Genomic DNA, 550,061 nt, shown 5'->3' on the forward strand with positions numbered 1-550,061 from the left:
CAAAAGAAAGCTAGTAAAAGTGAGGCAGATGAAGCTTAACAAAAAAGTGGGAAAATTGTCAGTACATTGAAAATGAAATGTTAAGTCCAACTATTCGAAATAATACAAACAGGCCAAACTCCCTATTTGAAATATTTAATATAGGATTAAAGAATAACTACACTCTGTTTACAAGAAATACAACCTAGAAACATTGAATGTAAAACTGTGGGTAAAGATATAGTAGGCGAATAATAACCAAAAAAAGTCTGGCTTCATTTTTAAGTATCATACAAAATAAACTTTAAGAGCAAAAGAATTTTTGTGAATGGGGAGATTAAATACAATTCCATACCTGACCCAGAAGTTCCTCATAAAGTTGCTTCAAAATATAGACGGGGAATCTGTTTACAATGTAAATGTTTATCAACTCACCATGATATATACTTTATATATCTATTTTTATGTCAATTATACCTCAACAAAGCTGAAAAAATATAAAAATTCTCTTATCAAAAATATATGTATAATATTAAGAACAGAAATTGGTAAGATTAAGGATCCCCCTCATAAAGGGAAATCCCAGTGTACCTCTCTCAATTATTTACTATAGTAGACAAGGAAACAAAAAGACAATGAAGGTAGATAAGATTGGACTAATAATTTGAAGCCTGACCTAATGGACACAGAGAACCCTGCCCCAGCCATTTGTGATCACAAATTACTCTCAAGTGTGCATGGAATTAAACAAAATGAAAAAAAAAACCTCAATGCATCCTGAACCATAAAGCAAGATTCAACAAATTTCAAATAACTGGTATTGTACAAAGTCCTCTGACCACGGCGCAGTCATATGGTGGCGGAATGACTGCATCAAGGGCCCTGACCTCTCTGGGCTTTGTGCTCATGCCTTTGGGTATCACACCTCACATGACACTGGACTTGGGCTTGTGACCCGAAGCCCGACTGAAGAGAGCAGAAGCCCGAGAAAGTGCTCGCAAATGGCATCGTCCTCTGTTTTGGACCCTGGCCACTGTCCAGCCCGTGTGTGCATACATGATGCTGCCCAGCCAGGACCAGCAAAGGTGCATATGTAACCCACCAAAGGCACAGACAGTGAGGGCGGCTAAGAACAGCTGAGCAACCCAGGCAAGTCATAAGTGCATGAAAAATGGTAAATTGTTATGTAGTTAAGCCATTTGGTGTTGGGGGCCTGTAGTGATTAATATAATATATAGTGTAGGCAGGGAAGGCAGTATAGCACAGAGAAGACAAGTAGTGACTCTACAGCATCTTACTACCCTGATGGACAGTGACTGCAATGGGGTACGTGGTGGGGATTTGATAACTAGTAACCATAATGTTGCTCATGTAATTGTATATTAATGATATCAAAATTTTAAAAAAGTGAAAAAATGTATAGTGTAGGAATATTGTATTCCTAGATGTGGCATATCAGAATAAAAGGATAACTATATTTAAAAATAGGTATTGACAAATCACCCCTCCAATTCCAACAGGTTCTGAGAACCTTTACCTTCCAATTGCAATCTTTTGAATACAGAGAAGTCATGTTATAACTAATGTTGTTAAACTTTGCATGAAAATATACCCATTCGATTGGGTATAGAATATAAGGAGCTAAACAATTAGTAAAGAGTATCATAATTATTATACAAAAACTACTATAATATTTCTATATTTTGTATATTATACAAAATAGAATATTGTGTATAATGATTATGCAAATATAATTAAAATAGAATATTGTGTATAATGATTATGCAAATATAATTATAAAATAATAATTATTATCAATATGTATGCATATCCCCTTCATCAGCTCATAGTTACGGACACCCCCATGCACAGTGTCCCAGGACCATGAGCCCTTTGATTGAGCTCAGGGTTTCCTCACGGATGGTGGAGCTGATGAAAGCAGGCCTCTCTCTGGAGTGGCAGGGAGATTATGCAGCAGCCTTCGTGTAGCTTGAGTAATTTATTTTATAGGTGCACCTGCTCCTGCCAGCTGTGGAACATTTGGTAGGGTGACCTGAGGCTCGTTCCAGCTGCCTGCTGCCACCTGAATGGCACACAGGGAGGAAGCAAGTCAGATGTAGGAGGGGGACATTCTGGCACCTTTGAAGTGGTTGCTATGGAAACCCTTCTGGATGGTGCATTGGAGAAAGTCTGTCTCCTGAGTTCAAAGGACAAGCTTTTGTGACGGTGTCAGTCAGGGGAGGGGCTGGATGCTTCTGATCACCTGTGTAAGAAATCTTAGTAACAAGGAACAGGGGGAGGGTCTGCCATGAATGACACTCTCTCAAGGAAGACAGCTCAACAAGGAGCTCTGCAGAGAACACCGAAGCACACACAGAACATGAATTAAGTTTGTATCTGAGTGATAAAATATAATTCCACTGAATTTAAAGTAACTCGACGAATTTCATGGAATGTTTTCTCTGTGGTAGGTGCTGGACCCAGATGGGGACCCAGCAGTGATTAAGACAGAGCCTCCACCCTCAGACACCTGGGCAAAAGCTCAATGAAAATTAAGAGTCAGAAGCCCTGTGAACTGGGCAGTACAAGGGCTTATGGAAGCACTGGGAAGATAAGAGAAACCTTCCCCAGTGCGTTCCGGGGGAATGGGCGGGGGAGGAAGCGTCTGGCCAAGATGAATTCCTAGATGGAATGTTATAGTCCCAATAACATAACTGGTTTAGGACTGTCAGGGCTTAATCTCATCTATGCAACTTAAAAACTGTGGGGCAAATTATTTGTCAGATAAGGTTGTTGGGAGAATTAAATGAGATATACACTGCCTGGCATATAGTAACTGCCCATGTATGTTAGTTTTTATTACTTTTCTAATCAGAACTAGTATTCACTGAAGATTTATGATTGGTTAGACAATTAGCTAAGTAATGTATTTTTCCACAAAAAATAATTTGATAAATTGTCTCCATAGCAAGTCTATTCTACACACCCTATTAATATCTCCATTTTACAGGGCAGGTGATTGAGACACAGCGAAGCAAGATGAGATGAAGGTCACGCAGGTAATACACAGCAGAGCCTGCGGCGCAGCCCAGGCTGACTGTATGGCTCCGTTCTTGTCGAGTATACTCTACAGCCTTAGCAACAGTCACAGCACGGCAGTAATAATGACCAGCTTGGTAGTGCCTACTGTGTAGTACACAGGGTTCTAACTGCTTAATTTAAGTTCACTTAATCTTCATATAACCCAGTGCAACAGGTGTTATTATCTGCATTTCGCCAAAGCAGAAAAAGAGGCCTCTGAAGGTTATGTAACTCGCCCAAGGTCATGTAGACAATCAGCTGTGGAGCTGAACCTGGACCCAGGCTGGCTGATAGAGGGTCTTCATACTTCACGAGCACACCTCTGGGTTGAATGCTCTGAGGTGGGGATTAATGTGCAGGAGGAAAACCGGGAAGCGTTTCTGGGGTCAGCACCCTTAGAGAATTCAAGAAACAGAGGCAGATGGAAGGCAAGATGAAACTGCAAGCCACTCACCGAAAGATGCCCGCAGATCCCAGGGGAGCTCCAGAGATGGGCTCACCCTTCAAAGCTGTCCCAAACTAAGAAAAGGACAACTTATTCCACTGCACTGATCAGTTATTTGGTGCAAGCTTTCTCAAGGAGGATATAAACTACAGGGGGCAGTGCCCTTCGGCTGAGGCAGTGCCCAGGGAGGAATCAGGGGTGGGCTGGTGGCAGCCGGCACTCCAGCCTCAGGCCCCGCATCACAGCCCGATGGCCCTCCCTGTCCAGACCTGCTCCTCACCCCTTCCTTCTGCGGCACTGCCAACTCTGGCTGAGTGTCTGCTTCCAAAGACCATGACCAGCACTCCTTTGCAAAGGGGATGCCACATGGCCGGTCACTGTCCTCAAGGTAAGGTACCAGGCTTGGGCTTCAGTACTCATGTTTGCTCCGGCAGCTGTGACATCTCATCGGGCTGTCTCCTAGCAGTTGAGGAGGCTCTGTACTATGGAAACCATCCCCATGTCACCAAACTCTCCCTTTCAAGCCTGCTGCTTGTCGCCACCTCAGTCGGTGTCTCAAGGGGCCAGGCTGTCTGTGCTCCGCCAGGGCCTGCCAGGACACACTGGCTCTGTGCGCGGCCCCTCTGGGGTCAGCTTCTCACCCACGGCTGGACTCCACATTTTCCCAGGTGGGTTATGCTGTGACTCAACCTTCTGCTCTGGATTCCAGGAGGGACGGAGTGGAGCTCCATACAGGAAGAGGCCCAGGCCGTCTTCAGGCCTTAGCGTTGGCATTGCCTCCGTGCAAGGAGAAACGAAGAGCTAGGTTTCTGACAGAGAGTGGAGTGCTGTGTCTACAGGAAAGAGTTCACAGAAATCTGTGGAGTCGCTTTTTTTAGTGTATTGATCCAAACACCCCAACTCCAAGTCTTAGAGTCCTTCTCCTTCCCAATTAGGGCTCTGACTTTGACCTAACAGACTCACTGCAATAGAAAATTCGACTGCTTCAGGATAACAGCTACCCTTAAAATAAGCCCCAGACACCTCACCTTTGCTCTGTGGCTTGGCGTACATGACATCTTGGTCTCTGCATCCACAAAGGCCTTCTGGAACTTAGCTTTCAATCAGCGATTACTCATCCTCAGCCGTTCTTGGTCTTCTGCCTTGAGCCACACCACATGTAATTACTCAGTTCTACAATCCCTCCAACCATCACAGCCCCCAAATCTTTCCGAAGCCTGAGATACTACACCTGCATGTTTGCTCCCTCCCCAGCCCGGACACCAGGGGTGGAGGCTGTGATGGCTCTCGGAACCCTGGGCTGTCCACCCGCACCAGGGCCAGCACCGCACTGACAGCCGCAGAGGGGGATTCAACTCCAAAATCCCGTCTGCTTTCTCAGGCCACTCCTGCCACCTCCCTGTGACCGTGTCTGCCTGGGGGAGGCTCATGGTGGAGCACTCCCCGCTCACAGGGGAGGATTGACAGACAGGGAGGGGAGTGGAGGCTGAGCTCTGAGACAACGGCCGCAGGAACACAGTCCATCTGTGGGTGTCCCAGACTGGAACCCCCTCCTGCGTTTCCAGAACTGAGGCATGCAGGGGGGTTTGGACTCCCACAAGGGCCCGTCCCTGGTTTGGGGCTGCCTCTGGAAAGGCACGTGACATTGGGCGAGGCAGCCATTTAGGCAAGAAGGGTCCCCAGGGAAGGACTCAGGGGATCCCCAGGCAGCTGGGGGAATGAGGCCTCCTCCTGAACGGGGTTGGGGTGCGCCACCACATCTTGTCTGTCTTACTGCCTCTAGAGGCTACGGATCCTGGGACAGTCACGGACGCCAGCTGGCTGAGGCTGAGGGCTGAGGCACGTGGAGCCGAGGAGACTGACCATCTCAGGAGGACGGAGGAGGAAGAGGCTGGTCACCTAGTTCACTCGCACCAAGCCTCACTCCGGGGAGCCCTGCCCTGTGCTGGGCCTCCATCACCCTGTCCCCTTGCAACAAAGCATTGTTTCCATCCATGCGGACCTGATGGCCTGGGAGGGATGAGAAGAGAAACCCCAGACAGCCGTGCAGGTGGCAGAGAGGAAGGCTGGAGCCACGCAGGAAAGGAGGGGGGCTCTGGTGTTAGGGGTCCACTCTGCTCCGCGGGCCAAGGCGGAAACAGGGGGCCTGGGATCGTGCACTGGAGGCGTCGCGGGGTCCGCGTCTGTCCACACCACGGCTCCTCTTCCGGGAAGATCCCAGATTGTTATCTGCTCTCTTCCTCCCCCAAATCCCGGGGTCCAAACGTCCCCATCTGTCCTAGCACAGGAGGGGCGGGGCCGCAGCGGAGGACACGTGGCCAGAGCCACAGGCGGGACGGCGCCAGGCCGCTCGCCTCAGCCCGTTCTGCAGGGCAGCCCGGGCCCAGGGCTCCCGGAGCGCCCGCCCGCCCTGCGGGGTCTGCGGAAATGCGGCACTCTCCCTACTTCCCTTGCACCCTCGCCCAGCTGCCCAGGGAGACATACAGTCCAGTATAAATACCTGAGATAATAAGGCTAATGAGCGCCCAGGCCGCCGCCCGCCTGCCCGCCACTGTGTGACCTCTGCACACACACGACCCACGTGACGCCCGGTGCCTGCGCCGAGGGTCCCAGTTTCATAGGTGCAGCAGCCGAGGCTGAGACGCTGATGGGACACGTCCAGGGTCAAACAGCGCTCAGGCGGGAGAGCCTGGACTAAGTTCGCAGAGCTGCGGGGAGGTGCCCAGGTGCACAAACTTTGAGGAACACCAAGAGTGCGATTATCCTGAAAGTCAGGATGTGCGCAGGGCTGGGGGGGCAGGAAGGGATGGTGATGGCGGGGATGGGGTCTGACAGAGCTAAGGATCCTGTTGTGTAACTGGGTGCTGCTTGCATGGCCACTCCTCAGTTTCAGCACTCATGGCCTTCAGGGTTGATAACCTGTCCTGGTGGCCGTCCTGCGCACCAGAGGTGCTGAGCAGCACCCCTGGCCGCCACTCACCAGATGCCAGCAGTGTGCCCTCCACCAGCTGTGATCACGAAAAGTGTCCCCAGACTTTGCCAAATGTGCCCTCGGGTGCAGTGTTTGCACCAGCTGAGAACCACTTGCTCATTATGAAGTTCACCGTATGAGAAGCGGTTAGGCACACATTCATGGCAGCTCCTTTCCGCAGGGCTGCATCTCCCAATAAAATAAGTTCAAACAGAAAAGATCTCTCACAGTGCTTGGGATGAAGCAGATGCTCAAAGTGTGATTTCTTTTCATTTCTCTTCCAGATCCAATGTCCCCTATTTCTGTACAAATCGGGGAGGTCCCAGCCTGATCCCAGCTGCAGAACCCCAAACCCCACTTCAAATGCAGGCTGACAGAGTCACATCTCACCCAGTATACAACATCCTATGCACATTGTTTCGTGAGTTTTTTTAACTTTGAAAAAAGTCAAAGGGTAAAGTCATGATAACATAATAAATATCCATATACCTATCAAGTCAAATTAACAAATGTTAACACTCTCTTTGCTTCAGAGCTTACTGTTAAATATATATTACACATGTATTTTTCTTCATATTCTTCCCACCTCTATTTCCCTTCCTCTGTCCTTAAAGAAAATAGCTATCATGAAGCCACTGTATTTAATTTCTTCTATGATTCTGTACTTTGCCATAAATGTGTGTGTCAACAAATAGTATTAGCATTTATTGTAGCTAGTATCCCTTGAGCACTTCTGTGCCACAGCCAGCCCCACGATTCCTTTGTATTATCTTGTGTAATATAACAGACCTTTGAGAAATCCACTATTGTTTCCCCCCATCTGCAGTTACGTAAACTGAGGCACAAAGATGCTAAATACATTTACCAAGCTTACGTGATTAAATTTAACAGAAATGTTAAATTTGGCAAAATTGCTATCAATTGTGTGTTCACCCAATTGTGTACTCTGGGAGTCTCTGAGCTTCTAAAGACAGAAAACTAGTCCCATTGTGTCAGTGTCCCTGGGGCCTATGACAAATGACACTTAATAAATGAGGACATAGATGAATAAGAAAACAAATGGATCAAGAATCAATAACCCAATGCAACTTCTCCCGTGCAAGTTCCTGTTTCCTGTCCAGGCTGGAGGCTGCCCTCCTCCACTCGTCCCTCATCCAATGGGCTATTTCCTTGTTGCTCCCGCTGAAGTACCCTCCCATCCTGCACAAGACTAACTGTGCTCCTTGTTTCAAATTCTCTTTGTAGTCAGGGTATCAGAGGCTGCTTTGAAGATCAGGTGCAAGCAAGGTGGGAGTGAGCTCAGGGACGTCACCAAAGAGTCTGCAGTGGCACCAAGCAGGCCTGGATATGAGTTAGTAAAAATGTGTCACTGCGATCCAACTGCAGCAGCCCTTAACATAACAATAACACCAAGAATATCAGTCAGGCCACTTGGGCCATTAGCTGGACACTGAGTTGCTTTGGACAGACTAGCAATATACCACAGGACACAAATTCATTTTCTTAGCCAAGCGGCATTGTGTATAGATGCCAACTATTACCTTTAGCGGTTTTTTTGTATAAGCTGAAGTCTAAACCTGCCTGAAAATGAGGATAACATCTTGACCCCTAAAGCCAGGATGAGCCTTCAATGAGTTAAAGTGTGTAAATCACCCCCAAAGAATGCCTGCAGCACTAGCCGCAGGGAGACTGGTTTCCCCAGATTCCCTTGAGCAGCTCCAAATTCTCCTCGTTTGTTCCCAGCCACGGCTCCCAGACCCAGGCCCTCAAGCTTCCCCTGCCAATCCCATCTGCTATTCTTCCGCCGAACCTCCACACCCAAAGCCTCTTCATATCCAGCATTGCTAATTCCTGCTCACTGTTCCAAGACTGAGTTCACATTCTGTCTGTATCACCCACCCTGCGGTACACCGTCGCGATTGGGGAGAATTCCATATTCACTCTGTGACTTTAGGGTTAACGGGGAGTCTGCATCTATGCCATACCCATTCTAGTGACTACAGTTGGCTACGTAGATAACTTTCTAAAGTTATAATTACAGTGATTAACAATAACAGCAATGATTTTCCTCCCCTTCTGCCTGGCTCAGCCTTACTCCCTCCATAGATCATATCACCCTCTGGCAAATTCCATGTTTACTGGTACTTGCTAGTTGTTTCCCTACTGTCTATGACATTATTACCATCAGGGCAGTTCCTCTGTCTGCCTTGGTCACTGCTATGTTACCGGGCACATACTAGGTACTTAATACACGCCTGCTGAGAAAGGCATGCATTGAGCTCCTGCCCTGGGTGCAGGGCTGCAGGGAAATGGCACGGTTAGGCAAGGCTGGCCCCGGTGATCCGGGTCCTCTGCACGTATGCAGCCTTCCCCTGAGTCACTCTGCCTCCTGCACTAGACTGGTGGGGCCTCAATGAAAGGACCCAGTCAAACATGTTTTGGAGAAACATGTCTGGACCCGGTGCCCAGAACTGTACCCAAACATAGAAGGCAAGAGCATGAAGCATGAATGAATGAACAAATGAGGAAGCTTGGATATATCTCTTAGAAAATGGACTAACTAGAGATAGGAACAAGAAAGTCCAGGCTTCCCGTGCTAGTAATTCCTCCAGCTTCACATAAAGAGGGGCTCAGAAAGTGAGGATGGGGAGGGGGGACTCAGGGACCTGGGCGGACAGGCCGCCCTGGCTCAGGAATGCGGCCCTCTGCTGCCCCCTTGTGGCTCAGCCTGCTAGGGAGCGTGCAAACACCATGTGTTCAGTCTCAAGTGCACTCATTTACACTAATCAGGAGCCTTCTGTCACTGCACTGACAGGTTTGGGTAACGCAGTAACTCCAGACATCACCACGGGGAAAGAAGGGGGCATTTGTTCGGGTTGAGGGAGCATCAGGGAGTCCTTTCTACATAGAACTTGATCCAAACAAGCTTAAGCTTTAGCATTTTGAATGTACCGATAAGGGGACCTTTTTCTGAACTTGACCGAGAAAGAACTACAAACTAAAGAGAATCCTATTCTTTGGGCTATTGTTTTTCAGAACTTGAATTTTGCTCTTCTGGTAATTTTATGGCTGGTAAAAGGATTAGGTACTGAGGGCTGTGATCTTGAAAACGCACTGTTGCTATGATGATGAGCAGATGGAACTAGCGCATGGAGACAGAAGTCCCAGTGGAGAGTCCTATTGAATTGTCACACAGAGGTAAGTAGACCTGTGCATTCTATACATAACCCTTCTGATGACAAAAAAATGAAAACGCAATCGAAACTTCCTGATGTATTTCAGGAGACCAGAGGGCTGAAAGTTTCCTTTGTGTTGTACGGTCCACCACTTTTTGCTTCAGTGTGGCTTTGTCCTTGAATGTGACACTTGGCATGTGTGTGACAGTGCCTCTGAGAGCACGCTCTCTGGGAACCTCAGGCAGGAGCCTCTCCTAAGTGACAGGGATCCCGCGGCTGAATCATGCAATCACGCGGCATTACATCTTTAAAAAAAAGTTGGTTTTCCCTCTATTAGTTTTATCTCTAGAATGAGAATTTTCTTCAGTTGACTACTAAGTGCTGAGAGAGAGGTGAGTTATTGCAGGTTTTTCCACTATCCTACTCAGTTTTATTTCAACTTTACCTGAACTGAAACAGGAAGGAGGTCATTTACCAATTGCCTACTTTTGTGTCAAATATTGTGCAAAGCATATTGCATCCATTAGCTCATTAACCCTCACTGTGAGGGGGTCGAGGATGCTGACAGTTATCTATTGCTGTGTGACAAACTACCCCAAAATTTACTGGCTTAAACAACAGTATATTTTTTTCCTTACAATTTCATGAGATGACTGGGCTCAGCTGATTCTTACTTGGACTTTCCCCTGTGGTTACAGTTACATAATAGCTGCAGAAAGAGTTCCCTGAAGGCTTAAACTGGGCCCACATGTAAGGTGGCTCATTCCCAGGGCTGGTGACCCATGCTGGTCATTGCAGAACTCAGATGGGACCACCAGACAGTACCTCCTCTGCTTGGCCTCTCAATGTGCAGGGGCTTCCTACAGTGTTTGGAAAGAACATGTCCCACGAGTGAGCATTCCTTGGGGAAGAAAGTAGGAGCTCCTGGACCAGCTAGGGTCAATGACAAAAACTACAAAATTGTCATTTCCACAGAATTGTATTGGCCAAAGCAGTCATCGGACAGTTCACATTCAGCAGAGTGGGAAAATATACTTCACCTCCTGACAAGGGACTGGCAAGACTATGTAGCAGAGACGTATGTGCAGTAAGAGAGACTGCTGGGGCTATATTTAGGATATATGATCTTCAACAATTCTTATATCTTCAGAAAGCTCGGGTGGCTGGAACATTAGCATGCCCCCCTTCCATGCTGTCATGGCAGCTGATGCTGGATGTTGGCTGACAGCTAGGCAGGGGCTGTGTTTAGACATGCTTGAGTTTTTGCCAACAAGGAGTCTGCATGCTGAGCTGGAACCTCCCAGAGCAAGCATCCTAAGAGGCAGGGCAAGGAGGCTGGCAGCCCAGTCAAGGGCTGTGCGTGCAATCGCACAGTGCCACTCCTGTTGTGCATTGCTGGTCAAAGCAGACACAGAACCCATAGCAATGGGCTTCATCTTGTGCCGGGTTGTTATAAGACTACATTGCAGGAATGTTCGTGGAATGGGAAATATTTTTATGGTCAATTTTGGAAAACTGAATATGCCACCGAAGTGGTAGTCTCAGATTTTATGTGTTAGAAAAAGAAATAGAGAAGTTTTTGCATCCTGTCCCCTACTCAGGACATTGCTTAAGCAATTATCCTCTCTCTCATCCCTATGTTTTACATTTTTAATAAATCATTTCTATCACCTAAAAGTTTATTATAGCCTCCCCTATCTTAATGTAAAAATTCTCAGCTTCTTATCAACCTTCAGCCACTTCCCCATCTCCACCCGTCTTCACATCAAACTGTTTCCATGTCTCCTCTCATTCTCTCTGAAGTCCACTCCGACCAGGCTTCGGCCCCTCTCTTCCAACCTGCTCTTGTAAATATCACCAAAAATATCACTTTGCTAACCCCAGTGGCTGATGGGTCCGTCCTCATGTTACCTGACCTGTCAGCAACAGATTAGTGCTGACTTCTCCTTCTTAAAACACTATATTTAGTTTCCTTCTTACCTTCTACTTTGTTGGCCACCCTTTCTACTTTTACTTTCTTAGCTTTCTCTCATTTAATAATCTTAAAATATTAGAGTGCCACAAGTCTCAGTGTTTGGTCTTGTCCCTTTGCATTTAAAAATTATATTATCACTCCCAATGACATCATCCAATATTATATATTTGAATAAACTCTACATGCTGGTGTCCCCACAGCTATATCTTCAGCTTAGACCTTGACCCAAACTCCAGACTGTACAACCAACTGACTGTTTGCCATCCCAAGAGTGTCTAGCAGGCATTACACCCAAAATCGAATGCCTATATTTATTCCCCAAAGCTGTCTCTTCTTTAGATCCCAATGGAAACCCCATTCTCCTATGATATCAAGCCAAGACAATATCAGATCATCCTGAATTTATCTTACTCTCAAAGACTTAACTTGTCAACACATCTTCTTCACTTTATTCAAAGTACATCTAGAATATGAGCTTTTCCTACTATTTCCACTATTACTATTCTAGTCCTAATCTCTAAATTGTTTCAATAACCTCTTCATTCTTCTCCTGTGTTCAGATTTATTCCCTATAATCTCTATCCAACAAATCAACAAGTTATCCTTGTAAGGATGTCAGATTATTACACTTCTCTGCTCAAACCCTACAGAGGCTCTTTACCCCACTCAATGTAAAATCAAACTCTTCACAACGGTCTATAAGACCAACGGGATCACGCTGCTGTTAAGTGGCTCCCTGGGGCTCTGTAGCGACTGCACCATCTCTTGGGCTCGGCGCTGGTTTCTCATTCTGACAGCTAGATCCCGCAGTAACAGGGGACACTCATGCTGGCGGGTCCATGTGTATCGCTGATTCCTGATACCAAGCTACTCTGTCCACGGCCCCCTACATAAGACCTGGGGTTGCTAAGGCACACGTGGCCAACATCCTGTCCAGTAGGGGTTTTCACACTTGGTCTTTGGTGTGTGCTCCCTGGTGGGCACTGAGGTGAAACACAAACCCTCCCCTGCTCTTTGCCTGTCCCACGTGCCCTCCCACACTCCTCTTCCCCTGATCTCCTAATTTCCTTTTTCTTAGGTGTTGTGTATTTAAAAGAAACCAAACAAACCCTGAAAACTTATGAAGGTCTATCTTTCATAGACTGCAATCACCTTGTTCAATTGTTTAGGAACAAGGATAATAAATATTTATTGACAGAGTGAATCAACGAGCCAGATTCTGTGCTGGACGGACTCATGTATCTTACATAGCCTCTCAACAGCTCTTTGATGTGTGTTTGATACCCTGTTCACTGCAGCTGTGAAAGGGGAAGTAACAGCAAAGCTGTTAACTAGCCCAGCTTGGAGGGTAGCCTAAGTGCATCTGACTCAAGGCCGGCACTGATTGGCCAGCACATGGTGGGCTCTTACTAAATTCACCCCATGTCCTGTTTAAGGGAAAGGATAATGCTCACAAGGGGATAGCGTCTCATAATGAGGTGGATGTAGGAGCAATTTGTAAAATACAGGATGCTATATAAATTACCAGGCACACAGTAAATCACACCGATCCTTCTTCTTGAACGTACTTGCTATTTCTTGACCAAAAAAAAACATAAAAACATAATATTTGATATTCAGATTGAGACCTTGGAGATGATCACATAAAATGCTTTCATTCTGCAGATGAAGGGACTGAAGCGCAGGGAGGTGGAGTGAGTGGCCAAAAGCCAACTCATAAGTTAGTTCCAGAGGCAAAATCAGGACATAGGCTCAGCCTAATGCATCTTCCAATACAATGTGCAACTTCAAATGAAGACTTTTATTTCATCAATTTATTTCATTAAGCTGAGTTCCTTCCCCCAATCTCAGTTAAGCAGAATTAACCAAACTAGTTCAAGACTAACCCAGCTGGTGGAGCACCAACTATAACTAATACTCTTGTATGCTCCACACTGCATGCAGAGCCACTGCGGCCACTGGAATAGTGTAGCGACCACAGCGAGCTCAAGTCCCTTACCTGGACCCCGGGGTGAGATGTGCAGCGTGTTTAGGTGGTCTTTATATCCCCAGCCAGTGCTACAAATCTATGATTCTCCTATTTTGGTATCTTGCAGACACCTCTGCCACCTCCCAGGATATAGGATAACGGAATATATTTTCATATGGCCATAATCAGGTCTCAGCAAGGGATACATTTCTAGACTTCTAGATTCTCATGACAGAGGATACAGTGAAGGAGTCACAATCCCTACAGGTAAATGATGCTTTTCAAATCCCACCACTGGGACATCAGTAAACCTGAGGGAATGTGCAGCAGGTGTGGAAAGCCAGACAACTATAAATCATCACTAAATTTGGCAACAAACAGAGCAGTATTTCTGAATAATTCTTTTATGCCTGTCATAAGAATTTGGCATGCAATTCTATGCTGCAATGCATGTCATAAATACAATAATTTATGGCTTGTTTCTACCCAGTAATGCACAGTGTCGTCCTAAAAGTGGAAACGAACACAATTAGAACTATAATCAGTCGTGACATTTTTTGAGATGTTTCTGTTTAATTATTTTTTTTCCTACAGACTGACACTAATAGCTTCTCTTTCTCTGAGAAGACAAATCATAATAATTACTCTAGAGAAAATGACAAAGATAAGTGACATCTGTGCAAGAAGGCAGAACTGATCCAGAGACTGATTGGTGGTTGGCCATGTGGAAAAGAAGAGAAAAGTTCTGCACCTCTAATTTGGAGCACCTCTGAGCATCATCTACAAGAACAAAGAGGAAGGGATCCCATTTATCTCCATATTCCTCTCCTCGTTGGCAGCCTACATCCCTCAGTGGCAGATTATATACTCCTCTGAAGAACGGAGGAGTATAGGCTTTGGGGTCAGAATATCTGGGGAGGAATCCCTGGACCACCAAGCACTTTCTAACAGGTGACTTGGGGCTGCAGTTTACCACCTGTTCCCTGGGAATAATTGTACCAACTTCTTCAGAGCTGTTCTGAAGATATGTGACAGGGTATACATAAACAGTGAAGAATCGGGATTTTTTTAAATGGGCCCCAGAATCAAACTTCCTAAATTTGAATTGGGTCTCTGCCACTTGCTAGCTGTGTTAACTTGGACTAGTTAAAAATAATAATAACTGAATTTAAAACAAATTACACAGGACCTACTCTGTGCCAGGCACTGTTAATATATATTAGTCAATGACTTATCCTTCCCCATTGGAAAAGCAAACAAAAATACTATTACCCACCTTTTATGTTGTCACTATGTATCGGCAAGAGCTTGTACAGTGTTTGTCATACTATTTGCCTGGTGGGAAGCCAGCATTCGGAAGAGTTAGACATCGTAAGTGCTGTGACTGATCATAGGAGATGAATAATGAATGTCTAGGTTCCCCTGTAACCTAGACAGGCTCTGAGGCTGATCCTGGGAGCAGATATTCCAGGAGTTCTAATTTCTAGGATTCCTGACATCTGATTGCAATATGGAGAATACTGTATTAAGCATTTTTAATAAAGTCAAAAGTTCTTTAGGAGAGCATGGGAGATACATTAGTGAATACCCTTTGGTTGCAGGAAATGGAAACCAATTTGAGTGTCTTTAAAGCACACGTGGAACATTTACTCTTAAGTGTAGTTGGATAACTAAATAATCAGGACTCGTGGTTTCCCTCCTCCAGGAAGGACCAGGGCTGGAGGGGGTCCAGCTGCCCTCTAGGGATTTGAAGGTACAGCTGGAATTCTCTCTCTCTGCTGCCCACCGCCTCTTCCACCCCCCCCTGCTGTTTCTAAGCCCTTCTGTGGTTGGCACAGAGGCCAGGAGAGGGGCTAAAAGGGCAGGATGTTTCCACTTGACTGGCACCGTCACCGCGGCCTGTCACTCCCCGGGACGTCCAGGTGGCCAATGCGGCTTTCTCTCACTGTGCGCACCTGTGGGCACTCTGGGACGTCCCCCATCGCGTGTGCTCCTAGCTCACCACCCCCAACCCCTGGCAATCTTGTGTTCAGACTCCAGCTTCTCCTCAGCTGACCCCTCTTCTCAACTCCAATAAATACCAGTTGTCTATTTTTGCAAGAGTTCTTCTAAAGATTCAACACCATTCACTCAGTCAACATCCCCGAGAACCTACTATGTTCCAGCACCTCGCTGGTGCCGGGGAAACATCAATGAGGACACACCTCTGCCTTACGAAGTGGGAGAGACAAAGGGCACACAAATGCAGTGTTTCCATTAAAGACATGCTCGGTGGCGAGGCGTGGGGAGGAGAGAGCTGCGATTGTTAGAATAGTAAGGAAAGGCTTTCCAGTGTGATAACATTTGAGCAGAAAAGTGAACACAGTGAGAGGAGAGAGAAGAGCAGTCCTGGCAGAGGGGATGGCAAATACAAAGGCCATGAGCTGGGGACAAACTGTGAACACAAGAGTCACTAGCACACAAAGAGGAAATAGCCACGGAGAAGGCAATGCAGGTGCCATTGAAGGAAGGAGAGCATCTGGGGGAAGAAGGACGTCATCATCCGTATCTTACTCAATAACGATAACAGGAAGTCCGCGCACGGACCAGTCCTTTGAAACAGAACGATGTGACCTAAAACCTGAGCATGTGCAGTGTTACTCTGTGCAACTCACACCAAATGCAGAGTGCCAGCTTTCAAATAAGGAAAAGCCTGTTTCTAGTCATTGAATCTCTATTAAAGATGCCGCAAAACCTTTATTGATTTCTCTGTTTAGAGAAATGAGGAAAAAGCATGAACTTAGTGAGGCTCACTTCTCCTAAATGCTGGCTTTTACTTTTCCAGTGCGTGTGTCCTGACTGGAATTGGTGCTCCAGGGTCTGGGAGTGTCTGTGTCTGAAAGGCAAGGCTTTGGGAAATGACTGAAAGTAGAAAAAGAGAAAGCAGAAGAGACCAGATTGATGGAAACTATTGACCCCAGGGCACAGCTGATAAGGCTCACTCCGACTCAAACAGCTGTCTCTGTCTGTCAGTGGTGACGTCCTGCTCAGAGACAAAGGAGAACTGTCAGGTCTGAGATAAATGAGAACTTGACCTGGGAGGTCACTCGGCCAAATGAGCATCCACCTCTGAGAAAGGGGTGCTGGGCTGTGATAAATCTGTAGCCAGTGAGGGACACCCATCCATTCTGTTGGGTTAGAACAATCACAGAAAATAACAGAAAGCCCTCTCCCCCACAGAAAAATGGGGAACAATACTCCCTGAGATAGCATTGAAACCAAAATAAGAAACAAAGATGTAGTTAGTAAGCAGTTAAGTATGACCCCAAACCAAACCACAGAGGCTGTGGCCTTAGACCAGAAGACACCTGTTACCTGGGCAGGGCTGCTCCTCGGCTGATGCATCCTGGGCTGAGACAGGAGGCGAGGCTTAGCGGCCCGGAACAGGGGTCATCTGAGGGTCTGCCGCAGTGATTACTTCCCATGCAACATATAACTATTTCTGTGTTTTATCAACCAGTGATGCACCAGTTAATATTGTCTGGATACCTGCTCTGTATATCGGGCTGAAGTCCAGATATTTATTTCTCAAAAAAAAAAGGGGGGTTCCAAAGTTTCTCTTCCTCCCTGGCTCCAGATAAGTTTTGGCATTTAACACATGGATTCATTATTTTGTGCTCCCATTGTGTGAATGGCAGCTTTCACTGGCATACTTGGGGGCTAGGGGCAGTCACATGGACTTGAACCCAAGAAACCTTGAGTGGTACCTCTTCTTTACTCACCCACGAGGTGAAACACATTGAGACGACAACCCTACCTTCAATGAGCGCGCTGTACCGCACATTAGAGGAGCCACAAATGTCAAAGCGCACAGCGCGGTGTGGTCAGAGCCGAGGAACAGGGAGGCGGGGAGACACCCCACCCTCCTGTGGGAACAGGGTCGGTACAGGAGGAGCAGTCTGAACGTGGTGCTGAGACCAAAACCCAGGTCAGCGATGGACAGGGAGGGAGCAGGGCCTGCCGGGACCGCGGAGAAGGGGCCTGAGCAGGCACCCTGGGGGCTCATCCCGGCTGCGGCGCATGACACACGGGAATGTGGCCAAAATGGCAAGATCTAGTTGTAATAACAACTGCAAGCATGACCTTCCGGATTAGCTTCCTAGGGCTGCCGTGACAGTGTCCCAGACCGGGTGACTCAGAACAAGACATTTATTATTTCACAATTCTGGACTCCAGAAAGCTACAATCAAAGTGCTTGCAGAACCATGCTCCCTGTGAAGGCCCTAGGGAAGGGCCAGGGTCTGTCCCCTCTCCCAGCTTCGAGAGCTTCAGCGCGCCTTGTCTTGTGGGGGCATCACTCCAGTCTGACTCCTTCGTCACCTGGCTGTCTTCTCCCCATGTATCTTCACATCAATTTGCCTCTGTGCATATCTGTCTCTGGGTCCAAACTCTCCCTTTTCTTTTTTATTTATTTTTCTTACAGTATCATATTCAATTTTACAAAGGTTTCACATGAGCAACATTGTGGTTACAATATTCACCCATATTATCAAGCCCCCACCCCACTCCATTGCAGTCACTGTCCATCAGTGTAGTAAAGAGCTACAGAGTCACTATTTGTCTTCTCTGTGCTATACTGCCTTCCCGGTGACCTACCTAAATTGTGTGTGTTAATTATAATGCCCCTTAATCCCCTTCTCCCTCCATCCCCCCCCACCCTCCCCCACCCCTCCCCTTTGGTAACCACTAGTCCCTTCTTGGAGTCTGTGAGTCTGCTGCTGTTTTGTTCCTTCGGTGTTACTTTGTGGTTATACTCCACAAATGAGTGAAATCATTTGGTACTTGCCTTTCTCTGCCTGGCTTATTTCACTGAGCATAATACTCTCTAGCTCCATCCATGTTGTTGCAAATGGTAGGATTTGTTTTCTTCTTATGGCTGAATAATATTCCATTGTGTATATGTGCCACATCTTCTTTATCCATTCATCTACTGATGGACACTTAGGTTGCTTCCATTTCTTGGCCATTGTAAATAGTGCTGCAATAAACATAGGGGTGCATATGTCTTTTTGAATCAGGGATCTTGTTTACTTCCAGTAAGTTCCTAGGAATGGATTTCCTGGGTCAAATGGTATTTGTATTTTTAGTTTTTTGAGGTACCTCCATACTGCTTTCCACAATGGTTGAACTAATTTACATTCCCACCAGCAGTGTAGGAGGGTTCCCCTTTCTCCACAACCTTGCCAACATTTGTTGTTGTTTGTCTTTTGGATGGTAGCCATCCTTACTGGTGAGACATGATATCTCACCAGTAAGATGGTCTTAATAATTAGCAATGTGGAGCATCTTTTCATGTGCCTGTTGACCACCTGAATTTCTTCTTTGGAGAAGTGTCTATTCAGATCCTCCATCCATTTTTTTAATTGGGTTATTTGCTTTTTGGGTGTTGAGGCATGTGAGCTCTTTAAATATTTTGGATGTTAACACCTTATGAGATATGTCACTTATGAATATATTCTTCCATACTGTAGGATGCCTTTTGGTTCTGTTGATGGTGTCCTTTGCTGTACAGAAACTTTTTACTTTGATGTAGTCCCATTTGTTCATTTTTGCTTTTGTTTCCCTTGCCTGAGGAGATGTGTTCAGGAAAAAGATTCTCATGTTTATATTCAAGAGATTTTTGCCTATGTTTTATTCTATGAGTTTTATAGTTTCATGACTTACATTCAGGTCTTTGATCCATTTCAAATTTACTTTTGTGTATGGGGTTAGACAGTGATCCAGTTTCATTCTCCTACATGTAGCTGTCCAGTTTTGCCAGCACCAGTTGTTGAAGAGGCTGTCATTTCCCCATTGTATGTCCATGGCTCCTTTATCATATGTTAATTGGCCATATATGTGTGGGTTTATATTTGGGCTCTTTATTCTGTTCCATTGATCTATGGGTCTGTTCTTGTACCAGGACCAAATTGTTTTGATTACTGTGGCTTTGTAGTAGAGCTTGAAGTTAGGGAGCATAATCCCCCCAGCTTTGTTCTTCCTTCTCAGCATTGCTTTGGCTATTCAGGGTCTTTCGTGGTTCCATGTGAATTTTACAAATATTTATTTTAGTTCATTGAAGAATGCTGTTGGCAGACGACATGATATTGTACATAAAAAACCCTAAGGAATCCACTCCAAAACTACTAGATCTAATATCTGAATTCAACAGTTGCAGTATATAAATTAATATGCAGAAATCTGTTGCATTCTTATACACTAACAATGAACTAGCAGAAAGAGAAATCAGGAAAACAATTCCATTCACAATTGCATGAAAAAGAATAAAATACTTAGGAATAAACCTAACCAAGGAAGTGAAAGACCTATGCCCTGAAAACTATAAGACACTCTTAAGAGAAATTAAAGAGGACACTAATAAATGGAAATTCATCCCATACTCTTGGCTAGGAAGTATTAATATTGTCAAAATGGCCATCCTGCCTAAAGTAATGTACATATTCAATGCAATTCCTATCAAAATACCTACAGCATTCTTCAATGAACTAGAGCAAATAGTTCTAAAATTCTTATGGAATGACAAAAGACTCCAAATAGCTAAAGCAATCCTGAGAAGGAAGAATAAAGCAAGTGGAATTACACTCCCTGACTTCAAGCTCTACTACAAAGCCACAGTAATCAAGACAATTTGATTCTGGCATAAGAACAGACCCTTACACCAGGGGAACAGAAAAGAGAGTCCAGATACAAACTCAAGCATATGTGATCAATTAATATACGATAAAGGAGCCATGGATATATAATGCGGAAATGACAGCCTCTTTAACAGCTGGTGTTGGCAAAACTGGACAGCTACATGTAAGAGAATGAAACCGGATTATTGTCTAACCCCATACATAAAAGTAAACTCAAAATGGATCAAAACCTGAATGTAAGTCATGAACCCATAAAACTCTTGGAAAAAAATATAGGTAAAAATCTCTCAGACATAAACATGAGCAAATTCTTCATGAACGTATCTCCTTAGGCAAGGGAAATAAAAGCAAAAATGAACAAGTGGGACTATATCAAACTAAAAAGCTTCTGTACATCAAAGGATACCATCAGCATAGCAAAAAGACATCCTACAGTATGGGAGAATATATTCCTAAATGACATATCTGATAATGGGTTGACATATAAATATATAAAGAGCTCATGCACCTCAACAAACAAAAAGCAAATAAGCCAATTAAAAATGGGCAGAGGAGCTGAACAGACACTTCTCCAAAGAAGAAATTCAGATGGCCAACAGACACATGAAAAGATGCTCCACATTGCTAATCATCAGAGAAATGCAAATTAAAACCACAATGAGAACCAGTTAGGATGGCAAACATCCAAAAGACAAACAACAACAAATGTTGGTGAGGATGTGGAGAAAGGGGAACCCTCCTACACTGCTGGTGGGAATGTAAACTAGTTCAACCATTGTGGAAAGCAGTATGGAGGTACCTCAAAAAACTAAAAATACAAATACCATTTGACCCAGGAATTCCACTCCTAGGAATTTACCGGAAGAAAACAAGACCCCTGATTCAAAAAGACATATGCACCCCTATGTTTATTGCAGCACTATTTACAATAGCCAAGAAATGGAAGCAACCTAAGTGTCCATCAGTAGATGAATGGATAAAGAAGATGTGGCACATATACACGATGGAATATTATTCAGCCATAAGAAGAAAACAAATCCTACCATTTGCAACAACATGGATGGAGCTAGAGAGTATTATGCTCAGTGAAATAAGCCAGGCAGAGAAAAATGAGTACTAAATGATTTCATTCATCTGTGGAGTATAAGAACAAAGCAAAAAACTGAAGGAGCAAAACAGCAGCAGACTCACAGAACCCAAGAAGGGACTAACAGTTACCAAAGGGAAAGGGACTGGGGAGGGTGGGTGCGAAGGGAGGGATAAGGGGGAAAATGCAGGATTGCTTTTAGCAGACATAATGTAGTGGGGGTGGTTGGGTACAGGGAGGGCTGTACAACACAGAGAAGACAAGTTGTGCTACGCTGATGAACAGTGACCATAATGGGGTATGTGGGGGTGATTTGGTGATGGGGGGAGTCTAGTAAGCATAATGTTCCTCAATGTAATTGTAGATTAATGATACCAAAAGGAAAAAAAGAACTCAAAATAAAAATACCATTTGACCCAGGAATTCCACTCCTAGGAATTTACCCTAGGATGGACTAACAGTTACCAAGGGGAAAGGGACTGGGGAGGGTGGGTAGAAGGGAGGTATAAGGGGGAAAATGGGGCATTACGATGAGCACACATAATGTAGGGGGGTGGGTCACGGGGAAGGCAGTATAGCACAGAGAAGACAAGTAGTGATTCTATAGCATCTTACTATGCTGAAGAATAGTAATGGAAAGAATAGTAATAGGGTATGTGGTGGGGACTTGATAATGGGGGGAGTCTAGTAACCATAATGTTGTTCAAGTAATTGCACATTAATGATATCAACATTTTTTAAAAAAGAATGTTGTTGGTATTTTGATAGGAATTGCATTGAATCTGTAGATTGCTTTAGGCAGGATGGTTGTTTTGACAATATTAATTCTTCCTATCCATAAGCATTGGATGTGTTTCCATTTATTGGTTTCTTCTTTAATTTCTCTTAAGAGTGTCGTAGTTTTCAGGGTATAGGTCTTTCACTTCCTTGGTTAGGTTTATCCCTAGACATTTTATTCTTTTTGATGCAATTGTGAATGGAATTGTTTTCCTGATTTTTCTTTCTGCTGGTTCATCATTAGAATATAGGAATGCAACAGATTTCTGTGTGTTAATTTTGTATCCTGCAACTTTGCTGAATTCAGTTATTAGTTATAGTAGTTTTTCAAACTCACCCTTTTCTTAATGACATCAGTCATATTGGGGCAGGGTCCACCCTCATGACCTCATGTCAACTTGATTATCTCTGTAAAGACCACATTCCCAAATAAGGTCACAATCTGAGGTCCTGAGAGTTAGGACTTTAACATATCTTCCTGGGAGACACAACTCAACCCATAAAAGCTTCCCAGGCATAGAAATTGGATTTTCCAGTTTACAAAGCTATTCTGTATCTTCTAGAATTACATATTATAAAATTATAGAATATCAATAGCCATGAAAAATGGCTCTCACTTAACTCTTTTACGCACAGTAAACATTCACGTTATGATTGTAAAGAGGATCTATTCACTTAACATAAATCAGCACTTTGTATACTTTTTTCCCAAATCCTGGTAATAATGCAGAATAGTATTAGTCCCTGGTTTCCAAAAGTGTAAACACAGATGCTGAGAGATGTAACTTGCACATTGTCACAAAGCTGGGGAATAGGAAAGTTGCTGCGTTTAACCTTGAAACCCAGAGGGGAGGCCAAGTTGGAAAGACCTGGTGAAGCTAAGCAACCTCAATGCGAGACCATAAAAATGGAATGAAGATTCTAGTCAAGAAAATAGAATTCATCATCCTCTTCCTGTGTTTCAATGCAAAATCATGTCATTTTTTTTCTCTCCAACTAATTAGATGTCTGGCACTACTCAAAAACAAGAAGAAAATCTGTGTTGGTTAACAGGCAGGAAGAATCTCTAGAAATGAGTGGAGGAAGACAGTGAAACCCTACAGCCCTCAGAATGAGATAATGGACACAAAGTGTAGGATCACCCGTAAGAACCTGTGAAGGAAAAGAAGCCAAATATGACCCAAAGGGAAGAAATGTGCCTGGACTGAGGATCTCAGACTGTGCTCACATTAGTCTACTGGACCTGAAATAGTTTTACCCAAGAGCTTGAATGCCACAGTTTTGGGACTTAGGAAGTAAAGAGAAGCAAACCTATAAACAAGAACTTTATTTGGATTGTACTTGAACAGAATAACAATCCCAAAGGCACACCAAAGATATGGACCTTCTAATGTAAAATGTAGGACTAAGTAACACAGCAAGGCAAGCTCTGCAATCGCAAAACCACTATAGAAGGAGAGCAATCCTGGTGGAGAAAATGAACTCCCATTTGGGCTGCCAAAAAAAACAGTTCATCTGGGAGTTCATATAAAACACGTGTGGAAATAGCTCCCACATTGCAATAGAACTTGTGAGGCAAATCTAAAAGATCTTCAAATAAATACGCATAGAATTCTGAAAGAGATAGGAGAAAAGGGCTATTTTAAAAAAAAGTTAAGTAAAAGAGAAAAAACATGGCAGATAAATAAGAACAAAATGAAAAACTCATAATTATAAAGTAAAGCCACTGAAATCAGTATAATATCCACACTAGGCATAAACAGCATTATGAGATGTCATTCAAAACAGAATTAGTGAATTGGAATTTAAAATTGGAGAAATCCCCAAAATCACATATAATTAAAATAGTATACATAGTATTATATACATAGCATTATACTGTGTATGTATATATAGTATATATATAGTATAAGCATGTTTTTAGTATATTATTATAGCACTAATATGTATAGTTTTATATACATATATATGAGAAAGATCTATATAGATCTACAAATTTATTATAGACTATATGGAGCCAAATTTACATTCATAATGGAATACATAGAGATACAGAGATAGACATGATAGAAAATATGAAAGAGAAATAAAAGCATAGGTGAGCAGAGTGGCTTTAACATATGTCTACTCATGACATGACCCAGGCAGAGAATAATGAACAAGTGGGAAAATACTATTCAAAGAGACAGTGGCTAGAAAACGTTTAGAGCTCAAGAATCCATGGTGGCCAGTGCCCATGAAATACAGGCTGAACCCACCTCATACATGCCTCACCTTTCACCTTTCCTCCAGCACTGATTCTGGCTTGTAGATGCCATTCGTTCTCATTACCCACCCACCTTAGCTTCATCCTCCGTCACCTCACACTCTGCCTCCCACCTGGAGTGGGGCAGATGCAGCTGGAGCTTCTCCAACCTCTGAGTGTGTCTAGACAGGGTGTCCAGGTCACATGTCCAGGTGGCAAGCTGGACAGAGCTTTATTTTCTGGACTTTTGCTAGCTCCAAAGCTTGAGGCCTCACTGGTAACACCCCCTGTCTGCTGGTTTGATACGTGATGCACTGACTTAATAGAAGCTGCTCCTTTCCTCCTCTTCCCTGTGTCCCTCGTTTGCCAGGGACAATTGTCACTTCATAACTTTCTTCCTGGAAGGAGAAATTTGTATAACATCTGCGGTTTGTCCAAAACAGTTGTTCTGACATGGGTCACCCTTAAGCAATGCCAACTTTTAGCACTATTTGGTTTGGAACTTCCTCAAATTCTTTACAAACTCATCTTTGAATTTGCAGCCATGAGTTAGGGAAATAGATAGAAATGGAAGCAGGGCGTCCGTATCTTGGACATTCCAAAAAGGGAGCATTCTAACTCAGACTACTGCCCAAAAAAGCATGATTGCAAATGTATTCACAGTTACATCAGCATTCAGTATTTTCAGACCAGGCAGCCCTGCGCTAACAAATACTTCGTGGATAGTTTTACCCTTGTATGTTTTTTCTCTCCCTGGGAATTGGGCACTTTTGCTTAAGGAGGCTCTTCTTCTACTGACAGTCAAATGCTTAAAACAGGTCACAGCCCGGCTGAGCCCCTGCCAACTTAGACTCATCACCAGGTTTTGGTTTGTTGTTTGACTTCTTTTTTCGCTTGAGAATGGAATGTGTTCAGATGCCTAATGGGTGTTTCAATACTATTTCTAACTCATGACCTATGACATTTTTCTAAATGTTGAATTTCCGATTCGAAAATTCTACTCAAAGGAAAGCTATTTGTGAAGGAGATAAAGCAAGCGAGGCATGAGCCTTTCAATAAGACCTTTATTGCCACAAAAAAGTGACCTTAGGTAATCTTACTGAGGTAAGACTAGTGTAGACTACAATGAGAATGTGAAAGGGTGCCCAGAGTGACCACGGATCGCAGCATGCCTGGTCCAGTCAGCCTCTCATTCAAGAGTTGCTGTAACTACAATGTCTACACTGTGAGACCGAGTGGCCAACACCCAGACACTGAAAATCGCCACCATGGCTAAGCATGAGCCCTTCTCCTTTCTCTGCCTTTGTTTCTTGTTTTTTTTTTTGATAGCAGATGCATAAAACCAAATTCCTCCATCTATGGTCCTTTCTGTTTGAACACGGATCTTATTTCCATCCTTCTCCATCCATTTCCTCTGATCTCCATCTCCTCTCCATGCTTTACTCTCAACACCGGACAGTTTGCACAGGCTGTTCCCACTTATGGGAACATGTGACCTTTTGCTGCCTCCCCAGCTGTCTCCTGAATTCTTATGATCCTTATAAAATGATTAAGAAATGACTCCAAAGTGACACTACTTGGCATCAAACCTTAGCTTTTTCATTTATGGGATGTGGGACTTCATTTCTTTGTGCCTCAGTTTCTTCATCTGTTAAATTAAACTAAATTATAGTACCTACTTCTTATGGTTACTCTGAGACTTAACTGAAACAATGCATGAATCTTAGAATTGAGTCTGACATATAGAAAGTGTCCCCTGCATGTTAACCATTCTTAATTTCTTCCTCAGCTATGCAGGTCAGTTCCAGTGTCACCTCCTGGGGAAGCTTCCATGGGCTCCTCCAGACCAAATCACAGTCTGTTGGCCCAAGTGCGAGCAGTGACCTGGTGGGATTCCTGAAGCCTAGGCTTCAATAGACCTTTCAGATTCCACTCACACATTCTTGCCTACTTAATTCGAAAATTTAGCTTGGCTGGTCAACTTAATGATGAGAGAAAGGTCAGTTAACACCCAGCACTGAATGCCAGAGGAATGAATGTGGCCATCTTACACCATCTAGTGGACCCACCAGGGAAGGGACTTCCAAGGACTAACTTGAAGATAATGAGCAGAAGAATCAGTCACCCAAAAGATTCCAGCCCCAAATGCTGACCCACACAGTCATGTGCAAGAAGAATTGTTGTTTAAAGCTACTAACTTTTGGAGTGGTCTGTTATTCAGGAATAGGTGACTCATAGATTGTGCACCCACACTATGGCAAAGATGGCATGTCCTGGATTGAGCCCTTTGTACACATTATGACATGTATTAACTTAAAAAAATCCTACAATAAAAGTACTGGTCATGCCCCATGCAATAGATAAAGTAACTCAATCCCCAAAAAGTTGTATTAACAGGTGCTAAAGTCAGAGCAGAAATAAAACACCGACCCTATTCTAAAGGGATTCAGGAAAACTATATAAAGGCCACTATGTACTCCTGTGGCCCTCACTCGCCTTTGTTTTTTGAACAAATCAGATTCGGTACATGTAAATGGTGTGTGTGGAGAGCCCAGACTTCGTGGGGTCCCAGGACCAGGGCCAGCTCTTCTGCACATGGCCCACGGAAGGGCCCTGCAAGCTCAAATGAATGTTTTCTGAAGCCAAAATGTTTAAAACCAAAAATGTTTTATAGAAAAAAAATCTCAAAGTGTCTGGCTTCCAGTGAAAACATTGCATAAAATCTGGGAATACTGAACCAACATTCCTGTTTAAAAATAATTGGAAGTCGTTCATCAGCTGCCTCCTTAGGGTGGGTTAGGCATCCCCTCGCTCACCAAGGTACAGCTGCCCGCTGTTGTCTCTACCACCGGCAGTGGACATCAGGTGCACTAATCATACAGTTATTTGATACCGAAGAAATACATCCATTTCACTTCATTCACATACACGACCCACCAGGCCCCTACAGGACACACACTGGAGATCTCTGAGGTATGCAACAGATAAATGATCACTTTCCATGTCATGGGTGTTAATTCCTCCCTAAAAATTGGTGAATACGAAAATTACAGTCTCGGCTTGTTTTTTCCCTTAAAATAACTTACCAGTTTTAACAAAAACAGATCTATGTCAGGAACAATCTTCATAACAGTTTCTCAAAGTTAAGAAATTACAGACCCTTGTAGAGGGAAATAGGACATGGTCACCTACATCGACAGTTTTTAAATGTTAGGTATTTTCAAACAAAATTTGTAAGTGTATGATTTATGTACTTCTAGCTATTTCACAGCCTTATGGTCAAAGCAGACTTATTAATTAAATATAAACAAAAGCATAAACTAGTACAACTCCAAGAAATAACACAATAGCAATGGGTCAGATGATGTTTTGTTGAAGCAAAACAATTCTTTTCTCTCTGACTATAACCTTGGTGTTTGGAGCCAAAACCCTTTTGAGTTTGTCCTGCCTATTCATAGGATGAATGAGTTTCCTACCACTTTCAAAACCTATATTCATGCTTTGCATGAAGATCTCATTAAGCCTGTGTCTTCAATCTCATTACTCAGTGGCAATGAAGAGAATTCTCACTGGCCACATGATTCTCATAAACACAGTAGATTCTGAAATCCCAAGCCAGTCTTAGATCAAAAATGATTACTCTGACAGTTCAGGCCTTTATGTGAAGATTATAAATTAGAATAGAACATTTAAAATATAAAATTCTCATATGAGCCAGAAATTCCACTTCCGGCTATATACCCAAGATAATTTTAAACATACATCCACACACAACTTATACGTGAATGTTCACAGTAGCATTATTCACAAGAGGCGAAACAACCCAAAACATCCATCAATTAATAAAAACAAATAGCAAAAGATGGTATAGCCATATAATGGAATATTGTTTAGCCATAAATATGAATGAAGTACTGAGATGTGCTGCAGCAAAATGAACCTTGCAAACAGTTTTCTAAGTGAAAGAAGTCACACGCAAGAGTGTTTATGTGATTCCATTGCTATGAAATGTATAGAATGCAAAGATCTGTAGAGAAAGAAAAGAGATCAGTCATTGCAAAAGGTTGGGAAAGGTGAAAATGGGGAGTGACTGCCAATAAACAAGGGGTTTATTTTGGGGGTAAAAAAATGTCCTGAAGTTAGATACAGGTGATGGCTTGCACAACTCTGAAACTATAGTAAAAACCACTGAATTGTACAATCTAAGGTGGTGAATTTTATAGTGTGTGATTTATATCCTAATAAACAAAGTATATTTTTAAATGGCCTGTAATGGGGCTTTTCATTCACATTCCAAAAAATGAGCAGAAATTTCCCAGGAGAAGTATTGATGGGCCATCCAGACATAGTGCAGAAGAATCAGCACATCCAGGCGGCAGATCCTGTGCTGGGAAGAGCTGCACATAAAGCAGAGAGCAAAGCCAGCTACTAGCCGGTTACAAAGCTCCTTTTGTGCCGCATGACGGATTTGGGTCCAGTGGTCTAAAACTCCAGGTGGAGGAAATGCATTCAAGACCATCATAATGACGCTTCCAAGGGCAAGGGCAAGCTGCGTGCTTACTGAGAACTTTCCCTGCGGCTTATCGAGCACATCACGAGCATCTCCTTTTTCTCATACACCAAAATGAGGAAGCAAGCAAGGGACACACATGAGGACACAGGGTGGGGAAGAGACCCGGAAGCCCAGGGAAGTCGCACTGAGGAGGGGAATCGTGCCACCAAACAAGGCAAAGAAAAATACTTCCAAAAACATAGCCGATGAAGCATTTGCGGTTCTACTTAACATTTACCCAAGGAGGGCGTTTCACCCTGTCTTGCCTGCGTGTTTCAGATTGCTTCAACAGATGGACTGTTTTGCTGGGAAATTCAATCACCTAAGTGATTCACTGTTGTTTTAAAAAAGTCCCGATCGGCCCTGCTACTTGACTATGGAACCAAAACTGGTGGACTAGCTGGCAGCTGCGTGGGCTCAGGACTGTCTGATGCCCTTGCAGACACATCTCTGAATCTTCATTTCCACTTGGATGGAGCTGAGAGGCACATGTCATTGTCCCGTGCAGACCAGAAATGGTGTGTGACTTGCCTGAGACAGTCTTTCTCGATCTAATCAGGGGAACAGAAACAAGATCAGTTGTCCTTTTCTTTTCCTAGCTCTATGTCCTGTTTCTACCATCAAGTAACCTGTTAGATAGAGAAGAATTTTTTCAGCATAAACTGAGGCCAGTCAGTGAATCTGTCCTGATGTTGACTGCGGGCTTCCTCCGTTTATGACTAGAAACTTCAGTAAACCACTGGGATGGGAAGGAGAATGTCCCCGAGGCCATCGGGTGCAGGTCTATTTCCTCTCAGCTTCTTCAGAAAACCACATTGTGGATTAATTGCTGAAGAAATGTTTGATGCTACAGATTCATTGAGAGAAGTCAGCACTGAAATAAGAATAGAACACTATGACCACGTCACCTTCCTCACTGAGAGGGGTCACCGCCCTCCCGTGTCGGCAGCACTGTTCGCTGACATAAGAGAAATGCATGAAGGACACTGCTTATTCACGCTATGGCCCAGCGCTGAGCACAGTACCTGCACAGTGTAGATACTCAGTAACCGTGTGTTGCTGAGTAAGTGTTCATGCTGTAAACACTTAGCGACTAAGTCTGGGAGATAAATAATATGTATGGTCATATCTAAGGGAAAGGTACCAAAGATAATCTGGGAAAGTGACAAAATTGTAACCTGAGTCCTGCAGGAGGGTCCATTTCTCACTGGGGCCAAGAAATGCCAACTATCTCTATTCTGCAGGTTACCTAGAACAGCAATGACAAACCTCACACATTTTGAATAAAGCCTTTGTGTTGAAAATTTAGGAGGTGTGGGGGAAGACTGGAGCTGCTAACTACTGCAGTCTGGCTGGTGCCATCTGTTACAGTTTTGCACAGAAACAGACTTAAGATGGATGTTTGTCACTGGCTGTTGGGGACAGCTGATATATGACAGTGAAGCTCAGGTGGTGAGGCCCTGACCTCCTCTCCAACCGGTTCCTCTCCTGTGGCTGTGGCGCCACCCTGACGGGATGGGTTCGCTTGAGAAGAGGACTCATTTCAGCCTCTCCTGCCTGCGTCAGACCATGCTATTCTCCGTATCAGTGTGACTTCCACCTCTGTGGTTTGGCAGTCCATGTGGTTTCTGACCCATCTTATTTGTGTCCATCTCAAAGGACTTTGTTTAGATTGTTCACATCATAGCCAGCAGCCAGTGGCCCAGCAACCCCAGCATCCCACAGATCAGCCCAGGGCTACACGGTGCTGCCCAGAGGTCTTAAGCTTCTCCCATGTTTTCTGGGAAGGGTTTACTCCCTAATCCCCTGCACACACACACACACACACACTCCCTAATCCCCTGCACACACACACACACACACACACACACACACGCACAAAACCAGAGCCCATTTACTCAAGAAAAATGATCTTCCCTAGGACTCTCAAGTGCCCGAAAGGCCCTCAGGCTCTAGAAACACCATTTGATTCTGGCCTCTGATCCTTGGCCCTACTTGCCTCTCCACAGAAGCAGATATCTGCACGCTCTCTATTAAGGGCTTGTTTGTCAGTCCTGGCAGAAACCTGGCAGTCTCTGAGGTTGCTCACAGCTATTGTTTGATTTGTTTTCCTTTCTTCTCAAAAGCACATACTTGAAACAACAAGACACACCAGCATTAGCTGGGTGCTTTACAGTTTACTGTCTGTGAAAATCAGTGTTTCTCCTGACAGTGTTACGCTTTTCTCAAAATAATTCCATTTTGCAATTGGGAAATCATAAATGCACAAGGCAATTTATATAATATCATATGGCCAGTAAGTAACAAAACTTGCACTCAGAGAAAAATCACCTGCCTCACAAACTACCCTATTTTTCTTATCCCACAGCATCCTATCTGCTGGCAACAGCCTGAGAAGAAATCAAGTGATCAAGCTTCAAAATACGTAGAATAGAGTTTGAGCATTTCGTGTCTGCATTTAGGAATAAAGAGGTGTGATGCAAGAGTGAGTATCTCTGTGAAGACCATGTGGGGAAAAAACAAGCTCAGGCAGGAACCCAGCCCAGCCCAGCAGGACTGCCTTGAACACTCTTTAATGGCTACCTCACTTTCTTCCTCAGGTGGGATGTTCAATTGGGAACCAAATGCAAGTATATCCTTGGAAATGATACCAGAGAAGTTTGTGGAATAAACACTATATAGACTTTGACATTCTTTCCCTTTATTGCTGGTTGACAAACTCATACATTTCCACTAAGATGAAGTACCCATTTCTGTCTGATCCCTTCTCTGCCTCCCACCAACCCTTCCACCTGAAGGCCTGGTTGAGCAGGGCGTGGGGGAGACCCCTGTCCGTCACACAGATCTTGTATTAGCACTTGCCATGTGACTCTGAAGGTATTCACTTCATCTCTAACTTCACCATTCTGACGTGACTTTGTATTTCTTGGCGCATATTATCAATGGCTTTGCAGGTGTCTGCTACTGATGACCGGGAGGATGACTCAGACAAGGAAAACTGTAGAACCTGCTCCTGCTCCAGGATCCCAGCGGAAGCCCCCACGGCAGAGGAGTCAGGGGTGGCCCGGCATCTGCCTAATTGTCTTCCCTTTCCTTCCACTCGTTCTCAGCCAACTGTTTGAGATCAACACAGGTACCTCAGCATCTAAAATCCCTCCCACTGATGAATACAACTTAAATGGCTCCCCGTGGTAGGCTGAGTAAAGGCACCCAATCACGTGCCTGTCCCAACTCTGGAAACGGCCAGTGTGCTAGTGCATATGGTAAAAGAGACTTTGTGAATGTGACTCAGCCAAGGGTCTGGAGATCTGAGACTCCCTGGGTTGTCCCGGGGACCATGAGGTGGCCAGGAGGGTCCTTCCAAGAGAGAAGCGGGAGGGTGGGAGGCGGAGCAGGCGTGATTATCCGTAGGGGCCACAGAGCCGAGAGCCTCAGTGGAACCAGCCCTGCCTTGGACACCTTGACTTTAAGACTGATGATAATTTGGGGCTGATTACCTCCAGAATTTTAGGATGATTCCTTCATGTTGTTTTCAGCCCTAAGGCTGTAGTAATGTGTTACAGCAGCAATCAGAAACGATACACTGCCTTCTCAAAGCGAACTTCTGTCCCTGATGATAGGGCTATAAATTCCAGGACTGCACAGCAAAGGCATCTCCCTGTGTGACCCAGCCCCCCTGACCCCCCTCCCGGGGATGGCCTTGTGGCATGCAGGAGTGACCAGGAGGCAGATGCTATGACACCTCAGCTTCTCACTCTTGTGAACACCTTTCTCTCTAACTCAAGTCTGGACAAAGACACTGTCTGTTCTCCCTGATGAAGGGAACACACGGGCCAGTAACATTTCCAGGGTGCTTCTGGCTACTGCTCTCTGTGCCATTTTAAATTATTTTAGTTCCTCCAAAGGACAGATATAAATGGGGACACCATGTCCTATTGGCCTTAACGGTATCCTTACCGGCTCTTGCAGCACCATCCTCTGATTTTAATTTTCCTTGAATTCTGTCTCCAGGAGGGGAAGTTGGCAGGGCTCTGTCCACACACCCTGCTTCTTCCAGAGCAGAGAACAAAGGAAATGGGCAGATCCCACGGGCCCTGGGGAAGCCTTCCCACCTTCACACCCACCCCTGTGCCCTGGCGGAATGAGCTGCTCCCTGCCAAGCAATTAACATTTCAGACTCATTTCCTTAACTTCATAAAGCCTTTCATTTTTTATCTCTTATTTGGGCCATGTTTTACTTTTCATAATACATTTTTCATAATTTATCATTCACTTACATTTCAATTAAGGACACTGGCTGTTTGTAAAAGCTACCCTGATGGCGAGTGTGAAATGAATTATTGAAGTTGCTATAATCTGCACTTCCATTACCACCTCATTTACCCTAATGACACTAAAAAGATTGTCACCCTCAATGTAGTTCATCCCAGTAATAGAAATTCCCTTTGGGGTCCAACACACCATGGCTATAGATATTTGCATGTGGAGCTGGCTTTGTTAATGAGGCAGTCGCTGGCTGGACGTCCCCCTAGGCATCTCATCTAGAACAGTCTCAAACAGAAATTAAACTGCATCCACAGCCTCCCACGAAGATACCCACAGGCTTAAATAATGAACATTTAACAAGAAAGCCGTTTGATTACCATCACACAGTCTTCATTCCCTGGTTTTCTTTGGCACCCATTTTGCACACACGTGATTTTGCTTTAAGCAGGGCGGTGGGGGGGGGCGGTGTGTGTGCAGGGAACACACTAAGTTTGCTGGCCTCTCCTCTGTCATGGACACATTCTGTGGGCTTCTGCACATCATCCCCTAAGAATTCCTTGGGAATAAGCCCCTGGGAAAAACTGTCATGCATGCAATGCTTACAATGTGAAGTATAAAGGGGGACAATAGAAGGACAGAAACATATATTGAGCCCCTAAATTTAATGCAATATGCAAATGCATTTTCTTCCCATATTTTTTGTTATCCCTGCACTTCATTAACAACAAATAATAATTAATCATCATTGCAAATGTGTCATGGGTCAGTATAGCAGCTCCTATTGGTGGCCTGCTCATACCCTCTCCCCATTCCCACCGCAGCACCCAGTGAGCCAACTTCCAGCTGACTGACAGCATCTGCCTTGCTTGGCGTAAGGGATTTCCTGGTTGTGAGAGCAGAGCGGACCTTGCCTACCTGAGTGACAAGCCTGTAGTGCCCCAGAATTAATGCACTGCCTTCTCAGCCAATGGCTCTCAGCCAAGGACTGATGGGTGATTCTGTAGAAATGCCCCCTCTCTCTCACCTCCCATCAGGACTAACCCTGAGGTACATACTGTGCACTGGATCCCAGATTCCCCAACTTGAGTTAATCTCAAGTTCTCCACCATGTCAGCAGTCTAACAACTCACCATGCAGTGACTTCCTCTCTGCCTTACTTCCCACCCACCTGTAGGAATTTTGTGCTGTCACATGTCCAACAAACGATTTGCACTTGAATCCTAGTTCCTAGCCTGGCTATGGTTCAGATACGTTCTTCTGAAACCCTTCATAAAGAATTCAGTCTTTCCATAAACATGAGTGACCTCTTCTTGAACATATCTCCCCAGGCAAGGGAAACAAATGCAAAAATGAACAAATGGGACTATATCAAGCTGAAAATCTTCTGTACAGCAAAGGACACCATCAACAGAACAAAAAGATATCCACAGTATGGGAGAATATATTCGAAAATGACAGATCCGATAAAGGGTTGAACATCCAAAATATATAAAGAGCTCACACACCTCAACAAACAAAAAGCAAATAATCCAATTAAAAAATAGGCAGAGGAGCTGAATAGACAGTTCTCTAAAGAAGAAATTCAGATGGCCAACAGGCCCATGAAAAGATGCTCCACATCACTTGTCATCAGAGAAATGCAAATTAAAACCACAATGAGATATCATCTCACACCAGTAAGGATGGCCACCATCCAAAAGACAAACAACAACAAATGCTGGTGAGGTTGTGGAGAAAGGGGAACCCTCCTACACTGCTGGTGGGAATGTAAATTAGTTTAACCATTGTGGAAAGCAGTATGGAGGTTCCTCAAAATGCTCAAAATAGAAATACCATTTGACCCAGGAATTCCACTTCTAGGAATTTACCCTAAGAATGCAGCACTCCAGTTTGAAAAAGACAGATGCACCCCTATGTTTATTGCTGCACTATTTACAATAGCCAAGAAATGGAAGCAACCTAAGTGTCCATCAGTAGATGGACTAGATGTCCATCATCTACTGGATAAAGAAGATGTGCTACATATACACAATGGAATATTACTCAGCCATAAGAAAAAAACAAATCCTACCATTCGCAACAACATGGATGGAGCTAGAGGGTATTATGCTCAGTGAAATAAGCCAGGCGGAGAAAGACAAGTACCAAATGATTTCACTCATCTGAGGAGTATAAGAACAAAGGAAAACTGAAGGAACAAAACAGCAGCAGAAGCACAGAACCCAAGAACAGACTAATAGTTACCAAAGGGAAAGGGACTGGGGAGGCCGGGTGGGAAGGGAGGGACAAGGGCAGGAAGAAAAGAAAGGGGGCATTACAATTAGCATGTATAGTCTTGGGGGGCACGGGGAGGGCTGTGCAACACAGAGAAGACAAGTACTGATTTTACAGCATCTTACTATGTTGATGGACAGTGACTGTGAAGGGTGATGTGGGGGGGACTTGGTGAAGGGGGGACCCTAGTAAACATAATGTCCTTCATGTAATTGTAGATTAATGATACCAAAATAAAAGTAATTTAAAAAAAAAAGAATTCAGTCTTTCCCCTGAACCCCAGCTGGGCCCCTGGGATTATAGTTACTGGATATGTTCACATGAATTATTTAGGAGCTGCCTGCTTGGATTCCTGGCCACTTTTGCTTTCAAATTTTGGTTTATTCCTTATACTTTTGAAATGTGATGGAGACTTGAATTGTGGTTCTCAAAGATATATCCACTTAGAACCTCAAAATATGACCTTCTTTGGAATAAAGGTCTTTGATGATGTCATGAAGGTAAAGATCTTGAGATGGGATTATTGTGTATCAGGGTAAGATCTAAATCCAATGATGAGTATCCTTATAGTAAAAAGGAGAAGACACAGACACTGAGTGTAGGGCCGTGCGGAGACAGAGGCAAAGATCAGAGTCGAGCTTCCAAGTCACGTGGGATGACTAGGACCCCTAATCCCAGTATGATAAGAACATATTTCAGATAAAATAACATATGCTCTATATTTGTTAGAACATTTTGTAGTTATATATTTAACAAAAACATATATAGAGCCAACTAGGAGCTAGCCACTGTTCTAAGCATTATATAAAGATTACCTTATTAGTTTCCATAACAAATATATTATATAGGGACTGTTATCTTCATAATTTTGCAGATGAGCAAAGAGAGGCCAAAATCATTGCTTTCCCAGAGTCACTCGGCTCTGTCTGGCAGAGTTCAGACCTCAGCCCAACCTCAAACCTCGGTGGGCCAGAGTCCAGACGTGTATGTGCCAGACCAGCAGTGCTCAAGGGATGGCTCCAAGACCACTGCACCTGGGTCACCTGAGAAGTTGTTACAAAAGCAGTTCTGAGATCGACCTCCGACTTACCAAATCAGAAGCACTGCAGGCGAGAACCAGACACCTGAGCGGTGGACAAATTTTCCAGGTGATTCTGACATATACTTGAGGTTGCAGGTGAGGACCGCTGGGCTACACAGTTGTCTTTCCACATAGAAATAGCTTTCCGGAAGCCTGTTTGAGGCCTGTACAAGCCCCCAACTAATGCTGTGACCTCAACTGCCTGCTCGGGAAATGGATTTAATGAACTCTTTCCCACTTCACTTGAACTGAGTGTGGAGGGATTAACAGAAAGAGGGCCCTTCTAAAAACACAAAGAACTGTAACAATGAAATAAGTCAATAGGGTATTCTATTTTCAAGGAATTCTATTTTCGAGGTTTTGTCAAATACAACATGACCTGCACTATAATCAGACGCCTAACCTTCCATCAAGAAAGATACTATTTAAGTTTAATCCCTAAAATCAGGTAGCAGAGATTCAGCAGGACAAATTGTGGGAAGGGCTTGGCCGGTGCTGGCATGTGGACAAAGTCTGGTGACGAGGTCAGAGACATGAACAGGGCCAGTGTGCCACACAGAGGCCTCAATCTAACTGCATTTTTTCTAGTAATATCCAATAGTTGCCTTAAAAATCAAATCTTCCCTGCCCACCCGTGCATGTGTTTACATGCCATTATTAAAATCACATGAAGTTGAGAAGCCTCTTAGGTATCTAAGTGGCATTTTTTTATCCCCCCCAAAGGCAAAAACTATATATGTGAAAAAACTAACTTACTATGTGTTCTCATTGCCTTTGTCAAGGAACTAAAGCATCCTCAAAATAGTTCAATGGCAAAGACTGCCACCTGTTTGGCTCATTAGAGCTCTTTGAAACTACTGTTCAGCGATTCCCCCCAGACCCCTGCCGCCGTCTTCAGAGCTAGTACTCAAACTGGCCCCACAGAGAGCACGTACCGCTCATGGTCCTTGCTTCCTCACACCCTTTCTATTCTATGTCCTTTATATTTACTACACAAAACTCTTCTAAGTAGCCCATGACCCTCTGCGTATCTCTCCTCCTTCCTCACCAAACCCCAGGATTCCCCCACACAATTCTGAAGTGACTCTTCATTCTATTTCCTGCTCTGAGTATGACATAAGGAGTGTACTTCCCTCCTGCATTCACGCATTGTTTCCCCAAACCTTCTACCACATGCCCATCCACCCATCCATCCAAACATCCATTCATTCATCAGCAAATAATCTGGATCATATTTACAGGTGCTTCTATATCTCAAATAATTGTTAAAGACCATTCCATCTCTAATGCTCTGTACTTAAATGAATCTGGTAGACACAACTGCTATTTTATTCCTGACTGACAATTATTAGTTGTAGAACTGACTGCAAAAGTTCCATTCCATGAATGCTATGCATGCAGGAAGAATTGCTTCTGAGACCAAGAATCCCACCTCTACACTTCAGAGCCACAGGCTGATAAGCTATCTACAATTCCCACTAGAGAAGAACATTCCACACTTTGCCTGTGATGTGTACATCTGACATTTCCAGCGGTGTTCCCTCACCCTCCATCCAAATGGCAGTATTGCTGCTTTCGCATTAAATAAATCAGAGGTAAAAGAAGAAAACAAGGGAATTTTTCGGCAGATGGCTCAGCTTCCTCAGCTATATCATTGCTGATCTAGGAGACTAACATTTTTGCACCACAAGATAAGTATCAAATTATATGCAAATGGGACTTCAGAGTACATAAGCCACAGTAGATTCTCAGACATAAAGTGAACTGTTTCCTTTTGTTGTTGTTCTTTGCGATGTATGGCATTGGCAGTAAACATTTTACATGTTTTACAAATAAGAATCTGTTTAATCAGTGCAGCCACCAAGAACAGATAGCTCATTCAGATCTAACTCCGGAATCAAAAGTCAAGGGTTATTGCCTAAAGGTGTCAGACTGGAGGAAAACAATACCAAATTAGGGGAGCTAAAAATTGAGTTCTAGTCCACAATGTAATTATTAATTTGTTCAAGAAGTTTCAATAAATACCATGGCATCTCTCTCACAGTTGACACATCTAAGGAATGGAGCTGGCGAGCTTTTCCTATATGAAATAGGCCAGTGAGGATAAAATGAATTGATGAATGGGATATGCAAAAGCTCTTTTTTTTTATTACAGCATCAAAATGAATTTAGAGAAAATGGCCCAGTGTGGCTCATATTAAGACACAAAGATGGCATTGCTCTAGCTCAGAATTTCTCCAAATATGCACGACTGCCATTTTGGACTCGATAGTTCTTCGTTGGGGATGAGAGATGCCGCTGTGCATCACAGGATGTTTGACATCATCCCTCTATCCACCGGATGCCAGGAGCACCTTCCCAGTGGTGACAACCCAACATGTGCACAGACATTGCCAGATATCCCCTGGGAAGCCTCTTTTCAAAACCACTTCAGCTAAATCCTACTGATTCTGTGTTTTTTCCCTTGGCTCTCTGGGTACTGAATATCAATTTTAAGAAACATGCAAAGGTGATCAGTCTCAAGAGGACTGACTCACAGTGATCAGACTCACATGCAGCAGATGGAGAAATCAGATGTTAATTTAATGACTAAATTGAAAAATGAAGATGGAAGCAGGCGGTGCTTGGGCACACTGATCAGTGCATCCTCCCCTGTCGAGTGAATAATCTACACATGAAACTACATTTTTATCATATACTTGCCTGGTAGGTGCCTGGATTCAGAGCAAAGGGATGGGTGCAACCATCCCAGGATCTTCAAAGAGCCAGAAGACCACTAGGGTTACTTGGTTCGAGAGGCAAGCCCCCTGTATGGTGCTGGAGCCACAGTAGCAAGTCTGTTCCTTTGGCCTTTCCCCATTTTTCATGAGTCTGTGAGCTCCCTGCTCCTCTTTTTATATATATACACGTGTACTTTATTTTGGTAAAAAACCACTGATTAAGCATCTAACTAACGTCTTGATTACAAGTACCATCATGGTGTGGCTTCTCTGAAGTTTATTTATCCAAATTTTGAAAGACAATCTTTGATGTGAGGGTTTTTGCTCTTCCGGAAGCTCAACAATAAGCATTATAAGGTACCTGTCCCAGTAATCTCACATTTTTATTTCTGAAGAAGGAACTCGGAGATGAGGGGTGACGGGGTCAAGTGCAGTGTGCATGTTTAATGAATGGTGCTAATGACAATGCTGTTGGTGATGCCCATATGATGATGATAAATTTTAAACACACACTACCATTGTTTCCAATGAGTTCAGGGAACACCTGGGCTCACTGTGCTGAATTAACACAGCCTCTACCTTACCCGGGCAGGGGTCAGGGTGGTTGCATGTGCTCCATGTCACCAGTAAGACTCCCATTCTCCCCCGCCACCCAGCATCCAGAATCTCACCGCCACTGCCTGCCATGAGACCAGCAAGGTCAAACTCAAGTGCCCTTTTCAATGTACCTGGTCGCCACAGCAATCGTGGGACTCCTGGCTCATCCATGAGGCAGCACCACCCTGGTCCCTGCATTCCCTCTCCCCCCCTTGTCTTGCTTTATTGTTCTCCTTAGCAACTCTTAATACCTACACACTATACCTTGTGCTTATGCACTTGATTACCCCCCATTTCTGTTTTGTTCACTGCTGCTTTTCCATCACCTAGCAGTGCCTAGTGCACAAGGGATGTTCGATAAGTAGAGAAGAATCAGTGAATGAGTGAGTGAGGGGATGGATGGAGATGGGTAAGGCAGACCACGACTGCCTGGCAAATGTGGGAAAAGGAGAGGCAGCAGAAATGTGCAGCGGAGAGTATCAGAGGGGCGACATGAGAACAGCGGGAAGGGGCCAGGGCGACGCCTGTTCCCCCTGAACATTTAAACACCACTGACCTCTTCACCCAGCAGCCTCCTCTCCTCCCCTCCAGAAACTTCCTCTCAGCCTGTTTATTAACCACCACCACCCTGCGACCTACCTGCTTTCTCCCATCCACCAGGCTTCCTGCTCAGCAACCAAAATATTGATCAAGGTCTGGTGATGGCACTGGATGGTTTCTATGGCTCACAGATCTTGTTGACCCTGCAGTTCATGTGGCTCTGGGTTACAGTGTCACCCCGACCCCACAGAAAAGACCCCCACCAACCTGGCTCTGTAAATACGAAGTTTGTCCCAGCTCTGTTCCACCACAGCCTTCTTGCTGGGAGAGAGTTCATACAGATAGCCCCACCATTCACCATTCAGCTCGCTCTCCCAAAGCTGGAAGTCGGGGAGCCGGGCTGGGAGTCAGCTCCTCCACGCAGTCAGATCACACCTCGCCCCTCCTACTTCATCGCTCTGGAACTATCTGCTCCCCTCCCATCCCCTTCCTCCACCTGAATCATCTAAACAGTGTTCTCCCGGATATCCATCACTGCCTCGTCACACTGATCCAGGTTCCTCTCTGACCAATATTCTATCAAATAAAGAAAAGCAAACAAAAATGGATGCACCACTCCATGCTTCAAGTCTGCCAACTATTCTCAAGCTCCTTCTCAAACATGCTCCCCGCCTCAGCCCCCAAGGTCTAGTAGCTCAGTGCAAGGACTCCCCAGGTCTGCCTGCAGGTCTAGCATTGAATTGGAACTAGTTTCTCTGCCTTGAGGTTGACTTCCTGATCCAATTGAGACAAATCAAAGCCAATCTTCTTTCTTTCTTTAAGTTCTTTCCATGACTGCCTTAATGTTTTCCTCAGGAAAAGTCCCAAGTCCTTAGCATGCCATTCAAACCTGACACGCTCACTGGGCCCACCTCCTACCACATCCCATTCCTAGAGCTCTCTACGTAATTGCAGTCACATAGGCACGTCTCCTGGATGAGTCACATCCTAGGTTCCCCACTACCTGCAATGCCCCTCCTAGTATTTGTCTTGATGATTTATATTCCTTTTTCAGGACTTAGGTATTTCCTCACACCAAGACACCCAGTTTTCCTAAGTCCTCAACCCTGCATTATGTGTAGGGTTTTCATAGCATTCTGAGAGGCACCCTAAGGTAGGGCAGATGCACAGACACCTGCGTGTGATCGCCAGCTCTGTCCCTCCTGCTGTGTGACTCAGGGCAAGTCATTACTTCTCTGCCTCAAATTTCCCACCTGCACAATGGGAGTAATAACAGCACCTACTTCATAGGGTAATTGTAAGACCATTAGTTCGGATGTGTCCAGTGCACACGGGAAGTGCTAAGTGCTGACACTACAATTGTCTGCAGCAGAACAACAGCATACGTGTTCCTGGGGACTTGTGCACGCACACCTAACATCTGGTAGGTATGCCGTGAATGTGTTTTAAAGGTAGGTCTGAACTTGAATAGTGAGACGGCACCCAGTAAAAAATCAAGCTTCAGAGATAACAATCAGCATGAGCCAGTGGAGACAATGAAGAATAGTTCCAAATTCCTAATCTTGAAGATTAATCCTCATAATTCCCCTCAAGAATTAAACATTCTACCTGATGGTCACTTAGTAAAGAAAACCTAAATGTTAAAAAACAAACTTTAAAATTAGCAAACAAAATTATGAGTTGGCTAATTCAATTATTTCTCATTAATTATACTCTAATGACTCAAATATATAAAGGTTTTGTTAGTTGTACATTTCAAAAGGTCATGTGGTGTGGGGAGAAGGGGCAGAGGGGAGGGTTTGGGCAAAACGAGGATCCCTGTCCCGACGACAGTCTCTGCAATGAGCCCACGGCCAGGCCCTGGACATGCACTCAGCCTCGGTTTCCTCCTGTGTTAAGTTTAGAAATAGTGTTTATTCTACAAATCCCACCGGGTTTTCTAAAAAATAAGGAGATCATTGGTGCAGCACCAATGTGCAAAATGAAAAGGCTCGTGCGCTTGTGAGGGGTCCCGTCAGAGAAAGGCTGCGTGCGGCCACGGGAATCCTGCTCAGCTGTGCATGTCTCGGGCCGAGAAAGTCTATGTTGGGGTTTTGCATTGATGGTGAATTGATCCATGGACATAAACCTTTCCCATTCCTGACACTTTCTCTCCTTTTCTTTCTTTCTCCTACTGAATCTAAATAAGACAGTGTTCTGCTGACAGGAGAAGAAATGCTGAGCCTCTCCATTCCTCTGATCCACAGATGGACAGTTAGAACCTGAGAGGGACTTCAGCCCTTGGCAAGATCATTTCATACTGTTCAGAATCTACTCTAGCGCCCTGCAGGACAGAGGGAAAAAAACAGCTTTTTCTGTTTTTTCCTCAAGGTATGAAATCATAAAGGGGAGATAGAGACTGAAACACAACTGGAAAAATGCAGCCAAGAACCCAGAGATTCTCAGGCTGTCCGTTTGTCTCCAGAGAAGTGGGAAAAGGATGCTGGTCATCTGGACCATCTCGAGAAGCTGGGGAAGGAGGAAGAGAAGACGAATGGGGGGCTTTTAAACCAGAGTTGGGTGGGAGAGAAGCCGAGAGCTGTAAAATGCCCTTTCCTCTGATTCGCCAAATGTGCGTCGCCCTGCCCACACCTCTGTGACTGTTTTTGACTTTGGAGTTAATCACAGTGGACAAGCTGGCAGAAAGTAGGGGCACATTTATAGATGGTGGTGCAATTAAAAGTGCAATGGCCTTGAAGACATAGCAATGGATTCATTACTTATTTCATACATTCAACAAACTCTTACTGTGACAGGTGCCGAGGACGAATAAATTAGCATGACTACTAGGTCCATGATATGAAAAAAGAAATCAGGTCTCTTGGGAAAGGAATTCTAAAAGAGACTGCTGGAGGAGATCATGGGAGGTGTAAGAGTTTAGGTGGGTCAGGATGACACAGAAAGGGGGGGAGAGGGGTGCGTAATGTGGTCTGAGGGCTGGAGGGCGTGTAGGGTGCACAGGAGCCTTCCCGAGAGCTGAGTCTTGAAGAGTCAGCCCTGTTCAGCAAGAGCAGACGCGCCATCAGCCCCTAAAACTTTTTACCCAAGTACCAGCCTCGTCTGTGCTCCCCACTCAGAGTATCACACCATCATCCACTCAGCAGCCCAAGATGAGTCAGGAAGCTGAGGGTCAACCTGGGTGTCTTGCTTCCCTCCTTCAGCTCACACGGGGCACCACTCAGCGGGTGGAGGCAGCATAACGGGAACGTGCATGTCAGACAGACTCCTGTCGCCAACCTGCTGCAAAACCTGTGTCCAAGCGTCACACCTATTTGACCCCCAGTCTCTTTATCTGGTAATAGGAGATGTGTGAGCAATTCACAGAGCAGTTGTGAAGACCCGAGACTCTGTAGGTGAACATCTTAGCACCGTGCCTGGAAATGGTGAGTGCTCCAAAGTAACGGTGGTTTTCATAATTAATTCCGAAGGACTTTATACGCTGACCAGATCCCCACAAACATTAGCCCTCGTTACTGTCACTACCAAAGCACAAATAACTTATATCTTAGAAGCATCATTCTATTGGAAAATTGGACATTAAGTTTCCAACTCATAAATCAGAAAATATTGGGAGCATCAACTAGTGTCTCAGCTTCCCTGGCCCAGTATTTAAGATGACTGAAAGAAAGGACGTTGGACCAACCTAGAATGGCACTTCATCCTGCCTGACTCCTGGGAACAAAACTGTACCGTGACCATTACAGTTAATAGCTGTGAAACAGCACTACAGCTAAGGGAGCTCTTTCAAATCTGCCTTCCTACTTGACCCTCCCGAGAACCCTGCAAAGCGGTGACCTGGCTTTATCTACCACCACGTGACTACAGCTCGGGCATGTGCAGGCCCGAAGAACTATGTTGAAGGTCCACGGGATTGGGCCTGAGAGTTTCCGATTTGAAGTCACGTGCCTGCCTCGTGAGCTCGCCCCGCCTAGCCCCACCTTCCAAGGCCTGCCGGCCGCAAGGGAAGAAAGTCAGCCCTGGCAAAGAGGCGGTAGGGGGCTGCCTCGGCGGGTGGCCAGTCTCCTTCACTGCGAGGTGCCCATCGAGGCTGGAGAGCCGCTGGCAAGGGTATCATTAAAGGAATCAAAGCATCCAGTTCTGAAGCAGAAAAGGTCCTTCAGCACTCATTCATTCAGGACAACTCGGTGGAGTGTGCTCCATACGCCAGATGCTGTCGAGAGAGAGACATGGATAAGGCAAATCCCTGCCTGCATGGAGTCCGGGCCTAGCAGGGGGGACGGAGGCAGCAGCGGACGATTATAAGGCAAGGTGAAACCCCAACGGCTCAGGTCTGAGAGCGACACCCAACCCTGTCTGAGTCTGAAAGGGTGATCAGGCTTTGATCAGAAGAACGTGGTCCACGAGATGTACCAGGAGGAGAGCCCAGCACGTGCGAAGCGCTGCGGCAGGAAGAAACGGCAGGCTCGTGACTCAGAGAACCGCAGAAGTTCCGTGCCCAGAAGCAATGTGCACGGCGGACAGAATCAGCAAGGAGGCTGAGCACCTGCTCAGGTGCCTTGATACTGTATTAAATTTCAGACTTCCGCTTGATGTTCCCCTTAACTTCTTGGAGCCTGTGCTCTCAAGGAGCTCATGGGTTTGATGGAGAAATGAGGAGGGAGAGGGAAGGACATCGATTTTTCCTTCCAGTCTATTACAGTAAGCCAACAGTGCGGCACACAAAATGTACAGTTACAGGAATTAGACAGGCATTTATTCCAGCTGTTATCACACTCCCACCCCACGACCTCCATGAGCCCACCCCCATGGATGGGGAAAAGTAGAAACTGTAAACAGTTCTTAATTCCTCTCTAAAGATGGCTCAGGTTTATCATACACACTTGGTTCTTAGGCATCTCTTCTATGTCTTACTCTAATCAGCCCAGAAATTATAAGATGTGCTAAATTTAGGAAAGGCAATTGCTCTCCATTTTTAGTCTCTGAGCTTCAGTTTCCTTATTTTAACTGATTATTATTAAACAAGGAAGAATGCCTAGAAATAACAGACATGTATATATGGACATATGTAGAGTAAGCACTCAAAATAGTGGCAATTATTATAAAGTTGATCATCTAAAAAAGTGAGCAAAATTCCCTTCTATTAATTTGTGGATTGCACAATGAAAATCTGAGAAAGAAATGACCCTCTTTTCCTCATTACTGGCAGCTTTTTGCTACAAAACTCAGCTGCAGTTTCTTTTATCTCGGGAAAAAGGTGTTTTGGTTTGACTCCTCATTTGAGCCTCATTTCTCAGGATCAGCCCGGCACTGTAAGCACCATCTTCACTTCTCACCTCGACATTTGAAAAATGCCAGGGAATATCCACTCCTTGCTTCACATGTGAAGCTGTTTATGGCAACCAGCCCTGCTGTTTCTTGGAACCTGGTTATGATTCACTCTTTGGAAACTTAACCAGAAGTTCTGGAAATACAAAAAAGTTATGGCTCAGGGTCTTGTCAAAACGTAAGCTCATTGTGACACCGTTTTGTTTTCTCATGATGTCAGTGGTCACCAGATTCTGAGCCCCTTAGGGTGGAGATCCTGGGTCTTACCCAGCCCTCTATTTCCTGTGTCCAGCCCGTGTTTTGACTGTTCTACACATGACAAATAACTCTCAAGTCCAATACTGACATATTATTCACCAGATATTCAGAGCAATCCAGCTGATAGATGAGAAACCTGCGTATCAAAGAGGTTACATGATTATCTAAGCGGTAGAAATTCCATGATCATCTAAGCATTAGAGCTGGGAATTAGTGAGAGAAGCCGAGCCTGGATAAGTTAGACTGGGCTTGGCAGCACGAGGGAGCCTACCTAGAGTGTCAGGAGTCAGGAAGAGCCAGAGGTGGAGGCCAAAGCTGGGCAGTAAAGGGAATGGAACAGGGAATAGTGTAGAAGAGTGGGAAGCAAATACATCATTTATAACAATTCCAGTCACCACACGCAAGAACTGAACACCTGCCATGTGCCAGGCAGTATGCTAAGTATGCTAGGCCCTGGGCATTCAGTGTTGAACGAACAGAGAAGGCCTCTGCCTTCAGCAAGCTACACCCTCTCTGTTTTTACGGGAATAATTTTGAAAGGAGAAAAGAAAAATCTTATTTGTCTAATGAAGATGCACTATTTGTCTTCATCTGCAGAACCCTGAACAGATGCAGGGAATAGGCCGGAGCGCCCGCACGGTACTACTCAGGGTGGGTTTGACTGATTTGTCTCAATTGGATCAGGAAGTCAACCTCAACACAGAGAAACTAGTTCCAATTCAATGCTAGACCTGCAGGCAGACCTGGGGAGTCCTTGCACTGAGCTACTAGACCTTGGGGGCTGAGGTGGGGAGCATGTTTGAGAAGGAGCTTGAGAATAGTTGGCAGAGAATAGTGCATCCATTTTTGTTTGCTTTTCTTTATTTGATAAGTAGCCGTGGCATAGAGAAGAACTTGAGTCTATCCTTTGGGTTGAATTTCTTTCTTTTCTCAAAAAAAGAGGCCAAAGTATTTAAAGATAAGACAGCTGGTTGAGCTAAAGAAAGGAAAATGTGATTATAAATGTGACTTTTCATTCACTATGAATTGAAATCACCACGAACATCTCTAAAGCTGCCTCAATTCTCCAGCCAGCAGAGGCTTTAAGAAAAGCCCAAGAACCGTGACTTTTAGTGCTGACTGTGTGTCACAGGCCTGAGCACAGGTGCAGCACTCGCTCTGGCCTCTTCACGAGCCCGACTTTCGTCCTGCCGCTAGTGTGTCACTAGTGTCTGGTGGTGCCGAGTCAGCCCGCAGCCTCCTTCGTGCAAGACAGCGAGGAGACAGGGTGCCTCACGCAGAACCCAAGGAATATTGAATGAAAGAATGAGTAATGGAGGAAGTAAAGTAACAGACAGAGGGTCTCGAAAATATTAGCAACCAACAGAGACTTTTTTTTTCCCATAAAGAATCTAAAAAATTGAGCATGTGAAGAAAGGACAGGAGCTGTCAAAAACATTTCATGTCAAAAGAGAATTAGTCAAAATGATACCGATTTATCGGGATCCCCCACCATCTAATGTGGCTATGGCTGGTGTGAAGGGGGATGGATCCCATAAAGGTAATACCAGATATTTTGAATCATAAACAAGCTCTGAATTCTCCAAGAGTCATGCAAATGACTTCCAAAGTCATTAAATTTGGTGGTCGCTGCTTAGCCCATTCTCAGGCCGGAGATAGCGCGCTCCTGAGGCAGAAACCAGGCCGGACTTACGATCTGAAAAACAGAGGCCGTGCCTGACCACAAGGAGCAGGACTGCCCTCCCCTCACCTATTCTCACACCCTTTTTGCTTTAATAGGTCCGTGCTGAAAGCGCTTGAGAGCGATTTCTAAAGAGGAAGGAGGATGCTCACTGCTGAATGAAGATGCATTCTAGAGTGAAGCCAGGGCGCCTGGAAGCCCTGAAAGTGCAGAGAAGGCATGAGTAGAAGCATCGGTTCCCAGGAGGTGGCCGGTCGGCCTGCTCCCATCACATCAATTTGCAAACAACTATTTCCCTGTGGAACGGACAAGCATTTGCGGTATTTGCCATTTTGGATCACAGATTCCTTTAAAAATGTGACAGAAAGTAAGGATCCTTTCACTCTCGAGGAAACGCACACACATCCAATTAAAAAGAAAAACAGCTTTATTGAGGTTGATAAAGTTAACTTATGTATCAGGACCCACAAACTGAGGTGGCCTCGGTGGCCTGGCCCACGTCACAAATCCAAACCGAAGTCATCCTGCACTTAGGGACACACCAGTGCAGGAGAATTAACACACACCAGGCACGGTCCTTCAACTCGCCTCAGCCAGCTCACCTTTCCCTAGAAAACAGGACCTGTGAGCCACACGAGGGAATCGCTGACCCAGCCAGTCGTGCCGTTTCCACATTGCCACTTCTGATGCTCTACTAACCTCACCAAAATCCCTTGTGAAGTCCTGCGCTCCCCTGACCCATGGACTGTTGTCCCATGGATAAAGGACATCCAATATATTACTAAATTGTTTTAGTTTTGTCACTTGACAAGGTCTAGCTTAAATGCAAAACCCGCACATATTTAATGTATATAGATTGATGAATGTGGACACATGCACACACCCATGGAACCACCACCACAACCACGGTAACAGACACGCCCATCACCTCCAAAAATTTCTTTGTGTCCCTTTGTTTTGTGTTTTTGTGGTCAGGTGATGCAAGATACTGATATACCCGCCTGGAGGCAGGAGCTGCTGTCTCAGCCCCCATCTTAACCCTCTACTCAAAGACAACAGTTAATGAGCAGTGAATGGGACCACCGGGAGGAGTCCGGAGCCATCCACCATGGGACCCAGATGCTGGATTGTGCGCAGTTTTTTTCAGAAAACATCATTGTGTAACTTTTGCAACCTTTCAAGAATGTATCCATCAGCATTGGTTAAATAGAGGTTGACAGTTCTTTCACCTACTCCCAGGGCCGTGCTGAGGAGTGAATGAGACTCCCAGGTGAAGTATGCTTCATACAGTGACTGGCATGTAATGGGGACTGTAACTGCAGGAGGGTTGGGGACAGTCCTGGCGCAAAATGCCTTTGAAACCGAAATCAGTCAAAGGGAGAAATAAAGGGGAGAAACCCGTTTATTTCCTATAAACAGTCGTCCATGTCTGCTCTCCCACGTCTCTCACGACCCGGCTGCAGAAGAAGAGACCCCACCCAGCTTCTCCTGTCCCGATATGCCCTTGCTCACCCTTGTAATGACCTACTGATATGGAGATGGACCACTTCTCTCCACCCTTTGGAAACACCTATTGATACGGAGTTGCACTCAGGCCAGGCGAGAGATGGTGGAAATGTTGCAATTTTACCCACAGGGACTCAATATGTGTTAATGTCATCCCTCTCCCAGCACCCCCAGCCTTCCCCCGTTCAGGGCAGTGGCCTCTGAGTCAACGCTCAGAATGGAACACAGCCTCGATGCACTCAGTGCCCGCAGTACCGCAGAAATGGAACAAGAACCATAATCCATCCAGCATGTTCTCCCCTGCATTACAGGAAACTTCACCCGCACAGAGTCTCACCATCTCCAGAAACACCGCAGCGGTAATGAATTGCTGCCAAGCATCACAGCCGGTTACCTGACAACACTGGGTGTGAGCGCAGGACAGAGAGTTTATGGGGAGGAAGCAGATGTTAAAGCAGAGAGACTTCACTTCCTCAGAAATTCGAGGCATAAAAGTGTTCTTGTGTACTCTAAAGAAATGAATGGGGTTCAGCAGGCTACGAACAGAAGATACTGCCTCTTGTGTGAATGAACCTGGAACTGGACTGTGATGTCTACAGTTTGAGGCTCACAGACAACGAAATCACTAGGAATTACGTATAACAAACTTCAGGTCATTGACATCCTTTAGTTATACTAATTTTCATTCTGCTGCAAGTCTCAGTTCTAAATGATATGTGTTTGTCTTTTTTTAAAAGTTTCCCAAACGTAGAGTAACTTTAATTAATGAGATACAATTCTGTGCAGTTCTGAAAACTTTTTTTAAATGTTTATTTATTGTTTATACTTTTAAGATTATTTTCATTGACTTCCTGAGCAGTTTATCCAACCTGCAAGTCATAAGCAATGTTTGTAAGATCATGGCAGTAAGACAGAAAGAACACCCCAATTTCTAGCCCCAAATTCTAATTCTTTCTCCAATTCTACATCATGCTGGAGGTAGGAAATGAGGTGGGGATAAATGTCTAAATGCTCACTGAACAGACATTTATTGCACATCTATTATAAAAAAGCAGTATGCCCAGCTCTGAGGATAGGGAAGTGAACTGAAGAGACACCAACCTTACCTTCAAGGAGATGGAAGTTCTCTGTCAATGAGTGTGACCGAACGGTAACTGCATCAGTGACCACTGATTGTTTAGAACAGAACCATATGGAGGCCAGCACTGTCCACACTGCAACCTCACACCTGCCTGCCAGTCCTTAATCACGTGCTGAGTGAATTGTATCCATGAAGATTCTTGAGCTCAAGGAAAGAGCATCTTTAAATTTCTGATAAAAGAGTTTCTGCACATAAAACTTTGGGACTTCTAAAGGATAACAGGATTACCCGTTTAAATTATTAGAAAATAGCAGATCCAAGATTTGAACTCAGGAAATCTTTCCTCAAGTCCATGTTCAGCTGAGATGCAGCTTCACTTGAACCCTTCCCACTGTCATTTGAACCCACTCCTGCCAGGAATTTTTGGAGAATTTATGTCCTCCCTGCATAGATGTCTGGGGTGTCTGGATACTAAGGGAAGGTTACCTGGCTGTTGAGGTCATATGTTCATTTGCACTGCGGTTCTCCCAGCACCGCTAACCCCAAGCCCACCAGAGGTCTGTTTGAAATATCTGTACCAAGATGCCCATCGACTACAAAGCCTCCCATTGTCTCACAGCTCTGGTAAATAACTGTTACACAGTCCCTAGTTGCTTCTATGTGAGTGAGAAGGCAGCATTAAGGTGCAGAAAGAAAAACGAGAATATTTTAGGAGATGTGGAAACTCACCCAGTTCTACCATTAATCATACATCAGACCCGTCCTTTCATACCAGTGGGCTCGAGTGTTAGAAAAAGAGGCACCATCATTACTTCATTCATTCAATCAGTCATTCAATGAGTACACACCTACTGTGTGCCACGTGGTGTCCTGCCACGGTGCTCACTTATCTTTTCAGCTCCCTAGAGCCCGGGACATAAAAGGTATACAACAAATGTTTGCTCATTAAGTGGATAGATGCACTAAGATAGAAAATCTCAAAAAAGTTAAAGAACTTGCACAAGCAAGGTATTTTGTGAATTTTAAATTACTTTATATTATAAAAAGTAATTATAGTATCAAGAAGTCAAAAATTAAAGTCACTATTCCATGATCATAACAGAACCACAATTATTCAAAATGCAGACTATTTAGTTTATCTTTCTCATTCGTATATAAGCAACACAGCATCTGTTTTTTATCAGTCAAATCAAATCAAAGGGAAGGGATGTGGTGGGTTTGTACTTTATGTTGGATACAATGTAAACAGCTGGAGATAGAGAAATAAAGAAGTCTCTGATAACAATGACTGAAATTACAATGCTAGGCGAAGGCCAAAGGTACAACTCAAAGTGATGAGCATCATAATGGAAGCATATAATTTTTAAACTTACTGCATAATTTTCCTTTGGCTTCTAGAAACATAATCTTTGAGCCAGCTATGCAGACTGATTTGCAACGAATCAGGGGAAGATGCACAGACCACAGGCACAGTAGCATGAGAAGGGCATGGAGATGTGACATGCATGGTACTTTCACAGACAGTGCAGAGCCCAGACCCGGAGTCGCGATCAGGAGATGACCCGGCTGGGGGTAATGCTGACAGCTGAGACACAGTGTGCCAGCCACCACTCCGCATGCTAGGCAGGACTGACAGGCTCATTCCACCACCATTACCCCCATACTTTGTGCACGAATAAACTGGGGACCAGAGCACTCAGGACCTTGATGAAGGTGCAAAGGCAGGGGGTGGTGGAGTCAGGATCCGGGGTGACTGTGTCTGAGAAACGCCACTTACCTCCCATCAGAACGTGTCTGGAGTGAAAGAATTCACCACCTGGAAAGGTCTACCCTCTACCTATCATTTTCCTGTAGGTTGTACAGGATCCAAGTGAGTGTTCATGAGTAGAAAAAACTTTGCACAGCTCCTGGAAATGGCAGTTCTATGGGAATGAATCTTAACAATGGGAATGAGTCTTACCAATTACAAGAATGAGTCCTACAAAAATGCCTATCCCAATGGCCTCCTGGCAAATGTCTTCTCTTTCAGATGGACTTCACCCAAAATTCCACAAGAAGCCCATGAAGCAGTCCACAGGTATGTTTCTGCAGTACTAACACTTCACTAGCAGGACCCACATTTTCTCTTGGTACCCCTGTCCTTTCTCCACCCCACTCACCTTGGTGGCATGCCCTAGCTACAATGAGCCACCTCCCTCTGAAGGGTAGGGCACCTTTGCACATCCGCCCTGAGTGGGATGGGGAGGGAAGGGTGCTCAATGCCAGCACGTCACTGCCTAACACCCTAGTTTGAAATGAACACAAACACCCATGGCACAAAAATGTGGCTGACATCATATCACCTTCTCCCCCATCCAGTGATCTTACATCTGTTTCCCTGGAAACGGAATACTTTTTGCAAATGCTAGATAACAATGCATCATTCCAGAGCATTTCACGGTGTATATATATAATCATCTCATTTATCATCATTATCTTCCTCAGACCACTTCTCTCCCCTTGTATCCTTACTATCTTGCTTAATTTGGTGTGTGGCACTAAAGCCATCTGAGGGGAAACTTAATAGGAGAAATGGCCAGTTCTACCATGACATGGGAGGTGTAGGATGAAAATGTGACCAGGCAGTCAAGAAAAAGTTGTATCTTGAATAGTAAGTTTGGCCATCTTATTCTCTGCCCGTCCACCCTGTGTGGGTGGCCCCTGCTCTACAACACCCAGCATCTTGAGCTTGTTTGCAGCCACTTTGCAGAAAGTCTCTTCACTTACCTTCTTCTCTACAAGCCTATGACAGCTTGACCTTTAAAAAGCAGTTCTTGTTTGCCTAAATAAGCCCCACATCCCACAGAGGAAGGCCCATAGGAAAAATAATGGCTACGTGAGTCCAGGCCAGTGTGCCAGGAATTGTTCCAAGAGCTTTAAGTAGGTTGTTTAATTTATCCCCCACATCTCCCTTCAAAGTAGGTGCTGTTACTATCATCACTTTACAGAAGGGGACAGGTGGCCCTTGGAAGGTCAAAGCCATGGTTGGAGAGGAGGCGGTCTGGCTGCAGGGTCCACTCTCTTAACCACGAATTTCTACTGAGCTCAAGGAAAATTTACTCAGTGAATAAAACCAGAGGCATAATTTCAGCCTACAGGAACTATTTCCCTGGTGGAGGTGTGGTTAGAGGGAGTTGCATTTGAAGGGTGATTTTTTTAGAGAAGGGATGTCTTGTTCTGAATAAAACAGAGCCAGCGAGTTCTTGGGATGCAGCTTTTGGCTCTAAATAAGGAAAACCTTCTGAAAGTCAGAACTGTCTGTCAAAACAAGGAAGCAGCTGAAGAGTGTCGGGTTCCATGCTACTGGGGGTAGCACCCCATCCTGCAGGAGAGCTTGGCCAGCGGTCCTGCAGAAGGCATCGTGCACTGGGCAGAGGTCAAAGGTCAAAGAGAGGAGCTCTGAGGCCTCATGCAACTCACTCCAACTTTCATGGGCCCTGCAGTCCCCTGATATGACTGCACAGGCTCCCCTGGGTTAGCCTCCCCCATTCTACAGGCAGAATGCATCTCCCCTTCACCAGGCTGCTAGAGAATTTGCATGAATTTCCTTGGTCCCCAAATTGTGAGTTTACTCTGAGGGGTTTGTCTCCAGGAAAGCTGTAAGCTCCTCGGGAGCAGGGAGCACACCCCGAGGACACCTAGCACTGTGCCAAACAGTAATGAGTAGGTTTGCAGTAAATGCTTGCTGAATGAATATTGCTGATGAGTGGAGGAGGCTGACAAGATGCGTGAACACAGAGTGCACCCCATGGAATTATAAATTCTCCTGAAGCCTGTCCATATTAGAGGTCCAAGACTTTCCTGACTCTGCTGCCTTCTAGCTCCCTTAAAACTACTTACCAATGTATTTGTCAAGACGCAGAGAAGAGAAACTTGGGATGATCATAGCCACAGCTGACTGCATAAGCACGCACTAGCGGCAGGTTCTGGTGTTTAATGTATCATCTCAGTTTATCCTTGGATAACTAAATGCAGTAGATATCATTTAGTATCCCCATTATACACACAAAGAAACTGAGGATAGGTGGCTGACCAAGGTCACAGAGCTAGTTAATGGAGAAGCCAGGAACTGAATGGGCACTGAGGCCCCGGAGTCGGCCCACCTACCCATCGTGCTATGCGCATAGCTGTTAGGATTCAGCGGCCAGCTGCTCGGGGCAGGAGCCATGGGAGGCACCTATATACACTGACATCTAATCACCACATCAAACCTATGAGATAAGTACCACATGTCCAGTTTTAAAGGCTAGAGGGTTTAACAACTTGCCCAAGTGACACAGCAATTAAAGGCCACAGCCAGGACTCCAACTTACATGTGCCTGATTCCCAAGCCATCCTCCTAGGGCGGTTGCACAGTCTAGAATGTGGTATTGAAAACCAGGCACACGAGTCCCTTGAGCTCGGCCAGTACTGCACTGCAGCTCATTTGTCCCTGCGCGCTCGTCGAAACCCACGTGAAACACCGCCGCCATTTAGTTCCTTCCCCTGCCTCCTTCTTTCTGTCCTAAATAACATTTTGATATGTTTGCTTCTAGAAGATATAAATACATACATCTCTGCCGCATTGGCATCACGTTCTTCTTACTGCTTCATAATATTTCCCTTATCACTTGGCAACATAAAATTAAATTTTTCTGACAGCATCATTTATCCCATTGCATTATTTTAATTGCCACATAGTAGATCATCTTAATCTGTACTATAATTCAGTAGCAAATACCTATTGGTGGTATTATAAACAATCACTGGGATAAAGTTCTTTGTAGACAAATAGCTGGGCATATCTCTGTACCTGTGTGTGTGTGTGTGTGTATAGATGATTAGAAGAACGCTAGGGTCAAATTGCACATCCATTTGAATCTCATGATCCATGTCACCAAATTGCTCTGGCCCATCCATTTACAGTCCCACCAGCAGAATGTGAGACTAACCACAGCCCAGCCCCTCAGCAACTGAGCTGTGAAACCCGTAAGCCCCTTTCGTCAAGCTGACAGCAGCCTCCTTCCTTTCTTCAGCTCTAACACATATTTATGCTTCTTTAAGGCCTTTCTCCTGATGCATTACAGCTACTGGGATTTATGTTCACCTCCACCATGAGCTTATAAGATTCCTAAAGGGCAGAAATCATGTAACTCATTTATTTTTCAATCCTAACACCTAGGCTCACTACAAAGGAGATGCTCAGAAACGTTGGCAGAATAAAACCACATGTTGCTGGTAGTGAAAAGGAGTCAGCAGGAAACATTCCCAGGAGAATTCAGCCCCTCTTGCTGTGGTGGGACACGTGTGTGGGCAATGACATAATGCTGGGGTCACCCTAGTTCTCCCTAGCCAAACTCTTCCTGGGCAACAGTACTCCTTATGCCACCTAGCTCTCGGCTCACTGGACACCTGCAGGCTGCTCCCTCACATCATACAAATCTCCTCCCTTTCTGAGGGAATGAGCCAGAAATCGGCAAAATGTTCAGACAAGTTACCTGCAGTGTCTCAGCTTCAAAACCCAGTGGTTTGTGCCTCCCACTGGGAGTGGAGCTGCCCTGCAGGCACAGGTGTGTTCATGCTCACCTCCGACATCACTGGGATCCCGCCAGTCACCACTGCTGGGACACTAGGCATCACTCTGGGCAACTCACCCGGAGGGGCATATGGCCCTACTTCATTCCACTCACCTCAGCTCTTCAGATTTGTCTCAAAATACTCTACAGCATGAACACTTTGCTACCTGTTCCCAGCCCTTGCCAGAATTATTAATTCATCAATTCATCCATTTATTATAAAAATAGCTAACGTTTATGGAATACTTACCATCTGCCAGGCATTGTATTAAATGCCTTACATATGGTAAATTATTTAATCCTCATAAGAGTGCTGTAAGGTAGACACTATTATTATCTTCACTCCATGGCAGCAAAACTGTCACAGAAGTTCAGTATCTTTCCTGAGGCTGCAGTGTCAGGAGACAGATGCATGATGGCTGGGGGATTCCAGAGCCCACACTCTTCAGCACTGTGCTAGCCAACAAAAACTCGCTGGAACCTACGATGTGCAGCCCCCTGGCTAGACGACATCGTCACCACTGGCCTTCTTACCTGACTGTCTTGCCTGAGATCTTATAGATCAGTGACCTTATAGGAGGACCATCGTTGGGCCACAATAGCAATACTCAGATGAAGTTTATTTCAGAATAGAATGTGCTATGTATTTGCTAAAAAAATAAGAAAAATTTTTAATTCTTCGTATATCAGATATTGGTGTCATTCACCCCAACACACTGCCAGGCCCTCACAATTCCTTATCTGATCATCTGGGGCCTTTTAATTAGTCTCCAGTTTCTACCCTCTTGATTCTATCCCTCAAATGTCATCTCAGAGGTTTTTCTAAAACTTAAGCCCAACACTACCTTCCTTCTAAAACCTTCCCATGGGTCCTCAAATCTCCCAGCGCCTCCTCCCCCTCAGGCCACAACTTTCTCAGAAGGAAAGGTTGGGCCTGGCTACCATCAACCTTCAACCACACAGACTTCCTTTCCCGTCAGAAGTCACTTCCCCTTGTCCGCTCTGCCCTCTGTTACACTCTGTTCTTGAATTCATTAAATCCTCCTCATCCTTTAAGGCTTAGCAGGTTGGTTACCTTAACCTCAAGGCACCTCCTACTGCTTTGGGTGAAGCGAACACCCCTCTGTGCTTCCTCCCCCACACCCTGAAATGCTGGTGATTCCCATATAGCTTCATCATACGACATGAAATGCACTATCAAAGCTGCCACAGACCAAATGCACATCACCCCCAAATTCATATGTTGAAACCTCCCCCTACAGTGTGATGGTGTTAGGAGGTGGAGCCTTTAGGACACGATTCAGTCACGAGGGTGGAACCCTCAGGAATGGGGTGGGTGCCTTTATAGAAGAGGCCCCAGAAGGCTGCCTCGCCCCTTCCACCACATAGAAACACAGCAAGACAAATGGCCAGACAGAAAAAAGGCCCTCCAGACACTGACCCTTGGGCTTCTGAGCCTCTGGAGCTGTGAGGAAAAAGAATTCTGTTGTTTATAGGTCACCTAGTCTACAATATTCTGTTACACATCCCGATCTGAATAAAACACATTGCATGGCTCTCTTACTTGCTCCTCACAGTCTGGGCTTTTGGGGACAGGGGAGAAAATATCCCATCTCCATAACCCCCATATCCACAAAGCCTCGCATCCTGGAGGCACGCAGTGAACAGTCCCTCGTTTCTCTTTATCATGTAACGACTCTGACAATGACATTCGAGCACTGAGCGATTGTGTCCCACTGTGTCACACAGTTCGGTGTCCAGAGATGTTTTCCCTTCCCTGTTTTCTCATCTCTTTACTTTTAACTTTGTTTTGTTATTTTTTCTGTCCACTTTGTCTCTCTTATGCAATTTTCTCTTATTCTTACTATTCTTCTGTCTTTCCCTCTTTTTTCTCAGCCTTCCTGAACACATTCCTGAATAGCTTAACGTTACTTTAATACCTGCAATGTGCCAAATGCTGGCGATAGGACGGTGCACAAAGAGTTCTCTATCCCCTAAGATGCCCTTGTGCTATAAAGGGAGAAAAGACAGGAGGCATTTGTAATGCAGTGTCATAAACTGATAACAAAAGAAGACTGCCCTGGAGTGTGGAGGCTGACTCCAAACACAGCCCGGAGAGCAGGAATTAGTGAAGCCTCCCCTGAGGGGGATATACTTTGTTGCACCATCCACAAGGGGCAGCGTTTAGCAAAGCAAATATAAGAAGGGGCATTCCCAGCAGAGCGGAGAGCAGTAACATTGGCAGGGAGGGGAGTAACAGCAATACTGGGTGCACACATTGCGAACAGGTGGACTTGGAAAGGGGTCAGTCATACCACGAAGGATTTGACTTGCAGGTATAGAGACAGTTAAAAAGTTTCTATGCAATCATTAGTACTAATTAACCGTTACTCACACTAATATTCACAAAATAGTTAAAGAGTACCAGATACTCTTTCAAGTGATTTTTGTGATTTATCTCACCGAATCCTGTTGATACACTTTGAGATAAGAACTAGTATTATCTTTAGTTGAAGAACAGGGGGACTGTTAAAACAACAAGATACCACTACACTCCTATTAGAATGGCCAAAATTCAAAACAGACAACACCAAATGCTGGTGAGGATGTGGAACAACAGGGACTGCCGTTCATTGTTGGTGGGAGTGCAGAATGGCACAGACACCTTTGAAAGGTAGCGTGGCAATTTCTTACAAAACTAAACAAACTCCTTCTATAGGATCCATGTTAGAAATGGCATAAAACTAAATGTGATTCATTCCCAGAGGAATTAATGTTTAAACAAAAGGGTGTTGACAAGCACACATGTCAGAACATGCACCAGGGAGTCACTCTGGCTGGGAGGGGAGGGAGACTGAGAAAGAGCAGGCTGTGTGTCACTGCAGAAAAATGCAGAGTTTTGAACCAGCAAATAGAATTAAGATGAATGTAAAGAAAGCCTAATATGGATATAACTTGTTTAGGGGATGTCCGGGAAAGAATGTGAACCCTGTAGCACTCAGCCAACAAAGAACCAAGGGAGGGACTCATGTGCTAAGGAATAAATTGCTTGTTGTACGGGCCCTGAGTGAGCCTGCTTACCAGACACCCGATCTCACAAGACCGCCATTAAAGCCTTGCTCCGTTATTCTCTTTGACTCGGTGCCCACTTATGACCAGTGAGTACGTTTCTCCCAATCCAACAATTGAGTTCTTTGGTATATACCCAAATGAACTGAAAAATTATATTCAACAAAAACCTAGGATTGCAAAACCTTATAAGCAACCAAGATGTCCTTAAGCAAGTGAGTAGATAAACTGTGGCATATCCAGACAATGGAATGTTGTTAATTGCTGGAAGAAAAATGAGCTAACAAACCATTAAAAGACATGGAGGAATCTCAAATGCATATTATGAAGTGAAAGAAGCCAATATGGAAAAGCTACACATTGTATGATTCCAACTATAGGGCATTCTGGAAAAGGCAAAACTGTGAAGTGGATCAGCTGTTGCTGTGGGTCAGGGTAAGAAAAGATGAGTAGGTGGAGCACAGGATTTTTAGGGCAGTGGAACTACTTTGTGTGACACTACAGTGGTGGGTACACGTCATTACACAATGACACAAACTTACTGAATGTGAACACCAAAAGTGAACCCTATGCAAACTATGCACTTTGGGTAATAAAGTGTCAGTGTAGGTTCATTGATTGTAACAAATGTACCACTTTTGTAGGATTTTGATAGTGGGCAAGGCTGTGCATATTTGGGGTCAGGGTATATATGGGAAATAGATATACCTTTTACTCAATTTTGCTGTGCATCTAAAAATTGCCTTAAAAAATTAATCTATTAAAAAAAGGAGTGGAGGGGAGGGATGCTGAGGCCCTGAAAGGATGAGAATTTGTCCAAGTCACGTGCTCTTGATCACACTCCAGGGTGTTATATGTAGCCAACTCCGATATGGGCAGGGATTAGCTGTGGGAATCATTAATGGGAACACTATGATAAGTGCTTTGCTAGAGGTAGGTCCAGCAAGTTACTCTAAAAAACAGAATCAGGTGCCTATTTCAGCCTGGGGTGAATGCTGGGAGCAGCGGTGAGCAGGCGGGTGGAAGCCACCCTTCCCAGCTAAGACCAAGTGAGGCTAGAGACTGGTTAGACAAATGGCAAAGCAATGTCATTGTAACTGTGTGATAATTAGAGCCAGGCTGGCAGGTACCTCCATACTAGTCTCCTAGAGCCACTGTAACAAATCACCATAAACTTGGTGGCTTAAAAAACAACAGAAATCTATACTCTCACAGATCTGGACACCCAAAATCTAAAAAGAAGTTTCAGCAGGGCCTCACTCCCTCTAAAGGTTTTTGGAAGAGAATCCTTCCATGCCTCTTCCTGGCTTCTGGTGGCTTCTAGCAGTCCTTGGTGTTCCTTGGCATATATGTGCACCACTCCAGCTTCTGACTCCACCTTCCAATGGGCTTCATCCCCGTGTGTGTATCTGTATGTGTCCTTCCTCTTCTCATAAGAACAACAGTCACTGGATCTGGACACACCTAATCCAGTGTGAATTCTTACCTAATCCCATCTGCAAAGACCCTATTTCCAAACAAGGTCATGTCTGTGGTTCTGGTAGAACATAAATTTTTCAAGGACACTAGTCAACCTACTACCTTTCACCATCTGGCCCCCTAAAATTCATGTGCATCCTACATGCTAGATACCTTCACCTCTTCCTAACAACAAAAGTTTAACACATTCCAGTATTAATGCTAAACCCAAAATCTCATCTAAGTATCATCAACTGTAAAGGTTCCAAGTCTGATCACCTAAACAAGATATAATGAGACTCTGACACCCTAACTTACTCTAGCAAGCCATGAATCATTGCTTTCCATTAATGACTGCCTCAAGTTAATCCCTGTCCACAGCAGAGTTGGGTAGACCTAACGTCCTGCAGGGCAAGCCATCCATGGCAAAATTCCTCTCCATCTGTGGATCTGTGAAAAATTAGAAAACAAGTTGTCTGTTTCCCAAATACAATGGTGAAATCAGCACAGGATGGAATTCCAATTCCAAAAGGGAGAAAATGGAAGGAATAAAACAGCCATTGATCCAAAACAAATTAAAAAAACCCAGCAGGACAAGTACAATTTGATATGATCCATAGGAAATCTACAATATTTTTAAAGAGAGCTTAATAGGCAAAAATACTGGCAACTTGTATTAGAGGGACTGATACAATTCAAAATGAAGAGGCTTCTGGGTCACCAGCTGTCTATGGGCAGGAAGCGGGTTGGGGACTCTTCTGAGCTGCAAAATAAGACATTTCTTACAGCAAAGAAGAGAGATATCAGAAGGCAGAGCTCAAAGCCCAGAGAGCAGAGCCAAAAGCCAAGAATCACAACGGACTAGAGACACTCCCCAACTCCACGGGAACAGAACTGGCCCTAATCAGGATTATTCCCCTGGCCTCAGAGTATGAAGCTGTGGCAACACGGGCCCATCTGGACGTCCGAACTGCTGTGGATGGATGCTATGTGACCTCCTGTTCCTCCCTGTTTTAATAGGGACATTCATTTGTTTATCCCTTCTCATTATTATCTTCTGGGGGTGGACGGATAACTTTTATTTCACTTACCAGGTCTCTGGATCACAAGAAGACTTGCCAGAGGATGGCTCTGTTGGAGAAGGTGAGGGGAACATGCTCCGTTTTGGGAGGAAGGTGGTATTCAACCCCACTCCAAATATGACATGCCTCTTCCTCATCCAGACCTGGTGCACATCGTGAGATATGGAATTCAAAGTCATCTAATGTAACTGGGATGAGGATTTTGAGGGTTCTGAGATTGAGATAAGTTTAAACTGAGTATGTGAAAATGTGAATATTTTATAACGGGGGGGCAGACCAGTAGACTGCAGAAAATTTACAACAGATTCCTCTCAGTTCAATCTTCATATCAGATCTGCACTGTTGTTAATTAACAATGTTTAATGATTTATATTAGTTAATCCTTTCTTCAATGCTGAAATATAGGTGCCTTATCCCCACTTTAAATTTGAAAAATCAAAGCTCATAGAAATGAAAAACTAACTTATGGTTCTACTACTAGTCATTGGCACTTGGATTTGAACCAGGTCTGTGTACACCACATACCACGTGTCTGGAGAAAGGAGATAGTGTAATAAAAACAATACCAGGTTCAAGGCCATACACATACTCAGAATACAATCCCATCTGCCCAACAGTCATTTGAGCAAGTCACGGTGAGCTTTCAGAGTTATGTCTCAATAAGGAGAAGATGCTCTATTTTATTTCTTATGGAAGAGAAAAAGACTTACTTAAGGAAGAATTTAGTTTTCCCGCTTTGGAATCCATTTCAAAATTCAATTTAATCCTTCTATTCAAAATTCAGATGGGCAGCCATATGCGCCACCTTTTGATTACCATAAAAGAAAAGCTCAGGTTGATATCAAAAACTTGGCAATAATTCTCAATAACTGAGCTTTTGCTTTGCTTATCAGCAGTTGCGTACCATCCCGCCCCCTACCCCCAACTATTAGCTTAAGACAGCAATAAACCGTCACTCTTTCTAGTCTACAAGTAGACTGACCCCGTTTGGTGGTTTTCTGCTGGTCTAGCTTGAGATCTTTCACGCAGCTGTAGAGATCCTTCACTTCATTCTCCCAACCCATGTGTCAAAAACCACCCTTGGAACTGAGCAGCATCATTTCCTTCATATTCTACTGGCCAGAGCAGTTAAAGAGGGACCTGCCTAGATCCAAACTGATAGATACAGAGACCCCACTTTCGGAGGAGATAAGAAGGCCACAGTGCCGAAGAACAGGCAAATGGGAAGATACTGAAGTGAGTTTTTAAAAAAATAAAATCTGTTACAGTCCTCCAAATTAGGTGTTTTTGTTTGTTTGCTTGTGTTATTTTGTTTTTAGGAAAAACTAGAACCTAATAATTGCCCTTGTAGCAAGGGTAGGGGCCCTTTGACCCTAGATCCCACCCTTCCTTTGAAGTGCTAAAGTAGATGAACACCACCATCAGTGAATGTTAGTTCCCAAAGAATAAAGGCATCTAATTAACTTTGTCATTAATGCCTCGCACAATCCTGGCATGCGGTAGGTGCACAAAAAAGTATTTGTTGTGATTTACTGGGAAAATGTTAAACTATACATGAACTGGCTATTTGAGCAGAGGTAAGTCCCTGAACTTCCTTGGGATTCTATTTAGGAACCGAAAAGATGAAAAACTCCAACTGAATCACATTAATATTAATAATACTGGTAACAGCAAAAATAAAACTAGTAATAGACAATATATTGCCACTATTTAAAGATTACAAAGAACAGTCATATTTGAGTGGGTATGAATCGGTTATCTCTTCAGAATGAATTCTGACTTCCTCGGTTCCCAAAAGCCAGATTTCCCTTTGGGGGTCAGTGTGATTCAGGAAGATTGACCACCTCTGGCTCTAGGCAGGACAGTGGCACAGGCTCGCCAGCCAGCGTGCTCATCCATCTCGCACACAGGGATGGACTTAGGGTGACCAAACTGATCTAAGACTTGACCTCGGGGTTTTTGCTGGAAAGGTGGGCTTTTCAGCAGCTCTCTGGGGCCACGAAGGAAGTCACTAGCTCTCCGGGCCATGTGGCGACTTACTCTTTTCCAACAGGATGTAAAAAACAGTCCATACAAAGAACACATGTACATCTCATGTTTCACTTCAGTTGTCTCAGCTTATTGTCATGACTGGTTCAACCTTACACTGATTTCCTGGTCTGCCTTAAGCCACTCCGGTGTTATTTGAAATCCGTGCTCACCATGCTGCCCACTAATACTTCTGCCATCACAGCTTCCTTATCGAGTGGTTTGGTGATTCTCTAGAAGACCTCTAAGAAATTATGAAGTGAGCTTCCTCAAACTGCAGGTGAATTAAAGGGCTGGAACAAACAAGACCACAAGGTCCTTTTCCAGGTCACAAGTCCTGGGTGGCAGAGTCTAGAAACTCCAGTTTTCCAATTTCCAGGAGAAAGACTTTGTTGGCTGAATGCAAATTAGGCAAAGTCCAGGTTTTACCACTGACAGGTCATGCTGTTTCTCTAGAGCAACGAAGCAGGAACTGTCTCAGGTTTCATGTCTGTAATATATTAGATTGCAGGACTTCAGTAAGCAAGAAAGTGCTATTAAATGAATAAGTTACTTTAGGCACATTACTTTTTCCCTCCCCACTTGAGTCTCCTCATCTTTAAAGTAAAGGTAACTTAACTCACATATATATACTAATGTGGTGGAAGTACATCACATAGAGTATACACAGTGACTAAAAAACTGGTTGTATGGTACATGTGAGTTCACTGCCCACACGTCCATGGTGATTCCACGCCATCCTATCTCTCTGCATTTTCCATCTACATAGAATTTTCACTTAGAATTTCTGGTTTGACTTTGAAATGGGGCCATTTGGATTTTCTGTACTGATTTTTCTACCTTGGTCTGATTCATTAGTGTGAATAGCAGTGACCCCTGGCATGTCAAAGAGTGAACATTAATGACATTGGGTTTTAATTATAGAAGCCAAAGTTACAGTTGTTACTTCTGTGGGTAATTTCTATTCCTAAGTTCATTAAACTCTTAGAAGTGGAAAGGTCAATAGTGATTTATTCCAGTGACAGCAAACTCAATAGCAATCCTGTACAAACAATCCTTCCGTCTTGACATACGGCGAGACTAATAACTAATGAAGCCAACTTCATCAGGCAGTGAGCTGCCTACTCAGATTCATCTTCAAAAGCCCAGTGTGATACAAGAAGAGGACATTCCCAAGTCCCTCCAGCTGGGCTAAGAAGACAGAAAGAGGGAGTATCAGGAGACTAGAGAACCTGCTGCCTCGACCACCCCACGCCCCAGCACGTAGGACACATTGTGCGCCAAACGCATGGACGAGGGCAACTCGGCTTTCCTCATGGTGTCGTCTCATGTTGGCAAAAAATGGAACAACAGAAACATTGGCACTTAGATCATTCATGTGAGGAAAGGTGATGGCAGAACAGAAACAAGATATTTCTACAGTCTTAGGAAAGCCGGGGTTATGAGACAAAGCGTATCCACCCGTGTGGGGGCAAAAGGGATGCTAGGAGAAAACTCCGGTTGCAGAGCCAGGCTTGACTTCTGCCACCTTGTATGTTATGGCCTGCAGTGATCATGGGCAAGGGGAGGGGTCTGTGAAAATTAACCCTGCTTCAAGCAGAGGTGCTCCCATCCTCCTATGAGCTGAATAGGCAAATATGTTATCTGAAGATTTCCCGTCTCAAACATCCAGGTCACTGTATCGGAAACACCACCAAGACCACAGTTCCAAGACTGTTATCTGTCCTGGAAATAAGTAATCTGCTATCGGCCCTACTATCTTCCCAAGCATCTTCATCTGTAAGACACAGGCTTCCTTCCTCCCTTCCCCCCTCCAGCTTCCCCTCCTCATTCTTATTCTTGTTCTTCTCTCTTTCCCTCTCCCTCCCCCAACCCCTGCTTACTTTTAATTCACTCAGTGGCTGTACATCAAAATTCTACTATGTTCCAGGCATTGTCCTGTACAAATGGAATATAATGGTTAATAGGAAACACCTTTTTCCTATTATTTGAGAAGCTTACATTCTGCTAGGTTAGGAAATCAAACCCAGGTAAAGAGATAAATAGTATAGAATGAGTATAAGAAGAAAACACAATGGAGATTCAGTTAGAGGCATCAGAGTGGGAGGCACTCGAAATAGGATAGTTTGGGAAAGCTCTCTGCGCGCACCATGTGAGCTGAGACTTGAAATACAGGAAAGAGCAGGCAACCTAAAGAGGAGGGAAATGAGATTCATAGACAGAAGGATGGCAATGAAAATCTCCCTAGAATGAGAAAGATAATAATACTGAATTAAAGTTAATAAACAGTTTGAAGCAAAATAAGCAAACAAGATAATGGAGCAAATGTTGTTTGAAGAATCGATTAAGGAGCCAATCACGTAGAAATGTACAGTTTTGTGGGCCAGAGAAAAAGCACCTTAAAATAGGAAAACACTGGAGTGTGGAGGAAGCAGTGGCCAAACATGCCTTGCATTTTAGAGTCCCTCTTACAGCTTTTGGGTGTGATGGATCCTGTGTAGGATCACGAAGACAGGGAGGGCAGTTTGGGGATGTGGTGGCTGAGGAAAGGTGGCACTGTTAGAGAAGGAAGCACGGAAGGACTCGAGGGTTAGCTGACAGATGGGACGAGAAGGCAAGAGAAAACGGGGAACCAAGATTGACTCGCTGTAATCACTGTGACCAAATAATCTCTGTTCCTCTCCGGAGCTGTGCACCAAAGCCTTGTTAAGAACCCTTATGGAAAACAGGAGCCTTCACACGTGTATCATTGAGGACACAGCCAAGATTTATGGAATGTGTGTGACTGGCATCAATAACCAGAATTTCATCATTTTCTCTGGCAGCCAGTGAAGGGCAAACACACACACAGAGAAAGGTGTTCTGTTACATTGATCTGTGTTTGGAATTTTTCTGGGCAGCTAAGATAGAAGAGATTGGAGTTGGATACTTGTTCATGATATGAAGAAGGGAAACATCCTAAGAGATGAATTTTAGTGTATTTACTTTGTATGTGAAGAAAATGAACCTCAGAAAAGTGAGAAATAGGTGTTGTACACCCTAAACACATGGGTGATACTCCTAATTTTACTATTTCACTAATTGTGCATTTTACTGGCTTTTACTATTAACTGCCTTAATCAGTAAAATTTTATTATTTTACTGTTTACCTTAAATTTTAAATGTTTCCTATTTTACTGATTAAGAATAATATTATATTTATTCTTGCTGTTAATAGGGGCTCAAAATAATAATTATTAAAGTTTCTTTAGGCCTCTCAAAGATGCATATATTTGTTTTTCTCTGAGTACTTTTCCCTGTTTCTAATAGGCTATTACAGAACATTTTGAGGGCATTTGAAAAGATTTTGAAAACACCACATAGAGTCTAATGGAACACAAATATTATTGTCCATTGCTTACCAACCAAAGCTGCACTAATAAGTTCAAGTACTATTTTCTCACCTCATTACCACTTAATTGAATTAAAGCTAAATTTGTATTTATGCTGTATAATTAGGAATTACAGGTAAGGGACAGGAGCATTCTCATTATTGGCCATCTGTTTATGAAGAAGTGGCAGTAGGAAGATTCCTGGGAATGCTCGTGGTAAATGTACACAGGCACAGTATCAGTGCTGAAAGGACAGCTCCTCCTTCCTGGGATGCAGACATGGCCGCTCAGAGATGAAGACGTTACAGAGCTATTTATGGGTAGACCTGAGCTAGAGCCCTGTTTTATCAGCCACCTTACTTGACATTTTTATCTTCCTCTCTTGAATCATTCTTTTCAGTGTCCAAACCGATCTCCGTCCATTGGGCACATTCAGTAAATGACTGATAGGTGAGCAAGCAGGCAGCTTCATGAGCAAGCCAACCAAGAACCAAAGAGATTAAGTCGACTCATCCCCGAGTCTTCCCAGAGGGCAGCGCCATCATCACTGATAGTGCCTCCATTCTGCTCTGAGAAGAAACAGTATGTCTGCCAGTGAACATCAAGAACATTTTTGTCTCTCTTTTATTTTCCTCTCGGCATTTTTTCTAGCATGTTTTACATCACTGGCATGACATTACCATTGACATCAGTGTGCAATGATCATCAGATAACATATTGGGGAAGCTACTGTTTTACTGATTGGCAAAATGGGGACCCAAAGGAGTCGAGTGACTTCCCCAAGGTAATAACAGAGCCAGAACCCAACCAAGGGCCCCTCACCTGTCAATAACACAAGGAGTCTAGGCAGTGATACAAACACTGAATGGCAGAATAACTGATGGGCACTGGACCACCCAGAGGTGAGTAAATAGTTTTCACATGTGTATTCATTCATGCCTACATTGTACTCTCACTCGTTTGCATAACTGTGTTTTATCACCCACCACGTACAAGGCACTGTAATAGGGCCAGGAGGTCCTATAGAGCCGTGTGTATGGAGCCATGCTTTGGCCTCTTGTCCCTAGCTGTGTGACCTTAGGCAAAACATTTACTACGCACAAGACCAGCCTCCTTAACTGGAAAGTGAAACCAATAGCGCTTCTTAGAATCATAGCAATGATTACAGTATCATATATGATCTGTAGAGTCATTGATGTGGCAAATATCTGAATGGACTCCAAGGCAGTCATTGCATGAGGAAAACATATAAAGGATGGCTGTTATCATTATGAGAGCTACACAAAATAAAGCCAAGCTTCTTGTTCTCAAAGATGTAATGTTACAGAGCAGGTGAATAGAGCTACCCACACATACAAGAATAGCATGAAAAGTGCCTCACAGGTGACTCAGACTAAATAATATGAGAACATGGAGAGGTCTATTTTGGTTGGAATGATTCCAGAAGGCTCAGGAAGGGAAGTCTCAAGTAAGACCCTGAAGGGCAAGTAGCATGTGAACTGGCAGATGGACCGAGGGCAGGTACACAGGCAACAGGAATGAACTAAACCAAGGCACAGGAATAGAAAAGGTAGCTGGTAAGGGATGGACAAACTGATAAGGATTTGAACAGAATATGCAACTACTAAGGCTGATGTGAAGTCTGGAGAGGAAGGTCACAGACAGAACAGAGATTCTCACAGGGCGATGGAGGGAAAAGGCGACCAGCAGGCCTTCTGGTAGGAGACAAGCACCGTTCGCATTCTTCATTACCACCCCCATGGCTCCCTCCCGGTGATGGCAGCTAGAGGTAAATTGTGTTCGGGGCCCTGTGTCTCGTTTTTATGATTTACAAGCTCAGCCTTTCAGCAGGGTGAGAATACAGAGTGTGGTAGATGGCACATACTCGGGGAATTTATGTTGCATAGCTAAACATCATGTCTGTCTATCTCTTCCCAGTAATCTCTGATAATACCCAAATGGGCTTTTAATTTTAAACATCTGGACAGCCTTATGGTGGTTGAGAATTAAGGTGGTAAGTGAAGAAAACAGCAGTCATAAAGTCTGTGGGATAAACAAAGCTTTCTTTGGAACATTAACTCCTTTACTGAGAAATCTTCTCTGTTCCTCAAAATGCACTTAGTAACTTTACATCTTCATCTCCAGGTACCACTTTTCTCTTGCAAATACTCTCATGGCATTTAATGGGGCCATTAAGGTAGGAAACTGTGAGATATTAGCATAAAAAGAACATTGCAAGAAAAGAGATGCAAAAGGCTTTCTCTCCCAGCCCTTTGGCGTTTGCTTTTGTTTTATAACAGCAGAAATTCCCATTGTGGGTGGTGGTAATTTTAGCTAGATAATAACTCTGTCGACACTGTCATAAATTGGCAAAAGGTGTGTGACTCAGAGAGGGGAGGGACTGGAACAGAGAATAATCAAGTAGTTCTATTTGTTTTTAATATACACAGCCATTCAATAAATAGAGGCCGTGTGTTTTCTCTTCCTTCTCAGAGATTTCCAGGGCTTTTTCATGCCCTAAAATGGTAGAGAAGTTCTGATGGCATGTGTAATCTTTGACAACACTGAGTCTTTTCAAATGCTGCTCCATTTATTGGAAGCCTTCCCTGTCCTGGACTTTCTGGCCAACATCTTCTCAATCTCTGAGACTCAGCTCACAAGTTTTCTATAGCATGGGCCTGCCTGAACCCCATAAAGCAGAGTTGAGAGCTCCCTGCTCCAAGCTACCGTAAAGCACGGACACATTTCCCATGGTTTTGTCATTGCACTTGTAAGTGTAGGGCCACTACTGGGCTGTAAGTAGCAGGCAGGGCTGGATAGGGTGAATGGGGATTCCTGAACTTTTACTGCTGGTTTCTGGTCCCTAGAATAGAGCCTAGCACAGCATTAGACATTCAACATGTTGTTGTGTATTTGCTTTCTGTTGCTGCATAACAGGTTACTACAAACTTTGCACCTTAGACTAGCACACATCATCTCATAGTTTCTGGGGTCAGGGTCCAGGTAGGACTAGTTGGGTCCTCTGCTTTGGGTCCCCCAAGGTATCATACAGTGTTGAGTAGGGGCTCCCAAGGTATCCTGTGGTGCTGAGTTCTCATCAGAGCCTCATCTGGGGAAGGGCCTGCCTCTAAGCACCCCCAGGTTGTAGGTAGAATTCATTTCCTTGTAGCTGTGGGACTCATGAGAGCATTCTTCATCCACGCTGGCTTGGAGAACAGGACTCCAGAGAGAGTCTGCTAACAAGTCTTCCATAACATAATGTCTTCTGGTGAGTGGTGTCCCACCATCTTTGCACCTTCTATTGGTTAGAAGCATCTCACAAGGCTCACTTCTTGGGAGGAGATAATATAAAGGTGCAAATATATAATATAAAGTAGAACCATGGGGCCCCTTTAATATCTGTCCATCACATAATTTGCCTAATAAATCTCTAACCCAGACACAGTGCCTTGTTTCCCCAATCACAGCGTTATTAAACCTGGTGCTGCCACACGCCATGTCCTTTAGGTATTTGAGGTCCTTTGCTCAGTACCCACCTGTAATCCACACAGGTCCTTACAGGGCAGAGTTCATGTCTGTTCTGTCTAGAGGTATATCCACAGTACCTAACAGGGGCTTAACATAGGTATTCACTACCATGTCTGACATGAATGAATTATTGAGTATGTGAGTGTGCTCAAACCTAGGTATGAGCCATAGACCATGGGGTTTCCCCTTATTTATGAGATATTTTCCATCCATGTTCCGTAAGTGTTGGCTTGGGAATGAATAAAACACCATCAGTTTTGTCATAATAGTAACTAATTTCTTTATTTCTTTAAAGCACCCCTGCATGGACAAGTCCCCAAACAGAGGATTTTGCCTCTGGCCAGGAATCCTGGAGTTATTCACATGTGAAACAGGCAGAAATAATGTGTAGTTGAAGGAGTACTCAACTTCCCTTCAGATTTTCTTGTGGGTCCTGCTGCTGCACACCCTCAGGCTTCTGTCCCCCACCCTCCCTTGGGTCCATTCTCCGTAGCTAGTACACATTTCTGGACTTTCCCTGAGCCCTGATTTATTCTTGCCTGATGCCTGTTCACTACCTGCCCTCTTACCCTGTACAGCCCTGAGACCCTGTGTCTCTCATCTCAGTCAAAGTGCACTTCATTTTCACTGCAGGAAATGCCTGTACGTGGGTCTGACTGTGTCAACTTCACTGGTATCCCCTGAGCAATGCCTGTTTCAGCTCATGCAGGCCTAGTGGCTCCAAATTCGGAGGCTCCTCTAGAACACTGTCACCATCTCCAAAGAGTCTTCAAAGACACAGACAGAGGAGTACGTGGGGGAAAATATAAGCTGTGCACAGAGGAGGTATAAGGGCTAAGCAGCACATTGACATCTGATAAACTATGCTTTAAAATCAAGAGTATTAAGAGATTACGTGAGAGATGAGAACACTGAGACTCACAAAGGTGAATCTTGGTTAAAAGTGTTGGGCTTAGAACCGTCTCCCCACCAAATTACAAGCCTCCTGAGGGCGAAGCTTCAGCCTTACCAGTCTTCATATCATCTACTGTCCGCAGTGCTCAGCACACAGAGTCATTCCACAATTGATCACTGAATGAAGTATCAACAGCCAGTTGTCAGGGCATGATGACCCACCGACACATCTCCAAGTTGCCATTCACAGCATAATATGCTGAAGAGTTCTTACACGTCACTTCAGTGGGCAGCTAATGGTTTATCTTCCCAGGACCTTCCCTGGAACAGGCCCCACGGCCCAGGCACGTGGTTATTGTGCAAACTGCTATTAGGTTAGTGGGACCCAATCCTGGCCACTCTTGATTCACCCAGGGATGTGTACGTGATAGTGAGGTACTCTATTTTTCTCTTCTCTATATTATTGAAACTAAAACAGAATTCATTAATTGGGTGTCTGGAGATGTAATGTGTAAAACTCAGGTACAGTTTACAGCCACGATTATTCAAAATTGATCTGAAACTCGGAGGAAGCTGTTCAGGAGAGACAACGAGTAGACAGAGTGGGAACCAAAGAGGGCAAGAGATGAAGCCCCTGGGCAGGTCCAAGTCCCCGACCCCAGCTGCCTCCGGAGTCCCTGCTCACTCCCCCCCTTCCTGGGTCCTGTGTGCAAACCCCGAATACTTTTCAAATGATTCTCTTGCTGCCTTAAATTGATCCATGTTGTATTCTAAGGTAAAAAAGAAAGGTCTTAACAAAAATACTCCTTTACCCCTTAGAGTTAATTTCAAAGCAAGAACACCTTTCCTGTCTATAAAAATCGTTAATGCAAAATAGAAATACGATGAGAAAATCATTTCAAGCAACAGCAGTAAAATGATACCAGATATACTCTGGGGAAGGGAAGGGTCTGCCAGTATCCCTGACGTCTCCCCACGTTGCCAGTTCCTGTTCTCCCTACACAACAGGCAGGTCAGCTGGCTGCACCACTGCGCCTGTAGCACAATCTGGGCAGCCAGCAGAGCGCCGCCGATCACACAGCCTGTTGTCACTATTCACCCTCGGCTGCCGCACCACCTCCAGCCCTGCTGCCTCCATCTTCATCTGCAAGCTTGCCCCCCGCCCCTGCTCACTCTGCAGCCATACCCCAGTCCAAGGCACCCAGGGTCCCACCAGTCTTTGTAGATGACATGCTTCACCTCAACTATGCATTTAGAAACAGCATTCTCAATTCCCACCACCTATTTTGGCCAATATTTTACCATGAACCTGGAGCAGTGAGAGCCAACTGTGGAAGCAGACATTTCAGGGCAACAAATTAAAGTGGCTCCCATCCTCTGCCCATTGAGACATACCTCAGGGCAGGTATACTCACATACACCACACACAACTACACATCACATACACACACACACCACACACAATGCATACGTGTGCCACACACACATCACATACACACGTAACACATATCATACACACATCACCTGCACATGCACAGATCACAGACATACCACACACACACACACACCTGCTTGTACACCGGAAGAAACCAGCACTTGGTCAGAATAATTAATGCAATAAATACATTTCTTTGAGCCATATCACTTCCTCTTTTTATTGAATCAATCAAGTAATAACTGAGCTTTGCTATGAGACATGGAAGAGAAATGCAAATTCTGTGTCCGTCTTCAGGGAAACTGCACCGTTGCAGGTGAAGAAAATATGCACAGGAAGAATATGTCCACAGAATTAGCAAGAAGGCACAGAAGTGAGATTCAGGAGGCCCGAGACCACAGCCAGGAAACAGGCTGAGTCATCAGGGACCCGGCACAAAAACAGACGTCACACTAGCAGTGTTAACAGAAATAATTTTCTATCAGGAATGTGTTCAGTAAGTGCTAAAAGACTGGAGAAGCCATGGGAAATGCTGAGGTAGCCACTGTACTAACTATAAACATGAGCTCTCCTACCTAGCACTGTGGAAAAAAATGGAAACCACTCAGGTTCTACCATGAGCCTTTGAAACCCTGCAGGGCCCATCTGAGACTCTGGCTCACGGTAGGTGATCTCCCCGGCCTCTGCCTCCACATTGCTGACTGCTGCAGAAAGAGGCACAGAATGAAGAAGGCAAAGTAAAGAACGATACCGAGTCATGTGACCCTCACAGAAAGTCCTCCCAGGATGGACACCCCCCCCACCTGGTGGGTCTCACCTCACTAGGTCATCAAAAGGAGAACATAGTAGCCATTTACTGACACGAGGATCCAGGGTGGGTAGGTTGGGAGACAGTCTCAGAGTAGTTGAACATGCGAAGTTTGATATTTCTATTAAATATCTACATGCCTAAGTAGACAGCTGGATATGCGAGTCTGGAATTCAGGGGTGAGGCCCTTCCTGAGATGGTCACTCTGGAATTATCAGTCTCTATTTTGTATATAAAGCCATGATATCAGATGCAGTCACCAACAGAGCGAATACAGATGGAAAAGAGAAATAAATTGAGATGTGAGTTTTAAGAACACATAGAGGCTTAGCGGCCAAGGAGTTTTCAGCAAAAAAGACAAAAGATGCCGTGGATCCTGGGACAGACCCCTGGTGCCCTGGACACCACACTGACAGACTTGCAGGTAGGAGGGCTGATTGTATTGTCCAGGGCTTGTATCATTCAGGATCCAGTGAAGAGACAGAAAGCCCAGCAAACACTTAAACAGAGAACATTTAACATTAAGAATAATTTCAGAACTGAGAAGGGTAAGGGCAAAACACTAAAACATGGAGGTCAGAACTTCAGACGCTGCTACCCGCAGGGCCGGGGAACCGAAGAGATTGCAGGTTGGAGACTCAGGCAGCTGAAACTCCGGCGCTCCAGGAGGGGGTGCTGCTGAGCTGATGCTGGTGTCTGAACTCGGGAGGGGGCCCTGCGGAGCCAGGCCCCAGATTCCCAAAGATGTGACAGTGGCCAACTGGTGACACTGTCTCTGAGGAGACATGGCCAAGCTGGCAGCTGGGTCCATACATGCAATACGGAATCGCATGCTGCCCTGGGGAGAAGCTGCCTCGGCCTGGATGAGCAAGCACTGCCGGGCTGTGTGGCTGGGAATGGGTGCGCGGAACAGACGCAAGCAGGAAAGACAGGGCCTGTTGCCTGTGGATAGTTTTCCCTCCAGTCTCCAGGAAGCTGACGGGAGTGGGTGGCTGGGCTAAGGACGAGGGCCAGGAACAGACAAGTACCGGTGACCAGGGACCGAGGGGCACCTACATGGATACAAAATCTACTGAGAACTGGACATAATGTGCCAGGAGCTGTTCTGTAAGGAGTAAGGGAGCGTCCTGGTGGGGGTGGGCATGGAGAAGGACCCTCTGTTTTCAGCAAAGCAATGCTCAACAAAACTGCACAGGGTGGAACTCCCTTTGTGTGCACTGTAGCCCTGGGGACCTTGAAAGGCCACACAGTGCTTTGGTTCAGAGGAGGGCCTGGTTTTTTTTCTTGTAAAGCATCAGATAGGAAATAGTTTAGGCACTGATTGCTACGTGGTCTCTGTCACCACCACTCAGCTGCACCACTGCAGCAGGAGCTACGTGGTCTCTGTCACCACCACTCAGCTGCACCACTGCAGCAGGAAAGAACCACAGACAATATATAGGTGAAAGTATGTGGCCCGTGTTCCAATAAAACTTTATTGACCCTGAAATTTGAATTTTACATAATCTTCACATGTCATAAAATAGCATGCTCTTTTGATTTTTTTCTCAATCATTAAAAAAAAAGTGAACACCATTCTTACTCACGTGCAGTCCACACGCAGCCCGCAGGGCTTCCCTGCAGGGTTGCGGCCTGACAGTTCTGGGTCCCACCCCAGCCTCTGCTTCCCAAAGCGTGAAATCCTGCCGAGAAGAGGACGTGGGCACGGCAATGTCTAGTTAGAGGTAGAAAATACGAAAAGGACTTGGGGAAGATATGCAAAAAGCTCTATGCAAGTTCTAGAACCTAAGAAAGCTGTGGAAAAAGGAAAAAGAAACTGTAAGGCCCTAGAAGCTGCTGACCCGGACACGGGAGGGTACAGGAAGATCAGCAGCAGCTCTCAGCCTCGGAGGAGCAGCGATCGGCAGAGCCGGCGTTCCGTTTGGGGCTCCCCACCGTCCCCCCCAGAGCCTCCCTGTCTGGCTACTTCCCATAAATTGACCAAAACAGCAGGTTGGAAATGATCATTTTTCCTAACGTTAACATTTTCACTTCTGATCTCTCTTTATGGATCAAGGCGACACGGGGCACAACCAAAATCTGAGGTGACAGAGAGGAGATATCCAAACCCTCATAGACAAAATGCTGTTTACCCCTGCATGAACGATTTCCAAGGAACACCAAGACTTAGAGGAAAGATGAGCAAGGACAGGAACTATCTGAAAGCAATGAGCTTTTGGCCCATTGCTGCCCCGCTGGGCTGCCTGGCTGATGTGCTTGGAACCCATGGTCAAAGGCCGCCTTCTCTATACGGCCTCCCTACATCACAGATCAGCAAAGACCCACTGGGGCGGCTGCAGGCTGCCCTTCATCTCCCCCACCCACTGTTCCCCAAATCAGGTAAAGCAAGGGGGACACTGACACCAGCAAGAAAGAAGACACAGCCTTTCAGGGCATGTGGCTCTGGAGCCAGAGGATCCAAATCCTGGTCCTGGCCCTTAACCCACTGAATGTTTGGATAAGATGCGTTAATTACCTTATTTCTGTGCATTAGTTTCTTCAACTATAAAGACAAACAGCATCTATCCCATAGGGTTGTCATAAAGATTAAATGGGTTCATTTATGTGAGTTGCTTAAAATCGTGCCTGGTACAAAGTGAACATTTAATAAATGTGATTGACTCTAAAGCCTGATTTAAAAAGTCATTGTTAGTTTCCTGCAACTTAGAGCATAAATGCCAGGCCCCTTGGTTTGAGAGACCTCATGTGTCCTGGTGTGTCCCCATGTGACCACACTGGATTTCTTAAGAGTCTGTAAGCACTCCACACCCATCCCCCTGTTACACTTCTGTACTCGCTTTTTCCTCTATCTCAAAAATCTTCCCCATTCCTGTGTTAAAATCCCTGATTCTTTAAGAGCTGGCATGCACATTGCTTGCTTTTGTACACCTTCTTGGCCTCAAAACACATTTAGTTCCCTCCACCGCAAGCTTTTCTCAGCACAACTTTTCTTAACTTGCATAGTATCTGAGAGTTAAAATGGGTCTTCAGAAACTCCAGCTCTCTGGAAGTTCTTTTGTAAAAGAGATGACGGTCTGTTCCTCTCTCTCTGGCAGAGGGCAGAATCTCCTACACATACTCCATAATATTAGTTAGCCTTTGCTTCGTACCCAAAACAGCATCACAGGGGTTCTCTATTTGTAAGAGAACACCCTCGGTGTTTTAGCTGAACAGAAATGTCCTTCCTTTGCTACCCCTGAGAGGGACTGGAAACTTTTTTCAAAGTGACAAACATCACATAAAACCCGAAAGGGAAGTAGGCAAAGGGACTCCTGCAGGAATCACAGAAAGCCCAGTTCTGGTCGTGGAGTAGACGTCCCAGATCCCAGCAGCTCAGATGCGGGAGAGGGTAGCAGTAAAGTTGTGCTTTGAACTCAGAAATGCCTGGGTTCAAATTCTGGCCCCAGGACCTGACAGTATTAGAACTTGGGCAAGTCTATTCATAGGTGGGAATCCTGAGTCATAAATTGGGGGAATATGCTAATATGAGGAATATTTAATAACTAGACATTACTGGCAACATTTGGCACTGGACCTGTCTCAGTACAGGTGTCCATTTACCAAAATAGCTGGCTTGGCTACCTCGGTGGGAGGGGGCATTTGAGTGTTTCGTGCTTTAAGAAAACTTCCCAATTCCAAAGGCACAGGAAAATGTCCCAGAAACTTTCCTTTGAACCATTGTCAGCTCCTCTGCCACTTCCTATCATCTATAACGGAAGCAATCAATAATTCTGATGAAAGACTTGGAAGATCCGAAAGCCTTGATAGATTTAAAGCACAGACCCTGGAAGGTGGGGGGTGGGGGATTGGAATCGTTAGCAGACATGTACCATCTATCAAAAGTTTCAGATCTACTCTATGACCGGCCAGAATCACCTATATTTGTTAACAGTGTTTGAGAATACTTGATAGCTTTTCATTTTGACCAAATTGTTGTCTTAAACCATCTCCTTCTGACCCATTCACATTCAACCATCTGAGTTTATCAGATCACCTACAGTTATCATATTTGTTTGATTTTAAAACTTGACATTTAGGCTTGAGCTTTGAGCTTAGATGTTACCTTATCGGAGAGGTCCAAGTCTTCACCTGTTTTAATTTACTAATTCATTTCCCCCTTTCCCCAATGCTGGGAAAGACCTACTTTAATTATATTATTTTTATAGATGAGGGAAACCGAGGCACAGGGAAGTTAAAGCAATTTACCAAAGTCACACAGTAATAAGTAGAAGATCTGAGATTCAAAAGAAGGAGGGAATTCTGGGTGAGTCCACATCCATCTTTAAGCCCTTGAAACGTTGAGATATTCTGCCTTGATTGTAAGATCGCTATGCTTACCAAGGGAAAGAACACACATGTGATCTAGTGATAGGTGTTTAAAGCTTACTAATTGTAGCCAGATTGGACGTCTTAAAGAAGTGCAATTTATAAACAGTAAACTGTGGAGGTTTTCCCAGGAAATGAAGTAAAATAAGGCCATTTCTGGTGAGGGCTGAGATCTTTGGAAAATGAAGTTGTAATGGAGAATGTTATCCCTTGAAAGTAAGAGAGAGAATCATAAAATGAAATAGCTAATGACTATGCCATAGAAAAGAACTTAACATGACAAAGCAAAAGACCAATGATTCTAAGGAAAGTATTGGAAAAAATAATTAGTGATTTAGAAGAAATATTACTCTGGGTCCTTACATCCCCACATGCATCAAAATAAATCCCTCAACAACCAGAGATAAAATTTTAAATAGCACTCATAGAAGAACAAAATAAAATGAAATTTTACTAAATCTCTGGGGAAAGTGTTGGCTTTTTAAATTCCAGAAGAGGGAAAAACCACAGAGGAAAAATGGCCAGATTTGAACACATAAAAGTTCAAATGCTTTCTACATAAAAAGCAACCTAAATTAAAGAGGCTAAATGTTCTTGTATTCTCAGTAAATAATTTCCCAAGGGTTATGAGCTTTATTATACAAAAAGCTCAAGCACTAATACACAAAATAATACCAAGTCTCTGTGGACAAATGGACAAAAACATGAATAGTTTACAAAAGTGGAATAATGTGTATTTTCAAGTATTTCGAAATACTCAGCATTAAGAATAGCACAAATCAATATATTTAATATAATGAGAACTGGTTTACATGTCTTAAAATTAGAAATCTTAAAAATACATTTAGAGGTATATCTACTTTATCAATAAAGACATCATCAAATACCCCATTTTGCTTACCCGCAAATGGAGAAAGAGGATTTTTTCTCTCTGCCAGGGATTGCTATAGCAATATAAGCTGGCCAAAGCCATGTAGAAAGTAATTGGGATAGACACATCAATGGCCACAGAGCAATAAAATATGAAGTTAACACTCAGAACATGTATTTATCCATGGAAAATTTTAAACCACCCCCCCTTATATAACTTCAACTGAAGACAAAATCCAAACAAATCATAAACCATTAGACATGAATGACCAATGACCGCTGTATATATCAGAACCTGAGAGATGTAATCAAGGCTATGTTAGACATAAAGTCATCTTTAGACATATTCCTAAGAAAAAAAGAAAAGGAAAATAAGAGGAAAGCTTAAGGTATGATCCATGATTGTTTAACTTTTTATAAAGCTAAAAAAAGGAAGGTTTTTTCCATTTCTTCAAGTGAGATATGAAAGGCATGTACAAGTCAGCTAAGTAGAAAGAAGAAGAAAATATTCTAAGCCAAGGATCTGAGGGGATAATGGAGAATCAGAGCAGGTCCTGGCCGTATCGTCTCTGTGGCCTGACAGCATTTCTTTCTTGCAACCTAAGACCCCCGAGAAACCAGAGGACGTCCTTTGAAGGAGAAGGCATGACATAATCTCATCAAAGATTTTTAATTCACTACTTTTGCATGTCCACCCCCACCGCTCACTGCAAAGGGGAAGGCAGCAAGAAAGTACACAGGAGCCTGTTCCAGCCCCCCAGGAAGAAGGGAAGGTGGTGATTCAAATTGGGGTGTTGGTGGAGTAGAAGAGCACGAATCGCTGAGACTGTTGTGAAGGTAAAGCACGTTGAATCACAGGCAGGGGGACAGGAAAATGACTCGCCCATCAGGACTTCAGGGTGTTGTCATTGACTGAAATGAGAAATACTAGAAGAGGAAAATAGCTTGATTGGCCTAATTTACTCATTTTCCAAACACTTGCCATTTCTAGCAATCACTTCTAAATTCTATAGAATGTTTTTAATGGATTATATTCACATCTTTTGAAATAATGTCTGCAAATATTTTGCTGATTGGTTCTCATTATGTCTTCATGGTGCTTCTGGGAACATTCTCTTTGCTAAAACCTGAGAGTGATGGGTGGCTTAGTGCTTTTATAAATATATTATTCAAAAACTTATACCTTATCAGTAATCAATATGTCTCAACACAACAACACTTACAGTAATTATAAGTAATCCTATGTTATATTACTTTCAGCTATTTATCAGCAGTTTACATTTAGGATTACTTGATTTCTCAAAGGAATCCTATCAACATTAAATTGTTTCTGGCAGTTTGCAGTCCAATTTTAATATACAATATGGCTTCTGTGCTGTCTTACTGTTCATATTAAATTGTCCCATGTTTTGGCATGTTTATAAATTTTATCTAAATTTATTTTTAAATTATTGTAAATTCTTATTGTATAATGCATGTATTTAAAATTCAATATACTAAATACATGGACCATTATAGTAACCCTTTCCAAGTCTGCTCACTGCCTTTCTACCCCTTAGAACAGTTTTCCCCTATGTGCATAATTTATTCTTTAACCAGCAGCCAGATTGATTTGTCCCAATGTCCTTGTTAGAACCAGATTAAAGTATTTTATCCATCACTGCATTACCTAAATATTGCTGATTTCTTGGGATGCTACTTTCTTTTTTTTTTTTTCCACATTTAATACTTTTAGTCCTTGACACCTTGATTTTGGTCCAGGAAAACTGATTTCAGTCTTCCAGCCTCTAAACTGGGAGGTAATACATTTCTGTTGTTTCGTGCCATCTAAGTTTGTGGTGATTTGTTACATCAGCCACAGGGGACAATAGACAGTGAATGTGTATCAGATTTGGGTTTTCTCATGACTGCTCATCATATGTGTTTAATCGCTATAAATTCTAATGCTTTCGAACTTCAATATAAGTGCAACATGAAAATATCAGCTCAAAATCTTCATGGACCCTTCAGGATTTTTGAAAGCGAAATCAGACTTCAGAGTGCTAAAACACGCGGTGAAAGCCGGAGTTGCCCTAAATCCTCAGGAACACCAATGTAATTGGAGTCTTGCTTTAAATCCACTCAATGCATCTATTACCTCTTCTGCACAGTGCCATTGTTAGGAAAAGAAATGCAGATAATTAAAAAGCCAGCTTTTGTCCAGGACCCGCACAGATGGAGTTACGGATAACAGCCTTTTGTATGTAGAAGAAAGAAAGGGTCCTCCAACTAGAAGAGCCAAAATAAACCTCACATTTCTTTTAGTTGCCTAGTTAAATTTTACCCATTTCCGAACTATTCTATCAAACTTCTGATTTCTGTATTTACCATAAAAAGCTCTTTGTCCTTTTCTATTTTTAAAATACTGCTAAGCAGAAAAAATAAAAGATGTCAAATTAAAATCTGCAGAAGTCTTAAAATTCTACAACCAGCCCATCCAATAGGAGTTGTTGTAAATTCTACAGAGATAAATGAAACATTCATTGGCACAATTGGCACACTTGGTAAACATGTCTTGGTGACCACACGCAAAGCCCTGAGAGCAGACCAGGTGGGCACAGGGGAGCCGGGCGTAATCCCCGCGCCACGGGGTGAACTGAAGGTGTCTGAGAAACATCTAAGTGGAGATGTAGGAAGGCAGTTGAATGTGAGGTTCTGGAATGAGAATAGAGAGAAATTAATGAGTCATCTGCACAGGCCCTGGTGGGGCGATGAGCGGCAATAGGGCCCCTTAGGAGGAGTTAAGGACAAAGGGATGGCCCGGGTCGGACTTGGAAGAGAAGAAATGATTCACTCCAGGAAACAGATATCAAAGTGCTTCATGTGCACAGGAAGATAGGGATATCATGTCTTCTCACACAGCATGTGAGTATTTTGCTGTATTGTGAAATATTCTTTTAATTCGGTGAAGGATTTGTGAAAGACTATCACTCAAAACCCACATACGGGCAGTGGAGCTCATCAGGACAAGAGGAACGAGTTTCCTCCGTGCTCGGGGTCCTTTCATGAGTCAAAGGGGTGTTCTTGGGGAGCCCAGAGCGCCTGTCCATTCGCGGCCGGACAGAGTTCCACCCCAGGAGCAGAGGTCGAGCTGCCCTGGCTTCATCGGGACGCCCCCCATCGGTTGCTCCCAGCATTGTCACGCCGCCCCGGCCTGTCCTCAGCACCGCTCTGTGCAGGGCGTCCCGTCCTACGGCCAGAGCCACCCGGGGTCCCGAAAGGCAGATGGCTTTGGAGAGGGACCTGGAAGTAAAATTTCCAGGTTCCCGAATCACTCACATGAAACACCGCACAGGGCCTCAGAAATAAGAAATCCTATTCTCCGTGTTGGAAGGGCCTGTCCCAACCCTATACTCACTCCTGACTTAATTCTAAACAACCCAAAAAGTGCTGATCCAAAACGGACTGAAATCTTTTCAAGTGTTTAGGAGACGATGGCGACAGTCCCACTAAGGGAACTCACACGGTGTCAGCCTCTGTTCTGAGGACTGTGCCTTCCCGCAGGGCCACACTCTGCGGGGACTGTCCGACCCCCTGCCAGTGTCCCCGGCTCTGGGGTGCCCCCTCCCTGCCCCAGGCCTTGGGTGCGTTCAGTCTGCTCCACGTTCCCATCACAGCACTGTATCTTCCTCCCTCCCCCTTACACCACCTGCAGTTTTTGAAATGCTGTCTAGTATGGGGGAAACAGCAGGGATGCTTTTAGGTACTAAAGAGAAACTGTCCCCTGTGCTTGAAAGCTCCCGCTAATCTGCTTTAACTACTGCGTCACTCTCAACTCCTAAACACAGCACTAAAGTCTTTCACAGACTGACGTCAACCAACCTCATCACCTGCTTTCCCAACAGTCCACTCAGAAACCACTGGCCCTGTCCCAGAAGCCACCTGCAGAGTTGCACCCAAAAAATTAAGGACTGTGCTTCCTGTATGTGAATGGTTTATAACCTCACACCTAATTTTAGTGAGTTATCCAGTGTTAATGAGGTTTCCTTTATACTGGGTCTGGTTTATTTTGTAGAAGTAACTTGGAGCCCCAGGGCTCTGTAGTCTAATACCAGGTAGGGAAAATCTTTCTTTTTGTTTTCAATGAGATTTTTTACTTCTTCCCACTTAATTTTAATCACATAACCTCTTTTAAGGATAACAATAATAAACATCCCCTAGAATCAAAGTAGTTTATATTTGGCATATGTTGTATTATTTCAATTTCTTCAAAACTTTTCAACTCTCACCATTCCCATTTTGCAGATTAAAAATTGAGTTCCAAACAGACATTAATTGTAAACCACATGTGAGGAATTACATTAGACACAGGGATATAAAAATGAATCAATAAATTTATGCACATACAGTTATTTAGTGACAGAGGTCTAAACCCTGAACATCCTGACTATAATTATTTTTTAACATGCCTCATACCAGTAACCTAGGTATATATACACCAATTCATTTATTAATAACCAAGCATCATAGATCATCATGCAAGGTTTGATCCATTTGCTGTCTTTTTGTTTTTCTTATTCTAGAATGGGGTGGAGTTATCCTTAATAAGGCTATATCTATGCATTATTAAATTTACAATGAGGAGTTCTTTTTAAATGTTTCAGAAGTTCAGTGTTACTAATTCAGTGTTTCCTGAAAATTTTCCATGAGCAGAGCATTAATTTTAGGAGAAGAAAAGCAGGGAAGGGAGTGGTAGAAATAAAGGATAGTAGTGCCACCATCGAAGACTCACAGCTGAGCAATAGATTTCAGAGTTGATATAGCAGGAAGTCATCCAGTCATTAAGGAAATTGATGGCCCTTTACTCATCCTCATGATGGGCCCCAAAGAGAAATGCTGAGTGTGATCCCAGCTCCCTAGAGAAGATGTGTGCCGGAAGCTGTGGCGTGGAACGGTGTCTGGACTTAGAGTCAAGAACTGTGGAGCAAGTGCCTAATTCCTCCAAACCTCAGCTATCAAACTTGCAAAATGGAGACATATATACATATATATTTGGAGAAATATATATAAATATGGAGATATATATTTAATTTAATATATAAATTTAATATATAATTTAATATATAATTTAATTTAATATATAAATATATATATGTAATAAAGAAATTCACATGACATAAAATGAACCATTTTAAGGTGTAAAATTCAATGACATTTAATAAATTCATAATAATGTGCATTTACCATCTCTGTCAAGTTCTAAAACATTTATTTCAAAAGAAAACCATTACCTCCTTAAGCAGTTACTCCCCAATCTCCCATCTCACACCCTTGGCATCTCTTCTTGGGTTGATTTCTATGTATCTTATAATTCCTGCTCTCTCATGAGTAGAGGCTTTTCTTTTTATTTCCATTTCTTTGCATTTTTAATTACCTTTATTTAGTCTGTTGGAATTTGGCATGTAAATTATGTACTCAGAAATCTTACTAAATTACGTTATAAATTTGAATTGTTGGATCAAAGACCTGAATGTAAGTCATGAAACCTAAAACTCTTAGAAGAAAACATAGGCAAAACTCTCTTGAATATAAACATGAGCAACTTTTTCATGAACATATCTCCCTGGGCAAGGGAAACAAAAGCAAAAATGAACAAGTGGGACTACATCCAACTAAAAAGCTTCTATACAGCAAAGGACACCATCAGTAGAACAAAAAGGCATCCTACAGTATAGGAGAATATATTCATAAATGACATACCCAATGATGGGTTGACATCCAAAATATATAAAGAGCTCATGGGCCTCAACAACCAAAAAGCAAATAACCCGATTAAAAAATGGGCAGAGGAGCTGAACAGACAGTTCTCCAAAGAAGAAATCAGATGACCAACAGGCACATGAAAAGATGCTCCACATCGCTAGTCATCAGGGAAATGCAAATTAAAACCACAATGAGATATCACCTCACACCAGTAAGGATGGCCAACATCCAAAAGACAAACTACAAATGCTGGCAAGGATGCGAAGAAAGGGGAGCCCTCCTACACTGCTGGTGGGAATGTAAATTAGTTTAACCATTGTGGAAAGCAGTATGGAGGTTCCTCAAAAAAATAAAAATAGAAATACCATTTGACCCAGGAATTCCACTCCTAGGAATTTACCCTAAGAATGCAAGAGTCCAATTTCAAAAATACAGATGCACCCCTATATTTATCGCAGCACTATTTACAATACAATAGCCAAGAAATGGAAGCAACCTAAGTGTCCATCAGTAGATGAATGGATAAAGAAGGTGTGGTACATATACACAATGGGATATTATTCAGCCATAAGAAGAAAACAAATCCTACCATTTGCAACAACATGGATGGAGCTAGAGGGTATTACGCTCAGTGAAATAAGCCAGGCGGAGAAAGACGAGTACCAAATGATTTCACTCATCTGTGGAGTATAACAACAAAGCAAAAACTGACGGATCAAAACAGCAGCAGACTCACAGAACCCAAGAATGGACTACCAGTTACCAAAGGGAAAGGGATTGGGGAGGGTGGGTGGGACAGGAGGAATAAGGGAATTAAGGGGCATTATGATTAGCACACATAACATAGAGGGGGCACAGGGAAGGCAGTACAGCTCAGAGAAGACAAGCAGTGACTCTATAGCATCTTACCATGCTGATGGACAGTGACTGTAATGGGGTACGTGGTGGGGACTTGATAATGGGGGGAATGTTGTAACCACAATGTTGCTCATGTGATTGTATATCAATTATACCTTAATAAAAAAAATTTTTGAATTGTTTCTAAACTATTTTTATTTTCATTAGAAACAATTGTTCATTATGTAAAATAATTTTTAATCTCTTTCAACTTCTTTCTAAAAATTACTTATTTTTCTTATATCATTGACCTCTCAACAGCGTTGAATAAAAACAGTGAGCATGCTCATGGTTGTTTCTGACTACAAATAAAATTGTTTTAGACTCAACATTTATTATTTAAGTCATGGGTGGGAATTTAGTTTTCTCGAATTATTCCTCTATGTCTGTTGAGATGAACATATAATTTTAAATTTGATTTTGTGAATTATATCAATGCCTTTTTACAGTGTTAAACTATTCTTGCATTGCTAGGATGCAACCTACTTGGTCATGATGTGTATGTTTGTATGTGTCTGCGACTTAACTGCATTACTGAATTTGTTTTCCGGATCATTATCAAATTCTGTGGGTACCACTTCTCATGTTCAACAACCTCTCTGCTGTGTGAGATTTGGGGAATGTTCCAGCCATTACCTCTTCAACCGTTGCCTTTCTACCATTCTCTTGTGAAACTATTTGATGCCTCTTTCAGCCTCTGAAACTATCCATTCATTTAGCTGGTATTTTAAATTTCTGTCTTACTGGCTGTCTGCTGAGCTCTGAATGGCTTTATCAGCACTACCAATTCACTACTTTTCGAGTTTGTCTTGGATGTCTACATTTTATCTGCTTACAGCGTATTTTATTCCAATTTTTAGTCTAGAATTATGTGTTTTTATATCTTTGCTCTCATGTTTGATTTTGCCTGATTTTGCGTCTTTTCTTTTTCTTATTGGAAGTTAGTACTTACACCTGAACATCTTAAACACACACATTGTCAGTCTAGAAATAGAATACATTTCTATTTCTGATTGCTGATGACTTCAGCCTGATTCAACATTGGATTTTCTATGTTTTGGAATCTTGTTTTGAAAATTTGTTTTGAATGGAAGATTTTGCTTTTCTGTTGTTGTTTTTTTCTCCCTCTCTCCCTCCATCCCACTATGTTCTTCCTCCCCTGTAATTTGGTTTTGCAATTATCTCTGTTAACTGCTTAAGACAGCCAGCCCAGTATGAGGCTGTGTGGGGGTGGTATGGAGTGGCTTTCCAGAAATGATGCTCAGAATATCTTAGCTCTGGTCCCAGAACCTGCTGGCTGTCTGGCTCAGGGATTGGCCCCTATCATTTTCCTCATCCCTCCCTCAGTAAATGATTCCTAGGAGCTATGACTTAGGTAAGCTTTGAATAAAAATATTGCCAGCTGTTTTGAATGAGTAGTTATTCTTGATCAGCTCTAGTTAAATAAATAAAGTAAGCAAGATTACCTTTACAATCATTGCTACGATTATCTATCAAAAAGAGAAGGAACAGAGAGGAACCCAAAGCAACTTGGGTTGCCAATTGCTCAGATAGATTGATTAGTGTATAGATTATGATATCTCTGAAGTTAGGCATTATTCCCATCTCCTAAATGGGTTCCCTGAGGACCAAATGGTTAAGGTTCTTTTATAGGTTCATGGCTGACAAGGGGGAAAGGTTTTGTGACAGGTCCTTCTGATTCTCCAGAGGGACCTGAGATGTGTTTGTCGTTTCCAGGTTTTTGTTCTCACTATTGTCCCTGTGGGCCAGCTGTCATTGTCAGCTACAGCTATTGGAGGTCTGGGCAATGCAAGTCAATTGGGCCATAATTAATTTGCATATGGAAACTTCTTAAACACTGATGTTTCTATATCATTTGCATAGAATGGGCCCAGCCTCAGCACATATATTTGGAATTTTTTACCTTCCTCTGCCCGCAGCAAGTCTACCACTGCTTAGATATATATGCTGTCAAGTCTGAACCAAGCTCAAACATAGCCTTCTTGCTGCCCAGGAAGAATGAAGGGCACACACCTAAGACTGAGGCCAGTGGAAACAGGCCACTGGTCACGGATAGGGGGCAGGGACCCTTCACCCCTCTCTTCTTCCCTTCACATTCTGGATGGAGACTGCTGTTCCTGAGGGCATGTTTTGTGGCTCTTTTTGGTAGGTCACATTACTGTTGATAAATACATATGCAGAAAAGCAGATGAAGCCCTGGATAACTAAGGGGCAGGGGCAGTGGACAGACACTGGCAGGTGTCCCCCAGGGTCAGCCTGCCCTGTGCAGTGTTACTGGACAGGCTCCCAGGCTCTCAGAGTATCTCCAGTGCTGCCCTGCGTGGCAGTGTTCCTGGTGACCTTCTCAACATGGTCTGGCTGGGGTGGCGGGGGGCAGGGGGCGGGGTGAGCCTCCTTCACTCCCAGGCAACCAGCACATTCAAGGAGAGAAGGCAGCCCCCTGTCCCCAGACACCTGCCCTTTCCTCCCCTCTCTCCATTCTGTTAGAAAGCCTTTGCTTGGCCCGGCTGCCTTTGTCTCGTGTGGGCAGGTAAGCCGACATCCTGTCCCTGAGCTGCCCTGGGATGCTCTTTGGACCCTGCTCCTCCCAGCCTGCTCGTGTCCCTCACTTTCCAACCGACCTCCCCCCTGCATCTTCTAGTCTGACCTACCACCTCCCTGAAGAGCTCCAGAATCCACCGTGGCATAGTAAATCAGAAAGGAAGAGGTTTTTTCCTCTCCTACAATCCAATGCCAGGATTTACAGACTACCAGACACCCACCTCATCAGCCCTGGAGGCAGGAACCTCACCTAACAGCCCTTCTGTCAAGCCGCTGTGTCTGCCCAACACCCAGATCAGCCCTGGGAAGGGGACTGTGTCTGCCATCTCTGCTTCCTTTACAACCTCATCTCCAAAACTGAACGGCAGGCTGACTCAATATGCTCCCAACTACAGGATATTGGCATTTAAGAGGGACCCTTGCAAACCTGAGAATCTGTCCCTCCTGGTGGAATTTCAACCATTTGTGTAGGGAGTTGGTGGAACTATTTGGGGATAGAGGGAAAATGGAGCTTTCTGGTACCCTAGGAACTTAAAGCTTGTTAATAACCCCCTTCTCTGTGCATGTGTGGCTGGGCCATGCATAAATAAACACTCACGTAAAGAAATGTTCATACTGCTGCTTAACCCATCACCTATTGTCATAAGCAGCACATGGGAAGGCAGTTGAAACTGATCCAGAACTTTCTGTGAATCTCAAAGTCACTTGATCTCCCTATTTTCACTCAACTGTCAAAATAACTATGAGATACATATTACCTCCATTTTACAGATGGGGAGATACCTGTAGAGATGTGCTCAGGAACTTACTGAAAATCTCAACATTATTAATGGTGGTGATGAAATAAAGTCGTATCTGTGAACTCAGTTGTTAAAATTGATGGTCTTTCACTATAGCACATGCCTCAAAAGGCGGGACTTTAGAGCCCAAGGGATCCTAGAAGCAACGTGTCTTCCTGGGGGGACAGTGAAATTCAAAGCCATGGCACTGTTTTGCTGTCACCCCAAGGTCACAGCAGAAAGCAGCAAAGCCAGGCTGGATTCCCCAGTCGCCTTCGCCTTGGCAGCCTCCTCGGGCAGCTGCTGGCCCTGCTCTTGCCGCCCCCCCGCCCAGTGCGCCATGGCTCTGCCCTTCCCTGCCGGCCCACTCCTCTGGGCTCCCACTCCCTCTCTGATCTCCAAAGGGACGGCTCTCAAGCCCTATCCCCACCTGCTTTTGAAGACGTAGATTTAAGCGGAGTGACGTGAATCAAGGAGAACAGGAGAAAAACTGCAAGGACTTCCTTTACTGACACTGCAAACGGGACAGCAAGCAGGGGAAGCCAGGTGACTCTGCAGTGGCAGCAGGGAGTGCCCCTTTGGGGAGCAGGGGGGTGCGGGGGGCAGCTGATCTAGCCAGTGCCCCCAAAAAGCCTGCCGCTTTGCAAATTGTGGTGTGAGCTCTAATGGAGGACAGGGCAGCAGTGCGGCCCCTGCGCCCCTGGAGGTGCCACGCAGGTGTGGGGCCCAGGTCAGACTCGCTGGCCCTGACTTTCATCTCAGGCCGTTTCTGTGTCCAGGGGGGCCCTGCAGTCTTAGGTATTGGTCTCCAGTGACCACCCCTCTTTAGTTAAGCAGGCTCCATGATCACACCCTAAACTTGCCTCCAAGTTCACTTATTAGAATAAACATTTTCTAATTTCAAACCTTCCATCACCTCTCTTGGCCCCCCACCCACTGTAAGCACACTCGCTGACCTTTCTCTTTAGAAGGTAACAGAGGCCTCACGTAGATATGGCATTAAATTCTTGATGTGAACCCACAAACCAACTTGAATCTGATGTGTTTCCTTCTACCTTGGTGAGGAGAGCCCCCTGCCCCCTAGGTCACCATGGGCGTCCCCCCACATCCTGGGCCCAGCTCTGCCCCCTGAATCTACTCCTGTGCAGCTTCCATCCTGCTAAACAGATTCTCCCAGATACCCAAGTAGCTCAGTCCAGAATCTTACAGATCCTTCCTGAACCCACCCTCCCTCCACACTGCCAAATCCGATCCATCACCAAATCCAGTAAAGCACTTCTGGGCTTCCCTTCTCAGACCTAGATCTCTGGGGCTCTGTACATCTGGAATGGATGCGGTCCTGCGAGTGGGACACACAAATGGTGCCACGAGGGAATGAGCGCTGTGAGGGGCCTGGCTTCCCAAAGCCCAGACAGGCAACTTGATCACAGACCGAATTACCTTCAATAGGCTGCATTTTCTAGGTTCTGGAAGCATTCTTCATTCCTTCTTTAGTTAAATCCCTGAGCCATCCCTTTAAGTATTGCTTAAATGTTAGTTGCCACCTGATCTCCAGTCAATTCTGAGGAGTAAATGCACGAGGCCTCAGGACTGTGCTTACCAGGAATGGAAGCAAACACCAGCAGAACATTTACGTTCCAGTGCAGAATGCTAAGCGCCTCCCATGTGTCAAGGCATTTAATGCAATGGGCACAGTCACTATCTTCAGCATCCCTATTTTACATATGAAAAACTGAGTCACAGAAGTTAAATAATTTGCTCAAGTTCAGAGAGTTGGTCAGTGCAATTTTTCAAACAAGGAAACTGAGCTCAGTGGGGTTAAGTGACTTGTCCCCATGCAAATGGCCCACACCATATGTGTTTGAATTGCATGCCCATTCTTTTTGGGAGATTAACCAACAATTCAGCATCCTCTGGGTTCACCTTGACCTATGTGTGTTCATCTGAGTTGGGTCTACTTATTTACCCGGTCCCTCAAAGAGGACCCCAGTGTTCAAGCAGGGAAGAGGTAATGCATAGGAAAAATCAGGCTTAAAGCAGGAGCAGGGTCCTAACTGCGACACACAGTCAGAAGTCAGGAACCAAAGAGGCTTAGATGAGAAGTAGGAATAAGGACCTCTGGGACAATTTTCAAGAGCATCATCGGGGTGCTGACCGCTTTACTGGAAAAAAGACCAAGAGCGACACTGGGCTGGTTGAAAGTCAGAATATCAGGGTCCAAATTGCTACCAAGGATGATTTAGAAATTATAAGGCAAATAAAACCAGAAGCTCTTTCCTCAGACATTATAGCACAAAAGCCACTTTATACGCAATTCATTTCCCGAACCTTACAGCTAAGTTTGCCAGCCACCTAACTGAAAACAGGCACTGTCTTACAGGTCATGACAAAGAACGACAGAGACCCTTTGTGCCTTAACTAGACAACAAAGCTTTTGTTCTAGTTCTGTGGACTGTTGCAGGCCGCCAAGGATGGAACGCACTGTGTGTCGGTGTGTGGGATGAACAAAGGCAAACGGAGTGGTTTTAGTAAGATGTGAAAGTGGCAGGAGAGACGCATGGCCGGTACAATGGGCATCACATTGGGCTGGTAGTCATAACCAATGCAGAACTCACACTGTGATGTGAGAAAGGCATTTTTTTTTCCTTACAAATCAGATACAAAGTGAAAACAAACCACATTTTTTCTCCTTAGAGATAGACAAGGGGAGAACTTCAGGGGTAAATTTGTGCAAAAATAAGAGAGATTCTAATGCCTGAGTGAAAAAAAGTAAATAAACCTATTGTTTGAACCCTTTAATGTTATAAATGACTTTTCCAAGGCCTCTCAGGACAGCTTGCAGCATCTGAGAAAAGGGGGAAAAGGCATGTGCCTTGATTACAACCTAAAGAAAACTGCCTGGAACGGACTTCCAGACACCCTGCCCTCCTCAGCGATGCTCTGCCGCCCAGTCTTCTAAACTACAGGCCCCATCAGCTTCTCCTAATCTGAGATGCAAGGATCCCTCAGGAGTCTGTGCACTGGCATCGAGACATCAGGAAGTTTAAAAATTGTATTTGAGATTGTATTTGTGCAAATACATACATTTTTACGGGGGAAAGAAGCTCAAAGCTCTCATGAATGTCTTAAAGAAGCCTGTGCTCCCAAATAGTGAAGGAACACTGTCATCTTCACAGTGACCAGGCACTGCCGATGTTGATGATTTTCTCCCAGGCCCTGCTTTGAGTTCTCATGTGCCTCAGGCACCTTTGGAGCTGAACACGCCTATTCCAGTGGCCCGTCCATGAGCATGCAGCTCACAGGTCCTTGTACCCCTGGAGTCCCACCCCAGGCCCCCATGCTGCGCAGGGGATGACGGAGTCTGATTCTCTGCCTCTCTGCATTCTCTTTCCCTCGCTGCATCAGACCCTTTGCCTTTAACTGAAAGCCTCGTGTGAGTGTGCTCTGTGGAATCTGTGAATCCTTTCGAATATCTGACAGGGGCAAATCTTTGTAGAGTCTAATTCCTGGCCCCTGGTTTTGACCACGTGATTAGCTTTGGCCGAACGGACTTTAGTAGATGCGATACAAGCAGAACCATGAAAGCTACTTGAACAACTGATGGGCTTAGCCATTTCGTGGTCACTGCCATTGCCATGAGGACATGCTAGGAATAACCTGATGGCGGATGAGTGGAAAGAGGAGCAAACTAAGCCAAGGACAGGAAGCCCAGGGGAGAGCCAGGCAGCCCCGCACATGTGAGAAAGCCCAGCCAAAGTCAACAGCGCCGCCTTGCCAGACCCAGACACCACAAACACATGCCCACTGCCCTAGGCCCTGGGGCCCTACGGCAACAGTGACATCCACAGAGGAGGGCTGCGCCAGCCACCAAGAGTGCAGGGGCGCATCACAGTGTCACTGCCAAAGAAAAACACCCCGTGACCAGAGGGCTCCGGAGAATGTCACAGTAACAGAAACCCGGCTCCTGGACTAAGTCTAGACCTTGAATGTGGGAAATCCACAGGCCACCTTGGAGAAAGGATACCAACATATTTCAAGCAATTCCTGAGTGACAAGCACTTTAGGTACCACTTTCATGAACATTTGCCAATATTTCTCAATACAACTTGTATGATTTTAGTATTTGTATATGTCACTCATTTATAATAACATTACACAAGGAAACTGAATTCAATTGTGAAAAAAGGATACAGTGAAAAGCGTATTTCTCTCCCACATAGTATGGGAGTTTCTTTCTTTTGAGATGGTCAGTGTCACCAGCTTCTTACGCATCATTCCAGAGAGAGGCTAGCAAAGAGGTTGGTTTCTACTCTAAAAATATCTGCAAACACAACTGTAATTATATAAAATTATAAAAATCAGCCTGCGATGTTAGTCGCTGCTGGTAGTGTTTCCATCTTTACAGATCCAACCCCAGGCAAGGGTGGTTAAGTGACTTTTGCAAAAGTCACCCAACATGTGTGTCTCTGAGCTCCCTGCTCATGAAACCCCTGGCTGAAACACAGCCTCTGCAGAGGGAGGCCCTGTGTGCCCACTATGTAACTCCAAAAGAATCTCTGTCGGAGCAAACGTGTCCTTGCACTTAGCAGGGCAATACCCAGATGTCCACCCCGCTGACAGTCTTCTTTCCCATGTGTGTATATACGCATATGATCATGAGCATTATCAGGGGCAGAATGGTGTGAGGTGGGATAAAAATCACCAGCATTGTACTCAGGCATCAAAAGTTCCTGTCCCATCTCTCTCCATTCCCCGCCGCAGGATTGCGACCAAAATGCTTCACCTGTCTGGGCCTCAGTTTCTTCAGCAATGCAATGGAAAGCACCGTGTCCACTTAACAAATTGTATCAAACACTTACTAGAGGTCAGGCCTGGTGCCCATCACTGAGGATACAAAGGCTGTAATACAGACAAGCCCTTTCCTGCCAGAATTACTGACCAGCAAGGAAGACCGACTTCCTTCAAATAAGCTGCCACACTGAAGCCAAGCGGTGTGCTGCAGGGAAGGGCATGGTGCTATCAAAGCAGTACAGCTCCCAAACTCAGGCCTGGGAGGCTCAGCATCCCGCAAACAGTCAGTGATTCGACAGCAAAGCAAGGTGCAAACTTTCTGGATGGCTCCTGGACAGGGTAACATTTCCGTAGAGAGCCAGCGGCTTCTGCAGCCCCGTCCTTTACCATCTAGAATATAGATTGCAAGGTCAGTCTGTCTCTGCAATTGAGACTCTGTGGGGAGTAAATCTCTCAAGAAACCAGTAGTTCCCCCCTGGGGTTCCTGGCCTTTACTGGCCAAAGCCTGTGCCTGGGTCAGGGACCTCGTACTCACCTAGCTCTTCTCTTCCCAGCTACCCTCAAGAGCCCACCAAATCGCAAAGCTTAATATTCTGCACTGGAAAACCAAGAACCTACTGCTCCAACTGACGAGCTGCATTTGGCAGACTATTTCACGCCCCACAACAGTACGCTGGCCCTTTCTGCTCCCTGTGACCACCACCCCCCGTTCTGTCTTCTGACCCCGTCTACCTCCTGGCTGTACAGATCAATCCCAGTTTTGTGCTTAAAATGGGAATAAGAACTAAGGACTTTTAAAAGGAACAGCGTTTTAATACACAGGTATCCTCAGAGATTCCTGAACACATTTCATAATGGAAACTGGTCAATGCTGATGACACCAAGCAGACTCTTTGCCTTCAGTGGAGTAATTGAATCCCCATGGATCTTGCACCAGCTCCCAGCCAAGTATGGACTAGATGAGGGAGATCACTGTCCTAGAAGCAGGAATCTACTGGAATGTGTAGATAATCCATCCATGTCTCAGAAAAGCAGCAAACAATTTAAGTTCTTACATGACAACATTCACTTTATGAACACTCTTGGAAAATCCACCCCCCCCACACACCCAAATTGAACCTCATATAGCCACATAATGACATTTTCCTTTATTTGTAAAAATAGCTGGGACTGTGGGCTTCAGTTAGGTGGGCACAGCCTGTGTCTCTCATGCAAAGATACAGTGCACATCATCTCGACATGCTCTGCTAAAGCTATTGTCTCCACCCCACAACAACCATGCTCTGTTTTCTTTTAAATAACGAAGTCCTACCTGTTCACATTTTTGGAGCTGTGTGTCCCGTGGGTATTGCAGAAACAGATCATAAACATGACACAGGAGAGCTCCAGGGGAGACCAGCACAGGCCCTGAGTCCTGTCCCACAAGAGGGTTGAAAGGAGCAGAGACCCCCTCTGCTTGCTGAAAAGCACCCCTGCTGGGAGCTGGGGAAGCCCCCCACATTTAGCTTGGGACCCCTCTCTTTCACATGCCCACCGTCTCTCAGGAAGCATTCTCTCCAGATCTTGCACTGTTTGTGTGACCAGAGTCTGAGTTTGGGCAGACAGTTGTCAGCCAGGGTGGGTGTTGGCGAGCTGCAATAGGGAAGGAGACCATTTCCTGATGAACATTATATTTTCCAGAGAATGAAACACTTAGACCAGTTTCTACGCCTGGAAGTCCTGACAATCCCACCTCATCCTAATCAAAAGAATCAGAGCATGATTTACCCTCCGGAAGAGGTGACATTCTTAATTTGGGGAGAGCTTAAGACAACTGCCTTGCCTTTTTACTGGGGGATGGGTGGAGGGGTATCAATTTGTCTTTTCCTTGGGGAAAGTCCAGATGTAGAAAGCTACTTCACAACTCCAGCCCTTTTTCTTTTCCCCTCTGTTCTCTGGTCTGAAAGGGAAAATTCATTTGTCAGGTTTCTTCCTTGGCAGAGCCATGCGGTCTGTTAGTGTGGGCATAATGCAGCTTTCAACAATGAAAAGAATTGTGAGTTCCAAACAGGAAAAAATGTAAGCAGCTAAAAAGGCAGAATGGAAAGTTTCTGCTCTTGAGAGAACTTGGGAACCTGCTCATCATCTCTAGAGCAGGCTGTATTTTAATGTCTCATTTTGAAGCTGATGTCTGTCATTTCTGTTAAAATGCAAAAGGGGAGGGGGTGGAAGGAGCTCCGAATATGTCGTTGTCAGAAAAACCCCCTTGCTTGTTCATTTCCCTGCCATTTGGGAAAGCTATTAGAGGCTCTTCGGTGAGACATTTAAAACCCCTTCAATAATCTTTCTGAAATTCCTAAAATTTGCCCCAATTAAATTGTCGGGGGGGGTGACAGATATGACAAATATCTTCAAGCGGATGATCCTGTGACAACCCAGCATTTGGCATTTCCACATGCTCGTGGCCTTGGGAAGCAGAAGTAAGGGGAGGTGGGGGAAGCCCCTCCACCTGGTGTCACAGAAGCATTATGTGTGAAATGCAGCAGCCTGCACTTCATCTCAGATGATGCCCAGCGGACATCTATTTATTCTCAGCAGGCTCCTTTTTAAAGGTGTTACAGCCAAGCAAGGACTCTGATCCTCCCTTCGTTTGGCCACCAAATTTATGTGTGACATAAACTGAAGATCAGAACAGCCAGTCCCTGCTAGGGCCGTGGTGAGGGTTTAGTAAGGTCATTTGTGCCAGGCACTTGGAGCGGCCTCTTCTCCACGATTCCCTGCGCTGGGAAGACCGTGCAGCCCTGGATTTGGTTCGGTTGCTCTCTGTTCTCCTGGTGGCCGGAGCAGGTAGCAGCCTGCCCTGCAGTGGCCGAGTAGCTGCCCATGGACCTGAGTCTCTCCCCAGGTGTGTCCCAGAGTGTAGACTCCCTGAAGGTCACAGGAGGTGTCTCAAACTCCAATTCAGTCTTATCCTATATAAATGTAACTCTCTATCTTGATCAGACTCCTTGAGTCAGTCCCTAACTGGTTAAAATGCATGGGATGGAGGGAGACTGAATCACCGATCACCCCCAAACCTCCAACTGACAGATGAAGTTCGAGACAAGTAAGGCATCTAACCGGCCAGCAGGGATCTGCTCAGATCCCCAGAGTTCCCTCAGCATCACCATCCCATAACTCAGAAAGCCACTTTTTCTTCCTTAAAAAGCAACCCTTTCCAGTCTTCCTACAGCAAAATATAGTATCTCTTCATTGGACATTTATTTTGCCCCAATCATAAAACTACCGCAATAAAGACAAAGAGGAACACAGTATGGTCCCTGTCACCAGGAAACATGCTCGTAACAGTGAACAGTCAATAAACCTCTATCGGCAATTAGGCGTGTAACGTGAGGTGCCCTGGACCCGCCGTTACCAGCATGAACAAGTGAGCTACTTCGGGGTTCCATTTCCACTTCATCACCTGATAAATTGATAGAATATTCCCCTTTCATAATAGGGTTAGAGACAACAGACGTTGTTAATGACCTTGAGAGCAGTGCCATTGTCTAGGGGGATCTGAGAGCTTTCTAAAGGAAGTAGATGGGTGGTCAGGCCGCACGCAGTTTAACCAGCATGTACTTACTGAGAACCAGACAGGAGGCCCTGGGTCTAGGCTTGCTGAGTTTTAAGAGATAAGGTGACTGTTTCTTAAAAATATTTAATGAAAGCTACTAATGTGTGTTGGGGGGGGAGGGTCCTAAAAAAAATTATATGGGGGTCAGGAATAGGCACAAAGAAACAGCCTTGGAATGTATGGAAAAGTTGCTGCCACTTGGAGAAAAGTGAGCCTGGAGGCAGAGCCTGGAGCAGAGGTGGAGCCTGGGGCAGAGGCGGAGCCTGGAGCGGAGGCGGAGCCTGGAGCACAGCTCCAACCCTGTCACTGTCGGCTGCCCCCTTGATGACGGAGAGCCCCTGGGGTTACCTGCAGCCATCACATCATGCTGACCAAGGCAGAGCTACATCTTCATTTTATTCTCAGACTCCAAATGCTACACCTTTAACTGGGTCAGAATCAAGCAAAATTGTAAGTCTGGTTACCTTCACTAGCTTCTGTGCAGTTACCATAAAGCCATGTTTCCTTTCATTCTTATTTTTAAAAAAGATCCGAGTCTCAGTCCTACCGAGAGGTGGAAGGCACGTGTTCTCCGCTGGTCTCTTCCTCAGGCCCAAGGCAGTGGGCGTTTTCTCAACTCAGAAAAGTCACCTCCATTCACAGCTGGCTCTCAGAAAACAAAACAAACAAATGAAAACCAGTCATCCTGGTGCATCTATGGAATTAGCCCGCCGATGGCCTCTGTCCATCACAACTGTCAGAAACATGTGGTTCGGACACCTGATGGGGAGGCATCTTCCCTCTGTGGTAAAGCCGGGCCTCCGACCATTGTCCTTGCTTTCTCCGGATGTGGGTGGAGGGACGGCCTTCCCCTCCCCACTGCACTCCGTGGGGGAATACCTGCCGCAGAATAGATAGAATTGCCCCACGCTCCACCTGCTATGGGAGATGGCCTTCATCAGTAGAAGGGAGGGCTTTTTCTGACTGTCTGACCTTTCAGGACATTGATGTCCCTGGATTGTCAGCCTGTCCTGACTCTGGTAACCCCCAATCCAGGGTCTACCTGCGCCACTCGGCATTCACACACCGATATTTGGTGTTCTAGATGAGAACGCACATCCTTCAGAAGGAACTGTCTGAGCACCTTCGATCCACAGGGCAAACATACACAAAGAGGTCATCTTAGGACCTTTGGCATGGAGATGAATTGGTTTTGACCTGAAAACTCTGCTGTCTGAAACCAGGGATACTTCGTTTGGCGTCATGTCCATGAGAAAACATTCATTCTTCAGAGCTCTGCTCAAGCCCCACAACTCCCAGGGACCACATCTCAGGCTTCCGAAGCCCACAAGGAGCGTGGCCACGGTGGCCCACCAGAGTCCCAGGGCGTCCCTGCAGGAAGCGGGGCATGAGCTCCTGGCGAAGGCAGCCATCCCTGAGGGACAATGCAAGCAGCGACCTCTCGACTACCATCCCCCTGAAGGCTTACAGCTCAGTCCAGCCAGAGTCTCTCCCCAAATGACACGTCCATTGCTCTATAACAGCAACCACAGGGCAACATGACCCACCTTAAAGAAATCTCCTAGGACCTTTTAATTATAAAATATAACACAGTGCTCACTTAAATATGTTTCATAGACAGTCAACGCATTTTGCTAAAAGACAGGTTCTCTGCATTGTCTCTATTTTCTGACTCCAATTAGATTATGAACTATTGAAAGTCAGAAATCTCAACTTTTCATTTTCAGAATTCGTCTTTGTAGAACCTACTCTATTAGCGGCATTAACCAGGCTGACCTTTGGTAAACACTGATTGAATCAAATGAAATTGAAGGGCAGCCTCTCTCTGAGTATGATTTCAGAATTGAAAACAGTGTGCATGTGGTAACCTTGGGGGCACATTTCCAGGGACTTGAGGGTGCTCTGAGAATGGAATTGTATCCCTGGTGAGTTCAGCAACTGAATGCTTTTACTCACCCAGTGCAAGTGTGGGGATGTGAAACTGGAGGGTTGTGGTCCAAACCCTGGGCTCTGGAATGGTCAGTTTCTGAGTTACTGTCATCGTTAACTTTATACCGTGGAAGCTTGCATACAGTTGAGGTCTGGACAGCTCCTCATGGATGTACTCTGTCCGTGTCTTTGTCAGGATGTTCAAGGTTTAACCGACATCTGTCCCCTCAAATCCACACTCCTTGTCCTGTACTCTCCATTGGTTCACTCTCAGCTGATACGCACCAAACTCCTGCAGTTCCCCACCCTTTCTACACCCTCACTCCATACTCAAATCCCAATGCTTACAACCAGATCAGTGGCTTGCCATTGTCAGCAAGAAGGTCAGTATCATGACTTACAGGTCCCTCTAACCAGGAGTCAGCCCACCTTCTCGGCCCCACCTCCATCCTCGGCTTACACACGAGTCACCCACAGCTACAGGACATCTCTGCAATGCAGTAGGTCCCTTGCGCTGCTCTGCGCATGTCTATGTTGATTTCTTGGATGAGATACCTGCAGGGTGATTATCCATCGGCTAAACCTCTGCTCATCTTCACAACAGCAGGATTACCTTGGGGAAGGCGCCTGTCTTACACGCCCCAGGCAAGGAAGGCACTCTGCTCACAGAGCCCCATCTAGACGCCCCTGTTTATGGCACTGCCGTACGCTCCCACTGGACATGGCTGTACTGTTTTTCCTTCCACCTCCAATGTGCTGCAAGCATTCTGAGGGCATTCAGCTCCCCCTTGTACATTCTGTCTTTAGCTTCATTGTATCAGTGTGTGTAGCATTGACTGGATCACATAGGCCTCACTTCCCAGCCAGTGTTCTCCTAATCCTGATATCTGTCATCTATTGATAGAATTGAGCAAATCATTGGACCTCTTTGATTCCCAGTTTCCTTATCTCTGAAATAAACTTACCAATACTACTCAAACTATTATAGTGAAAATAGAAAACAAATAACTTTAATAAAGTATCTACCATAGTGTCTTGTGATTATAAAGGAAGAATATTTCATTTAATTATTTAACAAATAGTGATTGAGTATATATTCTGAACCAAGTAATGTAAGATATTACAGAAAATCAGACCAAGGCCATGACCTTCCTGGGCTTACAGTTTACTGGAAGAGATAGACAACAATTAAATCATTATAGTATATATACACATGCACACACACAACTGTAAAAGAGATATTATCTTTTATATAAAGGAATATAATGTATCTTTTATATAAAGGAATTATAATAAAAGTGTCCACCTAGAATGGTTACGATCAGAGGCTTCCCTTTGGAAGCTGACAGCTGAAGAATAAATAAAAATTCACTGAGCACAGTTGGAAGGAATGAGAGGTCTCCTTTTCTCTCGCCTGTTCTGGTTCCTACTCCTTTGGAAGCCACAGCAGCAAGCAAGCAAGCCCCAAGTGCCCCCTCAGGCCCCATCCTCTAGCCCAGCTCTGTCCGAGAGAAGTCAGTGATGATGGAAATGTCCCATCCGCACAGCCCAGTTCAGAAACCACTAGCTGTTCTGGCTATGGAGGCCTTGAAACGTGGCTGGTGAGACTGAGAAACAAATCTGTATTTTAATTAATTGGAATTGAAGCTTATACAGCCACATACAGCTTGTGGCTATCATCTTGGACAGTGCATCTCTGGGCCATATTTCCATATTTAATCTCTGAGTCAGCCTGACATATGATGGCTAGTAACACACATTAGGTTGGGTGTGTTTTTGGGAAACAGCACATCAGAAAAGGATCTTGATGCCTTTTATTCAGAGTGACAGTGACATACACGGACTCAAATCAACCCTAAGTGAGCCCTCTGTCTGAAACAAGTCGCCATGCCCGAGCATGGGTTCCCCTCAAGACACGTCATAAGAATATCACATATATTATCAGGCTTTCCATTAAATAAGCACTTAAAGGAACTACTTCTTCCCTTTTCCTCCTAGGTCACTATTCACAGAAACTCAGTTAATAGTTAATGAATTTTTTTTGTTCAGAGTCCCAGGATAAACATTGAGGATGAAAAACAGGCAATGTCTCTGCCCTCAAAGGACTCCAACATGATTAGGGGCACAAAGATGAGCATTAAATCAGGCTGCAGGGGCTCCCTGGGGTGACCACACAGAGTGAGTTATATTGGAGTTGGGATATAAATGCATCTTTTCTTGCCACTCAGGTGGATAACCCTACAGCACATGCCCTACGCTGCTTCTGAGGGTCCCCCGTGACACTAGGCCCTATTTCCCAGAACGGTGACTTGTCCCCTTACACGCCCTTTACTGACTGCCTTTACTTCCCCTGCCTGGAACATTCCCCCACTCAGACAAAAACGCTTCCTGGAGCACCTTCCAAAAATCCACACACACTCAAACGCTGTTCTCAGAGTCTGTTTCAGAGGGAACCCTCCTCAAACTAGAATAACAGCTAAAGGTGCACTTTCATGAGCCAGTACGTTTTCAACAACATATGACTGTTCTTATATGATTCTTATTATTCTTTAATTTATCATGCTAGGGTATTCAAAGAACCAGAAAATATCATCAATAAATGAAATTATTTCTTAGAAGAAAAAATGTTCTCACCGTCCTGATGCAGAAGAAGGAGGAGGGAACCTCAGGACAGGAAGCCATGCTTTTCAAAAGGACAGTCACCTCTACTTGCTCGTGTCTTTCCCATTTCACAATGAGAATCCTACCCCAGAAAGATTAGCCCATGGAACTGTGCTAGGAGCTCCTGAAATAGTAAAAGAAAGGGAGAATGCAGCACGCTCAGGGAGACCAGGGCACTGCAGCAGACGGAGGCCTTCGGTTCGTAAGGACTGAGGTGTCTGCGGGGGCCCCCAGGATGCCCGATGACTTTCAAATAAGGAGGGGTGAGTGTGTACTGGGCCTGCTCTCTCTTTGCCCCAACACACCCCCTTTCTGGCCTTCTCCACCCTGCCCTGCTCCCTAGGAAGCTGGTGTAGGGAGAATGGGAATTTTATGACCAGGATTCTCTCCTGATCTTAATGTTTCCCATTGTATACAGGTGATGAGGTAATACTTGCTGAGGTAATGCTTAGCTTGCTGGCACCCCCCTTGGCAGCAAACTGTTATGACTGATACTGCTTTAAGAAGAGAAGCCTTGGAGCCCTGTGCTAGGAAGAAAGAAGGGAGCCTAGAGAAGAGGGAGGCAGGAGAGAGGGGAGAGCACAGCCTGTGCTGGGGAGCAGAAAGGAGCCCAGCAGGAACAGAGCCACCGGTGGAGGCAGCGCCAGGGGAGCAGAGACTGAGACGGGCAGATGGGAGTCCAGCGCTCGACCTACTGCCAGGAGAATAACCCTCGCTATGAGCCCCTTTATACCCACAACATTCCATTGTCGTCATTTGGTCTCATCAAATTTGTAGTGAATTTGCCCAGAGTGGGGAACCCCCTCCTCCTGCAGCAACAGCTGGTCTTTGCCGAGAGCCCTGAAGGACAACTTGCCCTCTGCTCTCTGGTCGGTTGAGGGAAATGGGGGGACACAGGCAGGGGTCAGAGGGTGGAGGGAGTACGTCTCCCCTGCTGCCCCCAGCAGGCTGCAGGGTGGCGGAGGCTGCATCCCCCTAACGAGGCTGCAGCTCCTCACTATGATCCTGTTCCCAGTTCTCTCCGGACTCCACGCTGCTCGTTGCCTGGGCTTCTTCAGGCTGACAGTAGTAAAACCTTCCTGTATGCGTTTATCCCAAGTTGCTTCACCATCCCTTGTGCGTTGTCCCATCCCCACCCCCACTTTGCAAATAATCTCCAATTGCCCCTGAGAAGACCTGACAAAGACGGATGAGACTGATGTTGGGGTGGAAGAAACAAGGGTTATAGGACAACACCGTGTGCACCTGTGCCGGCAGCAGCCTCCGATGGGGAAGGTAGAGGCAGATACGGTGTGACCGGGAGAGAACTTTATATTGTATCTGAATAAAAGAAACCTGTAGTTCATTAAAGACACACACACACACACACACACACACACACACACAGCACTGATCCCAGACCTCCAACCACTCCTCGAGTTCAGGAAGGGATATTACTTATAAAAGAGGATGATATGTAGAGACTAGCAATTATTGATTATTATCATGTATAGGACATTTTTGTAGATAGACATATAGCTCAATGGAAGGGTAGATGGATGAGTAGATAGCAGCAGATGAAAATATTTCATATAGATAGATTTATCATAGATGGGTAGGTAGGTATGTAGATATAGATTCATGTGTATATATACATACATATGTGTACACACATATATGTGGGTGTATATATACACACTCTGATTTGACATTTTTACGTGGTGTTATATGTCCCAGTTTGCATATTAGAGATGAAGTGACTTGCCCAAGGCCACATAACCACCGAGTGTCGGAGTAAAACCCAAATCTGTTTGATGCTGGGAACCATGATCTTATCATGGATTCACACTGCACAAAAATATCACCATTAACACTGGTCTCCTTTAGCAGTTCCTATGTTTGCTTTATCAATTAAACCTTACATCATACATCAGTTTTATTTTACCCCATGAATGCCACATTTAAGCAATTTAGGCTATGTCTATGAGGTATGCCATTTAAATCATGATCACGAAACTCTTCAACTCAATTGAATATTTATTGAGTTATGTTATAAATATATATATATTTTTTATATATAACTATGTAACTATAACCATACCTATAATCCTAAACAGATGTCCAAATGAAATGGGAACAGACTTCTTCAGGGAAGTAGAAGATACGAATAAGATCTTGACACAATTCTCAAAGGAAACATATAATTTAAGCTGGACCTTGAACACTTAGAACTCTGACATTCTGAGCTGAGACAAAATGGTAAAAGCAGAAGAATCATTCCAAATACGATTCTCACATCCTGAAAAGGCACTTGACAAGGGAACGGGCAGCATGGAGGTCCAGGCGTGGAAAGCGTAGGTGTGGGGCTGAAAACACAGCCAGGGGCTGCGGGGAGGGGCTGCAGAGCCTCTGCTCTGCTGCAAGGTTTGCTTACAAGGACAGGTTCCTGCAGTTGTGTTTGCAGTTGAGAAAGTTTCACATGGTGGCACTTGGAGGATGGACAGAAGGGGAAAGAGAATAGCAGGGAGACCTCATGCAACTGACCCACTGCGGGGTGCAGGGGGGTGTGGAAGCCCTGGTGGCGACAGGGCCCCAGACATGAGGACCACCTAGAGGTACTTCTGGAGCAGAAGACTGATCCACTCTGGAGAGAAAAAGAGGCATGGAGGATGGCTCCTAAGTTTCTGTCTTGGGTGATGGGTGGATAATAAGGTTGTAAAAAAAATCTAGTCTACACAAGGAGAGGATTCAGAGGGAAGATGGTGAGTGCCTCTTGGCTATCTGATGGAAGGGTTTGTTCTGCAGGGAGGTGTGTGTGTGTGTGTGTGTGTGAGCACATGCAGAAAGAGAGAGGGAGAGACCGAAGCCCCCTCTAGAACAGTGTTCTCAGCTTTCAAAGAGGGCATTGCCCCTCCGGGGACATTTGGTCATGTCTGCAGACGTTTTGTTCGGAGGGAATGCCACTGGCATCTAGAAGGCGGAGTCCAGGGAGCTGCAGAACATCCTTCACTGCCCAACAGAGAATCCCCCAGCCCCAGATGTCCTTAGTGCCGAGGCTGAATGACAGCGCTCAACGCCAGCGATGAGACAGCAGAAGGAAGTCCCCCTGCGGTACTGCACACCTGAATCAGAGCTCTGACCTACCGCGCCCTTGCTGTGTGACCTTGCGGACATTGTTTCACTTCCAGAGGGCTGGTCTCTCAAGTCCCACCTCCCATTAGATTTCACGCACTGGGACTGGGACGATGCTTCATGCTTACGTGCACCCCGAGTGCACCGCACAGTCTGGAAACCCCAGCGACCCTGCAGTCCGGCCACGGGACCACGCCCCGCCCAGCACAAACACGCCCAGCCTCCTCGTCCTTCTCGGATCCCAGTGCTCTGCGCCCAGTGCCTGGACTGCCCTCCTCGTCCTGCCCCGCACGAGGCTCTCCTGCTTCTCCGTCCACACTCCTGACAGCAGCGAGCCTCCCCTCCCGCTGAAGCAAGACAATCGCGGACTCCGTTGACTCAGAAGGGGCCCCTCGTATTCCCTGTCGCTGTGCCCTGGGTAGTTGTGCTCTGGCCTGTCTCACGTGCGTCTCCACTTCCCTAGCCAAAAGGACAGCGACCACCCCCGGGTGCTGTGACCCGAACTTCTGCAACAGTTCCTGTCAGGTGGTCTCAGTGCACCCTGTGGAGTGTTGGCAGATGCTGAGGTGTGTTCTATGGAAACAGTCATCATTTTTTTCTAGACTAACTGTATCATCCATGATTCTGTTAAGAGCACCTTATTTAACCACAGCTATTTTTTCTGGGATATCCATTTGCCCAGTAATTTATTTTTGGCCCACTGCCTGAGAGGCTCCATCTCCGAATTAAGGACGGTGAGTGCAGGGGGGGAGCACAGTTGCTCGCTCTTTCTTTTTTTTTCCTTTAGCCATAAAACTCAGAATGAATTACGGTGTGTGAGGTACAGAGAGAAAATAAATCACATATGTTTCCCAGGAACTGACTCGATCACTTCCATCCGATAGACACTGAGGCAGAACTTGTCCATCACTGGCTGAAGGGACGCCTGCCCCACCGCAGGGCCTTCTCTCTCCCACGTGAGAACCCACACTCCCACGCTTAGGAAGAGGCTCAAAGTCGCATCGTCTAACCCCCCATGAACAGAAGGGGTGCGCCAGGAGGGAGAGAGGACCATTCAAAGTCAGTTCAAACTATGCTGATCGAATATATTAATTAGCTCAGCACATTAACGGCTGGTGCCGACCCAGCTCTCAGCCCACTGTGGGGCCGGGAGCCCTTCCTGCTGCTCCGCGCTCCTTACTCAGGCCTCTCAGAGCCGTGGCTGTCCACAGCTTCCTGCGTGCTCCCGACGGAACCTCCCTGGGAGTGGACGACGACTGCAACTGTCCTTGTTTGTGCTAGACTGTGAGCTCTGGAAGAACAGCAAGTGCGTCTCTACATCCTTCGCTCCTAACACATCATCCATCTCATGAAGACACCCACTGAGTATTTGTTGAATGAATGCAGGAAATGATAAGCAAGGTTTTTGTTCTCACTCTTTCTTTTTTGAATAAAGGACTCAAATTTCCTGTCCAAATCCCCACGTAGACATCGCTTGGCATCCCAGGGACTGTCCAGATAGCTCCAGTTAAAACCTTATATTCAACCAGGACCTTTACTATCATGACCTATTCCCAGTTTGCCTGAGGCCCTAGGAGCACAGAGACACTGCTTAGAAATTAGTGGCTCCCTAAGAAAGTATCTAAATACCTAGTATCAAAATACCATTTGATAAGGTTTCTTCAGATGAACTCAAAGCCTTGTTATGATTTCTTTTCCTTTCCCTCCATCTCTACTGCCTAGTTTAATGCCAACAGGCCTAGAGAAATGTTCTTCAGTGAGTGAAACAATTTAGACACTACAGCTGACCTGTAATAAGGGGAACATAAAACTCTGATACTAAACTTTGTCATATGATGTCCTCAAATTTTGGTCCATTTTGATTTTAAGAAAAATCAAAATGGTCACAGTCAGAAAAAGACTTTGTCACTCTCTGCTGCGATAAGCCTAACTCATTTCAGAAGTTAATAAATTGAAATTCTGAAAAGGTACATGGTTTGCCTGGGGTCATTTAATAAATTACGGAGAAAAAGAGACCAGGGACACTGTCCCCTGACCCTCTACTAGCTGCATTGTATAGCCTACAGTAAACACCAGAAAATCCATTAAAGAGGAAGAAGGCAGACCCACTTCCACACACAGCCAGAGGAGGTTATTTAGAGCACAAACCAGTAATTTCAACACAGCAAACTATATAATAAAAGTTGTATGTGATGACAGTTTATTGAAGCTTAAGACAAATTCATGGATGGCACCTCTCCCATAGGAACAGGGCCCCTCTTTGTGGAAAAGGACAGTTGGTACCCATCCAGCATCCAACTTCAAAACATCATTTTCTAAAAAGGTAGGGCACTGGAATTTTAAAAAACACAGGCTTCAAATGTGAAAGGAACAGAATTTGGATCTTGGCTTGGCTGCACATGAGCGTTGCAGGCAAGCCTTGGCCAGGAACTCGACCTCTGGAATTCTGCCAGCTCATTTTAAGATGGGGGTAATAGCGCGTGCTTTGCAAAGTGATTGCAAGGATTTATTCATTCAGTAAAACCAATGATATGAAATTACCCAAATGCACAGAATGTCATATAGCCGGTATTCAATAAAAAGTTTCTCACTCGGCCCTTTATGAATTTTCTCCTAACATCTGAAAACAAAGCTTGATAAAACACATGTGGAATGAAAAATGTCTTGTATATATGCTGTGTGAATTCCCACGATCAGGTGTCCCCAGCCCTCAAAGACAAGGGCCGGGTGCCGGATTGCATGAGGTCTTTGCCTGCCACCTTCCCCTGCCGGAAGCCCTGCTCACTGTGACTATATACTCACAGCGCCATCTCGTGGGCATCTGTGGACTTCCCTTTCCTTTTTCCAGACTAGAAAATCCCACACCCATCTCTGCTGGAAAAAGGACCCAAGGACCTCAAACGTCCTCTCTGGCTTTGAGGAAAATGCCTTTTTGGAAGGATGTATTTGCCCACGACCACCTGAAAGGGAAGAAGCCCATTTAGCCTGTCAGGTGAGCCTCCAGGAAAGTGTTTCCAGAAGCCCAGGGAGCAGGTGCTTAGGAGAAGGTTGAAAGAAGGCTTCCTGGAGGAGGTGGCAGATCACAATAATAAAGGGCAATATTCCTTGAGCACTGCTCAGGCCTGGCATTCTTCTAGATGCTTTGTGTATGTAAACACATTACATCTTCACAGAAACACTGAGCATACAGGGAGAGCTGGTCTGCAGATTCAGGAGGTCTGGATCCCATATACAAGTTCTTAGCCGCTCAGCAAAAACTAACTGCATCTTACCAACTGCACTGTGGTTCACACTTCAAATCAAAGATAGAAAGTGGCTGAGATGGGCTAAACGTCAAAGTCCCCGATTCCGTGTCAAGACAACTACCTGCACTCAACTGAGCTATGGCCAATGGACAGGATTTTACAAACCAGATGTAACAGGTACGTGAGGAGGTGGTGGGGCTGAGACCACGGTGAGAGAACATCCTGGGGGCGGGGGGAGGGGGAAGAAAGTAGTATGAGCATGAGCGAAGGGTGGCTGTGGAAGTCAAGGGCGATTGAGAGGCAGGGTGGTGGTGCCTGTAACCACAGTGTCTCTGACACCAGTGCCCCGGTGGGAGCTCCAGGGGGAAGGTGGGAGGTGTGGTCTGCAGAGGGTGAAACATCGGCCACGCAGGGCAGAGAAGGGCCCTGCACACTGGGGTGGGGTCAACACTGCATCGAGGCTGCTCCTTTACTGAGTTCTGTGACCTGAGATAAGTCATGCTTATCAACTGGGCATCACAATGCCAACCTCAGACAATGGCCTTCTGAGATGGGGAACAGCTTGGGGAGTTCCAGGAACAGCAGCAAGAGGGAGAATATAGTGGAAGGAGCTGGGAAAGGCAGAGTGGAATGGGGACCAGAGCACGCAGGTCCTTGCATGCTGAAGTGAGGGCTTTATTCTGAATGTGGTAGGAAAGCACAAGAGGTTTCGGGGCACGGGAGTGACGTGGCGTGCGTTGCATTAATACAAAGGGGAAACTGGCCAGAACTCTTTTGTGCTTGGAAGTCAGAATGGCGGTTGATGCCGAGAGCAGAGGTGACCAGCAGGGAGCAGGGGGCAGCCTGAGGATGGCCGGGCCAATCTGATTCTTCATCTATTTGCTGGTTACAAAGAGTGTTCAACTGGTAAAAATGCACCAAGCTGTGTGCTTTTCTGTATGTTTGTTGTATGCCAGTGAAAAGTTTAAAAGGAATTATTCCTGTGGGTCCCACATGGGTAGGGATGGCAGAGAAATGCAACAGGGGACCAGTTAAACTGCTAGGACTGGGCCAAGCATCTGACAGCGGTGGGCAGTCACCTAATTCACTCCTTCTCTCTCCACCCTCACCTTCCTCCAGGCCTCTGTCATCTCTCTCCTCGTGTCCTTCAACCTTCCTGCCTCGCCATCTGTACCCTGTTCTCCTTCAGCGGCCACAGAGGACCTGTGAGTACAGGTCAGCCTCCCCATCGAGTCCCTGCAGCCCTGCCCAGCCCCTCACTCCTCAGCAGCTGTGGGCTGGCGGCGGCCCCTCTGCCACGCTCCCCGCTCCTTGGCCTGGCCCTCCCCGTTCCCTCTCTGCTGAATGCTCTCCCCACGGACTGGACCTTCATCTTAGCTTTGGGCTTAGTATTCAGGTTTTAGTCCTGGAGGGCTGCTCTGCACCGGTGAATCTAAAGCAGCCACTCCTCTCCCGTCGCTCCACCACCTTGCCCGGTTTTGCCTGCTTTAGAGCACCATCATTTCTGAAAGCACTTTTGTGTTGTTTATTGTAATTACTTCTCTTACCAACAAGAACATAAGCTCACAGCAGGGACGTTACTCCCCCAGCCCCGTCCACAGAGCCTGGAGTGGTGTGTAGCCCACGTGAACTGCCTGAGAAGTATTTGTCACACACTGGGCCATGGGCCACAGGAAGAGACGGTCTGCATGGTCTGGCTTCTGCCAAATCCTCTGCCTTCATTTATCACCTGTCTTGCCGCTCTGGTCCACAGGCTGGCTTCTTGACACACTAGCCTTTTCTCCTGTAGTGCCTTGGCCTTCATTAGTAACCAGCATGTTTCAGCCATGACTGCATATCAAGGGGACCCCAGGAATGCTCCAAAGAGGAGCCACTGCCTCCGTCCATAGCACCAGCACCACAGGGGTGCAGAGCTCTGTCACTGCCCCACATACTGGGCCACAACGAGCGACTCTGTGCGTGTCACCATGGGCCAGGTTGTGGTGGCCTCTCAGGACAGGAGGAGAGAAGATGTGCTCATAGAAAAGCAGATCACAACATGGACAGAAAGTGATGCAGGCACAAACCAAGCCCATAGCTGTGCTCCGGGGGGGAAGGAGGAAGGGAGGCCCACCATCTGAGGGATGTGGGTGCTTTAGAGAAGAGAGTCCCAGGCAAGGTATAGAACCACGGCCAGGACTGGAGAAGTTGTAAGTAGGGCGCCCACACAGCGTGGACGAGAGCAGGGGTGGCCCACGCATTGAAAGAGGTGAGCAAGTCCTCGGACGTGGCCCTTCCAGGCAAGCCCGGCCCATTCCCTGCTGGCGCAGTCCACCAAGGGCTGCTTGGGACAGTGGCCGGCTCCAAGGCGCACGCCGGTGTCACCACCAGTAACAATATGAAGAATCTTTGACTCGGCCACATATCCTACACATGGCCCTTTTGACAGGAAATTGAAGACATTCTTAAAAACCACTTCTCCACCCTTTATATATCATGTCCAAGTATTTTAAAGTGAGAAACTGAGGTCACTAGAAATGAGTCATTTTTTTTAAATGAGCAGGAACGTGAAGAAATGCTCATCTTTCCATAGATTAGTGTCCTTAGTGACCCCATCAGTGACGCACATCAGTGACGCACAGCCGCAAACAATGGCATTCATTTCAATGAAGGCGTCACACTTTTGTAAATGTGAAAGCTCCTAATTAGTTTCTGGAACCCAGCCAACAAAAGCTCTGGTTCCGAGGCTGAAAACAAGGCCAGTCGGGCTGTAATTACCTTACTATCCATGTGTTTATTGTTCTCTTTTTTTAGGAGACAGCTCTGCACATAGTAGGTGCACAGAGTAGATTCTCATTGGTCAAAACAAAATGAAGAGAGTTTTCATAAAGAGCTCAGGAGCCCCTAATCAATGTAATCTACTGCACATACCAGGGCCTCTGCCCCTGTTGAGTGAATAAGGCAAAAATAAAATATCCTTCCAGCAATGGATCCCTTTATGTCTACCTTCACAGAATATTACAGTGTGGTCCGTTCGAGAAGTTATAGATCTAGGCCACTGCATTCACATGGAGAAATACAATCCACGTCTTTCCAAAGTAGATGGTATGTTGTAAAAACAGACTTCAGTTTGGAAAATGTTGGATTAGTAGAAATTAAAGTGGCTTAGATTTCCAGGATGCTGTGAGTTAAGGCACATTTTGCATCTCCAGAGGGGGATGAAGGGTGCTGCCTTCCCAACCACACTGACTGCACCACTCGGATCTTACATACATCTTTTTGGGTTAATGTTTCTGGGAACCCCCTGGTGAACTCAGACCCGAACTAAGGTAAAGGACTGGAGTGTGTCAGTGACACAAATGTCTCTGTCCAATACTAAAGCCAATGTAGTCATGACCAGATGCACTCGCCAAGATCTAGTTCACAGGGACTACGCTGAAAAGTATGTTAGAGATTGTTGAATATAAACATTTGCTTTTGCTGATAAAGAATGAGCTCCAAGTTGGTTCAAGGACTATTTGTGGCAGTCAAGCTGGATCCCAAGTCTCTGGCCTCCTGGCCCAGTAGCATTTCCTCTTCACCCAACTTTCCAGTTTTGGAGGCATCCTTGAATAGTTTCATATTGAAAGGCACAATAGTACAGAATTAAGATTCAATACTTTAAACCCACATAGAAGCTGAATGACATCGTGACTCAGCAACTTAACACTATAACTTCAGATTAAACATCTAATGTCACTAAATCTGAGTTTCCGCATCTATAAAAATGGTGAAAATAGTATTAATAATCAGGTATATAAATAGCACAACATTATTTATAAGTATTTCATGGAGTGGATATTAGAATATTTGGGTAAAACATTGAGTTTTAGCTGACACACAATATTACTTAGATGAACTAAACCTAACAAGCATTTCTTAAATGTAATAGAGATAATATTTAAGATCACTATAGCAAACACTGTGGAGACAGGTCAGAAGCATAACGAGGGACCCAGCTGAGGAATCTGTGAGCCTGACAGTCCCCTCATTCCCTATGAGCCATATTAGATGGTGAATAAAAGACACAAATAGTGGTAAGGTCTCTCTACCCCATTTAAGTAATAAAACATTGATACTAATAGACTGTGATAAGATTGGTATGTGCACTGTAATCCCTAGAGCAACAACTGATAGATGATAGATACAAATATAGTCAAAATCATTTTAGATAAAACAAACAGAATATTAAAAAAATGCAGAAGTACCCCAGAGAACATCAGCAAAGAGGAAGCAGAGATAACATAAAACAAGAAATAAACAGGAAATACTAAAATGGCAAATTTAAATCCTAACATATCCACTTTTACATTAAATATAAATGGCTAAACAAACCAGTTGAAGGTAAAGATTGGTAGTGTGAATAATAAAAAGGGTATGACTCATCTATATGATGTCAAGAAATTCACTGTTACATACTAGGCTAAAATTTAAAATATGGAAAAAGATATGCTCTGTAAACACTAATGAACAGAAATCTGGAATAAAGAAATCTGGAGTGCTTACATTAATTTTAGATAAAGCTGACTTTGAAGCCAACAAGATTATTAAAGAAAATTAGGAACATTATAGAAAGATTAAATGGTCAAGACACAATGAGGACATCCTTAATGGGTATACACCTAAAGGCAGAGCTTCAAACACATGAAACAAAAACAGACAAAACTAAAAAGAGAAACAGAAAAATGTAAAATTATAGATGGAGATTTAAATCCTCTTATTTAGGCAATCAAAAATTCAGCAGACAAAAAAAAAAACAGCAATGATAAGGCAAGACTAAACAAAACCAGCAACCAGCTGGATCTAACTAAAATGTATGAGATGTTCCACCCAAGACCAGTGGAACACCTGTTACTTTTTAACGATGTTACTAAGTGTAATTAACAAGCCATACTGTTCACCAACTTAAAGTGCATAAACCAAGTATTTTAGTATATTCACAGTACTCTATCAGCCTCTTCTAATTTCATAACATTTTTGTCAATCCAAAAACTAAACACAATGCTGAGCCAATGAGTCACTCCCATTTCCTCTGACACCAACCCAACCTTAGGCAGCTGCAGCTTGCCAACTCTGAACCTTTCATGTAAATGGAATAAAACAATATGGAATCTTTTGTTACAGGATTCTTTCAGTTAGGGTAGTGTTTCCAAGTTACTCCATGTTGTAGCATACACTTGAACTTTATTCCTTTTTATTGCTAAAGAATATTAAGTGGATATAGCACACATTTTGTTTATCTGATCATCAAAGGACATCTGACTTGTTCCCAGTTTCTGCCTATTGTAAATAGTGATGCTATAAACATGTATGTACAAGTTTTTGTGTGGACACATATTACCATTTCCATGGAGCATATACCTAGTAGAACTCATACGTCATAACAGTAATTCTGTTTTTTAAACTTTTAGAAATTCCCAACATGTTTTACACTAAGTGACTACACCATTTTCCATTGACACCAGAAATTAGAAGATTCTAATTTCTCAATATCTTGTCAAAACTTGTTTTTTATTATAGTCATGCAATTGAGAACAAAGTGGTACCCCCTTCCCCAGCGGCCTGAGAATCATCCTCTCCCTCACTGACAGATGATGGGACAGGAGAACAGGACCCAGAGACCGTGAGCAGCCTGGACAAGGAAGCCTCTTTCCCCAGAAGGCCTGAGGCCACCTCCCCTGCAGTTAGCAGGCAGCCTGGGCACACAGAGGGGGCCAAACAGAACGGCCCTGCGCTCAATCACCTGGCCCCAGAGCCCTCTGCATCCTTACAAACAGGTGAATCCCACCTCAACAAGTGCTCGGCCTGGAAACCTCAGCGTTCCTGACGTGCCACCCCTTCTGCTCCCCCGACCGAATGAGCAGACACTGTGGAGACAGGTCAGAAGCATCATGAGGGACCCAGCCGAGGAATCTGTGAGCCTGACAGTCCCCTCATTCCCTATGAGCCATCGGCCCCCTGACCTGAAGACAGACCTCACCTCCCCAGTCCTCAGGCAATGCCAGAAAGGACATGGGAGACCCAGCAGCACCAGATGGACCAAGGCCAAAATAATACCGTTCAAGCCTCTGAAAATCAAACGATTATTGGAGCCACAGATCACCAAACTCGCCAGGCCCTGCTTGTGAAGTCCAAACATGATCACTGCCACCAATGAATATTTATGTATGATAAATGGTTAAGTATTCAAAAGTCAACCAAAATTCCAGTTTAGGGTGATATGAAATAGACTTCCTTATCCTAGATCTTCCCTCTTACAATGGCTCCGGACATGTCGCAGCAAACACAGGTCCACTGAAAAGCAGGAAGAAGGCAGACGGCCTCCGGACCTGGGGACTTCCGCGAGGACGTGGTGGTGAGTCCCCGGGAAACCTGTTTGGTGTCACCCTCGTCTCTCTGTAGACGCCCTCCACGTGCCTCCACGCCCAGACACACAGTGGGTCAGCAGGTCCAAGCAGGGGTGGAAGCAGGTAGTGCTCCCGTTCCTCCGTTGGGATAGTGTCCACAGTGCTGCTGAGACTGGGCATCTTCTGACCCTGCCCAGCAGAAGCAGGAAGTGGCCTCATTCCCCGCTGGGGCAGTACCGGTGAGGGCAGTGGCGGCTGATTCCCAGTTCCCAGCCCAGGAGGCTGAGCTCCGAGTGCCTAGCCAGGGTAGTCCTGTGGTCCAGCAGCGAGCTCCGCCTTGATCCCCACTCGGCAGCAGCAAGACAGTGGTGATGAGGCAGGGCCAGTCACCAATCCGCCTTACCCCCCACACAAGCCTCAGGGGGCTTCGGTGGGGAGCTGAGCCCCCAGCCCACCCCTCACCAGCAAGGCCGACTGACACGGGAGGGGAGGCAGGTACACTACCCCCACCCCCTTCCCTGGTCTCATCGGGGCACAACAGGAGCCAGACCCCTCCCCAGCTCTGCAGCAATAAAGCCATATGAGACTGTCCATGATAGAGTGGAGACGTTGCTTAGGTACTCAGAGATTTCAAGTTAGACATCGAATCAGTAATTTAAGGAAAAGATCATACATGGAAGTTTATGATCTGCAGTAAAACAACCTGCCTCATCATTATCTAGCCACGTGTTCCTCAAAGCAATGTGACTGAGAAACCTTTTTTTATATGACATGTACATACGGACTGGGGAACTAGCATCCCGTAGGACACATTTTGAGATATGCTGGCAGATAAAGCACAGAATGGAGACCCAGTAATTATACATCTTGGAAATCCACTGCTGAAGTTGTTTAAGCTGCCCTTGTCCAAGCCCAGAGCTGGCTCAGTAGAGTTGCTGCCTACGCACTGTGTCCCTCACTGTGTTCATCACAGTAGAATTAGTGAAAAATCGTTGTTGGAGAAAAAATAGGCTTAAATCCAATGGACACCAGATAAAAGGCTTTCTACTGCCATCTTGTAAATATATCAAAGCTCTCCAGGGTGAAGCTGCTCATTCTGAAGTGGGAGTGGCACGGCAGGAGGACCCTTGGCAGGTTGTTTCCAATCCCTCACGCTGCTGCCAGTTCATAAAACATGCGAGCATTGCATTCACCAGGATTTTTCAAACCATGAGTAAAAAGTCATTAGTGTTTATTTTAGCACATAGTGAAATGTACTTAGGTTTAAGACATTGTTTTTAATTCAACATCTAGAATGCTATGACATAGAAAAGAATGGGATGACTTGAAATAGAATAAACAATATCAGAGCACATCCCAGTTAGGAAGGTAAATGCTTCCTTTATCTTTGTTTCTAATCTGTGTGTACGTGGGGGGGACAGGGGGGTTGCGCCCATGTGCACACATGTGTATAAACTCACCTATTTTGGACCAGATTGTTCTGATGTACAGTGTATTCTTACAGAAGGCCATGGTCAATAAATTTGAAAAGTAGGAAGTCTCCATCCATGATAAAAAAGATTGACTAGAAAAGAAGATTAAAGAAATTGAATTCAAGAGGCTGTCAGCGTTTGCCTCTGGAGCTCACATTCGATTACGTCTCAATGTTGCCCGTTCTCCATTGTGAAGTTTTCTGAATGACGTCCCCTTGTGGATAACCCTACTGCTTTCCCCTCATCCTAGCAGCCCCTATTCTCAGCCTCACACTTGTTTCAAACAATCAAGAGAGCTCCCTAATTCACCTTCTTCCATCCTTGTTTCCTCCAAATAATTTTGTGATTAGCTTGAAAAATATGAATGTGACAAAGTCTCTCTAACACCTTGACTAGCCTCCCATTATCTTTAGAATAAAGTTCAAACCATATAACCAGATGTAACAACCCCTGCTTCTGCCCTCTCTTTGGGCTCATTTAACTTTATCTTTTCATTATCTAGCCACGTGTTTCCCAAAGCAATTTGATTGAGAAATCTTTTTTTTTTTAAAGGGTCTCCTGCTCTTTCCACTTCATCTACCCAGCACATTGCCCCACTCACCCCGGGTTCTGTGACTCCCCTGCCTCTAAGCTCTTTTCTTTCTTTTAACTCTGTCCATCTCTATCTTTTCATTTGTGTACTTAGTCTTTTAATGTTAAGGTAATTATTGATTGGTAGTTTTCCTGTCTTGCCTTTTCTGTGAGTTACTCGGATTTTCAGCATTACATCTTGACTAACTTTTAGTATTTTCAAGATGTATCACTTGGTACAGTTTTCTTAGTGGATTTTCTAGTTATTATAGAATACATGCTTATCACAGTCTGCTGATATGTTGAGGTTTGGCCACTCTGAGTGTAGAAAACCTACTTTTTAGATTTAGGACCTTTTACCCTCCCAACTTTCAAAATACAATCATGTTATGCTCATAAGTTTGACACTTAGAAGAAATGGAACAACTCTTCAGAAACCACAACTGAAATACTACCAAAATAAAACATATAATCTTAATAATCCCATAACCAGTAAATAAACTGAATTTTAATTAATCTAACTAGGTATAAAAAGAATTGCAGAGTATCATTGACTGGGATGTATTCTAGATATACAAGGATGGTCTCACATTCAAAAATCAATGTAATCCACCCTATCAACAAGTTAAAGAAAAAAAGCCTTATGATGATTTAAATTTACACAAAAACACACTTGACAAAATCCAACATCCATTCATGATAAAAACTATCAGCAAGTTAGGAATAGAGATGGATCACTTCAACTTAATAAAGACATTATACAAAACCCTACATTTAGTGTACTACTTAATACTGTAAGACCGAATCCTTTCCCGTAATATTGGGACGAAACTAAGAATATCCACTTTCACAACTTTTATTCAACATATTACTAGAAATTCTAGCCACTGAAATAAATAAAAAGAAGAAAAAAATGCAGATTAGAAAGGAAGAAATAATCATCCTTATTTACAGATGAGTTCAACAAGGTCACAGGATATAAGACCAAAGCACAGAAATCAACTTAATTTCTATTTACTAGCAACACAAATGCAGAAAGTGAAAATTTATAATTTTTCTGAAGAAAATGATATATTTAGTATGCACTTAACAAAATGTACAGTATCTATAAGGCAAAAATGATGAAATGTTGAAAGAAATAAAAACACCTAAGTAAATAGATATACTGTTATTCACGGATTGGAAGCATTGTGAGCAAAGTTGATCTGTAAACTGATTTGTAAGTTCAAGGCAATTCCTATCAAAATCCCAGCCAGTTTTGTTGTAGATCTAAAAAGCTTATTCTAAAATTTAGATGTGACTTCCAGTTGCCAGTCCCACATGTCAGGAGCCTGAAAGCCACTCCATCCTGAAAACAGTGGAAAGCTCAACAGACTGAAAAACCAACTCTTCTTGGGTGCCTGAGAGAGGGGAATATGCAGAACAAACCGGGGACAGAGGCAGATACGGGGTGGCATGGCTTTCCAGACCAGAGACTCCGAAGTAGAAACCACAGTGCAAACAGGGAACCAGCACTGGGGCTGGGAGCCCTGAGCTCTGACCGACAGACTGCTGAGGCTCCATGGGGACGACTCTGAGAGCCACACACTCCAGGGGGATCCAGCCACTGGGGGCAAGGGGCGGGGGGACACAATATTCACCTGCAGAAGTTCAAGGAGGTTTCCCCCAGCACACCTCCGAGAGAAACACCCCAGTGCTTCTGGAGGGGTGGCAGGGGGGTGGGGGGAGAACCACCTTGAAATATGCCAGAGCGCTCTGTTCTTAACAAGCTCCAGCCTCAGGACAAACTAGTCAAACAGCCTAACTAGCTGGGGTGTTATGGGAGCTTAACTGGCCTGGGGGAAGGGAGATGTCCAACTCCTGTCTGTTCTAGGCTACCAAGGGAAAAGAGAAATACTCAGCTCTAATTCACTCTAGACCGCCTGTCCCACCTAAAGAGGGAGAAAAAAATAACAGAAGCATTGGTGAAGTTCACAGGCCAGAGGCATATAAGCTCACTAAGAGACTGGGCACTACAGGACCCTAACCCCACACTGCACCACAGGACTGAAGGCCTATTTACAGCTGCTTATTTTTACCCACTACCTCATGTGCCACTATCAGGAAAAATTACAAGGCATACTGCAAGGTACAGTAGGAGACCTACGGTCACTTCGTCCTCAGCAGCAGCCGGAACCGCTGCTCCGGTCTCAGTTGCCACAGCTCCAGTCCAGTTTCTTTCTGTCTGCTCCTTCCTGTTCAAACCAACCCACACCTGGGTCCTCGTGGTCCTCACGGGGCCTTTGAAGTTCTTCCTTCGAGAAGCAGACCGCATTTCCTTTTGTGCTTGAGCTTGAGGACAGAAGCAGAGCCTGGAGCGCCCCACAGCCTGAGGAGGGGGCTGCACCTCTCCTGGAGGAACCCACAGTTACCGAGTCCTTCTGGCTTCCCACCAGCTTCCAACCAGGTGGGGTCTCCACCAAGGAGGGGCTGATGCCTCTGGCACTGGCAGGGCCTCCACCTGCACCTGTTCGTCAGACCTCCGCTCCTCCATTTCTGGGGCTGACGGCTCCATTACATCCTTCACCTGCCCCACGGCACCTGGCAGCCTGCGTGCTGCTGCTTCTCGGGCCGCTCCTTCTCGGGCCTCTGCCCTCACCTGCCCCAGGGCACCTGGCAGCCTGCACGCCCACACTGCTTCCTCTCGGGCCACAGCAGTTCCTAGTGACGCCATCTCAGTCAGCTTTCTCTCGGGGTGGACCCCAGCCCTCCACCCCTTCACAGTACCACATGTCCACAGGGACACTCGAATGTCTCCCATCCACAGGTGCAGCTGCTGAAACACTCCTTCCATGAGGGCTGCCTATTCTTTTTCCTTGGTCACCAATGAACCCTGCCGACTGCCACCTATTGTCTTGCCAATGGGTTTCAACCACGCTCAGGTTCACTGTGGATTCAGTGTGACCAAAGAAATGCCAGTACAACATTCTTGGGGTGAAAGGGTTATACACAATTTTATTTCCATGGTGGCAGGTCAATCACTAGAATCCTGTCCACTCAGAGCAAGTCTGCGTGCAGCAAGCCATCTCTGCCTCTGGGCCTCTCGCCCCTGCAGCCATCTCAGTCTCTGTCCTCCATGCTTCTACCACTCCAGTCTCTGCTCTCCTGCAGCCATGCAGCCGTGCCACCATGTCACCCAGAGCACTGGGCAGAACTCTTTATATACAGTCAATTGCAATGTATTACCCACACACGTGTAATGAGCTAGCCAACCAGGGCCAGGTGAGGCCCCTGGCTTCACTTTATCCCACAGCAATAGAAACTTCAAATCTGAAGTAAAGAGAACAATGACTGAAAATGATAGATCAGAGTATCCAGGGACAGTAGGACAATTCAATTCAAGATGCATAACCTATGGGTAAAAGAAAGAAGGGAACAGAATAAATATTTGAGAAAGTAATGAGAATTTGCCCCAAATGAATTTCAGACACAAAACCACAAACTCAGAAAGCTCTGAGAACACTAAGAAATATAAATGCAAAAAAAACAACACGTGTATCATTTTCAAACTACAGAAAATCAAAGACAAAGAAAACATCCTAAAAGAAACCAGGAGGTTGGGGGATAATTCAAAATCTTCTCAGAAACCATGCAAACAGTAAGAGAGTGAAGTGGAATGTTTAAAGTATTGAGAGAAAAAACAAACTTAGAGCTCTGCACCCTGCAAAATCATCCTTCAATAGTGAAGGAGAAATAAAGATTTTCTCAAAGAAAAATTGATGTAATCTGTTTCCAGTAGACATGTTCCACAAGAAATATTTAAAGAAGTTCTTTGCAGAGAAGAAAATAATATAGATGAGACACTCAGAGCTACATAAATGAAGAACATCAAAAAAGGAAGAGTGAAAGTAAAAAAAAATTTTCTCCTTCTTAATTGCTCTAACAGGCAAAAGTTTGTTCAAAATTATGACAGCAACAATGAAGTTGATTATTTATGTGTGCACACATTCACTCTTACACACACACACACACACACGCTTATGTATACTTATATGTAAGTGAAATTACTGACAACAATGATACCCAGGAATGAGAAGGAGGAATTAGGATATTTTCTTTTTATGAGAGTCTCCCACTACTTGTGAAGTGGTGAGGTGTTATTTGAAAATGGACTTGGATTAGTTGTGAATCTATATTGCAAAATCTAGAGCAACAATTATAAAAAGTAAAGAAGAAAAAGTATAAGTGATGTGCTAAGGAAAAAGAGAAAGTGGAATCATCTAAAACGCTCAGTTAAAACCAGAAAAGGAAGAAAAAGAGTGGAAGAAAAAAAACAGACAAGAGCTATATGTAGGAAACAGTAAATAAACATGGTAGATATTAATCCAATTATATCAATAATTAGTTTGAACATCAATGGGCTAAATACATCAATTAAAAGGCAAAGATTGTCAGAGTGGATCAAAAAAGGACACCCAACTGTATGTTGTCTACAAGAACCCCATTTCAAAGGTAAAGAGATACAGATTAAAAGTCAATGGGGAAAAACATACCATGCTAACACTAATTTTTAAAAAGGTAGGAGTACCTGTATTAATTGCAGACAGAGCGGACTTCAAAGCAAGGGCAGTTATCAGGGTCACTGAAGGGCATTATAGAGAAATAAAGGGTCAGTTCCCTAAGAAGAGTTAACAATCCTCAGCAGCCTGCACCTAACAACCAATCATCAAACTACAAAAGGCAACAACTAACAGAACTGCAGGGAAAAATAGATAACTCCACTATCAAAGCTGGAGACATCAACAGCCCTTTCTCAGAAACGGACAGATTCAGCAGGCAGAAAATCAGTAAGGGCATGGTTGAACTCAACATAGCACCGGTCAATTGGATATGATGGACACCTATAGACCACTTAATTTAACAGCAGCAGAATACACATTCTTCTTAAACTCCCATGGAACAATTGCCAAGACAGATAATAATCTGTGTCATAATAACACATCAACAAATTTAAAGGAATAGAAACCATACAATGTCTCTTTCCGACCACATGGAATTAAACTATAAATTAATAACAGAAAGGTAACTGAGAAACCCCAAAATGCCTGGAGATTAAATATCACACTTATAAATAACACATGGGTTGAAGAAGAAATCTAAAGAAAAACTTTAAGACATTTTAAGCTAAATGAACATGAAAATACAACTTAGCAAAATTTGTTAGATGCAGTGAAAGCAGTGCCTGGAGGGAAAATCATAGCATAGAGAAGATGAAATATCTAAGATGAATTATCTAAGTTTCTACCTTAGAAAACTAGAAAAATAAAAGCAAATTAAATCCAAAGGAAGCAGAAGAAAATAATCAATATTAGAGCAGAAATCAATGAAGTAAAACACATAAAATCAATAGAGAAAGTTAATGAAGCCAAAAAAAGTTTCTTTAAAAATATCAATAAAATTGATCAGTCTTTAGCCAAGCTAATTAAGAAAGAGAAATTATGATGTCAGAAATGAGAGGGGATATCATTAAATATCCCCTGGACATTAAAGAACAATAAAGAAATACTATGAACAACTGTATGCCTAAGAATTTGATAACCTAGAAGAAACGGCCTAATTCCTTCAAACAACAAAAGCTGCTAAAACTCACACAAGAAGAGGTGAACAAGCTGAATAAGCCAATATTAAAGAAAACTAATCAGTAATTAATAACTTCCCCAAACAAGAAGCACCAGGGCTGATTCGCTCACTGTTGAATTCCACCAAACGTTTAAGGAAGAAATTGTACCAAATCTCACCTTAACCAGTTTTTAATACTGTTTTGTCTAGAGTTTTAAATTCTCTTTGCTGTGGTTACTTTGATAATAAAACAAGTGGAATAATACCTCAACCCAGGAAGCCAGACTGAGGTAAAGCGTGCGAGGCACTTAGCAAAGTAGCTCATGGAAAGCAATCAAAATTATCAGCCATATGTGCTATTTCTACTTTCAGGAATGAGTCCTGGAGTGTCCAGAAAATCATAATGAGTAATAAATGCCAATCAAATTTGAGTGCATAAATGAAGAACCTTAAGTCAGAAGAACTGAGCTCCTCTCAGTGGTTTACCAAGTACTGATGCTGAACATACCTAAGCATCAGGGACATGCAGGTCAAACCAAATCACCTCACACCTGTCAGGATGGCTAGTAACAAAAATAACTCACAAGTATTGGTGAGGATGTAAAGAAAAGGGAACTCTTGTGCATTGTGGTGGGGATGCAACCACTGTGGAAAATGGTATGGAGGTTCCGCAAAAAATTAAAAATAGAACTACCATATGATCAAACTATCCCAGAAGACACTAATTCAGAAAGATCTGTGCACTTCTTTGTTTAAATAACATTATTTAAATAGCCAAGATGATGGAAGTAACTCATGTCTATTCACAGATGAATTGATAAAGAAGATGTGGGGTACATGCAATGGAATATTACTCAACCATAAAAAAGAATGAAATCTTGCCACTCCAGATAATGTGGTTGTATCTAGAGGGTGTTATGATAAGTGAAGTGAGTCAAAGAGAAAGACAAATAGCATAAGATTTCACTTTCAGCTTCTACCTTGTAAAAAGCATCTTCTCCCCCAGACCCCCACCCCTCATCCCCTCCCCACCCTCCCGCCCCTTTCTCCTTCAGTCTGCAGTCTCCCGGCAGAGTTTTAGAGATCTCCTGGGGTCCTTGGAGTCTTTACGCTTCAAACACGTGATTTATATCTTCAAGTAACAGGAAAAAGACTCAGGTTTTTTCCTAGGAATTTTGGGGTATATTTCACTTTTTCAGAAGCCTAAGGTAATTATGATTTAAACTTTTCCATCGACCGAGGGGCCAGAAGGCGAATCTCTGCCATTCCCACAGCAGCCTCCCCTGCACCCCCCACCTGCCCAGGATGCCTCCTCCAGCGTCCCCCTCAGGCTCTGTCCCGGGCTGGGACCCTGGGCCTCACCTGCGCGCCCCCGCCCACCTGCTCCGCGGGGAACAGGGCCACGCCTCCTCCCCTTTGGCCATCTCCGTCCCCGCTGGCCTGGGGGCCTCGGGGTCCACGTGCCTTGGGAGGCCGCACCTGCCACCCCTCGGCCACCCGCCCGTGTAGCCCGCGTCCCCGCAGGCACCAGCTGCCCCTTGGCGCAGAGCCCAGCAGCGCAGCCCCCCGTCCCCAAGCCACCTCTCCGCCCTCAAGGCTGTGACCTTGAAATGGGCTCCCCCGTGGGCCCCGCGCCCAACGCTCATGCCCCAGTCATGGGCAGGGCAGGGGCCCATTGCCCACCAGCTCTCAGGTCAGCGGTGGTGCTGGCCTCTCGGTGACCCCCCAGCAGTGGAGGTGGGGGTGGCTGGGGTGGCAGAGGGTGTTAGTGAGCCCTGGGGTCACCCGTACTGAGCCCTGTTGCCCAACTGGCCTACCCCCTGGGTAGGCCAAGTTTACCCCTGTGTCTATCTGCTGTGCTTGCATCTCTCTCTAAATCAGTTCTGTACTTGGAAGGCGGAGAAGCGGGCCTCACATCACCCCTCAAGCTGGGCCAGAACGCTGCTGGGGTGGTTCCCTGAGAGCTTCCCTTTCCCTCTGACACAGGCAGGGAGGCGATGAGCTGGGCACCAGGGGGTGACGGCTGGGGATGGGGCACAGAAGCCGGTGCGAGAGGGGGCTGGGGGAGTGGGAGAACCTGCCCACTCCGCTGGACAGGGAGGCTGTCTGTCTGTAGTGACAACCGGAAACCTGTCCTTACAATGGTTACCTGTCAATAGCTCACACGCATTTACAGGATTTATTTGCACTGATCAAATAAAGAATCTCAGCCATTCTTTTAAACTCTGTTTCACCTAGGAAATATTGTTCTCAATTCCTGTGCGCCTTCTCTCTCTCTCTGAAAAAGAATAAGGAGGGTTGCAGAAATGTCAAAAGGGTCCCCAGGCTGACAACTGAGTCATGGAGCCCCACCTTCTTGCGGTAGGAGCCTGCCACCACCCCTTACCGCAGAGCCCCGGTCCGCACATGCGCCATTCTCACCACTGAGTTAGAAGGCACGCACCAGACCTCCAGTCACGCATACAACCCTGAAGCACCCACCCCTTCCTCTTTTCCATGATTGTTCCTTAGATCCTTGAAGATAGAAACTGTTTCCTTTTTCAGGGGTTGGTTTGGATTAGCAAGCTTATTCTTTAGACTTAACCATACACATACACACGTGTACACATGTAAATACCTTATACACACATGCATGAATACTTTGTATATACACATGTGAATAATTTATACATACATGTAACTTACATACACACGGAATACCTTATACACGTGCACATACATGAAAGCTCTCGGGTGGTTAGGAGGAGACTGTGCAGACCATGTGGCTTTTTGTTTCCTGAGCAGAGAGCTCAGTTTTGATAGAGAAGCACTTTGGGGAAAAGGAAATGTGTTCTGTCCTATCTGCCAGGGAGCAGACTGTCTTTCTAGGTGCTGGGGCATAGGGGAAAGGGTTTGCTGGGTGGGGAAAACAGACAGACTGGTGTCATGGAAGCTCACAGGCGATGATGTTCAGCAGACCTCCAGTCCAAGCTGAGCTTTTCCATCAGTGAGCTGACCAGGCCAGGCCAAGTCACCGAGTCCCACGTATTCTCATCTTTCTGATATGACAATACCTGTCTCTGGGAGGGGAAGATGGGATAGCAGGTCATAACAATTAAATTTAAAGAGTGTGCCATACATCATACTCTTTCTAAGTTGATAGCTGTCTGTCCGGTAGATTCCAAATATAAATTCTGCTACTTTTTAAATTTTGCTCAAGCTGAATGAGCAAACACAGAAGATGTGTAAGAACTGCCTTCTCCTTTTTCAAATGGACCTTTGGACTCAGATCATAGCTTACAATTGAGCACAGTTCAGCTGTCATGAATTACATGGTACATTTTATCACATATTTGGAGTCTTTGTGTTTTGTGAAAAAGCAGCTGGGGACTGGTTGGAAGCTGGCCCACTTTTGCTACATTATTTCTGTTGGAACACCTGCTGGGAATTTCCAATAAAAAAAGCCTTGCTCTGAGGCAGGTCAGTTTTACAGTGAGCACTGGGCATCCCTGGGGCAACCGAGTCCTAAACGGGGGCCAGCATGGCTCTGACTTGAGGAATGAGGGTGTCCCACCTCTGTGTGGAGGACGCCCCGTCCGCCAGCCCCTGAGCACCAATAGTAGGAAGGACCATCCTGGGGGGGGCAGTGCAGGGATTCCGGCAGGTGCTCTGTCTGGGGTGGGAGGCTGTCATGCAGGCTGGCCTCCCGCCCCAGCTAGGCCACCACGCGCAGGCGCATGTCAGTCTTTCATGGAAGCGTCTCCTTCTGTTTCCCATTTGCATTGAAAATGCTCTGAGAAGCCCGAGCAGATGTGCGGTCCTTTGAGGGCCAGCAAATGAGACTGTTGACAGGGACAGGGGGTAATCCTTAACTGACAATTACAGCATCCACTTGCCTAGATTTACAAAGATCTCTGTACCACAAACTCACACTTCCTGTCATAGGGGCTCCTAAGAAACTGTCATTTTGTCTTCACAAACAAAGGCTCTGTGGTACACTGACATAATTTTGTCCAAGGCCATTTAACTGGTACTTGGTAAACCCCTGAACTGAACTCAGTTCTTCTGACTCAAGTTTGCTTTATTCACATACCCAAATTTGATTAGGATTTATTATGCACTATGATTTGCTGGACACTCTGGGACTCAGCCCTGAAAGTAAAAATAGCACATATTGACTGATAGTTTTCCCTGCTTTTCATGAACCAGACCCCCCACTAAGCCCCTTGTACACTTTATCTCAGGCTGGCTTCCTGGGTGATGAGGCATTATTGTGCCCATTTTAATGCAGCAGCCACAGCAAGGAGAATTTGAAACTCTTGAATAAAGTAGCATTACCAATTAGTTAAGACAAGATTAAATCTGTTTTGGTGCGATTTACCACCCATGCTGTGGCCACCACGGCCCGTATAGCCCCCCCACCCCCCGCCTGGAGAAAGCCGGCCAGTGGCAGGGACAGCTCATGAGAGCACAGCTGTACAACAGTGTGTTATATGCTAACGGGGTGACATGCAGTGTACCTTGGAGAAGCTCCCTCATCTTTCTGGGATGTTGCCAGGACATCTGGGTATATATTAAATGTGAAAACAACAAAACAACAAAGAACCAGAACTTAAATCCAAACTTTTTGCCTCAGAAGCTCACGAGTAACGAAAGAAATGAATCAAATGTTCTCTGTACTGTGCTTTCCTTCCACAGATGACCCACGGGATTCTCAACAAGGCATCTGTTATGAAAAGCTGTTTTCTTTCTAAGCAACTGGGCACAGGGGATTGCTTGTAAGAAAGGCTGGTTGACAGGGTGTCCCTGGAGTGGGTTTCACATAGAAGTCGGGAGCTGGGCGGTTAACTCGCCATCAGGAGCTCCTCACACGGGGAGGCTCCCTCTTCACAGTGTGCGTCCTGCCCTGTCTCCTCTCTTCTAAAAACATCCGGTGTCTCTTTGATTTGTTAAGTAATCCAGGAAGCCTTTTTCTGCTGTCTGCCTGGCTCACCTTAAAGCAATCCTCGGGATTTGTTTCTAGGGATCAGCAGCACCCAGGAACCTCTGAGGAGGAGGGCGGTGGGGATGGAGCAGCACTTTAAAAAGTTTTAAGGGCCTGGTTCACACTCATTTCAGTATTTTATGGCTGCATACGTACGCCAAACGTGGGCTGCATTTATAAGGATACAATGCTGATCATGGCAACCTTCCCCTACGTGGACCACCGTGTCCTGTTCTGAACCCAATTTTACTATTTTTAATCACATATAATGAATGATGTATTACTCAGGGTTCATTGGCAAAAAATGCAATACCCTCTAGCTAGTGTAAAGGGATTTACTACAGAGTAATAAGCAGCAAATAGAATCGATGGGAGAGCTAAAGAGTCTACTAGACTGAGCTTCTAGGATGCTCTGTAGCCTTCATGGCAGGACTAGTGCATCTGGAGCTGCTGTGCCCCGCAGGACGGAATGCTTTGGCGTCAGAACACTGGGGAAGCTGCTTACAACGAAGGGGTGCACAACCAGGCCGTGATCGGCATCAGCTAAGCAGATGCCTTCCCCTTAGCTCTGTTGTGAATTCAAGTGAATAAATTAAATTGGAATGCTCTAAATCACATCTGGACCTCTAGCAGTAAGCAGCACGGGGAAGACTGGCAAATGCTTGTGTTTCGGACCCCAGTAGGACAGGCTTGCACACAGGGAGGTGGCCGGAGTACCAAGGCCCCATCCACAGTGCTCACTACAAGCAGCTTTTGCTTTTTCCTCAAATAGCTCTCAAGTTAAAAAAAAAAAAAGAGAGAGAGAGAGAGAGAGAGAGTTGAGAATCAATGATTTATGTTGCGCTCTTCTTTTAAATTGTATTATTCCACATTTAAAACATGTAATAATGTATAAATAATAAATAAATAAATAAACTCTTTTCTATCAAGGGACTTATCTATGCTAACTCAGAAAACAACTGCACATGGACACACCCAGCGAGGGAAAGTGAAGCCACAGGGAGATACAGCAGAGCCTGCCCACGGCTCCACTCCTCCCACATTAGCTGGAGTTGACCACATTGCAGTCTCTTCCAGACACCTGCTGAGAGGAGATGCTGCGGCTTTGAAGCAGGTGTTCCCAGCCTTCAGAGCTCCCACGGCACGTTCATGGGCTCCAGGATGGCCGTTATGCATAACTTTTCATTACAGGTTGGAAAGTGCAAACTCTTAGACTTCTCCTGTATCTCATATAGTTACCAGTTTTTGAGAAATGCACCAGCAGTCATTAGGTTCTCCTCTCCTGTGTGACAAGACAGTGACCTTCTCACTAATGCCATCGCAGTCTCACGTCTGAAGTGCCAAGCGGGCACCCACAAAAGCCGCATTTGGGCTTCTCTGGGCCTCTCAAATGTATCCTCATTCAGAAGACTGAGAAAATTCAGGGGTACAGAAGAACAGAAGAGAAAGCAACAACTACATCTTTCTAGGGAATGATTTAGAAAAGGCCACCACCGTTCAAGGAAAGAATTGGGACCTTGGTGTTGAAACTAACTACCAGCTACGCTAGTAGATGTGACATCTATCAGTTTATCACAGTGCGTAACTCATCTGGGCACCAGAAGAAAACCTGCTCCTGAACAGCACGGTTATGTCTTCTTCTGGGACCCTGTCGGTGGGGAAAATTTACTCCCCCTCCTGATTCCATGTCCCTGTCCTTATCCCCTACTCACCTCCCCTAGAATCACTATGAAATTGACAATTTAGGCACCAATTGCAGGTGATGCCAACAGTCAGCGTGAAGAAAAATGCAACCCATAGTCCACAATTTAAGTTTTAAGAGAAGGCTGTGCATGGTACTGAAACAGTGTCCAGGGCTCATTCAACATACAACTAGTTTTATGTTTAGGGCAAAAGAACTCTTTCAAGACAGTCCGGGTGGTGGTCTGAAAGGTGCTAAAGCATTCTGAGCCCTCAGCAGGATTGGCTCAGGACTAGTTGTAATTGAGCCCTACACGGTGTCAGGCTGGGGAGGACAGGAGGGACAGAAGGACTGAGACAAACCAACATGCTGTTTTATGTCACATTTTACCCTCACTGTAACACAGGTATGGCAGTGGGCCTTGTGTGACCCTGGGAGGCAGGATACTGGTGTGCTAGCTCAGAACCTCACTGTGGTCGTGAGCAAGTCACCGAGTGTCCCTGGGGTTCACTAGCCCCCGCCGGAGTGATCAGAGCAGGCGGTGTGCATGTAGACAGCCCTATATGGCCAAGAAGCCCTTGGGAAGAGTTGGGATTCTTTATGTTGGAAGTGAAAAACAAATTAATGTTTTAAACAAGATATTTTGGCTCCTGGAATTAGAAAGCCTACAGGGTAGATGTGGCCACAGAAATGATCTAATCTGAGCATTGGCCTGGATGGAGCTCCCGGCTCTGCATCCTCTGACTGGTGTCCTCAGGCTCAGACATGGTCACGGAAGCACGTACGGAATAGACTGCTTTGCTGCTGTCACTGTGCCCTACCCGATGGATTAGATCAAGGCTTACTCCGGAATCAATCACTGGAATAATCAAATATTCCACCACTAGGACTGGGGTCCACTGGGAGACTCCCAGGAGAATGGCCGTTCAGAGCAGCCCTGGCCAAGGGGAACGTAACGTGAGTCAAGTACATAATTTTAAGTGTTGTTTTAGCCACATTACAAAAGTAAAAAGAAACAAGAAAGGTTAATTTTGGTAATATATATGATTTAACTCAACTTGTTCCGAACATTATCTTATCCAACTTGTAGTCAAATAAAAACTACGAGTGAATTAGTCTACCTACTTTTTTTTTGTACCATGTCTTTGAAATCCATGTACAGAGCACCTCAGTTGGAACAGCCGTGTTTTGAGGGCCTGATAGTCACACGTGGCTGCCCTGTTGGACGTGCAGGTTTAGAGCGACGGAGTAACGCCTGCCCGGCCTTTCCGTACCTGCTGTCCATTGATTGCCCCAACCTGGTAGTTAGAATCGGCAAGGATGCTTGTTACACTTGGAATGACTTGCTTACAAATGGAAGGATCAGGAATGGAAACCAGGCATTTTTAAACCCAATTATAATTATAAATCCATTGAGAAACAGTTATAAAAACAGGGCAGAGTGGACCACTCAGCCAGGTCTTTTTTATTTTTAATACCCAGCTCAGGGCCCCACCCTACTCGGACCCACCCAACTTGTTGGGGAAGCTGTCGTTGCTGTGTCCAGGACTCAGGCTCCTGTTCTGTCGGACGCTCACCCAGTCTGTGCTCCAGTTTTAAGTGGAGTCCTCATCTTGAATTCCCCTGCCCCAACCCCACATCCAATCTTTAATATTTTTTTCTCTTGTTTCTTGAGCAAGAGCATCCATCTGGGTGGTGTGTCTAATAAGCATCTCTCTCCAGACCTCACTCATTTCTTCTCTTGCTTAGTCCCTGGAATCGTGCCCCTGAGTTACAGCTTATGCACTGGGCACACCACCTGCCAGGAGATGCCCTGGTTCTTACTGTCTTACGGGAACAGTCTCACCCTCTGAGTATTTCCCATGAAAACATTCCCTATGCTCTCGCTCAGTAGGGAACAGGTGCATGTGCAGGGCTTCTTGCTCCTTTCTCTGGATGGCATCTGATCTCTTCACATCTGGGGACTGGTCATGGCCAGGCGCCCACCCTAGCTTTTCCCTCCACTCGCCCTGGCTCTGAAAGCCGGTAATCTTGGTGCCACCCATCCCAAACCTACAGCACCCTGTGTCACTACCAGCCACACTTTCAGAAATGGTATTCTGCCTTGCAGAGGACTGCCCTGCAGGGAAAGGGGCGAGTGTGGCAGACCGGCCATTGATGGACACTCACTGTGTCAAGCATTTTGCTGAACCCTCCCTCCTTCATGATTTCAGTCAATGTTCACAAAACCCAGGAAAGTGGAATTACAATCCATGTTTTAAAGATAAGGCAACTGGGGCTCCAAAAGTCTAATAAAATTTCTAAAAGCCACAAACTAAGAAATGATGGGTGGTGAATCAAAACCTAGATCAGTATATAGACAGCTACTTGCCACAGTCCTCAAAACAGCCAATTAAATAAAGAAAGAAAAAAAAACCTGAGGTAGCCGAGGCAGTTTGTGCTGGAACAAATCCATCTCTCAGTATTCTTTTTTTACATTTTGGTAGGAAGAAGGAATAGCTCCAGATAAAGAATTACGTTCCTTTTAAAAAATCTAGTTGGCAAACTTTGAGTGTCCTCTAACCAATTCATGTGTGTGTTTATATTGAGAGTTATGCTTTCCCTGTTTAATCATTCATTACCACAATGCTACAACACTTGATGGCCCCAAGCAGTTTCTCTTCTTGGTCTCCATATTTCACACAAAATTGGGCTGCTTTTGTGTATCAAAACAGAAGAGAGCAAGTGAACAAAGTCTTTTGGGAACCAAGAACCAGATTTGTCTTTTTGCCTTTTGAAATCCATTGTTAGGTCTTTTTTCCACCCACACAATAGAATCCCAAGTACTTTTAATTCATAGAATATCCAGTTCTTTTGAAGAGAAGTGATGCCTGCCTTATGGCCACCCCGTCCTGAGACAGCATTCAAGAAAGCCAAATAATCTTGGTAAGAAAAGTGCTTGCTTCTAATTTCCAGCATCATTATGATTTGTCACTCTAAGAGACACACTGACGTCATCTGTGAACATTCCCGGCACAGAGCAGGTAATCGAGGAATGCTACGCTGCTTCCTTCCTGTTAACACTTACAAGGCAGCATACAAGTTTCTGTTTGGGTGGAAAGCAACCTCTGACTTTTGGTCACAGAGTCTCAAATGTGTATATCGCAGTATTTGTTGTCTTTTCCCAAGTGCATTAGTATTCAGCATCTCATTCCGATCCCACAGCCTTGAGACACAGGTAGTACTGGATTCAGATCTCATTTTGGACAAAAAGACAAAGGTTTAGGGGGAAAAGGGTACATCATGATTAGCACAGAATGTAGCGGGGCAGGGACACAGGAAAGGCAGTATGTACAGAGAAGACAAGTAGTGATTCTGTAGCATCTTACTACACTGATGGACAGTGACTGTAATGGGGTTTGTGGGGGGGGGACTTGATAATAGGGGGAGTCTAGTAACCATAATGTTGTTCAATGAATTGTACAGTAATGATATCAACATTTTTTTTAAAAAGACAAAGGTTGAGAGGAACCAAGAGATTGGCCAGAGCAAATCTGTTCATCACTGTAGGAAGGGGCAGTGAGTTTGCTCACTTAGTACTCACTGCAGTGCTCACCTCAAGGGCAAAGAGAGGGAGGCTAAATACTGCATTTCACAGACTTCCTTGCATTTGATGCTCATGGGTTTTAGGATCCACAAATTAGAGACAATAACACCGGTATGAGGATTGACCTGGAGTTGCCTTCTGCAGAGAGAGAGAGAGGGTATCAAGGCACCCATTTTGCTTGTAAGGATTGCGACCAAGACAGTATAATCCTAGATTATGAAGTTGAAGTGGGGCTTCTTCATTCACCAGCATTCTGACCGTCTAGAGGCAGCAGCTCCCTGGGGAGTCCATTTCTGCGGTGGGACTTCGAAAGTCATTCCAGAAAGCCCAGACCGAAACCTGCTTCTCCAGCCTCTAATGATTCAGAGGTTCCCTTGCATTTATAAAAAATTGCTTCTGATTATCACTGAGGGGGCATTCTGTTATATGCACCTAAGAACCAGAGTTGGTGCTTATGGTAAGCTAATAATCAAACTCAGGTTTTGTTGACCCCCAGGGGAAAGAAATACAGAATATGCCAATAGTGAAAGTAAAATAAAATCACAAATATATCTAATTAATCCAAAAACAGGTAAAAAAATGACCAAGAAAAGAACAAAGATGAAGCAAATGGAAAATAATTAACAAGATGATATATTTCAACCCCAAAATACAAATAATTACACTAAATATAAATAACCCAAACACAATAGTTAAAAGGCAGATTGTCAGTTTGGACAGCAGAAAGAAAGGCCAAGCTGTGTACTGTTTACAAAACAAATGAACACAGCAACACACATTAAATGTAAATTTGCACATAGGTTACCCATAGAGCCTGCAAGAAGATATACATTGTAGACATTCATTAAAAGCAAGCTGGTACAAGAGCCTTAGTGTTATTCATGTGACACTGAGAGCAAGGGATGTTGAGGATGATAAAGAGGGGCACTACAAAATCTCCAAGGGTTTTTCTTCCCCCAAAGACGGGGCACACCTAACTTTGTATCTATCTACCAACACAGCTTCAAAATATGTGAAGCAAAACCCAAAGCTCTAAGACTTAAAAAAAGATTGACGAATCCACAGTTATCATTAAAGATTTAAATACTCCTTTCTCACTAAGCAGGAGAACAAAACAGAGAAATTCACTAAGAATGTGAAAGAACTTAACACGTGCCGACCAACTTGACCTAGTTGAGATGCATAGGCCATCCAGCAATAACAGGTTGTTTTTCCTAGTCCCTGGGAACCATTCACCAAGACAGATTATATTCTGGGTGGACTGAGAGGGCAGGGAGGGAAAATCTGTATATTCCTTGGTTACATGGATTTAAACAAGGAACTAACAGAAGGGTATCTAGGAGAAAAACCCTCAGTTATTTGGGAATTGAAAAACACTCATCAATAATGCAAGGATCAAATACAGGGTGAAAAGGAAAGTTGGAAAAAATTTTAAACTGAGTGGAAATGAAAATATAACATAGGAAATATATAGATTGAGTTATAGCACTTCTTAAAGAGACATTTGCAGCATTAAATATTCATATTAGAAAGGAAGAAAGTTCTATCAGTGATCAAAGCTTCCACCTTAAGAAACTAGAAAAATAGCAAATGAAACCAAATCTAGCAAACGATAGGAAAGAGGAAAAATCAATGAAATTGCAAAGAAACAAATAGAAAAAAAATCAATGGAAAAAAATGGTTCTTTGAAAAGATCAATAAAAATGGTAAACCACCAGACAGGCTGAATTAGGATAAAGGAGAGAAGAAACAAATTGCCAATATCAGGAATGAAAGAGGAGACATTTCCATAGATCATTAAGACACTGACAGAATAATAAGAAATATTATGAACAAAGTTATACCATACATTCAATAATCTAGGTAAAATAGACAAATTCTTTAAAAGACATAAACTATGAAAGCTCAAAAATAGATTACTGAATTGCCCTTCATCTATTAAAATAATTGAATTCATTATTGTGTCTGTTTATACAAAATGTAAGAACCATTAAAAATCAATAAATCTATTTGTTTGCAGAGTTTAGAATAAGAACAGCATATTAAACCCCCAAAAATGGGCAAAAGGAAATGATCAATATAACATGTTTAACAGAAATCAAACTTGCCATAAATTAAAAATTAACAATGTACACAGTTGTTTCTTTGAAAAGAACAAAAGAATTACAAGCCCCCTTGTAAGAATGGTGTGAGAAACAGAAAACATAAGGAAATATTAAGACTGATAAACAGGGATAGAATTCTAAATTCTATAAACATCAAAAATATATAATAAATGTGTTATTAACATCTGCATTTGAAAATGCAGATGGATAAAATGGGTCAATTCCTATAAAAACACATCTCTTAAAAAACCAAAACAAAGTGAAATTGAATCTGACTCATCATATATATTAAGTACTTCAAATATGTACAGGAAAATAAGCTGAGGATATTTTCTAGACCAATAAACTTCCAAACATTTGAAAGAAGAAATACTAATGTCATGCTTCTATTTTCCCTCTCAGAAAGTCAGAAAACAGAAAATTCTCTAATTTTGGGCAAGTCACTTAATGTCTCCAAACCTGTATCTCATCTGCACATAGTGTTTGACAGTAATATTTGTATCATAGAATCATATAAGGATAAAATTGAGTTATATGAAGGGACATATTAATAAGGGACATAGCATTTAACACAATGCCTGACACCCAGTATATCCCCAAGATGTTAAATATAATTGTCATTGCATATTAAATAATTATGACAATATCTGGCATACAGTAACCAATCAATGTTTAACAGCCATCATTATATAAATATTAACAAAACTAACACTGACATTTTAGCCCAGTGCGTAGCACATATTCTTCACTCTGTACAAACGTTTTGTGCATGAATATTCAAAAGTGGCACTAAAATGCTGAAGACAAGCAGGCTTATCCCTGGCCTTGCACTAGGTGATAGCTCCAGAATTCCTGGTTTTCTAAGAGACCTGGAGCATGTAGAGAGAAAGGGCAAACAGCTTTTTGGCAGTTATTCCTGAGGCATGGGGAGCATGTTGACAATAACTAAAAGTTGCAATTACAGGAATTTACCCCCAGCGCCTCTGGGCACTATCACGGCAGTTTCACTGCAAGAGTCCTCAGCCATTCCCAATCTGTGCCTCATTAGGTAGTTAGCAGCATGTACTTACTGTGGAGACGTCTGGAAACAGGCTTTGTGAAAAGGGGCCTTCTTCCCCCTCCTGACCTCTTCCACTCTGTGGGGTGGTTCTGCGGATGCTAGGGATGCCTAGAGTGCTTTGGGACCGAGATGTCCCACCGAATTCCCTTCCCTCAATTCAGGTGTGAGCAAAATCACAGGGGGCGTTTGCCATTTCATCACATCGTACATACTTAGCTTGCAAGGAAGTTGACCTCGCTTTCATGCAGCCTGACCAGATGCCCAGGTGATAACCTCACGTGCCCAGCCAACTGCATCCACTTTCCTCCCTGACAGGAGACACATAAGGAAATCCCACTACTGCCACGTTGCCCAGGGGCAGCCACTTGACCTCTGCATACCTCAGTTTACTTGTCCAGAAAGTGGGAAAATAAAAAGTTATCTGGCCAGTTTGAGGCCTGAAAGAAACCTAAGTCATTCTCTACTTAGCATTTCTACTTCTTCGTGTTTGGACCCAAGGAATTTCCTCAAGAAAAGCCTCACCCCATCCAGCCACACCAGCCTCCTGGATGCTTCTCAGTATGAATCCTCTAGTCCCCAGATCTTTGATCAACAGATGACCCTCCTAGATGGGCTCTTCCCTTCCAGATATATCCATGGGAATAAAATAGCTTTCTAGGTCACGTCTATCTTTTTATCCCAGTTAGAATCAACCTGATCTGAGTCCAGTGGTTCTCAACCCAATAGATTTCCTCCCCTTCCCCCGGCTCCAGCGGACACTAAGCAATATCTGGAGACATTTTTGATTGTCATAAACGGGGCATATTATCTTGTGGTAAAGGCCAGTGCTTCTGCTGAACATTCTATAATATAGACATTCTATAATGTGTAGCCAGTCCCCCACAGCAGAGAAAAACCCAGCCCAAAATGTCAACAGTGCTGAGGCTGGGAAGGCCCACCTGCATGTCCGAGACGTCACCGGAGTGGCTTCCCTATGCATCCTGCCCAGCCGCGAGCAAAGCATCCCAGAAGAGCAGACGACTTCTAAGCTGGTGGAATTAAAGTTTCAGGGGTAATGGCAGGCATGGGTGAGCTGGAGTGGCCAATTTTCCAACTGAACTTATCTGCCCAGTTGATTAAGGAGATGAACCGTAGGTAGGGAACCAGAAGAAAGTTATGGGATGTTAAGGGGAACAATTAAGCTGATTGGCATTTGCTGATAACAGAGAGGGGAAAAAAGGCCCCTAGCAAAGACCTGTCAATCACGAATCAGATCATTAAAACCTGAAAGCCATGGGTAATTCTGCACCATTTTAAGCATCCACCCTTTAGCCTTTCAGGCTGATGTTAGTTTGCTCCTTTGTGAAGAGAAAGCCCTAGTGATGAGAAATCGTGGTAGCTTTTATAGACCTTTGAAAGCATCATGATGGAAATAGGACGTTTAAAGTCCCATGAAAGAGTCTGCAAAGCATTTGTTTTTTCATTTTTCTCTTTTTCTGCTTCACGTGTAAAATGCCATCCAAAAGGCAGTGAGGGATGGTGCTGTCTGACATGAGGCCCAGAACCTGCATCTTTCACCCTTACTTCAAGCAGAGGTGGGTTGTGGTTGAGGCTCCCACATCCTCTGGTCCAGACCATCTGGTATCTCAACAAATGGTGTTATTTTCAAAGGAAAAGCAAACAGTGAGCTGAAGACAGTTGCCTATGAGAGGCTGGTGTTTTTACCATGACCAATGTGGAAATGATAGCATGAATGTCAGCCTGCCTCAAAGGTGGACCTGGGAGGCTTGGAGTTACCCGTATCCTTCATGCATTTGCATAAATAAATGCATTAGTGTCTGCACAGTGTGTGGCATAAGCCCGGGTGCATAAGCATGTATTTGTTCCTTTATTAACCCCCCTCACTGATTTACTACACGTTAGTTCTCAATTATAGGCAAATTTGTCCCCCAGATGGCAGTTAGCAATGTCTGGAGATGATTTTGGTTGTCATAAGCAAGGGAGAGGCTGTTACAGGCACCTCGTGGTGGAGGCCAGAGATGCCGCCAAACATCCTGCCACCCACCGTCTCACCTGTGGGGGACGGCCCCCCCGGGCAAGTTCACTTTGAATTCAGGGAGACCGAATAACCAGCACAGAACGTTGAGCGTTAAAGGGTTTATACCAAGCTTTAGTCTTACCGAGGCAGGTCAGGTGCCCGCAATCATCTCCATCTCTGCCTCCAAGCTGAGCGTTTAAAGGAGCTCTTTATATAGTAACACCGACAATAATGGCTCATTGCCTGCGGGTGTGGAAGCAGTAGCCTAGCAGCAGGCCAGTTACAGCATCAAGTGGTTCAGGGTCAGGGGGAGCTCCTTGCCAGAGAAACTCCCATTTTCCCTAAACACATGCACGGGCCAGCTCCTAGCGGAGGACTCATCCTGCCAAACAGGTCAACAATGCTGCGACAGAGAAGCCATATCGTACAAACGGCACCCAAACTCCCTGGCTTGTCATTCAGAACGTAACATATGTTACATGGGCTCCGCCTCCAGAAATTCTGATTGAACTGGACTGAGGCAAAAGCGTTCAGAATTCTTAAAAGCTCGCAGATGATTTGAATGTACCCTGTTTTGAGAACCACTTTGGTAAGGAAAGGACATTTTTTCATTGGGCCTAATGGCTTGATGAAGGAGACAGGGCTTGCGTAGTTACGGAGGCTACTATGCATGTGTATTTAATTTTAATGATCACATAGTATGATTCTTATCTCCCGTCAAGTTCAGGGCTCACTGCAGTAAAGGTGAGGCAGCAGGTTAACCAGCCCCCGCCTAGGGTTAGGTCAGAAGGGCAATAGGCCTGACCGTGCAGGGGGCTCAGCGGAGAGAAGAGCATTAGGGCCCCGCCTAGCAACAGACGGAAGCGTGAGCAACGAGAGGCCCCAGAGAGGCGGGCAACGCGGGGCTCTTCAAACTGACAGCCTTTAATGCGTGCTTAACATTTACTTACTAGGGTTTGGAGTGATGATTGGCTCTTACTGCACAATGTGGACACAACGATGTGTTTATTTGATTTGAACATTTTATTGCTGTGACAGTGTTTTGTGAGAAGGAAAATCATTGAATAGAGAATGAGTTTTTGTTTTGATTTTTGTTTTGAACTGTTTTAATTTCCAACTTTGGCGGCATGACACCAAATTCTATTAAACAATTTATTCTGTGGATATTGAGAGTCCCTTTTGTATCATTTCGCAGAGACCTAAAAGCTGCCCTTGCACTGTCAGGGGCATTATGAGAGGCCGTTGGAAGCACAAATATAAAGAAAGCAGTGGGCTTTGCCCTCTGGTGGACCAAAGTCCAGTTGCAGAGACTCGCCTACAGGGCACTGATGTCAGATACTAGCCTGCTCGGGGCCCCCGCGTCCCGGGAGAAAATGAGATTGGGCTTAGCCGCACCTCAGGGCTTCTTAGAGGCCTCACTGCTGGCTTGCTCTACACTGTGTCCTGTCCTGAACGCCTTGATTAAAGACGAGCAAAACAGACAACACCCTCGCTTTCATGAAATGTATATTCTAGTTAAAGGAGACAGTGAACAAATTGTTTTCTAAATCTGTATTTAAAAAATGGGCAAAGGATCTGAATAGACATTTTTTCCAAAGCAGATATACAAATGGCCACCTGGTACCTGAAAAGGTGCCTGACATCACTGGTCATCAGGGAAATGCCAATTAAAACCACAATGAGATTATCACCTGACGCCAGTTAGAATGGCTGTCATCGGAAAGGCAAGAGAGAGCCAGGGTGGGCGAGGATGCGGGGCAAAGGGAGCCCTCTGCTGGTGGGGGTGTAAATCGGTGCAGCCACTGTGGAAACAGTGTCGAGGGTCCTCAATAAACTAAAAATAGAAATACCATACCACCCAGCAATTCTGCTTCTGGGAATTTATCCAAAGGAAAGATTATCATAAAAAGATACATGTACCCCCATGTTTCTGCAGCATTATTCACAATAGCCAAGACATGGAAACACCCTAAGTATCCCTCAGTGGACGAGTGGATAAAGAAACTGTGGTGTATATACATACCATAAATGTTATTCAGCCCTAAAACAAGAAGGAAATTCTGTCATTTGCAACAACATGGAGGAACCTAGAGGGCTTTATGCTAATGAAGTAAGTCAGACAGGAAGACTAATACCTCAAGGTATCACTTATACAGGGGGAAAATAACACCAGGCACAGAAACAGAGAGTAGAACATGGTTCGCCAGAGGCTAGGGGCTGGGGAAATAGGAAGAGGTTGGTAAAAGGGTACCAAAGTTTAAGAAGGGTCAGCTCTGAGGATCTAGTGTATATAGCATGGTGACTACAGTCGATGACACCCTATTGGATAACTGAAATCCGCTGGAAGAGTAGAACTTGAATGTTATCACCCCCGCCAAACATAAGTATGTAAGCTGACAGATGTGATAATTCCTTAGATGGCAGAATCCTTTCACAATGTGTCCTGATGTCAGATCACCAGGTTGCACTCCTTACACTTTAAATATCTTACAGTTTCATTTGTCAGTTATCCCTCAATAAAGCAGAAAAAAATCAATATGATTATTAGTGCTGGCAGGGAACGGTCAAGGGGAGACAGAGAATGACTTTGGGGTGGGTGGTCGAGGAGTCTTCTGTGAGGTCAAGGGAGCTGGTTGCTGCCCAGGATGGAGGAGCCTGCCCTGCAAAGGCACCTGCAGGCAAGGCGGGAGGGGGATGGTTTGGGCGTGAGCTCTGTGTGCTGGGCGTGAGGAGAGGGGTCAGAGGGTCGGGGCCCTGGACAAGGACCCCGCAGTGCCAGGGAGAGGCTTTTTCCAGCTGAAATGTAAAGTCATCTGAGGGTCTTACAGAGGGCTGCGTGTTGAGCGGTGGTCTCAGCCTCCGGGTGACCACTGTTACAACCAGCCCAGCCCTTGGGTTTCTTAATATGATCACAAAACATTCTCAGCAATAACCATGAGGACATTTTGGGAAAAGAAGGTTTTTTTACTCCCAGGTGCTCAGGAGTACATGGCCCACGGTGGCCACACAGGTCTGAAGAAGGGAGAGACAGCTACCCATCCGGCTGCCACTGGGTGGGGTGTGGGGACCTAGAGTTTCCCAGGCTCACTCTTTTTTGGTAAATTTAAAACATAAGAGCTGGGATCCAAAGGAAGCAGCCCAGACGGTTAGTTATGGAAGCCACCCAGATCTCTAAACGAAGGCTGTCCTCTGCTGGAGGTCGTTGGAACGAGCCAAGCCGAGCCCTCCTGGAAGGAGGGGCCTCTTCGAAGTGGAAGCTTCCCATTCAAAGCTTAAGTCAGGCGTTTGAATTACGAAAAAGAGAACACCCTGTTGCCAGAGCTCACACTACAGGTGACTGTAAGGGGACTGGCCTTTGCTTTGAGAGAGCTGGTCATGGGGGCCCCTCCGAGGAAGGGGGAGAATGGGGATTTGCAAGGATCCCAGCCAGCGATGACGATCGTGTGAACAAGAGGGGAGCCATGAACACAGCAAGAAGTGGCCACGTCACAGTGGACGTGTGAACGGGACTTAGGAAAGCGTAACTATACGGTAGAGTGAGGATAGAGAGGTGGGGGGGTGATACCCAACTGGGGGGCTTGAGCATCTCCATCCGCAGTGGTTCCATCTGCTGCAATGGTGAGCGCTTGGCAAGGGGGAACTCTGAGCAAGGGAAACCCCAGATTTCAGGTTTGATAGCCAGAAGTGGGTGTTCTGGGCAGGAGAATGTACAGAAGCAAAATCAGCAGTGACAAGGGTGTCATTCTACTAAACACTGTGGTAGATGAATAAATATTTACAGTTCAGCCAAACAAATATATATTGAGTAGCATCTCATGTGAGCTCCCCAGCTCTCTGCATAAGTCAAGACGGCTCTCACTTCCTAACCAAAGCCACCGCCCTCAGCCATCCCGGCCAGAGTTTGTGTTCTCGCCAGGGTCCGTCTCCTCACAGAGCTGGACCTCTTCCGTTTACTGGGTGGGGGTCAGAGAGGCGGCCCACAGAGCTCGCATGTGTGTCCTCCCACCCTGTGTCCTTGGGACCCAGAGCTTCTGATCATTTTCTCAGCTCAGTCTCTGCAAATGCATTCATCCAATTTGGTGCTGGACGTCCTAGGCCTTTGTAAATTCATTTTAACAGATGCCCCGGCAGGGACAGAAGGACATTTCGTAGTTTCTCTGACAATAAGCAGGGCACTTCAGCAGCTCATAAAATCTACGTTAAGTGCCTCTACTGTGGTGAATTTCTGTTTTTCTTGTTCATGTTCTTTTGTAAAGGCAACGGAGAAGGCAACACTGGAATTTGTACAAGAGACTGAGGAGGAGATTTTTGTTTTTTTTTTAATGTTCCAGATATAGAAATTTATTATCTTCCTATCCAAAACTGGATTGAGCCATTATCATCCACCATGACCACTGCTTCAAGAAAGTCAAATTTTATCGATTTCTAAGACTGCTTTTTCACTGCCCAACCAATCCCCGCCTCTCTCATCCCACCAAAAAGAAATGCGTGTGTTAAGCAGGGTGGGGAAGCCGTGTGTGATGGCATCGAATCGAGCTACATCGCCTCGGATGAGTCTCCAAGCCTCTCGGAGTCTTATTTCCTCCCACAGTGAAATGGGAGTAGCCAGGACTACTCTGCCACAACATGACGTTTCTACAGGTATCAGATGAGTAAACCCAGCTGTTAGCCTGGTAAATCCGGAAACGCCAGCCCTGGAGGAAAAAGAGCAGCCAGCCTCCCTGGTTGGCAGCTCTCCTTGCAAGCTGTGTGACTTTTGGCAAGATCCCTCTCTGGGTTGCAGATTCTTGATTAATAAATGGGCATGAAAGAGAAGGTGGTGCAGCATGTGGTGGAGCTTTCTAAGTGTTAGATGTGTGTGTGTTCGTTTTCTATGCTGCAAAGCAAGTTGCCACAAATGCAGGGACTTCACACACATTTATTATTTCGCGGTTTTCATGGATCAGACGTTGGGCATGGCCTCACAAGCTGCTCCGTCCCCTAGGCTGCAGTCATGGTGTTGGGCCGGGGGGGCGGAGGTGTATGTTCCCCTCTGGAGCTCATAACCTTGTTCCAGGTTCACGTGTTATTGGCAGAATTCAGCTCCTTATGGTTGTTGGACTGAACTCTCTGTTTTCTTGAAGGTCATCCAGCGGAAGCCACTCTCAGCTCCCACAGAGATGCCCAAGATCTCCACTATTCTCAACAGTGTCCTTGGATGAGGAGATCCCCACTCTCTGTCCCAAATAAACTCAGTCCCACCAGCAGAACTGCAGATCTCTTCTTCCTTAAGACCTGCTTCCCTCCAGGGAAGACCCCTGCATCAGAGCCCTAGAGGTGGACACAAGGACACACATATTTCCTGGAGCAACAGCCTGCTGTATGAGAGAGTGGGCAGTGTGGGGGTAACAGGGGCAGCCCCCAGGCTTCCTGGCTTGTCCTTTCTAGTGAGAAGCCTTCACTCTATAGCTGAGCTGGGATGGGGGAAAATTGGCCTCAGGGTTCTTGGGCATCTAGGTCTGGAGTGGACATTCCACGCAAGTCTCAGGAGAAAGACCGAGTCCTCTCAGCTGGGCCTGCCTAGGATCGTCTCTGCAACAGCTGGCTGAGCAGAGGGAGATAAACAGCACCAGCAGCCTAGGGTGGAGCCAGATTGGGAGCTGCAGCCCTTTGGCCCTGCTGCACATGACCGGGCTTCGGTGACATGGAGCTTTGTTCTAGAGCATGTATTCACGTCCCTAAGGAGTCAGGCTGTGTCCCAAAAGCTACTTACATCCCCCAATCTTACTGAGAGCTAATAAAGTTTATGATGGAGGGCTTCTCCATTTCTGTATGCCCTTAGGACAATTTCCAGAGACCTGACCAGGAAGTGCTTAGCATTCCCACAGCCCAACTGAACTTGAGGCAGAGTTCTTTCTGACCTCCCCTTTCTTAGAGCATTTACTTCGGAAATTTTACACTCATACATTCTTTCTCTGCCCCTTTGAGACATAAATCTTGAAAGCTTTTTGCCAGTTTCACAACCTAGGAATGTCTTTCTAAAGGACCTGGGGAATTTCACTTTGAAATGTAATCATCTGGGAAGACGGTGCCTTGCCTCCCGGGCTCCACAGGAGTTTCGGAGCCTGACTTTATGGGTCCCTTGCTCCAAGTTGTGCCACCGCCTCCGGTTACTTTTCCTTTGGATAAAAGCAGTCAGTGAACACGGGTGCCCATGGCCTCCCTCGTCCCCCGCGTCAGCTCACACTGAGTTCTTGTTTCTCATCCCCGGTGCAGGAGCCTTCAATAGGCTCTGCCTGTTTGCCTCGGTCCAGTTTAGTTTTTGCTTTCACACTTTGGCCAGTTAGGTTGTTGTGCTGGGGAAAGGGTCCGTGGGCTCCTTACCCCACTGTCCTGGAAGCCTTAACCGCTTATGCAGGGCCTTACACTAGACTAAGCAAATTCCCAGCTTGGCTGTTCTCCTCTGCATCCCTGTCACAAACAGGTTCACAGCAAACAGGGCTGACTGGGTAACAGCTGCGAAGCTCCAGGACGCAGGCACTGTCCTGGGGCAGAGCTCAGAGCAGCCTGGAGCAGGTCAGGCCTTGTAAGAAATTTAGCTGTTACCTTAAGAGTCATGGCGAACCACTGAAAGGTTTGAAACAGGAAATGATATATCACATTTGTATTTTTAAAAGATAAATCTATAAAATGAGCTTTTCACAAATGCAAGGGCCGACTTTTTTCTCCTATGGCTATCTGAGTCCAATACCCATTTTCAATTACTCTGACTCATTTCTCATTATCGACCTTCACACAAGAGGAAAGACAACCACCGTGTTGGCCGAGGTGACCAGGGAAAGGGGGGAGCAGGAGAACATGGTCAAAAGCCACTGCCATTTAATTTATTGGAAAATTCCAACTAATATATTTGAAAATATATTATTGGAAGGATTTACGATGCTATGAAACCAAAAAGCAAATATTGATGCTCAACCTACAAGCCCAGGACTTAATGAGAACTCGACCAACAACTGGTCTCACATTAAAAGGGCTTAGAGGACCCTAGTGATTAAAATATAGATAAATGCCACCCTCTGTTTTTTAGCCACACATACATTTCTTTAAAGGGGCAGGATGGAGGAATGGAAATTCGATAGAAAAACTTTACAAAAGCAGCCCCCAGACTTAGCCATGGACAGCCCACCAATGGAGAAGCAGGCTTGGAGGGGTCAGTGAGCACCCCACACGTACAGAGGCACTCAGGGAGCAGAGGGGCCAGTGCGGGCTGGGCACAGGTCTCCGGGCCACCTACAAGCCACACCAAGAGGACCAACTCTGTCCTGGAGCAACTGAGGTGTCCTTTCTGACTCTCAGTTTTCTGGACTATAAATTAAGGTGATTAAATGGATGCTTTCAAGGGGAACTGTCAGTTCTCAAAATGCCAATGCCTTCGTATTACCAGGAACGAAGGAACTGGATTCGGCGTGGCAAGAGCACCAGGTCCTGCGAGAACCTTAGCCAGTTCTTTTCACGTTTGGAAACGCTGGCCAGGGGGCATTTCAGTCTGCGGCCACACCATGTCCCCACTTACAGATTATCTGACAGATGCCAGAGCCTTCGTAAACTCTCTGGAATCACTACTATGTTTGACATAAAAGTAAATAAAGAGGGATGAGAAAGAGGGAAAAGGGGATGCTGCCAGGGGTGTGGAATCATGTTGTAAGTTTTAAGAGCACAGCCACTGGAGACAGACTCCCTAAGGGGGGTCCTGGTCTCCCCACTCCCCCTGGACTAGCGATGCAGTGCTGGGAAGTCACACTCTTAGGTTTCAGTTTTCTTGTCAATAAAATGGGAATAATATTCATATGTATTTTATGGGGTTTTGAGGGTTAAATGGCATAATGCCTGTGTTCAGTTAATAAAAAAAGACTGCTAGAGCAACAAGGGAGCGTCAATAGAGGGTTGTGCTGTCCACAGGGGGCCCACCTCGTGCAGAAGCAAAGCTCTCGGGGATGAGGGTCAGTGGGGGGGAACCGTGTACCTACTTCTATTTCTGCCACTAATTTTGTCCCACTTTAGGGAAGCAAAATCTCTTTGCACTGCTGGTACATGAGTCTCTGCCCTTAACAGTATCTGGGCTGATTGGCTGGTGGGCACTGGGCCAGGATTGTGGGACTGTCTTTGCCTAGGGAGAGATGGGCTTATACAGTGCACATGCACCTGTCACCATTACCAGCAGGCCAGCTGTCCAGTGAAACATGCAAAGTGTTTGGTAGAATTCCTAGCACATAAGGATGTCAGTTTGTATCATTAATATCACTTAAAAATATGCATAAAAGAAAAACATTAGAAACTGAATTTTAGTTGTTCTTAAAGTTATGCCAAGTCTCCTGGTGGTCCACCTGCCCCAGGGGCCATCAGCATCGACCCAGCAGCAACTGTTAGCCTGGTGGACGTGCTCTCCTGGTGAGCACCTGTCTATCTGACATGGCTGGTCTTAAACTTTCCGCTTCTCCGTGCTGTGCTGTTGAGAGTCTCATTGCATCTTAAGCATTTTTGTAGCATAAGCTCTGTTCTTTATTGAGAACATATAATGTTCCAGGCTCTGAGTTAAACACTTCAGGTAAACATTTGCCAAACCCAGCAAGATCCTCACCCGATGGAGCTTACTTCCCAGTGAGGGGGCTGTACCAGGGCAACAGACATGATAAATGAGGTGCTTTGTCAGCAGGATCCTGCGCTGGCACCTTGGGGGCAACAACACCAGGCAGCCTTCCTCCTTTTCTGGCATCTCATGGGGACAGATCAGCAGGGGCCCAGAGGGAAAACTGAACGACAAGGAGGGCCAAGGTCATAGGGTTGAGGAGTGGTGACGGGGTTTTCCTGCAACCTTGAGGAATACACAGCGTATATGGGGTAATCGCTGCTGTGCTACAGATGAGGACCTAGGAACCTGGTGGGGGGGTCAAGCCTTGTTCCACTTCTTATTAAATATCCAGCGATCATTCCTTCAAGAAGATTCTAGTCCTTCTGGGAGAAGTTCAAACTCTCAGTAATATCAACAGGCATCAATATTATTAGTAATTATTAGCAATAACAATTATAAATCATAGATAATAATAGTATTATATAACATGATATGGACTCAGAGAGAGACAGAAATAGCCTAAGGAAAAGGGAGGAAAAAATAATGCCAACTCTGGGTGGCAGCAAAACTATCTGCAGAAGGTGGTGACGTAAAAATACCATCTTTCCTCATTTATTGTATCTATTGTGGTTATACTGGTACCTCACCGGGACGCAGGCTCCATCCAGGCTAGGATCTTGCCATATTTAGCAAATGATCATCTCAAGTGCTTGACCCAGAGCCTGGAACATAATAGGTTCTCAGTGAGTATCTGTGGAATGGAAGCATGAATAGTTCCTACCCACTTCCTAAGGATGCCCCGTGCCCTACAGGAGCAAGGAAGTTCCTTTGAAAGGAGACTAACCAATACTGTATATGGAGCAGGGAGGGTCTGGGCATCCCTTCCTGAGAAGGCGACTTGGAGGCGCATGACTGCATAGTCAGTGGGACTCAGTTCAGGGGAGCAGCCCATCCTTCCATGGGCTCCTTTCCCACTGCCACCCCCAGCACAGTGCACTTCACCCAGGGCTTGTGGACTGAACTGGAAGAAATCCACTCGTTGTATTAATCCCAGCTAAAAATCCTAAAAATCACACTGCCCTTCCCTAATTCTCACTTCTTGATTTCACACTCCTTTCTTTTTTCCAAAAACAAATTCAGTCTTTCCTTTTTCTTACTCAGATTCTAAGCAAGCTTTGGAAGCAGGAGCTGAACCTGCATGGTTCAGTGGGTGGTCAGCTATTTGCCAGGCATTGGGCACCCTCTGCAGGCCATGTGAATCTATGTCTGTGCCATGCTCTGCCCCAGGTGTGCAACCTGGGAGAGATCTCCGCACAGCTGGCTCCCCAGGGCTACTACCCTCTCCACCCCCAGAGAGGACACCCAGGGACTGGGACAGAGCTAGTTAAAGACACCCCAGGCAGCTTGCTTGCATCAGAAAGGGCTCAAGCTGAGCAATCTGTCAGCCAATATTCATTTAGCACCTACTGTGAGCCAAATACCCATTCATTCAATCATTCACTCATCAGTATTTTTTAAAGGTCTTCTAAGTGCCAGGGCACTGGAATTCAGAAGTGGTAAGCATGGCTAAAAACAAAAACAATTCCTGCCTCTGTGAAGCTCACATTAGTGAGGAAAGACAGTCTATGATAAAGAAGGAAAATGGGTGGTGAGTTAGATCATGGGAAGTGCTGAGGAGAAACTGAAGCAGGAAGAGGGGTTAGACAGGGGAGCAGGGAGGCTTTAGATAGGGAAAAACCTTGCTGAGAAGACAATTTTGCAGGAAATACCAGAAGGAGGGAAAGGAACAAACTTTGAAGCTGCTGGAGGAAGGGCACTGGGAAGAGGGAACAGCCAATGTGAAGGCCTCAGAGCAGTAATGTGCTGTGTTGAAGGAACGTAGAGCAGCCTGTGTGTCTAGGAAGGAGAGAACAGGGAGGGACGGAGGTGGTGCAGGGGAGGAAGCAGGTTAGTTGGTCAGGGTGGTGATAAGAGGCCAGATGCCACAAGGTCTTGTAGGTTATTCAAAGGAGGCGATGGAGGGCCTCAGAGACCAGTCCAAGGTCCAAAGTGAACTCAGAGCATTGCTCAGTCACAGTCTCCTCAGCCACAAGACGTGGCTGTAACATGGGCGTGGAGGGTCACTGCTCCCCCACTGACGCTGAGGAAGGTGCCAAGAGGCCTGCAAGGGAGACTGGGAGGGGCTGTTTCTCATTTATTAGCAACGTGATCTGGTCAAACCCTTAAACTCTCTGCACCTTAAGGTTCCACGCCCGTCCGACAGTCTTATTTACAGAATTTGGTAAGTGTCCAGTAGGATAATAGCCCAATGGGGTCTTTGTATGATCTGCGATAGCAGCAAGGTGCCCTCACCTGGCAGGTTCCAGACTCTTAATACGTTCCCATAAAATTACAGCTGGATTTAAGTCTTGACTTTGTCACCAAGTATCTTGGAAACAGGTGGTAAATTTCGTAAGCGTCACAGAGTCTCTGTTTCTTTCCATCTAAATTATGGGAAATAATGTCTTTGCCAATTGCGGAGACTCATCTGGAATGATGAACATAACGGCCTTCAAAACAACAGGATATAAAATGGGGAAGACTGTGCCTCGGCTGATGGTTTCAACCAACACTTTTTATTCTAAGTCATGTACCTCTGAACTCCCGTTGTTCAGGGACCTTGGACCTCATTCAGATGCAGTATCAGCGTGGGAGACCAGGACTGGTTCCCAGTGATCCCACGGAGCCTGGCATGGGGCCTCCAAGGCAGCCCAGTCGCCTGTTGTCCCTGTGCCACCAGAGCCCGCTCACTTGTGCCCCTTTTGCAGTGACTTGGCCCCTTGTTCTGGCTCAGTCTCTTCCCAAAGGCCTGACACTCACTACATTCTCCAGTTTAGATTCCAGACATGCTGATTGTTTCTCCATTCCCGCTCTTCTGTCACAGGTCACTGGCCAGTCTACAGAAGCTCTGCCCTTGGCTCAGCTGTCCACCCAGTCCTCTGAGCTGCGGCCAGTGGGAGAGGATTCAGTGGTGTGGACCCAATGCCACACCAGCTTCAGGAATGCGCGTGGGCTCCTTTTCCAGAGGGCAGCGTGGTGTGAGGTGGGCAAAGGGAGTGGCAGTCATCACGGACCTTTTAGAACAGCAGAAGCAAAGCACACTCGTGCCCACCATGGATCTTCTAGACAAACTCAGCCCTGCTGCCGCACAGGAACACATCCCACCAGAGGTGTTTGGGATGAGCAGCTCTGATTGTTAGTAAGTCTGAGTAACTGGGGTGCAATGAACAGAGAAATGAAGACCCAGGTCTCCTGGGCACTCGAGGGCACATCCGTTCCCCGCCCTGATCCTCTCAGACCCGCTTTGGAGCTCCCCCACGGCTCGGTTCAGCCGCCCCAGGACACCCCGGGCCCTTCCCATAGTGTGCATCCCAGAATAACCCCAAACTCCAGATGTCCTCTGGCCCAGTGTAGAAATGATTCCTTCATTCCTAAAGAGTGGCTACTGTACATTCTAAAACACAAAGTCTTGGCAAAAGAAAGTCAAAGGATTTTATTATTATCATTTGTCTTTTACACACATTACAAGCCACACAAATGCCAACTAGAGAGCAAATATAGAAAAATAGGACGATTATATTGGCGCTAGTGATTTTGTTATCATTTTGTTTTACAGATGATTTGCAAGGGTGTGTGGGAGGCTGTAATTATTGTATATAGTTATGGTCGCCAGAATAAACAAGCATTAGGAATTCACAGTGGCATCAAGCTATGCATTCAAGGTCTTTTTCAGAGGAAGGAACCATAACCAATGACCCTGCCTCTCACATGTGACAACTAAGCTAGAATAAAATAAAATAGATTCCAGAGCCTTCCACTGTATGATCAATAAACATAAGCAAGCCACAGACTAGTTCTCTTGGTCAAATCTGAGTGTGGTAATTATTATGGACACTACAGGGTGCCTTCATTTGTTTCATAATCTATTTTTTATCTATTAGTTTAGAAAGAAGTAGAAATATTAGTCACGGAGATCCACTGACTTTCTACTACAGACAGGTTATATGTCACTCAGAAGGTGGTGTTTCTTGATGGGTTGGCCTGTAATCTGCACCATTCAGCTTCTCCTTTTGTGAATTTCATAACCTGACACTGATCGGGAGGTGGTAGCCCCAATGAAGCTTTGAAGACCTACCTGAGTGGTCTGGCTGAGATCACAGTGGCATCTCATCTGGACTATTTTTCTGCTCCTAGACCCTAAAGGGACATCAAAACCCCAATACCCAGAGTGTTATTTGTTTTAAGGAGTGCTGAGATAATGATATTCTCAATGTTTCCCACCTGTTCTCTCGATTGGTTATTCTATGTGAACATTCTTCTATTTATGTGGGTGTCTGCTGCGCCCACTAGATGATACGCTTTTGAATGGCAGGGTCCCATCTGATTAATTTCTGTAGCCACCAGTGCTTAGCACAGAACCAGGCAGAGACAAAAAATCAGTTTAAAAGGAAATACACTCAAGTGTAAATTATGGGAAAATTATACTGAAGTGAAAAATCACTTTGATATTCAGTTACATGCAGAGAAGACAATTTGTGGGACAAAGTGAGGTGCTCTCTTTAAAGGAAAATGTTAAAAAAGGAAACAAGCAAAGTATATGCATAGGTTGTCAGACATACCTGTATTATTTTTAAACTTCCTCACAGCCAGAAGGATGAAGCTGGGTATTTTACCATATGCAGTAAGTTTAACCTTGGATTAGCTGAAGAGCATTTCAAGATGTTTTTTCAGTTTGATGCAATTGAGAGATTCTGAGTGACGTTTACAGACTTCAAACTTCCAGTCACCTTAAATCAGATGTAGTGTTGTTCTCAGCTGTATGTCAAGTTTCCACCTTCTTTCAACTCAGCTTAACAACTGTACCCTGAGCAGCAAAATCATTTTACTACTTAGACCATCCAGTCATGCACTGAACTGAGCTGGAAAACTCCAGCTTCAAGAGTCCTGAAATCATAGCAGAATGTTCTGAATGCTGGAAACCAAGGCTTAAAGTTTCAAACAAGAGGACCTTCTTTAAGCCACCATGCATGAATCACTTAGAAGCCATGTATAAAATTACTTAATTTATTACAAAGAAAATGCCCTACAGCCAAACCTTTCTATAAAATATTCCTAAGCTATGCCCCCAAATTTTAAAATGCCTACCCTACATAGGCCCTGTTCCAGACAGTCTACTACTTTTCCTTTCTTATCCACACCCTCACAACTGCCTTTCAAAATAGATTATTTTCAAATCTACTTGACAGATGAAGAAATTTGACTCTTGGTCCACTGGCTTGAAAGCGTGGCCTTGAGATGTAGTGACATTTCATTACACTTTACAGAAAACTACCACCATGGTGTCCAAGCTCACGAAACGACTTTCCTCTTTGCAAATTCAGAAGCCTAGTCAGAAACATGAACCAACGTCAAACCCTTTCTGCATTAGAATCAGCTGCTAGAGATGGGCTGAGAAACCAAAGAAAACACAAGCTTTCAAAGAACTGGCCTGCTGGCAAATACTTACTGAACCCCAAAATTTGTGCCAAGCAATTGGGGGGTAGCAGGGACACACTGATACATTAGACATGGTTCCTGTTCTCAAGGAATACATGTTCACAGGCGGGAGGCCTACAAGGACAGACAAAAACATCTCTGATGGCAAGTCATGGAGCTGACTCATCCTGAAGCAGGAATCTATGATCCACGGACCACTTTGTGCGGTTTCAAAAACTATAGTACAGGGAATTGCCTTCTGGATGAATATTCCGATCTTCACGGCAGCAAGGGAATAGCAGAAAGAGATGGTAGATGGAGGAGCATGGTCTAGGGCAGCTATGGAAAGAAAGGGGAAAGAGGCTTTGGGCTTGTAGAAGAAATCCTGAGACACAGTGATTGAGATGCACAGAGGATCAGCTGAGAGCAGAACAAGAGAGCCGGTTACCCAGTTCTAAGTACTGGCCACGCTTTATAAACCACCTCTGTGGTCCTTTCCCATCTGAGTTATTGGTAACATAGGTGTCTCACAGGAATACGTTATAATAGAAAGCTTATAAGGTTATGGCTTAGGAGATGAAGACTTGAACCCTGGCATTGATTTTAACAAGATGTGTGACTGTTGCAATTTATTAACTTGTCTGGGCTGGAGAAATCACAGCGTAACAGATAAAATAGAGGCTCCGGGCTCAAATCTTGACTCCACTGTTGCTAAGCTGTATGGACTCAGTCAGTTACTGACTCCTCCCAGCACCATTTAGGTACTGTGTGGGTTTTAAAGATTAAATGAAATAATATATGCAAAATCATATCAACAAAAGCTGAGCATTGTATGTTACTTCCAGTCCGTTAGTCCTTCAGTCTATTAAAAATGAGACACAGTCCAGGTCTGCTCCACCTCTGAAAGTCTCTGCATCTATGTAGAGTCATAACATGATGGGTTTGGAGGACTGTTTTAAAGCCACATTATCATAAGCACATCTGTGAGATGAAGACACACATTCTCTACTTTGTAATTTGGCTGTGAAAAGATCAAGGATAGGAAACAATCTGATTTAGAGATTAACAAAGCATGTGACTGAGCAACATCCATGCGTTGGCATTTGGTCTTGAACTCCAGTTCCATGTCATTAGACATCCCTCTGTGTGACCGAAGGCCCTGAGACCCTGGGCCCTAAAATAAAAATTGGCTTGCAGAGCTCAGCGCACTGAAAAGTAAAGTGCATTATTACCATTCAACATGAAATGACATGGGAAGAGTTCGGGATTTTTTTCCTCAATTTTCAGTGGTGCTTTCTGCTGAGATCTCTCTAGCATTAGGTGTCACTGCTATGGTACCACAGAAAATAAAGCCAAAATAAAGAAAAAGTACCACACACACACATCACACACACAAAGGAAGAAAGGACGGGATACAGAAAGACTTGGGAAGGCACATTAAAGGTTCTGAAAAATCTTCATGGGGGCAGCTCTTTACCTTCACGGGAAAAGCATGCATGTATGGCCGTCTACAATGTCAGCACCCTGCACTCTTGCTGGTCACGTGTAGATGGAGACCCATGTGGTCAAGAGGAGGTTGGCGAAACGTAGCTCAGGACGCTAACATCAATAGACTCTGGATTAAATATCCATTGTTCCTCTTCCAATTCTGAGATGCCGTGACTTTAATTTAAAAACTAACAGTTAAAAATAAAACACTAAGTATTATTAGTGTTTAGATCATTTTGGTATGTAGGAGTATATAATTTATGTTAATATTCCCATAGTCTAGTACAGTACCCAGCACAGAACAGATACTCGATAAAACAGGGTAAGAGTAAGTGAATGAAACAATAGGAAAGAAACCAAACCAACCCAGATGTTAGCATATGGAGCTTTGCCTCCATCCATCAAACAACAGCAGACACCCTTCCTAAGGGGATCGGATGGAGACCTTGCGAGGAAGCACAACCCTTCTATGTGTTTGTCGCTACACCGGTTACACAACCTGGGCAACTGTCTGTGGCAGCCTTGGTCAGGGCTCACGCTCAGAAGCAGACTCTGCGACGGCAAAGCAGAGCTCTGCAAAAGAAAAGCGGCAGGTGTCTGGGGGGCTTGCAACTACCTAAGGGCAGCCTTTCAATTCGATAGCCAGGTCTTGGGAGACCTGTCAGCGTCTTACAGCTGAGTGCTCTGGTGGGTCCTGGCACTGTTCAGTGTGTTTATCCTTCACAGAAAAGCCTGAGTCGCACGCTGCCATTCCCGATCTGCTCTCTCCCACGTCGGGGAGGGGCCGCTCACGGCTCTTTCTGAACCTGGCCTTTCCCACACTCACCATCCCCGTGGCTGTCTGATCGCCTCACTCCCCTCCCATTTCACTCCATCAGGACAGGCTGCTTTGTGTGTGTGTGTTTGCTCGAGGACCAGTACCGGGCTCAAGACAGCCCATCAGCACGTATCTGTACTCAGTGAAGGCCTGTAGTTTGGAGCAAGTCAGCTCAACCTCATGAGGCTGTAAACTGAGGATTAAATAAATTCCTTTCCTGTGTGAAAGTGACATTGATCCAAGAGGAGTTAGTGTGTTGACCCCAAATACTAACACAGAAATCGCACTTGATCGCTTCCGTGCAGAAAAAATAAAAAGAAATAGTTAACAATAATAACAATTCTAACTGAACCTCTGTCCCCTCTGCTTGGCCATTGATGTGACGCTCTGGCTTTCACCATGGAAAGCCTCAAAGCCACGCCCACCCTGCTCCCCAGAAGGACATTTCAGGAGTGGGTGGTGGTGACGCTCTATGGCCCTGGGCTTCTTACAGACAGGAGGGCCAGACCTGCCCCACGCACCAATCCTGGAGGCCCTGTGAGTGGAAATGTTCCCACTGGTGTTAACGGTGGAGATTTCCTTCTGAAATGAAGAGGAAACCCAACCTGTTGGCTGGCCTCTCACCCCTCCTGTTTTTCTCTCTTGCCCCCAACTGTGGTCTTTGTCTGCCCCCCAGTGCACTAGAGGACCCTGGCCCCCCACCCAGCCAGCCTCACTCAGCCTTTGCATCGGGCTTAGACACCATCTTCCACAAGGCCTTTTCTGACTGCCCTGACCACGTGCTGCCCCACACGTCCAGTGCAGGCCACCTGTCCCTCCTCTGAGCACCCACAAGATCCCACCACTGCCACGGTACCTACGTGACCTTCCCACTTACTGGCTATCTTCCTTGCTGGGCTGTGAGCGACTGAACCTGGCACACACGAGGCTCTCCACACTTACTTGTTGAATGAATGAATGAACGAACTGATGAACAAACACACTGGGTGGTGGCAGGCTGTGCAAAGCTAACACTCCCTCCTCAGCCTTGAGGCAATGAAGGCTGGACCCCTAGGGTGGCCCTGCACCTGCCCCTGGCTCATCAAAGCCCTCTTTACATCACATCGTAACAGCACCCCTGGATCGTCCTTGTGTTCTTTGAGGGCAGGGACTGTGCGTTTTAACTCTGTGCTCCTACCTGGCACAGGGGGATGTTGGCCAGTAAATATGCGTGGATTCTAGAAACTAATAGGAGACTGCTCTCTCCCCATCTTCACAGCACTCCAGCTGCTTCCGACCCACCACTGAGGTGTTTATTTGGCCCCACAGCGCCTTTAGATTCATATCTGCTTCTCCAGATATATTTGGCCTATCAACAACAATTGTCAACTAATCTCAATATTGGTAATTTTTATTTCTGACTAGTTCTGAGAAACTTAACAAATCATAAAAAAAAGAATTATGCTGAGAATGAAGACATACTAGACCATTATCTTGGCAGGCGTGTTATTTATAATTTGTATACTCAATAATAGAATGTCCCTATTTTACATTATATATATATTTATGTGTATATATATATATATATTAGATATCTGTACTTAAATAGAAAGAGACATAAAAAAGCCTTTTCAAATGAGGCATGACATATAACACCTGACACTCTTATTTACAATAGAGATGTACCTTCTACACAATTGTAATAGATGCTCAGAGGCCAGAGAGGGTTTACAAAGACAGCAGAGCACCCCTGTAAAAAAGGGGTGCACCATGCAGCTGGACGTTTATTGCCATTAGTTCTCACTATGTCCAGACAGCATATTGAAGTTAAAAATGGCATCTGGGTATTGGAAAAGACAAAGATCATCAGATTCACCCTGGTTCCATAACCGCTGGCTGCACGGTCTTTCGAGTGACCAGGAAAGGACATACTTTGCTGATGGGAACTGGAAACACACAATGAACTACTCTCATCAGAGGGGCAGGGCTCCCCACTGGGCCAAAAAGCAGCAGCATTACAAACGTGTGATCCTGCACTGAGCACGGGCCCTGGTCCAGCAGGAGCCATCCCAGGCCGCATCCCAGGAATGAGACTCCCCCTGGATTACACAGCCATCTGCCCAGTTCACCAATAACCAGAGTCTATGCCCATCAGGAACTCGGAAACATACCCAGGGGAAAGCAACCAGAGGACTTAATGCTCCTGGACAGGTTAAAACTAGGATACAATGAAAGTTCAAAGAAGACCTGCTGATAAACCCTTCAAGTTGTGTGCTGAAGGCTGGCTGCCTTTGCACACACTCCACCCACTTCTATCTTAAGAAATCCACGAGTCTCTGTGCTGCAAAGCTGCCTACCAGGACTTATTTCTCATGGTCCGCATTTGCTTTGCAGTCATGCTGCTAATATGTGAGAAACTAAAATTGTCAGCTAAGCTATTTATTTGTGGGTTTTTGTTGGTTTGTTTTGACCATGAGATTGGTGACCTAAGGTCTCGGTCCAGGTGCTGGGCCCAGGAATCTGGTCCCAGGTGAATCTTCACACTTTGGAAGGGAATTTTGCAGAAGAAGGAGCTTTTGCCTCCAGAAGAAGCGTATCCCACATGCATTCCTTCAGTAAATCAGGATTTAAACCATTCTCTGGGCTTCCTGGAGCCCACATAGTGTTCTCAAACTTTGGGACCATATTAAGCATCCTGGTGGTTTTCAAAACTCCCCTTATGTCAATTACCCATAACAGTTTAAGTTGGGTCCTCCACCCGAATACTGTTTTCCTCTGATCTCACTGCTGACCCTGTTATCTCCTGTTTTTATCAACAGTGACCTTTCCTAGCCCTTTGTTTTCCTAAGGCAAGAAGACATTTCTATTGAAAAATAACCAGCACCCTTCTTAGAGCTCCCCTGAGGTTTGTAATCCAGCACCCCTCCATTTAGATGTCTTTCTCCTTTCTTGGAGAGGAGAAGCAGCTGGCCATGTTAATAGTTTTGGTTTTTTGCAGTTGCATGTAGAAGACATGCTACCACAGCATGTCTTTGCAAGTCCGTCAGCAGGAGCGTCATACGTGTGTGCGTTAATCTCAGTGCCCCCTTCCACTAGGCTGAGTCTAAACCAGTCTTCCCCATTAAAGACAGAGATTTAAGCAATCACAAAAATAATGTGTGGAGACAATATCTGAAGAAGTAGGTGGTCAACTGCTCCCTCTAGTTACTTCAGGTGGCAAGGAACATGCCTTTTTGCCAACAGCATCACCTTTATCCCTCCATACCTTAAACCACCCGACTCACGGCTGCTAGGAAATACAAGTGGGCTTCATCAAGCTTCCTTTGCCCCTTGTTGAGAAAACATGAGGGAGGATGAGAGCGTGGGCATCACACTGTCTCGACCAAGTGGCACATTTTAACCTGTTAAGGTTAGATTTACACAAATATGTTCCGCTTCTGCACAGAGGTTAACCTGAGTTCTGAAATGCTTGTGTGCACTTAAGTTAATCAAAAATGATAAAGCTATGAGCTAGTAACATACTGGACAAATCTAGTAAACTTGGAGCCTTCTGTCTGTGAGCCAGTGGTGGTTAAAAAGGTGGGCTCACCAACGCCAAGCATTCTGTTTCTTTTTCTCATGTGTTGTTCCCAGCAAGCATCTTGAATGAGACTCCAGTAGCTAGGCAGGTTTAGGCAGTCTGTTGTTTTCTACACCGTTAGTTGAGCTTCTCCAAATCTCTGACATGAAAGCACCTTGGATGTCTCGTCCCCCCGCTCCAGCCCTCAGCGCCTTCCTCTCTGAGCCCCACCCGGAATGGCAGAGGTCTACACAAGGATGTCTCAGCTAAAGTCTCATCGGTCTTAAACCTTTCCGTGAGCTCCCTCAAAGCCACTACTTGAAGTAGTTGAGTCCTGCCACCAAGAAGAACTTCTCCAGGAAGAGCTCTGAGTCCAGCACAGCGATGTGAGCCGCTCGGCCAATCAGGGTGTTGGCAGTGTTGGGCAAGGCGTGGAACACGTTGTGTCGGATTAAAGTGCAGTCCTTGGCTTCCACCAGAGGGCGGAGAAGGTTGTTGATCATTTCTGCGTAAACGGGCCCTGCAAAGACACGAGGTCCACGGAGAAGTTAGCAGAGGAGACCAGAACAAACAAACAAAGAACACTGGGTGTGTGCTGGGTTCCCATTCCTGGGCAGAACATCTCAGGGATCCTTATAGTCCATCTCATAAATTTACTTCTGCTTTTTAAATCAGAAATTTGCTTAAAAAATTAAATGCAGCTTACCTGTGTGTCTGTCTTTGAGGGCAGTTTTACACATTTCGATCCTGGCTGAATGAAATGGCACATAGCGGTCTTGGGGAGAAGCGACCAGCACGACGTTTTTAAAATACTGCAGACCTGCAACAAGGCAGCGGGAGGGGCAGGCCTTGTACCCAGGTAGTTTCAACCTGCATCCTCTGGTTTGCACACAGTTTATACACTTGTCCCAGAGAGACGGAAAGAGAGAAGGTTCTGGACACCCTGCTTGTGTCATTACGTAAGGACCCTGTGGTCTGAGAGGCTGAGAAGAGAGTTTTCTACTCTTTTGAAGCTTTTGTATCTTGGAGGGAAGGTAAAGACTGTGTTCTCTGCTCTGTCAACATAAAGGGAAGGTATATCTGTTCTTTCTCTGGGCAGATCAGCATCTGGGTAAAACAGCTGTGAGCTGGCAGACAGGCCCATGTGATTAGGACGTGAGGGTTGGTGGAAAGTAGACGCTACGGCCTCTGTGCATCTAGATGACCTCGTACCCACCTTGGCTCCATGAGAGACACCTTTCTCAGGATCAGCTGAGCTCGTGGGGGGCTGCTGGCCCCCTACTGAGGTTAAGAGGCCGTGCATGCTGCCCCTCCTGACTACACATTCTACAGGGAATCGACGTCGCTGTGAAGCTATCTGGGCCTAGGGACAGGATCTCCAGCTGGCTCTGGGGACCCGGATTTGGTGCTGCAGGAAGCCACTCACCTGTTTTTTGGCTTAGTTGGTAGAGGAAACATTTGCGCAAATCAGCATTGTCCCTGAAGGTCAGCTGCAAAAGGGACCCCGATTTCTTTAATTTCTGCATAAGCCACAAGCCTAGAAAGACAAAAACAAAACAAAACCCTAAAATGTAAAATAATGCAAATCAGCACTGGGGTGAGGTTAACATTAAACTGTGATTTTTAGTTACTTTAGAAATGAGAGGGTAGCAGGCATTTTAGCAAATACTTGAAAAGTTAAAGGGAAATTTTTCTTATGTGCTGGCAGTAGGGATATAAAATCCTCCTGCAAAATGACATGGCAACAGGCCTCAGGAGTCATGAAACTAGCCAGACCATTTCAGCCACCCACTTGCCTCTATAAATCTAGCCTAAGGAAACAATCCTAAATATAAAAATATATATGTGCGTGCTACTTACAGATCCATTTAGGATTCAGAAAAACCTTTCATTTCAGAGTCCATCCACTGATTTATGGCCATGCTGACACTAACACTGATGAGCAAGAGTTTTATGTCACAGAAACAATAAAAATATGAATATGACAAAAATACCAGGAAATACATAAGATACAGTATGTATATGTATATTGATTACTGCTGTGTAAATGTGTATGCATGCAAATGAACTATACAGATTTACTGTAGATATGCTAGATTGGAAGACAGTGGTAATGTCTCTTTAACCTTCTGTAATGTCTCAAGATTAATTTATAATTATGGGAAAAATTAAATGGGGTTCAAATTATTTGTTTCTGTTCTAGCCTTTCTTGGTTTGTGAGGAAGGTTCATAGAGTGGCAGACGAAAAGACTTCCATTTGTTATATATCAATGTGTCAAGTAACTCACATTCACAAATAGGACCCTTTAAATAACATAAAAACAAACAAATCCAAGCCACTTCATGTAAGGAAATCAAGCAGCCTAGTCTTCCCCGAGCCTAGGGCAGGTTCAGGAGACAGGGCAGAGGGCTGGAAGATGGGCAGAGAGAGGGGAGCTGATTAGAGTGACCCTAGATGCCATGTAATGGACAGGGGCAATCGGGGATTACTGAAGTCTTCGTTAGAACACAACTGAATAAACCACTTACTATTATACAAGAGCCAATGACCTCCTTGGGCTGCCATCCTCCCAGTGACACCACTTCTACAGTAACCACCCTACCTCTAGTAGCCATATGGTCCGCGGGGCTGGTCTAATCCTGCAAGCCCTCCCAGGCCCTCCACCATCAGGCTCTTGCCCATAGCCCCTCTGCCCCCCCCGTGCCTCCAGATCATCCTATATTCCTGCCTTGAAGAACCACTTGCAGTTTGCTGATGTCACCCTGCTCTATGCTATTTCATAGACTATGTCTTCTGTACAGAAATCTTGTCCTACCGTCATTCACTGTTTTGGAAATTCTGCTCATCTTCCAGGAGTCACTGCACCTTGCTGCCCTACCCGCTGTGATGGATAGTTCCTCCCCTACAAAGCTGATGAAACTGTGAGGCCTCAAAGCTGGGGGCTGTGTTCTTACATTCCAGCGAGAACTAGAGAATTTGTCTGCAGTGGCCCTGCAGAACATGGTGGTCAGCTTCAATTTTCCCTTCTCCTGTTTAATGTCCAATGATTCTGATACACACACACACATACACACCCACATATCACATACATACACACATATATACAAAATGTACGTTTACACACGTACATATATTACAGACATGCATACACATAGATATCATAAACAATCCATACAGACACACACCATCATGCCTTAGCTCCATTTTAAAAATAAGGTAACTAAGTAGCACAGAGGTAGGGTGTCTTGGCCAGACTCTTCCCTAGAACTTAACCACAGGTTTCTTGGAACTGACGTGGGTCAAAGCCCACTGCCGTAGACTGAATGTTTCTGTCCTCCCAGAATTCGTATGTTGAAGTGAGTATGTTGAAAACTAAGCCCCAGGGTGACGGTATTTGGAGTTGGGGTCTTTGGAGATAATTAGGTCAGGAGGGCAGAGCCTCCACATGTGGGATTAGCGCCCTTACAACTGAGGCTCCAAAAAGCAACCTTGTCCCTTCCACCCCGCGAGGACTCAGCATGAAGACGGCCCTCTCTGGATCGGAAGTGGGGGTTCACAGACACCCAGTCTGCCGGCGCCTTGATCATGGCACAGATCATTGTAAATACATTGAGGCTGAGTCTTGGCACGTTCAGCCTCCAGAACCGTGAGAAAGAGACAGCTGCTGCTTACAAGCCCCCCGCTATGTGGTGACTCATCACAGCAGCCCGAACGGCCTGAGACCCCCGTGCTCTCTGCGCCACCCTGCGGGCCTCCTCCGCGTTTCCCAGCGCCCCAGGGCATCACCTCCAGCTCGCAGACCGGGGTCACTCAGCTCGCAGCGGAGGGGCCCCGTCCTCGCTAAGCCTGTCTCCTTCCACCCCCCGGTGCTTGAGGAGGCTCCAAAGTCACAAGTCACGAGAGTCCACGGAGAGCGTCGGCGTCCGCCTTTGCCCGCTCCGCCCCGGGTGGCCGGGAGGGGTGCCGGGCTCGAGGGCCTCACCTGTACTGACCAGGGCACTGTTGTTGTACAGGGTCCCGAGGTGAGGCCCGGACAGAGACAGGAACGTGTGCAGCTTGCTGAGGTAATACCGGAAGCGGGGCCGCGTCAGGACCGAGCGGATGATAATGTTGCCCAGAGAATGGCCAATGAAGCTGGTTGGAGACAGAAACAGTGCGGGTGGGCGTGGCAGCGGGAGGCCGCCCGGGGCAGCTGCACGGGGCCCTGGGGTGGGCCGCCCTCCACCTCCCACTGGCTCCAGGGGCCTGGCCAGCAGAACGGAGGCTCTGGCCCTTCCTCAGCAGGGTTCCCAGCTCCAGCCATGCCAAGCCTGCCACGGGATCTTCGCGAATGGAAGCCTCCGTGCCCAGTGCGGTCGGAGGAGAAGCTGGGCTTCTTGCTAGTTTTGCATTATTAGAGCAGCTTCCACCGCCCCCCGTCTCCTCTCCGGTTACCTGGGGTTCCCTTCTGAAATATGCATGTGGTCACTGAACCTTCCTGGACATTCACAGGATAAAATCACAGCTCCTCAGCCTTCTTCTGAGGCCATTCGTGCCCTGCCTTCTCACTGCCTGTCCGCTTTCATTCGTCGCTCAGCACCTCATGAACATATGGAGTCCCCTGCTCCAGCCCCGACTGTCTGAGCCCCACCTGCTCTGTTCCAGGTGGACTGCCACTCCCAGGTCTTTGGATGCAGTGCAGCCTTATTTTCAAAGAGTCATGTACCAAAACCCTATTAAGTGAGAAGTCTGCCCCTCCACTTCTTCTAATGGTCAGCACACAGCAAAGAAAGGAACTGAGTATGTGTGTACAGAGTGGCTTGGCCCTTCCATTCGTACCTAATCTCTATAGGCCTCAGAATCCTCTTCTGTGAAATAAAGAAGTGGTATTTTATCTCAAAGGCCCACATGCAGTCATGTGTGTTGAGGGGTCACCACTACATCCACATGCTGCAAGTGTACAAAAAGTGCAAGCTATTTACTATCACCTCAATCATTTAATCATTTAAACCAAATCATCCATTATGGTGGAAGGACAAAATTTGCACCACCACATGACCTCAATGTAGTCCCACGGGACGGACAGGGGAAGGGGCTCAGAGAATTAGGAAGCTTGCACAAGGGGGTGTGGTAAAGCTCGGCTTCAAATTTGTGAGTTAGAAGGAAGAGAATTCAAACCTAGGAACTTTGGAGTGAGTCCAGTTCTCTCTGCTGAGCTACAGAATGTCTATTCTCCTCCCCCACGGACTATACCCAATAGGGGTGTGTGGGCAGCTGCAGCACACGCTTCTGTTCTGAAAGTGACCTACTCCAAGGGGAGTCCCAAGCTAGCCCATCCGAGTGGTTTACAGAAGGCAGCATGCTCAACTGGCATACAGGAAACATTCAGAGAGTTGCCCGTCGCCCAGCGCTGACTACCTGTGGTTGCCTTTTACCTGATTCGGGAGACAGAGAGGCTATAGAGCTGAATGTGCTGGATGATTTCGTCCAAGAGCCGGTCAGTCATGGTATCGAAATCTGCAAACGTGTCCATCTGCAGACAAGAGAGGAGAAGGGTGTTGGCTCTTCTTCCATTACCCATCATGGCACGTCCTGGCAGGGGGCCTATGGCTGATGTCGGGGGTATGGATAGGGACTCGGCCTCCAGGAAAGGGGCCCATGGATTGGGGCTCTGATGGAGAAAGTCAAGGACACGGAAGAATCCTCGGTTAGGAGGGCGACTGAATGGTAAAGGGAGAAATGGAAAGATGGAAGGAGGTAGTGTACCCACAGAGCCTACTGCCCCGTCGTGTGCCACGTATTCACACACACCCGCTGGCCCTGCTGGCCCCACTTCACAGAAGAGGGAACAGGTCAGAGGTGAGGCTGTGCATGAGCCAGAACTCATACCCAAGCCCCCTGACTCCAAAGGCCTGCCTTTTCCCAGCACAGCCTTCCGACTGCCCTTCCAGGCCCTGTCCAGAGAGGGGTCCCAAGGCCATCTGTGCATTAGTAAGGATGGTCATAGAAGGAAGAGGAGAATGTTACATGTGCCTTTGAATATCTGAGAGGCCAGATGTGGGGGAGACAAACTAAACTGGTTTATATGTATAACTTTGGGAACCATAGATGGGAGCCACAGGATGGAGATTTGGGGCCAGCATAAAGAAGAGAGCTTCCCCTAAGTGGACTTGCCCTGCAACGTCTTCGGCTTTGTGTAAGACGCATGTGTGGGGGCCAGCTCTCCGGCTCACAGGGGCTAGTCCTCCCCAGTCTGACCCTAAGTGTCCTCCTAATTCTTGAAGGGTGACAATGTTGCTGATTCCTTAGTGTCAGTTTAAAGATCAGGTGAACTATTAGCCAACCACCTAAGACAGGTGACTCTGTGGTCATCACCCTCTAGCCTTTCAGACCCCATTTCTTCACCTGTGTAGTATTCATTCAATGTGAGTTGTTAAATAAATGGCAGTAATCCTGAGTCAGCCAGGATGAGAAAGACTCTAGAAGTCACAGCAGGTTTAACAAGTGATATCAGGAACTCCCCCAGCGGGGTGCTTTTCAAGGATATCCTGCAAAATCCATGTGTCTATGAGATTCACAGTTTCAGGAAGCAGTGAAATCATGTTGTGGAAAATAATCATTTCTGAGTGACCCCCACCCACATTCGGCTACTTTGTATAGACCCAGCTCCTCAGTCACTGTGGGATCTGCGGGGCTGCATCAAGAGTGGCTGGACACTCGTCCCCAAAAGGCTGGCCTCCTGAGCAGATTTCCCCAACACCCACATTCCCTGCAAAGGAACCCTCACTGGTGCAGATGACAGACACGAGGTCAGAAAGCGCCAGCCATGTACTTTGGGCTCTCTCCTCCGCGTGTCCCGGCATCCTGATGCTCCCCCACTCAGGACAGGGGCCGTGGCAGGCCCACCCCACTGCTGGGTGCACCTGCGTACCATCTTCCTCTCCAGGTCAGACTGACTATGGAGCCTGGGTAAGCCTCAGAGCCTCCGCTCTCTAGCCTCCAGGGAGACAACGGCATCAATTTAACAGAACAGGTGTGAAGACGAAATGAGGAGACAGGTACAGAGTGCCGAGCAGTAGATGCTCAGCATGATGCTCTGTCCTCTTTCTCTCGCGTACACCTCTTCACACCGCACAGCCCAGGGCTTTCTATGCAGCAGATGCCAAAGGAAAGTCAACAGCACCAAGCGCTAACAGCCAAGGAGCAGGCCTGCTCCTCCTGGGTTGCCTGTTGGTCCCTCTCTGCACGGCACCCTTTCCCAATGGCCACGGGGCCCCTAAGTCATAAACAGTTCCGTGTCTCCCAGGAAAACTCAGCACTCACCCATCAAGTCTCATGGGGTGGAACATAACAAACTCCACTTGCCTCGTGGCCATGGATCTCTTAAGTTCTCACCCACTTTGACACCTCATTCAGGCTCCAGACTCCACCTACTTGGGATGGCAAAGCCCCGCGGTTGGCCTGGAACTCTAAAGGGCTCATACTCCACTGGTCACACAGATGCCAGCGACACTTCCCTACCCCGTACAGACCCACAGATACCCAGATGATGTGTGCTCCAAGCTGCCCCCACCACCCCGGCGCCCTGTGGGTCAACCCGAGTCCCCTGGCACCCAGGATCCCACTGCTCACTCGCCCCTCTGCCCTCCCAAGGAAGCCGAGCCCTTCCTCCCCGACTGCCTCAGGGCCTGGCCAGTGTCCTTGGCATGGCCCTGATCTGTGTGTGTCCTCACTCTATCACAGGGACTCTAGGGGGCTCGTGTAAGACGTGCCCCAGGGATTCCTTGCCCTCCGGTGTCCCGCCGGCAAACCTGATTCTTCTCGGACATGAGGAAGTCCAGCTTTCCTCCTGGGAGGCCCAGCTCGATGAAAGTCTTCACCAGCCGGAGGTCTGCGCTGTTCCCTGGAAACGGAGACGCGGGGTCAATCCTGTGAAGCTGGCGCGTGACGGAGTTACTGCCCCCGCTTCTCCCAGCCCTCATTTCCCACATTTCCCATTTCTTTCGTTCAGCAGATAATAAAAACAGCTAAAACAAGTCCAGCTCACCGGTCCTGGGAGGCCCTTCCTGCACACACAAGGTCATGGCTTTTCTAGGTCCCTTCCTCCGTGGAATGAGTCCTTGATCTGTGCGCACGTGGCTTGTGAGCATTCCAGACATAGGAACAGTCGGGGCACCCTGCCTCCCCGACGCCATGGCCAGGGCCTTCTGCCAGCAGCGGCCCTGAATGGCTCGCGGGGCACAGTGCGGCATGAACACAAAGATTGTCTTAATACAAAGACTTCCAGGTGGTCCCCCACAGGCCAGCCGGGGCGCAGTTATCTACAGTAGACTAAGCGTCACCCTAGGGAATGGCGTCATGCGCGTGCAAGCTCCGCGGATGCCATCTGCTCCAGAGTGACAGCAGGAGCAAAGTAACAAGAGCTGAATGGTCAGGGGCTGCTGCTGAGCGCAGGGGCCCAGGGAACACGGGGAACGAATTTCTGAAGCAAAACCATGTGGGAGAAAGGATCTGATACACAGAAGGAAATTCATATTCAAGTATTTTTAAGCGTACATTTCACGAAGGCCATGGGATCGTACTGTGTCTTAAGAACCTTAGCTGACCTAGTCCTCACACGGGTCGGGAGAGCTGGAAGTTAGAAGCTGCTTGTTTGAATGGATAGGAGACCTACTTTACCACGTAACCAGAGTTTCAACGTAGTTTCTGAACTATAAGTGATATAGTTTTATATCGTTCTTTGTGAAACTGTCAAGCGATTCAAAGAGCGGCCAAAGCACCCCACGCAATCTGGGAGAGCTGCAGGGGTGTTTGAGAGTGTCCCTAATCTTGAAGGATGAGCTGATAACCCCAACCACCACCCCTGATGGTGGTCTGACAGGGCACGTCCCGTACATGCAGGGCCACAGTCATAAAATGCTCACAGTCTCTTGGGAAATGTTTCTCTTTTGTGTTAAATTTAATTCGTTCCTTTCATTTATGACAATAAAATTAAGCCCTTTGGTCCGGTTGCTTCTTTATATTTAAAGCCACATAATGACATTCCAGGACCTGGCCTTAAAAAAAAAAAAAAAAAAGTAGCACGTGTTTATAGTTAACATGAGGACTTTAAATAAGGGACGACCATGGCCCCTTCTCCATCAGCTAATGAATGAAAGAGGACTAAAACTTTCTCAGAAAATATGATTTGAAAAGGTACTGAGGACATTTACAAGAATATAAAACGTGGGCCTTTTAAACAGCATGAAGAGTTGTGTAACTATTCACAACTGTTATAAATTTCTTCAGTTCCTTGTTAAATATAAATCGTACCTGGTAAGTGGAATATGAAAAAATGGATCCTGGAAAACTGTAGAGTGTAGACACATGTCCCTGGAACTAGAGAAGTGACATTCACAGGAAACCTATGCTCGCTCTCAGCCGCCTTCGGATGACGTTATGCCCAGGTGACAATGCTGTGACTGACAGCTCTGTGCTCTGACACGGGACTGGTGAAGCTGCTCTGTCTTTATGACAATCCTCTTCTCCCACATGCATGATGGAAAAAAATTGAAGTCTGTGGCCAGACCAGATTTAGTTTAATAAAGAGGCTGAGAGTCTTGTCTCATTTAATGTGGTATCAGGTTAGTAAGAGGTGCATAGTGGCCATACATGGCATGATGCTAAGTTGTCCACAGATGCTGTGTTAAAAATACATTGTGCTGATGAGACCATTATTTTTCATCTTTCTTTCAGTCCTTCTGATTGGTAGTTCCAGTGAGAAACAATTCTGTCTTCAATAGCTTATTACTTTTAAGAGAGAAAGTGAGTCTCAAGCCCAGAGTCTTCCGACAAAGGGACTAGACAAGCTTCAGTAAAAGTTTCCTTTGCTGTCGTCATTTTTTAGCATTACTCTTCATGTGTAGCAAGTGATTCTGGTATTTCATTTGTGGTGTGTGATGTGAGGTTTCCTTTTTTTAAATAAATGTATTTCAGAAGAATGCCAATTTCAATAGAAGTTTTGAAATTACAGTACAAGGTGCATGGACAGAGTAAAAGTAGGGAAGAGAATGTGCAAACAGCTGAAATTTGGGCAACACTGAAGTCAACGCAGAGAGAGGAAAATGCACCAGAAAGCAAGCCTAGTGTGAGCCAAGGCACAGTGGAGTGACATGGCCCGTGTCCCTGGAAATGGTGTGGACGGATGCAGCTGGAAGCGGGAGAGCAGGAGATGATAAAGGGAGGCTGAGAACAGAAAGGGCTTTCCATGCTGGGAAGCTTCCAGGCTTTCTAAGATAGGTGTTCATTTTCTGAGAGCTGTCAGGAAAGGTTTTCAGTCATAGCGTGGCATGGCCAGATCTGGTAAGATTTCAAGACGATGACTCAGTGATGTGGGTGAAGGTTTGGATGGGGAAGAGGTGAGCTTGGTGGTATAATGCAAAATGGAACCATGGGCTCTGGAGCCTGACAGCTGGGCTTCCAGCCTGGCCCAGTCCCATTAGCTTTGGGACGTCATACAAGGTAATTAGGGGCCCTCCGGCTCAGTTTGCACATTTGTAAATGGGGAGAACAGCACCTACTCTGCAGCGCTGTGTGAGAATGAGCATTACTGTATGTTGAGCACCTAGAGGGGTGCCTGGTCCCTGGCGATCTTCAATGCTGGGCTTCCTCCCTCACCCCTCCCTGTCATCACCAGCATCCAGAATCTATCACCTACCACTGCATTGTCTGACGTTTCACCTAATAGGCCTGTCCACTGAGTGTCCTGTGTCCAATGCCTACAGCCAGAAGTTGATGTTGGTCCTGGAGTGAGAAGAATCCAGGCAACACAGTGTGCCATGGAAGCACAGACCATTCCCCGTTTAACCCTTGGAAGAAGGATGTGGCCACTGCCTGCTCCTCACCACCTGTGGAGCCCTGAAGTCCTCTCACTTTTCTGTCCTTGGTTAGGCATTAGAGTCCATATAAAGTAGGTGGTGGCATTCTCCCAGCAAGCATACTCTATATTCCGATTTTCCAATCGGAAATATGACTTACACCTGAGTTTGAGGGGCAGAACTCAAGAGCTTTACCTCCAGTTTACCTGGTCACTTTCTTCAGCCAGGTAGGTAGAGGGGACATTCCTAGGGGAGCCAGGACCAACCACACGCCTTCTGGTTCAGGGCCCCCTGATCTTCAGGCAGAGCCGGTGAGCTCCCTACACTTGTGGAGCCTTTGTGCCAACCTGAGAAATCCTAGAGGACCCTGGTCAAGGTGACTGGGTCACTTGGCGGGGGTCAGGGTGGGGGAGACCCTTTCCTCTTCCCCTCTCTCCCCTGAACCTCTACAGTTCTTGGTTCTGTGTTTGCTGTTCTCACTAAATTAAGAACATTTTACAAATCAAGGACCAAGTTAGAATTCTGTCATCTCAGAACTCGGTACAGAATCTGGGCTACAAAAGGTGACCCATTAAGTGACAGGTGAACAAAAACTGTTGCCACTGACTTGAGATCCTCAACATGAACTGTGTACCCCTCCCACTCCACTTCTCCCCTTCTTCTATTGATCCGTGCATTCCATCCATTCATGTGCTCTAATTATGCACGATTCCGTTAATATTTTCATTCTAGTAATTCATTCATCCCATCCATTCATTCATCCATTCCTTCTTTAAGTTCTGTTCATTAGTTCCATTAATGATTCCTTCCTTCCTTCCTTCATTTATTCCATTCATTCCCTCATTCATTCATTCATTCATGTGTTCATTCATTCATTTATGTATCTCATCTACTCAGTGGATTTTTGTGCCAGAGCAATGTCTTCCTTAGAGCAAGGCCACACCATTTCCCTAGACCCAGAATACTTACTGTCATTCCACAGTAGCTAACTGAACATTTGTTGAACAAGTATACCTGATCTAAATTAATTCATAAATACTGTAAGTTGTTTGTAGCACAGAACTTTGATGAAGAGACCTTTTTAGAACTCACCGTCCAGGCCATGGACACAGACTACCAGGTGAATCCCATCTTCCAAATTTTCTTCCTCTTCCTCTGGTGGAAAATACGGTATATCAGAAGCTAGTACAGATAAGTCACTGTACAGAAATCCATCAATCTTCAGCTCTTTTTTAAAGTTTTCTTTGGCCTGATAGAAACTGGAGAATACACTAGTTAATCACAAGCCAAGCTGTGTATTGCATGCTGAACAGGAGATGAGTTAAGCTGGGATGTGGGAGTGATGAGCATCTGGAGGAAGGACCCTGCCGAACAGCAGAGGCTAAATAGGTCCTCACGGAAATGTCAGGAAGGGAAGCTTTGTTCTGAATTAGCAGTAGGAAAGCCCCCTGGGAAAACCAGAGGCTATACCGGTTTGGGTTCTGAAGATTTCTGTGTGGTTCCTATATTGAAGAGGGCTGCTAAATTCTAGCCAGTGCAAAGGATCCACGTGATCTTTAAAATGATCTTCCCAGAATGCATGCTTCTTATCCTTGCCTACAAGGCCTCTGAGGCTTGGCCTCTACCTACTTCTCCAGCATCATCTCCCAGTCTTGAGAAAACACATTTCTCATGATGCCCTGCATGAATTATGTCCCATGGCTTTACTTCTGTGCCTTTGTGCATTCCAGTCTACCTGTCAGAAATGCCTTTCCCACCTGGCTGTCACATTCTTTGCCTGATTATCTGACAAGGTAGTGGTTGAGAGCATGTATTTGGAAGTCAGAATGCCAAGCTCAAAACCTCAGCCTTGACACTTAATAAATGTGAGCCAACCACTTAACTTCTCTGCGTTGAGCTTCCTCATTAGTAAAAGGGGAATAATACCATTATTTAAGTCATAAAGTTTTTTGTGTATTAAGTGATAAGATACAGTGCTTGAAACAGATTAAGTAGTAACAAAAAAGTGTTACCTATTACCAGCCATCATCACCATTATCAAGTCTCATATCTTCCCCTCAGCCCAGATGTCATCTCTAAAAAGTCTCTGCAGGCCACCACCCCTCTTCGCGCTCACTGCCCCAGCTCGATTAGGTCTTTTCCCTTCTGGCTCAGCAGAGCTCACATGAACCATCCCGTTACCCAGTGGCCGCATTTACTTCCCTCATCTCTCGTCTTCTTGTTAGGCTGTGAGAACAGAAATAGCCAGGACAACACTGGCTAGGCATGGGGCAGTGCCTGCTATGGATTTGTTACACAGATGACATGGGCACAGAATAGGTGTTTAATATTCTTAAAACAAGAGACCCAAAGTTTTCCTGCCTGTGCAGTGACCTTTGGGGATACCATTAATGTGTAATTCTTTAGCATTCTGCAAAAGGGTAAAGAGGATGGAATGTTCTGATAAAATGATTCTCTAATACACTTAATCAAATATATAGTTTATAGGTGAGGGAGTGATACGAACACAAATCCAACACAAGGATGGAGGGATGTCCTCTGGCATCGCAAAGGAATGATAAAGGACGGCACAAAGGGGCTTGAGAGGCAAATCTGATGAAGGAGCCCTATTCCTCAAAGCCTCTTAAACAGTGTCCCTCTCAATAAAACAAAGCAAAACAAAACTTCCCTTTCAAAATGTGCAATGATAGAGGTACAATGACACTCATAATAGAGTGGCTTATCATAATAAAAACTGAGAAGTACTTAAATGTCCATTTCTAAAGGATATGTTAATAAATCATGGTGCATCTATATAATGGAGGACAGTTGAAACATTAAGATGATAAGGTAAGAATAGATTTATGAACATAGAAAGATGTTGCCAATATATTAAGTTGAAAAAAACTTAGTTTGTATGGAATGACCCTGTTTTTACATAAAAAGAACATTCAGATATAGATACACATAGAAAAAAGTGTGGAAGAACATATTCAGTGGCTACAGTTGAGAGATGGGCACATTGATAATATTTACTTCCTTATATTATTCTCCATTTCTGACCTGCATGTGTTGAATATGTTATTTTTTAATCAGAAAACTACCGGTAACTCAATTTTGAAACAGTATGCATGACACTGAGAAACATGCGAACAAGTGTGAAAGACTGTGGTGCCGGGGTAGCTCAGCCATGAGCAGGCTCACCTGTACATCTGCTCACTGACTTCTTCCTCCAATGAGCTGGAATGGGTAGAAACAACTCCAAAGGAACCCAAAGGTTGATGAGTGATGGGAAATGGGGTCTGTCTGGAAGAGAACCCAGCCCTGGCAGGGGTCTCCTTGGGCACAGACGAGAAGGGGAGACATGTGGCGGTACAAGACACAGATAAGTTGACGACCTCCACGGTTTTCAGGCTGTCAAGAGGGAAGGTCTCTGCCGGGCTCGGGTGGGACGCCAGGATGGAAGGACCTGCCCTCGGCTCTTGGTTTCCCAAAGCCCGGGAGGGAGCAGAGTGGGTCACAATGGAGCACACAGTGTCTGCTGTACGTCCATCCTCCAGGAAGGTGCTGGGTCCCCCACCAAACGCTGCTCCGTCAAGGAGGTAAGGTGAGCCGCTGCGCTCGTCTGCGGGATCCCGGGCGATGGCTGCAGCAGCTGAGGCGCAGCCCTGCTCAGGCACCTGATGATGGGGGACGGCCCTCTCAGCATCCGAGGTGCTGCTGTTGGGAAGAGCCCCTTTCCCCTCATTCAAGTCTTTGGGCATGTCCTCTGGCGCCCCCATTCGTGTGCTAGAGAGAAATTCATTCCCAGGGGTTTCAAGGGCTATGGTACATGGTATTTTTAAATGAAGACCTTTGGTTTCAACACCCGGAAGGGTCTCAGTCCTTCCATCGAGACAACAGGGTCCCTGAGAGTCAAACTGATCCCCTTTCCCTTTGGGGATGTCTATGTACCCAGGGCCCTGCTGGCTGTCAGCATCCGAAACCGCCTCCTCGAGGGAGTGGCCTGCCCTGGCGTCCTGGATTCTGGAGCCACCACCAAGCTGAATGCAGTGTCCCGGGGGGGTGCTGCCCTTGCTCTGTACAGCAGAAGCTTCAGCAAGAGCCCCTCCTTGCCGCAGGGTGCCTGTGTCTTCAGCAGACTCCTCCGGGCTACTGATTTGAGGTGCAGATACAGACTTGGTCAGTTTGGTGAGAGCCAATTCTCGCTCCTCCTCCTCAAAAGGCAAAGAGCTAATGGAGGTGAGAGACGCCTGGATCCCACTTGGCAAACTCGTGTTGCTCTCCGTGCGTCCACCCTCTAGGGAGTTCCTGTGTAAGGCATGTCTTCGGACCAGCTGGTGCAAGACGTCCCTGTCACTCGGTAACTCCAGGGCCCTGCTCCGGGCCTCAGACCAGGCGACGGAGCTTGGCTCGCTCTCAATGCCTGAATCGGAGATGATGGAGGAAGATCTCTTAATGACCCCACACAGCACTGAAGCTTCCTCCTGCCCCTCTGTGCAAGGGTCTTTTGGGGAAACCCTAATGTCCCAGGGGTCTCTCAAAGTAGAGTTCAGGGGCTCACAGGGTTCAGAGGGGATGAGCTTCAGACTTAGCAGCACCATCTTACCCTCTCGATCCACTCCTTTCCCTAGAGTACTCAATGCATGGAGTGCTGTTTTCTCTGAAGAGATGACACTTTGATGACTCCTGCCTGCTACCCCTTTGCTTATTAGCGCAGTTCTGTCTAACTCATAGTTATCTTGAGAGCGTCCACTCTTATTCTGAGCACTCACGACCACTGTGTGTTCACCTCTACAGGGGTTCTTATTGCTAGATTTCACGTCAATATAGGTCAGTGCTGGCGCCTGGCCATCCTCTGGGCCTGGACTCCTTCTCATCAAGTCCTCCTCAGCCAGAGGATGCCTTCCAACATCAGATTTGGGGCCGGTCCAACATTCTCCTCCAGGCAAACCTGCTTTGCTCTGGAATTCACCAATTGTCAGATACACCTGAGATTCAGAGCACACATCCACATGATTTGGTGTGGTTACATTCTCATCTGGCTCTGGACACCTAGTAACTTCTTCACCAGAGCCCACTTGGGATGGTTCCATGGTGGGCAAGACCAGGTCTTCCCTAAAGGTTGATTTTCTATTTACGATATGGTTCTCTTCCTTGTCTTTTAGATTCATTATTGCAGAACTTGTGGCTGGAACATCAAAATTAGGGTAGATGCTCAAATTATGCCCTACAAGAAAAAAGAAAGAAAAATGTATTATAGCTTAAGAATGTATGCTCACAAATTATACAAATATCTGATTGTATAATACAGAACTTGGTTGGACTTTGTTCATGATTCCTGGGAGGTAGCCTCAAAATTCTTGGAATTCAAGCGACAGCAATGTTTTTGTCATTCACGGTGGGCACGGTGGGACCCGCTGATGGGTCCTTGGATAGCTTATCGTAAGGAGGTGACTCAGGATGGGAGCTGGTCGTGGCAGAAAGACCAACCATGTGATGAGCTGGCTGTGGCTTTGAGCCAGTTCCTACTAGCAGATCCTCTGGGGAGGGGAGGTGGGCTGAGGATTGAGTTCACTTACATGGCCTAGGATTCAATCAGTCAGGACTACGTAACAAAACCCCAGTAAACACTCTGGACACGGAGGCTTGAGCAGGCGTCCCTGTTGGGTAGTACATGTTGATCTGCCCAGATGACCAGTCCTGGGGCCCAGGAGCTTCGTGTTTTGGATCCTTGCAGACCTTGCCCTGTGGGTCTCTCTTTGGCTGGTCTTTATTTGTATCCTTTATATAAAACTGCAATTATAGGTATAGCACTTCCCTGAGTTCCGTGAATTATTCTCGTATATCATCAAACCTGAGATCATTGTGGGAATCCCTGAACTGGTAACCGGTTGGTCAGAAGAGCAGGTGGCCTGGAAACCCTTGTGGCTGCTGTCTGAAGTGAGGGCTGTCTTATCAGAGACCCTGCCCTTAACCTGCAAAGTTCGCCCCAACACCAGGTCATTAGAACCAGAATTGCACCGCATTAATGCAAAGCTGTCAATTATTGTAAGTATTGATTTGCCATTTGTTTCTCAAACAATTTTAATAATTACCACTTAGAAATGTTAAAACATGCCTCTATCTTACGTTCAGTATTCAGAGCAGAGAAAGAGAGCTTTGAAGCCAGGAAGGCCTGGCTTCCAGTCCTGACACTGACACTCGCCAGCTGTGAGACCTAGGATAATTACAGAACTTCAGGGAGCTTTTCTTCCTGTTTGAGTTCATCATCCTCAACTCTGGCATGGGCCGTTCAAGGGAACCAGCAGGCCTCCCAGCTGAACTCACAGCAGAGTCACTGTTCGAGACGTTCCGCCCAGAGAAGACAGGTTTCTGCTTCTGCAGAGAATCACCGCCAAGTCTGGGCTCGGTCCCCAGGGCGATCACCCTGCGCGGCAGGGCCCGAGGCTCCCAGATCCCTCGGATCCTTGCAGCTGCTGGCAGCGAGCCAAAGTGCGGTCTTCGCTTCCTTATGTTTCTTTAGGGTGAACTGTTCTCTCGCTCATTCTCTCTTGGTCTCATCTCCCTTTTTCCCTTTTCCCTCCTCCCCCTCACTCCCTCCATCTCTCCATCTCTCTATCTCTGTCTCTATCCTCTGTCTCTCTATCTATCTTTATCTCCCTTCTAATTAGAGTAAGTGCCTCCCATGTCTGTCTGTACTGCAGCCCTCTTGAAAAAAACCATCTGATACATTATTCAATTTCCTTATGTAACAAACAAAAAAAAGGGTTAGGCTTTTGCACTCTTCAAAAAGTTCGAATTCCCCATATGGTTTTAATAGAAGTTAAATGAATACACAGTTGACTCTTGAACAACTAGGGGGGTTAGGGGCACTGCCCCACTGCCCAGTAGGAAATCCACATATAACTTTAGACTCCCCAAAAAGTCAACTGCCAATAGCCTCCTGCTGACAGGAAACTTCACTGCTAACATAAACAGTCAATTAACACATATTTTATATGTTATATGTATTATATACTGTATTCTTACAATAAGCTAGAGAAAAGAGAATATCTTTTTAAAATTATTACACATCTTCAATAAGTTTTCCAATATATTTATTGAAAAACATCTACATATAAGTGAGCCCATACAGTTCTGACCTATCTTGTTCAAGAGTCAACTGTAATCACAATTGAACATTTTCATGAAGTACATCATTATGACACTTAAAAATTGTATGGGACTTTGAGACACCATCAGATCATACCTTTGAGTGAAATTTATGTTGGGGTCAAGGCTTAGAACAAAGAATATGGAAGAAGAGATCTCTTCCTCACATGGACACATTCTTTGCTTCTTGAGAGACTGAGCAAATTTCCCTTCCTCTGAGGGAATGTTCCCACACCCTGTAGCCAGGCCTCTGAGAGCAACTGCCTTGGGGTTCTTCTGGAAGATGTGCTCATGAGTGCTTGGGTCCCAGACTCCGCTGGGTCCCATGTCCCAAACACACTACAGAAGCCACAAAGAGATGCTGGCCCTAAAATACTACATAGATATGGATAAGGCATGGCTTAGAAGATCCTGCATGGACAGACGGCCCTAGAAAGAACCCCCAACCACATCTTACTGTTGCTTAAGACTTTAGAGCACTGCCACAGCAGGTGGTGAAGAGTCGGCAGGAAGTCCCAGAAAGATTGAGGCCAGCTTTCCAGCTAATGATACAGGATGGATGGCGCTCAGAGGACGTGAACTTGATTTATAAAAAATAAAGACATGCAATAAAATTGCATACACAAGTTGAGGGACTGAGCTTGATATGCACCAGGGTGTCTATTAATATGCAAAGGAGAAAGATTAGAAGGCACTCTGCACAAAGCCTAATAATAATCACATTAGAGGGTTTGGTAGTATGGTTCTTATTCTGCATTTCTCCTCCAACTCTTCAAATTTTCTGTAGTGAGACTATATACCTATAATGAAGATGAACATATATGCATATGCACAGACACACATGTACACAGGCACACAGTTTCAACGCAAAGTTTTAAGCTTGTTTTGACCAGAGAGTTGGCAGCCATCTAGAGCTACAGCACATTTTCACGTCATACACAGTGTTGACACTAGGTGTCAGAGTACAACTGGAAACTAATATGATCATTTGTTTGCAAAGTGGCACTGTCTTGGAAGTCACCTATACTTTTAAAACATCCTGCAAGTCTCAGTTTGCATGAACTCTGACGTTTAAACCGGCCCATCCGTTAAATGATAGGCACCCACATATCTGCACTGACAAGGCAGCCTTAGCATGAGCTTTGGGTTGGAATGAACTGCTTTCAGTATTGCCTTTTTTTAAAAAATCTATTTATATTTATTTTATTGTAATAACCTAGTTTGACTTTTCTCTATGATCTTATTTGAATTTCCTATTTATCATACTTTTACTTTGCTTCGTTTCTTTCTTGCCTGCTACTCCAGTAACTACATTTTCTCTAAGTCATTTTTTTTTTCTAGGTTCAGAAGTTACATTTTGTTTATTTTGGTAAATATCTTTCAATGTTTAATACGTCTATCAATAGCAGACTCTGTCATTTTTCAAGGCTGCTGGAATCTTTTAAATAGCCTTCCCATATTTGGTATAATTCCCTGGGCATAGATCCCACCTCCCCAGTATAAAATACAGAATTCAAATTTCCTGCTTCCCTTGCAGCTAGAATGCAGGCCAAAGACATAGACTGTCAACCAGAAGCACCTGTGGAAACTAACGACTGTAAGGATATAAGCTCTGCAAACAGCTTCCACCTTCCTGGTGCAAAGAAACAGATGGATCCAGTTTGCAGAGGTGGCGGCAGTTGTAAGTCAAGTTTCTAACACAGAATTGGCACTGATGCTGACAGTAGGAGTGGATGGAGAAAAGTTCAGCTCCTGACATTTGGTGCTTGGATGGTAGTAGTAGCAGTTTCTTTTTCATGCCAGTTCTGTTGCGTGGTTTAGGGTGCTTTTTCTCGAAGCTTAGCCCACACTTGTTGTTTTTTTAGCTCTTCCAGTGATGCTAAGAACCGCTGAACATCAACTTAAGAAATTCCTGCTGGAGCTGGAATTCCATGTGGGTGGGGCTGTGGCCACCACCCCAGGCCACGGCAATGAGACTGAATGCTGCCCTCCTCCAGGGGAAGCTGCAGCAGAACCTGTGGCAGAGCACACAGAGAACAGGACACAGCTCTCAAAGATGTTCCTGTAGCTTCCAGGTCTGAGGAGCTGCTGACTCAAGAGACACTGACTAGTGAATACATGCCTAGAAGTCCAAGCCTTTGAGCAGAAAACATTGACATGAGTAGTGCACCTGTGAGTGGCAGAAATAAGGACAAGGACCTAGATGCCCATTAAATTATGAATCACAGCCAAAAAAAAAATTCTTGCTCGAGTCTGTTGTCTTCATAAGGAACCTTAACCAATACAGGAATTTATTAACTTCTAAAGTTAAGGAATAAAAGGAGTCTAGTCCTGAATTCAGAATTTCCTTCTGCCATTACCTACCATACTCTTGAGAGGTGGTATATTAATTTTACCTGTTTTTCAAATTCCAAAATACTGGCACTTAAAAAAAAATACTGATTTAGATTAGCTAAAGTACTTGCTAATTTATTTGTTTACCTTTTGTTCTTCAATCTCAGTAATTCCTTTTGGGCTCAGCCTTTTTCTTCTTGGAGTATATTCTTTTGTATTTCTTTCAACAAGCATCTGTGAATACTAAATTTTGAAAATGTGTTTATTTTGTTCTTCCTCTTGAAAGATGGTTTAGCTAGGTATAAAATTCTAGTTTCTCAGTTATGGGTTTTCAATACTTTGAAGATATTTTCCATTGTCTTCTGTCACTTAATATTGTTTATAAATCTAACAGTATGACTGCCTTTACTTTTAGGATAATTTGACTTTTCTCAGTGGTAACTTTAACATTTTCCTATTGCTTTGGTACTCTGTAATTTCACTACTATCTATGTACAGGTCTCAATTTTTAAAAATTATTCTGTTTGAGCCTTAGCACCTTCCTTTGACCTGATAACTCATAGTTTTCTTCAAGTCTGAAAGACTCTCATTATCCCATGGATATTGCCTCTCTTTCAAACTCTATTTTCTCTCCTTCAGAAATTCTTTCAGATGTATCCTGGGTCTTCTAATTCTATCCTCTAGGCCTCTTAAGTTATCTTTGCTGCTTTGGCAATTTATTATAAACATTTTCCATGTATTTCAGGCTCTTCATAAACATCAGTTTTATAATACAGAGATCATCTGGCTCAAAAGTCATCAATAAGTGTCTGTTTCTTACCACATAAGTCACTTTTCTGGTTTTTAAGGCCCTCATACATCCAGGCATTGCCACTGAGCATAACTTATGGGTCCCATCTGCCCAACACCAAGAGATTACTGAGCTCACTGAAAAATTTAAATGAGGTAAAGCACATAAGGTACTGACATGTGTCCAACACATAGCAGCACACTAAATAAAATCTGGTGTGGTTGCCAGCTCGGGGCAGTTTCCCTGGTGGTTGCATCTGGATGACATCCTTCCTCCTATCATTTTAGATGTGAATTCTGAATGGAAGCGGTTATCAATTCTAAGACCTGGCTTCCTTGGTTGTTGTGATTGGCTGAGGCATGGTCACATGCATCTAGCCCACCTGATTAGCCATTCCTTGAGACTTAAAAATTGAGATTTTGTCTATAACTTCAGGGTCCTCAAAATGTGAGTAGAGTTGCCGGCTTTTATTAACCAGGGGCTGGAGCTGCCGGGCCGGACAGACACAGGCACACAACAGTCTTCTCCCACACAAGCCTGGAATGGTAACAGTGTGCAGCTGCCCCGGTCCGCCACCCTCCCCCGGCTTTGGGGAGTGCTTACGCTCGCGCCTCCACGTGCGAGCCCGGGGCCGTTAGCCTGTGCTCCCGACACCCCCACCTTCAGCCCCAGGCGCGCGCTGTGAACACCTGGCCACCCCTCCCCCGGCTCCACGCGCTCACGCCGGCCCCTCAGTGTTGCCTTTTATGAGCTGCATGGTCTCTAATACGTAATTACACTCCTTGCGCTTCAGTTCCTCTCTGTGAAATAGGCTCGTGAGTTTTTTTTAATACGATTAAAAGGACGAAACTCATTAAACCTCCAGCATAGGGCCTGGCACTGTCTGACCCTCTAAGGGTTCGTGGATCCATTTCAGCTCTGTCACCTGTAATGGCTTTTTGGCTTCCCACGAGCAGGGCTGTGGGAGGTGCCAGACAGCCAACCTGAACTTCATGCCTCTCCGCTGACCTGGCAGCTCATTAACAAACTGCAACACCAGCAAAACTGACTGTGGTCTGGGTGCACAGAGACAAACCTGCTGTCTTTTCTCTCTGAGATGAGCTCTGCATCCACTCACCCACATACCCACGCAGTCCATTTTCTCAAGTACCTTTGCTGGCTTAGGGCATAAAGCAAGAACTCCATGGGAATCTGAACTGAATGCTATTAAAGTGCAACTAGAAATGATTTTCTATTTGAATTGCACATTTGAGGTAAGAAAGGATCTCCATCCAACACTCACTGAACTCTAGTGAGGGGGAAAATTTGGTTACCATTTTGCAGGTAAAAACACAGACGCACTTGGTACAACTCCACCCCAGAGGGAATGGGGAAGGGGGTCTGTACTGTAATGGCCCCTTTGCTACATTAATTTATCAATTTCACTGACCCAAGGTATTCCAAATAACCAGCTTAACCTCAGTTTTTGCTCTTCCTCTATGAACTAACCGATTACGTCATTGATTTGGTCCTACTGCTGCTGTGACCTAAACGGGCCCCTGCCTGGGACCCACCGGTAAGCCTTATTCTCGAGTCTTTCCAAAAAAGAGACGACAAACCTGTCACAGGGCAGTCCACATATCTGTCCTCAAAGATAACAGGCAGGGTGTTCCAGTCGCCGTCGATGTCCAGGCATTCTGCCGGCAGCGGGGGCATAGTGGTGAGATACTCCGAGTTCCGCACATCCAGAGACAGCTGGCTGTGCATCTGTATCCTGGGAAACACACAGACTGCACACTGAGGTCCAAGGAAGTCTGAAACATTTTACAACTGTTGCCCATCCCCTTATCACAAGGAAACATTCAGAAAACATTCAGTAGATGCTGACCACAGAACACCTACCTGCCCGGCTGTCACCTTTCTTTCTTGCCATCCACCAACTTCCAAGCCATAGTGTGCTTTGAATTAGAACTAGCCTGGGTACTGAGGTTAGAGGTCATGGACTGTATGACTGGTATCATTTATCACATACAACTTTAGTGGAAAAACTTTGAAGGAAAAACATAAATCTACATATCCTTTACTCTTGCTTCTCTAACTTCCTACAGTGCTTGGGTCTGAATCATATTTTGTAGCATTTTAATTAAAAACCAACTAAAACTGATTTTTTATTGCTTACTATGTGAGCACTGCGTCCTTAAGTTCCCCTGATTCAAGAACCATGGTTTTTGGTTCCTCCATGTGGTTTTATAAAATGCCCCGTATTCTGCTTCCATGACCCCAACATCCTTCCACTACTAAGAATTGATTCCAGAGTTCAAAATAATAAGTATTCCTAATTCAAAGCCTAGGATGGAAGAAAATGTTTATTTCCTTCTCCTCAAGTCCCTGCAAAATGGAGGGAGTTTATTTTCTTGATAGAGGAAAAATAGTAACATTCTCTCATTTTTCTTCATGCCAACTTAATCACTCTTACACGAAGGGAGAAGAGAGCCTTACCTAGGCCAGTGAGTTTGGGAGGAGAATTTAGCATGCAGAGCTAATTTCTGTCTGACTGTTACTCTTTTTTGGAGCATCCTGAACTCAGGAAGCCCCCATCTCTCTCCCCAGCCATGAAGGTCATCTGCCTTCTGGAAGCGCTTCATAGCGGTGGAACTCTGCACAGGTCCACAGGACTTCTGTGACTCAGCATTCTCAGTAACAAACACAATGAAAATGAACACATGTGTATACACGATACTTTACATATGTATGTGGAATATATATATTTCATTTCCTTATTTGTCAATTGGGTTTTAACCTATGAAAGAAAAAGATAAGCAATTTATTCTCTTCCTCAAAGCCCTGAAGGCTTTTGCAACTTCATAACGTTTTGAACCTTTCTCTGAATATTTAAATAGAAGTCTGTTGCAATCAGTTCATTTATTAGCCATCATCTGAACCTGAAACATTTTAGCTTATTAAAAAAACATATTATTGGAATGCCAATGTACATAGAATGGTGTAGAAGGTCTAGGGTGTTCACCAAGAGGGCTGAAATTTGATTCTGTACCTAAAGAGGTTACAGAGTCATGAATAAATCAGGTGACAATAAAGTCATTATAATACATCAGGATAGGTCCTGGTGGGTCAGGTGTATGTCATTTTCTGCAGGGAGTTATCCCCCACTGGAATGTAGTTTCTGGAGCATCAGGATTCTGTAAATTTGACCAAGTACCTAAAACAGTGCTTGGCATGTGTTAAAACAAATGACTAACCTTTTAGGGTACATGCATGATGAGGTATCACCTCTCACCTTAGGGTGGCTACTTTAAAACATACACACACATGTTGGCAAGGATGTGGAGAAGTTGGAACCCTTGTACACTGTTGGAAGGAATGGAAAATGGTGTAGCTACGGTGGAAAGAGAGTAGGGAAGTTTCTCAGGAAGTTAAAAATAGAAAAGCCTATAATCCTGCTTCTGGGTATTTATCCAAAGGAGATGAAATCAGAATCTTTAACATATATCAGCATTCCATGTGCACAGCAACACTATTCACAAGGACACGGAAACAAGCTAAATGCCCACAGACAAGGAAAAGAAAGTGTGGCGCGGTGGGTTATTATTCAGCCTTGAAAAAGGAGGGAACTGCACTATGCAACACTGTGGGCGGACCTTGGGAGTGTTTGCAAAATGAAATAAGCCAGCTACGAAGGGATAGATACTGCATAATTCCACTTACATGAGTTATCTAAAGGAGTTATCTGAATTCATAGGGGCAAAGAATGGAGTGGTGATTACTGGGGGCTTGGGGAGGGGGAAGCAGGGAGTGCTCGGCGATGGGCATCAAGTTTCAATGAAGTAAGCTGAGAAAGTTCTAGAGATGTGCTGTGTGGAGCGAGCAGGACCTGGTCCAGTACCTGTTTATTTCAATGTCAGTCTAGTCTGGAGTACAGTCCAACAGCATATGGCTTCTTCTACAACAGATCCTGAGAAATCCACACTTTACTTTTCTCTGGGGTACCCTTTAGGGTAACGGCCCAACATTATATAGCAGAGCCACAGCAAGGAAGCTAGAAGTGTGGGGTCTCAACTCCAACAGCCCTGTTTGTGTCACTTGCTCACCGTGTGTCTATGATAAGTGACTTCATTTCTCTGAGCCCAGGTTTCCCCAGTTTCTCCCTCTGTAAAGTGGGGATAATGACAGTCCCCAGCTCACAGGGCTAATGTAAACATTAAAGAAGCCAATGCGTGCAAAGCATGTAGTCCAGCATCTCCCCAGTGACATCTCAATAGACTAAGCACCAAGGGGCAGGTAAAACACCTCCTGTGTTCAATGCTACATACACAGCATCTTGTAGGATGAATAGTTTTTGGAAATAATCAGCGTTATGATTATTACCAGAGAAAACATAAAAGACAGAGTAATAGCCCAATTGTCATTGCTGTGGACATGAAATCATCCATATAGGTCTTCATATTCATCAACATTTCCACATTCATTCAGCAAACTTCCATCAAACACCTCCTTACTGTGTGAAAAACACTGGCTAGAGGCTGATAAAACAGAAAAGAGGGAAATAAACACACTCTTGCCAAGTCATTTTTAAACACTTAAAACACTGCAACCCACGGCAAGAAGGCAAGTGGTAGTCTTCATTTCACATGGCAATCCAGTGTAATCACACACTCCCAGAAACACACACCGAAATAAAAGTGTCAGAAACACTTTCTACTACCCATTGGATCTTGTCCTGTCCTACCTAGCCTGGTCTATTTCATTTAAAGAGTGCTGTTCCCAACCCACTAGGTTGATTTTTCAGTCCACACCATGATTGTGACCTACTGTTGGAGAAACACAGTCTAGTGTGAGCTTGAACAAGATAGGTCTTGACAGATGAGTTCCCCCAGGGCCACGTCATCTTAGCAGTTGTCCATCCTGATTTTGGAAGATGCTTCTGTCCCGTATGTCATGGAAGTGCATGGCCTCTCTGTGGCAGTGACTCAGTCTCTCCAGCCCTGCTCCCAGATGAGCAACACCTGCTCACTATCTCAATCCAAGGTTTGATAAACACTTGTGTGACCCCGCCGTCAGCACCTAACCTTTTCTGAGCAAAGTCCATGGCTTGCACCGTGTGTTCCATGTGTACAGATGTCTGATTTGGTCCTTGCAACTACTATGTGCCCATTTTAAAGAAATCAAGACTAGGTGAGGTTAAGAACAAAACAACAGCAACAGAAAATAACTTTGTCAAGGACCCACTGCCAGTAAATGGAAGGAGATGAACTGAACACAGGCAGGCCGAATGCTACACAGCATGTGTACTTTGTGCAAATGGTTGGCATTTCAATGAAACTCTTCCAGGAGAGTAGCTGCCTGTGCATCTGTCACCTCCCTGTGTGCTTACGCTTCTGGGAACACAACTGCGCCTGGCGATCTGAGGCTCACCTGTGTGGTACCTCTGTAGGCAGCAGCCCTGATGTGCAGTATTTTGCTCAGTGGCCCTCAAAGTCATGTTTATATTTGTCATATGAATTCTTGCGATTTTAGCTTCAGACAACAGGGTCCACCAGCTCTAGCCAGTCTGACTGAATGAACACACGAGTAGGTGAAAGACTCCAGCTATTTCTAGACGGGGTACTTTAACATGTAGATGTATGTCCCTTGGCTGCCCCTGCCACTTGCAGATCAATGAGGCACACTGTGAATGCTGTGCATTCTGAAGAGAACGCAGTGTGGGGAGAAGACAGGGATACAAAGCAGAGGGCAAACAGGTCTTCCGGTCTGCCTTGAGGGACGGGTGCATCTCAAGTGTTTCTCCTGCTGGGTTTACTGTGCCATCTGTCATTACTGCCTCTACATTTATTTTCTGAGTAGAACATATCATTCAGAAACAAAAAGAAACCCTTGGATTGGTGTAGCAAAGGCCAACACATTTCGGAGGAAACGCTGTTCTTACTCACCAGGGAAATCAGGGGGGAAGGATGACCTCGTCTTTTGTCAGTCCTCTGACTTTTCAGAGTGTGTTTGAATTTTTAAAAATTTTTTCATTCATTTTGGAGGAAGGCAAAGCTGACATTCACCAGTCCTCCTAAGTAGGAAGTTCAGTCTTAATTCTTACGCTAAAGGCCATTCCTAGTGGCTGCAAAGCCTCAGGCAGATTCTGCGTTTTTTCTGATGCAGTTTGTGGCCAGACCACCTGCCTCTGATTCATTTTGCCAAGAGGACCCAGCGCAGATGTCTTCAGGGACCTCGGACACCTTGATTCTGACTATGGAGCCAGAAGGCCACTCGAGAAAGGAATAGTCTGGCTGCTGACCTTCTCTGCCACCCACCAGCTCCCGCCTCTGCAATTTGTGTGACTCTTTTGGCCTGCAGAGAAAATGCAGCCTGACTGTGCAGGAGTAGCCGATGTCTCTCCCTCCCAGCAGGAGATGAAGGGAAAAAAAATAACTTTGAACGAGAATGTTGTCCTGGGTGGCTGCTTTTAGGGTGTGCTGTGAGCATGCAAATGGCTACTTACAGATTTTCCTGAAAGGTCAACACTGCGAGTTTTTGGTGCTCCATGTAAAAGAAGGCCTCTGAAAACCTTCGGACCTGAGGAATAAAATGATGTCAACAATTTAACTCACGGGAAGGGCACTACTCTGCCTTTTAAAGGGAATCTGAGGCCCACAGAGGTAACTGACATGTGCCAACAGGAGGGGAGCTGAGGTTCTGAAACAGCAGTCTTGCTACCCTGCCCACAGCTGCCCTCTCTCATTTATGGCTCTTTGCCCAAACCTGGTCTCTGGACACAGTTTAAGGTGTGTTTATGAATCTGTTCTTGAATTGCTTTCTATTATTTTGTATTTAGGTCTCATTTCTTCTACTATAGAATGGAAAACACTGAAAACAGGAACCAGAAATAAATGCAGGTGGAAAAGAATGTGCAAAGGCTGTCATGTAAGTGTGCCCCCTAAGCACGTGGGGGACTCAGCTCTGTGGTCCTCTGGCGGTATGTGAGAACTGCAGCATCTTCTTTAAGCCTTACTACCTACTCACTGAACCCAAGCTGATGGCAAGGATGCCAGGAACAATCTGAAAACACTTTAAAGGCGCTGGTAATATCCCTAGGGAGAGGCCCTGCTATCATCTGGTCACCAGTGGAGATGTTTAATGACTGGTACAGCAGGGACTGGAGAAGCTAAATAAAGTTCGTTAGGTCTCACTGCAAGTCCACCGTAGAGCCATGATGAGCTCAGGTCTGCAGAAGCCAATCCCAATCTCATTCTGCCCAGTGAGGCCACTATCGTAAAGCTTCCTGGAGAGATCGCTGGCGTGTGATTAGGGAACTCGGGCCCTCGGACACCTTACCCTCAAGGTGTGATGCTCCCGAGTGAGATGCATGGTCACTTGCGAGTGCAGAGTCACTGCATCTAGGAACTGGGTCCACAGGGCCATCAGGTGGGAGGCGAGCCAGGCGAGATCCTTACTTATCTGCTCAGCTATCTTCTCTGGGTTGTTCAGCATCTGGAAAGGCAGAAAGGTGGTTGTAAAGGTCCCCTACTTCTCGGAGTGACTCAGTCCTGAAGTCTTACCGATCTCCCTGCCTCTAATGAGGGCCTCTCCTTCCTCTGGACTCGTCTGTATTCCATTCCATTCTGACCTCAGGGCTCAGCAATCACTATACTTCCACTTATTATTATCTACCATTCAGCAGGTAGAAGACCAGGCATTTTTATATGTACTCCCCATTTAACCCCTACAATTACCCTTTGGTAGTTATTGTAACCATCATTTTTCAGGAAAAGTAAAATGAGGGTCAGAGGGATTAAATAGCGAGCCCAAGGTCACAGAGCTGGGACTCTGCTGCAGGGCTGTCTGACCACAAAGCCATTTCACCAAGCTGTCCTCACACAGCAGGTGACGTAAAGCACCTCCTGAGAAACGATGGTCCTTATAACCACCGAGCACATGGCTAGTGAGGTGGTTTCCACGTGGTGCCCTGCCGCCATCCTGCCCTCATCACTCCAAATTCCTTGAGGAGGACTCCAGGTTGCCTCACCTGAAACTTGAAGAAGCCAGCCTAGACGGGGCCTGGAGCCTTTGGGGGACCAGTTTAGAACTAGGAGATCATCTGCTTGGGAACACTTTAACTCTGGGGGTGGGAAGAGAGGTCTCTGCCGAGAAGCAGGGAGCCAGTTGTCAGGGAACCAGCTTCACCAAGTGCTTCACGTGCATCTTGCCCGCCCCGGGCGCGCATTTAGAATAAATGGGGACACAAAGGCAAGCACAAAGGCTCTCTCCTGTGGGGAGCCTCACTCAGAGGAGGACATAGGAAGGGGGCTGAACTATTAAGAGTGGTGGGAATCTCTCTGTCATGGAAGCTGCAGCAGGGACTCAAAACCAGAGCCATTTCATACCCGTCTCTATCCTCCTTTGCCCTGTGCCTCAGTGTCTACATCTGCAAAGTGGGTATGCGAAGCAAATAAACAGTCACTGGATGTGACAATGCAGGGAGACTAAGTGCAAAGCCTAGCTTGAAACGCCGGATGTCCCTTTTGCTATTCTTGTACTATAGGCTGGTGCTAGACGAAGGCATGTTGGGTGGAGTGTGGCATCTGAGAGTAAAAAGGGGGGGAGGGAGGACTTTGGCACCCAGTAAGGGCTTTTCATACTTGGGTAAATTGCTTTATAATTAATGACTAGCTTTCAGATACAGGGCATCATTCAACTGTAGCCTCTCTGAGCTCCTTCTTCCAAGAGGAAAGGTCAGTCTTTGATGACAACACAAACTATAAAAGTCCAAAATGAGAGAATGGCTCTTACTTTCTTCTGATGGAGGCATTATTTCCAGCACGAGCTCCACTGGGAGGCAGGGGTCAAACAGGGAATGTCTACTCTTGGTTTAGTCCCATCCATGACCAAGGGTTTTAGGAGGCAGAAAAGTGAAGATTGGGTGGGGTGAGTGCGGGACAAGGTCAGCCACTGGAAGGCGTCCAGGCTGGGCGTCAAGGCTCCTGGGTGAACCACAGTGGCTTGTCATCAGAGTCTCCAGCCAGTCACTCTCGCTAGCAGCGCCACATGCCGGCATAGCACACAGCGCCCTTTTGTCCCTGAGGACCTTGCCTTCCCTCCCTTCTGGCCCAGCGCACGCCCACTGCCTGGCCACACTCACCTGCCCCCAGTGATCAGATCACACACAGCTATTACCAAGTGCAGGCCCTTGGCCGGGCTGTACGTTCTCCCTGGAATGCCTTCCCCTTGCTCCTTCCAATGGCCCTTCTCCCTCCCTTCGGCACTTCAGACTTATCTGTTATCCACCCAGCTGGTTGTGTAAGCAGTCACTGCAGTCCCCTTTGTGTCTGGTGATTCTTTAGGAACGTCTATGCTCCAAGGGTAAGCCTAGCTCCCCTCCCTTGATGTCTACTTGACCTTGCATAGACACTCTGACCATGTGTTGCTTGTTTTACTTCCTGTATCACCCTCTGTGGCCTGCATTTTGAGCTTTAGACCTCTCAGTATTCCTAGTAACTACACACAGTGGCTGATGGATAGTGGGGATTTAGTGAGTCTTTATGGAATATACTGGTGACTTTGCATCAATGCCTCGGTGATTGGACTCCCCTTCCTGGGCTTCTTACTCGGCCACCCACAGCTCACCCCTCCACTACAGTGGCAACAGGAAGCATGGCACTACTTCCGAGCTCAGCCACTAGAGTGCAAATGAGAAAAAGGAAAGCCACCGTTTAAATGTGTCTTTGGGAAAATTAATTTTTCCCCCAGTTGATTACAGAAATGGCTCCAGATAAGGTTAAGGAAGCTTCTAATAAAGCCACAAGAGGACTTCCCCGTCTCAGAGATGCCTGGGTCTGGGCAGTCACTGGTAACGTGCAGGGAGGGGCTTCTCAGGCAAGACCAAGGAGAGGCCCTCCACGCCGACGAGGCGATCCGGTGAAGCTGCTTGAAGACGCACAGCTGCTCACACTTGCTGCCCCCATGATCTTCATCCAGGCCCTGACTACGCTCTCTTGCTCACCCCCACCCCCCACCCCCATGCTCTGATCATGGAGTGTCTGTTACGTGCTGGGGTGTGTTGCACCAAAGATAAATACATCAGGTCCTGGTAGATGCAAGTGGCTCAGTTATGGGTATTTATTGAGCCTACAAAGTTCTGTGAAAGAGATGTACTCTGGGTGCATAGAAGGGTCTCAGAAGCCTTCCTGGGGATTATGCCTACATCCTCAGGATACAGAAAAGCCTCCCTACATTCCCTGGACTAGCCAGGTTCCCTGCCATCACGGGCCTCATGGTTACAGAATTGGGCCCTGGCATCAGATAATCCTGTTTAATGGGTCCAAGTCCCCCCAGGCCCTCGTGCCTCTACATTCAAGGCCAGGGCACCTTGAAGACAAGTCAGGCCCTGCTGCCAAAGCCTGGGTCCTCAGAAGGGGTGCTCTGGAACACAGCCGGGCCCTGAAGCATGGGAGGGTTGCAACGGGGGAGGGAAGCCCAGGCTGAGGAGTCAGACTCTGCGCCCAGCATGGTAGTGGGGGGCAAGGAGGCAGCTACATGCCACCTGGATGTGAATGAGAAGGGCACCTCTAGTGGAGTTTCCGCACTTAGACACTCAGGTCTGGAATACCCGGCTGCACTGTCACCTTCCGGGAAGATGTCAGAAATGCAGACTCTCCTGCCCCGCCCCAGATCCAATCAGAATCTACATTTTAACAAATTCCCAGATAATTTATATGTACATGAAAGTCAGAAATTCTACAATGAAACAGAGAAATGGACATTACTCAAAGGAGTTGCCTCCGGCTGAGCTCTCTCACTCCCTGGCTACGTTGGAACACTCTAAATAATCAAAGCTGTGCGGTGCCCTCCCGCTGAAAAATAATAGTACTGGGGACTGTGGCTGGCCAGGAAGAAAGAGGTCACAGTGATCCCAGGGGACAGTCATTTTCTAAAGCTTTAGTTTCTTCTGCTAAGAAACAAGGCTAATAAAACCTACATCCCAAGACCAAAATAAGGATTCAATGAGAAAGCACGTAATATCTTTATCAACAGGATCATTGTCTTGAAACACCTCACAAATATGTTTTTAAGCTTAAGTCAAATAATTAAAAACCCTCTGGCAAGGCAATTGGAAAAAAAAGAAAGTAAACAAAACAAGCAAAAACCAGGCTGCCCATTGGTAGCTGTACATTTAAGCCTGATAACTTGTTTTTAGTGTTTCCTGCTAGGAACATGCAGCTCAAGGAAGGGCCGTCTGACAATATGGGATCCCCCAGAAGTTCATGGGGCGATCAGGAAGGAATCTTTTGTAGGACAGGAAACCCTTGCTTGCTGAATTTTTAAAGAAGATTGGTGATTGCTTTCTGGTCCTCAGCATGTGTTCAACCTGTTGGTTATCCAAAGCACATGGTGGAATCTCATTAGAACCTTTCCATCAGCTGTTCCGTTCCTAATCAGGCTTCATAGCAGGATCCTTACCCTCTGATCCAACTCTCCCACAACCAGCTTCATTATATTCCATGCTACACCCATCACGGGGACCCCAAGCACCCCCAGTACTTCTGGCCAGTGGGTTCTTACCCTGGGTTGTGAGGACATTCCCTCCCTGCCGCCTGGCACACTCTGGCTCCTTCACCGCTAACCTCACAAAGAGCCAGGCGTGTTCCCTTAGTCGCACACCCAGCCCTGCTGCTGCCTGTATGTGAGCAAGTCCTGTCACATGAAGCTGTTAGTCCTGGAAAGGTCTATCTTTGTATTCTTAACACATTAGCAAAGTGGCTGGCACTTAGTAAGCGCTTCATAAATGTTCATGAGATTCGCATGGAGCAAACTTACATAGGAACTGCACCTTTACTGTAGAGGTCCATGTTTCCAAACTGTCTTAACCCCGAAACTGTTTCCATGCCCATCCCATCCCACCACGCCGTCCAGCGCACAGACGCAAGCATTCGCGACCTTGAGTGGTTGGCCACTAGGTGGTGCTGTTCTTCCTCGGACGGCTCTGGGGCTGAGGCGTGAGGGTGGTGGGGCGGGGATTGTTTCTCCCACTCCCAGCAACTGGCCAGCCTTTAAAAACCCCGGAGTAAACCGATGCCACCCGGCTCTCCCTACTCCCCCCGGCGGCAGCAGCTAATCTGGCTGCTTTGTACAAAACGAGCCCGCAGCAAAGCAGTCACTCAAAACCAACGCCCTGCAGCTTGGGGCCTGGCGCTCCGCTGGCTCTTGAGACTCTGAGCTGATAAGACTTTTCCGCAGCCCGTTCTCACCTGAACCACTGCAGGGACCAGATGCGTCAGTAATGCAGCGGCTGGCAGGCCGCCCTGGGCTTGGCCCGGGCCCACCCGCAGGGGTTCAGGCACTTGAAGGAAGCCACGCTCCCATGTCCACTTATGGGAAAATGAATGGGATACCCGAGGCCCCCCCAGCCCTGGCAGGGCCGCTGTAGGGCAGGGCGCGCGCACCGCGGTGGGGAGCCAGCATCCGGTACGCGGCGGTTGGCATTGGCATTGTTTTTGCTGAAAAAATGCGACTAACAGCCCTCGCCGGCCGGCCGAGATGTTCCCTCTCTCGCGCCTTTTCCGCACAGCCCCCAAGGAGCTTCCACGACCTGCGGGGTTAGTCTCAGCCCCGCGTGCAGGTCTCTTGGTTGGCCCCGGCTCCCCCGAGGAACTCCGCCGCCCGCTGCTGCGTCCTCTCGGAGCCCCGCTCCCCGGTCCGCGAGCACAGCTTTCCGCAGCGCCCGCGCCTCCGACGCTAGGCCTGCCCTTGTGCAGAAGGCCGGGCTCCGCCACCCACCCTCCCCGTCCCCAGGGGCTTGGCTCCAGCGCAGCCTCCAGACCCTCAGCGACACGTCCTCCTGGGCTCCAGCCACGCACGGATCCGTGTCCACATCTGCAGTGCCCGCGCCCCTGTCCGCGAGGCCCGTCAGGACAGGGGGCCCAGTGGCGTTGGGGCAGTGTGCACGCGTGCGCGCATTTCGTCCCGGGAAACCACTGCGAGGGGGCGAGTCTGCGCCCTGGCCATCTCCAACCGCCGCTCTCCGCTTGATCCGCGGCAGCGCGGCGCACCCACAGGGTGCTGAAGGAGTGAAGGCGCACGCTGAGCCCACCTCCTTTGCGATGTGCGGCATTAACTGCTCCAGCGTCACTCAATTCCTCACCTTTAGTAGCATGTGGCATTGCCATTCACTGCTGCACCCATGCATTCCAGCATTACCAGGAACCCTTCTGGACCCCTCGGCTCAAGAGTGAACAAGTCACCTCGCCAGACTGTGCCCCCAAGGGAGGGGGTTCGCCACTGAGTCCCTAGGACCTAATGCAGGGCCTGGGAGTAGTGGGGACACACATAATGTTCCTGAAATGAATCACAACTCTCCTGCACCAATAGACCAAAAATGCAGTCCCAGGAGAACACTGATCCTTTGTGGCCACAAAGACAAAAGGAACTTGGCCTTTTCACCATTGTCCCTGCCTGGTCCTGGGCAGCACCAGAACCCACTTCACCACGAGGGAAGCGACAAGCCGGAGCCCAAGGGTGACTGCACCGGACAGGGAGGTTATTAGCATGTTCTGTGTCCACGGCACAGACCTCACTTCTGTTCTCTGCCCGAATCTGCTCCCTGGGGCAGCATCTTGGTGGGGAAGGAGGGCCGGGGCTGCCAGGACCAGCTTCTGCCCCTGTTCTGCCAGTACTGGGACTCCGGGCCAAAGACTCAACCTTCGTGAGCAGAGAGCCCTGAATCTTGGTTACCCAAGCATGGAACGATTACTTACCCTGTACAACTGCTCTACCGATTAAATGAGAAAATGCACACAATGCATATAAAACAGCAGCAGGCAGGTAGCCAGCATGCATGCTTATGGGCTGAGAGAAAAAGAGGTTGATAAAAACCAAGTGGCTTTATCCCCATTTTAGATAGGAAAAGAGAAATCCATAAAGATTAAGCAACATGCCTGAAGCCATGCATTTAGCAGGTCCCCCTGGCTCTGATGGGACTACTTCCACAGTGTGCCATGATTGCCCACCACTAGCACAGCCCCCGTCCACCCCCATCAGTGATAAGGAGAAGATGGGCAACAGCCTCTGCCATGCGCGGTGCTGTGGGCACAGAGGCAGTGGACTTGGTGCTGTGTGGCACAGGGGTGCACCCCCTTCCCCTCCACCACACACTGGGTACCCCTGACCAAGTGCTTTGGTAAAGCCCGTGGTCACAGGGAGGTCAGAGGGGACTCGTGGCAAGCACTAGCTGCGTGCCTGCCTGAGAGCCCCTGCCGGCTCCCATGCCCTTGCTGGCGGTGCAGCCACGAGCCGGCTCCCGGAGGGAAGCTTCCGGACAGGCAGGGCAGCCACAGGGAGCCCACAGGAGGCCCCATCTCTGATGCCCCACCTTGTCTCCCTGCTGGTCCCGGCAGGAACGATTGGGACGGGGGTGACATGCAGCTGCAAATCTGCTCCTCAGGCCAACCTCGTGAATTGTGAATTTGAAAGCTAACCATGTGCATTTTTAAAAATTCCTAAATCTAAATTTTCAACGGTTTACCATGGTTTCTTCTTGGCAGGCTGAGCTGTGCCTCCTTCTGCCCATTCCTCTAGCCAGGCTTGGGGGAGTGGGGACAGAGCCTAAGGCAGGCCCAGAAGGAGAGGCCAGCCCTACAGAGCAGACCCAGTGAGCTGGGCACTTGCCAGGTCCTCTCGGGAGCTCTCTGTGGTGCCTTCACAACAACCATAGCACATGGAGAAACAACACAAGGCCCTAACGCCCATCCGGGATCATGCAGCTGCCAGGCAGAAGGTCTGGAGCCTGGGTGCGCACACGGGCCATGTGGCTGTGGAGCCTGGGGGCCCTTTCCAAGGCAGCAGAGCCTTAGAGAGTACAAGCTCTCACCTGGAAATCCTGTCCTCTGCCAGCCTCATCGCCCCCCACCATGCACTCTACAAATGGACTTCGTGTAACTCATGTAGCCCGTTGTCCCCCCTCTTTACGATGAGCAGTGCCTGCAATGTGACTCCCAATTATCCCTACAGGTAGGTCCCTTCCTATAGGCTCATGTCAAGTTGCACTTCCTCCTCAGACTGGTCCCTAACGTCACCCACCCCCTACCCAACCCCCATGTCTGCATTCTGCCTTCTCACAGGAGCCTGCTGGCCATTGACAGTGACATTTCACTCTGCTGACTTTATGACATGATCTAAAGCAGGGCTTCTCATCCCTGGCTGCACATTATACCCACTGGGGGAGCTTTTTATTTCTAATGTTTTTCTTGCAGTTTTATTGAGATATAATTGACATATAACATTGGCAACATACTGATTTGGTATATGTATATATTGCAAAATGATTTCTATAAGAAGATTCATTAACACATCCATCATCTCAACAGTAATAATTTTTTTTCCTGTGATGAGAACTTTTAAGATTTTACTCTTGGTAACTTTCAAGTACAGTACTACAGTCACCATGCTGTACTTTACATCCCATGACTTACTTGTTTTATAACTGGAAGTCTGTACCTTTTGACCCTCTTCATCCATCTCTCCTACCCCCGACCCCTGCCTCTGGTGACCACCAATCTGTTCTGTTTCTACAAATATATCCCACATATAAGTGAGATCATACAGCATTTGTCTTTCTCTGACTTATTTCACTTAGCACGATACCCTAAGATTCAACCCTATTGTTACAGATTGGCAGGATTTCCTTCCTCTTTATGGCTGAATAATATTCCAGTGTATATACCACATTTTCCTTACGCATTCATCCACCAGTGGACACTCAAGTGGTTTCCATCTCTTGGCTATTGTAAATAATGCTGCAGTGAACATGGGGGTATAGTTATCTCCTCAAAATCCGGTTGCACATCCTTTGGGTTCATATCCAGAAGTGACATTGCTGATCATCTGATAGTTCTAGGTTTAACTTTTTGAGGACCGTCCATACTGCTTCCCACAGTGGCGGCACCGGTTCACACTCCCACCAGCAGTGCACAGGGGCTCCCTTTCTCTGCCTCCTCTCCGGCACTTGTTATCTCTTGTGGGTTTTTTTTACAGCCATTCTAACAGGTGTGAAATGATATCTCGGTGTGGTTTTGATTGAGCTGAGGCTGTTTTAATAAAAATACAAATACCTAAGCTCCATGCCCAGGGATTCTGTTTCCACCAGTTTGGATGGATCCTAGGCACAGGTACATCTTTACAATTCTAAATGTGTTTCTACTGTGCAGTGAGGGTTGAGAAACACTGATTTAAAAGACAGAGATGTCAATCTGCAGTGAGTCCAGCTTCTGACACTGATGAGCTGTGTCACCAACCTGGGCTACCACACTTTCTTCCATCTTAATTGGCCTCTTGTCATATAAGAACGACAATACCCACCCAGGCCATCCAACACAATGTGACGTAAATAACAATAACATGCGCTTGCCAGGTATTCATTGAGCACATATTCTTAATACATGCTTGACGCATTTTGGCAAATGCACACACCGGATTCATCGTCATCACCATCATTGATGCTGGCTTTCTGCCGTATCTGAGGCTGTGTGACCACAGCTGCTAGGTCTCTACCACCCTCTGTGAGCAGCACATGGTCACAGTCAATAGATGTTTGTTAAATGTATGGGTACTGGACAAATAAATAAATTCAGTGTGAGTTCCAGGGACAGAGACCTGTAACCTGTTGTTTTTTTTTTCCAAAATATCTCACACAGAGCTAAGCACACGACAGGCATCTAGTGGACACTTAGTGATTCAGGTAATGGGACGGAAGAGTATTTCTTCAGTTTAAGATCTAGAATAAGGCCCCAAGTCCTGTCCTTCCTTCTCTGATTTCTACGCCAAGCACACAGCTATGTTCGCCCTGCAGAACTGCTGACAGTCAGGCCCAAGGAGTCAGTGCTCTAATTACCTGTAGCTCTGAGCACAGCTGGGAGAGTGTTTCTTCAACAGCAAGGGACTCTAGGAAGAAAAGAGAAAAAAACACACACAATTAGATGGACACACACGGAAATGCAGCCGTTGCTAACTGTGTGAACGAAACATAGTTTTCAAATTGACATAATGTGACAGAAGGAAACACAGCGCCCGAGAACCCTCCTTCTCTCCATTCCACGGCCTAAAGAGGTCATGTTTATAAAGAGGACAAAGCCGATTTGGAGCCAGGTGACGTCACACTAGGCAGAGGTCAACATCGTCTCATGGATGCTTTTCTGAGAAACAGATGCCCCCTGTCCCCGTTCAAAGAGAACCTAGTACAGGTCAGTGATCCCACATTTTGCAGGTGCACACATCACACGTGGGTGTGGCACACGTGGGGCGTGGATTTGTATCCCCGTCGCACAGGTGAATGTGAGGAAGTCTGCAGGAGTGGAGCGGCAGGGCAGAGCCTGCAGAGGCCGATACTGATGTTCACCATTGTCCAGGCCCCCAGCAGGGGAGCCTGTGATCTCGCCATCTGGGATCAGCCTCTGGCCATCAGCGGTTTGAAGCCCACAGTGCCTGTGCTGGAACTCTCCCCTGGCTCTGCGATCCGGTCAGTGGTGTGCACTTGGCCACAGTGTGGCTCTACTCAAAGCTTTGTTACCCCTGGTGAGTGGATGCAATCAATCCCTCAGTGCGTTGCAAGGAGACAACTTATCCACCCGGCAGCTGTGAACCCCAGCAGGCCTAGTGGCTTTCGTCGTGTTGATCTTGGCTGTGCCCCTGGTGTCTGGAATGTAGCAGGTTCTCAATGAAAATATGACAGTGAATGAATAAAGACAAATTCAATTCCTTTGGGTAAGAAAAAGTTAAAGCAAGAAGTCAACCACTCTTGCACAATTGCCATTGCCTCTGAGCTATGAGACTGGCTCTGATTCTATACGTGTCTTTACTGCATGCAGAACATTCGAGTGTGAAAAAAAAATCAGCTTCACTCGTGGGCGATTCAGAGTAGTGTCTGACTTGCCCAGGGTGTTGGAGCCGACAGAGCGAGAGGGTAAGATGTCCCCACAGCCCAAGCCGTCACCAGTGAGGCCGCATCTGCTCCTTCGCACCACGTGCCAGGCACCACACGCCAGGGCCCTGAGGGACACCTGCTCTCAGAGACCCCAGGTCTACTGGGGAATAAACCCTTGTTACAAGGTGTGTTCAGTGCAATAATGGACAAAGTACAAGGCCAGAAATACTGCCCAAGACACAATTAATTCAGGCAAGGTCTAGAGGGACAGGTAGGGAAGTGGAAGTACCCAGCAGGAATCTTATTAACCTGGAAAACCAGGCTGAAGACCTGGCCTCAGTTTTAGCAAAGGGGCCTCATTGGAGAAAGCTGAGCAGAATCACAACATGGCCCATTTAAATGGGTGTGACATGATATAAAGGACCCGGCCTCGGAGTCACTGCAGGATCTCTGCACCATGCATTGCTGTGTGGCCCTAAGTAGTCATTTCACCTCTCTGAGCTTCTTTCTGGTTCTATCATCTGTCAATCAAAAGGGATTCAGGCACAATGGTCTCCATGATGCCTGATGATATATGTGCAAGAAGCAATTCATCCCCAGAAAATCATTATGATGGCTACTGAGAGAGTTCCGCCAAGCCATCCAGATTAAAAAGTACACATGTAGTTCTTTCTTAGGATTGCTTTACACTCCTTTAAGTTGCCATCCTGTCACTACTGCCTAATTATGAAAAGGCAATTTCTCTTAGCCACTTGGCACAATGTACAACCAATGCCAGGAGGGTAGTAGGTGTCCCACAAAGGCCTGGGTGAAGGAAGGAGGAAGAGTGCCTCAAGGTGTCCTCCTTTTCTTCCCACATCCGCACACCCAGGGTTCTGTCCTGCTGCAAGGACAGGGAGAGCAGAAAACCCTACCTGACCAGTGCGCACTGCCGTGGGGGTTACAGAAGCTCGCCGCCTGTGCCCAGGCCCCAGCCCAAAGGGGAGGGTGGCTGCCGGGGTTAGCGTGTCTCTGCACCCGGCCTTACCCAGCTCCACGCGCGGCACGTCAGGGATGTCCATCATGATGCTCAGGAAATGGGCGCGGAGCCCGCGGTGGGCGCGCAGGAGCAGGGCACACAGCTCCCGGTGCCACTTGTAGGCCCGCTGCATGCAGTTCTCCGAGGGCACGTAGAAGCTCCCCTGTGGGGGAAGCAGAACAGCAGCTGAGGGCTGCGTGCTGGTCCTGGGGAAAACTGGGCGGTGGTTCAAGAGGCCAGGAAAAGAGAGTGCTTGAGTCTCCTCCTGTCTCTCTGCGGGGAAAACACAGAATCCACCAAGCCTCTAGCCTATCATGCTGTTCAGATTAAAACAGAAACATCAGCAGTGATAGTGGTACTAATAAAAGATGATGATGATGACAGGGACAACAGGCAGGCCACACGGGTCTGTGAAAACGGGACCTGCTCCCACGCCACCCCCTCATGGGGGCAGGGTGCACTACAGAAGACATGGACACAGGTGGGCTCCTGTGCACGGGGAGATGAGGAATTTAGAATGACCCACCCTCGCAGTAGGTGAGTCAGGAGCACACAGGCCTGAAAAGGAGAAGAATGCATCTCTGTAAAACAAGAAGTGAGGGTAAATCATCAGTGTGGAAATAAGAGGCTCTGAGCAGGCGGTGTCAGAATGCCCTGTACGTTGTGTTTTGTTTGTGGATCTAGGACACATTAAACTGGAAGAATTACACAAATGTGGTCCATCTGATGAGGAAATGATGGTGAAGTCCGAAATTTACTTGAGCCCAAGGCATGTTGAAAAAGAAGAAACAGGACAGTTGTGACTTCCTGCAAACTCAAGAGACAAGGACATCTTGGGGCACACATCTGGGGGGATGCAGAGGTAGGCATCCTGGAGGGGGGCTTGGCCACAGAAAGGGAGGCAGAGGAGTTGCAGGGACATAAGAGTGGCCTTTCCATCCACAGCTCACGTGGACGTGAACCGAGGGAGCAAAGGGCTCTTCCTGAGCCTGCACTGCCTTACCCATCCTTCTGGAAGACAGTCCAGGAGGGAGGTGGTGGAATTCCACCCTCTTGGCTTTTGTGAGTTGGCTGGTATGTGGGAGCTGGGGCAGCCTCCTCATTTGGCCCCCTTTTTCCTTGATGCCACCTAAGAGGATTGAGTGGGTCCAGTGTGGGCAGGACAGGTCTGATGGGGGTCAGCAGCCACCTGCACTTCAACCGCACTCCCCATGCCGCCACGGTGGCAGGCGGTGACAGTGGCTGTACTCACTCTGATGTCTGCGTCATGATGGGCTTGCGTGTGAGGCAAGCTGCTACAAATCAAGGAACCTGCGTGGAAGCGTCATGTCTGCTGTACCCAGCTCTGAGATGGTGCCAGGTTAGTTCCCAGGAAAAAGTCTCTGAGACAGAACTATGCCGACCAGAAGGTCAAGTGGTGCACTCTCAGGAGAGCAGGATGGGGCAGGGGGAGGAGCTGCACTGTCCCCTCATGGAGGGACAACAGAAGCCTCAGTGTGCCCCACTGGGAGCTCCGGACCTGCAGAGTTGTCTGGCCTTGGGTTTTTGTGCCCATGCATTGCCCATTACCAGGTGTGGGTTACCCCTGGGGAGGAGGTGTGACCTTGGTCATCAACCCTATCAGACAGGGCAATCTCCAGAAAGCGGCTTGGTCAGTTGCCTTTGGCCACCAACATCCCCAGCAGTGTGAGGAAGGAGTGACTCAGGGCTGGCGTGGGCATGTGGACAGGGCGCCATAAAATGTACGGAAGGAACCCTCCCCAGAGCTCCCTCTATACCCCAGGGCCTCGGAGGAAGCCTGGCTTTGCATTATGAGGTCACCAGATCCCTTCTGATTTGAACTTACAAGAGACATTCAACAAGGTTTGGAACCAAAAGACATTTCCATTTCATAAGAAGAAAATTCAGCCAGCTAGAACACCTGTGCTTATGTGCACCAGGCACACAGGTCACCCCTGCACTTCCAAGTCTCATCTCTCCTACTGTGTTAAAATCAGAAGTCCATATAGCTGTGGAAAGACTAGCAGAGCTTGTGCATGGCCCAGAGTGTACACTGGACTCCCCGGGTCTATGAAACAAGAGGAACCCACTGTTTACGAAGCATCTGGATACTCCTTTATACTTTATCTCATCTGATCCTTAACAATACCATACAAGGCAGATCATCTAATTTTGATTTTCAAAATTAGAATATAGATATGGTAAAAAATATCAATATTACCAAAGGAAACACAGTATAAAGTGCCTCATTCTCCAGAGCCCAAAAATTTCTTGCGGATATTTCTAGAATACTTCCATGTGAATATGTGCATATGTGTATTATGTACATTTAATATATGTACATGTATCCTGAAAACATACACAGACGTATCCACGGGTTGGCGAATGCTCTGCACATTTCTCTGCTCCTTGCTTACACCATTTGTCCCCCCACAGTTCTGATAAGACCGAACAATCAGTGATAGGATCTCCAATTCCTATTTCAGATATGAAAGATGGTGGCTCAAAGAATCAAATGACTTGTGCAAGGTCACTGTTTTACTTGCAGAAGAAACGATTCTCAAGCTCAGGTGCTAAGTGGAGGCCATCCTAAGCCACGTGTGCCCCTGGCATTCATGCTTGGCAGAGGGTAGATGCCAGCAAGGGTGGACTGCTTTGACTGAGGCATCAAGTCAGGTCCTGCAGCACCTCTGTTGGCCATGATTCAGCAGAAATGGAAGCATCTGGGAATCAGCAAGGGCATCAGATTCAGCGGCTGAGTCCCCAGTCTGTGCCTCAAGCCCCCAATGCCCCTTTTTCTCCCCTTGCTACCTGCTCACAACGGCATTTTCTTACCACCAATGCCTCCTTCAGAAAATGCTTCAGAACCCATTTCAGAGAGCAAGGGATCTATGAAAACTGTTAGTAAGTTCGACTTTTAAAATTAGATAGCAATATCATACAGATGTTTTTCAAGAGAGACGCAAGGAAAACTGGGGAATCTTCTTAGGGCTGATTCAATATGATCACTGAGACAATATGAAGTCAAAATGTTAATATAAAGAGAAATTGTGAAAATACAATATGGCTTAAGATTATCAAAAACAGAACAAAACGAAACAAACTCTGTTCTCCATAAATTACTCAATAGCACAAGTTTTTGAAAGTGAATGATATGCTGTAGAAAATCCCATTAGCTGGCCCTCCAGGCCTACTAATAAGAGCCAGTGTGGAAGAGCAAAACACCTTCATCAGGTCTGGACAAAGTGGGGACAAAGTGGATTGAAAAGGCTTGCACAACCTCCCCACCCCAGAGAAAGTACATTTTAGCATAACCCCCTCCCAACCGTCTGCAATGGGAACCCTAAATAATACACAAGAATCATTGTGGGGCAAACAGAATATGAGGCTTTGTGTGAACTCCCAGTGGGAGGCTCTGGTCCAGGGCCCACTTCACAACAGGCACATCAGGTGTAACGAGGACATAGCTATGACGTGGCCCTTTAGGGTTGCTGATAAGGATTAAACACGGCTATCAGGTAAAATTTGGATTTAGGCAATGTCTCAGGGTAATGTTGGGGTGCATGGAAAGGGACTGTGTTTATGTAGGTCGCACTCGTTGACAACCTCCAGGAACATATCTATGGATGATGCAGCTCAAACATTGACAGTGACGAATCTGGAAACCTAAAACTGGATTTTACCTGAGTTGAAATCCTTTGGGGGCCCTGCTGGGTTTGATTAAAACATCTAGAGTCAAACAGGCCTGCACCTGTTCATGAGGGGCCCCTCGCTGATGGTGTGACTGAGCTGGCCCCTAACAGCTGAAGTGTCAGTTCCCTAATGTGGGAAGGGGGATGATGGCATCAAAGTGCTTAGCAGAGTGCCTGGATTGTATCAAGGCCTTACTAGCGATAGTTAGGAAGTTTTGCTTTTCACTTCATGTGTTCCCTAACAGAGACAGCTAAGCTTGCTATCAACTCAGACCTTCCTATAAACACCTCTTGAATCTCCATCTCTGCATCTAATTCCTGCCCTGGGCTCTTGATCCATTCCAAACTGCTTGGATGGCTTGCCTATTGTTGCAAAAGCATTTAAAAAGGAGCTTATGACTGTCCTACTTACAGGATCCTTCTCTCCCCCTGGTCTTTGTTAATGGACCCCCTCTGCCCAACACTGAAGAAAGCCAGGGAGATCTAGACTTCAGATTTCTGTCTCACCTAGAATCTGTTAGGAAATCTTGAAAATTCTACTCTTCAAACGCTGTTGTCTCCGCCCCAGTTTGAGCCATCTGCATCACTCCTTTTAATTATTAAAACAGCCTGCTCATGGGCCTCACTGCTCGGTTCTTACCTTCCATCTGCAGCACTAGAGTGTGCAAATTGTTTTACAGCGTTGCCCACTGTCTAAAGATGAAGATCACATTCCTTAGCGTGGCGTTCAAGGCCATAAGCCCTGACCACAGTCCCAGGCCCATCTGCCACCTCTCGTTTCACTCCAGAGCTCTGCTTGCCTTCTTCTTTTAACGGCCTGTCACCCTGCTGCCCAGAACTCACCACCGATACTCAGGTGGAATGTCATGACCCCTGTGGAACTTCTCAACCACTCTCTCCTCTCAGGTCCCCTGCACATACCTCATTAGACCAAAGTGAGTTCTCGATGTCTCTCTCCAACCCTCCCTGAACACCACGGGGGTAGAAACCACGAGTTACTTGTCTTTTAGCCTGCAACACCTGGCACATGGAAATTCAATGATTCCATAAACAATGGAATGAATGAATGAATGAATGAACGGATGGATAGATAGATAGATGGATTGCAGCATCCTCTAGAGGTCTCCACAGACAACAGAGACCTGATTAACACAGCCTTGGACTGAAGGTCCAAACCACCCTTAGCCCCCACTTTAGAACTGGGGCTCTCACACAGTTTGGGCATTTAGGTGTGGATTTGCTACACTGCCACAGTAATCATGCCATAGATGTTTATGCCCTATATCAATATACTTATTTATACTCTATATGAAATATGTACAAAATCTGATTTTACCTGGCATGTGGTGAACATGGATAACTTTTCGTTTAACTCAAACATACCCATAAGATAAGATGTCTTTCTGGATAGACACATCAGTACACCTTTTGTGTTACAATTGTGGGAGAGCGCATACATGGAACTGCTTTTTATTATTCTGGATGTTTACCTGAAAAAGGAATGCAAGCTGAATCGGATCTCAAAATCTAGAGTTCTTTTAACAGCAGCTACTGTTCATTTTATACCTGCTGTGTTTGGTACTATTTTTTGGTCCCTGCATTCCTTTTTTTGGTGATTTAGTCAGTTTTTCATTATTATCTCATGTTTAACCAATAAGAAAATAATAACTATAGCAGCCTTAATAAATTGCCAGCATTTATTACTTGACTCCATTAAATGTCAGGCATTATTTAAGTGCTTTATGTGTATTAATCATTTAATGCGTATGCCAACCCCATGAAATAAGTACAATTACCCATTCCCTGTTTTACAGACTGGGAAGCTGAACCCAGAGTGGGAAATAATGTTTGCAAGCCACACGGCAAACAAGTGGTGGGTCAACAATTCAGGCTTGGTCGGGTGCCGGGAGTCGCTCACTCTGAGCCTCGATGCTCAGCTTCCTCTTTGAATTGACCTTCAGAAGCTTTAATATCCTGTGTTCATACACCCAGGAAGCCAAAAAGTTCAGTTCCTAACCCACATTGGGGCCCAACGTTAAAAAGGAAACCAGCTACATAAATTACAAAGGAAATCAAAACCCCCTTGTGCCTAGCCACAGCTTTGCAACTAACTAGATGCAATCCAGAAAAAGTTTTAAGTTTTTGATCATTTATCTTGGTTAGCAATAAATTGCTGTTATCTTAGTCAGCAGTTCCTGAATTTTGTCCCTTAACACAGGGTCGTGGTGACTAGCTGTGAGTTAAACTACTACTATTTCTTACCAAAAATAGTTAAAATACAGAAATCACAATGTGATTTCATATTACTATGACTTAATATGACAAAGTCACCCCCATCATCCTCTTACCAACATCCCAGAGAGCTTCCCTGAGCGGCTGAAAGAGGGGGTGAGAGCTGTCAGGCTTGAAGCAATGGATGGGTGTGGGGTGGGGAGGTGCTCACCCAGGCATCTGCCCCATCCTCCACGCATGTGCTTGCGGCCCCTGGCCTGCACACGGCTCCCGCGCTAGACAGAGCCAACAGGAGACAGTGCAGCCATCACGGAGGTCTACACAGCTCTGGCCATGGAGGAAGAACCCTTGGTCTTGCGCTCCTCTCCCTCTGTACGTTTGTTACACCCCCACCTCACCTCCTGGAAGTCAGAAACCAAATGTTATTCATCTTCTACACCCGGCTACTGTCACATGGAGGGCAATGCATCCATGTGGTTGGCTGAAGCGACAGAACAGGAAGAGGCGAGTGAAGCTGGAAAGATGCCCTCAGCTCTCCAGAGGGCCGTCTGGGGGCATACTGCACGAGGTCCACTGAGTGGGGCCAGAGCCTACGGATGGGGGGCCGGGGAAGGCACGCGCTGCGGATGAGGACACTAGCTGCCCACTGTTGATCGTCTTCATCATGGAGGGATATCCATGACCATAATATTCCCGGCTCTGCCCATTATTAGGCAAATGGTGAGTCTGGGCTTAGAAACCAGGCTCTTCCCTGTCTTCCTTTGTTAGTAGCAGGTTGTCCTCAGCCCTGGGGAGGCCTGGGAGAGGAGATGCACTGCGAGGGGCCTGCACCCACCTAGCACTGCTGTGCCTGACCAGGTAAGTGGTTAATTCTAGAGTTAATTCGGATCAAGGGTGTGCCCTTGATCCGAAGATGTAAACCAAATGACCTCATATCTTGGTTTGCTATCCAATTTCTATTATTATGTTGCCTAATTCTCCCATGGGCTCAGCACCCAGTGTGGGAGAAGGTGCTGTGTATCAGTCCCCCTTCATGCCCACCTGCAGATTTGATCTCCTTTGACGACGAGGCCACTGGCATAATGCCACCTTCGTAAGGCAGACTGCCCCGGAAGTGCCGTAGGACCTGGGTGCCAGGGCCACAGGGAGTGGACAGGGAGAGCTGGTCAGGGTTGGGTAGAGAATCACGATAGACCCGTGGATTCCTGTCACTACTTTGGGGTGCCAACAGCAGCAAGCGAAGGCAGGGTGCGCGAGGGTCCCACCTCCTCGGAGCTTCGCTGCTCACGGCAGCTATATGACGGGTTCTGGAGGAACTCATCTGAAAAGGAATTCCTTAGTTAAAACAATGAAGTTTGAAAATCACTGAACGAAGCCCCTCGAGTCGTCAACTGTTCTACATGGTCCAGAAGACAAGGACAAATTGTGTGGCTGAAAGTTTTCATTCCTGATTCCTAAATATTGTTTTCTTTCCTCACTGTTCGTAAGCCTGTTATAAACAATGATTTTTACAAAGGTAACTTTTTTAGTTCAGCTTGCGCCCAAATCACTGGAAGGTAACTTTTTTTAAAATTTCCATATTGTGGGGCAAAACAACAGAGTTCCTTAAAAATTCAGTGGACTTGAAGTTACAGGAATAACCTGGGGTCAAGAGGTGAAGTCCAGACCTTGCTACTCACTGGCTCTAATACCTCAGACAGGCACTTAACTGCCCTCCTTGGGTGAGTAAGGATAAAGGAGATAGTTCTTTGCTTTTCATAATGCACACCAAACATGCAGCACACTAGTCTTACGATAATTGTTGGTGAGAATTCCATATGAATCCGTCTACTTATGCACTTAAGGGCTGCAGTTTTCTTTAGTAAATTGGTTAGTTCCCATGTCACCAAGAGATTTTGACCTATTTAGAATTTTAAAAAGGAGTAACTTGTTAGAATTAGATAAATTGATACATTGACTCAATAATCATAACCATCTTGTAGTTTCCTGAATACCCGTGTTGTATATTTGGGGTGAATGCATATATTGTTGCAACTGCTCTATTCGAATTAGAGAACTATATTTTCATATTAGAAGAATTATGATCAAGAGTCCCACTGGGTTTTTTGTATTCTTCAGCAGGTCAGTGGGGTCAGTCCCGTTCTGTTTACCATCGCAATCCTAATTTCTCTATATTTGGTGCTTCCTGTGTGCTCATCACTGTGCTAAGAACACTGGAGCTCCAGAGATTAATAGGCACTGCCCATGCCTGGAAGGAAATATTCGCAAGTTTGAGGCACCAGGGACACAAATGCTTAACTGCAGTGTACTATGATAAGTCATACCAGAAGACACCTTAGGATGTCATAAGTGTAAGGGTGTGGGTAAGGAGGGCTTCCTGTAAGTGGTGACACTGCAATTAAATCTTGAAGCGTTAGGCAAATGAAGAAGGGATGAGGGGGTATGTGCCAAGCACAGAAATCATCATAAACAAAGACACAGAGTGAACAAATAAGTAAAGTTTGGGGACATACAATCAAGGGTAGACTGCTAAGGTAAATGGGTCCAGGAGAGAAAGTAGGAGATAATGCCAGACAAAAATTGGAGTGTGTTGATGGAGTGTTGAGTGGTCATGAACAAAAATCAATTCTCAGGCCCTCAAAGACACATGAGAAAGGTACAAAATGTGTGCCAGTGTGCCTGTCAAGGGGTGGTGGGGAGGCACGTGGGAAGGCTCTCCTCCATGAGTCTGGCCTCTAACTCCTCATCACATCTGGTCCAGACGCAGCCATCTGAATAGTTGAAATCATGATGTAAATTTGGGGTGGTGCGGAGGCACGTGGGAAGGCTCTCCTCCATGAGTCTGGCCTCTAACTCCTCATCACATCTGGTCCAGACGCAGCCATCTGAATAGTTGAAATCATGATGTAAATTTACAAAAGTGTAATGGCCCAGAAAGGTTACGGGAATGGCCCTTGGTTCCATAATTACTAAGAGACAAGTCCATGATTCCGGAACAGCACAGACTTGCTCTGTCATTCCACTGGGCACTATGTTGAATTCATCAGAATCAAAGCCTTCTCAACTGAGGGGAAGACAGTGAGAAGGACGATAATGAAACCAACAGAAGGAAGGTGCAAAAGCCATCAAATACACTGGATTAATTGCGCAGTGTGTGGAGGGTCAAGCCATTATCACTCCCATCCCAAGTGGCCAGTCCAAGATCATAAACTCAGGCATATCTGCAGAATAAGTGAGCTGTCAATCTTCGTCCCTTGGGACATGGTGACCATTCTACTTTGGAAGCTAGAGAGATTCACTATTGTCTCTTAAAGATGTAAAATTCTATGTTTTTGTGATTTTAAATACAAACACTATTAAAACCTTCAACTGACCCTGGGGCAGACATAGAGTCAGCATCTATAATTACTCTCCTATTTTGAGTTCTGAGACCTCTCCTGTGAATTTGGTCCTTGTCTCTCTTTTGCTGGGCTTTTTACTCAGCTTGTTCTGTAGGGAACCTGCAAAGTAGAGCAGAGCAGACCAGCACTGAAAAGAGATTCTATGTTCTCATCACAAACACACCGATACTCATGTGGCTCCTTGTAAACCACCTTATCTGAAACCCACAGTGAACCTGCAATCATATCTCAGAGCAAGATGAGGGAACAGAGTTCACCAGCTATCCCAAAGTCAGACAGCTGGGATGGACGTGGTTATGACCTGAACAAGGTGTGCCGGATCCCAGAGCCCACATGCCTCGCTGCTACCCAGTCTTTCCTCCCCAGGAAGAGAGAAGCTCACTGAACGTGAGCCCTTTCTTGGCCCCGAAGAAAACATATCAGGCTCATCTGAGAGATTATTAAAGAAAATGGGAGCTCACTGTATCAATATTGCCATGTTAGAATGTTTAGTTCTAGAGGAAACCAGCTCAAAGCATGTCTGGCTTTGATTGCCAATGATCATAGCAATGGTTGAAACAAAAATAAGAGCATTTGCCTAACAGATAAAAGTTTATCTAGAGCTTTTACATCAACCCTGTAAGGCACGTGTTATTATCATCAGCCTCATTTTATGGATGAAGAGACAGGGTGGCAGATCTCTCAAAGTGTCAGGAATTCAGTTTCCCACACACGAAAAAAAAATCGAATTTAGTCAACCAAAGATAATGTGAACACATTCTAAATAAAATTTGGATCATGTCTATGGCCATGTTGTAATCAAATATTGCTGTGCGTTTTTAGTAGCTGCACTTGCCTGAGGGGTCAAAATGAGGTTGTTAAACTCATGGTCACCAAAACAATAGCATTGAGATTGCACTGCAACACTTTGTGATTGGGGCCAGGGCATTTGCCTTATTTGTGGTGCTGATCTGTGTTTACTGACTGCAATACTGCAAATGATTTGGCAATACTCTGTTGAACACAGTGAGCACCTGTCACCTGGCATGCAGCCTGCCATGTATCTGCAGTCATGTATTGCTCACCTCTCACAACAGCAGCGACCTCCAAGCAACAGGGTGAGGCAACCAAGATAGGTAAGGGAGGCAGGTGCTGCGAAGAGCATTTGGCAAAGAATAACCACCGGGCAAGATTCAGTAATTGGAACACAGAAAAGGGCATGCAAGCCAGGAGACAGAGCAGAGTTCCAAAGTGCAAAAATAGCATAAATTTGGGGACCAACAGGCACAGTGACAGTACTGGCCACCACACTGGACAAACACTGCCTCCCTTTCCTCTGAGCAGAGGAGATCTGGGCATAAAAAGAGGAAATAAGAGGGAAGCAGAACACCACTTCCATGCAGTCTTCTACACACAGGTGACCTCTTGCTTTTCAGGGTTGTAGACAGAGCCTTCAAGTGACACGAATGGGCCATTTCACAAATGCGTCTATTAGCAAGGACTCTGCAAACAGTAGATTCTCTAATTAAGGTGACTCGAGTCAGTGCATCATTCCAGTGTAGAAAACACTTAACACGCCACATTTGAAGATGCTGAATCTATTAAAACATTTTAGCTTTGGCACTCTCATTTCCTAGTATTTTACCTCCATTTGTTCTTCATTAAAAGCAATTCCCCAAACTGTGTGCAATGTTCAGCGATTTTGTTAGCAGTTGGCAAATTGGATTCTTAATATTTAATCTAATTGAGAACAACATTACACAACTCAAACCGAACAAGCAATTTAGTTGTCAGATCATCATAAAACCCCAAACACCTTCCTGATGTATGTCTTTATTTTTACAGTCTAGCTTGAAGGAAGGCTCTTATTTAAAGAAAAAAATTGCTATCTTTCCATTCAATCAGATTATATATATATATATATATATATCTTAAAATTTACCAGTCACTCTGATATTGTAAAAACCTGAGTGATCATGTGTTGAGTGAAATGAGCATGTCCTCCCCTGCCAGGGTCAACCTGAGCTCAAACACTGGCTTTGCAAATTTTAACTCCCTCAGGACTCCACTCCACATGTGTAAATACGGAATCCATTAAAGATAATTTTATTTTAGCATGAGATATCATCCATAATATAAAATTGTTGACAGGATTAGTTATATGATAAATCAGATGCCGGGCAGATATTAAGTGTACTATAGAGTCGACTCCAAAAATAATAGGACATGAATAAGCAAATAATAATTATCATTACCATTATTATAGTTAATTCTATTATTTGTATTAATGCCATTATAGTATTAATAGAATGTCATCTGATAATCAGATCTCACTCATGAGTTATAGGGAGCAGGCGGACAGAGCCATGGGGGAGGTTGGTTATGTTTTGCGTATTAGCTTCAATTTGATGCAGTTCCTCTGGGTTCTATTTTGATGCCTTTGACTCTTTGGGACTTGGCTGCCTAATCTGGCAGAAACTATCACGTGGAGATCGAACTTCAGCTCGTTGAGGATCGAATACTGAGAGAGCTTTTCTCCCTTGCAAATTGTTGCTTGTGGATTTAAGCAAGAGAGTCATAGATGCAAGAGGCGGAAGAGATGGGAGCAGACTGGGGGGCTGCACAAAGGAAGGAGGTCTGCTGGACTTGCCCCACGGGCCGGAACCCGCGTGAGGTCACCAACAGGGAGGCAGCACCAAGAACAGGAAGGGCGAACAGGAGCCCCTCACAGCCCGGGGACTTGGGGCTAGCAGGCTGCTCTCAGCCTCACGCAGGACCCTCACAGGTGGGCCTCTGCCTCCTCACACAGCCTCTCTACTCCGGAGCCCAAGGCCCGGCCGCTCCCCCTGCGGTCTCTCCTTGCTCCCATACCAGCCTGCTCTGTCCCCGAAGCCAGCCTCCCAGCCCCTCCGGCCCGCACTGTCCTCTCTGCCTTCGCTTTACCAAACCCACGTCACAGACATCCTACGAAGAGAGAATTTTCCTCTCCTTGGGAACTAGTCTGTCTTTTCTTCTACTCAAATGTTACTTTCAGTGATCCCTCCACACCGAGGCAAGAGAAACATCTTTCAAGAAGAGTTGTGGAAGTTTCTGACCCTGATTATGGTGAATATTATTACAAACAGCCATATTTTAGAATTCAGTAGAATACACACAAAAAAAATTGCTTAGCATGATGCCCACGTCACTCATGGATATACATGTATTCCCAAATCATTTATTGGGTGTTGTTTCTGGGCTAAGCTCTGAAGCAAGCAGAGTGCTGTTAGAAAATAAAATCACTGGTACCTAATTTCTGGATTCAAGACCCTGTAGTCGAGTGTGTGGTAGCACACAAATGAATGGTTTGGGTACAGCTTGCTCAGTGTTATGATACATTTATACACAGATGCCACTGTAGCACAAAGACAGGCTTCTGTGTCATTCTCGGGCCAGCCAGGAAAATCCCATGTAAATGACCCTACTATTTAAAAGAAATAGGCAGATAGAAAATAGGAGGATACATATCCCAATTCCATAAAATTGCTATGACTTTAACATAGCATACATGCAGGAATAAATGAGAAGCTGAATTTAGATTTAGAGGCATAAGGCAGTATGTTTGTTTGCCATAATGGTAATTTTAAGGTTCATCACCTCAAAGTAGCCTAGGTCAGAGAGAGTAGAGGGAAGACGGTCAGAGGAAAGAGTTGAGTTTAGAAGCTGGGCGCCATCCAGGTAAGAAGCAATTAGAGCATCTGCTAGCAAGGAGGCAAGCAGATAACGCGGGCAGAGGCGTGAGCAGGGGCTGGAAGAGGGTAAGGCGTCAGTAGAGCTTAGCTAATGTTACTCTGTGAATTGGAAGTATGGAGTCTGAGCGTTAACCATGGAACCACATCCCTTTTGTCTCTAGGAACTCACTGCCATGATCACTGGGGACAACTTGTCTGTAGCAAACTGAGCATTGAACTTGGAGTCTTAAATCAGCATCTAAAAATTACCATAATGACAATCCTTTTTTCCTTACATTTTTTTTTAAATTTTGGTATCATTAATATACAATTACATGAGCAACACTATGGTTACTCGACTCCCCCCATTATCAAGTCCCCACCACGTACCCCATTACAGTCACTGCAAAATGACAATTCTTGCAAGTCACTTCCCTTGTCAAGTTCACCTTCTGTGAGAGGGGTTATCAAATCACAGGGGAGCCATCAGTAGTAAATGAAACAACCCAGGGAGGGCTTGGGACAATGAGCGGGCTGTGGCTGCCAGCACCACCTTGCCAGCACTTGATGCATTCATGCTGATTCTCCCAGAGGCAATTAAGGCTCCTGGGCAAGTGTGCAGGGGCCCGCCTCGCCCCAGCCCCGCCCAGGAGAGGCTCAGACCCTACAGACAAGGCTGGGCAAAGGTCAGAGTGCTCCCTGAAGCTGCCAGCAGACATCCTGGCAGCCATGAGCAAGAGTCAGCTTTGCTGGAAGTCCTCTTGGGAAAGAGAATGAGATGGATACAGAACAGGATTCTCTGTGGACCCCAGAGAGAGCAGCCAATGAGGCAGAGGGGATCCCAATGGCCAGTGAGGACGGAGGCTCGTCTCTAGTGCTAAGCACTGGCACAGCCTAGGCTAAAGAAAAAGGTGGTCAGCACAGTGCGGGGTCTGCACACAGGGAGCCTGGCTGCAGCTGGAACAGCCTAAGACAGGATTCCAGAAGGGCCTCCTTATCATGTCTACTTCAGGAGCAGGGGCGCAGGGGGGCAAGCTGGCAGGGAGTGGCTTGTTGCCAATAAAAATATAAGTGACAAGGACGCAGTCGTCTGTGAAGATACTACCAATATGATTTACTACTGCTGATGGGGGGAGTGGGTGTTCAATAAAAAAGGACGTTACCTAATCCACCCAGGGACAGGATTTTTCATAACTTTTACTAACTTTCATACATACATTTCTTGAGTGTCAGATGCTCACACAGATGCTGAGGGTTACAGAACAGAAACATGGTCTTCCTCCGTGGCCCCTCCGTCTAGCAGGGAAAACCGAGCACCACTGCCAGTGGGATGAGTATTGTACAAAGGGGGAAGTGAGGGCAGTGAGGCCTGTAACCTGCCCACGTTGTCAGGCAAAGCCTCTTTGGGCAATTCACATTCATTTTGGATCCTGAAAGATGGACCAGGGGAGGATGGAAAAAAGAAATCTGTGATGTTCACTCATTTGATAAACACATACTCAGTCCTGTTATGTTTCTCAACAAGATACACTCGAAAAACACAGCAGTTTCTATAGTGACTGAACAGCTAGTGATGGAGAGATGTCAGAGAGTGAGAATCAGCTGCCTAAGTTCTGATTTATTCATGGGAAATACTGACCCGGATGACATGACAATAAACATGTTCACACAATATAAACCATGTCTTTGGTAGAGAGCCACAGTACTCACCATTTTATAAAGGGGGAAACTGAGTCATGAGACCACTAGTAAGTCGCAGAGCCTACTCAGGTCCTCAGCTACCGAGTCTACCAACTTCTCCCCTTCCCAGCTGTGCAAATTTGGGCAAATACCACCACCTGTCAGCGCCTCAGCTCTGTGATGCACATCTGGGTTATAACAATGGCCACCTCGCCCTTGCGACAGTGTCCCCTGCCATCTCTCTTCATCAAAAGCATCACATCCATATGGCACTTAACCAACATGCTCACTTAGGTCTAGGTCTGGAAAATATTTCCACAATCTATAGTTACATAAATGGCACCTAAATGGACAAGGGTGTTTTATGGCTAAAAAACCTATGTAGGTCCAGATGCTCATATCCAAACAACCAAATGCTCTCATTGAAAGAGCTCTAAGCTGAGAGCAGGAAAAACTGATTTGGGGGTTCCAATATCCTGCTCTACATAACGGGGGAAACAAGCCTTGCTCTGGCCTGCCTTACAAGGCTGCTCCTTGGCTCCCCCATCATCCTTTATACAAGTGTCCCCCCGTCCCCGGACTGGATCCAGCCATGTCAAGGAAGACTCAGCCCTTTCCTCGGGGCTTTTGTAGCGATGGAGATAGACTGAGGAAAAGAAGCCAAACGTCGCTGTGAGAGAGCCATGGGAGGACCCAGGAAACCTGAGGGCGTCTTCTGGGTAGGCTCCTAAGTTCAGGGAATTCTTGTTTCTATAACAAAAAAATATTCTACCTTATAAACAACAGCAAGATGATTCATGGAAGGAATCTTTAGTCTTCACCTCTTCTTACTGGGTGTAATTCATAGACTCTAATGGGTGCAAATTTAGTGTCTATGGGAACATGGTAACTCTGATTACTTCCATGTATGACAGCTACAGAGTCTACACTCTAGAGACCCTGTTCAGTGACCTGTGTCCCCTGAACACACATATGCACACACACACGCCACGTGTGAACAGAATGGCTCTCCATCAGACTAAGTAGCACAGCCAAGAAACTGCTTACCTGATACCAACAATATGCCCTTCCAGAAAATAAAATTGAATCAAACTAGAAAATAGAACCATTTCTAAAATCCCAACAATAAACATAAGTTGAAGTGAGTTGAACACATTGCAGTAATCACAAATATCATGTGCTTATTTCCCAGGAAAACCCAACATGCATTATATGGGCAAATGCCATTAATAATCACACAGCTGAACACCAGCAATTTGGTCTCCACGGCAACAGAAGGTAATATTATGTCACTGTTCTTTGATGGGTTTTTTATTATTTCAATATTTGAAAAGTTATTTTTCAAGATGATAGAAAGTATCAAATGTATTCTATGATGCGTAACATTGGTGATAGAAAATGTGGGGTTTGGAATATTCCTTTGGTCCTGCTCATTTTTCAGGGAGAAAAGAGGAAGACGCTGGTGGGGAGACAGACTGATATTTTGGGGAATGATCATAATATCCAACTCTCCTGTAATTTCTAGAATTGCTAAGCCTGGAACCTGCCCCCAGCAGCTTTCACCCCAGAGGACTGATCCCTGCTTTCAGACATTTTACAAAGCCCAGCAGGGACCAATCAATACCCGGAGCTCTAGTAAACACATGTGCTGGAGATAAGCAGTTAACAGAAACTATTGCGTGTATAACAGCTTATGGAAGGCTGACCTTGTGCCTTGCACTCTCTCATATATGTTAATATATTAATTCACTGACTTCTCATCTCAAACTCATGGATTTCCCCTATTAATGTTACCTCTGTTTTACAGATGAGTTTAACTCGGGTATAGAGGAGAGAAGTTACTTGCCTAAAATCACAGACACACATACTCACGCATGCTCATGTGCATAAAGTAGCAGAGTGGAGAATATAACATAAGCAATCTGGAGCCAAGTCCACGGTGGCTGCCGCAGGCGCTCAAGCAGGTATATGATTTGGAATGCTTGGGCTGCCCAAACATGACAGTTACAACAGGGACCTTCTGGCTTATGGCTGGGCCATCATTATAGCTTGGGATCTGGAAAAGACCTCCTGTTTCTTTTAGACTTGTATTCTTTCAAACACAGTTCAAATGTCACTCCCATCAGCAGCAAGTGCCTCACTTGCCTCTGGAAAAGCCCTGCTGTGTCCAGCTGCTAGTGAGAGCCCACAGCCTCCTCACTGAGCCTGTGGACTCGGGAGCCACACTGCCCGGGCTGGCATTCCAGGCTGCTGCTCACCAGCTGGCTCCCTGGTTTTCTGTGCATTGGTTTGCTCATCTTAAAAATGACACTAATAACAACCTAGTTCATATGGTATCATTATAATTAAATGAGAAATAAATGAAAAGAACTTACAAGTGCATTTGGCCCATCAGGGATGACAAGGTGGTAGTGATGAGGATGAAAATAAGCTATGTGGGTTCACCTCTACCCCACACGACTTCCAGAAAATGAATTCCCAAGCCCTCCATTCAAATAGGTAGTGTGGGTTTCAGCTCATAGTTTACAAGAAATGAGGAAATAGAACAATAGCAATAGCAATAAGGACCAGCATATATACAGATGTTTAAAGGTTCCACTAAAAAGCGGGGAGAGGAGGGGAGGGGCAACTGCTTCAGCCAACAGTGAGAAACAGAGACGTTTACATCCCCATTTGAAATAGCTAAACATAAACTTGGTCTCTGTTTCTCACTGCTGGCTGTGTAAGGGGAAGATAAGGAGAGAGATGCCTGGTGCATATGGCTAACCTTTGAATAATTCAGGGGTTAGACCCCCCTAAGGTGCAGTCTAAAATCCACTTATAACTTGACTCCCCAAAACTTAACTATTAATAACCTACTGTTGACTGGAAGCCTTACTGAAGTCACAAACAGTAGGTTGACATATATTCTGTATATATGTATTGTATACTGTATTCTTACAATAAAGTAAGCTAGAGAAAAGGAAAATTTTTTTCAAATTGTCACAAATCTCCACTTTTCCAATAGATTTATTTTTTTTAAATCCAGGTATAAGTGGACCGGCAGTTCAAACCTGTGTGGTTCATGGGTCAACTGTAAATACGACGGCAAAACAAGGGTGAAACAGCAAATCACCTGCCCTACTTCTTTAAACTCATCACAATTTTAACTTATGACCTATGGACATAAGTATTCATTTAATATATATAAACCTCCAACCATCCCCCCACTCCAGCATCCTCCTTGTCCAGGACGGTAGGACATGTATCTTAAGTGCTGCAATTTCACCAACTATGAACACAGTCCAGAAATACAGCAAGGTGACCGAGTCGCTGATGACGCTACAGAAGAAAGGGAAGTGTTACTGTTACTTCACTAACCAGGGGGGCCTGAGCCTCAGAAGTGTCACCGACTTACTGCTCAAGGACAAAAGCTAGTGAGTGGCACAGTCCAACTTAAACAAGGAGTTCTTTACTCCAGGTCCAGCGCATTCCTAAGAGCCAGAAAATAAAATGATTTTTTTTCAGTGATATATATATTAACCTAGCACTGAAAATGTAATACAGCCAAATCTGTAACTTCTCAATGAACAGTTATACCCAGATTCTAGTTTATATTTTCTCAGATGGAGCAATTGTGAAAGCAGACAGGCTCGTGGGGCATTTCTGCTGTATTTAGGAGAAAGAAACACTATACAAGCCGCAGGTGGGGGCCAAGCAAAGGGCTGGGCGGGGTGCAGCAGTGTGGGAGGCTGCTCTCAAGGACTCGAGGCTCTGCACACTGTGGACTCGCTCCTTCCACAGGCAGGTTCCCAGGTTAGGCACGGGGGTGTCAGACAGAGTCTGCCGCACTGGGTCTCCTCTGCAGTTTCCTACGTGGTGACTCAAGTCAAGTCCATTCACCTCTCTGAGCTTCCGTTTCCTTGTGTCCAAAATACAGATGATGACATTTAGCTCAGAGGGTTGTCATGAACATGAAATGGGAGAAAGTACAGAGAGACCGGGAGCCATGGGACAAGAGCTATTCACCTCTGGTCCACTGCTGGGGCATCTGTTGTCTGGAGTTGTGCAGTGAAGAACAGTGACTGAGCCCCGCCCGTGCAGCCCAGGAGCTTTGAGTCTGGTGAGAGCCAGCCTAGAGAACAAGCTGTGACAATGAAATACAAAGGTTGCCATGATAAGTGTGAGCAAGAGGATATTTGGGGCCCTGAGAAGAGATTCTCACCCCAGCTTGTGGTCAGAAGAGAGAGTGGGAACTGGTGGAACTGGTAGACTTTTGGAGGTAAGAAAGCTGCAATCAACAAAGCCTCACAGAACAGACAGAGGCACAGAGGTCTGAGCTTGTGCTGCCTTCTTCACAGACACGGAACAGCCGCTGGTTGAGCCAGGGATGCGACCGAGCTCTAGCTGTAGTAGAGCCCTTTCTGTGTGCATCGTCTCCAGCTCAAAGAGGTGACGAGCCCAAGGACTAGAGTGACAAATTCTTGGTTTGAACATAAGTGTGTCCAGGTCCCAAGTCTGTACCTTGTGGTGCATTCCAGGAGACCTCTACTGGAGGGTACATCACAGTCTCCTGGGGAGATATTTAAACTACCGCTGTCTAAACTTTATTCTAGCCGGGCTGAACTGAAATCTCTGGGAGTAAGGTTCACATATGCATAATAAAAAAAAAAGGCTCCCCAGGAGATTCTGATGTGTCCTTCTGGTTAATAACTCTGCAGGGGGAGCCCCAGGAAAGGCTCTCTGCTTGTGGCCCAGTACCACGTTCAAGGCTGTTTACACCAATGAGCTACTAAGAAGTGCGCATCTGATGGACTTGTGCCGTCTATACCACAGCTGAGAAGCTGTGACGCTTGACAGGCATATGATGGGGTGGGTAATAACCTGAGGTTGACCTGGTGGTTTGACAGGCCGAGCTGAACAACTGACTCCCTGAGCCAGCTTCCTGGGGGTGTATGGCATACAGGGCAGTCTTTACGTTGCTTAGCTGAATTTCTCATTCTTCCTCTTAACTGCAAGTACACTTCAGTGAAAAAGAAGGAAGGAGGGGAGAGGGAAGCTGGGCTTGCAAGAGCTGCCTGCATTGCAGCAAGAGGCCCTCGTGGACCTCCTGGCTCCCAGGATTCTCCCCAGCCGCCTGCCTGCAGCGTGCGCTCTTCCTGGGCCAGCAAACATCTTAGACCGAGGAGAGAAGCAGGGGCCTTAGGGAACTCGGTGGGCACTGTCCTGCTAGTTTGCTAATTGGGTTCAAAACAGAACGTAGCTACATGTGTGGGGACTGCTTCATCTCTCCTGAAAATAAAACCAAAAGTGCCTACATAAGCACTCACAGGTCTGTGCATGTGCACACTCACACAGACATCAACAACACTGTCACCAAAAAGCCACCCGTCAGCTGCTGGGTGTTTTCATTATTGGGAGAAGTCACTTAAAGCAGGGTCACTGGGTTCAGATCCTATGTGTTTTCTCCCTTGATTACACCTGCTGTATCTTGGTCTTTGGCACAGACCTTCTTTCCTCCGCATGGAACCTGCTAGAAACTGAGCCTAAACGAACCACCACCAAGGACATCTGGGCCTGACATTGGAGACCTTCCATGTTGTGGCCCATCTTCCACTGAACCCCACCACACATCCTAGATCTCAAGACCACACCACAGTCCCTAAACAGGTTTTACACATCAGACTTCTAGTCTTTGATAAATACGAGTGTTTTTCTCCATCGACCCCTAGTTATAGTCAGGATAGGTTAGACAGTGCTGTAGTAACAACTAACCCTGAAGTCTCAGTGCATAACACTATGGAAGCTCAGTTATCACTTATGCAAAGGCCACTGTGGGTGATCAGTTTCTGTGGGCCGTTTTCCTCAAAGCAGGGACTCAGGGGCCCAGGACCCATCCATCTGGTGACGCTCCCACCTTTAACATGTGCTCTTCAAAGGCACCACAGAATGAATGGAAAGCCTGGAGTGTCATGCAAAATATTTTTAAGGATCAAGCCTTATGTATTCCACTGATCGGAACCCAGGCACATGGCCCCAGACTAACTGCGAGGGAGACCTGGAAACACATCTTCAAATGTGCACATTAGGAGGAAACGGGATTGGTGAGCATACCACCATCTCTGCCACCACTGTCACTCTGACCACCAACTGTCCCACTCTTCTTTCCACATGCGGAACACCTTCAGGCAAGGGGAACAACTGTACTCTCAGATCCTCATGGCTTCATATGCCAAGTGTAGAATTCGTGAGTGATGGGAGGTGGTACTGACATTAGGTCTGGGTGTGGCTCTTCTTAGTCCCACAAACAAAGACCTAAAATATACATTAACTGCCCTTCACAATGTACATGGTAAAAATGGGGGGGGGGGGCCACTGACATGGACACGCCTATTAGCAATGAAGCAGAGTGGGGGACACACAGCAGACAAAGGCTTTTAGCGATCCTGAAACCCTGCTAGGCAATGTGAAGACCCTCTGGCTGGGTGGGATAAAGGTTTCCTGATGGGAAACAAATTCTTCTACGGGCTGGAACTCCTCGGGCCATTCCCCTGGATCTTGGTGACCCATGGCTCTTCTGGGAGGCTGAGGCGGCAATCGGGAACACAGTCCCTTCAGACACAGAACAGCCAAAGCCTGTCTCTTGCTCTACAGGGCTGGAGGCCCACGGTTCGGATCAGCGTGCACAGCCAGTCTTGTAGTCCAAGCTTGTAGCTTCTTCAACAGTAAGAACTTCTTAAAAATTTAGAAGCTGTCAATCTATTTGTTTCTAGGCTCTTCTAGGTGCTCTGAGATCTGCACATTTCTTTGCTTTTCTGCCTCCAGGTCTCTCTATAGAAACAAAAGGGAGGCTGACTTGCAACTTTCTGGGTCAGTATGTAGACGAGTTAGGGCATTCGTGACTTTTGTCCTGAGTTACCATCACTTTATTCAACTGAGAACTTTTCCTGGGCTCTGTCAAAGTTTTTTGTTGTTTGCTTGCTTGCTTTCATTGTTGTTTTTTAAATAGTAGCCTTAATGTTTGTGCTCAGAAACAGGCTTTTCCAACTTTGCCAGTCCCCAGATTTTTGCACAGACTTTCCTGTCTGTTTGAAAGACAGCTAATGCTCCCCAGAGCTCACTTGTTTCTTCGCAAACGTTACCAAACACAGCCCCAAGGGCCGTGGACACACTCCTGGTTTCCATCCTCTTCCCCCAGCCTAGTGGTTTTCAAGCAGGGTGACTTTGCCTCCCAGGGAACATCCATCAATGTCTAGAGATATCTTCGGTTGTCACAACCGAGATGGAGATACTATTGGCATCTTACGGGTAGAGCACAGAGATGCTGCTAAGCTCCCCGTAATGTGCAGGACAGCCCCCATAGCGAAGCATTGTTTCCAAATGTCCCCAAATATTCCAAAATGTCAACAGTGCTGAGGCTGAGAACCCTGCCCTGGGGACACAGGTTGCAGGCCTGTTGACTGTCTTCCAAGTTCCCAGAGGTGACAATTCACCAAATGGCCTGCTACTGTGCAACACAGATCCTCATACACCCATCTTCTGATTACAAATTCCCCATTTCTAGATTCCTGATTCTAAGGTCAATGCCGTTCCTTTCAGTTTTCTGTTATGGCTGTCCCACACAAACACAGTTTTCTTAATTAATACTAACTGCTGCAACAACCCCAAAATCTGTTTCTTAAGATTATTTTTTTCCTGTTTTCCCAAAGTCTGATACAGGTCAGTGGATCCCCTGGGGGCCCTCCTGCAGGTCCAGGTTCCCCTGTTTGTGCCACTGTCATCTTAAACATGTGACTTCTGGGGCCACCCCTGCAGGGACAGAAAGCGCTGAGGACCAAGCAGGGTGCTGGCGAGGAAGGCGAGGAGGAAGCACATTCACTTCTGTTCCCGCTGTGCTGGCCGGGACCTGGTCTCAGGGCCAAGCGTGACCGCAAGCGTGGCTGGGAAATGTATCCTCGGGTGTGCCTGAGCTGAACCGATGGAACTGGGGAGCATCTCCTGGTCTCTTCCACACCCACCCCACCCAGACTCCAAGGTCTCACTCCTGACGTAGCCCATCTGCATGGGGTGGCCTCTGCGGGGGTCATATAGTGGACACTGGGGGAAACCCGTTCTAGAATCCTGAAATCCTGGCTCCCACATCCGAGACCTTCCACTCAGACTCCCTTTCTGACATCAAGTCACCCACCGGGGAACACTTGCCCAGCTACATAGAAAGGCAGAACCCAGTGAATTACCAGTATTTTGGACAAAGTTAGCTGCAGGCCCATGGCACTCAGCAAGAACCACCTCAGAGGGTTTGTCCCCCACAAGTCCACGAAGGGGAAAACACTTTGTGTTCAGAGCTTGTTTTCAAAGCACACAACCCTGACCACATGTGACAGTTGTTGGCTCGACCACCGCAGCCAGTGCCCCATGGGTGGGGCTGTCCTCCCAGGCGCTTGTCACTGGTATCACACTAGTCAAGGCATCCTGAAACCTCCTCCCAGAGGCCCTCCTCTCTCCTCACATATGCCTGGAACGCATGGCGGACCATCCGTATTACAGACCAAGGCCACAATTAACCCAGCATGCCAGGCTTAAATCACCCAAACACCTCTGCTCCGGTGAAGGGCCACTGCATTCTTAGGCCACCTGCTGCCCCTGCTTTCAGTCACTCAGTTGACTTTCCTTATGAGGCCATTTCTCAAAAGTGACAAATCCTCTTGCTGGAGTAACTGCATGTGGGACAGTGCCTGAGACCAGTGAGGCTGGGCCAGGATGCGGCTGCTGGAAGACCGGCTGCCAGGCTGCTGTGAGGACAGCAGCACCAGCTAGGGTTTACGGGGCCCAAACTCCCTGCCAGGAACCATGTGGGCGCTCCACACCCGTGCCGCTCTTGCTCACCAGTCACCCGAGAGGGCGGCCCTGCTGCCCTTCACACACAGTGTGCAGGATCCTGCAGGCCACGGCCCCACCCCGCCGCAGCCTCACGCAGCCGCCTCCTGTCTCGGTCTCCAGGTCCCAGCCCCACAGCGCCCTTCGCCACACCACTTCCCACACCTCGGCACCTTTGCCTCAGCAATCCCTGAGCTCAAATAGTCTCCTCCTCTAGGGCTACTGTTAGCCCATAGAGTGCCTTTGTGCTAACCAGAAAGAGACTTCCTCCTAGGAGGATGAATTGGGGATACAGAAGGCCCTTTGTCTGTGTGGACACAACCTTACTGATTCACAGTTTGGAAGTGGAGAGTGGGCAGGACTTCAGCCCTCCCTCACTTGCTCCACCAGGAACCTTTGTGTAGTGAACAACTTACACAACTGTACGAGGCAGCCCTGCTTGCACCCTCACTACTCTTGGCTATGTCTCGTCCCTCGCATCCTGGCCTAAATCCCCCTTGCTCGGGGAAACTCCTAGGTACTTCAGACCCAGCTAGGTGTCTTGTAACAGCAGACTTCTTGCTTTCATGACAGTATTATTGAGAAAGCATTTGTGTGTTTTCTCTCTCCTTTCCTCCCTGACAACAGGAAACTTGTACGTCTTGCTCCCGGGTAAACTCCCAGAGTCCAGTCTGCAGTGCAGGTTAGGTACGCAATGAATGTTTGTGAAATGAAGGATCAAATCCAGACAAAGAATGCCCATCCAGCCTCAGTGCAGGTGCCTGGCTCTAAGGCTTGTGTTTTCTCCCAAGACACGCTCCTTCCCTGGGCAATATTACCCCATTGCTGTTCTTGAGTGACAGAGGTGATTCTCCTAAGAGGCACCCTGGCAGGCTGGTGGCATGTCAGACAACGTGTAACAGTGGCAGGCTCTGCCCAAGGGGCTAGTTCTGTGTTCCCTGCCCAGGGAGCTAAGAAGATTTCCCCTTCGGTCCCCTCATTCTCCTGATTTAGCTTCCTCATGACCTGTCCTGACACCCATAAACGGGACAAAGGCGGGAAAATGGAAAAGAGCTCCAGAGAGTCCAGCTCACTGCAAAGGCCCCTCGTCCCTTCTTTGGTTTAAACTCTGGCTGTTGACCAAGTCTGTCATCTGTCGGCTTCCTCAGGCGACAACCCGGGCTCACCAAGGAAAAGTTAGTAAAACACGCTGGAGTGATTTAACCCAGAGTTGTGGCATGAACGTCTGCGCCCTCCTAGAACGCTTTCAAGTAGAGCAGAAAGACTCATTAGACAAGTACTCGGACATAACGGAGGCACAGCCGGAGCACACATGTAGGACAGACAACACAGTGACTCGGGGGACTTGGGTGGTCAAAGAAGTGATGACTCAGTTGGCTTTTGAAGGATAAACAGGAGTTCTTTGAATGGAAAGAATGATGGAGGAAGGTCAGAGAAGGATGTTCTGGGCAGAGAGAATAGCACATTCTGCCTTCTTTGAGTTAAATGTTCATTGAAAAAATGTAAATGCCTAATTAGGGTCACCAAAATGGATGGTTTTAGACATTCACACTTCAATGTGCATCAGGCTTGCCGATTCTCTTCACCGGGAGGCTAGCTTAGGGCCAAGCCCTGTGACTGTAGCTGACAGCTACCACGTGCAGGTACTCTCCACACCCTCCCCATCCTCCTTCAGCTCCTGCTCTGATGCCCAGTCATCCCGCTACTCTGCTCAGCTCGCCTCTCCTTTGCCCGGGCCACTGTGCCACTCACAGTGGACGATAGCAGCAGCCTCCAACTTTGCCTCCCTGCCGCAGCCCTCCTTTCCTTCAGTCAGTGCCCTGCGCGGCAGGATTGACAGCACACGCTCTCCTGCCAGTCCTCTGCCTGCAGTACTTCTGTGGCTGACCTGCTTACAGGGTCCCTAATGACCAGACCACTGTGGTCTTCCCAGCCTCCTGAGGGGCCACACCGAGTGCCCAGCGGGGCCTGCCCCTTCCCTCTGCCCTTCATGCTGCAGTTACTCTTCCTCACCCCTCCCCTCCCCTCTACAATGGACAATTCATTCCTTTTGATTCAGATTAAAGATCCTTTCCTCTGAGGAGTGTTTCTGGACTGTGTCCAAGTCCGGGTGCCAGCAGACCACTGCCGAGTGACCGGCCCTCCAGCGTTAGTTCCTGTCTTGGGTCCATGCTCCCAGTCTAGGCCATGCTTGTCCACCTCATCATGAGGGTGATCAAATAGGGTGCTCTATAAAAATGCATTACAAAAAGTAATAGATAAAAGCTTCAAGCAAAGGGCACTGTGTCTGAAAGACAGGGTGCCAGATATCGGTGAAGGCCCCTACTAATGTCCAGCTATGGAAGACATAGCCTTGGAAGCCACTAATCCATGGGAAGAGACGGTTCTAAACCTCTGCTCTCTGTCCCCCCCAGCTGAAAGATCTGCCTAGAGTCTGTCCAGCCGAGAAGCCTCCCATCAATCGCCCCAATGTGGCCAAGCCCCTCTTAGATGCCCCAGTGGAGAAGAGCTCCAGCAATTAATTCTCTATGTTCACCTCACATGAAATTACTTTTCAATCTCTCTCTTTTTTCCTGGCTAATCTACAAACTGCACAAGGAAAGGGATGGGCTGAGTCGTTCACCATCACTGCATCGTCCTCACAGCCGAGTGTTACCACACCCACTGTGTAAATGAGCGCTCAGGGAAGGCTTGGACTCAGCCCCTCAACTGTAAAGAGGCACAAACAGCCATGTAGGTGGTGATTAAAGAGACACCCATTGTTGACTCCTCCGTGCTAGGTGCCGAATAAGACTGGCACGCCCCTCACACTTAACGGAGGGATTATGGAGTGGGTGAAGCATGATTACAGGTGGACACAAGGCCAGTGTGGGATGCAGTCCGACCTGGGCTCGTATCCTGGCCCTGGCAGGGACCAGCTGCCTGATGCTGACAATTTGGTGAAGTTATTGGAGCTTTTTGTTTCCTCAACGATTTAATATGCATCTATTCCCGGAGCTGTGAGGAAGCATATTAAAAATAGCCAGCATGGAGCCCAACACGAAATAAGCACTCAGTGCACTGAGCTGATCTAATCACGTTAGAAGGCAAATGTGATCTGTGATGTCCTCATCACACCATCCCGGAGGTGGAGGTCAGGAGGGGAGAGGAGAGGACGGGGAGAAGGGGGCACTCCAAGTGGGAAACAGCTTCCCCATCGTGAGCACTGGGAAACCTCAGAGGGTGAGCAGGTTCCATCCTTCCCATTAAGAAAAGAAGAAGAAACAGAGGCTCAGAGTGGCTAGATGGGTTGCCAAGCTCTCACAGTCTGCCTGCGGTAGAGCCTGACTTTAGTCCTGCTATGTCTCCATACTCAAATCTGGGGCCCTTGCCTGCATGCCCTGCCGCTCCCTCACCTTGGTTCGCTCAGCATTCGCTTACTGGCGTCTGTGCGCTGGAGACTTCGGAGGCCAAGGGGCACCCAGAGCAGCCTTGGAAGAGATGTGTCTCCCTCATCTCGGCCACCTGGCGTATCCCACCACGCCTAGAAATGCTCGAGAGGAGCAAGGCCTCCAGAGGCCAGCGATGTGGAATAAGGGCGACTTTCATGAAGGAAAAGGTGATGCATAAATAGGCACTATGGTAGACTTTAGAAAGGCCCATTTCAGTGTTTTATACCTTTCTGCAGAAATGACCTGCGGAATTGCACTGGATTCATGTGCAGATTGATGTACTGCACCAGTAGCTCAAAGCATCAGAGCCCCTGCAGCGTACAGCGACTTGCTATTGATTTTTCAAGATGCTAGCTAATTAGATAATCATTTAAATGAGAACGTTTAAAACTTTAATTTTAATGGAAAGAGAAATACGAAGGTGCTTGATGTCTTCATTCTTGAAATAGTAGAAGTCATATATACAATTTTTTAAACTAAAAAACATGTTTTTCTTTAAATAACTACTGTGTTTCCCTGGTAACTTCCAGTTCTTCCCCAGGTAGTTGACCTTAGAGCATGTTACTCACAAATTTCAAACCGTTGCTCCCCCCACACTCTGCTGTTTCATCCAGGTACAAATGTTTGTGTAGCACACTCCGTGTGCATGCACTGCTAATGAAATGGGCCCCAACACAGAGCTGAGGTCTAGGTTCACACCTGCCTGCCTTGGGAAAGGTATGTGGGTTCCCTGGGCTCTGCTTTTGTATGTCTATAACCAGGAAGCAAAAATAAGAGGTAAGAAATAGTACTTGTCCCTACAGCTGAATTATGTCCTTTGTGGCACCCAGGCACTTTTTATCCATTAAAAAAATGTTTAAAACTCTATTTTTATGAGTTAATTGATATAAAAAAGAATATAATCCAGGTTGGATAATCTAAATTTTTTTGTTGTGATTTTAAAAGAAATTAGAACATTCCATTGGCCCCTAAACATACTGTGGTCGCTGGGCACAGGACCTACTCTGTCCAATGACTCCATCAGCTGTGGTCACCCCTCATATAGAATCAAGAACCTGATGCTACACCAGCTCACTCACTTGTACCTCCAACGTCAACTGAGCACCCCCAAAGCATCAGCAACTTGAAAGTGGACCAGAGGATATAGACGTAAAGATGCCCCAGCAGGCAGGGGCTGAGGCTGCCATTTCCTGCGCTGTATCACTAACTCCTAGCACAGTTCCTGAGAGATAGCAGGTGCTTGATAAATAAATGTTATTCATTAGTGAATAAGCCAATGGCAGTGTCTCCACTTATGGAGACGGCAGAATCCAGAGATGATACAGTTATGTGTTAACAGTAATGATGGGCGTATGTCTTACCTATGTGACTAGGGATACTCGGGAGAAGGATATGAGGATGTTTACAGTAGCAAGTGAGGTTATATTTAAAGAAAGGGAAAAGTACAAAGATCCCAGTAAACATGTAGGCAAAAAGGGCAAAAAGAAAAACATGCCTAGGAGATGGGAGATGTCTGCCCAGATGTCAGCTCTGCCCTCCAGTTTCTCCCTCCCAGCCGCCCTGCCAGGCACTCGGCTGCTGCCAGGGAGCGAGGCCTGGCACATGCAAGGCTCAGCATGGAAGGCGTGTCCCGCTAAGCCCTCCATAGCCGCCTGAGCATTTTTCCCTTCAAGGAAAACGCTATGCCGGGTCCCTCTGCAATCCTGCTGGAAGGGGAGGTGACTCCAGAGCGGCCGCCTGGAATGTCCTCTCAATGGCACAGCTTTCTCTGTCTAGACACCATCTTCTAAGTCAGCAGAGGATGGAGGAATTTCACTCTGGTGGCCAACCTGTGCATCTCAGTCCTGTCCATCTGCGCCGGCAGAGCATTCTCCCCACGGCATGGCTTCTGTGACCTCCCCGGGTGAATAAAGGACAAGGGAGGCTCAAAGCGCTGGCTGGAAACAGATCTGTCGCAGAGTTAAATGCCTCACAGTCTACTAGCAAGGGCTTTTGTTCTCTCGCATTCAGAGAGCCTCAGATTCCATGGTTTCTGACACATTCATTCAGCAAAGACTTCCTGAGCACGCACACTGCATCAGGCACACACGGGCGGGTCCATCGGAAACGCGTCCCACCGTGGCAGCGCAGGGACCTTTGGCCCTTCTGTGGTTCACCATTAACCTAGTGGACGGTGATGCGGGTGGGGGCTGGACAGAATCCCGCTGACCAGCTGAAACCTCTAGCTTGGCCCCCTGCCCAGCTCTGTGAGCGCAGAGGCAGAACTCAACCTCTCTATCAGCTTCCTCATCGGTAAAAGGAGATGCAAAACAGTCATGCTGGAAGCAACGAAGTCCGTGTGCCTCAACAGCCTCACAGAGTCGGAGCCCAGAAATGAGACTTGAAATGATCGGCACCATGGTTTTCCTGCTACTGTGGGATTTTAAGTTTTAATTACTGCTTTGCCTGACAAGCTACATCCCACAACCCACTGGGGTTAGAGACTAGAGTTTAGTCATTTTGGTCCCTGCAGCACCCAGATGCCAGCACAGCAGGGGCTAAACAAGAGGCTGATGGATAAATAACGGATGGACACACTGACATTCCTGCCCTGGAGGGCAGAGCTCTGAAGATGAGGAGAGCTCTTAAGTCTGAATCTCCCCACACCCCCATTTCCTCCCCCTTCAGAGGAGGAATAGCCCCTTATTTCCATAAGAAGGAAGGGGGGTACACAGCGTCTCCCCAGGGGGAAACGGGTTATCTTTACTCTGAGTACCTAGATTCTTGATCTTCAGTGAGAGTCTATCAGACCGTGAGAATTATTAAGTGTGATGATGAATTTCATGTGTCAGTGCAGCCAGGCCACAGTACCAAGCTATTTGGTCAAACATTATCGTAGATGTTCCTGCAAAGGTATGTTTTTGAGGTGACTAGCATTTACATCACTAGACTCTGAGTAACGCAGATTACCTTCTGTACTATGGGTGGGCCTCACCCAAGACGTTGAAGACCTCAAGAGAAAGCCTGGTCACACCACCTATCAAGAAGAAGGAATTTGATCATGGGTCCCTTTGGACTCAAACTGAAACTCTTCCTTGGGTCTCCAGCCAGCTGGCTTGAACTAGAGATTTTGAACTTGCCAGGCTCCACAGTCACACAAACCAATCCCTGAAAACCTGTGTGTGTGTGTGTGTGTGACAAATCAAACATATGTCAAGTGTCCGTAGTTGCACCAGCCGTGTCAAGGATGTTACAGAAAAAGCAGCAGAGCAGGACTGAGGGACGCCTCAGGGTGATCTCCCCCAGCTCCTTTCTATACACTGGGAAACTGCGACCAGGGAGCACAAGTGTCTGGCGCAACGTCACACAGCACGTCGGTGCTGAAGCCAAGAACAGAACCCCATCTAAGATTCTCCATCCGATGCCCTACCAACAAGGCCACACTGGGGCCCTTGAGTAACATTCTATTTAATTATGTGAATGAACTAAAATAAAAATAAAACCAGCCAAGAATTTTATTTAGCACTTTTGTGCCAAGCTCTATGCTCAAGGCTCTTATATGCTTATTTCACTCAATCCTCTTAGCAACCCGGTGAGGCAGGCACTAGTATCCCCTTTGGCAGGGAAGCAGTGAGTCAGAGAGGGTAAATAATTCCCCCAGGCAAAGCTGCTGGTTTGCAATGGGGACGGGATGCAAGCCCTCACGCCAACTCTAAACCCCAAGCTTTGGGCGCAGGCCATGCAGCGGGAAAGAGCGGGGCTCCCTTCTGGGGAAGAGGGAGGCCTGGCGGGCAGGAAAGGGGGCTGGCACGTTGCGTCAGTCTTTATCTCCCATGATTTCTCATGCCAGTCAGCTCCTTTTGCTATGAAACTCTTGTTTCTGCAAATGTCTTGTGTAGAACCGCTTGTTTTGAAGGGAACACCTGCTCTCTAACCCTTCCTGCTGACGCTGAAATCTGGGTGGATTCTGGTATTATTTGCTAATGCGCTGGGTTTCTGGAGTATTTGATGCACGGCTCCCAGGGGAGATGGAGGGAGTGGATTTTATTCTCTGCTTGGCAGCCCTTGCCTGGTGGGAAGGCATAGGGTGGGCGCACGGCACTGAGCCCACATAATTGGATGGGACCCAAATGGAAATTACACAGGGAAAGAAGCAGGTCCTGAAAATAACCCATTGAGCTAAGCTCCGTGAGCAAGTACACCGCTGAGCACCCACCCATAAGCTATTCTATCTGACTCCTGGAAAAGACAGGGATGTCTTCTTTGACACACATCCCCAAAAATAGCCAGGAAAAGAAATGAAGAAAAAAAAAACACCTTTATTGTATCATGTGCCTGTTATGAGTCTATTTTTGTACTGTTTTTACACATATTAACTCCTGAAATTCTCTCTTAAAGGATAGGTATCATCCCATTTTAGAGTTGAAGAACCTGAGTTTCCACAGTGGGGTGGGAGGGATGAATCTCCCAGACACATGGCTTTGAGCATAGTATGCATTTAACACCAGAATCTTCTCTTTCGCATACACAACAGCTGCAGGAGTAGAGGTGTGGCCTGGCCATGCTCAGCCCCCTCAGATGTAACCGCACCGGATGGGACCTACCATGCCCCTACCCACCCCAACCCAGGTGGAGGGCTTCTGTGCAGTCTCCAGGGGCAGCCCCATGCAGCCCTCGTGTGTCAGTAGAGACGCCCTTCACCCCCCGGCCCCCCACACCTGTGTCTCCAGCTTGCAGATGGCCCATCTTGGGACTACTCAGTTTTCATAAGCATATGAGCCAATTCCTCAAAATAAATCTCTTTATATGCATAGACATAAAGGATTTAGACAGAAATATATCCTGTATCTATATTTATATGTGTCTGTATAGACACAGGATGTAGATAAGCAGATATATCCTATACCATGCATTTGGCTCTTAACTGCTTCTGTTTCTCGGGGAACCCAGACTGGTGCAGGCTGGTTATTTCTGAGGGGAGCAGGCCCCCTAAGAACAATAGTCCTGCATTGGCTCAGGAGAAATAAGGTATGTGGTCAAAAAGTCCTGCACATCAGAGAAGAGTAAGGATAGGTGTTCACTGGGAAAAAAGAACAAGTTGAGGATGGGATCTGCACATTCGTTGAGCGCCACTGAGTACCAGGTACTGGCTAGAAGTTCAACTTCACATTTATTATGGCACTGGATACACATGACACCCCAGACGATGATTCAGTATCAGTGACGCCACCCTACAGGCAGGAAAACCGAGGCTCCGAAAAAGTGAGCAAATGAGAGGTGGAGCCGGGCTTTGAAACCAGCTTAGCACCAAAGGGCTTTGAGGTTACCCTGTGGTCCAAGGGGAGCCCCTCACAACACACCCCATGGCCTCCAGAGAACCAAAGTCTTCAAGGACCCCCTAGAAAAGGCGCCGTCTGAAGACCCCACTCCCAGGATCTACCCCAGGGCCCACAATTGGGAGCATGTTTGATAAAGGCAGCCGTGATTAAAGAAGCAATGGCAGGATAGATGGTAGGGGGCCACGCAAAGTGTCCCTAAGCGGGCCAGGAGCAGGCACCTCAGGGGCCACATGCCCTGCACAGCAAAGCTGGGTCTCGGGGCTGCCGCCCCTGTGCAGACATTACCTCTGAGGAGGTCGGCTTGCAGTATCCCGCTCCAAACACCAGGTTTTCCAGAGAAAGGCTAGACTGCTCAGGTCCTGCATCTGGGCCGCCCTTCCCAAGCCAGGAGCCTCTTCCTGGGCGAGTAAAACTGAAATGAAGTAAAGAGGGAGAGAAGGGCATAAGGAAAGTGAGGGTGCTATTAAACTGTCCCCTGGCAACGTAGTGGGGAGCCATAGGTAAGTCATCTGGAAGTTCACCCCCAGCGCTGTCTGGGCCAGACAGTTTGGGATGCCGCTGTGGCAAAGGGGAGCAACTGGCAAGTGAGCGTGACACCCCCCTACTACGTGTATGTGAGATGCCACCTGGGAGGCCAGCATTGTGCCCGAGGCAGAGAAACAAGGTTGCACAGTGGAGGGGCAGGGGGGCCGGGGTCCCAGCCAAAGGACAAGGGGAGGCTCCATCTGAGCGGGCTCAGCTCTGCTTCTGCTCCTCCAGGTGGCACACCTGGCGTGACCTTCAACCCCCATCTTCTTCTGAGTCTCCGTTTGTTCTGGGAAAAACATAAAGACCTACCTCCTTGACCCCCACACAAGTCTAAAAGGGTCATGGACATTAAGGCTGCCATGATCTATGAAAGGCTCACTGGTCAGCACTGGCTGGAACACTGTGATCTGCCCCACAGACAAATACGCAGCACTGCCCGGCTCTGCAAGTCACCGCAAGATCGGCCGATGTGCTGCGGTGGGGCCATTAGCTTTAGGATCAGAGGGGATTAGGAAAGCCGGTGTGATTCCACGAATCTGTCTTATTTCGACTGCTGAACCTCTCCCTCTCCCTTTACCTTGTCAATTTTTATCAACTGATACATCATAAAGTCTGCTTAAACTCATTTCCCCTTTTTTCAGATCTCTTCTATGAAATATCCTAGTGGCTAATTGTCTTGTCGTACTGCGAATGCTGTTTTATAGGCATGTCTTATTCTCCCAACGAGGTTCAAAGTCTCCGATGGCAAAGAGGATCTTGACAATAAATAGCCTCAGGTGGCATCATGTCCTGAGGTGCTCAAGAAATATCTGTGGAATGATTTAATCCTAGACCCACATTCCTGCTTAATGTATTGACAGGCACTCAAAGCTAATATTATATTTCTGTTTAATTCATGTCTTCACATATGTAGTAGGCTCATGCCTACTAAGATGCTTCAGGCATGGCCCTCACTATGAAGTACTGTGGTGTCTGCTGAGGCAGATGCAAGGCAACAGAGGTGAACTCAGGCAGTGAGCACAGGAGAGCAGTTTATAAAGCAAACTGTGTGCAAGAGATCAATAGTTAGAGATGATACTCAAGGAGAGGCAACCACCGAGGCTGGCCTGCCAACACCTACGAGCTCTGCGACATGGGGAAAGATTTTTACTGTCCCGGGGCCTGTGTTCTCCCAAGTCAGCAGGGTTGATACCAGCACTTTCTCCGTGGCGTCTGAGGATTCCATGAGATCAGCTAAATACAGCTTTAGGTACAGGGTCTCACAAAAAGTAATGATTCCATAAGTGTTGCAATATTGTCCATATTCCTACCAATCTAAGAAAATCTAATATAATCATTGTACTAATATAGCTATGCATGATAATACCACAAATAGAATCAAGTATAATAGAATCACTACTCTGATTTGCTTGGAACTGAGATCTGAAGCAAGTCTGCAGTTTAGCTAGAAGGTGGATAAAAACAACACTCAGAAGAAAACGTAGAATATGTACATGACACCGAGGCTCACGGCACATTTGGGGGATAGGCTGCAAATTAATAACTCATTAGTGAATCCCCCAAGTGAAATCTACTTGTATCTGTTTGAGGACTAAAAATTGTTTTCTCTGCTTCGGCCTGTTTCAGGGAAGGTTGAAGGGACTTTGGAGCTTGAATTTTAATTTCACCCCTGCTTTCTCCTGATTGGATTGAACTGATGCTGGGAAAATTGCTTTCCTGGAAAAACTAGAACTTTCTCCATTTGACAGGCATTTCCCATAAGTTTATAGCATTCCTTGTTCCCAGCCGCCATGAGCTAACAGAAATCTTCCCTGGGAAATTCAGAGAACAGAAGACAGTTCTATTTTTACCCCATTCCCCAGAGAAGCTAAGCTCTGAGGGTGAATTTCTATCTGGGCTCCTCGGGCAAGGTTGCTGTAGACAAACTTACTAAGGACTGTTTTTGTCAAAGGTTAAACTGTCTCCTAAGAATTTCTAGATCCCCAGTCTTCAGGCTTCCCGCAACAAAAGGAGAGAGATCAGCTCCTCACAGCCATCTCAGTGACGACATCTCCCCGTCTCTGGGATGGACCATCACCATCTCCTCCTAACTGGCCCGCCTGCCTGCACCCTGATACAACTTCCAGCCCAACACCCGCACAGCCGCTGCAGGGAACTGGGTAAAACAGAGGTCTGATCAGGTGATTCTCCTGTTCGAGGCCTTCAATGCATTCTTCTCATATAATAAGTGGATTCTCAATACTTAGTGTGTCATTAATTACACTGTGCAGTATGACTCTAATTTACCCTCCCGAGTTTATTTTTCACCATCACAATCTCTTATTCCCTGGGTCTGGCTCAAAGGCCACTTCTTCCTAAAGCCTTCCCCGATTTCCATTCAAGCAGAATGGCTTCTTCCCCATGCTTAGCCCTAGATCAGGGCCTGGAACATGGTAGGTGCCAAGTAAATATTAATCGACTGAATGCATGGCCAAGGGTTCTGCATGTACTGTTTCATTTAATTCTTCTAAGAACCTTCTGGAATGTAGTGAAATGAAAGCTCAGAGAGCTTACGTCACATGTTTGAACCAATAGGCTCAATAAGAAAGGGGCTCAGAACAGTGACCCGGGTCCCCCTGATCCCAAAGCCCACACTTAACCCCATCCCTCCATCATGTTCCCTGGATACTCTGCACACCCAATTGTGTGTATTTCTGCCTTGCCAAGCTCCAAGCCTTTTATGGTCCCAGATCTGACCTGTTCATCTCAGGGCTTCCTGCTCGGCCCTTCTAGGAGGGGCAGCTGATGTCTAGTGATGCCCACTGCTACCCCAGCCCCTGCTCACAAAGCATCACATACACTCTGCCCTTCATCTCATTGCAGCCCCTTTCATCTCCACTGGGTTAGTATCACTGCCCATTTAAAAGTTCCTTTCTACCTTCTTGCCTTCATTTATTTATTTATTATTTTGACATTGAGATGTCATTTGTTATTTTGATGTTTAGAGAAGTTAGGTGACCCAAACAAGGATCCCCAGAAATCATGTGGTGGGGCTAGACAGTCAGGTAGTCCTAACTCCAGCTGATGCCAAACAAGTCAGTCTCAGGGCCCCAGAGCCACGTGCAGGAAGCTCTGTTGTCCTGACCCAGGCTGTACCCCCTCAGCAGCTGAGAGCCAGCTAATCCTAGGACACAACCTCCGGCCATCAATCACCCCTACCTCACTGGCAAGAGAAAGACCATGTCCTGAACTCTGCATTGAGGCCACTTTTTGCCTAGCCTCCGAATGAGCTCACATCTGGAGCTCCCCTTTACGGGGCCATCATGCTCTCTGGTGCTTTCTGGATTCTATCTCTCCTGCACCTTCCCAAGGGCAGGCCTGCTTCGCTTTGAGTTTGCATCTATGATTCTTGTAACAGTTCCTATGAAAGGCCACAGCAGCACTGGACATGGCCATATTATAATTCCACATCTGTGGCTCGGCCCACCCAGCCACCCTGCACTCCTGGAGGGAGAAGTCTATCTCTTTCGTTGTCACAGGAGGACGTGCTGAGCAGATCCACACCGTTCCTGGGGTGCGGCCGGCCCTCCATAAATACCCGCTGGATCAAGACTCCCAAGCGGTTCCATGGCCTCCCTCATACAGGCAGCTCCCTTATCTTCAGGGCCCAGTTTCCATCAGGTTTAGGGCAGGAAAATGTCCAAACCTCTCAGCGGAGCCCCAGAGGCCAGGGGCCTCTTTTCACAGCCAGGGCACCCAGCCAGGTGGTGCCCCTCCCCGGCTCTCTCCACCCTTGGCTCCCAGGTCTCCCGGCCCCCACCCTGCACACTGAGTTAACACCCCCGCAGGGCCTCCCTACCCCTATGTGGTGTCCTTTTTCCTCTCAGAAATCACCTCACCACACCCTGTGGTCGCACCTTGTCTTTACCTCTGGGTGACACCTCCCAGTTTGGGGATTATGGTTATTCTGACACAAGTCCATTACTGCTACCATTCGAGGTCAGTACCTGAAGGGGCTCCTGGGTGAGCAGAGCCTGCGATGGAGCTCAGCAGACTGCCTGGTGACACGGGCAGGGCCGCTGAGACAGCACGTGGCCAAGAGCAGCTGCATTTCTCACTCGCTGACCCCCTCAAGGAGCCAGCGCATCAAACTGCCCCACAGTTAGGGGGGATTGGAGGCTCCCTCACAGGCATTTCAACTCCCAGCACTGAAAAGCTGACCTGAAAAGGGACACTGGGAAAACTTCCCCCAAAAAAGCCCACCATTCAAGATTCTATCCCTAAACATCCTTTGGCACAGGGTTTTGAAATGATTTGATGAATGTGTCTGACATGCCAGGTGTATGTGAAGACGGCTGGGTGCAATACACCCATCAACTGTTGTCAGCTCTGCCCCTCCTCTTACGGAATTCATGAAACCTCAGGGCCACACAGGGACTCGGAGGTGCCCTGGGAGATTCACTGAGGGGGAGAACACAGAGAACACAGGGCCACACAGGTGTTCAAGCACTTGAACAAACAGCAACTCAGGGAAGGGGCCGAAAACAGAGCCCCTACCACGTGCCTGGCCACTGTCCTCACTTGAGAGTCACTGAAAGCTTGTGTGGATGGGGCACATTCGTGTTCCTGTTTTACACAGGAAAACTGTGTGTCTCAGGGACCCTGGATGACTTCTCAATTAAGGCACACTTAGAAAAAAGCAAAACTAGGTGTAGAACCCAGGTCTTCAGGTCAAACCTGAAATTGGCATGGTTTCAGCCCCTCGGCTCACTGCCTGTGTCCCCTCGCCTCCTGCTGCCTGTTGCCCATGCCACCTGCCTCTCCCCGGCCCCTCAGGGAGGCCCAGAGCCCAACCCTGCAGCTCAGGAGACATGCTCCTGGTTTGTGTCCATCAGTCTGATGAAACCAGCTGCACCGGCCACAGAAGTGTAACCAGAAAGCCAAGCGGCCCCAGCGCCTCAGGGCTCCCGTCGTACCTGATCAGGGGCTGCTGCAGAGCCACCAGGGCGGCGTGGATGGTCACTGAGATCACCGACAGGTGGAAGTAGTCAAACATGACGGGGACCTGGTGGTGCAGACCTCTCCGGGGGTGGAAGTGCAGGCCGAGCATGCGGCTGCTGATCACGGGAGCCCCCGCCACGTCTCTCAGCCTGGAAGGCAAGCAGTGAGCTCACGTGAGTAACCGGGGGGCTGTTCCTGCTGCCCTCCAGGCAGGTCCGGATTACAGCCGTGCGCAGGGCCAGTCACCATGCATGCATCGTCTATCAATCCCTGCAAACGCTGCATCTGGCAGAAATCATTTCCGCCGTGACTGACAAGTGAAGAGTGAGGCTCAGAGAGGGAAAGAACTCACAAGCCATCCCACAGCTGCCTCTCGGCAGAGCGAGGGCTCATGCTCTGCTGTCACCAACACCAAGCCCACCTGTCAGAGATGGAAGGTCACCCAGACTCTTCAAGGCTCATCTCCACACTAAAGCCTCCTGGCTTCCCTTCCATTTGCTTTCTTGCTTCCCTGCAGGCGTCCAGCATTGCACTTCCTTCGTAGGTTGTGTTTTCTCCTAGATCACACCTCGTAAGGCGATGCCAGACAATGTGACTAATGCATATTCAGACCCAGAAGACCCAGCAGAGTATCTGGCATACAGAAGTTGGTCCAATGTTTGCTTATTCAGAGGAATAAGAGACCAAAGGAATGAATGACGCTCAAAGCAGAGTGGTTGAATAGCCTGAGCAGTTGCATCAGGGCCCCTCCACCTTCGCTCTAGCATTTCATAATCAGTATGCTCCTGATTCCTAGGGAATAAACCAACTGGAAGGTAAGGCTCAGCAGAGTCTTTGCTTATAAAAATGGCATTAATTTTTCTCTAAATAAATCCATCAGGTTCGGGAAATGAATCACTCAGGCGTTCCAAGTTCCGTGAACCAGAGCACTTGGGAAACGCAGCCGGAGCACCTTCCCTGAGCAGGACAGACAGCTCAGCGCACAAGCGTCTTCCTCCCCCTCTGCAGACAGGGACATGAGACACACGGAGGGGACGTGAGGGGAGCGATCCCAGGGCCAGCCCGACGGGCTCTGCTTCCTGGAAAGCCTTGCTGCTAAAGCCTGTGTGCAGATGAATGCCACAGAAAGGAGACGGCTGAATCACTGTCGCCCGGTGTGGCTTTATAAAAAGACCACAAATAATGGCCTCCCTTTTACTGGAAGAAATCTGACGGGGAGAAGGCGAACAGTATAGACCCTGAGCCTCAGAAGTCGTGAACGTTTAGATTCATTTTAATTCTGACAACAGTTTATCAAGGCTTTACTGCAAACCAAACACGGAGCTTTGCCCCTCATCTTTACAACAGTCCTATGAGGTCTTTACTGATGGGGAAAAATTTACAAGGACAGCAATTTACGAGGACAGCAGTCCAGCCCGGGTGGCCCCCTCTGTACCCCCCTCGTCAACACAAACAACAAGAACACTCCCTTGGTTTCCCGCTCTGCCCAGCACCCGCTCCCTAGGCTCAGCCCCTGCACTCCCTCCCCCTTGCCTGCCCACTGGCTGTGCACATAAGCATGTTACAGATACGGAAGCAGAAAGATATATGTTGCTCCCTTCGCCTTGGTTTGGGGCTCAGACTTGTGGGAGATGACTCCCCTCTGAGCCCGCCGGGGTGAAGTAAAGCCTGAATATAGTGCTTTGCCCCTCATCTTTCCAACAGTCCTATGAGGTACTTACTAGTATCATCCCATTTATAGATGGGGAATTGAAGCCACCATGAGTTAACTGACTTGTTCAAAGTCACAAGGCAACACTGAAATGCTAGACCCACGACTATCAGACTCCGCAGTCTGTTCTGCGTTACTGAACATTATCCCTTTGAATACATTCAGACACAGGCTCGTAAAAATCACAGAAGTAGCCTTAGGGCTTGAACAACAGGAGGTGAAATACTTGTCAGGGTAGCAAAGGTATCAAAAATAGTAACAAGAATTTAAACCACATTAATAGGAGCAAAGAATTGGGAATGAGGGAGGTGATGTTCTTTCGTGCTCTGAAATGGATAGAGCCCATTAACAGAGATAAAACAGTTCTTGGGCCAGTTTCATTTAAGACAAGATGGAGATAAACAAGAAGAACTGAGAGGAGGATGCCTGGGTTCTTATAAAGGAACTAAAAAAAAAATTCAAGCAAAAGCACAAAACACAGAAAAGAACCCTGATGCTTAATTGAAGATGAAGAGACAACTTAAGGAGTCTTGTTTTTCTGAACAGCCTTCCACACTTAGAATTTTTCTGAGTGGTTTCAAGGTCGAAAATGGAGGGTAATTGAGGAAAGGTACACAACAACGCCTTGATGTCCTGATAGGCAGGAACAGAGGGGGTGGGGTGTGATGGAGGGGTGAGCCCCCCGTCCCTGGGCAGCCACGTGCTCGTGGGTCTGTGCCAAGCAGAGCAAGGGGCCTGCCTCTCAGCAACCTGACCTCGGGGACTGAACAAAGGTTTGTGGGCAGCTTCTGTCGTGCGCATGTGGAATGTGGACAGCATCCCTGGACTTGACCCATGAGACGCCAGTAGCACCCAGCCCCAGTGTGACAGTCCAGTGTGTCTCCAGACATGGCCAAATGTCCCCAAGGGATGAGCCATCCCACCACAGCGAGAACCACCGTCCCAGGTCCCTGGTATTGGATTCGTGCTTCTCTGCTGGGCTCCGCTCAAGCCTGCATGATTCTGATCTGCCCGGGGCCAGTTTCAAAACCTAATGTCTACCTGTGGGATGTGCTACAGACACTTTAAGATCCTTAAACTCAATTTATGAAAATGAAAAAGCACGGCATTTCTAATTGTTCCCCAGCCTCTGACTTCCTGTTTCTCTTAGCTGATCTCATAGCCAATGAAAACTCCCTCCTTGATTGTTATGAAGTGCTTTGTGTCACAGACAGGAAGTGGCACATGGAAGCCACAGAGGGAAAGGAGACAGTGACTCAGCCAGCCATGCAACTGGCCATTAATAGTCCTTCCTATTAATCTTCATAACAGGCCTGTGAGAATAGATTCTGTAATGATGCCCATTTTGTAAATGAAGCTACAGAGATTTAGAAAAGTGCAGGGACCTGCCCAGGGTCTCACAGCTGGTGGCACACAGCCTAGCCTGCTGGGTTTCATCCTCTCCTGGGTCCCGTCTCTGGTACACAAGCTCTGCACTACCTACTGCTTTGATGGCAAGAAGGTCTCGTTTCCTGTGTCCCCCGTGACGTATCAGTAAGGCTGCCTGGAGCACTGGGTGGAGAATGGCTTCTAGGCTGAGTGTGGAATCAAGGGCAGGGTCTGTGATCAGTTGGAAGTCTCCCCTGGCACTATGGACTCACGTCCCTAAGGGAAGTAGGCAGAGGAAAATAGGGCAGGGGTGGTTGAGGAGTGGATGACAGGATTCCTAGATGGCAGAGGGGGACGTGGGTGCAGCAGAGGCAGCGGCTTCACTTCCGGGTTTATAGGTTAGAAGGAAGGCTGCGCTCTGGCATGGCCTCTGAGTTCAAAACGGTGCTAGAACAAGTCCTAGGGATGGTGTGAGGAAGGTATGATTTCCCAGCACCACCATTCCACCAAGGCGAGCAGACATGGTGAGGGAAGCAGGGGGCCAGAGAAGAATGAGGAATCTGTGGTGTTGAACCTGGACACAGTGGCAGAACCACGGACAGATCCCCTGACAGCCCAGACTGGACGTGACCATCTTACACATCAGCAGACGTCTGCTTTCAATGTGCAGACACGATCGGGTCTCCAGCATCTCAAGAGCGTCCAACTGTGGTTCAGACAGCCTCCAATTCAACTCCCCATGTTATGGAAACTCCCGGGGAGGGCGTTCTAACAGGGAGCCTCACCTTCGGAGGGGTTGGGGGATCGTTCTGCCAGCACTGGCCATCTGACTCCCTGTTCTGCACAGGAGAGTGTGGAGCATTTGCTGAAGAGCTTGTGGAGACCAGAGTGAGCCATGGTTTGCAGAGGGTGGCCAGGGCCCTGCAATTCCCCTACCAGAGCCCAGGGAAAAAGAGTGCCCCGTGCAATAGCCTCAGTCTGATGAGAGGGATGTTCAAGTGGGCTCGCCCTGTGTCCCCTAGAACTGGGCCAACACAGGTCCTGGTGCCTGAGGCTGAGGGTGGCTGGAGTGAGCAGCATTGAGCGGGGAGGGGTCCCACTAGTGTGGGATGAAGGTTAAAGTGTCTATTTCCTAAGGGCCAGATGTGGGCTCCTTGGAGAAGAGACTCCCCAAAGAGCTTCCTGTGAGGACTGAATGACCCACCACAGGAGGCGTCCCTACGTCAAAGAACTGCAAGGGTGTGGGAGGGAGGGGCGGCCCAATGGTGTTTCTCCTGGAGTGCATGAAGTGCCCCCAGAGCAATGGGGCACCTGCCGTAGGAAGAGGCGCTGCCTGCAACAGACAGCATCATAGGGCTCCTGGCCCTGGGCAGCCACTCCACCCTCATGGAGCCCGAGCTGGCAGGGACGGATGGAGCTGTCCACCACACCCCGCTACTGCACCGTGAGTGTCCTGCTCTGACAAAGCCTGGAGCAGAGTTGGGGGGCCGCGGGGGGCGTCCACGAAAAGGGAAAGAAGTCATAAACTGGATGGGAGTTTAGAGTTTTGGAAATACCTTGACTGGGCTTCCTAACACCTGAAAAAGGGACCATTTACTTGTGACATGGTAGAAGCTGGAGAGGCTCTGTGACATGGTAGTTCACCCCACGTGGGAGGAGAGGCCACGGAGCAACTTAAAGGAAGAGGATAGGAGAGAGAAGTGTTGCGCCTGCATCTTTAATTGGCAGATTACACATAAATGGATTTTCAATTTTCAGAGAGTTGAAATACAATAGCAGATATTTAGTACAATGGTGCAGCATCCTGGCAAATCTCCTTTGATTCAGAAGGGGCCTTGAGGTTTGCCGCCTTTTAGGGCCATTGATCTAAAGACCTAGTTAATACCACACTGGAAAGGCACGGAGGTATCAGATATAAGAACGTGCCCGTTAGCAAAGCCTCAGGAAATCAGGAGGTTTCTGGGCATGCAGCATTTGAGCTACCTGCCTAAAATGCATGCGGTTCAACACGACCACACAGGCAGTCTTAGCCTGCATTCCCGTAGCCTGTGGCGGAGCAGAGGTTACTGCTGCTCAGGAACCAGATCTGTGAGGGATTTCAGAGGCCCGCGGCCATGAGGACGCCCCGGGTCCGAGGGAGGAAACCACACGGCCGCGCTCGGGGATGCCAAGGACACTCACTGCTGCTCACTGTCCGTGAAGTGCAGGTCCACCTTGAGCTGAAAATCGACTTCACTCAGGGCCTCTTCCACCTGCAAGGGAAACAAAGTTCGAGGGATTTCAGGGGTCAAGTCTGGCCCAAAAGAAAAATGTAGCTGGTCTAGTTCCCGAAGTTTAGAAAAAGAATCTCACCCCACGGTTAATGTCATTTATGTGTAAAGCAGAATTCCCACGCATGTTCCATGGAATTCTGACTGAATGGGATATCAGTGAGCATTCCAAGAATAAGAGAGGGACAGGACTGAAATAGTCAAATCTGGGAAAAAGCCAGTTCGCAAAAAGGGTTAAACAAGTTTTCCGTATTGTAGGGAATCCTGAGCACCTGATTGGCCAAACGGACTTGACCTGGAATCCGTTTAGGCAGGAGTGGAGTGTTCCTTGGCCCCGGCTTTGGGAAGGGTGTGGCAGTGACCTTGCCTAGAGGAAACCCCACTTAGCTATGACGGGGATGGTGGAATGACACTGCCTGGGCCCTCAGCCACCCTGGCCTGGCAGGAACTATTGTCCCACTGGACAGAGAGAAGCTGATGCTCAGGAAAGGGAAGTCACTTCCCAAGGTGGCTTGGCTTCCTAAGAAAGCAGGCCCTTCATTCTTTTCTTGAGGTCCATCAAGGCACTTGCATTTCATGTCCTATCCATGGCTGCTTCCATTCCTAACTTTCAAAACACACCCTCTCTTCACTGAGCATTTGATCTCATAGTACAGGGTTCTAGGTATCCTACCTGCCAGCTTCACATTTACACCTAAAAGATGGTACCCCTGTTCTTCTTTTCTCACACTGAACACCACCAGGGGAGCTGCCTCCAAACATCAGATCTCACTGCCCGCCCTACCCCACGGGGACATGCAGGTAAGGGCAGCACACCTGGGTGAGGACTTGGTCTCCTCCCTCAAGCAGGCTGGATGGAGCCCTTCTTCCTTGTCACCCACAAAATGCTGTTTTGGTTTGTTTCTTCTATCTTAGTGTTCAATGTTTCCTATTAAAATTGTTGCACGTTTATAACCTGGAAGCCCATGAACCAAATTTTATCTGTACACACATTTTGTTTAGTCTACATAAAGCTGCCAACATTTAAAAACCAGGCAACATTTCTATTGCAGGTTTCCAGGTTCTGGGGGAAAAAAACAACCACCTGGATCTGGCAATGCCAGGCTGGCATTTGGAAGCTCCATTTGGATCAGGCTTCTGGCAACACCGACAATACCCATCCGGCCTGTGGCAACCGCTGGGGGCCAGTTTCTTGCCTCAGATCCCTAAGATCCCGGGGCCCTTAGGGGAGAGACTAGTCTTAGTTCATCTGGATCCCCAGCTCCCAAAGTAGAGCCTGCTACATAGAAAGTAGTAAATTTCTTGAGAGACAAATACAGCTCTTCTCCATCTCCACCCTTTTTGATATTTGTTTCTTTGCAAGACTGTCCTCCTCCTGCAGGATGGGAATCTGGTACCCAAAGGCCTCTTTGGAAACATGTCCCTCGGGAAGCATAACTCAGCCAGAGACATATGGATAGGATTTATCTTTAGGTCCCCAGGGTTTTGAAATTTGTTATTTAAAAAAAGCATTGAGAAGTTAACATTTTGCTGGATCCAAGCACTATGAATAACTTCCCCTTGAGCCTTGTTTTGCATAATCATGTACCTTGCTTCATACACACAACCCAAGCAACGGAGCTCCTTGCCGCCAGTTCCTGGGAAGTGAGATTAGCAAAGGAGCCTCTAACCACCTTGTGAGCACGCACTTGCCTGGTTTACAAGAATTCACAGCAAGCTCCGATTTTATACTTGCTGCACTTCCTCTGGAACTCAGAGGGAAATCCTTTGCCAGGATGAGCTGTGGCTGCATTGAGCCTGGCTGAGACCTTACTGATGTCTCAATAAGTCTTTATAGCAGGAGGCTGCAGAATGAAGTCACGGGCCTCTCCAACCATTCATTTCATCGTTGGCCAATTGCTACCTGCCCCTCCTTCTATACACACACTCACACATGCACAGATGTACACACACACATGTACATGTGCCCTTCTGTTGATCTGCCTTATCTTGGCTAAAGGCATCACCACCCTTCAAGGACATTATTGGCACCAAGAAGCAGTTTTGTTTAGCAGTGGGAAGAGTAACAGCAGCTAGTATTTACAGATGAGTTATTATGCAGCAGGCACTGAGCTACCAGTGCCCATATGCTATCTCACTTAATGTGGATAAAACTATGAATTAAGAAATATTGGTCCCATTTACAAATGAGGAAACTGAGCCTCAGTAGGTGAAATCACCCAGCTCAGTGGGTCAGTGAGTCCCACAGCACAGATTTGCTCAAGGGCTCCTCTGCTCCCACAGCCTGGCTGCAGGGTCTGACCTTCCCTGCAGGTTGCACATTCTGTAGCTGGCTGGTTCCAGACTCTACTCATAATGGTGATTCTCATCTCTTTTCCTCTATTCTTAGTTCCTCTCCTGAGATGCACCACAGTGGGGTGGGAAAGGAGGCAGCTTCAGAAGTCAAGCTACTGGGTGCAAATCTTGGCTCTGTGTGACCTTGGGCCAAACATCTGTGTTTTCTCATCTGTAAAATGAGAGTAAAATCATCACTGCTATTCCCTAGAGGGCACTGCTACTGTGTGCCAAGCTAAGAAAATGCACAGAAAGGGCTTGGCATAGTGCAAGAACAAAGACCATTCTCAGTGAATGCTAGTTATTACTGTTATCTGCAATTTACCATGGGCTTTCCACCCACAAGACTCCCTCCTTTACCCACTCCAGCGGCAGCCCTGTGCCCTGGTCACAAACATAGGCTCTGTGGCCAAACTGCCTGGGTTCACATCTCAGCTCTATCCCTTCCTAGTGGTGGGACTTTGGACAAATTACTTAATTTCCCTACATCTCTGTATTTTCATCTGTAAAACAGGAGTAATAAAACACATCACAATACTGTTGTGATGATTCAGGGAGATCTTCAAAGCAAAGCATTCAGTACAATGCCTGCCACACAACACACACCTAATAAATACAAGATGCTACTACTACTGTCTTATATGATCATGCAACTGCTATTTATGACCGGCCCCGAGTTTCTATCCCTCCCCAATAGAGACATTTCTTCTCCCAGCTAACCTGACCTTCAATGGCATCCCCAAGCCCATTCATAGCCAAACGTCAGAGTCAACTCCCATTTAACATTCTTGACCACAGGATATGTTCCCTCCATCTCCTGTAGGTAACCTGAACCCAGCTCTCTGGGCCACCCTGGGCTGGGAGGCAGTGCGCCCTCTCCAACCTCCCCCACTGGGGCCGTGGCACTGCCAGCATTCACATGGACTGCAGCAACTGCCTGCATGTCCTCAGTCTCTGGCCCCCCCACCCCCATTTTCCATATTTCTGCCAGACTGAACTTTCTGAATCCCAGCTCTCCTCCTCCCAACTCCTGAAGGAGCCTCCTGCCTTCAGAACCAGGTAAACGGACAGTGTAGAGCAGGAGCTCTGGGGCCCTCCGCATTGTGTCCTCAGTCTCCTCTCTAACCTTGCATCTGTGCCCCCTCCTACCAGAGTGGCAACTGCTTTCTTCCCCAAACCTGCCTTCTACTTTACTGCTTTTCACTGTTCTGCCACCTCCTGTTAGTATCTGGTTTACACACTTCGGTGCTCCTATGTTGGGTACATAGATGGTTACAACTGTTATATACCCTCATTGGACTCACCCCTTTATCATTATGTAATGTCCTTCTTTGTCTCCTGTTACTTTGTCATAAAGTCCGTTTTGTCTGATACAAGTAAAAGTATTGCAACTCCAGCTATTATTGTCCCTATTTGCATGGTATTATCTTTTCGTATCCCTTCAGTTTCAGTCTGTGTGTGTCTTTAGGTCTGGAGTGAATCTCTTGTAGGCAGCAAATAGCTGGTCTTGTGTTTCTTATCCATTCAGTCACCTACGTCTTTTGATTGGAGCATTTAGGCCACTTACGTTTAAAGTAATTATCAATATGTATGTATGCATAGCCATTTTGTTAAGTGTTTCCTGGTTGTCTTTGCTGTTCTCTGACCTTTCCTCCTCCCTTGCTCTCTTCTCTGTGTTCTATGACTTTCTTCAGTGTTATGTTTGGGGTAGTTTGTCTTCCTTCTTTGTTTTTGGTTTGTGGTCACTATAGGGTTCTTAAATGACATCCTATGAATATGACAATGTGTAATATGCTGACTGTCAGTTAAGGTCAGATGTATTCTAATGGCTCTACATTCTTACTCCCCCTCCTCACCTTTTATATGTATAATAACTTCTTTTATACCATTTTGTTAAGTGATCCCCTTAACTAATATTTAGATGCAAATTGCTTTTGCTATTTCTCTCTTTTTGACCTTCATACTAGCTTTTAAGTAATTTATCTACTACCTCTACTATATGTTTTCTTTACTACTGGAAATTTTTCCTTCTTAAATATCTTGCTTCTAGCTAGGATCTTTTCTTTTACTCTTAAAGAAGTCGCTTTAACCTTTCTTGTAAGGCTAGTTTAGTAGCTCTGAACTCTTTTAACAGGTTTATCTGTGAAGAGCTTTATCTCTACTTCGATTCTGAATGGTAACCTTGCTGGGTAGGATATTCTCGGTTGGAAGCCTTTTCCATTCAGCACTGTTAATGTGCCATGCCATTCCCCTCTGGACCGAAGAGTTTCTGTGGAAAAACCAGCTGATGATCTTACGGGGTTTCCCTTATACATAGCTTGCTGCTTTTCTCTTGCTGCTTTTAAGATCCTCTCTTTATCTTTGATCTTTGTCATTTTGATTACAATGTGTCTTAGTGTGGACCTCGTTGGGCCCATCTTGTTTGGAGTTCTCTATGCTTTCTGGACCTTGTAGACTGTTTTCTTCCCCAGATTAGGGAAGTTTTCAGCTATTATCTCTTCAACTAAATTTTCTAATCCTTCCTCTCTCTCTTTTCCTTCTGGGACTCCTATAATGCAGATGTTAGGATGTTTCACGTTGTCCTGGGGCTCTTACCCTGTCCTCATCTCCCAAGTCACTGATCTATTCTTCTGCATCCTCTAGCCTGCTGTTCATTGCCTCCAGTATATTTTGTATTTCATTTATTGAATTCTTTATCTCTGATTGGTTCTTTTTCAGACTTTCTATCTCTTTGTTGAGGTCCACCTTGAGTTCTACTATAGATTTCTCACATCCAATGAGTAGCTTTATAATCACTGCTTTAAGCTCTGTCAGGTAGACTGGTTAATTCTCTTTCATTTAGTGTTTTTTTTTCTAGGCTCTTTTCTCTTCTGTCATTTGGAACATATTCCTCTGTCTTCTCATTTTGCGTGACTTCCTGTGCTTGGTTCTTTGGAATAGTTGAAAGGACCCATTCTCCCAGTCTTGCCTTGTGTGGAGGGCTCCTTGTGCAGACGGCGTGTTCCTCAATGTTTGGGCTGGAGGCCGAGCAAGTGTGAGGTGGGCTTTTCCTCGTGCTGGGGCTCCCAGAGTGTGATCCTGGGGTGCAGCCTTGGGGGCCCATTGGAGGGGCTCCTGGAAGGACACCTATGAGTTCTGCACTGGTTGGGGGAAGGTGGTGGGTCAGTGGTAAGTCAGGAGCACCCTCTAGGTAACTCTTGGATTTTGGTGCCAGCTGAGTCCCCTGAGCCTCTTCGGCCATATGCCCATGTGTCCTCTGGGCCACTTAGGACTGCTCTGGGGAGTTCCCGAGTAGGGTGCCCACCAGGTCCTGCTGGTGGTGTAGCATCAGGCTCCATGCACGTTCCCCATGGCCCCTGTGTGCTCTGAGCTACTTCGGGGATTTCTCCGATTAGTGCCGCCACGTCCCACTCATGACCAGGAGTCAGGCCCAGCACAGGCGTTCCCCCACGGTGCTCTGGGGAGTTGCCTGGGTGGCACCCACTGGCAGACTCATGCACCCTCCCAGCAAGCAGGGGAACTTTGCCGTCCTGCTGATGGGGGCTGGGCCAGTAGATAACAGCAAGCAACAAGGCGGGGCTGCTGGGTGGCACCCAGATCCTGCTCCTGGGTGCAGAAGGCTGTGCGAAAGAAGCACAAACAATGTCACTGGCTGGCTCCTCAGATCCTGGATTGCCTCCAATGCTTTCCATTGCTGTTTAGCTCTGAAACGTGGGTCTTTTCACTTATGGTCTAGTTGTACTTTAATCCACCAGGCATTTTCCGTGGGCCTCAGGGCAGGGAGTCTGTGCCTGACTCTCTCAGCAATATCCCCCCTCAGCCCTCTGAGGGTCACTGTGCTGCGGATGGGAACCCTGTGGTTACCCGGTCTCTGTCTCTCCTGTCGTTTTTTAGTTTGATCTTCCTGTGCTTTGCTGTAGGAAACACTGGTCTCCATTCTTCTTCAGGGTGAAATGTTCTGTGTGTGGGTGTAGATTCATCGTGTAGGTTGGAGAAGGTGGATCGGGGCTCTCTCTACTCCGTACCATTTCCCCAGAATCCGAGTCCTGCTGTCTTCTGTCTGGAAAGCTCTTCAATGCCCCGTGCAGAAATTCCACCCATCCTGGCTGTCAAGACTCTGACTCCACTCGCCCCTCCTCCCCAAAGGAAAAGTCTCTGCCTGATGGACTAGTTCTGGGATGGGATCAAGAATCTGCATTTTGAATAAGTACTGCCAGGGGGCTGTGCCAGGGGCACATCAAGGATTCACACTACCAAAACGCTTTTCCTTTAAAAGCCTATAAAACTGCAATCTTGTCCTTAAAGACATTTTCCTTCAATTTGCTCCTAATCTTCCTCTGGGCACTAAGCATTTTATTGTTAGAAACTGAATCGTCTTAGACTTGGCTGCTGGGAAGCTTACTGCTGAGTGTGTGGGCCACCCCCAGTGACATGGTCTGTTACGTTTATCCTAGGCCTTTTCTCCTTTTTGTGTTTTTCCTCTATTCTGGCTTTTTCTATTGCTTCTCCCCACCCCACCCCCCATTTACTATTTATGAATTTTGTCAGCCTTCCCAGTTCTTCTGGGGGATTGCAGGGTGTCATAAATAAAATGCCCACTCGACTTCCACACTTGCTTATTCTTTGTGACCGTCATCACAACATACCGTCTTAGGCTTTAGACTGTGATTAGTCCCATCCATGGCCACCTCTTGCACGTGTGCTCTCCCTGCATGGACTGAATCTTCTTCGTGTCTGCATTTCCCATAGTATGTGGAATGGCGTGATTGCTATATGTATGCATGAACATGAATTCTGGCCATCTGGCTGTAAAAGGTGTTTCTGTTGTCATAATCAGACCAGTTCAGTGGGAAAGAGCCAATGTATCCATCTCAGACACACAGTTTTATGGACATAGGTGATTAACTTTAACTGTCACTGGTGTGGACTTAGAGATGAACTGTAACATTGTCCTCTGCCGTATGGATTGCCCCTACACAGTAATAAATGATGACCCTGTAGCGGTAAGTGATTTGGGATGCAGAAGAAGGGAGTATATGCTGTCAAACAGACTTTATGTTCAACTTCAGAACTAAGGCCTATTATCCCCTCAAATGAGCTAAACCTGGGTGTTGGAAAAGGTGGTCTGGTGTCTTCTCCTAAACCAGGTCCAGGAAGGAAGCAGCTGGTATACTCAAAATGAGGATTCCAAGTGCAGTACTTTCAAGGGCTGATCTACAAAGATGTGGAAAGCCACGAATGATGGCTCAGGACCTCACAGTTAGTAAGTGCAAAACTTCCCTACCCGCTGAGATGGGAAGAGTCGGGGGTGGGGGCAGTGATTACAGACTAGAGAGAGAGGGCTACATGCAGTGAGCTCCCTGACTGAAGTGAGGCCTTTGGTAGAAGGACACAGCCAGGGGGTTGCTGTTAAGTGTTTAACAACTGGCTCTCTGAAGGAAAATTAAAAGAAACAAAACAGATTTGCTGCATTCCCAATTTCTGTGGTGTCCATATTTCTATCACAATTGATACAAGGACCCATATAATATCAGTAAATGTGGAGTTGGGAAACCTAAGTACCTTTGGCCCTCGACAGTAGCACAGGCAGGCTCCAGCCCACCACAGGACGCCGCGGCCCCCACGCCCAGAGCGGCAGGAGCCCGGGGATGGACGCTCAGGCCCCGCTGCCCCCTGACCACTGGCAGGGTCTCTCAGAGGCTGAATGCAGATGGAAACAGGAGGGAAGGATCTAGGGAGCAGATCTCCAGGGGGCAAAGCGGGTGCGGAGGGCAGAGATGGGAGACAGAAGGGCAGTGAACAGGGACCAGGGTACCTGCAGGCTGGCAGCGCACAAGGGGATACTTATTTCTCTGTGCCAGTCACCTCAGCCTCTCTACTTTCCCTGGAACACACCCACCCATTCCCCCTCAGGGGCCTCGTCCCGCTGTGCCTCCTCCAGGCACACTGTCCCCTTGAGCTCTTGACATACCTGCCCCTCCTTAGCACATGGGGGCTCAGCAAAGTGTTGGCGTCTTGGCAAGGCCACTCGCATCGATCACTTGATCTCCAGGGAATAATCTCCATCGTGTGTGAAGGCTGTGTTTTAGCCGAGCTCCTGGCGGTCATGAAGCAACACCGAGTCTTGCAGAGTAGGCCTGCCGTGGGCTCTCTGCCCCTTGGGTCCAGTTACAGCTTCACAGGACCCTCCCATGGGCACCTGACATCTACTCTCACCACCCTGTGTGTGTATCTCACAGACGAGTGAGTGAGCATGTAGCTGTGGGAGACTCAGCCCAACAATGTCCATGATTTATTTGATTACATTGTGGATGCTGATCTAATAGTAAAATATAAGCCCCAAGACACCAGGGATATTTTCTTGTTCACTGTTTTATCTCTAGCCCAGTGTAGGTGATTAGCTGGTTCTCAGTAAATCTTTGATGGGCAGATGGATTGATGAATGAGGAATTAGTGACAGTTTTCACCACTAGCTGCACAGGGGAAGCTGGTCACTACCCAGACCATAAAAGCCGTGGGCAGAACGCCACAGGGCATGAGAGAAGGGAGACATTACGTGGCCAGTAGGCTCTGTTATGCGTGCCCCTTGGGGAATGTGAATAGAGGACATGCCTCTAATTAGGCTCTCCTAAAATAGGAATATATGTCCACATCTTCAAAGATATTCTAGCAGGAAATAATCAGCTGGAATGTGGTAACAGGAATTTGAGGTGGGACTACAGGAGTGGAGATGTTTCTTTGAAATGTGTTAATCTGATGAATAGAGAAATTTTAATCATGTTTCTAGCAAATGGGAGAGCTCCCCAAGGCCTCTGGGCTTTTGCTTGTGCTGTTCTTCCTGCGTGGGACGCCCTTCCTATTTCTCTTAGTCTGATGGACTCTCAGGTCACTGCATCGCAAAGCCAGTTCCTTGGTGAGACCACTGACGTCCCCCACAGAGCGCACCATCCACCCGTGGTGCTCCAGAGTTCATTTGCACCGAAGCTAGGACAGTGCATATTGCCTATGAGGATGGTGCTTATACATCTGTTTTCCCACAAACTGTCAGTCCCTTAAGGGAAGAGTTCCTAATGCCTTCTTCAGCACTGTCCCTCATCCAAGGGCCCAGGACAGAGCCCTGCACAAAGCAGATGCTCAACAGACTGGGTGCCTGCACCAACGAGCAAATGGGCAAATGAAGAGCAAGCAGGCATCAGTTAGTTAACAGAAACTGCTTGGAAACTGGGATGAGCAAGGACATGAATGAAAGAATGAGCACAGAAGTGCATGCACAAGTGCACACGTGCACGAGTGCTCTGACAGCACAAGTCCCTACCTGCCAGGTTTCCAGGCAAATCTGTACCTTCTCCTTCATTTACCATTTACCTAGCAATGGGTGCAAAAGGCAAGTGGTGGACACGGCAACTTGTGCTGGTGTAGATTCCATGACTTACCCTTTCACCATCTAAGAGCAAATGAGCTCGGAGGATCATGGCATCATTTATGGGCACCTCTTCATTCCTGTACAGGATTTGAAAGACCCGGCTGTGCACGGTGTTCTCGTGGACGCAGGCTGAATGCAGGCTGCTGCTGTCTGCAAAACAAGAACCAGTAGGAGCCTGTGAGCTCCAGCATCGTCCTGCACCCGCAGCTCCTCGGGTGGTGGCCCAAGTCAAGGAAAGTAAGGGCCCCTGACTGCATTCCAATATCCAAAGATGAAAATCACAGGCAAATGAGGTCCCATTACGTAAAGCCTGCTGTTCGGCAAGTTGGGCTGGCATCTCCGAAGAACCGTGCTCCATCCTTACAAACCTGGAGTCTTATCTAAACCCCTGTCATGCAGTGAGTGGGGCTCCTTGGCTGGAAATCAGTGCCTGCTAAATTCTTCACCTGCTCACATGGTTCCTCCTCTATGAAGCCCTGCACAATCCTCCTCTCCAGGGAACATGAGGAAAGGCACAGAGACATGGAGACAAGAACTGCCCCCTCCGAGGACTTCCTAGTGCCCACGGAATTCTCTCTTTACAGAATCACTTTCTCTGGAAGTGTGGTTTGTGTGTCACATACGATACGAACACTGTCTTGAGTTTTAGGCAAATGTGCTCATTGTAATTGCATTAGATAATCAAGTTTCTTAAGGAACTTGTTCAACTCCATGTCCACCAATGGATTCTTCATGTACCCTAATCCCTAACCATTCCTCAAAGTCAAACTGAACTTCAGAAAGACAAATCTATCTGATACAGTCAAAGAGGCCCTACTGCATCCACTGGCCAGGGTTATCACAGAGAGCAAGTGGGTGAATTCCTCAGAATCATGTAACATGTAAACTGCTCATTTGGAAAAATATAAAAATATTTTTAAATAAATAATGCTTATTTTGATAGGCTATAAGGCACTGATTACCTTATTTTTAATAATGTGGTACTTTACAGTTTCCAAAGTGCTTTTCAAAGGTGCTACTTTGCTCAGTCCTCACAGAAAATTGCTAGGGTGCATCTTACTGCAGATGGAAAGACCACACTCAAAGAAGAAGAGGGGAGCGTCTTGGTATTTGCTGTGTGGTGAGGTATTGTGTGGATCCAGCCTCACATCAAACAACTGAGAAGAGAAGTCTCAGGTGAAGAAATAAAATGCACCCATTTCCTAGCAAAAGGTAGGTCTCCTCTATGAAGCACTACGGAGAGAATGAAATAGGATGCTTGCAGAGGCAGGCAAGAAAATAAACAAAACAAGAAAAATCCATTCAACTAGCAAAGAAAATCTTCTCAGTGCCTTGTGCCTTGTCCCAAGATGGTTTAGAGTCCCCTGGAAACAGGGACAAAGGGTCACTGCCATCTCCCAATGCCCAGTAGCACCGTAACCAACACGGGCCATGTAGCTTCAGAGTATGGAACACATAAAACCCCAGGTTGTTTCCAAGCTGCTCACGTATTTCTGCTCTAATTTGCACTTTGCCATAAAGAACATAAAATGACTGACCGACACAGCCCTGCTTAGACCTGTTGGATTCAAACTGATGTGACTCTTCAGCAGAACTGACCCCTGTGTGCAAATGCCTTTGTGTTGTCATCTGCTCTGTCAGCCCTCTCGCTGTCACGTTACGGCCTGGTCGGTCTATCGGCCAGACTGACACCACGGCAGAGGAGGGGTGGGGTGACCACTCTGAAGGTCAGAGCCGCCCAGGGCCAGGAGGGACAGCCAACAGAAGAGCTCTATCACTTGCCTTCTGGGGCAGGTGACATCACCCCTGGTACATCAGCTCTCCTGGTGACAAATGGACGCAGCTACACTGACCTCCGGGGCCAGGGCAGTCACAGAGAGGACAAAATGACTCAAGATCCTAAGACCAGGCACATACTGGGCAGGCAATGTGCAGTAGGGTGGCCTTGCCATTGTGCCTGGAGAAAGGTTTGAGCACTTTCTGGGAAATAATTTCCACTGGCCAAGCTTCTGTGGGAGATTAAACTCTGATTTTGAGCAGTTTGGCAAATGAGACCCCAGGACTCCGTGGTATTCACGGAAGATCACCAAATCCCAGCTGGCCCCGTTAAGTCCAAGAAGAGGCGTTTCTTCTACCGTAGGGGATTTCCTGTGTCATTTTCCTACTCCCATGCAGTAGAGCACGACGCAGGTGTCTTCTCACAAGGGGAGGCTCACTGACCCCGAGACACCCTCTGGGACTGTGGGCACTGCTGTTCCGCTCCTGCCGGGACCCTTCCTTTGGGAGCGATGACCCACACACAGACCCCCAGCCCGTTCTCCTGACTCCCTCTCTCTGACTGTATAAAGGAAACGCTGCTCTCTGCTCCTCAGAAGGCCTCCTCCCGGCCCCGCCGGTGCTGCTGCCCGGCTCATTTTGCGGAGCCCTCCCGGTTCACATCACGTACACCTCACCCTCTGTCTCTGCACCGGGCATGGGGCACCAGAGGTGAGGGGTGTACACGCCCTCTCCCCTTCAAGGAGCATAGTCTTACTTTGGGGTACCACCCTTTCCCAGCTGTGGGGTGATGGGCCGCTTTTCTCTTTGGGATGCTTTTACTTATTGCTTGGTGACCAGATTTCCGGGCAAGTGGTCCGGGGAGAGGGTGTAGCAGAGAGTCTTTCCAAATATCACCTTTTTTTCTTTTGTGTGTCTGGGTTGGTAACACACATAAGGATCTGAAAGGAGAGCTGGAACTTTAAGTTGGAAACAAGATGGAAAGAAGGACGGAGAAGGGAGAAAGGGAATGGAAAGGAAAGGAGCAGAGCAGAGAGAAGGCAGGAGAGGAAGAGGGGGTCCTCAGTGGCTCCCACTGTCCACGGAGTACAGTTCAAAGATCACAATCTGGAATTTTAGGCCAGAAGGCAGAGTAAAAATGACTGCTATGTTCTGCTATTTTGTTTCCCAAGGAGTGAGTGACATCGACACTTTGCATATCTACGTACCTCTAAATGTTTACACCTCAAATGATGACGTTCCCTCTGCTGAGAGCCCCCGCTGGCCCCAGGGCTCAGTGGGCAGGGATTACAAAGGGCAGGTGCTGCGCTTCTGACCTGGGACCTCTGCCCGGAGTGCAAGCCTGCAGCACATGGATGTTCACTTGTGGACCGAACACCATTCATGCTCTGAGAACAAGCCTGCGCTCTGGGGCTCCCCAGAGAATCAGGTCTGGGCCAAGTAGTCAAAACTCCAGGAGAGCCCCGCCCCCATCCAGGTGTGAAGCCAGCCAGATGAGGTCTGGGCTGCTTGAAGAGAAGACGCTGAGAAGCTGTCACCAAATGTGTTCAAGCCCAGGCCATGTGCATACAGAGAACCCTCCGACACGCCAGAGCTCGCAGGGGCAGGAGGGCCCAGTCAGGGATGAGCAGCTGGAGGTCAGGACCTCGGCGTTCTCAGCGTCTGTGACAGGGCCTCCTTCAGCAAGGCAAACGCACAGTCGACACTTGCCCCACCACCTTCTCTCTGTGGCTGAGGGCTGGCCATTGAATCTGAGCTTCAGTAAGTCAGGAATCATGTCCTGCCTGGCTCCGTAATGAATATGAGGCTCAGATGAGAGGAGAGTAGAGAAGTATGTGTTCAGCCAGAAAATTCTCAAAACCAAGCAGATTTCCCGGTAAAATGAAAATGACAGTGATGATTCTTTACGCCAGGTAATTTTCTGGCTGTTTCCAGGAACAGGAGGGACAGAAAGCCACCCTGAAGCCAAGCATTATTATTGCTTCTAAGCATTTCAGAGAATAGACAGAGAGGAAACCGCCTTGAAGCAGACGTTCGCTGTTCTCCCAGTGAATAACCAGAATGATTTCCTGTCATACAAGCGTTTCCTGGCTGGCGGGGCCAGTGGGCATCGGTGCCCGGGCAGAGGGTATGACGGGTCCCTCTGTGACTCCAGCAGAGCTGCTTCTTTCCCTGGATACCCTGAAACCGAAGTACAAGGAAAACAATCCGCACAGGGAAAACAGGGTCCCCAGGCGCGAAGGGCTCAAGGTGTTGGTGGCTTTTCCTGGAGTTTGGGAGCTGGGGAGGCCTGCGGGGCTGCGGCAGACCTTTCCCAACCAAGACGGTGCCGAACACCATGTGGACCAAGGAAGGACTACTGTTTCCTATAAATAAAGTGGCTGGAGGAAAGCGGGAGCCCAGGGTGATGACTCTGGGTGCTCACAACGGCCCCAGGGTTCACGAGCAGAAGGCCAGCTTTGCACCGTCAGCTGGAAAGCTCTGTGGGTCCATCTAACCTGGCACAAAGGAAAGGCTGTGCTTTGAAGAGCAACGGCTGAATGTGTGAAGGTCACCTAAAAAGCAATGACCTAGGGTTCTGAGGTGTGGGCTCTCAAGGTCTGCAGATGCCTGACCAGCGAGGAGCTCACCACTGAGGTTACAAGCTTCTTGGAACTGTAGAAAAGCATCTTCAACACAGCACCTGTGGAGCCATGAGAAGCCCCAGCAGCGAGGGACCCATCAGACCCAGTCCGACCTGGCATTCTCTCCTCACCTGGCATTCCAAAACAGGACCCCGACTCACCGCATGAGCCCAGGGCTTCTTGGACGATGGGACATGGGGCACGTGGGTTGGCATATCTGCTAGCAGGCACTCTCATGGACTATCTCAAGAGATAGGAATGTACTCGCACCTTCAACTTTTGAAGCGCATCAAATTGGCAACACATTAATCAAGGGCTGTATTTTAGGTGTCATTTTTATTGTCATTTTAAAGAATATCAGATGTTTTTCTCGCTTTCTACTTAGAGTACCTGCTATACTAATGTAAGAGACAGTACATACTTTGTTTTGATGCACATGCATATGAGTTCATGCCTTACGCATGATCCCAGATGAATATGACTTTGTGGGTTTTGCTATAAAACATATTCACCCATTCCTTTAGTTCTTATTCCTCACCTGCATCAGGTCCTGGACAAAACACACTGGGATCCAGCAATGAACTGTCATAGGTCTCCTCGTGGGGTATACCTGCCTCACATCTGTCCATGGAGTAGTAAATGGGTGGCCCCTTTGCTGCCTATGCCCTCAGACAGCTCCTTGTCTGGATGAATTCCTCATCTCTCCAGATACATTGCATTATTTGCAACCTCGTACATGGCCTATTTAACCATTGTAATTGAGGCCACAAATCATGTACAACACCCGGGGTTTGAGTGTAGATGTTGTTATTGATTAACTGTGTGATTGGGACGTCACTTCTCTGTAAGATACAGTAAATACAAAGTGGTTTGCTCATTGCAAATTGTGCTACAGAAGCTAGCCTGGGATTGGTTGGTCTGAGTTCCGGCTACTTTATACCCCTGATCTCACTTGGCTCTGGGTATTAGAGTCACTTTACTCAAGAGGAAACTGAGGATGATGGTGCTTACATCACTTCCTCAGCATCAAATATAGTAGATGGTAGAACAGCGATGCGCTCTTTAATCCCTTGGTTTGTTTACTTGCTCATTTACAATTAAACTAAACAACCATACAGACGATATGCCAGGCGCTGGCGATGCCACAACAGTGACAAGGAGGAGTCTTCAGTACTTAGTCCCATGTTTCCCAGCTTTGCTCTCTCCTCGTCGCACCACCTTCGCTTCTGCTTTATACCGTAAGTGAAGTCCTCCAGCGACGGGAGGGTAGCCTTTGCCTATTACAGTTCCTCAAACACGCACTGATCCACCCAGCAGTTACCTGCAAACGAGAGCAGGCGGGGAGGGGTGGCCTGTGGAAGGTTCTCAGTGCTGGTGGTTGCAGGACCCAGAGGTCGGACCCCTAGCCTCTTCCACAAGAACACTCAGGTTACAAAGCGGACACCCTGGCCTGATGGGAAGTCTTGTCTACAGAAACCAAACCTAAGAACTCAGTAAAACACACCAGCTGACCTACTGGTAATGAACAAGGGCTGCTGCAGCAATTTAGCAGTAAGCATCCTTCCATAAGCCTGAGTGGGTTCAATTACTTAATTATAAGCCGCTGTGACCTACCTATTAGAGTGAGCCCAGCAAGGCCAGCACTTGATGGCACTTTATTAGCCAATAATGTTGCTATACAATCTCAAAATGCAAAGGCCAGCGTGTGGCCTCTAACACATTCCAGGGCCACAGCAGTTCACCTGCGGGGCCTCCTTCAGATTGTACCCACCCCTGGGAGTCTCAGGGGTGTCAATTTGCATTTCAGTTGCAGGGCCCGGGACTTCGCCCTGTACCCTATGCTTTTGTCAGGACAGGAAATGGATTTGAGTTAAAGGACATGGTTTGCTCAGGGCTCTGCCATCCGTGTGCCTGTGAACAAGGAACACACTCGGTCTGAGCCTCATTTTCCTCAGCTGTGGACACCTCCCCAAGGGCGAGGAGGGTTGAACGAGATGACGTCTGAGAGTCCCTGGTACAGGGTCTAACAGTTAACAGGAGCTCAGAAAAACAGCCGCTGGTAGAACTCCCGGGCAGTGGGCATTGCTGGGAAGGGGGCACAAGAAGACTCTCCCAACTCAGAGAGGTGGGTGAGATTTTAATTCTCCCAGCCTTTAGTAAAAAGAAACTAACACTATGCCTCCACGGGGTAGCAAGATGACTCCAACCCCCCACCTTCCTCCCCGCCCTGACCCCTCAGGGGGCTCCTCCAGCCTCCCGCCTCTCGGAGATGCAGGTCTCCCCCAGGTGCTGCTCGCAGGCCTTTCTCCTTTACAAGCTCCCTCTCCCGCGGGGGCTTAGCCATCTCCAGAGCTTCACAGCCACCTGCAGGCTGAGGACTCTCAAATGTGTGCCTTTGGCCTCCTCTCTCCTGAATGGGCGTGATTCCCACCCACACCTTGGATGTCAAACACACCATGAGCTGACATTTCCAAACGAGAACCTTTGGTGACACTTCCCGAAAGTGTCCCTCCCGCATCCCTTACCCGTAATAGTACAATACTTCCTGATCGCCTTTGATTCCTCTTTCCCCTGTGCCCCTTTATCCGATCTAGAAGTCCTGTGGGTTCACATTCACAGTGTGGTTCTGATGAATCCTTTCTATGTCATTTTGTGATATTCTCTTTATTTTCTGCTTCTACTATTACCTCTCCTGCATCTATTAATATAAATGATAAACCAGAAACCATCATCCCCCATGGCACGAGAATAAAATCTAAATTCTTTACGATGTTGTCACTGGCCCTCAGTGATCCGTGTAGATGCTGCAGTCGAGGTGAGGGCTTACTGCAGAACTGGGGCTCTGAGAGGCGTCTGTGCTGGGCAAATATTTATAGACTGTATGGCCGATCAAAGCTCCATGTGACCTGATGGTGAGCACCTGGCAGCGGTGTTTGATAAACATTTGTGGACGTGAACTGGATCTCAGCTCAAGCTGCTAGCTCCCCGAGGCTGGCTCCACTTCCTGCCATGTCCTCGCGATGACCTGGCATCCATGGCGGTCCTGGTTCCCTTGCAAATAGCCGGCACTAAGCATGCCTCATATGTGCAACATGGGGTTTTCTGAAAGGGTATAAGCAAGGCTCCACTTCTAATCCTGAAACCCCTTCTGTTAGTAAGTCATTAGGAGACGCAGCAAATGGGAGGCAAAGAGCCCTGTTTATGTGATTCCGACTTTCCTGAGCCATCTGCTCCAGCCATATGCTTTGCAGGGAGGACTAAGTATAGCCAGGACTGCAGCTCATCAAGGATTTGTAAGAGCCGCAGTGACCCCGCCCAGTCATGGTCCCCGGATGTTCCAAGGAGCACAGAACCATTCTCCACCCCACAGTGACACTTGTCCTTAATAGGCGCATTCACAGGATGTAGGGGGCAGCAGTGACTTGCTACAAAGATGGCAGGGAGCCCCCAGAAACACTGCTAAGCAGGTGAGATCAGGCCGTCACTCTGCCTTGCCTTCCAGAGATGGAAGGTCCCTCTGGAGGGCCCGCCCCACTGCCTGGGCTGAGCCAGGGCTGCAGTCCAGAGAGGGGTCCACATCCGCAGCCCCCAGCCACCTCCAAGGGAGCACTGCCCCTGACAGCTCCCCCACCAGGCCTGAGCAGAGCTCCTTCCATTCTCCCCCTGAGCCTCCTTCTAGGCCTCACCCTTCCTCTCACGGACTTCCACCCTGCCCTATACAGTACAGGGCGTATACCACCGGGGCCATACCTGTAGTTGGGAGAGGGGGCAGGATACTCAAGTTGGTTGGCCACAGATGTCAACCAATCAGAATGCCTGCCAGGCCACCTGCTGTGCTAGGTGTGCGACCTGGGGGCAGGGACAGGCTAAGTGTCCCTGGGGGGAATAACTGCCCCCTCCTCTGTTCTTAGAGCAGTTTTCCCCAGCCTGCTAAGAACACCTGTTACCCAGAGTTACAGGTCTGTGTGTCTTTCTGTAACGAGATGAAGGCTCCTCTAAATTTGCAGAATGCATCCCTCACCACTGTGTTGTCAGCTTCTAGCAAGGCACCTGGCATAAAAGACACACAGTATCTTCAGTGAATCGATGGGCCTCGGCCAGATCTCAAACTCCCGCCTCCAGAGTTCAGACTCTCCATCACTGGTAAGTTACTTACCCTTTCTGAGCCTAATGCTCCTCATATGTAAACTAGCCATAAGAACCTCTTCTTCTAAAGGGCCACTGTGAAAGATAAGACACTGACTGGTGTCAGTATCGTTACTAAAAGTGCACATCTATTCCCACTCCAGCCCTCTATCCTCACACCTTTGTTGTGCCTTATTGTCCACCTTGTACTTTATTCATCTGGGAATCGCCTGATCTGCACCCATGTATACCCCCTTCATCCTTCTACAAGCTATATGAGGGCACAGAAAACAGGGCAGTCATTTGGGTCTCTTCCGTGTGACCTAGGTGAGTACTTTGGGTGAACTAGATGGATGAACTAGAATAAGGGACTGAGAAAATAAGAGGTGGAGAGTCAGCCTGGGGACCGTGATTGTCCCCAAAGAAGGCTAATCCTCACTAGGGAAGGCAAATTTTGTTTTCATCTCCAAACCACTATCCTAAGTCTGAGAATCCACACACCCAATGTGAGGGCTCAACAATAAGAGAAAATCACATAATTCTAGGCCCATTTCACACATGGGAACTGGGAGCCTCAGGCAGACAGAGAAGTCAGCCCAAAGGCAGGTCCAGAATCCAACCTCACATCTAGGGTCTCAAGTCCAAGGCCTTTCTTCCTGACCCCCTCCAACCTCTCCTGATGCTCACTGGTACATGAGGGACTATTTTCAAGGATTTCTCAATGCTTTTGTGTCTGAGAAAATTCTACAGCCACCATCTGGAAGTTACGGTGGCACCTGCCTGGGTGTCAGCCAGTGCTTAGCCCGTTGCTTCCAAAATCAATGCATGCCAGGCCCACACCCTCGGAATCAGTCACTGCCGCTTCAGATCCATCTACCAGATGATGGCCTGTTCACTCAGGTCGTCTGTCTTCACATCTCCACCTCGGCATAGAGGTGATCGTGCAAGCCTGCTGCTTCTGCACCATCAGCATTACCAGCCAGTCAGTGTGAGCTGCTGTGGTCTGAGGTGGAGGGCATCTCACCTCCTGGGCATCCAGGGCAGAGCCAGCCCCACCCAGTGCTGAACGACCACAACACACTGCTGGACATCCCTCAAGGTCACCTACCATCTGCAGTTACTTATTTACATGAGTTCCTTGGGTTTCAGCAACGCCGTGATTCATCACAGCAGCCACAGGCCGTGCACTGCCTCTGAGATGAAGTGCATGACTGGAAGGTTTCAATTGTTTCCCCTTCTTTATTTAACATATTCAACTTCTAAAGTAGCTCCTCCCCAATGGCTTATAAATACAGTCCACTTCTCTTGTTAGAAATAAAACACATACAGGAGCCAAAACTCACCACCCTTGTGGCTGCCACTCTACGTCCCTCTTTGCCTTGACAACGGAACTCACCCAAAGCAATGCTCCTACTGGCACTGACATTTCTTCATTGTTTCACTCATTGCTCAAACCCCTCCAAATCTGGTTGCTGGCTCCCTATCTCCCCCGGAAGAGCCCCTACCAAGGCGATTACTGCCCTACATGTTGCTAAGATTTCAAGTCAAGTTTTGGTTCACAGCAGGCTCGGACTCTCAGCAACATTCTTCAGTGTTGGTCAGCCCGTCTTCTTGATGTGTCCTCTTCCCTTGGCGTCTGTGAAATAAAGCTCCACTAAGGTTTACTCCTGACTCTGGTAGCTTTCCTCTCTCCTTATCAGAGTCACTCCTCTGAAAGTCAGCCTACCTGCACATTCCAGTGTCACTTCCTGAGCTGTTTTTTTGTTTGTTTGTATCCTAGCATATGTTACACTGGAGGCATACCAACTGCCTTCTCTTCCAACCAGCACATAAGCCCTAGGAGAGCAATCAATTTGCCTGCTTCGTGCATTCTCCAAGTTCTGTGTGTGAAATGGAATGCAGCATACAGCCAATGCAATGTGATGCGTGTCTGCAGCAAAGACTTTCCCTGTAAGTTCAAGCCATGTGCATTCAGTTAACTACTTTGAAATCTTCTTGGATTTTCAGAGGCACTATGCATTTAATAAACTTAAAAGTAAATTCTCCATACCACCATTAGGAAAGAGAAACAATAAAAATCTGGCTTTTCTTCCAACATTCCTTATTTCAGTGAGTGGTTCTGTGATCAGCCTCCACCTAAGCCAGAAATCAGAGTGTCAGCCTCGATATAATCTCCGCCACCTTCCAAGTATAATCTCTCCACCTCAGGCACCAGGGAGCTTGCCCACCGTCTCCTTGTCGCTCACTTGATGACACGCTGGACTTCCTTCTGTTCAGACTGTCTCTCCACAGCATTTCTAGAGAAGAATGTTTCCACGATGCAAATAGGACTAGGCTGTTGCCCTGATCAAACACCTTTGGTATCTGCCATTTGTCTTAAGGTAAAAGAAAAAAAATAAAAGGTTTCCTGATCCTGCCCTCAAAGCCCATTTGCCTTCCCCACCCTTCTCTCTGTCTTGCTCCACACCCTCTGCTCACTGTTCTCCAGCCGCACTGGCCTGCCAGTCCCTCCTTGTCACCATGTCACCTTGGACAGGCTGTTCCCTCTGCCTGAAGCAGCACTTCCCTTCCCTGAGAAATGCGCTGCCCCTGCTCCCTCTTCAGCTCCCAGTCCCGGCAACTCTTTCCCCAGAAAATATTTTCTCATCGCCCTAACATGGGCAAATCCATGATTACAGGATTCAATAATCTCCCCTTCTTTATTTAACATATTCAACTTCTCCTAAACTAGCTCCTTCCCAGAGGCTTGTAAATATAGTCCACTTCTCTCCTTAGAATTAAAAAACACACAGAACCCAAAACTTGCAGCCCCTCTGGCTACCACTCTACGTCCCTTAGCAAGGAAACACATCCAAGGAATGTCCCGGGGACATTCACGACACAATGAATTTCTCCGAACGTCATGATATTAGTTGGTATAAAAATGATTTTGTGGGCCTATCTGAATAACAATCGCCTTCTACCTTAGAGTAAGCCCCCTCTGAAAGCTACATTCTTTTGTCTCAAACAGACCTAATACACTGCACAGCATGTACCTACTTGACAGATACATACCAAATGTGGAATTAAAAAATATACATTAGTTTGGGAAAAATAAAAGTACAGAGCCACTAACTCATTGCCCTTTTTCATTTTTTAAAAAAGAATTTCCTTCCCACTTGATCATTACAAAAAAGGTCATAAAAAATATAGCAAACAAAATTAACAACCAAACCGCCACAATGATTCAGAAACACCCAACTCCAGAGCTTATAAACTCCCAGATGGTTTCCTCCTTTGAAAATAGCAACAGAGATACTTTTCTCCAGAGACTGCTATGAGGATTTGTAAAATAATATTTATAAAATGCCTAGTACAGGGCCTGGGACATTCAGCTGCACAATGAATAGAAATTTATTAGTGTCACTGCTACCAATCCATGAAAATATGGGTCACCCACTGGCACCTATTTCAGAAACAGAGACAAAGTACATTTACTTCAAGGAAGATAAACAAGAACATTCATTTCCAGGACTCATGACTTTTATTGCACTTTAAACTTGAACAATATCGACCTGACCTGCTCTAAACCAAAGCGATCAATACTGGGGAGGGTGTGCTCGGGTGACGCTATCAAACAGGACTTAAGGGGAGGGGAAAAGGTTTTTTCAATGAGGTCTGGAAGTGATATGAAACTCCTGTACTCATCTGCCCGTCCTTCCGACCACCCAAAATCCCCTGACTCAGCACGCGGTTCCCGAGTGACAAAGAACCCAGGCCCTTGAGCTACGGCGGTGCACAGGGCAAGGGTTTCTGTCCTCAAAGGACTTAACGCTACAGTAAAGGGGAGAAAAACAGACTCAAGTAGTCACTGAGTTATAATGCATAAATACTACAAAAATTAAAATTAAAAAAGGATGGCACACTTAATCTGGCATGGGGGGACCTTATAGTCTAATATGAAAACCATCATTTTTATGCGTTACTAAAATTGAAGTTTGACAAAGGCTACAAGAGACTCGCAATCAAAGGCCAAACTCACAAGCAGAGCTCGCAAAGGGAATGGTTGAAAACCACGACTCTCGACCCCTCAGTTAGGTTAGGGGAGTAACATGGCATCAGGTGGAGAGGCAACGAAGGATCCTGAAGAAACCATGTATGAGATGCTTGGATACAGCTGTGGTTATGAAGTGAGTCTATTTCCAACACCACCTCCAAAGGAGGAGAGAAAAGAGGTGTCACCTCCTTCATCCGACATGGTGGTAACTCACAGTTTGAATAGTCTGGGGATCAGAGGAACAGTGCATGCCTCATGCCTCAGGAAGCTAAGGCCGCCGATAAAGCAAATGCATTGGGAAAAGCTTAGGCTTTTGGAATTTGTTGAAGCAAAGGAAACATGATTTGTGGAGAGAGATGACCTGGTGCTGTTTTAAGGCCTGCCCAAGGGGCAACCTGGTAGGACAGAAAGACCCAGCAGGGCAAGACTATGTGGACGAAACCTGTCCAGTTACCAGATGGAGGGAGGTGCAGGGCAGGCTGAGTCAGCGGGGAGGTGCTGGGGAGCTGCTCACACAGGGCCCCTGAGGCCGCATCTCTGGGGCAGCACGGGGCCATGGCCGCAATGCAGAAGGATAACGGAGCCAAACAGACCCAGGGACAAATCCTGACCTCACTGTTTACCTCCCTAAGCCTGTTTCCTGCTATAAATGAGAACATTAGCCACATTGTTGAAAAAAATGAATCCTATTTGCATGATAGGAAAGCCCATGTTGAATAAGCTCATAGGCAAAAGCTTTGAGGCATCAGACTTCAAAAGCTAACATTCCTTTGTGACCAAAGTTACCTAGAAAAAAATTAAGAGGACAAACATTATCATATTTTTTACATGATATATCAAAGAATCGCTCTTGCAGATATGTTTGGTGGGAGTTAGGAAACACATTCCAATCACTAAGGGGCAAATTTTCCAAAGAAAAAGAAGCAGAAGCTGTAAATGGGAAATTCATAAAAGGGGAAATTAAAATATCTAATAAACACATGAAAAGATGGTGAACCTCAGGAAAATGCAAATAGACAGACACTAGATTTTACCTTGTAGATTTGTGTGGGCAAACAGTCTCACAAGCTGCTGGGGGAAGTTTAAATCAGCACTTGGAAGTGTATTTTGGCAGTCAGTTTTTAAAAATTTAATTCTGCACAACCTACGACTAATTGAGCAATGGGGCTGCCTGCTTGCTCCTCTAGGGAAGCTCCTCACAGACTCGCACAAGGAGGCAGGCGCACAAATGTTCACAGAGCCATCATCACTTACAAAAGCCCCCAAACATGCTGGCATGTGTCTATCAACTGGCTTTCCAACCCACAAACCTTTGGTTGGTAGATTTTGTGGACTTCCTGGTGCAACCAGGCTCACCCATGGTCGGTTTTCAGCTACCAGTGCAAAGTCACTGACCCTGGGAAGTGCCCATGAGCGGACACAAGCCAAGTACCACCCACCACTGTCCCCAGAGTATATATGAACGTATTTTATAAAAGTAAGAAAAACCATTTTTTTAAATGCAGAATATATACACCAACCAGCAAGCAATAGTTTCTTCAGAGAACGGTGGGGTCTTGCATTTGGATAGTAGTCAAGAGATGTCCTCAGCCTTACTGGCAATATGCCCGAGGGGAATTTAGGCACATCACTTTTGTCATAAATTTAAGAAAATAAGGAAAACGTCAAAATAACGTAGTTGTGTTACTTATGCAACGAATTAATGGAATAGCCAATCAACGCTGATTCCTCTATTAATCTGTCCTAGCATTAGTCCTCAGACACTCTCAGGGAAACTCATCAAGCTTGTTCATTCATTCATTTAATAAATTGCTACTGAGTGCCTACGTTGTGCCAAGTGCTACAGTAAAATATGGTGATGACCACGACATATACCAACTTCCCCTTCCTGGGGTGCTTACAATCTGTCCTGGAGAAACAGACAGTAATGAGCAATTTCCACTATAAGGGTGCAAACCTCCCAGAGAAACAAGGAGGCATGTATCGGGTGTGGTGCTGGAGACATCTGCAGGGCAGGATTCCAGGAACAGAGAAGCCCTCCGAGCTAACACACACCCCAAGGATCTGGAGGAGAGGAAGGTGGGAAGGCAGTGGGAAGGATGGAGGGGGCGAAGCCATGTGACCAAGGGGAACAATCGTGCCAAAGAGCTCAGGTGAGAGAGAGAGCAGGGTTCCGAGGGAGTGGAAGGAGCCCCGGGGCAGGAGAGGGGGCTTGGCAGGCAGATGGGTTGTGGCGAGACCCAATGCCCGAGAAGCGGGCAGGGCGGGTGGTGGGGTGACCTCGCTGGCAGTTCCATGCTGATTAACATTTTTTGTGACAGAAGCAAACAAAATGATAAACTTACTCAACAGTCAGCCACCAGTTGCCAAAATCTCCTGAAAATCTTTTCTACAACATGCATGTGTCTAAGATGATGCACCTGGAGCTTGGGGACATGCTGTCACGCAGTAGGTCTGCAGCAGACACGGGCTTCTTGCTTCTCCAGGCAGACGTGCCCCTAAAGCAGAGGTCCCGATGCACTGATTCCTTCTGAAGCACAGCCATCTATGTGTCTGCCTGCCATCTCCCCGCCTTCCCGCCACGCCTCTCATCACCCCCTGCCAGCCTGGTGTTCCTCTGGTTGCTGAATCCTTTTCTCCTTGGTCACACGTCCAGATGTTTGTGGATGAAAACCTCTTTCTTTCCTTTTCTTGTTTTTAATACACTATCAGCTTAGCCAACAGCATTAGAGCTTTTTCAACGGTCACTCAAACCTCAGAGCATCACTTCTCCAAGGAGGTAGATTCTGACAGACTGTTTTCCAAGCCTCCACAATCAGAAGATATGAGTTTATGGTCACTACAAAACCCCAGGCACCGGGAACCACGGGCCCTGAATAATGGAGGGTCTTCCTCTCATGTTCTACCCTGCACTTGCCCCCCAGATCTGCTGAAGGGCAGCTGCACTGTTCCAGTGATGAATAAATCAACCATTCACTCCTTCAGTACATCGTCACTAAGCACTGCTCAGGTTTGCACTCTTGGCCCTGGACCTCCCCAGCCTTGGCCTCACCTCTGTCAGGCCTTCCCAGGAGACCTTTCAGGGCCGGGTCTGAGAAACCTCCCTTCTCCAGAGTCATCCTGAGGGCACTACACCTACCATGCCTACACCTACTGCTGGCACCTGTGATCCTGTTCACTCACCAACCACCGGTTCATCTCAGCCATCCCGGGGCCTTCTCTAAGGGCCAGCCAAAGTTACTTCTATTCATCTCCCTTAGTAGGGAACATCCAATAACTCAAGTGGCAAGACACCACTAACCCTGGTGGTAAAACATTTTAAAAATAAGATTCAGGTGAGGAAATAGTGTCATTTATTGTGGAAGGGGGTTTTCTTAGGACATGAGCCATTCTTTAGGATAACTGTCTCCCCATCTCAGTGTTCCATTACCCACTTAATACTTTCAGCCACACCGTGAGCACTGGTAGTTAGCTTTCCTATTTTACAGATGAGAAAACTGAGGCTGAGTGAGGGAAAGTGACTTGTCAAAGACCCTCCTAGCCTTTGTTCATATGGAACCCCAAGTCAAGGCCGGAGGGAAATGTGCACAATCCCTGGGGTTGAGCCAAGATTTGCTGCCTCCAATCCCATTTCCCATTATTTATTGCTGCCTGAGAGAAGTGGCAGGTGACCCAGGAGCTTTAGAGACCTGCCAGCTGGACTGTCTGTACCTCCAAACACTTCTATATGCTCTGCAAAATCTATCAAATAAATGCTGTTTGCTGTTTGGAACCTCTCATAAAATGCCATATGCAGAGGCAGCCAATATTAGCCTGAATCTGAACAAACAGGTTGGCTGAAAAGTGGCTGGATCCCGGTAGCTATATTTAGACTCAGAGAACAGCAAGTCTCAGTGAAAGTCTGGGACCTGGAAAGGTCATCTATATGCATACTCACTAACTAGGCATTTGCCTATTGTAAGACATTTCTAAGGCAACAAAGAAACCTACGGAAGTTATGCAGAAAAGGTTCCTCAGATCATCACGTACAAAAAAATGATACTGAAATCAAATTATTCGATGCAATAAAAATGGCTAAGTAAATCACACTATGTCCATTAAATGGGATATTAATGAAGGAATTAAAAGGGTTTAGCTCCTAGCATAATTAATGAAATGTCAACATATTTACAATCAACAAAAACAAAACATATAAGCTGCTGAATTATTTCAGTTCTGTTTACATATAGACAGAGAGATGGGAAAGATGTGCTTACAAAGAAAAACAGAAGGAGAGGAGAGAGAAGGTGTGAAAAAGACAGGAAAATAGAAAACAATTTGGCAAGAGTGGATGACACCAGATTTGGTAAGGGCGTGTGATGCCTAGACGGTGGCATCGTGGGATTTTTATTCCTGCACTTTTGGTTTCAAATAGATTCTCAAGGAACATGCTTGCAGTTTGCAATCAGAAGAGGCCCACCCGAAGAATCTCCCTGCCTAGTGAGAGAAACAGGAGCCGAGGCAGAAAGCCTGGTGTCCTTCCTACCCAAGCTCAGCTACCCAGATCATTAGGAAATGATCTCAGTGATTACCTGTGGACCAAGGACCTGAGAAGCCCCTTTACCTGGCCTCTGGGGAGGTAGAAGAGGCTGGCTAGATAAAACTTTTAAGGGGACACAGGCAACTTAACAATCTTCCTAAACAAACTTGCTTGAGAGACGTCTGGAAGATCCTTATGAAACTTGAATCAGTGATTCTTAAAGAAAGGTAGACCCTGAAACATCGTACAGTCTATTCTTCAGTCTTCAAAGATGATGACTTTAAAATTAAGGGGAAGTTAAGGTAATTATTATTATTAAACATCTCTATTCATGAGAAAGCTGTTTCAAAGGCTCGCAAGTTCAACTCAAACTGACTTCAATGAGAGAGAATACTTTGTAACCCAACTGCAGTTCTAGCTTAGGGGATGGCTTAAAGCACTGGCTACGGGAGGAACCCCAAACCCTGATGCCTCGTCTGCCTTCTCTTTGTCTGGCTCCCCCTGATTGTTCTGTGCACAGCCCAAGGCTCTTTGTGCGATTAGAATAATGGATGCAAGCAGAATCAGAACCCACATCCTAGCACCCTGATATCCAGGAGAAGAGAGAGAGGAGACAGGAACCTCCCGAGGAGTCCTTGTCCAGGACCAAGGGACATGCTGATTGACTGAAGATCATCAGAGCCAGGCTTGCAGCTGGGATGAGTGGCATCAACAAGCCACACGGCCAAGACCATGGAAGAGGTGCACTGCCCGAGGAAAAGCAGGGCACCGCTAGGAGTCAGCTGTCACGGGCGGGCCACCCACTGGGCTGCTGCTTCATGCCGCTTGGTCCGTTCAGTTGAATGACAAAATGAGGCTTCTTCTTCTCCAGGGGAAATTACAGGTCAGAAATCCTAAATAAACTCCTCACTATTCAAATTGCAAAGAGAGGGCCTTTCCTATAATGGAACAAACATTTTGCTAATGGTGAAAATGTCCATTAGGTCTCAAATTCCTGAATTTAAAATTTTCCATTGACTAAAGACCTTGGTTAATTCATGTAATGACTCTGAGTCTGCAAGGTTTCCACTTAATCTTTAACGTCCATTTTGGCCCTAAAACTGTGCTTTATTTCCTATTTATGTCTATTTCCTGTGGTTCCTATTTCAAAGGCTTCAAGGCCTTTTCAGAGTTTTTCCTCAATTAAAGTAAATTGACCATAAAAGAGAGTAAGATCAGAAATTAAAGATGGTGGTGTGGGAGGTGAGACAGAGAACTCCTCCCAAAACCACAAATAATACAAAAATATAGTTAATACAACTATCCTAAAAGAGCAACAGGAAAGAAGGCTGTGCCAGACTGCACACACCTGGAGAACAGAGCAGACCTCAGGAAACAGGGTAACACACCAAAGCCTTGATCTGGCCATACCAAAGTCCTTCCCCTACCACAGCTCACCGGCAGGAGGAAGAGAAATGGAGTGGGGAGGGGGTGGAAGCCTAGGACTACTGAACACCCAGCCCTGGAGATATGCTTTGGGAGCACAAATCCACCTTACATGATGCTCTAGCGATTAGTGGAGTTGGAAAGCTAAGACAGGTGGACCACTTGGAGAGAATGAGATTCCAGCCATTTGCGGAGGACAGGGATCCACATCTGGCCTCTCTGTGACAAAGGAAAGGCAGGTGGTCTGAGAGGCTTCCTAGCAGTGAGAGGGCTGCTAAAGGGGTGGGGATTGCACGGAGCTTGCTGCTCAGGAGAAGGGAGAGATGGACAAGGTTGGGCGTGCTCTGCCCAGCAGGCTGGCAACTTTGAGGAGCTTCGGGTGCTCCATCCCCCTGGCTAGCTACTCAGCTCTAAGGCCCCCCACTGTAATGCACAGCTGGCTGTGCCTTCCTCCTGGCCTGGCAGAACCAGCTCACCAAACCGGCAGTCCCTGTCCTGGTGTCAGGCCAAAGGGAGACCCCACCTACGGCAGCTACACACACAAAGCACAGAGGCTCACACCTGTGTGCTCCAGCAGCTGGTTCTGACAGCGGAGACAGGCACTGCAGCTGGGAAGCAGGAAACAGCCCTCTCCTCACCCCAGGCACCAGCGCTGCTCCCCTGCCACCCCTGACATTGCTCTAGGGGCTGAGCAGCTCCACAGAGGAGACCTTCTGGGCACTAGAGAGTGACACAAACAAATATGAAAAGTCAGAGGAACCTGGTTCAAACCAAAATCTTACAAACACCAGAAAAAGGCCCAAGTGAAACTGAACTCACCAATCTTCCTGAAAGAGAGTTCAAAATAAAAAACATAAACATGTTTATGGAGGTACAGAAAAATACTCAAGAACTCAATGATGAATTTAGGATGGAGATTCAATCATTCAGAAATTCCACATCTGAAGAAGAAGAGAGAGAAAAAGGGATAGAAAGTGTCTTTGAGGAGGTAATTGCCGAAAACTTCCCCAGTCTGGGGAAGGAGATAGTCTCTCAGGCCATGGAGGTGCCCAGATCTCCCAATACAAAGGACCCAAGGAAGACAACATCAAGACATACAGTAATTAAAATGGCAAAGATCAAGGATAAAGACAGACTTTTAAAAGCAGCCAGAGAGAGAAAAAAGATCACATACAAAGGAAAACCCATCAGGCGATCATCAGACTTCTCAACAGAAACCTCACAGGCCAGAAAGGAGTGGCATGATATATTTAATGCAATGAAACAGAAGGGCCTTGAACCAAGAATACTCGACCTGGCAAGATTCTCATTTAAATTTGAAGGAGGGATTAAACAATTTTCAGATAAGCAAAAGTTGAGAGAATTTACCTCCCACAAACCACCTCTACAGTGTATGCTGCAGGGACTGCCATAGATGGAAGTATTCCTAAGGCTAAATAGCTGTCACCAGGGGAAATATCACCACAGTAAAGAAAGCAAAACAATTAATTACTAAACAGATGCAAAATCAAATCAACTACCCCCAAAGTCAATCAAGGGATAGACAAAGAGTATAGAATATGATACCTAACATATAAAGAATGGAGGAAAGTAAAAGGAGGGGGGAAGAAAAGAACCTTAGGTTGAGTTTGTAATAGCATACTAAGTGAGTTAAATTAGACTGTTAGACAGTAAGGGAATTACTCTTGAACCTTTGATAACCATGAATCTAAGCCTGCAATGGCAATATATACATATCTATCGATAATCACCCTAAATGTAAATGGTTTGAATGTACCAATCAAAAGACATAGAGTTACTGAATGGATAAAAAATACAAGGCCCAACTATATACAAGACACTCACTTCAAACTCAAAGACATACACAGACTGAAAGTAAAGGGATGGAAAAAGATATTTCATGCAACTAATAGGGAGAAAAAAGCAGGAGTTGCAGTATTTGTATCAGACAAAATAGACTTCAAAACAAAGAAAGTCACAAGAGACAAAGAAGGACATTACATAATGATAAAGGGGTCAATCCAACAAGAGGATATAACCATTATAAATATCTATGCACCCAACACAGGATCACCTACATATGTGAAACAAGTACACAATTAATGGGGGAAATAGAATGCAATGCATTCATTTTAGGAGACTTCAAAACACCACTCACTCCAAAGGACAGATCAACCAGACAGAAAATAAGAGACAGAGGCACTGAACAACACACTAGAACAGATGGACCTAACGGACATCTACAGAACACTCCATCCAAAAGCAACAGGATACACATTCTTCTCAAGAGCACATGGAACATTTTCAAGAATAGATCATATACTAGGCCACAAAAAGAACCTCAGTAAATTCAAAAAGATTGAAATTGTACCAACCAGCTTCTCAGACCACACAGGTATGAAACCAGAAATAAATTACACAAAGAAAACAAAAATGCCCAAAAACACATGGAGGCTTAATAACATGCTCCTAAATAACCAAGGGATCAATGACCAAATAAAAACAGAGAACAAGCAATATATGGAGACAAATGACAACAGCAATTCAACACTGCAAAATCTCTGGGATGCAGCAAAACCCATGCTAAGAGGGAAGTATATTGCAATGCAGGCCTACCTCAGGAAAGAAGAACAATCCCATACGAACAGTCTAAACTAACAAATAACGAAACTAGAAAAAGAAGAACAAATGAGGCCCAAAGTCAGTAGAAGGAGGGACATAATAAAGATTAGAGCAGAAATATATAAAATCGAGAAAAATAAAACAATAGAAAGAATCAATGAAAGCAGGAGCTGGTTCTTCGAGAAGATAAACAAAATAGATAAACTCCTAGCCAGACTTATCAAGAAAAAAGGAGAGTCTACACACATAAACAGAATCAGAAATGAGAAAGGACAAATCACTATGGACACCATAGATATACAAAGAATTATGAGAGAATACTATGAAAAATTACATGCCAACAAACTGGATAACCTAGATGAAATGGACAACTTTCTAGAAAAATACAACCTTCCAAGGCTGACCCAAGAAGAAACAGAAAATCCGAATAGACCAATTACCAGCAATGAAATTTAATTGGTAATCAAAAAACTACCTAAGAACAAAAGCCCTGGACCAGAAGGTTTCACTGCTGAATTTTATCAAACATTTAGTGAAGACTTAATACCCATCCTCCTTAAAGTTTTCCAAAAAGTAGAAGAAGAGGAAATACTCCCAAACTTATTCTATGAGGCCAGCATCACTCTAATACCAAAACCAGGCAAAGACACCACAAAAAAAGAAAATTACAGACCAATATCCCTGATGAACATAGATGCAAAAATACTCAACAAAATATTAGCAAACCGAATTTAAAAATATATCAAAAAGATTATCCATCATGATCAAGAAAGATTCATTCCAGGGATACAAGGATGGTACATTCAAAAATCCATCAACATCATTCACCACATCAACAAAAAAACCACATGATGATTTCCATAGATGCTGAAAGCATTTGACAAAATCCAACATCCATTCATGCTAAAAACTCTCAACAAAATGGGTATAGAGGGCAAGTACAAGGACTTCAACAAAATAAAGGCCATATATGACAAACACAGAGCCAACATCATACTCAACAGTGAGAAGCTGAAAGCTTTTCCTTTAAGATCGGGAACAAGACAAAGATACCCACTCTCCCCACTGTTATTCAATATTGTTCTGGAGGTCCTGGCCACGGCAATCAGACAACACGAAGGAATAAAAGGCATCCGATTGACAAGGAAGAAGTTAAACTGTCCCTGTTTGCAGATGACATGATATTATACATAGAAAACCCTAAAGAATCCACTCCAAAACTACTAGATCTAATATCTGAATTCAGCAAAGGTGCAGGATACAAAATTAATACACAGAAATCTGTGGCATTCCTATACACTAACAATGAATTAACAGAAAGAGAAATCAGGAAAACAATTCCATTCACAATTGCATCAAAAAGAATAAATACCTAGGAATAAATCTAACCAAGGAAGTGAAAGACCTATACTCTGAAAACTATAAGATACTCATGAGAGAAATTAAAGAAGATACCAATAAATGGAAGCATATCCCATGCTCATGGATAGGAAGAATTAATATTGTCAAAATGGTCATCCTGCCTAAAGCAATCTACAGATTCAGTGCAATCCCTGTCAAAATACCAATAGCATTCTTCAATGAACTAGAGAAAATAGTTCTAAAATTCATATGGATCTACAAAAGACCCCAAATAGCCAAAGCAATCCTGAGAAGGAAGAATAAAGCAGGGGGGATTACACTCCCTGACTTCAAGCTCTACTATAAAGCCACAGTAATCAAGACAATTTGGTACTGGCACAGGAACAGACCCATAGACCAGAACAGAATAAAGAGCCCACATATAAACCCAAGCATATATGGTCAATTAATATATGATAAAGGAGCCATGGATATACAATGCGGAAATGACAGCCTCTTCACAACAACTGGTGTTGGCAAAACTGGACAGCTACATGCAAGGGAATGAAACTGGATTATTATCGAACTCCATATACAAAAGTAAACTCAAAATGGATCAAAGACCTGAATTTAAGTCATGAAACCATAAAACTCTTAGAAGAAAACATAGGCAAAAATATCTTGAATATAAACACGAGCAACTTTTTCCTGAATGCATCTACTTGGGCAAGGGAAACAAAATCAAAAATGGACAAATGGGACTACATCATGCTAAAAAGCTTCTGTATAAAAACAAAAAGGCATCCTACAGTATGGAAGAATATATTTGTAAATGACATACCCAGCAAGGTGTTAACATCCAAAATATATAAAGAAGTCACATGCCTCAACACCCAAAAAGCAAATAACCTGATTAAAAAATGGGCAGAGGATCTGAACTGACACTTGTCTGAAGAAGAAATTCAGATGACCAACAGGCACATGAAAAGATGTTCCACATCGCTAATTATCAGGGAAATACAAATTAAAACCACAGCAAGATATCACCTCACACCATTTAGGATGGCCAACATAGGAAGGACTAGGAACAACAAATGCTGGTGAGGATGTGGAGAAAGGGGAACCCTCCTGTGCTGCTGGTGGGAATGTAAACTAGTTCAACCATTGTGGAAAGCAACATGGAGGTTCCTCAAAAAATTAAAAATAGATATACCATTTGACCCAGGATTCCACTTCTACAAATTTTCCCAAAACAACTTCTCATATTCAAAAGACATATGCTCCCCTATGTTTATAGCAGCACTATTTATAATAGCCAAGATATGGAAGCAACCTAAGTGTCCATCAGTAGATGAATGGACAAAGAAGATGTGGTACATATACACAGTGGAATACTATTCAGCCATATGAAGGAAACAAATCCTACCATTTGCAACATGGATGGAGCTAGAGGGTATTATGCTCAGTGAAATAAGCCAGGCAGAGAAAGACAAGTACCAAATGATTTCCCTCATTTATGGAATATAACAACAAAGCAAAACTGAAAGAACAAAATTGTAGCAGGCTCACAGAGTCCAAGAAGGGACTAGTGGTTACCAAAGGGGAGGGATAAGGGAAGGTGGGTGGGGAGGGAGGGAGAAGGGGATTGTGGGGTATCATGATTGGTGCACATGGTGTGTGGGGGGCCATGGGGAAGACAGTGTAGCTCAGAGATGACAAATAGGGACTCTGTGGCATCTTACTACACTGATGGACAGTGACTGCAATGGGGTATGGGGGGGTACTCGATAATGAGGGTGAATGTAATAACCACATTGTTTTTCATGTGAAACCTTCATAAGAGTGTACATCAGTGATGCCTTAATGAAAAAAAAAGAGAGAGTTAGAGCATGATAGCTCCTCCTACACCACCTCTCAGCTCTGAAACTCCACCATTGCTGGTTTACTCCTTTGGCTAGTAATCCCTTTGCCCAGGATCCTCAAATGCACAAGCCCCAGGAAGGCTGATGGCCAATGCAGTGAAGGCTCCCAGGGGATAGATTTCCCAGACAGTGCTCCTAGGTCAGAGCAGCAGTCTAGCCTGTTAGAAAGGGCCCTGGTCTGAGAACGCAGTACACAGGGCCCCAGGGGAGCTTTGACATGGACTGTTTTGGGTACAACTTTGCAGAGAAAGTCTTCTTATCAAAGAGCATGGTTGCCGGCCCTGATGGATGCCAGGCATTGGACTCTGGATCATGCGCTGATCACAGGAATGAGTCAGAATAAGATGGGTCCTGCCCTCACTGAGCTTGAGGCTTCAGGGAGCAAGGAAACAGCCAGGTGTTTTTCACACAGATACATGCACAGGGCGAGACTGCCACAAAGTGCAGGCAGCTGGCCTTGAGTCAGGCGGGGAAGACTTCCTGGGGGAAGCGGCCTGTGGGCATAGCAGAGGCAGAGAGGAGGGAAGACGGAGGGAGACCTGTACAGACGGCCCGTCTCCCAGGAGCCAGCTCCTTGGTGGGAATGCTAATCCGCGGGCTACGCTAATAGGGTGATTAACAGTATGAATCATGAGGGATGTTCAGATCAAATATCACAGCAAGATTACCGGAAGGAAGGTTATTCCCTCGCAGAGGACAAAGGGCTCTGTGGGGACGGAAAAGGAGTTTGGATGGGGACCCCGATGGCCTGTAAGACACAGCAGGGAACACCGGGGGGTGAGCACAGCTGGGGGTGTCGCACTGCAGCAGAGGCAGCACCTCCCCAGGGAACCTGGAAGTGGTCCGGCTGAGCCAGGGAGTGTGTCAGGGGACAGCTTCAAGTTGTATTTCAAAGACATGAAGACAAAGCTGGGAAACACGCTGCTAATGGATGCCCTCGCCTTCACACCAGAAACCTCTCTAACTTTTGCGTCTTTGAAAGCCAATCCCATCCTTGTCCTTTTCTCTTAGTTTTCTGAGTGTTTCTCCTCAGCATCTCCATGAGCTTTCAATGTGGCCATCACTAGACGAGCACCAACCCCCGCAGTCCTTGGCTGCCTTCCCTTCAAAACCCACTAAATCTCCGTGTGTAAACATGTCCTCACTGCTGGCTTTACCCGTGGGCGTTTGCTGGTGAGCCTGCGTGAACGGACCTCAGCCCGACCTTCCTCAGAGCCAGAGCCGAGCTCCCCGCGCTGGGCCAGCTATGCATTTCATCACACCAAATTATTTTGAGGCAATGGGACCCCTTCTCCTTCCTTCCAACTTAGCCTTATTTATATGGAAGACAAACCTGTGAAATATGGATGCATGATTTTATTCATGCCACTTAGCTTATATATCTCAAAATGCATAACATTTGCTAAAGAAAGTTGTCAATGAAACCACGAGGCTATTCTGATTAATATATGTAAGATTGAAGTCAGTAGCTATGAAGGCTTTGGTAAGCTTTGTATTTTTTTCTGATTGTGTAAGATCCAGCATGTTTAACATTTACAGTAATTATTGTTTATAAGTGTTTGTACGACAAACACTTGATTGCTCCTATCCCTGAACAGTGCCCTCTCCCACCCAGAACTGTTTTTGGTTCTATTTTTCATTTTAAATCCCAAGATCACTATTTGCCTTGATGTTATTCAAGAGCTCTGAAACTGATTGAAAATGAAAAGTATGGGATGGATTTTTGTTTCAAAGGTCTCTCTTTAGTTTTATCTAACCAATGCTCACACTCTTCCTCAAAAATATTAAAGTAAAATAGGAAACATGGGGAGCTCATGGTAAACAGGGTAAGTGCTGACATCCACGGAACACATTATCATGAGCTGGACACATCTGTTCTCATGTCATTGCACGACTCTGTGCTGGACACAGGTGACAGCCAGGCCTGGCATCCGAGCCCCCAGGTGTGGGTGCTCCCAAGGGGTGTGCCTGCTTGCAAAGTGTCGTGTGACCAGACTCGCGTCGCAGTCAGGATCGGGGCATCTGCTGCCCCCCTCTCGCAGTGACACGTTGCCGAAACACGGGCAGAGCGAACAGGACCAAGTCCAGCCCAAGCCGAAGATAGTGAGGAGCGGGCAGAGAGCGGCCGGCACAGGAACGCCCCTACCGCCTCGCTCACAGGCCTCCCCCGCCTGGGTCTCCTACGTGACCCTGTCAGAGAGGCTCTGCCCATGCTGTCATTTTTACATTAGAAACCGAGGCACCAGGCACTTGTCCCACTGTGTCAAAGAGGCAGGGTGGGGAGGTGACCCACGGTAGACTGTAGGAGTTGTGTTCTTAAACAGAACCTCAATCTGTAAGCATTCATTAAGATAATAGCATTTCAATGATTGCATCTTTAAAATACATTTAAAGTACTTAAACAGTAAAATCTGAATGATGTGTGTGCAGTACCCTCAAAGCATGTTCGTGGAGCACGGGCCGGGCCGCCCTGGGGCCTGCTTGTGGCTACGCTGTCAGTGTTGGGGGGAAGCCTGAAGATCACTGGGGGTGTACCGGGAGAAACATGGGCAAGGTGGCTGAGCCCAGGAGAAATGTAGGCCCGAATCTGAGCAACGTCAGTGGGTGCACAGGGGACCCGAGACCTGAGGGGGAGCAAGTCCCAGCTGGCAGGACTTGGAATCTGATTCGATGTGGGGGTGAGGGTGGGGAGGGGGTCCCGGGGAAGCTCTGGGCCATCGGCTGGGGCAGTTGGGGTGGCAGGGCCATTTACCAACAGATTCCTTCTTTCGACTGATGCTCGCCACCTGCCCTGTTCCCGCACTGCGGGTGGAGTAGGGGACACATGGGACCTGCGCAGCCTCTGGGGCCAGATGCCCATGGCTTATGACCTGGGGGAACGCGAGCAAGTCAGGAGCTTCTCTGTATCTAAGTTCCCTCCTCTACAAAAAGGGACATATTCATGTCCCCTATCACCTAGGGAAGGTGAGATGATTTAAATACATTCACACCTATCAAATCTTTAAAACATCTTATTTCCTGGCCCAGAGAAAGCACTAAGGAATGACTTACAGAAAGTAGCATTATTATTAAATTTTAGAGGAGACACAGACAATAAATACATACATAATAGAATTAGTTGGAGGAGTCTGAAGAGAAATAAAGTGGCATAAGGAATTGAGAGACAACAGGAAATCTATTAAACAAACAAACCAGGTAAGAGACCGCTCCAAATAGCTGACATGTGTGAATAGAGGCCCGAATTCATTGAGGGAGCAAGTGAGGTGAAGATTGGGAGACAAACCCCCAGGTCCCAAGCAGATGTACCCCCAATTTCAGCAGCTCCAACTTGGGAATGCGCTTGGTGCATTCCAGGACAGTAAGAGCGATGGGGAGGATGGTAGCAGGTGAGCCTGGGGGGAAGTCAGCGATCGGAGCAGGCAGGCCAGCCTACAGTGTGCATTCTGTTCCGAGGCATACCAGCAGCAATGTAATGGAGCAGCTAAGAGCTAGACTGCCAGGGTTGGGATACTGACCCCACCTCTTCCCAGGTGTGTGTATCAGTATCTTCACCTGCAAAATGGGGGTACCCGCCCTATAGAGTTGTGAGGCAGAAGTTAATATATGAAAGAACTCAAAACAGTGCCTGGTGCATACTGAGCGTCGTGTAAGTGTTGGCTACTCTTGTCATTGTTATCACTAGTGGATTTTGAGTCAGGGCCAACATAATCTGAATTCTCTGTAAAAAATATTACTCTGGCTTCTGTGTGAAGGTGATGAAGCTTGGCCTTTGGCAGTGGTGAACTGAAATGAGCTGACTTCTGACAGTGTTGCAGAGAGATCACTGTACGGAGCACAGACGGAAGACCATCAGGCTGGGTGTTCAGGACATCTCGTCTCCAAGTTCCCTAAGAATTACGTGTGCTGGGTCGAGCAAGACCAAGTCTTTACAACATGAGTGCCTACCTAAAATAGATGCACTGCTACAAAAGTCAATAAATAACAGCACCACACACACATACATAAAATAAAGGGAAAAGCAAGAACAAGCCCCTTGTGCCCTTCCTCCAAGAGCATTCACACTCTTCTGAGACAGGGGGTTCGTCGGAGCCCCTCCTTGAGATAGCCCCAATTCACTGACAAGCCGAAATCATTCTCTCAAATATAAATTAACCCAGTATTACTTTCCATGCAAGGAAAATACCGATGAAAACAAATCAACTTTACGAAAGCCTAGCCAGACGCTCCTGACAGCTAACAGAGTTGATCCTGAGCTAAGGGAGGTTAGCAAAGGTTAATGATAAAGATTTATTAGCCTTAAGCACAGTTTTATTTTTGAATTAAACAGACATCTTAAAAGGACATTGAAAATGGGAATTAATGTTTAGTAGCATAATCACACATGAACCCCAAATTCCTCTGGATTATTCCCAGCAGCACAAGGCAAAGGCTGGTGGGGTGGGAAGGGGGAGAGGCAAGGGGTGGGAGGGGAGTTAGCAGAAGGCTCCTCTTTGCTAGAGATAAACCTAAAAGTGTGTCCAGTTCAAAGGCTGCTTTTCTCAGCATCCCTTTTCCCAGGTGTGGCCATATAAATATATCTTAGCAAATGAATGGTAGGACCAGCTGTGTGGGACCCCCCAGGAAGACCTTCAAAAGCAAGGGGCCACATGCCCTCTCACTCTGCTTTCCCTGCCTCCAGCCTGTGGCTCCACACCTCAGCCAAAAGCTCCAGAAGTCTGGACCCCAAGGTTACCTTGAAAGTGGAAGCTGCAAATCGGGGTGAAAGAGCAGAAAGACAGCTAGACCTTGGATCCCCGATGGCCGCATGAGGATGCCATGCCATGTGGTCAGCTCGCCTTTGGAATTTAATGTAAGTGAGCAATCACCTTTTACCTGGTTTAAGTCCCTATATGTCAGGTCTGTTACTCACAATCCCATACAAGTATTAACCAATATTGGCGCTCACACTGCAGAGTGGGAAATGCCAATTTAAGTCTTTAAACATGCTGTGAGATAGGAATGATGGTCCTTATCCTATGGATAAAAGACCTGAAATTCAGAGAGATCACGTGACTTGCCCAAAGACACAAAACCCATAAGAGACTACGCCAAGATGTGAACCATGAGCCAGGCTTCCTCTGCGTTCCCTGTCCCCGCTCCCTGGATGATCCTGTCTCTGGCAGAAGGCCCAATATATCCAATTATCATGATCAAACTTGGCTCTTAAAAGAAATGGGGAAATTTAAAACTTCACTTTTTAATTATTCAATGAACCACTAAGCAACTAGTCCAGTAATCCTGGAGTCCAGTCCAAGCATAGGATGCCTGCTCATCAGCAGCAACTGTTTTACGTCTTGGTCGCCAATGACAGGATGCCTGGAGTCTACAAGCTGCCAAGGACCTGGAAATGGTTGAAATTAAACAAAAAATGGAATCCAAAATATGAAATAATACTGCAACGTCAAAATTAATAAATGCTTAACTGAATATCCTCAATATTTATATTGGTCACATTTAGCCTTCATAAAAATTTCATTTTATTTGCAAAGATCTTATAGGTAGATTTTCTTATTTTGCATTATTTCCTATTCATGTAGCAAAATCATGACTGTTCATGAATAAAGGGTTATTTGGAGCTAATTAACTTCAAACAAATTTTACAGGAAAAAGTGTGTATTTACGGTTGGAAATTGTTACATTTTAATACATTTCCTATAAAGTTGGGTGGGGTCACCAGGAAGTGTGCTTGGGACTTGATGGAGCTTTTGAGATGGCTCTGGGGACATGTTATGTGGTGGGGGGAAGGGGGTCCCCTCCATCAGCAGGAATCTTGCCCTTGAGAATGTACCCCTTGCCTCTAGTCCAGAGGTTCCTACATATCCATTCCTCTCCCCATGAGCATGTAATGGTACTCCCACATGTAATGGGGGTACAGACACCCTCATTTTACATGGGAGAATATTGGACAAGATGGACTTTATCATTTTTCATGGCTAAAAGGAAGCCCATGGCCCACCTCAGCACACATCCAGAAGAGGATGGACCACACAGACAGGCCCCACCTGCCTGACAACCATGGCTAACTCAGAAAACGATATTTGTTTTATTTTTATGATTATACTGTATTCCATCAGAACCAAATGAAAATGCATCTGTAAGAAGATCAAGAATAAAGACCTTCTGCCACACAAATCCATCCTCAGGGAAACTGTCTTTTATGTGAGGGCATCAAGACTTCAGAATTTCTTCCTGTAACTGTAAGTCACCACATGGAGGAGACTAAATCCTCCAATTATCTGTCACTAGTATCGACATATTAGCTACAGATACAGAACTTCAAGGTTCTCAGGGCGCAGGTTTATCTTGCATATCCCTCTGTGAATTTCTTCTTCAGTGTTTTCTCCACAATCACCTCATTTCACTTTTAGAGTCTGGGTCAGGAGGCGTGGGAGCAGAGATCAAGAACCTGGCTCTTCGAGAGCTGCTAGAGGGTCTGTGAGGGGAGGTCTTGGGCCACACTGGAGAAACAATGATTTGAAAGGGTCCAGAGCACCTGCCATCCCAGACATCTTCCCTACCAATACCCCGAACTCCATGCACCCTGATTCATTCTCAGACTCTCAGAGACCATTTGGGATCTTCCCCCTTTGGGATACTTGGCTCCTTTTCTAAACGTTTTTTTAAAACAACAATAAAATGACTTTTGAGAAATCAAAACAGCATGCTTTCCTCCTTTGAGATGCCTTCTCCCAAAACAAGCTGTTTTGCTGAGCCGCCAAGGGTTCACTGTTTTCTTAGCTGCGTGGAATTCAGTCCTGCCTGTTCCTTTCATTCTCTGGTCCAAGCTCTGTCCCCTGGTCTTTCACTCACTAATTCGGTAAATGTACATGGACCACTGACTCTGCCCCAGGTGCCCCAATGGGCATCGGGGAGCCAGGACGGGATAAAGCAACGTGGAGCAAGGGCCGCAGATGCAAATTCAAGCATCCTCCACACAGAGCCTTAATTTATACTCCTAGGTATCAAAATAAAACCTACTTATAAAAACTTTTTTCATTTTAAAAAGACCAGAATGACTCTGAACAATTGTACCCTGTCTTATGCTGTTTCACTGGCTAAAAACTCCTGCCTCCAGCAATGGATGGAAGTTCACTACAGGAGACAGTATCTGTGGCTGGACACCAGAGGTTCAGAAGCTCCAGAAACAGTGCCCGATAAACACAGGGGGTATGTAAGAAGCATTTACTGGAGAAGCAAACCCCACCAGGGCTAACATTTCAATCTGTGTAAATTTCAGGCATGTGTGCTGATTCTGGCTTCTGTAATAAAACTAAGAGTAGCCAGCATTTGTTGAGGTCTTACGATGTCAGGCTCCCTTCTAAATGCCTTCTATGGATTAACATTTTTAATTCTTATAACAATCCTATGAAGAGGGTGTTTTATTATTATTGTTGTTATTCATTATGATTATTATTCCCATTTTACAGAGGCGGGATATGAGGCCCAGGGAATTGGTAACAAGTCTGAGGTCTCACGGGAAGAGGAGGACCCCACTGAATGGCTCGAGAGTCTGGAACGTAGTGCTCCGGAGGCGGGGGACAGGAATGGGTGGGGGAACAGGCATGGGCACATCTCAACAAACCACCCCAAGAGGGGAACCGGCCTGACTCTGCAGGAGGACTGGGGGGAGAGTGACATCACAGCCTGTCCCATCCTGAGGCGAGCAGCTGGACTCCCGTGTCCTGTACTAACAATCGTCGGTTCAAGGCTGGGGTGGGGTGTGGGGATGGGGCACAGTGGGATTCAAAGGCCTGGGCAAGTCCAAATCTTGGACAAAGTGCTTGCAGGAGCCTGGGGGCCGTTCTCCAAAGTGAAGCCCCAGGTGCTGGCGACCGAAACGGAACAGGAGTGCAGTGTGGCGTGGGTATGTGCTGTGTGCCTACAGGTGGCCAGAACGGTGCTCAGAGAGGGAATCAGTCAATGTGACAGGGGCAGGGGATTGCCTTAGACAGCATGCTAGTCATTGTGATAGGGAGAGGGGATCGCCTTAGAGAGCCTGTGTGCGTTCTTTGTGCCAGTGGACTAGAGGCATGAAAAAGAAAGAAGAAAGGGGTCGGCCTTCAGAGAGGAAGGAACAGCAAAGCAAAGGCAAAGGGCCATGAATGACGGTACAGGAGACTGAAGAAACCTTCCTGGAGGAGGGCCTTGGAGGTCAAGCAGGTGTAGAGATGCGATCTCAAGGACCGAGGCTGAGCGGCAGCTCCGGCCCCAGAGGGAGCTAGTCACTGAATCGGCTGGGAGAGCAAGTCCCTGGCCTGTGCAGGGAGTCAAAGGTGGGGGACCCAGGCGCCATTGTTTCCGAGTCGAGTGGAGGCGGAGCGGGTGGGAGAGCTTCCTTCAGGTCTGAACCTACTCAGCCCCGTCCATCCAGACAGCACTGAGCGGTGCTCTTCTGGAGAAGCTCTTCTGTGGGTGCTCAGGGCCTGGGAGCAGGGCATTGTACCTGCTTAATATTCTCCATGAAAACAGGCATATCTGATATTTAGGTGTACTTTAATGGACACTGAAAAGAAATTAGGTTGATTCATTTGAAGAGTGAATGTCTCTCCCCACCCCTTACACGGTGAAATTCTTAAATGCTCTCACTTAATGGAAATGAAAATTACCTCTCAAAACATTACCAAAAGTAATCATAGCAATTTTCATGCATTTTCACAATTTACTGAGCTGCCTTTTCTCTTGCTTTGATGAGCAATGACTAGCAAATGCCTGCTTGTGCCTAATCACTTGATGCAGACTCAATAAGCCTGACCTTCCTCCCTCCTCCGAGTCCGACTTCAGCGCTCACACACCTAAGTGGGGAGATGAAACCTCCAGCAGGAGGAGATGCAAGAGCCAGTAAGTAGCACCGTTTTGGTGGAAGGAAATCACCAAGGCTAAGTACAGCTGACAGGTATTCACGGACACGAACATGGCAATTGTCCAGAACTCAGAAGAAAAGAGAAAACAAATCTGTGAAGCCACAGAATGTGAGAAGCCTTTGGACCAAACAGAATCACATTTTTCATTTCTTACTTCTGGGTTTTTCCCCCTGGAATATCTTAACCCTCACATTTTAATTGGCCATCTTCACCTCTCCATCCCTCAGGTCTAGTACTTTGGCTTGTGGGGGGCATCTGGAATGTTCTGGAAGAGGGAAAGGATGCCCTGGCCTCAGTGAATCATGAGAGGACCACTCTAATGTATACTTATTAGATACAGGCACCAGGCACCATTCTAATGATTTCCTTGCATAATTCATTTGATCCTTAACACACAGACTGAAACGCACCCCCGTGTAAGGTGGCTACCAGAGGACAGACGTATTTAAAAAGAAAACACAAATGTACGACTCTGCCCCCTAACTTATGAGACGACGTGCTGTGTTTGAACAGCGCTGGGTGTAGGTCCCCCACACGCTCTCGTTGCAGTGGGCTGGGCCTGTGAAGCAAGATCAGTGTGCTGAGCACGGTCCAGCACAGCCCCCAAGCCCGGCCCGCAGCTGCCTCCCATCTCCTCTCGGCCCTGTTCTCATCACCCGCCCCACCAGACCTGTGCCCTGACTCTCTCTTCAGGACCAGGGGACGTCCATCATTTGCCACCTCGGCCCAATCACCCTCCACTACCTGGGTCTGCTTACCCGGCCAGGGCTCATTTGAGAGCCAGTCTCAATCTCCACCTCGTACTTGTGTGACACCTCTCTGCTCCTCAGAGACCTCTGAGCTCCTCCAGGGCAGGAAGGCAGCCTCTGGTCCCCAGGGATGTGTGCCCCAGGACCAGCATGTGGCAGAATGCCACCTGTGCTTAGTGGCAACACTTATTCCAGCTAAAGGTTACTGTGAGCTCACTATGCACCAGGTACCATTCTAATGATTTCCTTGCATAATTCATTTGATCCTTAACACACACTGACAAGTGGGTGCCTCCTACCACCCCTTTTCATAGGTGGGGAACCCAAAAAACAAAGTGGTGCAGTGACTTTCTAAATCCACACAGCTGAGAAATGTCAGAAGTAGGGTTTGAACCGGGAAAGCACAGAGCCTGTGGGCCTTGCCACTGCTTGATTCTATCTCTCTAGACACAGAAAGCTTTTTCCATTTCTGTTTTAGAGATAAATGGAACAAAAAAGCCAAATTAAATATTTTGTCCCAAGAGGCCCACTCCACTAATGAGTGTCAAAAACACCATTAGATCCCAAGGGTTTTGACCTTCTGATTCTTTTTCAATCTATCATACTTCATTGTCTCAATACATATTTTTTCTTTTTTTTTTTAACTCAGAAATACATACAGGTAATGGAAAACATGCCTGGACGGTTGTATGCAAATGTGACTACTGAAAAGTCCTCCCATAGCTGTGCACAGAGGGCACCCCAGGAAGCGCTGGGGGATATTTTCCTGTGCTTGAAGGTGAGCTAGCCTCAGAGCTGCTCTGGACCATTCCCAGCTCCCGCCTCGCCCACCCCACCCCCCAGGAGAGCTGGACTCTACCACTTTCTCTCGGTGAGCTAAGCCACCGTATTAGAGGTTGGACCCCCCCGACTGGAGGCGGAGCTCAGCCGTTCCCTTAGGGGGCCCAGCAGCCCAGCTGAGGGATCAGACATGTGAGTGAGGCATGTCTGACATCATGATCTTAGATAATCCATCCTCTGCTGAGATCTCAGCTGAAAGCAGAGCATGAATGACCCCAGCTGTGCCCAGCCAACTCAAAGCAGCAAGAAGAAATCGTTTTAAACCACAGTTTCAGAGGGCTTTATAAGGCAGCAGGATCTAACTGAAGATAATATAATTGGAAAATTCACCTTGAGGAAGGAATCACCAATACCATCTATTCCTCACCCGTGGAGCAATCCCTCTTGTAATTATCACCGGCCTCCGTGTTAGCAATCTTCTCTAAATACTATGCTTGTGCAAAACTCAAGGGCACAACAATTATCACTGTGCCAAAGTAGACCAAAGAGGAAAATAGCCTTTTCCCCTAAATTGCATTCCATTTTTCTTCTTGTGTCTCTGCGCTGCACCACCACAAGCCTGCCTGTACCCAGCCACTTGCCAGGCTCTGCCAGATGCTGGATGCCCAGCAGTCCCCTGGCCCTCGCTGCAGAGCCTGCCAGCCTCACGAGAAGGCTCAGGCCACTAGGGGAACTCTGCAGAGTCACAGGGAAGAGGGGAGCCCTTGTCACAACCTGGGGGGTTCTTGAGGCCAGCTGGGGCGCTAGGTCCATCTGACTCCCAGGCCCCACCTTGCCCCTGAGAACAGGAGCTGGCCTCACACATGGCCACTCACAGATCAGACTGGACACTTACTTTGTGCCAGTTCCTGTCCTAGCACACCGACATTTATAATCTCTGTAAAATGTAAAACATCCTTTTCATTTACAATCTCTAAGAAAAAATGCAGCAGAAGGGAGATCGCAACCCTCATTTTCCAGGTGAGGAGATGAAGCTCACGTTGTCCACGCCTGGGGTCACACAGATAGTTCATGCAGTGTCAGGGTCCAAATCCCCCACACTTGCGGCCAACTCCATGAACCTTCTTCTGGCAGAAACCAGGCCGGGGAGGAGTTGAGACACAAATGGCAGTGCAGGTGGGGACTGCAGGCTTCCTGAGGCACACAGGGCTTGGCAAAGTGGCGGCCACCAGGCCTGGATGCCTGATGTTGTCCCCAGAGAAGGAGGTGGAAGAGAAAGACACTGTGGAGATGTGATGACCTAACTACCACTTAACGCTCCCCCCTGTCCAGAGTCCTACCAAGGGCAGAGAGTCTCCAGTATCTTTCCAGATCACCTGTTCCCAGTCTCCAGTCAACCTGTTGCCCATAATCACTGGCCTCACTTGTCACCCTCTGAGTGGTCTAAGCGACCTGCTCTGCCCCACACCTCCCACCTCCTCTGCGGCGGAGCTCAGCGGCCCCCTGCATCTACACCCCCAGCTGTGGTTATTCAGTCGCATGCAATCTTACTCACCAGTCATCATCAACAACAAAGGGGTCTACCTGCCAGGACAATTCCAAAAGCACTTTATGAAGCACACTTATGACCTGAACTCTTGACTCTCCTGGATTTGATTTCTGTAACATTCTTGGCTACCTCTACTTGTATAAAGTTAAGAAGACTTTCCATAGTTACATCTTTTTATCTCCTTACTTTCTGTCCTTCATCCTGAAGTTTTTTCTTCTTCTTCTCAAGGTCTGGCCGATCGACACATTCTCCCCAATTTATTAATGTAAATATCCTACTAAAATATAATCTTGATGCCTACTCTTATTTCTTATGTCATCTTAGTGTCTAGCCTTATTTTTTTATGTAATACATTCTGTATTTTTGCCTCAACACTTAATTACACCGAACTCATGCTGGGAGCTCTGGACACCCACAGCACCCCGGCCTTCTCTGCCCAGAGCCTGGGGGGCCCTTGGCAGCCCTTCTCCCTGGCCCAGGGGCCCTCGTTCTGCAAAGGAAGAGCGCCCACAGCTGCCCGCACACTCAGTCCTTTCCGACTGGTCGGTCATTGAATCTGACAACTGGTTTCTTCTCCCCTACCTGCTGGGTGCCACTCCCCATGCTCTTCCTCCCTAACTCGACTTCAGCCAACCTGGTTTATCCCTGGGAGGGTGCGTTTCCTTCAGCCGGATTCCCCTCACAACAAGGCAAACACACGGCCACTCCAACGATGGTTCTCCATTTCCAAAACTCACTCGTCCAACTTTCAACATGATGCACAGAGTGCCTCTCTGCACCAGGCACGCACTTCCCCCTGGCATACATTAAAAGACGCAGGTTTACCAGCCGGGAACAAACTGCCACCTGCTGCTCACCTGTATGCCCAACAATGGAGGCGCTCAGTCTGTGGGGGATTCTTGAGGACACCTTCAAGGTCACTCGGATCTGGTAATACCTAAGAAAAGAGCAGAGGACAGGCTGGTGAAGATCAGACTTCTTATTGTTGGCTTCTAAAAATACCTAGACTTACTCCTAAAGGCCATAGGGATCCATGGAAGTTTCTAGGTAGCATGCATGCTCATCTGACACCAGAGAGATCCGTTCTGTCAGTACAGTGGGAGAGGGATGTGATGGTCCCAGCTGGAGACAGAATGTTGAGTTCACCAGAGATCGTACGAGACAAAAACAACCAAGAGACATACACAGTGTTGGCGGTGATGGGAATAGGGCACAGAAACAGATAGGTCATAGGGTACAGGTACATTAAGGGGCGGGACTTTTCCTTAATCAGAAAAGTTCATTTTATAGGAAAATAGGAGCTTTAATGCATGTGAAAAACTCATACATAAATTGAGTCACTATCATGTTGCACCCTCCTTTAGAAACCCAGTAGCTGAGCTGCTAATCCTAACTGAATTTGAAGTTTGCTAAACACCATTTTTCCCAGTGTATTTCGGTGCCCTTATATTTAATATTTCATTCCCATTTCCAAAGTCCATCATTTCAGGACACCGTGCAGGTGGCCATACTGTCAGTAACCTTGCCAACCTGTCCTCTTTTGCCACAAGTGCAGAAGCATTTTTTGAAGTTCTGTGCCTTGCTACCAATAGCCCTTCTGCCTGCAAGCACTTGGGGACATTGCTGGCAGCATCACTGTTCTCCCCCTCCACTGATTTCAAACCCATTGTGAAATGGAATGTGAATAAAACAAAGTAAAAGAGCAGCAAAATGGACCATGAGCATATCGGCGCCCCACAGCTCATTGAGCTCATGGCGGGGATCCGCTGCCCTGTGAACATGCTCATAGATGTTTCCGTGGACAGTCTCGTGTTTGCTTTATGCACATGTGATGAACAGTGGAGACGGAGAGCTAAGACTGGACTCACAGCTATCACTTGGGTGACACCATTTGTGAGCTGTGCGATTCTGAGTACATCACACAAATTCTCTGAACTTGTCTCTGTATCTGCAAAGTGGGGATTTAAAAAATGCACCTGTCATAACTTCTGCTTCCAGGAAAGCTGGACAAGACATACCTCCCTATCCTCTCCACTACACACAACTGAAAACTCTAGACAGTATATAAAAAGTAAACAAAACAATGTCTAAAAGGGCGGAGAAGAAAGCAAAAAAGAGACCTCAAGGCTCAAGGAAAGGCCTGTGGTGAGTTCCCTGCGTTTTCCTTTTGTCTCATAAATCCCAGAGAAGCCAACCACCCAGACATGCGAATGGCTACAGACAACAAAAGTCCCAACAAAAATTCCCGGTTTCCCTAAGGGGCAGCCTAGCGGAACAGAAAGCTTAGGCAATAGTCATCTTACTCTGTTCTATGCCTCATCTGCACCCACACCAGCCAAACTCAAGGGGAAAACTCGACGTCCACCACAGTCAAGCTATAACAAGGCACCTTCCCCACTCGGGAAGAGAAGGGCTTGGGCAGGGAGCCAGATTTTCCCTACTAACGGATGGTGAAAAGAAGCTCACCTACTGTGGTTTAAGTGGAAACCACGTGAGGAGCCTGGATCTCTATCCCCATCCGGTAGGAAGAAGGGCACAAACATGCCTGTGATGTTTGACAGATTCAAAAGCAACTCAATGGAAGTGAGACAGCAATGGAAGTTGAGATGCCTCAACAAATGGTCCCGAAGCAACTAGACATCCATAGGCAAAAATAAGCCAAAACCAAAGACAAATCAAAACAAAATCTCAACTTAAATCTCACGCCTTCTCAAAAAAAACTAACTCAAAATGTGTTATTGACACTAATGAAAAATGTAAGACTATAAAAACTTTAGGAAATAAAATAGAAGAACTCTAGAGCTAAGCAAAGCATTCATAAACTTGACACCAAAAGCAAAGCCCATAAAAAAAATGATAAATTGCACTTCATTAAAATTAAAGACTTTTGTTCTATAAAACATGCTATTAAGAGGATTAAAAGACAAGCTACAGGGTGAGAGAAAATACTTGCAAATCCCATGCAGATGATCCTCATTCCTTACAGATTCCGTGTCTGTGAATTTCCCTACTTGTTAGAGTTTATTTGCAACCTCCCATACAATACTCAGAGCCCACCGGGTCGTTCCCAGGCAGCCTTACAGGGGCAAGACGTGTGAGTCACTGCACAGCATTTCCACCCAAGCTCTAACAAAGCAACACTCTACTGTCTTTTTCAGCTCTCACACTGAGAACAAGTGTCTTTGCAGTCTGTTTAGTGCCATTTTCTGCATTTTGTGTTTTTGGGAGGATGAGGCTCTGTAAAACGGCTCCCATGTACAGCTCAAGTGTGTGTGGTACTCCAAAACGCAGGAAGGCTGGGTATGCCTCACAGAGAAAAAACTGTGTGTTACCTGAGTTTCACTGAGATATGAGTGGCGGTGCCATGAGTTCAATGTTAATGAGTTTTAAATATTTATATAATACAGTTCCTTTAAGCAGAAACACACCTAAAGCAAAGTTATGTATTGATCAGTGATGAAAATGTAACGAGAGGCTTCGAGGAACTCGCTGTGTATTTCCCCGAGGAGAAACGGCTCATTATGCAGAGATGGTTGATGACCATCATAAAACCCACAGGAAAACCACAGCAACAAATAACCATGGGCACCTTCACCTGGAGACGGAGACTGGGGCAGAGTGGAAGGTGCCTGCCCTATCCATAGGTGACCCTCTACTTAGCGGTAGCTAATTACCACTGTGCAGAAATGTTGGTTGTGTATTTCTAGATCTTTCAGTGTTTCAGGGGAAGACAGAAATTTGGATTTTTAATAAAACATCTTTAAACTGTTAAATGTCGGTTCATAAATCAAGGACAATGACAACAGCAAAAAAAATAATAATAATTAGCAGCAACCACAGCCATGACATTAACAAGCATGGTGCTGACAAGATGAAATGCATTTGCAGGTGAAATCCCCACGGGCCAATAATTGGCAAACTGATTTATGCAAACACAAGATGTTGCTTTTAGTGTTTCTTTAATAAAATACGCATTTCAATAATTTCATCCTCAAAGGGAGAGGTACAAATCCCACCACCACCACCACCATTCAGTTGTAATATTCTAATGGATTCTTCTCTTAACAGAAAACGAGGCAATCATTGCCAGAGGCTATGCCTAACCTTCCTATCAGACTGTGCTTGGAGCAGTTATGGTTATGCTCATGGTTTATTAAGCACCGCTGTGCCAGAACCTGTATCGGGGCCTTCAAGTTGTGCAATTTTGTTCAATTCTCCATAAATTCTCTATGAAAGAAAGTGCCATTTCAGGTGTTAGCCAAAGAACATATTGGGGTACTGGAGACATCTAACTACTTATCCAAAGCAGTTAGGCTGGCAAATGGTAACCAGGATTCTAACTTCAGAGATGAATGTACTTTTTTTTTTTTTGCTTGCTATATACCTCAGAGGAGTCACATTTGCTGCATGAATTAAAGCCCTTTTATAACCAACTGCAAAGCAGTGCCTCAATTCTTGTTACTTAAAAAGCATTTGGTGGTACTAAATCTTACTTCAAGGAATCTTCGTCCTTTTGAACTTCAGATGCTTTATAGGCATATGCTGAAGAAAGAAGTTCCAATTAGTCAGACCCATTTGGGCTCTGTCCTGATTAAACAGCATGCTTGTACCCCTTTAGTAATTCTCTTTTGTCTGACATAAAGTTCCTGCCAGGTCATAAATCCATAAACCGTATTACATACATGATACTGTCTGATCCCTTCAGAAAATCTCTGATGCACTTACCATAATTTCCATTTTAAAGATAAGGAAATTAACCTCTAGGAATGAAGGGATTGGTCCGATTTCACATATTCAGTGAGTAATGTCAGTAAATCTCCAAGAATGACATGATCTCCCATCTGGATAGCCTTTAACCATCTTAGAGCCGCTTTCTTCCAGCTCAAGTCATTCAAGGAAGACACAGTGAGGGAGGGAGCATTTAGCCCACGGCTTTGGAGGGTGAGCCAGTGGTGGGAGAAAGTGTGGGGCTGAGTTCCAGTAGGAAGGAAGGGAGAGACTAAGACAGGAGGTGGAGAGCTGAGAGCGCGTGTGGGCATGTTACAGGAGTCTAGACTCCTTCTGCAAAATAATAATATAAATAGGCAGCCTTTATTGGCTCACAGCTGTGAGTGGCACTGAACAATGCCTTTTACATAATGTGGTAAGCAGAAAAACACCTTTTCCAAAGACATTTACATTGTAATGTTCAGAACCTATGGAAGAAAACTAAGGTTGTGGGTGGAATTAAGGTTGCTAATCATCTGGCCCTGAAATCAGATTATCCTAGGTTGCCTAGGTGCACTCAGTATAATCACAAGGGTCTTCCTAAGGGAAAGAAGGAAGCAGAAGAGAGCGACAGGGTCATGCAATGGGAGAAAGATTCCACCAGCCATTGCTGGCTTTGAAGATGGAAGGGGCCACCCGCCTCGGAATGTGGGCAGCCTGTAGGAGCCGGAAAGGGCAAGGAAATGGATTCTCGCCCAGAGCCTCCTCAAGGGAATACAGTCCTACCAACATCTTGATTTTAGCCTAGGGAGACCCATTTCAGATTTCTGAGCTCCAGGATTATTACATAATAAACTTATGTTGTTTTAAACCACTAAGTTTTTTGCATTTTTTACAGTAGTAATAGTAAATTAATGCATATAGGTATTCAGATTTCTTCCTCATGACCAAACTAACAGACAGGAATGATTATCCCCATGTTAACAATATACAAACCTTGACTCAGAGAGGTTAGGTACTTTTCCCATAGTCACACAGGTAGGTAATAGAAGGCTTAGGGATTAAAATGTAGGGACATGAGACTAAAGCCAAGCTCTTACACCTGGGGAGGCAAAGGCAGGTGCTTTAAACTGCACAGGCGCACCTCAGTTTCCCCGTTGCCCTTAACCACCAGGAGCCTGACTGCATCCTCCTTTCCATCGCTAGTTAGGAATGCTACCTTTCACTTCTTTTGTACCCCTTAGAGCTCTTACCACCATATTAAGGAGAGAAAAGCATCTAATAAACATTTGTTCTCAATTGAGTATAACAGTATCCATTACCGCCAGCTGCCGAAGGACACAAACCATGTCCTAGCCACCTCTGTAATTCCAGCAGCTTACACGGTGCTGGCACGTAGTCAGCACCCAGTGAGAGCCAGAGGAATGAGTGAAAGGAGGCAGGCAGGCAGGGAGGAGGGAGGAAGGGGATTCCAGGACCAGGGGGAGTCCCTCAGTGACCGCGGCTTGTACAGCAAATCCCAACACATCCACTCTGTGAACGACTCAGAACCACAGGCAATGTCTATAAAACTAATAAAACTAGAAATACTACTCTAAAACTTGAATACATAAATCTATGACATTTCATAATAGAAACTTTCATAGCAGGCATATCATGAAGCAAAGCTCTGACCCTGGGACAGGACCACAAATACAAACCGTGTTCGTGAAAAGGTCAGAACTGAGGCTCTGGAGTCAGAACACCTGGTTCCTAAGCTAAGAAGGCAAATTGAACATGAGGACTTTCTCTGAGTTTCTCTGCTTCCTCGTCGGTGACAATACCCGTCAGGCCTCGCAGACCTGTCATTAGGTGTGAACGGGACCCGTAGCTCTTGGGGCGATGCTCAGCCCCCACATTTCATTAAAGATAAAATACCACTGTGACTATTACCTAAGACATGAGTGAAAGAGACACCATTGCCCCGACCACAATCTCCACCTGCCCTCCATGCTCACACCCGGGGTGAAGCCGGGGGAGGAGACAGTCTGTGCTGGACGAGGTTCAGGGATGCCGGGGCACAGAGCACGTGATGACACAAGATGGCAGGTGCAAGCTGTGACGTTCTGCTGTGACACGGCTGTGCCCGTATGCAGGGAGATTCCCTTTGAGTCTCCGGAGGCAAAGCGGCACAATGGTTAGGAGTAAGCCCTGAAACTCTGTCCATTCCCGGCCGTGTGAGCCAGCCTGACCACGGAACAGATCCCAGTGTGGGATTCCCTGGCGTAACATGGGGGCCGGGGGGTGTCCTACTAGTAAGAGACCTCACTGTTCCAAAAATTAATTAACAACAACAACAAAAAAAAGACTCAGAAATGGCCAATTATTCTTACTGGACACTCACAGGCTGATTCATGTGTCTGACAGTACCCACCCACCGGGCCAGACTACAGACCATTCTGTTGGATCTTATTGTCCTCAATAGCAAATGATAAGGTACTTTTTCAAGAAAAGGTCATTTTAATATTTCAGCAAAACTTGTCTGAAGACTTCAATATGGTCAACACACAGTGATTTCGTCCTTTAGTCAGATACCCCCGATGTTTCCTGTGCTGACACCCCTCCTTCCTGTGTGCCCACCCCATGCTGACAGAAGGGTGTGTGTGGCACTCACACTGTGAACTGGCTGCTCAGAATCCTAATCCCCTCCCGCCTTCCAAAGAAAGACCAGATTTTGGCAGGAACAGCCATATGCCAGCATAAAATTACTCCCCTGACTCCCTCACAGTAGGAGAGAGCTCAGGACGCTCTCCTGGCCAGAGAAAAGCATGCACTGCCCAAAGGGCAAAGAGGGAAGCTCGTGAAGGGGAAGCCTGGGTTTCGTGACCCTGGGCTGTTGGTCTCTTGTCTGACTCTCTCTTCTGACTTGATACAGACAGGAAATGGTTGCGGGCATGAAAGCAGCTATCTTTCAGCCACGGGAAAAGCAGGGTAGAGCAGAAAGAAGTCTGAGTCCTTGGTTTCACTGGTGACATGGTGATGCTGTCTACTTCTAGATTTCTTGTGACACTTGGTATATTTAAGCCAGAGTTAGTCATATGTCTGATCATTTGAAGCCAAACACAATCCTTTCTGATGGAATGTGATTCCAGACTCTCCTGGGGCCATATTTTCCCGAAGGAGAAACTCAGATGAAGCCAGACAGGTGATCTGATTTCTCCTAATGTGTCTCCTTTTGGCAGTGGTAGGCTTAGCTTTTCCTTGCATTGCAGCCATTAAAATCTGAGTCCAGATTGGACTTTTGGGTGGAAACAAGACGGCTATTCTTTGTCCACTAGAAAACAAAGCTACTTAGTGGAGGAAAACTGTTCTCTTTAGGTAGCTAAACCTAACTCCTTGCCATTATCCAACAGGGATTCAGAAAAAGCCCCGGGTGAGAGTAGAGAGCTCTTAGCTTAACTCTCTGTGTATATAGTTGCTCCTGAAAACTTCCAGAAAGTAAGCGGTCAAAGGCAGAAATTGCAAATCCCTGTGTGCCCTCCAGCTGTGAACTAGTCGCGCCCTCTGCCATTATTTCTACCGTTCATGTCTGACACTATGTGGCATTTAGACCAACAGAATTCACAATTTCCATGAAAATTCCATGAATCCTCTATTATCATTCCCACATACAAGTACAGGAATTAAGAGTTTTCAGAATCCCCTCAGTCTTCAGTAGTTTCCTCACATATATATACAGATCAGTACTTGGCCAGAGACCCCAAGGTATCTTTCTGCACATACCTGCGGTGCGCTCACTCGCTCTCATAATGGCAGGACTGAGTTGCAGGCATGGAAGTATTTGTTTAGTCAAACTGCTTTTAAATCTCTACAGAAACCATGCACAGACTTAGGGCATTTTTAACGGTGCATCCCTCCCATACAGTGGTGTGTCAACAGTGTACACCTTCATGTTCTTTGAGTTCAAGTTGGTAGCTTGAAATTGACCATGGTGGGAGTATTTACACCATGGAAATAGGCAACTGTTACAACCTCTTTTTTTAGAGCCAGTTTCTGGACAATTATCAACGCCTCCTTCCTCTCACTACTAACACCACATTCCTTTAACCAAAAGAAACAGGAAATAAAAACAGAACAAACAAGTGGGCAGTTTGGGATGACTCTAAGATAAGGTCACTGTTGGGTGGGATTCAAAGAATTGAGCCTTCAGGAAAAATTGGTTTCATTGCCCACAGACACCACATTGAATAAATCTATACTGATGAGGCTCCTGGGACAATTCTCTCATAGGCTTGAGGGAAGAATGACCTTTACAAAAGGGTGCCCTTTGGCTACAGACTTGGGAGTCTGAACAAAGCATCTTTGCCTCTTCCCCCTGTGGCTCTCTTCTCATTCGCATTAAAAACCAAACCAAAATATCACAGCAGCAATGACAACAGTGATGCTTTCCGTGCAGCTCACGACAATCTAAATGCTCAGAACTTCAGTTTTCCCATTTGCAAAGGGGGTATCGGTTACCTTCATGAGTTGGTACACACACAACACTGGGCTTCATTCCATGAGGGGTGTTATTCTTGCTACTGTTACTTGTATATATCATCTCTGATTTGTTCATAAACAAACATCCTTACTCATAAAAGCAGGCTGCTTAAGGAACTCAAATAAGCAATACAAGTAGCCTAGCTAGAGATGCTACATGTAAGAAATGAGGTTGCCAAGCTTCTGCAACACTGAAAAGTGCCTCCCCATCCATGCCTCTCCCGCGACTGCTTTCGTTCACGCTGGCTGGTGGACCTGTTGTTCCTATCTAATGAGTCAAACCAGATGGGGTTTCTAATCTGCACGACTGGCCATGTGTCAATGTTGCTCTCAGAAAAGTTTCTGGTGCCAGGCTCTGTCACCCAGAAAAGCACCTTTTGCAGGTAAAGTAGAGCCTCCGTCACTAGAGCCAGCATGGAATGGGCTTTTGTCACAAGATGCTTGGCACACAGCGCATGCTCAACTGGTGTCCACTCACTTCCCTTTGGATTTGAGGTAGCATTGGATTTTCTTTGCATCTGTGTTGCTTGATTAAATGAACTTGGGTGGAAGCAGGCTTTCAAGCTTGTCACACAGCTTGAAATGACATGGGTAATTCAAAACCTCAGGCCAGAAAATCTGCTGTGCAGTATCACACTGTGACAGGGGTCTCTGCAGAGAGAAGTCTTCTAATTGGCAAGACCTGATCCAGCAACCAGTTCCCAGCAGTCAGAGGCTGGGGTGGGGTGGGAGGCACACACACCTCACAGGTCTTTCATGCAGAAGGATCAAAAGGCAGAGTATGAAAACATGCGGCAGAACCCAAGAGTTCTGCCTCACTTCACACAGACCGGGTGTTAAATACTGGAATTGCCACTTAGTAATGCTGTGTGACCTTGAGCAATTCCTTTGACCTCTCTGAGCATTGGTTTTCTCATCTTAAAAATCAATTGTAGGGACTCTCTCGTCCCCTCCTGGCCTGAACCAGGAGCTCTGTCCTCCCGCTTTCTCTCTAAATAAAAGCCTCTGCCTTGCTCTCCTAGCTTGAGTGTTTGCAAAGTTAATTCTTCAGCTCGGTGAACAAGAACTCTGGCATTATTTTCGGGGGCTCGTCCGGGATAACTTCAGAGGTGAGTATCGGCATCCGAGCCCGCCTTTTCTTTCACTGTCCTTATAGAAGGAAGCCGTCTGTGGCACACAACATGGGGCGCTTGTCAGCCAGTTAAATGGGACTAGCCCGGCTGCCGATCTCAAAGTCTCCAGCGCCAGGTTCCCCTGCGTCTCCCTCAGTGGATCCCCCGTCTCCCTTGGGAGCCGGGAAAGTCCCCTGAGTGGAGGCCAGGATTCCCCTTCAGAGGCGTCTCCTTGGATGCGAGGGACCGAGGAAGGTCGTGGACACCTGAGAGAGTCTAGGCTGAGGCTGCACTTCAGCGGCTCCTCAAAGGCCTGCGCGTCTGGAACCAGACCCCGACAGCCCGGCTGGGGATCCGTGAGGAGGGACCCTCTCTCTGTCTCTGACTCCCAGCCTGCTGCTTCAGGCCGCCCTGGCCTCTGGGTGAGGCAGGGCTGCTCCTGACTCCTTTACACGCTCTCTGGGTGCCTCTAGCTCCATCAGTTTCACAGAGCCCGACGCTCACCACTGCAAGGTACCTGCGCTCCTTATTCCTGACTAAATGCTGTACTTTTTATCTCATAAAAATGTCTGGGTGCCCATTAACTACTTAAAGGCCGATTAGCGTTGGCTACCACTCTTAAGTCTCGGGTGTCTGCTCCTCCTTGATCCCCCGCCTCCGGACGGGAATGTCGGGGAGTGGCTAAGCCGTTTTCCTACTTGACTATCCTAATCTGCGGACTCCGAGGGCGGACCGGACTAGTGGACAGTGGTCCTTGGATCTCGGCTCCAGCCAATTGATCCATGGCGCTGAGTGAACCTCCCGCTAGGCTGCTGCCTATGTGAGAGTCGCAGATGACCCCTGACCTCTTGTCTCACAGATGAGATTTCTTACAGTGGGTGACTGGCAGGCTGATTCCCAAGCAGTGGCAGGAACCGGTGTTTAAAGAATATAGACACCCCCCTCCGTAACTGCCCATAGCAGCGTCTGTCTAAATTCTATCGCTGGCCTTAGAAAAAGTTCCCCTGCTCCTCATTCAAAGACGGCCCCTTAGGCTGCGCCACTTTCTCCTGTGTAATGTAAATGAAGTCTGTGAAGTAATCAAGCTGAAACCTGAGACCAGTGAGTCAATGGCTCTCTGCTACTGACCTCCCTTCCTTAGAGGCAGTCGTCCTGGGGCTAGGAGGCATTTACTTTTCTGCCGCCCCAGGGAAGTAAAACGGGCTTGTGACTCCAATCAAGGCTCTGGCAGTGAGAGCTCACACAGTCCCTGCACCAGACAGGCTGGGCTCTCAAGGAATGACTAAAGTTCATGCAGAGAAAACCAGGAAAACTCCCAAAAGTCGTAAAGTAGGAACACACTGGTAAGGTCCCACTAAATCCAGAGTTCTTAGGCGACTCTTGCTGAGGGGGAAGGCAAGAGGGGAAACAAGGCAAGGTGCAGGCCACGCCGGTAAGGTGTGGGTAGGTCCAGCAGGCCCTGCAGAGGAGGTGACTGACCACCATCACCCAGGCTCCAAGGCGAGGGGACGCCCGCACAGAAAAGGCCAACCAGGGGTCGCACACCTGTTTTTCTCTCTTCCAGGTGGGGACATTCTCTTCAAGTTTAAAGCCAGACATGCCTCTGGCATGCACTCTGAAGAGTTGGGAGCAATTTGATCCCCAAACCCTAAAAAAAGTGCCCTATCTTCTGCACACAAGCCTGGCCTCAATGCAAAGTCCCTGATGGAGATGCTTGGCCCCTGAGAAAAGTATACAAAATGATATGGTTATGCAGCTAAATTTTGCCACAAGGAAGGAAACTGGTCAAAAGTCCCATGAACTACTACCAATATAAAACTGGTTTTCTAAATCCTTTTATTGGAAATCTATTCTACTTATTGGGTTCATCATTATCCTCAAAAATTGGGAGGTTTTTAAACTAGACTCCCTGAGACAGAAATTATTCTTCTGCAATACAGCCTGTCCTAAATCTTTCAAAAGAGAAGAATGCTTAAAGAGAGGCTTGACTTGGTCATGTCTAGTGAAGGTTCTGAAGAAACCTAGCATGGTTGTTAAGAATGAGGGAACTAAAGCATAGTAACTGAACTTCTTGGTTGCAAGGATGTTGGGTTAAGAACATCCCACACTCTGCAAACTTTCCAAGCCTCCAATGTCAATGGACTAGGAGTGTTTTTCATTGGTATGATCACTAGCCTCCATTTTTATACCATCTCTTGGTTTAGAAGATGTAATTTGGCATATCAAATCCTTAACCAATTTTACTCAAAAGGTCTTAATACTAAGGTGCCAAGCAGTTACACAAAATAGAATGGCCCTAGACATCTTAACAGCAGCACAGGTGGGACCAGTGCTATAACTGAAAGTTGTGTTTTGTGTGTACATTCTGAATTATTTACAAAATGTCTGTGATTCACTCCAGGACCTCCAAAGGCAAGTCCGAGCTACGCCAGGCCCAGACGTCCCATCGACTACTACAACATGGAGCTGGGTCTCTAAATCCTTTTGAAGCCATGAACCCAAATAGTGATGAAAATGGAACCCCAGATAAAAGTGCCCATCTTCTGAGGCCCTCTCAACTGACCAGTGATGAAGACCTAGCTGCACCCTTTACTGTGCCCCCTCTCAGCATGAAGCAGCCAGAGCGGTCATCGCCCCCTTTCCCTAGCAGCAGCTAGGATCTCCATCTGTAGAGGGGGGAATGAGACAGGAACCTGGGCTTAGACAGAGTAGGGTGAGGGCCTCCAGAAAAAACAAAGCAAGATAATCCATTGTGGGATTTGCTCTGGCTGCTGGGGGGCCAAGCTTGTTTTTCTGACTTTACCCAGGTGCTGCTTTTCTTCCTCCAGCACTAAACAGATTTGTTGCAACTTGGGCAATGTAACACGCAATTCCAAAACAACTTGGTAAAAACAGGAAGGATTCCATCTTAAAACCCAATTAGTTAAGAAGTAAGTTTCTTAACAGACAATAACTCAGCTGCCTTGGGAGCAAAGCAGGCAGTCTTGAGTGATATGCTCCCAGACTAGGAAGCTGCTACCCTGGCTGGAAATCAGAGCAGTAAAATTCTTATAAATAACCAGGAAGACTAATAAGAAACTTAGTGTTTCTTCAAGACAAACATTTTGGGACCACTTAGCAGGTATGCATCCCTAACCCTTTGTCTCTCAACTGCCTCTAAAACCCCTAGACAAGGCACCACGCCTGGACACTCTTATCCCCTCCTGGCCTGAGCCAGGAGCTCTCTCCTCTCACTTTCTCTCTAAATAAAAGCCTCTGACCTGGTCTCCTAAAAAAAAAAAAAATCAATTGTGAAGAACATTGTAGCACCAAGTCCTTCTAAAACTATCACTCACATGATAATTGTGACTTATCCAGATCTGCTAATGGGAAGTAGACTCAGGAAGGGGGAAGAAGGTCCTCCTGTCTACCCAGCTGGTTTGCAGAGATTGCTGATTTTTGGCTCAATGTCTAGTCCATTGCACCAATATATTTGGACATAACTTAATACTAGGATATTTATTGATATTAAGTGATATGAAAAGATCTCCTACAAGTAGGTAGTAAAAATTATCTTATTTTTTCTTTCAGATACTGCGTGAATATTAACAATAGCAACAATAATGTCATGGTAAGAATTAAGGAAGCCACCTGTTCTTGGAAGCCAACCTTCAGTCAGGCACCATACCAGGTGTTTTACATGCAATATCACCTACTGCCTGGACAATATTCATACAAGATGGTCATTATCTCCTCCACTATTCCTATCAGGAAACTGAAGTTAAAAAAAAAAAAAAGACATATCTTGCTCACAGACTGATATAAGAAGTGGGATGCAAGCCCATGGCTATGAAACACCAAAGTTACAAAAATATTCTTCAAACTGGGGTCAACTCATTTGTACTGGCTTCCAGCAACTGTAACTGGGGTACAGTGATGACTCACGATACTATGAAGAGCCCAAACACGACAAAGTCATGCCAGCTACAGCACTGGAAGAAGGCATTACAAGCTTTCTGTGCGCTTCATCCACATTCTTGCAATTGGCATGGCCGACTGTAAATGTGATGGGGGCCAAAGACACAGAGAAGAATGACAGAGCAGCCCCTGTCCTCGAGGAGCTTACGCTCTGGCACAGAAAAAAGCTAATTCCACAAACAATAATTTTGATCATAGGGAGGATCTCAGAGTTTCCAAGAGGATAAGATAAAGAGCAAGGTCAGATCAAAGTGGGAAGAGGTTGCCTCCATGGGAGACAGGGGGCTGCCCGAGGCAGAAGTGGGCTTGGCGGGTCCCCAAAGGATAGTGAGGCATTCAGGAGAGATCTCGCACGTCAAGAAACAGGAGTGTGAGCCTAGAGTTCAAGGCCCATGGAAACAGCAGAGTGGCGGGAACAGAAAGCAGTCCCTTCAACGGCGCCCAGTTTCAGCACAGCCTCATTCAACACTGGTCTCAGGGGGGCAAGGTTGGCAGTGTGCTCCATAGAGCCATAGTCCCTAGAATCACAGTGTGCCTTGCCACCGTGAGAGCACAGGCTTGCCCCAGGGCATGACGGACATCCTGGGGAACAGAGATGCTCTATAATGGAATTCATATTGCTACACATGAGTTCACCTAATTCAGGGGTTGACCCATGTTACAAATATAAGTTAGTACCAATGAAGCTCACATGCCATCTCGGCTCCCCCTTGAAGAATGGGTAGTTCTTGTCATGCTGGGGAAGAAGGGAAGGATATGCAGTGAAAGAACAGTTTGAGGAGTGGAGGGGGGTGGCTCCTGGAGTGTGGGGTACAGTGGGCAGTGGGGAGCTGAGTTCGGCTGAAGTATGGAATAGGGAATGAGGAGCTACAAATAGATATTTCTTTCCTAAGTATTTACTCTAGAACTCTGTCATTATGTGAAAGTAGTGCCGCTACACTACATGGATGGCCAAGCTACCTTCCACGGGAGGATCAAAGGGTAGTGGTTAAAGGCACTGACTGTGACATGGAAGAAAGCTTGACTTTGGTCTCAGATTCACCACCTCCTGCTGTGTGACCTCAAGAAAGTGACTTAATATCTCTGAACTACCCTTTCCAGCTTTGCAACATGCAGGTACATAAATTAGATCTAACTCACAGGAATTAGTGAGGGTGAAATACAAAAAGGTCAGTATGGCAGAGAGTAAGATTTCGAAAATCATTAGCTGGATTAACATAATTGTTACCATTGTCATTTTAATATAGAAAGTCTTCATGGAAGGTATTGTGCTATGCTGGCAAGGTATGGTCTTTGGAGTCAAACCTGGGTTTGAACCCTGGCTCAGCCACTTTCTGGGTGTGGGATACTAAGAATATCATGTCCCCTCTCTGAGCCTCAGTTTCTTCATTTTTCAGAGAGGGATAAAAATGCCCATCTGGTAGGTCTGTTGTAAGGAATACATGAGATAATATAGGAAAGGTGTCTGCACACTGTGTGTACTCAGAAAACAGAAGATGCTTCAAGCATCATTTTGGATGATGTCAGCTTCTACCCTGCCTCCTTTCTAAAAAAATCACAAGTGATCTAGTGTGAGTCATATTTCACACATGGGCTGTGCTGACAAATAGAGTAGCCACTAGCCCCTGCATAAAGAAACAGCTAGATGGAGGATCAACAGAGAGACGGACAGATAGAAGATGACAGATGATGATGGCAGAGGTAAGTCAGAAAAATAGGTAGATGATAGATAACTACGCACGCTTGCCAACAGCCCTCTCAGGGGAAGCGTGCCCGGCTCATGCCAAGCCACCTTCAGAATCTGTCCCTGAGAAGACACTGTCATCATCCAGGCTAATTTTCCTCCCGCAGCCCCTCAAGTTTCTTAATTGCCTTTTGATATGAAAACTACCAGGAGTTAGAAGCCATTCCGAAGATTTTAAAGGATTTTCCTTGTCTGTGTAAAAATTTCCATTTCCTCATCAATCAAATCTTTATTTCTGCAACACTGTTCAGACAGAACCACAACAGAAAAGGGTCCCTCAGCTCCATTTGACTGGGATGTGCTCTGTAATTACAATGGGAAGTTCTAAACCAAAAAGATCATCATATGAGGTAAACTGTCTTTCCAGAACTCCTCGCTGGGAGGAGGAGCAGGGCAGAGAGCAAGGGTCCCAGGGTCAGACAGACAGAGGGAAGCAGCGGGCTCACCCCACAGGTGAGCCGTGGGGCTCCGAGGAGGCAGCAGATGGGACGATCTCAGCGCCACGCCCAGCACAGCTGCTGAGCTCCGATCTCCGAGTCAATATTAATACAAACATCATCATCGTGCCTGAAAGAGCCCTGGGCTCAGTGTAAGAAAACCTAGGTCAGGAAGTTGAAGAGAAAATGACACAATTAAATGTTAAGTGAACTAAGCAGGAGGAAGAAAGGGAAAAAAATATTTGCAAATGTTTAAGGGAAGAATTCAAAGATTGCCTAATAAGCTATGCTGAGCTGAACCCAGGAATGGTGGATTGAATCTGAGCGTGGCCATCTCCCAGGTGGGTAGGCAGCTCAGCTTTGATGGGCTTGTTTTTGCTCAATCTCTCCTGATCAGCCCATCTCCCCAAGTTCTTTCTGACTTTCTGTCCTTCTGGTTTATGAGGCCAGGGCAGTGTCAGTCTCGGGTGGATAACAACCTACCAATTCCCCGCATTGTCCGTGTCTTTGAGGACTGGGCAGAGCAAACACCCCAGCAAGGCTTGCAAGGGCAGAACCCCAGGAGCTCCAGGCCCCTCTGAATCCGCAGGCCCATGGCAGGTGCACAGAAAACACTCAGCCAGAGAGCAATCTCCGCAGCATTTCCCTGCTCAAAGGCACAGCAAATACACTGGGGCAATACTAGCTACCACGCACTGAAGCCTGCCATGCACCCCTGCTCAGTCCAGGAGGACACCTCATCTCTAGGCTTCAGCGAACCACCCAAGTATGGTCCCCTTCATTTTCTTAATGAAGGAAACAGGTTCACAGAGGGTGAGTGGCTTTCCCAAGGCTCCACTGCTAATAATTAGCAGAGCAGGCATTCAGAGCAGCTCGGTCCATCGCAAACCCGTGTCCTCTCATTACCTCCCCCACCCCCCACATGGTGACTTAGTGGGATTTATATTTCAGACGCCCCAAGTTTCAGGCCATCAATCATCTCCAGGGTGAGCTGTCAGCCTCTCTCAATAAATCTGTCATTCTTATTCCTGTGTCCTTAGGATGCTACTAGGAAAAGTTTTCTGCCTTAGCAGAGAGTCCTCAGAACATAAAGTCATAAACTAAGTAATGAAAGACTTCAATCATAAATGCATCATTTGACAGAGTTAACTTACTTTGCCTCCTTTGGTGTGCATTTTATCTTCAGACTCAGGCATACAAGCTACTAATTGAGGGTCTTTGGGGGCATTTTAATCAATAATGTACAAACCACAAGTCGTTTATGTTTTTCTTTTAAAGAAATTAAATGGCTCTACTGTCATTGGGATGACAGAAAGCAGTTTCATTTCTTTTTCAAAGAAGATCTGAAAGTAGGCCTTATTCCAGATGACCAATGGGAAAAGAGGTTCAGAGAGGCCAACTGACCTCCCCAACATCACACAGCAAAGATGCAGTGAAGCTGGGATTTAAACCCAGGTTGTCAGACTCTTCGGACCATGTAACCCTACATCCCATAAAGCTCTTCCAGCAATAGCAGAACACAGTCAGTCCTTACCCACAAACTGGTGGCAAGTTAGTAGAGACTTGATAAAAAAGTCTTGTTCTTGTGTGACCTGTCATTTTCCCAAAGCCCTGGTTCTGTTTAGTTGGTCAGTTTGCTTCCCACTTCCTCCATGGCGGGCTGAGCTGCAGGGGGAGTGAAGGGAATCTAACAGAATTTGGGCAGATCCCCAGGAGAGTTCTGAGATGGTTTCCAGCAGGGAGGGACTCCTGGATATGTTGCAATGCTCCTCAGGGGGAGGAAGGCCTCTCCACGACGTGATCCAAAGGTCCCAGAACCACCACTGCCACGAACTCAAACGTGACCTCAGGCAAGTCACCTGTCTCCAGCCTTTCTGTCTAGATGTTCAAAATGAGGAGGCTGAGCTGTGGAAGTTCTGAAACCCAGAACTTAGCTCCTGTTCTGAGCTGACCAAGGATTCTTCTGCAGTGGTCTGAGCAAGTCTCCAATTTCCATGGGAGGCCGTGAGCCCTGTGCCCACGCCTATTTGCAAGAAAATGAAAAGGACAGGTGCAAATGAGACTGTCAACCGGTCTTCTCATTAATGAAACTCTCTGTGCAGAGGGATCAAAGTTTGCATTCGCACTTGGAATGCCTGGCTGATCCAAGGCTTGGGACACCCCAACTGCTGGAGCTCAGAGGACCCCCCACTTCAGTCCAAGAGTGACCCCTTTGGTCTTCAAGGCAAGGGCACATTTGTGACCAAGTTTCCATGACCCACAATTCTTTCTGCTTCTAGCTTTCAAATGGTGCTCCCACTCTAAGAGCTCATGTGGGCCTTTCTCTTTGGCGAGGAAAAAAAATGTGTTTGCCTTGGTTACAACCCATTCCTATGACCTGCCTCTCAAGAAACCAGGAATATCTGAACCAAGTTTTTAAAGGGAAGTAGTAGTCAGGAAGAAACCCACATGTGACTAAAACAGAGTGACTTCGGCCTTGTCCCAGTCAAGGAGGTCAGTGGAGGTGTGAGAAGAGCAGAGCCCAGCCAACTCAGTTACTGTGCTCCCAGCTCTGAGCCACCGCCATCCTGAACGGCACGGAGCAGCGGGTGTGTGTTGGGGGCAGCACGGTGCCCGCTCCTCCAAGCTGCCTTGCCACTCCCGTTCCTTGGGATGCCAGCCTCAACCATCCCTGGGATTGCCCTCATTTGTCAGGGAGGGACTCAGGAAGTTTCCTTCCCTGATAGCTGCAGGGGAGGGCACCATCCCCCGCCCACCCTCTGCCGCCTGAGTGCCCAGGGCTCCCCACTATTTCCCCTGGTGACGTTGCATTGCTATCACCTGTTTTCCAGACAGCCTCGCTCCATTGATCTTTCGGGCAAGAGCCATGTTTAAACCTAGCAGCCATGTGCCTTCCTAGGTTTAAAGCATGATTAGAGAAGGTGACATGGACAAAAATGTAATGGAGGTGGGAAGTTGTGCTGTGCACACGTCCCGGGAAGGATGTTCCAGATAGAGGTAGAGTCCCACAGGCCCCGGAACACGGCGCTGGAGCGACAAGGGGTCCAGGGCGTCTGGACTGTCAGGAGCACTCTCACAGGCCATCGCCAGGGCTTGTGCTTTTGTCCTGAAGGAAATGGGGAGTCAGTTCATTGGGAAGTTCTTGCAGAGAACTGGCCTCGCTGGCTTCGGTTTTGAAAGGACCCTTCAGCTGCTGCGTGGACAGTAGAGGGAAGGGTGCAAACAGAAGCGGTGCAGAGGCTAGGCAGAGGCGGTGACAGGCTGAGAGGTGACGGCGCCTCGGCTTGGGATGGCGGCAGCCAAGACGGGGCGAAGAGCGGCTGGGTCTGGGTCCTGTGGACATGCCAGGGGCATCGCTGAGGGATAAGACTGGGCACAGAGGGGCTAAGGTGACTCTGCGGTTCCCTCCTGTGTGCCCGCCTGTCATTCTAAAGGCAGGACGCCCCATGGGACACAACAGAAGTCCCTCGACTGAGCATCTGGCCAGGTGTGCGCAGCCCCGGCTCACCTTCCCAGCAGCCACAGTGGCCTTCCTGCACTTTCCAAACCAAGCTGCTCTGAGGGCCGCGTCCTGCTGGCCTGCTCTTCCTTGGGTAGCTTCCCTCCCACATGGACTTAGCTGTCTTGTAATTAACCTTCCCATCTCCTCTTGAATGTTACTTTCTCCAAGAGTCCTCTCCTGAGCCCTTGATCTAATTGAGGTGCCTCCTGTCACACCTCCCACAGCCACCTGCACTTTCCTCCACAGCGCGTGTTCCAGCCAGAATCATCCCCTTAGGAAATGGTGCTCAGGCTGACTGCCTGTCTCTCCCAGCAGACCAGAGCTCCGTGAGAGCAGGGACTGTCCCTCGTGGCCCAGCTGTGAGCGTGGAATCCCGAACTGGCTCGGCTGCACCGTGGACACTGTAAGTACTGGATAATCATCCAATACACAGGTGAAAAGGGCCACAGTATTTCACCCCCAGTCATTCATTTATCAGCAGGCTTTCACCAAGCGCCACTCTGTGCCAGCCCTGAGTGGCACACCTGGGAAACCAGAATCGTTGGGACCTGGATGCCAAGGCCTTGCAGTTGACTGGGGAAGAGGCCAGCAGAGGTGGTAGAACAAAGAAAAGCGGCATCTGAGAAGAGGCGAAACCTGAGTGCTGGGCCGGAGTTAGCAGGGAGAACAGTGCAGACGGAAAGGATGCTTCTAGCAGGAGCAGCGGCAGGGGCCGTTTGGAGGCCACAGAATGTCCCAACTCCTGGCTAGTTCCTAACGGGCAGGGTTAGTAGGAGGCTGCCAGCAAGTTAGCTGCCAGAATCATGAGAGAATCGCTGGCTGAATGACGCAGCAGTCCCTAGTTCGTTCACCCAAACCCCGCTGAGGACTTGGTGGTACTGACCCAGCCCCCTGTCCAGCTCTGTCTGGAGCCATTCCACCCCAAGGACCTGATCTTCAAGCTAAACCATCTGACACCTTAACACTGAGGGAAATGCCAATCTCTGACTCTCAATCTTTCCTAGATTTTTCAAGAGCAAACTAGACTCTGCCTCAGAGGAGCTCCATATCCTCTATGGCCTCAGTTACCCTATTTCAGGAGGTGGCTATGAATAGGACTTGTCTCCATTTCTGGGAAGATTAAGTGAGAACATGTGAAGTGCTGAGCAGAGGGTCTGACACGTAGTAGGTATCACAAATACTCCTCACAATCCCACTGCACGGTGACGTGTCTCTGCTCTACCACGGGGTGGTAGCAGCTCACAGGAAAGGTCTTGTGTTCATCACTTGGGGTCCCTGGTATGTGGCACCCTGACACAGAGGTACCAACTGTAGTTTGGTAAGCAAAAACATAAATGAGCAAAAGAAAGAGGAAATGGAGTGGGTGTAGGCAGGTCTGCGGCAGGAAGGCATTTTCTCCAAGATGAGCTGGCTGCTCACTCGGGAGATGGCATTTTCAGAACAGGGTGCCACCAACACTGCATCCTGACCTACCAAGATCAAGGGCCCACACGCTCTCTAGACTGAAGAGTAGATGTGGAACGCAACATTTCAGGTCACAAACCACCACTTCCCGTGGCATCCACATTCCCTAAGGCCACGGCTGGCTTAGACTCAAAGTGAGGGAATGAGGGTTGGCAGTGCTCACAGGGAGTCTGGGATCCTTTGCCGACATCACAAGCCAGCACACTGAGACGTCAAAGCCCTCAAGGTCATCTCTGCAGGAGCATAGTGCACGGAGACCCAGGCTTCAGAGGCATCACGAGAAAGAGTGCCCAGAACAGTGGGCGCAGCCAGGACTGTGCCCGCAGAGACAGCCTGCCACCTCCACTGTGGACAGCTCTCGCTCAGTCTCCTGAAATTTTTACATTTCTTTTTTGGATCATTCAAATAGCTACCCTCAGTCACCCACCCTCTGCTCTGCCTCTGCAGGGCCGGCTCAGCATACTGGCCCTGGGAAAGCAGGACGCATAAAGACTGGCCCAACCTTCAAGGCCTCTAATCTGACCCGGCAGCAGTCAGCCCAGCCAGTCTCGGACCAGCACCGTTGCTTCTGATGTGTCACTTCACCTCTGCAGCCTCCAGTTCCTTTATCCACACAATAGTGGCAGAATGATAGTCCTGACTGCATGGGACTCTTTGAAGAATTAAGACGGTCTCACTTATTTTTAATCAATTCTAGTAACATTCCCATGAAATTAAGGAATTGTTTTACAGTCTTCTGGCCCCAATAGTTCATGATGAAAAGTTGGAGGCCTTTGCCATTGATATTTCCTACAGAAAAGTTATTCGTGGCACTTACTTGACATGGCAAGAAAGACTATTCAAGAAGGGACTCCCGCAAGGGGGGTTTGCAGGAGGGAGAGAAATCAGGTTCATGTTAAATGAAAGTGGCCTAAACTCTCCATTCAAAATTCAGAGCTTTGGCAGGTGTCTAAAGGGACTCAAATATATAAATACAAATAAAAAGACATAACTCAGTCAAAAGTAGAAGAATAAAAAAAGAAATGCCAAGTCCAAAGGAAAGCTGGTGTTACCGGAACTGTTCCAGACCCAAGCTTGGCTGCTCATTGCTCAAAAGGTCAAAACTTGAGAGGTAAGTGCTGGCGAAAAAGGCTGTTTCCTTCGGACAGCCAGCAACCCAGGAAGACGGTGGGCTCCAGTCCGGGGACCGTCTCCAAAGTGCCTTTCAGGGTGAGTGTGTTTTCAAGGGGAACTTCATAGAGATGGGAGGGGGCCGGCGGCTCATCAGTGGCTCGTGGGCAGACTTGCTGGTGTCAAGGAAGCTGTGTGTGCTTCCAGCTCGGAAAAGAATGCTTTTACCCGTAGTTTCCAGGGGGCTCCAGGCAAAAACCCTGAAACTCAGAAGCATCTGTCTAGAGGGCAGCATGGAAGGAACTTCAGTTTGTTTCAGCACGGAGTAAGACAGGCTGTGAGTTAGGTCTTGTTAGAGCCTCTGACACAGGTACACCGATATTACTACAAAGTGAACTTTAGAACAAAGAATATGCCCAGAGGAAAATTGGGACATTTCCTAATAATAAAGGTGTTAATTCATTAAAAAGACAAAACAATCTTAAAAGTATACACCTAATGACACAGCTAAAAATACATGAAGCAGAAAATAATAAAAGGAGCTAGAATTGTTAGATATTTCAACACCTTTCTCAGTATTAGAACATGTAGACCAAAAAAAAAAAAAACATTAAGGATATAGTACAAATGTCAGAAATTTGAAGAATTGAAATCATACACGTACATTCTCTGAACACAAAGGAATTAAATTAGAAATCGGTTAAGAGGAGGACCCCCAAGTATATGCAAATTAAACAAAACACCCTAAAAAGCTTAGGGGACGAGAGAGAGATCACTTGGAAAATTAGAAAATAGTTTGAATGCAGAGAAATCAAAATTTGGAGAACGCAACAAAAGTGGTGCTTAGGGGGAACCTTATAACATTAGATGCTTACGTGAGAAGACAGCCCCAAATCAGTTATCTAAACAGAGCAGACCAAACAAAAACTGAGGGGAGAAAGAAAATAATAAAGATAAGAACAGAGATCAAATAGAACTTGAACTAGTAAAACTTAGCATGGTATTCATTTCACAATATGTGTAAGTCAAATCATTATGCTGTACACCTTGAATTCATATATAATTCATACATCAATTACATATCAATAAATCTTGGAAAAAATAGAGAATATCAATGAAAATAAAAACCTGTTTCTTTGAAAAACAAGTAAAACTCCTCTGGGCCCTCAGACAGACTGCTCCTGGGGATACGGAAACAACCACCTCTGTTTTCACCACCCTTCCAGGGCTAAGAGATGGAGGGAAACAAGCCTGACTGGTGCTGGGCGGGGGGCACACCCGAAGGCTCAGGGCACAATGCAGCCTTTGCTACCCGGCTGCAGCAGGAGGCCCAGGGAGGGTGGGAGGGGCCGCCTGGCCCTCAGGACCACAGTCCTCCACTGTCAGGCCGCTGACTGGGAGCGGTGCTCTCCCTGCCTCTCTGAAGGCTGCTGCATGCCTCTCAGGCTGTGGCACATTCCTTGAATTCTAGGTAGAGATGCACAGTTTGGTTCTTGTGGGGGCGGCCCGGGTGGGGGAGGAGGGCACAGAGCATCAGGCCACTGTTCTTGCTCCCTCTGACTGCTGTGGCCCACACCCCCTGGCCCGCCCCTGGAAAAGTGCTCCGCCCAGCCTCTCTCTGCAAACACCTCCCTTGGCTATTCGGGTGCAGCTGGAGCTGTGGGCATGGCATTGCACCTCAGCCTCAGACGCCTCCGTGAGCTGACTCCTCGCTGGTGATGTGTGCGCAAACCCCCAGGTCTGGCTCCAGAGTCTTGCTGGGAAGGAATCTGGGCAGTTGCCCGATGGAGCCCCACATCTCACAGGCGAGACGATGGGGGCCAAATATGGTAAGGCTGCAAGTATGCACAAAATCTAGTTGCACAAAACAGACCTCATCTGCCTTTTGAATAGTCAGCAGAGCAGGGGAACACAAGCTGAACTTGAGATCTCCCAAAGCCTCCTGTGAGATCTCGCAAATGAGATGGAAAAATCATGGGCTGAATCCAAATAAGGTTAGACTGATTAAAGACCACTAATAAATTACCCAATGTTTCCTTGGATGCTGTTTTCCAAGCAGGTTCTTAGTCACAGTTCTCATTCTGTTCCAGGCCAAAATTCAATAAAGTCTTGGATGAAGGTACAGAATCACTCCTGTAACTAACATTGATTGAGCATCTACTCTGTCCTGGGCACTAGTGGTACCACTGAGTGAAAACAGCCCCTGTCCTCACAGAACCGATTATCCATTGTGGACTCAGAAGTCAATCAAAGTGTCCCACAACCAATCGTGCAGTAAGGGCTATGACAAGGAGGAAGATATGTAGTAGCAGAAGATCGTATAAAAGGGGGGTTTCATCAGGGGGGGAAGTTAAGACCTCCCAACAGAGGTGACTCTAAAGGTAATATCTGAAAGATAAGTAAGAGTTATATAGACAGGAGGGAAAAAATTTCAGAGAGAAGCACAGCCCCTCAGAGACCCTGTGCCAGAAAGAACAGGAATTTCAAATGAAAGGCCAGTGAGCAGAGGGCGCAGGGAGCTCTGAGGAGCTGCACTCATCTGCTAAAATGCAAACACCACGAGGGCAGAAAATTTTTATTATCTTGCTCACAACTGTATCCCCACTGCCTAGAAAGGTGCCTACCACAAGTAGATACTGAGCATACTGAATGAATGAATGCCAATGTATGAAGCCAGTGGACTATACAAACCATATGAACAACAGAAATTGCATAGGGCTTTAGGCAGTAGGATGTTGTGAGCAGATTTCTCTATTTTTCAGTATCTAGTTTCTTGAGAGATTTTATTATGATACATACTGAATTTTGTTAAAATTTTTTTTCTGTATCTTTTGAGATAATCATTTTTCCTTTCTCATCTGTGGATATGGCAAATTACATTGATTTTCAGATGTTGAATGCATTCCCCACTTGTTCATTCAGTGTTATCTTTTTTATATATTACTGGATTTGGTTTGCTAATATTTTGCCAAGGACTTTTGCATCCATGTCCATGAGATACATTTGGGCTGTAGGTCTTTCCTTCATGTAATGTCTTTGTCTGGTTTTAGTATCAGGTTAATATGGGCCTCATAACATGAATTGGAAAATATTCCAGCCCCTCCCATTTTTTTGAAAAAAATTTCTTTAAAATTGCATTAATTCCTCCTTAAGTGTTTGGTAAAATTCACCACCAAACTCAAATGGGCTAAGTGTTTTCTTTGTTGGAAGTTTTTAGCTACAAACTTAATTTTTTCAATAGTTACAGCATTCTTAGGCTGTATTTCTTCTTAAGTGCACTTGGGGAGTTCCGATCTCTCCGGAATTTTTCCATTTCATTGAAGTTCTCCATTTTACGGTAAAAAGTCGTTCATAATATTCCCTTATTAACCTTTTCATTTTTGTAGGATCTGTAGGAAAGTCTTCTATTTCATTTTTGATACTGGCAATTGTTATCTTTGCTCTCTTTTTTATTTTTCTTGATCAGACTAGCTAAAAATTTGTAAATGACATTTTAATTGATTTGTCTCTATTGTTTCTCTGTTTTCTGTTTCATTGATTTTTGCTCATATCTTTATTTCTTTGCTTCTGCTTCCATTGTGTTTAACTTGCTTCCCTTTTCATAATTTCTTAAGTTGGTAATTAAGATCATTGTTGTGAGACTTCTATTTATTCTCTGTAAAGAGGTATTTATATGTACTTATATACACATTTCTTTAGCTGTAGCACACATATTTTTATATGCTGTGTTCTTATTCATTTAAGTCGGAATACTTTAGAACTTCCTTTATGGTTCCTTCTTTGATCCATAGGTTATTTACAAGTGTAACTTTTTTATTTTTATTTATTTACAGTTTTAATATTATTTAGCATATATTCTAATTATTTAGAGTCTTTCTCTTATTAATTTCTAGTTCAATGCTATTACATTCAGCAAACATGCTTTGTATTATTTCAGCCCTTACAAATTTGTGAAGATTAGTTTTGTGGCCCAGAATATGAATTATTTTGATGAAGTTTCCATGTATACCTGAAGAGAATGTTTAGTTTGCTATTATGAAGGAAAGTGTTCTATACATGTTAAGTCAACTTGGAATTATCTTGGTGAATGTTTCATGATCAAACCCTGAAAAGAATGTGCATTTTAGTGTCATTAAGTAAAGTGTTCTACACATGTTGACTAAGTCAAGTTGGTAGCGTTCTCAGTGTCCTTCCAGTCTTCTTAAGGAGTCATATGGTCATACCTATATATGCACCTAATAATAGAATTTGAGAATACATAAAGCAAACATATGTAACTGAAAAAAGAAAAAGGCAAATCCACAATTATATTTGGAGACACTGACTCTAATTGATAGGACAAGTACATGAAGAGAAGTTGCAAGAGAAAACAGTTTAAGTAGAGATCTCACAATTTAGTTGGAGTAATGAGATACACACGTGGGTTATATATCTTAAGGGAAAACATGGTGGGATTCATTGAGAGGTAAGAACAAAGTAGGATGTATTCAAACATTTAGTCATTCAACAAACATGCATTTATCACCTGCCATATGCCAGGTAGTATTCTAGGTAGTGGAGATCCATCAATGAAAAAAACAGGTGAAATGCTTGCCCGAGGGAGCTTATAGTCTAGTGAGAAGATAAAAGATAGTGAAAATCACAAATAAGTAATACAGTAAGTTTTAAAATGATAAATACTATTTTTTAAAAAAAGATGTAAAGTGCCAGCATAGATGGGCTGAAATTTTTATTAAGAAGAGAGAGGAATGGTCACTGAGAAGGTGACAACTGCGTAAAGATTCAAGGACGTGGGGAGAGATTGCAGACACCCGGAAGAGCATGCCAGGAAAAGGGAAGCGCCACCATCACAAACACCCTGAGGGGTGTGCCGAGCATGCCAGAGAAAGGTTGGGGTGGAATGTCAGATTGGTTGTACTGTCAGTTCCAACATGTGTGTGTATGTGTGTCTGTGTGTGTGGTGGACAGGTAGGAAAGGGGCTATTTCCCACACCACCAACAAGCAATTCAGACACTAGCTACCCAGAGATGGCATCAGATTCTGTAGGTTAAGGGAATGCTACGAGACTGCTGCCCCTCCCCCCACACTTCAGATGCCAGTCAGCAGCCCAGGTTTCTGATCTCCAGCTCCTTCCCGATGCCCTGCCCTGCAGGCATACAGTGTAACGGGCTTGGCTTCTATTCTTGGAAATGTATTCGGTTGTATATACCAACCACATGTTGCTTATCCATTCTTCTTGAGTTAGAAACTAAAATGCCACCTTCCCTGCTAGTATAAATAATGCTACAAATATCACCCTGGTAAAGATCCCATTAGGGAATGAGACTATACACTCATAGGTTATATCCTTATTTAATTCATAAAATGTTGGCTAATTGTACCCCAACATAACTACATAGGTCAATACTTCATTTTATATCATGAAGGTTCTTTTCTTTTACCCATATCCTTACAATCATTTGTATAGGTCGATCTAATTTTTACCAACTTGGTATGTGTAAAATAGTATCTAATTTTTGGTTTGGGTTTCTCCAATAGCTGACAAGGCCGAGAATATCTTGGGAAATGTGCCTACTGTTTAGTGGCCGCAAGAGTCTGAGCCCGTGTGGGGGGAACATGGCGAGGGAGGACCTGCCGGAGGTAAAGAAGGCTGAAGCTGGCTGCATCACGGCCTGGCTCTAGAGCGACTGCTCAGTTTGAAGGAAATACATACTGTCCTCCTCAGGGAGGAGCCAGTCAGTGGGAGGTTGGGAGCAGAATGGAGCTAACTAGAGTTCAAACCCTGTGCAGAGCCCATTGGTTTCCAGGAGACGGGGGCCTACAACAGAAGCCGGGGAATGAAGCCTTCATGCTTGACAAGCACAGGATTCACAATGAGGGCCCTGGATGTAAAGCCAGGGGCTTCCTCTTTCCCTGAAGGCTTTGGGGCAGCAACAGGAAAGAGAGTTTCAAAAGACACAATGTGTGGTTAAAACACGAGCCTGTTCCTATAGCGGGGAAAAGTCAATAAATGTAGGAGCTGTATAGAATCACAAGGTGTTCGCAAACCCACTGTACACATGCACCCCCCATATAACTTACATGTGTGCATAAGTTATATGGTACTGCTAAGATATGACAGTTACCATGTTCTATGGGGCAGGCGTGGGTCTAGATCTGGTTCTCTCAGGTGGTGCCTTACCCGTACCCTTGGGGAGACATAGTAATGTGGTTCCCCTAGATACATACAGTAATTGTCTTTTCTTTAATCCATATCATTGGTTCTCAAGTTTTCATATGAAGGGCAAAATAAAAATTCAAGTTGATGGTAGAGTTTATTGGGTAAAAGGCCCCCCCCCATCAGTGGTCTGCTCTGATGCCCGTGTCAGAATGCTACAGAACCCTGTCTCACTTACATCATAATGGCCCTACTGGTGTACTTAGGCACCGGCCAGGCCAGTGAGTGAGTGAGTGAGTGAGTGAGTGAGGAGAGACCCTCTCCAGTCACTTAATGTTCTTGATATACTGACTTGATTCTTGGCTGTCATCACTTGAACCTGTGGCAGCAGAGTTCCAGGGAGGAAGGCACCTGATTTCGGTCACTCTCTGAGGTGCTGAGCCATGAAGCGCAAACAAAAAAGGAAACACCTTGAAACCACACGTGCCCCCAAAGCGGCCAGGCTGTCAGGAGGTTTGTGTCAGTGATATTCTCTGAGCACTGGGGAGCTAGAAACCGTCTTCTAAAGAAAAAAGGAGCGGATTCCTACTTACGGGAGGGAAAGGGCAGGAAGGTGGGAGGGAGGAGGAGGTGTGGGTGCACCGCTCGTTCTCAGGGACCAGATCACCCGAGGGCCAAGAGGAGGCTCCCGAGACCAGGTCCTTGTCTCTGTGGCTCAGGACCTGTGACCCCACATCATGCCGCTCTGGGTTCCTGCACCACAGATGGAGTGACTGATTAGTATAATATTTCCTATAGAATGTATTTCCCTTTATTTCCTTTTTTACAATGTTACAAATTTTCCAATAACACTTTTTCCAGTTAATGAAGAAAGTGTGGCTCAAAGAGGTAAATGAAAAATTAGGAAAAAAGTTTAACTACCTAAAATTGGAGGTGCAGAGATGAGAGTGTAAAGTCATACAGAAAATGAATTGATTTCTTAGACTGTCTCAGACATTGAGACCTTTCTTTCATTGTCTCAGAGTATAGACATGTAAATGTGAGCCGCCTCTATGAAATAAAAACACCAGCATGATACATACACACACACACACAAATGCCATGTAAGCATGATAGCTGAATTGAGAAAGTTTGGCTCTTTCTGGAAAAATGGGAAACTGAAATAGCTGTGGTGACTGTGAGGTGACTGTGTCTTCCCCTGGCTTATACAGCATACATAAGCCCAGGGAAGACAGTAGTTTCTAATATAATGGCTTGCTTAATATATACCAGGTCCAATTATTTGTTTCTCAAAACTCATTATATCACTAATGGAGTAGATTCATTAGTTGGAGTAGATTAGGCCTTAGTAACTAATACACGAAGGAATGTATCTCTTTCTTATGTAACAATTAGTGTATGTGAAGGAATAGGGCAAGTCTCCCTGCTGATAGAAACTTTTTATCACTAATACTCAGCTTTCAAATAGACCCCAGGTTATCAACATCCCAGTTAGCTAGAAAAGGGAAGAACACGGTGGGGCACAGAGGAGGACTTCATGCCTAACCCTGGTTGGGGCACGTGTCCTCGCCACTCATTTCCCGCTGCAGAAAACTTAGTCACATGGTCAGAACTACTGTAGCTCCGGAGGAAGGGCGTTCCAGGCCCTGGGCCAAGTCCCCCTCTGGAACTGGTGAAACAAAGATAAGTCCAGGAAAAGGGCAGGTTGGAAGAAAGCCTTTTCTTCCTTACAGTCACTAGCGGCTCATACATGCGCCCAGGGTGTCTGTTTCCAGTCCATGGGCAGAAATTGTATCATGTGGGTGTGTCTGCCTCCTATCAAAGAGGTTTTTAAAAGATCTGAATAGGGAGGTTAAGAGTCTTGAAGAAATACAGAAATATATTCCCAGGAGTCTGGGGCAAGTCTGTAAAGTCTTCCTTTGAACATCTCCAGCACCATGGCTACTGCCCAGGAATTCCCTGTGAAAATGCTGTATCTCTACACCTCTTTATATTTATAGTGACATCCCTATCTTTCTATATATCAATATAGATACCATCTAGAGAGATAGGCAGGCAGACAGACATGCAGAGTTCTTTTAAACCTTGTGTCCCATGTCCTCTAATTATATAAGTTCTCATGAGGAAAAAGGAGCTAATATCTCATTTTAGTCACTAGTTTTGATATTCTGTATACATCTTTAGAAATATCACATACAAGATACCCAATATCACTGACATCTATTACACACCATTTTCATAATTGTTGTTTCCTTATATTTTGGAGCAAGTGAAGTTTCAAATGCTTAATTTCATGGGGGGGTTTCAATGCCTAACATGATTGTCCACTCAACATGTCTTTTTTGAATGGATACAGATCCCAGAAAATGCCACATCTGTTTTTTTGTATTCATTCCTCAGAATTCGAGAAGACTCCAGGGGACTCTCCTGAGCCCGAGGCACGTGTGGTGGTCGGAGACGGCGATCAGACACCAGGAGAAGCGCCACCGGCCTCTGAGTGTTTCTCCCGTGCGTCCGCCCCAGGACAGCTTCAAGCTGCCGATGAGGACGGTAAGGGAGGTCAGATCACAGAGGCTGGGCAGGATGAACAGCGGAGCTGCTCGGCCCAATCCCTGCTTATCTCACTTTCCCTTCAAAAACAGGAAAGGGCTTCAGGGCAGAGGAACTAAGACTGAAGCCTCTGCCGAGGGACAAACTGGGGGTGTGCTTTCAAGGATAGGACAGTTCCCCATGTGAACACACGGACAGCTGTGAGATAGTGGGCTGGTAACAGTGTGGGAACTCAAGTACAACCTCTTCCCTCAGATCAGCACAAACTCACTCACACACACCCTATATTCCTTCATACCAGGTACAGCCCCATTATTCCTTCCTTTCACTTTTTCTCTCATATACACATGCCTTGATTCCAGATGCGTCCTTCCCATTCTCTACGAGCGTCACACGGATACACACTTCCCCCTTCCCTCCTCACACAATCACTCTCAGACTCTGCTGTCTACAGGCTAACCCATAAATAATGTACACCCTCTCACACAGGCAGCTTGTTTTACCTCCCTCATTGGAGCCAGCCTAAGCGCTCAAAAACGCATGTGCCCTGAAATGAATGCACTTTCATGTACAGTCTTTCTATTCCACATTCCACTTCACCCACAAAACCTTCAGCGGAAAGCCTTCAGCCCTTCATTGAGCTGTGCTTCTGGGAAGCTCAAGCACACTTTCTCCAACACGCTTCATCTTTAACTGTTTCACAGTAAGAACACGTACCACCCCATTCATGTGTATTGTCGCACCACACACACGTTCACCATCATTCACCACCCCCTTACCAATGTCAGAAACTCTCACCGACTATGTCCCAGAACGTACACAGACCTCCACAGCCTCAATCCCACATAATCACAATCAGATAAAATGTACATCTTGCGGCATTCTGTGATTTCACATATGTATGTACTTCCAGGCCATGTGCCCACATAGGAGTAGTCAAATGACCATCTCAACTCCCACAGACCTCACACACTTATTCTAGTTTTCTCATGTCTGAAATTTCCATTCCCAGGAATCCCTCAGTTGCCTCCAGATACTGTTAGTAGTGGGCCTTGTGAGATGACTCCACCCCAGGTCTTGGGGGAATGGGAAGCTTCCTCCCTCTCTGCCCAAGACTCCTTTCCACCACACCTGGGAACGGCAGGCGTCGGCCAGCATGTCCAGGTGAAAAGAGGTGTGGCTGTCTCATGGGATGGGGCTGAAGTCTTGGAGCCCGCCTCAAAGAAGGCCAGAGTACAAGAATTTGCTTTGCCTGAAGGGGCCCCAAGAACATCCAGCCCCTGTGCGCACAGGAACACCTGCCTGACAGCGAGTCCAGCCTGGAGAGCAAAGCCCCACAGGGGAGGGGGCAGGCAGGCAGTGCGGGGGAGCCCCCCGCCCAGGAGGAGGACTCCAGGGCCGAGATGCCTGAGGGGCTGGTGGGCCTGAGGGGACAGCGGCTTCAGCTCCCAGGTTTTCCATCATGTCTTTTCTTGTCCAAAGAGGAAGAATGAGGAAGAAGAGGACAAGGCGGAGGAGGAGGTGGATGTGGAGGTGGAGGCGGATATGGGGGAGGAGGCGGATGTGGGGGAGGAGGCGGATGTGGAGGAGGAGGCGATGTGGAGCTGGAGCTGGAGCTGGAGGTGGATCAAGAAGAGACTATTTAGACGCTAGGCCAAAAAACACTGTGGGAGGAAGACATCCTCCTGCGAGTGCGCAGACTTTTTCAGGCCCTAGAAAAGTGGGAGTGGAGGAGATGAAAGATGGCGGCATGAGAGATGAGGCAGAGGCTTCCTCCTAAAACCACATATAATATGAAAATATAATTAATACAACTAACCCTGAGAGAGCAACAGGAAAGAGGACGGCGCCAGACTGCACACACCTGGAGAAAAGAGCAGACCTCATGGAACAGGGTAACATACCAGAGCTGTGGCCCAGCGGGACCCAAGCCCTCCCCCACCCCAGCTCACCAGCAGGAGGAAGAGAAACGGAGCAGGGAGGGAGTGGAGGCCTGGGCCTGCTGAATACCTAGCTCCGGAGACCTGCTCTGGGAGCACAAACCTACACTGCATGGTGCTTTCATGATACTCTTGTGATTAGGGGGTTGGAAAGCTAAGGCAGGCAGAATTCCTGGAGAGACTGAGATTCCAGCCGCTTGTGGAAAGCAGGGATCCATACCCGGCTGCTCTGGGACAAAAGAAAGGCAGGCAGGCTGAGAGACATCCTAACAGCAAGAGGGCTGCTAAAGGGGCAAGGATTGCACAGAGCTTACTGCTCAGGAGAAAGGACAGGTAGACAAAATGTCTGAGTGCACTCTGCCCAGCAGGTTGGGAGCTTTCACGATCTTCAGGCACCCCAGCTCCCTGGCTGGCTACACAGCTCCAGGGACCCCCTCCATGATACGCAGCTGACTGCGCCTTTCTCCCGGCCAGACCCACCTGGCTCACAAACCAGCAAACCCTACCCTGGAGATAGGCCAGCCAGAGGGAAACTTGTCTACAGCAACCATAACGCAAGGCATAGAGGCTTATACCTGTGTGCTCGGCCCACTGGCTCAGGCAGTGGAGACAGGCATAGTGGCCGGGAAGCAGGAAACACCTCTTTCCTTCCCCAGGCACCAATACCACTCCCCTGCAAACCCCGACATTGCTTCCGGACTGAGCATCTCCAGAGAGTAGACCTTCTGGACACTAGAGGGCATCATATACAAATGTGAAACACCAAAGGAACCTGGTTCAGAGTAAAATTATGAATACAACTCCTGAGAAAGACTTAAAGGACATTGACGTTATGAATCTTCCTGAAAGGGAGTTCAAAATAAAAATCATTAACATGCTCATGGAGGTACTGAAAGATAATCAAGAACTCAGGAATGAATTCTGGTCAGAGATCCAATTGTTGAAGAGCACAATGGAGGGTATTAAAAGCAGATTAGATACTGCTGAGGAGACGATAAATGGAATAGAAATTAGAGAAGAGGAATACAAAGAAGCTGACACACAGAGAGAAAAAAGGATCTCTAAGAATGATAGAATATTGAGAGAACTGTATGACCAATCCAAATGGAACAATATTCGCATTGTAGGGGTACCAGAAGAAAAAAAGAGAAAGAAAGGGAGAGAAAGAGGCCATGGAGGTGCACAGACATCCCAACACAAGGGACCCAAGGAAGACAATGCCAAGCCATATAGTAATTAAATGGCAAAGATCAAGGATAAGGACAGACTATTAAAAGCAGCCAGAGAGAGAAATAAGATCACATACAAAGGAAAGCCCATCAGGCTAACATCAGACTTCTCAGCAGAAGCCTTACAGGCCAGAAGGGGTGGCATGATCTATTTAATGCAATGAAGCAGAAGGGCCTTGAACCAAGATTACTTTATCTGGCAAGATTATCATTTAAAGTTGAAGGTGGGATTAAACAATTTCCAGATACACAAAAGCTGGGAGAATTTACACCCCACAAACCACATCTACAGTGTATTTTGGAGGGACTGCTATAGATAGAAGTGTTCCTAAGGCTAAATAGCTGTCACCAGGGAAAATAAAACCACAATAAAGAAAGCAGAACAATTAATTACTAAACAGATGCAAAATCCAATCAACTACCCCCAAAATCAATCAAGGAATAGACAAAGAGTACAGAATATGATACCTAATATATAAAGAATGGAGGAGGAAGAAAAAGGAGGGGGAAAAAAAGAACCTTAGGTTGTGTTTGTAACAGCACACTAAGTGAGTTAAATTAGACTGTTAGAGAGTAAGGGAATTACCCTTGAACCTTTGGTAACCACGAATCTAAAGCCTACAAAGGCAATAAGTACATACCTATTGATAATCACCCTAAATGTAAATGGTCTGAATGCACCAATCAAAAGACACACAGTTGGCCCCGGAAGATGACTGGTTAGCCAGAGACGGGTAAGATTCCTCAAGGGAGGAACAACCTAAGACAGTCAAGGTCGCAGGGGGGCCATCAGGTGAGAAATTGGGGATCAACAGTGGTGAGGCTTAGAACCTCACCCCCCTGTTTTGAGAGAAATCTTCTGCATCCATGGATGTTTTAAGGCCCTTGTCTAGCCTGGATTAACACATAGTCTACAGACACACACCTGATCATCTACTATTGCTCTCTTACGACACTAAACTATGTTTTCTACCTTTATCTTGCATCTACCTACCACTTCAGCATTTTATTAAAAATAATAATAATAATAATAATAAAGGGAGAAATGTGGGATCCACATATAAATCAAGTATAAAAATCAAACGAATATTCATATTTGACCTGATTGTTTATAGTTCATAATGCGTGATCAAAACCGAAAGTTTCTGTGATGAATGCCCTTGTACTGTTCACCATGTAAGAACTTATTCACTATGTAAGAATTTGTTCACCATGTAAGAACTTGTTCGTTATGCTTCAGAAGATTGGAGACTGACGAGAATTAGGCTGGGGGTGGATTAATGATTGTGCATTGAGCATTGACTCCCCTATACAGAATTTTATTGTTGTTAACAACCATTTGATCAATAAATATGAGAGATGCCCTCTCAAAAAAAAAAAAAAAGACATACAGTCATTGAATGGATAAAAAACAAGACCCATCTATATACAAGAGACTCACTTCAAACCCAAAGGCATACACAGACTGAAAGTAAAAGGATGGAAAAAGATATTTCACGCAACTCATAGGGAGAAAAAGCAGGAGTTGCAGTACTTGTATCAGACAAAATAGACTTCAAAACAAAGAAAGTCACAAGTGACAAAGAAGGACATCACATAATGATAAAGGGGTCAGTCCAACAAGGGGATAAACTATTATAAATATCTATGCACCCACCACAGGATCACCTACATATGTGAAACAAATACTAACAGAATTAAAGAGGGAAATAGAATGCAATGCATTCATTCTAGGAGACTTCAACACTCCACTCACTCCAAAGGACAGATCAACCAGAAAGAAAATCAGTAAAGAGACAGAGGCACTGAACAATGTATTAGAACAGATGGACCAAACGGACGTCTACAGAACACTCCATCCAAAAGCAACAGGATACACATTCTTCTCAAGCGCACATGGAACATTTTCAAGAATAGATCATACACGAAGCCACAAAAAGAGCCTCAGTAAATTCAAAAGGATTGAAATTGTACCAACCAGCTTCTCAGATCACAAAGGTATGAAACTAGAAATAAATTACACAAAGAAAAGGAAAAAGCCCACAAACACAAACTGGGGAGCCAATGGCACACGGATGGCATTTAAACCCTTGGGACTCAGTGACCCAGGAAGCCAGTGTAGACGGAGAGGCACTGCTGATTTTGGGATTGCATTTTAATAAAAGGCAGAGGTACTTTGTCCTAAATATCAGGAAGCATGTACAGTATTCTGTCCACAGCTTATTCCTTGTATTCAGTAACTACAGCTCAGCCGCTGGGCCCTGGACTCCTCCTGGGACCCAAATACCCATTCATCTTCTCTCCTTCCACCTCCCTCCCCTGTGTCTCTAAACGGCATGAGTCTAAAGATGTATCTCAGTTGGGGTAGGGAGAGACAGGAAGAAATCCCATTTTGGCATCTATGCTTATACCTAATCCTTACTGATTGATTGTTTTCTCAGTACCCTGCATAGGAGAGTCAGGAACTTCCCCAGCTATAGATCAAGGACGGCAGCTCCATTTCATTTCTGTTTCTTATGGTTCTGCAGCTCACTAAGTCATGGAAGAGAGCAATCAGTGGTGGGATTTCAGTCTCCTATAAACCTCAGAAACTACTAATCGATAGGATTTGGAGTCACACTGCGCAGTAAATGCCTTCTTGAACATCACTACGCAGTTCATATAAGTGACCCTACCTGATAAGCATGAACTCAAATATGTGGGTGCCAAGTATCTTCCAGGCCGGGACCTCTTCTCTCTGCTACAACCCCTTCTCTACACTTCAGCCCAGTGATGTTCTAACCCAAATCTGACCACTTCCCTATTTAAAACATTCCATCCTCCCCTCTCCTGCCCATCCCTACAAGAAAAAGGCCTAGTCATTAGTGTCCTTGCCCACTTCCCCCAGGAACCTACCCTTGTACCTTCCCTCATGCCAGCATCAGCTCCGAGAAGGCACCCAAGGGTGAACGACTATGCCCACTGGCTCTGCTTTCGCAAACGCAGTCTACAAGCCAGCTCTCCCAGCACATGCTGAGGTTTTCCTCTCAGGAGCAGTTCACACTCACATGTGCAGGCCGGGCTCTCAGCCTCCCTGTGCCCACACACAAACTGTCCTGACAACGCCAGCTGGGACCGACCCGAGGCCCAATTCCAGACACTCTGGGGTCCTCCTACATTCTGATCCCTCTGCAACACCTGGCTGGGCTGCCCCCTCCTCCGGGCTCCCTCTCTCTCCTGATGCTCTTGGCCCCTCCCAGCAGCCTTAGCTCAGATGCTGGCGGATCTTTCTCCACCTTCAAACGTACTTAAATTGTGGTTTTTCTCTTGGATCTGGTCTCGTCAACAGAAAAAGAAACAGTGCTGATACTACTGGCTTTGATGACAAACAGCCATGAATTCAAACACTGACTATCCTGGGATAACCCAGTGCCTTTGGGCCTCAAGTTGCCTATTTTAAATGAAAATACGAATACCTAGCTCGTGCAGCTGTCAACAGCCTCGGGAGAAGTGGTCTAGTGCAGATTTTGGCACACAGTCTGAGGTGATACAGTGTCACAAGTCACTGAAGGATTCGAGCTAGGTCCAATTACACCCACGTCTTGACAGATCCCAGCACCCATTCCTGCACTGCTTCCAGACCTCTGGGCTCACAGTACCTGCCCCACTGCATGGTCCTCCTCCCCTCAGCTATTTGCTAACTTTCCCAAGGGCACAGCTTGCACCCCTGGAGCATCTCTTCCCATTTCCATCCCAGAAAAGCACCAGGTTTTCCAATACCATTGCCTCAACGTTTCTCAGCCGTTCTCCCACTGATCTATTCTCATGCTTTCTATCATTTCCCCGCCCCACTTGTCATCCTCTTTGCTCCCAAAGTGTCACTTCTACAACACATATAATCAGGGACTGCTGCACAGCCCTCCTTTTTGCACAGGGGGCAAGCCCAGCCCCAGCACGCAGCACATCCACACATCCCCCCTTCCTCATCAATCTCCCTGCAGCAGGGCCAGGCTTCCCTCCCACTCCATCCAAAAGACCACCTTGATGCAGCACTCCGGAGCACCTGGTGTCCCCAGGAGCTGCCACACTCCTTTTCCTTTCCAGGCTTTTGCACATGTTGTCTCCAAAGCTGGAGATTCCCTCCCAGCCTTGATGGGACAAGGGAACCCCCTCTTCCCAGTCACCTGTCCTGATGCCTCCCAGGCGAGGGGAGGGCAGCCCATCCCCCCTGAGCACCTTGTCCGTGCTTTGGCTTTCCCACTTCTGACACCACCTTCTGGCTTACAACTCTGTCTCCCACAGTACATGTTAACTACTTGAGCTCATGGCTGTCTTTGTCTTTGTTCTGCCCAGAATTCCTAAAACAAAGCCGACAAGAACAGCAGCTCAATGTCCCCCAAATGGGCAAATTAGTGACAGTTTATGAACACATAAAGAACAGGAGATGCTCCTGATCTGTTTAGAAGGGGTGCTGTGTCTGGTGGTCTCATGGGAGGGACACTGTACATTCTCTCTTGAGAGGATGACATTAGAGATAGCTTCAGTGGGTTAGGAAACGGGTCAGACAATGGTTTGTCTCTGAGGGTCCTATTTAGGGAAATAACTTTTGTCCAGGAGGCATGAATATTTTTGGTTAAGAAAGTACCTCTTGGGTCTTCCAGCCATTGGCTGGAAGGATTCAACTCCCAGTACATCACCCTCTCATTATTCAAGGAGGAGGTCCAACTGGTGCCAGGCAGCCAGGAAAGGAAGCCTTGAATATGAGCTCCCCCTGAAAGCAGGGCTTGTAGCTTTGCTGTTTGCACAAGTATGCAGTGTTGAAGGAATGGGGGGGGAGAAGACATCACATTTGAATGCTCTAGCCTAAGGGAAACAAGCATGCCTGGTGGGATAGAGAGGGAATTTCTGGATCTGGGGCCCAGCACCCCCAAAAGAAGCCCCCCACCTGGTCAGCTGCACAATGTGCAAACCCAAGCCCTATGCTGAACCCACATCGGCCCCTGATTCCTCTGCAGTTTATGGATAATGCTGTGTTCCTAGTCAAAGTATGGGAACAAGAGGTCTTTCGTAATAACCCAAAATTTAAAATTTAACGTTTCACTTCTTCAGTAAAATTCTGGTTGACTCTAGTGGGTTGAGACATAGAATTTAGCAGGTGGTTTCATCAAATGAAACTAAAGAAATTTTTTCAAAGACACATAGAATTTCACCCTTTGGGGGAACACAAAGCATGCCGGCGAAAGCAAAGACCTGCCTACTTTTAGGAAGAGTGGGAGAGAGGCAGCCTCCCAGTGGTGTCTTCCCGTCCCCCTAAAGGTCCCAAACAGTAACTTCAACCACTTGGATGTCAATGTCTGGGTTCTGTAAAGCCAAGGAGGTCCCAGATCAGCCAGATGGGAGGTTTTCAGATTTCTGCTCTTCATAAAAGCTCCTCTAACTCAAAAAGTGGAGATCTCCTTCCTGATGCCATGAGGTTTTTAAGTCAGAAGTTTTTACTTCCTCTGAGCTTTGCAGAATGTTAAATGCCTCGTGTAGGGGTTTAGATGGTGCAACAGTGATTTGAGAAAAAGGGAAAGCTGTTCGGCTGAAGTCCTCCCTCCCTTGTCGCATGATGAAAGTATTTGATCAAACAGAGTATTAATCTTTATCAACGCTAACAGGGACTTAGAAGTAAGATAAGCAATGAAATTTATTCATTTTTAGGGCATTTCATTTATATTATCAAGACTGAAACATTTCCTGATTAAGAAAAAAATGTCATGAATACTTCTAAATAATGGAATGTGTTTAATATTTTTTAAAAAATAAATAAGTAAAATGTCCAAAAGTATGGCACTGGTTAAATAAATTCTGCTCTTCATAAAGATGATGGAATTCTCTGCAGTCATTAAACATGTAAAGAAAGGACCATGTAGGGTCATGGAAAATGGTCACAACATGGAAAGAGGAAAAAAATAGAGAACAAACAAGTATGTTTCATTTTTGTAAAGGAAAACACAGGTGCATATAAAACAGTGTTTGCTTAGTGAAAGGAGAGAGAGGTTGAGTTCTGATTAAATCATTGATATGCGTACTGTGGAAAATAAGGGAAATACAAAGACGAAACTGTCACTGTCAGTCTCTCACGCAGCAAACACTATTGTTTTATGTACGTGTGGGCAATTGAAAGTTTAAAAAGAGGAAGTGTGGTGGAATACATTTAAAATAGTTTCTGAGCAATATTTGTCAACCTATGAAAATTAAACAAGAGGACTTAAGGACCTCACTTGTTCATACCTTCTACTCTGACCCACGATCCAGTTAAAGAACCTTCTAGAAAAGAAATATCTCTATTGTCTATATTTCACAACTGCCCCTAAAGCCATTATTTCTTTAGAAATGTGTTCTCATCACATACACACACACACACACACACACACACACACACACACACACACACGCACATACATTGGGCACTATGTGGGGAAATGGATGAGTTGACTAACTATTGTAATCCTCTCATGGCATATACGGAATCATCACATTGTACGCCTTAAACTCACACAATGTTATATATCAATTATATCTCAATAAGTCTAGGGAAGAAAAGAAACATGTCATCTTCTCATTGCAGCTGCCAGCTATGAGGCACAAAACAGAAAGTAGGATTCCCCCCACTGAGGCCAATGCAAATCAGTATGGAGTCGATTAGGTCATCCACTGGCAACTTTTTAAAGAAGTTTTTCAAACCAGGAAGGTTTTGACCCCTTCCTGGGGGATTAGCAGTGATGAGGCTAAAGCATGTGCTTGAAACAGAAGGCGCACCTAATTCAGACCCAACCAGATCAGCGGTCTGTTCCAGCCCCGGCACTAACAGCTGCAGATATTCGGTCCAGAGTTTTAGCTGTAATCAATGGGCCAGACAGGCTTTGAGAGGAGTCAGCCAACCAGGCCAGCACGGCAAGGCCTGCCCCTCTATTTAAGTAGGTGCTTTACAAATATTGCCCCACTGACTCCTAATAAGGATCCTGCAGAACGAGGGGGAAACCGGGATCATAGGAGAGTAACTTGCCCTTGGCCACCTGGCTAACGGCAGAAGAGAGGGAAGGAGCACCCAGATGTGTGTCTCTTAGATCAGAGGTCTGTCTACACTCCTCCCACTGAACCACTTCATGACCACATGCCCCTTAGCTCTCCTCGAGAGGCCTGAGTGGGCACCACTCCGAGTAGCTACTAGAGGACCACACGGCCCCGTGGCTCCACTCTGCCCTGGATTCCACAGGAGGTAATTAGGCCCTGTAGGTAGTTCTAAGCTCACCAGAGGCATTTTAATCTCCACAGGGCAACATTCAGCCCCCTGGCAGGGTCTGTTCTTTACAGACTTGCTGAACGTGTCCTCAGCCAGGGGTTAGGAGGATAAAAGGCTTAAAGCAGCAGGCTCATGATGTCACAGATGCAAAGGATAAAGAAGGAAAAATGGGACAAGGCAACTGTTAATGGGACTGTGAGTTTGCTAGGAAAATAATGCAGAATGCCCATCTACAGAAGCAATTAGGTGCTGAGGTCTGTTCACACTCCATGCGAATAACGATCAACACGCCTTTTTATGGAGAGGGGGAGACCCAATTTTTACTGAAATAAAAATTAGGGAATTTTAGAGACAGATTCTCAGAGATCATCTCACAGCCCATCTACACTCCTCATGCTGGATGGAGCCCTTGACTGCCAGGGATAAAAATCCTAAATCAAACTGACAAACCGGAGCAAGGCAATCTGTCCATTTGCACAAGAAGAAAGTCGTGGGACTGAAGTGGCACATTAGACTCCTTGGCCTCCATGGTGTGAAAATCGTAGCCGCTGACCACTCATGAGGTGGACACTGTCTTGGCAAATGCATTCCCATCAAAGCCTTGGGGATGCTGACCTCACAGGTGCCCCTCGGCCCTGAGCTCCCAGCTGCCCGGCGGTCTCTCCTTCAACCCTGCAAAGCTGAACATTCAATGGGGCTCTCAACCATTGACAGTCTCCACTCCCTTTCTAAAGTGTGGGAATGAATGAAAAGGATCTCAACATATTTTAGTAAGAGAAGTACAGAAAAAGGACTGCTTCCCACAGAACCAGACAAATCAATTAATTGATCTCTGGCAAGCAAAGATAATTGTATTTCTGAGTCTATTAAGGCACATCAGGGCTGGTTAGCTAATTTCACAGGGAACTGCCTGTCACTGGGCATTAGGCTGTGATAGGAAATGTCTGGGCATAAACACAAAATGACATTTTCTTCAGGAATCACTTAACTTATGACTCAACCACTTTCACTCTGGTAGAGGAAAGGCAGGGAAATTCGTTCAAAGGGGATTCCTACCCTAACACTCCTATGATCTTTTACACTGGATCTGATAATTCTGACTGTGGGTCCTCACCGTGCGATTATTCTGTGGGCAGGGCAGAATTTATCCATAAAATCATCTAAAACCTCTGGGCAGAAACTCTTCTAAGTGATATTGTAGAGAAGGCAAGGGGGAAAGAAAGGAGATAAATCTGAACATCAAAGAATGAAAAACTTCACTCAGAAAGAATATCAGTTTGATTCAGAGCCTTGTCTGAAATTAAGGTTTAAAATGAAATTTGAATCCATTTTCATGGAGAAGTATAAGGTCCCTTTTAGTGAACAGTATCAGAAATAAAGTTTCACACCCTCATAAATAGGTATAAATGAATCATTGATATATGGATGACTTGCAAATATCCATGTAACATGTTTCGTAATTAATTGTTCAGTTAATCATTTTCTTATTTAAAAAATCATCACAAATGAAATAGCTCTTCCCTTCTGCTTTCTGACTCCCAGAACCCATGCCAGAAAGCCACACAGAATCGCTCCACCTTCCTGAGCGAAAAGCATGTGCAAACGCAGTTCAGACCCAATCTCCTTTGGGGGAAGGGGAGGGGTCACCACCTTGGAGAAGAAGTTCTCTGGCTCTCGCTTTCTTTAGAGAAAGGGGTGTTGAAGAGCGGCTCCGGCTAGCTGGCATGGGCGACATTCACTTGGTCTTAGTCCACCCATTCTCAACCTTGGAGTCACACGGGGAACTTTAGAAGGTACAGATGCCGGGGCCCACCCTAGAAATTTTTTATGTACTTAGTCTGGGTGGTGGGCCCCCTGGTACTCCAGATGCCCCTAGCACATGGCCTCGGTTGGTACTGCCACAGAAACTCCTGGTAGGGTTTCCTGGGCTTTCCAACTATAATCACCTAGAAAACTTGTTTAAAAATGGTTTCCTGAGGCTTACAACCAGAGATGCTGACTCAGTGGGTCTGAGATAGGGCCTGAGAATTTGCATTTCTAACAAACACCCAGGTAATGGCAGTACTGCCTTGGGTCACATTTTGAGTGGCACTGACTGCGTACATTAGGAATTAGGAACTGCATTCTCTTCATTATCATTTAATAAAGATCCATGTGGCCTCATATGTGTTTGCAGTTTGAAGTTCTGAAAGACGGAATACCACTGAAGCCATCAAACATTAGCTACTGTGGATCTCCCAGGCTCCTCCAGGCTCCGTGCTGGACACGGGCTGTAAAAAATCCCCTAAGATCAGCTCCTCACCCTTGAGAGGCTTCAATCTACTTGAAAAGAACAAGCTGCACGCAACATCGGCCCCCGGCCCTCAGCAACCCCCTCCACCACTGCTATCGGGAAAAGTGCATGAGGGCTTGATATTAACAGCCCTATAATCAATAATGTAATGAAAAGTAGGCTGGGATAAATTCTGTAATCCTCTTACCCCATCCACTGCCCCATTCTCGCCCCTCACTTCGCTTCGGTCTCTGGGGTGGGCTGGGCCTCTCAACACCACTGAGCCAAAGTCTTCCTGCCCCTTCCCAGCTCCCCTGCGTGGCTGACTCCCACCCATCTTTCAGGGAACAGCGCTGCTGCTGTCTCCTCCTGGCACACCTCTTCTGACCGCCCACAGACTGCCCGCCTCCTCGCTGGGTCCCTTCACGGTACCCCAAACCTCCACAGACTGCCCCCACCACCACCTCCCGCTGTGTCCCTTCACGGTTCCCCAAGCCTCTGTCTCTGTTACAGAATGTATTGCACATTAGTCATTTTCTTTGCTTGTATCTGTCTTTCTCATAAGCTCACAAACACTTTGAGGGCTGGGTCCCTATCCTCCACCCATGTTTCCAGAGCCTAATGCTCACTACCGTCTACTAGATATCAGGCACCATGCTGAGCACTGTGCATAAATTAATTAACTCAATTAATGCCATAACCCTTCAGATTACTCCGTGAGATAGACGGTATCATCACCATTTTACAGGTGATGAGATGGTGGCTGAGTGTCTTACAGGGCCAGGCTCACGTTCTCAGAGCTTACAAATGGCAGAATCTGACTTCAAACTCGGGTCTGACGCCAAGGCAGCTCCCAGGCCTCCCTGCCCGCCTTTCTGACAGGATGAGGCCTGCTGCCAACCTCAAGGGCAACAATTCGCGCGCTCCCTGGCTGTTTCAGGAGATGCCTTTCCTCTGGGAACTCGCCTAGGCCAATATCGACTTTGGGTTAATGTAAGTAGACTGTTTGCTCAAAGCAAACATCACCAAAATGCAATATGCATTTTGGGACTAGAAAAACCATCCACAAATATAAATGGCTCTGGGCAAATTCTCATGCAATAATCTGAGATCTGTATCCATGTGGTTCCAAAATAGCATCATACAACACCTCAGAAAAAGTGTCTATCTGGCCAAACCGGGTAGCAAAGAGCTGGGGCATCTGGGTGGAGGCTCAAGGGGCATTTCTCATCAGCTGGAGAAGCCAGGTGGCACCTGGCTAGCCTGAGTCCCAGTCAGTCTGAGGAAGGGTGCGTTCCTTCTTATGCAGCTCCCAACGCTGATTCCTACCTCCCAAGGACTGGGGGGCACCTCATTCATCATGAGTCCCAAAACAGGCCAGCTTCTCCAGCTCCCACCTTCCTTTCCTTTCATGACATCAGGAGATGCTCCACCTCCTTTCTCCCAGGACCCCACCTTGCCCACTAGGTTTGCATCACAGCTACCACTTCCCCACGGAGTGCCTGCCCAGGTAAAGTAATTAATTTCACTCTAAGCATGGCTCCTGTGGGATTCAGAGCGGAAAAGTCCTTGGCACTTGAGCATCGTGGACTGTGTCAGAAGCTCCTCTGGCAGAAGCAGAATCCTGGCCGGCATCGTGCCCAGCCTGCCCGCAGTACTCTGCAGCGGGATCCAGGGGGTTGGGGCTGTTAACTTCAAGATCTTATTGCTGAAAGGGCCTAGACAGCCAGAGCTTACTGCACGCCCCTGGGGGGTATGACAGCCTTCACCCAAGCAATGTGGCAGCCTGTTCATGGACGTGCTGTGGCAAAGCCACCTTCAAGCATGTTTAGTCACGAGATTGTGCTCTTATCCACATCCAAGTACATGCTGAACACACACCCCTTGACACCATGAAATGCTAGCATGAGAAACTAGAAGAAATTTATGGCAGTCCTCCTTATTCTACTGGCCCGCTGATCACCGACTCTTTATGACTGGCATCGTTACAGTGAAAACACTTTTGAGCATGCAACCCTGACACATATTTGTAAATCACACACATGTGCAATTCTATTAATATTCAATATGCCTTAAGGTACATGAAAAGGTCTTCTAAAAGATGAGATAAGGAATCCAATAATGCATGCTTCAAAAATTATTTTTGTGTATTCATGGAACATACAATCTTTTTGTTCTTACTAAAGATATACATTTACCAGCGATTCAATGTTCTGTTTTAACATAGCTTAATTCAGTATTAGTCTTCAGCAGTGAGTGTGGCTGAACAAGATTCTTCCTAAAAACACAGAGATCTAGAAAGAAGAGAAGGTATAATAGGCTGGCTGAATAAGTCACAATTTCCATACTCATCTCTAAACTTCATTTACTAACTGCACAGGGGTCTCTTGGGGTTCAGATGTGTCATTTTGAAATGTCTTGCTAATGGTGATTATCTCATACAAGGTTTAGTCGGTACATGAAGGTCCAACACGCAGTTAGGATGAGGTGTATTATGAGTCATTGCGATTGCAAATTCATATGTTAAACAGTTTTTTTAAGTAAGTTCAAATTCCTCAGCCTAGTGCTGGATCTGATTACCTTGTCATTCCATTTCAGTGTGTGTATCAACAGGTTTATGCAAGGAGCTTGTAAGGGGGGTTATGCCATTTCCTGGTGTTGGCTCTACTTTCATTATCAATATTACCTTCAATTCATGATGCCCTTAAAATATGTGCTTTTAAGCCACTCTCTATTTTATGAGGGTTAGTTTAAAATTAGAAAAGAATTTATAGATGTGCATAACTGGCCAGTCACAAATGCTGTGTTTTGCTGTGGGAGGGTGGTTGTCGCCAGCTGTGCTGTGGGACTCTGCCTTTGATGGGAGCCTGAGCTCCTGAGGGCGGTGCGTGATTGTATGCCGATGACACAGCCTGATCAAGTTGGGATGGGTGGGCCACTGGCGCTGAGGCTTCTAGAGGAGGCACAGAGCTTCGCTGCATCAAAATCCAGATCCAGAACCCTGAGCACACCGTTCCTGCACCCCTTTTTTCCCTGGAACACAGAGTGGTCCCGGCCTCATTTCCTATTCCCTCACTGTCTCTTTTAGGGCACATGCCAAAGTGACTCAGCCCCACTGAACTGCCCCTTATGAAAAAGAGGCTATTATATACAAGAGGCACTTGCAGCCTTAATTTCCAAGCTGTCCTTTGAAACTAGAGACTAACCTTGGGTGGCGACAGTAAAATCATGCACAGACCCTTCCTCTTCCTTCAAGAGACTGCATCGACTTCTCTACGCTCTAGACTGTCCTTGTACTCCTTTGGCCGTCAGAAGGCAGTGAAAACAACCCCATGCAGTTCTGAGGCTAGCCAGCCAGAGTTCTGCATGTTTCCACGCTTGCTCGTGGGACCTAGCGATGACGTACACGAGCTCAGGCTGCCCTGCTGGAGGAGTAGAGATCACAGAGGAGAAGCGTGGCCTCCCTGCTGAGGGCCCCGGACCTGGAGTGAACCCAGGTGAGGTCAGCCGAGCCTGGGCCAGCTCAGGGCACCCACCCGACGGAGCCCAGCTCAAACTGGTGAGGTTTAAAGTAGTTTGTTGAGCAGCAAAAACAAAACAACATATACCTACTGTTCTGCTCTACGGACTTGAGCACATCACAAATGCAGTTTAAAGTGCATCGAAAAGGTTTCCTTTCCTTAGCATGGGGAAAGCAGCGGGGCCACTGTGAGCACACAGTTCTGGTCTGCGTGCAGATGCTTATGCAACTGTGTCACACTGTTTTTGCAGTGACCCTTAAGAGGTAAGTCTATCATGAGGACTTAGCAAGGTCATGAATATAAAATGCCAAATCCATGTAGGTCCTCAAAAATCATAAGCAATTAGATTTTAATTACGTATTTAAAGGGGATGTTGTGAATTCTCAGGTTTTGAGTGATCCAGCATGGATTTTATGGTACATGGTTTTGGGGAGATGGCCCCTACATATATTGATCACATAGACACCTGTTTATCAGACCTACACAGGCAAGCTTCATTTCCAATAAACTCACTTTCCTTTAAAACTGACTGACATTATTTATGGAAAGAGCTACTAAGAAGAGAGAAGGCAGAAGGAAGTGCAAGAAGGAAATTAGCATTTTCTTGTCTCTGTCAACATAGGGTTTATTTGCAAATGCACAAACGGTTTGGATTTTCCACTTGCCAGGAAAAACAGCAAAATCCTTCCCTCATAATCTGAAATGCTCTATAACCGTTCTCACCAGCTCCACTCCCTGCCAAGAATTAATCAATCAGTAAATTAATTTTTAAAATATGCAAATACAAATCGTGAAGCATACTTACCCTCTCTGAAAGAGATCCACATTATAAAATTTATGCAGCTCTACAGAAAACTCAACCGTTCCTTGTACTTCAGACATGATCTTTTTGGTTCATTACCTGAAAAACAAGAGAAATAAAGAGTGTGAGATCATACCAGACAATCACACAGAGCCTGGGCTTCTGCAGTGGGAATCCAGACAAGTGCTAACATAGACGGACAGGGGAATTCCCAATGGACCCCAATGTGTCCACTAGATGTCATCACTCAGCAGTGCCTTTTACAGGAAAAGGCACAGAGAGAGGAAGTGACTTGCTTTATGTCACACAGCTCACGTCCAGAAGGACTGGGACTCAGACCCCTCCTAATTCTAAAGCTCGGCTAGTCTTCTGCCCTCGTTCATCTGTCAGTACCATGCAGGCAAGCATCTCAGCTATGAGCACATGCTTCATGGCCAACAGAGCAAGAATCTCTGCTCTTTTACTTGCTACCTGTGTGACCCTGAGCAAGTCACTTATCCTCTCCCAACCCTAGTTCCTCATCTGTAGCAGGAAGATTGATAATAGCATGTAACCCTGATAGAGCACAGGAATATGAATGAACCAACAGCATAGAACACTGTGTACATTACTTGACATGCAGATTATTGAGTAATAAGATTAATAATTATTATTAATCATCACCATTAATGATTAATAATAATAATTGAAAACCATTTTGTTATCCTGAGAACAAACGCAGTCTCTGAAGAGCTAAGACGCCTGGAGTGATGAGGACGAAGGTGTTTTCTCCCAAGCTCAGCAAGCAGGGGAGCGCCTGCCGTTGTCAGGCAGATGCTGAACCTGACTCGACGGGGTGCTGATTTTCCAAACCCCCACCCTAGGACCAATCACAAGAGGGCTGGATGGGGAAGAAGGGAGCAAACAAAAATAAAACAGTCCAAATCTAGGATGAGAAACAAGCCAAGAGGAGACTCAGGCGATCACGTAGACCCCAGGGATTTGAAGGAGGCCAAGAAGCTGACCTTACCGGAGCGCCCTGCTATTTTATCAGTGCTGCATAAAGTGTTCTGTGAAAGTTGCTTGACGTTGGCCGAGAAGAATTTTGTGATAAAGGTTCTGGCCCCATAACGCAGGTAAGGAAAAGGATCACAGAGACCTGAACCAGAGCCACTTTCCTGAACTAGAATGTTCTGGTGGTACGTACTTTGGAAGAAGATCTCCAATAAGGAGATCTCTGAGCCTCAGTCTACCACCATGTGCAATGGGGGTGATACAAGCTATGTAGGATTCCCCATAGGATAGGGGGTAATGACTTGTCATTGAGCAGGTTCTTGGGAAACCAGCAGGTTTTCAATAGGTGGTAGCTGATGTGATCTTGGGGAGGGGGGCAGAATGAGAAAGGGGAGGAAAGTATGGGGAGATTCAGTCTCTCCTGGCTGGAAAATGGGGATTGGGCCCTAGGTCTCCTTTCAAAGCCTCTCTTCCCTCTGTCCCCAAGACACCTCAGGGACCAGAGCACGGACCTCATTTCAGTGAATGGGGTCACACTAGGCCAGCTCCCAAGACTAAGAGCACAAGGGATTAACCACGCCTTCCCTCGCCTCAGCTCTGCCAGGGAGCCATCTAGGGAGACATTTTGGGGGGCGCAAAGTTCTGCATGCCAGACTAAAATGCAGCAGATCCTAGGACCTAACCTCTAAAAATTCTGCAAGGAGTTTCAAGCTGGTAAGCCTGGAAGGCTTGACTCACAAAGTGCAGTCTTTCCCTGATGGAAGAGCCAACAAGGCACGCCCTGGCCTTGCCGCTCACAGGCAGAACTACCCCTCGCCTTCAGTTTCAAGGCATTTCCAGTAAAAGCCGGATGAAGGGGCCAGCAAGGAAAGCCGCTCTGCGCTTCATTCTGTTACCGCATTAACCAGCAGTGGTATCGTCCCCACTTCCTCACCCCCACCCTCAGTCTCAGTCCTCCAAACGCTGCCATGCCAGCAAAGCCATCTGACCACTGGCAGGTAGTTACCAGCTTTAGCAGTCCCTGTACCATCTCCGTCTCTGATCCTGGTGGGAGGCTATGGAAGGAGGACCCAAGGGAAAGCAGGGATAGCACACCCTCACAGTCGGGCTGACTTCACGCCAAGCCCCGCTCAGGATCGCATCGTGGTTGCACGCACTCCCCGGAGCTCTCGGAGGCAGGTGCGGCGGCCCCGCTTCACACGGGAGGCGTCCATGCCCTCGGGACTTAGCGCTGACCCAGGAGCCCAGCGACTTGGGTTTTCCAGCTCCGGCTCTTGTTGCAGAATGAATGGGACAGTGTTTTCCTGGGAATTTAATATTTAGAAGAAAAACTACTTAATGTATGGAGAATACCACACAGAATATTGCTTTCTCCTAGGAAGACGCACCCTACTATCCTATCGTTCAGGACTAACAGGACAGAATCCTGGAAACAGAAGGTCTAAGTACACCTTCTTGTGAAGGAAGCTACCTTTTTGTTTAAGATCATGTGATTCATTATAACAAACACCAATTTAGTCAATGAGGAAGATGAAGTCACATTCAAAATACTAGGTTTCAAACTCCACACTTGAGTTTGATGGTGACCATACCTGATCCAATCTGCAGTAACTGCGGGAATCCGCAGGAACTGGTCCCAACCCTCTCCCTGCTCTTCCTACCTGAGGATTAGGGGCAGTGTATTTAGAGCAGGGGTTCACAAGTGTGGTCCCCAGACCAGCAGCAGCCGCACGACTTTGTTAGGAAAGCCGATGCTTGGGTCCTACCCCAGACCTACTAAACTGGAAACCGCAGCAGTGAGGCTCAGGAATCTGTTCTCACAGCTTCTCCAGGGCCTCTGACGCAGACACATTTTTGAAAACCACTGGGGTAGCACTAGGGTTTTGGAGTTAGCCGGGCCTGAGCTCACCCGGTGTGTGAGCTGCATGGCCTCAGGCCCACTGCCTCCCTGAACCTCTCCTCCTCCCGTCCTCATGGTTGAGCTGGGGGTACCAAGAGCACCTGTCCCACGGGGTGCTCCTCATGATGAGTAGAGATGGAGTGCATGAAGTGCTCAGTATAATGATAGAGCATGCACACACCATAAAGCATTTCTTTGTAGGTCAGATTTTATTTTTTAAATTTCATATTGGGCAAGAAAATGCCGGTTCTGTGCAGGAATGGGCCACACTAGAAAAAGTGTTCTTAAATATACAAATTTCTCCAAAGAGTGGTAATTACAGTGTCCCCATTGCCCACACAGTTTGTCTATCTTTGATTGACAAGAAAGGAATTAGGAGGCTCAGAGCGCAGAAGAGAACCGGTTTTGTGATGTCGCAGAACTTCCAGTTCAGAGCGATCCCCACCACCTAGTCATTTGCCTAATAAATTACTCCACCTCTCTGAGCCCAGATTTCTACATCTGCACTTGGAGGGAAAACCTACCCAAAAGAATAATGTGCAATGGTAACTAATGAAAGAGATTTTTGTACAGTATTAAAATGGTTTTATTGTCAATAGGGTCTTATTAAATTATTAAAGAAAAATTACTGTGGAAAGATAAGCATGCTATTTATTCTTCCTTGAGGGAGGAGATGACCAGGAGATGTTTAAGGCCCTTGACAACAGGGGTGGCATCTGTGTTTGGGTTTCTAAGTACCCCTGAGCTAACACAGGGGCTGGTACACAGCAGAGGCTCACAGATACATGTGGAATGAGTGAATGAAAGACAGTATCAGGAAATGGAGCTGGAGCCAGAGTGTGAATGAGGAAAGGAAAAACCAAGAAACATAAAACACAACCTGAAGATTAAGGAGACTGGACAATGGCATGGATTATGGGGGAAAGAAGCATGTTGTTTGGTATGAGCGATATTCACAGAGAGGTAACCCTTTCGGGATTCGTCCAGCACTGAGGCTTGGCCCAGGTTCTGAGGAGGAGTCATGACAAGCATGCAGGGAGGCGTCAAGGAGGACCACGCTCAGGATGAGGGCAGGCCAGTACGATAACCTCTCCACATCACATGGCAGGGACCACCCCATGGGCAGTTCAGCATTCAACATCTGGCACAAGGATCTCCCTGACAGAACCACCCGGGAAACACATAAAACACAGATCTGTTGGGTCCTATACCAAGACCTCCGATTCAAACTCTAGGAATGGGCTCCAGGAATACTCATGCCAAAGGGAGAACACCTTGATGCAACTGTTTCCGAAGCCAACCTCGATGGGAAAACTATCCATGTAGCTAATACCTGACCAGAGATTAGAGAAACATAGCTGTTGCCCATTTGTGTACCCCAAGGAGGGGAAGAAAGCACCTTTGGGAAGAAATATTGGATGCTTCTCTTTTAGGAGTCAAATTCCTTTTCTTATAGAGCTATAGAAAGTGGGGACACAGTGGGGATCTGAAACCTGGAAGAGGGCCCCGTGGCCATGCTGGCCCCCTGACCTGGGACTTTTCACCACCTGAACTGCAAGAAACAAATTTCTGTGATCTCTAAGTCCCCCAGTCTGGGGCATCATGTTCTGGGTGCTGGAGCAGACTAAGCAGGACACCCCAGGGACAATTAGTTGTTGATTCTTGCCATCTTTGGCTCCTCAAATTCAACCCCTCTCTCCAGCTCCAAAGCCACCAGCCTAATTGTGCTGGTCACCATCCTCTAGCCTGGACTGTTCCCACCTCCAGGCACAATTCTTTATCCCCCTCCATGTCATAGCTGAGCCTGAATCCACTTTCCCTAGTTCTTAGAACAGGCGACCTTTTGAGGGTCCCTACAGGCCTGGGGGAGAACGTCAGTGCATCAGGATGGTGCTGAGGATTGAAGACAGTCACATATATAAAGACCATCAGTCAGTTCCTGGCAAACTGGCAATCACTCATCAGTGCCAGAAGTATTTTTATTTCTACCTTCAACATTACTGGCAGAAATTCAAAAGGCCCCTCATGGAATTCAGACCCAGAGCGTTAGGCCTCCCTCCTTGATTTTAGAGACTCTAGGGTTCTCGGAGGCTGGACCTCCATGTCAATTAACATTGACTAATTGTTTGTACTTCTCACTGCAATATTTCTAAAATATTTAATTACTTATCTGAATTTTCTAAAATGTTTTAGACCATTGCCTCTAAGGAAACACATTGAAAATGGTACTACGTTGGAGAAATACCATGATCCCAATACTTCCTTAGATACTGTTGGCAGAAAATTCTTTTACAAACAGGATTTCTTTTAAGCGTAATTTTTCTTTTAAAACATCAATCTTCAAAGTGTGGCCTTTAAAAGATTAAATGAAAAAAAAAAAAAACCTGGTTGCTCTTAATACACAGCAGCACTTACTTTATGAAAAGGGCATGCAAAGTCAATGTGCTCCGAAGATTACACATCAAAGAATTACAACATGGTTACGTGGGGAAGGTTCAGGAAAGCACCCTCCCCTGCTACAGAGCAGCACACAAGACAGAGTAGAGGTGCAGGAGCATCACCCAGAAAGTTCCCGGGAAGCACACTTTGAACCCGGAACACCCTATGAAAGTGTGTTGTCTTCCCTGGGGTCGAAGAGAAGCCACAGAATCTTTACCCAGCCACCTAAAGCTTCATTCAGCACATGCCCATCCCCCAGGTGTTTCACTCCAAGAGCCATTCCAATGGGGTAAATAACTCGTTTTCTGCTTGGTGTGATCATTGAGGGAGAAATCTGCTGTGTGTCCAAGGAAAATGATTTCATTAGGGATGAAAATCAGCCTTTTTTCAGGGAACAGGGAGGTTCACTTAGGAGGCCAGCTTCTGCCATGATTTGAGAGTAGATTAGATCCCGACCCTGGGCTTCGCCTCTGTATGAGACCTCGGGCAAGTCAGTTAACATCCCTGAGCCTCAGTATTTACATCTAGAATATGGGCCTTTCAGGACAGCTGTTCAAGAACAAAGGTGGAGTGTTCCCTGTTCATTCTTTCAACAACTGGGATCACGTGCACAGAAATGTCAGGGCACTAGGGGTACAGAGACGACTGAGCCATGGCCATTGGGCCATCAGTGGACGCAGATCAGAAAGGAGAGAGCCAGGTGGCAGGCACTGCCCGTGGGGAGGAAGCCCAGGCTATAAGCACGCAGAGAGAAGGCCGTGACGCACACAGCAGGCTGCCTGAGCCTGGCCGCCCAGGGCACCCAGAACTCAGTCTGCTGCAGCTGTATGACCTCAGGCAAGACCTTAAGCTCACTGTGCCTCGGTTTCACCAACTGGAAATTGCTTTGGATCCTGACATATGATAAATGTTTAGTAATTGCAAGCCATGAGGATAAAGGAGAAAACCTAAAAAAAAAAAATTGTGGACATGGCAGGAGAGAAATGATGACCCTCCTCCACTGCTAACTAACCAACACCCTGGCAGGCTGGGCGCTTCCCCGGGGTCTCCCAGCTGGTAGGGGCAGAGGGAAGGCCAGAGTTCACATCTCCGGCTCTCACTTATCACAGCAAATGCAACCCCAGTGCTTGACCCCTGATGTTTAAAAGCATTTCTCTCCTTAAGTGTAGAAATCAAAGTGGGTTGCTTAGGTTCATTTTTTTACCTCCATTTCTGAAGACAACGCAGGTGGAAGCGTCCCACCCGACGCTAAGTTCCTGGTTTCCTCAGGGCTCTGTGCCCCTCTTAAGCAACACCCTAACATGCAAGCATGAAGACTCATCAAAGACTCAGAGGCTGGTAGACTCAGGCAGAGGCTAGCAGCACCGAGGACAAGGGAGCACCTTCACCCACTGCCCTTCGTGGCTCTCAGCACAGAGCTGTCTCCTTCCCACCAGTCCGACACCCCCATGGAGCTCGCCCACAAGTCAAGCATGTGGCCATAATGGGTCTCAGTTCACCCCCCCTCCACCTACTGAGATGCATGCACACAAACAGAAACCTGAGTGTGTGTGTATGACACACACACATGAAATGCATGTTGTCAGTTCGCCGTGTGGTAAGCCTATCATAGGAGCATCTACCTGCAGTATTTTTTTTTTTTTGCCGATTGACACTAGTGTATAGATTTTTTTCAACATCATGGGTGCTCAATATATAGTGCTAATATTGGAATAACTGGTAACAATAAATTATATAAGAGAAGAGATTACACACAGTAAAAAAGAGCTTAAATACCCAAAGAAGTCCACCCTGGTGGATGGGGTGACCAGCAGAACCTGGGCTGAGTGGCCAGGACAAGGCCAGGGCCAGGCATCAGGACCAAGGCCTGGGAGGCACCCTGGGGCTTCGGGCCACCGCCCAGGGGCTGGGTCTGTCAGGGTCCCGACTCCCTGGGTCCTGGGGGAGAAGCCAAGCATAGGGAGGTGATGACAGCACCTCCCGCCCACGGAGCTGGGTGGGGAGGCTTTGAGGCAGTGAACAACTCCAGCTGGAGATAACGGACAGTCCCACCTTGAAAGGTTCCCCCACACCGGGAGGAGCCCCCCAGAAGCTGAAGGGGTATGAGAGCCTCAGGAGCCCGCCTCCAGCAGACATCCTCTAGGTTCCTGGCAGCCCCACATCTATGGATCACAGCACTTCATTTTAACACTCTGCACTCATGGATGGCTGTGCCATGTGGTCCTGGCAGAGTGGCAGAGTCCCATTCAAGCCCAGTCACAGGAGGGCACCAGGGGGTTCTCACTATCAGCATCTGGTCTACACTACTGGACCTTCGGCATTATGCACCATGCACACCTCCCATTTCGAGGTGCAATGACCCAGAGGCCCTCCAGTCCCCTCACCCACCCCTCATCACACAGAGAGGGACATGGGGCCCAGAGAGAGAAGGAGCCTGCCCGCCATAAGAGCCAGCGTCCCGTAAGTCCCGTCTCCCAGCCTCTGCCCAGTGACAGTCACATGCCTGGTGGTCAGTTTTCACATTTACATCTCCTCTGAGCACCTAAGGCGCCCTAAGACCTCACAGGAAACAGCTCTGCCCCTCATACTCAGGCAGAGGAAACAGTGCCTGGTGGCTCTGGGGCTGTCTCAGGGTCCCAGAGCCGTCTGTGTGGCTCTGGGCCTTGGGTACCGGGGTCCTTGGGGTGTGATGCTCTGTGACTGCACAGCTGGCACCCCTCTGCAGCAGGGCGGCTGGCACCAGGGCGCACTTACCGTTCACAGCCCAGACTCTCAGCGTGAGAGCAGGCACACCCACCAGCCGGCCTCCTTGCACTGTCACCTGCCCCTCCTGAAACCTCCCCACTTGGCCACATCAAAGTGCTCACCTCCTCTGACCTCTGACCATACCTGCCTCTGAGCAAGCGAGGGTCTCCACCAGGACGGCTGACCTTTCACCTCCCTCCCTGATGAGCCACCATGCTCGATGCCCAGTGAGACCGCTCCAGGGAGTCCCTCCTGAACAGCCGGGCCACCAGCCTCCCCACACAAGCCACCACCTCGCGGGAGTCTGCCTAAACGCCCCTGACCACCTTATGCTCCAAAAATGTATCTTTCAGATTAGTCTAGGAGCTCCTTAAAGGAAGGGACAGCCACCAAGTTTAGCAAAAACATGGTAAAGAAGAGTTTGCTGTAACATCTGTGGGATGGCCGAGATGGCAGGAAGAATTAACAAATGCCAGAGACATGCATGTGTGAACGAATGCACGCGGACGTCACTTCTTTCCAGTCAAATAGAAAGTTCCCCTGAGTGCTGGGAACCAGCCCCTGCATAGATCTGTGAGGCTAAAATAAGTACACCCTCATACTTTCATCGCAGGCCTGAGCTCCTGGTGTCCTCTGTGTGTGTCCACTGAGGGGACAAGGTGTCCACCCATCATGCCTGATGGACCCCTTGGAGGAGCCAGCTCGGGGGGGACTGGCAACGGAGCTCTCCACGCGGGGGCGCACTCTGTTTATCCTCCCTGAGGCCTTGGCGTAAACAGGGAGGAGGTGAGAGCAAGTCGCAAGGCCCCCACGGAATGAGTCACGGCTGGCATTTCAGAGGTACTGTTCATGTCCTGGCCACAGTGCTTTGGGATCCAGTTTTGTCAGCATCTGTCATTAGCTTCCCAAGTGTGGCAGTGACTCAACCTGTGTCTGGGTTCCCACACTGACCACCCACAAGCTCTGCAAGTCCCCCCTCAACCTTCTCCCACCACCTTCCTGCCACCCCTCTCCCAGCCAAAAGAGAAAGCCAAGTAGGAACAAGTTAAGCCTAAAAGCAAGTTTTCAGGAGCCTCCCGGGAGCCCGGAGGAGCTGATGCGCAGTCAGCCCCGTGCCCTGCGTTCCACAAGGCAGATGCTACGGTGCTGCCTTCTCCTCTGGAGCAACCGGCGCCTCCCGCGGCACAGACCCCCCAGGTAAGGCCTCTCTTGAGGCTTCAGTCTTGAGCCCGCAGACTCACCAGGCAGGAGGCAGTGAGCAAGCCCGACTCCCCCTTGGCGCGGAAGAGAACATGAGACGGCGCAGGACGCACAGACGCAGCTCCGTGCAGGGACGCAGCAAGTCGACGCCCGGCTATCACAGCCCCAGAGCCTGTCCTCCATCTCTTCCTAATTTCATGCTAGTGGTTCTGTTTCTCTCATCCTCAATTTTCTCATCTATGAATAGGGGCTAAGAATACCCTCCTAGCAGGCTCAGTGGGAGAAACTGAAGGATTCATAAACTACACAGGACAGTATCTGACACACAGAAAACTTCCAATAGCTGCTACTATTATTAATCCCACTTTTGGTGACAAGCACCTGATGGACAGTAATTTATGGAAGCAATAACCCCTTCACTCAAGGTTAGAAACAGTCTCCCTTAAAATGAATAGAGGGTTTTCATTTCATATTTAACATTTCCCTGAAAACCTGTCCTGCAGAAATGATCTAGCAAGTTACCCCAGGATGATGGCAAGGAACCCAGAGGCGCTAGGGGTGGGGAGGGTGGGAACAGGGGTGGGTGTAGGCCCTGGTCTGACCTGGGCTTGTCCACAGTCACAGGGGCCAGACGGCATCACGGGACTGGTGAAGTTCATTAACTTCAGGGACCCGTTCCTCCCAACCACAGTGCCATCCATCCATCCAGGTCCAATGGGCTGAGGACCTCCTTCAGCGCCAGAGGTAACAGTCCTGGGCGCAGACCCGGAGGGCCCGGGGGCCATCCTGCTACTTGGACTTCCCACTCGAGGCCTTGGAAGCCAGACATGCTTTGGTTCAAACCCCAACTTCAACGTGCATTTCTCTGCGAACTCAAGGCCAATGGCTTAATACCGCTGGGTCTCAGTGTTGCTCATGTCATGAGCGCGCAGGTCTCCTAGAGGAAAAGTGGGCTTGAGACGTAGGCGCTGTTGTGCACACGGGAAGCATCCGTGTTGCCCCTGGAGAGGTGGTGAATCCTGGGCGCTCTGGGTTTCCGTTCCCCCAATCACTCACATTATTTCTTATAAAAATATGAGAGTGGGTGTATTAGAGCAAAGGAAGAAAGAAGGCGCGAAGGTGAGCCTTTTGGGGCACGGTGATACTGGGCACTCTGGCATCCATCTCCAGAAGCCCTGCCACTCTGACCCCCACATATTCCATACAGAGGTGGGCTGCTGGCGCCTCCTCCACCCCGCCGTCCTGGTCTCTCCCACGAATAATCCTCTTCCCTCAAGAGGCCCCACACACGGGGTCCTCACTGCCCCTCATGCCGCCGGCCGGGCTCTGCATGAGGCTTCCGGCCCTGGTCTTCCACTTGCCTCAAGCCCTCTGAGGACTGCCCCGGGGCTGGCCCCGCTCGTCCTCCTGGTCTCGGCTCAAGAGTCATTGCCACAAGGAGCCTGTCACGCCTCTTAGGTCCTTGCTGGCATATCAAGCACCCTATGGGCTCATCACTTGCTTAATTTCTATCTCCGCCCTCAGAATACTGCCCCCCAGGAAGGCAGGCTCTCATCCTGGCCTGCCACGTCCCCAGGGCAGCGAAGGGCCTGACAGCTCCATGCACAGCTGTCCAATGAACTGAAGGGAAGAACTGAGCTGAGTCCTAAGAAAGGGCAGGATCAGGAGCTGAGGGCTGAGAAAGGCCCTATTCAAAGCCAAGGGGACAGGGGAGGCATGGGGGGAAGGGGGCAAAACCTTGGGAACCCTCACACTGGACACCTCATCGTTCTAGTGCATTTAATCTTCAAAACCCAACCGAACAGACCCTTATAAACATGCCCATGATTCTGTGGGAGGACGCTGACCCTAAGGGAGGCAGCCGCAACAATCTGAGGCCGTGAAGGTGACAAAGGGCATGACGGCTGCACAAGAGCAGGGACTGCACGGTGGGTCCTCAGCCAGTGGGAGTGGGACGGCGAGCATCCTGGGAAACAGGAGCCACGATCATGGGGGGTGCTCGAGGCCGGGTGCAGGGCTGGGAGGGAAGGCCCCAAAGGGAGAGGACAGAGAGGGCCTGGGGGTGTTAAGGGTCCTGGCAGGCGCCTTCGAGTGTGATGCAGCATGACCTCGAAGGAGGAACCTTCATACTGGCTTGGATATTAATCTTCATAAAGTGACAAAACCTATTTTGGGGGCATGAATGAATCATGAACCTCTGCTTTTTAATTTTTAAAAACAACCTTCCCTTTATAAAAGTGGCAGCAAAGGCCGCCCAGGCGAGCTCCCTGGCCATGATGAGATCACTGGGTCATCCAACCATTCAGAGAATATTCATATTAACTCCAGGCCAAGTGTGTGTCGGCCACTGCACGGGGTTTCAGGGAGATGTGAATGAATGAGACAGGAGTTCAAAAAAGGAGAGGGAGACGACAGGTGAGCATTACACGCTGCAGTAAGGGCCCCAGGGGGCTCTGCAGGAGCCTGTCACAGGACGGCGCAGCTCAGCAGCTTCTCCTGGGTCGGAGGAGGAAGGACACAGAGCCGGCCCTACAGGCCCCACAACCTATAAAGGCTAAGCAGGTGTGAGATACAATCACTAAGTTACACTTAACTGCCACTCAGCCTAACATATTCAACCATATACAAAGTGTTACTTAACATCAGGAACTAAGGACAAATGTAAGCAGTTCACATAAACATCAGTGACACAGGCAGCCGAGCACCCTGAGCCCGCTGGGTGGGGAGGGGGAGAGGCGGCAGGGCCTGGCTTCCGAGGTCTGCCCCTGATGGGCACGCATGGGCTGGGGCCCAGGCCTCGCAGGACCCGGGTCTCTCTCTCCCCTGCCCACCCTGCCAGCCTCTGTGGGTCAGGGACAGGGGGTCCGTCCAGGAGGAGAGCTTTGCAGGAAGAGAGAGGAGGACATGCACTCTGAGACTGTCTACCTCTCTGCCCAACCCCCTCTCCCCTCCCCTTTTATTTGCTCTGCCCCCACCCCCACCCGGCAGCAGGAGGGCAGAGAGGAAATGCCAGAAGTCGCCAAGAGACTGGTCTCCCGCTGGACTTCAGCCTGGGCACCCCCTCACGCTGCTGCTCCTCGGGGCTCCTGTTCCACACCAACCCCAGGTGGGCTCTCTGAAACCATGACCCCACTTAATCCTAAACAAGCTCCTGTGAGGACGGCGCTGCTATCACCCCCTTGCCCAGAGTGGGTGACTGAGGCTCAGGGTGGCATGACTCCCCAGTGTCCGAGAGTAAGTGACCAGCAAAGCACCACTGTCACGCAAGCCCCCATCCTTTCCCTGGACTCCTAAAATACCACCCAGGGGGTCTGCTTCTTCCGTTCTCCACCCAGAAACCAGAGCATCTGTTAGGGAAATGACTCCTATAATTCTCTTGCTATAAACCCCCATTGGCTTCCCTGCACCCTTGAAATAAAATCAAGTCCCTCCAAAGATGTACAAATGGCCAAAAGGCACATGAAAAGAGGTTCAAACTCCTTAGTCACTGGGGAAACGCACAAGATCGCAACGAGCCACCATCCACAATGAGATCACATCTACTGGGATGGCTATAATAAACAAATACATAAATAAGTAAACAACTCAAAATAAGCCCTGGCAATAATTTGGGAAATTGGAGTCCATGTCCATTGCTGGTGGGAATAGAAAATGATCAGTAACTGGGGAAAATCTGACATCACTCAAAATTACCATGTGACCCAGCAATTCCGCTTCTGGCTATGTACCCCCAAAACTGAAACAGGTGTTCAAACAAAAATGTATACACAAATGTTCATAGCAGAATCATTCATAATAATCAAAAGGTGGAAACTACTAGACTTCCATCAGCTGATGAATGGATAAATATGTGGCGCATCCATGCAATGGGACAGTATTCAGCGATAAAAAGGAATAAACTCTGACATATGCTGCACCGTGGACAGACCTTAAAATATTACGCTAAGTGAAAGATAACAGACATGAAGGGCCCCAGATTATATAACTCCATGTATAATAACCATAATAGGCAAATCCATAGAGACAGACAGCAGATTAGTGGTTTCGAAGGGCTGGTGGCTGCCAACGGATGTGGGATCTCCTGTTGAGGGGCTGAAACGCTTCTGCGAGCAGGCAGAGGTGGTCATTGCACAGTATTGTGGATGCACTGAATGCCACTGAATTCTACACTTTAAAATGGATAGAACAGTGAATTTTCTGTCATGTATTTTACCATATAAACCAAAAGGAAAAAAAACACATCCTTTTCCTACATCCTCTTCTGAAACTTCCCTTCCTGAACAACTCAGCCCTAAAGTCATTAGGAGACCCCAGAAAGTCACCACCTAGGACAAGGGGGCACTACTGCAACAATTCACTTGGTACTTACACTACATTTATTTATAGTTCCTTGTTTATTCATCTCTTTAATGCATGAATATGCCCAGGAATGACCCTTGTTTACCTTGTTCTCCATTTAGCATGGTCAGACTTGGCAAATAAAAAATCAGCAAAGAATTGGAGACATACCTGTGTTAAAAAAATAAATATTTATTTGTTTATATGAAATTCAAATTTAACCGGGCTCCCTGTATTTTATCTGGCACACCCATCTCACCAGTATATCCTAAGAGTAAAGTAGGTGCAGAGTTAATAATATAAAGAATTCAATGAAGGCATAATTCCTGGTCCGATACCCCCATGCTCACTGATGAGGAATTCAGTCCTGTGTGTGTGCACGCATGTGTGCGTGAGTGTGTGTGCTGAGCTCTGTAACAGCCTAGTGTGCAGAGAGGGCAGGAGGAGGAGAGGAAGGCGGAGAGGCCCCCTCTCTGCATCTGCTCTGGCCTGGGTCTCCCCTGCAGCTCTCCGGAGTGATGCAGAAGCACAGCGGAGCACTGGAGCTGTCAAATGAGCAGCGTGGGGCCTCTGCCCTTCGGCCGTGTGCCATTTGAGGGGGAAGAAAGGAAGCAACTGTGCAGAACATGACACCTGGGGAAGAAGAGGTTTCTGGACACACACAGGAAGGATCAGCCCCAGGGCGACTTCCCAGGGATCTGGCTCTCTCTGGGGGGTTTGGAGGCTGGAGGCTGAGATGAGCAGTGCTGGGGGCAGCAGATGGCTCCAACACCAGAGAGCCACCAGCTCCCCAACTGCAGGGTCATCCCTTCCTCCCACCCAGCAACCTGCAGGCGCCCAGCCCCACCCCTCCCAGCCACCGCCCTTCCTGCTCTTGGATCCACAGGGATTGGGGAGATGCCACCTGACCAGGTCTCTTCCAGTGAATGTCTCACTGCCTGTGGGTGTCATGCCCATTTTACAGATGACAACCTAGAGCTCCAACTCCCCCAAAGCTGGCCTCCTCCTCCGTCCACCACTAACACCAGCATCATTCCCTGACCATCAACCACAGAGATCCCACTGGCTTCTAGAATGTTCAGGATATCTAATCCGCCCTTCCCCATCCTTGCACACTATTCCTCTGCCTTAACCTACCTCTCTAACCCCACAACCTCCCGCTTTTCCCTCAGGATGAACTCACATGCCAACTGCCCTTTAAAACCAAGCAGACCAGCTGGCATGTCCTCAGTCCCTGTCCCCATTGGTCAGACCTCCATTTAGTCATTTCTGTTGTAGAGTAACAATCACATTAGCTAATATTGCTAAATGCTCGCATGTGCCAGGTCCCATTCTATAATTTTATATCATTAACTGAATCCTCCCAACAGCCTCATGCACTAACTGTGACTAGTACATCCCCATTTTACAGGTAAGGCACAGAGAGGCCAAGCAACTTGCCTGAGGGTCACACAGCTGAATGAGCAACAAAACTTGGGGTAGAACCTGAACAGGTGTGGCTATGGTTCCAGCTGCTCACCGCTAGGCTGCAGCGCCCCTGTGTCAGTAGGCATCACACAGGGATGGTGGAGGCTCACAGCTCAAGGCCACCACCCAGCACCAGGTGGTGAATAGGGCTGGGTATTAGTTCCCTAACTGAATGGAACTGATAGCGTATGGAAAACACCTTGCATATTAAATGTCACGCATTCAAATAAGGTTTGGAATTTAACCATCTAATTTGAATAAATGTTTGCCTTTCTGACTTTGCAACTGTCTTTGCAAACTGCTCTCTTATCATCTGGCCTCTGGCCCAGGTGCCCCTCCCACCCAAATCTAGCTTCTGCTCCCAAGTGTGTTTACCTGCAGGCCTGCCTCAGGGAACTCTGGAGACCAGAAAACTAAGTAGCACTTTGCTATGTGTGAAAACATTTAGCTAATTAGAGTAATTCACACTAAAGTGTAAATGGAGCCAACATTGGAAGGGGACAGGGAGGAGAACACGTTTCAAAGAAGCTGAAAAAATGCTGTATTTGTTGCACACGTTTAATCTTTCTAGGACTCAGGGGTCACCGTGAACACTGACATTCAGACTGTCCACCTCTCTCACCTTGTCCTTGAAGTCACAGAGCCAAGCCACTCCACCGAACACTGACATGGGACTTTTGAGCCAAAATAGGAAAGGAACAGTACTTCAGAATTAGACCTGAGTTTGAATCCCTCCACTTCCCAGCTTTGTGACCTTGGGCATGTAATTTGACATCTTCCCAGCTTCTAGGTTCTCATCCATACGAGGGCTCTGGGGGGACTAGATAAATCCAACAAAGTCCTGGCACGAGCCAGGGGCAGTTTGCTGGGCACTGGTTTCTCTTCCCTGTGCCAACCTCTCCACCCCTCTTCCCCCAACCCGAACGTCTTGGAAGGAATTAGAACCACCTCCCAGACTATGTTCTGAACATATTTTTTAATTGGTATGTTTCCCTAAAAGAATCTCTTGGCCAAATAAATTTGGGAATCACCAGATTAAACAAGGTTAACAATCCTTGAACCTGCAGGATTTCTGAGAGACTTTAACATACCAGTATTTGGAGTAAATCTCCAAGGTAGGAGTACTTTGATACTGATTTAGTCCAAAAACCCACACACATTTAAGAGCGCGCCATGTGCCCTGCACAGTGTTCTCTGTGAGCAATGACCTTACTGAAACTGAGCTGGGGAGGAGGGGCAGGTGCACGAGGAGGAAACGCACTATTGCTTGAAAGGATTGTTGGGGTGGGCGGATGTCAGGGTGGGAACCTCAGTGTGGAGGTAGAACCTCGGTGCGTAGCCCCAGGCTGGAATCTTCGGGCAGTTTACTTTCCAGCCCCCACTGTGCCCAGGCGCAGCTCCTCCCACTTCCCCCCTCACCCTTTGTTCCTTTGCATTTTCTCTCTGTGTGTTTCTTGGAGACTCTGACCTCTGGGTAACAGGGCAGTGTGTGCCCCAAAATAGCCATCCACATAATACTGCTGAATGGATGAATGGAGTGCACAATGAGTGGATGACAGACAGATGGAATGATAAGACAGCCGAAGTTCTGATCAAGAATTTACACGCCCATGCATGGAACCCAGATCTTCAGCGTGCATGATGCCATATGCCCATGACTCAGCCTTGTACCCTCTGGGCCTCGCTCAGTCTTTTCATTTACGAAATGGGGAGCTGGGCTAGATGGGGGCCAGGCAGGTGACACACATGGACAATGGAGACTGTGGGTCATGTGATGGGCCAGAGAGCGGTGCCCCTGACCCCAGTGATGGTCACCCTCTCAAACAGCAGACCCGCTGTTGCTCCGTCTATTCCCCAATGGAACACAGACATCTTATTTACTATGTGAGATCTCCTGATACGGTTGCCAGAGATGAATTTAGTAATTTTCAAAAGTGTCTGCAATTCAAAGGAAACCCATCTGTGGAGTGTGTTTGTTCCAGGGGCCACCAGCTCATGAGCTATGGACCAGTAACGAGCCGGCTGCCGCGTGCCAGGAACCAGGCTCTGTGCTCTGCCACACCATCTCATGCAACCTCCTGGAGATCTGAGAGTAGTTAATATTATTATCCCCATTTTACAGATTTTACAGAGGCTCAGCGAGGCTAAGTAATGGTCAGGGGCCACAGCTGGAGCCAGGTGCCCTTGGGGACCCTCGTCTGTGAATGATGCCCCCTCACAGAGCACCTCCCGCCCCCGTCCCTTGTCCCTGGCACAGGTTCTCACTCGGCCCCACGGCAGCCCTGTGCAGGCCAGTGTCCCTGAGGCTCAGACTGGCCACGATGCCCAGGCATGCGCGCTGGCAGATCCAGACTGCAGCGGAGTGCAGGAGCTGAGCTGCCAGCGGTGTCCACAGAGAAGCAGGGGCTTCCACCGGGGAGGGGCATACATGCCATTTAAGGCAAATCATTTAATGGTTCTGAGCACGACTGGGTCACTGTGTCCCTTCTCGTGACCTTCATTTCCTCTATGTCTCTGCCCTTCTCCACCCCCCCTTTTGAAGCCACCCCCTTCTGCCCCAGCAGGGTGCACCTGATATACTGAGTCAATGCCTTTCCCGTGCTGCCCGCACCTGGGAGGGAGACATGCCCTGAATCCCAAGTGCTACTCATCTAATAAGACTGTACTTACATTAATTATATTTAAATGTCTCCACTTGTATAACAAATTTGCCTGCACAGCGCTGCCATCGTCACTGTTCCCTGACCCCTCATGGTCTCCACGTCCTCTGGATCTCTGGTCCCCACAGGATGGCCAGGCACAAAACAGAAGGGGCCCAGCACAGTGTGGCACCCCGGCTCGCTGGCAGGATGGTCTCCAGGTCTGCGCTGCCAACATGCTCGGCTCGGGGCCAGGCAGAGAGCCAGGGAACCAAAGGGGCTCCAGGGGAGGGGGAAGCTGACGGGCAGGCACATCGAGTTTGCACCCAGGTTGGGCTATTCACCACCTGGTGGCCTTGGTGCTGTCACCTAACCTCCGGGATTTGGCCTTACCAGATTGCAGGTCTGGATCTGGGCAGGAAGAAGGAAGAAGCTTATCTCTCTGGGTCTCAGTGGGCAGAGGGCTGGTTTGTGCAGCAGACACATTATACGCCCAATGACATGCCCGGCACTGGGCATTTGAACATGAAAGAGAATGCTGATCTCTGTGCTTTGCAGGAGGCAGAAAGCAGAAAAACTCTGGACTCATACAGACCTTGATTTTAACCACTTTGTGGCTTAAAGAAGATAGGACTTTAGGCAGATTATTTAACTTTGTGGTACCTTGTTTTCATTATCTGCCTAATGAGAAGAATAGTTACCTTTTTCATACATCAGTGATGATTAAGATAATATATGCAAAATCCTTGCCACAGTCTTTGGGTCACAGCCTATGCTCACCAAACAGATGCGGTAATTCTGCTGACATCTACAAACACGCCTCAGGAAATCAGGATTACAAGCAGCAGCTTCCCTGGGGTAAAGTCATGTCATTTCTTTTTCTGTCTGTTCATGAACCTCAGTTTACTCATCTGTGCAATAAGAAGGCAGCTCCGCTTCCTGAGAAGAGCATAGGCTTTGGGGTCAGACTGGCACCCAAGATGAGCTCTGGCCTTACAAGGCCTCGGCCTTGGGCTGTGGGACCCTGGGGGCTCCCCTCACTGCTGCCTCACCTCTGCGTGCCCTTGACTGTGCGTCTGTAAGAGAAGCCCAGTGGCCAGCACGCAGCAAGCTCCATTATCGCTTGGAGTGAGGAAGGAAAGGGACGGAGTAGAAGGCTGACAGCCCTCCACAGCTCCACGGTACAGACCCTGTGAGGCAGCGTTAAACCCATTCTCCTGTATGTACATGTCAGGCTCCCCCCGGTCTGCGGAGTTCCCAGGACACAGGGATGGGGCTGGGGGATGAAGAGAGGCCAGAGCATGAGCAGGTTCACCACGTCCTTTCCCCCAGTGTCCAGCACAAGCCCTTACATGTTAGTGGGGGCTCAGTAAATAGTGGCCTAGGGGTGCACTCACCTATTTACTTCAACCTCACAGCAACTTTGTGCATAACAATTGTCTTTGGTGGGGAAAATGGGGTGCACAGCAGGGGTGCAGACTGGAACACACATCTTCCCCCACAAGCTTCCACTCTGTCCACATGCAGAGAACTCTCCTCCAGGGCTGCAGGGCTGGCTCAGCCTGTCTCCCACTCAGGGAGCCGCTGGAGCTGGACAGAACAGGAGCCCGCCTGGCAGCCCTCTCCCTGGACCTGGCCCCCAGGCAGTACCTGCTTCTGCTCCAAAGGATACATGTGCCCCTGGCATTTGTCCAGAGGCAGATGTGGCCCATTCGTTCCCATAACTAGAGAACCCAAGGAAACAAACTACAGGTGTGTGACAAGAGGGTTCCTCAGTGAACTGGTCCCAGGTCCCAGCTAACTTGTGCCCGAGCTGGGCTGTACTATTCTCCAAGTTGGTTAACCCCTAATCAGGCAGCCAGCCCGATCCTGAGCTGCCAACAATCAATGGACCGCTTCAGTAGATGCAGATCCCACAAGCATTTGTGATCCTACTCAGGGCCCGACTCTGACACATGAAATGCTTCCAAGAACTCAGGACCCAGCATGCAAAAGCCAGCCCCACAACATGGATGGATCTCAAAGACCTGCTACCCGAAAGAAGCCAGACACACAAGGTCATGTATCACATGAAGCCCTTCCTAGGAAACGTCCAGAACAGGTGAATCCACAGGCGCAGACTTTGTGGTTTCCAGGGACTGTGGAGAGAAGTAACAGTGAGCGCCTCCTAAATGAGGATGGGCTCTCCTTTGGGGGATGAAAATGCTTTGAAACTAGATAAAGGCGAAGGTTGCACAACATTGTGTATGTGTTAAATGTCACTGAATTTTATAATTCAGCACACTTCAAATTATAAATTTTATGTTCTGTAAATTTCACCTCAATTTAAAAAGTAACAATCTTCAGTATCATACCTGCTTATATTGTGCTGCTCACATATCCAATAGGTCAGTAAAGACTAATTTCATTCTGAAAAAAAAAATTAACTATTAAGCTTTTATTATGTTGTATCTCTGACTTCAAGTCTGCCTGCACCCCCCTTGGGTTCCACTTCTTGGTTTAGATTCCACAGATTAAGTCTGTCTCCCACAAGACAGAGCTGCAGGAGTTTGACGTCAGAGCTCACGTTCCCAGAGCACTGTCCTCCGAGAACTGTACATGCTCGGCTCCTTCAGCCTCAGAGAGGAAAGAGGCCCTACCACCCTGGCCCATCACAGCCCTGGCATGCCTGGAAGAAAGACTTCTGTCCCTCTGGGAGCAGCCTGGCCAGCCAGGGGGATGCCTCCCACCCTGCCGTGGACACCAGCCCTGGTGCCTTTTCGCATCCTTGGCCTGGTGGGGGGTCTCTCCTGGACTTGAACCTCCTGGCCAGGGGACCAGCACACTTCCAACCTTAGCTCCCAGACAGCACAACTCAGAAGGAGAGCATGGGGCTGCGCCCAGCAACTCCAGGATCGTGACGCTGGCTGAGCTGTTTCTCATCTTCTGTAAAATGCACACAGGGCCACCACCCAGCACCCACTGGGGCCAAGAGCAGCCCTGGCCTAGACACTCCCCAGTGGGGGCTCCTTGGGTCTGCACAGGCAAAGGGGCCCAGGGAAGAGAGGAGGCACTGATTGGATTCCAGGGTGTAGGTGCATCTGTAGCCAAAAGGATGCTGCTGAAAATAGCAGCCCTTCTATGAATGATTTCATATTAAATCTGTTCAGTTTCCATGTCAAAACCTCACCACCCTCCTTCTCCATCCCTGTAGGCCTCAGGTAACCAGGAACAGACGCTCACAGTGCACGGAAGAGTGAGCCATGGGTTTTAATAGAAATCCGCCAAGTTCAGAGACACCAGAGGAACCGAGCTGGCTCATCAATCTGCAGACCCAGTCCCAGAGCACAGAGAGGCACTTGGCTTGAGGACAATGCAGCCATTCGAAGCTCCTGCAGGCGGGGTTGGGGAGGAAGCAGAGAATGGGTGGAGGCCACTTCCCCAAAATGGGCATCTTTCATTAATTTTAAAGCAGCATGTTGACATAATGGTTTCAAGTCTATGGTGAAAAGTTGTTTGAAGCAGATGTGGGAAATGTGCCATTGAGATGTTAGGGGTCAAACCCCAAGAGGAAGTAGTAAAATACCTTGTCTTTCATACGTGCTCAGTCACCATCCCTACCTGGCCAAGCCTCCAGCCTCTATTTTCCCTAGGACAGAATCTGCTATATTCGCTGATAGACTCTTGATCAAATATTGACGAGGAGAATAGTATACGCCTGTTCTCAGGACTTGCGCCCAGACATCCAAGCTGGACCAGAGCTCATTCTACCGTAACACCTAGTCTTAGTCTCCTTGTCAATAAAAGAATAATGGGAGTGATAATAATATATTTTTTAAACACCAATTGAGGCCTCTTCTTGTATAGCATCATCTTAATTAACCCGTGTGTCCTTATTTCCAGGGACTGTCTGAGTTAACATCTAGTGTCCCCGCGGAATTACTAATAGTGTCTCCGTTCATGCTCAGAGGTGGCCTGGTGTGAACAAGACCTCATGTGATCGTCCTACCCATGGCAACGCTCTAAGATATGCCTTAGGACGGCTGCCCTTTTAGAAATGAAGCAGTCGAGGCTCAGGCAGATGAATTATTTCAGCTAAGTGGCAGAGCAGGACTCAAAGCTAGTCCACCTAAAAGAGAGGCTGGTCTCTAATCACCATCCAACCCCATCCTCTGAAAAGTAAGTGGTTTTCAGATGGTGACGCCTAAGCCCCAGGGCAGGGGAGAGGTACTGCTTAGGATCCACCAAGGGGGAGAACTAAGAGGGTGGGCTCGGGTCCCCCACCAGCTGCAGATCAAGCACCTCCTATCTGTTTTATAGAGGAGGAAGGAGGGTCTCTGCTAGAGTTCTTTGGGGAAAAAAAAGAAAGCCTAATATTTTATAAAACTTGAACAAAATGATTCTATTTATTTCTGCATCACCAGTACCTAGAACACTGATTGGCCACACCGGGTCCCAGGAGATGCTTATCGGCAGCGGGTGAATGAACTGCGGTCATTACCTAGTAACTCCCCAGGCTGAGAGCTCCTTTGAACATGACTGACAGGCCAATCATACCCCAGCAAGGTCTTCTACCAAAATACTCCCGTCAGAACCATACAACCCCAACTTCAGAGGGCCTGATGTGGAAACACAACAAAGTCCTAATTACAAAAGGAATTCTTGAGCTCACCTGGCCGTAGGGTATAAGTGTGCCCCTGGTGAGGTTATAAGAAAAAGCAACACTGTGGATCATCATCCAGTGAAATTACCTAGCAAACCACATCCTGTTTCCTCCTTCCGGCTGGCATCTCGTTAACATGCACCCTCTCTGACCTCCCGACGCCTGGACGTGCACCCATTATGCTCACCATGCACAGAAAATCTTTCATTCACTTATTTGCCCTCCCTTCATGCCAGAGGCTGCAGGAACAAGGTTTTATTGATATCCATGCCCCACAGGCCTACAGCATCCTTGGCACTGCAGGAAGATTCAGTAAATATCAGATGAGTGAATGCATGCTGGGTAAAGGGCCCCCTGGCTGGATCTCCCTGGGACCTGGGCTGTGGGTGTTCTGGAAGCATGGCACACTGATCGGCTGGGATCCTGCCCGACGTGCAAAGGAAGCCTGGCTGATGCTGGAGCCAGAGCCACTGCCAGATACTCCAGCTCAGGAGGAATGGGACAGTGTGAATGTCCCAGACCAGGAGACACAGGCACATCACCCTTACCCAGGGCCCTGTCTTGAATGGCATGCTGCCTCGTATCAGCTCTGGAATGGCTACGTGTAGGATGCAGGGCCAGGGGACCAGAGCCTGGATGGTAGGCGAGAAGCTTGGTCATTCCCGTAGGGCTGATGTCCCAGAGTCCCCCAGTTTATTCCAGCCCCAGCCTCCACCCCCCACCTTTGACTGGAAGTGGGAGGAAGGGAGGATGAGAGGAGGTGCACCGGGGAACAGCAGGTCAGACGCCCGCTCCCCAGCAGGGCCCGTGTGGAAGGGGCTGCCTGGCGCAGCCTGGGGAACCCCCTCTCGGCCCTCAGCACACTGGGGCTCAGCCCTTGTCTCAGCCCATCCAGGATAAGACGCCTACCACCTCCCACGGCGGCCAAGACCTCTCTCCCTGGGCTTTCCACGGCTTCACTCCACCCTCGCAGGGACCCCTGCCCCTAATATTAGACAACTCCGAATCCCAGACTCTGGCAGGCCCTGGACACGGGGCTGTGTCCAAGAAACTGAAAAATATGAGCGGTACCGTCTAAGGTGAGCTGGACACTGGGAGACTGTTTGCAGTTTATTGTCTAAAGTTCGGTGACTTTGCAGAAACAAAACCATCAATCATTTCAATACCTCTGACAGGATTTCACAGAGCAGTATGCTTAATGGAAAGCCTCGAAATTCAGGAAACTTAACAAAATGTTTAAGGTCCAAAGGGAGAGTCCTTAGGGATCATCTAATTGAGCATTTATTGACAAAATGATGAACTTGTACACTCTTTTATATGAAACTCTAGTTGGTGTTATAACAAAAGAGGTTTCCAAGCTCAACAGAACTTAAGAGAAACTGTGTTAAGCAGATGTCACCACTGCAGGACTTCTCAGAGCCTTTGATACAGCCACTCCCTCTAAGACACTCCAAGCCAATCTAGTACAGAATATCTACCTTCCCTGATTACAGGGTTCATATTTTGTGGGTTATCACCTGGACTGATAGGAAAGCTTATCAAATCAAACACCTTCCTCTTAAAAGATAAGGAAACACATTTACCAGCTCTTCTACCTGGAGCAATTAAGGAAACTTCCTGAATCTTGGATGCCTCCTTTGCAGCCCCCGCCCTGCAGCTGGAGACAGACATGCTGTAACTGCAGCTCAAGAACAAGCACCCAGGAGACACGAGGCATTCGTGCTGCCTGCCTCCCCTGAGTGGCAGCCACAGGCTTGAAAGGAACCCATCTGTCTGCCAGCCCAGGCTCTGAGCCAAATGTTGGCCCAGAGACTCTTTCATATCTGTTTCCCAACCTTCAACAAAAAGAAAAAAAAATCACTCTTCCGCCCAGGCTGACAAAGCAATGGGAACTGGGGAGGCGAAGGACGAGGGTCTTCCTACCTGATGCAACATTTTCCTATAGAGATAATGACCGACTGCATTTCCTTTCTCACGAGCAGGGTGACGAATGTGACTGGTGGGCAACATACACCACCCTGGGTGTCACATTCGAGGAGAAAAGCTCTGAGAGTGAACTCCCATGGCCATCCCCGAGCCCTGTCTGGCGTCAGTGGGTCATCATGGGTAGTGTCAGCATGCGGGGCCACGGGCGTGGTCTACCTGGGCCAGCTCTGATCTCCACAGACAGTTACACTGCTCGTATGCCAGCCTCGTGGCTTTCCCACAGCTACTGATTGCCCAGTGTGTGTCTGTCCCTCGTGTGTGTGTCTGTGTGTGTGAGAGAGAGAGAGAGAGAGAATTGGTGCACATGTTCTCCAAGCAATAGGGTTTCTGCACAGAGCAACAAGAAGGAACAGCTAACGGTAAACTCCTCATCAAATCACGGATCCAATAACATAGAGCTCTGTGTACGAAAAGGAGTCCGCTGCTATGGTAAACAGTGTCCTCTATCACCACCCAGAGATTATCTGACTTAACCCTCCTAACAACCAATACATAGAAATTCTTATCTCAGTTCTATGCATGAGAAAACTGGCTGCCAGGTGGTTGAAGTAGCTCCCCAGGGCACATGGAGAGAGGATGGACTTTGACCTTGTGCTCAAAGACCGTGACCTTGCAGGCGTGGCTCTTCAGCACAGTCTACGCAGCCCTCTGGGTCCCTACCCATCCCTCTCCCCCAAAGCACACACTCCTCAGCAACCATCGTCAGGCATTCAGAGTCGTTTTCTCCAGCTTTCAGTTGGTAGAGTGCAGAGATTCTCATCTGGGGGCAATTCTGCCAGCAATATCTTGAGACATTTTTGCTTTTCACAACCAGAGAGGGTCACTGGCATTTAGTGGGTGGAGACCAGAGATGTGGCCAAACACCCTACCATGTGCAAGGCAATCGCTCCCACGACAGTGTGGAGGCTGAGAAATCCCGGGTACAGGGTATACAGAGAAAATTACTGAGAAAATTTCTTGTGCTGTTTTGAGTGCTTTTCTTGTTTTAAATAAATGAATCTTCAAAATAGCACTATGAAACTGGTAATATTACTGGTCCATTTCAGAGGAGGAAAGGGAGGTCTGAGAGGTTACTTCAGTTGCTCAGGGTTATAGAACTTGGATTTGGACCCAAAGTCCAGCTTCAGGACCCACACTCTACACTGCCATACGGGACTGACCTTCCCAGTTGAGAAAGAAACCTTTGGTATTTCATCCCGGCAGTGGGGGTGAGACGTGCCTGCGGCACAGCCAGGAGAGCCAAGGCTGGGTATGCTGGAACGCCACAGGTGCCACCACGGGCTGCAAAGCCACAGGTGCCACCATGGGCTGCAAAGCAGGGCTGGGGAAAGCACACAGCAGTGGGGCTGCTACTGTCCGAGGGGCTCCAGGGAAGGAAGGGGATGAAATGTCTTCCAGCTGATTCCCCTGGTGGCTTGCGAGGCTCATGTGCCTGGGACTTCTGAAAATATTCAATGCCATCAAGTGCGTGGCAGGTAACTTCTAAGATGTCCCCAGTGACCCCACCTCCTGGGACCCACCCTTCATGTAATCCTCCCAAGACTACCAAGATTCTGGCGTCTGCTTGCCCTGTCTTGCTCTCTCTGATAAAAGCCAGCTGCCCTTTTGCGAGCTGCCACATGGAAAGGGCCACATGCAAGGGACTGGGGACCAAGGGACACCCCCAGCCAACAGCCTGTGGAAACCAGACCCTGCGGATTACCATCTAAGCCAACTTGGAGGGGGCCTGTGCTCAGAGGACTGGGCCCCGGGCCACGCCTCCACTGAACGGTGGTGAGAGACTGGGCCGGTCACCCAGCTGGGCCGCACCCAGGCTCCTGAGGCTCAGGCTCCATGAGCTCATACATGCGTGCAGTTTTAAGCTGCTGGCCTTTAAAGCAACCTGCCACCAGCATGGGTAGGTAACACAGGACAAAGATCAGAGGCTTCCCACGCACTGCTGCAGACCCTCTTGGCCACACCCAGCTTGAATCCAAGTCCAGTCGGCTTGGGCTCTGATCACCTTCAAGTACGTGGGCTCTGACCCCACCTTGTGGGAGTCTCGCCCTGCACCCTCCCTGCCCCCTGCCTGGCACCTACACACACCTGGTTTGAAAGTGCGCAGGGATTCACTGCACACACCTGATCAGGACTTGCACGGGGACTCACTCTCTGTGGAAACCTCTCACCCAGGGCAGACAGGAACAGCAGGTGCACAGTTTCCCCTTTCCCACCACCCAGAATGGCCATCGAGGTGCATTTTACGCTGCCCCTCGGGCAGGGCTCTCTGGCACCTGTGGGTGTATGCAAGCAGACCTGGAGAGATCCTGGGGAGGACCTGCACTGGCTCATCTCCTCTCAGGCTTTGCTCCCAGATCCTCTCCTGCAAGCTAGGGTCACACTCGCTTTTGTGCACACAGCCTTTGTCTCAAGCTGCTTTCCGGGCAAGCCAGGCTGGGATGGGCAGTGCCAGACACAGCAAGTTGCCTCATCCATGGGAACTATCAAGCCTTCCCTAGCTGTGGGCTTCCAAACTTCCAAACTGTGTCCCTTTTAGTTTGGAAGTTTTACAATTCCAAATCTGTTTTGTTCTCACAGCCCCTCAGCTTTGCCAGGGCACATGGCAAAATGGGAGGCACGAGGCACTTGGCAACGAGCAGATTTTGAATCACACGGATGAAGAGCTTCCTTCTTAACTCTCCCTCTGCTGTATCTAACACCCCACCACCTCCCTTGTCCTCTGTGCCCTGCTGATACCTTCCAGCTTGGGTCTCCTCCGTCTCACATTCTGCAGCGTCCTCCCAAGCCGTCACTCAGCTCTCCTGCGCCTTGAATAACCTCCCTCCCACCTTCCGGTTAATTCTCAAGTACCCTGAACCACCCTTTCAGGGCCATCCTACCTAGCAATCCAGGTTACCATCCCCAAAACCTCTGTTTGGTATACACCAGCCTTCTCTAATATATAGGAAGCACTTCAAGGATATGTCTGCCTAAATTATTAATTTTTCTCAAAAAGTACTGTAAATGCAACTGGGACAGCAAGAAAGCTTCCTTGTCTAGCACTCTGAGTGCTTCATTACTTTTTATTGAATGAATGGCTGCATTGATGGGGAAAGAAGAATGGCAAAAATTAATTTTCTCATGGACATAGCGCTGGCATTTTCCACGTGAATCTGAGCGCTGCTCACTCCTGTGCTGGAAGAGAGAAAATAAAAACACATGTTCTTTCAACCTGCTCTGTATTCAGGCTACAGTTGGATGAAGCCACCGGTTCAGCAAGGCCAGGGACCCGGCCATCCTCCCGGGCATCTGAGAGCCCATGAGGTGGAAGGTAAACACGCAGAGCAAACCTGGGGGAAGGTGGCGACACTTCTTTACCTCCCTCTTGTCCTTGGCTAGGCCGCCTCTCTCCCCTCCTGACACCCCACATCTGACACTGGCTTTATTTTCAAGAACAAGAACACAGCACATCCAAAGTTCTGTAACCTGAGACACGTGTCTGTAGATCCTGGACTTCAAAACACAGAGGAAGCGCTGTGATGACTTAAACATTCAGTGGGCTTGAAATAACCTTACACACACATGTGAGCACACACACACACACATGCTGTGAAGGTGGGACCATCCCTACCACCCGGGCCAGCTCGTTTAGTTCCCAGCTGGCTAGCGCGCAGGGAGGGCGTTTTACCTGCTCTCGCCTGGGGTAAGGGACCTGTGACAAGCCCCCGCCCCGCTAAGCCTCAGTGTCCTCACCTATAAAATCGAAACCACGGTGGGCCTGATGGCCTCACACAATGGGCGGCGGTGGTGACCGCAGGAAACAACATGAGTGGAGAAAACTTTTGAAAATAAACAGTGTGGTTTTTAATTCCAGAAAGACCGTCGCCCCTGCGCTCCCTCCCATTCAGGGTGACTGGCCGTCCTGCACCCCCAACCTCCAGAAAGACGGCACACTGGAATTACAAGTGTGCAAAAAGAAAAATCATTCCTTGGTTTTAAGTTTCAGAACAGATTTTTTAATTTAATGGGAAGGATTATAATTTGATAGCAAGGACTTTGAAGTTTCCAAAGTCTAGGAATTTGGGCATGAATAATGGCTTTAGAAGTTATGATGTAATAAACCCTTTACCCTCTGCAACCTGGAAACTGGACGAAGTTTGACTGGGCAGAGTATTCTGAAAGAGGGTTGAAGGGCAGGCAGAGACGGCTGCAGTACTGGCGCAGCCCCTGCCAAGAGGCCCCATGCTTTCCCCTTCCTCAAACCTGGCTGAGCAACTTCCGCTGACAACTTGGAGGAATCTCTGTGCTTAGGTCAAGCTTGGGGACACAGCAGGTCCACAGATTTCCCCAGGCACTGATCGGTGCCCTACCAGAAGGACTTAAAGGCTTCAGGAAGCCATAAGTGGAAGCCCTGGACAAAGAGGTGAGAGCGTAGGACTGAGCATCCTACAGAAGATACAGACCTCTGAGGCTGCCAGTGAGGGCAGATAATAACCAAGGGCCAAACACCCCATCTCCCATCCTCAATCCCCATCTCCAATACTGGGCTTTCTGCAAGCTCAAGAACTTGGCTTCAACCTACAGGAGAGTGAGGAGAGATTCTGGATATTGTCATTACTATCTATGGCCTCGAGGTTAGAATAGAAATGAGGTTCAACTACAGAAAAGCAGCTACCTTCCTTAGAAACTGAATGGGAGCTATGTCACCATGAGCATAGGACCTGGCCCAGAGCAGGTGTCCGGTAAATAGCAGTTCCTTTTCCATGATTCTGAACCAACCCTGCAACCCCAAACCTTCCCGCAATGTTCCATGGCTCCCAGTTTAGCTATCTGTGGTGACAATGACAAATGATTTAATCACAGAATCTTTGCCTGGTGGGGAACTTGCCATGCCAGCTCTCTCAAGATAGTACTTGGGGTGAAGAGACATCCAGGACATGGGGGGGTAGCAGCATACAGGACACTCTAGAATTCTCTAGAATTCATGAGAGAGCTCCCTCCATTCCCATAAAGCTTCCCAAGTCAGAGCTAAAGATAACTTTGCAGGAGATCATCAATGATTTAAGTGGCTGAAGACAGGAACAAAAGGCAGTTCATTAGTGCAAAGGCCTAATAAAGAGGATGTGTCCCCAAGACGAATCCTATTGCTTTCCAGAGGCCAAGAATGAATGACACTAATGTAGCAATTTACTCTAATGCCTGCGCTCCCATAGGCCTGTCTCCGGAACAATGGCTTCTTCTACCTACTGCTTTATCAGGTATCTCCATTGGCTTCCCAATGTCTGGAAACTAAAGTCCACCTCTTTGGCACAGCCTTTAAAGTCCTATCTGATTTGGCTTCATTGTACTTTACTACCCCATCTCTCACTCTAGCCTTCCAGGCAACCTCTTCTTCTTTCCCTTGGCCATGACAGATTCTGGGCTATACACAGCACTGCATTTTTTTGTTTGTTTGGTCTGTGCTATTTTTTTTTATTAAGGTATGATCGATATACACTCTTATGAAGGTTTCACATGAAAAACAATGTGGTTACTACATTTACCCATATTAATCAAGTCCCCACTCCTACCCCAATGCAGTCACTGTCCATCAGTGCAGCAAGATGCCATAGATCCACTATTGGCCTTCTCTGTGCTACACTGTTCTCCGCGACAGCACTGCGTTTTATGACTGTTATTTCTCAGGTGGCTTTTCAGTAATACTTATTAAGCATTGCTACCACATAACCCTTGCAATGTTCAATTAGCCATAGTATGCTCCACTGATGTGTCTCTTACTTCAAAATGTACCCATCGCAAATGTATCCAAGAGCCATGTTAGGCCAACCACATGGTCATCATTCTTTTTTAGTGAACCTCAAAATCACACACTCCAAGTACTGCCACTAATAATAAGATCTAGCATTGGGTGAGTGATCGCTAGTTGCCAGGAACTTTCTGGAGAATTTTACACTTGTGGACAATTTGATCCTTACAATGTCTTTTGAGGTGAGATTACTTTGATATTAGGTTTGGAAAAGACTCAGAGAAGACAAGTAATTTAACCAAAGCTCAAATAGAGTCAATAAGAAGCACTACTGGATCCCAAAGTATATATACGTTTTTAGCCAGTAGATTTTAGCCAGAAGCACTTACTTGGAAACATCAAGTATAGTCAGACAGAAGACCGATAGCACTCTGAGCAAGGCTCCTCATCAGTCAGATGTAGTTGTGAAGGGAATTGGTACACAGCCTACCCTTGTATTCATGAACTGTGCAGAGAGAATGCAGCTCTGTCCCTTGCAAGCGTATGTGCTCCCTACAGTGGCCATATTAGAATTTCCATTGTTCAAAGGGACTCCACTTACTGGCTTTATTGACATTTTATTTGGACTATCTCTGGGCAGTGGACAAGGGAAGGTGAAGTAAGCCTATTCACAAACTTTAGAGTGGTCAGAACACAGGATTAGCATCTGCCAGGCTTGGCTTTCCTTCCTGGCTAACCTCTTACTCAGTGGCGGAGCTTTCACCTGAGCTTCCGCCAAGTTGGTTGCAGGCACTGTCCAAGGTGCTGAATCCACAAAGGCATGAGGCTCCATCTATGCCATGTAAGAGGTCACAGGAGCGGGAGAATTTTTGTACAACATGGTAAGAAGATCAAGAAAGGAACCTAGAGCTGTACATAAGGCTGTCTCTTGGTGTAACACAATTGGACTTTGTCATTTACAGTCAGGAAAATGGAGACAGACATCTCTGTTTCAGTGCCTAGGCCACTGTATCATATTTTCTGCAGCAGAGAAATCATAAAAGTGGAGTCATATGTATGCAGAATGTCATTTGAAGCAACCAAAGAATCCACTTGTGTTACTTCATCTAATCCTAAAGGACAGAATATTCTCAATCTGAATATTCATAAACTGGAGCTCAGAGAGGCTAAGTAGTGGTGGGACCTGGGCTTAGAACCATCAACCTTAATAATTCTGTTCCAGGTCCTTTTCACCGGAAACCCACTGCCTAGATTCAGATGTCAGTGAATGGCATTTGTAGCTAATTCCATGACAAAAGGTTAATGAGTTCACACTTTGCTTTTAAATTGTCAGTATTTTTAGATTTACTTTTGTTCCTGCTGTTCTGGATGCAGGCTTCTATTCATCCTTCAAGACCTAATTCAACTATCGCATTCTCTGTATTTCACTCCCTTATCTCATTCAGCCCGCAAGGGCTTGCCAGGTAGGCAGCAGTGGCCAAGTACTGAGAACCCAATGAAGAATAAAAAAAGAAGATACTCTCTGTTCTTCCAGCACTTACATTTACGGGTGGTGGGGGACTCACATACATTGCTCTCACATGCCATTTCCAACTGCCATAAATTCTACGAATGTAAAGTTCAGGGAGCTTTGAAGCAGGAGAGGAGGCACTGGATCTAGTCCTGGAGGTCAGACCTCCTCAGGCCGAGTTAATTAACCTGGTACCATTTATATCTTCTGCATTTGCACTCACTTCACTGCACTGTAATTTATTTTCTTATATTTCACTACCATCTGTGAGTGACACAAGGACAGGATTGTGTCTTATTCATGCCTTGATCCAGTGTCCTAGAAAACTCGGGTGGCCTATTATTGGTGGCCAAATGATCTGTGACTTATTTCTCATCGCCGCTAGTCCTGCTATCCTTGTGGCTGCCACCATTATTGGAGAACAACGTGGGAGGTGTCAGAGTGAGCACAACCCCTGTGTGCTGAACTCTATTTAAATAGCCCCTTCTTGGCCTCTAAAGGAAGAAAACAGCAATTTGTTGATGACGAATGAATGAGAAAGCTGACTAACTCCACCGCTTCTCTGAAATACTCATTTGCTCTCAGCACCTCCTCCCCTGCATCTGTACGGCACGTCCACCCGCTTGCAGCAGAGACCGCTTCCTGTTAATGACTATTTGTAAATCCCCAACCAGGCTTGTGTTTTGCTTTAAGCCTGGTTAAAAAATGCCAGCTTACAAGGAGGACAATAGACCCAGGGATTTCATCCAGCCCAGAGCAGAGATCAAAGAAGCCATATAGGCAGAAGGAAAAAATTGCTTCCAGGTACTTAAAACATTAGAGATGGGTTGTTGTTTTTTACACCTGCAAGGCCCCTTTCCAAAGTCCTCTCCAACCACCATAATGGACAAAGAAACTGACCGAGATCCGAGAAGGTAAATTCGAGGACATACAGCAAGTGAGGGACACTGGTTCTGGGGCTGCTTTGTAGGTTTTATAGGCAAGAGGCCTCCCATTCTGCCCAGTTCTTTTCTTCTCTTTTTTCTAGTACTCTACGGACTTAACTCAGTGCATGCTTTTAACTGTGGTAAGAACACTGAACATGAGATCTGCCTTCCTAACTTAGTAAGTACACAATATAGTACTGTGGACTTCGGCTGCCCTGCTGTACAGCAGAGCTCTGGCATGCATTCATCCTGTAGAACTGAGACATTATACCCATTGCACAAAAAGTATGAAACTCCAGCTCAGGTAGCTGTGTGGAGAGAAAGGTTTACACAGATTGCTCAGCGAGTGCAAATTTTCCTCTATTGCATCCAGCCCTTCAGGACGTTTGTGGCCCCGCCCGACTCCTGCTGTTAATTCCTGGACACCTTACTTGGCTCCTGGGGTTTCTCCTGCGCAGACAAAAGCAGCCACTACTCACAAATCAACTATGAGCTACACCCAGACACTACTCCAGTGCTCAGAAAAACACTGCAAGGACATTTAGTATGTGTTCTGGATATCTAGTGACGCATAACAAAATCCCCCTGAAACTCACTGACAGAAAACGATGATACCGTGCACTCCCACCTCTAGGGATCAGAAGTTGAGGGGAACTCAGCCCTCAGACTCCACATCCAGCCTGGGAGCTCTCAGCTGTGGCTGGAAGTGCAAAATAGTGCCTGGCCTCTTCCTCTTGATGGGCAGTCAAAGTCCTAGTTGGTGCTGGTCCCCAAAAGGGAACATTCCAGAAGGTGAGGGTGGAAGCTGCAGATACCGTAAGGCCCAGGCTTGGAAGGTAAACAGCAGCATTTCAGATACATCTTATTTGTTAAGCCAGGTTGAGAGGGCCGGCCCAGGTGCGAAGGGAAGAGGGAGAGATTCTGTCTCTTCATGGGGAACAGTAACGTCGCCCCGCAAAGGGCAGGCAGGATGGGACAGGCAATCATACGGGCATCTGTGGAAATAAAATCTACCAGACCGTCATGTCTAGGACCACGTTCTTTAGAGTCACACACCAGCTTTGCCATCAGCTGTGTGTCCACCGACAAATTATTCCACATCTCTGAGCCTCACCTCTAAAATGGGGATCATAACAACTCTCTCACAAGATCTCTTAGGGGAGTAAACAAAATAATGAATAAAATGAGCTTAACACCATGGCCCAATCAGATTGATGCTCCATAAACAGTTGCCCTTATTAGAGTGACCATACAATGTTATCAAATCCAGGATGCTTCTGAGAGTAGAGGGGGAGGGGCCGCCAGGTCTGATCACGGAGACACAGCAGCCGTATGCCAGGGTCGATATTCACCTCCAGCCAATACTGTCGTTAACCTTTGGAAATGGGGAACATCAAACTCAAACTGAAATTCAGAGACTAATAACCTTGCCCACATTCATTCACACATTCACATTCCCCTCACCCACTCAGGGCGCTCCCCTCTTGTGCCAGGCATTAAACAAGAAAAAAACATGTCCCTGCCATTTTAGAACTTGTATTTTACAGATGAAGACTAAATTACTAAATAAGTAATTGGCTTCCTGTAATATGGCTTTTAAGGAATAAATCAAGGCAAAGCAGAGAAAATGCATCCGTGAACATGGCTTTACCTGAAAGAAACAGGTAATCCTGATTCGGAAGCTTAAACCAGAGCACACAGGACTGGCCGGCGGCCTAGCACCTGACTCCGGATGGAAGCCGTGCTGGGCGCACCCACACCTGCAGGCTCTCTCATTCCTCATGGCTGCTCGCAGGCCGGGCTGCAGCATGGAGCCTGGCCACAGGTCAGCTGGCCTGCAGGCCATGGACACTTCTGATCTAGCCCTTTACAGATAAAGCTGTCCCAGGTCTGTCTTAAACGAGATGGAAATGTGAGAAATATACTACCTCCCCCCACGAGAGCTGAAGATTCAAGGGGAGATGACATCATGCTCTGGGCTGCTGCTGTCAGGCCCTCGGCCTCCTCCCATCTTTCATTCTGTGGCTTTCGGGTTACAATTTCACCTAATTTATCTAATTTTAGGCATGCAAAGTGTCTGCAGATATTCCAGCCTCGCAGTGACACACACCTGAAGGAGAAGAGGGCGGCCCCACGAGCACCTCTCTTGAAAGGGAAAGGCCGACCCTTCCAGAGGCGCCCGCACTGCCCACCGTCCAGAACTGAGTGGCATGTCCGCTCTCCCAGCCACTGGGACAGGAAGGGGCCCACCTAAGGGACTAACACCGATCAGAACAATCCTCGGAGCAGAGGGCAGGATCCCTCCCCCGCCAAGTCCTATCTTGAAGGGGTCTGATAAATGCGGGCAAGTGGAGAAGGGAGAACAGACACCAACAACAGCTGATGTGAAAAATGATGGTGGTCGGCAGATGGGTCAAAGGTTCCTTCAGAAAGTGTTCCAAAAAGGACACACAGGACGTGAGCACAGCTCTGAGTGACAGGGAGGAGTGGGACTTAAAAAGACGGTGTGGAAGAACTTTCCAGGCACAGGGAGCCACTGGGCAGGAGCAGGGCCGGGAGGCCAGGTCCCTCTCTGGGCCCAGAGCCTGTGAGCGTCTACTCCTCCAAGCTGTCTGCTGGGTTGCTCCTGTTCTTCAGTAGCAGGCTTGCATATCAAGCTATTTTATATACATTCAATCCTCATAAAAGATCCTGTGAAATAGATGCAATCTCTATGTCACAGATGATGAAATTCATGCCTAACAAGGTCAGATGGCTGAGGGTCACATCTGGGAAGGCGGCAAATACCCAAGTCACTGAGCTTCCTTCTCGGCCACACACTTGACCAATGTAAGAAGAGGGGTTCGCTGGAGCAGGGAGATGCCCCCGCTGGGACACCCACTCGGAGCTGCTGCAGTAATCCTTAGCAGAAAAGAGGAAGCCTGGCTCCAGGCGCCGTCACCAGAAATCCATCACACTTGGGAACTAAGTGGGTGGAGGCAGGGGAAGAGCTGAGGAGGACACAAAGGCAGCCACCCAGGGGGCCGGGCTAAGGGGACGCCAGCCTTCTCCGCTCGCGCTCCCATTACCAAAAGCTGCAGCCCCAGCTGCCCTTGAGATTCTCCTCGAACTCTGGGTGCACATTCTAAGCTTAGACAAGCTTTAGTCACAGGGACAAAATATTAGTTTAGCTGTGTTCTAGCTCCTGCTTTCTCTATGAATCATGTGTGCATGAATCATAATCACCACTCTTCATATTTTAGAAGCGAATGTACAATTTTTCTTACTCAAAGAAAAAAATCAATTGCTGTCTAAATAAAAATCTAATGTTTTTTTCTGAAGCCTTTGGGTTTACTCAGTTGTGACCCTTCATTTTCTTTGGGAGTGAGAATCATCAGGGAAACACACCAACAACAAAAAAGGTGACATATATTGAGTGTCTGCCCTGTCCATGACCTTGCTCTATGCTTTTCAAAGTCAAGGTAGATGCAAGTGTTCCCATTTTATAGATGAGGATCCTGAAGCTTGCATAAGCAATTTGTTGGCCCAGGATCACATGGCTAGTAAGCAGCAGAAGCTCAGGATTCCAGTCAAGGTGCGTCAGGCCCCAAACCCCATGCTGCTGCTGACCCTGCCCCATCTCACCTGGTTACAGCGTAAGAAAGGGCATCAGAGCGACCCCACATTATGGTTCCTTTTGTAGATGACACTCAAAGTTCTCCCCAACACAGCTACGATGTTTGACGTGTGACGTCATCTCAGGACACTGCATCAGCAGTCGGGAAGCTAGTTATCTCTGACCCCGTTGGCTGTAATGCACCAAACAGACCTAGTTCTTGCAGTCAATATGAAATGCACAGTTCAAGTATGGGGGTTCTGAGTCGGTACTGCACAACTACTAAATAGCAGCACCCATCTTCCTGGAGACCCCTCAGCTCCAGGCTCTGCCCTGGGCAGCCTCCCACGTGCCGCTGACCCACGGCTCCTCCAGCACAATCCTGCTGTTCCTGTTGGAGCTTCCGCTCCTCCAAGGCGCCCATGCCCCAGGCTCCATGCCCGGTGGCCCGCAGACGCCCCCTCACCGCATAGGAAACTCAGAGGGTGAGCCTCACTTTCTGGGCGCTCCTTTGCTATGTGCTGTCACTGTGTCTTGAAATACAAGACTAATGCTATTTCCTTACTTATTAAAATACAGTAACCACATTATTATATTAAATGTTAATTATCAAATGCACTAACAATATCTATAAGCAGGTTGGGAAGTTTTCATGTATTTTCAACTACATTATCTCACTGGGTCTTCATTTTCTCTGATAATTAAGCCCACACGAATGAATCAAAACACCTATTTGAAGGTCACAAACTGACCTCTGGTCTGCATACAAAACATTCTTTCTAAGCCACCGTTTTGATCACATCACCCCTTTGTTTAAAAATGGTAGGGGAACTCCTGATCTGATTCCTCAGTGGGACGGCAGTGGGCTGCTCCGGGCCTCCTGGCGAAGGCTGGGGCTCTGGGTCAGCAGGTGATTTCAAGACCACCTTGTCAGTGTCGCCATGCTGACCAGGCCTGTTTCTGCTTCCTAATATCCTGAGTGTCCTGGCCTTCAGGCCCCCACCTGAGACAGCCTGTGCACCCCACTGCACTGGGAGGTGGGTGCAGCCCCACTTTGCAAAAGCAGCACCATTCAGGGGCAGAGCGGGGCTCCTTCACCATTCTGTGAAGCGACATGCCGGGAGCACGGAAGTCACCCTTGTCTCAAATGTGACAAGTGGGCATTGGAGGGGGCAAACATGGAACAAAGCGGTGTCCTTGGTGATAAGGTGGCAAGAGGACCAGGATTCACAGGGAGATAAGCCGGTTGGGCACAACGCAGCAAGGCCATGTGTCTGAACTGGCGAGAAGACTGCACTGATAGGGTCCCACCTCCGTTTCTCTGGGAAACACCCTGAACTATCTTTCACATGACATGTGAGGCTGTGATAGGAGGGGAGCGACGGCAATGCCTTGTGGAAGAGTGGCTGACGCCACAGAAATTGTCATCAGCATGTCTTCATTGACTGGAGAGCAGGGACCAAAGAGCCTGCAGGCTTTGCAGGGAACACTGTGCCCTGGGTATGGCCCTCTGTGAATGCGCGTGGCAGTCTGGTTTGCATCCCCCTCCCATCAGCCTGCTCCTCGTGGAATCAAGGACTGGGATGCAGGCGGGAATCAAGGCTGCATAAACAATTCCTTGAGTAGAACGGAAGTGAGGACAGCGAGGACTGGGCTTATCTCTGGGCAAGGCTGCCTGGAAACACGAGCACATGGAGGCTAGTGTGGGTCTGATGGAAAGGGCGCTCTTGTACTTTGCTGGAAGGAGCTGAAAATCACCATTGTCTCCAAATGCAAACTTGACAACCATGTGTCCACCTTGAACAGCAAATCCTTACACAGCACTTCGTCATAGGTGAGCGTGTTCCACTCAGACTGATTCGGCCATCAGATCTGATTAGAATGTGACTTTTCTAAACAGTATGAGAATGGCAGGAATCTGCCTTGGAACCACAAAAGCTGGTGACATTTTTAAAGGGCTATGCAACTGGGGAAAACCTTTACTCTTTCTAAGTCTTAGTTTCCTGTGCTGTAAAACAGAGACGGGAGGCTACCTTGTAGGGTTTTTGGGAGAATACAGTTGGCAATGAGTTTACTACAGTGTCTGCCCATAGTATCTGCTGGAGAGAATGGAAGTCCCCTTCCCTTTGCCTCCTGGACCGCTGAGCACTGAAGCTAAATATGGGCAGAAGAGATGAGGCAGAATAAGTCCATATGCGTTGGCTTTATCTTGCAAGACCCCATGGTCTGACCTCCATCACAGCCTACCTCCATCCTGTCATTCTCAACTTCCATTCCAAACAAGCAAATCTGGGATGAGCTTTTATTATGACGAGAACATGTTAATAATAGGGGAGGAAAGTAATATTTGGTAATGATACTGGTAGAGAAGAATATAGGAATCTCCATAGGACTACAGAAAATACAAGGAGAAGAATCTAAGAATCAGACAAATGAGTTAAAACCCCAGCCCTGCCACCTCCTGGCTGGAGGACCCACAGCAAGTCGCTGAACTGCTTTAAACCTCAGTTTCCTGGGCTGTAAAGTCCCACCTTTCAGTAAGTGTAAAGTCGAAGTTAAGACCCACCCTACAGAGGCATTGGGAGGAAAGAATGCACTTCTTCAAACCAAGGGCCAGGCATAAAGCCTGACTTAGTGCAGCCATTCAATAAATGGTAGTACAAATACTCCTACATGAACCCCAGTATTTACGAATCACTGACATTATCACCATTAGTATTCTGAAGAGCAATGCGATTTGGCAGTATGGTTGGTGTGCTCATTCCGGATTCACTGGTCTCAGAACATCATAGTTTAACTAAAGAACTTATTTGTGCCTCAACTCACTCACCTGTAAAAAACACCCAAAAGTGCAAAAACAGTCACTTTCTTTGCCTGGGAAATCTGCTCATTTTAATTAGCCTAAAAGGTTTCTAGCAATTTGTGTTTGTAAAGCACTTTGACATCCTAAGAATAGGAGACGATTTAAATGCAAAGTTTTATTATAACATCTTTTTATGATTGTTACTCAAGGGGCTCTCAAGTAAGAAGAAGCTCCTAGAATTCCACAGCTCTCGTCTAGGAGTTGGCACTGCATCATCTAGCTGAGGGCCAGGATCCCGCAGAGAGTACTGGGAACTCCACTTCCTTAGCAAACATGTGGAGTAGAGTTGGGAAATACAGGAAAAGATAGTGGAAGGCAGGAGAACTTGCATGCCTTCAAATACCAGCTAAATTCTGATTACCTCTAAATCTATAAATCAAGTTCAAATTGCATTCCTATTAATGCACCCCAGTTTCCTGTTTATATGACTTTTAGCATGAAGAAAGGGCACCATTCCTCTAAAACACTATAGTCTTGTTGGCCCAAAACATCAAAGGACAGAATTCAGAGCAGTTTCAACCTCTTTGAAGTGAGGCAGAAACCTAGAAAGGAAAGAAGCAGAGAGCCACACATCCTGTCCAAGTCTCTGGCTGACCCCCAAACCACGCACGTGCAGAGCAGACTCTGAGAAGATAGACCAGGAATAAAGTAAATGAAGTGAGATTTGAACTGCTGCTCAAAAGGCAGAGGTTCGTATCTGACATCAACCAAGTTAAATGCCCACTACAACCAGCCAACCAACAAAAAAACCACTCGTTTGAAGAATATTGTAGAATCTAGAGTCACCACAAGGCAACATTCACAATAGGCAGGATACAGCTCAAAACTATCCAATATGAAATATGAAAATGGGATCCATTGTTAAAGGAAAAGACAGTCAATGGAGACTGACCCCAAGATGATCCAGATGTTGGAATTTGCAAATATTAGAACTATGCTCAATGACACAATGGAAAATATGCTCATAATCAATGAAAATAAGTTATAAAGCTTCATGCTGTTAGACTTCAAATGAAAAATAAGTGAAGAATCCTATAAGGTTGGAAAGTTTGTACCTCACAAAATATTAGTTTTAGGAAAGTTCACATTTTTCAGAAGACAATGTATTTGGATACACCAGCTATAGGAGACTAGGAACTCAGTATAATCATTGGTTAATTAGTTAATTAATAAGTTACTTAAGTCAACAGACAATTATGGTACACATACTAGTTTCCAGGCATAGTTTTAGAATTGACCTAAACAAGTTATCAACTTTCTCAAACTTTTCTGTTCTATATCCACCACAGACTATCATCATTGCTTTATATGAGATGATCAGTTCATATCATACAGTTGACAACTGGAACTATTTCATCCGGGTCTTTTTAAACCTTATTTCATGCAGCCTGTCTTTTATCTTCTCCCCAAAGCCATCATTTGTTGACCTAGGAACAAGAGGCTGTCTGTCCATGTGATTGTGTGTGTGCATGTGTGTGTGTGTGTGTATACAGGAAGACAGAAAGAGAGAATGTAAGTTTGAATCCTGATGAATGTTATGAGGACAATAAATCAAGTAGAAGAAAGCATGCCTGGGGTAAGGGGTGGGTGATTTTGTTGTCTCCCTCTGTGATTCTACAATATGGGGTTTATACTTTATCTCAGGCAGTTAGGAATCATTAACGACACTGAAGTAACATTAACTGCCCTAAATGACGGCCCATCCTCACCTCATGCACACTTGATATAGAACTGTGGCTGTATTTATAATATACACTGAAATTTTGGTTTCAACTCTTCTTCCCACCTCCCAATAAAAGGGCAACAGAGGCCATGACTTCTCTTCCTTGAGCCTGTGCCTAGCCTGGTGCCTGGCACAGAGTCGCCCTGAGCAAACACTGGGCTAGATGCTTAAAGAAATGTAGCAATGACCTCCACCAAGCTTCTGGGGCTCCACATGACTCCTTAGCATTTCGAGTCTTTCAGTGGGATCCTCGTCTTCCCCTATGGCCGTGGAGACTTGTGAGTGGGACAGGACAGGTCACTGTGCAAACAGGTGAACAGTGACAGATGTGACTTGTGTCCAGTAATTGGTACCTGAAAAAACAAGTGGGTCATCACATTAACTCGACTCAGGATATCCCTCACCGGGCCATTAGCCTTTAGAAAACACAGATCTCAATTAACTTTCAAGGAAATTAGATCATTTCCTGCCCATTTGAAGGTCCTCATTTATCCACAGGGAGCTTTACTAGGCAGCTCCCAGGACGTGTATCCATGGAAATGGTGTTTATGGCCAGCACCACCACGGTATTCTTCCGGGTTACAAGCCACCTTCGCATGAATCATCATCATCTGTCATTTCATAATGGCCCTGTGTGTTAGGATAAGGGAAATCTACAGAAAATAGAACATTAAATGAGGTTTGAGGGTGAGTTACTTATCATGTAGGATGCCATAGGGGGGCAGGGGGCGTCCAGGCCTGCCTGGTCCCAAATCCCATACTCATTCTACTATACTGTGTGACCCCGTCTTCAGTCCTGAAAGAAATGTTTCCACAGCCATGTGACATTAGAAGAGGACATAATCTTGGGAGGGAGCACACAGGGCTTCCCTTTAACTGTCGGTGGTCAGGAGGCCTCCAGCGTCTGTGAACGGGGTGCTGCGTATTAACTAGTTTTTGTTCAAGCTCTCTATGTACCAGAGACTCCCCGGTGCTCCACGGCTCCCCTCTCATTCTGTCCTGACATCTCTGCTAGGCCTGCATTGTTGTAACCCACCTCTACTGCCTCCCAGGGAATGGCATGGACCACAAAGCACGTCAGTGACGGCGAAGGCAGGACCACTCCTAAAACTATGTATGCATTTATTATCTGCTATGTGCCAGACACTGTTCTAGGATCTGTGGAAAGGTAATGATGAGTATGAACTTTCTCCTGATTTCAAGAAGCTTATTAGAGTCTAATGGGGTTAACAGGCTGTTCTCAAGTCAAAAAAAAAGAACCGACAATTGTTAAAAAAAAGTCCACTATGTGCTAGGCATTGTGGTAGGAAATTAATTATGTAATTTCATTAATTTATCTAACAGCTCTATGAAATGGGCAGTAGAACACCACTTTTCAGATGTGATAGCTAAGAGTCAAAGAAGTTAAGTCACTTGGTCAAATCCACCAAACATCTAAGTGTCAGACCTTCAATTCAATATCAAGACTGTCTAGCCCCAAAGTCTATGTTCTTGCCCGTCTACCAGCCCTAAAATGTAATGATAATAAAATAAGTGCAATGGAGGTACAAGTAGCTTTCTTATAAAACACACACATACACACATTGACTTGAAAACTAACACTCAAGTAAGAAAGAGCTTCAGAGAAGAGGTGACAGGTGAAGGAAGGCTTGATTGATGTGCGCAGAGATTATGTACAGATGCACAAGGCACAGGAGATAGTTGCAGGCAGAGGTGACAACCTGAATAGCAGCAAGGGGGCAGGAAAGGGTGTGACATGTAAGAGTGACCTTAGCATGGTCAGCACTGGCCCTGAGCCAGCGTGAGGATATGACGGCAGCTGGATTGACTCCGTGTGCCAAGGGGAGCTGCTGAGGTGGTTTAGCTGGAGGAGTGACCCTCTTTATTTTTTAAAGAAGAAAGATTATCTGCTAGCGAAATAAAGGAACGATTTAGGGAAAGCACCGGGAAGGAAGGATATCAGCTAGGTCCTTCAGTAAGGGAAGTAAAAATGGTACAAACCTGAAATTACGTTGTACGTGAAGGAACAGAAGAAAAATGGATTGTCCAAACAGGACAAAAAAAACCAGCAAGACTTGATAAGATTGACTGAAAGTGGAGAATAAAGGAGATGAAATCACAAGAGCAATGCCATATGAATGTGATTGGGTCGGTAAGTACATGTACATAAGAACCTGCGAAAGACAGAAATTGTCACTTTTAAGCCCCATCGGGATTATGATCACCATGGAGTGGATCTGTGTAGCTCCCAGGACTCGGCAGAGACTGGGATGGCAGGTCTGGTTGGTGCCTGTCCACAGCTCTAGTTGGGTTATTTATCTGTTCTCCCACAGCTACAGGCCCACCTCTTTTTAGTTTTTTTTTTAATTTTTTATTAAGGTATGATTGATATACACTCTTATGAAGGTTTCACATGAAAAAACAATGTGGTTACTACATTTACCCATATTATCAAGTCCCCACCCAGACCCCAATGCAGTCACTGCCCATCAGTGTAGTAAGATGCCACAGATTCACTATGAGCCTTCTCTGTGCTACACTGTTCTCCCCGTGACCCCCCACACCATGTGTACTAAGCATAACACCCCTCAGTCCCCTTCTCCCTCCCTCCCCACCCGCCCTCCCACACCCCTCCCCTTTGGTGACCACTGGTTCCTTCTTGGAGTCTCTGAGTCTGCTGCCATTTGCTCCTTCAGTTTTGTACAAGCCCACCTCTTTATGCTTTGTGATTCTGGTGTTGCAAAGGACATTACTCAGCTCATTAGTAGGCTCACTTCCTGTTAGACGCTGCTGGAAGATACCAGAAGGAGGATGGGAAACAACAATGGGGGGAAGTGGACTGCTTTCATCTTTTCCAGCTTGTCTATGCAGGCCTAGAACAGAGCACAGTTCCACTTTGGATATCCGTTTCCCTCCACGTGCCCAGCCTCTTCCCTGCAAAGCTGCCACCAACAAAATGGACTGCATTTCCCAGGGGACTGAGTATGGCTTTGCAGCAAGCCCCTCGGAGAGGTCTGAGCACCTCCCCTAGAGGTCTCAGCTCTTAAATTCTAGGGACTCCAATCCCTCCTTTTAGTTCCCCAGCCCTAGCAATTATTGCCTTTTTGCAATATTATTAATCAGTTACTAATAATCATTATAATCATAGTTATTAAGTGTTGAGTCTTGTAAACGTCTCCTCATTCTGTCAACCTTCCAACTCTTATACAATCAATTTCCTATATTAAATAACCTCCATTTGAAATATCTACTGACGATTCTATTTTTCTGACCAAGCCTTAAGGACACCTTGCTGGTCCTAAGGATTACCAGTAGTTCAAGGAAACACACCCTCACAGAAAGATTCCAAGGCTGGTTTGCTTATGTCTTTGGATCTGAATGCAGCACTGAGCTCCTTGTCAATGAAAAATGGAATACTAACAGTCATGCAAGAAGAGGTATGACAATTCATTCATTGCCTGTGCATTCTCGGGAGGTAGTGCCTATTCCAGCAAGTGCCTTGAGGACCATGTGGCTGCAGAACTTGGTTACAATGTTAACAATTGCAAGGACACTGGGCAGGGTGGGTATGTCTCATTACACTGGAGAGACATCAAGGAGAAAAGTAGCAAGGTCTGGACTTCCTACTGTCGTATCAATTCAGCTCAGATCAGAGAACAAGACTGTTTCTGTGGTAGCTTTAAAAGAAGCCCTTAATTCTGGTAGTCACAGGGCATATAAGGCTAAAAATCAGAACCAAATTCTATTTATGCAGGTTGCAGACTTAGAGGAAAGATGAAGTCATGCGCTCATCAAGTCTCTCATGTGAACCTTAGGCCATTAACTGGGAAGAAGTGGGACACTGACAGTTGGATGGGGTCCTTGGATGGAATCAGACCACACCGGGAACCTTCAGCTCTTTTCCATCATCATGATTTTTATGTAAAGGCTTCAACACATTGCATTTAACACAGCCTGACGCACTGTTTGCTTATTGTTTGTGGGTTTTTTCTTAATTCTTTGCCCCCACTAGCAAATATTTTCCACGAGAACAAGGGTTTATTATTTGTTACTTTATCTACTACCTAGAACATTGCCTTCACGTAGTAGATACTGAATAAATGATTAATGAGTAAGGAGAGAGACAGAAGTAGTTTTGGAGAAAGAAGGGAGTAAGTGGGAAAAAGGAGAGTGGTGGGAATTATATATATTTATAGAGAGATGTCGGCTGGAGTCAGTTCGTTGAAGATTTTAGATACCAGGTCGGATAAATAAGTCTTTCTGTAGTAGGCTCAAGATATAAAAGAGTATTGCTATCCCTCCTTCCCATTTTACAGATGAGAACGTAAAGTTCTCAAAATATTACATGACTTGTCCAAAGGGTGCAAATACAAACAACAGACTCCAGCTTTTCTTAGTCTGAGTAGAGCTTTCAATTTAAAAATAATCAGGTTTAATGTGAAGAAAAAGATGGAAACTATGATAATTATGGACAGCTGAACATTTCTTTCTAGGTCACAGTGTGTCATTTCTGTATTTACTATTTCATTTCCTTAACACATCTTTACTGAATGCCTATTCTGTGCCAGGAATGCACAATATCCCTCATGCAGATGCCATTTATCATCTCCTTTCAACAGGTTTTAAAATCCCAAATAATTGTATGTTTCTGGGACTTAGCTTCTACCTTTCAGACCAAAAATTTATATATTTTTCCAGTACATTATCTCAACCTTACCTCCACCACCAAACACAAAGCAAAATAAAACAGAGCTAAAGAGAGAGCGCGGTCGAGAGGGCTGACAAAAACAACCAAAGCGGTTCTGGAGGCTGGCCAGAATATTATGCCAGGCGCTCCACAGAAAACCGAGTGTGAGAACTAAGAGCTCTTCAATCACCAAGGCCCCTGAGTCATGAATTCCAAGCATACCATATGGTGCCAAAGAGCCTTGCCGCAGGGGGTTCCCGCTCCCACTCCCTGGGGAAATGGGGGGGGGGCGCGCTGCAGCTGGGTCTGTAATTCAATAAGAAAAGAAGAGCAATGGAGCTTTGGAAACGGACCGATGTTAGTGCAATGCCACCAACACATTTCAGAGAGGACTGGACCACGGTTCTTGGGAGAACACACCTGTGTCACCACATGGTCACCTGGAGGATGGTTTGCCTCTAATTAAGTCAGTGGGTTGCACCCTGACAGTGGGTCAGGGCTCTTCCTAAGGGCGGCGTGACCTAGAATACAGTGACCATGCTAGGTCCTATCTCCGGACAGAAGTGTGAATTTCTGGAGCTGTGTGAGGCAGGGGAAATAGAGACCGTGACCTGCCATAATGCCAGGCAGTAAAAGCCTCATGTCCCCTGGCATCTGGGTGAAACAGATCTTGTCAACCCCAAATAACAGAGCAGGACACTAATGTTCCAGAACTCATAAGTGACTGAGACAGAATTTGAAATCTCGTCTATTGGACTCAAACATCCTTTCTATTTTTTCAGTAGGTCATACTGTTTGACAGAAGTTCTCCAAAAAGGAGCCAGAAAACACAGACTCAATTCATTAAGTCAGCACTACATGGGGTGCATGTGAGTGTCTGGGCCTTTAGCTACAAGAAACAAAAACAGGAAATAAAAAGCCAAAAGAAGGCTGTGCCCTCTTCTCAAATCTCACACCAAACCGGAAAGGCAGAACTCACACGAAGAAAGCTGTCTATGAGTCAGTCGGAGACATCTCTACCTTCAAGCCTGTTCACTCAGTCAGTTTATTCCCCAAGTATTTACCACACACTGTGGGACAAGCCCTGCCCCAGGCCCTGAGGACAGCGCAGCAGACACAGCGGGCACACGGGGCGGGTCCCTCTTGCAGGGGAGAGAGACAGCACCAAACCAGCACCAACCCCGTGTGCTGGGTGGCAGGCTCCATCCCGTACAGGAGGATGGGTGCTGCGGAGCTGGGGGAGCTGATTTGGATGCCTCAACCCAGACAGCCTTCCTGCTGGAAGGGGCCGCGGAAGGAGACTCCTTCCCACCCTCTGACGCCCGCTGAGGGTGCCGGCGCCCTTCCAGGGAAGAGCTTTCCCAAGCTCTGATTTATGGAGCTGCATCAGGGTCCCCAGCTAGAGAGGCTACGTAACAAAGGGCAGCCACTGGGGGTGCGGTCAGAGGACAGAAGTACTTGGGGTGGTGTCCAGATGGTTTGGGGAGGGAGCCAGGAATCTGACAGTTCTTGGGAGGCAGCTGTTCACGTGGAGATAAGTGACAGGAGCACAGAGAGGAAGCCAGGATTTTAAGGTGATTTCCTACACTTCCGGCAAGAACCCCTTCCCACTCAGCCCCCTGGTTTGGGTGGTTTCTGTACCGCAGACCTTTCCATTTGTTGTTGATATTGTCCCATCGTATTCCTCCAACAGTAACAGGACACACTTCCTGCAAATAAACTGAGGCCACCTGATGTCCTGGTTTATTCACAGGACAAAACTATTACCTGAGTATCTGCTATGCGCCAAGCACGTGGGCTATATGACGGGCAAGAACTTACGGTCTAATGGGTGAGAAGGGCCTTCAACAGTTCTTCCCAAAAATGATGACTTCACTCAATAATATCAGTGGAGTAAAAGACAAGCGCAGGTCACCAAGAGAGTCTGTGCTGGGGACACTGACCTGATCTGAAGGACCACAGAGGGACCCCAGCTGACCTGGATTAAGGCTGGGGTACAAACTGCATTTAAATAGGGGGGAAAAATGTGTTATTTTTATATAAAAGGAATCATCACTCTGTAGGCATAAAAATCACAAAAATATTACTATGCTGATGGATAGTGACTGTAATGGGGTATGTGGGGGGGACTTGGTGATGGGGGGAATCTAGTAAACATAATGTTCCTCATGTAATGGTAGATTAATGATACAAAAAAATGAGTTCTATCAGAATACAAACCACAATTTCTTATTTTATCCATGCAAACTACCTTTTAAAGTAGAGGCGACCACAGTCTATAGACTGGAGGGGGACATGAGCAGCCCAAGGAGGCCGCCTGAGGCCACCCAGGAGACACGGCGGGGACACCCGCCCGCACCTCCCAGCAGAAGCCCTTTGGTCCCCGCCCCACAACCACGCCGTGAAGAGGACGGCCTTGTTATTTACATGCTGTTGCGACTTGCCTCAAAGTTGAGCATCTTAAAAACATTTGCTGCCTCCCAGTTTCTGTGACCTGGACTTCAGGGGCAGCCGGGCTGCATTGTTCTGGCCTTTGTCAAGATGTCAGCTGGGGCTCCTGGCATCTCACAGCGCACCTGGGGCTGGAGGACCCGCTTCCGAGAGGGTTCATGCACACGGCTGAGAGTCCGTGCTGCTTACTGGTCTCATTACCGCCGGGCCTGAGCTTCCCCAGGTGCCCCCCCACGTGCCCTCATGACGCGGCAGGAGGCTTGTCCCAGAGCAGATGATCAAGAGAGCACGGAGGAAACCACAGTATCTTCTTATGACCCACGCTTAGAAGCTAAGCCCTGTCATTTCCACCTTATCCTACTGGCCCCACGGGTCATTGTGGGAGAACCATCATCACATGGCACATGACTGGAGTACCAGGAGGGGGTGCCCTGGGCAGCTGCTACCATGAGGACTCTCTCTGTTTGGTACTTACAAATGAGACAAAGGGAAGACATGAATCTACAAGACAGCGAGCCAAGGAACTCCCAGGCCCGATTTCATCATTCCCATGATACCCGCACCCGTCACGGCCCCCACGCAGGCATGGCCTTCCTTCACCCACACTTGGAATCCTGCAGGCGTCAAGTCCATCACAGAGGCAGGTACTTCGTCTGGGATAGTGCTGAGTGGTTATCAACAAATATCCCTCCAACAAAAGACCTGACACCCACATAAAAATATTTATTGTAAGTACACTAATTAATTCTTACCCTCTATCCACCCCCTTCTCCTACTTGGGCCAGTGGAATAATTAAAATTAAAATTAATAAGATAAAATGATGTTCTTCATCTGTCCTCAGGCTCCTTTGTCCCCAAATCCTGTTGGCTCCACACACTAAAGGAGCTTCCCTGCCATTTGGGATTCACTCAGTTAGCAGAGTGCAAAGATCAGTTCCAGAAATGAGCAGAGCCAGGGGACCGCCTGAAGCTAGAGGGCGGGGCCCACGGACAAGGTACCCCCGTGGCACCAGCAGAGCCCGTGTGCGGCTCCGAGCTCCTCTCTGAGAAGCAGAAGCATGCTGTGGTTCAGACCGCAGCCCTGCAGCCAGGCCGCCTGGGTCCAGCAGCCAGCACTCAGCTCACGTATTAGCTTTGTGATGTTGGCCAAGTGACTTAAACTCCACAGGCCACGGTCTGATGTCCACAACGGAGACACCAATAGCCTGACTCCATCAGGTGAGGTACAAACTATGTTGACGGATCTCCATAAAGCTTGAGGGACTTCACAGCACACTTAACACCCACCTTACATGCTCCTCGGTTCACTAGAGAATCTGATTACCAGGGATGGTCAGAGCTTCTTTCCAAGGTATTGCAGACAGCAGAACTACACCTGCGACTCCACGGCATGTGTCCTAACTCTAAGGCCAGGGGTGGCTGCTGAGCCTGTCCACATGGGCAGCAGAAGAGAATAGCTCCACTCAGGCAGGAGAAAAGGAAGGCAACTGCGGGAGAGCTGCACTTAAGTCCACTGCTTTTAAAATGGGAAATAATAATTATTTAGAATCCATTTGTGATTAGCGGCCTATGTGTTCAAGCCACTGAGTGGGCCAAGGTTCCTCTTCGAAAGCCAATTCTCCTGGCTGAGAAATGGGCTGAGCTGAAGGCACAGAGGATTCCCGGGACACAGCCATGTTTTACTGTCCCATTTTCTCCTTCATCCATCCATTAACTGGAAAATAACTGTGCTCAAAGCTTCCCATAAATGATGGCTTTTGAGGGATTTATAGTTTAGTGACCCTGAGAGGGTTCCCAAATGACTGTCAGATTCCAGCATCTTCTCTTGGAAGGGACTAGGGAGTTCACCCATGTGACCCACCTCATTAAACACAGGGAGAAACTGAGGTCAAACAGGGTCTTGATATCACCAAGCAAACGGTGCAGAACTGGGTCAAGTCTTAGGGTCGACTCTGCGTGCTTTCCACCTCTATCATTCAGCACTTGATGATGTAAACCTTGGAGCCATGGTTTTAGTGTAAGTTCACTGCAGGCATCTCACTCCAACGCTGCTGGGCCTCCCCAGACAGGGAGCACCACTGAGTGTGGGGGCAGTATGGGAGTGACTCCTTCCTGAGGACCTACTGTGTGCTGGGCGCTCTGCTACACATCCCGTATCTATCCTGTATGCCCCACAAGGCCGTAATCCACTGTTTCTATCTTTGTGCTAGGCCTTAGCCTGCGGCTGGGTGTGTAGTAGGCATTCAACAGCATGGTGAGTAAATGAACGATCTTACTTCACCCAGAAGACACCAGGTGAGTACTGAGTTATAAAGAGAACTGAGGCTCGGCTTCTTTGAATGATTTGCCTGATCCATTCAGGGTGCAAATGTGGGACTAGGACTAACTGTGTGACCTTCAGAAAAAGCAAGTCCTAGGGGCTGTGTTTTAATGTAGATGTAAGATTGCTTTGAGTCCAACAAATAGAGTGTAGTAGGTACATGGGTTCTTTTGAAGTGCTTGGAGGTTAAATATGTCCCCAAGCAGTTATGTTGATTCTGTCTGTTTGCTCAGCAAATTCTCTGACTGTGGATAAGAGAAACATAAATGGCAGCGAGGCCTTGGTCTGGCACAACTATCTCAGATTTCAGAATCATTCAAGTCCAAAGTAACCAGGGTCTCCTAGCCTCTAAATTCCAAGTAGTTGGTCTGACAGCACCTCTTAAAGTTTTAGCCAACTATGTGAAATTAAGCATAATATACTTGTAATAATAACATTAAATACTTGTAATAACAACATTAAATGATAATGATATAATAAAAATTACAAAGTGCCTTAGCTTCCCATGTTCTAAGAACTTTAAATATACCACCTTCTTTAATTCTCACAACAAACCTTAAGAGATAGGCTGTTGTTATTGCTCTAACAATCCCCATTTTACAGATGAGGGAACTGAGGAAGAGAGAAATACTTAAGTCCAACAGACCAACTACTTTTACGTTCTGACTCTGCTGCTCCTTGTCTCGCATTATTCCCCTTGGAAATGGATAGGCAGGTGGGTGGACGGATGAATGAAAGAAATGCAAAGATACAGGAAGCCGCGGAGGGAGTGTCGCGCGGCAGCCAGGAGAGCTGATCTCCAAGTATCCTACCCACCCTCCAGCTGCAGGGCAGCTGAGTCGTGCTGGGATTGTTGGGGAAGCCAAGAAGCGTGTTATGTGTATGCATACGCCCATCCGTCCACAGATACGCCCATACCAGCTCCACAAAGTACAAGCTGTTTGCTCTTGTGCGTGACTTTCCTGAGCCTCTGTATCTCTATAAAATGGGGAAATACATTATCCACTCAGAAGAGTTTATGAGGATCAAATATCACGCTGGCCCATGTTAGGTGGTCTGGAAAGGTATGTTGAAGGAATGAGTAACTGAGTCAACAAAGTAACGGCATCCTGCACATGGAAGGATCTCGGTTAATGCCGGGATCCACAGGGTCTCTCGTTATAGTTTGAGCTACAAAATCCGCCAAATGTTACAAAACCATGAAAATCTCTAGATTGACATTGCAAACCCTCATGTGTATCCCTGGATATGTAGTCAGAATGCTTTGGCTTCACTTACATTGGAGTCATCAAAATGAACTAACTGCTAATTGTGAGCCACAAAGCCAGGTAATCATCTTAATCCTTTATGTCTTTGAACTACAGATTTGCACCTTGCCAAAAACAAGTGCATTTCTAAAAAGGGTGAAGGGAGTTGGGAGAAAACACTGACACTGAGACAACACAAGGTCAGGACAAAGTGCTAGCGTCTTTGTGTGTGCTCGTTTTACTTAACCCTTGCAACCTGCCTAGGGAGGCGGCATGATACGGTGTCCAAATGGGAAGCCCTGCCCTCAAGGTCACAGGGCTTGTGAGTGGTGGGTTTATCTAGGTCTCTTAGGGACAGCTGCACCAACTCCTTGCTAAGAATTATGTGCTAAGTCAGAAAAAGCAGATCACTTTAAAGTCCTCACAGCCTTTATCTTCACTAGACTAAACACCAAAAAGCAGTTTCCCCAGTTCCCTTGAAGCTCTTCAGATGCCCCTTTTTCCCCATCAAAGAGAATATGAAGACGATGTTCATGTTGTAAGAGGACTCAACGTTATGCTCCACTTAGATCAGTACTGAGCAAGATGAAGGGGAGGCGGGACGGTGTAGACGTGAGCCGCACTCCCTTCCTGGATCTTCCTGAGTATCTTTCATCCCTGACATGGAAAGATGAAACAAATGAAGGGCCAGGAAAGTCATTCTGGGAAGCTGTGGGGAGAATAAAACTGGGACACAAAGATGTAAAAAGAAAAATAAAAGGAGCACAAAGAAAACTTTAATGTAGAATTTAAAATACAGAGTAGTAAAAGAACAGCCCATAGTCTCTGGAAAGGGCAGGTGATTGCAATTGAGTGTCCATGTGAGGCCCTGGCAGATGACTGGAGCCAGATAAAAGGGAAAAGGACACAGGACGTATGTGCAAACAGGAGGAAGGCAGGGGCTCGGAGACGGGAGAAGCGTGAGCAGTTCAGTGCAGCCATCACTGCATGTGTGAGAGCCGCGGATGCAGGAGAATCTGTGCAGCCCATGGAAAGCGCTGTGCACCCTGCTAAGGTCTTACCATACTGTCCAGGCCAGAATTTCTCAAAATGTGATACTCAGACCAACTGCCTCAACATCTGCCATAGATGGGCACTGACATAGATCCCAAGCCCTTTCTGAGGTGTAGGAGCTGAATTGTGTCCCCTTCTAAGGACTGATGATGTCCCCAAAGTGTACAGGCTGAAACTGAATCTTCAGTGTGATGGTATCTATCGCTGGGGCCTTTGGGAGGTGATTCGGTTTGGATGACGTCCTGGGGTAAAGCCCCTCTGATGGGATTAGTGGCCTTATAAGGTGATGAAGAACTCTGTCTTTCCACCAGGTGAGGGCGCAGTGAGAAGTCAGCTGTCCATAACTTGGGGGAGGACTCTCCCCAGGACCTAACCGTGCTGGCGCCGTGATCCAGTCCCAGCGGTCTCCATGATCTGGAGTTCCAGTCTCCAGAACTGTGAGAAATAAGTTTCTGTTGTTGATGAACCCCCGGGTTGATATTTTGGGACAGCAGCCTAAGCTGACTTAGACCCCCAAAATTTATGTTATAGCCTTACCTCCAGTACTTCAGAATGTGACTGGATTTGGAGATAGGGCCTTTGAGGAGGTGAGTAAGTAAAACTGAGGCCACTAGGATGGGCCCCAATCCAATCTGATTGGTGTCCTTATAAAAAGAAATGTGGACATGTCAAGAGATACCAGGGATGAGTGTGCAAGGAGGAAGGCCGTCTGCAAGGCCAGGAAAGAGCCCGGAGGCCAGCAACCCCACTGACACTGCGACCATGGACTTGGGCTTCTGCCTTGTACCTTCCAGCACCGTGAGAAAATCAGTGACTGCTGTTTAAGCCATCCAGTCGGTGGTGTTTTATTGCAGAGCTCGAGCTGCCTCATACATGAGGCTTGACAAGTCAGCACGGCACAGCACAGATGAGCAGCTCTAGTGCCCCCACCAAGTCGACAACCCTCCACCAGGCACTGGGAACCATTGCGGGGTTTTAGGCAGAGATCTGACATTCATTTGTCTTTTTATAAGACCTTCAATTTTCATTATGCTTTATAATATTTACAACAACTATCGATTTTATATATAAACTATACATTCTTATGAGCATATCATGGCTCACTTATTAAATGTTTCCTCACTAAACTGTAAGCTCTGTGATGGTGGAGACCATGCCTTTTCCTATTCTCTGCTGAAACCTTAGGAGTTAGCACAATAGCAGCTTGTCACAGGGTACTAACTCAGTATTTATTGAATGAATAAATGAAGACGCACACAAATGATGCATTCTGACAGGAGTCTGAACTGGAGATCAGAAGATGGATGAAGATCTGAAGCAAGATAGGAGAATCTCATATAATCCAGAAAAGAGGGTTACACTCGTAATGGTCGAGGTCACTATGGAGAATGTAATGGTCAAGGTCACTATGGAGAAGAGAGAATCTGGAAAAGATTCTCTGGATACAGGAGGGAGAAGACAGGCCCAGAGAATTCTATGCTTCCTTCCTGGCACCAAACCTAGTACAGATCTGGCCCACCCCTGTCCGTGTAAATAAAGATTTATTGGGACAAAAGCAGAGCCATTCATTTATATATTGTCTGTGGCCGCTTCCTCACTGCAAGAGTAGAGCCCATATGGCCTGAGGAACTTAAAAGATTTGCTGTTTAGTCACATACAGAAAATGTTTGCTGACCCCTGATTTAGGAGCTCATTTAATTCTCTGCTGTTTTAGGAGTTACACTGAGTTCAGAGTGAGCAGCAAATGATCATTTTCTCCTGCCAGCACATGGCTAATTTAAGCAGAGGGAACGTGAAATGTGGGATTTCTGACTTGTAAAATTGTCAGCACGTGCTGGTGGCCATCCAGCTCGTGAGTGTGGGAATCCCTGACACAGAGAAGCCCGGGCAAGTACAACAGTCTTGGCTTCTGAACCCGCACAGCACCCCCAAAGTCTGCCAAGAGCAAAGGAACTGGGGGAAGTCACGAGCACAGTGGCTCTGAAATCCCGTGAGGAAGAACAACAGTGACTCAGCAGAAATGGCTGCTGATGGAAAAAATCAAATGAAGAAAGACATGCAGGACTCATGCTTTTTGCCTTTAACAGCAACAGGCTCCGAAGTCACCAGCAGGGGGCGGGGGGGCACTGAGGGCATCTGTTGATACTGTTCCAGAGCCACTTCTCATGGTTACCAAAATGCTCTAAGGGGAATCAGCCAGAAAACACAGCAGAAACAGCAGTGGGGAGCTGGCAGGACGGCAGGCACAAGGCTGGAGTACCAAGGACAGCTGTCAGCTTCCAGGACGCTGGACTGTGAAATCAGAAAGTGGAAAACCCACTTCGGAAAATCCTCCAATTTCTTGGCCAGCATGGAGTCAGAGAAGGCTGCCCTTAGATCAACAACAACCAGCAAGATCTTCAGTGTCTTACCAACAATCTCTTTAAGGACCAGGGAGATCATGACAGACACAGATATGTTGACATAGTTCTCAAATCTGGGAGCCAATGTGAGTGATGACGGTCAGTCTCTCCCATCCCATCCTCTTCAAAGATAACTCCATCTTGAACTGCAGCCCTGCACAGACTCAGATCCCAGTCCTGACGGGTAGGGCTCAGACCCCCGCACAGGGGTTCCCAGCATCCTAGAGCCATAGCTCTTACATTCAGAAGGCTCAGGTTTTCCTGTCTTCTCTTCCAACCCAGCGCAAAGGGAGTTGGAGGAATAATAATCGGGTCCCCTTTGAAAATCCATGAGAGCCACATTCACATCATGACTGGACATGGCATGGGTTCAGACTGCCTCGGTCTAAATCCCAGGCGGCCTGAAAAGCCGCTCAAGCTCAGTTCCTTCAGCTTAAAATGAGTAGAATAATAGCATCTTCCTCCTGAGTTTGTTATGAGGATTAACTGACTTAATAGCTGCATAAACATTTTGAATGGAGCTGGGCTCCTAGGAAGCATCCTCTGAGGAGGTATCAAGTGCACTTTCTTGTTTTACCTGCTGGCAAAGCGCTCCCCGGGAGTGAGCACTGCAGGGCCACCCGCTTTCCGTTCTCGCATTTATTCCCGTGAGATAGAGGCACCGCCTGAATTTCACAGATGAAGGCCTGAGGCACCGATAAGGGGCATAATTCATACAGAGGCACACAGCTAGCAAGCAGTGGAGGAGGAGTGGAAGACTCCACGGACTGCCTGGCTGTGAAGCCCATGAGTTTGACAACCCAGTGCCATTTGTATCCCAAGACACCCACAGTCCCAGGAGCTGAAGCCTTCTTTCCAGGTCCAAAATACACATCTAGAGGGTGAAACACATCCACCCTAGAAGTGAAGAGGAGCAAAGGACAGAGAGCAAAAGGCTGGAGCAAGTTCACAGCAACAGGATAATAGCCCAAACATGGCAGGTGCTCCTGGCTAAGAGCTGTTCGCTGCCATCTCCTCTCAGGCCTGCCTCTATCTACAAAGACTAGGGGAAAAGACAGAGATTCCACCTCCCCAGCATTCCCTCTAATTAAAATAGCCATACATGCCTGCTTTGGCTATGAAATAAAAGTAGAAATATTCTGGGAGACTTCTAGAAAGATTTCTGTGGCTGTTAAAAAGGGACAGACAAGGGAGGAGAATGTTGGGGCTGCACTCCCCTTTCTTTCTTCCTTGAACACAGATGTGACATTTGGAGCTGTGGTCATTGTATTTTGACCAGGAGGCAATAAGCCAATAGCTGAGGATGGCAAAGAAGAACTTCATTTGAAAAATAGACAGCGATCCCTTTTCATAATTAAAAATATATATATCAGGAACTGATCACCTCCAGCCTTGACAAGTAGACAACTGAAGCCACTGTTAGTTAAGTCTGCTGTTCCTTAGAGCTGACAGCAATCCTGGGTGACACTCGAAGGCACCTCAGGTCTGCAGGGGTATTAAGTACTTGTCATGAACCAGGAAGTGGGCCAGGGAATGGGTCCTGTTCCCCAAAGAAATGCTCCCCTCTAGGATATCAATTCTCATTTGTAAAAGAGTCAGTGAAACTAGATGTCAAAAAGGTCCATTTCAGTTTGGAAGTTTTATACCTTTTTGCAGTAAGGAACTACTGAAAAGGATTTGAGCAGCAGTGTGACATGCTAAAGGTAGAGTGTACATACAAGAAATTACCCGAAAAATCAACTGAAGATGATTTAGGATTCACATATGGCTTGCTCTAGGGTTATGAATTCATGTTAAGGTGTACAAATGAAATGTTAACAGATACCCCAGTTCTACAGGGCCACACATTCAAGACCCTTACAAGGTTCCTAACATTGTAGAGTTCAGAAGAACCCTGTGAAATGAGTAAGACCACTCCACTGACAGAAGATACAGCCCAGGTCTCAAAGTCTAAGTCCCTCCAAAACCTCAGGGCAAATTGTGAGTGTTGAGACCTAAATCCAGCCCTGACTCCCTGTGTAGGCCATGATCCCAGTAACCCTGTCCCGATTCTTCTGAAAAACAACACATACTCAAAAGTAATGACCTTCCCTCCATTGCACACAGCCCACCAGGGTAGGAAAGAGTTGCTGATAACTACCCACCCAGGCAGCATGAGTCACGGAGCTGTTATCCTGCTTAAGTGACAGAGATGAGTATCGTCAAGCTGCTGGTCCCCTCTCGGAAGCCTGAGTCAGCTTCATGGCCAGCAGAGCCAATTATCTGAGGCTGGCTTGATAGGTACAAATAATAATAATAAATCCATCCAATGCAAACACTTCCAGAAACAAAGATGTGCAGATATACATATAGATAGATATAGATACAGGAATAGGTATAGCTATAGGTATAGATACATATTATATATGTAGCACTTCAATTTTTTTCCTTTCCACTGATTTCTATGTTATCGTATACCCAGTGTCATTTAGGGACAACACATTTTGTTCTATTGTTCTTTGTATTTACTTTTTTTTTTGTAGCTGTGCAGAATGCTTTCCTATTTGGTAGAGCAAGTCACATCCAAGTTCTTTCAAGGATGCAAAACGATGGGGCTTAAGGCCCCAGTGTCATCTCCACGGGAGACAGTTTCACTGCTGAGCACATATTTGCCATGAGAGTCAAGAGAAAACGATAGGGCTGTGGTTCCCTAACCCTCCTCCTGAGAGCCCATAGAGGAGAGAATGCTGGCCCGAGGCCCAGGGGAGAGGTGGGCGGTGCGGAAGCCAGTGCGGCTGAGTGAGGTCTGTACCCCCATCCATGATTCAACCCAAGTATTCTGCTCTCTGTCCATTTCCTCTATAGGAATTTCTGTTGTTCGTTTGAAAAACGTTGTTGGGGTTCTTTTCATAAGTATGAGAAAGCAAGCTCTGAGGAGTTATCCAGTTAGCGAGGACCAGCAGCAGGAGACAAAGCAGCAGGCGGGGCCGAGGTGCAGAAACCCGAGGCGGAAGATCGTGGGCACCTCTGGTCGCGGCCCTCAAGGAGGGCAGACGCACTACCCGCACAGCTGGCTATGAGTTTTACCCCCGGCCTTCCCAATGGTTCCAGGTGATTGGAATCTACAGCTTGATTGGTATACTTACCCAAAAATTAACCACTGATTGATAATTTACATTGAGCTTTAAAAATGAATGAAAGAGTAAAAAAAACCAATTATGTGCGAGAGAAAATAACTCAGGTTTCCAGTAAACCCAGCCCACAAATACCTATACCTACCTCTGTGTTTAAAAAAAAAAAAAAAAATTGAAGATTTTTTTCACAGAAAACAAAGATCAAAGCCCTATGTGGAAGCCTCTGTTCCAGAGTTTTTGGCCAAAAAGCACATATTTGGTATGTGCTTCAGTAGAATCTGTTACTAAGCAGGTTGTTGGAAAAGAGAGAGAGAAAACAGAGATGGTCACTACCTTCAAATTCCTTAAAATCTAATGGGTCTGAAAAGTCCAACTATCAAATAATCACAGTTAGAGACAGAAGACACACGGTAATGGTGATGAGGAGAGGGAGACAGGCCCGGCCAGGCGTCAGGAAAGGGAGAGACGAACTGGGGGATTCCAGGAGGCTGAACGGGGGTTACAACAGGGGAGCCGGGTGGTGTGCCTCTCAGACGAAGGGGCCGTCAGGAGTCAGGAAGCCGCAGTGAAGTGGAAAAAGCCTGGGGTCCCGGCCCCGCCACCTCCCAGTCTGCGCCTGGTCTGCACAGGCACGGCCTGCACCCCAGCACCTCATAACCCTCGCCTCAACCCCAGAGGATGCAGCAGGTGTGGGCGCCACTGTCCAGGAGGGCTCAGGAAGAGGAGGGGAGGTAAGAGGGCGACCCACGATGCAGCAGGCAGAGGGGAATTTCAGGGGCAGACACTGGGGCAGGACTCCTGCACACACCTGAGGAGGGTCTGATAGAAAGAGACTTAGAGATGCAAGGAGAGGTTGGTGAGAAACTCCTTGAGGGGCGATAATAATAGCAATAATGTTAGTTATAACAACAAGAACCGACATTATTGGGAACTCGAAAACAGCAAGCTTTGCACTACACCCTTAAGTTGTCTGACCTCATTTAATCGGAGTTATCATGAGCTGAGGGACGCACTTGCCACGGATTCCTACAGAGCAGGAGACAGGCTCAGAGAGCTCGTCAGCGCGTTCACACGTCCCTCACCAGACAGTGTGCGACTCAGAACCATGGGGCAGGCACACCAGATGATACACATGGGGAGGAAGCACGGTGGACGCCGTCCTTGACTTCAAGAGGGCCGGCCTGGGGGACAGTCCCGTGCCTAAGAGGCCAGTCAGCAGGGCAGATATGGGTGCAGAGGTAATCCCTCCTGAAATGGCAACGGCTTCTCCTGGTCCTCCACATTCAGTGGCCAGGGTGGGGCTGCGGGACGGCCCCCGTCTCAGATCCAGGCCTCCCAGAAGGACGTCTCAGGAGCCGCCCCTACAGGGCCCATGATGCCAAGAGAGGGACGGTGTGTACCTCCCCGCCGCGGGGAGCAGAGCCCCCCCTGCACGCTGAGCCCTCGGCCTCCGGGGTGGCCACAGGCAGGGCCCCTCTCCGTGTCTGCCCGGCACACGCAGACTCAGCCTAAGGCTCAGGATGAGCCACTGCTCAAAACAAGGAGGGAACGAGACAGGAGGTTTGCCGATGCTCCAGTGTGATTCTGAGATGGAAAAAAACAGAATGGAATGATTTCAAGATATTCTGCCATCATCCCAACTGAGATCCTCGGGCTGGATGGCAGCGAGCCCGTGGCCCAGAACGCCAGAGAAACGAGTCGGAGCCTGTTCTCCCCGATTATGCATGCCCGCGCTGGTAACTAACGCTGTGTTCGGTCCTGAGCACCTCGCACCCCATTCCAGGCCCTGGAATGCGGCAGTCCGAGGGACATCAACCGTCCCTTTTTCTCTGTCATGGCTCTTAGAACTCGCCTGCCCGTACCCTATACCCTAAGGCTTTGGCAAGTACAGCGAAGTGCGTCCGGAAGCTGGGGCAAACTCGGGGCTGTACTCGTTGTTTAAAGACCAATTAATGAGGAAACAGCAACAAGCTGGAATCATAGGCTTGAGGGCAATTTTGCAATTAAGAAAATTAGAGGCTGCAGTTGCAGGAGACAAACTGTCAAGTCGAAAGTGGGAAGAGAAAAGGATACACCAGCGGAGCCAGGCTCTCACGGCACCCAAGTAAATACTGGGACCCAACTGGGGCCGCCATGTGGGGGACAGGGAGGGAGCAGCAGCTACTGCAGTCATGGGTACCAGATGGCGTCACCCCGAAGGCCCCCTGTCCATCACCCTTCGTGACCCTTTCCCAGGGGCTGTGTGTGACCCTCCACAGGCTTTTTCAGACACATTCCCCATGACATCTTCACCTTCCTGGGAGGGGTCAACTGTCCCCAGTTCACAGATGACGGGGCCGCACAAGGTCAATGACTTTGTCTTTGGGCCACGAGGTGGGTAAGGGGCAGGATTTCAGGAGGCACACAGGGTGGTCCAGTTCCAGACACCTCGTCCTTTTCCCTCTGAGACCTCATGTTTTCACTCCGGGGAGCTCCTCTCTGAGGGCCTCTTTCATGCTTGCAGGTCCATTCTTAGGCTTATCGTGGCGTCCCTGCAGCCCTGTGCCTCCGGCCCACCCACTCCTGGCTTCACAAAGCCACATGCAGGCCACGGAAGCTCCCAGAGCCCAGCTCTGCCATTAGCCAAAGCCTGTCTCCCGTCACCTGAGTCTGGCCTTGCACCTGGCCTCCTCCTCAGCCCTTCTGTGCACCAGGCTGGGGAAAACTCACTGGGCCCTGCCCCTGACACTCCCCTTCCAGAACTGAAGCTAAGCCAGGCCAAGCAAGCAAGACAGCCGCGGTGTGACCCAGTTAGAGAGGGGGCAGAATCTCGGTCAGGAGTGAGAACCAGGCCAGCGTTAGGCAAAGTGCAGTAAGCCTGAACGTGGGATTGCAAAGGGCTGAGAACAGGGGGTCGGAACTAATACATAAGGAAGAGCACAGAGACCAGGTGGTGGGGGTCTCTGGGGTTTGCGTGAAGGCCCCAGAGTGGGGGATGCACCAGACCTCAGTGAATAATGCTGACAGGGAAGAGCTGGTGTCCAGCACTAGAAGCTGTTTACTACGGTTTTGCTCAAGGAATTAATAACTGATCAACTGAATTGAAATTAAGAGAAATGAAATCGTGTCTTACAGGATGCGAGGTAATGGCAATCAACGTATCTACGCCAATGCCACTATGGTGGGTTATGAGAAGCCCTTCTGTTTTTACGGCACCTGGTGAACTATATATGTAGGGCCGAGACGTTCTATTTAATTAATTGACTTTATGTGTAGTTCAGGAGATGAGAAAACGTCCCTTTTGCATCAATCTGTATTGCTAATTTTCTTTCCTTAATAAGTGTGGTGTTTTTTATAAGCCTTGCTTTGATGATTCAGGATCAGGCAGTTGTGTCACTGGTGAAACGCTATTATCACATGGAAATGTGTATTAAGGACAAGCAGAAGCAGATCCCAGAACTAAAGATGGTCAAAAAGTAGGCTCCCTGCTTGTTTTCCAAAAATTCTTCTCACTCAAAAGGTACACTTTAAATAAGTTCCATGGTCACTGAACTTCTATGTGATCCTTGCCTTCCCAAATGGTGACCAGAAGACTCCACCTGACCTATCTATAAACCTGCAGAAGGAACTGAAAAACATAATCTGTGATTCACTGCATGCCACCTTATACTAGAGGCTGATCAATTTTACCCTAGTGCTACCTAAGGGTGCACAGAACTAAAACTTTAAAAATGCAAAACAAATTAAAAACATCCTTGAGGCATTATTACTGAAATACTGAACCTGAATTTACTCCAGTCCCTGGATCTGTGCTACCCAATATTGTACCCACTGGACACATGTGATTACTTAAATTTAAATTAATTAAATAAAATTAAGAACCCATTTCCTGGGCTGTACCAGCCACACCTGAAGTGCTCGATACCCACATGTGCTCATGGTTACCATACTGGATAATATACATAGAATATTCTCACTGTCACAGGAAGTTCTATTGAATGGTATTGCCCTAGACCTAACTTTTAGTGTTTTTTTTAAAACACATGGGACAGAGAACTAAGGTAAATGACACTATGGGAAAACAATCTGAGAATTCCAGCCTGTGGGAATATTTATAACAAAACTGGCCTATACTCTCATCAGTGTTATGAGTGGAGTGCTGGGCAGAGAACCTGGAGGTACTGTGCTGGCTCATGTCACGTAGCTGTGCAAAGTTCAGAATCAAACTACGTGGTAGAGCTTGCTACTAGCCATTAACACACATCACTGTCTCTGAGTTAAGGCTAGATTATTTTGCTAACTGGTGTGTGTGTGTGTGATTTTTCTTTTTTCAACAGCCAGGCTACTGAAGACTTTATTCTTTAACCAAAATAGCCACGCAGGCTATTTCTAGCTAGCGTGTATCTATCTGTTGTCTCATGGGAACTGAACTTCTACTCTGCCGCCCTTAAACCACTTCTTCTGTTTCAGATTTAGACTTCTCTGCAGCAACTGACCGGCAAGCTTGGTAACTCATCTCTGACCACCGCTCAGTCTGCTCACGTTTCATAAAACAACCACCTTTGTATGATAGTGCCATTTGTTTGTAGACATCATTGAGGGCTTTATTATGTTTTTCTACATTGTTTAAAATAAATAAAGGGAAAATGGATAAAATAAATATGCTATTATAATGCAATTAAGATAAAGATGAAGAAAGCGTGAAGTAGACCAAACCTCTTCAGTCTGGTTTGGCTGCATCTGGAAAATACGCTGGGTGATTATATGCTTAATTCTGAAGGAAAAGAAAATAATTTAAAAATCTGTGAAATATTGGTAAGGTTTTATTGAAGATTATATATCCAACAGGTGAAGTATTATAATAGAGGATTTAAATGGATAAACTTTTAAAAGTTATAGATTCAAAGTTTCTATCAATAAAATATTCCATTGACCCACTCTCCCCCAGAGAGTTTTGGAAGTTTATGAATCATCTCACAGAGCTACAGCTTTTTCCAGACTCTTAATCAAAAGGATTGAAAGACCAGACTGGCCTTCCTCCAATCAACTTAAAAAAATAATTCAAACAGAGCCAATCAGTAAAACCGAGAACAGGAAGTCAAGAGCAAAAAATCAATAAAATCAAAAGCTGGTTCTTTGAAAAGATCAGTAAAATCAGTAAGTCTCTAGCCAGGCTAACTAAGGGAAAAATAAGGACATAAATTACGAATGTGAGAAATGAAATAGGGACATCACTAAAAATCCATGGACATTAAAATAATAATAAAGGAAAGCTAGGAACAGCTCCATGCCCACAAACTTGACAACCTAGATGAGATGCACCAATTTCTTGAAAGATACCATCTACCAAAACTTACCCAAGATGAAATAAACAATCTGAAAAGGCCTATATCTGTTTTAAAAAATTGAATCATTGAATAACAACAACCCTCCAAAACAGACAGCACCAGGTCCATACGGATTCAGTGGTATAGTCTAACAAACATTTAAGGAAGAAATCATAACAAATAAAATTGGCACAATATCTTTCATTAGGTAGAAATGGAGGGAATACTTTCTGATTCAGTCTATGATGCCAGTATTACCCTAAAACCAAAGCCAGATAAAGATATTACAGAGAAACTACAAAGCAATCTTTCATGAATACAGATGCAAAAATCTTCAGCAAAATATTAGCAAGTTGAGTACAACAATGTATAAAATGAATTTTATATGACAACCACCTAGGATATGTCCCAGGTATGCAAGGCTGGCTCAAGAGTCAACAATCCATGGATACAGTCCATCCTATCACCAGGCTACAGAAGAAAAATCACATGAATTTATCTGTAGATGCAGAAAAAGCATTTGACATAATCCAATACCCACTCATGACAAATATACAGTAAAATAAGAACAGAGGGATACTATTCATCCAGAAGAAAGAAAATAATCCTACTATTTGCAACAACATGGATGGAGCTGGAGGGTATTATGCTCAGTGAAATAAGCCAGGCAGAGAAAGACAAGTACCAAATGATTTCACTCATCTGTGGAGTATAACAATGAAGCAAAACTGAAGGAACAAACAGCAGCAGACTCACAGACTCCAGGAAGCAACTAGTGGTTACCAAAGGGGAGGGGTGGGGAAGGGCAGGTGGGGAGGGAGGGAGAAGGGGACTGAGGGGTATTATGATTAGTACACATGGTGTGGGGAGGGACCATGGGGAAGACAGTGTAGCTCAGAGAAGACACATAGTGACTCTGTGGCACCTTACTACACTGATGGACAGCAACTGCAGTTGGGGGGGGGGGACTCAATAATATGGGTGAATGTAGTAACCACATTGTTTTTGACGTGAAACTTTCATAAGAGTGTATATCAATAATACCTTAATAAAAAAGTTGTAATGAAAAAAAAGAACAGAGGGGAATTCTCTCAACTTGATAAAGATTATCTACCATAAATGCAATAGCTAACATCATACTTTACAGTGAGAAACTCAAAGCTTTCCCACTAAGACTGAGACCAAGGCAAGGATGACCCTTCTTACCACTGCTTTTCAACATCTTACCAGAAGTCCTACTAATACAAAACAATAAGAAAAGGAAATAAAAAGTAAATAGATTTGGAAAAAAGAAATAAAACTGTCTTTGTTTGCAAATGACATTATCATCTATGTAGAAAATGTTAAAGAATGGACAAAAAGAAAAAAAACCCTAGAACTAATAAGTTATTAAAGCAAAACTACAGAATATGAGGTTAATAGCAAACGTCCATTGTTTTCTTATATACCAGCAATGAGCAAGGAGAATTTGAAATTAAAAACACAATGTGATTTATGTCAGCACTCTGAAGAATGAAATTCTTAGGTACAAATCTAACCAATAAACAAGATCTATATGAGGAAAACTAAAAAATTCTGAGGAAAGAAATTAAAGAACTGAATAAATGGAGAGCTAGTCTGTTTACAGACAAGAAGTCTCAATGTTGTCACAGTGTCAGTTCTTCTAACTTGATCTATAGATTTCAGTGAAATCTCAATGAAATTCCCAGTCAGTTATTTTGTGAATATTGACAAGTTAAACCTAAAGTTTATATGGAGAGCAAAACATTCAGAATAGCCCACACAATATTATAGACAAACAAATGAGAACTGACACTACTGACTTCCAGGCTTTATAAAGCTACAGTAACCAAGACAGTGTGGTACCAGGGAAAGTACAGACAAGTGGATATAAGGAACAGAATAGAGATTCCAGAAATAGATTCACATAAAGAGACTCAACTTATTTTTGACAAAGGAGCAGAGGCGATATAATGGAGAAAAGTTAATCTTTCTAACAAATGGTGCTAGAACAACTGGGCATCCACATGCAAAGAAAAAAAAATGAAAAACCCTAGACACAGAGTTGGGGAAGAGGTGGAAAAGAGGGGATGTAGGTTAAAGAGTACAAGCTTTCAATTACACAAAAAGAGTAAGTGCTAAGGATCTGTGAACACCATGGTGACTACAGTTAATATTATCGTATTATATACCTGAAAGTTGCTGAGAATATATCTTAAGCTGTCTCACCATACACAAAAAAAATTGAGTTAACTATGTGAGGCAATGCGTGAGTTATCTTGATCTTACTAACCATTCCACAATACGTATATATATCAAATTTTCATGCTGTACACTTTAAATATGCACAATTATATTTGTCAATTGTTCCTCAACAAAGTGGGGGGAAAAAAGAAAAATAGACTACAGACCTAAATGTAAAACACAAAAGTATAACATAGGAGAAAATTAGATAACCTTGGGTTTGGTGATGACAAAGAAAACTGATAAGCTAGACTTCATTAAAATTAAATATTTCTGCTGTGCAAAAGTCACTGGTAAGGAAAAGAAAAAGATAAGCCATAGATTAGATTGGGAGAAAATATTTACAAAAGACATATCTGATGAAGGATTGGTATCCAAAATATACAAAGAGCTCTTAACACTCAACAATAAAAATACAAAAAACCCAATTGAAAAATGGGCCAAAGACTTTAACAGATACCTCACCAAAGAAAATAAATAGATGGAAAATAAACATACGAAACCACATCACATGACATCAGGAAAATATAATTTAAAACAATGGTGAGACACCACTATACACACCAGGATACTGACAACACCAAGTGCTAGTAAGGACACAAAACATCAGGATGTCTCATTCATTGCTGGTGGGAACGCAGAATAGTACAGTCACTTCGGAAGACAGTTTGGTAATTTCTTACAAAACTAAACAGGCTATTATCCTGTGATCCAGCAATCACACTCTTTGGTATTCAATCAAAGGAGTTGAAAACTTATGGTCACACAAAACCTGCAGCACAAAGATGTTCAAAGAAGCTTTATGTTCAATATGTTGAGTAGGTGAATGAACAACTAAAATGTGGTAGAGCCAATGGAATATTAGTCAATGCTAAAAAGAAATGAGCTATCAAGACATGAAATGACACAGAAGAACCGTAAATGCATATCACTAAGTGAAATAAGTCGATCATAAAAGGCCACATGTGGTATGATTTGTACTATATGACATTCTAGAAAAGGCGAAACTACGACGACAGTGAAAACATCAGTGGTTATTGGTGAAAGGAAGGGATGAACAGGCAGAGAGCAGAGGATTTTTAGGACAGTGAAAATATTCCGTATGAAACTACAATCCTGGGTACACGGCACTATAAATTCGTCCAAACCCATAGTATATAAAACACCAAGAGTGAACCTTAATGTGAACTGTGGACTCCAGGTGATAATGATGCATCAATGTAGCTTCACCCATTGTAACAAATGTACCATTCTGGGGGGGCATGAGATGATAGGGGAGGCTAAGCACGGCCAGGGCGGGGGAAGCAGGAGGTATACGGGAAGTCTGTGCATCTTAATTTTGCGGCAGACCTAAAAACTGCTCTAAAGAATGAAGTCTATTAATTTTTTGTAAAAGAAATGCATAGACTTATTGGATTCTGTTTTAGGAAACTGCTATAAGGAACTGTCTTGAAAAGTTAGGGAAATAACAAATGTAGAGGACACATTGGGCGGTACAATGGAGTCATTCATTTGTTTCAGTGTGACGGCACCACTGGAGTCACACTGAAGAATACCTTGTCCTAGGTGATGCACGCTGAAGTATTTGGGTTGTATTGTCTTGGAATCTGCAAGTTATTGTCAAATACTCTAGAAAAATGTACATATACTCATATGCAGGTAAAGCAAATACTCCAAAATGTTAACAGTTATTAAATCTAGGTGTGGGCAATGTGGGTATTCACCATGCCTTCCCTCAACTTTTATGGATGACTGAAAATTTTCATAATAAAATTTTTTGAAACAACATCCCTATGGAATTTACAGAACCTGACATGTGTCAAAACTCTAAGGCAGCTTATATTTAAAAGTCCTTTATGCTTTTCTTACCTGGTAATGGAAGATTTCCATCCTTCTAACTGGTGTTTACATGTGTCAAGGAGATCAAAGGAGAGGAATAACTTTTCTGTGCCTCCTGATTCATCAGCTTTCAGCTTTTCATGACTCATTGTTCATGGACAGAAGAAAGCCTGCACATATTACCTAAACGGAATTTTCAACACAGTTCTCCCAATCCCGAAGGAATAAATCTCATTATGATCCCACTTCAATTACTTTCTTTATCTCCTCCTTCTGGTCTTCCTTTGTCCTTCTGAATAGGGTTTTGGAATAGGCACGCAATATTTAGGTGTGCCCATCAAGAACCAGGCATTTCGTGCCCCCTGCATCTATCACGACCCTTTTGATTCAGCCTGCTCTAACAAGGAAGCTTCCTCTTAAACTCCAAAACTTAAAATATAGATAGATAGATAGATAGATAGATAGATAGATAGATAGATAGATAGATAGATAGATAGATAGATAGATAGATAGATAGATAGATAGATGATAGATAGATGATAGATAGATAGATAGATAGATAGATAGATAGATAGATAGATAAGATAGATAGATAAGATAAGAAAATGTTTTAATTGAAAATTGGACTGGTTTCCCCATGTCTGAAAACAAAAATTAACCGAGATCCTGAAATTAAGGAACTCCGTTAAAGGGTGAAAGGGGAGCCAGCATAATTAGGCCTAAAGGGGAGGCAAGGACTTCTCACAGAGCGGCCAGTGCCGAGGCACTTCTCTAAACAGGCCCAAGCAGCTCAGCTGGCAGCTAACTGAACACCACACCTGGGTGCCGACTGGGGACTCTGAGAAGGGAACGTGCATGTGTACAGCACACAAGCCCCTGTGCATCCTAGGGACAAGGGAAGGCTAGTACAAAGACAGGGTCAGGGGAACAAGAACACTTTAAACCTTGGCAACTGGGCAACAGACTTTCTTGATACCAAGAGATGAATACAAAGCCCTCTGCCTTAGAGTGTCAAGCATCAGAGACGCCTCGATTTACCACGTGACCTCATGTGTCTTGAGCAAGGTGGCAAGCAGGACAAACCCGGGACTAGAATGAGCAGATGTCATCCCTCTGAATCTTCCTGCTAAGCCTACTTAATATCATGGAGGGGGAAAAGGTGGCAAGTGAACCCAGTGGCTTTTTAACAAGCTTGAGTAACAGTCTAATATATTCTGCAAGTGGCAGCATTGACTGGGAAAATATAGTAAGAGCAGCCATGCAGCTGGCCCACCACCTGATATCTACCTGTTGATCCGTTCACTAGTTACCATTCAGCACCTACGATACAGCAGCCAGCACGTAAGGGGCTGTAGCTCCAGAGGTTACCAAAAGCAGGTATGTTCTCCTCCACATGGAGCCTGAGCTAATGAAGGAGGTAATAAAATAACCACAGATACAAACGTAAAATTTAAGATAAGGATAATGGCCATGAACAATGTAATACTTGAGCTGAAATCTGAGAGGCATAAATGGGAAGAAGCCAGTTGTCTCTAAAGCAAAGGCCCTAAGACAGGAGAAAACATACAGCTTTAATAGTGTTTTCTACATGTCCTGGAATACACATCACAAGCAGGTAACAAAAACCATACACACACACAGACACACATAGATGTCATATTCTATATACATCCTGTATTACATATTAAGTAATATCTCAAGTCTCAGCATATATTTAGAGGCCAGAATTCACTGCAGATGTGGGTAAGTATAAATCTCTGCTTCAAATGGTCTTCCTGACAACATTTTTTAAAAATTTTTATATCACTTAATTAGATCAACTTTGTTTTTTGACTTGTAATGTGGCTGGAAAAAGCTTTTATTTGATTTCATTCATACTTAATTATCAACATTGTCTTCAGTCTGTGGTTTCCTTGCAGGAATGTTAAAGTCACTTGTTCATTTTATAAGGGCTGTTTAATTAAAACTAAATCCAGTAACTCACAAAGGCACATACTGGGCCCTATGACACATTACCACAATAAACCTAATTTGAAAAGACAAGTAAAGACACCACGCCAGCCTGCCCTGGCAGGAGCAGCCCCTCCCTCAGGACCCCGCCATGCTGTATGTGACCACCTGACAGGTAGACAGTTGAGGGCACCAATATTAGGCAGAATATGAAATGTTAAAAGGCCCAATTTCTTCCTCACTTTATAATTATAAAACCAATATAAATAAAACTTTCAGTATTTTCTGTTTGGGCTGCAATGAATTCTCTTAAGCAATCCCTGGAATGTGTGCCTCTCGCTCCAGAAACCACTGCTTTGGGAAAATAAAGAATAGAAAGCAGGAGAGGATGCAGGTCTGAGGGATGGAAAGACTCCATAGACACAACATTGGAGCAACTGCTCTTCATCTAATGGCACCCGGAAGCCTTTGAGGATTCCTGGCGAAAGGTGTGGTCCTGAATGCAGGGTCACATCTGCATTCTGAGGACATCAGAAATGGACCACAGATTGGAGGCAAGATGCAGCTGGCGTATGTGGGGAAACCAGGTAGGAGGCCCTCACAGCAACTGAGCCGAGACGATGTGGCCTCCCCAGGGTCATGATGGGTAAGAGAAAGCTGGAGGAAGATAAGGGTAGAGATGAACCATGGACGGGACAGTGAGAAAGGCTTACAGAGGAAGGGAGACTTCTGCTCTGCCCGAGGGAGACGGACAGAGCAAGGTGCCATCGTTCCCTGAAGGAGAAGGCATGGAGGGTGAAAATCAAGAGTAAATCAGGGAATCATTAAGTAGAGGGTGTTTTGGGATGTGCTACTGGAGAAGGCTGGCAGGATACACACGTTTGCAGAAAGCGATCCCCCAAGATTTAAGTCAGAAACCTATGGAAAGTGATTGGAGCTGGCGGGAGAGATGAGAACTCCTAAGATCAGGGCTCACCATGGGAGCATCATGGGACCAGCACGCGGGCCATGCCTATCATGGCATCTGGGCAGTAAGCAAAGAGGCAGAGGTAAGATATACCACGAGGAAAAGAGAAGTGTTGTGGAACAGTATGAAGAAATTGAGGAAAGAATGAAAGAGGAACAAAGGGTGAAGAGAAGGGGCCCCCAGGAGGAGAGAGTCGAGGTGGCCACTCCAAGGAGCGCCCCTCCAGACCCCTACAGAGTGAAGCACCTCCGCTAGCGGACTGCTCGGCAGAACATGTCCCGCCGGTGTATTCGATCCTCATCCACAGCTCCTGGAAATGAGTCAGAGTCATACGGTGAAGGGTGCCTTATGTCAGTGAGACTCTAGGACCCCCCCAGGGGCAGGGGCTGGAGGTCGGATCAGCCAATGGCCGATGCTTTAGTCGATCACGACTATGCACGGAAGCCTCACAAAAACCCATGGGAAGAGAACTGTGCTGCCTTTTGTGCATCCTGCTTTTCTGTCAGAGACCTTCCACGCCTGGGGAACCAGAATGCTTCCACGAGCCACCCAGCCAGGCCCCCAGCAACTCAAGGACAGAAGCTCCTTGATTCGGGGCCCTGCCCTGTGTCTCTCTTCATCTGCTTGTTTGCTTGTGTCCTTTTTGGCATCTGTTATTACACTGGTAAACTTAAGGGTGTTCCTGAGTTCTCTGAGCCCCTCTAGCAAATAAATGGAACCTAAGAGGGAAGTTGTGGGAACCTCCAAACTGTACCCAGTCGGTCAGAAACACAGGCAACAGCCTGGGGCTTGAGACTGGTGTCTGGAGTGGGGGCGGGAGGGCACTGGCACACGATGGAGTCCTTAACGTGGGGGATCTGGTGCTGTCTCCCAGCAGATAGTGTTAAAAGCGAGTTGAATTCTCAGACATGTGCTGATGTTCAAGAATTGCTTGGGTAGTGGGAAAACCACCTCCTCCCAACACATGCCCACTGGACTCAGGTCCAGGAACCCTAGAGAAGGTCACAGCATGTGCCTGCATGTGTGTGGTTTCCTCAGAAGCCCACAGTGCAGCCAGAGTTGTGTGCCCGGGTGCTGCTCTGGGATGTGGGTGCTATGGCTTGTCTCTGCTGATTACATTAACTCATGCCACCTGGTATCTTCCCTGAAGACGAAGTGATGGGCACACTTTGTCTGGAGGTCATCACTCCTGTGAGTCCACGCTGGAGTAGGTGGATAACAGGAAGTTGAGTCAGAAGCATAGCTGTCAATACAAATTATTACATTTTTAAAAATTAAGAATGAATTGCAATAAATTAAACTCCTCTCAGCTCAAAATGTTTTCCCCTTTCGTTCCAGAAAAGATTGTGGTCATGTGATCAGTTTCCTCATTGGATTGGATTGATGGTGAGAGAGAGTATGGTCCAGTGGGAGAATCTGAAACCCAATGTTAAGAATAAAAAATACTGACCTTAAGTCCAGCCTGACCTGACCTACAGCCACACCCTCACTGCCACAGAACAATACATTAAAAAAATCCAATATATCTTTATGTCATTCCCTTGCATAAAAATATTTTTAAGCTTCCATGGTGCCTGCAGATGAAGCATAGCATCCTGGGTACACCTTACACGACCCTCAAGGACGAAGGCTCTGCTGCTTCTCAGCCAGTGTCCTGCTCCTTCATGCCACAGATCCCATATTCCACGTGGAAACCCAGACCTCGGAGAGTTCCAGACTCTTAGAACCATTACTCTCTGACTGCTAAGAGATGGCCATTTGTGAAATGGGCACAACACTCTTAAGGAGCAAAGCCATTTCTCCAAGCATATTCAGCCTGATGTCTTTTGAAGCAATTTCCTAAAGACCGGCTTCTGAAGGCAGCTATTTGCTGCCTGTGAGAATAATGCACTGGTAATTCACTAGCACACACTCAGGAGATCAGCCGTAGCCAGAGCCAGTAAGAAACAACAGTGAAAACATGCAGGAACAGAACTGCTCGCAGCCAATTGATAGTTATTTTGGGATTATTCTTTTCTTACCTACCAATATTGGAAAGGGACACACACACACACACACACACACACACACACACACACACACAAACATGGGTTGGGTTGAGGGGCAGGGCACGACTTTTCTATTCCATTGTAATTTTATTGTTTTAATTCAGTCCAAGCATTGTGTAAATGTGCATAAAACCAGAAACAATAAGCTCCCACAAACACAAATCATCCCTGGGGATCACAACACAAAGAGTGCCTTGGGATGGATTTGTTATGCATGTTACATAAAAATCAGTATTTCGTGTTTTATTTGGCTTCATCTACTTGTCTTGGGCAAAACTTTAAATAGACTCTGCAGTTGTGTCTGAGAGCTGTACAACCACTGTGCAGAGCCAGCGGTCAACAGAAAGCACGGCCCTGGCTCCTTCTTTCCAGTGTAGAGAGTTGGAATACACCTGCAGCGCCCACGGCAGGCAGAGCCACCCTGGCCATCCGTGGAGGATGGTGCGGTTGGCCGAACAACACGCGAGGGCTCTGAAGCCAGCCAGAGTCCAAATAAGATCCCAGTGGCGTCATGCCGTAACTGCGTGACCTTGGGAGATTATTCATTCTCTGAGCCTCGCTTTGTCTCCTGAAGAATGAGAGTAGTGACACTACTGGTCTGGCATGGCTACAGGCGCAGAGGGGCAAAGGCCAAGTGGGGAGAACAGAGGCCAGCACACACTGGGGACTCAGTCACAGCCGCCCCTTCCTGTGTGAGCTTTGAGATTTCGTCTGTCATCCCAGCTCTAACGATGCAAGCTGAGGGCCTGTGGGACACCGGCAGTGTCACCTCGCACAGCCCTGGCCTCCATGCCTTCCGTCAGAGTGTCCTTCCCACGGAGTCAGCTTGCCTCCTCACTTCGTCCAAGCCTCTGTTCGGACGTCCTCATACTGGACAGAATGCCCTGACCATGCTGCCTGAGAGAGCCCTTCTCTGCCTCCCCTTACCATGATTCATTTGGCTGCCTTACTTCCTATTACACTGATGTGTTTATTTTTTAATTCATTTATTGTTTGACTCTCTGAACTGGCTCTGAGGATCTGTGAGAGTAAGGATTTGGCCTGATTTGCTTGTTCTTTTTTCCCAACATATTGAGTAGTAGCCACCCGTTGTAAGTGCTCAAAAATATCTATGAACAATAAATGAATAAAATAATGCACATATTCACTTCGGGACAAGACCTGGTGCCATCCTGTGTTGTTACAAAACTGTGTTAAATTTGCTCTTTCCACTTCCAGATTAGCAAAACACATACCTTTTGAAAGCCATAATTCCTGTTTGCTAAAGAAAACAGGCAGCCAGAAACAACTGTGTAATTGAGTTCAGCACCTGCTCTTGCAGGTACCAGACCTCATGTACGACAATACGCAGCTTCTCGAAGGCACTCCTTTCCCTCCAGACCCCTGTAAAGTTGGTTCCCACACCATCCACAGCTCTTTCTTTTGCCCTCCTCTTTGATCTTTCTGTAGGAGAGAATCCAAACGCTCTGACAGGGGAGTCACATCAAATCTCATGAATGCAACTACAGCCTTCATGCCCACAACACCTATATTTATGTCCTCAACCAAGACCTCCCCCACCGTGCATAGATTCTGTGAATAACTCAAAAGGAGACACTTTCCTGCAGCTCCATCCATCCTGTCACCCAAACCAGAATCCCAGAGTCACCCACGCAAGATTCAGCATGCTCCCTTAGCACCCAAAGCCTTGGTGACGAATCTGTGCTAAATCTACAATGGTTCCACGTTTACTCCCTCCACCTCCACTGACCCAGCCTTAGTTCAGCGTCCCCCATTTCTTACCTGGCAAACAAAATGCTGGTGAGGATGTGGAGCAACAGGAACTCTCTTTCACTGATAATAAGAATGCAAAAGGTGGTGCAGCCTCTTTGGAAGACAGTTTGGTGGTACCTTACAAACCTAAACATACTTCTACCATACGGTCCAGCAATCGTGTTCTTGGTATCTACCCAGTGAGCTAAAAATTTATGTCCACACAAAAACCTGCACACAGATGTTTATAGCCACTTTACTCATAGCCGCCAAAACTTGGAATCAACCAAGATGTCCCTCAGCAGGTGAATGGATTCATAAATTGGTACATACAGACCATGGAATGTTATTCAGTGCTAAAAAGGAATGAGCTATCAAGCCACATAAAGACATGGAGGAAATTTAAGTACTGTGACTAAGTAAAAGAAGCCAACCTAAAAAGTCTGCACGCTGTATGATTCCAGCTATATGACATTCTAGAAAAGGCAAAACTATAGAAACAGAAAAAGGATCAGTAGTTGCCAGGGCTTATGGGGAGGGATGAATGAAAAGGCACAGCATGGAATATTTTTAGGGCAGTGAAACTATTCTGCATACTAAAATGGTAGATATATGTTGTCATAAATTTGTCCAAACCGTAGAATATACAACACCAAGAGGGAACCTGATGTGGCCATGGACTTCATGGCGATGTATCCACGTCAGTTCATCATTTGTAGTAGATACACCACTGTGGCACAGGATGTTCATAACGGGATGTTGGGCATGTGAGGGGCCATCCCATCTGGTTATGGGGAACCTCATGACCCCACCTAATCAACCCACCAGAGAGCCTAGGAACAATTCCTAAGTAGAAAGTCTGATCAAGTTTCCCCACCACCAAAACACTCCTCTATGCTTTTCAACCGCCCACAAATTAAAGGGCTCTGGGCAAAGGGTCATCAAATGCCTTTCCCCTTCTGCATTAAGAATCTGACCACTGGATAAATTTTCTAGGCCTGTTTCCCTGGGAATAGATCTGATGGTATGTGTCAACAGTACCACTAAACGACACTGCTTATTGTAAGATGGCCCCCGTGGAGCAGACCGCATTGGACTTGGCAACTAAGGGTATTTGGTAAGGCACCTGACTTTGGACTTGAGTGTGGAGACCAGTGTGCAGAGCATGCGCCCTCAGCGATGCTCAAACATATGCCTATGGAGTTTTTGTAAGAGACAAACGGCTCCTGCAAGGTACGAGGCTCTCAAGCTGGTGGGGGGGACCTGTACCACCCAAAGGGGAGACGATCCTCTTTGCACCTGAGCTGTCTGCTGTGAGGCTGAAGCAAAGACTCCTGCTGAAGACGAACACCTGTGGTTCCTGCATTAGCAGGTGCCGAGCATGCACTGTGTCTGTCCTGTGAGTCTGAATGTCTAGCTGACACTAAGAAGAGCCCCTGACTGTAATGCGGTATATGGGGGGGACTTGATAGTAGGGGGAGTCTAGTAACCATAATATTGCTCATGTAATTGTACATTGATAATAGAAAATTAATTAATTGATTGATTGATTAATTAAAAAAAGAGGAGCCCCTGGCTGGTCCTTGCCTCTCTTTCAAGCCTCACACCCTACCACCTCTCTCCCCTACTTCAGTAGAATGAATTCTTTCCCTTTGCCAGCAAGTATCACGTGATCTCTTTGCTCCAATACTTCTTCCGTGTTCTTCTCCGTCACTTACACATACTCTTCCTTCAGCTCAGCCCCACAGTCGCTGCCTCTGGGAATTCCTGCCAAGACAGTGCCCAGCAGTGGGTGGGGCGCTTTCATTTAGTTTCCACAGCACCACTAATCTTCCTTACTCTATATTATCACCTTCTGTCTATTTACCTGTTTTTGAACTATATGCTCCCCCCCCCACCGATGGCCATGGCTGTAAGATCTGCCCCTGATAGTTGCTGAAGCTGTTTTTATAAACATAAGCTGACTGTGTCACTCACAATGGCCGTGCTGCGAGTTTCTTATACAATATCCATTCTCATTAAAGGGAATCTTACTGTTTTCCTGGCACAGCCATATGCCCAGATAGGCACCTCTTCAGATGTCCTTTTGGTCAGTAGTAGCCATGAGACCTAGTTCAGACCAAGGAGATGTTAGTGAAAGTCTACTGGATGGGATGATGAAAAAGCATTTATTTTTTCTATCCAAAGGGAGAATTGGCTGATGCACGCCTTTCCCTCTTCACCCTTCCAGCCTCCTATACTCGGGAGTGTGGACGCCGTGCCTGAGGGTAGAGAGGAGACCTCACAACCATGAAATGTAGAAAGGAAGCCACGTGCTGAAGGTGGCAGGGCAGGAGCCTGCAAAGCCTGGGTTCTCGGTGGCTCCACAAGCAACTGTACAAGCCAGACCTGTTGTTACATGAGAAAAATAAAGCTCTAGTTGGGCAAGCTCCTGTCACTAGATTTCTGTTCCTACAGGTGAACCCAGTTCTGACACACAACTATACATGACTTCTCCAAAAAGATAAAATCTCTACCCATTCTCATGACACCTTTTTCATCCCAGGGCCTGAAAACCTTACTGCTCCCACTCCTGTGTCTCCTCACCACCACATGCTCTCTGAGCTCTAATCATTCCAACTGGCCTATTAACAAATCCCCTGAAAACCCCATCTTTCTGCAGGTCCCTGTCTGCACAGGGTCTTCAGGCCTTAGAATGGCTTTTCCCCACCAGTTTCACTTGGAGACACAGGTGCAGGCCAGGACTGAGGAATGTGTCACCTCCTCCATAAAGCCTTCCTTGATTCCATAGTTCCTACCTCCCTGAACTTTCAGAGATCACCCCATGGCTGCTTTTCCTACAGCAATTAATGAATTGCTTTCAAATTATTTATTTCATCACTGGCCTCCTCCTCCCTAACTTGAAACCTAGAGAGGAGGGATGTTGACTTATCGAGTATTCAAAATATTTTAAGGGATCACCTCTAATTTACTAAAGCTGTCATCTTTATCTTCTCTAAATTATTAATCTGTAAAATAGAGAGAGCCCTAGAGCCACCACGTAACACAACTCCAAGGGATACTACACTGTAGGTGGCAAAGGCCCCACACTGGGGCAGGTGCAGAGTACAGTGTGCATAGCATCCCTGGAGTTGAGCCCTTCCTGATTACAAACTTAGATGTACGCAGAGTGTTTAACATCATGCCTGCTACAGCGAGCTGGACAGCCATGAGCTAGAGGGATGGATAAGGAGGATGATGATGATGAAGAAGAATCTCTGTATCCTCAGCACTAGACTTGGCCCAAGGCACATGCTCAGTAAGAAATTCCAGGTGTATAAATGGAAGGAAATCCAGGTCCTGGTTCCAAATTACACAGCATTCTGAAGTCCCAACTCAAAATGACACACAATCAAATAGCACAAATTCCCGTGTACCTAATTTTCTCATGAAAATAACTCCTGATCTTGAGCCCCCAGAGCCCATCCCATTAGGCAGTCTCAGGGTCTGCTCGAGACAGTCCGTTTCTGAGCCCAGGGAGACCCCAGGCAGCAACCTCCTGGGCAGGTTCTCAGTAGGCCAGTTGGGCTGGGATGGCAATAAACAAGGCTAAGCAAATACAGCTGTTAGCTGGACCTGGGTACCCAAGGGCCTCTGGGAGCTCAGCTCTGGACCTACCATTCTTGAAATGCTCACTTCACTTGCAGCTTCCACGGGGCCTCTCTGGGACAAGCAAGGGCTGGAGAGAAGCAAACACTTAGCACCAGCATCCATCCAGGGGAGCCGCGTTCAGTGAGCAGCTCTTGGTCGGTGCTGGTGGCTTAGAGGGAGGGACTCTCGAGCCTCAGTAACTTGGATCCACTGGTTCCAAAACATCTCCACTTTGCCATAACGAGGTTGCCCCATTTCTGCAGGCCAGGTCACCCAGGGTGTCTGATAAAATCCTAGTCAGACAATTAAATGATACAAACATTTAGTGCATGCCTGCAGCATGAAAGCAGCGTGGAGAAAGCTGGACCGTGGAACAGGTCCAGTCCTCAAATGCCCCACGGTGTGGCAGGAAAGAAAAAATATGCACGCAGATGCCCCTACTAATAGAGAGAAGTAAATAAGGTGTATATGAGAGGAATAAGGTGAAGAATGCAAGAGGGTCAGAGAAGAAACAAATTCAAAGGGGAGAGAAATCCTTTCTCAATGAAATCCCAGCAGAAAGAATACTGGGAGTTATCTCTTCAACCCTTCTCATTTTAAAAATGGGGAAACTGCGCCTGAGAAGCAAGCCAGCTTGTCCAAGAGCACATTGCTCTGTGCACCCTGAGCGCGTCTCTGCTTCCTGACTGAGCCTCAGGAAAGGGCAGCTCTGCAAGCACAATGGGAGGAGCCAGGCCCGGTTACAAGGCGAGCAGGGCACGTCCCCGCCCTGGAGGAGCTCACACTGTGGAGGAGGATGTGGAATCCATCAGTTCGGTGATGGGCACATGACACACGGTTGGCACAAGGGACTGAGCGGCCCATTCCCCATCCGAGGGGATGCTCCAGCTGCAAAGGCAGGTGTCCAGGCTAAAGAGGAGAGACCGGGAAGAGGCGATAGGATGTCAACAGAGGGGCCATGGACACAGGCTGTGGAGGTTGAGACCTACCAACGATGTGGCGCAGTGACACGGTGCTCAGGATGTCTGTATGTGGGGGGAGCAGGGGAGGGTTGAGAGACACAGGGTAGGGGTGTGTTGAAGTGCATGGCCAGAAATGTCCTCAGGAGACTGCTCAAGAAATGCCTTGAACCCCTGACAGCCTCTGGAATCCAGGGCAGCAAGGGCTCTACCAGGACTGGCTGTATATGTACAAGGCCTTATACAGTCACACAGGGCCCAACACCATGTGTAGAAGAATCCTACATTTGATTAAAGGCTCTGCTGGTCACCATCTTGATGTTAATAGTAATTTTTAACAACAGGCCCCATATTTTCATTTTACACTGGGCCCTGCATGTTACGTAGCTGGTCCTGGTCCTACTTAATAATAGTAGCTTACATTTCATGGTGCTTAAGCACAGTCACTGTGGACACACTTTTCATGTATTGGCTTATTCAATCCTCAAAACATTGCAAAAGGTGGGCATAATATTATTACCATCTTTGGATGAGAGAACTTATGCTTGGTCAGGTTAAGGAACTTGATCTACCCATCTACCCACTCACCCACTTATCCATCCATCCATTCGTCCGTCCGTCCATCCATCCATCTATCCATCCATCCATCCATCCATCCATCCATCCATCCATCCATCCAATGACTCAATAAATTGCATTTTCCTGCAGTTCGCAGTGTCCTGCCAAACCATGCCAAGGGAGTGCTTGCAGTTAGGAGCTACAGTGAATTCTGATCCAATTAACAAATGAGGCTGTTTCAAGCACCATGAGTAGAATGCTGAAAAGTACCTTACTGTCCCAAGAAAGAGACAGAAGGACTTAAATCAATGCTTCAAGTATAGAAGGTAATGTTTATTGAGTCTTGCTATGCGCCAGATACCATTCTAAACACTTTACTTATATCTGTTTCTTAATCCTCACAAAAACCTGAAGGAGGTACTGTTTTTTAAATGCCAACTTCGTAAGTGAAGAAACTGAAATGCAGAGAGGTTGAGTCATCTGCCCACGGACACACAGCTAACCAGTAGCAGAGCGAAGCTTTGAGCAAAGTGTAACCTTCACACTCGAGAACCTCTCACAGTTTGATGCTGTGGTCAAACTAAGCCCAGCTGCTGTGGAAGACCAGAGGGAGATGACAGATTCAACCATCAGAGGCGTGGGAAAGGCTTTTCAAAAGAGAAAACAACTGAGGTGAATTTGAATCAATGAAGAGGTTGCCCACATGAAGGTGCAGCGTGGTGCTGTGTGTGTGTGTGTGTGTGTACACGCATGCACACACATGTGCAAGGGGCAATAACACATTGTGCTAAGATTATAAATGGACTGACCAGTGCCCTCTTTGGGGACACCTCACTCCCCATTTCCTTGGCAGCCATAATCAGGATCGCAAGGTTACCTGCAAAGGAAACTTCAAGCCTGATGCACACTTCATTCCTGCCATGACTTAGACAAGCCTCCGGCTGCGTGCATGCCAACCCAGCCTCAGTCATAACTAAAAATGAGATAATGTCTTAAAGTAACAGGTTGATTTTGAGTTTGGATATAAACAATGTATTACATTCAAATCCCAGAAGTTTTGACACATACATTAAACCCTGAATTTTTAATGAACATATCCAGGAGACATAATTAAATCACATAAACAAAGAACAGATCTGCAATTTCAGGAAATGCATTTTCTTTCATTTTGGTTTGAGATGTCAATATAATATAAAGTGGAAAGGTAAACATCTAAAATTTGACTACTTATTTATACATCTAGGGAGGGCATACATTGCCCTGAATTTTTCTTTCTTTTTTAACCTAGCCAGGCTCCTAATGCTATAAAGTGTCTTTCCAAGGAAATATGCTTATTAGTGGTCTTCCATCCATATTCCAGAATCAAAAGATCTTGGAGGCAGACCTGACATGGCGGATCATCAAATCAATCCCCTCCTCATCCCCATCATCCTGTAAGTCAAACAGAAGCTCAATCATTTTCCCAAAACCACAAAGCCAAGAGGCTAAAAGCTTAATACTTTGACTGTATAGAGTTTTTGAGTTCTGTTTTTGTTTTTTGTTTTGTTTTGTTTTGCTTTTATGATCCATAGTTGAATTGTGAATGCCTTTCACAAGGGACATGTACAGGGTGACAGAGAAGAAATAAGCTAAGGGATCAGACCACCTGGGGATCAGATTCAGGCTTTGTCTCTTGCTGGCTTTGGGACTGTGAACAGATTATCTTCCCTCTCTGTGCCTGGGTCTTCTCAGCCTTCAGGAGGGTTAGTGACAGCTCCTGCGTGGAGATCGCCTAAAAGTGCCACCAGGGCAAGTACTTGCCACAGCCACCAGCATGTAGTAAGTGCTTAGGAAGAGCCTCCTTTTCCCTCTCATCTGCATTGCTGCACAGTTCAGTTCTAGCCTGTCACTTAACGATGATTTATGATCATGTCTCCAGGATCCACATGCTCTTAGAAAGCAGGGGAAAAAAGAAAACCAAGGAAATCTCATTCTGTTATTCAGGGGCAATTATATTAATATTCATTTTATTCTCCCCTAAGGCCAACATAAGTCAGCATGTTAAAATACCGAGCTTGATGAATTCCACCTTGGTCACCAGATTCCAAGGATAATCTTATCTCTAAACATTTTCTTTAAACAAACTAAAAAAAGGCAATGTATTCTTCAGGGCCTTTTATATTCTGATTTAAAGTCAACAGTGTTTCACAAAAACTACAGTTCAGTCATCCGCTCTTTCCCTGCAGTAACATGCCAGCTATGAGGATGTGTGCCCAGAAATTAATTTTCCAGATAACTTATACCAAATCTTTTCAATGCCAAATACTGTTACATTTAATTTTAGCAATTTCTGATGTAACTCATTTTAGAAACTATACTCCCCTGCCTTATTTCAGCAGAGTTTACAGACTGTAATTCGGTTTTTCCTTGATGACTCACTGTCATGCTTCTGAACATGTTACTGCTTAGCGCTACCATGTGATGCCCTCAAAGACCCCCCAAGGCAAGCACATCTGCAAAGTCCCTTCACTAGGGCTCTCAAGGTCCCGCCTAATGGACGGGCTTCCCCAAGTCTACCCCACAGAGAGGTTCCTTCCCAGGAAGAGTCTCAGGCGGGTTTCTCAGCTTTCACAGTGGAATGCCAATCTCACCAACCTCTCAGCTGATGTTACAATGTATAGATAAGTCTTTAATCAGAATAAACACTGATTAATCACCTACTGTGTGCCAAGTATTACTATGGGTTCAACTTGGTTTATTTATTTTTTTGTTTTTTCATTGCATTTTCATTAAAAATTCCTTATGGGTTGCCTATTGTCACTGTCTTGAAGTTTAAAAAAAATGAAGGTTAATATAGTTAGAGTAACACACAATATCTTAGGAGTTGAGATCACGACGAGGTTATTGGGAAGAGTATTGCAGAAACTGTAAACCACAGGCCCTGTGCTGAGTAAGGCAGGAAGCCATGGGGAGAGGGCTAAGGAATTCAAAGAGCAGACATCACCATGAAATCAAAAAATGACACTAACGGGAAAATTTAACAAGCAAGCAAGGACAGGAGGCTGAGTTCAATAGATGGTTTGGCCTAAATAACAGGGTGATGCATGAGTGAGTGCATGGCCGAGTGGGGCAGAGGAGAAGCCATCCAAGCTGAGCAGGTGAGGGCCAAGGTGCTACAGGGTCATTTAGCTGGACCCGGGAGGTGTCCGAGGTAACGGCTGGGCCTCGGGCTGGTGAGGAAAACCAAGATTCAGGAACCACAAGGATCCATGATTGGAGCGGAGAGCAAAAGGCCAGTAGGCACCAGTGCAGCTGGCACCCCACTCCAGTTTGCCCTCCCTGGTGATGCTTTGAAGAGATGAGCAGGAGAAGGTGTGGCTAGGTTGGCAAGGGAACCCACAGCAGGACTCCGTGAGTTCCAAAAACGACCAAGTTTAGGGAGAGCCTTTCATGGTGTGTTTCTGTGACTCCCGCAGGGCACAGAATCAAGAATTAGAAATAAGAGGGTCAGAGGGTGATACGGCTGAATGTCATGAGCCGCAGAGACGCAGCTTTGGGGAAATCTGCCTGAAAGGAAGGCATGGGGGATCCAATGGAATTATCAGTTAAAATGTCGTGGATGCTCTTGGTGTCGCACCCTGATGCCCTCAGCCAGGCTGGCGGGTGCATAAGCCGGCGGCTGTGCCAGCTGGGAACAACCCACCGTCACTCTGTTCGGAGAATTTTCCTCAGCTGGAAGGAGCTGCTTTGCCCAAAAATATCTGGCTGGATGTGTCTCCCCGAGTCGGATCCACAGAAATGACCTTGCCTCAAGGTGGACAAAGTTGCAGGGCCATGTGCGCCCCCGAGCTCCCTGCATGATTGGGCTGCACCCGTATCTACACCTGTCTTCCTTCCTGTCTATTTCTGCCCTCCTCACTGCCTCTGAGGTTTCAGCTGAGAGCACCCCCTCAATCAATCACCTGTACAGGCACCGTTTCAGGCTCTGTCTCTCTGGGTGTGAGACATAGGTCTATATCTCAGGACCTAAGACATGAAACAGGTAGGACTCTCCACTGAGACCAAGTCACTTCCCAGGGTCACTTGGCGAACAAATGCCGGAACTACGGTGACCAACCAGCCTGGTTTGTCTGGGACTGAGGAGGTTCGCAGGATGCAAGATTTCAGTTTTCAAATTGAAACAGTCCCAGGAAAAAAAGAGACAACTCAGTTCAGTGTGTCCCTAACTGGGAAGCCTACCTTCTTCTGACCAGGTGCTGTAAACAGTACATAAGCAGGGCTGTGGCTATTTGCTCTTAAATTGGAAAAAAAAATTATTCCATTTTGAATATTCCTGGTATTAATTCTTCTACGTGTGCTTCGATAAATATTGGCTGTATGCTGAGTGCCAAAAAATGTTCTAAGTGTTTGGTGCCACTACAAACATGACAAAGAACCCCAAAACCATCTCACAGAGGAGAGAGTCAATAAAAAAAAGTTAATACGTCTTCAGTAACATTTTGAGTCCTTATATAGTGATGGATGCTACAGAGAAAAATCAAGCAAGCTCGAGGCTGGAGACTAGGAAGGGCTATTTGACAAGGGTGGGCAGGGTCCAGAGAGACCTCTATGAAGAAAAGATTTGGATGAGAGAAGGTAGTGAGCCACAGAAATATCGGGGGACGACTTGTCCTGGCCAGCAGTGTGGAAACAGAGTAAAAAGCCCTTAAGGCAAGGCAAAGCTACAGGGTGTCGCCTTGAACTTTCTGTTGTATCTTTTGACTGGGCAGTGGTATAGATCTTGTGAGTCTAGAAGAACATTTTTAGCTCCTCACTCTATGTCCTTCCTTTGAGTGCTCGCTTACACTCCCGCGCTCTCGCGATTAGCATCTACGTGTCCTGGATGATCCCTTAAGGGTATGCAGCCAGGAACTCTTTTTCTGAGCTTGAATAATAAATCTAATTGCCTAAAATGTACGCGGATGTCCTCAGAGACCTAAAAATCTACTTAGTCAAAAGAGAACTCATCATTCCCCCTTCAAATGATCTGTCCTTTCCCCTGTGTTCCCTGGGCCAGTGAAAAGCAACAAGGCCAATGCATCAGACCAAGTCAGAAAACTGAGGGTCACCCGTGACGCTTCTCCATCTTTAGATACGGTATGTTGAGTCATCCAACACTTCTCAACATCCGACTGCCTTAGTATTTTTCGAGTTACTTCTCCTTTCTTTATCCCTATTACCTTAACCTTGGGTGGGGCCGCCAGTGCCTCCATACACCCTGGATTTCCTGCGACAGCCTCCCGCCAAATCCCTGGCTCCTCCTCTTACTCCCTCCCACGCACTCTCTACACTGCAGCCTGAACCCAAACTCCGGATTTGCATCTTCCACTTCCCAGTTTAACATTCTTCCACTGAGACAATCTGCGTGGACCTGGAGGACATGCTCAGTGAAATAAGCCAGACACAGGAAGACAAATACTGTGTGATCTCCCTTAAATGTGGAATCTAAAACATGCAAATTTATAGTAGCCGAGAGTAGAATGGTGGTTATCAGAGGCTTGGGGGAGGGACAAACAGGAAGATGTTGCTCAAAGGGTACAAAGTTTCAGTTGTGTTGGATGGAGAAGTTTTGGAGATCTGATGCACAGCATGGTGACTACAGGTAACAGTACTGTCTTATACTCTTGAAATTTGCTAAGAGGATATGTCCTCGTCACATACGGCTTTAGTTTTACAAAGATCTCTCCAGCTGCCATGTGCAGAATAGACTGAGGGAGCAGAGAGCGCAGGGACATCAGTTCAGAGGCCAGTGTGTCAGTCCAGGTACAAGACGAAGTGGCTTGAACCAGGGCTACTGTGGTGGAAAGTAACCCCTAACTGTCACCCATGACCCCTCCCTCCTCTTGACCTGCACCAATGGTCAAAAGTCCCAAGAGTGTTCCACTGATATTTCTCTGCTAGAGGATGCAATAGTTATCTGGGACTTCTCCCCCCTCACCTCTTACCTATTTCTTCTCAATCTCCTGTCATTCAAATGGGCAGGAAGAGTCTTCCCAACTCTCATTGCCTGAATTCAAACACCTCTTACCTGCCAAGTCTCCTAAGAGGCCCTCACATTTCTTGGTTGATCCACCTTCTTGAACCCAACCTCTGCTCTGCAGCTAAGGAGCGTTCTGCCCAACTCCGAGCTTCCCCATGGCTCCCATGACCTTCAGATTAAAGGACAAGCCCCTTAGTCTGACTCACGGGGCCGCTGTTTAGCTCCCCAGCCTAAGAGACACCGCGTCCCTCCTTGTGTTCCAGCCCGGCTCACTCTTTTCACTTCTCTGCGACCTCTTGCTTCCGGGGCTTTGCATGTTACCTCCTCCTTCTGACGGGCCTTCTCTTCAGTCTCCCTTGGAAATTCCTTCAGACCTCAACTAAGGCTCATTCCCTGCCGTAAAACCTTCTGGACAGCCCCCTGCAGGAGAGGTGTCTGCGGGAACAGAGCCCTGCACTGTCTGTTTCCCTGACGATCCCCTGACTAGATGGGCAGATCCCTGCCTCGCTCCCAGTTGATGCTAAGGGTCTGGCATGATGCGTAGCACATGGGAAGCTGCTGACCCAGATTTCCTGTACTGGGCACACCGCAGTGCCTCTCTGTCCACACCAGCAGTGGAGGGCCATGAGAAGCATCTCTGGCCTGCAGTGCCAACTTCCTCTGGGATGCTAACATCCCCTTCAGGAATCACTCCTGAGATCGGTGTGCGGCCACCTAGAAATGATTCATGTTTCAACAGAAACACTTGAGACTGCTGAGCACCCGGAGTCTGGGAGGCTAAGCAAATATTACAGGTGTCCCAGAATCTCCTCCAGCTCTCGCAGGTAAGGTTCTCCATCCATACACCCGCCTAGCTCCACCCATAGAGTGTCTGAGTGAAGGAGATCCTCCCGGTGGACAGACAGAGAACCTCTTGCCTGGGGTCAGGTAAGAACTGGGCCTCGGCAAGGAAGGATAGCATGGGCGATTTATATTTAACAGAGCCTCAGCCCCAGGATCATCATGGAGACTCGAGGCTGGAGGGCAGTTCTAGAAGGAGGGAAACGGGTGGTGGGGACATGTGTGTGCAGTGTAAGTGATGTTCTTGACCAAAAGGACAGCCTGAGGGCCACAGATGTAACCTTGGCAAGGAGAAACATAGATTCAAGTATGGAAACACTGAAGAACAGAGCTAGACGGGGCCCTGGAAAGCGTCCAGCCCAGTTTGAGATGAAGAAACTGAGGCCCAGGAAGGGGAGGAGCCCAAGTATAGAGTTGGTTTCAGAGTTGGAATGAAGGCTCAGTTCCTGAATCTAAATCTTTAGCTTTTCCTATTTCCTTGGGGTATCTCACATGAAGCAGACATATCTTGGTAAGGGGACTACTGCTACTATCTTCTTAATAGTATCATCTATTGATCAATCGATCTATCTACCTACCTGTCTATCTCTCAAAGAAAGATAGGTGAGATACAGAGAGAAAATGCATGTTAGGTATTTCAAAAAATTCTGGAACCTTCTTCTATTGTTGGCAATTACAGCTATCATTTGGAGACTACAGATATCATGCATGAAGTGCCAAGTGTGGTACTTTTTCTTAGCATATCTTCCCAACCCATCTTGAAAGGTAGGCATCATTATGAGAGTATGCAGATAGGCAAACGTCTGAGGGGACAAAATGACTTACTGAAGGTCACACAGTTAGTAAGTGGAGGACCCGGGATTTCCAGCCCATCATGGCTGATGTTGTCTAATTAGACATGGAGATTTTATTCATTTTCCAGGACATAACAATTCAGGAAAATAAATAAAAATAAGTGCACAGTTTATGAACTGCTTATCTGCACAGCTATTCATTCACTCCAAGCATGCAGCAACCCTATGAGATCAGTACTATCAATGTTTTACAAATGAGGAAACTGAGGCACAGGGAGATCAAGTGTCCTGGTTCCAGATTCCTTAAGAACCAGGATTTTCATCTAGGCTTCCTTGGTCCAATCTATGTGCTTTTCCATAATACCAAAGATGAAATCAAGGAAAGAAAGTGAAGGGAGAAAAATACCTTTTCAGTTTAAAATATTCCATCAGATATTTTCAGCGAATGTTACATGAAGGCCATTCAACACCAGATTACAGCTATTCTAAAGTAGCCACTTGAAAAAAGAAATGAACATTTTAAGGAAAAATATGTGTTTTTGTTCTCTTTTACTCTGCTTCAGTGGGTTGACCCTAAATAATGCACAACAACTCAGTAAGCATCCTTCAGGTTTGCTGCACATACTGAGATGGGAGGAGGTGGCTGGGACAGCTTTTGTGCAAGTCTCTCCTGGGCAGGTGGTCACACTGCAGGGAAGGCTTGTTCACTCAGTTAACCGCTTGCCATGGCAGCCACCATGGCAGAATAATGGAAGGTTCTTGCCCTCCACAGGCATGAAATCTAGAGAAGGGAGCAGGCATGTGTGCAAGCAGTGACATCAAGACACGGCACAGGCTGGAAAAGAACAGATGTAAAGTGCTAGGGAACATCGGGAAGAAGGCTTCCCACAGGAAGGGGCACGTGAATCAGGTTATGAAGGGAAGAGGGAAGTGAGAAATGGTCATTCTAATCAGACAGACCAGAATGATCACAAGCAGGGGTAAAAACAACAGAACCGGTATAAGACAGTTCTGGCTCCTTCCAGAAATTACAGCTCCCTTGGAAATTACATCAAGCTGGAAGCATTCAGTTAAACTGGACAAAACTCTGGTAAATTCCTGGTTTAGGGAACAGAATTGGATGCAGGTGAATTTTGCCACAAGGAGCTCACAATGTGTCCAATGTATCCATCTAACCAATATTTAAATGAGTCCCTACTATGTGCAAAATCCCTGTCTCCACAATAAAGTGCTTGGTCCAACTCTGTGGTGAGCAGACCTCAGTGTTCCCAAACTAGATGAGCACTGCATTTGGTGCCAAAGTCCTTGACCTTCAACATTTGTAAGCAAGGACAGCACGTGTACCCCCAATAAAGCCCTCTTGATATTTCTCTGAGTGTATCTTGGACCAGACTACAGCATTCCAGCTGTGAGTCACCGACCAATGTTTCTACTCCCCTTTCCATAGCTGTTACCTCCTCAATGATTTGCTGATCTGAGGAAGGGAGCTCTTTTTTTAAATGATAATTCCTTTTATTTTCACATTAGGCTCTGAAAAGTCCTTCTCTACCCATCTTCTCCATTATCCCACTCAATTGTCACAGAGCCTGGCAAGGTGCAAGAATCATTAGTGTCCCCATTCTACAGATGAGAAAGGGATCTCAGCAAGGTAGAGCAACTCAAGGTCATGCAGCAAGTGTGTCATCAAGTCAGAGCTCAAATTCATGCTTTGACTCCCAGTCCTCTTTCGTCTACACCTTACCATCTGCCTGGAATACAGTAATCTCATCCTCATCATGACACAGTTCCCAGATGAAATGCTGGTCAAATCACATCCCCTCAGGCAACACAACTACAGCATAAACTAAAAGCCCCATTAAAGAATATGGCCTTTTAACTAGGACTTACCACTGTTCCCTGAGGCCAGGATATAAAGAAAGAACCCTAAAAAAGTCAATAGCTACCCATCTTGGAAATCACCCAGAGACCCACTTACCCATACACAAATGCCTTTAGCCCCAAATCTTTCACCTAGCCTTATCTCCCTTCTCTGTGGTCTTCTGGGGCCCTGGCCCTGTGAGCTGGGCTGGAATCATGCCCAAAACTCTGTGCTTCTCTCTGGCCTACAGACCTGGTTAACAGCTCATCACTCTGTGTGGACAGCCCAGGTGCCTCATGGCTCTGACACATCTCTGAACCCCAGGCACCTTAGACCCTCATGGAAAACAATCCTCCCTAGTGCAAACAGAGAACAGAAGCAGAATTCTTTAGCTGTCTCAAAGTGGGATCGCTGGCCAGTGCTGTAGCCTGGGGGGGGGGGTCAAGGGACAAAGGGTGTCATTATCCTCAGTGTAGTCTGGTTTGGCTGACAACAGGGGGAGATGACTAGAAATGAGGTGAGGAGAAAGGAAAGGGGCAACCTTGACTGCCAGTTTATAATTTTATAGCTATTCCCACTCCAAATAGCCAAAGGCAATTACATGATCAACTCCTGGGAAACCCCTGGGTCCCAAAATGGTAATACTGCTTCCCTTCTAAATTTCCCCTCCAGTTGCTGGGTTTGACGCTGACTTCACAGATCAAGTGCTGGTGTGTGTTCTTGACCCTCTCCTCGCAGCTGAGCTGCAGTGCCACCCCCACCCCCGCGCCCCGCCAACCCTGTCCCCAGCCAAGCTACAGGGAGAACGCGTCTCTGGGTCAGCCTGGATCACAGAGAACGGCCGCCACCACCCGCTTCCCAACGCAGTCCTCTTCCCAACCTGCCCCGGTTCACCGGCGCTGAGGACCTGCTTGCACAAGGGTCAGGATGTGCCCCCGCAGCCTCCATCTGGGACTTTGGCGGGGACCTCTTCATTAACCCAGTGTGCCCCCACCTATCACATCAGATATCCCCTCTTGCCCTCTCATCACCTGCCCAGATGTGCCTCACGACTTGAGGGCAGAAATGGGGGGAGGCAGAGGAGATAAAACACATTGGCGGCGGAATCCCTGTTTAGTAATAGAAAACCATCCAACTAGCAACCACGCTTCCAGAAACGTCACTGCCACAGAGGAGAGAGTTTGCAGCTGCCGACCCCGGGGCGCTCTCACCTACCTGTCTCCCACTGCAGGAGGGCTTCCCTCTCTCACCTCTGCAAGCCGCGGCTCCTGGGTCCCTCACTCGCCGCTTTCGCCTTCTGCAGCCTCCCACCCCTGCAGCAGCGGCGGGCGGACCGAGCGCGGAGTCGGGCGCCGCGAGCTGGCTCTCGGTCCCCGCGGCGAGGCTGCCTGGAGGAGGAGCGAGAAGATGCTGCCCTCGCCGCCGCCGTGGTGGTGCTGATGCGGTTGCTATGGTTACGGAACTCCGCAGCTGCCCCCTCTCGGCTCAACAGCCGCCCGGCCGCGGCCTCGGGGCCGCCCAGCGCACGGGGCCGCGCGGCAAGGCCGTCGCGGGGAGAGGGGCTCGCCCGCCGCCCGCGCCCCTGCCGCCCGGTGCGCGCGCCCCCGCGCCCTGCCGCCGCTCCTGCCCCGCGGGCCGCGGGCAGCCCCGAGCGCGCGCCCCGCCCAGCCGCGCGCGGCTCCCGCAGCCTGCGCAGCGCCCCGAGGGTGCGCGTCTGCGGCCGGGCCAGGCGCGGCGCCCGCTCCCAGCCCCGGCCCTCGGCGGCCAGTCAGCGCCGGGCGCTCGGCGGGTAGGCTGCCCCGGGCCAAACCCCGCCCGCCGCCGGCCTGGCCACGAGCATGCTCAGTCTCCGGCGCGAACTGGAGGGCTGGGAGGCGGCGGGAAGGCAAAGGTCGTTTCCAGAGCCCGGGGAAGGGGCCCCAACGACGAGGGTGGGGCAGAGGGGGTGTAATCACACTTTGAAGGGGAGCCTAGGGGCACCGCCGTAGACGGCTGGGCAATCCGTACCTCCTGTACAGTGGGCGGTGGCCGTCAAGCAGCCTGCCCTCGACCTGCAATTACTAGTCATCTACTTCACGCTGGACTTTGGGGGTTCAGAGATGGGTAAGGTCAGTCCACGGAGAAGAGGAGACTGGGGAGGCGTAAAATGCTCCCACTGAGCATCCTTGGCCAGGCGTTGCGCTGGAGAGTGCGCACATTTTCACCATCACTGTGGTAGCTCTCCCATTACAGATGAGCGAACAGCCTCAGTGACCTAAGCTTGGGGCTCCAAGATAGGCCCTCGGTCCAGCAGACGGGGCTGCACTCACTCAGAACCCAGTGCGAGATGTGGCTGGAACCAAGCAGTTACTGTGGGTGTGACTAGCGAATCCAGTGGGGCAGGGGTGGGAGAGTCACAGGGGACCACCACCTGAGAGGAGGGACAAGAAGCATGCAAAGGCCCCGGGGCAACACAGTCAGCACTGGGTTCGGGTCCAGGCCCCTGGAACAGAGTTGGCCTGGACAGGTGAGGCCTGTAAATGAGGCTCACGGGACAGGGCTGCACATCAAGGCCTGGACCCCAAGGACAGCAGGGAGTCCAGAGGGCATTTAAGCAGGGGAAGGGCTGGGCCAGCAATTTGCAAAGGTCATCCTGGTCTCAGTGTGTGTGGTGGGAGCAAGGTGGGTATTAAGGCTACAAGCAGGAGCACCCTGAGGAGGCGTTGTGCCGTCTGGCCAGGGCAGGGGAAGGCCAAGTTCGATGGGCCTTGGTCTTCCCACGGGGACAACGCACGTGCTCCGTATTTTTGGGTGAATGGCAAGCAAATGAATATTTATTTCTCTGTAGAGAAAATGGATGCCTTTCACAACTTTTGACCTTAAAACATGATCAAAATCATAGGACGTTTTGCTAAAAACATTGCATTTTTATGAAACCATATATTTGAAAGTCAACACAAGTCCCTAACTTTTTCCTTTGCATTTGCTAGTCTCCGGAGGTGCAGAGAAGCCAATAAATAACACAGGTTTGCTTGGATCCTGATGTGTTTCAACTGCCAAGATAAAGGATCACCAGGATATATTGTTGAAAGAGCCAAGTGCAGAAAAGTGTTAATAATAAGATAGCTCTTGGGGAAGAAGAAGGGAGACACACATGTATATTTGAATTTGCTTGTACTGGCATAAAAACATGCAGAAAGACTATGTAAGAAACTCACAGAGTAGGTAGTAGCTATAAAGGAGAGCGTGGGGAAGAACTGGGTGGATGAGGTCTGGGTAGGAGTGAGACGTTCAATGTACAACTTTATGAAACTTCTTGATTTTTGAACCAAAAATAAGTGACATATGCACACATATATGTTAAGTGTATATATTATATATATACATACACGTACACACACCTGTATAATGTATTACTCTCTGTGTCTAGACTCTTAATGAACTTTGAGATAATCTCAAATGCAACATGCAGTATGTCCCATGGAGACATGTCCCAAGACCTACTTTTCCCACCAGCTCTGCAACTTCTATGTGGCCATGTAGTATGACGACTTACTGTGAAGGCTTCCTGCTCAATCCCTGCTATGCTCATGGAGGGGAGGTAGGGAAAGGGCAGGAAGCACAGACAGGAACCAAGGGAGCATCAATGGCAGCACTAGGGAGCTATGTGGGCAAGATCTATGTGTTGAGAACCAGGAGTCTTCCCGTGGTGACAACCACTGGTCCAGGGTGTCCAGCATGACACCCATCAATCATCCAGCTAGAGTGATGCCCCTAGGCCCTCTGCCCTGCACCAGACCAACACAGTGGGTGACATGAGGCACTGAAAGGGAGGTGGGTGGCAAGAAGTCTAGAAGGGAAAGCCCCTGCCACTGCCCAGGGTGAGAAGTAACTCAAAGGCAGACGGAACCCTGCACTGTTGTCCCCTCCCAGGAAACGGCCTACCAGGCATCAAAGCACACAAGCAGAATCTAAGGTCCTCCCAGGCTCCCTGGTCCCCCTGTCTCTCTCTCTGCCCACCACATCCCCCACACATCTAATTAAATACCAACCCTTGACAGTCCCACCAGGGAAATAGCTCTCAGAGTCATCTATGACAGCGGCCCTGTAAGAGACTGTTTTTCACGTTCAGCAGGAGGCTGTGAGTGGTGGGGTCTAGGGAAGTGGGTGGAATCTTAGCTTTGTGTTTGGGGTAAGCATCTAGTGACATGGTTCTGGGACCGACGCAGCCCCGGGGGGCTGGCGCCGCCAGAAGGTGGCACCCCATTTAAAAGACCTGAGCCCTGAGAGCTACAGTCAAGCAGGGGTGACTCTGGGCCACGTCCGGCTCCCGGGGGCGTGAGGGCGCCCTCCCTCAGTGCCAGAGGGGCTTGAGCCCTTCGGGATGACTGAAGAATCACAACCCGGTGGCCCGCGTTTTCTCGCCGGCCACGGAAGCCTGGGTCTCAGTGGTGACCTCCTGTGGCGACAAGAAGCAACCGCCGTGTAATGTTTATCAGAGGTACCAGAAACTCGGCCCTCGCTCCCCAGGATGGGAGGAAGTGGGGATAGCTCCCATTGGGACTGTGGGAGCCCCACTGTTTAATGACAGTTCAAGAAGACACAGGTCCCCAAGAGCAAAACTCCACTTCCCGCTAATAGAAAACAGACCAAGGCAGCTTGCCTGGTCTTAAAAATCGGCTTTGCTACTATTTTAGTGTGTGACATACAATGTGAGCTGACTCTATCTCACAGTCCCCTTCTGTAAAACAGGGATGATAATAAAATATATCTCACAGGTTTGCTGTGAAGATTAAATGGATCAAAACTTAGAACAGTACCTCATGCAGAACAAGGGCTCTGTGTGAATGAGCTATTATTTTTCACATGTTGGAATGAGTTAGGGAAAGAGAGGACGCAGTGTTTCTCAGTTATACTTGATTCTCTGTCCACCCCCCACCCCCCCGTACCACCACCTTGGCTTGGGGCCATGCTGTGTCATATCTGAAACACCAGAGCAGTTTCTCAACTAATCGCCCTAATCCCTGTTTCAGCCCCCTTAATCCATCTGCCATACACACCATGTTGATCTTTTAAAAATGTAACTCAGATCCTATCACTGTGCCTCTTAAGATCCTTCAGGAGTGATTCCAGACTTTCAGAATAAGTGCCAAGCTCCGGGGCCTGGCATTTGTAGCCAGCTGAGATCTGATTTCTGCTCAGCACACCCCCTTGCTTTATTTGGTCCAGCAATATAACACCTCCTATACTTGCCAGAAAGTCCCAGGCTGTGGAACACATCCTTCAAACCTGTGTCTACATATTGCTTCCTCTATAAAGCCTGCTTAGATCTACTGTAGAGTTCACCACCTCCCCCACTTCGTACTTCTGAAGCTCACATACATTTGGGTAATGCTCTCAGAGCTTCGTAGTATAATTACTTATGTGAACATGTATTTCCCACACTAGACTGAGGAGACTTTGAAGGAGGATTGTAAAGAAGAGCTATTCCTTTTATCTTTCCTAACCTAACCCCCAGCACAGCATCAGAAACGTACAGATGGCGTTCAATACATTTTTAAATTATTTGAGTAGATCTGGAGCTGATTTTTCTCTCATGCATTTGTCTCATCTTGTCCAGCCAATCAAAAATCAAAAGTTTGTTTTCAACATCTACACTCATGCTAGGTGCTCAATTAGCATGTTCAATTTTGACTGACCGAGCAAGTGGTGCTCACCTACCAGCCAGTTTGACTGGTGCAGGAGTGGGAGGGGCTCAGGAGAGGGCCACCTCTGTTAGCCTCGGGATGGGTCTTCAGGGGAAATGCTTCTCAGCAGCGCAGCAGTTCAGCCCAGACGTCTCCACATTTTCTTGTCATCAGCTGGTCCTCTCAGTGCTTCATCTGGCCAGCCTAACTGGTGTGAGGTGATATCTCATTGTGGTTTTAATTCGCATTTCCCTGATGAGTAGCAATGTGGAGCATCTTTTCATGTGCCTGTTGGCCATCTGAATTTCTTCTTTGGAGAAATGTCTGTTCATATCCTCCACCCATTTTTTAATAGGGTTATTTGCTTTTTGGGTGTTGAGGCGTGTGAGTTTTTTATATATTTTGAATGTTAACCCCTTGTCAGATATGTCATTTACAAATATATACTCCATCAGTGCTTCATTTGGGCACATTTAACAGTGATAGTAGCAAACACTTGGCAGCTGAGTTCTCACTAGGCACCAGGCACTGTTGTAAACACTTGACATAGCATCTCATTTAACCCGCACATCCATCCTAGGCTAATCCTGGTAGAAGGAAACTGAGGCAGAGTTACAGAGCGTGACTAAAACCTCACAGCAAATGGGGCTGAGCCTGGATGTGAATGGTCAGCCTGCTCTTCACCACACAGCACCACCCACGTGCTCTGCTGTGAGCACTGCTCCCATTTCTGCGGTTCACGTTGACAAACCACGTAGGGACCGTACTGTCATTGCCTACTGCTGGGTTTCTCAACCTCAGCATTACTGACTCTGGGGCCAGGTAGTTCTTTGCCGTGAGAGCTGCCCTGCCTCCTACGATGTCCCAGAGCACTGGCCCCTGGCCCTGCACACTGCCTGCCAGAAGCACCACCTGGCTCTCACTTGTGCCCCAAAAAGATTTCCAGACATTGACAAATGTCCCTGTGGAGGGAAACCCCCCTGCATTGAGAACCACTGGCCCAAAAATAGATTTAGGGCAAATTTTATCACAGATGATAATGAACATACATCCAATTTCAAATGTAATTATTGATATATTTTAATAGGCCAATATTTGTTAGATATGACCCTACCAACTTTGGTTTTTTTTGAGGTTTAATGATTTTTGGGGGGTATCATTAATTCATTAATCTATAATTACATGAGGACAACTTTGTTTTTACTTGAAGATTAGGCTGGCAAAGGCTTTTTTCTGGCCAAGGTGCTTGCTTGACCTTTTCTCTCTCATGTTTCTGTTCTACACACATTTATCTACAATGTGTGTGTGTGTGTGTGTGTGTGTGTGTGTGTAACACACACACACACGCACGCAGGCCCACATGTGTGTATATTTCGCAGGGGTCTTTTTAAGCCATTTGATCAATCTGTAAGAATCCGTTTAGTTAATATCTGATTAGCTAACACCTGTTAGTTTAGTTTTATGATCATAATTCAATTAACTAGGCACAAACAGACTGTATTGCCCAACCCCCAAGGCAGGGCACCACTGTCAAGTTCTCACGTGTGGTTCTCAAACCATCCTTTAGGATCAGGCAAGGTAGGTGCCCTTCAGGTGCACCTGCCCCTGCCAACCCGGAGATCCACACTGTTCCCGTGGGAAGCACCAGGCGTTAGAATCTAAGGGACCTGACGGAAACCCAAGTTCAGCCATTTATCACCTGTGAGACTTGGCACATTATTCATATACTTATTGGGCTCCTAATCTGCCTTCCCTTTTTCCTCATCTACAGGTTTACATGAGAATTAAATACATGCAGGAAAGGGCCCTAACCTCTGGCCAGGTCTCAATAATGGTAGCCATCCTAATTCATTCTCTTTCTTTGCAAGCACCAAGCTGCCCTTGTGGGCCCTTCTTGTAGCTGATGGGGACCTCACGACTGAGTCCTCACCAGAGGTTAGGTGGGAAGAAGTGACACGTCACTTCCTGAATGAGGAAATAAAGAGTGGCTGTGAGTTACACACACACACACACACACACACACACACACACACACACAATATCTCTTCTACCTGTGAAACTGAAAAACAAAAAGAAAAAACCCACAACTTTCAAAGTGGAAGTGTATCAGACCATGAGGTCATGGGAACCACCTGAGCCACATCAGACTGAGATGCTGCAAAAAATTGACTCTTATTTATGTCACTGAGAGTTCAGCAATTAGTAGCCGATTTTGACTAACATAAGTAGAAAAATACGCACTTCCAAACTGCTAGGTAATCACCTGAAAGACACTCCAGCACTTCCCATGGCCACACCACGAGACAGGTGCTATTATTGTGTGATTTTTTTTTTTCCCAGAGAGAAAACTGAGGCACAGCGAGGTGATGAAACTTTTTCAAACTAGAAAGTGACAGAGCCAGGCCTGACCCCAAGCAGCTGGCCACAGGGGCTGCACACGCGGCCTCCACTGGCGACGGAACCTGAGGAGCTCACCTCTGGACTGCGAGGGTGAGGAAAACTGCGGAAAGCTTCAGGCCACCCCAGATTTGGTGGGTGGCAGCTGGATAATAAGCAAGGAAATTTACTTAGTTACTTACACCTTGGGTGCAGCCAGGGGAGTGGGTGTCTGCCCACCTGCTGGAATCTTCAGAGTTCATGCTGAGGCTTCCCGAGGTTCAGCCCCGCACACCGTCTGGATGGGCTCAAAATCCCAGAGCTTTCTGCAGCCTGCATCCTTGAAAACTGCTCCCCCGTGGGAAGGGGCGGGCCCGAGCACGCGCAAGGTGGGCAGGGTCGGGGAGGAGCTTCCGATTGCCCCGCCACCGACTGGCGACTCAGCCGGGGACCACGCCCCCTCCACGTGCTCCCCAGGAAGTCTGGAGAAAGGTTTGTGAAATAAACAACTGGCGGGATTCTGGCAAAGAATCTGTTTACTTCCACATTTAAAGCTCATTACTGCTGAGAAAAGCTAGATTCACTACCGAAAAAAGTAGTTAGTTGGTAACAAATCATGTGTGTCTTTTAAAATGTCAGTAATGTCGACAAAAGAGGGATTATTGAGTTGATAGTCTGATTACATTAACAAATACATGCCTTCACGAAGTTGTGAAATGATATCATTTTTCAACTCAATAAAAGGTGTGTGTGTGTGTGTGTGTGTGTGTGTGTGTGTGTGTGTGTGTGTGTGTGTGTGTAACTAATCTCCGCCATTTTAAGTTGGCAAATCACTTAATTAAATGACTTGAGCCGTACAATTGGGACAAATTCTTCCTTTCCTTACAGACACAGACTTGGGGGTTGGCCAGGGCGTCAGCACTTCTTTTCACTGAAGTGTTGGGGACTTGAGTACCATCCGATCTGCAGAAACTCCAGGCCGGATCCAAGGCCCACCCTTGTTAAATTATAAAAGGGAAGAATTTATCTCAAGCATGTCCCATGCCCCCTTTCCCCCAGAGGCATCTCCTCCTCTGTGTAAGAGGGTATGAATGCCACCCCTCGTGGGATGGCCTGAGGGATTAAATGACCCCAGAGTGTGTAATGGGCCGGCAGGGGCCTGGCACCTACCAGCAGCCAGTACAGCTCATGTGCATCCCCGCCAGACTGGTGCCCTCTAGTATCCTTGGACACAAGCACCCTCTGGCTCACCTGCATTCTCAGATTCCCTTCAGGGGCTGGAAAAGATTCGGTGACCAGGTGATAGCCTCCTGTGAACAATACAGTTAAGGGGCTTGAGCCTTGCTTCTAGTGCTGGATCTGCTAGCAATGTCCATGAACTCGGAAAGTCTCTGACACCCCGAGCCTCAGTTTCCTCATCTTTATAATGCGCAGGACTTGCAAGAACAGCAATAGGTCCCTCCTCACGGTGACAGTTTCTTGGTCCCCAGACCTGCACTCTATTCCCTCCATGCCTTTGCTACCTCACAGGAAAAAGGGCAAGTTCAGGGCGAAACTCAGCTCAATTTATTACTCTTATTGGATAGCCGTGTTTTCTTCCGTAATTGAATGTACTGAATTTCCTATTGTCTTAAGGGATTTTATTTTCATTATGAAATAAATTAACAAGAAATAAAAATATATCTACATATATACTATATACACACAGAGCATAAGCATACATGTTCATTAAAAGTTATAATAATTTTATTAAAAACTGGGTACAGCCCATCCAGTTCAAGGAAGAGAACATTGGCCGTACCTCTGAGGCACCGTGTGAGTCCTTATTGACCCTAATCCTATTCTCTGTGCTTTCCCCACCATTGACATTATTCTGAATTTTGTGTTGTTAAGTCTCAGGCTTGCTTTATATTTTACCACATGTGTATATGTCTCTTAAAATGAATGACATGACATGTATTCTTCTGACACCCGTACTTTCTTCCTCACATGTTTGCGAGAGCCCAGTTGCTGCAGGTAGCTGTAAATTCATTCATTTACAGCATTCATTGCTGTATACTATTCCGGGCAAGAATACAGTAGAACTCAATGGATTCTACCGTGGAGGAATAGTTGGGTCATTTCCTCTGTGAGTGTGTATATATAACATCCAAGAAGGAGGTTATGCATCTTCTGGTACCCCTGTGCTGGTTTTTTCTCTGCTTAGGAGGATAACTGTTGCTATACAGTACACATGTGTTCCAGTTTACTGGGTAGTACAATGTCATTTTCCAAAACAAGCCCATCATTTTGTACTGAGATCAGCAGGGAACATGAGTTCCCACGGCTACATACTTTTCCAGCACCTGGTATGGTTGGACTCTGATTTTGCCAATCTGATGGGTTGGAAATGACATCTCATTCAGAACTGGTTTTAATTTGCACATTTCTGACTACTAATGATGCTCAAATCTCTGTGTGTGCTTACTGGCCATTTCTCTGGAATGCTTGTTATTTTGCTGATTTTTACTACTGGATCGTTTATCTTCTTCTTATGGGTTTGTAGGAGTTCTTCACAGCTAACTACAGCATTTCCTAGGTCTTGTGAATTCAGATCTTTTCACAACATGTGGTTCTCATTTATCCACATCTCCATGGTATCTGAGTATGTGAATAAAACTTATTTGTGTTCGTGCCAAGTTTACCTGTTTTTATTCTTTATCTTCTTTAAGGACATCTGATGGTCTTTAAGAACATTTCTTCATCGCGAGGGATTTAGATCCTCTACTACATTATTTCTTAAATTGTAAGCCTTTGCTTTTTACCTGGAAGTCCCACATCCAGGTACCTGGCACTGTTCATTATCCAGGCCACCCTGCTCCAGCAATCTGCAGCACCAACTGGTAGATGAGATTGCCACCCATGGAAGGGGCTGGCTCTGGGCTCTCTGTTTTCCTCCATTGATATAGAATTCCCCCCACCTCTCTTATCAACCTTACACCATTGTTTATAGCACTAGAGTTTTATGATTAACTTTTCTGCCTAATAGGATAATGCCACACACCTGTTTTTTCTTCAGTAGTATATCTCTATTCTTGACAACACAATCAGAAGATGGCAGGAAGAAATGGGACTAAATTTCTTCATTAAAATTTTAAAGAAGGCTTTGTTAAGTTTCATGACAAGACCATGTAGGTTTTTTATGGAATTGCATTGAATCCACAGAGCAACTTGGAGCAACTGACATATTTGTGAAATGAGTATCCAATTTACCTCAGCCTTCTAATACAACAAAATTTTATAATTTTCTATTTATACTACTTGCAAATATTTTGTTAGAATTAGGCCTAGATACATTTCTCTGTTACTAGTTTGAATGTATCCCTTTGAAAATCACATTTTCTAACCATTGGTAGACAAATGCAATTGACTTGTTACATTGGTCATTGCTATAGCATTATGACTATAATCACTTACTAATTCTACTAGTTTGTCTATGGATTCTTTTGGTTTCTTATACAGAAAATTCTGTTATCTGTAAATAATGATGGTTATAGTTCTTCCTTTTTATATTTTAGCAAAGTATTCCTCTTTCATGTCATAGTTTCCTGGCTGAGCTCTCTGGCGGAACACAGAAGAGGGGAAATGGTAGTAAGTAGTCTTGCCTTGATCTATATTTTAAGCAGAATGCTTTTTGACAATTTAAATGTTGTGTACATCAAAACATTATTCTATCTGTAGATATTCATTAATTACCAGTTGAAGGAAGTTTTCTTTTACTCTTGTGTTACTAAACTTTTAAAATAATAAATGGTAATTGAAATTTTACCAAATATTCTTTTCTTGGCTATTAAGATAAAGAAGTGATTATTCTCTTCACTTCTCTTAATATAGTAGTTACATTAATGTGTTCTATGATGCTGATATACATTTACATTCCTGGAATAAATCCCAGTTGTACCATCTTTTTGTATATATTGTACTCTTCAGACTGCCAATGTTTTATTTAGGATTGCTTCATTAGGCTCAGTAACAAGATTTGAGTATAGTTTTTCCTTCACTCTACCAACTTTGTTAGGTTGTGGAATTAAGGTTATACCACTCTTTTAAAATAAATTGTGCAGTCTCCCCTGTTTTTCACTTCTTCGAAATATTTTACATCATAGTAACTAATCTGTTTCTTGACTATTTAACTCAACTGTAATATCACTGGGGGGGGTCTAATGTTTTCTTTGTGTAAAATTTCCATTATTGACTCAGTTGCTGGATGAAGCAGTGTTACTAAGAGAAGCCTTGGGGATGGAGGAGAGATGCTTTCTCAGGATTAAGCCTGTTTGTAAGCTGAGAGGACAGAACCATACAGGGTGAGGCTGCAGGTAATACAGTGCCCTGTGCAGACAAGCGGAACAGCTCTGCCCTTCAGGGACAGGATGGACATGGGGCAACGGGCATATTCAAAGGCAACAGAGAGCTGAAGCAGAAGGAACTGTGCCTGATGGCTCTGCTTTCTTTGGGAAGAAGAAAGCAGGCTTGCCCACCTGGAGAGGAGGGGGCAGAATGAGGGCTTCAGGGAAATAGGAAACCTGGGTTAACAGAGGAGGAGGACAGGTGCACAGAGACATGGCAGCGGCTGGCTGTGACAGGACAAAGGCAGGTCTCCAGGCTGGGGCTCCGATGCCAGGAACTCTAGCAGGAATGGACAGAGCCCAGGGTCTGTGAATTAAGGGGAACTACATGACGTTTGTGGAAGAGACAGGTCATGACGGCTGGAAGAGAGTGAGAGAACGGGGCCGGAGATGTGTGTAGAGATAGAGTAAAATTGCAGTAAACCAGGGAGGGAAAGAGGCAGGGACAGACAGAGGTGATGAGAAGGGACAGGTATGGGCTTAGCTTGTCAAGAAGAGCATTCCAGTTTTTTGGGGGTGGGTTAAGGTTGGGGCTGATCCAGTGACATCACAGGAAGGGAATGGAAGGAGGCTTCGAGGAACACACACGGAGCCCGAGTGGGAAAGAGCCAAGTGAAGGCAGGGACGGTCCTCCTGTACTTGGTGCTCAGCGCTGCCCTGCAGCCAGGTAAGGAAATCACATACAGTGTGTAATTGCACGCTGCCCACAGGATGACAAAGGGGGTCCTAATACCATCTGTATCTGTGGGCACCATGCCAGGCAGTGGCATCTGTGGTCTGTGAAGACAGTCTCATTTTGCACATTTGCACATCTACAATTTGAGAGTCTCCTTCCCTCTTCCATAGTCTCTCTTCCTCTAAAACACAGGCCTCTGGCTTTTGATTCTTGATCCATCTAGTTCCCAATACTGGTAAAAGAACTGAGTTGAGGCGCTTCACATTAAGTATCTTTCTTGATCCCCATTGCCACTCTACTGAGTTAGACAGTGTCATCCCCATTTCACACACAGTAAAACTTAGGCACAGAGATCAAGAGATTTGGCTAGGTACAAACATCTCTTGTAATTGCAGAGGTTTTGGGAAAAAGAGATCATTTGCTGATGATTTTGTGTCCATGCTCTCCTTTTGACTTTGTTCTCCCCAAAACCTCCTGGAAGGGACAAGTCCTGTTATCCCCACTGGCAGAGAAGTAGGTCCTTGGTCCAAGCCTCACACCCAGTAAATGCTGGAGCTGGGACCCAGCCCTGACTCCTGTCTTGTTCTCTTATGGTCATTGCACAAGGATCTTGGCACTCTCTCTGCACCCAGAGACACAGGGCTGACCCAGTCCTGAGTGTCAGGCTGACCCTGGAGAAGGTCAGCAGTTTGGCGCAGGCTCCCTGAAGGCCTTGCAGAGCCCGGCACACCTACTGGGGGACCCTATGTCCTGAACCACTTATCTTCAGGAACAATTGAAGAACCACCAAAGGGAGCTACAGAAGCCAGAGCACAGGTCAGGGGAGTGCGTGCCCGGCCCCGCCTCCTGTGCTGACCGGCTGGCCCAGCCCCTGGGTTGAACTGCTCGGGTTAAATTCCAGGTTAGCCGTGCACCAGCCACATACCGTGCTCCTGAGCACAGTCTCTCTGCCTCAGCATCTCCTTTGCTCCATATTCACAACAACATTCCTTCCGCACAGTGTTGTTGTGGCGAATGTTCCTCAAACATAAGCATTCTGTAATTGTTACTCTCATAATAACGATTATTATTGTTACTGTTATTTAAACAGATAGGAACACTGAGGCCCAGAGAAATCAAGGGAATTTCCAAGTTGCCACACGGAGCCTGAAGGCATGAATCTCTGCTTTGGTTTTGTGTTTTTAACCTCAGCATCCTTCTTCCCTCATGAGGAAGAATCGGGGTAATATGGGAAAATTCTGTATTGATCAGCTCAGAATGCTGTAACCAAGCACCACACGCTGGGTGGCTTAAATGACAGAAATTTATTTTCTCTCCGTTCTGGAGACCAGAAGTTCCCACATCAGAGTGTTGGCAAGGTTGACTTGTTAAAAGGCTTTGCTCCTCCGTGTGTAGATGGCATCTTTTTCCTGTCTTTTTTTATGCGGTCTTCCCTATGTCCTCATCTGCTCCTCTCACAAGGACACCAGGAGTCTTGGATTAGGGCCCTCCCTGGTAATCTCACTTCAGCTTAGCCACCTCCTTAGAGACCTTATTTCCAAACACAATCACATTCTGACACGCTGGGGGTTAGAGCTTCAATATACAGATTTTGGAGGGACGCAATTCAGTCCCAGCAGGTACCTGCACAGATTCTGACACAGAGAAGATGCCCAGAAACCGTATCAACTATTATTGTCACAGCCTGGTTCCAACTGTGTCTTATCTCTAGAGTTTGATGAAATTCCCATACTGAAGATGTGTAATGTCAGGGGCAGAGGCCCCTCAAACTTGGCCTTTCGCATGTGTCCCGGAGAGGGGGTCACACAGTTTAGGAGCCCGCTGTGCCCGGGACCCTGTGGAGGAAAGGGGACCTGTGCAGCTTCCTCTCAGACCAGCCTGGAGCTGCTCCAGCACAAGCCTTGTGCACCAAGTAAATCAAGCCCTCCCACCCCTCTTCCAGGACGTTGGGCAGACTTCAGTGTAGGGATGAATGTACCCAGGGGTGAGCATGTGGGCACTAACCCCCTATGTCTGTGGGGTGAGGTGGTGTTCCAGCTAATGGTAAATATTATATAGCTTGTTGGCTAGAAAGCATCTCTTTGAAAGGGACAAACAAACCAGACTTGAGTTTGATCCCACCTACACTCCCTCCACGAATATAATGCGCAACCCTGAGATACTGGGTCTTTTTATCCCCTCCACCATTTTCCAAGACCTTTCTCTACACCTTCTTCCCAAGACCAGCCTTGCTTCTTTCCACAGGGTGCCCTTCTAATCTCTCGGGCAAATGGCAAAGGTAGAATTACACGCCTCCCGTCCATTCCTGAGAGAACGGAATCGGCATGAGGGGCTGGAGGGCCTGGCCAGCACCAGACACATCTGTGGTCCCCTTGCAGGACCAGGGACTTGGTAATGCTGGGCACACCTGTGACCAGGAGGGCCACATAATATGTGTTCTGGTCCTTCCCTGCCTTGATGATCTTTGACGCAACATAGGGTCCCCACTGGGGTGCATGTACCCTTGGGTGTCCCCTCTCCCCTCACGCTATGGCAGAGCCAACACCTCAGAAGGCAACTCACATCTCCGCCACTGCAGGGAAGAGGCTGGAATTATGGATGGAGTGGGGTTTGACAGGTTGATTGCCGTGCGCTGGGGAGGTGTGTTTTTCAGCCTGAAGAATGCAGCAGGAGCTACCACATCCATGCACGTGTTCATTCCTGTATCTAACAGAGGGTGTCCCGGGCCCTGCCCTCTGCAAAGCAGGAGAGCTCAGCATCCAGGGACCACCAACTGTGAACAGATCATCAAAGACTACAGGGAACCCCCTGAGGGCAGCTCACTCAGCCCTGGGATGACCACAGAGGCTTCAGGAAAGGGGGCTGTGGTCATTTATTGGCTGTGTCACCCCTGACAGGTCCTTCACACAGCGTGGCTGGCAGCCTCAGGGGGTGAAGGAAGCACTCCATGAACCGTGAGCTGCATTACAAATGCTAATTATTGTTAGGAAGGTGATTGCCCGGGAACGTGATAAAGTTCAAACTGCTTAGCATGACAGCCGAAGCAGCTGACGCGGAGTCACGTCACGCTGCCTCTGCAGTGCAGCGTGTGCTCTAGACGCACAGCCTACCTCGCCATTGCTCAAACCATCTATATACTGTCATGCCTCTGTGCCTCTGCACCCCTCCTGCTTCCTGTTTGGCACGTAACTGCTTATTCATCAGAACAAAACTCTCATAGCAACCGCCATGCCCATGTGCACACACACACATGGGCACACATAGACACAAACTAGGCACCATTAGCTAGCTGTTCTCTTCTGAGCAAATTGTCTGATCTCAAGGTAAGCCAAGAAAGACCAAATTCACTAAGTAAGCTTCAGTTACCTTCTCAAGATGTCCCCTGATTCTGATAACCCAGGGGGTGAAATAGCCTTCGCTAAGGTCTTACTTTCCTGATCCAACCTGAAAATTCAGAGTGAAGCACCATGCAGTGAACTCATAGATAACCTTTTTCCTGCCATGCAGAATGCCCACCCCTGCATCGTTTGCAGTAACATGAACCAGGGGAAGGTATTTTAATGTCCAACAATAGAGAAGACCAACTAAATAAAATAAAAGATGATAAACATAATCGACTATTAAAGTTATGCTTTAAATGTATTTAAAAATAAAGAAAAATATTACATTAAATCGAAATACGGATTTCACAAAAGTTTTATGGTGTGACTCCATTTTTGTACAAAACTAAAAAGGAAAAAACATAACACCCTGAAGCTAAGGTTGGCTCAGGTGAGTTAGGAGTACAGGTGATTTTAATTTTTAATTTTTTCCTGTGTTTTGCTATATTTACTAAATATCCTGTAAAAAATCATTCTTTATGCATCAGGCAAGAATAAATGTGGTTTAATTCTTTTTAAATCACCTTGATTTAAATGATCCAAAATTTTGAATTCTAGATGTTTGTGTATTTTAATAGTCAATCATCCATCTGTCCAACCTTCCATCCATCCATCAATCCTAGGAAAAATAATGTCTCACTACCCTGGCCTCACTCTGAGGCCCCTGGGATATGACTGAAGCCACAGGGAGGGCTGAACATATGCTGATGCAGAGGGGAGGTGCAGGGACTGTGGAGCAGCCCATCCTGCTCAGGGCACTCTGGGTGGGGCAGCAGCAGCCACGAGCAGACCAGGAGAGGAGGGTGTGGGAGCAGAGGCACCTGGGTAAGGTCCAGGATGACTTGTGAACTTCTGAGTCTGGCTCTCCAGGCTGAGATTCAGCAAGCAGAGGAGAGCAAAGGAAAGTCTGCAAGATGAGGGTCTCAGCTGCAATAACGACAATTACCTTATACAAGTCCTTTATGAGCCTCAGACCCCCATGCTGCACTGGTCCTGTGCAACCCTTCATTTACACTGAGGAGAGAAATGACACTCAGGGAAACCCTGTGCCCCAAGACATCAGCGTGCTGAGACCTGACAAGGACCTCCATCCCTACCTCTCTCCCCACTGACCCTGATGTACCACTCCCAGGCTTTGTGACCTCCAAGGAATTGCCGGACCCCTGTCCTCAGTCACAGCATTTATAAGCGGGGACATCCCATGCCTTTCAGGGTTCTCTTAGCAACAAAAGGACTCACAGATGTAAAAACACATTCAGAGCATCCACCCCACTACATGTGTGACCTGTGATTTTCATTAACCAAGCAGGTTTCAGGTTTGCCCATTTCATTCTGCAGAAAGCCAAACCATCTCACAAACAACAGTTTTCACATAACTGCATCTCTGAAAACTGCAAGCCTCCAATTAGGCTTTTGCTGTCTAAAAGAAAATGCATGCCATCCCTTCTGATGTAAAAGGAATTTACTAGCTTCCTACATAAAGGGTCCTTTTCATTTAAATGGAGAAGAAATCTTAATAATAGATGATTGCTTTATGAATATGAAAATTATATATTCATTGCATAATCAACCGTTCAATTGACACATCGTTGCATCTCCCATGGAGTGTGTGGAACAGATTTGAAACCACGTGACCAATCGTTTCAAGGCTTCTTTTAGAAAACAAGAGGCCTGCTATTTAGTGGAGGGTAGAAGGAATAACACGTTCAAATCCTCCTTTACGTACTAAGCACCTGCTGTATGCAAGGAGAGTTTGTTGGGAAGTTTACAATCTCCCGGGAGATAACCTCCACCACAAAGACACTCGAAATCCATGAGGTTAGTACACAAATTATTCTAAAATGATCTAGATTGAAATCTGTAAGGTGAAAGTCTGCTCACAGTGATGAAAAAAGAAAAAAATAAGTTTAAAGGATCAGCTATAGACAAGCACTTTAATCGGATGTTTCTGTTTACTTCTCAGCGCTGTACTGTCTGATGGGTACCCTCAGCTCCACCTTGCACATGAAAAACTAAGCCACAGCAAGATGGGTCCGCTTTCTCTGAATGCACATCGTAGGACCCAGAAGATAATTATCTGGAGCCCAGTGCCCACTTACTGCTTTATACCACACGGCCTCCCACAGGAGCTCCCAGGAAGAAATGCCTCCAAGGTTCCAAGTAGGCACAGCCTCCGAGTCACGGGATGGATGAGGCTCCTCAGAGCAGGTGCGGCCAAGGGACTGGGAGGACTGTGCAGGGCGTGGGCTGAAAGCAGTGGCCTGGAGGGCACTCCCCACGGAGGCGGCAGGTGGGGGCCGGATCCCAGCCGTGCGCAGGGGCGTGGGTGAAGCGGATCACGGAGGGCTCTCTTGGCAGGAAGCGCTGAGACCCTGAGGGGGTCTGAGCAGAAATGAGTGTGAAGGCTCTGTCTCTGGAGAGGAGCTCGGGGGAAACACGGAGGCAGGGGGTCCCCGCAGGGGGCTCCACCCTAGGACACAAGAGCCAGTAAGGGTGCTGCTAGTGCAGGGGCAAAGGGGCCACCTAGTCATCTCAGGAAACGGCAGGGCTCAGCAGGGGGCCAAGTGTGGGGGGTGCAGTAAAAGGAAAGCAAGGCATCAAGGGACACCGAAGAAACCAGGGGTACCTCCTCCTCGCCAGAGTTGCCAGACATAGCAAATAAAACTAAGGATGTCCCCTCAAATTTGAATTCAGGTGAAGAACAGGTAATATTTTAGCATTAAATATTTGCATGGGAAACACTTCTGAAAAAGTGCCTGCAATTCAAATTTAACTGGGCATCCTGTATTCCGCCTGTTAGTCCTACCCAGAGGGACACAAACGCCAAGTGGCCCAGTCAGTTTCCCTACAGAACTGTGTGGGCTCAGCCCACACCATCTGCAACCGGCTTTGCCTGCATCGGCGCTTGTGGTACACTGCACAGACCTCAAAACAGCACCTCACAGCCAGTTTGCACAACCAATAAGGCTTGTCCCGGTGAGACAGGGACCATGGGCTCAGACAGAGTAGGGTGAGGGCCTCTGGAAAACACAAAGCAAGATAAATCCATTGTGGGATTTGCTTTGGCCTGCCGGGGGGCCCAGTTTATTCTTCTGACTTTACCCAGGGGCTGATTTTCTTTCCCCAGCCCTGGTCAAGTGATTTGCCACCTGGGCACTTTAACAAGCAAGCCCAGAACAAACAGGAAGGATTCCATCTTGATGATAAAATTGCATTCTAAAAGCCCTATTAGTTAAAAGTAAGTTTCTTAACATCCTCTTTAACAAACAGAGGAGAACTCAGCCCACCTCAGGAGCAAAGCAGGCAGTCTTGAGTGATACGCTCCCAGACCAGGAAGCTGCTCTCCTAGGAGAAAATGAGAGCAGTAAATTTCTTATAAATGACGAGGAAGACTAATAATAACATTTGGGGACCATCTGGCAGGTCTGCATTCCTAGCCCTTTGTCTCTCAACCGCCTATAAAACCCCTAGACAAGTACCACCCTGGAACTCTCTTGTCCCCTCCTGCCTTGAGCTGGGAGCTCTGTCCTCTCGCTTCATCTCTCAGTAAAAGCCTCTCACGTTGCTCTCCTACCTTGAGTGTTTGCGACCTTCATTCTTTGACTCCGGGAACAAGAACCCCGGCATCAGCAGAATCTGAGTGCCTGCCAGGGACCCATGAGGAATACCAGTGAGAGGGGCAGGCGTCAACAATAGCAGGTTTCCAGAGACACAAACACCATATAATCACTCATATTCAGAGAAGGGCACAGACACCAAGGCTCTGGAAAGAGAAAATCAACTTCCTTACTTCCTTTTATCCCTGGCGTTGTCTCCCCTTCCTCTCATTTGACAAATATTTATTGACTTCCTAGGATATGCTGGGCACTGTGAACTGCAGTTAAAAAGATACGTAAGCTATGGCCCCCAAGAGGCAGCCTTGTGTACCGGGTTTCAAACACTGGCCCTGTTGTTTCCACACTGACTGCTCTTCATTTGATCCTCTACTTCCTCACCAGGAAAATGGGTATAATAGTGCATCCAGGCAAGATTGTTCTAAAGACTCATTTACATGTGGTAAGCGCAAAATAATACCAAAAGCTAGCTGCTTCTCTCTGACCCCATCCTCATTTCCCATTCATGGAGAAAGACAGATGGTCTTACAATCCACAGTAGTTAGCAAATGATACAGTGTTTTTAAAACCCAGAGGAAAAAGCAAGTTATCAACAGAGGAAGCCATTTCGCTGTATCCTAAAGAAGGAATGAGGTGTGCTAGCCATGGGCCTCTAAAAGCCGAATCTGCCCAGGCTTCATTCACATGGAAAGCCACCCTCCATTGCTAATCTTCCATTCCACCGACGGGTTCCATTGTGATTAGCCTTGCTCCCAAGGCTGGGTCGGTAGGGTTGCCTTGGGTCGATTGCAGGAGCAATCAGCAAAGATTCCTGCCCTTCTTAGGTCTGGAGCCCCCAGAATCCCCAGAAGCCTGAAGCTTCTGAGCACTCTGCAGCCAAGAGAAATCACACCTGAGAATGAGGAGAGAGACCCGGTGATGTAGATCAAACCCCAGCACCATTCTGGAGCCAGATCCACCTCTGGACTCAGCCATTACGTCATCCAGCAGAGGTGGCTTTTGGTGAACCTGTTGGGTCCAGGGTTTGTCACTAGTCATTACACACCCCCATGCCAGTTGACATCTCACATTAATTTCTCAAATACTCAGTGTTGTCTATATTACCTGAGAAACAAAAGATACAGTTCAGAGAAAAATACTGATCAATCCCTATTAAAATGTAAATGATCCTTTCACCAAGAAATTGTTAGCTGACTATTGGGTTCTGCATCAAGCATGTATATAAAGGGGAGACATTTCCATTTGAGTCTTGAATGTGGAAAGTGCTTCAGATATTGGACAATGATAAAACAGCAAATACCATTGTTACTTAAAACACAAATCAATTTCCAATTATTTACTTTAAGAAAGTGTGACTATTTCTGCAGATAAACAATGAGTTCTAGATTGTGAAACTGTTATAAGGAAATACCCTCATCCAGACCAATATTTGGAGATTCAAAATGAGCTCACAGTGTACACCACGATTCATGGCAGACTGTATTTCTTCCTTGCATTCTTAAAACATCTCTGCATGAGCTTCAGTAAGATTTTTTGAAATTCTGAGACACAAAATTCTTATTTTCTGGAAATGTTAGGAATATTCAGTATTTGCATTCATAGATGCATTTTTTCTACCCTATCAATCAAATGAGCACCTTTAAGATAATCTCACTGATGATGTCATCTGCCATCTAGGCAGCAGGAGACATCACCCCCCTGGTATAATGATAATTAAGGCCTTTTTGAATTACAAGGCATATAAGACACAGAGATCCTTAGGCTTCAGTTGTAGCCACAGAGGGAAAGACACAGAAACACAAAACACAGAGATCCAGATATCATGGGCACAATATTCTTAATTTGATCCGAGCCCAGGCAGACAGACACACCAACGAACAAGACTGAGAACTAGATTCTCTGTCCTCTCTCACCCAAAAGATAATAGATCATTCCCTCCATCAGTTCCTCTATGGAGATCAGCGAATGGTTAGACCGTAAGCCAAATTCCCCATCACTGCAGCCACCAACAGGAAAAATCTTCATTAGATGTCAGAGAACCAAAGACATAAAATCAGCAAGGTTGTGTTGACCCTTGTAATTCCTCTCTGCACACCAGGCCGAGGTGCAGCTGGCCTCCGGGGCGCTCTCTCCTGGCAGCACGATTCTTACCTGGCTCTGACCGGTGAGTCCGTGGGGCATCTCAGTGAACGACCTCCCAAACTGTAAAAAGACATTATTTGTAAAAAAGCAAATCCTGGTGCCCATACAAATAAAAATTAAGCATATGTCAAAAAGGTTTTCTAATTTATTATTAATGAGCAGCCCGGTAATATGTTACTATTGGTTCAATTGTTTCAACCTTAACATATATTCAGAAAGTACATTGACAAATAGTAACTTTACTTAATACAAGTGACATCTGTCCTAAGGGTGGAATGGAGAGCGGCTTTATGTATTCCCCACAGCAAGTAATTGTATATACAGCACCCATTTCGTGGTTCAGGCGATTCAAAAGGAAAAGCCCAAATGTGTGCACGTGTATAAATGCATGGGGGGTAAGTATGGACATGCATGGCTTGTTGTAAGCGTGAAGTCCTAAGGCCATAGACTAGAGGGGTACCTCACTGTACCAGTTTTAGCAGCTCACACTCTAAGATGTATTGAGCAATGTCATGAGCATCTGACATGGAAGTGCTAAATTCTGAGAGCAGGTCAAATATTAGGAAACAAAATAATCCATTTGCAAGGGGGAAAAGCATTCACTCTTGGCTGTCTCCTCAATAAAATGCTGTCTCAGGACCAGGTAACCAGGCTGGTGGATCCGTCTCTTTAAAGCTATCTTCACTTCTGAGTCTCCTTGCCCTCAGTTGCCATTAGATGGGGCCCTGATTTTCCTGCACTCCTTCCACAGGGAATAATAGCCCCTCTCTAGTAATCAGCTTTGCAATTCTTCTGCCAGCAACTAAGGACACTTCCTGCGTTTGCCTTTCTGTGAACGAAAGAGAACAGTCAAGTGATTCTTTGCAGAACAATCACCATGTGATTCCAGGTGGTTTTGCGGACTGGTGTTGAGAAGTAGCTGAGGACTCATCTTGCTCCAAAAACAAAACAATAGGCTCCTCATAACAGTCATCCCTCCAGGTATCCAGGAAAATTCAGACGTGCAATAAAAAATAGTCCTGCTCAAAGAATAAATAAATAAAATTCACTTCCTGCTATTCTTACCATCATCCCCTGTAACAGTCACAGGTCATTATTACAAGGGCACTGCTGAAAATAACTGGAGAAAAACTAAAAATAATAATGCAAATAAACACTTTGGAACATATTGGCCTGCATAGCTGGGAAGCCCCATGATGAAGCCAATCCCCCCAGAGAAAGACCTAATTCTGGCTTGGTTCTGTTTGTTGCTACTTGACCGCATTCATCTGAGAAACTTTCCCCCTGTCATAGGCAAGATGGTCCCCAGAAATGCAGCCTGAGGCCATTGTCAGCAATAGCCACTGGTCAGTGATCCACAGGGTAATAATAAACCCACCACCTTGGAGGTGATCTTTTCCTCTGGACGGAAGTTATTTGCATCACTGCTAGAGAAAGCGGACAAGTGGACAGGGAACGAGAAAGCAGACAAGTGGACAGGGAACTTCGCACAGAAATGTCAAGTTTAAGTGATGCAGAGTTAAATTCCTCTAGATAATTAAATAATCCTTGGACACACTTGTTCAACAATGCCCCACTGGGACATTCTAAGGATCTGCTGCACTCGCTGGGCTTATTTTCAAGTTTTGGGTGTTTTTCTAGTCAAATATAATATCGCAACTGGTAAGTCCAAGAACAGTGTAAAGCAATGATAGAGAAAAATTTCTGGTGTAGAATAATATGATTTTGTACTAATTTATTGGGGACCTTTTGAAGGGCCCCTACCAGTAAGATGGCGAACTTCCGGCTTCTCTTGGGGGGGGGGGGGTCCTCGGTTCCCGCCGGCGCCACCTGAAGCCCAATCACCTCTCGCCCCCCTCCCAATCCCAGCACCTAGCCAATAGCCACCAGTCTCGTAGAAGTAACACCACAATCACCCCATGCCCCTTCTTATATAACCCAGCACATTTCCCTAATAAAGCGGAATTCTCTGGTAAATTGCTGCTGTGTCTCGCTCCTTTCCTTTCACCTTTCATCACTTTTTCCTAGCTTGCTCTAATGATAGAAAGAATGCTGTCAAATAGCGTTAATATGTTAAAGGGAGCAATTCACATATGTTGACTAATTTATTATGAGATCAGTGAGTTTAGAGTGCAGGATAATTATGACAAGGATGGATGGCAAACTTAACCTTTTTCACTGATACAGAACATATGAAATAAAATCATTTTGTGCAACAAAAATTCTAACAATTATGTTTTCATAAAATAAATTCTTATACTCTGAAAGTTTCAAGTCAATAGATCTGAATACAATAGGTCTGAATTAAAAAACCGAATGTTAGAAAGTTATCCATCCTATTAGAAAATAGACAAAATCAATTTTAAGATGATAAGATACAGACTAAAATTTAATGGCTATCTCTCTTGTTTTTCTAAGCTAAGAGTAATATCTAACTGCTTTGCATTTTCTTCCTTTCAGATTTCTCATGAACTTCTGATGTAAGCTATGGTTTCTATTTTTGACTAACATGTTAAATAATGTATTGGGGACTCATATATTTGTTGCTACACTTAGTAAGTAGAGAAGGCTCGGTGAAGAAAGTGATTATAAATTTAGGTCTAAAGGATGAGTAGGAGCTAAGTTCATGTGGACCAGTGGTGGAGAAGGGAATTTCAGACAGTAAGAGCAGCAGGTGCAAATGCCCTGTGGTGGCTGGATCATGCCGTATTTGAGGAACTCAAAGGTGGTCAGTGTACACCTAGAGCACTGTGAGCCAGGATGGTAGTGTAACATAAGTCTGGGGAAGGGCCAGCCCTTTAAGGCCAAATGAGGAGTTTTGTTCTTTATCCTGTAAGGGATAGGCTGGCATTCACAGTTTTAACACTGGATGCCTTTTGAAGATAAGTTCGGCTGTTAAAGAAAAAGGATTGGAAGAGTACAAGACTGGTCATGGCTACATGGTCAGGAGGCAGTGCAATGGTTCAGGTGGGAGTGTGGGAGAGGTCAGTGTGGTGGTGGTAGAGATGGAGGAACATGCCAGCTTGAGACTATGAACCACTGAGGATACACACGGAGACAAGGTAAGAGACACACTTAGTAGACACGGTAGGAGGAGATGAGAGGCTACAAACTGGGGAGTCATGAGAGTTCAGCCAACTGATAGGTTGTTTGGACTGCAAAGAAAATTTCACATAAAAATTCATATTTCTGTCTTCTCTTGGAAAACCCAATGATATTACTGGATTCCAATCTTCCTTGGCAAAGGTCTACTGGAATTGAAAAGTGTCCAAGTGTTCAGTGGAAATACCCCGTGTCCTCACCCTGACCCCACCCCACTCTACCCACCGCCCTGCTTCCCGCACTTTCTCACTTGCCGAACCCTATCAATTAACAGGTCTCTCCTATCTGTCAAAATGCTATTTCAAAAAGTTGAAAAATGACTCTCATGCACATGTAAAATGAACATGTGTCAAATACGTATTTAACTCACTAATATGGAAGCTAGCGAGATAGTAAGACTAGTTCAAAGGAGAATTCAAGAAATAGAAAAAATACATAATACATACATACAATCTAACAATCTTGTTTCATTCGTATGTGTGTGTATTTGTATTTGTGTATATGAACAAAATACACAAAAGGGGGGTATTTATTCAAGTACAGTTTTCCTCCTTACCAAGAATAAATAATTTCTATTTCTCCCAAGAAAAAACCTACAGATTAACATTCAGATTCAGAGTCTGGACCCTAATCAATAGCGAGCAGTAAGTCAAAGCAAACATTCCCTACAGAATTAAGTACTCCCGGGGTGTGCCTGCTGGCTAAGATTCCAGAATGACATTGAGAGGACATGCAGGCATTTTTTGCTTATTTCTAAGTACTGAGAAATTGCTGTCTTAATGTCCTCCCGGTTTAGATGAGCTTGAATTGACAGGATTGTATTATTATAACAGGACATCTTTCAAAATCCACTCTGAAGGTTGTAACCACCAGCTTTAAAGTTACATTATTCTGCCATTTGTCCCCTTAATTTTCTGAGAAAATACGAGTAACTTAGAATACAGGGTCAGGAAAGTCAACGCCCTGTCGTTATTTCTAACCAGGCTCCTTCCTATTACTTCTTCTTCATCCACTTGCAAATAATGCTTCTCCGTTAGGTGGCTTCACCCTGTGAAGAGAATCGGGGCCCTGGGCGAGGCCTGAATCACATTATTTACACCCCCTCTGCTTCTCTGAATAATGACTCATCCAAGTCCAATCTCTGCTTGGTTGTTCGTTGTCAGATTTTCCCTTGAGAGCGACAGCAAGCCATGGCTGTGTTTGAACACAACGGGTAAAGTGGAAAATTGACACAATTATCCCAATAATCTGGGCTAAAAGGAAAACAATAATTGTGTGGGAAATAAGGCTGGTTTCAGCAGACACCACACAAATGGACTGTCATTATCAGGAAAACTCATATTCCCAATGATTTATTTCATGGATTCTTTCTCCACAGTCCAAGATTTTATTTTACATGATGTGTGGGTCAGCTCAATGTCTATTTGCTCACAAATAGATTCCTGTGAAATCTTGGCCACATGTTCTGTGGAGTGAGAAAGTGTGCCTTAATTTGGACAGTCCCAGCTGTGATCCCAGCTTCCCTCTTCACCGGCTGCTGCCCTGGGCCAGACCTCTGTATGTCACTCCCAATAGCAAATGGAGATACGGAAGCCAACTTCCCAGGTCATCATGAGGATTAAATGAAATTGCATATAAATGGCATGGTGTCCAGCATTCAGGAGGCTCCCAGGTGAATGCATTCCTGCATCCCCACGCCTTCTTCTTCTTCCAGGAGGTTGCTGCTAGAGGTTGGGGTTCAGAGAGGGCAGATGGGGAACATGAGTGTGGCAAGGAGTGTCCTCCAAACGTTCACTCCAGTGCTAAGGAGCCCTTTGAGGACTTGTCAAATGTGAATGAGCCTGTCCCATTCCAAACCTGTTACAGAAAAACCTGAAAAACCTGGACTGGATCGCTGACAGAAGAACCAAGCAGCACTGGGAGGTCTTGGAGTGCTGAGGTTTTAATTTCACACCTGCAGGCTCAGAGAGAAGTCATCTCCCAAGATCTGAGCCCCGAACAAAGGCAAGGGGAGCAATATATATCTTTCTGCTTCCTTATCTGCAACATTTCTAGGTGCACAGCAAGCAAGCGACGGGGAGTAAATTTGGGGAGTGAGTTTAGGGAGCCAGTGCCCAGCAGAGCGGGAATCAAGGGAGGGTCCTGCTGTTTTTGCTGAGAATCAGAAGGGAGCCACCTGGACCAGATTGCTGTCCTTGTAAATTTTTTCCTATCAAACCTACTGAGTCAGGTAACCCCCAGGAAAGCCAGGGACTGAGGGGGTGCTCAGTCTGCAGAAGGCTTCACAGGAGACATAATCTTGAGTCTCTAAATGAAAGAGACTTCTGGAACCCCGGAGCTGTAGATAATCTGAGCAACTGACATGTCAAATATATTTGCTTCCTTTGCAGAATTGTTTCTTCAAACAAATCTAAACTAGAAGTGGAATGTGGGAAACAGATGAAGTGGAACGTGCAGTTTGAGCCAGAGAATGGAGGGGGGACAGTTTCCTTTGGGGTGCACATGCAGTGGTAGATAGAATAGTGCCTCCCTCACAAAGATGTCCCTGGAACCTGAGGATAGGTTACCATAAATGGCAAAAGGGACAATGCAAATGTGATTAAGGTGGGGATATTATTCTGGATAATGAAGGTGGGTGCAGGGTAATTTCAAGGATTCCTTAAGAAGGTGGCAGGAAGGTCAGAATCAGAGAAGGTATTATGATGGAAGCAGAGGTCAGCTTGATGTGAGATCATGAGCCAATAAATGCAGATGATTTTTAGAAGCTAGAGAAGCCAGGGAAATAGATTCTTCCCTGGAGCCTCTAAAAAGAACAGCTCTGCTGACCCATTTTGGACTCTGACTTCCAGAATGGTAAGAGAATGAGTCTATGTTGTCTTAAGTCACTGAGTTTGCAGGGATTTGTTGCAGCAGGAATAGAAAACACACATATGCTCACTCACTCCTCTCACCACAGTGAAAAGCCATTGAGAGGACAGGAGATGCTCTAGGTTCTGTTAGATGGTGCCAGAAAAAGGCCTCCTGAGCTCAGATCCAATTAAGCAGAGGGCAAAATTGGTCAGGGACACTGTGGGTCTTGTCATGGACATCAACACCTCGGCCAAACCCAAATTCTAATTCAGCCCCACCCTGCCCCTGCCCAATGCCCAAGGCAATATCAACAATTGGTAACACCAGGACAGTAATAACAAGAGCCACCATCAGGTCTGGGGGGCTGCATGCAGCCCCCGAAGCTGTGATTTGCACAGCTGTAGGGGGACACCCTTCACATGGTCTATAAAAATGAGTGGCAGCTTTTGGAGCCAAGTTCGACTTATATGACAATGAGTGGGAATCTCGGTATCAACATCAACACTGTGCCAGCAGCAGGGACGCAACCACAGGTAGCGGACAGACCGTGCCCCAGGGGCTTGAAGAACTGCCTGTCCCTGTATGTGCCGAGCCCACTGAGCCCTGACCTCCTAGATCTTATTTACGTCCCAAACCTGGTGTTGTCTGAGAGAGAGATACGCACAGGATGGAGTGAGTGGAAGGCCAGTGGACCCTCTCCACCAGTTGTGGAGACCTTGAGTTTCTTGAAAGGCACATAGGTGTTATTTACCACTAAGTGATCATTTAGCTCTTCTCATCCTAAAATGCAATTTCCAGCTCACACAGTGTTTGGGAGAAGATGATACAAACCATGGAGACTATTCAGTAGGGGGTTAGTACAGTGAGTTTCATCAGAGAGAAAAGAAACAAAATATGAGGTGATGTTTCCCCCCTTCGGACTCAGCAGCTCCAGGGCAGTGGGCTTGCCTTCTGGAAGCAGTTAGCATCCCTCTTCCCCTGGAAGCCACCTGGGTCCCAGAGCTATCCTGAAGAGAAGTGGCCTGATTGGCTCTATTTGTCTACGATTACAGGACAGTGGAGCACCAGACCGGCGTTGTGCCACCCTGCTAAACACGCTAGGACATCTGTGGAAGAACCGCCCCCACAGAAGGCTGAGCAGCCTTTGCTGATTCCTGTTGCCCTGGGGTTGATGTGCTGCCGGGTCCCCCCCAGCCGACACCGCCGTGAGGGGCCCTCGCCGTCCCTGACCCGGTGAGCTGGGGAGGAGCAGGCTCTGCAGCTGCCTTCCCGAGACAGCCTCAGTAGCTGCGGCTTGCCTTTGGCTTTGAAGGGCTGGGGAGGCAGAGATGGAGCCAAGCCGGAGAGGCACAAAGCCGCCTGTGGACCTACTGTGCTAAGTGCTGCACATGCAAGACCCACACAGCCCCCTGCCTTCTCCCCAGGGGCCACGTGAAGCGCGTGCACCACAACCATTTCGCAGAGGAAGAAACTAAAGCTCAGAGAGTGCAAGGCCCGCCTGAGGCACCCGGACACTCAGGCAGGACCTGTTTCTGTGACTCCGGATTTGGAATCTTGCTACCATGACTCTCCTACATTTCAGCCACCAGCGGAGGAGCAATCAGCTGGATGGAGACGTCCTCTTCCACCAGACCATGTCCTCTTCTTCACACACACACAATCAGAAGTTGAGGGTGGGAAAGTGAAAAAGAGAAAGTGAAAAGTAAGGAGAATCTCAGATATCAGACCTGGAAATTATCTTGTGTAAGCTCATCATTACCCAATCAACACTGGAGAGATGTTTCATGTGCAGCTATTAAGTACCAGATACTTTGTTAGTCCAGTACTGCATGGCATTTATATGCCATGGTGTAAGATTTGGAAATTTTGTTCCTAGCGTGATGGGAAGTCCTTGGAAGATTTTGAGCAGGCAAGTGACATAGTCTGGTCTGTTTTTTATAAAGATCACAGATAGGGAGAGTGAGGCCAAGATGGATAGATTATCCTTGGGTAAGCACAGTGAGTTAGAGCCACACTGGGTCAGAGGGCAGAGTGATTTCAAAAAGAAAACAGAAGAAGAAAAGCAAAGAAAATGAAAAAGAAAGAAGAGAAAATCAAATCACATCAACACATGAATGAATGAATAAAATAAATAAAGGCAAGGCCGAGAGGGGTGGAGAAGTGAGCCTGGGGACTGCTCTGGAGACCGGGGCTCCGTGTTCATAATTGCGTCCCAGTGCCTCCAGCAGAGCTCAGCTTCTGGTGGGCTGTAAATACTCCTGCAGGAGGGAAGGAAGGGAGGGCGGGCGAGAGGGAGGAGGGAATTGTCAGGGCCTGAGGGAATGTGCAAAAGTGCAAATGTAAATACTGAGTTGAAGTCTGGAAAATCATGAAGAAGAGGGATGCTCAAAGGATGAAGTTGGATAAGACATCATTCTAGGTTTTTAAAAGTTCTGAAGGCAGATTCTAGAAAAGATATGTGTGATCTGGCTTCACACATGTGTTAGGATCAGTTTCAGCTGTGAGTGAAAGCAAACCCAAGCGGCAGTGGGTTGTAAGAGGCAAGATTATTTCTCAAGTTCACACAGTCTTTAGGGAAGCATTCTAGGGCTTGTCTAGCTCTGTTCCATGAAGACCTCAGGGATCCAGGCTCCTCCCAACTCAAAATGCACCATGGCTAAGGTGTGGTGTTGTCCACGTGGTACAAGATGGCATTTGGATTGGAACCTGACATCTTAACTCCCACTCAGTCTCCTCAGCTGGAGGTTTATGGCATGATCATATCCAGAGAGGAGGCATCAGATTACAGTGGGTTGGCAGCCTGTTTTTGTAAAGAAAGTTTTATTGGAACACAGCAATTCCCAATTTATTTCCCAATTGCCTATGACTGCTTTTGCTACAATGACACAATTGAGTAGTTGCAAGAGAAACAATGTGGCCGACAGAGTCTTACATATTTATTCTCTGGCTCTCTGCAGAAAAAGTCTGCAGACCCCTTGTACTAGAAGAGAGAGGAAGACACCTGGGGGAGGCTCCTGGCTGCTTGCTGGTGCAGATTAAATCACCAAAGAGATAAAGTGTGAGACTCTACAGGAGAAGACTTCGATCGGGGAGCCAGAAGTTCACTGAACTAAAGGGAAAGAGGAGGTCCTGGTGTCAAGAAGGTCCCACTCAGGACCTCTGTTTGCCGACCAAGTGCTGCATAGGTGGGCAGTCCATTTTCTCACCTACAAGGAAGCGTAATAAAAACATCTTTTAAAGCAAGCTGTGAGGATCATATCAGCTGAGGAGAGTGAAGTTCCTAGGACCAGGGCTGGTGTATGGCACATGTCCAAGAACAGACAGTGTGAGGAGACGCAGAGTGAGTCACTGCAGGCTAACCTCATTTCCTTCAGAAGGAGTTTCATGGGGCACATGAGGTGGGGGCCAGTTGATCTTACATTCTGGGCCTTGGAAGGCCTTGGAGAGAAGCGCTGGCCAAAATGTGTGTGTGTGTGTGTGTGTGTGTGTGTGTGTGTGTGAGAGAGAGAGAGAGAGAAGCGCTGGCCAAAATGTGTGTGTGTGTGTGTATTGAGCTACATTCTATAACAAGTAAAACAATAATTAATTTATGTTGAATTACTCAATATTACAATGACACTAGCCTTATGCTAGGGATATCAGCCGAGACATTAAGAATAAGTTTTAAGAAAAGCTCTTTTGGAAAGATTTTATATTTGAATGCTCAAAAATAGCAGAATTAGAACACATGAGACTTCTCTCCATTAATTTTATGGTTTCTTACTGTTTCTATCTTAATGAACATGAGGCACTATAACATTTTTGGTGCCTAGAACGTTCCAAAGTCTTTGCCCGGAGCTCTTGTGAGGACGAATGTCAGCGTGGGGGCCTCTGTGCCGACTGCTGTGCAGCCCAGTCAGCTCCTGTCCGATGCAGGCACGTACGCCCCACAAGGAGCCAACATTAAGGTGAAAACCTTCCCACATAAGACCCGCGGTCACATCCCCTCAAGAAGCAGACAACCGCAGTTAGAACCGCACCGCGAGAACAGGCTGGGAGAGCGGCAGCTCTCAACACCACATCAGGGCTAAATCTCAGGGACCTCAAAAAGGTAAAAACAACACCTCAGACGGCCCCCAGAGACGCTCAGCGCTCCTGTTGGCCTTTCTGTGGTCTCAGGGCCCTGGGGCAGTGCGTGCGGTAGGGCCGCCTGGCGTGCGGGAAGATCAGCTCCTTTGCACCTAGCAAATTTGGGCTCTGGAGGCAGGGCTGCCCTTTAGGAGCCGCGTGACCCTGCACAGGACGCTTTGCTTCTCTCAGCCTTGACTTCTTCATTTATATGATGATGCCTACTTTGCAGGACAATTGAAATTTAATGAAATAGTGAGTACAAGACACCAGCTAAGTGCTGAGCCCAAGCAGACATGGCGCTGTGAACATCCTGCCAGGTGAATCTTGTCCTCAGCTCCAAGGGCGCTCCAGGGTTCCCTGGACTGGTTAGGCTGATGCTCCAGTGATACCCCTGTTTGGGAGGCTCGAAGCGCTTCCAGTGTGTGACCTTGATATTTACTCAAAGTACCTTCAACAGCCAAGGTCTCTAAAGGCAGGGACCCTGTGCTCGTCAGCCGGGCCCTGTCGTGCCCATGGAGGGCTGACTCTCACGGCCCCCGCCAACCGGTGTCAGAGCTGAGCCGGCAGGAGAGGGGCCCTGCCCTGCCAGTGTATGCATCACCGAGCACTTCTCCTTGGTATTTCTTGTAAGCCATGCAGCTATCAGTATGCTAAACATTCCACCCTTTAAAACAGCATTAATTATATAGGAAAGAATGATGAAGAAATAAATGAGTTACAGAATGAATAAGTGAATGAAATAAGACAAAAGTCTGGGTTTAAATCATGTTTCTGCAACCTCCAATTAGCTTAGTGACCTTTTCACTTAATTTCTGTAGGCATCAGTTCTGTTCCCTATTTACATGGTTGCTGTAGGACTCAAATGAAGCCCTTATAAATAATGCTTGGCACCAGGCCTGGGATATGAGAAAGACTCAGAATGAGGTGGTTACTATGCTAGTAAAAGAGCATTAATCCCGCAGGGATATTGTGCCTCAAATGAGATAATATGTAGGACATCTATTATACAGTGACAAATCATAACGATTAGAATTCTAGCTGAGTGGCAAGAGTCTATGACGTGAAGTAGATTTGTCTTCTCAGTAAAGGAGGTGCAATCTGCACGGACTCAGCCCAAAAACACCAGGTTAGACGACCATAAAGGAAATATTCTCTGGACACATTCTAATAAGAAACAGTGCAGGGATTTTAATGGAGTTATTATTTGTTCCATTCAGAAAGTAATATATTTTCGTTTAAAAGGATTTTGAAATTACATCAAAGCAGGAAGAAGAAATAAAATTACTCACCTACCAGCCAGAGACATTCTGTTAATATTGTAATATGTTTTCCTTTATGCTCTGATTTCCTCTGTACAGGTTTTAACAAGAAACTCTGTAGAATTTACTCTTTCATCCAGAAGTGAAAATAGGGTATAAAAGATTGAGCATTTTGTATTTTGTTCACTTTTCTTTGTAAGATAAACTTCTTCTCATCTCAGGTTTGTAAACATCACTGTTATTGTCTGCAAAATATCTCCAGTGTATATGCCTGTTTTACTAAATCATGGCCCTTAGCTTGTTTTCACCTTTTATTGTTCTCAGGAATGATGGAGTGAGCATCTTTGCAAATGAAAGTTTTCTTTCAAATTTTAGAAAATCCTTTGCATTTAATCAGCAGTTTATTGTTTGCAAAATTGGTTCATTTTACCCCATCATCGGGAGATGTTTCTTGAGCGTCTGCCACATGCCAGGCACTGCTCTGCGGGGTTCAGCAGAGAGCAAGTCCCCACCGTCCTGGATGGGAGCAGATTCTGGAGAGATTGCAGACAACCGCTCTCCAGCCACTGCATTTCACAGCATTGCAGCACTGCCTTACTACTATTACCATTTTAGGCATGAAGAGCTTGGGGACTCAGATGACCTAACCCCTCCCACCAACACCCCTGACCTCTACGAGAACTGAGGACTGGCCCCTTGTCATCGCTGCAGCCAGCAGCGCTGCCATAGCCCTCCATGCGCACATCTGCGGGCCCACCGGACTGTGAGCTCATGACATCTTTATGTTCCCGGAGCTCAGCAACCAGGATGGTGCTCGGGAAACGTTTAATGGTCAATGGTCTGATCTTCTTTTCCCTTCCCAGTGTCTATGATAGAGGGTCTCCATTCATCCTACTGTCAGCAAAATCCAATTCCGAACTCTCCAAACCTGTCCAAGAATCTTCTGTCACCACTGGGCAGCACACAGGGGATTGACAGCCGCTGTGAGCCGCGGAGTGCCCCCCAAATCCAAACTGCATGCCCTTGGCAGGTCCCCAGTGAACGCCCCAGGAGGTGAAGTGGGGGATGAGTCCAAGGAGCCTGCAGGCAAAGGAGCAAGGCTTCCTGAGCACAGCCGATGCTTTCCATCTGGGTGTGAAATGGGGTTTTCTTGATGGCTAATAAGAACAGCCTGTTTCCAATTTCACTAATGCCTTCCATTAGAGCTTTGGCACAGACCAGCAGAGGGGCCCGACTGGGGGCTTTGCTGTCATTTCTTAAGAGCTAGAAACTGCTTTGTCATTCAAAACTTTCCTTTGATCCACCCAAGAGTTTTAAGGTTTATTGAAGCAGATTTGCAAAAGAGCCCACCTTCCCCTCTGCTGGCTAGCTGGCAGCCTTGGGCAAGATTCCTCACCTCTCTTAGCTTCAATCAGCCTTCTGTAAAGTGGGGATGATAACACCTGTCCAGCCTGTGTCCCAAGTAATTGGTGAGGATCAGATTTTGGAACAACAAACAGCAATGACTGCCACAATTCCTCAACCCTTCACAGGCACCAGACACTAAGACATTTTGCCCTCAGTATCTCATTTAGTCTTTGTAGCAATCCTGCAAAATGCAGTTGGTAGAATCTTAGTCTCCAGAGTTGGCCACATCCTAAATGCTTGAGCCTGTGAATATGTTGAGATTATATGGAAAATGGGAAAGTCAAATTGCAGTTGGAATTAGGGTTGTTAAGCAGTTGACCTTAAACAGGGAGATTATCCAGATGGGCCCAAAGTAACCACAAAAGTTCTTAAAAGTAGAAGAGTCCAAGAGAGGTCACCATGGAAATAAGGTCACAGCGCTGTGACACAAGCAGGAGTCCCCAGCAGCACTGGCTTTGAGGATGCTGGAAGGGGCCATGTGAGCCAAGGCACGGTGGCAGCTCTGCGAGCTGGAGAAGGCTCAGCGAGCCACCGGGAGAAACGCAGCCTGCTTACACCTTGGCTTCAGCCCATAGAGACCCGGGTGTGACTAATAACCTACAGAAATGGAACCTAATAAACGGGTGTAGCTGGAAGGCACTGGATTTGAAGTAATTTGTTACGGAGCCAATAGAAAACAATATATTTTCATTATTCCTTTTCTGTTTATAATGGATGAGCAAACGGAGAATCAAGAAAATTAAACATGTTTCCATGGTCTATCAACTATCTCTAAATACAAATCTGTGTCCTTAATCAGGCTCTCACTGCACAAAATGATAACTGGTCGTAAGTGTGCCAAGGGGTACAGTGCCAAGGGGTACAGTCTTATATTGCAAAAGGCCCCTCATGGCAGCAAAACCCACTTGAACGAAGGTCCAGGCAGCTGACCTCCACCAGGCTAGGTTCTAACGATTAGGTCAGAATTGCATCCCCTCTGAGAAAAGTGGTGGTTAGCCCTGGGAAATGTGTATAGGCCTATTAACTTGCGTCAGAGCCAAATTAATCAGAGGCATAACAGGAGAGGGAGAGATGAGATTTTTCATTTCTCAAGTTAATGAACAAATGGATTTCTTATTCATTATTCATTGACTTTTGAAGTTTAATGAATAGCTCAGGAACAATCACTAAACTTTGGTGTTTATGGAAATCAGCAACATCCAGGTTCACTATGCAACAAATATTCAACTGTCAGTTTATTATATGTAATGAATTTCACTTATTAGTTTATCTGGTATTTATCAGCTTTACATATTTAATTAACAGCAGGTGATGAAATCATTAAGCATGGCCTCATTCTGTACCGTCCCTGAGTCTTACTCTGTTCCCAGAACCAGATGAAAGGCCCCAGCAATGTGTGCTCCCTTTTATCTGTGTCTGTGTTCTAAATGGGTTTTTCGTTTTGTTTTGTTTTCAGAACTAATCTTTCCCTTGACATTATCTACTTTTTCCATTCATTTCTTCTTCGACTGAGAAATTAGTGTCTTTCCTCCTCTTCTCTCCAGAAGGAAAATCATGGCCCTTGTGTCTAATGACAGTAAGCAGTCAGAAGAAAAAAGGCATTTTAAGACTAGTGCTTTGTGACAACTTAAAATCAGCAGCAAAATTTAAGCATGAAACTCCATCTTCAAAGAGCTCCTCCATTCCCTGCATTCCATAGCTATAGATTTACGGAGAATAAATTCAGAGATACTTTGAAAAGGAATAAAAAATTCATACGACCTAACAGAGCCTCCTGACAGATTATTATAGTAAATCAACACCACGGTCAGTTTACCTTTGCTTTAGGGAGGAGCCTAAAGATATTAGAGGCAGGAACAGGAAATGCTTTTACTTTTTCAGGTAGTGATTACTGGCAGGGATCTGTTAAAATTTCCCTTCCCCCAGGCAGTGGTTTTCCTCAGCATCTCAGTCAGACTCAATGATATTCTAAGTTGCTGTCTGTTATTGAAGCCATCTGTTTAGCTTCCTAGTGCCCATCCGGGTCACTTTCGTATTTCTATTCCATTTCTGACTCAAGGCTCCCGACCTCCACCCCTGCCACACCACTACCCAGCCAGCTGATGGGTACTGGATTGGTGGTCCTAGAAGCCAGATGGAGAGCATAGAAGGCGCTCTCCTCCCCTCCCCTCCTCCTTCCCAGGCTTAGCCCCTGATTTCGGGAGAAGAGCAGAGAGAAGGTTGCTCCACAAGGCACTGCCTGCGATAAGGCTGACAGTGCTGGATTTTTGTTTCATGATGCCCTCTTAGCAACAGACTCCCTTGCAACTAGGCCACGTCTTCCTGCTGACCTGCAAGGCTGACCCTCATAATACTCTCCATTCTTCTGCAAGAACTTCTTAGCTCCATGTGTGCTGGACCTCCAGCCTGAATCCCCTAATCTCACATCATAGTGAACCAAAGCGCCAGGGCCTGTGCATGGGTAGGGTCCATTTCCATAAGTCTTGGGGATGGAAACATGAGGAAAGTAGTCTTCTCTATATTTTCTGCCTGAACTTATTAACCAGGCCAACACTCCCCAAAACTTGGTGGCCTGATCCAAGAAGGATAAGGGAGATCCACTGGGGAGCAACACAGTCCCCCCCCTCATACAGGACCTCCCAGTTTGTCCGTAGTCTTATGAGTGACTCTTTTGAGGCCTCGATCCTTTGGTTTAGATGGGAAGAAACTGCTCCTCCATCCTTTGGCCATAACCCTTTGCAGTAGGACTTTGAGTCGGCACCTCCCATCAAGAGGAACTATCTACTCTCGTACTCCTTGAACGTGGCCTGATCTTGCAACTTGCTTTGGACAACAGAACGAGGTGGAAATGGTGGTTACTTCTGAGCCTAGACTTTCAGGGATTGTATGCAGTGTTGCTCACTCTTGGAATTCTCCCCAGCCCTTATTAACAGTTTGCAATTATATTGCTATTTATGTATTTTTTATGTCCCCCATAATGCATTGTAAATTTCTGGAGAACAGGAAACTTGCCTATTTTGTTTTTCACTGGATACTTAGCTCCTTACACAATTTCTGGCCTCCAGTGGCACCTAAAATTATTTGTACTGGGGGAAGGATGGACCAAAGAGGAATTTCTGGAGGGAAGATGCTCAAAGAATATTTAGAGCTGAAATACGTATGGCGACTTCTTAAATAATATGTAGAACATGGTATATTGAACCCTGCATGTCATCACCATCAATCTCCCCACCCAGGTCAGCTCTTCAGGACAGTCAACTCCACTGACAGAGTTTATCATGTGTTTAAACTTTGTGTATTTTTGTTTCCCTGAGGAGACAGATGAAGGGATTAGAGTCACATCTGAATCAATATGTTGGGGAACCATAACTGAATGTGAGGAAGTAGAGCCCAAGGGAAAGATGAGCTCAAAGAAATAAACGCCTTTCATACACCTGTATAAATTAGGGGGGTTTTTGAAAGTAGAATTTGGAACACTAAGTGAATTTCACCTAAAAGCTGCAGAGACACTCCATCCAATGTCTGGGTTACATAAAGATGAATGAGACATGGTTCCTGAGCTTGAGGAGTCTGTATGCTGGACACATCTGACCCTCATGGGCACACTGGGTTTCCGTGGTGAGGTATCTCCAAGACCGACCTCCACCAAATTATCACACATCAAGAAAGGCAGCATGGGTCACAAAGACATCACTGAATTAGAAGTTAACAGGTCTGAATGTAGACCTCAGTTCTAGCGCTGGATCCCTGTGGGTCCCAGACATGGACCCTCCTCTCTCTGGGGTTTAGTTTGAATTAAGCAACTATACCAGGGATACCTGCTCCCCATGAGATGACCTAAATGAGGTAGAGATGTTATGGAGTTGTAGTTTCCTCTACTTTTCTCCCTGATTTATTACTCATCCTTCCCCCAGGGCCATTCAATGATCACCCTAGAAAGCAGAAAAATAACCAATGCAGGAGGAATGCGAGTGGCAGAGATGAAATAGACTCATTCAAGGAGAGACTTGTTAATCAGTAATGGTTGCTGGGGCAGGATTTGCTTCCCTAAGGAAGTTAGAAAGAGGGATGGTGAGATTAGGGTCATGAACCACAAAACACTGCTTTTTCCTCAGCAGGGTGGGACGTGTGTTTTAGTGATTGGGTAACATTTGCAGGGGAAGAAAAGGACAGAAACTTCAGTGGTTGCTAGGCAGCCTGAAGACTTTGTAAAATAAATATGTTAAGGTCTGATGGTCAATCTTTCTTAATATTATTTCTTTCCACCCTGGCAGGTCTGTGGCTCTGGGGGATGCCAGCACAGAGTTATTAGCAATTATGAACAATGGTCATTAGGAAAAGGTCGACAATAAACAGATTTTTAAATCCTATTTCAAGATGTTCCCCTCATTAAACCACATAAAAGCTCCCTGACTAGTAAATAATGTACTCATTGAATTGAGAGTCAATTAATATCCACTGAGTGCTGTGTGCTAGGCATGGGGCTGGACACTTTAACTTGGCTTGAAATTCATATGTAACCACAAAAGACGCTGAATAGCCAAAGCAATCCTTAGAAGGAAGAATAAAACTGGGGGAATTATGCTCCTGACTTCAAACTCTACTACACAGCCATAGTAATCAAGACAATTTGGTACTGGCACAAAAACAGACCCATAGACCAATGTAACATAATAAGGAGTCCAGATATTATCCCAAGCTCATAGGGTCAATTACTATATGATAAAGGAGCCATGGATATACACTGGGGAAATGACAGCCTCTTCAACAGCTGGTGCTGGCAAAACTGGACAGCTACATGTAAGAGAATGATAATGGATTATTGTCTAACTCCATACACAAAAGTAAATTCAAAATGGATCAAAGACCTGAATGTAAGTCATGAAACCATAAAACTCTTAGAAGAAAATATAGGCAAAACTCTCTTGAATATAAGCATGAGCAACTTTTTCATGAACATATCTCCCCGGGCAAGGAAAACAAAACCAAACATGAACAAGTGGGACTACATCAAGCTGAAAAGATTCTGTACAGCAAAGGACACCATCAGTAGTACAAAAAGGCATCCTACAGTATGGGATAACATATTCATAAATGATGTATATGATAAGGGGTTGACATCCAAAATATGTAAAGAGCTCATGCGCCTCAACACCCAAAAAGCAAATAATCCGATTAAAAAATGGGCAGAGGATCTGAACAGACACTTCTCCAAAGAAGAAATTCAGATGGCCAACAGACACATGAAAAGATGCTCCACATCATTAATCATCAGGGAAATGCAAATTGAAACCACAATGAGATATCATCTCACACCAGTTAGGATGGCCACCATCCAAAAGACAAACAACAAGAAGTGCTGGCGAGGATGTGGAGAAAGGGGAACCCTTCTACAGCTGGTGGGAATGGAAATTATTTCATCCATTGTGGAAAGCAGTATGGAGGTTCCTCAAAAAACTCAAAATAGAAATGCCATTTGACCTAGGAATTCCACTCCTAAGAATTTACTCTAAGAAAACAGGATCACAGATTCAAAAAAACATATGCACCTGTATGTTTACAACAGCACTATTTACAATAGCCAAGAAGTGGAGGCAACCTAAGTGTCCATCAGTAGATGAATGCATGAATAAGATGTGGTACATATACACAATGGAATATTATTCAGCCGTAAGAAGCAAACAAATCCTACAGTTTACAACAACATGGATGGAGCTGGAGGGTATCATGCTCAGTGAAATAAGCCAGGCGGAGAAAGTGAAGTGCCAAATGATTTCACTTATCTGTGGATTATAACAACAAAGCAAAAACTGAAGGAACAAAATAGCAGCAGACCCACAGAACCAAAGAATGGACTAACAGTTACCAAAGGGAAAGGGACTGGGGAGGGTGGGTAGGAAGGGAGGGATAAGGGGATTAAGGGGCCTTATGATTAGCACATATAATGTTGGGGGAGCACAGGGAAGGAAATATAGCACAGAGAAGACAAGTAGTGTGTCTATAGCATCTTACTAGGCTGATGGACAGTGACTGTAATGCAGTATGTGGTGGGGACTTGATAATTTGGGTGAATGCAGTAACCACAATGGTGCTCATGTGATTGTATATCAATGATACCTTAATAAAAAAAAATTCTTGCTGGATAATTCAAGAATATTGTTGAAGAGGTCATGCCCTGTCACCTACTAAATTCTTCATCACATATCTCCTAATAAGGATATTCTTGCATAACTACAGGGTAATAAAATTCAAGGAAGTTAATGCAAATATGTTATTTAATGTCCACATTCAAATTTCTCTGATTATCTCAATTTTGCCTCTGACAGCATCTTTCCTCATTCCCTATGCCCAAGCCAGGATCATACATGGTATTTAGTTATCCTGTCCATTTAGTCTCTTTTAATCCAGAACAGTTTTTTGCTTTTTTTCAGGGGGTCGTGGAGGGAAGTCTTTCATGATCTCTGATTATTTACTCATGATTCAAGTTACACATCTTCACCATATGCAATGTTGAGTCCTTACTGATTCACACCATATGAGACACCTAAAGTTAGCGTGTTCCATTAGTGGTGATGTTAACTTTGACCACTGACTTAAGGTGGTGACATCAGATTTCTCCACTGAAGAAGCATTGGTACAGAAACTGGGCCAGTTTGCCAACCAGTGGCTTCAAAGAAGGAAAGTCAATTATTCTTACAGTATTTGGTTTTCACCTTCTTACTGCTACTATATATATATATTTGCTGGACTTGTTCAAGACAGTGAATCATCCTAAAAAGTAAACCCCCATCTCAGGCTTTCTCAGAACCTTGGGGTTTCCTGAAGGGCTGTCCTTAGTCTTGCTTTGAGGGTGATTTCTAATACAAATTTGTATCTTTACTCCAAAATCCTTCCCCCTAGTATCACCACGTCTTATTTCCCACAGAGAAGGTCATTACAACCATGCACTGCAATTCATGCTAATGTATTCACTGGAGTTATTTAAAATAGTAAAAAAAAAAAAAAATCAAACATTAAAAAGAAACCAACTCAACAACTGGGCCTTCACTAAAAAATTATGGAATTCATAAATAAATCCATGGAATTCCACACAGTTATTGAAAAAGATGAGGTCACCACTAAGAGGAAAAAATAAGTAGAAGAATAGCATTTACAATTTGATCACATTTCATGCATTCATTTAAACAACTGTGGTTTGTAAAAAACTTAATTATCTTGAATTAGTGCTAATGCAAAAAAAGTGCTCACCATTGTCCTAAATAAATTTTTTACTCTCCAATGTTTTCTGTCCTTCCCATTAAATCTTTGCAACCACATTTAACATCCGTCTAAATATACTCACAGATTTCCTGAAAGATTAGGAATGGATTTAATTATCAAGTACCAAGAGAGCGATCAGACTCTCTTTTTAGGGCCTATCCTGAGTTTTCAGGTCTATACGTTAAAGCTGGACACCATGTTCTTCCACATTAGAGTTCTGTTCAGTCGCAAGCCAGTACAGCACAAAGTTGCAGTGTGGCACGGTTATGTTCCAGAGTCACAGACAGCTTTAGCATATCAAGGATAAAGGATTTCCACTCTTAAAAGCCATCAAATTATGAAAGGAATGAGCCTTCTGCTAATAAACATACATACCCCATGTCTAAAATCTGCATTCTAAAGGCCTATTCATTCATAGAAAACCATTTGTACATACTAAATAGAAGCTACTGGAGTTATCAAACATTTAATCCATAGACCATCTCTGAAGTCAGAACTTTGAGAATGTGTAGACAAAATGACCTTACCTCTTGCTGTCCCCCTCAAATTCCTCACTAGAATACTAAGCTGTTGCTTTAAATGAAAAGCAAGAACTCTCAAAGTCCACACACCCAAAATTTACCACTTCCTAGATTTTCTTATTATATACCAAACTTTTATACAGTGTATGTCGAGTATATGTTCTGTGCCTACGAAACATTTTAGCACTATGTTCAGACACATGCTTCAAAATAACCTTCAAGGTAAGGTAGGAACTATTATCTCCATTTTTCAGGTGTGGAAACTAAGGTATGACAGTTAATTTTAGGTATCAATTCGGCGAATCCATGGTACCTAGACATTTGGAGAGACCCCAGTCTAAATGTTGTGAAGGTATTTTTTAGATGAGGTGAACATTTAAATCAGTAGACTGAGTAAAAGCTGATTTTTCTCTCCATAATGTGGGTGGACCTTATCCGTTCAGTTGAAGGCCTTAAAAGATCAAGGTGGTGTCCTCATCTTTCCCTCCCTTCCACCGCCATCCCTTATCCCAACACACACACAACAGGGAATTTTCTGTCTGTTCTCTGCTTTTGGACTTGAGCTGCAGCATCAGCTCTCCCCTGGGTCTACAGCCAGCCCACCTACTTTTTAGTTCTCGGACTTGCTAGCCCCCACAAGCACATAGGGCAATTCCTTAAAATTAATCCCCCTCTCCACACATACACAGACACCCTATTAGTTCTTTTACCCTGGAAGACCCTGGCAAATAGAACAGGTGCAGTAACTTGGTAACTCGGCTAAGGTTTGGGATCCAAACCTAGGTACTCTGAACCCACACACTACTTTAAGTCCATGAGTTCAGCCACTAAAGAATGAAGAAAGAAATGTAAAATTACTTACTCACCAAGTAGACATTGTTGGCTGACTGCAGTGAGTAGTACAAAGGGACAATGAAAGGACTTTTACCTAGTGCCAGTACATCCGTCTCAGCTTGTACGTGATGAGTCATTTTTGTTGATCATGTCTGCTTTTTTGACAACCTATAGTAGATAACATGACAGCAGACATATTCCCTTTATTTTTTATTATAAGGTGTTCCTAGATTTCAAAGACGCCTTCATGAAAACAACCAGCGAGAGAAAGCAGAAATCATGTGGCTCTCACATTGCCATCGGGAAACTCTGCCTGAAAGACAGAACTTTCTTCAACATAGAAGTGCTTATCTGGTATCAGGTAGCGAAAGTATCACTTCCCTTTTGAGAAGGAAAAAAGAAGTAAACAAATGCTCCCTGACTGCCCTAAGTATTAGAAGATTCTGTTCTGCTGTTCTTCTAACAAAGCCCCAAAGTAATATTATAATATTACTGATATTATAGTAATATTCCTAATAAGCCCTCAGATAATCAGGAATGTAGGCACAGAGAAACAGTAGCTAGTAATTTTTTTCCCCTTCTGATTCCTTGATGGATGGGAATAGAATCAGAACGAGGAAGAATGTAGAAAGTTTCTTTGCCTAGGGAAAAAAATCTTGAGAATGGTTCGAACTCCTGAAATTTAAGTCTCAAATGCTGTCCTACAGAAAAACTAACTACCTTTTTCAGGTTTCAAGGTAATTGGTACAGGAGCAAAACTATAATCTACATTTAATCTACATTTAAAAGGGCATATTTGTTCTAAAATTCATTAGAGTATTACCAGCATAAACATGAGCTCAGAAGCAAGATAATACGCATCATGCAGAGACTAACTAGCCAATTGGCCAGGATATGGGAAACATACAGCGAAGTTTAAAGCCAGAACTTGAAGCATAACTGCTTTTCAAGGCATTTGAACTTTAGCTTCTGTGTAACAGCCTAAGGAATATATGAAAAAATAAAAGTGATTCCAGTTAGGGGCCTATTACAGTAGACTAGGTATGGAAATAAGGGCATGATGAGCCTCAAAAACAGCATGTTAAGAAAAGCCAGATGCAAAAGACCATATGCTGCATGATCCCCTATGTATACATATATGTACATATTGTCCAGAAAAGACGAACCTATAGCGATGGACAGTGGATCAGTGGTTACGTGGGACTAGGGGTATTAAGGGGCTAGGTGTGACAGATAGAAGAAACTTGGCTTCTCTGCCTTCATCCTGTATTTGTCTCCTGCTTTATTTAACCTTTGGGCCAAAAGAAAATGAAGGAAAAGGAACAGGCTTCTGAGCAGCCCTGCAGCCCTGCAGGTAGGCTTATTCACCATCAAAAGGAATTTTGCTTATGGTTTGAGATTTCTGCAAACAGTGCCTTGAAGCTCGCCTCTCCCTAGGAGATGGGGACCTGGGAAGACTTGGAAGTGGAAGGGGTAATATGAATAAAAGACAGAATGGACAGGACTAGTTGAGAGACAGGATATACAGATCAAATAGTTAAAATGACTCAATTTTGTAGGTGAACGGCAGAGATGATGGTGGTGGTATTAAATGGAAAGAGGGAACAAAGGAGTCAGACTGGTTTGGCGGAGAGGTGCCGGTCAGCTGGTCACAGAGCAGTGTCCACGGGAGGCCGGGACTGCATCTGCATGAGTCAGACGGCTGCTTCCTTCCCATCACCGATCCCATCAGTGCTGAAATGTGGGCAATCTCAAACTATGGGGGTCGACGAGCACCAAGAGCGGCCCGAACAGCTTCAAAACACTGAAAGCTTTTGAATGCATTCGGAATGATGTATATACTGCTGCAAGGATAAAGGAGTGATTTAGGACATTTTTCAGCTTAGTCTTTAAAAGTATAGTCCAGATTTATAATGAAAGGTTTGAAGAGAAAAAATGGGGTTCTATTAATACAGAAATCTGTCACAGCATAGTTAATAATATGGTATTGTTTACTTGAAAGTTGCTAAGACAGCAGATCTTAAAAGTTCTCAGCAAGAAAAAATTTGTAACTGTGTCCTGAGGGACGTTAACTAGCCGTATTGTGATCATTTTGCCTGTGTACAAAAATACTGAATCATTATAGTGTACACCTAAAACTAAGTATGTTCTATGTTAATTGTATCTCAATAAAAAAATTAATTAACCTATGTCGAACAGATAGAATTAAAATGCAAATTGGAAATAACTGTTTCAAATTTAAGGTTGAAAATTTTATCCTGGTAAAGGCCAAATCAGTAAAAGGGGTTCCTAAGTTCTGGTGTCTCCTAAGTGTTTTGGCGTGAAGGGAAGGGCGGGGCGGAGGGCAGGCACCCGTATTGCCGCCCTGAGGTCACCCCAAGAGAGAGGGAAGCCCTGGAGGCTTTGGCAAGCCAGGGACCCCAGGGGGACCTGTCCAATTCAGGGGGCGGGAAGGAGCGCCGATGGGCCGGACACCCCCTTTCTTCTTTACACCTTGACTTTACACCTTCACTGCATACAACTTGCCGCCCTTTTACCCGTGCCTGGCACCTCCCCTTCGGAGGTGCCGAAGAACCCAGGGTGCCTAAGGCCGGGGAGGTGCCCGGAACAGCCGCAGCCTCTTCCAGGTCAGGGACCGAGGTCCTCCGACTTCAACTGTAAAGACGAGAGGCACAACCAAAGGGCCCAATGGGGACTTGACTCTGAGTCGTGGGATTTGAAGGGTTTCACCAGAGCTTCCAACGAGGCTTGGGGCACCTTGCCCCGTTGCCCCTCAAACTTCTTTTAGAAAGATTCCACAGAGCCGATATAGATCCTAAGAAAAAGAAAACTACAGCCAGAGAGCTTTGGGGCCCCAGCACCTGTATTATTCACCGTGCAGGTCAACCACCTCGGGCGTGGGCCCAGCGACCGGAGCAGCCCAGGCGGAAAGACCCGCTCGCTGAGGCGGATGGAGCCTCGGGGCAAGACCCGGGCGGCGGGGGGCGGGGCGGAGCGGGCGCGAGGGCAGCGGAAACGGCGGGGCGGCGGGGCGGCGGGGCGGCGTCCCCTGCCCCGGAAGTACTATGGCGTTACAGCCTTGCCTTCCGGGGCAGATTGTCGATCGTAGCCGCCCTAGGAAGGGACGCCATTTTCCCTTTCTAGGAAGAGTGAGGGAGAGGATGGGACTGCAAGGAGAGAAGAAACGGCGCAGCGCCTCCCCGCGGGGTCGCGGACCGAGGGGCGGTCTCGGGCCGCCGTGGGGTCGCTGAGAGACCTGAGGACATGTCTTCCCTTTCGAGCACGGGGCAACCCCAGGTGAGTCCGGCATCTGATCCTTTTATTCGCCGCCGCAACCCGCAGCTGCTTGCCGTTTGTGTTTTGTGGACGCAGTTTCTCGTAAGGCGTCGTTGGAGGGAAGTGATTAACCCAAAGCGACTCGGGGTTGAGAAGGGATCCGGGACCACGAGAGAGCAAAGGGCGGATGGCGAAGCAGAGGCATGATGTGCGTGTGATGGAAGCCTTGGCTGATCGAGTTGGTCGCGGAATTTTTGCTGGAGAATCCGTTAGGCGCTGTTCAGTACGAGACGTTCTGGGGTGGGGGAAACATCCTTGCCCTCGATGTAACGGGAGCAAGTAATGTCTTGAAGGTCTCTCCGGAGACTTTGGGTTAAAATCCCACCTAAAGGAAAAGAAAGGTTGTAAATACCAAACACGCCGTAATTACTTGAACAATCTATCACGATAAAAAAAAAAGTGCCTTTTTTTAATGCCGAAAATGACAAATACGTATTTGCAATTTGACTGCTTGCCGTTAAAATTTTGAATCTGCCTGCTTTCCATCTTTTTCTGTAAACCAAAAGACAGAGCAGAGAAAAATGAATCCGAGAGCTTGTAGTTAGCTTTTTTCAGGAGTAAATCACTTGTGACAATGTTTTGTTCTTGGTTTACTTAAAAATCTTTTTTGATGGTAACATTTTGATAGCTTTTTTTTTTTTGAGAGCTCTGTTTCGCCAATGAATTTTTTTTTTTAAACATTCAGGTTTTAAAATAAATTTCATGACATTTTAGTCTCTTGGTTTGATCATATCATTATGTTCCTTTGTGTAACTTTAACTCCCTTGGTTTTTGTTCTGTTTTTCGTTTTTTGCTAATACTGGCTGTGTAATTTTATTACATGAGCAATGTGCCAGGTGAACAGAGCAAATGTAGAATCTTAGTGAATATGATGCCGGGGTTCTTGTTCAGGAAACCGAAGAATGAGGCAGGAGAGCGAGGTACAGGCTTTTATTTAGAGATTAAGTGAGAGGACAGGGCTCCCGGCTCACGCCAGGAGGGGACAAGAGAGCCCCTGGTTGCTTCATTGTCCAGGGGTTTTTTGCGTGGTTGAGGATTTTCAGGAATGAGGGTAAAGGGTTAGTGGTTCAGATTTGTTGAGTGGTCCCAGAATGCTCATTTTTAATGAGTAATAGAAGAAATTTTCTGCTCTGATTCTTTCTCAAGATAGCAGTTTCCCTCTGGGAGTATGTCATTAAGACCGCCTGCCCTGCCCCCAAGGTGGGCAGGGTTGTTGCCTGTTTGCTGAAGTTAGTTAAAAATCTTACTTCTTAGCTTCTTGGGCTGTTTATAGTTGGGCTTGCTTACTAAATTAGTCTTTTTCCTAGGTTGCAGATTACTTGGTTAGGGTCAGAGAAGGAAATACAGCACATAGGTACGGTTAAAATAAACTGGGCCTTTGAGCAGGCTAAGGTAAAATTTACAATGTCATGATTTAAATTGATACAGTGAAGTCATGGGTTATGCTGACACACTTTTCTTTATCTGCAGAACACTCAAACATTCCAGGCCAAGTTGCTGCTGGCCTTTTGAGCTTTAACTGATCTCACTGAAGATGTCCATATTCCTAGTCTGGTATCTTTACCCTAGATTGCATAATGCTTATCACAGAGTTTCAATAGGACTTCTTTGCACATTGCTACATTGTTCTGACTGTCATTATCTTGCTCTGCTTTTTCTCCGGAGGCCCTCACCCTACTGTGCCTAAACCCACGGTCCCTGTCTCAAACACAAGTGAACAGGTATCCCAGGCAGATGTGTTGGGGGAGCGTTGTGTATTTTCCTCAGTCCTTGTTCCCACCGCGACAAAGAATTGAAGGGCAGAGACACAGTCGTGAAGCACAGTAAAAGTTTTATTTAAAGTTACTTAAAGAGAGAAAGAAAAAGTACAGGCCACCTCAGCAAGGAGAGGCGCCCTGAAAGTTTGGAGAGAGAAAGTTTAAGATTAAAAGGTTACACACTTAGAAAGTGCGGGCGACCTCAGAGAGAGGAGCGCCCTGAAAGGCTCACATGAAAGTTTCCCATGAAAAACAATGTGGTTACTACATTCACCCATATTATCGAGTCCCTCCCCATACCCCATTGCAGTGACTGTCCATCAGGGTAGTGAGGTGCCACAGTTGTCTTCTCTGTGCTACACTGTCTTCCCCACGATCCCCACACACACAATGTGTACTAATCACATTACCTCTCAATCCCCTTTTCCCTCTCTCCCCACCCACCCTCCGCCATCCCACCCCTTTGATAACTCCTAGTCCCTTCTTGGAGTTTATGAGTCTCCTGCTGGTTTTTTTTTTTTAACAGCTATTTTATGTATTTTGAAATGAGTTATTTTTGGCTGGATTTTTAACCCATAAGCATACCAGTTATGCACATAAGGGAAAACACTACAACACAAGAGTATACAATGAATATTAAGGTTTTTTTCCTCCCCTGGTTGCTGACTTCCTAATTTTCCTCCCAGTACTATTGTCCTTTCTTTTTTTTTTTACTGACTAGCATACCTTGTACGTATATATCCATGCCTAATACTATCTCGTAGTTTTCAACTACAATATACATACATCATAGCAAGTCTCTTATTGATGGATATTTAGATTGTTTCCTACCTTTTCCCATCACAAACAATGATGTAGTTGTCCATACATGTCCGTACTCTGCATACACATGAAAGCATGTCTATAAGATAAATCCTTAGAAGTGGAATTGGTGAGTTAAAGTCTATGTGCCTTTGAGATTTTGATAGATTTTACCAGAGTGCCTTCCAATGAAGGTTAATTTATGCTTCCCTTTTACAACATACGAGGAACCTGTTTTCATTTATTCTTGCCAATGTGTAGTCATACTTTTGTACCTTTGTCAAATGAATAGTTATATTCAATAGTCTGGGTTTTAAATTAATTTCTAATATTAGTAGTGAGTTTATGAGAACATTTTCAGGCATTTAAAAAGTTTTTTGGATTTACTTTTTGGTGAAGAGTCTAATCATAATCTTTGACAATTTTTCTATTTGGTTGCTGGTCTTAGTTATCTGCAGGCACTCTTCATGTGAAAGGAAATTAGCCTCTTTATCAGGTTGCAAGCATTTCTTCAGAGTTCGCAGTTTGATTTCGTATAGCTCTTAACTTTGCGTTGTGGAATTCTCTTAATTTTTTCCCAGTTCCTAGTTCTGTCTTCCATATTTCTGCATTATCCTTTTTTTTAAATTTTTTTAAATTTTGGTATCGCTAATGTACAATTATTTGAACAACATTATGGTTACTAGACTCCCCCCGTTATCAAGTCCCCACCACATACCCTGTTACAGTCACTGTCCATCAGCGTAGTAAGATGCTATAGAACCACTACTTGTCTTCTCTGTGTTGCACAGCCCTCCCCGTAGCCCAACCTCCCCACATTATACATGCTAATCGTAAGGCCCCCTTTCTCCCCCCACTTCTCCTTCCCTTCCCACCCATCCTCCCCAGTCCCTTTCCCTTTGGTAACTGTTAGTCCATTCTTGGGTTCTGTGATTCTGCTGCTGTTTTGTTCCTTCAGTTTTCCTTTGTTCTTATACTCCACATATGAGTGAAATCATTTGGTACTTGTCCTTCACCGCCTGGCTTATTTCACTGAGCATAATACCCTCTAGCTCCATCCATGTTGTTGCAAATGGTAGGATTTGTTTTCTTATGACTGGATAATATTCCATTATATATATGTAGCACATCTTCTTTATCCATTCATCTACTGATGGACATTTAGGTTGCTTCCATTTCTTGGCTATTGTAAATAGTGCTGCAATAAACATAGGGGTGCATCTGTCTTTTTCAAACTGGGCTGCTGCGTTCTTAGGGTAAATTCCTAGAAGTGGGATTCCTGGGTCAAATGGTATTTATATTTTGAGCTTTCTGAGGAACCTCCATACTGCCTTTCACAATGGTTGAACTAATTTACATTCCCACCAGCAGTGTAGGAGGGTTCCCCTTTCTCCACAACCTCGCCAACATTTGTTGTTGTTTGTCTTTTGGATGGTGGCCATCCTGACAGCCACTTCTGTTTTCCTAGGGGAAGCAAATACTCCTTGTGTTATATTTATTGATGAATATCTATTGATGAATGTTTACTGATGAATATATTTATTGATGAATCTAGAACTTAAGTAAGTGAGGTGGTATCTCATTGTGATTTTAATTTGCATTTCTCTGATGACTAGCTATGTGGAGCATCTTTTCATGTGTCTGTTGGCCATCTGAATTTCTTCTTTGGACCTCTGCCCATTTTTTAATTGTTTGCTTTTTGTTTGTTGAGGTGTGTGAGCTATTTATATATTTTGGATGTCAACCCTTTATCAGATCTGTCATTTATGAATATATTCTCCCATACTGTAGGATGCCTTTTTGTTCTATTGATGGTGTCCTTTGCTGTACAGAAGCTTTTCAGCTTGATATAGTCCCACTTGTTCATTTTTGCTTTTGTTTCCCTTGCCCGGGGAGATATGATCATGAAGAAGTCGCTCACGTTTATGTCCAAAAGATTTTTGCCTATGTTTTTTTCTAAGAGTTTTATGGTTTCATGGCTTACATTCAGGTCTTTGATCTATTTCTAATTTACTTTTGTGTATGGGGTTAGACAATGATCCAGTTTCATTCTCTTACATGTAGCTGTCCAGTTTTACCAACACCAGCTGTTGAAGAGACTGTCATTTCCCCATTGTATGTCCATGGCTCCTTTATCGTATATTAATTGACCATATATGCTTGGGTTTATATCTGGGCTCTCTATTCTGTTCCACTGGTCTATGGGTCTGTTCTTGTGCCAGTACCAAATTGTCTTGATTAGTGTGGCTTTGTAGTAGAGCTTGAAGTCAGGGAGTGTAATTCCCCATGCTTTATTCTTCCTTCTCAGGATTGCTTTGGCTATTAAGGGTCCTTTGTTATTCCATATGAATTTTAGAATGATTTGCTCTAGTTTGTTGAAGAATGCTGTACGTATTTTGATAGGGATTGCATTGAATCTGTAGATTGCTTTAGGTTGGATGGCCATTTTGACAATATTAATTCTTCCTAGCCAAGAGCGTGGGGTGAATTTCCATTTATTAGTGTCCTCTTTAATTTCTCTTAAGAGTGTCTTATAGTTTTCAGGGTATAGGTCTTTTACTTCCTTGGTTAGGTTTATTCCTAGGTATTTTATTATTTTTGATGCAATTGTGAATGGAATTGTTTTCCTGATTTCTCCTCCTGCTAGTTCATCATTAGTGTATAGGAATGCAACAGATTTCTATGTATTAATTTTGTATCCTGCAACTTTGCTGAATTCAGATTTTAAATCTAATAGTTTTGGAGTGGATTCTTTAGGGTTTTTTTATGTACAATATCATGTCATCTGCAAACAGGGACAGTTTGACTTCTTCCTTGCCAGTCTGCATGCCTTTTATTTCTTTGTGTTGTCTGATTGCCATGCAAGGACCTCCAGAACAATGTTGAATAAAAGTGGGGAGAGTGGGCTTCCTTGTCTTGTTCCCGATCTTAAAGGAAAGACTTTCAGCTTCTCGCTGTTAAGTATAATGTTGGCTGTGGGTTTGTCATATGTGGCCTTTATTATGTTGAGGTACTTGCCCTCTATACACATTTTGTTGAGAGTTTTTATGAATGGATGTTGAATTTTGTCAAATGCTTTTTCAGCATCTATGGAGATGATCATGTGGTTTTTGTCCTTTTTGTTGATTTAGTGGTAAAATACATTTTTAATGGTAGATTATCAAGTCAAGGTTCATGTATTACATTTCATTGTTCAGTCTTTTAATCTATTTTTATGACTTTTATTCTATTTGTTTAGTGATAAACAAGTTTATATTGTGATAAACAAGTTTATATTCCTGTCCCTCAAGATTCTGTCTTCCCTATGGCTGATACATAAATAGTACTTAAATAATAGAGGGATATTAATTATGGAGAAGATCCTGAAGTGAGTCATTACTAGATATATAGCTGTTTTCCTATGTCTGTACAGCAGAGGACACGATCAATAGAACAAAAAGGCATCCTACAGTATGGGAGAATCTTTCATAAATGACAGATCTGATAAAGGGTTGACATCCAAAATATATAAAGAGCTCATACACCTCAACAAACAAAAAGCAAACAATCCAGTTAAAAAATGGGCAGAGGAGCTGAACAGACAGTTCTCCAAAGAAGAAATTCAGATGGCCAACAGGCACATGAAAAGATGCTCCACATCGCTAGTCATCAGAGAAATCCAAATTAAAACCACAATGAGATATCACCTCACACCAGGAAGGATGGCCACCATCCAAAAGACTAGGAACAACAAATGCTGGCGAGGATGCAGAGAAAGGGGAACCCTCCTACACTGCTGGTGGGAATGTAAGCTAGTTCAACCGTTGTGAAAAGGAGTATGGAGGTTCCTCAAAAAACTAAAAATAGAAATATCATTTGACCTAGGAGTTCCACTCCTAGGAATTTACCCTAAGAATGCAGCAGCCCAGTTTGAAAAAGACAGATGCACCCCTATGTTTATCACAGCACTATTTACAATAGCCAAGAAATGGAAACAACCTAAGTGTCCATCAGTAGATGAATGGATGAAGAAGATGTGGTACATACACACAATGGAATATTATTCAGCCATAAGAAGAAAACAAATCCTACCATTTGCAACAACATTGATGGAGCTGGAGGGTATTATGCTCAGTGAAATAAGCCAGGTGGAGAAAGACAAGTATCAAATGATTTCACTCATATGTGGAGTAAAAGAAGAAAGAAAAAAAAAGTGAAGAAACAAAACAGCAGCAGAATCACAGAACCCAAGAATGGACACTAACAGTTACCAAAGGAAAAGTGACTGGGGAGGGTGGGTGGGAAGTAAGGGATAAGGGGGGTGAAGAAGACAGACGGCCTTATGATTAGCATGTATAATGTGTGGGGGTGCTTGGGGAGGGCTGTGCAACACAGAATACAAGGAGTGATTTTACAGCATCTTACTAGGCTGATGGACAGTGACTAATGGAGTATGTGGGGGGACTTAGTGAAGGGGAGAGTCTAGTAAACATAATGTTCCTCATGTAATTGTAGATCAATGAAACCAAAATAAAAATATGCCTAATCTCTGGTTGCATTGTCTTTCCATTGTCTCTTGAGAGTGTCAGTCCTGTTTAACTTGACCTTCATCACAGTCAGCCCATTATTTTATGTTTTCTCTTTGTATTCTTTTTAGCGCCTTAATATGTCCTGGCCATCTTAACATGGAAGTTACAGTTCCAGGACAAGATGTAAAAGGTCGAACAGAAATTTTGAAATTGGATCTCAGTAAAATAAAGTTTGATCAGTGTAAGTCTGATTTCATAACACAAATATTGTCTGTGAAATGATAACCTATCAGTCCACTCTGTTTGTGGTCCCTGTTTGATAACTGTTAAAATACCAGTTCTATATGTCTGTTTTTCTTTCCATTTATATATGTTCTTTTAAAAAAGTCTATTTCTTAATTATATCCAGGAGATTCTATGATTTCGAATTCTGGAGTCTATACAGAAAGTTTTCCACTGAGCGTTCAGATAGATAATACTTGAAGATGAATATAAAATATAAAATAATAGAAAAAGCACTTACATGTTTATGAGCAAGGTACCTTGTGGTATAATTATAGTCACTTTGGAGCCAGAGGAGGGGAAAGCAAACTGTAAAATAAACACATGGAAATATTATGGATCCTCTTGAATAAAAACAGTTTTAAAGCTGTAATATTTTCAAAGATAGTTGAGTCAGTTCATAAAAGTAAATGCTTCCTATGATAAGAGCGGCTTTTATATACAAAGTATTTCAAGATGAAACTCAGAAAAATTCTGTCTACGGGTTAACTTTCAACTTTTTGTTAGGCTAGTAACAATATAGATCAAATTGAAGATTTATAAATCATGTTGGGAACTCTACATTTCTTTGTTTTTCACCGTTATTTAAATTTAGGAACTCTTGGTTTGTCCCAATGGCAATTTTAATAGCAATTTTGAGTTTGTTATTGTAGTTTCACTAAGATAAATATTATAAGTTAAGGTCTGACAGGGCTTTTTTTTTTTTCTTTTGGAATGTGAATTCTTTGTGAAAAGCTTTGTGTTAGCTGCTTTGGAATTTTGATACTGTGTTCTGTCTTCGTAGCTGTTGATCCAGACATAACAGCTCAAGGTCGTGCTGGCTTTTCTGGCGCAGGTTGGAGAGTCTTGTGAACCAGGCTGCATGGAAGGCGGCTGTTGGTGGAGAAGGCAGTGGTCACCGCGAAGGGGCTGGAGCTCTCCGCAGGTGAAATCCTAAGGGGTAGGTTTCCTCTTTTCCTTCTGTCTTAACACGGTTCATGGTGTTGGAGAATAAATTATTCTTTTTTTTTTTTTGTAAAACTATTATGAAAAAGAAAGGTAAGGTAGAGGAACAAGGAAAAATATATCTAAAAATAGTAGTACCACCTGGCCTCTTACAGAACAAGCGTAGTTTATATGATTATACGCTTTAGCAACAGTTGCCCATGTGTTTCTCCTTGTTGGATACTGCTGATAAAAGAATAATTTTATTAATTCTCACTATTTAATTTTAATTTTAAATCTTGAATTGGCTTTAATAGGTTAGTTACGACATTCCTATTAATAGTAGGTCTATCTCCTGAAAATAGAATTCCACTCTCCCTCTTGATACAAAGATTAAGATGATCTTAAAATGTTGGCTTTCAGTTCACAGATTGTTATGGTCTAAAATACTTATTAGTGGTATTAAGTCATGTTACTCTAAAATGACTCTACAGCAGATGGGTTTTAGTTACTTAAATATACCTTCCTGATGGAGAAATTTTACTCAATTAAATTTTATCCTTAGGGCCTGAATGTAGAAGCGTGGAAATCGATGACAAAAATCAAACCATCACAGCATGTCATGAATCTGGGCAAGCTGTCACTGCACATTACACTCAAGCTGCCGGGCCTGTCAGCAAGGCCACGGGCACGCTGCGGGGCCAGCACTGGCACATGTAATGTCTTGTAATTTTTTCTTTTCTTTCAAATAGCGCTCCCCAGAAGCTTATGTAGGAAATTGCTAATGAAAAAACATTTTTAAAAAAAGAAAATGCACCTACTTCCTACATTTGTTGATACTTTCTTCTTTAACTTTCTGAACCAGCATGAAGTCAGAAATACTTGTGAAATTTAATATAATAAAATTTTTTCTTAATATTTCAGATACTATGCCTCTTTATTATGAAATTTAATTCCACAATGACAGCAAAGTGTAATTCTTAAATATGTGTAATTGCTCTTTTCCTCCCTTCAAGAGGCTACATATAACTTAATAGATTTTCAAAGGTTTTTTCCATTGAATACAAGTTTCATTCTCATGTTTCGAACTATAGACATTTGAAACATTTTTGTGCAACTAGTGATTAAACAGCCCTATTGTAGCATTACCTGTCTGTTATTTATAAATTCAGTTTTGCTTTATAAGGAAGTTTGCATGTTTTACATATTGCTGGTTTTGTCATCAGTCACCTGATGACCATCTCTACTAAATGTGTAGCTTTTAGCATCATGCTATTAAAGATGTAGTGTAATGAGAGCCAAATGGTCATTCTGGTTATTAATACAAATGTTTCAAACTGTCTGAATTTTTTTTTCAACTGCTAGGTGTCCCTGTTGCCTGAGAGTGACAGATGGAATGAAACTAGAGCTCAGCTCCTTGCACAAATGGGTGTCAGTGTGGGATGAGTGGCAGGGGAGCTGATATTTGGAACTGACCATATTACAACAGGTTGGCTATCAAGCGTGGCTTTAGTTCAAATTGTCTTTGCTGGCTTAAAGATATTTTAAAGAATTAAGTTCTACATTTACTTTAAAATTTTAGGAGCCTCCAGTGATTTTGATAATGCAACTAAAATATCAGAGTGGATGGTTACCAAATTTGGAATGAGTGAAAAGGTAAATGGTGATTTTAATCCTCCTTCACGTACCAAATGATGTTGTGCCAAGTGTCTGTGAGAAAGGTTCTCATTAGAAATTGCTAACATTTACTTTCTCCCTCTTGTTCCAAATGGACTTGAGGCAGGTTATTCTAAACTGAACATTATTTGCTGAGCAATAAAATGGTAGCATTCTTTTTCTGTTGTAGCTGCTAAGACAGTAACAGGCCATCACCTCGTGAGGTAACTGAATGACAGGACCAGCTGGTCAGCCTTTTCTAGTCACGTGACGTGACAGGCCTGCTTGCCGAGCCTGCCCACTTTGCCCCATTCACCTGCTTCTCTTCCGCACATTATGGCTCCGTGGAGAAACGGTAGCCCTGAATGGTGCGTTTCTGGGCTTGGAAGAACTGCCGGGGCTCTCAGACGGTCCTCAGGACTGTACTTACGGTGCCATATTTTCTGTCTTGCTCCCACTTTGTTTCAATCTTTTCCTTTCAGAAGAATGATGAAATTTCTTTGACCTCCAAAGCGAAAAGGAATCCTGTAAATGATGGAAGAGAATGGAGCAGGGAGAGAGACCGAGCTGGTGCTGAGCTCCTGGCGGAGGTGAGCCGAGGCGGTGAGGAGGCGAGCCCTCCCGGGGAAGGGGGGACTCCCGCAGGTCTGGGGGCTTCATTGTGTGGCTTCTTCTCTCAAGAGAAGGACTCAGAGGGACAGAGCATGTGAGCACCTGTCCCTCCCCACCCCCAACACAGCAGGCACAGTGCTGGCAGCCCATCCCTGAGAGAGTCCAGATGGGCCCATTTCACAGGTGAAGACTTGTGGCTCAGAGAGACCAAGGGGCTTGCAGAGCACCTCCCTTGCAGAGCCCTGGCCAGTGGGGGGGCCCCCAGCTGCTGAGGTTCAGGGCTCACCCAGGTGGCGGCTGCCTCGTACTACCTGGTGTCTCCCTCTTCCGGGACCACCTCTACTTACATGTCGCCTCCCTCCCCCTCTGTCCTCTGGGTCACCCTCCCTCAGGCTGACCCCAAGACCCTCAGCTTGAGGCTGACCTGCACGCCCAGGTTCTCCTCAAAGGAACCACTCCGGACAAGATGACTCTGACCTGTGAGATGGAAGATATTGCCGCACAGCTGATACTTAGTAAACACTTGCTGGTCAAATGAAGTTGTAAAGGACACTGGCCCTCAACTGGCAGAGCCATAGATGTAAGCCGTATTCTGTAATTAGTCTAATTGTGCTAACAGGTGATCTCCAAATTTAAGCTGCTTAACATAATAAATGTTTTCATTCACATTAAGTCTGACGGGCTGATTGGGTGGGGAGTTCTGATCACACAGCCGTTTGGTGACCCACACTCCTCAGTCCAGTGACTGTCCTTCCCTCTGAGTGCCATATCCTTGGTGTACATGGTAAACAAGGGGAAAGGCCATGCAGGATCGTGTAGAAAGGTTTTATGGGCCAGGCCATCCCTGGAGGTCGTACTTCATTGCCTCCAACCTCTTGACACTCACAGCAGGGGAGGCAGGGTTTGCATCTTGCTGGGGACCAAGGAAGTGGGAAACCCTTTGATTAGTACCAGTTTCTTCCTCAATTCACCTGTTAACCACAACTCAGAGAAGATGGCTTTGCCCAGGAGGGCGTCTTCTTGAGAGAAGCCCCCTGAGCGCTCAGCGAAGCTCCCCGAAGTTATCCTTACACCGAGTCACTCATCATTGGTTCATTTGTACACTGATCACCAGTGCATATATATTAAGAAAACATTTTATTAGATTAAATTTCACAAGTATTTCTGACTTCATGCTGGTTCAGAAAGTTAAAGAAGAAAGTATCAACAAACGTAGGAAGTGGGTGAATTTTCTTTTTTTTTAATGTTTTCATTAGCAATTTCCTACATAAGCTTCTGGGGAGCGCTATTTGAAAGAAAAGAAAAAATTATAAGACATTACATGTGCCAGTGTTGGCTCCGCAGCGTGCCCGTGGCCTTGCTGACAGGCCCGGCAGCTTTGGTGTGACATGCAGTGACAGCTTGCCCAGATTCATGATATTTGTTTCCTTATGTAAAAGATAGTACTTCCTTTGTTACATTTACTAGTGATTTTGGATTTTTCAGTTAAGCTTCTTTGTTCCCACTTGTTTTAGCTTGGAGTTAGGACCTACTGTGATACAGGGAAACTGAGTCCAGAAACTCAATCTGCTATTGAATAAGAAATCAGAATCCTTCTAAGGGTAAGATTATATTTTTCTATGTTCATTTATCTGTTTAGTCATAATGTGCCTAAACTGTTGGGCCCTTACCATATGATAATGGTTACCCACTATCTTTTAGAAAGGTCACTGTAAGTAATAAAGGTAATAGGCACACCATAGCAACCATGATTTTTTTTTTATGATTAACAACTAACATTTATTTGTATAGTACTTTCTAAAGCACCCTCATATACATTATTCTAATTTAAGATAAAGACAATACAAAATTTGCACTAGTAATGAAGTGGAAATTAATAAAAACTAAAAGGTAAATAATCTTTTCTGTGTGCACTTAAAAAAATAATGTAAAACATTAAAGTCCTGTGTACTGAACTTTTGTAATATGCAGGAAAAGACCTCACTACAGTTAATGCCTGTGATTACGCATCACTGCCCACTGCAGGTGCACCAAAAGTTTCTCTGGTGCGCATGAACTGGACATCTTTGTCAGCCATGCAAGTACCACAGCCCCACGCTGCTGATGCTCCTGCAGTTAGGAGGCCGTAAGCTGTTTCCGTCATCCCAGTGCAGATCCGGTGAAACCATTTCTGGCAAGAGGCTTCACATAAGATGGCATCCTGGTCATCATTCACTTCATTTGTACAAATTCCACAAGGATACACTGGGTCAGAAGAAGAATAGCCATGACGGCTTGGGTGGAGAGAGGATTCATTGCTTTTTTCAGTGGTGCATGCATCTGCTGTAGCTCTAGGTTGTCGTGACTTGTTCTGTGTTCCACTTGAATGGCTGTTGTTTGTAGCTTCAGTGCTACTTGAACGGCTATTTTCTTGATTTACTGCATTGTTTCAATTGACATTTTTTAATTCGATATTACTCTGATTCACTGTGTCATCCATATTTAAGTGAGGTGGATGAGCAGAGGAATTTTGATGAAAGTTTTTGGTTGCTCCTTGACTAAAGTCTTGTGTTTGGGGTGGTGCTTTTGCTCGACCAAAAGTGTTTGGGGAAGGAATAAAAGAATGCTTAGATTCTAATGGAGAAGTAAAATTTGAATTATTTCCAGGGACAAAGACCTAAGTCCGGGTCAGTTACTTGGCTAGCATTCTGTGGAGGGATCTGATCGAAGTTTTCAGCAGGATTTTGTCTAAAATGTTGATCAGGCATGTTAACATTCTGACTTAGTGCATTATTATAAGATGGGTTTCCAAAACTTGAATTACCGTGTGGCCCAAAGTTCGATTAAAGCCCATGCGCGAAGGCGTCTGGGGGAGTGGGTGTGGCTGATTCCCGAGGGAGGGAGGAGCGCAGTGGGGGGAAGACATGCGTGGAGGGCCGCGAGGCGGCACCCCGAAGGTGCTGTGGCCTCCAAAGCCAGGAGAGCCGGGGCCAAGACTAGGACTTGACGAGGGTGGCGGCTTCCGGGAAGTCGTAGTACAGCCGTCGTCCAACGGGTCAGCGGCCCCCAGGCGGGCCGGGTCCGGACCCGGCGGCGGAGCACACGCAGGCGGGAGGGAAAGCAGGCGCCGTGCATCTGTCCTGCGTCCTTTGTCCTCTGGGCCTCCCCGTTGTACGCCTGCGCCCCCCGACCCACCCAGCCCACCATCGCCACCTCGAACTCCCTTCCGCGAAATGGGATCCTGTTCTGGGAAATGTACAGACCGCAGAGCATGACGCCCCCCAGGCCGCGGGAATTCGGGCTCGGATGCTGCGGCGGCGGCTCCTCCTCCTCGCGGGGCCGCTGCGGCTGCGGGGCGAGCGTCCGAGCCGAGGGCGGCCGAGGGCGGCGGGGACGCGGGCCGACTCTGCAGTTTGTGCGGAGGACGAGGCCTCGGGGCGGCGGGGAGCGCGGCCTGGGGGCAGCATGTGCGGAGGACGAGGGCGCCGCCTCAGGGGCCGCCGACAGGGAGGCGGGAGGCGGGCCAGCAGCCATGATTTAAATACGTGGTTGAAGCCCCTGGTCCTGGACCGGATGTTTATTGTATTTTGCCAGGAGGCTAAGAACGGCTTTTGTCTGATTATAAAGAATCAGTGCTGCTTCAGGGGCAGAACTATAGGAAGTATTAGAGTGGGGGACATCGCTCATTGAGTCCGTATTGTTTTCCCACCCTCACGTGTACTTACTCAACAAATGACGTGCCTTGTTCCCAGCAGCGCGCCCGTGAGAACCCGCAGAGCAAAGGCCCTCGGCCCGCAGCGCCCGGGACGCATCAGGGTAAAGGACGCGGTGAGCGGATGCGGTGAGGGCGCCGCAGGTCCCGTGCCCGTCCCGTCCCGCTGTGAAGGCTGTGGAGTAGGGCGCCGAGAGGAGGAATCGAGTGATGTGGGTGGGCTCGAGACATCCCGACACAGTGCAATCCCTGTGCCACTGTGACATTTTCTGGCCCCTTTTGGACGGTGTAAATTGCTGAAATCTCAAGATGCAAAAGGAGGAATCTCCGTTCTTTATTTTTTACATATATATTGAATACAAAAGTACATTTCTGTATTCACAGACCTTACTTTTCAAGCAGATAAATACAATGGATACTTTTATTTCTTTAAGTAGCCTTTGAGTAGTCAGCTCAGTGATCTCTGTGATGGATTTGGAGATTAAAAGCGAAACATTTGAAAAAGTACAAAGGAGTTATCTTTGGGAACCAAGCTTTCAAATGCTTTTATCTTTTATAAATAGAAATGAATAGGTTTTGCATTCTTTAGGGTACAGAAGTGCCCCCGAGAGAATTCAGGTTTAAAATAATTGCCAGATTCAAACTGCTCAAATCGTAAAATAGTATCAGCCAGGTGAGAACTCTCCCCCCCCTCGAGTTCTGGCGGAGGGAGGAGGGGTGCAGTTGGGAAGGAAGAAAGGACCACTCCTGAGCCGGGCCCAGCTGATGAACTCTGACTTTGGCATTTTTGTACTTACACGGGGCTGGACATTCTGTTTCAGTGCTGTGTGAGTTAAAACAGCTCTGGACTTTTTTATTACTTGAGAAAAAGGTGTTTCCTTTTCTCTGTGGGTGGAAGAAAAATAGCTGAATATTTAAAAGCGTAGGAGATGATGTTGCCTGCTGATTATATCCAGTGAGTGAAAAATAGTGGTTATGTGTATTAACAGATTTTTGCTGGAACACATTTTTGGTGACAGAATTGCATTTGTATGAATTTCAAAATCTGAAATACTTGTGTAATTTCTGTCACAATTATATATGGATGTGTGCGTGTGCATATATGTTAAGCATTTGGATTTATACTAAGTTTATTTGGTCACAAATTTTGTGGCCAGATGTGTTGATAATTTTCTTTTATAACATATGTTTTTGTTTGAAAAATATTTCCTCATTAAATAATACCTCTTAGCTTGTTTCTCAAAAATATGTAATGGTTGAATACTTTTATGAAAAGAATAAACACTACTTATCTGGACTTCATTTTGGTGTATGTGTTCTGAGATGTGTAATCAAGTTCACAAATTGCTGTTTCCCAAAACATTGATTTAATAATCACTTTTACATTTATGAGTTATATATTTTATACTCTATTATCTAATAGAGAAAATTTCATTTATGGTAATTTAATGTGTACTGCTTAGCAGGCACAAACCAGGGTGGGTGTACCTGGGATTGGATTTTAAGGGGCTTGATAAGTGGGATGCAGTATAATACTGGATGAGCAAGAATTAATTGATGTGGAGGCTTTTTAGAGGGAGACAGGATTTATCACTCAAGCAAGAACCCCAGGGGGTGGAGGAAATTTGCTGTTAGGCTCTGTATTAGAACACGGTGAGTGTTCAATGCTGAGGAAAGTGGAAATTCACCCACTGTCATGCAGTTCAGCACAGACGCCACAGGTCAAGGGGCTCAGACCCACAGCACCGCTCCCACCCCAAAATCCCAAGTCCCTGGGCTGCTTGCTCTTCTGTCTGTCTTGGCTACAAGTTTGGGGGTTCCCATGTTTCCCATGACCATCCTTCAGGTTTGATAATTCACTAGAATGACTCAGGAAAAGCTGTATCGAGGATCGCTGATGTACTTCTCCAGGATATAAAGGGACAACCAGACGAAGATACGCCTAGGCAGCAAGGTGTGGGTAAGGTCTGCATGCCTTCCCCAGGCATGCCACCCTCTCAGTCTGTAGATTGTTCACCAGCCCAGAGAAGCTCTCTGAGCCTCATTTCAGAGTTTTTGTTTGTTAATGGGGTTTCATTACACGAGCACGATGGATGACATCATGGGCCCTTTGACAACTTGATTTCCAGTCTACTACCCTTGAACGTGGGAGGCAAACATTTTTAACTTGGCATAGTGATTACAAATAATCACTGTCCACCAGCGTAGTGAGATGCTGTAGAGTCACTACTTGTCTTCTCTGTGCTGCAGTCTTCCCCGTGACCCCCCCACCCTGTGTACCACTCATAATACCCCTCAATCCCCTTCTCCCTCCTTCCCTACCCTCCCCCACCCCTCCGCTTTTGTAACCGCTAGTCCCTCCTTGGAGTCTGGGAGTCTGCTGCTGCTTTGTTCCTTCAGTTTCACTTCGTTGATATCCTCCACAGATGAGGGAAATCATTTGGTACTTGTCTTTCTCCGCCTGGCTTATTTCACGGAGCACGATCCCCTCTAGCTCCATCTGTGTTGTTGGAAATCATATGAGATAATTTAGTGATTTAAACTAGGTGAGAAAACATAATTTAGGACAAGTGAATAACCATTTTTTTAAGTTCTTAAGTAATAAATCTTGGGTTGAATACAGATTTAATTGGGAGAAAATAAAAGCAAACAAAATGTGACTCTAAGGCTGGCCCAGAGGGGAGGGCCTACTGGAGATTTTACCAGAGGCCGAGCGTTCTTCGCTGTCAGTCTGCTCGTGGTGACGCCCACTGCCTCGGTCTCCGAGACCAAGAAGACGGCCTTCCGTCACTGCCTCCTTGGAGACCTCCTGCGGCCCAGCGGAATGTAGAAGAGAAGTAAGGTGACGGATAAGGGGATTCAGAGTTTTTTAGGGGAGCTCTGTGGGGAGGAGGCCTTCAGCATCCTGAGCTTCATGCCGCTCTAGCCCCTGTACACAGCTTTTCCATACGGACTAGTCTGCCTTCTGCTGATTTCCTAACTCAGCCATGCACGCGTGCGCACACACACACACACACACACACACACACTCACACTCACTCACTCACTCGCTCACTCTGCTGCACCCGCCGAAATTTGCCTTTTCTGGGCCCTGCACAGACACTCTCCACACCCTTGGTCTCTGAGTGCCCTGCCCTGTGATGTCACTTGGGCGGGGCACTCGGCGCACTTGTGTTGCCTGCAGTTATTGTGTGCTCGCTGCTGACGGGGGTCTGGGCTGCTGTGGCCCCTAGGTCGGCTCATACAGCGCTAGTGCTGTGCGGTGCACGGCAGCAGGGGAGTGGAGGTCTCCTGAAGCCCGAGGCTTTGTTAGGATGAAGAGGATTTTTGGATCCTGGGGTCTGAAGTGCTGGCCATGTTTATGCCCCTTCAGTAGGGTCCGTCCCACTAACGTGGAGGACGACTGCCAGGGAGTCAACTTCCAGGCCCAGTACCATATCCGAAGCAAAGATGTCAGAAAGATCCACAGGGCTGCCAGTAAGGGCAAAGTAGCCGGAGTGCAGCAGATTCTGTTTATGGGGGAAAATGGCTTGAATGACAGGGACAAGAGGAATAGGTAAGAGGGGCTGGGAGGCCAGAGGCGGCCTGGGAAGAGGCGGGCAGACCCGGGAAAGCGCTCACCTTCTGGGCTCACCTGGGGAGCCGAGCCTGCTAGCGCCAAGGCCCCACAGGACCTGGGTCCCAGAAGCCTGACAAGGGATCTGGCGCCCATGCCCACGTTATGAGCAGCAGAGCCAAAACTGTAGGGGTTCAGACCCACTCATAATTCTTATAGAGCACTTGACTGACAGCTTTGCAGTGATTTAACTAAACATCACTAATAGAAAAACGGAGTATAGACAGCATTTTATTTTTAATGTATACATTTCATACCATATTAGATATTACAGAAAAGTGCATAATGGAATAAAAAGTGCCTAACAAAAATACTGCATAAAAGTGCATAGTACATAATGAGAAAAATGAAAGCTTTTGTGATGTGTCAACTTGTAAAAATTCTTTGGGCTAAATCCAATATCCATTTTATATGGGTGGCACACCTGTGTATAGATCTGTTATTAACTGATAGACCTGGGGAAGGAATTTTGAAGGAATATTAAATAGGAAGATTCATTTTCTCAAATGTGTGCTCCTCTTATATTTATTAATTTCACATAAACCAAATAAAAAAATCATGGTTTTAAAAATTGGGGGTTCCATATGCTGTCCCTCTTTTATTGCAGTGATGAAATTTAGGAAAGTCTTTTATTTTAAAGATTTGTCCTTCTAGATACCAAAATGTGCTATAAATTTTCAGAATGTTGAGTTACTAACAGCTGAAAAGACAGATAAATGAATGGAACAGAATGGGAAGTGACCAAATCCCCACATGTATATATAAGACTCAGAACTTGATTCTGATAACATTTCATATCAGTAGGAAAAACTGAATCATAAATGATAGAGAAATACCTGCTAATCATGTGGAGAAAACTAGCCAGATTTATATCCTACAAAAAGAAGTTCCAGATGGAATTTATAGTACCAGTGTATTTTTCTTTTTCTTTTTAAAAAATCTGAGTTCTACAATGAACATATGTAAAAATTATAGTGGAAGTTTATTATTAACGAGGTAATTCTGGGGGAGTGCAGGAGTATGACTCTCAACACAGATAAAAAATAACTATTTTTAGGAATACCATTTGGCCCGAGAATTCCGTTTCTAGGAATTTACCCTAAGAATACAACAGCCCAGTTTGAAAAAGACAGATGCACCCCTCTGTTTATCACAGCACATTTGCAATAGCCAAGAAATGGAAGCAACCTAAGTGTCCATCAGTAGATGAATGGGTAAAGAAGAGGTGGTACATATACACAATGGAATATTATTCAGCCATAAGAAAACAAATCCTGCCATTTGCAACAACATGGATGGAGTTAGAGAGTATTATGCTCAGTGAAATAAGCCAGGCAGAGAAAGACAAATACCAAATGATTTCACTCATATGTGGAGTATAAGAACAAAGAAAAAACTGAAGGAACAAAACAGCAGCAGAATCACAGAACTCAAGAATGGACTAACAGTTACCAAAGGGAAAGGGGCTGGGGAGGATGGGTGGGAAGGGAGGGATAAGGGGAAAAAGGGGCATTAGGATTAGCATGTATAATCTGGGGGGAGGCACGGGGAAGGCTGTGCAACACAGAAGACTAGTGATTCTACAGCATCTTACTAGGCTGATGGACAGTGACTGTCATGGGGTTTGTGGGGGACTTGGTGAAGGGGGGAGTCTAGTAAACATAATGTTCCTCATGTAATTGTAGATTAATGATACCAAAAAAAACCCCCACAAAAACAAAAAAAACCTATTTTTTAAAAAATGTTTTTGAGGATTGGTATCTTCTGACAACTTTTAGCTTGTTCAGAAATGAAAAATCTTTTTATCTGTGCCAGTAGATTTTATTATGTATATGTTTAATTATATACATGTTTTTATTATATGTAGCTTTATTAAATTTATGTAAACAATTATCCTTGTGAAAATAAAAATAGTAAATACAAAGGATGACTGTTACTATTGCAAAAGTTTAGAAAATTTTAGTCATTCCTTATGAAAACAAAAATCAAAAATAGCTATTGTAAAAGTATTGCCTTTATAAAAGTTTTCCTTAAAAATACTGACCTCTCCAACAGCAAATTCTACTCAGATTCTTTCATTCTTAAAAAGTTCATGTTGCCCAGTATGAGCAAGATGAACAATTTTAAATCGAAGTGTTAGGATGTCATCTCGACTGAAGCTCCTCCTCCTCCCTTTCAAACAAAAGCACTTCTGATCATACAAAATTGTAAACGATCACCTTTACCTGCCTTCTTGAATGTTTATAATAGTATTCAGTTCTAAAGGGATCATATCTCATTTTCATGCAACCTGTAAATCTAAATATTGAATAAAACCGGCTGTCCTTATCACTTGAATCCTGAGTTTCCTTTGGCTTCAAAGTTTCATGAAAATCAAAATAATTATTTTTAAAAAATGCTTTATCTCATAATGCTTTTGAGAACTAAAACTTATGTAAATCAAGCATGTGAACTGCAGCAGATCTGTTGTGTGTACCATTATTTTATTTAACATAATTCAGTGTATTGTCTGATGCTGTACTATTTTATGCACCAATAAGAAATTTTTAAAAATGCTGCCAGAGTTGTCAGACATTATGAATGATAGTTGCATTCCAATGTGAGATGTTAAAATGTGAGAATATGAGAATCTTAAAATCTTTAAGATACAATGTTTTCTCTAATCCTTAAAACATTTTGCAAAGTAGGCATAATTATATCATTTTACTAAATTGGATTCTTTTTGTGAAAGAGTAGTAATAGTAATAATTATAACAGTAGTGTAACAATTGCTGACCTGCTGTTTGTGCTAGGAACTCTTCTAAAGCACTTAGCATAGATCCTTATTTAAACATAACAGTAGTATGCCATGAGATAACTTATTTTTATCCCTATTATGTTGATGAGGAAATTGAGGCACTGAAAGGCCAGGTGATCACTCAAGTGTAGGATTCAAACCTAAGGTGAGCCGAATCCCAAGGTCATGCTCTTTCTAGCAAATAGACTGCACTTTCATTAATGCGGTGAGTAATAAGGCTGATAAATAATTGTACCCTCTCCAGAAAAAGTAAATTTTTGTTTTGAAGACATATGAATAACATGCTCTTTAATGTTTACAATTACATGAATAATTGTATGTTTTGAGAAGAGTGCATTGTAATTTCCTAACAAGTCCTCTCACTTTCCTAGGACCGCTCTGCATTGGGCCTGTGCCAACGGCCATGCAGAAGTGGTGACTGTCCTGGTAGAGAGGAATTGTAAGCTTAACCTCTATGACAACCTCGAGAGGACACCCCTGATTAAGGTATGTAGGAGCTGTCGATGCCAACCTGAGATGGATTTGACTTAACAGCTGAGAAGAGAAATGAATTTATCTCATTTAAATATAACTCACTGGTGAAACCTATAGAGTGTCTACTTTGAAATCCTAGAATTTATAGTGTGTTTCTTTGTGTAATACCTACAGGCTGTGCAATGCCATCACGAGGACTGCGCACGTATTCTTTTAGACCATGGTGCGGATCCCAATGTGAGTGACGTCTATGGCAACACTGCCCTCCACTATGCAGCTTGCGGTGAGCGTGTAACAACAGTGGCACGGCTCCTTGAACACACCGCAGACATCGAGGCGAGCAACAAGGTATGCATCCACCAGCTTTATCTACAAATATTTGAATAACATGTTTTTAATTTCTTTAGGAGCCACAGATGTATAAAATTCTTTTACATACACATCTGTATGTGTATATGTAGACATTGCAAAAGTTTAGAAAATTTTAGTATACATACACGTATACTGCATACTGCACATCGGGCCCTGTCACTGTGGAAACACCTCCAAAGCCAAGTCAGGGAGGGCCAGGAAAGGCTGCCCACACAGAGGGCAGAACAGTCTCCTGGCCCCCCTTTTCCCCAGGAGGAGGACCTTCCCTTGAGTGCCTGGGAGGGGGTGATAGGCTCAGAGCCCACAAAGGACTGGAGGCTGGGGGGGTGTGAGGTGATGGTGGAGGCTGGCTTCTCAGCAGAGCCTTAGGAAATGGGTGCTGCTGGGGATGGGTGGGAGGAGAGGTGGAGAACTGGTACCAGGCCAGAGGAGCTGGGTTGAGTGCACGTGGGATGCGGAAGTGGCAGACCACAGGCCCTGGGCCCTCTAGGACCCCAGGGCTCTGAAGATCCTGTCCTGACATCAGCAGGGCCGTTCCCTTGTGCCAGCAGCTGCTCTGCCAGCCACGTACCACCTTAGGGTTTCTCACATCAGAGAGCAGCTCCTGCTCAGCCTCGTGCAGCTCCTTGCCGGCTGTCGCTGGGTGTGGGGAGTGGGTGATGGTGAAGCTCGTCGGCCTGCTTTCTCTTCTGGCCATGCATTACTTCCTATGCTGCAGCCCCGACAGGTTAATATAGTTGGGGTCAATTTTACATATTTGGAAAATGAAGCATTTCCTGACTGAAAATAATTTGAAATAACTATCTTAAGATTTCACTTAAAATAATGGCTCTTCTAAGGAAGCATTAGAGTACAGCTTTCTTGCATGTATTTATGGCAAATGTTTGTGAAAACATTGAATTTGTTGAAGTACAGGTTTTCTTTCAAATATTTTTTCCCACCCAGGTTTTTTACTAATTAGTGTAAAGCAACACAGGAAAGGCAAGTTTGCCTTGGAAACAGGCTTTATCTAAAACCCAAACAAAACAAATGCATTTTATAATATGAAATTGTGGCTGCTGTTGACAAGTTCCTATAATATGAAATTTGTGGGGGCCCGGCCTATGGCCGAGGCTGAGCCCCACTCCAGCTGGACAATGCCCTAAAGATGGCGCCTGCTTCCCTGTTGGGGATTGGCCCAGCAGACTTCCGTACCCGTGCACAGCTCGTGCTGCCCGCTTAGAGTGGCGCATGACACCTATCCGCTTAAAGGTCACGCATGATACTGTCCCGGATTGGTTGGGTGACTGAATATAAGGGAGCCCGCCGGGAGGGAGAAGAGCTGCCCGACAACTGCTGTAACCACCGTGAGAGATTAGAGAATAAAGCCTAGAGAAGAATCAAGACCTTGGGCGTGTTGCTTCGGTCCCTGAAGGGTCGCGACAAGTGGTGCCGAAACCCGGGAATCGTTAAACTTCGTCGCGACCTGATCCGCTGACCCTGGCGCCTGCCGATGAAGTAGAGCTTGTAACTCTTCAGGAATGTCGCTGGACACCGTTCGGTCGGCTGGCCAGACCGGGAGAGGGAACTGAGGAGGGTGAGTGGATCGGCGAGTAAACTGAAAGTATATGTGGCAGGGCAGACAGCAGGCAGTTGCGGTGGGTGTTTATGTGTAGTGTGTGTGTCCTGTTAGTGTTTGTGACATTATAATATATGGAATGAGGAGGCGCCAGTGAAGGTTCGCAGAGCGGCGACGAAATCAAAAGGTTCGCAGAGTGGCGACGAAATCAAAAGGTTCGCAGAGTGGCGACGAAATTAAAAGGTTCGCAGAGTGGCGACGAAATCAAAAGGTTCGCGGAATTAGCGATGTAGTCCATCTAAATCATAACTAGGATACTTCCCCCTTTAGAGAGGATGGGGACGGAGGACCAGGATTGGGTTTTTCTTCGGGGCCACTGAGGGAAAACAGCCTAAAAAGGCCTGTGTGGGTACCTCAGTGGCCCCTCACCAAAGAAAAGAAGGAAGCAGCCCACACTTTAGTACAAGAACAGATAGCAGCTGGTCACCTCCAGCCCTCTACCTCGCCATGGAACACACCTATTTTTGTAATTAGGAAAAAGTATCAAAGACTGTTTCTTCTCCATCCCGCTTCACCCCAGAGACTGTCAAAGGTTTATTGCCACAGGGCATGGTTAATAGCCCCACCATGTGTATGTAAAGAAGGCCTTACAAACTGTCAGGAAACAGTTTCCCCTGATAATCATCTATCATTATATGGATGACATCCTCTACCTCGCCATGGAACACACCTATTTTTGTAATTAGGAAAAAGTATCAAAGACTGTTTCTTCTCCATCCCGCTTCACCCCAGAGACTGTCAAAGGTTTATTGCCACAGGGCATGGTTAATAGCCCCACCATGTGTATGTAAAGAAGGCCTTACAAACTGTCAGGAAACAGTTTCCCCTGATAATCATCTATCATTATATGGATGACATCCTTTTGTGTCATGAGAGCAGCAGGGAGCTAGAGACAACCCTCAGGGTCAGGGTATGGTGGAACGCACCCACCTCACCCTCAAGAATGCCTTATATAAACAAAAAGAGGGAATAGGAGAAGACTTTAGAACACTGGACAAAAATGGCCGCAGTGCAGCAGAGCGGCACAGCCAACAATCCAATCCAAAACACATGCCTAAAGTTTTGTGGAAGGATGTGTTGGAAGGAACATGGAAAGGCCCGGACCCAGTGATAATCTGGACCCGAGGCTCGGTTTGTGTTTTTCCACAGGACGAGCAGAACCCCGTTTGGGTGCCTGAACGTCTGATACGCAGAGTGGAAAACCCCGGAGCGGAGGTACAAGATGATCGCACTGCTTCTGCTCCTGCCATGGATCCTATCACCATTCCTACGGCAGAGACGCTGAATGGTCTGTCCCAGGCCACTGCCTCGGCAATGACCACGCAGAACGCAACCAACGCATGAACCTTCTTCAAGAACAATTGGACCTCTTGGGGGAGGTTTTGTCTGTGGGCTGCGTCCATTCTTATACGGGGGTGTATTACTGGTATTCCTTTTCATAATTATTCTAAAGCTGCCAACTTGTCCAGACAGTTAGGCAAGATGTTAAATGCCACCAAAGCCTGGTCAGGTGTAGGTGTCATAGGAATATTGCTAATTGTGGGCCTCCTCGTGCTTGGGAGGAAAGTCTGTTCCATACAAAAACAGCAATGGGGAGAACGGAAGGTCCTGTTGCAGGCCATGGCAGTGCTAGAGGAAGGCATCTCCCCTAGAGTATGGCTTAATATGCTGGATCAGTAGTCAAGGACGGGTAAGATCGGGAGCTGTGCATATCAACCTAAGACAGGGCGCAGACCTAAGCTGTCTGTTGCCTGAGGACGGGTAAGAATGCCGCAGACTCCGGACGACCTAAGACAGGCATGATCCCGACAGCCCTTTGGTTATAAAACAATAAAGGGGGAGATGTGGGGGCCCGGCCTACAGCCGAGGCTGAGCCCCACTCCAGCTGGACAATGCCCTAAAGATGGCGCCTGCTTCCCTGTTGGGGATTGGCCCAGCAGACTTCCGTACCCGTGCACAGCTCGTGCTGCCTGCTTAGAGTGGCGCATGACACCTATCCGCTTAAAGGTCACGCATGATACTGTCCCGGATTGGTTGGGTGACTGAATATAAGGGAGCCCGCCGGGAGGGAGAAGAGCTGCCCGACAACCGCTGTAACCACCGTGAGAGATTAGAGAATAAAGCCTAGAGAAGAATCAAGACCTTGGGCGTGTTGCTTCCGTCCCTGAAGGGTCGCGACAAAATTGTGGCTGCTGTTGACAAGTTCCTATTTTATAAAAAAAGTGACTTAATATAAAAGTGATTCCTCTTTCATTGGCTAAAGCCTAAGAGGGAAAAAGGACAGGGGAAAGGAGAGAGCAAACAGAAATATGCAGGCCGATCTGGAATTGTGGCATGTGAGGGGAAATAACAAGAGGTTTTTTGTGTTTGCTTTTTCCTTCCTTGTTTTACTCTGTTTAGGCGAGATGTCTTCAGCCTTGGGGGAAAATAATTGTTAGTTTGGGAAAGAGGATGACTGAGTTGTAAACCTGCTTAGAGATCGACATTAGAAGGACTGAGGAACCAGACCGGCGAAGTGGGAAACAAGGGAAGAAGACGTAAGGAAGCGATACATCCTGTTCTTGCAGAAACAGCCACGAGATGAGAGTCTAAACTCTGCCTTCCAGTCTAGAACATCTTGATGGGAAGGGAGGAGTTTATGAATAATGAAACTGTTACATTTTGGGTTTCCTTACAAGTCCCTGTTCTGCCCCCACCCAGGAAAATTAAATGCAGTTTTGCTGACTCATCTCTTATGCTTTCCTTTCTTTGGCAAAATCCTCAAGCGATAGCAGGAATTGACCATGTATGTGAGACGTGAGACTGACGGGATTGTCCAGTGCGCCAGCGCTCAGCTAGGATTGTGCTGGTGAATTGAATTGCCTGGGAAACTTAGAAAAAAATCTTTAAAAACCTAGGCTGTCCCCTGAAGATTTTGACTTAAGCCCAGCAGTAAGGCCTGGACACGTATATTTGGAAATAGTTCCATGAGGTGCTGATACACATACAGCTCTTGCCTAAGAACTACTGAATGGATGAGTGTAATATATAAATTTGCAGATCTCACAAACTTAAGAAATCTATATAGGAGTTGGAATTTGACAGGTTGCTACTTCCTTCAGTTCTCTGCTTTCCGGCAGTGTTAGCCTGACTTCCATCTGGCCCTACCTCTGTGACTGAGAAGTTAAAAAAGAATATTAGTGGTGATATCTGTTGGCTTAAAGAAAAACACGTTTTTTCTTCCAGCCATAAGTCATCATTCCCTGGCACTCAGAGTCTTCAGTGATTTGCCTCTGGGTAGTTCTTTAGTAAGTAGAGGCTGACTTGAAGGATTTTGCATCTTTTGGTATCATTCAAGTCACTAGGTGAACAAACTGGTTATCACAAGCAGGGTTCTCCGATTGCAATAGTAGTAAATCATAGACCTTCTTTTTAGCTGAAGCTGTGTGATAGACTGTCTCAGTATGTCTGGTAAATTCATAGAGCCCTGGCATAACTAGAAGTGTAATTTTAAACATCGAAATCCATGTAGCTTTAGTGACAGTAGCGATGGGAAGTGTGTTTCAATGGTTTAGTTTCAGCAGTCCTATGAACTAGTGATCCATTTGATTAACAATCTAGGAGAAGTAAATACAAATAGATTGTGACTTTCATAAGCATTGGAAAAAAGTATTTCAGATGGCATTATGGATTTTTTTTTATCAAATGTACATCCCAGCGGCCCAGCAGTCCCCCTCGTCCTCCCTCCACTGCCCCTGCCCAGTCCCCTTCCCGTAGGTGACCGCTAGTCACTTCTCAGTGTTTCTGAGTCTGATGCTGTTCTGCTCTTCTTGTTTTGCTTTGCTTTTATATTCCACAAATAAGTGAAATCATACAGTATTTGTCTTTCTCCACGTGGCTTATTTCCCTGAGCATAATCCCCTCAAGATGCATCCATGTTGTTGCAAATGGAAGGATTTTCTTTTTAGAGCAAAATAATACTCCACTGTGTATATGTACCACATCTTCTTTATCCAGTCATCTACTGATGGGTGCTTAGGTTGCTTCCATATCTTGGATATTGCAAACAGTGTGGCAGTAAACATAGGGGTGCATATATGTTTTTGAATCAGGGATTTTGTTTTCTTCAGGTAAATTCCTAGGAGTGGAATTACTGGGTCAAATGGTATTTCTATTTTTAGTTTTTTGAGGAACCTCCATACTGCTTTCTACAGTGGTTGCAGCAATTTGCAGTCCCACTAACAGTGTAAGAGGGTTCCTATTTCTGGGTATTATGAATCTTAATAGCAATTTTTATTATATGTTGGGGCCCAATTTTTTGGTACACCATATGATACTAAAGAAAGGGAAGATTTTTGCATACACATACTTGCTTTATATACAACCACTGGGAAGTGTAACAAATACGAAAATGGGCTGTGGACTAACTGTGGCCCTGACTACATTTAGTTTGCCCCCATAAATTGAGTCAATATTTAAAATGTGGGAGACTCATGCAGAAATCCGGGCTTCAGGCTTCTCCTAAAGAGTCACCTGGAATATGGAGCCCTTCCTGCTGGGAGGTGTGCTGTGCAGAGGACTGCCCCTGTTTCTGTTCTCCTGTCCCCACCTGGGGTCTTCACTTCACTACTTTGCCTCTGTGCGCACTGAAGGTTACAGTTTGAGGTCACACTATTTTATAGTATATTTTGATAAAAATTTCAAGATTTTCAACATGGTCTGTATTAATTTACAATGTAGACTTGACATTTTATATTGATCTTAGGAACAGGATTGAATTTTTAAGTTAGAATTTATAAGTGGTTTTTAAAATAACTTTTTACATGCACTGTAGTTAATCTGACTCCCATTGGAACGTCTACAAGCCTGATGAAGTTGATGGTGGTTACAGTCAGTTAGGTTATGTATAGTGCAGACAATAATATCTTTCTCCTCAGCATTGTTCCCTAAAAGTGCAAGTGAATTAGTAACTTCCATTATGCTACAAATGATCCATCTAGATCAGTATTAGAAGTTTTATTGATAAGCCATTATATTTTTATTTCTGATTCCTATTTTTCCTGGAATATAATTTTAAGTAGCAATTAAAATGGAAACCAGAATAAAAACTTTTTAAAAAAAAAATGGAGGGTCCCAGGGTTATCATTACAATTGAGATTAAAATTTCATATTGAGCTTACTAACAGCAAAGATAAAACTATTTTCTTACAATAGGACAAAACCCATGGACCATTTACTAATAAGCAATCAAGTTTCATATGAAGCCTGTCTCTTAATTCAGAGCCCATTTCCTAGTGACCCATTTGAAGCAGTAGTGCCTGACATTAACATCCAGGAACCTGACACCACTGACAGAAGAGAATCAAGCAATTTATATACACGAGGGAAACCTTTTTTACTGGAAAGCTGTCAAAACTGTATCCCTGAAACACTAATTCCTCAAATGTTAGTGTTTGCAACAAAGAAGTATTGGGCAGGGAGAGAGTAAGCAAAGTTAAACAGATTTCTTTAGGACTAGACATCTAAAGCACAGTTTAAAAATATTTCTCAAATATAGATCATGGAATCTTTTCACTGGGGCATAGTCGTTAACTTTTTATAAAGTACATATTCTTTGGAATAATTATGGTAAGAAACACTACCCTAGAGTGAATCACTTAGGTTATTCACTTAGTAAAAGTAGTTAAAGCACTTCCTACTACATTTTAAAGCTTGGATGTATAGAGAGATTAGGAAATAGCCCTTGCCCTCAAGCAACTCTGGTTTAGATGGGAAGCAGGAAGGTAAGCACAGCGCACCACTGTTCGGTACTGTGATGGAAGCAAAGGCTTCCTGGAGGACTTCAGGGTTTGAAGGGAGTTTTGGAGAGTGGCTTTGCAGGTGGTCTGTTGAAGGGTGTGGGGGATGGGCATTTCCAGAGAAAGAGCGTCAGGTGGGGACTGAGGGCTGAGGAGGAGGGGGCCACTTTTTATTTTCCTTTTATATTGTATGTTTAAAGGCAGAGGATCTTTCATTAGTGTTTAATTCAGTTGAGAAATATGTAATTTTGTAAATGATAAACTTTTTGCTGTTCTACAGGAAGGCTTCACACCGCTTTTGCTTGCTGTGAGTCAAAGAAATTATAAAATGACAGAGTATTTACTAAGTGAAGGAGCAGACGTACAGGCTGTTGATAATTATGAAAGGTACAGTATTGGTTTTTTAAACCTTACATTGCTCTAGCGTCGTGATAAACATCAGATGATTAATTGATACTCATGTAGTGGAAAATATCAACACATCGTTAGTAGAAAAGCAATGACTGACTAGGCAACAGTGCGCAGAGCAGGTTCTTTTATAATATTGGCCAATGGCATTTGCAATCTGATGTTTTTGCTCATGATTTTTAGATTAGCTAAAAGGTGGTTTTCACATTGGTTTTATAAAGTACAGATTCTTTAAAGATACAGTTTTGATCTTAACCCTTTAATAGTATTTTTTTCCTCTCCTTTACATATATTTTTCCCTAAAAGATGCTTGTTAAGCATAAAGAGGGATTGATTTTTGTCTTCTGGATGTGTCTTTGCTTTAAGTTGCTTTCTGTAAAGAGTACTGGTGTCAGTAAGTTGTTCCTGTGGCTGTTAGTGACTATGACCGGATTCTGTGGGCGCAGCAGTTTTTATCCTTTTTTCATTTCTAGTATACTTTGATGTTTTTATTTTTCATTATGGTAGAAGGAAGAAAGATAGCTTTAATTGAACAAACTTCCCATTTACTGAAGACAAGTCATAGGAGGGTGATGCAGAGAAAAGAGGTGGGCTTTAGACTCTCACAAGACTGGGTGTAATTCCTAGCTTTCCTGCTTGCTAGCTGTGTGCCCTTGGGAACATTCCTTAGCACCAGTATGTTTCTTGATATGAAAAAGACGATGTTAATATATCCTTCAAGTGTGGTTGTATGTAAGTAACATTATAGATACAGCATTTAATATAGTGCCTAGCACTTAGCATCTTAACTGCAACTATGAGAATTACCATTACTATTATTATTGTTATAAGTCTGCAAATAGCTTTAACGTATCTGCAAAAAGCTTTAACGTCTTTTTGAAGTATAATATATCAGACTAAGGAAGAAACGGGGAATTCTTCATTTAAATCACCTACTTCAGATAAGTGACCTCACCATAGTTTCTTGTCCACCAGAGGACTTTAAAGTAGCAACTTCTACTACATAACAGCCAAGTGGGACAAAAGGCTTCCTTTTAGTTTTGGAGGTAATTTACAAAGATGAACCCTTGAGCAAGTGAATGGTCAGTTCTACACAGACAGGCAGGATTTTAACTTGGGAAAGTGTATCAAGTTAGCTAAAGTGTATCAAGTTAGCTATTTAAATAACAAAGTTCCTAAGGGTGAAGTTATTTCTCTGTCCAATTTTAGAACAGCACTCATGCTTGCTATAGAAAATGGATCAACAGATATAGTCAACCTTCTTCAGGAAGATGTTGATGTCCTTTCTCAGGATACCCATGGATGGACTGGAGCAGAGTATACTCATACTAGAGGTTTTAATATGTAAGTATTTACATTGAAATGCTAGCTACCACTCAACTGAGGTTTACAATGACTTAACTGTTACTCAATATGTAACAGGTGAGATTTCATAGTTTGGTTCAGGCAGTTTTGGAATGGCAGTGAGTTAGTCCACGTCATCCGCCAGAAACCCAGCAACAAGCCTGCTTTTAAGACATAACATTATCCATTTAATTCCAGGTATAACTGCTATACATGGGGCACAAATAATGCCACATCTCTGATTTTTCTAATGTTACCTGGACATGTTCAGGATAGCAGGAAATCCTATGCTTTTCCCTGGGGACTATCATCTATACTCTCCCCTTGAATTTTCCAAGAACCTAAGGGTTTCCCTAAGACCAAAGAGACAGTGGTCTTTCATGAGTCACTTGAAGGGGGAAAAAAGGACAGTCTACATTCTGTCGTTTCCACTGCTTGTACTGCTGCAGCGTTGCTACTGAAATGGCGCTGCAGGCAGTCCTGACTGACCTCTGCTCCCAGGATGTCCTTGCCGTTCTAGATTCCTGTCTTCGTGGTGATCCACACTTAGACGAGAAATGCTACCCCCTTTTGTGTTGGCCTACATACGCTTGTATGTTCAGCCACTGCCCCAGAACACGAGTGCCCTGTTCTGGCAGCTGGACCTGCCACCTCCAGTCACGCACTTCTCCGCACACCCTCAAAAGCCTTATGGAGGGCCCACCTCCCAGCTGAGATCTTCACAATGAGTCACCCTTTAAGGATATCGTCCTGTTCGCAGATACTAGGTGAGGCCATTAGCTGCAGATATTAGCAGAGAGGTTCAAATAATGCTGCAGGAAGAGATGAGACTTGCCTTTCTCCTAGAATGCTCTGGACCCGCAGGGTGCTTAAGATCCTGTGGAGCAGCTTCCGTAGGTCATGGAACACCCCGTATCGCCCTGCCAACAATCGTGGGCACAAGTTTGCCTGAGATTCCATAATTAAGGTTGGCTCCTTAAGTGGTGGTCTGTTTTCCATCATGATGAAAATCTCCCGAGTGACTTGACTTTCAGATTCTGCCTCACAAGAAAGCCAGCCATTCAGGAGGAATCTCTGAGTCTCAAGTAGGCCCCTTGGCATCAGGAGAGCTGAGCCCCATCCACGTCTCATCGGAATCCACATGCACACGAGTAGGGCTCGGGCTTCCGAGTCAGCTGGAGATGACATGGGGATGAAGCGTCATTCAGATGAAGGTCTGGGTCAGAGTTCGAGTAGATGGAAAAGGACTAGCAGCGGTCAAAGCCAGGTTTTGACTTCTAGTAGTTTTCTGCCTTTGGTGTGACTAGCTACAGTGATAGGGGACAGTGCTGTCATCTAATTTAATTAGGTGATATATGTAACTTTATAATAACTGAGATGCCACAAAAAAAGAACAGCTAATAACCAAAATAATAACATTTTCTGAACACCGCACCTAATTTATTAGAACGTGTGAAAACACACACTGGGTTTTATTTTGTACTCCAAAATAGTTTCAAGTTGAAGAGCAAAGTGTGTTCCATTGCTTGAGTGTTCCTCTGAGCACTTTAGGGGTATTGAAGGGTCCCCACCAGTAAGATGGCAAACTTCCAGCTTCTCTTCGGGGTCCTCGGTTCCCGCCGGCGCCACCTGAAGCCCAATCACCTCTCGCCCCCCTCCCAATCCCAGCACCTAGCCAACAGCCACCAGCCCCATAGAAGTGACACCTCAATCAATTCATGACCCCTCCTATATAACCCAGCACCTTTCCCTAATAAAGCGGAACTCTCCGGTGAATTGCTGCTATGTGTCGCTCCTTTCCTTTCATTGGTGCCGAAACCCGGGAGACGGGACACCCCAACTGGGCCCCGTCTTCCCCTGACACCAGCAGCAGCTTGCCCTCGTCCTCTTTTTCTGGCGCTGGCTCATCACACTCACCACTCCTCTCTGGCCTTTAGGTAAGTTTTCCCCCCGGAGTGGGCCACTTTTCCCCGAGCTATCGCAGTGCCATTGACCGTGATCGTCCGGCAAGGCCCTGACGCTCGGGGATGAGGAGGGAACTCTCCCCGCCTCAGGCCTTCACGGCTGCGGTGGACCCTCAGGCCCCTCCTCCGACAGCCATAAATCCCCGCCTCAAGCCTTTACGGCTGCGGCAGACGCTCAGGCCCCTCCTCTGACAGTCATAAATTCCCCGCCTCAGGCCTTCACGGCTGCGGCTGACTCTCAGGCACCCCCCTCCAACAGCCATAAACGAGGTGACTCCTTTGTGGATGAGAACGCTCCCTTTTCCCCCCCTCCTCCTTCTGTTCCGTCCGCCGAAAACGCCTAGTGCTAGGTACCTCGAGACTCCGGCACTCTGCCTTCTTAGGGAAGTCTGGGTGACGACCCACACTTCCCAAGAAATTCCGACTCGTATACGAGTTTCCGCAGACCACCAAGGATCATCGGGGACGCCCTTTGTCTCCTTGTGGTCTGCTTCCAGTCCGAGGATCTCCGTTCGTCTTCCCCTGTTTGTCTCCTTCTCTGTCCTTTAGCCATGGGAGCCTCCTCATCCCTCCCTGAAAGTTCACCTCTTGAATGCCTGCTTAAGCATCTGGCTACCCTCTCCCTGATGCCTGATATAAAACCAAAACTTCTCCGTAAATATTGCGCCCAAGATTGGCCGACATACCCCCTAGACAATAACAACCAATGGCCTGCAGGGGGAACTCTTGATCCTAACATCACTCGCGATCTTTTTAACTACTGCCAGCGCCTGAAAAAATGGAAGGAGATTCCCTATATGGAAGCTTTCTGCCTCCTCCTCTCCCCGCCCCCTCCCAAGTTCTCCTAGCCTGCAAGCCGCTGCTCCCGCAGAGGCCTCCCGTTCACTCCCTTCCCCTTCTTCTCCTACAACAGCCCTTCTCCCTTCCTCCCCAACCATCTCCTCCCCCATCTCACCTCCTCCACCTTCATTCCCTGCAGATTAAGCCTGAGCCTTTCAGCCCCCCCTTTAACTAGGTCCCAGGGGCCTCCTCCGTCTTTGCCCTCATCACCTGTTTCTCCCCTGTTGGGGACCGCCTTTGTCTTCTCACATGTTTGTAGAGAGAATGGGAAAGCACCTCCCCCCATGTCTGAACGCAGCATGGGAAAGCACAAGCTAGAGAACAACCGGTGCAGTCCTTAGAAGTTATCTGTCCACAGAAACATATCTTGCCAAGACTCCTCACTCTGAAAATAGGGAGACCTTGAAGATGTGTAGAAACACCGCCCCTGCTTCTAGCTATGCCCTTCCCCCACTTGCCGATGTGGCAGGAATAGAAAACAACGCATTCCATAAGCAATTAACGGGAGCCCTGCTGTAGCTCAGTAGAGCATGGGACTCTTAACCTCAGAGTCATGAGTTCAAGCCCAACTAAAGCAGCAGAGGCAAGCAGCTGGGCTGCTAGCTGGTGACATGTGGGTCCGATTCTATCTTTCTTTATTTTCTTTGCCCCCCTTCTGCACTTCAGGACCTGCTCGACTAGGCACGGCTAGACCGCGTCACTCCCCCACAGACTGAGCCAGAACCCTTCAGTCCCCCTCAGACTCAGTCCCGAGAGCCTCCCAAAATTATCGCCCCCCTCCGGGAAGTAGCAGGATCTGAAATCATCGTGCGCGTTCACGTCCCTTTCTCCTTAAGAGATTTAGCCCAACTAGAGAAACGCCTAAGTTCCTTTTCCACTGATCCCATGACATACATCAGGGAGTTTCAAAAGACCCTCCAGACTTACAGCCTCACGCATCATGACATTTTCATGCTCCTGGCCAATACTCTCCTCCCTGAAGAGCATAGACGAGTTTAGGACTTCGCCCAAATGCAGGCTACTGAAACCCACAGGACTGACCCCACCTATCCCCCTGGCCCCACTGCTGTCCCCGAACAAGACCCACACTGAAATTATAACACCGCCATGAGTCTCCGCTCTAGAGATATTTTTGCCTCCTGCTTAATAGCAGGTCTGAAAAAGGCAGCTTGTAAAGTAGTCAATTTTCAAAAGCTCCAAGACATAATTCAAAAGAGAGACGAAATCCCCTCTGAGTTCTTAGACAGACTCACTCAAGCCCTATTACAGTATACCAGCCTGGACCCAGAAACACCTGAAGGAAGACAGGTCCTTATGACATACTTCCTAGCTCAAAGCTACCCCGACATTAAAGCTAAACTCAAAAAGTTAGAACAGGGCCCCGCTACCCCACAGACTGAGATCCTAACAGTGGCCTTAAAGTCTTCCATAAGTGAGAGGAGGAGAAAGAATGCCGTAAACAAAAGGCTGATGGGGCCAATTTCCAAATGTTGGCCCAGCTGATAAAACCACAACCTGGGCGCCCCTCTACAAACAAGACCCCCCAGGAGCTTGTTTCAAGTGTAGAAAAGAGGGACATTGGTCAAGGGCGTGCCCCTCCCCCAGATCTCCTACCACCCCATGCCCCAGATGCCAGAAAAAGGGCCACTGAGGGTCTGATTGCCCAACCACCCGAAGGGGAGGCTGGACGAATAACCCCCATCCTAAGCCCGCTGTAGTGGGGCTGGCAGAAGAAGATTGATGGGGCCCGGGGGCTTCTCGCCCGACCATTTCCATCAACAGGAGCCCAGGGTTACTTTAACAGTAGACGGTCACCCCATCTCCTTCCTCCTAGATACAGGAGCCACCTTCTCACTCTTGTGAGAATACTGGGGCCCTACCACGCCAGCCATTACTCCTATAGTCAGAGTAGGAGGTAAACAGATTTTCCCATTAAACCCCCCACCCATCCTTTTATGCACAATCCAAGACAATCCCATACCTTTCTCCCACTCCTTCCTGGTTATGCCCCAGTGTCCCATCCCTTTACTAGGACGAGACATCCTTTCCCTCCTCCACGTTTCCATAACTATATCCACTCCCACAGCCCCCAGTACTCCCTTTCTGATGGCCCTCATAGCCGACGACCCCCCTCTACCCAATGAAAGCTCCGGCTCTGCCCTCATACACCCTGTAAATCCCAAAGTTTGGGACATTACAAGCCCCTCCATGGCCCTATGTCCCCCTGCCTCTATCAAATTATGTGACCCCTCTCAGTATATCTGTCAGGCCCAATACCCCCTAACCACTTCAGCCCTCATAGGCCTCCAACCCATCATTCAAGCAGACCCACTCACTCCCCATTTAATACCCCCATATTAGCTGTTAAAAAAACCAACGGATCTTTCCGCCTTGTCCAAGACCTTCGCCTCATCAACATAGCCATTGTCCCTATCCATCCCTTAGTTCCAAATCCATACAGCCTCAGCATCCCACTTCTCAGTCCTAGATCTCAAAGACCCATTTTTCTATCCCTCTAGACCCCTGCTCCCAAGATTTTTTCATCTTCACCTGGACGGACCCATACACAAGACATTCTAAACAACTCACTTGGTCAGTTTTGCCACAAAGCTTCTGAGATAGTCCCCGTATTTTTAGACAGGTCCTAGCTCAGGACCTCAAACAGTTTCATCATGATCACTCCAAGTCCACCTTATAATACATAGACAATCTTCTACTCTGCAGTCCCTCGTGAGAACAGTCTCAACTTGACACTGCCTCCCTACTTAACCTTCTAGCTTCCAGAAGTTACCGAGTATCCCCCGTCAAAGCTCAAATCTCTTCCCTTCCTATCACTTACCTCAGATTCCTTCTATCTCAACAAAGAAAGTCCATTACCTTAGACAGAAAATGGCTCCTCTCTGACCTGCCCATTCCCAAAACCAAGACAAAAATCCTTTCCTTTCTAGGCCCTTTCTAAGCCTAGCTAGATATTTTAGAACGTAGATCCCTAACTTCTCCCTGCACCCTGTTGGCAAGACCCCTATACGACCTCAGCAAGAGCCCCCCTAAAAAACCATTATCCTCCTCACCCGACACTCCTTCATTAAGCTCCATCAAGCCCTTGTGGAAGCCCCAGCTCTCCATCTCCCTGATTTGTCGAAGCCCTTCTCATTATACATTCATGAGAGGTCCAGTCAAGCTCTAGGAGTCCTAGGCCAATATTATGGCCCATCCTTTGCCCCAGTAGCTTATATCTCCAAGCAATTAGACCCCACAGTTCGGAGATGGGCCCCCTGCCTACGAGCATTAGCAGCTAGACAGCTCTTGCAGAAAGAAGCTCATAAACTGACATTCAGGGCGCCCCTTACCATTCTGTCCCCACATCACCTAAAAGATCTCTTAACCTACAAAAGTTTACAGACTCTCCCTCCCTCCAGACTCCTGACCTTACTGTCCTCTTTCCTCCAAAATCCCGTTCACCCCCTTTGCCATCCATACCCAAATCATGACTTTTTCCTCCTTTACTGCTGTCTCGCTTTTTTCCCTCATTCCTATTATCTTCCCTGCCACCCCAGCCTCCTTTGTATGGCGATTCAGAGAGACTTACACACAGCATCAAACAAAAGTTACTGCCCTCATTGCCACACCAGACTGCCCTCTGAAAGGCTGCTCTGAGCCTTTATACCTCCACTCTCCTCCCTCCACCGAAGTGTTCACTAGCAGCTCCCCTTATTCTCCCTACCTCTGCTTCCTCTATGACCAAAAACAAGCCTATTGCAGGCGATGGCCAGACACCTACAGGAGATGTCCCTACTGGTCTTGCGCCATTCACTACATGGGTAACTTCCAGTACCCACAGTATTACTCCTCCAACCGTTTCATGAAATATCCCAACGGCTCATTCTCCTTATCAATCCCAGATCCCTGGGACTCTCGATGGGCTGCCAGAGTCACAGCCTCAGTTTACTACGGGGGGTCCTCGACCCCCCACAGTACCCTTCATATCTCTCGAAAGTATGTTCCCTCTCATTCCCAGATCTCTCAAGTTGCATCAGATGGCAGACATTCCGAAAAAGTCATTATCCAAACTCTTGACGGCACCTCTTCATCTTCTTATCCCCGCCCCTCTTCCCATTTCTCCTACTCTTCATTACAGCTCATTCAGGACACCACCATCTTTCTCAAGCACACCCTCAACACCGCCAATTGTTTCTTGTGCGCATCACTACAGCGCCCACTGCTGGCCGCCGTGCCCCTTAATATTTCCAACTACTCCTTCCGTGCAGAAAGACAACCCCTCTGCCCCCTGGCACACATACCCCTATGGGAACCAGAATACGCAGATAATCTCACCATCCACCACTGTGTAGGCCCAACTCCACCCCCCTCCAGCGCACTTCACTGCCTCTCTATCTACACCCCTACCTCCAGCTCTAAGACTTTTACGCAACCGGGACACTTCTTTTAGTGTAATAGCAGTCTTTTCAACTCACTGCCTCTCAACTCCGATACACCCTGCATTCTCGTCACCCTAATCCCACAGTTATCACTTTACAGCATGGCAGAATTTCTTGAGCTCCAACCTCCCTTGCCCTCGCGCACAAAAAGGGCTGCTTTCCTTCCCATCATGGTCAGTATCTCTTGGACCACCTCAGCCATTGGGGCAGGGTTTTCGGGAGAAGCCTTGGGTCACTCTCTATAGGCAGTTAGAGATCTCAACGCCAAACTTGAGGGAGCCCTGACATCCACTGCCGATTCCCTAGCCTCTCTCCAAAGACAGGTCACTTCGCTAGCTAAAGTCACCCTTCAAAACCGGCGGGCCCTAGATCTGCTTACAGCCGAGAAGGGCGGCACCTGCGTCTTCCTCTGGGAAGAGTGCTGCTATTACATCAACGAATCCGGCATTGTAGAAACTGACATCACCAAACTCACCGACCTTGCCTCCAGTCTCCACTCTGCTTCCAGTTCCAACCCATTCTCTTCAATACTAACAAACCCCCTCCTCACCTGGCTCTGGCCCATTGCAGGGCCCATAATAATCATTCTTCTCGCCTGTCTCTTCTTACCCTGTATAATAAAGTTCATCAAATCCCAAGTCAGAAAAATCTCTAATCAAGCTTTCAACCAGCTTTTACTCAGGAACTACCAGCTTCTGGCCACAGAAGATCCCTCACCCTCACGTGACCTCCTCACCACACGCTGAGATGGACCCCTCTCTCCACTGGAAACTGTTCCTGGAAACAATAGCCGCAGACGCCTGGCTCCTGACACCCATATCCTCTTGGCCAACCTATGGTTACAGGGAACCTTCATTGATTTCCAAACCTGAAGAAGTCCACATCTACTCGTCCTTACTGCGGGGAGTCCTATCAACCCTTTCCTCCCAATCCTCAAGCCCTCACTCCCTTCTCCGCCCCTGTTCAGCAGGAAGCAGCCAGAGAGAAAGCAACGTCCACAAACCCATAGAGGAGAAAGGGGGGAATGAAGGGTCCCCACCAGTAAGATGGCAAACTTCCGGCTTCTCTTCGGGGTCCTCAGTTCCCGCCGGCGCCACCTGAAGCCCAATCACCTCTCGCCCCCCTCCCAATCCCAGCACCTAGCCAACAGCCACCAGCCCCGTAGAAGTGACACCTCAATCAATTCATGCCCCTTCCTATATAACCCAGCACCTTTCCCTAATAAAGCGGAACTCTCCGGTGAATTGCTGCTGTGTGTCGCTCCTTTCCTTTCAGGTATAGTGGCTCATTAAACCCAACAACATTGTAAAATAAGGTGGCAAGATGCCTACTTTCTAGAGCAAGATTTTGAATTGAAGAGAAGCACTTTATCCAAGAACAAATAGCTGTTGCTTATAGAGCTAGGCCTTCTGAGTTCAAGACACCGTCACGGCAAGCTAACCGATGCACTTACTGAGCTACCGTGCCCTCAATTCACGACTGGTCCACCTTACTATCTGTTTATCTTCTTTAATTATTTTCTTTTAATAAAAAGCTTGTAAAACTTACAAATTTAGAGTATAGGGGCTAATTAAGGTTTTCATATTAGCTCTGTTATTATCCAAAATACTCTTAAGAATTTAATATATTTGGGAAATGTTTTTCATATCACTATTAAAATAGTAATATTATTTATAAACTTTTTAACACATAACATTTGCCTCCTAATTGATAGGTACAAAGTGGACAAAGGAATTAAAAATTCTCAAAATAAACGAAAATCTTCTCCAGGTAAGAGTTGAGCTCGTGAATTACTCTTGGTGGTCGTACCATAGATAAAGTAAGACCAAGGGAATTTTGACAATAAAAGATCAATGAAGAAAAACTGTGTAAGTTCCATGTATATTTTTTATTTCTTCATAGTCCAATATTCAGAATTATCTATGAAGCTAATATAGGTCATTTAAAATCTGATAAGGTGTTTATTTCAATTGACTGAAAAGGAATTCATTTATTCAGTAAAGAACCCTAAAATCCCATATGATATCTTTAATATGTTGTATGTTTCATCTACACATTATAACAAATTAGACTTCTCATAAAAATTAAAAATGCAATTGAATAGGGAAGCACAGGCTGTTATTTCTTGAAGGTAATTTTTTTGGTAAGATAGGTGCTTCACAAAAATCCTTCTAAGGGTGAGCATGATGGCTTTCCTGCTAATGTGTCATTCATTACAGATCCCTTTTGCTTTTTAGGTTCTCGTGGGAAATATCCATGCCTTGAGGTAAAACATACATATTTTTCTCTTGATTGATTCACCACAGAGTGTATGAAAACTAACTTATTTATTATGCACCTTGTTTCAAAACCCATTCAGACTATCACTGAAGAAGATTCTCTAAGCGATATGACAACAGCAGAGAAGGCGACAAAAACATCCAGAGCAGGTAACTTGCAATACGCGTTAAATTCTAAAAAGAAGTGCACTGAAATATTTGAAATGCAAGTGTTCTTATTGCTAATTCTGTTTCCTTTTTTAAGTTTAATTGAAGGGCTTTACATAAACCAGGCACATGTCATTGTTGGTATCCATGTTTGGAAAAAAGGCTAATAAACATTGGAAAAGGAGATTTTTAAAAATGAAAGCTTTAACTTAGAAGTTTCTACTTTTATGTTTTGATACCCTGACGTTCCCAGTTTGAAATCCCTGTATTGCTTTTTTAAATTTTGGTATCATTAATGTATGATTACATGAGCAACATTATGGGCACTAGGCTCCCCCCATTATGAGGTCCCCACCACACACCCCATTACCGTCACTGTCCATCAGCATAGCGAGATGCTATAGAACCACTACTTGTCTTCTCTGTGTTGTACTGCCTTCCCCATGCCCTGCACCCCCCGCCCACATCATGTGTGCTAATCCAAAAGCCCCCTTTTCCCCTTATCCCTCCCTTCCCACCCATCCTCCCCAGTCCCCTTCCCTTTGGCAACTGTTAGTCCATCCTTGGTGTCTGTGATTCTGCTGCTGTTTTGTTCCTTCAGTCTTTCCTTTGTTCTTATACTCCACGGATGAGTGAAGTCATTTGGTACTTGTCTTTCTCCGCCTGGCTTACTTCACTGAGCATAATACCCTCTCGCTCCATCCATGCTGTTGCAAATCGTAAGGATTTGTTCTCTTCTTAGGGCTGAATAGAATTCCATTGTGTATATGTACCACATCATCTTTATCCATTCACCTACCGATGGACACTTTGGTTGCTTCCGTATCTTGGCTATTGCAAATAGTGCCATGATGAACATAGGGGTGCATGTGAGTTTTTGAATCTGAGAACTTGTATTCTTTGGGTCATTTCCTAGGAGTGGAATTCCTGGGTCGCATGGTACTTCTGTTTTTAGTTTTTGGAGGAACTTCCATACTGCTTTCCATAACGGTTGAACGAATTTACATTCCCACCAGCAGCATAGGAGGGTTCCCCATTTCTCAGCATCCCCACCAGCATTTGTTGTTCCTGGTCTTTTTGATGTTGGCCGTCCTAACTGGTGTGAGGTGATACCTCGTTGTGCTTTTAATTCGCATTTCCCTGATAATTAGCGATGTGGAGCATCTTTTCATGTGTCTGTTTGCCGTCTGAATTTCTTCTTTGGACAAGTGTCTGTTCACATCCCCTGCCCATTTTTTAATTGGGTTATTTAATTAATTTGAATAGGGAAGCACTGGCTGTTACACTTTTAAGACAATTTTTCTGGTAAGATAGTTGCTTCACAAAACTTCTTTTGAGGGCTAGCAGGGTACACCAAGGCAAACTAATTTGGGAAAGGAGAAATGAGAGTTCATTCCCTAAATAAAATTGTGACTTTTGGGAAACGTTACACTGGTCTTGAAATAGAAAAGTTTTTTGATACCTAGTAATTCAGTAGCAATTAAATTTCTTTCTTCCTTTTCAGTAGCCATATTTCAGTACTGTAAGCTCATTATACATCATACATTATCTCTTGGAGGTGTTTTTTATGTATACCTTCTCGCATGAGCAGATCAAGAAATTGAAAGATGGCTGAACTAGAGGATGTAAGAAATGTAGGCATCTCAGTAGGCCACACAGGTATGAGAAGAAAAGAGTAGTTTTTAAACTATTATTCTGCAACCTGTATATCCAACCTGATCAACGCATAACACTCTCTCTGCCGAGAAAGGCATTCCCCTGAACCGCCATCACAACTGTGTACTTCTTGAATTTCAGGACAAATGGAAGAATTTCACAAATGCTGGTAGCATGAGGGTATGAAGAATGACTCTGCTGTATCGCATTAGAGGCACATCAGTGCATTCTACCATCAGCTTTCACATTCATGCCCTCCGGGTCATGAATTGTTCCTCTGACTAACGATCACTTTTCTTCCCAGGAGTCAGCGTGTTCACATGCACGTGCGTGCATTTCTTCTGTGTGAGTTACACTCATCTGAAACACACTATCTTTCTTTTGAAATCTCAACTGCATCTTTTGTTGAACCTTTCTAGTCCTCCGTTTTTCTTCAGCAGTCACACTGGATGCATAGCTGTGTCTTGTTGCTGTCCTAAACACTCAAAACCACAAAGCACCAAGAGCTAATGTCATAATTCTCAAAGCCGAGCATGAGGATTCAGCTTAGCACTATATCTGCGTGAATATGTAGTTGGCTTTCCTGTTACTGTATCATTGATCACCTATCCCTTTTGCTTTTTAGGTTGTCGAGCAAAATATCATCACCGCAAGGTGAGACTTACATAATTTTTTCTTGATTAATTAACCGCAGACTGTATGAAATCTAAGTTATTTATTATTCACTTTGTTTCAAACACCATTCAGCCTGCCACGGAAGCAGAAGACACTGCCCGCTACAGAACGGTCGTAGACAAGGCCACACAGGTACCCGCAGCAGGTAAATTTTGCAATACATGTTTCACTGTGAAAAGAAGTACACTAAAATATTTGAAATACTCACAAGTGTTCTTATTGCTAATTCTGTTTCCTTTTTTAAGTTTAATTCAAGGGCTTTACATAAATAAGGCACATGTCATTGTTGGTATCCATGTTTGGAAAAAAGGCTAATAAACATTGTAAAAGGAGATTTTTAAAAATGAAAGCTTTAACTTAGAAGTTTCTGCTTTTATGTTTTGATACCCTGATGTTCCCAGTTGGAAATCCCTGTATTTATTAGTGAATTCTCAGAGATCATTAGACTCAGATTATTCCAGTGTTTTAGAATTCCTTCTTGAATTCTAACCTTCATGTACAACTTCACTTGCTTTACATGTCAATCGTTGTTACTTTATCTCATTTTAACACTAATGATCTTAAGCCAAGCAGATGTTCTGATTAGGGGTGTGTGTGTGTGAAAGAGGAGTCTTTGATCACTGAGTATTAAAAATGGGCAAAGTAATTATACCCTAAGAAATATTTGGCAGACTTTTAAAATTGTAATTCTGAAATGCATTGGTCGTAGGATTCCTGTGTATTATTAAAAATTACTGAGAATTCCGAAGAACTTTTAGTTAAATGGCTTGTATATATTGACAGTCTCGACATTAGAAGTTAAAGTGGAAAAATTTTAAATACAAATGCACATGACAGTACATCACAGTAGCAGTTAGTGCTCTGATCTTACCACATGCAGTTACCTCTGGAGCGTTACACTGTGCGCTTCTGACAGACTGAGAGGGAAAATGGTAAGTAACATTGAGCTTTATAGCAAAGATACTTGGACGTCTTGGACCCCATGAGCGGATGGATCTTGGGGCTCCAGGGATTCCCAGGTGATGCTTCACAAGCAGCACTTTAAGCCAGGTGGGGCTCATGGATGAAACTTTTCCCTGTCCTTGTGATGGAAGGGATTCAAAGTTTTCATCCAAATTTCTTTTTTTGCTCACTTGCTTTAAAAAGTTTAAATCTGACAATTTTGTCTTAAAAAAGAGGGTAATTTTGCTCTATATTCATTTCCTATCTCATGGCACACTACCCTTTGGCCTCGACTTGCCCTCTTTTAACATGGAAACAGGTCACTCAAAGCTGTCTTTTCTCATATAAATAGACTGGGCTGATCCAGGTTTAACAAGTGCATTCTGAAGATACTGGTGCATACTGCAATTAAGGGGATGCATTCACTGACAGCTTTTTGAAACCTGTGTCTCTACAGTACCCCATAACCGTTATGCATGTTTCAATGTAAAATAAGTGGTTACCTATAAATTTCATTAAGAACAAAATTCATACCTTGAAGAATCTTAATTCCTGATAAAGCTCTACAGAATATAGAATATGTAATAGAGATTGAAGAGCCAGTCAAAGTAAATGATAGAAAATATAAAAGTATAAAAAATGAGGGACAGTAGTTAGTTAATGAAGCTTGTCTACTTGAATGGCATTACAGGGCATGTAACATGCAGTGAGCGGTGAGGGAGCCGCATGTGTCAGTGGGGAGGGGGGCATGTGGGGGTGCTGCTCCGATACACTCGCCGCACAGCTCCCCCACTTTTGTAGCATTACTTACAGACTAACACATGGAGACTTTGTTTTTGTATTTTTCAGGTTCGGTTGCTCCTGGTATGTATCACTGTCAGGAATGAGTCAAGTCACACATCTGGGGCTTTGACAACTGAGGGTAATTGTCCATTTGTCTCACCATCAATGACCACAAATCAGTCAACATCCACAGAATTTGGACAGATGGCCCTAAGAGATAGAGGAAAGATAAATATTAGCATTATGTTTCTGTTTGTGAATTATATACTCCCTGCCCTTTGTGAATCACAGCTTCCCAAAGACAGAGAGCGCACAGAAGGTCAGAAAAAAAGCATAGGGAATTCAACCCTTGATCACCTCGGCATGGCTTCATGTAGTTTTGAGTTTTCAAAAATCATTTTGTGGCAAAATCTTGGTGTTTACTCTTTTTATGCAACCAACAACCACACAGAATACCTTTTAGCAAGACATTGGCGTTCTCACTCTCACCAAAGCAATATATAAATAACAGAATTAGGAGAAAGTAATCTTTTAGGCTAGTATTGAGAATATACTTGAGTGTGTGGCCAGATTGTGTTTAGAGTTCAGGGACTGTTTGGGGAACTAGGTAGAGAGCTAAAGATTGCCTACTTAGACCAAACATAGTAGTCTCCTAGCTTTATTTTTATTTGTATTCTCTTGGTCTCTTTTAGTCCAGGCTAGCAAGCAGTGTTTTTGCTAATATTGTTTTTAAAAACCTTGAGTTTCCTATGAATCGAGCCACCCTCATGAGTCATTCTGAGATAAGCTCTTCCCATCGGCCTCCCTGTGACGCTGTCTTAGGATGGTGCCTTAAAATGTGTGAACTCTGGAGATCCTTAGAGGAATTTGAGGCACCACTGTCAATCTTTCTGAGGTCCTAACAAAGGGTTTACAGTCTTGGCTTCAACCTTAGGCTGTATTTTCCTTGCAGCACCCTGGATTTGATCTTAGTTCAGAAGTCATTTCTTTTAGAATTATTTGGCAATTAGACATGAGGAAAGGCTATAATTGGGAAACAGATATTTGACCCTAGTAAGCCCTAATTCCTTTGTGTAATCATCTCCTTCAGCTTATCTCGCTCACTGATCTTTACTCTCAGCTGCTTTGGAGCAAGAGTCCCCTCTCCTCCGGGTTCCAGTGTCTTTCCCTGCCGGGAAGCCCTTGCTATCAGCCTCTGCAGGGCCCCGGCTCCCACGGACAGGCTCCCAGAGGCCCTGCTGGCTCTCATTCTGACTCTCCTCCACCTCCTTTCAGATTCCACCTATTGCCCACTTCAAAGGCACTCTTGATGTGTTTTAGGTTTTTTCCCCAATGGCAGCACCCCATTTTTAATATCAGTATCTGTGCCAGTTACTTATTTTCACATGATAAACCACCTGAAAACCTAGTGGCTCAAAACAGTTCTTATTTTGTTCACAAATCAGTTTAGGCAAAGCTCAGTGAGGCCAGCTTCTTTCTTCTCCACTTGGCATCAGCTGGGATGATGCACCACTGGGGACTAGAATCACCTAAAGGTGCCACATGCATGTGTTTGGCAGTTGAAGCCAGCTTTTGGCTGGCACAGAAAATACATCAGTCTCAGTTGGCACACCTCTGTGAGGATTCACTGGGTGCCCTGGGTGCTTCACAACAAGGTGGCTGGGTTCTCAGGGTGAGCCTCCCTAGAGAGAGAGAATCAGATGGGAGCTGTATTACACTTTCTAACCAAGCCTTAAGGGGTCACACAGCAGTTCCACCATATTCTCTTCGCTAGAAACCAGGTAGTGAGGCCACACATGTGGAAGGGGGAGGGAATTTCGCAGGAAATGTGTCAAAGAATTTGTAAAAACCACCACATCCATTGACCTTGTCTTACCAAATAATCATTGTATTTAAAGGAAAATAGTTCTTCCCAGCTTAGTATCACTGAAATTACAAAAGGTTTTCTTCTTTTTGTTTATTATGTTTTCTTATTTGGTGGTAAGTACAAAAGATTACAAGATAGCACTATGGAGTTGTGGCATTGTTCAAAAAAAAAAAATGTATGGATCACCTCACTAAAATTTCATATTGGGAGATGTGAATTTTTAACTGTGACAATCCGTTCCTTGGAAACTGATTTAAATTAGCATAAAACATTTGTAGTTGAGAAAAAGGCTTAGGGCATTAGAATACATATTTATAGATCATTAATTAGAGTCTTTTTTGGGGAGGCATTTATTGACTTAGGCCTAAATAACTCAATGTGATAGTTCTGTAACTTCTTCTAAAATCAGGAAGGGTTAGGATGGGGGAACTTTCCTACTGAGAGGTGACATATAAATAATAACTTTATGGAGCAAAGACATGGAACAATGATATAAAAATAGAAGAGCATAAAACCAAGTGCAAATGTTGTATATGGCAAAAAATGACAGTACAGGGTGTATTATTTTGATTCCTGATGGTTTTAACTTTGTTCTTAATTAAGTAATTCAAGGTTCAGTGTTCTAAGACTCTACTATGTTATGGGTAACATTTTATTATAACTAAATTTATTTTAAAATTTAATACTGGCTTTGACTTGGACTATTCTTACTCTATCTTCTTCATTACCAAACTCCATTATTTTATTCATGTAGGTTGTTGATCTTTCAACAAAACTGGAAGTTTCATCTTTAGAATGTCAACTAGTTGAAAGAAATCAAGTTCTTCAACAACAGCTGTTATCTATGAAAGCAACCAAAAAGAAATGTGAAGAACAAAAGAAGTCTGAAAAAACGTTGAACTCTCTGGAAGAGTCATACCAGAAGATGATCACCAAAAAACCTCAACAAAGATCCAGGCAATGCTGCAGTTGTAGCTGCAGTCATCCCACTGGTTCCTGGACTTGCCATTGGAATGAAGAAGGAGATATCTAAGCTGGCCTGTGCTTTCAGTAAAACAACAAATTTGACCGGATCTGTACTGTTGGAACTCAACCAGGAGTTGGGAGGGGTGCAAGGTGTAGCACTCCAAAATCTTACGACTATAGACTATCTACGGGTAAAAGAACATATGGGATGTGAACAGTTCCCAGAAATGGGTTGCTTTAATTTGTCTGATTTCTCTCAGACTGTTCAAGTACAGTTGGACAATATCCATCATATCATAGACAAATTTTCACAAATGCCTAGGGTGCCTAACTGGTTTTCTTGGCTTCACTGGAGATGGCTGGTAATTATAGATTTGCTTAGTTTATGTCACCGTATTCCTATTATGTTAATATGTGTGCGCAAGTTAGTTAGTAGTTTAAAACCTATACATGCTTAAGTTACTCTACAAGAAGATATGTCAAAGAAATAATCAATCCTCCCATGTTTTCTTCCGTCTGCTACCTCTATAGCTTTTCTTCTTCCTTCCTAATTACAACCCTTAAATAGATTTCGTGCCTCATATCAAATTTACCGAGTATCATAATTCCTCCAAGTGGCAAAGATACCTCAAGACAAATGCTGGGCATAGAGGCCACAAGGCATAAATCTGCAAAGAAGTAAAAAGCTAACCTTTTCAAACAATATGGCTTCTCTCTCACTTACCAACTTTACATCTCCCTGTATGGCCCCGGAAGATGACTGGTTAGCCAGAGACGGGTAAGATTCCTCAAGGGAGGAACAACCTAAGACAGGCACAGTCGCAGGGGGGCCATCAGGTGAGAAATTGGGGATCAACAGTGGTGAGGCTTAGAACCTCACCCCCATTGTTTTGAGAGAAATCTTCTGCATCCGTGGATGTTTTAATGCCCTTGTCTAGCTTGGATTAACACATAGTCTACAGGCACACACCTGATCATCTACAATTGCTCTCTTAAAACACTAAACTATGTTTTCTACCTTTATCTTGCATCTACCTACCACTTCAGCATTTTATTAAAAATAAAAATAATAATAATAATAATAAAGGGAGAAATGTGGGATCCACATATAAATCAAGTATAAAAATCAAACGAATATTCATATTTGACCTGATTGTTTATAGTTCATGATGCGTGATCAAAACCGAAAGTTTCCGTGATGACTGCCCTTGTACTGTTCACCATGTAAGAACTTATTCACTATGTAAGAATTCGTTCACCATGTAAGAACTTGTTCGTTATGCTTCAGAAGATTGGAGACTGACGAGAATTAGGCTTGAGATGGATTAATGATTGTGCCTTGAGCATTGACTCCCCTATACAGAATTTTATTGTTGTTAACAACCATTTGATCAATAAATATGAGAGATGCCCTCTCAAAAAAAAAAAAAACGTTGAGACAGGAAATCAGAAACCTTAAAACCCACATGGCAGTGATTTCTCTGGAACACAACAGTATGGAACAGTACAGACGGGACACTGAAGAAAGAGCAAGACAGGAAACGGTGGAAAAATTAAAAGAAGTCAATTGGTTTTTACAGGTTAATTCATTAATCGGTAATGTGCCCTAATTCATCTCCCTGTAGGTTACATTTTGGATGTATACATTATCTCTGTTTCCTCTACTTACAGCAGTTGGTTTTATAGATTTCTGGAAGGATGGTAGCATGTCTTTCTCCCTTTAAATGTTTCAGTTTCCATCATTATCACAAAATCGATCAAATGATTCTAACTAGACAGTCATTAAAAATTTTTAAGACTGGTTGGATATAAGACAAGAGGAAAAGGAAATTGTGATTGAAAAATTATACCATACTCTTGGATTATAGTTTAAATATTTTAACTATAGATTATTATTTGAACTGTCAGATTATATGAATTCTTTATTTATTCATTTATTATGTTTATTTCCTGCACTGTACTTTTTTTATTGGCATGGATAATTTTCTGAAGTAACAAATCTGAAAACACACTTTGCTTTTTTGCTGGAAAGGAAGTACTGTGTTAGAGAACTAAGAGAAACCAGAAATAAAGCATTTGAGAAAGTAGACATATGTTACAGTCTACGGCTATGCAGCAGCCAGAGATGCTGTTTTATCCAGTTGAGTACGTGTTTATATGAGCAGCAGAAACCAATGGCATGGAACCCAAAAGTGAAATCATGACAGATTCACTCTGTGAAATAATCCCACTAAGAGCCAATTAAATTACTATAAAACATTCCTTCATCTGTAGGACATTTTTTTCCTTTGAACTAAAAATTTTAAATAATGTTTTCATTTTTGATAAGCAGCTCTACCACCAGTCTCTGATACCGTAAATCATTTAGTGCAGCCACTGCGTCTAATTCTGGAGAGCTCATAAGGGTTGGGCTAAAAACAGTTCCAAGGTTCTCTGCGTTCATAAGGTTCTCCTTCTCGTGGAGGGTCGCTCTCTCCAGCCAGATGTGCCAGGAGGTACTGGAGGGTTTCGCAGTGAGTAGGCGGCAGTAGCTTCAGTGCATCATGGAGGGTTTCCAACTGCTCATTGGGAATCATAATTTTGGCCGACTCTATAGAATTAGGATAGGCGTCACAGATATTGAGGAAAAATGGTAAGATCTGAAAGAAATGTAAAAATGTACTCATCTGAAGGAGGGGAAAAAGATGGCTGGTGAAAGAGCAACCCGAAAGAAGACTGCAACAGACTGCCTACATCTGGGGAAAAGAGAAGACCTCACAGAGAAGGATAAAGTAGCAAAGCCCCGATCCAGCAGGACCCAAGGCCACACTGTTGTCTCACTTCAGGCCAGATTTCAACAAACCGTTGTACCTCTCGATCATGCCTGCCCCGGTAGGCACATGAAGTTCCACTTTATTCCTAATTGCGCCCATCCTTGTAACACATGTCCAGTGAAGTGGGAGCCTTGACCGATCTCCATCACCTGTGGCCGGCCATAGGCTGCACAGAGACACTCCAGGCCCCTCTGGGTGGCTTGCTGATCTGCAATATGTGCAGGACAAGCAGCAAACAGGCCAGCAGCTGTGTCACACAAGTCACGGCATACCGATATCCTTCTGATGGGGGCAGAGGCCCAGGGCAGTATATCTGCCACCAGACAAGGGGTATCAGCTCCTTTTATTATTGTCCCATATTGCTGAGGGACTAGGTGCAAGTCCCCTTTAGAGCACACAAGGCACTCCTGGGCTCTGCTGACTTCTTCAAAGGTCAACAGCAAGCCCCACCATCAGGCTACAGCCCACGTCTTTTGCCCTGCATACAACAAACGCTGATGTAACCATTGGGCTACAGCAGAGGCAGACTTTCCTTGTAGCCAGCGTACCTGGGCCAATGTGTCTGCTTCATTATTCCCAGGGGATGCCAAAGGCAAATGGCCAGGCCCATGATACACGGTAACTGTCTTAGTCTGTCAAAGGCCCATAGGTCTTGCCACAAATCTTGCCCCCAAAGGGGACCAGTGACCAACCATCCAGTTGGCATGGTACCATGTTGGTAGCCACAGGGTCAAGCCCCAATAGATGGCCCAGCTGTCAGTGCAGACAACTACGGGGGAGGGCGCCTGGGTGATCAGGCGCCATAGTGCCTGCAACTCGACGCACTGGCTGCTCTTCCCCTCTCCATCCTCCATCTATATGCCTCAGTCTTAGGATGGAAAGCCACAGCCCTCCACTTCAGGGGCTGCCCACGACTGGATCAGTTTGTGTACGAAGCATCTTCAGGTATAGGGGCTTTACCCTCCTGATAAGGAGTCTCAGCTACCAGTGGCTCAAAAGCAAGTTCTTCCCACTTCCCACTGGTTTAGGTCACTGGCCCCAATAAGCGTTGGAGTTCTCCATTCAGGGAGCTAGTAGAGAGGGCGCTGCACTGCTGTAAATATGTGCCCCATTTGGCCAGTGTAGGCATCTGTGCCATGCCACTCCATGGCCTTTGGATCCAGTCTTGCACCCACCCCACGATGGGATAGGTGGTTATTACCTTGGTCAGAGCTGTTCCAGCAATGGGCTCCATAGCCAGCAAGGCGTGGTGCACAGCAGCCAGTTGCTTCTCTGTCAAGGTGACCCGGACCTCTGCTCCTTTCCATAGTTGTGACCAGAATCCAATAGGTTGGCATGTCCGTTCAAGCGGCTGCCAAAGACCCCATCCTTAACCATCTTCGGTTACATGAACATCTAGGTCACAGGGCCTTGGTGAGTCCGTTACACTCAAGGCCTGTACGGAGTTAACTGTCCTCTTGGCAGCAGTAAAAGCAGCTGCACGTCTCATCCCAGTCCCGCCTGATGCCCTTTTGTGCCAACCAGTATAAGGGCTTCAGAATTTTGTGCCAGTGCAGTGTTCTCCAGTAGCCCAAAGACCCCGAAACTCTTGTAATACTGCCACCATTCTAACAAGATTCTTTTGGGCTGCCCATCGAGTTTTTCTTCTGCTACCCCAGCCTTTATCAGATCAATTCACATGTGGGTCCTCGAGACCTTCACGGGGCCTCTTGCACCTCTCCTCTCAGTCGTGGCCCATACTTCCCTCGGGGCCCTTACTGTTTCAACCTCCCCCATATCTGCTAAAGTACGAGTAGCCTCACTTACGGGTTTGCCCTCGGTGGGGGGCATTTCCTAGTTCATGTTGTATGTTACCTGAATCCTCAAAAGTATGACAATGACACATGAACTGTGTTTATACTTGGGCTAAATAAATTAGCCTGTGAACTGAAACATAGCAGTTTTATTTGCAAGTTCTATGCAGAATAGCTTAAAAAAGAAAGGAAAGGGCTTTTATTAGAACCTGTAGTGTTACTGATGAGTATGTAAGAGCAGTGGGCCCGCCTATATTTCTGGCAATCAGCACCTATATTCTGCAAACCACTGATGGGCTAAACAAGCTATTAATGACAGTTGCTTTTCAACACTTAAACGGCCATGCTGTGTTGCCTAACCACAAGGACAAGTAGGCCATCACTCTCGAATGTTATACGATGTAAGGAACATGAACGAGACCTCTGTGGGGAGAAAGACCCCACAGACATGGCTCCAGAGTTCTGCTGCTGCTCAACTATTAATAGAAAGCATCCCACTTAAAGGGATAAACATGTGTAGCCCTGTTTACTGAGAGATTTATCACCACTTATTTAATTTTCTACCAAAGGCTGAACAAGGTATTATTAATCCTAGTGTCCAGCTCCAGCCCTAAAATATACAACCTAATATCGAACCAAAATAAAGAGAAAAAATTATCCCTTTGTTATTCTTACACTGTAAGATGAATAAATCTCTCCCCTGTACAAACCTCTCTGGGTTTATGAACACCTACCCAATCATTCATAGGCTGCAGTACCACTTGGTGAATACGTGAGGAAACATCTAGATTTTTCATCAGATGCAGAATGCCTTGTTCACTGGACACATGGCTTTCAAGTCAATGCCTTTCAATGCACCTTTCTTCTTTGTAGCCACTGGACCACCAGCATTAACCTCACTTAGGATAAATAAAAAGAAAATCTAGAACCAGATATTAAAAAAATAAAAACAGAAATGGAAGGGAAAAAGTTTCAAAAATGAAGAATAAATTATTAGGAGCCCAAGGAAGAATACATTTGAATGAAAATTTAATAAGAAATGCTGAGTAAAACCAGGAAAACAAAGAATGAAAACAAAGTAGGCACAATAACAAAGAGAGAGAAAAGAACTGAAACAGAAGATGAGCAAAGATAGATTATATATATATATTAAATTGTACAGAATATAAATATAGTTAGAATCCTTGAAGAAAACAAAATAGAATAGAACCAATACTTAATACCATAATCCAATAAAATTATTTCTAGAAATGAGGAAAGTTAAGTCTGCATATGAAGAAACCTAGAAAAATTAGCCAGAAATGATCAACCTTGAGAATTATCCTAGTAAAACACGAACAATGGAAAATACGTCAATGCTTCAAGGGAAAAAAATAAAGGTAAGAAAATAGGCTGGCACCAGAGATAAGAGCAGAATAATGTTTTCAAGAAAGTCAAAAAAACTGTAAGCCAAGAATTTTATGTTCAGTCAAGCTGTCACTCAAGGGGCAAAACTATAGAAAAACAGACCGTGCACGGCCTGGGGCAACACTGGGCACCTGGGCCTTTCTTGAGGAACGTCCCAGCGGGTGAGTTTTACGCAAATGGGAGATCAGTGGGGAAATGTCAGCAAAAGAACTACTGACGAATATCTGACATATTTAGAGCTGATGTGAAAACAAGATGACAGCATGAGTGGAAGAACAGTATATAAACATTGCATATTTTAACAAGGTGGCAAAAACAAAACAGTAAGTGGAAAGAAAGGGAAAGTAAAATAGGATCGTTGGCTATAACAAAGGTAACAAGTGTGGGTCAAAGGATGTCATTTAAAAGGTTATGTAGGAATACAGAGTATTAAAAGCATTATAAAAATATATAAATACAAAGGTAGCCACTAGAACAAAAAGGCAAGCCTTCCTAGACTTAATAATAATACTAATAGCAGCTTCTTTGAGACAATTCTCTGCGATGTTCTGTACGTCTCACAGCAGCCATTGGCCTTGATTCAGAACTATCATTTCAAAGATGATTTTTATAGCAGACAGGTTTGGAAGATAGAGATACAATCTCCCACTGGAGGAAAAGGCAGCTTTTTTTACGTCTCTAGAATAATAAAGATAATGTCTTTCTCTTGGTCAAGTTTCGGCAGATTTTCTGTCAGCTCCTTAAAAAATTCAACAACTTGGGAGTCCCTTAGCTATGACAATAACCTGCTGGGTATGCACATCACCCCGTGGGATGGGGGGGTCAAGTGGAACCTAACCAACCAGGAAGCATGTGCCACTTTTGGTGCTGTTAGTAAGAAAGCACTTTGTCTCTGACCCAGGAATCTCATGTCTTCTGCCAGCACCTGGAAAAGTCTGGCAGGCATTCAAGTAAGTTAAATTCTTGACCCTTAATAAAGAAGACACAGCCAAATACAGAAGAAACACAGTAAATTAATGATAAGCACAGTAATTATGGAGTGATATCTAGGATACACTGGTGAGTGAAAAAAGCACAAAGAGGTATATACAGTGTATAGATTTTTTTTTGGATTTTCTTTTTTATTAAGGTATTGATATACACTCTTATGAAAGTTTCACAAGAAAAACAATGTGGTTATTACACTCACCCTTATTATCGAGTCCCCCCCATACCCCATTGCAGTTGTCCATCAGTGTAGGAAGATGCCATACAGTATATTTTTTTAAGAAATAGAAAACAGGAATACACACACACACACACACACACACACACACACACACACACACACATGCTTTACTTGACAGAAAGTAGCACAGGAAGGACAACCCAGAGGTTAATAACAGTGGCTTCCTGCAAGGGAAAGAGAACAAGTTAGAGAGGAAGGGAGTGACACCTCTCTGAGAACACCACTGTGTATAATATTCTAACTTTTGGAAGCATGTTCACATTATGGATATTCAAACATAACTCACAATAGTTGAGACAAGTCACCAAAAACTGAGTGCAATCAGAGACAAGCTAATCCAACTATGTATTTCAAATGAATAACCTAACTACACTCAAGGGGGAAAAAACTAGAAATAAATCTTGAATTCTTTGTGAAAAAAGTGTGTTTTTCACAAAGCACGGCTGTAGCAATTCTGAAACTGTTTTATGTATATTACGTGACTGAGCAGGTGGGCCGGTGTCTTGGAGTTGTGTCTGGGTCTCACTCTGGGTGAAGGAAACACAAACACGCAGAGGGAGAGGACAAGAAAGAACTCTGCTGTTTGGATTAAAACTGGCAGTATTAGTATGACTCATGATTTCATAAAAATATCCTTATACCTATTTATCTAATTATCTCTCTAATGAAGAACTGAAAGCTCCTAGAAGTAATGAAATCCCAGAGACAAAGAGCACATCTTATGTCTAGATCTCTATTTCTAAATACCATTTTCCTCTAAAATGAAATGGGGTAATTTGAAAAGATGGCTGATTCCAGGAGCAGGACAGGAAAGGTATAAGACGAGCCTGAAATATCTCGTGCCAGAAAATGAGGAAGTACATAAAAAACCAAATGGGGTATGTCTACAGGTACCAGAAGTCACCTGGAAAGGATACTCCCGGGACAAATCTGGAACAATCAGCATCAGAATAAATAAGGAAAGTAACTGATAATGACCTATTTAATAAATGAAATATCCATGACTCCGTGCTCACCAAAAATAGATGAATAAAACAAGAAAGCAGGGTGGGCTATTCTTTCTGGTAGAATAGTGGCTACTAAGTATAAGGTCAGGGGAGCATCGAGTTAGAAAATCTTCATTTTGCAATCATCGTCAAAGACTGTGTAGGAATTTAAACACATAGGCTTTATGGGTAGTAGACAGGTTTGTCGGGGAAAAAAACAGTAATAAAACAGTTGGGCAGTAAATTATAAGAAATGTAAGCTAAGAATGGCATGCGGGACAGTTCCCAGGTAAAGCTGGCAGTATAGAAAGAAAGGAATGATGGCAGAGAGAGTGACGCGAGGGCCCGCCTGGCCTGCTCTCCCTTCCTAGGGTCACAGGTAAGCCGTATACCAGTACCAACAAAGCCCATGAACAAAGTGCAGTACAAAGACGGTGCAACCACGTACGTGTCCTTGTGGCAAGTAAAATATGCTGCATGTAATTTTTCTTATTTAAATTTATACTTGCTTTTACCTTCCCTTAGAACAATGCTAATCCTCTATGATAATCCAAATAAATTTAACAAAATAAAACTGAAGGCTACATAAAGAAGAAATTAACTCCAAATATGTGGGATAAGGTCTTCTCACTTTAATTTTATATCATATCTTTTAAAAATCAATCTATTTTTTAAACTATACTTCTAATTGCATTTGACTCTACAGCCAATTCAAAGATGGGCTACGAGCTAGAAGGAAGGGTTACATGATTCTGCTCAGCTGGTAAGTGGAGACACAGATCTGTGGGCCCACAGCTGCTAGAGAGACAGGTTTCATCAATGCTCAACCAATGAATTGAGTTCACTTCCTTAGACAGTTACGAGTATCTCTGACACTACTGAAAATTATTAGTATATAATGCAATATACATGCATATATATGTGACATAGTTATATATTCATATATCCATATTATTAATAGTTCACAGACACTATGTCAATTTTACAGTAAGTTACAGTCTTTTAAGCAACTTAGATAAAATGCTTTAAAATCATCTACTTCCCACTACCAGTTATACTAATCTTGGTTCTCTTACTCCTAAAATGCATTATCTTTGAAATATATTTGATGTTTATGATCCAGATGACAATGAAATATAACTTAAGGTCAAGAAGAGAGAAGAATAACAAACAGTTACTCCTGACTTGAATAAGCAGCTATGCTTCATGAAAGGTTTTTAAATGTTTATTTTATTTTAAGTATTTGGAGAACTCTTTCTTAAGATGAAATCTTATTTCAAAGTTAAAAAATTTACAAAATAGCTACAAGTGGGACTGCTCTGGTCAGAGTGGGCAGTGGACGACTATCGAGCGCCACCTGCTTTGGGGGCCTTCCTGGCAGCCCAACACGCAGAGAACCAATGCGGCATCAAGACTGTAAGTGGCATAAGATTGTATGAAATCGACAATAAGTTCATGCCAGTAAGTATAAAAAATATGAAATTTACACTTTCAAAAACCTAAGTCATTATCATTTACTGAGGAACATGAACCAAGTAAATATAAAATCTTTTTAATAAATAACAATTTACAAGAGAAGTATAAGAAAAGACGGCTCATTCTGGCGCTACTGTGAGCTGTTCTTTGTTATTAAGCCCCCAGTTGATCTGATATTTAATGTCTTAGATTAACATTTTTATTCCGATGTCCATATGTCCTAAATACATACGGCACCATGAAGTGATAAGCAGGGATTCAGGAAATAATGTTTTAATAATCAGAATAGCAATGTTATTTATTTACTTCCAATTTGGGCAAACATATAATTCAAATTTGCTTACTAGGTTATTATAGCCTGCTTTTTAATAGTTAATCTATAATTTTTAGGATCATATTTTTTTTTAAGTCTAGGTTTCCTCAGTTTCCTTCAGCTATTGAAATGAAGCTATCCAATAATCCCTTCCAACTCTAAAACTACTATAAGTAAAAAAAAAGTTGTGTCTTGCTGCTGTTTGCTTTGGTGAGAGCACAACACACAGACATTAACAGTTACACAGCTATGGTATGATATACGAAGGAAGTCTTGCATTTTAAAAAGTACTTGGATTGTATTTACAGAAGAATCTCTATCATTAATGATTCAACATTTAGATCTGACCAGAAACCAAAGCATGACTTTATAATGCTCTGTTTAAATTAACTACTTAATGTTGTAATGACCATTCAATGGGGTATTATACCAGTTTGGACCTGGTATAATACAAACATAGTTTCTTCAATTTTTTAATCAATGGACAGATTTTAATGCCGAGTCAGTAAGAATTTCACTTGTGCTTTAAGAATGTTTATTTAAGCCAAAAATTTTACATCTCAATTATTTTATATTCTAAAACTGAATATAGTCTAAACCAATGCATTATTCATAAAGCAAAGACATCATGAAAAAGAAAGCTGTGCCTTTCTCTCAAAGTTGCTAAATTGCTAAAACATACCATACTTATTGTTGTGTTTTTCTTAAAACACAAGCTTGTCCAAAATTTTAAAAAATTTAAAAAATAAATAAATAAATAAAATAAAGTAAGAAAAACACAAGCTTGTTTTTGTCAGATGAAGATATGCCAAAAACTCTACACTAAACATTTTTGCTTATAATTAAAGCAATCACCAATCCAAGGACTGTCATCCATTTTATTTCATCTCAACATCAAGAAAAAAGTAATTAAAAAATTTTTTAAATTCCCTTGAAATGATAAGGTAAATGAAAATGTGCCTTCACATAACAACAGTAATCTGACCCTTTGGGAAATTGTTGACTTTCTCAATACACAGTATTCAAATCTCATTCAAAAGTGTTCATTTAAAATGCAGATATCAAAGATGATGCAAATGTTCAAGAGAAAATTAGAATTTACCAGATGTTCTAATCCAGCTTTGACGTTTCCAGATTCCCTAAAGTAGAAGAATGAAAGTTTTAAATACTTGCTAAACTCTTGGTGCTATAATTTACATTTACCTAAAAAAATGTTTTATGGAGTGGGGAGATTAAATATGGTGGGGTGAGAGGTGAGACAGAGAACTCGTCCCAAAACCACATATATGGAAATATAGTTAATACAACTAACCCTAAAAGAGCAACAGGGAAGAAGGCTACCCCAGACTGCACACACCTGGGGAACAGAGCCGACCTCAGGAAATGATACCTTAATAAAAAATAAATAAAATAAAAAGTTTTATAAACCCTTGTAGATTTTTCATATATCTTTAGTAGTGTTCACAATAACACTATTTTTTTTTTGAGAGGGCATCTCTCATATTTATTGATTAAATGGTTGTTAACAACAATAAAATTCTGTATAGGAGAGTCAATGCTCAATGCACAATCATTAATCCATCTCAAGCCTAATTCTCGTCAGTCTCCAATCTTCTGAAGCATAACGAACAAGTTCTTACATGGTGAACAAATTCTTACATAGTGAATAAGTTCTTACATGGTGAACAGTGCAAGGGCAGTCATCACAGAAACTTGCGGTTTTGATCACGCATTATGAACTATAAACAATCAGGTCAAATATGAATATTCGTTTGATTTTTATACTTGATTTATATGTGGATCCCACATTTCTCCCTTTATTATTATTATTATTATTTTTATTTTTAATAAAATGCTGAAGTGGTAGGTAGATGCAAGATAAAGGTAGAAAACATAGTTTAGTGTTTTAAGAGAGCAATTGTAGATGATCAGGTGTGTGCCTGTAGACTATGTGTTAATACAAGCTAGACAAGGGCATTAAAACATCTACGGATGCAGAAGATTTCTCTCAAAACAGGGGGGGTGGTGAGGTTCTAAGCCTCACCTCTGTTGATCCCCAATTTCTCACCTGATGGCCCCCCTGTGACTGTGCCTGTCTTAGGTTGTTCCTCCCTTGAGGAATCTTACCCGTCTATGGCTAACCAGTCATCTTCCGGGGCCATACAGGGAGATGACAATAACACTATTTTTAAGGACAAAACAATTTCCATCAAAAGTGAATAGACAATTTATTTAGCTCTAATAGTATTTCCACTAAAATTGGTATTGAACCAACAGAAAGAATGTTTCAAATTTTTCAGTCAGTGGAGAACAAAAGTAAGTCAAAGCATATTATTATTATTATTATGCTATTCACACAGTGTCTTTATTGCACATTAGGTTTTCCATTGTAATTTGTTTTTCCAACATTCATTATGAAAATGTTCAACATATAGGTTCTATTCACCATCCAGATTCTACAACTGACATTTTGCTTTATTTGCTTTATCAAAAATCCATCAATGGTTGCATTTTTATATAAAGAATATGTACATAGAGAATACATTTGTGAATACATAGCTAAGTAACTAATTCTTAACAAATTTTTTTCCTGGGAATGATATTAACTTAGTGCACAACACAAATCAGGACCTAAGACTGCTGTAATGTTAAAAGAAAATACCACCAAAGAAAACAGAAACACTGAGTTATCATGATATATTTTAAGTATTTAATTTCTTGCTTTTCATCGTGTAAAAAAATGCTGATATAACTAGAAATACAAATAAATGCTTAAGTAGCAAAGATAATTCAAATATACACATGGTGAATTATGGCAAATACTTGGATTCTTTTCCTTGATTTCACTCTATACTAATATATTAGTGACAATGGACTTTGGTTTTTCTCTCTCTGACCAAGTATTACTTTAATTCCATCATAAATCCTAAACCTTACCTTTTTAAACATGAAACCACACTTCTACCACACTGCAGAAAGTAATCATGAAACAGCCAACAACAGGGCTGCATTCATGAGGTTTCACCTTTGCCCCACACCTCTTTCTTTGAAGCTAACTCAACTTACCTTTCTCTTTATTTCTATCTCTAATTTTCATTGCCAAAAATACACTTATCTTTGTTGCTTTGTTTGCTGGACAATTTTTCAAATGTCCCTCTCTCTTTTCCCTTCAAATCTGCTGCTTGAAAACTACACTCATGGCTTCCAATCTTTGCTCTTACTGCCCAGGCTAGCTTACGAAGAATAAATTCTAACTTGTACTGATTATCATCATCTTTAACTGTTCCCTTCTCTCCTCTATTTCTGGTAATCTTAACAATATTATATTTCAATACTTGAAAATCTAAGGGTTTCTGTGAACTAGAGACAATAGTTCTAAAATTCATATGAAACCACAAAAGACCCAAATAGCCAAAGCAATCCTGAGAAGGAAGAATAAAGCTGGAGGACTATGCTCCCCAACTTCAAGCTCTACTACAAAGCCACAGTAATCAAGACAATTTGGTACTGGCACAAGAACAGACCCATAGACCAGTGAAACAGAATAGAGAGCCCAGATATAAACCTAAGCATATATGGTCAATTAACATAGGATAAAGGAGCCATGGACATACAATGCAGAAATGACAGCCTCTTCCACAACTGGTGTTGGCAAAACCGGACAGCTACATGCAAGAGAATGAAACTGGATTTATTGTCTATACCCATACATAAAAGTGAACTCGAAATGGATCAAAGACCTGAATGCAAGTCATGACTCCATAAAAGTTAGAAGACAACAAAAATCTCTTGAATATAAACATGATCAACTTTTTTCTGAACGCACCTCCTCGAGCAAGGGAAACAAAAGCAAAAATGAACACATGGGACTACATCAAACTAAAAAGCTTCTGTACAGCAAAGGACACCATCAACAGAACAAAAAGGCATCCTACAGTATGGGAGAATATATTCATAAATGACATATCGATACAGGTTGACATCCAAAATATAGAAAGAACTCACACGCCTCAACACCCAAAAAGCGAATAACCCTATTAAAAAATGGGCAGAGGATATGAAGGGACAATTCTCCAAAGAAGAAATTCAAATAGCCAACAGGCACATGGAAAGATGCTCCACATCACTAATTATCAGGGAAATGCAAATAAAAACCACAATGAGATATCACCTCACACCAGTTAGGATGGCCAATATCGAAAAGACTAAGAACAACAAATGCTGGCAAGGATGTGGAGAAAGGGGACCCTCCTACACTGCTGGTGGGAATGTAAGCTAGTTCAACTGTTGTGGAAAGCAGTACGGAGGTTCCTCAAAAAACTAAAAATAGAAATACCATTTGACCCGGGAATCCCACTCCTTGGAATTTACCCAAAGAATACAACTTCTCAGATTCAAAAAGACACATGCACCCCTATGTTTATTGCAGCACTATTTAAATAGCCAAGACATGGAAGCAACCTAAGTGTCCATCAGTAGATGAATGGATAAAGAAGATGTGATACATATACACAACGGAATACTATTCAGCCTAAGAAACAAATCCTACCATTCGCAACAACATGGATGGAGCTGGAGGGTATCATGCTCAGTGGAATAAGTCAGGCAGAGAAAGACAAGTGCCAAATCATTTCCCTCATTTGTGGAGTATAACAAGAAGCAGAACTGAAGGAACAAAACAGCAGCGGACTCACAAACTCCCAGAAGGGCCTAGAGGTTATCAAAGGGGAGGGGTGGGGGAGGGCGTGTGGGGAGGGAGGGAGAAGGGGACTGAGAGGTATTATGTTTAGTGCACAAGGTGTGGGGGGGGATCATGGGGAAGACAGTGTAGCACAGAGAAGACAAATAGTGACTGTGGTATCTTACTACACTGATGGACAGTGACTGCAATGGGGTTTCGCGGGGGTTACTCAACAGTAAAGATGAATGTAGAAACCACATTGTTTTTCTTGTGAAACCTTCATAAGAGTGTATATCAATGATACCTTAATTAAATCAATCAATCAATCAATCTTGGTATCTGCTTCTAGGTAGGAAATCCCACACAAAATCTAAAACTGCCAGGAAAGGTTACAAAACCTTGCGTTTCGCATCCCAGAGGGGAGGGAGCCAGGGAGCCACGGAGCTGGTGGCAGGGGAGAGGGGGCTGGGAGTGCCAGAGAGTTTGCACTCACACACACATTTCCTCATTTTTCTGGAAGGTACAGCGATCCCATTACAGGCCCATTTATTGCTCTACTCCTAAAAATTCGTTTTAAAAATAACGCAAGAGCCGAAAGGAGCCCCTCCGTCCGAAACCTACGCGAAACGTCTTATACGGCCTGAGCTGCAGCCGGCGGCAGGGTCTTTGCCGCCCATTACTATGCACACAGGTATCGGGGCGCCGGGCGGGCAAGTCTCGCTCCTCTCGCCAGGACTGTCCAGGCAATAGCAAATCAGCAGACATTTCACTGCTGAACAGGCGGTAGAGACGCACAGAAACGCCCCGAGAGAAGCACAAACGCAAGCACCCTCCACAAAGCAATGAACGCTGCGGCTGCAGCGCGAGCGGCGGGCCGGCGCGACCGTGGGTCCGTCCGCCCCTGCCCCACCGCCGTCCCCCGAGACCGAGCGCGCCAGCCCAGCTCCATTACCCGGTGCAGCGCTCCGCGCGTCCGGCCCAGGCGACGGCCTCCCCGAAAGCCCGAGGAGGGAAGACGGGCGTCCGCGCAGAGCGCCCCGCGGAGGGGACCCGTCTGCGGGGCTCCCGCGCCCCCGCCGCCCAGCTCGCCGCCGGCCCCAGGCCTCCCGCGGCGGATCCCCGGCCGCCCCGCCGCTCCCCACGGGCCGCCCTCCCGGGTCGCCGTGCCGCCCCCAGCCGGGGCCCGGGTCAGGGAGGGGCCGCCGAGGGCCCCGCGCCGCCGTCCCTCCGCCCCCGGTCCGCGGGCGCGCCTCGCCGGGTGGCCACACCTTCCCCGCCGCCGACCGAGCCCGGTCCGCCCGCGGCGCGCTCCGCCGGGACCCGCGCCCACGCGCGCACGGACGACACGGAGCCCGCGGCCCGGCCCAAGCCGCGGGCCCGACCGAAAGCGACCGCGCTTGGCGGGGTCCGCGCCGGGCACCAGCTACTCCCCCGGCTCCCGGGGGCCCCCGCGCCGAGGGACGGCCCCACGGAGGGGGGAGAGGCGGGGGCGCCGGGCGGCTGAGGGGCGGGGGACGCGCGGAAGGGGCAGGAGCCGCCCCCGGGGCCAGAGAGGTGGCCGCCACGTCCGGCCGCCCGCCCAGCGCCGGGGATGCGGCGGCGGAGCAGCCGGCCGGAGAGAGGCCGGGGCAGAGACTGGACGGGTCCGGGAGCGCGGAGCGGCCGCGGCGGCGGGGAGCGCCACGTTCCGCTCTCGCACCCCACTCGGCCGGCCCCGCTCCGGCCGCCCCCGGCCCGGCTCGCCCCCTCACGCCCCGGCTGCCAGGCTCCCCGTGACTCCGCCGCTCCCCGGTCCCTCCGCGCTCCCCGTCACTGCGCCGCGGGCTTGCCTGCTCTCTCCGCGGACACCCGGAGCCGTCGGCCTGCTCCTCCCGCGGCCGCCGGGAGGCTCGAGCGGCGCCCTCCGCGGCCCCCCGCACCGCCCCTGGCCCACGACACTCGCGGCTTTACGGCCTCCCGTTCCCGACACCCGGAGCCGCTCGCTCTACGGCGGGATCCTTGTTGCCAGGGAGAGGATGGTGCAAACCGACCATAAACGCCGCCGAGTTTGAATGGAGAGGCGAGGGAAAGTTTCCCTCGGGTGTCGTAGGACGGGGAAGGGACCGCTGGGAAACTTCATTGAAACAGTATAACATTGCTGAGGAAGGGCGGGTGGGGCGGGTGGGAGAAGGGAACTGAAGAGCACTACGATCAGCGCACAGCACGCGGGGCGGTCCCGGGGAAGGCAGTGCAGCGCCGGGGAAGGCAGTGCAGCGCAGAGAAGAGCGGTGACTCTAACATTTTACTGCTCTGATGGACAGTGACTGCAAGGGGGGGTGTGCGTGCAGGGGACTTGGTCATGTGGGTGAGTGTAGGAACCACAGTGTTTGCTCATGTGAATCCTTCATAACATTGTATATCAATGATACCATAATAAAAGTTAAAAACATTACTGAAAAAATTAAAGAAGACATGAATAAATGAAGAGAGGTGGCGTGTTCAAAGATTCAGAGATTCAGTTGGATGACGGTTCTCCCTAGGTCGGCTATAGATTCAACATAATCCCCATCATAAACCCACAGGCTTTTATTTATTTATTTGTATTAAAGTATCATTGATATACACTCACATGAAAAACAATGTGGTTACTACATTCCCCCATATTATCGAGTCCGCCCCATACCCCATTGCAGTCACTGTCCATCAGTGTAGTGAGATGCCACAGAGTCACTACTTGTCTTCTCTGTGCTACACTGAATTCCCCATGACCCCCCCCCCCGCACACCCTGTGTACTAATCATAATACCTCCCAATCCCCTTCTCCCTCCTTCCCCATCCGCGCTCCCCCAACCCTCCCCTTTGGTAACCACTAGTCCCTTGGAATCTGTGAGTCTGTTACTATTTTGTTCCTTCAGTTTTACTTCGTTGTTATACTCCACAAATGAGGGAAATCATTTGGCACTTTTCTGTCTTTGCCTGACTTATTTCACTAAGCATAATACCCTCTAGCTCCATCCATGTTGTTACAAATGGTAGAATTTGTTTCTTTCTTATGGCTGAATAATATTCCATTGTGTATATGTACCACCTCTTCTTTATCCATTCATCTACTGATGGGCACTTATCCATGTCTTGGCTATTGTAAATAGTGCCTCAGTAAACATAAAGGTGCATATGTCTTTTTGAATCTGAGAAGTTGTATTCTTTGAGTAAATTCCTAGGAGTGGAATTCCTGGATCAAATGGTATTTCTATTTTTATTTTTTTGAGGAACCTCCATATTGCTTTCCACAATGGTTGAACTAGTTTACATTCCCACCAGCAGTGTAGGAGGGTTCCCCTTTCTCCACATCCTCACCAGCATTTGTTGTTGCTTGTCTTTTGGATGTTGGCCATCCTTACTGGTGTGAGGTGATGATATCTCATTGTGGTTTTAATTTGCATTTCCGTGATGATTAGTGATGTGGAGCATCTTTTCATGTGCATGTTGGACATGTGAATTTATTTAGAGAAGTCACTGTTCAGATCCTCCGCCCATTTTTTAATTGGGTTATATACTTTTTGGATGTTGAGGCGTGTGAGTTCTTTATATATTTTGGATGTTAACCCCTTGCCTGATATGTCATTTACAAATATATTCTCCCATACTGTAGGAGGCCTTTTTGTTCTGCTGATGGTGTCCTTTGCTGTACAGAAGCTTTTTAGCTTGATGTAGTCCCATGAGTTCATTTTTGCTTTTGTTTCCCTAGCCTGAGGAGATGCATTCAGGAAAAAGTTGCTCATGTTTATATTCACGAGATTTTTGCCTATGTTGTCTTCTAAGAGTTTTATCATTTCATGACTTACATTCAGGTCTCTGATCTATTTTGAGTTTATTTTTCTGTATGGGATCAGATAATCCAGTTTCATTCTCTTGTATGTAGCTGTTCAGTTTTGCCAACACCGGTTGTTGAAGAGGCTGTCATTTCCCCATAGTATGTCCATGGCTCCTTTATTGTATATTAATTGACCATACATTGTTGGGTTTATATCTTGGCTCTCTTGTCTATTCCATTTGGTCTGTGGGTCTGTTCTAGTGCCAGTGCCAGATTGTCTTGATTACTGTGGCTTTGTAGTAGAGCTTTAAGTCGGGGAGCATAATCCCCCAACTTTATTCTTCCTTCTCAGGATTGCTTTGGCTATTTGGGGTCTTTTGTGGTTCCATGTGAATTTTAGTACTATTTGCTACTATTTAGTACTATTCATTGAAGAATGCTGTTGGTATTTTGATAGGGATTGTATTGAATCTGTAGATTGCTTTAGGTGGCATGGCCATTTTGACAATATTAATTCTTCCTACCCAAGAGCATGGGATGAATTTCCATTTATTAGTGTCCTCTTTAATTTCTCTCAAGAGTGTCTTGTAGTTTTCAGGGTATAGGTCTTTCACTTCCTTGGTTGGGTTTATTCCTAGGTATTTTATTGTTTTTGATGCATAAAACTCTTTTACTGGCTTATTACCTGTGGAATGGACATCACAAATCTGTCTTGGGTCAAGATGCTCATGATTGGTGGCCCTGTACCTCTGGAAGACCCCTTCCCACCTCACTTTGCCAGGGATGCCCACTGTGCACCACCCATGCACCCCTCCCCCGTTCTGCCACAGCATGTGGACTGGGGCACAGAGAGTGACAGGCGCTGCAGAGGCAGGAATCCTTGGTAGGCAGGACGGTCCCCACACCGTGGGACAGAGGCCAAAGGTAAGGCTGAAAACATTGAAGGACGTGAACCCGAGCTCCTCGATCCTGGATTTAAGTAAATATTGGGATATCTTTATATAGATATAGATAGAGACATAGCTGTACTTATCCCGCATCCCTCCCGCCCTGTCTCCCGGCAGAATTCCTGAGAGTTCCTGTGTACTGATGTGTCCCCAGCCAACTCAGTTCTAAGTCCTCACAATGGACCTTACAGCCTCGTGAATCAAGTCCACCTGGTCCCAGCCAACAGCCTGTGCTCTGTCTTCATCCCGCTGGCCCTTCACAGCAGCTGATATGGCTGACCCCCACTTCCGTATGAACACCTCTGTTCTCTGGGATTGCGTGACACCCACCAAGCTGGCTGCTGCCTGCTTGCTGCCTCTTCCCCAGCTTTCCCTGGATGCCTCCTTCTCCGGGAATGTAGAAGTTGCCAGGTGCAGGGGCTCAGCCCCCTTTCCCCAGCAGGAGTGCGTATGGGGAAGGGGCCGCCTCGTGGCCATGGCGGTCGGTGCCCCCTCCATGCTGAAAGCTCTCACAGTCACATCCTCAGCCAGATCTCCTCTCTGAACTTCAGGCACACATGCCCAGCCCCACAGAGAGGGCCCTCTTGGGGGCCTTTAGGCGCGTCAAGCTGATCTTCCCAAAACGGAACTGTGGGTCCCCGCACTACCACTCCCAGCTTCTCCCACACTCACAATTTGTTCCAGCCAATGGCTCCTTCAACCGCCAACATTCAGGTAAAAATACAAGTGCCCCTCTCCCATGCCTCACCTGGCAGCAGCGAGTCCCTCAACAGCACCTCCAGAACATTCCAAATGGCCTCTGCTCGCCACCCCACAGCTGCCAGCCAGGGCCCAGCCCATCCTCCTCATCTGGACTATTGCCACACCTCCTATGTGATTCCCCTCGCCTCCTACCTTGCTCTCCCAGATCTGCCAGAGGGCACTTTGGAAGACCTTTGCCAGTTCTTCATTACTCTTAGAAGAAAATCCAAGCCCCTACCCAGCTCTCAAGACCTCCCTGACCATGTTCTACCTGATCTCAGCTCTCCTCATTCTCCCTCAGACCCTCCATTCAGAATCCCTCAAATGTGACAAACTGCTTCCTGCCACAGGACATTTGCATATACTGTCCCTTCACCCTGGAATCCCCTCACCTCCCTGCCAGACCATTGCTTGGCCGCCTCCTTCCCAGCATCCAAGTTTCAGCCCAAATGTAATCTATTCAGAGGTTTTCCATCCAGTCTCCCTGAGAGAGGTACCCTATCGTATCACCCCAGTCTATCTCAATTACAGTCCTTGTCAGGGTCTTTGTATTGGGTACATATGTGTGTCTTTAAGCATTGCATTGTCTCTCTGTCTCCACTAGAATAAAACTTTCTTAAAAGCAGAAGTGATTCCCTTCTAACTATTGACTCTCTTGTGTCTAAAACAGTGCCTGGTTAAGTTCACAGCTGCTCTCTGGTACATCATAGACCATATGGAGATGGAGCCGCAGCCCGAGGACCTCAAGCCTGGAGGTAACCGCCAGCTGAAGAGCCCACAGCCCACAACCCGGCCTCCACTTCCCCGGAGGGCACCATCTCTATGGGCTACCACCCAGTGCAAGGGAGTAAACAGTGCAGTGCCCACCAGGTGCCAGGAGACGCAGGGAAGGTAAATCCCGAGGCAGTGCATCGCCTCCGGAGAACAGCCACCCTTACCTCCATTTGTCTCCTCTGCTCACTGGCTACAGGAAAAGTCCCTTTTCTTTAACCTTTCTCATCTCTGAGCCTCAGCATCATCATCTGTAAAATGGGGCAACAAGGCCCCCTCTCCTGGGGCCCGACTGTGGGGACGATGCTTGTCTATGCGGCTCAGACACTGTCATGGCCCCTCCTGCCTTGACTCATCCTCTGACCATTCTGGGATTTCTCTCTTTGGTCTTGAAATAGGAGGACCCAGGATACTGACCCTCAAGGAAGCCACCGCCGCCTTGTGCCTCTTTCCCCAGACGGACCTTCCAGGAGAACGTCAGGCCGCTGAGTTGAGCCCAGAGTCGGTTTCCAAGAGGATCAGTGCGCTCCGCACCCGCTCTGCTCACGAACCCCCGAGCCCACCGAGGAAGGAAACCCTTCCTTAGCGGACAGCCTAGGGAGGAGGGTGTCTGGTCCGGAGAAGAGAGGCTCAAGGGGCCCCACCTGACCGTGCCCCAGCGCTCCCGAGGGCTTCAAGTGCAGGAATATCCAAGCCAGGAAAGCGGCTTATCTGGAGGAGCCGGGAAGATGGGCGCTGAGCCCTGGCCCCACCAGGCACTGGCTTCCTGCTCTGGAAAGGCACCTGTGGCCCGAGCGGAGGGGACGGTGTGACAGTGTCCCTAGGTGCCGTGGGAGGGACGGGAGGTCCACCTCCCAGCACACGGGCATGCCGCTCGTGGGCAAGCACCCACGCGGACCGCAGAGGCGCGCGCAGCCCGGCCCTGCACGGGTGTCCAGCCCAGAGAGGCGGAATGGATGGCTTCGCCCCCTCTCTGCATCTGGACTGGTGGGTCCGTTACAGCAGGGACAGGGTTCTGAGGTTCTTGGGCGCCACCAGTGCCAGGTGGGGAATGGGGTCACCGGGTGAGTGCTAACTGACCTATAGAGGGGAAAAAGGAAAGTGACTTCTCCCTGGCTTCTCTCCTCATTTTTATCTGTCTTAAAACCAATCCTCACCGCTGTAGGGACACAGCCCATTCTGGAAGGAAGAGCTGGTAATGGAACACACCTGGCGAGAAGGTCGCCCCCGCGCCGGGGTCAGGGCGGCGCTGCTGACTGGGTCACAGCAGAAAGCTCGGCCGACGCCCCTCCCCTTAGCATTTGCATCATCCTAGGCAGGCTGTTTCACCTCCTCAGTGTGTGCGTACTGGAAAGGTCCATGGTGGTCAAAAAGTCCTCACAGAGTGGCTAAAGGGACGGCAGAAGATGCCAGCAGAGTGCCAGGCTGCCGGGTCCCCAGGAGGTTGGTGGGCGAGTTCTCAGGCATGGAGGCTTGTCCGGACGACCCGAGCCTGTGAGACGATTCTTCAGCTTTGAGCCTTCAGGATGGGAGCTCTGGAGGCGGTAGGACGGAAGGCTGAGGTGGGCAGAGCAGAGGGTGGCTGGTGCCCACCAGGCAGGAGAGAAGCCAGACTGTGCAAGGCAGTGGTGTGGGAAGGAGGGCGCAGAAGGAGAGAGGCGGGGTTGCGGAAGGAGAAGGTACCTTCATCTCACTTGCCAAATGTTCCTCATTTCCAGGGAGCCAGCACGCTGAGGAGATCACCGTGGCACGAGGACAGGCACCTGTGGAGAGAGGGAGGCGCAGGAAGAGCCAGGCAGCCGGGTCTGCCGTGCGGCTGATGTGAGAACAGCCAGAGTGTGTGCCGACCCCGCCGACACCAGCCAAGGCTCCCTGGCAAGATGAAGCCGAGTGGACCCTGAGAACAGGCTGGGGTTGCTGTCAGGGTAGGGCAGAGAATGGGGTGGGGGACAGCAAGGGCGTCCTGCAGAGGGGGTGCCCTTTGCTGGGAACAGCAGGGCACATGGCTATTGTGAAGGCAGCAATCCTCAGAGCTTGGGGCCAGAAAGGCCGCAAGCCCAGACTGTGAATACCTGCCATGCCATCCAGGGAAGGCCAGATGGCTGCAGGCATGGAAGGGCCTAGAAGGAGGGGCTGGGCATGCGCCACGACCTTGTAGCTGCCCAGTCCGGGCGTGGGCATGCTCAGAACATTCAGGACAAGGATCTGGGAACTGCTGCAGGACGGAGCTTGGAGGGCTAGAGGGGCACTGGGCGTCGGAGGGAACGGAGCTGCGCCCAGCCTCGGATAGGGAGGAAATCCCGCCTCTGTCCCTCAGCCCCAGAAGATGTTTGTATAAGGAAATCAATTCCACTAAAATTCCAGATGCAGAGAGTCTATGTCAGTGGCCATCCACTACGAGCCTTCCTAGGCAGAGGCTCTGATGGATGGATTGTAGAGACAGTGCTTGACAGCACGCACTCAGTCCCACAAAGCAGAGACCTGCTCCTCACCAGACAAAGACACGCCTTACCTGCCTGTGGAAGGGAGTGAGCGTAGACCTCAGAGGGGAAAGAGCCGAGTGTGCAGTCCCGGGCTGGGAAGGAATGCTTAAGGAACCTCACATCCTTGTGCGGTGAGTGGAGGGGTGGGCCCGACGGGTGGGCCGGCCACTCGGAGCTGCTCTCCAGATCAGAGCTCTCCCCGGCAGGGACAGCCCTGCCGCCTGCCCAATCCACCCCTGGGCCTGGGCCGCCCGGGCCCAGAGAGCTAGAACTGGCTGGGCCTGGGCTCCAAGCATGCAGGGGTGGAGCCGGGCCTGGGAAGCCGGAGTTTTCCAGAGGCAGCCCTGGAGCTGGGGTGAGGGGGCAGAGGAGAGCGAGGCTGCGGAGAAGAGCAGGGTGGGGGGTGGGGATGGGGAGAGAGCCGCAGGGAGGGCCAGGCAGTGGTGTGCACAGCGCAAGGCCAGAAGTGTGTCAGGGAAAAGAGAACAATGGAGAGAGATGGAAAGTGCAGAGACTCCAAGAGAGGAGAAAGGAGAGAAAGACAAACAGGGAGACAGTGGGAGAGATGGGGAGCAAGCCGAAGAGGAAGTGGGAAGAGGGGAGAGGGCGGGAGAGGGGGTCCAGGGTGGGAGAGGGGGCCGGGAGGACCAAACCAGGGAGGCCGAACCCCAGGGCGCCCCATCTTGGAAAGAAATGAGGAGGCAAAGCAACTGAGATGACGAGACACGGGAGGATGGTGAGAGCAGGGAGGGAGGCCGAAGCCGAGGAGCCGAGGAAGGAGCAGCGAGGGGGCAGCCCGCAGGAGGGTCCACAGCCGAGCACCGCCCCAGAACGCTGCCCTGGGAAGGGCGGCCACCACACTCCCCGGGGAATCCATGTTCCTTGACCAAACACCCTCTCTCCTGGCTGGGGTTCTGGAGAAGACAGAGGGAAGGGGTGCTTCCACACAGGCTCACCTTTTCTCTCTGAATGGAGGGGGAGGCAGTCACCCGGTCACCACACCAGGGCACTGTCCCCCCACTTCTTAGCCTTCCTCAGAAGACTGACTGCCAGAAACTTGGGGCCTTCTAGGGAGCCCCTGAAGAGACAGGCAGCCAGTGCAGGGGCCGGGCCTGGGTGGCAGAGCACAGCAGGACCCACAGCCCCAGTCCAGGTTCTCCAAGGTCTAGGGGCCACGGACACGCACCTCAGCTTGCTCCTCCCCAGCCAGAAGGTGTGTGGCTTGCTGGTACCCAGACCCACCCACCACTCTGCCCCCAGTTCTCCAGCACGTGGAGGACACTAAGAGGGTCTCTGGTGCTTGGAGTTTCCCATGGGGCCCCAGCTGGCAGATGGACAGGCAGGTTGGGGAGCCTGTACTCAGCTGACCCAGGGTCTTCAGGCCCCCCAGCCGGGGCAGCTCACGCAGGTGGTGAAGTCCAGATTGAGCAGAGCGGAGGTGTGCAGCCAGGGGCTCCTCTGGGACCACTCCTGGCCCAGGTGCATGTCAGCCCTGCAGATCCCCCAAAGGGTCCCTGCACCTCTCAGACTCTGTGCTCAGCAATGAGGGACCCTCTCTGACTCTAAATAAATAAAACCTTAATTAAAAAGGTTTTAACCCAGTGGGAGGAAGAGAAACAGAATGGGGAGGGAATGGAGGCCTGGGACTGTTGAATATCTAACTCCGGAGGTCTACTCTGGGAGCACAAACCTACATTTCATGGTGCTTGCATGGTAGTCTCATGATTAGGGGGTTGGAAAGCTAAGATAGGCAGAATTCCTGGAGAGACTGAGATTCCAGCTGCTGGTGGAAAGCAGGGATCCATATCCGGCTGCTCTGGGACAAAAGAAAGGTGGGCAGGCTGAGAGACTTCCTAACAGCAAGAGGGCTGCTAAAGGGGCAAGGATTGCACAGAGCTTACTGCTCAGGACAAAGGACAGGTGGACAAGTTGTCCTGGTACACTCAGCCCAGCAGGTTGGGAACTTTCAGGAGCTTCAGGTGCTCCAGCTCCCTGGCTGGCTACACAGCTCCAAGGACCCCCTCCGTGATACGCAGCCTACTGCACCTTTCTCCCGGCCAGCCCCACCTGGCTCGCAAACCGGCAAACCTTACCCTAGTGTTAGGCCAGCCAGAGGGAAGATCTGTCTACAGCAACTACAAACGCAAAACACAGAGGCTTATATCTGTGTGCTCGGCCTGCTGGTTCAGGCAGTGGAGACAGGCATAGCAGCTGCAGAAAATAGCTCTTTCCTCCACCCAGGCACCAAAACCACTCCCCTATGACCCCCAACATTGCTTCAGGGGCTGAGCAGCTCCAGAGAGTAGAGCTTCTGGGCACTAGAGGGCGCCATATACAAATATGAAACACCAAAGGAACCTGCTTCAGAGTAAAATTATGAATACAACTCCTGAGGAAGATTCAAATGACATCAACCTCATGAATCTTCCTGAAAGGGATTTCAAAATAGAAATCATTAACATGCTCATGGAGTTACAGAAAAATATCCAAGAATTCAGGAATTAATTCCAGTCAGAGAGCCAAGCATTAAGGAACACAGCATCAGAAATGAAACATACAATGGAAAATTTTAAAAGCAGATTAGATATGGTGGAGGAGACAATGGATGAAATCAAAATTAGAGAAGAGGAATACAAAGAAGCTGAGGCACAGAGAGAAAAAAGGATCTCTAAGAATGAAAGAATATTGAGAGAAATGTGTGATCAATCCAAACGGAACAATATTTGCATTACAGGGGTTCCAGAAGAAGAAGAGAGAGAAAAAGGGATTGAAAGTGTCTTTGAGGAGGTAATTATTGAAAACTTTCCCAATCTGGGGAAGGAGATAGTCTCCCAGGCCATGGAGGTGCACAGATCTCCCAACACAAGGGACCCAAGAAAGACAACACCAAGACAAAGTAATTAAAATGGCAAAGATCAAGGATAAGGACAGACTATTAAAAGCAGCCGGAGAGAGAAATAAGATCATATACAAAGGAAAGCCCATCAAGCTATCATCAGACTTCTCAGCAGAAACCTTACAGGCCAGAGGGAGAGGCATGATGTATTTAATGCAATGAAGCAGAAGGGCCTTGAAACAAGAATACTTAATCTGGCAAGATTACCATTTAAATTTGAAGGAGTGATTAAACGATTTCCAGATAAGCAAAAGCTGAGAGAATTTACCTCCCACAAACCATCTCAACAGTGTATTTCAGAGGGACTGCTATAGATGGAAGTGTTCCTAAGGTTTAATAGCTGTTGCCAGAGGTAATAAAACCACAGTAAAGAGTGTAGAACAGTTAATTACTAAGCAAATCCAAAACTAAATCAACTATCCCCAAAGTCAATCAAGGGAAGGACAAAGAGTACAGAATGTGATACCTAATATATAAAGAATAGAGGAGGAGAAAAAATGAACCATTAGATTGTGTTTGTAATAGCATATTAAGTGAGTTAAGTAAGACTCTTAGATAGTAAGAAAGTTAACCTTGAACCTTTGGTAACCATGAATCCAAAGCCTGCAGTGGCAATAATTACATACCTATCGATAATCACCCTAAATGTAAATGGACTGAATGCACCAATCAAAAGACATGGAGTCAATGAATTGATAAAAAAAACAAGACCCATCTATCTGCTACCTACAAGAGACTCACTTTAAACCCAAAGATATACAAAGACTAAAAGTGAAGGGATGGAAAAAGATATTTCACACAACTAATAGGGAGAAAAAAGCAGGAGTTGCAGGACTTGTATCAGACAAAATAGACTTCAAAACAAAGAAAGTCACAAGAGACAAAGAAGGATATAACATAATGATACAGGGATCAATTCAACAAGAAGATATAACCATTATAAATACCTATGCACCCAACACAGGAGCACCTACATATGTGAAACAAATACTAACAGAATTAAAAGGGGAAATAGAATGCAGTGCATTCATTCTGGGAGACTTCAACACTCCACTCACTCCAAAGGACAGATCAACCAGACAGAAAATAAGTAAAGAGACAGAGGCACTGAACAACACACTAGAACAGATGGACCTAACAGACATCTACAGAACTATACACCCAAAAGCAGAGGAATACACATTCTTATCAAGTGCACATGGAACATTTTCAAGATAAAGATTAGAGCAGAAGTAAATAAAATCCAGAAAAATAAAACAATAGAAAGAATCAATGAAAGCAAGAAAATAAAAATAAAATAGAAATAGATAAATTTTGAGAAAATAAAAATAGATAAACACCTAGCCAGACTTATCAAGAAAAAAAGAGTCTACTCACATAAACAGAATCAGAAATAAGAAAGGAAAATCTCTATGGACATCATAGAAATATAAAGAATTATTAGATAATACTACGAAAAATTATATGCTAACAAAGTGGATAACCTAGAAGAAATGGACAACTTTCTAGAAAAATACAACCTTCTAAGGCTGACCCAGGAAGAAAAAGAAAATTTGAATATACCAATTACCATCAAATAAATCAAATTGGTAATCAAAAACTATCTAAGAACAAAACTCCTGGACCAGATGGTTTCACTGCTCAATTTTATCAAACATTTAGTGAAGACCTAATACCCATCCTCCTTAAAGTTTCCAAAAAGTAGAAGAGGGAATACTCCCAAACTCATTCTATGAGGCCAACATCACTCTAATACCAAAACCAGGCAAAAACACCACAGAAGAAGAAAATTACAGACCAATATCCCTGATGAACATAGATGCAAAAATACTCAACAAAATATTATCAAACCAAATTCAAAAACACATCAAGAAGATCATCCATCACGATCAAGTAGGATTTATCCCAGGGATGCAAGGATGGTACAACATTTGAAAATCCATCAACATCATCCACCACATTAACAAAAAGAAGGACAAAACCACATGATCATCTCCATAAACGCTGAAAAAGTATTTGACAAAATTCAACATCCATTCCTGATAAAAACTCTCAACAAAATAGGTATAGGGAGCAAGTACCTCAACATAATAAATACGACAATCCCACAGCCAACATTATACTTAACAGCAAGAAGCTGAAAGCTTTTCCTTTAAGATCGGGAACAAGAAAAGAATGCCCACTCTCCCCACCGTTATTCAACATTGTTCTGGAGGTCCTAGCCACGGCAATCAGACAACACGAAGAAGTAAAAGGCATCCAAATTGACAAGGAAGAAGTTAAGCTGTCCCTGTTTGCAGATGACATGATATTGAACATAAAAAACCCTAGAGAATCAACTCCAAAGTTACTAGATCTACTATCTTAATTCAGCAAATTTGCAGGATACAAAATTAATAAGCAGAAATCTATGGCATTCCTATACACTAACAATGAACTAATAGAAAGAGAAATCAGGAAAACAATTCCATTCACAACTGCATCAAAAAGAATAAAATACCTAGGAATAAACCTAACCAAGGAACTGAAACACCTATACTCTGAAAACTACAAGACACTTAATGAGAGAAACTAAAGAAGATACCAATAAATGGAAACACATCCCGTGCTCATGGATAGGAAGAATTAATATTGTCAAAATGGCCATCCCTACCTAAAGCAATCTACAGATTCAAAGCAATTCCTATCAAAATACCAAGAGCATTCTTCAATGAACTAGAGCAAATAGTTCTAAAATTCATATGGAACGACAAAAGACCCTGAATAGCGAAAGCAGTCCTGAAAAGGAAGAATAAAGCTGGGGGGATTATACTCCCCAACTTCAAGTTCTACTACAAAGCCACAGTAATCAAGACAATGTGGTACTGGCACAGAACAGACCCATAGACCAATGAAACAGGCTAGAGAGCCTTCATATAAACCCAACCATATATGGTCAATTAATATATGATAAAGGAGCCATGGACATACAATGGGGAAATGACAGCCTCTTCAACAGCTGGTTTTGGCAAACTGGACAGCTACATGCAAGAGAATAAAGCTGGATTACTGTTTAACCCCATACACAAAAGTAAACTTGAAATGGATCAAAGACCTGAATGTAAGTCATGAAACCATAAAACTCTTAGAAGACAACCTAGGCAAAAATCTCCTGAATATAAGCGTGAGCAACTTCTTCCTGAATCTCCTCGAGCAAGGGAAACAAAAGCAAAAATGAACACATGGGACTGCATTTACAGCAAAGGACACCATCAACAGAACAAAAAGGAATCCAACAGTATAGGAGAATATATTTGTAAATGACATATCTGACAAGGGGTTAACATCCAAAATACATAAAGAACTCACACACCTCAACACCCAAAAAGCAAATAACCTGATTAAAAAATGGGCAGAGGGTATGAAGAGACAGTTCTCCAAAGAAGAAATTCAGATGGCCAACAGACACATGAAAAGATGCTCCACATCGCTAGTCATCAGGGAAATGCAAATTAAAACCACAAAGAGATACCACCTCACACCAGTAAGGATGGCCAACATCCAAAAGACAAACAACAACAAATGCTGGTGAGCACGTGGAGAAAGGGGAACCCTCCTACACTGCTGGTGGGAATGTAAGCTAGTTCAACCATTGTGGAAAGCAATATGGAGGTTCCTCAAAAAACTAAAAATAGAAATACCATTTGACCCGGTGTCTTGCCAATGGGTTTCAGCCCTGGGCAAGTTCGCTATGGATTCAGTGTGACCAAAGAAAATGACAGCAGAACATTCTTGGGGTGAAAGGGTTATACCCAACTTTATTTCCAGGTGGCAGGTCAGTCACTAGAATCCCATTCACTCATAGTGAGTCTGCATGTAGTAAGCCAGTCTCTGCCTCTGGGCCTCTCTGCACAGTCATCCCACACAGGCGTCCTCTGGGCCTCTGTCCTCGGCGCTGCCACCACTCCAGCCTCTGCTCGGCTCTCCTGCAGCCTTGCAGCCCTGCCACTGTGTCATGCCCAGAGCACTGGGCAGAGCTCTTTTTGTAGAGTCAACAGCCATGTATTGCCCACAGGTGAGCAGTGAGCTAGTCAACCCTGGCCATGTGAGAATCCTGGCCACAGGAACTCTCATTTGATCCACACCCGGGAATCCCATTCCTTGGAATTTACCCAAAGAATACAAGTTCTCAGATTCAAAAAGACATATGCACCCCTATGTTTATTGCAGCACTATTTACAATAGCCAAGATATGGAAGCAACCTAAGTGTCCATTCAGTAGATGAATGGATAAAGAAGAGGTGGTACATATACACAGTGGAATGCTATTCAGCCATAAGAAAGAAACAAATCCTACTATTTGCAACAACATGGATGGAGCTGGAGGATATTATGCTCAGTGAAATAAGTCAGGCAGGGAAAGACAAATACCAAATGATTTCCCTCATTGGTGGAGCATAACAACAAAGAAAACTGAAGGAACAAAATAGCAGCAGGCTCACGGACTCCAAGAAGGGACTAGTGGCTACCAAAGGGGAGCAGTGTGGGAGGGCATGTCAGGAGAGAGGGAGAAGGGGATTGAGGGGTATTATGTTTAGTACTCAAGGTGTGTGGGGGTCACGAGGAAAACAGTGTAGCCCAGAGAAGGCACACAGTGGATCTGTGACATCTTACTAAACTGATGGACAGTGACTGCATTGGGGTATGGGGGGACATGATAATATGGGTAAATGTAGTAACCACATTGTTTTTTCATGTGAAACCTTCATAAGAGTGTATATCAATAATATCTTAATAAAAAAAATTTTTTTAAACCCTTGAGGAAAGCAAGACGTGGTCCCCATCATACCTCCATTACGTTCCCTCATCTGGCCTTTGCAAAAAACTAATAATGACAGAAGGTGATAGACTACAGTAGCCTAAGCAGGTGGCAGAGCTGACCAGAAGTACCAGGCTAAAGCAGACTGACACAGCTTTGTCATGTAATTTCGGATTTGGTAAATGCTTTCTTTCAATATCCTTAACAGAGGAGCACGAGCAGCTCCCCTTCACGTGGAAACCACAGCCATACACCAGATGGTCTAACCTCGACACAGGCTACTCCCTGGCTTCTCGTTACAATACGGTACACAGGGCTGTGCTGGGCAACAGTGACCCCCCAGGATGCCCATGCCCCATCCGTTCCCTGGTCTGTTACAGGGTGAAAAGGAATCAAGGTCAAAAATGGAACTGCGGCTGCTAATCAGCTGACCTTCAAATAGAAAGACTGTCTGGATTACCTGGGCGGGCCCAGTGCCATCTCAACAGCCCTTAGAAGTGCAGGAGGAAGGCAGGAAACAGCGAAGGGTGAGGGCGGAGGGGGCCGCGACCTGGGGGGAGGTCAGAGTCGCAGTCCCGCTCGCTGTGGAGGTGTAGGGACCGAGATCATCTTGACACTTTGCTGATCCAGGAAGTTCAGAGGATGTGTGATAGAACCATGCTGGCGAAGCTTTTAGGGCTCACAGGTGTGGGATGTGCCAGGGCACCCTAAGGGCAAAGATGTCACGTTGGTGTGCCTCATATGTCCTTCTTTTAAGAAAGCGACCCAGTGGTTGGCAGGCTGCTTAGGACTTTAGGGCAGCACGTGCCTATTTGGGAATACCGCCCACCCCAGTCACGGAGAGATCCAGAAGACTGACAGTTCCAGTAGAGCCCAGAGATTCTTGGCACCAGCAAATATTCAACCTGATCTGCTGCCCATTAAAGCGCCCAGGTCCTCACTCCGTGGGCTCAGGGGCCTGGGCAGACACAGCGGCGATCCCCCAGGTGACAGGAGTGACACACCCAGGAGGCACGGGGACACCCCTGGCCCAGACAGCCACGTCATAGTCTTCTCTCTTCAACCCACACCCACGGCCTCCTG

At 46.1% G+C, this 550,061-nt stretch overlaps 1 protein-coding gene, 2 long non-coding RNA genes and 1 pseudogene across 8 annotated transcripts; 2 read left to right on the forward strand and 2 right to left on the reverse strand.

Moving 5' to 3' along the window:
- Positions 1 to 149,645: 149,645 nt before the first annotated feature.
- On the reverse strand, positions 149,646 to 425,331 carry FAM135B (family with sequence similarity 135 member B). 2 transcript variants are annotated; one of them, XM_037023272.2, is made up of 20 exons: positions 424,990 to 425,331; positions 335,036 to 335,131; positions 287,600 to 287,679; positions 250,385 to 250,524; positions 240,529 to 240,599; positions 235,244 to 235,417; positions 230,046 to 230,172; positions 197,471 to 197,624; positions 195,415 to 195,464; positions 185,868 to 186,023; positions 185,035 to 185,108; positions 180,149 to 180,303; positions 171,476 to 173,501; positions 169,385 to 169,551; positions 165,248 to 165,339; positions 162,872 to 162,969; positions 161,440 to 161,591; positions 158,883 to 158,993; positions 158,163 to 158,276; positions 149,646 to 157,976 (listed from the first exon to the last, which is right to left on the reverse strand). In XM_037023272.2, the coding sequence occupies exons 2-20, from the start codon at positions 335,110 to 335,112 to the stop codon at positions 157,771 to 157,773; spliced, it is 4,224 nt and encodes a 1,407-aa protein (XP_036879167.2). In that variant the 5' UTR covers positions 335,113 to 335,131; positions 424,990 to 425,331; the 3' UTR covers positions 149,646 to 157,770. The 2 variants fall into 2 exon arrangements, with proteins under 2 accessions (XP_036879167.2, XP_036879166.2); XM_037023271.2 differs by having other exon boundaries at positions 424,955 to 425,331.
- LOC108397150 (uncharacterized) lies at positions 203,481 to 217,486 on the forward strand. The gene is made up of 3 exons (XR_001853119.3): positions 203,481 to 204,243; positions 213,348 to 213,433; positions 216,075 to 217,486. It is a non-coding gene; the product is annotated as an uncharacterized lncRNA (long non-coding RNA).
- A 43,901-nt stretch (positions 425,332 to 469,232) lies between the features above and the next one.
- Positions 469,233 to 485,063, forward strand: LOC118973367 (uncharacterized). 5 transcript variants are annotated; one of them, XR_012128565.1, is made up of 8 exons: positions 469,233 to 470,618; positions 477,852 to 477,964; positions 478,790 to 478,945; positions 479,495 to 479,645; positions 480,295 to 481,175; positions 481,590 to 481,777; positions 482,712 to 482,798; positions 484,932 to 485,063. It is a non-coding gene; the product is annotated as an uncharacterized lncRNA (long non-coding RNA). The 5 variants fall into 5 exon arrangements; XR_012128566.1 differs by having other exon boundaries at positions 484,929 to 485,052; XR_012128569.1 differs by lacking the exon at positions 482,712 to 482,798 and having other exon boundaries at positions 469,235 to 470,618; positions 484,929 to 485,063.
- On the reverse strand, positions 482,805 to 484,863 carry LOC140848099 (pygopus homolog 1 pseudogene; annotated as a pseudogene).
- Positions 485,064 to 550,061: the final 64,998 nt, after the last annotated feature.

Source organism: Manis javanica, chromosome 2, assembly GCF_040802235.1.
Source record: "Manis javanica isolate MJ-LG chromosome 2, MJ_LKY, whole genome shotgun sequence".
Taxonomy (NCBI): Eukaryota; Metazoa; Chordata; class Mammalia; order Pholidota; family Manidae; genus Manis; species Manis javanica.

What these genes read in the sequence shown, in the direction of transcription:
- FAM135B (XM_037023272.2), bottom strand. Translation starts at nt 335,112, where the DNA reads ATGTCTGAAGTACAAGGAACGGTTGAGTTTTCTGTAGAGCTGCATAAA. An exon ending in GCAAGCCGACCTCCTCAGAG is followed by an intron (nt 197,625 to 230,045) that starts GTAATGTCTGCA and finishes CTTCCCCCACAG; the next exon opens with GGGAGCTTCTACGTGCCCTC. An exon ending in CTGTGTCCATGGCCTGGACG is followed by an intron (nt 165,340 to 169,384) that starts GTGAGTTCTAAA and finishes CTCCGTTTCCAG; the next exon opens with GGAACAGCGCAGACCTCCGG.